The sequence below is a fragment of the Oreochromis aureus genome, linkage group 12, assembly GCF_013358895.1.
Source record: "Oreochromis aureus strain Israel breed Guangdong linkage group 12, ZZ_aureus, whole genome shotgun sequence".
Classification (NCBI taxonomy): domain Eukaryota; kingdom Metazoa; phylum Chordata; class Actinopteri; order Cichliformes; family Cichlidae; genus Oreochromis; species Oreochromis aureus.
The window spans coordinates 14218189-14794904 of NC_052953.1; the positions used below are offsets into that span (position 1 = coordinate 14218189).

The 576716-nt window shown below is 40.0% G+C and overlaps 17 protein-coding genes across 43 annotated transcripts; 10 read left to right on the forward strand and 7 right to left on the reverse strand.

Moving 5' to 3' along the window:
• Positions 1 to 407: 407 nt before the first annotated feature.
• On the reverse strand, positions 408 to 4353 carry ptger4a (prostaglandin E receptor 4 (subtype EP4) a). Its single transcript, XM_031727335.2, has 2 exons — positions 3229 to 4353; positions 408 to 2869 (listed from the first exon to the last, which is right to left on the reverse strand). Exons 1-2 carry the CDS (start codon positions 4006 to 4008, stop codon positions 2300 to 2302), a joined length of 1350 nt encoding a protein of 449 aa, XP_031583195.1. The 5' UTR covers positions 4009 to 4353; the 3' UTR covers positions 408 to 2299.
• Positions 4354 to 15970: 11617 nt separating this feature from the next.
• On the reverse strand, positions 15971 to 26064 carry mrps27 (mitochondrial ribosomal protein S27). The gene is made up of 11 exons (XM_031727336.2): positions 25941 to 26064; positions 25603 to 25680; positions 24241 to 24311; positions 24089 to 24147; positions 23484 to 23598; positions 22898 to 22976; positions 20798 to 20913; positions 20478 to 20580; positions 20201 to 20343; positions 18042 to 18215; positions 15971 to 16438 (listed from the first exon to the last, which is right to left on the reverse strand). Exons 1-11 carry the CDS (start codon positions 26026 to 26028, stop codon positions 16190 to 16192), a joined length of 1275 nt encoding a protein of 424 aa, XP_031583196.2. The 5' UTR covers positions 26029 to 26064; the 3' UTR covers positions 15971 to 16189.
• A 4190-nt stretch (positions 26065 to 30254) lies between these two features.
• znf366 (zinc finger protein 366) lies at positions 30255 to 40442 on the reverse strand. Of its 3 annotated transcripts, none has more exons than XM_031727339.2 (7): positions 40293 to 40442; positions 35918 to 36949; positions 35386 to 35553; positions 34920 to 35070; positions 34247 to 34438; positions 31659 to 31833; positions 30255 to 31565 (listed from the first exon to the last, which is right to left on the reverse strand). In XM_031727339.2, the coding sequence occupies exons 2-7, from the start codon at positions 36940 to 36942 to the stop codon at positions 30895 to 30897; spliced, it is 2382 nt and encodes a 793-aa protein (XP_031583199.2). In that variant the 5' UTR covers positions 36943 to 36949; positions 40293 to 40442; the 3' UTR covers positions 30255 to 30894. The 3 variants fall into 3 exon arrangements, with proteins under 3 accessions (XP_031583199.2, XP_031583197.2, XP_039476979.1); XM_031727337.2 differs by lacking the exon at positions 40293 to 40442 and adding an exon at positions 38751 to 38869; XM_039621045.1 differs by lacking the exon at positions 40293 to 40442 and adding an exon at positions 37347 to 38704.
• LOC116310519 (isotocin-neurophysin IT 1) lies at positions 40111 to 44145 on the forward strand. Of its 4 annotated transcripts, none has more exons than XM_039621049.1 (4): positions 40111 to 40241; positions 42264 to 42388; positions 42708 to 42912; positions 43757 to 44145. In XM_039621049.1, exons 1-4 carry the CDS (start codon positions 40223 to 40225, stop codon positions 43900 to 43902), a joined length of 495 nt encoding a protein of 164 aa, XP_039476983.1. In that variant the 5' UTR covers positions 40111 to 40222; the 3' UTR covers positions 43903 to 44145. The 4 variants fall into 4 exon arrangements, with proteins under 4 accessions (XP_039476983.1, XP_039476984.1, XP_031583204.1 ...); XM_039621050.1 differs by having other exon boundaries at positions 40150 to 40241; positions 42267 to 42388; XM_031727344.2 differs by lacking the exon at positions 40111 to 40241 and adding an exon at positions 42024 to 42176.
• Positions 44146 to 45422: 1277 nt separating this feature from the next.
• LOC116310522 (fatty acid-binding protein, liver-type) lies at positions 45423 to 46299 on the forward strand. Its single transcript, XM_031727347.2, has 4 exons — positions 45423 to 45621; positions 45721 to 45893; positions 46028 to 46120; positions 46211 to 46299. The coding sequence occupies exons 1-4, from the start codon at positions 45555 to 45557 to the stop codon at positions 46259 to 46261; spliced, it is 384 nt and encodes a 127-aa protein (XP_031583207.1). The 5' UTR covers positions 45423 to 45554; the 3' UTR covers positions 46262 to 46299.
• Positions 46300 to 47137: 838 nt separating this feature from the next.
• smyd1b (SET and MYND domain containing 1b) lies at positions 47138 to 55834 on the reverse strand. 5 transcript variants are annotated; one of them, XM_039621046.1, is made up of 11 exons: positions 55778 to 55834; positions 52798 to 53860; positions 51765 to 51941; positions 51348 to 51561; positions 50935 to 51065; positions 50706 to 50744; positions 49710 to 49905; positions 48758 to 48850; positions 48505 to 48668; positions 48204 to 48372; positions 47615 to 47779 (listed from the first exon to the last, which is right to left on the reverse strand). In XM_039621046.1, exons 2-11 carry the CDS (start codon positions 52917 to 52919, stop codon positions 47615 to 47617), a joined length of 1470 nt encoding a protein of 489 aa, XP_039476980.1. In that variant the 5' UTR covers positions 52920 to 53860; positions 55778 to 55834. The 5 variants fall into 5 exon arrangements, with proteins under 5 accessions (XP_031583201.1, XP_039476980.1, XP_039476981.1 ...); XM_039621047.1 differs by lacking the exon at positions 55778 to 55834 and adding an exon at positions 53932 to 54565; XM_031727342.2 differs by lacking the exon at positions 55778 to 55834 and having other exon boundaries at positions 52798 to 53116; positions 53199 to 54565.
• Positions 55835 to 59258: 3424 nt separating this feature from the next.
• LOC116326799 (sterile alpha motif domain-containing protein 3) lies at positions 59259 to 61467 on the forward strand. Its single transcript, XM_039620848.1, has 7 exons — positions 59259 to 59355; positions 59514 to 59601; positions 59795 to 59950; positions 60413 to 60619; positions 60883 to 61054; positions 61181 to 61260; positions 61366 to 61467. Coding segments are annotated over exons 1-7 (807 nt in total). The 5' UTR covers positions 59259 to 59353.
• A 2582-nt stretch (positions 61468 to 64049) lies between these two features.
• Positions 64050 to 76725, forward strand: lzts3b (leucine zipper, putative tumor suppressor family member 3b). The gene is made up of 9 exons (XM_039620849.1): positions 64050 to 64220; positions 67088 to 67672; positions 67772 to 68037; positions 69006 to 69476; positions 69569 to 69736; positions 70289 to 70417; positions 70951 to 71142; positions 72268 to 72498; positions 73675 to 76725. Exons 2-9 carry the CDS (start codon positions 67204 to 67206, stop codon positions 74761 to 74763), a joined length of 3015 nt encoding a protein of 1004 aa, XP_039476783.1. The 5' UTR covers positions 64050 to 64220; positions 67088 to 67203; the 3' UTR covers positions 74764 to 76725.
• Positions 76726 to 79636: 2911 nt separating this feature from the next.
• On the forward strand, positions 79637 to 86163 carry ubox5 (U-box domain containing 5). Its single transcript, XM_031727340.2, has 7 exons — positions 79637 to 79766; positions 81142 to 81205; positions 81874 to 81975; positions 82988 to 83724; positions 83841 to 84460; positions 84756 to 84938; positions 85647 to 86163. The coding sequence occupies exons 2-7, from the start codon at positions 81152 to 81154 to the stop codon at positions 85865 to 85867; spliced, it is 1917 nt and encodes a 638-aa protein (XP_031583200.1). The 5' UTR covers positions 79637 to 79766; positions 81142 to 81151; the 3' UTR covers positions 85868 to 86163.
• Positions 86164 to 89673: 3510 nt separating this feature from the next.
• LOC116310520 (arginine vasopressin) lies at positions 89674 to 91338 on the forward strand. The gene is made up of 3 exons (XM_031727346.1): positions 89674 to 89837; positions 90427 to 90631; positions 90707 to 91338. The coding sequence occupies exons 1-3, from the start codon at positions 89718 to 89720 to the stop codon at positions 90841 to 90843; spliced, it is 462 nt and encodes a 153-aa protein (XP_031583206.1). The 5' UTR covers positions 89674 to 89717; the 3' UTR covers positions 90844 to 91338.
• Positions 91339 to 108953: 17615 nt separating this feature from the next.
• slc35d2 (solute carrier family 35 member D2) lies at positions 108954 to 113285 on the forward strand. The gene is made up of 13 exons (XM_031727348.2): positions 108954 to 109035; positions 109273 to 109626; positions 109789 to 109822; positions 109910 to 109996; positions 110087 to 110154; positions 110257 to 110328; positions 110571 to 110639; positions 110747 to 110849; positions 111675 to 111767; positions 111866 to 111933; positions 112353 to 112431; positions 112643 to 112725; positions 113036 to 113285. Exons 2-13 carry the CDS (start codon positions 109499 to 109501, stop codon positions 113166 to 113168), a joined length of 1017 nt encoding a protein of 338 aa, XP_031583208.1. The 5' UTR covers positions 108954 to 109035; positions 109273 to 109498; the 3' UTR covers positions 113169 to 113285.
• A 64-nt stretch (positions 113286 to 113349) lies between these two features.
• Positions 113350 to 117952, reverse strand: znf367 (zinc finger protein 367). The gene is made up of 5 exons (XM_031727351.2): positions 117398 to 117952; positions 116443 to 116593; positions 116220 to 116339; positions 115593 to 115731; positions 113350 to 115472 (listed from the first exon to the last, which is right to left on the reverse strand). Exons 1-5 carry the CDS (start codon positions 117674 to 117676, stop codon positions 115217 to 115219), a joined length of 945 nt encoding a protein of 314 aa, XP_031583211.1. The 5' UTR covers positions 117677 to 117952; the 3' UTR covers positions 113350 to 115216.
• A 5027-nt stretch (positions 117953 to 122979) lies between these two features.
• LOC116310524 (intracellular hyaluronan-binding protein 4-like) lies at positions 122980 to 126850 on the forward strand. Its single transcript, XM_039620749.1, has 9 exons — positions 122980 to 123002; positions 123800 to 124037; positions 124461 to 124593; positions 125108 to 125248; positions 125334 to 125405; positions 125497 to 125571; positions 125882 to 126053; positions 126294 to 126473; positions 126668 to 126850. The coding sequence occupies exons 2-9, from the start codon at positions 123806 to 123808 to the stop codon at positions 126734 to 126736; spliced, it is 1074 nt and encodes a 357-aa protein (XP_039476683.1). The 5' UTR covers positions 122980 to 123002; positions 123800 to 123805; the 3' UTR covers positions 126737 to 126850.
• Positions 126851 to 127268: 418 nt separating this feature from the next.
• Positions 127269 to 140385, reverse strand: cdc14b (cell division cycle 14B). 15 transcript variants are annotated; one of them, XM_039620747.1, is made up of 17 exons: positions 139329 to 139347; positions 139096 to 139217; positions 138848 to 138938; positions 138217 to 138292; positions 137680 to 137772; positions 137481 to 137557; positions 136485 to 136551; positions 136251 to 136401; positions 135935 to 136165; positions 135695 to 135833; positions 135280 to 135445; positions 135105 to 135202; positions 131370 to 131417; positions 131152 to 131277; positions 129086 to 129254; positions 128106 to 128171; positions 127269 to 128009 (listed from the first exon to the last, which is right to left on the reverse strand). In XM_039620747.1, exons 2-16 carry the CDS (start codon positions 139160 to 139162, stop codon positions 128148 to 128150), a joined length of 1623 nt encoding a protein of 540 aa, XP_039476681.1. In that variant the 5' UTR covers positions 139163 to 139217; positions 139329 to 139347; the 3' UTR covers positions 127269 to 128009; positions 128106 to 128147. The 15 variants fall into 15 exon arrangements, 10 of the variants coding, with proteins under 10 accessions (XP_039476681.1, XP_031583212.1, XP_031583218.1 ...); XM_031727352.2 differs by lacking the exons at positions 139096 to 139217; positions 139329 to 139347 and adding an exon at positions 140081 to 140385; XM_031727358.2 differs by lacking the exons at positions 131152 to 131277; positions 139096 to 139217; positions 139329 to 139347 and adding an exon at positions 140081 to 140385.
• Positions 140386 to 140598: 213 nt separating this feature from the next.
• prxl2c (peroxiredoxin like 2C) lies at positions 140599 to 144317 on the reverse strand. Of its 2 annotated transcripts, XM_031727298.2 has the most exons (6): positions 143982 to 144315; positions 143599 to 143667; positions 143379 to 143432; positions 142199 to 142304; positions 141975 to 142109; positions 140599 to 141760 (listed from the first exon to the last, which is right to left on the reverse strand). In XM_031727298.2, exons 1-6 carry the CDS (start codon positions 144162 to 144164, stop codon positions 141630 to 141632), a joined length of 678 nt encoding a protein of 225 aa, XP_031583158.1. In that variant the 5' UTR covers positions 144165 to 144315; the 3' UTR covers positions 140599 to 141629. The 2 variants fall into 2 exon arrangements, with proteins under 2 accessions (XP_031583158.1, XP_031583159.1); XM_031727299.2 differs by lacking the exons at positions 143379 to 143432; positions 143599 to 143667 and having other exon boundaries at positions 143982 to 144317.
• A 1398-nt stretch (positions 144318 to 145715) lies between these two features.
• On the forward strand, positions 145716 to 370370 carry fbxl17 (F-box and leucine-rich repeat protein 17). Of its 2 annotated transcripts, XM_031727363.2 has the most exons (11): positions 145716 to 145922; positions 147676 to 148172; positions 148602 to 148961; positions 149086 to 149208; positions 149306 to 149563; positions 151582 to 151713; positions 221120 to 221227; positions 231447 to 231577; positions 298613 to 298689; positions 345375 to 345517; positions 367622 to 370370. In XM_031727363.2, exons 2-11 carry the CDS (start codon positions 147696 to 147698, stop codon positions 367757 to 367759), a joined length of 1947 nt encoding a protein of 648 aa, XP_031583223.1. In that variant the 5' UTR covers positions 145716 to 145922; positions 147676 to 147695; the 3' UTR covers positions 367760 to 370370. The 2 variants fall into 2 exon arrangements, with proteins under 2 accessions (XP_031583223.1, XP_039476974.1); XM_039621040.1 differs by lacking the exons at positions 298613 to 298689; positions 345375 to 345517; positions 367622 to 370370 and adding an exon at positions 260394 to 260677.
• Positions 370371 to 433042: 62672 nt separating this feature from the next.
• efna5b (ephrin-A5b) lies at positions 433043 to 534498 on the forward strand. Of its 2 annotated transcripts, XM_031727364.2 has the most exons (5): positions 433043 to 434187; positions 515165 to 515457; positions 527987 to 528052; positions 528401 to 528481; positions 530017 to 534498. In XM_031727364.2, exons 1-5 carry the CDS (start codon positions 434063 to 434065, stop codon positions 530139 to 530141), a joined length of 690 nt encoding a protein of 229 aa, XP_031583224.1. In that variant the 5' UTR covers positions 433043 to 434062; the 3' UTR covers positions 530142 to 534498. The 2 variants fall into 2 exon arrangements, with proteins under 2 accessions (XP_031583224.1, XP_031583225.1); XM_031727365.2 differs by lacking the exon at positions 528401 to 528481.
• The last annotated feature ends 42218 nt before the right edge of the window (positions 534499 to 576716 follow it).

Consider the following 576716-nt stretch of genomic DNA (forward strand, 5'->3'; position numbering starts at 1 on the left):
TTTATTGTTTCAGAAGAGAAGCGCTCTGGGGCAGCTCTACTTCCAGAGACCCCTGATTTTTCTTTTCCATCAGAGCAAAGACCTCTGATTTCCTCTTATTGTGTGTGTGTGCGTGTGTGTGTCTTTCACACAATCAAGATTCAGTAAGATTGTTGTAGACTAGCAATAATTGCATTTGTGTTTATTTATCTGTAAACTTTGGAAAAGTGGTAGCACACTTTTCACAGGGTCATTTGTCTGAATTAATGGGGGTCATGAGATGATCTCACTAAATATAAACAAGGAAAATGTGACTGTGAGAAAGAAAGCTCATATTAAGCAGTTCTGCTTTATGGTAATAAAATATGACAACATGTCAAAGGCGATGTTTGCTCTGAAACAGGTAGTGTTCATTTACAGCTGCATCATAAATGTAGACATATATATTTCTTATCAGACAGAAGTTCTCAGTCATTTCCACTCAGTTTTTTTCTTGTACATCAAGTCAAATTTACAGATATATTACCACAGCAAATGAATTCAAAGCTCATACAGTATATGCATGTACACAGATTTCACTCTGCAATACAATATGAACCACAACTGAGCATAAAGTGCATAATTTAATGACTCAAAATAAATTAAGTTTTCAACTTGTATGTCAATCCCTAACTTTTGCCCTCACTGTACAATGTTTACAATGTTAATCATCAGTCATTATCTGCATTTATACACACAAATGAGCCTATTGTAATTTAACAGCAAGGAGAGAAACAAAGAAAGCAACAGTCTAAGATGTTGTAATAAGGAAAAGAGGGAGAATGTGTGCTTTGATGTTCTTGAAACTCAGACAAAAGGATAATTTGAGTGAAAAATTATCCTATTAAACCAATAGGAGTTCAAAAATTCCGTCTGTATAGTGTTACAATACCAGAAGGTTTAACTTTTAATATTAAAATGGAGAATTTGCCATATGAACACAACAGAGAGGAGGAGTACGCTGTATATTCACATGAAACTTGAGAATAATATTTAAATCTAGACTTGTGATACTTGGATAATTCATATTAGATCTGAAATTGGGTGGTATCTGGTCATTTTCAAGGAGGACAAAGGTGCTGGTACCATCTTTTTTAATGTGAGCATCATCAGACTTTTCCTGATTTTGTTTCACTGTAAACAGCATGTCTTCAACAAGGAAAACTTTGGTTTCCTGGAAAACTGAACACTTTAAACATTACACTCAAAGAGAAGTGTTACTCCTAAAATTAACCTTTAGCTTCAGTCCTAACTAATACAGAACATTTTTCAATAGGTTCTTTGATATTTTGAGTCCTGACTTTACAGATAGTGATGTTGAAAGACAACAATTTGTGAGTGTAAATACTGATCAAACTGCATGACTAATACAATTTATAACTGCACAGAAATATTTCTTTTGGACGAGTAATCCTTCTAGAGCTGGGAATTATTCGTTTTGACCTTCTCCTAGAGAAGAATAATTATATATCACAAAAAATATATATTTTACACAAGATTGCTCATTTAGAACTCGATTCTTCTCAAGCTGACCGCTTAATGCAACTCATTAATCAGCATCTACCCACTGATTTATAGAACATTTTCTGTAGCTGTGGAAATTATGCTGAAATTTCCCAGTCTACTGTGGAACAAGAGCCTCTGTGCCCTCGCTGTAAGATGGAAAACAGTGTTTTGTTTTGTTTTTTTAATAATTTGAGATGATATCTTTGTGTGTTTTCCCGGATATAGAACAAAAATGTCTGTGTTCACAACCTTATAAACTCTACTCTACATTAGTCATGGAGCTAACATGACTGTGCCCTTCAAAAAGCACTGTACAATAGAGTTTCCAAATGAATCAATCCCAACAATAACTGTGTGAATACTCATAGTGACTACTCACAAGAAGCACAATCAGGACTATTTCATTTACTACACTGACCACAAGCTTGTGGTCAGCACAGTTTGGAGACAGTAAATAGAGCTTTACAGTAAAGGTTTCCACAATGCTTGAACCAAGTAAATGAAATTGAGAATGATAAGCTTTTCCATCAATGCTATGTGTCTAACATCTTTTTTAAGAAAAATGTCAAAATCTGCTCACACAGTCAGTCATCACTGAGGTAGCTGGATGCTGAAACAAACAACGGGACGATATCACTCACAGTACTTTTCTCTTTCTCACTGCATGGGCTCCACTAGATAGAAGAGTTACTTATTATTTTTATGTGCTACCTCCATTTTTGAGTTCTTCAAAAGGTCTGTTGTAGAGAAATAAAACAGTATTTCTCTGGTTGGGTCAGATGCATTTCTCCTCTACTGTCTCGGTGTTCAGCGTGACCTGAAGTGCTGGATCTTTAGGGCAGGGAGATGATGGATGAGCTGTGATTGCGTTCGTCTCGTCTCTGGTCTGATCCTCAGCGCTGCCCTCTTGGGACGAGTAAGAAGCTTGTGAATTTCTAGCTGAAGATGGTTGTGAAGCAGAGAGTTTGTTTGCCTTAGGACATTTTTCAGTGCACATCTCAGTTTTATCTTTATAGTAGAAAAAGGTTTGACAGATGCTGTTGCTATCTCGTTGGTCACTAGACACCAAGGAGTTAGAGTCCCTGTTAGATATCACAGAGGAGAGCTGATAGGAATCAATACAGGGGAAGTTTCCCTGTCTCTGTTGCCTCCTTGCTCCCATTTTACAGAACAGGCACTTGATTTTCTCAATGAGCTTGATGAGAACAGCCTTGCGGAGCAGGATGTAGATCCAGGGGTCAAGGATGGGGTTAAAAGAGGCAAAACGTATTGCCCGTAGATCAGGGTTTTTGTCCAGCCGCACCTCCACTGGAGTCTTATAAAGCTGGTTTAAAAACACCTGAGCCTGCAGGGGAGAGGAGAATAGTGATTGAATGAAAAGATATGCATGCGTATGTTTGAGAGGCCACTAATATAAACATGAAAGGGAAGAGAGTCAGTTCACTTCTAATGTAAACTGTTTTACACTTTTACATAATCCTGCATACAGCAGCTGTGCTGAGTAAGAGTGATTAATCTGGACTGTAAGTGTTGTGACTGAAAAGGTGAAAGGAAAAGTTTATTCAGTACAGATATTTTTTTTCTTTTTCACATTTTCTTTTTCAAAATGTTTTTTCTGCACTTAAAAAACATTTTTGTGTGAAAAAGAACCATGCCTAAAGCGTGCGTAATGGTAACATGCAACCAAAAAACAAAAACACTTACAACAAGTGGTATAGAGCAGATGAGGACTACTGCCGATGTGCCTATGAGTAGAATAACCATCTGAATCTCTGCACCGGCCAGACGACCAAAGCTGCGTGCTCTTCTTCGCGGGTCCACGCTGCGTCCCACATCGGTGCCAAGCGACATCCTACGCACAAAGCGTCGATGCATCCGGATCAAAGCCACACACACCAGCACATTACAGATGACAGTGGCGAGAATAAGAAGAGAGCTGAAACCAGCATACATGTAGGAGTAGGCGGCATCGCTGGTCTTGTTGCTCCTCCACTCTAAAAAACACCACGTTTGTGGATACTGTTTCTTCACCTGCCCAAAGCCCATAATTGGCAGGGCGCAGAAAAAAGCATTTGAGATGTAGATCGCTACTAGAGTCAGTCCGGCCAGTTTTTGGTCCACGTAGTCGTTGTAGAAATAGGCATGGTTTATAGCAATGTATCTCTCAACCGACATGGCACATATGATGCTGAGCCCTGCCAGCGAGAAGAAAAGCATGGTGAATCCAAAGTACTGGCACAGCGGGTCCTCTCCGGGCCACTCGCCTTTCACATAAATGGCGATGGTGACCGGACTGGCCAGCAGCGTGCCAAGTAGGTCCGTGATCGCCAGCCCACACACCAACGTGTAAAACGTAGTTTCTTTCTGTTCTTTCCGAGATTTACAAAGGACCACTATGGCGATGAGGTTTCCAACCACCCCGAAAATGAACATAATGGACGGAATGGTGGGGACCATGGTCCCCCGTGTGGTTTGATTATTCATTGTGAAGTCCAAACGCACTTCAAGACAAGTGAAGCAACTCTTTTTATCGCCTGTATTTCCAGTCCAGAGCAAGAAACTTACCTACAAGTGAAAGAAGCCTGGGCAGCATTTTCAAAATAAGAAAGTAGCTTTTTCTTATCTGAAAACTGACCTTTAAAAAACTTAAAACATCCCCCAAAGCATCCTCCGCATGCTGCCTCTGTGGTAACCAACAACTCCGTGGTGCTTTCTTATCAGATCCTCAGCTAGCTGTGCAAGACAGAAGCAGATTTCACTCACCAGGCCAGAGAGATCAGGCAACAGACACCAGTGACTTCATTGAAATGAGGCTCTGCCTTCAGGCGTCTTGCTGGGCTCAGCCCCTCCCCTTCATTTCACTTCACGGCCCTAATCAGCAGTTCAGGAAAAAGGTCTTGGCCACATTTTGTAACACAGAGATTAACCACAACTCACAGCAAATTGTTTACACCATGGTATAACATTATTAGGTAGAGGGGGAAAAAAGACAAAACAAAAGTCTGAAAAATAAAAGTGTAGTTTTTTGCTTTTAAAGTTTCCACAACAGAACAGAGAGGGGGGGGGGGATACGGCAAAAATCTATATTTTGCTTACATTTTGATCTGTTATGGTGGCTTCTACTCTGACAAATGATTGATTGCAAAGATTAACCAAATGATTCATATGAAAACACGATTAGGTGATAAGAAATAAGACAATACTTCAACTAAAGGTTATACTTTGACAATCCGACTTCCTCACTGTCATTTCATATTTTGCTTACTGGTTCAAGAGTCTTTTTTGTTCCTTAGGTACTGATAAAAATCAACAAAATGTGAAAAGGCTCCAGTGAGATCAGTTAGTCTCCAGTCTAATTCTGATCACATATGTTTATAAGATTGTCATAAAATGTCAAACAAACAGCCTCTTTGAAAAAAATCCTCTGTAATAAAACTTTCTGTTCTTATGATCATATTTTAATGAGAACAGTTTATTAGTAACTTAAAATTCAGCCGCCAAACACATTTTGTTTCAATTAAAGGCAAAAGAAGCATCCATCATTTTCACTGTGGAGTACATAAACACGATGTTCACGAGAGAGCAGTACTCTTCTTTTTATTTAATTCTTTTCAATAATTGTCAAAAAACACAAAACACATCAAAACAAAAGTGACATTTAAACAAACCAGCAGATGTACAAGGTAGTTAATCTGTAGAGATGAATTACTGAGGTAGTTAGTTGTCTAAGAACGTCAAGTATATATAACACATATAAATAGTGGGAAGTGTTAGTCGTAGCTAAGTTTTAACAGTCTACAAAGGGTTTCCAGGGTTTCTGAAATTTATCAGATGAGCCACACAAACTGATTCTTCATTTCTCAAGATGAAGATGTTGCATTAAGTCTGTGAGTCCATCATGATCGGTGAAAGTTCTTCCAGTTTAGGAGAAGCAGTTTTTATGCATTATTATGTTTGTTTTCTGTGACTTAATACTACTTCTTGATACACTGGAACATGATCCACAATTACCTGCAATTCAGCCTCCAACCTGCTGCTATGTCAAACCTCAGCTGGCGAGTAAATGCCAGCTGAACTGTACAATGTCTATGTACACTGGCAATAAAGGAATCTTACCTTATCTTGGAAAAGAATTCTACATGTTTTGATTTAGCTGACTATGTAGGCATAACTGGCAACAGTAGGCCAGTTTTGGTAGCCTTTTCTTTACTTGAAATAACAAAAAAAATCAAAATGTTGTCACCTGTACTGGAAAAATCAAACAGGTTTGATCACTGTCAGTAGATGAATGTAGGATTCTACCAGCATTCTACTTAATGGCCAGCAGGGGGTGAGTCTTGGTTTCAAACAATCAGCTGTGCAGAAATCTATGGGAAAATAATGCCGGCCTCCTTCAGGTGTCACCTCAGTAAATACTCTGTGATGGCTTTATAAGCTGAGGTGCTAAATTTAGGTCATACTGAACAGTACGCAAAGTTAAATTATGGTTGTTATTAGAGTAATTTTCCAGGGTATGCTAACCGGCTAATGATTTGTCAAACAGAAGTCGTCAGCCAATGAGCGTGCAGAGTCCCTTTGGTTCACAGTTCACTTGTCACATCTGTTTTTTTAATATGAGGATTTTTACTGCAATTTACTGCAGAAATGCATTCATCTTTTATACCTACTATGAGTGTGAGCACAACAATGTATATATATTTTTGGAGTATTTATAGCAACAACTTAAAGCGATCGCTTTGAAATCTCTTTCATCTTTGCTTTGTGTTTTTGTCTTTATGTTCTATGTGTGTTCTGTAGATAGGGATCTGTGGTGGTGTGTGGGGCTGTAGCTAAGGTTTATGTTTATAACTGGTAATTATGTGACAAAGCGTTTCAGTTCATTTTGCAGAGTAATGGGGAAAGTCACATAAAGAGTGTTATGAATCACTTTATCCACCCAGCTTTAAGAATGCTACTGGATTACTTTCAAGAAAAGGAACAAGTAACGTGTAATACATTACTTTTTTTAGGTACTGACCTCAATACTGTATTTCCATGAAACACTAGAGTACTAATGGTACTGATACACTTACATATCCTGAGTCAGGACAATGTGTTGGAAATCACTGGTGTTCAGTTGAAGTAAATGACAGCTTACCTACACTGCTGATACAGCAAGTCTGTCTGTCAGCAAGCCTGGGCGTGGCCAGAAAAACTGAGTTCAGCTTTTCAAAAAATGTCTTTAACAGCAGTTAATCCATGATTCAACATTCAATTAGCTAGTTTTAATTATTTAAACTTCAAAGTTTAATAAATCGAATCTTTTTAAATTTTTTAGTTTCACATTTTGGATGTACTCAGGTTCTTTGTCTAATACAGAAATTAGTTCTATGATCTGCAACATGTAAGTACATATGTGCGAAAAGGAAGGCGAGAAAATACATTTTCCCAGTACTGCATGTGAGGGCAATGAATGATTATAAAGGACCTCCGTGACTGCTGACAAACAAACCGTTTCTGCCACTTGGCTTCGGTGGGTGGGGTCAGTCAGAAATGTGTGGGGGCGCACTTGTAGATGCAGCCTGACTGTCGCCTGTGCTGTGCTTAACCCTGAGCTAGCTGTCACCTGTCATCTGTGCAAAACCAGCATGCATGCATGGAAGGTGTTTGTTTTTGTTTTAAGTTAAATAAGTAAAGATTACTGTGAATGTGCAAGCCTTTTAAAACACACACACACACACACACACACACACGGGGAGAGTCCACAACTTCTGGCTGCTACTTCTTTTTAACTAGACTGTGACAGAACACATTGAACTCTTGAGACCTTGAGTCCCCTTATCTGACGTCATCCTGTTATAGTGACCCTATCAAAACACAATCTGTTGCTGTCAAAGTTACAGACATTTTACAGCCTTGAAAATGTTTTTTTTTTGTTTGTTTTAGCATGGGATTCATATGTAGTCCGTATTACATAATTGGCCTTAACACGTCAGCCCGTCGGAAAACACAGCTGTGTGCGCGAACATACTCATACCCTACAACCTCCAGTTGTTTGTTTCTCTGAAGTTATGTTTAGTTTCAGGGCTATCCGAATGTGCTGCAAGTAGATTGGAAAGATTAGGCTTCACATGAATGTGCTTTTCCTGGATTTGTGTATTGAAGTCAGATAACCTGCATTGAGCTGCACTGTAACTTAGAGTAATAACCACCAACACTACTGAAATAATCAATTTTCCTCTAAAAATACAATTCTGTAGATAGTTATTGTAGATAGACCATTGCACAATGTGCTTTTCGCAAGGGCTTTTGTATCTGTACGTTTGTTTTTTGTGTGAGCTTTGTTGTCTAAAGAAAGCAAATCACACAAAAAACCCCTACTTCCCAAAAGCATTTCTTCTTGCTTTAATTCCTATGCCAAACAATTACTACATTGTGTTGTGGAAAGGATTTATAGATTCCTATGTCCTCAAAGTATTATAATTTACGGGTGAGGGAATGCACATTTTTCTCCCATGATTTTGTTTCCCAGAACAGTCATTTATAGAGAAGAAAAACAACAACTGCTATTACAGGTGTGTGGCACTCTGTATTTGCTACAGCATTTACAGTAGGCGTTGCTCTGGATTATTTCCCTTGCAACAATGCTCCTGTGTTTTGGTTTACTGTTAGGCTGGGTCTAAGATTATGACTGCTACCCGTAGAGCGGCATGATCGCTGAGGACAGGTAGAGACAGATTCGATAGCTCGCGGGATGGGTCAAAGAAAACTGTCTTCATTCCTTGTTTAATTCCCTGTACGCAGGGATGAGCTGCCTACACACCCACCAGTTTCATAACTGACAAATGTTGCTCTAGAGCTTTGGAGATGCAGATGTTTGCTTAAAAATGTGTAACCTCTCACTTTTGTCTCTCTCTCTCACACTGCCTCAAGTGAAAAGCTCAGCAATTTGTAATAATGTGCTTATTCACTATTTTGAAAAGGTTTTGACAGGTTCTCAGATGTGCCATAACTAGCAGCTGTAAGTTTATGTTTGAGTTGGAGTGAGAGAGTACTCTGTGCTACTCTGTCTAAAGGTAACTAAATCCATTCAGCAGCCTTTTTATCTCTCGCTCATGTTAAACATGTTATATCTTGTTGTTAAATCTGTATGAAAAAACTTTAGCTGGGAGCTATTGTAAGATAATCATCAGAAAACGCAGCAAGGCCCGGACTTTGTGCATCGTTAAGCTCCGGGCTCCAGAGAGTATTGTTAATTTCATTCCAACTCTATGAATAAGGGATATAACCTATTTCTCAAATTGTCAAACTATTTAAACATTGAGTGGATTTATTGCTGAAGTCAAAATGAACTTCAAGTATAATATTTTTGATTAGTTTTGAATACTTTCACGCATCACAGAAGTGTTCACAAAAAGAGTTAAATTAATTTGAATAATGAGCAGTTAATGTGTCAAAATGTCCAAACATTGTGCCTACAATTGCACATCTGTTTGTGAATTTAACACAAATGCTTGCAGGGAATATTTGAAATTAAACTTCAATCAATATTTTTTGCAGGTTGCAGCATGTGGCACATTCAATGAGCAGGCTACCTACAACCACTGCATGCTTCTTTTTTTTTTTTTGCATCAACTCATTTCTTGAGCTCTGGGTGGAAATCTCACTATTTAAATAGAACAGGAGGTAAGAATGGGTTTCTCTGACAAAATAATTCCCCAAATTTCAAATTAGTCATTTAAAAGTTGAGTCGACTTGTTCCTAAACTGAGAAATGAATCTTTTTTATTCTGTTTTAATCTGTTTACCATACAGCAATGTCAAAGGGAGGAGTACAAAAACCATATATGGAAAATAAAAAAGCCAAACAAACCCACAAACAGTCAGTAGTAATGCTTATGACTCAGCAGTGCTTGTGTTAAACATTCAAAAACACTTTATCATTTCACGATCTGTTCGTTGCGATTCTTTTCTGCTGAATCAGACGTGTTTGGGCTGCAACCGAGGACAGAATAACTGTTAGAAGACTGCAGTTTGCTCTCCGCTTTACAGTCTTGGTTAGGCAGACGATTTGGCCTTGAAGTTCTGGAACTCTTATTGAATTACTTTAATGATTTTTTGCCCCAATAAAGAATCAACAAATAGCGCAGAGCTTAAGGGGCTGACCTGGTAGGTCTAAACAGAGCAGTTTACAGTTACTTTAAACCAGACGAAAGATTCCCAGCATCTCCAGGAATAAGCCCAGGTGGACGGGATTGTTGTCCTTGAGGACATTCTGCCTGCAGCTTGTTTTTAAATGTAAAGTTTAGAAATAGCAAGGATGTGTTTATCTTCAGGTCTGGTTGATTTATAGATAACATCCGTACGCGATCTCCTTCAGCATAACAAAGCCACGGCGCAGAGAATCACATGTAAACTGTTTGAACTGGCACTGAATTGCCAACTTGCAAACAGAAACAGGTCGCTTTTTTTGTAGATTTTTTTTTTTAGATCAGATTCTGCCAGTTTGTTTAGACTGTCGATGAAGCTGTCATAATTAATCACGTGTACCTTATAAAAATATTCATTCACAGTTCCTGCATGCATGACCTTCAGTCAGATCTGAGACTAAAACATCCATCTAATGTGAACATATCTCTTCGTAGGGTGATTTATTCCTCAGCTGGTACGCACCAAACCAGAGAAGGAGGCTCGCTCTAGTTTATTCAAGTCAAAATGACAAATAAGAGTCTGCGTTTTACACGTTACACAGCACTTCTCCTTCCAGAAAGTTTTTCTCCAAAGTAGATGTGACTCATCGTAGCAACAGTCAAACAACAACATTCTGGGAAGTTGAAGCGTTAATCCAGCCAATTGATATTCCTGGGAAAAACTGTAACTCCTACTTCTCTTAAACTGCGCATAAGACATTATGATGGTAATCATTAGCAAGGAAAACAAACTAAAGAGACATTAAGGAAGTTTTCTGCTAATCTTTAAATGACCGGATGACTATATTTGGCCATTAGAGCATAGTGGAAAAAGTCTGCAGGAAGCTGTTTTGCTGATGGAGCAAACCTATAACCAAAGGGCAAAAGCAAGACAAATGAGGAACACCGCATCCCGTTTAATTAGCTTATTTATATTCCAATCCCTGAGTCTACGAATTAGTTTTGGACATGCTGGATGTTGTTTGTGAGCTCCTGCTGTGTCATTTCTCTGAAATGCAGGTAACTGAATGGAAACCTTCCATTCAAATTACTGATGCTTACACCATTAAGAAGCAGCTTTATCGAATCATTCAGATATATATATAAATGCATATCGATAGATAGATAGATAGATAGATAGATAGATAGATAGATAGATAGATAGATAGATAGATAGATGGATGGATGGATGGATGGATGGATGGTTGGATGGATGGATGGATGGATGGATGGATGGATGGATGGATGGATAGATAGATAGATAGATAGATAGATAGACAGACAGACAGACAGACAGACAGATAGATAGATAGATAGATAGATAGATAGATAGATAGACAGATAGATAGACAGATAGATAGATAGCTAGCTAGATAGATAGATAGACAGATAGACAGATAGACAGATAGATAGATAGATAGATAGACAGATAGATAGATAGATAGATAGATAGATAGATAGATAGATAGATAGATAGATAGATAGATAGATAGATAGACAGATAGATAGATAGATAGATAGATAGATAGATACCTTTCGCCAGCTATCCTCACATGGTCCTGTCACAGGAAGTGGGAGCACGTGATATTTCTTTCCAGTATTTGAGGATTGATTCATATCAAAACATCCCGCTGCTTCTATTTTTGCTTCAACATCATGGCTGTAGCCACTGCACTTCTTCATGCTTATCAGTCCAGTGGGACAGCTGTGAGACATCTTGCCAAATAGTTATGTCATCCCTGAACGCTCAGACGTGGTTCATCCACCTCTGCTTGGTCAATGTGACTCTAAAAAGCTTTGTTGATCAAATGTTTTGGCCGCCTGTGATCAGACACAGAAATACCTAGCAACAACAGTCCTTGTAAATAACAGGTATTCATCATTTGTCTCTATTGTGGAGAAATGAATATCAGACTTTATATGGTTTATAATTTGTAGTTGTAATGACTTTACAACACAACTTGTGAACTTGTGTTTACCTTGTAATGTCATGTGACTTCAAGAGAGGCCATTACCACCAGTTACAAAACTTTTTGCCTGGGACTTGCTGAATAACTTAGATCATTTCAGTTGCACTAACGTCATTGGTGTCTTTGAACAGGACGCATGACAATTTTCACAAACATCAACAATTTAGATGCAGATAAAAGGAAAACACAAGTTCAAGTGCAGCTACATCTGATATTGAAAATAAAAACTTCCCATATTAGCAGCTTAATAAAAATCCAGACATTCAAATCTGGACTTTGAGGTTACATGAGGCTACTTACAGAAGTGCAAGACCATATTACAAACAAATATACTAGATTACCACCTAATGAAAGGTGTATACCACAGTTAACAACTATTGGTCTGTCTTCTTTTGAAACTGGAAGTGACCATGTTTACACAAAAGATCAGAAGTTAAGAGCTAAAGTTAGCACTATCCAGCTAGTTTGAATAGCAAGTTGTATCTATAATCAGGGGTGCACATAAGTGGTCCGCAGGTGCGCATTCGCTGTCAAAATAAAAGACGCGCACCAGATAAGAAGTTGCAACGTGCGTTTGCGTACATAAGATTTTCTGGAGGAGGACAGACATTTGTTTACAACTCTTAAAGATGTCGAAGAAGCAAGCTCCTTTAAGCAATTACTTTGGTGTTCCTCCACCTCCAAAGAAATGTCAGAAGGAGTCCGAACCGCAAAAGAAGCGCGTATTCTCGGGTTGCAGGAGGTCAGCTGGCTTCAAACAAATGATGAACGCACAGAGATGTGGTGCAGAATATGCCGTGAAAATCCCACTCTAGCGGACAAAAACAGTGCCTTTTATATGTACGCAAACGCGCGTTGCAACTTCTTATCTGGTGCACGTCTTTTATTTTGACAGCGAAGGCGCACCTGCTGACCACTTATGTGCACCCCTGACTGTAATCCTAACCCTGTCTGAATGTTATCAAGGATGCAAAATTTGAGCAGTGTAAAGATGTCTTAAAACCTAAAAACAGCCTACTTGTTGGACAAATTAAACACAACCAAACACTGGACGAGATCACAGGGCGCCCACACATCACTCGGAGCTGGGTGCCTTTAATTAAGCCTTAAAGTGGCAATTAAAAAAATCCCCTACTCCCATCCTCTCAAAGGAATTTTAGGAAAAAATTATCATCTTAATGATTCAAATTAAAGCCAAGTGAATAGATTTGCAGAGGTGGTTTATATAGAACTGTATTACCTGTACAGGTGCGTTGTAACACGCTGTAAACGTGCTTATTTCTACTGTGAAGCTGGCAATATAACCGTAAGCCTCTATGGGAACTGACTTGCTTTAGAGGCCTGTGTCATCTTGAGTAACTGCAACGCTGAAGGTTGCTGCTTCGTTGCTCATTTGCTTAATCCTGATTGTTACTTACTGAGATGGAAATTTCGCGTTGTTTAACAAACACCCAAATTACAGACTGTCAAAGTCTGGTGTTCAAAGTCAGAAAGTATTATTTTAAAGTTACTGTGTAACTGTAGCTAATGGCTGAGATCAAAAAATTATTTTGATTGCATTTTAATTGGCTTAAAAGGTCATATATTTCAGCTCACGGTGTCAAAATAACAGGCAAATGAATCAGACAGCAGATAAATCCAATGTCTAATTGCCGTTGCACGTCACCCTAATTTATTAGTTTAATATAGGAACAATGCGCCAGCGTCAGGACACATAAAAGCCATGCATGCCCTCTAAACAAATGGACAGATGAATTAAACATTATTTGTTTTCACTTATCTTTTTAAAGTGTTAAACATGAAGCAAGTGACCCCGATGAATAATGAAAGATTAATAAACATCTTTCTCTGGAGATTCAGTGGGAAGTCTTTAATAATAACCCAGCTGGCAGCATCTTATCTTGCATCTTTTCTGCTTTACAAGAGAAGGACCAACCTGTGCCCTCCCACCTTGGAGAAACATAGACATTTATATCAAACTTAATCAATAAAAGGAGCAAAATATAAGATTAAATGGAAAAAAAGGACACAGCAAGGAAAAATACATCTGCAGAAAGATAAAACTCTCCCAAACGTGGATAAACTTAGACTCAGAAGAACATGGTGTTCAGAGATAGCACGTACTAAACCTAAAAGATTAAATAAGAATGTGTTGACTTGTTTACAACTTTACTGACCAACAAAGGCATTTTAATTCTCCCAAGGAGGTTTCTTTGTATAAGAAAAGGTTTGAATAGAAGTAAGTCCTCTGTATCCAAGCCCACCTCTGATAATGTCTAATGCACACGCTTTTCTCTTTGAGATTAATATTTACATCTCAAATAAACCATGACATCATAGCTAGCCACCGTCCTCCTCTCCTCCAAGAAAACAGACATGGGTGTTTTAACACACTTAAAAGGCTCTGGGCATTGGATAACCAGTGATGTGAATGTCAAACTTCCTGACATCTCACCTGTTTGACTTGATCAGCGGTGCTCAAACACCTGAAAAAGGCTTCTGAGACAACAGCAGAGAAAGTAAATACTCCTGTTACTGCTTTTAACCAGCAATGTTTAACCTGCCAAAGAATGACTGATGGCCACCTATTTTCTTCTTTCTTTAAAAAAAAAAAAAAAAAATGCGGACTAGAGCTAATTTACTTTAAACAGCTTTATCGCTGTGAGATAAGCATCACACACACACAAAAAGGCCTGAATCTGTGGAAAAAATCTGTGACTGTGTACAAAGATGAAAGACTTCATTGATAAGCTGGAGGGAGGACACTGGCGCTTTTCTTTATGGTAATTACACTTTAGTGGCACATATTTCACCACTGTGCGACTTTGTGCAGGCATCCAAGAATCAGCTGAATATCTCCTGTAGTGTACACTCAACGGCCAGGTTATTAGGTGCACCTATTCAGGTAGTTCTTAGTCCAAATATTAAGACGTTCTGCTGAGGTTTAAATCGATCATCAGAGAGAGGAAGAAAGGTGATTTAAGTGACTTTGAATGTGACAGAAAATACATCTGTCAGGGTGGTCTGAGCTTAGCAGGAATGAAACTCTCAGACTGATGAAGATGGTTCATATACACTGTGTTGCATTCGCGAACACTCTGCAAGAGCTATATGTGTATGATCTGACACTCTGTTGTCAGATCAACCCTCCTTCACTGCATCCATGAACCCTTTCTGTGGTCTGCAGCTCCGCATTCAACATCCTTTGTTCAATATATCTACCACCCCCTTTATACAATATACTCTATTAACTTAATAATAACAAGTGCAATGTAAATAAAAGGAGATATTCTAATAACAACTCAGTGAATCCACCTCTTTAAGTTTATAAATCTCCACTGATTCCCCTCACCTCATCAGGTGGTGCAAACATTTACACCACAAAACTGTAACATCTTGATTTAGTAAACCTTTTCTTATACGAACGCAAAGTCTTAACTCATAATCAGTTATAAATCAGTAAGTGGAGCCAGAGCTGAAAGTGTGACTCAACACCTGCATGCTTTAATAATTCTCTAGGCGGTCTGATTTATGCAATAACACTATTAAGCAAACACCAACTATGAATGCAGAGCCACTCTGAGAACTGTTAGTGAGGTGCCTCGGGATCACAATGGTTCTTGTGTCAGCGTTTTGTGCTGCTCATTCATCCTGGACTGCATACCAGGCTGTTTCCCAAGCTTGTGCTCTGAATACTGAATAGCTGCAGCATAATGTAGAATGAATGCATTATCTGCACTACCACAACGGCATTTTTTCCCCCAAAGATCTATTATCTTATCTTTTGTGCAGAGTCCAAACTTCATTTATTAGTTAACCTGTCGTTGCTATTAGAGTGATATTTCTGTATTAGCTGACACTGAACTTTTATGAAGATAGTTTCCTAATAATTTAGCCTGACGTGCACTTTGTCTGTTCTTACATTTATCAGGAGCTATACAACATTATTGGCTTTTTCATGTGAACAAAAAGGTTTCTGGTCAAAACTGCATTCCTTTCTAGGCAAATAATTTGTTTTTCTCTAGATTTGCTATCAGCAAATTATCTTGTAATGTGGCCCGTGAGAAAAAACTCCCCGAGATGCTTTTGACAGACGTGCGCACACAGAAAACATGTGACAAAGACGACGGCAGGCAAAGAGGAAAAGGAGTGGGAGGATGTGATGGGACGATCTTTCCCTAGCTTTTCCATCTTTTTGCTTACATGAGGTCACCCTACCATCGGGCTTAACAATTGATGTGAGCATAAGTTCCAGTGATGATATCATCCCATAGTCCATGACAGACAAACAATAAACATGAAACGTGAATATCTGATAGAACTGAAAGTGTGTTTTATTTTCACAGCATATTTATATTAGCTCTATTCTATAAAAACAGAGCCACAAACACAATAACTGATATATACAAAAGTAATAAGTGACAGAATCCGGTGCAATGGTAATAATACACTCACAAGTATACACATTTTAAAGTACATACTTGACGGACAGTTCAGTGAGTCACATTTGGCTCCATGTAAAAAGTTTCTACACCTGCTGAGCTGCAGCCATGGCAGCTAATCGCTCCTGTTTCTCCTGCTCAGCCTTCTCCCTCATCTCCTTCTCTCTCTGGATCAGCTGCCTCTTCTCGGCCTCCCAGGCCTGGACGCGGCTCTCATACTGCTTGAGGTCCGGTGTCTCGGCAGCAGCCAGGTTCTGCTGGGCCAGAGCGGTCACTAAATCCTGGAAAGAGGTTGACTCCACTTTACCCTGAGACTCCAGCTGGCTGCTCAATTCCTGGAGAGGCAGGGCAACAAAAAAAGTTGAAAGCACAAAGGAATGATCTCATCACTTCATTTAAATGACTTGGGTGAAACTCTCTGACCCAGAAAAGTCACTTTCAATATGTGACGCACACCGAGAATCATGGCTGCACAGAAAAACAGTCAAGATACGATGCGTTCAAGAACAACCGGACTTTCCAATAATTCCAGTGTTTATTATCTTAGCTTCGTGGTCTGATATATCCCTTAAATCTATGATCAAATGTAGTTTGTTTTTTAATGATGCGCAAACGTCAAATAAACAGTTGCAGCTATTTTGTTCCAAATTTTCATCCAGCAAACATTTTGGCCATGAGGGGAAATCCCCCCCTGGATGCAGCCACAAACATGCCTATAGGGGGCACCTGGCCAATCAGCCAGTGAAATTTATCCTGTGGCAATAATGCCGTATGTATTGAGATCAATCAAAGTTTCTCTGTAAACCTACCTACTTTTATTTAGAACGTTAATCATTGATGATTGTGGTATAAGTGCATCATTACTACACAACAATAATTTGACATCTATGAGTTTAAAATAAATAGAAAATAACGACTGATAAATTAAACCTGGTTTTATGTGGATACATACAGGGCATGTCAGGATGCATAGTGCAGAAAATGAGAATGTACTCTTTCAATAATGATTCAGATTCAGCTATTTGATCAAAACTAAACTGGCAGGTGCAGATATTTCATGTATCCAATAGTAATTATGTGTGTGCACATATTCTACAGCATTTGATGTCAGAATGTACTGAAAGCCAAAGTATCAACATCTGGATTTGCAAAAAGAAGCTCTGACCACCACTTTACAGCAAACTGGACTCTGTTTTCTTTGTTCTCCTGTAGGTGCACCAGGAAGCATTATGAACCCACATGCACGCAACTGATAAAATCCACATCCCAGCTAAGGCTTTCACACTGGTCCACTGATCTACAGGTGGTAGTTATGTTTCAGGAACATTAATGGATCTACAAAGCCAGGAAAGAAGAAGAAGAAGAAGAATGCCAGCTGGAAAGATTTGGAAGAAAATGTTCTATGAGGAAGGAAATGTTTTTAGCATGGTCTCAAGAACATGCCCACTACACCTTAGTGAGTAATGACAAATGCAAACAGAAGCTTTCCTTTAATTAAAAAAAAATATATATATAAAAAAATATATATATAAATTATCATTTAGAGATGTTTGCAAAGGGGAAAACTTTTTAAACTGGAGCGCAGTTGGAAAGTGTGTCCTATAACTCAACAGGGTATTTTGCATTTTTGGAAAACAAAATGATTTGGATCCACACCAAATTTTTAATGGGTCTTTCCTTTGTCTCGGCTACACCTTTCCATCAGGTTTCAGCTTGGTGGTTGTTGTGTAATCTTGCTGAAAGATGGACAAATGGGAGGGAAAACATACTTCCGCCCCACCTCTTGCCTTAGAATTATATTTTAATCTGTCCCTTAAAAAAACCAAAGCATGCTGCTCACAGCAGCTTGACTTCTAAGTTATAACCTCGTTTTTAGCAGCATCCCCCTATAATGAAATTTGATGCAAATTTGAGCTGTAAGTACAAACAAAGACCCACCTTGAATTTCTTGACATACTCAGGTAGCTTAGCAGCTTCGGCCTGATCGTCTTCATCTACAGTGTCTTCTTTCTTGTCCTCTTCACCTCCTGACTCTTCTCCAGAAGAGTCTGACTCTTCTGGAGAAGAGTCAGACAAAGGCAGGTCGTGCAGCAAGTCATTCACATATCCCAGCTTAAAAAAAAAAAAAAATCACAAAATTTATGTTATTTATGCAGAAAGATAACATTTTGTAATGAATCATGTTCTGAAACGACTATTTTCTGGTCTTTTTGCTGAAAATTACATTATGCAAGTAAAGCTTCCTTACTTGAATGAAAACAGGCCAGACATTTAATGACGCAGGGTTATAAACCTTACTTGACAAGTCACCTCTTAATCTTAGGAAGAAGTAAGATTAACTGTGACCTGAGGCAGCAGTCACCAGCACCTTCATTGAGATGTAATACTTCCTCTCTTTCCTATGGCGTTATCTTCTCTGTCTACGTTATTGCTGTGCTACTGTGTGACGCAGGCTGTTCACTTTCTGTTGCAGTGATTGTCAAAGACAACCTCAGAGCTCCAGGCTCTTCAAAATCTCATTAGATGCAGACAAAGGTGAACTATTGAACTGGACAGCAGAGAGCGGATTAGAGATGCTACAGCCTGTGCATATATGTAAAAATGGCAAAATCATGACAGTGTGTGTGTCACAGCAGATAAATGCTGTCTGTGCCAAGCAGAGCAGCCTACCTGGAAAGTAATAAGCAGCCTGTGGACTATGTGCAATGCTGCACACAGTTTAATCCACGCTCATTTTACAGAAGCAAACTAACACATTAAGAAATACAACCACAGTTAGGGGGCTGATATCAGGTGCCAAAATGGGAACAAAGAGCAGTGCTGTCTGGTATGGCTCAGATAGGTGTTTGTTATGAACTATATAACTATAAACAGTTCTAGCATATTGTGCATTTGCGTGAGCACAGAACATTTGTGTTGTATTACGCAGCAGTTGTCTTACTGATATTTTTCTGCCTATATGAAAGAATAATCTGTGCCATCATTGGCACCATGTGTCAGATGGATTAATTCATTTTTTCTTATTTTATTAAACTCTGGACTCTGATTCTACCTTTTGTAAAGTTACTCAGACTGACACATGGGACATAATCAGGGATATCTGGGGTTGCATTATCAATGTTTTTGCTCTCTCATTACTGATTTTGATATTTAAGTATCTTTGAAAATTGTGCATTACCCTGCATAAACTCCAAAGGGTTATTGCTGCATTCCAAACAGAGCTTGCTGCAAATGCCAGCACAAATGATGATTTTAATCCCATTGACAAAACATCAGTGCATCGGTCCCTCAACTCAATACCTGAGACGCTTAATGAGGTCAGTGCTGGCCCAGACACCAATTCAGGGATCGATACAACTTTGATATAAGAAGAAGAGTGTCCTCAGATTACATTATCAGCATGAACTTAGCCTATTTTTGAAGGTGGGAGAAACCAGAACTCCCAGAGAAAACCAATAAAAACACCACACCCTCTGCTCCGAATTTCTACGGGGGCCAGGAAGGTGCCAATAATTAATTTAGATGTGCTGAACTGAACTGCACAGTGCCCTATTAATACCCAATTAAATTGTGAAATTAACTGTATAAATTAAGAAGATCTTTAAAATACAGAAGTTGCACCATGTCAATGCTGCAGGAAAGCCTCTCTAGTCTGAGGATATACTTATGCAAGACAGGATATGTACAAGGGTTAGGCAACTGAACAACTAAATCAGTTGTCATCAACTCATCAAGTCCATTTCAGTTCCTTTTTTGGGCCTCGTGCTCAAAGGAACTAGCATTTGGTATTTTTGGATTTGCCATTTGCACACAGAAACTGATACACTCCAAAAAAGGAGATTTTCTTTAGTTATGAGTTGGTGTCAGCTGTGAACCTTATGTTTTGCTGCTCAGGTACAAATCTGTACAATAAGAGGCTGCAATGTGTCCTTCATCTCACTGCTTTCTATGATCCGTGGTTATCAAGTCTCTTCCAAAACAAGCTGCACAAACTTTTCTGTGAATATACTAAGAAACACCAGTCAGGAAAAAATTGAATTTGTTGTTCAACCCTAACACAAAACACACAAAATCAAGCACGATTTGTTTGCGCTTACTGTATCTTTGGACAGTTTGACATCACCAGAAGCAGCAGCCACTCTCTCCATAATGGCCAGCGCTCGGCCCAGATATCCTCGACCCCAGAAGAGAGGCATCCCTTTGAAGACGGCATGTATGCCCTTTAAATTTTCTACCTTACCTGGATGATGAAGAAGGAGGAAAACAAATGAGACAAGCGGCATAATGAAAGACTACAGGAGAAAAAACAAAACTATCAATCACAGCAAAAAAAATACGTTAAAAAAATGCAAGAAAAGAAACTCAAGCGCTTACCAAGGAAAGCATTGCCAAGCAGCTGAGCACTGAGGCCAATGGTGTTGTCTTGCTTCTGTCCACAGATAAGCAGCGATGCCCCCAGAGCCCGTTCTTCTGACACCTGATCGCAGCAAGGAACAAGTGTTTTATTACTTCTGCTGCAACATGCTAATTAGCATCGGGCATCTCTTTTTACAAACTTGTATAGAAGTTTAGAATGAAACCCCCAAAGATGCCCCCTTTTGAATCACAGGAAATTGATTTTGCAATTTCCAGTCATAAGAATATTCTAGAGTCATTAGTTGTCCAAACAGCTTCAGAGCTGCTGATTCACTCACAGTGAGTTGTGGTCTGGTTGCTAGGTAACTGCCCAGAGCATACAGAGACAGGATCTGAGTGGAGGGAAGATCAAAAGCCTCCTGAAGCATCACCTCTTCAACCACAGAACACGCACCTGAACAATTATAAAAAAGAAACAAACAAACAATCTCAGATAACATTTCCCAATATCTCTATATGACAAACATTTTTTATATTACAGAGGTTTCATAAGCTGGATAGGAGTAAGCTTGTGTGTGAAAAACTGAGTAAACTCTTACTGCTTACATAAGAACTAAGGGGATAAGAAGCAGCCAGGTACTCATAATCAAATGTACACAACTATTTGATTATATATGCGACCGAATCTATATTTTTTGGTCTAGAGATGAAAAAAAAAGAGGATTTGGCAGTTGATTCAGATGTGTGTTAACAGAATGCCAAAGAGAAAAGACATCAGCACTGATCTCAGAGAAGACTTGCTGTTGCCCATCAATCTGAGAAGGCTTATATGGCCATTTCCAAACAATCTGATCTCAGTCAGTTCACACAAAAGATTATTTACAAGTGAAAAACAGTCAAGACAGGTGCCAAACTTCCCAGGAGCCTCACCCCAAGCTAACACTGTGCAATGCCCAGAGAAACCCAAGAGCTACATCTCAGAATCTGCAGGCCTCAGCATGCTAAATGTTAATGTTCATGACAAGTTAAGTACCAAAAAAAAGAAAAAAAAAAGTTTGAGTTGTTTGGGTTGCTAGGAGAAATCTAAAACTTACACTGCACTTAGTTTTTGTTAAATAAATAATATCAGTGTAATATGTTAAATCAAATCACTTTTATTGTCACATCACATGTGCAGGTACACTGGTACAGCACATGCGAGTGAAATTCTTTGTGTGCACGCTTCACAAGCAACAGGGGTGTGCAAAATACAATAACATAAGAACAAGCAATATATAAGAATGGGAGAAAAAATAAAGGAAAAGTAAAATTAAACACAAAAACCAGCTGTTGCTTGGGGGAGCTCGCGATGAGGCTGCCATACTCGGCGCCATCTTGGTGCCACTGTGTGTGATGTGTGTATAAACTCTTGGAAGTGAAAAGAGGCTGTATGATAAACTACCGGTATATGGTGAGTTCACTATTTTACAGGGTCTCCAAATCTACACTATGATTATGTCCTGTATAGCAGAGAATCCTGGTATCCCGGAAAAAGGAGCATAAAACCAGTGGTCTATAGCACTATTGTAAACTGTGCATAAAGCAAAATGACACACACAAGGCGTCATACAACTTGCAAAATGACAGCAAGGTGTATGACAGCAATGCATTGAAACATGAAGTTCCCCAAAGTATTAATTATTTACACTCAGTATATTCACAGGACATTGATTCATTTAGCTGATTTTTGATCCGTTGGGTTTTATTGTGCAAAAGTAATGACATATTTTTTTTTCCTAGGCACTGTTAACCAAGTTAAATCGTGGCTGGCCATTAGCTCACTATGTAGTCCTTTACATAGAAGTCGCCAAACATCAAGAGTAGTGGATGAGTATATAATTAAGGACACTGTAATTTTCAAAGGATCCAAAACCACCCCAAAATTAGTTCTATGCGCCCACCCAGTTTTAATCAAAATCACTTGTTGTACAAAACATGACGGGGCATTGAGAGTTCATCTGGCAAGGCTGTAAGCTGTTGAGGTACGTCACAATAGCAACATTTGGGAACCACTAATAAAGGAAACTAACAGACGCAACCTAAAAAGTAATTCAACAACATCAGATCTGAGCTACTGTTTTGAAACTTTACAGCATATAAGCACTTTTATCAAATGGAATCAAAACTTTCACATTCAACTGAAACAGCAGCTCTGCACGACAATTATTTACGGGCTAATGTTATTATAGAAAACATAAATAAATAGAAAAAACAAGCTTCCCTTTTCCCGCGTCTTTTACAAACAAGGAAAGAAATGTTGAAATCAGATTTTGGTGATTTGAACATTTCAAGCAAACAAGAATGTGCTTGGAAACCTGCAAGGGGTTGGCTTTGTACTCTGTGTGGTGCTTATGCTTCCCAAAAGTTAAATGAAAATTGATTTCTAAACTAAGTCTTACTTTTAAAGTCTCCATCCTTAATGAAAGAATCCATGAGGAGATTGAAGGTGAAGTCATCTGGGAATATTCCATACTGGATCTGCACACAGAGATATCAAAATATTAGCATCATGGAAAAACATCACTTTTTTTCTACATTGTTTAATGACGAAGGTTTATATCACATGCAGCAATAAGACTGCTTCTCAGTGCATTAGTGACAATGAAAGCTCTTGCGTCAGAGTCGTATGCCGCCAATCAAAACAACTACAGCGGTGATCGATTTTACCTCACTGTAAACGCGTCACTGGCTACCTGACATCTGTTTCTGGAGTAATTCAGGGATGCTCAGATACTATAACGCATTCAGGAACTGAAAAAAAACGCTGGGCTGAAAATGTCAACCATGTTTAACATTATTTGTGCTGCTCAGATCGGTTTGAAAACACGCCTTAGTGCTTCACAATGAGTCTGTGCTGTCTCATGATGACGCCTTGATCAGATTTCCTCTCTGATCATCGAGACGAGGTTCATATGCGCTGCCCAAACAGTGCTCTCAGCGTAGTTTAGTTCCCAAAGAATAAACTGAGTGAATATTATGGTGTACCTTGTTTTTAAGTGTGTGCAAGGCCTTATCTCTAGCCCCGTATTTTAGACACTGTCTGATCCAGCCGTGAATGGTCCAGTCTCGCAGGTACCAGCAGTTTGGACTGTGACGAAACCTTAAAGGAATTTAAGAAAAAAAAAAAGTTGTTTCACATGCTTTAAAATAGAAATAGATACAAACACAACAACAAGAGGAAGAGAGGAAATCACATGACAAGTATACGGTAAACAGTTTCAACTGCTGAACCACAACTTTATCCTGGAAATCAGAGATAGCAACAAGAATATATCAGCAGAAGCACATCTAAACTGGTTCAGTGTTTCCCGATTATGAAAATGAACGTGCCCTGAACAAGAGTGCAATTGGGAAACACACTAAATCTTGTCATCACAAGAATGGGTGCAGATTCCAGAGGAAGGAGTAAACAGGAAAGGTCTGGAGTTGCCCCGAACAAAGAAGAGCATGTGACTGAATATAAACCAAAACAGACAAACCAAACAGACAGCTCAGTCCAACAAAAACACACAGACTGGTACCACAAAAACCAAAAGCAGCAGCAGACATTTGGCACAGATGCAGAAGATGTAAAAATGATATCTGATTACTTATAAAGGTAGTACTCTGCTTGATCAATTTCTTCCCGGGATGATATGTTGTCCACAAACTGAAACAGAAAACAGTTTGCCATGAAAAGTCAAGTTTACAGCAAATAAATAAAAAAATTAAATATGGTCCATTTAATGTAGATGCAGCTTACCCGTGACATAATCAGAGAGCTAACAGGGAGATTCCTGTCATATGTCCTGTCCATAGTGTTGGCCAGTACAGCTGCAAGTTTAAGAGGGATTAAAAAAAACACCAGAATCATAGTAAAATAAACTAGAGAATAAGCTTTCCAGAATAGAATAAATTGCTCACACATTTTTTAAAATATACGAGTTTTATTATAGTGATTTACAACTTTTCACAACTTCGGTATTATCTAATTAAATTGTATTTAAACTTTGGTAAACTACGAGTATAAATCATGTACACTTTGTGAAGCAGGTAAATTTCGTCTGTGCACCATGAGGCTGCAGTGCTACACTGCCACCCTGTGTTGATGAAGTGTACACACAGTAGTATTAGATGCTGGACTTCTGCAATGAGCATCAAATGTTGTAAATATATCCAGAAAAAAGCTCTCTCTTTTTTAATAATTCTCCCAAGACAAACTGATTTACTGTACTAGAATAATAGTCTATATTTCCAGGTGTGGATAGACAGTAAATGAAATGTCTTTAAGTACAACTACTTACTGGATGTGTGTGTGCGTGTGCGTGTGTGCGCGTGTGCGTGTGCATGTGCATGTGCATGCGCATATGCATGTGTTTGGGGGGGGGGTTTCCCTTCGGAGGTCACAACAATGGATAATCTGCCTTCATCTCACCCTATACTTAACTTCCTCCTATGTCACACCCACCCTCTGAAACTGCTCTCTAAACTGCTTGATCGGAGTTGTCTCTCTGTACTCATTTCTAATCCTGTCCATCCATATTGAAGCCAACCTGCTCCTGAGCCACAGAAGATAGTATCCTACGCACTCTACCCACTCTGACCGGAAGGTCAGTGGCTGACTTCCCAACTCCACCATTCACATTGAAGAAACCTTGGGCAAGATACTGAACCTAAGCTGCCCTAATTGAGTGTGAGCATGTGTGAATGTGTAGGGATCAAAAAAATAAATAAATAAAAATAACCAGTGTGTGATTGGATGAGGAAAGTGCTAAATAGAGAAAAACATTAAATAAAATGCATTCTTGGTGTACCAGCACAGTAGCAGCAAATCTACGTAAAGTTAAAAGCATTTCTAGAAGTGGCACTTAGGTTTCTTTACACGTCTCAGGCTGCTTATAATCTGTTTTTTAAACAGTGTATTAAAGATAATAAAATATTAACACTTTAGTAAATTATTTGGAATTAAGGAAATTATAGTCAGTCTTATTGCTTTATCAATTTGACACTTCTTGACTTGGTGAAAAATGTTACGTTTCCCTGGATAATGATCCAAATCTTGACAAGCCCTTTGTTTGCTTGTCTTTTCATTCTGTACTGTGAAATGTGAACATTTAACGCTTACCAAGGTTCTGAGGATCTTTCTCTCTCGCCTCCCACATTTTGGTGTCTGTGTAAGCCGCTGAAAGCAACCATCGTCGGGCTGTGAAGAGAAATGCACACATCAATCAAATATTTGGGCAAATGAGTTGCTTATGGCTTTAAAATGACAGGAAAACTCAAATGCCGGTTAGTTTAGCTTCATGTTGTTAGCTAACGTTACTATGAACTGAGGGCATTTAGCTCCACCTCCATGAACATTCAAATATTGACCGTAAAAATCAAAAAAATAGACGTTAAACATGAAACTAAAATTAAATCATACTCTTTATTGAGTCTTAACCAAATGCATGATGTGTCTACCTGAAAGAGACGGAGATAAACTTTTAACTTTGACAGCAGCAGTCGCACATCGCTTCAACACGGAGGCTGCCATATTAGACGATACCATCTCGTAGCAGGCGCCGGGGGAGTTTGATGACCGGCAAAATTGGATTATACCAAAAGTGACAACAGGAAAGCAGAAAAGTTTTTGTTTTGTTTTTTTGTTTTTTGTTTTGTTTTTTTGATGCTACCTATAAAAACAAAATAAAACAGAAAATTTAAAAACAATAATAATAATTTATAAACACAATTCGTACATTTTTATGACTCAATGAATTATTAATGAAGTTAAAATGAGATTTTATTGATATTAAATTGAACTTAATCTAATAATTTTTACTGTTCTACCTTTCTCTATGCACCAAGCGACAAAATACTTTACAGGAAATGTTTTGATTTCCTGAAATTTATCAGGAATGACTTGCAGATAATGTAGAGAATACTCACTTCCAGCCTACAAACCACAAGTTTCACCACAAGGTTGCTAACTTCCACTTTGGTACCAGCTTCTACCTGTAGATGAAAAGTGATAAACATTTCCTGTTCAAAATAACTTGAAAACGTTTTTATTTAACCAACCTAACCAACCTAGTTGATCTATCTATCTATCTATCTATCTATCTATCTATCTATCTATCTATCTATCTATCTATCTATCTATCTATCTATCTATCTATCTATCTATCTATCTATCTATCTATCTATCTATCTATCTATCTATCTATCTATCTATCTATCTTTAAATAATAAGCTATAATACTTTGCAGCTTGTTACATTTGGTGTGATGTATGTGTAATTCATTAATATTAGTTTATATTCCCCAAATTATATTTTTGACATTTGGGGGATTTTTTGGATTCATTTATTTACATATATTTATTGGTTGGCTTCGGTAATTAAAGTCTCATCAGAATGAAAGAGAAGCTACTTTTGGTCACTCCCAAAATGTGTTAAACATAAAAAATATTCTATGTTGCAAGCGAGAGTGAAATACTTGAGAAGAACCTGCTCTTTGACAATAGAGGGCACTGTTCATATAAGAAAGAGACAGAACAGGAAAACGCACACAGCTGTAAAAGTGAAGGAGCTTCACTTTGCCATGCTGTGTTTCACATAAAGCCATCAAGAGTTCCATTACTAGTAATTGAGCACCCCTGCTTCCCCAAGCTTTTTAATAGGGCTTACTGGATCTGTCCTCTCATGTTCATTAGACTGCAGGCAGCCCCCCAAAATACTAGCAAACCACCAAAATAAAGCAGGAAGTTGGACATAAATATGGAGCTGAGTTGTCTTACTTTGTTTACCTAAATGTGCATTAATTTGCCCGCAAATAGCTGTTGCCCCCGTCACCTCTGTGTTTGTCAGCCAGTATTTTTGTTCAGCTGCAGGAGGACAGCCCTCAGCTATTATTACAGTTAGCTCCTTGGCTGTGGGTCAAAGGAGGTGACAGGTTGAGACTAGGGTGGGACCACTCTGTTAAACAAAACATGGAAGAATTTTAGCACCATCTCGTTTTCTCAGTGACCAGCAAAACAGGAAATTTGTACCTGAGATGCATTACAGTGTAGTCACCACAAGTAAACAAGGAGTGTACCTTTCAGTTCCATTACTGGGATTTCTGATATCATCTTGTGCCTTTCTGTTCTGCCATTATGCAAAAGGCCGTACAAAGTCTGCAGAACCTTTATTGAAAATCACGTTTTAAAACCCACACTTCTCTCATCACGTTAAAAAAGGTATGTTTGTGGTCTACAGATGAAAAAAAAAATCAGAAGTATTTGTTTTCAGGATCTTGCTTACGGGCATCCCCTTGCTGCTTCCCTTTTTTATTTCACATCCATAGTGTTAGAGGACGTTGGTGCAGGTTGGTGCGATGTGATAAAAGAACTGCATTATACAGGGAATGACAAAGCATTTTGCAGGGAGGCTTTTTATGCAATAGATGTGAACTGTCATTGAACACATGCATGGTTGACCAATAGTACGTCTCTGCAAAATGTAATGGATAAATTTATCATGTAAGGATTGCTAGGATGAGCAGCATGATAGTCTGAGTTTTATTTAATTTGTATTTAAGACATTAAATAAATGTAGATTACACAATGAGACAATTATAAGAATCTCTAAAAGGAGAAACAATTTGAGCCACATTATAAAAAGTTACAAGTTACTAATTCTTAGTCTGGTTATCAACTCATCCTGAGTTCCTTCTTAAAAGTGCATGATTTGGAAAACATTTAATGTGTAAAAAAAACAAAAAACAAAAAACAAAAACGGTGTGCTGTAATTTGCCTGCTTATATAACCGTATTCAAATACATTCAGGATGAAACAGGATAGCAGGACAGGAACCGCCCTGTAATATACAGCCTGACTTTCCAGCCAAGTGTTGTGACTCCTATTTTTTCACAAGTTTGGCTGGATTTTCTTCCCAAGACTTTTAACCTAGCCCTGCAAGCTTAATGTTGTCATTATCAGCCGTTTGAGCTACAAAATGTTTCCCGAAACAGTCCTTAACACAACTTTTAATCACAGTTTTATGAAACAGAGAACATCATAATAATAATTTATTGGACTTAAGACAGATTATAACCCTAGTACAACCTACAGTATGGTTTGGATAAAGCAAAGTTTTGGAAAAATGGGAATAGGTTTATTCTTATCAGGGTGGCGGGGGGAGGGGAGCACTGGAGCCTATCCCAGCTACCATAGGCTGAGAGGTGGTGTCCACCCTGGACAGTGCTAGCCAGCCTGGCTAACACAGAGAGAAAGATAACCATTTGCACTCACATTCACACCTATGGGTATATTAGAATCACAAATTAACCTAACCCCACTAATTGCATGCCTTTAGACTGTGAGAGGAAGCCAGAGTACCCACACAAAAACAGGGAGCACATGCAAAGTCCACACAGGTCCAGGCCTGGTGGTGGAGTCAAACTCAGGACCTTCTTGCTGGAAGGCGATAGTGCTAATCACCGCGCCACTGTGCTGCCCTGAAAGGGTTTCTATGTGTGTTCATTAGAATGAATATTGTCTTTGTTCCCTGATTGCAAAGACCAGCAAAAACACTTAAATTCTATTTTATAATTTTACACATTTATCTTGTAGAAAAACTGAGTGCTGCTGAACACTGACAGAAAGTGCAGTTTCACTCTTCCAGCCCGCAACTGATCAAAGTGAGCCGTATGTGGCCCTCAAGGTAAAATGAGTTTGCCATCTCTGGCTTAGAGGGTTAATTCCTGTTGGTCAACTACTTTCTTCTTCAGTTTATAGAGCAGAGCGCAAAGGTTGTGTGATTTGGCTGTCTCTGAGTAACCACTGAAGCCCTGATGCTTATGCTCAGTGTTTTCACAGAACTCGAGCTGTTTTTTTGTTTTTAACCACGAGATTCATTTTCCCACCGGAGACGTATTTACCTGTTCTCCCTTGTGTCTGATTCATCTTTGGCTTGTCATTGTCTCTCAAGTTTCAGTTCACGAAAAAGTGATGGACTCAACGCGATCAACATGCTTTTTCAGAGGAGATTAGATAAAGAGGAGCTAACTGTGAACAGGAGATGGTGATACGGCCGACTCTCTGTGGTTTCTCTTCAGGCAAGTGGCTGGGATTGAAACATGTAGGTGAGGAAAGGAAAGAAGAGGAGGATGTGAGAACTTCCTCAAACTGTTTGCAGTTTCGCTCTTTTGGACACGGTGGTCGTCGCTGGTCAAAATAGAGAAGCTGCTGTTCTGCATTTCATCTGACAAGAAATGACTGTTTACCTGAACTGGCATGATTATATGAGATGTAGCCCACAGGACATAGTGTGGACTGAAGCACAGTAAATAATGTTTATAGTCACATTTTGCTATTTGCTTTATAATCCAGCAATCTTAAGTGCGAGTTATCCCCCACAGCGCACTGTGCAATATTGCAACTTATTTAACAAGTATTCTTCCATTCTTTCATGTAGTATTTCTATTTTCAGTGAGACTTCTGCAACGAGGAGAAACAATGCTTTATTCTGAGTCATACAGACATATGAAGCCTTTGTCTGGGACACCCACTGTGTCCGTCACTGCTGTTTGATCACAACCTAAAAGAGAGAAGGGGAGAGGTGTTTTCTCTTCCTCTTCCTCTGCTTTGAAAGAGAAGCAGGAGGAGAGAGGCAAGCTTTCTGAAACTCGCGGCAATCATTTCTCGCTCGGTATGTGTGAGACGGAGAGAATCGAAATTTAGCATCTGGGCTCATATGCTTTAAAAACATTTGCAGCCATGTTTATAAGGCATTTAGTGAGAAAAAGCGTCAAGTTTGTGCGTTCAAGCTTTTATTTCAGTATTTATTCATCAGAATCATATTCAGATCACCAACATTGCAATAAAACACAGAAATATCTCCAAAAAAGAGCATGTAGATAAAAAACAAATCTAGACATTGAATGTAAAAAAACAAAAGCATTTTAGCTTTTTTTTTCAATTGTGTCTGTCAAAAACATTTTTTCATCCAGTTTTTTGCTGACCTTTAGAACAATATCATACAAACAAACAAGAGTAAAGCATGCACAATGGTGTGATCAGTAACACTTTTTAAATTTTAATATCACAGATTAGATTCCGAGTCAAAGCAGAGTTGCATATTTAAGAAACATTTCAAAATGATTCGTAAAAAACTAGAACATTAAATATCTGTTTGCATTTTATTTACATCGCACGTTTCCAGCCAAAGCTTCTGTCAGTCACTATTAATGATAATTTTGATATGTTTTTTACATGCAATATTCTTCACAGCTTGTATTTATTTTTGATTTTTTGCTCTGTATGAAAACAACAAGTTCATTCGCTGCTACTCACCACCCTCCCTAATCAGAGATGTTTAAAAGCATACATATTGTCGTTGCCCTCCAAAACAACACAAGAAACAACACATTTAATTATCTTCTGAGTCTTTGACTCACTTTTCTTCATGTTTGTCTTCTTCACCATTTGACCCGTAAACTCTTTGAGCAATGCACTCGTATTTGTTTGTCTCTTCCACATCGATGGCCTTGTGAAAGTTATCCAACTTTTCTTTTCTCTGCTCTGGTTCATCTACCTCTTGCTGATGTGCTTCTTCTTCTGAGTCATATTCATAGGACTGTCTACGGACCATTTTTTGGCGACACACCTGCTCACCTAATTCTGCATCTGATTCACAGGATGTCTCGGACTCCAATAGCTGCGCCTTGTTACATCTGGGAACTTTAGATTGACCTTCTGCTACCGACTTCCTCTCAAACGTCTCATCCTCTAAACTTTCCTGGTACTTCTGCTGTTTCTGTCTCTTGCCTTCCCTCGGTTCACCAGGGGATCCCTGCCTTCTTTCCTCCAGCTCAGGGATATACTGATCAGCTGCTGGCTCGTGGTGGTCTACTTCAGGGCTGTACTGGCTCCTTCTGTACAAACTCTCCTCATCCTCCTCCTCCTGACAGGAGCTTCCCGGGACGCTCTCACCATCAGACTGGGAGAGACGTAGGCTGGGCAGACCCGGGGGTTTCTGGGAGAGGTCAAACGGTTCCTCTTGGCTGAAGTGGGTGAGGAGGTCCATTGGGGTGGTCAGACAGAAACGCCCTCTTTGCCTAAATACTGAAATCACAGGGGAAAAAAAGTTACATTTAACAACAAAATTAGCTAAAATACATAAACAGTGTACATCATCAGCAGTGTGTACACACTTACGTCTCTCATCCAGGCCTCTGTCCATGACACCATGTTTAACCTTCATGTGTCTGGTGAGGTTCCCCTTCAGTGTGAACTTGCTCTGGCAGTATAGGCATTTGAAGGGTTTGCTGTCTGAGTGGAGATGCATGTGGCCCATTAGGTTGTGCATCCTGTTGAATTCTTTCCCACAAAGCTGAAAGAGAAGAGAGAGAATACATGTCCAGATATTATTAAACCTCGGGTTTAATTTGACACATTAATAACAGTGATGCATAGGCTATGCATCCTGAATCATTCGCAAGGTTTCTCAGGTAAGTACATTTTAATCTCTTACTTTTATTTCAAGTCATTAAAAAACAATAAGTGAATATTATGTTAACAACCCATCCAGTCGCCCATTTTCTGGCTTGAAAAGTGAAAAGGCCAAAATATTTTTGTATTAAAATTCACATGTTATCAATAAAATGTAAAATTCGGAATTTGAATTTTTGCTACAATTTGAATACTATTAACACACACAAGCATTAATACTTACAAACCTTATAAACTATCTGCAATAAAAATAATATTTTAAGCTCATTTGTAACAGCTGCAGCGGTCAGATGAATGGAATGATTAAAAACAAAGAATTTTTCTCTGAAATGCAGTGAAAATTAAAAGTGTAAGAATCGAGTATTAAAGGTGATACTCAAGCTTTTCATCAGTGGCTGTAGTAAACACTGTGTCCACATCCAACAATAACAGGCAAGCCCTAATTACCTGTTATTTTTCCCTCTCTACCAGATCTATGTTAGATGACTAATTTTCTCAGATGCTGAGTTGCAGAGTTTACACGTAATCATGAATGAATGCGAAGTCTTTCAGACATGCATACATACACACATTCTTTCTCCCTCCTTCTATAGTTATTTTCCTCGTTTCCTTTCTGTCTTCCCCCCTCACACACAAGCAAGGACACACACACACAAGAAAAACAGAAAGAAAAAGACAGAGAGAGAGAGAGAGGAAGCAACACTGAGACAGGGCCAGGAGGAGAACAGGGAAGGGCAACTCCTGCGCTGTCCTTCCTCTGCATTCTTTTTTATTAGGGTGGTCCTTTCCTTCAGGAGGAGAGAGGGACTGTAAACTGTCCAAGAGGACCGTGAGAAAACAGGAAGCTGCCTCCAGCAGCAGAGAAAGCGAGATGAAATCTATTTGCGGGGCTTGTTCTCCGGGGAGGCCGGCGGGCCATTGTTAGAGAGGCAGTTTGTGCGGCGATATCCTTCCTATGGACAAGGAGGCTCCCACTCCCATAAGCCTCTCTGCTATCTGGTCATCGTCTCAGTCCTCAAGTTGTACCAAAAAACCAAGGTCAAAACAGACAAATTCTTTAACAGCAGCTGCCACTACAAATTACAAGTCTGGTTCCTGGCTGTGATTATCAAGACCTGGTTTGTTTCGCTTGCAAAAAGGGAGACACTTGCATTTTAGATGCCTTTATTTACTCCTTATAGTAAAATAACTGAGTATTAAAGGAATAAAATGAAACTGAAATAGCAACAATGATCTGCTGCTTCTCATCTTATTGTGCCTTTTACTGATTACCAGTGAAGGTCTGAATTGTCTTCATATATAAATAAATATATATATTTTACAGCTTGCATTTTTGTAATAGGTGTTTTTAAGGCCCATTTATGATGTCACGATTTCTGTATTCCTGTAAATGTAATAATAAAACAACATTTTGTGAAATACATGTGCAGTGGAAATCCTCGCTCTGTCCAACAAAATGTTCCACATCAAGCCCTTTGATGCTACATGGGATTATGTTTCAGTGTGATAAGATAAATATCAAACTTTCTAAGTCAAAGCAGATGGATTTTACAGCTTTCAGACATACCTGGCAAACTGTTTTGCTTCTTTTTCTCTCTTTGTTGGAGGCTTAAACTGTGGTTTAGTGGTTGCTAACAGCAATTTCATAATGATATCCTACAAATGTGATGTTACACTTTTACCAGTTTGCCCTTTAGAGCAACACTGCTGAAAACTAGCTCAGTCATATGGTGTAGAAACACTGTGGCTCGATTTCGTTGTGATAGGGCACGAAAGGGCTAGTTTTTTTCTCATACTGATATTCCTGTCTTCACTTGGGTTGCCAGTTCTGTGGTTTTCCTGCTGAGGTGAGTTACTTTTTTCTGTGCAATTTACGGACTGTGGGTAATTCTTCTATACTTCAGGAAAAAATAAGAGTATCTCTATAATTAAAAAATTGTATTTAAATGAAATAATTGATTCCTGCCAAACCGACTTCATGGACGCACATACGGACACAAAATGTGCCATACTGACCTCCAACACCTCCAGTTACTATCTGAATACAGAGCAGGTTTTGACTGGCCAGGGAAAGATTCAGGTCATGTAAGTTAAATTACAAATTTATATTCTAAATCTTCTTCTTTTATGGACTTTGTCACTCCATACTGAGATCACCTGACAGCACAGACATGAGTCATACTTACTGAGGCCACTAACGTGCTTTGTCACTTCGAACACGTGAACCTTTGGGAAATTTGCTGTACAGAAGGCCAAAAGAATGAGTCACATCTCACATGCCAAACTCGACCAACCTTGCATTTATAGGGCTTGATGTCCGAGTGGACGATCATGTGAGCCTTCAGAGTCTGTTTCTGGACGAAACTCTTAAAGCACATGTGGCACTGGTAGGCCCGAATGTTGGTGTGGATGAGGACGTGACGCTTCATGTTGGCCAACAGGGTGAATTCACGACCACAGATGCGACACTTGTGCTCCTTCACCCCCTGAAGAACAAGATAACGTTGAAGTAGTGGTGTGAGAAAGACGAGTCATTCTTCTGGTTTGCTTTAGAGAGGCCAGATTGTCCCCTGATAACAAATATGCCAGGCAGTGCCAGTGGAAATGCATTTAAATGTATTTATGAAATATAAAATATCTATTTGATGAAACTATGGCTGCTACAGTTGTAAATATAAACAATAAGCTGTGCATTTTAGAGCTTGGGCATGCTAATACAGCACATGTATAAACGGTTTGTGGAGTCAGGTGGTTTATCTAAACTCTAATGCTACTAAAGAATAAAAACTGGATGTTAAGCAGTTAAAAGTAGCTTCAGTCAAAATTCAAGAGGAAACTGCTTCATCGCTGATGTTTTTACTATCCAAAATGTAAATTGGGCAAACTGATCATTCTTGGATGCCATTAAAAAACGAGAGAGAAAAAACTTTAACATTTCAGTTTTTAATCCTTTTGTTATACACCTACTTTATGAGTGAGCGTGTGCTGTTTCAGGTGGTGCGACTGGATGAACTCCATCCCACACTCACTGCAGATGTACGGTCTGATGTCTTTGTGTTTCATCATGTGGTTCTGAAGCTGACTGGGATACTGGAAAGTCTTCTGGCACTCTGTACACCTGCACACACAGCAACCAACATTTGCAGTTAGCCTGCTGGAATGTCTCAACAATGTGGGAAACGCATATATAAAAATGCACTTTCGTGCCAAGAGTTCCACGAATAATTAATATTGCTCAGAAAATCTGAGGACATAGCCAGCAAGAGGTTAGCCTAATTTAAAATAATAAAAAAAAAATCAATTTCTTGGCAAGAACTAGTGGATGTCCTCAATGGGTGGAGGTTGAGCTGCTATGCTAAGCCAACTAACTGCTTACTTTGAACAATAACAAGAATATGAACATAAGAATATGACAGGAAGGAAATGAGCTCACCTGTACAATGTGGGACCTCGGTGGACGGTCAGGTGCCTCTTTAGCTGTGCCAGTGTGGGGAAGTCTAGACCACACTCCACACATACATTCTCTTGACCTTTTTCATGCTTCAGCTCGTGGGCTCGAAGCTCGCTGGGATAAGCGAAACCTCGACCGCACACACTGCAGCTGGAGGTGCAGAAAAAGTGTGAATGAGCAGGAAATCTAGGCATTAAACAGCAGAAACTCTATATAATATATTGGAATAGCGGAAATGAAAGTGAAGCTGGTGTAAAAGTAGATTATAAGCCTAAATTCTACACAGGAGGCCACTCCACAGGCTGAAAAAAAGTCCAATTGTATGGAAGTCTAAGGGGAAGTCAACTCAACTGCTAACGTGATTTGTGACCTCGGAGGGTCACACCTGTAGTGCCCTTTGGTTTCACCCCTTATTCATTACCTCCAGCTTCAAACACCAATGGTGACTGCTAAGATGTTCAACATCACAATGGCTTCCTCAGTCTCTGACATACTATATGTAAAAATTATTTACCTGTATGGCTTCACGTCACTGTGCTGCATCATGTGTCTCTTCAGGTGGCTGGTCTGGGTGAAGGCCTTGTGGCACACCTGGCACTTGTGGGGTCTCATTCCCTGGTGTGTGAGTAGGTGTGTATGCAGGTGGCTCAGCTGCTTAAATAGCTTCCCACACAGGTGACATCCGTGTGGCTTGATGCCGTTGTGACCCAGGATGTGTGTGACCAGGTTATACTTGGATGTGTAGGACTTCTCACACATTCGACACTTCCATCTCTTCTGGTCTCCACCAACGTCCACATAGTAGCTGTCGTCTACGTGAACATTGAGACCGAGCTTCTCAGCGCTGCTCGTACCACTTCGAGGAGCTCCTTCACGGGCGCCATGACTGGAGCGGAGGTCCTCTCTGGGGTAGAAACCACCAGGGGGGTGGTGCATGATAGGACCAGGTATGAAGAAGGGGTATGGGAGAAGGCTGTGGTGGAGAGGTGGGAAGTAGGGAGGGTGAAGAAGCAGAGGAGAGGGTGGCCAGATGGGGGAAGGACTGAGTGGCTCCTGTTTTACCTGCACAGGAAAATTCACATCTGGAGGTCTATGTTGAAGCTGCAGGCTGTTGAGCTCGATCATGCCAGGGATGGGTTTTGGAGATGGAGAGGGAAAAGGGCGAGGTGGGAGGGAGAAGGGAATGTGCGACAGGTCCACTGTCTTCTTACTGCTGCTTTCTTCTGTCTCCTCTGCCTCCTTCTCAGGAGATTCACCTCCCTCGTCGCCATCTACTTTTAAGGGAGTCCTTTTGCGTTTTTGGGATCCTTCTTTGAGGGTGTAACTGGGGCCAAGCATGGGAAAGAAAACGGGTGGACTAAATGCACTGTAGGCATCTCTGGTGGGTGATATGCTGGGATATCTAGCAGGAGAAAATTTGGGGGGCTGAATAAAGAGTGGAGCTGGGCTTAGGTAGAAGCTGCGCTGAGATGTTTGTCTTAGCTCTTCTCGGAGGGAAGGACTTCTTCGTGGTGAGATGCTTACTCTATCTTTTTCCATCTTCTTTCTGCATGAAAAAGGAAAAGAAGTGGTTAAATATCTCCAGTTACAACAAGGAAAGAAGTATTTAATCAAATATTTTACTAGAGGTAGCCCGTTAAAACTACTTGTGAGCTTACAAAGCCCACTTGATGATGCAGAAGGCAAGTAAGACATGACATAAAAATAAAGGGCTTTTTAGTTCTTCATATAAAATGTGGATCTTTGAAGTTTTCCTTTTAACTTTTGAGTGAGCCTGACAGTTTCATCATAATCATACCGAAAAACTGAAGCATCAAAAACTATCTCAATACTTTATCCAGTATAAATTTTCTTTCAGGAATTTACAAGAGTAAAAGTCAGGAATTGACTGGTTTAAGGAAGAGTAACAGTAACACGAAGCAAGTCCTGAAAGCAGAACCAACCTTGAGTGATTACATGTATTTTCTTCTGTTGCCTAAAGATTCAAATAATGTGTATTTACACTTGTATCTATTCTATCCTCGCTATATGTTAGAAACTAACATGAACAACCAGTACTAACATCAGTGTCGCCAACCACAGTAGAATGGAAGTCAGCAACATTGGTGTGACATCAGTGACACTTGTAACATTTACTATTGCAGGCACTATAAAGTTATATTTAAAATGAGGTTTCAAAATTTCAAAAAACAATATTATTCCAACTACTGATAGAAAGGATTATATCAGGTAACTTGTCATGCATTATATGATACAATAAATTTTTCATATATTTCACTTCTGGTGCTTTTAAATAAATATATAAATATGTTCTTCACATGATCCTTTTGTGTTATTTTTGGTAAGATCTATTAATATCGGTGGTTGTCTATTAATGTAAGTCAGGTTAGAAATTGCTCTAAAATGTACTTTTAACTCAATTTACAGAGTCAAAATCTAGTTGCTTCTAGAATAGTCGCCAATGTTTCTGGAAAAATCAAAAGAGATGTTTGCCTTAAATACACAGACTGCCTGATATCGAAACAAATTTGAAAGTACAGAGGCTGAACCTTTTTTAAAGCTACATTTTTAGTTACAACTACAGTAAGGTGATTACTTTGAAGATTGCTTCTGTTTGAGATTCAGCCAGGTAGTATGATATATTTTTTCAGTGTTAAATTTCCCCCCTTCTTCTGTTACAGTTTCAACTGAGCCAATTGAATTGAGGCAATTGAATTGTAACATCAAGGGCTCAACTGTAAAACTCTGGTTTCTTGCATTAAAATAGATTTTAGCCTTGTTCCTATTATTGACAAGATATCAGTTGCACCATTAGTTGGTGCACATTTGTGTTCTGTTTATCAGCAGATGACAAGTGTATATTAATTAGCCTGTGAGGAAAATGTTTATAAAAATTATTACATTTGTCCCCAGTCTCCACTAGTTTTAAATGTTTCACACGTTAACAAATATTTATTGGGACTCTTGATATGCTTAAAATTTTATAAGAATCACACAAAAAGCAATAACTGCTACTGACTACACAAATGCATCCATCTTATCATGCTTTCTTGACATTTATGGGGAAAAACATCATAAAGGTGAAGAAAGGAAAAAACCACATAGTGCAAAAACAAGCTGGTTAAACCTCAGAAATCTCAAGCAGGAACTCATATCTATGAGGGGCATTGCCATTTTGCAAAATAATACACTATGAATGACTGGTTTGAAAATCAGTACTATACTTTCCATCATATGCATTTATTTTAATTCTTAATTTGAAAAATAGCAAGTAGCTACACCTGTCCACTAAAATCTATACAAATAAAACATTTAACACCGAAAGGAAGTAAATAAACTATAAATACCTCGCATTTGCTTTCATGTTCAGTTCTTGAATGAGTTTACTTTCCACCACTGCTTACATATACTTCCAGTTGTAACATTTGGAGAAAGAATTGACAAAAGTGCATCGAATGAAACTGCGTCCTGTTTCTATTTATGACATGAAACCACTTCTCTGAAGATTCCTGTGGAAGGAATGCAAGCGGACACACGCATGTACGCTGTGGCGTTGACACCCACACCTTTCAGGTTTCAACCTGAAACCTTTCACTTCTTCCTTTCTCACAGATCTTCTCCTTGTCTGAAATTAGGAAGTTATCTGTGAGAAGTTTGCCTCTACCTCCTGGCCCCTTTTCGCTTCTCCATCTCTTTTTCTCTGCGCTCTTCATCTTTCTTTTTTTTCTTTTTTTTTTTTTGGACTGATTGCCAGGAAGAGCTACTTCTTTTCTCCTCTACTGGAGTTCAGTTAAGTACAATCACAAAACTGCAGTTTGCATCTATATGTTATAGAAATATAGAATAGATGATTGCAATGGATGTGAAGATGAAGATAGTCGGAGGGGAACTATCTTACTTCTGCTTGACATTCAAAATAGTGGTGCAGATTAATTCTATTCCTGTTAACACTGCAGTGCTTATCAGTGAGAAACTGCTGAGACCTGTACCAGTCCACTGCTTGCATGACCACAGTTTCCACTTCATGTCTGTCACAGGTTACATCCCTGTTGGCTTTTTAAATGCAAACATTTTAAAAATACTCATGGCTTCAATTTAAATTTATCAAATTTTAAGAAAACACCTGCTACAGTTTCCAGAAATTAAAGGAGGCGTCTTACATTTTCTCGTTTTTTCTGGCAAAAACTAAAAAAATTGTAGTAACAAATAAGAAAAAAATAGCAAAAGCTGGTAATGTGGAGGTTGTAATTCCATCACATCTTGGCATATTTGCCCGACAAACATTTTAACTGATGAATTGAAAGCAAAAGTTGATCTCAAATCAAGGATCAGCTTTCTAAGTATTTCACCTCAACATCTGCATCCAGATTTGCATCCATTCTTACAACATGTGAATGAAACGTCATGAAAAGTTATTTTGAAAAGCTAATGTGACGATGAAATGAAAGCCAGTGAAACTTTGACATTTAAATTCACCTCAACAAATAATTAGCATTTTACTTATGGAAAAACATTCAAATGAAACATTTCTACCAGTAAATTTCCCTTTCACAAATACATGGATGGAAATTCATAAAAATCAATCTACAGGAATTTAAAAAAACCAAGATGCCAAATGCAAAAATTGGATTTTTCTGCCTCTTTCCAGGATTTTCAAAGAGCCCTAGACGCCTGCTGAAGTTTTGGGTCTCTCCTGGACATCGTCCTGCTCTTTTATCCTCTTCACTTCTCTTAGTTAAGTTGCTCTGTGCAGAGACCCCAGCCTGTCCTCGCCACACCACGCATTCCACACAATCCATTAGACCCGAAGCCCCTCCTCATGTGCCAGTCAGTGCCATGTAAGTGTGCGCTGTGTGCGGTTGCAGCATATGTTTGCGTGTGTAACTTACCAGCTGAGTGTAGCAGAGTGTGTGTGTGTGTTTTTTTTCTCTGTGATGCTGGGGCTGAAGTGCTGCTGCAGTAGCTGCTGTTGTACCTGTGCCTCTCTTCTCTCCCTCCTGCTCGCACTGCAACTCTCCTGACAATGAGCCGCTTGTCCACGGATAGCATTTGAACTGACTTAAGAAAGAGAACAGGAACAATCACTTTGTTCTCATTTTTCAGATGAGTACCTTCGGAGAGAAGGAAGGAAGGGAGGGGAGAGGAAGTCAACAAGCCTAGTGCCTTCCTGCAGAAAAATAAGGAAACACTAGATAGACATCTCTATTTCTCTATGAAATAGGGATTTGCATAGCCTTTGGAGGAATGTAGGGAGGAGAGTGCTGATGTTTCACTTGAAAACAACACAATTTCTAGGTTTAATAGCTGCAAAGTGACATGTCATAATGAAAGATAGCAATGCTTTCCATTAATCTAGCTCAAAGAGATGCATCTTAATACTGGCTTTTTCATATGTATAAGCAAATAAGTATCCATTTTTTAGATAAAATAGAAAATTTCTTGAGCTTATGAAATAAATATTGTCAAAAGTTCTTAATTGCTATGTACATGTTCATCACAGAGGGGCTGAGTGCCAGAGAGACACTGCAATGTGTAATATATCACACTACAGGAGAAAAACACCAAACATGTGAGACATGATGTGCTTTATTCCCTTCTTTCTTTCTCATTTTGAAATGGTATTTTTTTCATGCATTGTGTGTGTTGCTCTGGTAATCAATTGCAGGATCACCTTAATCGGTATTCCCATTATTTTCTCCACTTCCCACAAAACACGTGGCAGATGGAAACAGCGGCAATGAAAACAGTACAAATAGATGACATGCGTCAGCACAGCCACTAGGAGGCAAGAGCGGCCTGTCTGTCTACAATGCCACTTTATTGTTCTGTTTGTTATCATATAGCGTTTGTACCTGTCTCTGGTTGTGAAGTCTGAGTGAATTAACATCCCACGCGTCTCTGTTGGCACAGAAGTTTTTGAACAATGACGATGTTAGCAGCTCTTTAATTGCGATGAGGTGGCAGTTAGTAAATCAGGAGGGAGCTGCAGTAATTGAGCTCATATCATTGAAACGGTGAAACTGTCTTTTATGAGATGTGGCCAATCATTAGCTGTGTTAATTAGCTCATGAGACCAATTAACCTCGGCCCTGGACAATGTGTGCATCAATTCCTCTGAGGAATTAAGGACTTTATTAATAGAAAGGGAAATTTTCAGGTGTGCATATGTGTGTATATACGTTTGTGGGTATGTGTGGTTCTTGCTTTGTTGTTAAGTTTGTTTACAAGCACCCATTCTGCAAAAAGCATGGCTTACCGACATGGTGGCTCAGCAGGCCAGAAATGTTCTGTCAACCTTTAAAACCAGCTTTTTCACTCTCTCCTGACCTCCCAGGGGTAGTAATAAAAAGTTGAATCCTTAAAATGTACTTTTTTTTGTTCTTTTTAAAAAAAAATCAAACTGGTGCTACCCTCGTGTCCAGTCGTGCTTTGAATAATTTCAACCCTGCCTGCTCTTCTTGACCTCTCTGACTTTCCTAACATCTCTAACATGCACGGTCACGCAGCAGGAGCCCTTAACTAATGATCTCCAATAGAAAGAAGCAAACCTGGCCACACAATTACCATGCCCTTTGACCTGGCCCACACAGTGGTCAGCTTCATCTGCGAAGGTGATTAAAAAGGCCTCATTAAGGATTTCTAAGTGGCTTTTAAGTTTCTGTGTCACTCTCAAGGGTGCTTTGGAAATATATAAGACACACCAGCGACACCGTATGAGACAGAGAAGCCAGCAATCATCCAAGAGCAACCTAAAGAGGAACTTGAGCTAACAAGTGTGTACATTTGCTCTCTGTGAAGCGTAGATTTTGTGGTCAGCCTTACTAAGTGATTTATTCTCTGTTTTTCTCTTCTATTCTTAGCAGAAATGACCGGAGCTGCTGTGTCTGTGTGCCTGCTTTTTCTCCTGTCTGTATGTTCAGCGTGTTACATCTCCAACTGCCCTATTGGAGGAAAGAGGTCCATAATGGATGCACCACTGCGCAAGGTGAGCTCAATCAGTCAGCCAATAGGTCTTTAACTTTGCAGCTTTTGAAGCTTCTGAGAATATTATTAGCAAACTGGCACATCTTTCTCTTCATTCATTTATTCAGATAATGCAAAGCCTGAAGAGAGATTTAGGTGACAATATTAGACAAAGTTAAGGACAGACATTTTCCGCAATTGCATGTGAAAAACTTGGGTCAGGGGCCAAAACCATCAGAAAGAAAATACAAACTGAGAAAGCCTAAAATTGCTTTTTAAGGTGGTAAATTATGGTGACGTTCAAAGCAACACCAAAAATAATCATCCGTTTCAACCTCTAGTGCATGTCATGTGGCCCCGGAGACAGAGGCCGCTGCTTCGGGCCAAGTATCTGCTGCGGGGAAGGTCTCGGTTGCCTGCTCGGCTCCCCGGAAACAGCTCACTGTGTGGAGGAGAACTACCTGCTCACCCCCTGCCAGGCAGGAGGGAGAGCCTGCGGTTCTGAAGGAGGACGCTGCGCTGCTTCAGGACTCTGCTGTGATGCAGGTCAGAAAATCCTGACGTGAATATAAGCAGTAGTAAAAGGAGTATTTTAGCCCTTTACTGAAGTAATTAATACCAATACCAGAATACTTAGAAAAATAATCCTGCAAGCTGAAGCAAATAGCGGGGAAGTACTATATTAGCAATATTTGCTTAAAGTACAAGAAAGCAAAGCATATCGTTTAAGCTGATCAGTCAAGCTGATTGTAATTATTATATTTACAGCTGGGTGGCTTGTTCAGTATTCTGTGTAAGCATACATCCTATTTTATAAGCTTATTACATCTGACATGATAAAGGCACAGTATCTAGGGTAAACAACATGAAGTAAAGGAAGAAGAAATTTTCCTCTAAAATGCAGTGAAGTACAATTATTAAGTACCATAACACTGAAAAACTCTAGTGAGGGTTATCAAGTACAAGCACTTGATTGATTCATGAAATTATGCAGTCTCTATTCCGGTCCAAGATTCAGTATAGCTATACCTGCACAAGTCACAGATTCTCTAGCATAAATATGATGACTTTCATCCAAACTCCCTAAAGTTGTAATCATTGTTAATTTTTTTTTGTTATTTTATATAATGTAAGGAATAATGCAAGAATTATAAATGTTATTCCTAATAGAGCTCTGCATGCTTTAGTACCAATGTAATTAAAGGAGAAAGAAAATCCACCTTTGCTTTGAGTGATACTACTTTGATCATGATGACCTAATTTACCCTACCCTGCTCTTTAAGGGTCCATGAATACAGGTCACAAAGCCTGATAACAACAGATCATAAAGTGTAGACGATGACCATTTTTGGTAATAACTCCTTCTGATTTGTTCTTAACCCTGCCTCAGAGAGCTGCACCACAGATCAATCCTGCCTTATCGAGGAGGAAGGAGATGAACAAACCAGCCAGTTCGATGGCAGCGACCCCGGTGACATCATCCTCAGGCTCCTGCATTTGGCTGGCCACAGTTCTCCTCATCGAGTCCACCAATGAGCTGCTTTTGCGTCAAGGTCTCACTGCAAGCTCTCGAGCTGTAGGGATTAAATGGGACTTGTAGTTCACATAGTTGTGTTTTTATGTTTGTTGTCACGATGCTGATTTTGCTCTTTTTCCCTGCAGTACTTCTGTAGAGTGCCTTTGTCAATATAGCCTATTTTTATGTATGAAATTAGGGGTGAATACCGGCTGTGGTCATCCTGTTATCTGCATGTTGAAATAAAGTTTGAAGAGAGTATACAGTGCTGTCGTTTTCCCTGACCTGATTAACTCTTGCATGTAAAATTACAGTATTTCAAACCTTCCAAATACTTTTCCTTATAAGACAGCTTGAACCGTATTAGGTCATTGTGTTCGACAAACAAATAGACAAAGCCCACAAGTGTCTTTATCTTTCAGATAATCCTCCAAAGGATCTCTGGCAAATTCAAATGATCCCCACATGATGGTGTGTGTGTGTTTTTGTGGCAACTCTGATGACACAATATCACTGTTGCAACAGTCGGGACTATTATCTCATAGGCTGGGAACCTTTGATCCAATTTTGTTTCGGTTAACTTTGCAGTCAGTCCGCTTTGGTTCTCTGTGTCCTTCTATGGGCATGCATAGAAGGGCACAGAGCATGCAACAAAGCAGTAAACAAATAAACACAGCACTGAAGACTTTACACAAGTCAGCCCTCTACTCATGACAAATTATTGGCATCACATTGCAGGTTAATATTTTGTGATATCTTGTGCTTCTCTGTGGAAACTCAATTTCTTCCACGAAGCTTATCATGCTTGTCTAAAGTACCTTTGTAATCAAATGTAGATTATACTTCACACTGTGTAAGCGACAACAAGCTCCAAGAGAGTTTTCTATTGGCTAAAAAAGGGCAAACATCTGTGTCAAGCCTTCTGATTATACAGTATTATGCAGAATTATGATTTGTAGTTCAGGAAAACACTAACCTAATTATGGTTTTAGGTCTAAAATATATAATATAAATATATAATATATCAAAGATTTTATTATTATTATTATGTTTTAGGTAGGAATCTGTAAACCTTTTTCCAAAGACTAAAAAAGAGACTTGATACCCCCAAAATTCCCCTTACTGTGAGCAAACTAAGATTTCAGTTCTCAGAAAAAATCCCTGTTTCTAAAACCTCACCTTCTTATACATCCTATTTTTTTATTATTCTTTTCACTTAAAGATGGGGTACTAAAATGCAAAGTGAATGGAAGTCATGTAGAAAAGGTCATGTAGAAATGGATCTATTTAAAGAGACCAGGTGAAATAGACACTGAGTGAAAAATATAGAAAGAAAATCCCAACGTAACATGACACGGGTTAGCCATGTGCATTGTCATCATATGTTGGTGTGCATGACTTGAAGCTCCTTCCACACATTGCTATGCATCAAAATGCCCTTTTACCTTTCCTGTTTTCTCTTTTTTCAGTGAGTGTTACGTAACTCCACTCTAGTCACTCTGGGCCCCTTTTATCTCTCTGCCCGCCCACCTTTTGCGAGCACAGCTGGAAGTAGTGAAGTAGGGACTTTCCTTAATTTCAGGCACCTGAGGTTAAAGATTGATCTGCTGTAGCTTGAGAATATAAAAGAGGCAGATACTCGCCTCTTTCTTTACCTTCACTGCCTGCCACCATGTCTTTCTCTGGAAAATACCAGCTTGAGTCTCAGGAGAACTTTGAGCCTTTCATGAAGGCTGTTGGTAAGAGTTGTGCAAAACTAATAAGCTTCCTGCACTGAATGAACTGAAATAACAATTTATCTGACTAATGGTTTCCAAATGTTTTGCTTTCTGCCGTAGGTTTGTCTGATGAGATCATTCAGAAAATCAAAGATCTTAAGAGCATCTCTGAGATCGAGGAGAATGGTGACACCTTCAAAGTGACAATCACAACCGGCTCAAATGCCATCGTCAGCGATTTCACTATCGGACAGGAGGCTGAACTACTGTCGCCCACTGGAGAGAAAGTCAAGGTAAGCCAAGATACTTAACTTAAATCTGCAGGAAACCCAATTTTGACAATTAAAACACTTGTAACACATTTGGTCTGTATAAAATGTTATACTTGATCATTGAGCCTAATCTTCATTTATCATGCTTGTTAAAGGGGGTGGTTCAGCGTGAAGGCAATAAGCTGAAGACCACCCTGAAGAACATCGTGTCAGTCACGGAACTGGTGGATGCAAACACACTAATTTCAGTAAGTAGTTTTTCTGACTTTATTTTCTTTAAAGTCTTCCTTGCTGATTAACTAGCTGGTATTTAATGCATTTTGTTCTTCTCCTTGTAGACCCTGACTATTGGGAACATTGTACACAAGAGGACAAGCAAACGCATCTAACTTCCTATACATGATAATAAAAGGAGGGTGAAAAAAAGCAACTGTCTCATGGTTTGACTTGTATGTGTTCAGCAGGCTTTTGGTAAATGCTTCATTTGGGTTTGGACTGAACAAGCTCCAGTTCCTCAGCTGGTTTAAAAAAAATACTCCCAACTAGTTAATTTTGGGGCTTTGGTTTCAGAAATTTCGCTTGCTTGTGTTTTTCTAAACTTTATTTAAACAAATATAAGCAGTAACATAATAACAGTAATAGGTTCCCAGTCAAAAAAGGTAAACAAAATGTGGGGAATACATAATACCAAGAGGTGAAGTGGAAAAATCAAAGGGAAAAATCCTGTGAAGAAAACATATTTCATTTAATTGATAATGCAGTATTTGTCTCATAATTTCCACGCCTTATGTAATTATAAGGCTTACAGTACATATGGACTTGAAGTGTATTCATAATTTGTTGGGGCAAAGGTTAAAGTCGATGCGATTGTGATGTTTTTGCAACTTTGCCAGACTTCCCTGCAAAATGTGGAGACTGTGAAGAGTTAAACTATAAAAGATTCTTTCATTGACGATGTCTACTTCCTAGTGAGTACTAGTGTTAACAAATACCTTGGTGAATGCAACCTGGGATACTCAGAGACCTTGCTTGAATCTAGCTGAATGCTGGCACTACACTAGAGTGTCTGGCTTTGTCAAAAATGGAGATTTAGGAGACTTTGAGGCATTTTGAAGCTGCACTGTAAATATTTACACCTTAAAGACAGCAATTTAGTTAAAGCCCTTATATCAGATTTAGCATATAGCTTATGTTAGTGACTACCCCAGGATCTGCAAGAGTTAGATTTTTTTTTTTTTTTTTTAAAGTAATAAAACCATCAAAACATCAGTGTGCATCTTTATCTGTGCAGTCAAAGATCAGTTAAGCTAGCAACATCTTCTGGTTTTGGTCATGTAAAACTTTACACTGGGTTACAGAATGACATACTGTCATTGCATTTCTTGTGCTGTATCTGTTGACCTTATGCAGTATCACAGTAAACACTAAAGGATATGGGTCTATTTGATGTACAGGCGCACTAACTTAAGCCTGTTTTGTTTTTGTTTTGTTTTTTTAAGTTTTATGAGGGCAAAGGTAACAGTGCTTGTTACATTTTGATTCACTCCTGTGGTTGGATTTTGCATCTTCAAAGCAAACTCACAAGGGTCAAGACATCTTTTTTAATGAAAAGACATATTTCTCTGAAAAACTGAGTGATACAGAAAATGGTCATGTGACTAAATGGCTAGGCTAACATCAACACTCTGAAAGCTGTTAACAGTAAACAATAGGGTGGGGTTCTCCTGATTGCTGTCATGTCATCACTTCCTCCGGTGGAAGAGATTTTTGATTCCCTCCTCCACAGACTTGGGCTCGTGCATCATGGTCATGGGTTTGTTCTTCAGAGCTGCCTCTCTCATACTGTGATAAACATACTCATTCTGTTTGAACATCCTCAGCTCCATCTCTGTCTGAATGCGCATCGCCTGTGAAGAAATCAGAACAGAAACATCAGCACTCAGTGTCCAACCAGAATTAGCTAGAGAATATATGGAGAAGGAAAAAATGCGAGCTTGTGAAGTGGTCAATTAAAAGCGTAATTTATGGTAACTTTTTTGTGTTCAGGAGCTGGTGGGTCTTGTGGGTTTTTTAGCTGGTAAATGCACCATTAAACTAACAGCCAGCATAAGTTAAAATATAGCCAGTCACTTTCAAACACCATAAGGCTGAGGAGAGCTAATACCCTTAGGTTAGTTTAATCATTGCCATATGATAAACTGTTTGGAGTCAGCTCATTTGGGCTGCATCAATGTTAAAAGTCAAACTTTTTACATTGTGGGCCAGGTAAATTTTATTTCTATTAAAAATTTTAAGGAGACCTAGTTTGAAAAATTTTAAGGTGATGCTTACATCAAGGTCCTTAGTGATGGGATGTGTTGGGCCATGGGTAATCATGAGAATGGCGTAGGCCTTGCAGATCATCCCATGTCCAACCTCAATCTGCCCAGCCTGCCAGTGGGTCACTCCTGCTCTCATGGCAGCCATGCCAAGAGCAGCGTTGTTCGGGTGGTACAGCTTCCTGTTAGAGGGATGAGACTCGATTTGTGTTGTGTTTTTAACATTTTCAAGCTGAAAACCTGTTCTTTCTATCGACATTAGATAAATTATGTTCATGGGTATAACAGGAAAATCTGTGTATTTTCACACTCACATGTATCCCTCCACCATCTTGCGGGCGTAATCTGCAGCATCATCAAAGTACTGCAGGTAAGCTTGAACCTCACTCATTGTGCTCCACATCCTCAACAGGTAGATGTGAGTGTCTGCCAGAACCGGCTCTGTCTTCTCAATGCACTCCCTGCAGATTTTCACAACCTGAGGAGACGAACCGCAATAAGAAAGATTACACAGTATCAAAAAAAATCTTGATTTTATTTGCTCATTTAAGTGATTTGATACAATACCTCATGGTAGTCACCATTTAATCGAGCCTTCTCCATCTTCTCTAGCATCTGAAAGCAATAATCTGTGGCCTCTTTCACTTGTTCCTCTGAAGGCTAAAACGTTGGACAGATTTATAAAAGTCAAAGTATTAAGAAGTGACAAAGAAATGTGCGGAAAAAATGTTCAATAAAATGATTGTTTCGGAGTTATTTATTTCAGGTAAGACTTTCTAGAATTAGAAAGCAGAAGTTCTGGTTATTTTTATCCCTAAAAGCACCTTTGACCCGCTGATGACATGCACAGGATGTTTGATTACAACAAACAAGATTTACTTTGTTACAATTTTAATTAAGCTTTCACATTATTATTATTAGGCAGCCAATCTGGCGCTTCAAAATATATGTGGTCAGTTTTTCATACTTATCCTGTTAAACATAGAAACTCCTTAAACATTTTTTTGTGCTGATAGCTACTGGCAGGTTATTTATAGCTTGTGACACACCCGTGTATAGTCTATAAAAGCATACAGAGCACATTAGTGTAACAACAGGAGTACATAGATTCAGATTACAACCAGCAGTGTCTCTCACTTCTGAGACTTTCAGTGATGTGACAAACATTTATGTGTATTTGGCACTGAAAGCTGGATATAAAGTTTATTAAAAAATAAAACAGAAAAGACCATTCTTTATGGAAGGAAATGCTCTAAAACAAGTTACAGTATTAAAGTAATTACATTTATTCAGCAAATCAAGTTAAAATTGATTATTTCTTCTAATAGCTGTTTCTCAAAAGCAGGTTTGAATGCACAGATGACTGAATCCACTTGAGACTTATCTTTGCTTAAAATAGTCTCTGTGTCACTGCTTCTCATGTTCCTCGCCTGTTCTTATCAGTTCTAAATGCAGTGGGGGTGTTTGGTCCTTTTGCCTTGCGAAGTTAAACCGGCGACAAGCAGTTGCAGACACTAACCTTGACTCCGTCCTCTTCCCTTCCCCCAATCTTGATGTCATCTTTGATTCGGTTCTTGCAGTGTTCACACGTGCAGTCAAAGAAATATTGTGTTTTCAGCAGCCTCTGTCGCTCCTCTGACAAATTCAAGAAGTCCACATAGGCGACTGTCAGCTCCTCGCCTTCTGCAATCTTACCCAAAGCACGCAGCTCGATCCTGGGGATGAGAATCACAGTCAAACACGAGCAGAGATGTGGAAACACATGCAGAAAGGTTTTCCTTTCATGTGTGCAGTCTTTCATTCGGAGTTTGTGATTGATGGTGAAATCCTGTTCCACAGCGTGACTTTCAGTCCAGTTGAAGGACTGATCCTTCAACTGAGTGAGATATTAGTGAGTGTCGGTTTATTTCACACAGCACTTAAAACATTTCACGTATATCTGATTCGTTTTCTTAATTTGTTGTAAAGTTAGTTTCAATTTCAGTCTCTTTGCATAACATGCAAAACGGTAATAATTGGTTTATTCTAACGCAAATGTTGTATTTATTTGAAAATGGGTTTTTTGTCTTATTTTACTTTGGTGTTATGTCGAGTTAAAGGTGAAACAATAGAAATGGTATAAAAGGTAGAAGCTACTACTACACTCACACACAGCAATCTGTGTTGGTGTGACGGACAGACGCACAAAGTGACACATCAGCTGCATTCGAATAAAACTTTGTGTGGGCACGACAAAGGTTTTACGGGCGATGAAATATGAAGATAAGAAAAAGTTATCAGCCTTTTGTTACACTAGACAATTAAAGGGTTAGAGCATTCAAGTAGCACATGTGAACATGTATTGATGTGATATTCGAGTCACATCAAACATGCAGTGCTCACCACAGAACACTGCTCGCTTATACAAATGTACAACAGATTGTTAAATGTAATGATTTAATTGTTTAATGACAGAGTCTAAAGGGTGCTCTAATAAATGAATGAAACTTAAAAGGCTCAGGATGAGGCAACGCACCTCCGTTGAGAATGAAACATAGTATTCACAGCCGATTGACTGAAAGACAAATAGGAAGCAGTTTTACACCAAGTGACACCCGACGCACACACATTCACACGTAACAGCACACAAACGTGCACAGAAGCTCTGAAAACGTTAAGCATTATTCACTTTTTCATCAATTTTGAGGAATTTGGAGCTCTATATAATGATGAGTTGTCAGGAAGAGTATTTTCTGTTAACTTACTTGCCGTGGTTGAGGATTACGGTGCAGTTGGGCCAGCAGTCATGGTTCACTAGACACAAGTTGGGGAAAAGACCAACTCCTACTGCCTGGAGACCCCTCTGGTCACTCACACTGAAGCCGTTACAGTTGATCTGGAAAAACAAGTGCAATCTTTGATATGAACATGCATACGTGTTGTCCATATAGGACTGCTGCAGGTAAATAAAACAACTGTAAATATTTAATACTGTTTGCCAGCTGTGAATCAAGGTATTAAGTGCAGAAACAGTGTTGTCTCAGGTAGACTGTCTTATTTATGAATCAGGTTTTCCTACTTAAGACTTTACCAAATAAATTAACATGTTTCTAGTATCAAAATAATAATATTTTTTTTAGAAAACAAAAAAATATGTGTTTAAGTCATTTAAACGCACCACTCCAAATATGTGTGAGATATCATCAATTGTGTGCTGTTTGCTATTATGGGGCCAGTAGTCCAGGAAGTTGTGAATGTCCACTTTCAGCTCCTTCAAGTCGTCCTCTGGCATATCGGCAATGTGGTCCTCCAGCTCGTCCAGCGTGGTCAGCTGCATGTCAGACACCGTGCTCCCCTCCTTGTCGAGGCGCCACATAATGCGGGCCACCACACTGACCACACGAATGAGCAATGGAGAAACGGACGTGTAAAGTCAGATCCACATTATCTTTAAATTACTTTTGAAGTGTACTAACATTTACTGCTTTATAGCATACAACAGCCTATTTGAATTACACATTTGTTGTCCTATAGTAAGTAATAAAGACTAACCAGTCTTTTTTTATAGCACTTATTTCCCTTTCCTTCCACTTACCGGATGTTCTCATTTGGTACTTTGCCATAAGCTTTGATGGCGCTGCATTCTAGCTTGTGCTCTGCCCAGCCTGCACGCTGGCAGGTTCGGTCACAGTAATGCGCAAATTTACACTGGCCGCACCGCTGAAGCTTCTCCTGTCTTCGGAAACAGCTGTGGCAAATACGCTCTGCTAGACTGCAGAGGAAGAGAAGAAAGAAAACAAAGAGAGGCGTCGTAATCTAAAATCTATAGCACACGCATACGACACTCAGTTATCATTTAAAGTGCGGCACTTGCACCTGTTTTGATAGTTCACGCTTTCATGTTTAACTCAGATTGCACCAATAATAAATAATCAGTGTTCACAGCTTTCATCAGTGAGTTGAAGAAGTACTAAAAACACTAGTACAAGTGGACTTTGACCGGAGATTATTTTGACCCGTATAGTGAACTCTTATAAAACTCATAATGATTGCTTGTATGGATATTAATACTAGGGTAATCTGCACTTCTGAGATAGAGAAGGACTGATATAAAGGTAGTCAAGTTTGGCATTTTGTGTTAGAAGCACATTTTTAAAAGTATTGTGCACTTAAATTCTTGTTTAGAGACTTTTAGAAACATTACAATTTAATACTTTGTAGGCTAATGATGGGTAATAAAGCAAAAATCTGTTTTGTTATCAAGTCTATGATACAGAAGCAGAAACCTCTGACTACTACAACTGTCACACAGTCCACCACAAACAACACTGAAAACAAGACATTGTTCATTCTTCACATTCTTCCAAATAGTTAATGTTAATGTCGCTACAAGTGGCAAGGCAGCATATTCTAAGGAAACTGCTTTTATTCCATTAAACTAAGTAAAAATCAGCAGTATAGCTTTCCAAAATATAAAAACACAACATGCTGTGGTTAATTTCTAATTACAGATTAACAAAAGGCCAGAAAATCCATTATTCACGTGTTTAAATAGCCCATAAAGACTGCATTTGAAGCCATCCCCTATCAATGACCATCCACACCCACAACTTACATCCTCACCTTACCTGTCAAAGACAACAGCTGCAATACTGGCCTCAGAAAAAATTACATCTCCTGCCCAAAACTCCTTTGTTGCCTTTAACCCTCTCCCCTTCCCAGGTGAGTCAAATATTGCCACAGTCTCCATTGTAGGTGCGCCGGATTCTGAGACTCTGGTGAATGGATGATGGTCTGAGTGGATGAGAGAAGACTTAGTGTAGGATCTCCAATCTGTGCCTGTGTTCTTCAGTGACTGTACATTCCTCACCCAAGTTACTAAAATAGCTGAGCACCTCTTGAACCGTACCAACAGATGCAGAAGACGGGTTGGTTGGTGTTTTGTCTCTTTAGTTAAGTGAGAAATTAAAAATCTTCAGTGGGCAGGCTTGTCAATAAAACCAGTTATCTTTGTGCGAAAGAAACACACCTGAAGCTGGTTGTCATCTGTGAGAGCTCTTCAGCTTTTTAAATTTATTGTCAAATTTTTTGCTTTACATTGGCAGAAATCCCCTGACCCCTGATGTTGAGTGTTGGTAGGCGCCCTCTCCTTGAGGGTTATTTTTGTCCTTCAGTTGGGGCTGTCTGTCAGGAGTCAGTTGTGACGTTGAACAGCTGCGAGAAGCTTGACAGGAACAGAGTTACTCTATCTCACTGCCTCTACTCTGTTCTGGTGCTTTCTCTATCATGCTGTTGCTTTCCTGTGCTCTGTCTCTCTCTAACTGTATGTTATGACGCAACAGAGCAGAAAAACTGTCACTTACACACTGTGAGGTGGGAGGCATCCACCTGCTGAGGGCCCCCTCAAAGAAAGTCAGATCATAAAACTTGAATATCCAGTTAAGGTCTCTGTATACATACACTCCCATGCTTTCATTCACCAAACTGTCACAAAACAGCAGAAAAGTAACACAGCTTTCGCTCCCTGTTTCACTCAGCTCTTCTTTTATGCTCAGATCAGGTGTGAAGCTGTAAAACAGCTGCTGTTCATAAGCGAAGCCCAAGTGTAACTCTCTTCATCTCCAGCAGGAGTTTCCCAGAGTGAGCTGAAGTGACCACAAGGACAGCGGAAGTGTTCAGAAGACAGACCACCTGGATGGACGAGAGACAATTTCTTTAATTTTTCTTTTATCCCCTGTCATTTTAGGAAGCCCTCTACTTACTTGGTTCACCCATTCTGGACTCTGGTTTTTAAAGTAGATGCTGGACATCTTGAGAAATTTCTGTTATGATATAAATAGGGATCATGAAGAAAATACACATTTTGTCATCTTGAGAGAAGCATGTGATATCAATGTTCTTCTACTTATTTGCTTTTGTGCAGAGCATCGAGTGACAGCCGACACACACTGGACAGGCCACATTTAGTCACAGACTAACACATAGAGCCAGTCACCCATTCTTGCACATATTCTTTGGATTGTGGAATGAAGACAGAGAAGGAGAACTCCACAAAGAAAGGCCCCAGTTGGTCTGGTGGATTCAAACCCACGATCTTTTTAATGTGCTAATCATTGTACCATAACCCAACATTAGCAGACAAAAAAAACTGCATATAATTTAACGTGGACTGGAAGAAGAAATCTATACCATTAAATCTTCTTCTTCTTCTTTAACAACCTAAAAATGCAGTGTTAAAGTGCTAAAAGTTACATTTTAATGTAATCTAATAGTAATCTAAGGAAGTTCATTTCTATCTCACATGTTATTACCTCTTTTTTGCAAAGATATTAAATGTCTTTATTTTTTCTGGGGTTTGACATTAATGCCTTCTTTTGAGTCAGGTGACCGGTATAACAAAGGAAAAGTAAAGAGAGACAGCAGAGAAATAAAATGCATAAAATTAAGTTAAGTCAGTGGTTCCCAAACTTTTTTTTGCCAGGCCCCCCTTTTTTACAAGAAAAATGTTCGCCCCCCCCCCCCGCACAAACACATCCTCCAAACACACACACCCGTGTTTTGCTCCATTGCGGTTTATTTCACACCTCAAACATTTAGTAAACAATTAAGCAAATACAAGTAAACGGCAATAAATTACAGGTAGTAATAAAATATACTACTAACTCTTTTACGCTGCGTCCACACCTACACGGGTATTTTTGAAAACTCAGCTGTTTCTATGCGTTTGGGCTTTTCGTCCACACGTAAACGGCGTTGCGATTCACCGAAAACGGAGATTATTTAAAACTCCTTTTTTGCGTTTACGTGTGGACGAGGATTACAGAGTTCGTCACGCAACGTCAAAGGGATGTGCCTTTTTTCACGTCACGCTGTGCGCCACGTTATTGTCTACATGAGATGAATTGCAGAATGGCAGATAGAGACAAAATACTGTTAATCTGACTATCTTCAGGTTTTACACGCTTACATACACACACGCAGTTACTGTCCCTCCATTTAGAAAGGCAGAGGCATCACGGTGTAATTATTTTACGTGTAGTTGTTTTTTTTCCTGTGTAATAATATTCAACATTGCTGTCAATACATTTTTCAAAAAATGCCTCTCTGTGCAAAATGGGTTTAAACACATAAACAGCTGTGGGATACTGTTTGTCCGTGATTTGAACCGGGGGAACAAATTACGGCAGAATCAGCCTGATATTATCCCACTGTAACTTTACTGCATAAAGAGCTAACATCATGTTAGCTCTTGATTTTTAGTTCACAAACACTTCTTGTAATAACTAACTACTCCTGACATTTAATGTCAGGAGTAGTTAATAATAACTAACTACTCCTGACATTTAATGTCAGGAGTAGTTAGTTATTACAAGAAGTGTTTGTGAACTAAAAATCAAGAATGTGGGATACTGTTTGTCCGTGATTTGGAGAGCATTGGCGCGTGCTTTGGACATGTTAGTAACATGTCCAAAATGTCAGGAGTAGTTAGTTATTACAAGAAGTGTTTGTGAACTAAAAATCAAGAATGTGGGATACTGTTTGTCCGTGATTTGGAGAGCACAGCGCTGCTCCCGACGCAGGGAAACTAATTTTGCAGGGGAGACCTACCTTGGCACTTGTGCAGGTGAAGCCAAAGGGAAGATATGCTTCACCATATTTTCCTGTCTTTGGCTTGGAAGGAAGTTGGTTTGGAAACATATTTGGCGATGCTTCATCTCCTACTTTGCGTTTGTGTGGGAGCCCCCTTCAAAAACCTGTCCACAGTGTCCAAGCGCTCTTCTTTTTTTTTTTTTCCTTTCATACCGCGCTCCCCCTGCAATGGCTCTGACACACTTTGGGAACCTCTGAGTTAAGTAAACATTAGCGCCTCTTGGTGGCCAAAAGAAGAACATGCCTCAGTTGAAAAAAATGGTGCTCTCAGCTTGCAGCTGTATTGCAGCTGCGAGATTGAGTGCAAGTGAAAAAGTAAACACTACTGCCCCCTCGTGGAAAATGAAACAAATATAAGAGAAATGGGATGTTTTTCTTTAGAGATTTGACATTTCAAGGTAAGATTCTACTATCCTGCATGAGTAAGATTGGTAAGTGAGCATATGACATCAAAGGCCAACACTATACTATAATTATCCATAACCTAAGTGTCTTAAATTCACTAGATAATTACTTTAGATAATTACTTAATTATTTACTACCTGTACACACATCTACACATGGTGTGGTCAGCTTGCAGTTGTTGATTAAATTAACTTATTGCCTATTTGTCGGTCACAGCAGGCATTTAAGACAAAGACGCAACTAGTCGTAATAAGGATGTGGTGAATTTATTTAGTGGAGCTTCACCTGCCACAACAAGTCGGAAAAAATCAAATGGCTCTCAGGTACACAGAGTGGCCACTCTTTGGAGTTTTGAATTCTCTCTGTATGATTTGTGCCTCCAAACCTCTAGGGGAAGCACTGGGGCTCTTTTTCTGAACATCTGTACCTTTAAGGAGAAGCACGAGCAAGAAAATATAATGGTTTTGACCATTATGTGAAAATACAGAAAAACAGCTCATCGGTGAGACTTCTATTATTAGTATACTTCTATTATTAGTATAATATTATCATTCTGATAATATTATACTAATAAGTCTGCAGTTACTTCATTCAGGATGTAACAGAAATCTGGGGATTTATTACCTTATACTGGATATTTATTAGTTCATGAATGACCAGCATCGATGAAATGTTTTTGGATTCTTAGTTGATCATTTTTAGCATTATTTTCCATCAACAGTTTGCAGAAAACGAGGAAGCAAAGGACGACTGGCCATCCTACCTATCAGGAAAAATATCTTAATCACAAACTCTACTGCTGTGGTTTCAGTAAAACTATTTTATGTCTTCTACTAATATACTTTAGCAATTTTCACCTCTCCTGGTTGTCTCCTGGGTAGAGTACAAGGCAAAAGAAACACCTTAAGGTATTCACGTGAGATAGATACACAGTCAGAAATAGGGGTACGGAAGGGGTACATTACTGTGCCCCAAGGTACAAAAATGACATTAAGACAGTCTAAGGACAAATATTGGACCTCGGGGTAACTATCTGTACCTTTTTTAGCGTCTGAAAGGTACATACATGTTCCTTAATTGTGAAAAGTACTTATTTGTACCCATTCTTTCAAAAGATAAAGTACAGGTTGATTAAGCTCTTTTTGATTAGAGGTTTTTTTTTTTAAATTCTTTTTGACAGTAATTTATTTGCAACTGCATTGATTTAAGCATATATTTTAGTGTTTTTATTTTAATTTTTATTATTTTCATTGCTGTTGTTGTTTTTGTATTCCCTGAACCCCCCTTATTTTTAAGCTGCTTTAAGAACAATGAATTTATTTGAAAGAAAAAAAGTAAAAATGCATTTAAACATTTTTTTTAAGAGTGATTTTTTTAAAAGTATAACTATTTGGATGAATTGCAAAAAAGCACCCTTATTGAACTCTGAGTGCGAGTTGAGCCCATCCTCACAACATCAAACAAAAGTAGAAGAAGAAACTCAACGAATAGCTGGTGGATTCTAGAACTTTCTGTAAATGCAGCAGGTGCCATTTTTGTTTTATCAACGGACGGAGATGGATTACGAACTTGCAAGTCCTGGTGTGCTCTGTTCACTTTCAACCGAGGAACTCTTAACAAAAATACAAGAGTGGGGCTTAGATGTCACCGAAGCTGAAGCTCAGCGTTTCAGAGGTAAGTTTTATTTAAAGAAAATGTAGCGTAATTACTAATTATTGGTTTAGCCTAGCTTAACGTATATTAGCAATTTAGCTAGTTTCGGCACTCTCTTAGCTCAAATTATGTCTTTTTACAAACGTTTTTACAAACGTTTCATGTGTAAAGTTGAGGTCACAGTTCTGTAAAATGAAAAATGTGTACACATAGTATTTGTATAAGTTTGAACTTATATATGTGGTTCGCCACAGTCTATGGGTTCGGTAACCCCTGCGCAGCGGAACGGCGCGAAATTTGATTCCCTGGTAGCTGAATGCAGTTTACCGTTAGTGTATTAATGGTTTAATAAAATCACGTTTTACATCCATTCCATGGCCATCAACACACATGGGCGGCTGAATATAACGTTTAAAGGAAATATCTTGACGCCGCACTTGTTTAAAATATAACAAGGGTGTTGCAGCTGGGGTTTGATAGTCGCGTTTTAAGCAATGTGGGAACTTTTTCAGCATGTAATCTGAGCTTGTAATACAGTCCTGCGGGTGTTATCGCTATAAGTAATCGGTCTGAAAGAACAGACGGCAGAAACTGTCGGAAATCTGGAGAAAGGAGTCACCTTAGTAGTGAATATTAACAAATTACAGCATTCTAGTCTTTTTTTTTTCCAAACTTGAAAGGGCACAAAAGCATGCTCAGACTCTGCTCTCCTGTGTCCAGTAGTCCCAAACAAACATCTAAATTTAAAAATGAAAACTTTGCATATCGAGAGGATTCACTCTAAAAATTTGGTTTATTTTATTTAATTTACTGATTTTTTTAATGAATATTTCTTTGAACTGAAAGAAGTTGTACAAAAGGTTTTAATGTGTGTGATATACGGTTTTTACCCATGTAAAATGTGGTGATAAATATCCTTACATGGAATTTAGAGTTTGTACTACCATTTATCTTGCAGACAATGAGGTTGATGGTGACACAGTTGACTGCGGTCTTACTGAGACTATGGTTGCATACCTTTTCCAAGGATCCTTCAAAAGCAGGTTAAATTCAACCAATTTGTGTCAAGGATGAAGGAATCTTCAGTGACGCTGACTCTACAGACTGTCTCTCCAGAAGACTGGCAACCATCTACTTCACAACTTCAATAAGGTATTTTCTTATTTATAATGAAGTTAGTATGTCTGAAGCATACATGTTGGCCGTTATGCACTTTTAGGATTTAGTTAATATGATCATTGTTTCTACCATATGTATTGTTACTGTAGTGTTTTATACTTCAATTCATGCAATAAATCAAACACTTAACTGTTTTCACAGCAATGAAAATACTTTGAGACTGCCAGCCTCTTTTGAAATTCCAAGATTTCCCAAAATCTGCAACTGAAACTGGACAACAAAGAACCGTGCCATAAAAATCCAAGGGACAGACACACAATAATCAGAGTTCTATATGAAGCTGTGGCACAGTATACTATGTAAGTTAATCAGGGTAATGTTAGCTTGTTGCTTTAGAAAAAGCTGAATCTGTCATATTGAAAATAAACGCTACATTACTAAGAAACAATAACTGACACTTGATAAAGTTTGTTTGTCAGCAGTTGCTCTAACACTTATGTTTCTTCTGATATTACAGGTATCCCACAAATTCTGAATATGTGCAAGCTGTGAAGACGCTGGTAATGAAGTATCCTTTCCTCAAGGATCGTGAGGGAAATGGTTATGTAAGTTAAATTTAAAATTTGCACAAGGTTCCTTCAAGATTACAAAGTAAAAGTGAAGCTTTTTCGATCTTGTTTTGTTAGTAAGACAATCTGTACCCTCTCAGTAGGTTTGTATGAAGTATGTTTACTGATTCTTTGTTGGGTGTATTTTGTGTAGATTGTTTTACAGTAACTTATGTTTCTGTTCAACAAGCACACATGGCATATGTCTTTGAGACGTAAATTCAAATCAGAGCGGGCACCACTAGTCGACAGTGAGGCAGTGAGGCGTTGTAAGGAGAAGTTTGGTTCTACGAGGAGAGGGCAGCCTAATAAATGTCAACGAACAAGTCAGAGAAATGTTTGTCAGGTTGGTGTGAGGGACATCTTGAGCTATAAAATGTTCTTGCATCTGTTATTACATCTAAAACTAAGGATTAGGGATGCAACTGTACCCCTTTTTTCAAACCGAAACAATACCAATACTTGGATTAGAGCACTTGCTAATACAAAGTACCAGTGCTAATACTTCTACCTCACAAAAAATTATTAATTGGAAGGCGCTAAAAGAGGGTGAACTAGATTTAAAAAAAAAAAAAAAAATTTTTAAATATGACTCCAAAACTAAAATTTCAAGTTAACAATTAAGATTTTATGTGAAATTATTTCAGAGTTTCCATATTTTAAATATTGGTTCATGGTATCGGTTAACTTTAACCGATACAAGTTCTTTGTGATGCACAGATCGTGTCAGCTCTAATTGTATATTTAGTCTTATGTTGGGTTTCTAATCTGTTTTGACTTTCTCTTCTCACTCTTGCTTTCTTTCAAGGGACCATGCGTCCAAGGAGAAGATTTATTATCCATAGACGCCCACTTAAAGGTCTTACAGTGCCAATATCAGAAGATGCAACCAGATACCATGGTGGTTCATAACCGTATGCAGCAAACGTTTGCTTGGCGGCAAAAAGAAATTGCAGATGGTATGCCTGTGGAGGATGTGTTGAAGAAGTACCCCTTCTTAGGGATGCCTACTGGTGTAAGTCAGAAAGCTGAATTGAACTTGGAAATAGCTGTCACATTTAACATGTTTATAGTAGTAAATTTTATTTGCCCTTGACCTTGCTTTCTTCATCTGTCCCTCTTTCCTTTTTTTGTATGTTCATGTAACTTCTTACAGTATTGTTGTTAAATTCTATAAAAAAATAATTATGCAGCACCATACATAATCAATATCAACTTTAGATTATTTCATTTTCATACACTGTTATTTTGTACTGAAAATGAATTTTTTACTTGTAGCTGTGCAACGAACTCGGGTGGATCCAACCAACAACGGGTAATGTAAGCCAGCGATTTCGTGAAGGGCTCTCATGTGTTGCAGCAAAGGTGATTGACCTTACACGAGGGAAAACCCCACTCTACCAGCTCTACCTTGATGCAAGAGAGGAGGCTCTCACTGATGACCTACCAGGTATTTGCTTTTTTTTTTTTTAACTTCAAGGCTTCCATTTTATATAATTTTTATAGGTAACTGGAAATGCCAGATAAAATGCATGGGTGATATTGTGGGGTTTTTTTGTTTTGTTTTTTTTGGCAGATCTTGACACAAGGGCTGCACTTTTATTCCTGCCATACGTCTTCAAGGAGAAACTGGATCTCTTTGTCATACTTGGAGAGGTGTGTGTATTAAAATATTTAGTCTATACAAAAGGAAAACAAATGTATCTTTTGTTAAGAGACTAAGATATTGCTTTCCTCTACCTTCTCTTTTTGACTTCAAAGGTTCATCCTAAAACCCCTATCCAACTGTTCAGCTACTTCATGAAGACTGGAAACCAGTGTTCTCCAGAAGCGCTCAAACATTGTGAAGTTGGATGGCAGTGAAGTGTGCAGAACCTCGTGTATTTTTGAAGGAATCATCTCTTCTTTCTGCTTGTATTTTGTCTTCAACCTTGCTTACCCAAAACATCTGAAGAACACCCTGATTTTTCTCCAAAAGTACATTGTGAAAATAGATGAGGGTGAGGACCGGCCTCTGCCAATCACAGTCACCAGACAAATAAATCTTCTGTATTGACCACCATGCCTCAGCCATATCAATGCTCCAAATGTGGCAGAAGAACCTTTAGTTTGATAAAGCTTATTCAGCACATAGGACTTATTCATTCCCATGATGCCAATTTTGATATAACTTGTGGACTCAGTGACTGCTGTTCTTCTGTTACACCAAAGTGTCATTATTTAATCCACTATGCAAGACTGATTGAAATGTTCGGCCCTCTACGTTTGTTATGGTGTATGAGATTTGAAAGTAAGCACCAGTATTTCAAAACGTTGTCCCGCAATTGTAGAAATTTTATGAACATTGCTACAACTTTGAGCAACAGACATCAGTTCAGACAGTGCTGGGAGTTTTCTAACAAAAGTTTACTTGGTGAATTTGAAAATGTTTTTGGAAAAAGTGTGACTACACCATTTTGTCATTACCACTGGAACTGCAACAAGCACTGACAGTCTATTGTGGCTTTTCTGAAGTTGATAGTGCTAAGACCTAAGAAAGCTTTCCAGCGTGTGTCAGAAGTAATTGTGAACAGTGTCAAATACTGTGTAAGAGATGTGTTTGTCATTGATGTACTGCATTCAGAGAAGATTCCTCTGTTCTGGCAAATTAAGTACATATTTAATATTGACACAATGTGGGTCTTTTGTGGAAAAATTCTCATTCCTCTGTTATATGACAACCATTTTCATTCATACAGTGTTAGAGTTGATAGTGAATGGACGTTGCTAAAACCTGGACAGGAAATTGATGTTGCAGCTTATGACACATACTCTGTTGATAACAGTCTGTATTTAAGAAGGTAATAAATGTGACAAGTATTTTTGACTTTGTATCTTCAATTTTTCAAATCTTGAGAGGAAAAATATAGGAAATCTGTGTGTAGATACTGAACCTTTAGAAAGACATTTTGTACTCCTTTTAAGGGTTCTTTTTGTACTTTATACTAAGGGTACAACTTTGTCCTTTAAAGTACAGGTTTGACATGTAAAAGGTACAAATTACAAGGGTACAAATCAGTACCCACAGTTTAGGGTACAGAACGGTACCTTAGAGGGTACCACCCCAGTGACAAGCCATTGTACCCCTATAGGTACATTTCTGTACTTTAATTTCTGAGTGTGTAGGGTATAAAAGTGCTACCAGTTGCTCTCACTGAGTTAGTGTTATTGTTATTTTTCATGAAGTCTTGCTCTTCGTCCATCTTCTTCCTCTTATTCAATTCAGTATTGCAGGGGGGCTGGTGCCTACCCCATCTGGCATATGGCAAGAGGTAGGGTAGACCCTGGACAAGTCACCAACACACAGAGACAGACATCCATTCACACTCACATTCACATTTAAAGACATCACTTAATCTAACCATGTCCTCCTGAGAACCAAGGAAAAAAGAATCTTCCCATTGAACCTTTTTTTTTTGTGCGTGTGTGTTTTCCTGCCTCTTTGGAGCTCAAACAGGCTGCACAAATGCATGAGATATCAACAGAAAGCCAGGAATGTCCTCTATTTAGTAGATCAGGACTTATTAAGGTAACTCAAATAATTCAAAAGATATAGGCCAAAAACAAATGTCCATTACAGAGGACATAAATGAATGAGCTGGTTCTCAGGAGGCTGTGTTTGGACTTTGGGAGAAAGTCAGAGAACTCAAACAAACATGGGGAGAAAACACCACACAGCAAGACCCCAGCCCGGATTTGAACCCAGGGCCACGTCACCAAGGTGCCCCAAGTCCTGCTGTATGTCTGTAAATTACAAACGTGAAAAGGGCAATTATTTTAGATGACTCTTATCTAAAATCTGTGGTTCTATTTTGTTCTAGGCACATTTTCCACAGTAATCATCACTGCTTTTGATTTACAGCTCACTGCTCTGTTTCCTCACAATCTAATACACTGCATCCCATGGCAGACAGACAAAAATAGTGACTGGCTGGAGATCATAGAGAAGGAAAAGCTGGAGAATCAGATATTTGATTCAGACACTGGTAGATACCAAAACAGAGCAAAAAGAAGCAGATCCTTTTGTTCTTCATCATCAGGCTACAGGGCAGCTTCTTATATATGTAACATATATATATGGTGAAAGATGTGTCAGTGTTGAGTATGTTGCATTGCCAAAAAAAATCACGTGTCCTTTGTTCCATATGCGTTATTATTATGAAGATTAAGCTGACATTTACCATCCATCCATCCATCCATCCATCCGAGGAACTGTCCAGCATATAATACCTCTATAGGTTTTTCCCGGGGGAGAGCACTGGATGAGTGCCAAAAGGGGGCGTTTGTATCATGCAGCCGGAGGGGCGGGACCAAAGGTGGGTGTGTGTCTCTCAGCTGATGCGCGTATCAACCGACCGACTCCATCATCAGCATCCGACGCTGACAGCGGTCGAAGACAGCATCCTTAATATTACCGAGCCACGGCATCAACGCGGAATAATTCAGAGCCCGACCGACCAGGACTGACGTCTCTGTCTTTTGACAATATTGTTTGTTGGGGCTGCCATCTTACAAAACCGCCAAGCTGCAAAATAGTGAGTAGCCTTTGATGATGGACCGCCAGGATGCTACAATCGGTAAATCAAAGCCACTGCATGATACGTCGTCAATGTCAATGACGATCTGCATTTTAATCTCGATTCATTTTTCCCAGCCAGCGAGGGTCGTGCGCTTGTGTTTTGGCACAGGCCTAGCAAGTAATTGTTTGGGAGCGCAGTCGATTCAGGGCTTGATGCGGATGCTGCTAAAGCCGCCCTTGCCGCCCAGGGATGCAGAGAAAACGGAGAGAGGGAGTCGTGAGGGGAGGGGAATGAGGCAGAGCAGCAGATAGATAGGCAGTGTATTTTACTACTACTACTATTCACCCAAGTGGAAGTAAACCTCTAGTAAATGGCCTGAGAAAGGGAGGTGCATTGCTTAACTGCGCCCTTATCTATCTATCTATCTATCTATCTATCTATCTATCTATCTATCTATCTATCTATCTATCTATCTATCTATCTATCTATCTATCTACTGTATGATTTTGGTTGGTGTAAAAATATCCTAAATCCTACTTTGCGATTCAGAGTAGTGGGTGGCTGCAGATTATACACATATAAACATGCTTATATGGGGCATATCAAGGCTTCTGTGTTCTTATCCTTCTCTCGAGTATATGCTCCTCAGAGTTCCCTGTTTATTTGGAAAACCAAGCTAAAAATGAATGCACTCTGTTATATATGTTTTGTGATATATTCTGCTTTCTTAGATTCAGTTGTAGATGTTGGTTCAGTTTTGTGGCTTGTTTTAAGGCTTTTTTGTTTGTTTGTTTTGTTTTCAGGGTTGTTGAATTTTATTCTTGGCCTTTACTAGACAAAATAAATAAACTGCTAACAGGCCACAAAGAGATTCAAGTGGCACTCACCAATGGTCCCAGGCTGGACTCAGATGGTAATGTTGTTATGTTTAGCATTAGGGTTTCCACTGAGAGATGTTTGTAACATGTAGTCTTCTTTTACCGAAAGGGACTCATAAAATGAATAGAAACCACAATCATTGCAGTGCAGTTCAGGTCACTTCAAATAACATCTTTCATATATGTGCTTTTCTTAAAACTGTTTTAGAGACATGTCAATTCCACTTTATGGTCATTTCATTATAGTTTGTGTTGCTGCTCAATTGTACACCATCACCCTTCTTATATTGTAGAAATAGTAGAAACACTATCTACATAGCCGGAAGCAGATACACCTGCTGGGAGGCTGTGAGAGAAACATGAGCTGTGGGTCCTTGTTGAGTCTTAGAAACCAGCCAGAATACCAGTAAACTGTCTGAGTGTGACTATTTGGTTAAACGCAAATTTGTTTATGCATGTTTTCCATGGAAACAAACGCAACTGACTGTGACTACAGTAAATGGGAAGGGTATTTACAGGCCTCTCTGATAGACTGGACTCCTAACTGCATAACATGCAAAAAAGAAAAAAAAAACACATTTACCTTGGAGTATTTAAGATGTATTATTGGTGGATGATTGCAAATAAATTTTCTGTTAATCAAATATTCAACTGCCTGAGGTGTTGCCCTGTTTGCCCGGTGGATAAACCAGGCTTAAGTATAGTAATGTATGTCCGCAGAATTAAAAACTACATCGTCTACAATGATGCAAAGTTAGTCCAGAGCTGATATCCGACTGCTTTAACTGGATGTACCTAATAAACTGGCCACATTAACAGGAATACACTTTGTGCAAAGTTTACACAGTCCTGCAATAAGAACATTTTTGCAGCAGTTTTGATGTTGAGATTCCAATATAAAGATGTTGGAGATACGTTGACAAAGCTCCGTGATATTTTTTGGTCACTGGTGATATTTGTGTTGGTTTGTGACACACTACAGATGTTCTCAATGTTCTCAACAGGTCCTTTTCCTATTTACATGCTCCAAAAATGAGCATAGCATCATTAGCTTTATACTCAATGAATTCCATATAAGTCCAGTTTGGATGCTGTGATTTTTCTCAGATGTCCACAATAGAAAATAACCTTCTATACAATGCAGTGGTTACCATCTATATTTGTGATTAGTGTTTACAGTATTTCTACACAGCTCCACCCTAAACCCACTCAGTCTGGATTTCTGTGATTCCTGATGTTTGATTCCTATCACAGTTGCTTAGAAAGAGGTCTGACAGGAAAGTATAATAGACCACAAACATCATCACATGTGCAAGTCAACTTCTTTTATAGTTTTTTTTAATGGGTTGAGTGAGATGTTGTTTTATGTTGCAATATTGTTCCATTATTTTTATACATTGTGTAGGAGTGATGTCTGAGGAGGAAGCAAAGGGAAAAAAAATCAGGGAATGAAACTGACTCTATCTGATGCAAAGCAAACAAAAAAGAATAATTGTGAGCTTTCCTCAAAAAAAGACGCTGTGATTGTTGCAGGGCTGGGGGGTTTTTGCACTGTATTCCTGGATTTGTGACCATAGAAAAAGGGAAAACAAACAAGCATATAAAACAAACAAAGAATAAACACATACCCTCATCCTCCAGCTCAGTGATGCTAATGGACACAAAATCTGCATAGTCCGTATTTTGTATTGGACTGGTTTAAGTGACCTGTTCACACTATATCCCATAACTTGTGAACATAAACAAAAAAGTCTGAAATTAGTTTGAGAATTGTCACTTTTACTTAGAACATGTTTACAGAGATTAGTGTTGTGATTTCATCATCAAGCTGGAGAAAAAGTCTTATTTTTATGTTTTATTTTTTCCCTCACTATGCACACAGTTGTCCAGACTTATCTATCTGACCCTTTTCATTTTTATCATGGTGGGAGGACCACGCTGCCCCTGTATGTGGGCTGGAATCTCTTCTGCAGTTGTTATTGTATAACTAGTCATTATGCAATTACAATATTGTATAACTCCTTTCGTTTTTCTGTGTTCCTCTAGTGTGTGTGCCCCCACTACCTGCATTAGGTTGTGATGACCCACACTACTTCCAAATGTATCTGTGACCCTCCCCAATCCTGACTCCTAACCTCTAATCCTGACCTTTGACCCCCACTATGGGCAGTGTTGGCAGTGGGGTGGCAGGAGAGCAGGAGTTTGCCATGAAGTCTGTGGGCACGAGGACCACCCTGCCCCGAGCACCTCCTCTCTCTCGCCGTTGCCCTGCTGATCGCAGCTGCAGCGCAGAGCGGCTGCCACGCCCCCCAGCAACTATATCAGACGGGACGGCCTCTAGCGATGAACGAGGGAGTGTTAGTATCGGGACTGGGACCTGTACCGGGACTGACCGGCCCACCGAAACAGCCTCCTCCACCAACACTGAATGCACCATGACAGCCCCATCCAACAACAACCAGTTGGACTGTGGCAACGGAGCAGGCAGGAGGGAGTGGGAGAGGCAGCGTGAGAGGGGGAGAGACAGGGACCGGGACCGAGACTGGGACCGGGAGAGGTTAGAGAGGGAACGAGAAAGGGAGAGGAACCGGGAGAGGGAGCGGGAAAGAGTGGAGAGGGAGAGGCTGGAACGTGAGAGGGAACGTGAGAGGGAGCGAGCCAGAGAGAGGGAACGAGAGAGGATCGAAAGGGAGAAGATAGAAAGGGAGAGAGAGCGCGAGAGAGAGAGGGAGAGGGAGCGAGAAAGAGAGAGGCTGGAGAACGAGAGGATGGAAAGAGAGCGAGAGAGGGAGATGCAGGCTGCAGGTTTAGATGTTTGTGGGAACATTGTGGGTCGAGGGGCCAGTGAGAAGAGCAGTGTTGGGATGAGCCAACACCAGCACAGAGAGATGGCAGCCGCCAGAGCCGACAGCGAGAACAATCCAGCCAGCCATAACCACAACCCTCCAAACCACAACCCGCCCAAGATCATGCCTGTGTCAGGAAAACTGGAACAGGTACTTCACACACAGCAGGTCAGCACCTTCAGAGAGGGTTTCAAAACAAATTTATTGGGTCACAAGTTAGCAAGAACTGGAAATTATATTTATTTTAGTGACTCTTCTGGAGCTTTTCCCCCCAGAACATTTGTGCATTTCACACAGCTTTAAATTGTTAGCCAACTGCAAATTATTGCAATGAATCACTCTGAGGCAAAAGTTTTAAACACCACTGATTTATATGACACTCTTATATTTAGAATATTAAACATTAGATTTAGTTTTTTCCATGTATGTCTTAACTCAAACTACTGAAAAACATTCTGCCTCAAAATGAAATAATTCCTATTTTTTCAATTTCATTATTTTATTAAGAAACAGTGTAGACAGTGTGTAAACAGTTCATCTTTGCTATGCTGTTTTCTAAAATCTTCAGAATAAAGCACCATCTTTCCACAAACTGTTTCCTTGCTGAGGTTTTTGTGGAGAGCTACTAACACAAAGCAAGTTTTTTAAAAGATGGCAACTTTATTTGGATGTCAAAGATTATTGAAGTTGTATATTAGCTTTCACAAGCAATAACTTTTAAAAAGCATGAGCTCTGTAAAATGATCTCGTGTTTTTCATGAGATCTGCTTAGGCTGCTGCCCCCATGACCTGGCCCCGGATAAGCGGAAGAAGATGGATGGATGGAGATCCGTAAAAATAGACAGTTATAGTAACCATCAAAAACATATACTTGAGGAATTTAATGCATGCCACGTGGAAAATGAGTGTTAGTAGGAAGAAATAAATTCAAAACTCTTGTCTTAAGTGGTTTCAAATATAATACTTTACATAATATCAGGTGCAGCATTCAAATACATAATATCATCATTTTATTGCTGAAATTTGTATTTTGTTTTACTTTTGTCTGTAAACTGTAGCTCATATAGCTCACATTTTTTTGACTGTCATTCTTCTGTCCCTCTTCTTGTTTTTCACAGGCAATGCAGAACAACTCAGGCCTTGTGCGTCCTTCTGCATTCAAGCCAGTGGTGCCCAAGAGCTTCCACTCCATGCAGAATCTGGTAGGCCAGGCAGGAGGGGCTGGAAATGAGGGAAAGAATGAGGGAAGGAGTGAAGGGTTCAGCGAGGGCAGAGTAGGCAGGAGAGGCAGGGATGGAGGAGGAGGAGAGTCAGGAGAGGTCCCAGAAGCCCTGCTCCTTGATCAGGACAGCCCAGTGAGGGTTAGCAGAAGTGATGGAGGGGGAACTGGTAATGAAGTGGTTCAGGGAGGCATGTCCGATTCAGGGAGAAACTCCCTGACCAGTCTGCCCACCTACACGGGCTCAGGGTCTGGTTGTGGACCCCCAGCAGTCCTGGGGCCCCTCAGTGCTTCTACCAGCCACATCAACAGATTGGGCATGGTTGGAGCCGCTGCAGGCCTAGAGAAGCTGGAGAAGCCTGGCTACCAGGTGCAGCCATCATCCACGCTTGCTTTGTCTAAGACTTAATGGACCCTGCTCTTATCATATTTGATGTACCGTGATGTGTTTCTCACCTTCAGAATGGGATCAGCGCCTCAGACAGCGGCCGGTCCTCCTCTGGAAAGAGCTCTTCGTCCTATCAGAGGCTGAGCCACCTGAGTGATGCTCCAGCACCTCTACGCCCCTCTCCCTCCTCGGATGACATCATTCAGGACCTCGAGGATCGCTTGTGGGAGAAAGAGCAAGAGGTCAGAGCCCGCTCAAAAATATCTGACACATGTTAGCATTTAAAGGGCCATCTCACCTCAGACAGGAGTTCATGATTTTTTTAATTTTATCTATTGATTTATTTTTTGTTTGTTTTGATTTACGTTCTCAGATCTGTTTCCAAAATGTTTGGCTGCCACACCAGTACATTTGAGATTAATGACATTTAAATTTTTGTTCACAGAACATTGTAATTAAAAACATAAAGAAAAAACGTGAGATTATTCCTTTGCTTTAATCAAATGTGACTTAGATTGGCCCATTGTATTTGGATGAAACTAAACTTTATCATTTCCAAACTGTTAATAATAATTATTATTATTATTTACCCTATAAATAATGTGATATAATTGATGCAACAATGAAATACTAGGAATACTAGGTTCCACACATATAAAGTTTAGTGCCTTCATACAGTCTGATAGAGTTTCCACTGAGTCTATATCTCGAGCTGCTCTTTTAGCTGCTGATTCTTGTTATTCCATTTAAGTGGCTACTTTGTGGCCTGACTCCCTTTGCTTTCCTTCCATCAGGTGCAGCATATGCGCAGAAACCTCGACCAAAGTGAGGCAGCGATCATTCAGGTGTTTGAGGAGAAGCAACGCGTCTGGGAGCGACAGATGGATGAGCTGAGACAAAACTATGCCTCACGTCTGCAGCAGGTGACTTCATTGCAAACTTTAATGCAAAATAATGTTAAGGTGCATTTGCACTTTGTTTTCTTTACTCCAAACAAAAATGATGGAAAGTTTATTAGAGAAATTCAAAGTTAGTTGCGCTAACATGACATTTTTTTTAATTAGTCCAATTCAGAATAATATTTTATTTTTAAATCAATATGTAAGTATTTATGACATGTATATCTCTGTCAAATTAGTAAGACTAAAAAAATTGCATTATATGAAAATGTATTAGGATAGGTTCAAGTGATGGATATAAAAGCATTTTTATTACAGTTTAAAAACTTTTAGAAAAGCTACATGTGAAGTAGATGTAAGCTTTTAATATGGTTAATATGGCACTCGAAAAATAAGAAAATATAGCTAAAATGCAGTATATTATAAAAAGCATTTAAATACTATGTATGTTCTAAACTTTCATAGCTTAATGTTTCAGCGTATGTTATTAACTTGTCTAATCATACATTGGGTCTTCCACATGTAGATATGTTCAAAGCTTGCATTTTCATCTGCAGGTTACCCGTCGTGCTCAGCGTTCCCAGACTGCCCTGCAGGCCCAGATAACCCGTCTGTCCCAGGACAAAAGGAGGCTCCAGGAGGAGATGGCGGCTCTGTTGGCCCAGAGAGAGGAGCTGGAGAGAAAATGTTTGGATTACAGGAAGGAGCAGGCTGACATCTTGCCTCGCCTGGAGGAAACCAAATGGGAGGTGAGATGTGAGGACATGTCGAGTTGTTGGGATTGGGTCAAATCTTGATGAGCACTCAGAATATGTGCACGTGTGTGTAAAGTTAACTTTGCTGTGTCATTTTAAAAGTGGTCAAACAGGTTGTGATTTTTCATTTAAACAATAAGACTTTTTTTCTGAAGGAAAAGCATATGTTGATGCCTCGTGTTTGATTTAAAAAGAGGAATTATTGCTTATTCTGTGAAAATCTACTTAAGTGATCTAGATAGAATTTTTGCCTTATTAAATTATTTTTAAAAAACTACTTGGTGAGGTGATAAGAAAGAAAACTGTTGCCAAATATGTTCAATGTATGAAGGTCACAAATAATTTGTCCCCAGACTGAAATGAAGGATGGTTCAACCTGTTGCAAAAGAACCAAGGAAACCTTCATATAATAGTAACTGAGCACCAAGATAAAGGCACATCGCAGCCTGAATACAACATTTTTATCAGTGAAAGTTTACCAAAAGGCATTTTGACCAGTCTCAATAATTTAAAAGGACAGCTAAGACAAAATGAAGGTCCTTGGATTAAGTCACATTAGCTGTAAAAGTCCCCACTATGCTGATTTATAAGATGTGTAATGAGGTGTCTTCGATGAACACGAAATCAGAGTTGTCAATCACAGATCATGGCTTCATCAAACAGTGCTGCTCTCCAGACACCTGGTATGAGTCTTGATCTTAACACATTTATGGAAACAGTGTAAAGTTACAGTTTTTTAGACGGTACGGCTGAACTTCAGAGCAGTTTTCTCAGACAGTCAAACCATCAGGTAGTAAGTATGAAACGCCCATTAAGTGCCACAGAAAGCGTTTGATTGGACAGTTAATCTCAAAAGGGTGCAATACACTCTGTTAGGTTCAAGGTTTCAGTATTTTTGGCCATGCTATTTTGCACTGCAAGTGCTGATGCAGAGGTGTTTTAAGTTCTGTTTATATTTGCTGGTTAGCAAGACTACATCCAAAAACCACGACGTTAAATTTCATTAGTTTACAAAAAATCTGGGTTACATCTGTATGCATGTATGCAATCTGTCTGTATGAAATGAGATAGGGAGCAAATTTACAAAATACCTCTCACTATCTAACCTTCCTGTGGCAGGTGTGCCAGAAAGCAGGAGAGATCTCCTTGCTGAAGCAGCAGCTGAGGGAAAGTCAGGCTGAAGTGACCCAGCGAGCTGGAGAGATGGTGGCCCTGAGAGGCCAGCTAAAGGAGCTCAACGCCCAGCTGAGGGAACGGGAGGAGGTCATGCTGGGCCTGAAGGACTCCTACAGCAGCAAGAGTGTGGAGCTGGAGAAGTGTGAGGGAGAGCTGAGGAGGACTCTGTCTGAGGTAGGTTTTCAGTCACACCTGAGGACTAAACAATGAGGATTACAAACAACAGAACAGGAAAATCTGATGAATACTTTATATAAATCAATCACTAATTAATATATTGCATAAAAAATAAAAGTAGCTGATTAAACTGAATTGGTCTCATAAAATATGCCTTAGCTTCCCCTGTATAAAAAATTCACCACTGTCATATTTAATATATTAATTGCAATATGTGTGTAAGGGTTTGTAATTGAATTAATGAGTCCAGCACTGGTTCAGTGTACCTGCTGAAGCTCTGAATGAACAGATACCAAACAGCACAGATGAATATTCAGAATAGTTTCTTTTTCAATTTTATGCACATAAATATAATCAAGATTCAAGATCCTTGAATCAAGACTCACTTAATCTCAGACAAGATATCAAACTACAGATGAAAGTTAGTCCATGTGGCTAAATATATTTACAAGATGAATTTAAGTGTTCATTTTAATCAATATGCATTGAATTCTCTATATAAATATAAACATAAAGAAGCAAAATGTCATAATTACAGACCTAAAGATCATTATCCAGGCCTTTGATAACATACTTCACATTCTTTACATTTACTGCCATCATTATGTGATGCCAGCATGTGCTTTCTATGTTACTGTAAAATAATAATAAAACATTATGTCATGACCCATGGCCCACTTGTTTGGTGCAGTTTGAAAAATAAGACTATCGAAGCCCAGATTTTGCATTTGGTGGCGACAGCTGGCTGCTTCAGGGTCCACAAAAAGTGCAACACAGTGCCGCTCGCACTCCGAAGCAGTCGGGAAATAATTTACAACAAGTGAGATTGCAGGATTGGGATGTTTACCACTAAATCTAGATTGTTGTGTGTTTAATCCTCAAAATCCTTTGGAGGGATTTCAAAAACTTGGCAAGGAGACTAGGACAAATTGGGGATTGGGCAACATTATATATAACAGCTGCAACATTTTTTTTCCTTTTGTGCTGAATGAGCTCGTAATCAGCTTACACACATACAGTAAAATGTCTGTGTACCTTGGTTATTTTTGAGTTAAGGAGGTGTGTTTACATTCTTTTGAAATGAAACATATACATATGTCCTATGCTAGAGCACACATAGATTGAGTTAAAATAGGGTTTCCTATAATAGCTGTCACCTTTTCCTTTCTGCAGGTGACCATCCTTAGAGAGAAGCTGGGTGTATTTGAAGCAGAGGTGCTAAGTTTAAAACGGGCTCTGAGTGAAGTGAGCAGAGGGGCAGAAGTTGTTGTGAGCCCTAACTTAGCTGCTGCAGGGCTGCTGCCTCCATGGGGAGGTGTCCACTGCCCACGAAACCCAACTGAGCCCTCAACAAACTCCCTCACCCCCACGTCTGACACCCTGCTAAGCCTTCAGAGTGATGAAGCCAAAGCCCAAAGGCAGGAAGCTCAGAGACAAGAGAGGCAACAGCGCGAAGAAGCTCAGTGGCGTGACGTGCAGCAACGGCAAGACGCGCACGTTCCGCAGGACCTTCAGATGCGTCAGGATGCCCAAATCCGACCAGAGGCTCAGCTCCGCCAGGAGGCACAGCTGCGCCAAGAGGCTCACCTGCGTCATGAAGCCCAGATCCGTCAAGAGGTCCAACTACGCCAAGAAGCGCAGCTGCGTCAAGAAGCGCAGCTCCGTCAGGAGGCCCAACTTCGCCATGAGGCTCAAATGCGTCAAGAGGCCCAGCTACGTCACGAGTCCCAACTCTGCCAGGACGGTCATCAGCCACAGAGGGTCCAGGAAGGTCACTGGGATGAAGCGGGCGAGCTGCGCAGGCAGCTAGAGCAGTTGCAGGCTGCGTTACGGCTGGAGCGACAGCAACGGGAACGTCAGGCCCTCAACTTTGACCAGGAGCGCCACACCTGGCAGGACGAGAAGGAGCGGGTTTTGAAATACCAGGCACAGCTGCAGCTCAGCTATGTGGAAACACTGCAGAAGAACCAGGCCTTGGAAAAACGTATGAGCCAGCTGGGAGCTAAACAAACCACAACCACAACCACCACCACTGTTACCACTATCACCACTACTTCCCCCACCTCCTCTAATTCTCCACCTCCACCGCCACCAGCTCTCTCACCTCTGTCTCCTCAGCCTCTGCCGTCTCTCTCTGGCCCTATCGCCCTCACCCTCTCTCCACCTTGTGAAGACCAAAAGGGCCCTCCTTCCCTCCACCAGCTTGCGCCTCCCTGGGCAGGACCCTCACGCCTGGAGAGGATCGAGTCAACTGAGATATAGAGACACCTCCATGGAGGAAATTCTCCATTTCACACCATTCACAGTGACCAAGGCCTCTCACACAAAGCCACTTCAGCATACAGTAGAAAACCAATTCAGTCTACAATAGAATAAACCAGTACAGTCTGACATACTTTTCAAAGCAACCATAGACACAAAGCAGCAACAGGAGCCGACTGTTAAAATGCAACAAGAACAAAGGAACTTAACAACACTTATCATTATCAATGAGATTTTCAAGCTCCTAAGCAGCCTTTCTATCACTAGTTGCTAATTGCAGCATCCAACATAATCAGTGTTCATGAAAAGTGTGCCACGCTAACGGATGGCAGCAAAACAAAATATTAAATGACGGTGTTTAGATTACAGCGCTAAAACATGAGTCATTTAATGCCCATGCTAGAAAAGGACCAAGACAATCAGGGATATTGTCAGAAACGATCAACAGGAATATAATGTGGTATTTATTCATTGTAAGTCTGTGTCACTGGTTATGTAAAAGTAGAATTAGTGGTCAGAGTGTGTGATGTTAACATTTTTGGCCAGAGAGCGCCTTACTCCAGTCTTTCCAGCATGAGTATGCTGGGAACAGTTAGTGGTGGGGGGGGGGGGAAATCAAGTGTGATGATTTCAGCGCTTTAATCACGACCTTAATTATCAGCAAACCAGTCAAACAGAAGTGTTACATATGGCTGGACTATTTAATTTGTAATCCCAGCAGTTAGTGACGTCAGCGGTCTCGCAGACTGATTCAGTTTATTTCGAGTCATTTCATGCACAGGGTCCAACACACATGGCCCATTTAAACACATTATTAAGACCAACAGAGTTTATATTTTCTACAAATTGAATTTAAATAGATATGTTTAGCAGATAATCAGCCCCAAATGAAGGCAGAACAGGTTTCAGGACACAGGAGAACGTGGTTCACCTTCACTCCAGTATTCCTGCGGTGACTAAAAATGAACACCAGGGGTCACTGGAGAGCTTTCACCGCTCCGCTAGCAGATGATGTGAATGGAAGCACACAATTTGAATTTGGTTATTATGATAATTGTGTCATTCACAGCCAAGACATCTGTCAAAGCAGTACTTATCCCCAAAGTTAAAAAATTTTATAGAATGTATGATAATCTAGAAAGAAATACTTATAATAGTTATAGATTGTACATTTTTGTGTACGAGAGAAAGCGAGAGCGTGTGCGAGCGAGTGCGTGCATGTGTGTAAACATATGAAAAGCTTCAGCTTATGAGATTGAGGATAGAGGGACTAGTGGCAATAGAGCAAGTGAAGATATAATATAAGCAAAGGGGGATTTTCTCTACAGTAACATGTACATCAAAGCTTGTGAGACTTACATTTCAAACTGAGGGGGTGTGTATATGCTGGAAAGTCTTACTTTCTTCTGTATATTTCGTTTCGATAAAGCAGGGGATAAGGAAGTGGGAAAAAAACCAGACGAGTGGAGAGTCTGCCTCTTTAAAGGGAGAATTGAGGCTAACTGCACTATGTAGTGTCCTACACACAAGTTATGATGTACAGTAGACTCAGATGTGAATATCATGGCTTTTATATGTGTTGTTTATGCCAGCATACAAAGATGTTGCTCAAGAATATTAACTTATCTCTAAGGTATTATATAGTATTATCATCTTTATTACTGTTATTATATTATGGTGAACTGACAGAGAAAAAAATATGTGCCATTTGAGCTTTCCTTTATGTGGTTTTTGTTTGTTTTTTAACTGTGTAGATAGCCTATCGGCCTACCATGATGGTGCAATCATAGCAACCCTGTCCAAAAATGATGTTCCTTTTTGATGTAGGTGATAAATGTAGTTACAGTATTGCATTGTTTAGAGAACAAAATGCCACCGATTTTATACATATTTCCAATTTATTGTTTGCATTTATGTTACTAGTACTGCTCTGGCTTGATTAAAACCCACCTCTTTGTTAAATTCAGCAGAACTAATAAAGATATGTGAATAATTCAACCCTTTTAGTTCTTCAGTTGTCTTTATGTTTAAGACTAAACATTTGATTCTGGAAATCAAGTTTGAAAATCTGACCAAAAGAAATAATTATTATTATGTGGGAGTTAGCACCTCAGAGCAAAAAGGCCATGTGTTTAAATTCAAATTTATCAGGATAAATTTGTACGTGCTCTCTGTCCCTCATTCTGCGTACCCCACTTTACATTGCCATCCACATATATGTATGTGATGGCTCTAAATTGGCCATAGGTGTGGATGTGAACATGAGCTGGTGTCTGTCTCGCGCCCCAAAGAAAGCTGCTGTCGAGACAGATGATGGATTGATGGAAGTTGTTACACTGTCTCTTAAAGCAGTGGTTTCCCATTCATTCCCATCAGATTATTTACAAAGTAGAAGAAGACTAAAAAAAAAATCAGTCAGTTTTTTTCTTTATACTTCTAAAAAGCTCTAAAAAGCATTGTCCAGTGGTGAAAGAGGTATTCAACACTTATAAATAAACAAAAAACAAATGCTACACTACAGCAATATATTAGTATACGTTATATTTTGTCACATAGTCATTAGAAGCAATATATTTGAGCAAAAGATTAATGTAGGTTTAGTGAATTTACTTTGAGTTCAACTTACCGGCCACTTTGTCAGATACACCTGCAATTTAGGCATGCACGTGCATCCTGAAGATTAAACTGTGGATCAGAATAGGGAAGAAAGGTGACTGAAGTTTGTTGTTTGTAGCAGTCGATCTGGTCTGCCTACTGGAGAACCTGCTGGGCAACTGCGATTTGCCCACACAAACATCTCTACGGTTTACAGAAAATGGTCTGTAAATCAACAATTCTAAGTAGAAATGCCTTGTGGGAAAGATCAGAGGAGAATGGCCAGACTGTTTGAAGATAAGAGGAAGGAAACAGCAATAACTCCATTAACTACTTGTTACAACCAAGGTATACAGAAAAGCATGTCTGAATGCACAATTATCCTTGAAGCAGGTGGAGTACAGCAGCAGAGGACCACAACAGGTGTAACTCATGTGAGCTAAGACTCACCAAAATTCAGTGGCAAAAGATTGTAAAACTGTTGCCTGGTCAGATGAGTCTCAATTTCTGCTGTGAATTGCAGATGGTAGAGTCTAAATTTTTGTAAACAAGCTGAAATCATGGATCCATTCTACCTTATATCAGCTGTTGAGTATTGTTGCAGATCATGTCCATCCCTTTATCACCACAATGTACCCATTTTCTGATAGCTCCTTTCAGCAGGATAACAGTCACAAAGCACATCTCATGTCAAATTAGTTTCTTGAACATGACAATGAGTTCCCTGTACTCAAATGGCCTCAGCAGTCACCAGATGTCAATGCACCTTTGGAATGCGGTGGAATGGGAGATTCACACCAAAGTTGTGGCTCCTGCAGTAATTGCATGATGCTATGATATCATTATGTTCAAAAATCTCTGAGGAATGCTTCCAGCACCTTGTTGAAGCTATACTTTGAAGAATTTATGCAGTTCTGGAGGCAAAAGGGGGTCCAACCCAATGTTAGCAAAGTGTACCTAATAATATGGCCAGTGAGTATACATTTTAGTAATGCAGTGCATTAATTCGCAGGCTTATTTTTTGTATGTAAGATCTAAATCTGCAACATAAAGCAGACAGCAACTGTCACAGTATATAGAAGCACAATGTAATAGAGCCAGTACCCTAAGCTTATAACATAGAATGTAGATACTATAAGGTGTGAAATTAAATTACTGAAAGGTATAATAGTGAGCAAAAAATAACAACCCTCAAACAAAAGAAGTCTGGGTTCATCCCTCTGAACACTATGTATCCAACTGAAATATCCTTGAAATGAAGTACGCTGCAGCTTTTATAGATGAGCAACCCTGCTGACCTTCATATAGAGGATGCAATACAATATCCATATGTGAAAGGGACAGATGGACACAGTGCACTTTTAGATGGAAAATGCAGAGGCCTTGCCATTATTATTTCATGGATATAAGGTGAAAATTTTTAATTACAACATCTCACCATCAGCAGAATAGAACAGAATAGCCCTTTATTGTCATTGTACATGTACAACAAAATTATGGATCAAAGGTCCATAGTCAGTTATTTACATTACAATTAATATTTTGTGTGTAGAGTTTTCGAATATTTTAGGTTTAAATATAGAAAAATAAGTATCTATGTTATCTATGATTACATTTGCATAATTTTCAAAAACTGGAATCTCAGGATCGAAAAAAAATCTACTCTTTAAAATCTACTTTTAACACATTGGAGTCAAAGGTTTTTCACAGAATATTTTGTATGTCTGTTCATGACCCAACAAATCAGTGAGCACTATTAAACTGAAAACTATCATTTTCCGTCTACTTTTAGGAATAAAAACTTAATTTATTCAGCACATAAATTATACAAAATAAAGTGTAAATAACCCTGGAAGGTTAAATGTATTGTGCCACTGATGTGGATCATTTTTTGCTATGAGGAGAAAAAAGTCACTATGACAAATGACCTTTAAAAATGTACTGGGAAATTCCACTGATTCTTTACTGGCAGAAAGGTATAGCAAAACAATATACCTAACTGTGGCAGTGTTTTGAATGTTTTCTACCTGCACAGGATGTAGTCAGTACATTGGATGGATAGCCTGATGGATGAGTTCGTGGTGGCAAAAAACTCAAACTCAAAAAGAGTGCATAAAAAATTACAAATATTGTAATTGTCTTTAGTGGCTTTCTTTAAGTACAAACTATTGCAAAAAACACGCAAGTATTAATGAACAGGCAGCTAAATCCATTAAAAATCTGTTTACTAATAATGTACTTTGTTGACAAAATTTGAAGTATGTCCCTTACAGGGTGCCGTAGCTGAGCCGGCTATGCTATGTAGCTGTTTTGTGGCTAATAACAGATCGCTGCTAGTAGCTTTTTTCCTAATGATTAGAAACGCAAAATAAAGACTCAAAGCGGGCAAGTGTCAGCAACCAAGCAAAGTAAGTTAATTTTCATGGGTTTAGTTTGCTGTGGTGATGTTAACACTGTCAGTCTCACCCAAGTTTAAATATTAGCTCATTATTAGCTGTTGGTTAGAATAGAGCTGAATTCGAGTTCAAGTCTATTCTAACCGAAAGCTGCAGCGATACTTTTGACAGTGTCCCTTAAACGTTTGCGTTCTTGTTCAGTCATTAATAGCCTTAATGATTTAGAGTCACCTGATCCAGCCCTAACTATATGCTTTATCAAAAAGGAAAGTTTTAAGCCTAATCTTAAAAGTAGAAAGGATGTATGTCTCCCAAAATCCAAACTGGTTCCACAGAAGAGGGGCCTGAAAGCTGAAGGCTGTGTCTCCTATTCTAATGTACAGTGAGACAAAGAAGCCGTTTGATGGAGAAGTATAGAGAAGGTCAGAACGATCTCATAGTCCACGTGGACTATGATGTTTGGACAAGATTAGGAGTAGTTATATCAGATTAACAGGTCAGGTTGAGCTGTTTGAAGAGGTGAGGCTGAGATCCTTTGGACATGTGCAGAGGAAGGATAGTGGATATACTGGACAAAGTATGCTGAAGATGGAGCTTCCACACAGGAAGAAAAGAGGAAGACCACAGACAAGGTTCTTGATGTAGTAAAATAGCACATGCAGAGGGTTGGCGTGATAGTGAAGGATGTTAGAGATGGGGTGACATGCAGGCACGTGGTCCAGCATACAACCTCTAAAGGGAGCAGTTGAAAGAAGATGAAGAAGAAGAAATGTTTGGCTTTCCCTTTAATAAATTAATTAACTGTTAAATCATGTGTCCTATTGTTAACTGACTAATAATTTCAGTTCTATCTTGGAGGCAGTCAGAAATGAATTATTGAATTCAATTGAAATACAGCTCAAACATATGTGCAAATCAGGGTCTTTCCTCTTCATCATAATAAATACTTACTACATAATAATATTGCAAAGGCTCATCTCCTTAAAAACACTGAGAGTAGAGCTTCACATATGAGGAAACTGCAGGGATATTGTTGGGAATTGCAGTGACCTATGACTTTAAATGTTAAATACCCTGTGCTTAAAGAACAAACACATGCTGTTGTTGTGCTTATTGTTAGTGCGTGCAAAGTTCAGGTTCTTTCGCTAAATGTCCATTTTATGTTATTATAATGAAAAATTAAGCTCAGATCATTCAACTCAGTGTTAAAAATAGTTATTGAGAGGTGATTATGAGGTGGAAGTGTAAACACAGCAAATATACATTTACCTTCTAAGTTGGCGTTCATCAGATGTATACACTAAGTGGTCCATTTTGCTGTGACCTATAAGTTTTGTGTAAGTGACGTCAGAAAACGTTAACAACTACAAACTGTTTCTCTTTACAGATTGGAGAGTATGGTTGTGAATCTCTGCTTGCCACATTTTCACACGACAGCTCATTGTAACAAGGTGAGATATTTTATAGACCTGCCACATAAAGGTACCCTCCCCTCCTTTCTTTTTTTATTTAACTATTTTCTTTTTTGTTTTTTAAAGTTCAAGAAAATGTTTGATATGTTTTTAGACGAGCAGTTCAAAGCAGCGCAGACAGACACAAAATGACACAGGAAGTGGAGGACAGTGATGTAAAAATTAAAAAAAATAAAACATCTGTGGGATAAAGTGCTGTGTGGGAGACTGAATCACAACCGTCCTTGTGTTCTTTTCATTGGTATTTTTTAATCTGATCATGGCTGTCTTTTTCATCACACTCAGGGGATTTTTAAAAAATGCACGTTATCACCTTCAAGAAAACTGTTTTTGCTTTTTTTAATCCACATGTGCTTTATTTATGTCTTTTACATGGCCTGTTCTCATTTCATATGAGTTTTCCATGTTTAACCTTGTGATGACTCTTTTGTGAGCATGTGAGGCATGTGTACTGTAATTGTTTTCAAATTTTCTCATATCTGCTGTCAGTTCGATTCAGTTTTATTTCTATAGTGCTAAATCACAACAGCCGCCTCAAGGAGCAGTCAGTCATACATTACTATAACATAATGTAGCTTTTCTCTGTACATTTTTTATTTCAAGCTTTCACTGAAAAACAATGATACCAGTTTAATTTTCTTCTCCAGCTGTGCGCAGATGGCTATGATGTCACAAATCTTGTATCAGCTGACCCTGCCCTCCGCAGCCGTGGCTTTAAGCTGGAATATTTCCTTCGTCCACCTGTACAGGTAAGATTTCACTGTCATACATTGGAAATTGACACTCAGCAAGTTGTTTTTTTCCTACAATGTGTATTTGTCTCATTAAATGATCAGTACCAGTAGAAATAGTATTTGGTACTGAAAAAAAGTCCCACTACCTTTTATTTAAATAATAAACGCTTTTTGGGGAAAGTGTGCAGGTCAGGAACTCACTGAGGAAGAGTAGCTATTTTCTCATGTATTATGTTTTATCTGGGTTCTTTTGTTTGTTTTGTCATCTTTTTGACTGTATTTATGTTTCCAAACATTAATTATGTAGAGTATTATGTTGATGGGACTGAACACGGATATCCAACTGTAAAGTTTATTTTTATTTTTGTTATAAGCTTAAGATTTGAACCCCTTTAAACCAGAATGCCATAGGTGTTCTAAAGAGGTCTTAATATCCTTCCTTTAGTCTGTTATATCATCTCTTTTGTTCATTTGAAAGCTGTGCAGGTTATTTTTTTTCCCTCATAGAAAACACCGCTCACTGACTGAGCACCCAAAGTTTATTTGTGCCAAAAGCTAAAAATGCAACAAAAGGGCAAAAAGCCAAAAATGGCATTTGAAAGGAAAGTCAGATTTACTAAATGTGTGTACACACCTGCATGTATTGTTCCCTTCATGAATCACGCTTCAATAGGAAATGTGTGTTCAGCCTCTTTATGCATAGAAATTGAGATTAGTAGTTCTTACCATCATGTTTTTCTCTGGCAGCGATGGTACATTTGTATGTTTAAAGCAGTCAGTTTAATCAAAAACTTTCCCACATTGTTGCAATGAACTGTGGTATTCTCCACTGTGGGATGTCATATGACAGTTTAACTTTCCTGAATATGATTTATTTATTTGAGTTTTTATGGAGAACATATCCTGTATTTTGATTAGGATTCATAATACATTGTAAGAGTCACATTAAAAAAAAAAAACTAGCTATGATTAATGTAGTAATGTGTTTATATCTGTACCTTACACATTTTTCTTCTGTTCCTTTAAGGTGACATTGAAGTTTGGCTTCCAGGTGGAGCTGTGTAGGGTGGATGTGGAGTTGTGGCCCTGGGGTATGGACAAGGGACAGGCATGCAAGAGACTGGAGATCAGCACCAGTTCTGATCCGTTACCTTCTACAGGCACCAAAGATTTTCCACAAAAGAAACAGATACAGGCAAAAGATCGGAATGCAGCGAATAGACGAGAACTTCGAAACCATGAGAGTAAATCTCAACAGAGTAATGTCCACCAGTGGAGTCTTCAGGCCCAGCAGTGGAGTGAAGTGACTCCAGGTGAGCCTCAGCAAAGAGGCTGCATGTTCAAACATCAGACAAACACGGAATCCAGCAATTCTGAGCCAGAGTTTAAACTGGTGGCTCGTTGCGAACTAAAGGAGGAAACCAAAGTCTGTTTCACACGTTCAAATTTTTACCCCAGGGCCCCGTTTCTGTCCCTGCCTCCTCCACAACCTGCGAACTGTCTGCAAGAGGAGCTATGGAGTCGAGGTTTGCTCTCGCTCGGGGCTGTGACAAAGCTTCGTGTGACCATGCCTTATGGTGGTGCAGCATCATCTCTGGGGCTGAAATCTTTGACTGTGTGGGGACAACCTGCTCGCTGCTGCCCTGCAGAAGAAGTGGAGAGGATCAAAAAAGTCCACGAGGCCAGTGAAAGACGGCTACAACAGCCTGCATTTTTTGCACCCCCTATCAGACAAAGCAAGCAGGGACTGCAAGAACCTCCAAGGTATTTGTGTAATTTCGCAGGTAGTAGAACTAATTATCAGGCTGTCACATCTATACTGTCGGTTTTATAGATTATGTAAATATTGATGTGTGCCAATATGTCGTTTACTTTGGTAGTCATTCCATCCCAGAAGAATTCCTTGATCCACTCACACAGGAAGTGATGATGCTACCTATGCTGCTGCCCAGTGGTGTATCAGTGGACAACTCCACTCTGGAAGAGTACCAGAAGAGGGAAGCCACTTGGGGTCGACCCCCAAATGACCCTTTCACTGGTGTACCATTCACTTCAACTTCCCAACCTCTTCCTAACCCCCAACTGAAAAGTCGCATTGACCACTTCCTGTTGCAGAAAGGGATGACGAGGAGGGATGGGATGTTGGGGAGAGGAGTTACAGGAGAGAATACACAGGCCTCAAGACTTCTAACCTCCAAAGTACACGAACAGTCTCAGAGCTCTCTGTGCCTCAATAAAAGCTCAAACAGTGGTGCTGCTGAATATAATGCTGACACCAGAAGCACAAACGGGACTGTGAAAATAGAAGATGTAGGGTCAGGACCTTTGTCAGATAATAAAAATCACACATCTGATGCTGAGTATTTAAGTGCATGTAATAAATCAGCATTAGACAGGAGAAAGAAACGAGATCTAAGTGAGATTTCCAAAGAATCCACGGACACATCGACACCTGAGAGGGAACTCCAAACAAAAAAACTAAAAAGTGATCCAGTTTCTGGTGAGTATTACATGTAAACATCCAAACCAGGGGTGTCAAACATAAGGCCCAGGGACCAGAATTGGCCCAATCCAGCCAATTGGATGGCTTTGAAAAATGTGAAGGAAACATGTAGTTCAACTTCTTTTACTAGAGTTTTACTGGTTTGGCCCATTTAATGTCAAAGTATGTGGCCCGACATGTAAAATGAGTTTGACATCCCTGATCTAAACCATATCCTGCCATTTTTTCAGTTTGTCTTGATTGTTGACTTCTCTGCTGTCTTCATGTTTGCTTCCTCATTGTGCACCTTCAGTTCCGAGCTGCAGCTCCCACGAGCAGCGTTTGTCTGCTAGTCTGGATGAGGCCCTCTTCTCTGCCCTGCAGGGCCGGCCCTCCTTCACTTCAAATTTGCCCCAGAAGCGGGTTAGTCCTTACTCTGAAACACTGAACACCACCCAACAGCGCCAGAATTCAGGCTTCCCAAGCAGTTCTCCAGGTAGGATTTGCACCCTCTGATACACTTGAGTAAATACTATTCCCAAAGTAAATGACTGTTGAAATATAATAAAGAAATCTGGAGTAGTTGTTTAGAAAGCTTGTTTTTGGTGTTGTCAGTTTTGATTCACGTCAGTTAGAAATAAAACAGAGGTATAAAACCATACATAGAAATTTCTCTGACCACTTCACTGCTGCTTACCTATGTTCTGAATAAGTTCCACAAATTCAATTTTGTATCATTACAGTGGAGAAAAAAATCCTGAAAAAACAAACCTTGAGCCTATGTTCAAGTTTAAAGCGCCAGTGAAGTGGGAGAAATGCAAGTGTTCAGTTTTACTAGATACATTTGTAACATAAGAACCAGATTTCTAGTGTTTCCCTGCTGATCATTGCCACAAAAGACAAAACAACCGTGGTGTTAACTCTCTAGAGTGCTGTCACGCTTTCTCATTCAATGCTTAACCAGAGTTGTATTTACATTCTTTAAATGTTTTTCTGTATTGCTCTCCCTTTGTAAAGCACTCTGAGTGACCTTATATCCAAATGAGTTTGACTTAATTTAAATTGGTTTAATTTAATAAACATTCCCCCAAATGCTACCTGGCTACAGAACATTGCTTAAAATTTTATGGCAGAAGTATTTAAAGTTTGTTTGAAATTAAATGACTAGTAAGTGATTCTCCCCCACCCCATCTTTGCTTAATAGGTGAGAAGATGTGCTCTGCGTGTTCCTGTTCTGTGTCCGTTTACTCCACCTCAGCATCATCCGTCTACCGTCTGAGCTGTGGTCACTTGCTCTGCCGCGCCTGCGTGCAGAAGGAAGCCAATCCTCTGAGGTCGGCCACTACATCAACATCCAATCGTATCGTGTGCCCAACCTGCCAACATCCCACCCCACGCGCTCTCATCACGCGGGTGCATTACTAACATAGCATAAGAATCCAACCGATACTTTCAAATTGAAGACATGATTGTATTCCAGATGTTTAAGTAAAAAGAAATAATTTGCAGCTGGAAATTCTGGATTCTATTTATGGACCGTTAACTTTTCTTGACAGTACCTGTATCACCCTTTTTGTAAGCATGACATCTTTACACTGTAAGTCTATTTGTCACGTTATAACTGCTTTTTTCACAACCACTCCTGTTAAATTGTCCGTTTCTCATTTGTTTTATTGTATTATTTTGTATATTTTTGCTCACGTGGATTAAAGATACCTCAGATCTAGCAGTGAACTGTATTTCTTCACATCTTCTTACACTCATATTGTCACAATATCAGATCACACAGGCCTGTTTTATTAATCTCCACAGATCAGGAAAGGACATCTCTGAAAGCAAAGACCTTTGCAAATATTGTAAAAAAGAATAGTGTGGATAAAGTCCTGTTCTTTATCTCCTCCACCCCCTCTTTCTTTCTTTTCATCGAGCGCTGAAGTGTACTTGCAGCCTTGGTTCTGCAGTGTTTGTGTGGCCGCTCTCTGTACGGATGCATTTGACTAGGCACGTAGAAAAGGTTTGGGCACAGAAGCAAGAGACCAAAAGAATTTAAGTGGAAATTGAGTCCAACCAAGGTTATGTGGTCATTGTGAAGAAGGAGACAGTGTCGTATTCAGCTGACCTCCTGATGTCATGTGTTCTTTGTCCTTATGTCTGTTCCTTGCCTTGTTTTGCTGTCTTAAGTGGGTGGACGCAGGCAGAAGATGGAATAATAAGAACTTCCAGACACATCATGTACTAGTTTTAAATATATTTACGTGATAATAACAATAACCTTTATGTTGGTATTTCAGGTAGTATGAAATACTGACTCACACTAGATTACATTAGGTTTCAGGTTTCCTTTTAAGGAGCAGTTTTACATTAGGAGGTTGCACCTCCTCCTTGCCCACGTGTTCTTTCTCTACCCTCTGAACTCTTGAAGCTAATTACCTTTTACAAGCCTGAGTTATTGTGCACAAAAGGGTTAAATGGAGAAATGCGAGGCAAACAGTATTCAGTTGGTGTTCACCATCACAAATAGCATAATCTGTATGTTGCTTTCCTTGACAGCATTAAGCTTAATCAAGGTCGTGATCCTGTATCCGCTCAGTAAGAGAAAAGACAGGAGTCAGTTCTGCATGTGAAATGAAGACATGGGCTTCACTGTTTCCGATACAAGTGGTGGTTAAAGTGTTTAAATGATACTGAATCAGACTGTATTAGTCAAAGTCACTGACCTTATACACTTATTAGACAAAAACTTTGCTTATGTTGTGAACTCTTATTGTTTGTAAACTTTTCTTATTATACACCTTATTAGAGGTATCAAGAAATTTCTGCAGAAGACTAAAACTACCATAATTACAAGTAAACATGTAACTTAATAGATCAGTTATTATACCACTAAATGAATGAAAACATACTAAGAAAATTAATATTGGCATTGATTAATCTGAAAAATGTGAGAAATGTATTCTTTCTGGAAATTCTTCATTGGAAACAACCATTTACTTTTAACAGAAAATTTCTTAGGTACACTCTGTGAGTACCAGGTGCCATGTCGTCACATGTTTTAAGGTTTTATTTGTCATATACAGGAAATAATGGCACATAACTATCAGTAATGGAATTCTTAGGCTCAGAGCCCTCTTAATATTGCACATAGGTAATGCTTAAATATAAATAAGATAAAGTATAAAAATAAAGAAAATATATATTTATAAAAATGACTACAATAAATACATACAGATTACTGAAATACTGTAGCAGCTGTAGTGCAGAGGTAGTGGTATATAAAAGTACAGTGTGTATAGTGATTGTGCAAAATAAACTGTCCAATATTTCAGCAGTTCAGTAGCCTGATGGCTTGTGGGTAGAGACTTCATCCCTTCATAAAGGGATGGATATGGTCAGCAGCAATACTCAAATAGGCTGTGGCATTTAAATGTTGCTCAACTGGTGCTGAAGGGCCCAAATTGTGCCAGAACAATGTCCCTTACACCACCACATGAAAAAACAGCCAGGGTGAAGCTACATTTACATGTTGTTTATGTCAAATTATGATCCAACAATCAGTAGAAATCGAGAGTCATCCGATCAGGAAACATTTCTCCACTCTCCTGTTCTCAGCTGACAAGAGTGGAACCCGGTGTGGTCTTCTGCATCTGTTGTGCTTACAGAGGTGCTCTGCTGCAAACCTTGCGTTTAATCAACTCTAATTTGAACTCTTGTTGCCTCCCTATCAGCTCAAGCCAGTCTGGCTATTTTCCTCTCACATTTGGTGTCAACATGGCATTTTCACCCAGAGAACTCCTGCTCACTGATGCTCACTATTTTCACTTATTAGATCATTCTCTGTAAACCTTTAAAAAAAAAATACACAGAAATTTTTGTAAAGTAAAATAGATACATGAAAGAGTATTTATTGTTGATACTTTCATTCATTTAATGACATACATTTTTTCACTGAGTCTTAGTTATGTCTCTATTTTTGATTTTGGCAGTTTAGGGCCTCCTATAGTCCTGTTTGTCTGGGTCTCGGTGTTCGATCTACTTCCTGTTTTATTTTGATAGTTCTTGTCTCTTGTGTATTGTGTTCAGTGTTGCGTCTCCTGTCTCCTTATGTCCTATTTCTTCCTTTTGTGGTCCCATTTGTGTCCACTCCCCTGATCACCCTTCAGTGTATTTACTGTCTCTGTTTTCCTCTGTCAGAGCATCTGTTCGCATACCCCTGTGTCTCCATGTTCCTAGTGTTGCACTTTTCCCAGTTTATGTTTTCACGAATGTTTGCTTTTCTTATTTTTGTAGCGTTTTGCCAAACGCCCTGAATAAACTGCTCGCCTTCTGTTAAAGCTGGTGTCTGCGTTTGAGTCCTCTCTCTGCTCCACTCGATCTGCTGCCGCAGATCATGAGAGAAATGTTTGAAAGTAAATTCTGTAAAACTTTTTCTTTCACATTTGGAGTACTGTAAAGTTGAATGAGATAACATTTTGGATTCACTGAAGGATGAGCTTTGAATGCTGTGATTCTAATTAAAGAGCTTTACACCTGAACCTGCAGTCTTTGATGCTCAGTTTTGCCATTTCTCATTTAACTCCTGATTAGTATAACAACAGCTAATAGGAGAGATGCAACCCCGAGCATGCAACAAGACGCTGAATGGAATAATCAAGGTGTAATATGTTTATTTGAAAATGCTACTCTGGTTAGGATCATTACACCCACTAGTTTTACATTAAGTCTGGAACATAATTTGTGTGACCTCTGTTGTTATGATGCTACCACATTTGTCTTAATCTAAAAGTGAAAACTACACACTACAGTGACGAACTGTGCATGATCATTAAATGTTCTTCATTATTCCCCCTCATTGCGGTTAATTTGGGCTAATAAGTTGTTCCAATTAGTTGTTCATGTTTTGCTGTTTTCAGTGTGTCAGTCAAAGCGGGGGGTGAAATTATTCAAAGTTATTACAAATAGGCGCAGTGCTGAATACAGAAATTGTATCTTCTGCTGTCGTGTCTGTTTTTGTGTAGATTTGTTAGATGGCACACATCCGATGCAGAGCCACATCTGTGGCGACCTCTCGCGCACGCGTCGCGCGCACGCCGGTGGCCTTCGGGCGCGCATCCCTGTGGAGAGAGCGCAACGGGGACGAAAGTGACGTCAGGAATCAATCGCTTTGTCAAACATGTCCATCTGCTTATAAGTGAGAAATGACCGCAGTACAAGCCAGACATCCACACCGGCGGAGGACACACAGGTGCAGCGCGGCGCTCACTCCAAACCGACAGCGATGCCTCACTCCTTGTTCCCACTGTGCGTCCTAGGACTCCTCGCTTTCTCCTCCGCCTGCTACATCCAGAACTGCCCTCGAGGAGGCAAACGAGCGCTGACTGAGACTGGAATCAGACAGGTGAGCATTGTTCTTTCTGCTAAAATAGCATGCTTATTCTTTAACTGGCTGTGTTTGATTCTAAATTGCCATTAGCCTATAACATTAGAAAAAATATAACCAATAGAGAAAACGGTCCAGCAATTCACAAAATTAAAGGAATGCTAAGCAGCCTTTAAATAAGGGAAACCGACCGTGCAATGGATGTTATGGGATCAAAATGTGAGTGGTTTACTGGGTTGGGCTCAGAAGGCATTCATATATCAGATTTTAATAAAAACGGAACAGAATAAACAGATAAAAAATAAAAGTCACTTATGGAAAGGTTTAAAAAATAACACCAACTCAAATGGATCTTTTTAAAGTCATAAATTAGATATTACTCATGTAGTTTAAAAATACCGATTTACAATGAGAGACTGTAGAAAAGAAGATGGTTGTGACTTATTTCACATGGTCATACTGCTATAATTCTCCTGCTGAGGCAATGCAATGAATGTTGATTTTCTTGAATACGAGAGGCAAAGAATGTGAAAGTATCTTTCGTCTTGTAATATGAAATAATATAACACAAAATAATATTGCTAAAATCAATTCCATTCTCCTCCAGTGCAAGTCTTGTGGCCCTGGAGACAGGGGCCGCTGCTTTGGCCCCAGTATCTGCTGTGGGGACAGTTTCGGCTGCCTGCTTGGCTCCCCAGAAACAGCTCACTGTGTGGAGGAGAACTACTTGCTCACCCCCTGCCAGGCAGGAGGGAGATCCTGTGGGTCTGAGGGAGGGCACTGCGCTGCTTCTGGACTCTGCTGCAATTCTGGTACAAACTGGTCTGATTGATTGACATGTTGACATGTAAGATATGAACTTCATTTCTTATTTTTGTTCTTTTCAGAGGGCTGTATGGTGGACTCTGACTGCCTGGGAGAGACAGAGGCCACAGATCCAGTCCACGGCTCTGCAAGAAGCTCACCAACAGAGCTGCTGATGCGTCTTCTCCATGTGGCTGCCAGAGGACAGAATGAGTACTGATATTTTATGTGTGGGGATCTGCTATCCATCTGCTGCTCAAGACCTGGAACTGCAACAGAAATGAAGTTCATCCATGTTCCACTATAAGCCTTGGGATCTGAACTCTGAACAGTTTAAATTTTCTCAGTTCTGTTACTGTTTCTGTTTGAAGTGTCTTTCTGATTAGCCGGGCTAAAAATACAAGGGGAGAAGAACCACATTAATTGATAGGAAAACATTAGGTTTCATGTTTGCTCCCCCTAAAAAAATGTATATACTAATGCACATACTGTAAACAAAGTTTATTCTCTATAAGAAGACACCCGAGAGCTCCAATTTAAATAACTGAGATATAGTAGAGCACATTGTAAATAAGTCAGAGATTAAAGATTACAGTTGATACAGGCATCCAGGTAAAACAGCAGAATGTCAATGCTTGATCAGTTGCTTCTTGTGTAGTAGAAATATTGTTGTATATTAAAAATGGGAGAAACAATACAGAATGAAATGAATGAAATGCCAAAAGGGCTCTTCTGATTCCTCATTTCCCAGAATACGCTTGAGTGTGAGAAAGAAAGCAAAAGTCAAAGGAACCACCAGAATAACCACAGAGTAATCAGGAATGATAATTGCTGTAATTTGATCAGTTTCGATCAAGACTGTCTTGCACACAGATTAGCTGCTCAAGGAATTACATAAACTGACCGCATTGATGCATTCATATCCTCCAACCATATAACTCAGCACTGTGTACCAACATGTATAATTTGCGTAGATGAAAGATAGTGATTTCTAACTCTCAGACTCCCATCTGTGTGAATGCTAATTTGCTGCCAAATCTGTATGTGCTGGGAGTTTGTCTGCACTGTTTTCCAATCCAGTTGGCACTAGATGCAGGACCTCCCAGATTTTGACAGTTATATTCTTTGATTGACTCAATACCTGTGTGGCACGTCAAAAATCCTAAACTTTTATGTGTGACTCATCTTGTGCTCCACGCTATGAAGGAGACGCCTCAAAACCCACATCCAAATAGACCTGCTGCCAATTCCCCAGGTTTCAGACCCCGGCCACTGTGACACCATGATGACAAAATAGCTTGGAGCTGTTTTGGTAGCACAAGGGGAACCTACACGTGGGTGGCAATGTCATGCACTGTCACCTCACAGCAAGAAGATGATTGGTTCAAATATCAGTCGGGGCCTCTCTGTGTGGAGTACATGTATTCTCCCTGTGCCTGCGTGGATTTCCTCCGGATACTCCAGCCTCCTCCCACAGTTTAAAGACATGTCTGTATACTAAATTGGCCACGGAACTGACACAAATAAAGTGCTTCAAGAGTGTAGAATAAAGTACTGCATGAATCTGTGGTGAGACCCTTATCTTTAGCTAATTCAACTAGCAACTCAGATGTTTCACAGAGTCCTGTAAATGCTTCATAATTTGGCGCATTCTCATTCACGGTTAACAAACAATGTATTTTGAAGACTTTGGTTACTGAACAGTGTTTTCATTAGCTAAACAGAGGAGTCAGACTAGACTACAGAGGCTTATCTTTAAAACCAATGCAAATCCTCCAGATCTCATTCAGGGAACAAAACATGTCAGAGAGATTCAAACCTTAGTCAATACATCTATACAAAGGCAAAGACGGTTGGGAAGCAAGATCCCATAAATCATAAAGTCCTGCAATTTAAAGGCCTTAGGTGGTATTGGGGAGCTATTAGCCGTTGGATCAAAAGTACAAATCAAGCGCAAACATCCTACAGACACCGTTTTTATTTGTTAGGTATGACTCCTACTGACTTACCGATGTTCCCACCTTTAAAATAAACTGCCAAGAAGTCACTCATTGGATTGGTGCAACCAGAAGAATTCCTTTCAGCATTATGTTTTTCTTTTTTTTTTCTCAGTAATTATACTGTATGCTTGCACGCTCAGTTAAATTGCACAACACGTAAGAGTTGAAAACCACACCTGGGTACACAAAGAACCTTGGCTCTAAAGAGGTTGGAAAACCAGACAACACTTTTCAAATGACTTAACTGTGCATTTTTGATTTATTTACTTATTTTTGTGCCCAAAAGTCGAGTTCATCGACACAATCTTGCTTATGTGCATTCATTAAAGGGTAAAGAGTGTCAAGTCTGCTTGATGATTAGAACTTCAAAGTGCCACTTGAACTCTTAACAACAAAATTAATCAGGTATTAAATGTTATACCGAGCATTGCGCTAATCACAAATCCTATTTTGTCCCCAGACTTGAAAAATATCCCTTAAAAGACTGAAATGTGACGTTCTATATGTTCTCATTTGACCTTTAGCAGTGAACTGTATTGAATCTTGACTCTGGGTGTGGCATCCATTTTTTTTTTTTAAATTTCATATCAATCAGTCAAATAAGATTCTGTTCAAAGAGTGGTGATTAAACCTGTCAGAGCCTGCCTTAGTGCATCATACCTGTATTTATGAGCAATGACTGTTTGAACAAAGAGTTAGGCTGGAAACGAAAGTAACTTTTCTTTTCATAAATACTTTACTAATACCAATACTATACTAATACCCTTTCAATGCATTTTAATTACCGTGTTCCATTCAAAGAGACGCTAGCAGATGTTCACATGTGCTTCTCTGAATCTTCGTGGGTGTGTGCACAGGTATGTGCAGGACTTCTGTGTCAGTATTTAAACACCAAAGATATGTTACCTCCCCACACTTGCTCTGCCATCATGGATGTGAAAGTTGGGTTTGTGATTGTGTTCCTCTGCACATTGGCCATCACCTCCACTGAAGGTAAGGACACTCAGGGCAAATACATTTGGCAAAATCAAGAAGACATTTGGACTGAATATGCACTGATTTATACATCAGGTGCATCCAAAATAAGTAAATAAATTGACACTTAGAGCTTTTTGTGTGTGCAGGTGTGTGATTATCACATTCCTCCTAAAGTTTAGAAATGATGAAAACACTTTTCTGTTTTTTCAGTAATTTCATACAGCGGTTTTAAAGAGATTTTGTATAGTGCTTCTTATCTCTTTAACAAAGATCACCGTTACATGATATGAAATGTTTAACCCTGTTCAGTTTTATGGTGCTCCATAAAAGTCTTACATTTAGTCATAATCTCACCTTACAGCTGGAATTCCAAAATGCTGCATGAGTACAAAGAGTGACATCCGGGCACGAATACTGATGAACGTTCAAAGATGGGAGATGCAGGAAAGCAACGGTGCCTGTGATATCCAAGCACTTGTGTAAGTGTTGAAAACTTATTTTCCAAAAGGTCACAGGTCATTTTGTAGTTATTACATGATCATTCATGTAATCATGCATTCCTCAGCTGCACAGTTTCAGTTAAATAATGATCCAAAAACAAACTGTAAGCTAATACCTTCGCGTCAGCTAAGACCTTTTACTTCAGGTTACATTAATATTTGTATTTAACTGTTTTTCCTTGTGCATCCACAGACTGTATGTAAAGAACTTTAAAAAGCCAGTATGTGCTCATCCCAATTTGAGGCGAAAACTGAAGATCATTCTGAAAATAAAGGACCAGATGGCGCACCAACGTCCTTCCTAGAACAAGGAGCAAAAAAAACATCTTCTCCAAATGTTCGTGTATCATGTTTCCCACAAAAGGTGTTTTTCAGAGTTTTTATTATGTAATAATTATCATTTAGTTCCACCTCAACTGCCTGCAGCAACATTGCTTACATGTTAAGGCATTAGTGCAGTAATATCACATTACTTCTGCCAATATACTTTAGTTGTACATTGACAGATACCATCCTACTTCTGAGTTGCTACTTTAAGTGTATTATGCTGTATGTAAGAAAAAAACATAGGTTTGCATGTAATGGAATATGAAGAAATTGAGTTTTTTTTACAGTGTACTAAAACTTTTTAAACTGTATAATGATGCAACTATATCTTGTACCACTGCGTTGACGCAAATAGATTTTTTTTTTTTAAAAAACACTGTAAAGTGTGATGTCTATTTTCCTTTTACTTTGTTTTCTATTGATCTGCAAATATAGAGTAGTTAAGATCATCAAGCCATCATTAGACTACCAGCATGCAGCTTGATACAGTAGTAGTTAACACAGTTGCTTGGCAAAAGAAGGGCTGCTGGTTCAGTTCCAAGTAGAGACACAAATTCCTTTTGGGGTTGTGTCAGGAAGGTCTCTGTCTAATCAAAAATGTTGTACTACCTGGTGTCATGAACTTTTGTGACAAGTAGCTTCCATGTTAAACTTCAGCTGAATTGCATCATGGTAGCAAAGCTGCTTTTGCCAACAACATTCAGTCATTTCAGGAAGTGTCTTTCTTAAATGTTGGTAGCAGGAAACAAATCCTTGAGAAATCCCTTTAAAAAGGAAACAGGCCTCTGCTATTCACTTATATTAAAGCTCTGGAAAAAAATGTGACCTACTCCAAATAGCTTCAAGTAACATTAGATGGTTAAAAATAGCAAAGATTATTGTTAAAATGTATTTTGCATACTAGAGGTATTTGAAAAAAGTAAAAAGAAGAAGAAAAAACACCAAACGCACACTGTGGTGTGTTACTATAGCTCACTTAGTTGAGCTGTTCTAAAGGTGCTGCAGGGGCCTGGAGCCATGTCTGGTCCAGACCCGTTTCTGCATGTTACTGCTGCTGTCTAGTCCTCAAAAAAAAGAAAGAAAAAGGTGCACGACATTCCTTTTAACCTTTTAAAAGTGACCCATATTCTTTCTTGCTTCTTTGTATGGCATTCATTTTCTCTAATTCGGTATCCATGAGTCAGATTCTGTTTAAATAAAGGTTATTACACATGTCTGAACTTGTCTTAGTGGACAATACATTAGCCTGCTGTTCACTGATAGTTTAAGCACAGAGGTAAAAGTGAAAGTAAGGTCAATTTTTACTAAGCATTTGAGTACTGTTCAATAACCTTTATGTTTATCTTTATCACTGTTATCATTTTAGTAACATGATTTTTCAAAGAGCTACTGACTGGTTAAAGTACATGTTCACACACGTCTCAGTGTTGGTGGGTGGGTGCACAGATATGTGTCAGTATTTAAACACCAAGGACACGTTTCCTCCCCACACTTGCTCTGCCATCATGGATGTGAAAGTTGTGCTTGTGATTGTTTGTCTGTGCATTTTGGCCATCACCTCCAGTGAAGGTAAGGACACTCAGAGCAAACACACATGCAAAAACCAAGAGAGCACTGACGCTTCACAGATCATACATTAGGTATATCCTAAATAAATAAATGAATTCACATTTAAAGCTGTTTTGAGATAAAAGGGCAGGTGTGTGGCAAACACATTAATCCTGAAGTTAAGATAAGATGAATATAGTTGTCTGTTTTGGCCTGAAATTATTCCCATAAAAATCCAATAAAAATTTGTTTCGGCATGTTAACGTTCAGCTGACTCATCTGCTCAGTTTAACCACAACCACCATTGCACAATACAAAATGCTGAACTGTGTTCTGTTTCATGGTGTTCTAAAAAGCGCACTCTGCTCTCGGGAAAAAAGTAGACATCGGTAACTGGTCTGTAAAAACATGAATGTTTATACTATGGGGTTTTTTGTCTCTTTTTGGAGCACTGTTAGTAAGGACGCACATCCTCAGAGTAACTATCATGGAAGAAAATGATCTCTATATACGTTTTTTCATCAAAGAAAACATAATGTAATAATGTAATTTCCATATTCTGGTTTTAATCTCACGTTACAGCTGGAATTCCAAAATGCTGCTTAAATGTAAAGAAAAAAATCCGGCCACGGACACTGATGAACGTTAAAAAATGGGAGATGCAGAAAATCAACGGCACATGTGAAATTGAAGCACTTGTGTAAGTGTTAAAATTACTCATCCGATCAGTTTATCCACAGGTTACGGGTAATCTTGATCATCACATGATCATCGATAACATAACATGCACTGATAATCTCTACTGTATGAATTTTATAATGGTCAAGACTGATCAAGAAATAAACTTTGTCACCAGATTGTATCTCTTACTCGGAGTTACATAAATATTTCTTTTATTATCTTAAACTGAAACATAATCGTGTTTTCTTGTGCATCCACAGGCTGTACGTAAAGGGCCAGGAAAAGCCAATATGTGCTCATCCTAGTGTGCTCATAAGACTGAAAAGGATCAAGGGGAAAAGGCCATAGGGTGTGGAACAGAAACTCTCTTCTCCAGAAATCTTCATATCATCTGGTGTTTTCAAGAGTTTCAAGAGCCTTCATGTAATTGCTTTCTTTTATTTTGATCTTAAAGGCAGCTACTGCTACTGTAACTCTGTTGCTAAGAAACTTTGCATGTACTCAGGTACATTTTAGAGGTACTACTATTATTTTATATTCTGATGTTTTACCCAAATACCATATAGATGTCATCACTTTTCATGAATTGCTATTACTAAAGGTACATGAGTCAGTTAGATTTGTCTCCATCTCAGCTGCCTGTAAGACTACTGCTTACACGTTAAGACATTTATAGTGATGGTGTGTAACATAGAATCCAGCATTGACAGATATCATTCTCGGGCATTTCATTGGGTATTTTTATAGTATTGTATCCATTTTTAAACTGTTCAGTCCTCCAGGTATATCTTGTTCTACTGCATTTATACAAACAGAATAAAAAAAAAGTCACAGCGAGGTGTGCCGTAGTTTTTCTTTACTATCTACACATGCAAAGAGCAGTCAAGAGTGTCCAGCCATAGTGAAACTACAAGCAGAGAGATATTATGATAACAAAGCTGATGATATTCAATCATTTCAGATACGCAGCAACATCAAAAGTTTAATGGGCAGGATATGGACCCAAATAAACTTGAAGTGCAGCTTTAATGTGGAATACTTTAAAGTATTAAAAAAGCACAAAACAAAGGCAACAATGAACAGAGGGAGACTCATACAATATAAACACACGAGGTGATGAAGGAAATGGGAAACAGGTGAAAACACAGCTGAAGACAGTTAACCTAATGAATCTGGACGCAAGACACGGAAAACAACTGGTGTCAAAATAAACCAGGAAGCAACAAATATGGTTAGAACACGCAATACAAGACAACTTTACACAATAGGAAACACTGGGTAGGACGGGCAACTCCAAAATGAAAGGGTCTAAATAATCCCCCAAACACCAGAACTCTAATGATAAACAAAACCGTAAAAGTACAGAGAAAAGGAATGTAGACACCAAGGTCTTTGTTAAGTAAAAACCTCAGTAACTTCCATTCACTGATATTAAAGCAATGAGAAAAGATGATATGCAAATAGCTTCTAGTAACATTAGACATTTAAGAAAAAAATGACCAAGTGGTTATTGTGAAAATGTATTTTGCATATTTGAGCTATCTAAAAATGCTGTTGGGATTGTAACTCTACGTTTTCACAGAAAAGAAAGTAAAAAGAGTGAGATGTATTAAAAGTGACAATTGTTCTTTCGTGACTCTACTTGTGTTTTCATTCCATACACATCAGTTCAATAGGATTCTGTTTGAAGAGTGGTTATTGGACCTGTTAGAGCCTGTTAGAGTCTGAGTCAAGCACACCGGTAACTGACAGCACTAACAATTTAAACAAGACATCGGGCTGAAAGTGAACGGAACACTTCATTAAATTTTTTTATTAAGTATGGCAGTCATTTAATAACCTTTTGATATTTATATTACTGTTACTGTTTTTAATGTTTAGGCATCATGTTTCATTCAAAGAGCTTCTCACTGGTTAATGCACATGTTCACACACTCCCTTCTGAGTGTTGGTGGGTGGATGCACAGGTACGCTTTGCTGTGAGTATTTAAACATCAAGGGCACGTTGCGTCCCCACAGTTGCTCTGCCATCATGGATGTGAAAACTGTCTTTTTGATTGTTTGTCTGTGCGCCTTGGCCATCACCTCCACTGAAGGTAAGGACACTCAGAGCAAATACACATGCTGAAACCAAGAAAGCACCAGCACTGTACAGATTATACTTCGGGTACATCCTAAATAAGAAGTTCACGTTTAAAGATTTTTTCTGAGAAAATTGCAATGATAACTACTCTACGTTCGTCCTGCGATTTAGACAACATGATGATGCATGTGCGTTGTAGCACAGCTGGGTTTTTGGAGGGGTTTTTTCAGGAACTTCATCCAGCTGTTTTAAAGCATAAAATTATTCCAGTAAAAATCTGTTTCAGAAAGTTAACTTTAAGGTGACCCATCTGATCAGTTTAACCGCAAAGACTATTGCACAAAACAAAAAGCCTAGCCCTGTTCAGTTTTATTATGTTAATATATATATATATATATATATATATATATATATATATATATATATATATATATATATATATATATATATGCTAAAAATACAAAATCTAGACATATATAAACGTTTTATAAAAGTGCAATACTGTAAGTTTTTTGTTTGTGTTTTTTTGGAGAACTGTTAGAATGGACACACAATTATTCTATAACAAATGTCTTTTTCTTTCATTTTTTTTATATAATGTTAGTTTTATACTTATTAAAATTCTTAAATTTGGTCTTAATCTCACACTACAGCTGGCATCCCAAGATGCTGCATGACAGCAAACAAAAAACTCAGACCACATATGCTGAAGAAGATTGTGAGATGGGAGCTGCAGGAAAACGACGGCGTCTGTGACATCAAAGCACTTGTGTAAGTGTTTGTTTACTTAAGTGTGCCAAAAGGTTACAGGTAATATTGTAGTTATTACATGATCGGTAAAGTAAGTGTTGAGAATTATTGACAGTAATTTTGTTTTGTTATGATTTACTTCTAACATCATGCATTCATCATATAACATGAAAATTTAATGTAAAAAATAAACACCAATAAAGAAACAGGCTGTAGAGGCAGTTTTCCTTCATTTTTGCTTAGGGTTACTGTATTTGCACTGTTATGTTAAACTGAAATGTATTTATGTTTCTTTGTGGATCCACAGGGTGTTTGTAAAGGGCTCGAAAAAGCCACTGTGTTTTAATCCGAACCTGAAGCCAAGCCACCCGTGGTTTATGAAAAAGAAGAAGAGATTTTCCTGAGATGTGGAACAAAAAACGTGCTTCTCCAAATGTCTGGGTATCATGTTTCCCACATATGATGTTTTGTATGATATACATCATTATGCTTGGTTGTTGTTGTTGCTTTTATTTTGATCTTAAAAAGCTATCTACTGTAACTCTGTTACAAAGCAACTCTGCATTTACTCAAGTACTCTTTTGGGGTACAACTGCTGTTTCATATAGTGACACTTTATATTAAAAAAATGTGTCATTACATTTTATGCATTATTATAAATGAAACTACATGAACTGGTTTGAGTTGAGCCCATCTCAACTGCCTGCAGTGGTACTTCTTGTGTTAACGCATTAATGTGATGATATTATTACCACTAGTACTACTATTACGATGTAAAATTAACAGATGCCACTCTACAGCATGTAATAGTGTGTGCCATAGCCTGTAAAGGTGGTTATACATTAAGAATTAAAAAAAAACTTTAAACTGTGATTCATATCATTCTTTTATTCTATTTTGTCTGCACCTGAAAATATAGAGTGGTCCAGCCATAGTTCAGCCAACAAGCATAGACATATTATGATAACAAAGTTGCTGCTGGGCAACAATGTTCAGTCATTTCAGAAACACGTCACGATCAAAATAACGTGGACACCAAGGTCTTTCCTATGTGTGTCTAGAATGCTGATAGAAATGAAACTCCAAGTCCTTACTGAAAAGAAGGAAGCCTTTTTTTTTTTGGTTCAGTGTTATCTTCAGATAAGAAACCCTGATTTATCCCCTAGAGGCAAGTACATTCATCAATGAATGAAGGCCGCACCTAAAAGCCCACATGACTACATGAATCTGCTGCCAGTCTGCTGCTTTTCTGGCATCAGTAATAATGTTTCCCTGTGCTGACAAGCTCAAAGCTGTTTTGGTGTCACGCAAATCTTCCTTAAATACATAAATAAACTCTGTCGCAATCAAAATTTGATAGACTGTTGTGGCTTCAGTTCAGACACCTTGGTTTCTGAGTCAGTGAATTGTCATTCACACTTAACTCTTCTTGCAAATATCAATATCTCAATATCTTCCAAAATGTAAAGAAAAAAGTTCTGAATAGGTGTGAATGGGTAAATGATGCAAGCTCTCTAAAGAGCTTTGAGTGTTCAGGCAGAGTAGAAGCGCACTATATAAGAAGCAGTCTATTTACCATTCCCATAACCATACAGTACTGTGCAAAAGTTTTAGGCAGGTTAGAAAAAATCCTGTAAACAAAAATGTTTTCAGAGATATAGATTATTGCTTATTGGCCCCAAATGTATTCTTGCAGCAGGACAACGACACAGCCAAAGTCATTAAGAACTATCTTCAGTGTAAAGTAGAACAAGACGGTATAGCCTCCACAGAGCCCTGATCTCAACATCATCGAGTGTGTCTGGGATTACATGAAGAGACAGAAGGATGTGAGGAAGCTTACATCTGCAGAAGATCTGTGGTTAGTTCTCCAAGATGTTTGGAACAACCTACCAGCCTAGTTCCTTCAAAAACTGTGTGCAGGTGTACCTAGCAGAATTGATGCTGTTTCGAAGGGTGGTCACACCAAATATTCACTGCATTTTGTCGATTGATGAAAATAAACGATTAACACTTCCATTTTTGAAAGCATTCTTTGTTTATAGCATTTTTCCTCACCTGACTAAAACTTTTGCACAGTACTGATAACTGGGCCAATTTTTTTTTTCAGTTAAGCAAGAGTGTCGTCAAAATGTATTTTGCCTATTTGGGGCAAGATCTCTTGTAACTTAAGTAATCTTCAGGAACAGTTGTTGGATCTTTGCTGCCTTTTGTTTCATTCTGTGTCAAGATGATCTCACACTGATCCCATAATGACACAGTCCAGGCTGTAGGGAGGCCAATTAATAATAGTGTTTCATTGTGTGTTATTCTATCCAGGTAAGCTTTTACTGTGCTAGCAGTGTGTTTGGGATCATTGTCTAAGTGAAAAATTAAGCCATTGCCAATCAAATGGTATTGCATGCGGGATTAAAATCAAAATTTTCCCCATTTTCATCCTCCAATTTTTTAAGGTGCACATCATGACAAGATAGGGTTTCAGTTAATAGCTCCTTAAGAATCACCTTATTGGTGCAAAAATACTATTTTATACCACACTGTATAGCTTTAGAATGTTTCATAGATTAAACTAAAGAAATTAGTTAAGTGCCTTTTTCTCCTTGGATGATTCACATGTCATTGTTAAGCGGTTCAACAAATGACTGAAAAAGAAATGTCCAAAGAAAAACTCCGAAAAACCTTCAGAAAGCCCAGAGAACTATTGCTCAAGATAACTTTAAAACAAAAGACATGGCTTTATATTTGCCATCAATGAGCAAAATATAAAGACATGAGGTTTGTCTCAAGACTCTTGGAAGAGTTTTAGAATTCTGTGTAATGCTAGAAAGTCTAGTTTCTTTACGTATACTGGGGACTTGTTCGATCTTATCCCCTGATAGTGCTCAGATCCTGTTACCACCTCTGTCCACACTAATCCCCTGAAGAGAAGCTGGCACAGTAAAGGCTGTAAAACTTATGGGAATGGATGAGTGAGCTTGTTTGATTTATTTGAGTACATTCCATACAGTGAAGAACAAAAACACTACAAGGTGGGAAAGTATAATTACATTAAGCTGTCTTCATTTGCCCGAGGAGCTTCTTCACGCACAAGTACTTTTAAAAAAAAAACTTTTCTTGTCCCGGATTTTACTTAAATAAACACATACAAAAAACCTGACGAATGTTTTTCATGTCCTGTGTTGTATTGTTAAGCTGTGAAAATGACCGCTGAAAGCCTGAAAGAAACTAAAAAGGAAACCGATGAAGATCTTAAGATCCAGCAATGAATTATTGTCCCCTGTAATGGTCATGACTCTGAGACCTCTATGTAGAGCAAAATGTAGGCGATCTATTTAGGTCTTACTATACTGTCAAGAGGACATCCTGTGCTTTCTAGTGACGCTACCAGTAGCGGTTTTTGATACGGGCGACACGGGCGGTTGCCCGGGGCGGCATCGTGGTAGGGGGCGGCATCACGGGGATCATGCCCCGACATGATGCCGTAGCCACCGATCGGTTTTCTATCGCCCATTTGCTGGGAGTAAGGGCGCCCTCCGTTTGCGAGGTGCGCCTGCTGCTTGTGCCACAGGGAGGAGAGGGCGGGGCGGCGGGGGATTCTCTGGGTGGCTGGAGCAGCTAATAACCAACTCACAAAATAAAACAAAATAAAAACAAACCAACAAACACCAGACATTATGATACAGACTTATAATTTGCACCGATGTTTTTTCGAAATTCTATATGCGAAAAGTGAGCGCGAGAGCCCTCGGTGCGCCTGCGCGCTGCTGAAGTCAAAGTAAACTTTATTGTCATGTCCGCTACATACAGTCCAGTATATAGAGAGACGAGACGACGAGGCTCCAGTTACAGCAGTGCAAGTAAACAAACAATAAATATAAGAAGAGTAAGAAAATAAATGTACACTTTAGGACTAGGGGTAAAGGGATCAATAACAATTTAAAATTTATAATTTACAGCTTGATGATTTAAAGTCACACACAATCTGTCGAAAGGGAGGGGGGGGGGGCTGCTTCCAAATAGAGCACATTTCAATCATAATGTTGTAAAGATACAGGAAAGCAGATGTGTCATTGGATAATGGCAGGTCATCCTGAAACAATCAGAATCAGAATACTTTATTAATCCCTAAGGAAATTATGTGGGTTACAGTTGCTCCAAGAAGAAATGGTAAAAATAGTAACAGTAACAGACTAAACTCCAAACAATACATTGTGTTACATTGTGAGGCAAAGGTTGTGTTCGCCCGGGGCGCCAAACAGGCTAGGACCGCCACTGCCCACCACCCATTATGCATTCAAAACAATGGAAACATTGCTGGAAACATTTATCAGCATATTGATCTTCATACTGGGCTGTAGTTATAGCCAATTCAATAAGTCAAGACAGAATCTTCAGGATTATGGAGTCCATCATTGTAGCAAATGAAGTCAATGCCACTGATATGGGAGAAAAGAATAAGGTCCTCTGGAAGGTGAGACCTCTCTTAAAAAGAGTGCACAATGAGGCTGCATCATTCTGCTGAGATGGAAGACCTGTGTAGATGAACTTGTGTTTTCCTTTTCTCACTACTTCAAAGCCCTAACTTAATATCCCTAGGAGACTTCAGGTATTTTTCCCCAGCCCAGAAATCTTAAAAGCTGTCCCCCTCTCAGTTTTCTCCTTCCTTTTTTAATTAAAAACAGTGAAGATAATCAAAAGGTAATCTTTTAACAATTAAAAAAAGTAGACTTTTTTTATTTATTTATTTATATTTATTTGACTTTTTGTCATAAAGCTTCTTTCTCTTGTTATTTAACTGTGTAACTATGAAAAACTAAATTGAGCTTCTGATCCCATGTTGCTTGTCACTGCTTAGCCCTGTACTTTTAATTGCAATCTTTGCTTTTACAGTGAACCATACAGAGGGCTGAGTCTCGATCCGTTTCATGAGGGATCATGCTGTGTGGGTCATTTTGCTGTTAGGGTTCGGGGCAGCTTCGTCACTGTTGTTGTTTAGAACAGAGATTCTCAGACACTTTTTCTTTCACTTCAGAAGCTGAGAAAAGTTAATCCCACTCCCTAATGTTTTAATCACTCCATAACAATAAGAAGGATTTAAATGTAAATCCTACATAAATACATGTCATCACAATGGCATTGGCAAAGTTGTTTATTTTTCACCTGTTCATGCACCACACCTGCTGTAGCTCCACACCCCACCAAGGATGAGTAGAAGTGTGTGACACCACAAAAGCAATATAATGCTCTTTTGGCAGATCATCTTTATCATCTGATAAAAATCTATCTTAGTGTGACTGGTGTCTTTGAGAATGCTGGTTACTTTATTGTTGGAAATCACTGAACGATGTGAGAACAAAAAGGGATGTGAGTCACACGCTGGGCCGTCGCAGTCGCAATCCAGTCGTACACCTGTGGGAAAAAACTGCCTCTGCTAACACCATCATAAAACCAAAAAAAGATGAATATCTTTCTGGAAGAATTGTTTTCCAGCAGAGACTTGAGGAGCATGTGCTGTGACGCTTCTTTGGTTGTACATTGTGGCTCAAACTCTTTACCTAATTTGTCACTTTTGTTTATTTCAGTTCATCACACAAGATTTAAATAAAATAGATTTAGATTTAAATAAAATGTTTGCTATTTATTCTACTAAAGATTCCCGAATATCCATCACCCACCATACAGGCATCCCGTGTTAATGTTTTTCTGTTATTAACTTTGGCAGGTTTACAGTTAGATTTTAATTAAGTTTCTTGGCTCACCACATTTTAAGCGCGTTGCTTTTTAACAGAATTCGTCATTGGTCCATTATATGAGTTATCAAGTCAGAGTCACTTATGTTAACACCCAACTGATGAACCTGTTTTGACCGTAACTGTAAGCAAGTCATTTAAAATGGAAGAGAGCCTCTGGCAAATTACGGTTTTATTGACTCCCTCGAGTCACAAAGGATAGGAAACATTCATAAATACTTTCCCATACGAGTGTATTCAATTCAAAGCAGGTTTCTCCAGTGGTGGTTAATTATAAAGAAAGTTTCCACTGAGTAGAAGTTTACTTTTATTTTATCATAGTTATACAGTTAAATAACAAGAGAAAGAGTTTATTAAAGTTCGCAGAGGAAAAACACATGGTGTCAAATGAGGGTACAGGTAAACTTAACCCACACACAGACAGACACACACACAAAAACATGTCACAGCTTCGCACAGTTGAACTCCTGCCCACAATTTAATCCCATGTCATTGTTCTCCAGGCATGCATTCATCAGCACTCAAAACTGTCATAAAGCATTGACTCATCCCATTTGAAGAGGAGCAGGAACTATGTGGAAAGGTTCTTTGAAAAGGAATCAGTTTTGTTTATTGTGAAGTGAAAATGATTAGAAGGGCTTTTAAAGGAGAGATTTATAACAAAGCAGACCTGCACTTGTAACTTTTCTGCTGAAAGTGAAGTAAAGGTACAAACTGATTTTGTGAACACCTGCCAATCAATCAAAGAGTTTCCCTGGCACCGTCAAACGCGAGCCTGATGCTACAGCACCATCTTGTGGAAACACTCATAGGGATTTTTCCATAAACTGCTCAACTGCAGAAATTCAGGCATGCATGTTTGCTAAAGCAAGTATGTTCAGAAACATGCCAACAGACAATTATCATATCTTTAATTTACTTCCTATACCAAGCTAGCAAGATAAGGCATCTCACATTTCTTCTGCATATGGACAATGTACAATATATCATATTTTTTGTAGCTCAGGAGGTAGAACAGGAAACAGGTGGTTTGATCCACGGCTGCTCCCAGTTTACAGGCCAAATATCCTTGGGCAAGATACAAATCTCAAGTTACTCACAGATGCATCCATTTGAGTATGAATGTGTTTGAAGGTTAAATAGAAAGCACGTATATAGAAAAAAAGCTTAGAAAAAAGTTCTTGTGTGAATGGAGCCTAGCTGTATGTAAGAACCAATCTATTTAATATTCAGTTGTCTCAAGCAAACTATTCTCTTGTCTTGGTATCAACACTTTAATATCTCAGAAAAACTTTTCCATACACACCTACTGATAAAAGCATACTTAAAAAAAAAAAGTCCCACTGCTCACTGTGGGAAAATATGTTCAAATACAAAAAACAGTACATTTATGGGTGCAGCACAGTCCGGTAGACGCTTCTAGAAATGAGAGCTTTGCTTACTTGCCTACTGAAGCATGATAACCACTTTTTGTCTGGCGATGTTTAACTTGGCACAGATCAGGCAGGTTTCAGCCTAGAGCTTAGCACCAAAGTACCGCACAATTATGTGTAATTTATCTATTAAGTTATACAGTGAATAAAATGTATTCACAGTCAATGTCCCTACTTAAAAAAAAGAACAAACAAGTAAGAGAAAAGCTTCACTGACAATGCCATATAATGTGCATTTAGGCTGCTTATCTTGGATTTCTTTATGTGTAATCAGAGCACATTAGCCTGAGAAAAAAAGAGAAACACAGAGTACATTAAATATATATACATACAGGTATTTAACCAAACACAAGGCAGCCTGGCATTATTTTATGATCAGCTGACACCAGAGATAAATTCATATTTGTAGATTAAAGAGAACTCTTGCTCAAAAATGTGCAGACCTGGAATTGTCTTCGTAGTACAATGTATTGAAATAAACCTCTTTAAGGTACAATTTTGCATAAAAGGGAAAATAAGCTTTTGTGTACCAACAATGATATGTTGAATTTGGTCTATTAAATTTAAAAATTAAAAATTAAAATGTTCTTGCTTTGTAATAATATACTAAGCCCTGTTTTGGGGCCATTTTTTACAAGTACACAGTACAACAGTACAACACAGTACAACACACAGCCATCTGTCCACTTCGACACATTGTGAATCAATTTGACCTGTTTTGGTGTTGGGCTGTGAGCACAGGTCCCAGTTAAAGTTATCAGGACTTTTTCCTGATGTCTCAAAAAGAGTCACAAAGATGCTCACGAATAGCTCACTGGTGGTGATTTGTAAGACTCTGGCAGCACTGCTTCTGTTCCTCCTTGAACAAAGAAGGCTGTTGTGCCACAAAGTGATCACCTGTCAAAAAGTAAATACTGGTATTTGTTAAAAAAGTATATAGATAAAAATTAGTTGTTGGTATTTAAACTGTTGTGAATGACTTGTTGACCTATAATCCCTCAAACATATATGACATGAATGGTATCAAAGTAATTTTGAGCCAGAAACAATATCTCTGTCACAAGCTAGATGCTGCCTACAATCAATTTTTGGCAAAGTGCATGTCTTTTATTTATTCAGTTAAAAAGTCTCATTGATATTTATAATGCATTTTTCTATATACAATGATGTGTCCAAGAGGGCAGCAGAAATTGCAACAAATATAACATATAACAGCTCTACGAATATATTTCAAGTTGCCCAAAAGGATTGGATTGATTATGATGTAGAATGCAGAGTAGATAAAATAGTGCAGATTTGGGAGGATACCTATGACAAAACAGGTAATTTCTTTTTTTATCCTGGCTAAATCATGTTGACTGATTATTTACCAATATAAATAACAACATTATACATAAAAAGCAAATTCAATATTTGGCAGATCATCCAGCTGCTAGGTCGATGCCCTACTATGCTCCTGTCCAGCTTCTTCTGCAGCAGTCGTCTCCTGGTATCTCCTTCACAGTCTTAAGATTAAACTGGGGGACACAGCAAACCTTGTTGCAGTAGCATGTATGGATGTAGCATCCTAGAGGGCTGGACTACCTTTGCAGGCCATGCAAAGCCATGACAAGGACAATAATAAAAGCAAAACTAGAGAAAAAAAAATCAGCGGGCATCGCCTGCCTGTTCAAAATCAGAATCAGAGTCCTTTATTGACATTAAATATCAGATGTTCAAATAGATTAGAAGCAGCTCCTTCGTAGCAGCATTTAGAATAAATAACAATGAAAACAAATCCAAAACTACCACCATATACACATGTGTGGTGATGTGTGATGTAAGAAGTACAGATGTGAAATTTGTACAGTAATGGCTTGTGAAAAGAAAATGTGTTTCTGAGACTGTTAATCCTGGTTTGGATGGACCTGTAGCGTCCCCTAGAGGATAGCAACTCAAACAGGTGACCTCTGAAGCCTCTTCCACTGAGCCTGGGTGCAGTGAGTGAACCACATATATAAAGATGCTTTCAATGGCTGAGCGATAGAAGGTCACCAGCAGCTTCTCAAAGGTGTTGTTCCTTCTGAGCACTCCCAGGTAGCGCAGAGCTGACCTGATCCCCCTTTTCAGGTCAGGTGAGTGAATTAGAGAGAGATGGTCAGACTGGTCTAGGTCTGGGAGCTGTGTGGCTCTCTTATGTTATATGTGTGTAAATGCTTCCCCCTGTCGTCACACATCTTACATTGTGTCAGAATGTAGGCAGGACAGACTGGAGGTTTGCCTGATTAAAATCAACCGTGATAATGGGGTGTCCCTGTCCTAAAGGGGGGTCCTTGTTGCCGCTCCAGTGCACCTGTTCTCACTTTAATTTGCTCCAAATCAGGTGAAACTGTTTCAAGTTGCTTTATGTTTCTTAACTGGACAGACTGGTATTTCTGGTGTTTAACTAACTTTGTGTTGTACTATGATTACCGAGTCTTCCTTTTTTTTTCTTTTTTAAAAAAATGTTCTCCCTAAACTGTTTACATATCTATAAACTCTATAAAAACTCGTGTAAACTATTTGGGATGTCTACGCTTTGTTTTGTAACAGTGTGCTTTTCTTTTCGTTTCCTATTAAGTGAAAATGGGCTTGACACTTTAAAGACAGGCGAAACAATTTGGCTTCAGCTCGACCCCTCTCCTGAATTATGTAATAGTTGTAAAAGACCGCCTACTCTTTCTTTTGCTATGTGGCCATTTACGACTGGTGGAGAGGAAACGGCAGCTGAACGAAAGTCGCCACTCGACCAGAATCAACCCAAGCCTAATTTTAAACGCTAAAAGCTTCATTAACAGTATGTAACTATGTCTTTGGAACCCTGTGAAGAAACTGTGGAACACTCCGCTTTGCTCAAGCTCCTCTCTGCACTGTTTTATGCCGGAAGTTCGTTTCTTATTACCGTAGTGAACAAAACCGTGCTGACAACTTTCAGGTAGGTGTCGCATTGTAGGGATATCACTAATTTATTCATAGTCGAAGGACGGAAGCAAAAAAATCTGTGAAGTTCACACATAAAGGAAGCTTGTAATAATAGTTTATTCTCTGTTGTCGAGTCATATTTAAGTCTTCTGCTGTTTGTGTGTTGACTTTGCAGATTTCCCTCCTACTTGTGTCTGGGAATTGGACAGGTAAGTTGTCCAGGTGTGAATACCTCCCTCCCACCCGCCACTCCACTAATAATAAACAAATACAAACTCATTTTATTGTCCTTTCAGATGATCACCACTGTTATTGTTCTTTATGCGGCCAAAAAGAGCAAAACGGTGCAGTTTCAAGATTTCGACAAGAATGTTCTCTTAAAAGTAAGCACCCTCACCCCATTATCATATCTCTATTTATTCTCTATTTAATGTATTTTGTGATCTATAAATCTTTTTCTTTGTTATGCCCAGATTTTCCCCCTCCCTTTGCTGTACGTTGGGAACCATGTTACAGGCCTGGCAAGCACCAAAAAACTCAGGTTTTACCAGTTCATTTGCATCACATTTAGTCCTTAAATTTAGTTAAATTTTTCTCAGTACTCATTTATGCGGTCTTCCCGAAACTGTGTTATCTGTTACAGTTTACCCATGTTTACAGTTTTGCGGAAATTCACTATATTGATGACAATGATCTTGGAAGCGTATATACTAAGGTAAGGAGTTATTCTAACTATGTATTACTGTTAGAGCCTTGAAGCACTTTAGGGCCTTATCTCATCTGATTTGGTCTGAAATTTCTTAAAGTACCTTACATGAAGAGGTTTCTAATGGATTTGTTAATGGAGTTAAACAATGTGAGAGCTCTCAGTGTAGGATGTGAGATTAAAAAAAAGATTTAACAACGGAAGTGTCCATTAATGTATGCCTGTTTTGTCGTCTTTATCTCCATTTTCAGAAAAACATTTCCAAAGCATCTTGTGTACAGTGTTGTGACCATAGTATTTGGTGCTATGATTGCTGCAAGGTATAGTTTTGTTTTTTGTTTTTATTTAAATTACTTTTGTAATTGTATTTCTCCATGAACTGCAAAAACAAAGTTGGCTTTACCTCCATCTCTAATGTCTCCTATAGTTCGGACCTGGCCTTTGATTTGGAGGGCTATACATTCATCCTGCTTAATGATGCATTCACTGCTGCCAGTGGAGTGTACACCAAGAAGAAACTTGGTGATAAGGTAGGATTTCCTGTTCCGTAGAAACACAGAGATGATTTGAGTATTGCTGCTTCGGTAGATATATCTCTGTCCAGCTGTTGTTTGAAAAATTAACAGAAAAAACAACAAAACAATTCTACTGCACAGCTGTGCTGCCAAGAAAAAGGGGGCACAACCATCCAAAGCAATGCACAGTGAAGAAGAGTGTGCAGGTAGGGTGGATTGGGTGGAGACTCGTGTCAGGTGTGATTTGTGACAGAGTTGGAGCTATAGGTGGGACGGCTCAGGCTGAGCAGTGTGCAAACCAAGTTAAAGAGGCAAAGCTGAAATTGTTTGGACATGGGCAGAGGAGGGTGGATTTTTTTGGAGAAAGGATGCTGAAGATGGAGCTGCTAGGCAGAAGGAAAAGATGAAGACCCCAGAGAAAATTCATGGATGTAGTAAAGAAGGATATGCAGAGGGTTGTGTGACAATGGAGGATGCTAGGAGTGGAGGCAGATGATCTGCTGTGGTAACCCCCAAAGTAACAGCTGAAAGTAGAAGAATATTAGAAAAGAAAGCTGAGCATTATCTTTTTAAACAACAAAACAGAAGGCTTTGGTGTTGTTCACAAATATCCTGTGATCATTGCAGTTCCACGGTAGCAGCATCTTTATATCTAAAACCAGAATCGTGGGATTCGCACATATTTTAACCTTTTTTTAAATGCATAGTGTTGCGGACATCTAATGACACATGTGCCTCACAGGAGTAAAATGTTAACATTCTCAATACTTTGAAATGTGCCCATTGCATAACGTAGTGTTTGCTCTGTTTACATTTGTTTTCCTCCTTCTTTTTGTCAAGGGTCTTGGGAAGTATGGGGTCCTGTTTTACAATGCATTAATAATTGTCATTCCTACTGTCTTGGCAAGTGCATTTACTGGAGATTTAAACAAGGTAACCTCTGATCAGGTGCATTATTCCTATTTTTTGTGTTTTGGTTTTCTGTGCTAGAGACTGTATTCTGTTACCACCCTTTATGTTTTGATCCACAGGCAGTCACATTTGAAGACTGGGTGAAAGCCACATTTGTCTTTTGTTTCCTTATGTCATGCTTAATGGGGTATGTCACTATAATCCAGTCCAAACTGTTCAGTTATTGTAGAAATCAAACTTCCTTGAGTTGGTCATTCCATATAAAATTGATCAAAGATAACTAGGATGTGATGAAACTTATTCTGACACAGAAGGGGCGATAGCTAGGTGGTGAATATGGTATCAAATTGTAGGTAAAAAAGAAAATAAGTTGGAAGGGCATATGTTCTACCCACCCATCTATATATATTTTCAGGGGCTATAACTTGGAAAATATTCATAGTGTGAAGGCAGAATTTTGTCAACTTTTATTAAACAAACTAAAATATTTGCACAAATAAAACATTGTTGAATCTGAGGGTGTTGAATGGGAGGGTGGACGATGGAATGGCCCAGATGTTAGATCGCTGCTCAAAGCTGTTTTGCTTTTCTCCTAATTTTCTTTAGGTTCGTGCTGATGTATTCCATCATCCTCTGCAGCCATTATAACTCAGCACTTACAACCACAGTAGTTGGGGCAGTAAAGGTAAAAGCACACTGATGTTAGTTTTTTATGGTACAAAGTCCAAATATTAAGAGTTCTTTGAAAAACTGTTGACTGAAATCCACAGCAAAAAATTTCCTCCTCTTTTCTTGGCCCATGGTGATGGAGAGGTGGAGGGATTTACTAAGATAGTTTTTTTCGTTATTTCTAACACAATGATACTAAAGTGAACAAATTTTTACCTTTTCCTCAGAATGTTGCAGTGGCCTATATTGGCATGTTTGTGGGTGGAGACTACCTGTTCTCTTGGACTAATTTCTTAGGCCTAAGCATTTGGTGAGTAGTAAGACTTAAATGCTATTTTCTGTTCCTGACTACAGTTCAGCGTGACTCTATAAGAGGCCATATTTCTTCACAAAGTCATACAGTATGTTATGTTGAATATGGGCAAATTAAAATCCTTTCCAAGCCAAATTCCAATCTAGAACAAAATATTGATTGAAAGTGAAGATTAGCCATTATCTGATAAATGTAGTTTAGTCTGCAGATTTTGTTTCCTTCAACATATTTTTAGTCACTCTATGGTTAAACAGCAATTAATAACATATGCTTAAAAAGTCATTGCTTTTATCTTTTTGGGTTTCAGTATGTCAGGTGGGCTGATGTACTCATATATGACCTTCAACAACAAGAAACCATCTGGAAGTAACACAGAAGGAGCACAAAAGCTGAAGCTTCAGATCTCCGAGGAATCGGCAGGAAAGTACTCTGTCATCTAAAGGGATTTCACCACTTGGTGGCGCTGGTCTGCTCCATATTGGAGCATGATATTACTTCAGCACTTATGTGCATTAATAAGCAAAAAAATAAAATCAATAAAATGCTTTCCAAGTATATTCCAGGTTCCATGTATTTCATTATGCTTTTACATGATGAACAAATTGACAAGAAAGGCGTAAATCCTGGGTCAGGTTCAGTGAATGTTTATTGAAGATCAACAATGACAGAACAGTGTGGACAGCCTGTGAGAGAAAATTTGTACTTTAAAACATGTAGTATATCTACCAAGCAAGCAGGATCGCCCTATACACTTAAATATGAAAACTGATGGAGGATGTTAGCAGTGGTGAAAACTGAAACTACAAATTAAAATTTCAAAGCTCTCTGTAAATTGTGCACTCGATATTCTAAAACTACATGAATATATTAAATGCCTTAATCTTTCTCAAACCGAAATATAAACAAAGGGTAAAATGTTTCCAGGTATATTCTAATTGGCTAGAATAAATCATTTGGTTTATTGATTATCAACAATCCACTTGGCTTCCAGTTTCACCATTACTTAAAAAAAACAAAAATCAAATTCGATTGACTTCTTGAGTGACGGCTTTCTGGTGCAGGTTTCCCCAGAACAGAGGCAGGGCACTTGTGAAGGGCTTCTTACAGTGTTAAGAGATGTAGTGTTGCTTCAGGAAAAAAAACAAAAAAAATCCACTACACATCAGTTTATGATAAACAAGTGCCATTTCTTCTGGGCAAAACAACCTAATATTCAGTGCATTGCAAACTTAATCCAAGACTTGATGGGGGCTCCAAGTACTTCATAAAAACCAATGAGATGCCCAAATGTATGTTTTACAAACATGGGATATTTGTGTTGCAATATTTCCCTTTTATGAGTTAATCAAACATATGGAAAAAATGACTTGTAATGAGATACATATATAAAAAAAACTGCCACCCACTACTATGGTACTGTTCCCATATCAAAACTAGTCAGCCAGCTTTTAATATAAAAGGTGACTGACACTCATTGTAAAACATCTCCCACCTAGTTGAAAACACTTTTTGGTTGCGCAAACTTGTTACGAGGAAAACCACAAAATCTAAATGTTTTCCTGTGTTTAAAAACTACTTGGAACCTTTGAACACTGTAGAATCTGGTAGACTGTATTTAGAAAACAAGTCTTATGCTTGTCTGTTACTGTTGAGAAAATAGTTACATGTATATATTTAGACAAGCGTCAACTGTAAAAATTTGACTTTTTTAAAAAGCTTGTACCTGATCAGACCTGCGGATTAGGGTTGCAATGATCACACACATAAAAATGGCCCGTGTCATATAATGTCAGACTTTTCCATCTTCCCTGACTTCCCTCTTGTCTACCTTTGCCCTTAAATAAAGTTGTACCTGTGAGGCAAAAAACTAGCTGAACCTTTCTCAGTCCATTTCTACTGCCACTGCTGTCATCAGTGGCAGTGAAATTGTGCTTATAGCACCAGAGATGAAACCTGGGAACATGGTGAGACGCCATCTGACAGTTGAACTCAACATTTCCTATGGCTGACCACACCCTGTATCATTCCGTCCATCTGAGCTTAATCCATATATACAGTCATACACACTCTTATACTCACAATATACTTAAAAAAAAACTTGTTACCAAAGTGCAAACAAAACCAAAACATGATACGTATCCTTTCTTTGTCTTTAGAAGACAGAAGAAAGAAAGACATTCTTCATATTGTCAAATCTACAATTATAGCAGCCTAAAAAGGATAAAATTGAAGCTGAATAAGGTGCTTTAGCTTGTGCCTTCCTGATAATGTGTGTGGGAACAGATAACTGTAACACTGATCTCAAGCCAATCCAGCTCTTTTACAAAGTCTGTTTTCACAACTTTACAGGAAAAAAACTAAACTACTTGTTGATCTGCATTTTAGGAAGAATTTTAGCGACAGCACATGTAACAGGAAGGCGTACTGGGAAGGAGATACGAGGGCAGGGAATGGGAGTCCGGGATGAGGAAGTGGGATGGGTGTTCGTTCAGGCAGACAGGTTGTTAGCCAGCTCGATGAGCGCGAGAGCGCCGTGGAGTCGCTCTCGTTGCTCCTGGAGGCGGCGCTTGGCTGCTCCTCCTTGGGTGCTCTTCTCCTCCTCTGCAGTCTCTTCTTCCCCATTCTCTTCATCAGACTGGAGAAACTCCATTGGATCCTGCTGCTCCTGGTCCTGCCCTCTAGCCTTGCCCTGTGGCTTCACCTTGGTGGTTGTAGGGGCACGCTGCTCACGGGTTCGCCAGTATCTGCAAGGATAAAGAGCACATTACCATACAATGTAAACAAAACAAACAAAAAAAGCTATTTAAATGTGCAAATCTTCCTCACATTCCAGCTTTTGTACATATGAGCCTACTTTCACTTACTTTGCCAGCCACTCTGCCACAGCCTTGTTATCCACAGACTGAGCCTTCCCCAGACCCTCCTTTGGTTCTTCCCTCTTCAGACGGGAGAAAGGATGCTTGGGGCAGTGTCGGTTAGCATGTGTGAACCGATTGCCACATCCTGCAGAGGAAGCATCAAGTCTGAATAACTGCAGAAAATGACTGGAGGCCATGTTTTTGGTTTTTGTCATTTTTACGTAGTTAAAATGTGTAGTGCACAACATTTTTGTGGTTTACTACTGTTATAAACAGTACACAACAGTACTTCAGTCTTCTTAGAATGGATTACTATTAATAAATTAATGAGTAATGATGTTTACTCAAATATGACTTTTTATAAGTCACATAGCAACAGTAATGATTTTTAGATGGTACATGAAATTACAGCAGACTGTTACACTGTCAGTTTTGTTTCCCAGGTACTTTCCAAGTATTAGTTTAAGGCTCTAGTCAGTCATAGTAAACAAACCACATTTCATCTTAATGGAAAGTACCTTGAAGACACCAAAGGTGAAAACTTTCAGTTTGCTGTTTGTGATAATACTTTTTTAAAAGGCTAACTGCATGGCCTTTTCTAAAAAAATAAATAAATCTACATTTGACACCCACCTTTCTCAGAGCAAACAAAGGGTTTTTCCCCAGTGTGCAGGCGCTGGTGGGTCTTCAGCTGTCCACTCTGGACAAATGCCTTCCCACAGTTTGGGTAGTCACACAGATAAGGCCTCTCACCTGGGGTGAAACAAGATAAGATATACTTTATTCATCCCACAAGTTGGGAAATTGCTTAAATTGTATTTAAGCAATTTATAATGGGTCAGCAGACTTCTCTCACCTGTGTGTGTCCTCTTATGGGCCTGGAGAGACTTCTCTCTGGGAAACACTCGGTTGCAGATGTTACAACGGATACGGCTGGATGAAGTCTCCCCCTCGCTTATCAGCTCCCGGACTGTGTCCGCCCGTGGCCGGCCTCTGCGGATACCATCCTGACAGCGAGAACACACAGAATCATTGCTCTGGCCCTATCAGACTTATCAAAGGACTTTGGATGAATGAACACCTATGGTGCAACAGCTTTGAGACAAAGCAGGTTATAATATGCCAAACCAAGGACAAACTGTTTTCACTGCTTCATAATCTAATACATTTATAACACATATAATTTGCATTTCATACAATGTATCAACGTGTCAGTCTGACTTCATTTAATTAGCTCACGTGTTACACTGTAGCTGAACGGCACGTTCATTATAATTCATTCACATCCGGTTACATTTTTGGCGCGCGACTACACGTCATATTGGAGCAGCTGCTCCAGATTCAGGAACTGGGGGTTTAAAATCCACCGAGTCACACCCTAATGCGCGGGCGTTTTTTAAATGACTCTATATGACGCCATATTGAGGCCGACTCTCTGTTTTAAGTAATCACATTTCAAGAGGATATATAACTTTATTTTATTTTTTTTAAAAAGGTGTTCATTCTGATCGTGCTGTTCTGCTGTGATAACTATGTATGGGTTATTGCGCCTGTTATACACATGCTAGATCCTTTCAGACCTGCTCTGGAGGTTCTTCAACATATCAATGAATTAAGTTGCAAAGGGTCTTTTAGGCTTATTACACTGTTGTCAGCAGTCTCTGCATTAAAAATATTAAAGTATTAAAAATATTAAAGTATTAAAATACTTAAAAATACTTTCTGCTTTTAGGTTGCGCTCAGACTGTACGACATCCAACCATGCCACTTTATAAAGAGTATCAAGACAAACTTTTACATAAGCGTTTTACCTTGATCTGCTCAGGTGAAGGAGCAGTGTCCGCTTCCCTGGCCGTCTGAGTCCCGGTAGGGGACGCGGCTCCACTCCCTGAGCCCGGGCTCAGGGTCACATTGTGGGCGTTCTCTCCCCACTTCCACGGGTAGACCATAAAGTCGCTGAAGCCGGGGCTTGTCGGAGTTATGGCCTCTGCTTTCCTGGGTTTAATCGGGGTGGTCTTGATGACGGACACCAAAACTCTTTTAGGCGAGTCATTGCAGAAAATAACGTGAGGGTGCTTGCTCTCAGCCATCGTTTGAGTGTCAAAATCCCGGTGTTTGACGCAAAACTATTTTTTTTTTTCAAAAAGATAAACGAGCAAGTGTCATAAATAGTTTGCCTTCTTAATCTGGAGTAAATACTTCCTTCATTTCCAAAGAGTACAAGAAGAAGAAAAAATCTCGGATCCGCTCTCTGCTATAAAGTAACTACAAAAGTTGCAGGAATATGTGAAGACTGCGGTTTCTTTCCTTCTTGTCGCAGCAGGTCGTCTCAATTGACCTGTGTGCGCCCACAGGAGCGTTGTCCCGCGTTGCAAAATCGCGCCTGAGCAGTGCATCCTCCAATCCGCTGCAGGAATCCAACCCCACGTGTCAAAAGAAGCGAATGGCAGCAGCCATATGGCTCTACCTAGCCATCCTCCAGACCAGTAGGAGACGCGAAGGGCTCTGTGCACACTAATTGGCCGAAAAGCTTTTGTCCAATGAGATTTAAACACCTGATGCGCGCTCTCGCAGATTGACATCAAGGCTAGCCAAAGAAAGCGATTGTGGCCCACGGGTTAGCCAATGGGAGCGAAGGGCGGTTAATTTTTTTTTTACATTGCGGATGAGCAGATGGCTCTTTTCCCGCGCTGAAGAATCTGTTTATGTTATTACATGTTTTTGTCGTTTTAAAGGGAAAGAAAACGGTGGTTCCGAGGCGCCAAAGTTACGTAATCACTGTAGGGCGGAAGTAATAGAACAAAGGCTTTATTGTGTGCGAGAAATGGAAACAGAAACTTAGGGTTATTTGAAATTTCATTATATTAATGCAATATACCTAAAGTGGTTTATCTGTTTAACCCCAAACCCTACTAAATCTCTAGATACTGTGTTCTTCAGATGATTTAATTTCTCCAGTAAAATGTAGTAAAGTGTGCTGTCAATCATCCGTTCCTGGCAGTTGGAAGACGACCCTGCCCTGCTTTCACTGTCATCCTGTTTGTCGCTCATGTTTCAGTTACCTAGTAAGAAACAATTGAAATACAATCCAGGGCACTCTCTTAAATATAGTATAGTGTCCCAAAGGGAGTGCAGATTTACTGCTGGATGAACACCATCCAGGCCATCCCGGACTATACACACTACAGACACTGAATTTAAATGTACTGATGCTGTTTTATAATTATTAGCTTTCTGCATTTGAGTGTCACACACCTGTTTTAGTAAATATTGTGGGAGTTTCTTTCTTTCAAATACTCAAACAAAAACTGCTACTAGACTTGATAACATTTACACTCTTTCATACATTTCCTGCTATACATTAATACTGAAACATTGCACACTAACAACACAGACTTGTATATTCATTCTGCTATGACTACTGAATGAGGTTTCATTATATAAAATTTCTTACTCATCCTGCAAAAGAGGGTCAGTGGTATTTTTATACCTTTTAATAGCTGGGCTAAAGAGATTTGAGCATTATACATATTATACATATGTCATAAGATTGTGTCAGTATGTGTTGCTTCAGTTATTATCAAATAATCCAAGAAGTAAAATGAAGTTCAGTCTGAAGAAAAGTAAATAGTATAGACATTTCATTAAGGCTGAGGGTTTTGAATAGATTTGCAAAGTTACAACATATGGGGCATGCATATATGGAGACTTTAATGCACGTGGTTCGCAAACTGTTAGGAGGGCCCCCCCTGGTGGGGTATAGAGCCACTACAGGGTGGATAACCAAAGGAAAGCTACATAGGAAACAGATAAATAAAATATAATTTATGTGATGCTACCACACTGATCTTTTTTTCTGTATAAATGAGATTTAACTTATTTCCTTTTTTATTGCCAATGATTGCTGAAAAGTGTGAGGTAGAAGTGTGAAATTTTCAGCTTCTATGAGCATGCCAAAAATGTTTGAGACAGTGCTTTAATGGGATATCGCTCAGATTCTCATGTGTAGCTTAGTGCAGCATGGACTAGGGACGTTTTCTTAACATTTTGCTTATGCAAAAGTATGACGAACTGACTTTTCTAGAACATTGCGTGCAATACACTGATTTCACACGGTGCAGTGGCTGACACTGTTGCAAGAAGGTCCTGGGTTTGAATACTGTCTGAGGCCTTTCCATGTGTAGTTTGCATGTTCTCTGGCTTTCTCCTACAGTCCAAAGATAAGCATGGTGTGATTCTAAATTGACTGTGTCTATGTGTTATCTCTGCAAAAGACTGACACTGTGACAGGCTCCAGCCTCCCAGCAACCCTGAAATGCATAAGTGGAGGAAAACAGATGGACTGAATCTTTGGGGACTTGAGAAACCTTTAATAAACATTGTAACTTTATGCAAATGTTCCCCAAGTCTGTTCTGAAGGTTGCATTGTTAGCAATCTTTAAAAGTCAACTTTAAAGAACCCAGAACTCCAGTCTTTTTTGTGACGTTTTGTGATAACTGTCAGGGAACATTTAGGGAACAGTCACAGAAATTTCTGCAAGGAGCAGATCCCTATTTAACCTGGGAAAGTTTTTTTTTTTTTTTTTTTTCCGGAAAAGCTGTGGATTGGCCACCATTTGTTACTAGTTACAAAAACTTATATAATAATGTAACAAATGCCATTACTAGCTACTTGGGCCAGAAGCAATTGCTGACAGTTATGTAGCAAACATACAAGAAAATGTGAAGATTAACATTATTTCTTACAATGTCAGTTGAATTAAAAAAATAAAAACTAAACAAAAAACCCTTCTTTGTGGCTACGTCCACTCGTACACGGGTATTTTTGAAAACGGAGATTTTCCGTTTTTGTTTTTTAAAAAAAATCCCGTCCACACGTAAACGCAAAAATGAAGGGAAACGCTGCTAGGAACATGCCAAAGCAGCAGGTGGCGATATATTCCTAACCGGGTAGAAATGTTGGCCAATCAGAAGTCTAGAAGCCTCGGTGGGAAAGAACAAACAAAGATGGCGCATAGAAGCAGAAAAGAGTCCCGTGTGGAGGGACAGTAACTGTGTATATGTAAGCATTTAAACACTTCGGAGAGTAAAATTAACAGTATTTTGTCCAAGTCCACCATCGTAGAAATTCATTTCACCGAAACAATAACGTGGCGCACAGTGTGATGTCAAAAAATGCGCACACCTTTGACGCTGCGTTTTCTCAGTTTTGCTTGTCCACACGTAAATGCAAAAACGGAGTTTTCAAAAATATCCACCCTGGCAGGCGTTTTTAAAAATCTCCGTTTTCAGTGACCGAAAACGCCGTTTACGTGTGGACGAAAGGTGCAAACGCATAGAAAAATCTGCGTTTTCAAAAATACCCGGTACGTGTGAACGTAGCAGGGCTCTAGAGTGCGACCAAATTTTTCAATGGTGCGACTAAAAAAAATATTTGGTCGCACTGTTTAGGTAACAAACAAAAAAAAAAAATCTCTGCAACTCTCCGTGTGGTCAACAACAGACACACATTATGCCCCTATCGTGGACTAAACCAATCAGAAAGTCAGGGGCGGGACCTCTCTGATTGGCCGTGGTCCAGTTGAAAATGCAGTTGGAAGAGAGAGGTGAGTAGCTTGAATAAGGCGATATCGATTCATTAAATCCTGAATTGACTTTTAAATATAACTGCGTTTTGCCAGAAACGCCAGATTCTCGGATTAAAGCTCACAAAACTATTTCAACAACCAGCAAATGAGAGCAGGTACACGGATTCCACACAAAGACGTAAACACAGAGCGGACCAATGCATCAGAATCAGCTTTGTCTTTCTCACCCGATGGCCCGTACACAGACACGCTGTCGGAGCTCAGCGATTCTGATGCGTCGGGTCCGCGCTGTGTTTCCGTCTTTTTTGCGCTAGATTCTGAGCTGTAGGTTTTGTCTCTCCAACCAAAATTCGCCGAGCCAGCAGCAAAAGAAGCAGCAAACTACGCTTCACATTTGATCAATGTCGTCATGAATTCACTCTTACTTTTGCTGTTTTGCTTCCACCACGATAAAAATCACACTTCGTGCACAGCTCTCTCTCTCTCTCTGTGTGTACTTCAAGAACAGTTTCCCATCTCAAATCTCTGTTTTCTGCATTATTCATTTGCTTATTACCCACCAGTCTACCTTTGTTTACAGCGCTGTCGGCCGCTGTCTTTTTCTTTTCTTTTTCTTTTTTCACTTAAATGACCTCGGACAAGAAAGCCTAATTTCTGCTGTTCAATACTGAAGAAATTTAAACTTTTTAAAATTATGCAAAATTGCAGAATATTTTTAAGGTTATCTGCTATAAAAAGCCAGACCAGAAAAATCTCCTTCATGTTTTTCTGTGTTTTATTCAGTTACTTTGACACAAAGGCATCTGCTGTGATGTTCACAATTCTGAGTCTCATGTGTATCAGTACTGATAAATGATCAGAATTATAATATTTCTGACTGTCTGAGCCTAAATTGAATCGAATGGATTATAGAAATCAGTGATGATACCCAGCCCTAGTGAGTAGCCTAGGCCCGACAGAAGTGGATGTAGCTGTGGGTAATAAGAAAAGATGAAAAGAACGATTGATAATTTTTTTGTTAAGTTAAGGACTGATCCGTCTGAAATTCATAGCCAGTGCTCTGACACGGTGCCATCAATCTTTGAATGCTGAAAAAGCACAGTGTATCCAGAAAACACATTATATGCTGCAATAAATGCACTGCCCAAGTGTCCCCTGTCCCCACTGCCTTTCAGCAGCATGCAACAGCAAACAGGTCGTCAGAGGAGGCCAAGATGATGATTAAGTTTAACATTTTCTACAATATTGACAAAGCAATTTCAGCACAAGATTGTTAGTTAATCATTTAGAAATGAATATTGTCTGTATGGACAGCAATCCCCCCCAAAAAAAGTGCACATGTAAAACTGCGGTGTCTGACTTTTGTGCACCGGTGCGCCCATGGCAAAAAGTTAGTCTAGAGCCCTGTAATGGCAGGCCTAATAAGCAACAGTTACAATAGTATACATACAATAGTGGCAAACTACTAAGCTAGGTATCCAGGAAGCTAAAAATAAAAGAATAAAAACAAGTATGGCTTCTCTAAGCAAATATCTATCAAGTAGACTGAAAACGAAAAACAAAACAAAGAAAACTTCGGTAAATGTTATTTGAAGCTTTCACAAAAATCGTTGAAAAATCCTGACTGTTCTTTGGAGGTAACACAACCTTCAGACTGGTTGTTGGGCTGCGATATGGATGTTTATTGATGCTCCTGTTTGGCTTTGATTAAGTTAGGTACTTTGGTACACCCCAGGCGTTCCTGAGGTTTGGCTACAATAATTAAATTACGGTTAGACCTGACAGGCAGTACTGCCTACCTGCCTTGGAGGGGAACAGCCAGTGCCAGGTAGATATCAAACAGGCTTACAACAGAAGGAAAAGGGAAACACTTGACTTGCTTGCACAGTAACAAGACGTCGCTGTGCTATTCAACTCGTTAACAAGCAAGTATACTACTAAGCTGCCTAACCAGAATCAACCAGAATCACCCCCCCCCCCCCCAAAGTAGGACCTTTACCTGACATTTATGCTAATATTACCTGTGTGCTAGGTTTAATCTACAGAGTCCATAATTACCCGAACATGTTCGGTTAATGTTAGCTAACTGTAGATTAAAACCATTTTATACATTTATTGAAGTTAATGCGCTTCATTAATTAAAGTGAACTGTAATGAAAGCTAACAAAATGGAGAATATTTCCAAATGTAAATTTGTCTTAAATGTTTATCTTTGTTTTTTGAATGCTTTTTTGAGGGTTAGTGCCCCTTTAACTTCGGCCCCTGTGCCAGTTCCGAGTCGTAGGCCTCCAGCCTGACTAAGCACAGAACCATCTCTGGCAGAGGAGCTGAGCCAAGTCTATGCAATGCATATTGATCAGACTGTTGATGAGCACGTGGGCGTGGTGTCGCTTGCATCCACACGTGCAAACGTTTATTTAAAAGTGTGGGGAAAAAATGCTGGAGGCATTTGTTGGATGTTCACTGGGGCAGCAGAGTACCGACCGTCGCAGCTCTTTTCTGTTGTAGCTGAGCTGGAAAACGGTGCTTATCTTTATTGTCTGATACTTGAAAGCTGTGTGATCATCTCGAGGAGGTAATTATTTAAACTCTGTTTTGTTTTTTTGTTTTATTCATCATTAACAGGCTAACATGCTGCCGGACGCCTACGGGTGTGCTGTGGCGAACAGGTTCGGGAATCTTCTGGATGATGACACGGATCCTTTCGACTTGATCAGCGAAGTGGAATCAGAAAAGACGAAGAAGAAAAAGAAGAAGAAGGAAGAGGAGGAGAAGAAAGCAAAGCAGAAAAAACCTGGTCAGAAGGAGTCCCAAAGGGACCGACGCCTCCCTATGGCGCTGGATGTTCAAGAGCCGGTTCCAGGTAAGTACTGCGACACACTGCACAAATCCAAGCGATTCTGGCAGCTGCTGGGGTTTCTAGATGGGGTAGTCCAGCCAAGAATGGCCAGTTTGCCTGAGCTTTGTCAGGTGGTAAAAATGCATGGTCAGCGAGGTGCACATGTGCATGCTGTCAGAGGTGGTTATATCCCCACTATTGACTGTGCAGAAATCTGGGTCAAAGTGACGCTTGCCTAATTTTGTAGATAATTCCAGAGGACATTTAAGTATATAGATTGGAAAGAGGAGAAAAGCCTTTAAATTGCTTTTTCCTCCTGTACATGTAAGCTCAGTGAGGTTTGAGAGCATATGTCTGATACTGAGAATTGCATTAAGAAACATAGTTTTCCCCAAAAAGTGATTGCTAACTTATTCAGTACGTCACCATCTCTCTTTCTGCCTCTAGTCCGTAGGCAGCTGCCACGTCCTGCACCTGTGACTGAGAGTGGGGAGGGCAGAGAAGAAGCCCAGAAGAAAGCTGCTGCTGGGCAGCGTAGGGCCAACCAAGAGGAACCCCCACAGGAGTTTTCAGTTTCTAGGTTTGCATTCCATGCTTAATGAAAATTTCTCCTTTGTCTAACTGATGTCATATACAAGATGACATACCCAGTCTTAATTAGTGTTTCAGCATGTGATTGGCGATATTGGTCATCATTTTAACATTATTTCATACTCTCTTACAGGAACTGTTGTTGATAAAAAGCTCTCCTAATATTTAATGTCACCCAACAATGTCTAATTATACTATGGAAGCTTGTTTCTGCAACTATGGAAAAAAAAAAAAAAAAAACCCAAAGCATTTGTTTGCCAATCAAATTAAAATGTAAGGTTATTGCTTACCAATTCAGACTTCTGAGAAAAAAATTCTAAATTAAGAAAACTACTACATTTTATGTTGAGATGCTAACCCAAAATTTTGACTCACTGATTGCAATTGACCCCCACCCCCTCCCATGGCATAAACAAGCTTTCCTAGGGTACTGCTGTCAGCTGGGTTTGAAATGTGAATGCTGTCACATGAATAAACTGAGTTTTAATCTTCTTTTTTGGCAGGCCTTCCTATAATTCAGACTTTGATCTCAGAGGCAAAGGGGGGATCAAAGGTAGGAGAGCAGGAAGAGCTGGAGGAAATGCAAGGAACCCGGACTACTTTATTCTGAGGGGCAAGAGGGAATACGATCGGCACAATGGAACGTAAGCCTTGGTAAAAATGCAGCTTGTCCCTGATTTTCCGCTGTCTTGTAACTGTGTACTGATGATCATTTTGTCTTAATCACAGAGGTATACCTCCTGACGATAAGAGAGGAGGAAGAGGAGCTTGGAACTGGGGCTCTGTTGAAGAAGCTGCAAGGTAAGTGAGTAGTTGATAAACATGAAAATGACAACATTTTAATTCTTGCAGAGAACAGAGGTTCTGTTTGTTCATGTCCATTTTTGTACAGTGAATTCATGGATGTGACATCTCCAATCAAATCTGAGGAGTCCCAGATATCTGTGGAGGAAGACAGTCCGAATCAGTGAGTAAAATGCACAATCCTTCCTTAAATTTACATCTGTACCACCTTGACTTATTTAGAAGTGACAGCAGTCTTGTTTAGCATCTGTGCAATGAAAATAGAGGAAAATCTACAATTAAAAAAACAAAAAACACATTCGTACATCCCAACAGTGTGCTAGATAAAATGTTCTGTGACAAGCTTTAATTGATGGGGAAATTTGGGATGTCTGTATTTGGCAGTCACACATGAGAATTGTCATTTGCAGGAAGCGGGAATAGGAAAAATAGAAATGGCCGATGATTTTACTTGTTTTCAAATTATAAAATAGAGCAACGGAGGAGGAGGGAGAGATGTTAGTCCAGGTTGCTATGGAGATGACCCTGGATGAATGGAAGGCCATGCAGGAGATGAGTCGTCCCAAAGCAGAATTTAATATCCGCAAAGCAGAAGGCAAGATTCCCTCCAAAGCCAAGGTCATCCATGAGTCAAAGCATGTGGAGGTGAGCGTGGAAGATGTGCATATTTGGGTAGTTTCTGGACTGTACAGCATAGCCAGCCATTAATAAATTCAACGAGACAGAATATCTATTGGTGAATAATCCAAGACTGAATAATAATCAAAATATCTATGGATGTTTTTACTAACATAAAAAAAGCAAATGCTGTAAAAGATCGTTTAGTTTTCTGTTCAAATAGTACTCTTGCCTTCTGTATATTTAGTGTTTGCTTCTAATTTCTAGACCATCAAGGCAAATATGGAAGATGAAGGAAACTTCCTTCGCAGGTCTGTGAATGATATCACCTCCCTCTTGGATATCAATTTCGGGAGCCTCGGACGTCCCACTCGTGGGGGCCGAGGAAGAGGAGCACGAGGTGGTCCTAGCAGGCGCCCAGAGAGTGTCAAACCAATATTGGAGAGGGTATGTCTGTATTTGGGTACAGAATTTGGGACAACGCTCAAATGAAAATGCTCCAACCTTTCATATAGCTTTTATTGACAATTGTGCATTTGAGGTTCATTTACTTTCTGAAGGGTAAAGAGGGGTACTCGTATTTGTGTGCGCAGAGCACAGTTAGCATATTGTTATATGAATAACGTGGTTTTCCCTATTAGGAGGAGGATGATCTGGCCCCTAACCCAGATGACCCAGAAGACTTCCCAGCATTATCAGCAGGGAGATAACTGAGGAAAACCTTATCTCCTGATGTGACACATTTATTGTGTTTTTGTTTTTGAGGTTTTGGGTTCAGTTGCACTGAATACACTGTTCAATAAATAATTATTTTGCAAGGTTAACTTTTTGTTTTGAACACATCACTGGGGATTTAAATTTTTCTTGTCAGCTGGTAGACAAATTGACCCGATCTAGGTCTTCAAATAACTTTCACATGGGACAGTATTAAACTGCCAACCCAAAACTGGTAAACTGACTTAAATGTATGTAATTTTTTTTTATTATTTTAATTTTTTTGAGGTTCTGTGGAAGTGGAGCCAAAGAGTCAGGCATGAGACTGCTCTAAACACCCAGTCTTCTTTTTGTATAATGGAGGATATTCTTAATATGGTCTTACAGCTGAGCACAGCATCTCCACCTACCTGCTTCTCTCTCAAACTGTTAGCAAGGGGCACCCAGTCTGGGGGTTTAAAAAAGGATCTGGGAACAACCATACTAATTGTGCTAAAAACATGTAATGGAAGGACTAAGCCAGAGACGTACTTGGGTATACATTTATTAAAAAGTATGATTCTATGTGCTTCAAGCAAATGTCTTTAGTGGATTATGAACGTGAGTTAGACCAGGCCCCGTTAGGACCACCCACTCATTTATAGGATGATCTAACAGTACAAAATATTTACAAAATACAGAGTATATCAAATGTTGACATATTTACAGTTTAAGTACAGGAGCTGAAAAGCTTCACAAGTAAGACAAAACAGATATTCAATAGAGGTACAAATGCACGTGTTGTATTGTGATGGAATTACTGCCAACAAACTTAACTACGTCCATGGCAAACACAATGGAGGGCCCAAGATCAGGGACTCGGGACAAATTAAAGGCCAATTCCATCAAATATTTCTCACCATGAACCCTTATCAGAATAAGTTCTGCACAGTGCTCATTTTGGAGGAAGTCTCCTGGATCCACACATTCATACAATGGTCTCATGGTTGTGGTTTGATCTGATGCTGCTACTGCATGCTTCAGTTAAGTAGAAACAACCAGGCAATGATTAAAACTAGCAGTTCAGTTCATGATTCTATGTTTAAAAAATATTTTTAAAAAAAGAGTCCTATGGATAAAATAGCTTGTAATCACAAAATTTTGAAGTACATATGGCGTTTCTGTAACGTCTCTTCCCCCCACGTCAGCTGTATAGAAGGTAATGTATCAGATTTTCCAGATCCACAGGCTCACCGCAGTAGAGGAGCTCTAGGTTTGGGTATGGAGTGACTACAAAGAAGAAGGGGGGGAAAAAATGAGTTATTTAAGGTTAAATCATTACAATACTAGAGTAAATGCAAGACAGAAAAGTGAAGAGGTAGATACCATAGCCTGGAAAACCTAATGGATTGCAAAGAGCTGTGAGCTTTACATCCTCTGGAGACGGTACGTCTGTTGCATATATGAAATGTAAAAGGAGGAAAAGAAGGGCGGTGAACATTAAAGATTGGCTCAAGAGAAGAATGCGCACATGGCTACAGAGTGGTAACAACAGGCCAAAGGCAGAGTGAGGCGCACAAAGTCTAGAGAAGCTATAGCCAGCCATACTCCCAAACAAACTGTTCTCAGAGAACATGCAGGGAAAATGTTTGAGTGAAGCAGCAGGGGGATTGTGCCAAGTGGAATTCAATTTGGCATCTTGATAGTGGTACATATGCACCATCAGATTTACTACATGTTCGACCTGGACAATATCCGGTTATATATAAAGGTTCATCTGAATAAAGAATCTGAGCTGGGTTGCACCTTCATCAAATTCATAGAACAATAGTTATATTTATTAATAGTATTTAGTTTCTCTATGTAAACCTCATTAGCCTTCTGTCATGATGAAAAAATGCAAATTTTTCTACACTGACAGGATCTGCAGTAGCATTGTTTTACTTAATGCTTAAATTAACTGAATAATTAAAGTCAATGAAAGTATTCACCTGTTTATAATTTATCCATTCCTTCATTTAAAAAAAAAAAATTGCATTCAGATGCTTCCACTTTCACCTAAACTGTAAGATCTTAACTGTTGTTGGTGGAAACAGTTTTTTTAAGAAACACATTTTTTGAATGAACCACAGTTGGGTTTTGTTTCAGTTGGTGATGCAGCCCAGCCTAGGAACGTCATGTGATTATGGCACAACCCCTTTTTTGAAAACTGAAGTGAAACGACGTGTATGCCAAGCCTCTGGAATTTTTGCTGAATTTGCACAGGCACTAAAGATCATCTCTCTTTTTGCATATTGCAAATTTTGGCTCCTGTGCAAATGCAGTCCAAAACTCCACTTGGCTTGAGAAGATCTAAGGGAGCTTGCCTGTAGATGGACCTGTCCCATGCTTAAGCTGATGGGAGAGCCTAAGTTGGTTGTGACACTGGCTGTTTGTCTATAGCTGTCACATGGTTCACAACACATTGGGTCTTTGCCACCAGCCACGACATGCAAGTTGCCTAGGGACCTGACCAGTCTGGTGTTGCACAGGGAGCTGGTAGAGAAAAGGGAAGCTGTTAATGTACTCAGCAAGGACTCATGAGTGGCTATAGCCTCTCTATTTTTGTTTTTTCAGTTTCAATGGCACATAAAGGAATCAAAATACAAAGCATGTATTTTTATTACAACAGTACAATTTCATATGTAATAACTAGAGATGGACCGATCCGATATTACGTATCGGTATCGGTCCGATACTGACCTAAATTACTGGATCGGATATCGGAGAGAAATAAAAAATGTAATCCGATCCATTAAATATAAAAAAAAAAAACACCTCACAAAACTTGCGACACGGCGTAACTCGGCTCATAACCGTAGCACGTCGGAGCAGTATGCCTCACGTGATAGAGCGGCTGTGTGTATTTGTAGCCTCGCTACCAAACCGGCATTTCATCTCTGAGGAAGTTATCCCAGAGAGAAGTAAAGCAAGTGTGTAAGTTCATCTCTGAATGTTTGTAAAGCGTTCCCATGTTAAGCTTAACAACCGATATATGGAGCGACTGACTCTCTCTCTCCCTCTGCTGCTGCTACTTCAATCATGAAACTGATCAATGATCAGCTGATCGGCTTTTCTGTCGCGAGTCCGTCTCTCTTCTTTGTTTTTGGCCCACTTTGCACCAGAAAGAGGAAACCAGCAGCTGAACAACAGCAGCACGTTTAACCTTGATAAGCTGTTGTTAGAATGTATTTAATATTACTTTCTACACCAGGATCCTTTTCTACGTAGCTGACGGCTGGTAACTGTGCAGGGGCGGATCTAGCAAAGTGTAGCCAGGGGGCCGATAGGGGCATGAACAGGAAAAGGGGCACAAAGACATACTTTTCTTTCTTATTCTCATTTAAAATGTCTAGCTTTTAATAAATAATTATCTGAATCTTACACCCAAAGTTTTAATCTGATGTAAAATGTATAGAAGTCCATTACTGTATTTAGTAACTGTTAAGTCTAATATACCCTAGTAAGCTATAGTACTTTTTCCTTTGGGAAGGTACCATCTGTGAATTCTGCAATTCTGTAGAAGAAAGATGTTGAATCTATTTAATTATTCTTGAAAAATAATTTATTTCTGTGCATTTTTTTTCACCCTGCATCAAATTAAAGTTGATTACGTCGATTAAGCATCATGAGGTGGAGGGTGGGGGTGGTTCCCTATTTTTTTTGGGGAGTTTGCAACCCTATTAGTTAGGTTGCTTAATATTTCTGCTAAGTACTCTTTAAAATACCAGAATAGGGAGGATGGAGCAGGTTTAAGTTTATTAGATTGATCAGTGTTGCTGAACTATGAAATATTTTGGGTGCAGTGTATTTTTTACATACAGGTATAACAGAATAGCTTTAGTGTTGTTGTTTATTTAAACTTGAGTATGAACTTATACAAAATGCAGCAAGATATTAAAAAAACAGTTTTATTGATTAAAAAACACTATATCGGATTCATATCGGTATCGGCAGATATCCAAATTTATGATATCGGTATCGGTATCGGATATAAAAAAGTGGTATCGTGCCATCTCTAGTAATAACTGAAGTTATAAATACAACCTGTAGACTGCTTTAAACTTGCATTCTTTATAATGGCCAGCAGGGGGCAACTCGGTAAACACTTTCATATTGAATATACATTATCCTTGGCTCGTAAAGTCTAGTTAAAAAAAAAAAAAACTAAGACTGCTGACCTATAGGTGATGTCAAATTGCGGCTGCAGCACTCTTTTCTGTCTAGTCTATGATCTAAACTGAAACATTGTTGACCTTTGTGGATCATTTTAACTGTATAAAGTATGTAAAGTCTATCTGGGAAAGTCAGTTTTCCCTCCTCCCCCCCGGTCTCTACCCATCCTGATTGTTATATTTAGGCAAATGAGTGTTATTTAAATTCTTCCACTGACCTTCCTCCTGTTCCATTGGCTGGAAGGGAGGTTCTGGTCCTTTTCCTGCTGTCTGACTGGTCAGATAGAGCCAATGGGCTAACACTTGTCTTACAGCTCTGAAAACTTGCCTGCAAGATGACTCCGCTGCAGAGGAGACATATTCATTAGTCTAAGCCCTGCTTTATGTCAGTATGTGTATGTAGGTGTGCATTTTGTGTGTACATTGTACACTTTACCTCAGGGACTGTGATGAGGATCTGGTGTGCATCTTATTCTCCTCTTGTCTGTGAAGACAAAGTAACATAGCAGTAAAAAATGTGAAACTTTATATGTATATGTAATGAACTACACTTCAGAGTGGATAGCAAGGGAAAGGTTTGCATGGTGATGAGAAAAAATGTTTTGTTTTTAATGTGACAGTTTTAGACGTGTGAACAGAATATTATTGCATTCAGCAGCCAGGTAGGATTAGTAGAGCTAAGTTAAAGCGAGGAGGTGGCACTAAAACTTAAAGAGAGTCTTGATCTGTCTTAGTCATTTCCATCAGCAGCTCTTAATTTTCTGCCAATTTAACAGTTGGGAATAAGTCAACACAATAACCAGCAAAGCATGATGTGTAAAGGTGACGGGGTGATGGGAATGTCTATGGTACAAATCATTATGTACAAAAAATGCTGACAAGGACAAGGCAGTAGCCTTTGATGTTTTAGATTTTTAAAAACTGGCTCTGCTCATTAGCTTTGACTTTACAGTATTTGCAGAAAGAATATAGGAACAGTAAGATGATTTTGAACAAATTTCTGATTCGGGTTGGGAATTAAAAAGAGACTGGGGGCTCACTTACAGCATTCTCAGTTAGAGCTCCAGAAGGGGGCAGGGCAGGTTTTTGGGGGGCTGACGGGCGGTAGAACTCATTGAAATCCTAACCCGTCTATACAGAAATGCAGGATGGAAGAAGGGAAGCCATACACAATCCACCACAGGGCAAGGCTACACAGGGAGGAGAGCAGCATGGCTACCAGCCATCTGAAAGGAGGACAAATCCAACAACAAGAGCAAACGGAAAAAAAGGGGAAAAAAAGGAAGGAGAGACAAGAGACGTCTGGGCAGGACATAAAGCCTCTGATGTTGTGCTTTTCCACTGGGACTGGATTAGATGAATCACCTTTTGTAGAGCCTTGCATCCAACAGTGCCAGACAGCAAATTTTTGTTCATCACTTGCTCTGTTGTGTAAGCAGTCAGCCATAAAGAACCCAACTAATGTAGGAAGTTTAAAGTAGTTTAACTGACTTGAGGGGGAAAAAAACAAAACACAACAACTTTATTTTACTTAATTTCTACATATTTATAATAAATATAGGAGTTTTTTTGTATTGTAAGCTCCTCAAAATTAATTGAAAATAAAACATGATTCTAGGAAAAAAAAAAAAAAAAAAAAAACACGCAGCATTTATAGACATTAAATAGATCACAGTATCCCTGGTACTGAAATTGTAGTGATTGATATAAGCCGGCCAATGAAGGAGATGGGCTCTGTTTAACAGAAACATCTAAAAACTAGTCAGATCCTACAAGAATTAAGCACCCATTTCTAAACTCTGTCCCACACTTTTAATAGAAGCTGGCAGAGATGGACTCCTGCAAGAGTAAACAAAGCTCAGATGGTACGCATACACTGATCCAGTCACAAGAGCAATGGAAAAACAACAGGCAACTGACAATGATCCCAGCCCAGCATTAAGTACATGTTAGACACAAACACAGAGGCATGTGCATGCGTGCATGTCCAAGGATTTCATGCCTGTTGCCATGCGTGAAGAGGCAGAAAAGGTGAAGAATTTCTGACAGTCATCGTTCTAATCGTCCCTGGAGTGTAACATGCATATTGGTGTTGCATAATAAACCAAACAGTGGAGCCAGATGGTGATGCTCAGCTGGAAATGGAGCATTAGATGTGTAGCAATGCATTCCCTGCAGCAGCATATGGCCTGTAGTGCAAGCAAATCTCCCTTCAGCCTCAACTCCCTGTTTTCGTGCAACTACCTACACAAAAGCCCATAATGTTTTCCTAATGCTTTATGTGATAATGAGGATCTGGAGGATTTTACTATCCAAATAATAGAATTCAAAGACACTAATTAAACTCACAAAACACTCAGAATCATAGCTTAGTCCAGTACCAAAGAACTACTGCCAATTTACACCTAAAGCTTAATGAATGAGCTGGCAAGTTTACTACTTTACCAAACAATGAGGAATTACGTACTGCAGATGAGAACAAAGTCAAAGCTTCCCTGATTCAGACTTTATCTTGATGTGAGCCAAGTCAGTCGTGCAAGCCAAGCAATAAAACATTGAATTCAACTAATCCCGATCTTATTTAAAACCGTGATTGGTTGAATAATTGGTGCTGTTAACTTGAGAGCTTTTATTGTGACTCGGAGGATACCACAGATATGCCTTGATATCAAAGCAGAACAGCTCAGTGTGTCCATGAGGCAGATAATGAAAGGGGTGTAAATGTAATGCATCCACTAAGTGCATAACCTCTTCACACCAGTCATCAAAAGAAAAGAAAAGGAAGAGAAAAAAAAGGATAACTTCAAATCTGCCACACCATTCGCTGCCTTACCAATATATTTTTTTTAAACAGGAAGAGGATGTCGGCTAGAAAGGAACTGACGTGCACTTACCTCCAACGTACAAAACCTCACATCCTCTCTCTGTTTTTCCTCTCCCCCACTCTTTCTCTGCCTCTCTCTGCTATCTTTTGAACGGCAGGCAACACATCGGCCACACCGTGCCCATGAGGCTGCAGCAGAACACTACCACCTGCCTGACATGGGACAACAAAAGCCAAAGCCATATGGGTACATTGGCAGAGGCCGGTCAACCATACTCTGCCATACTGACCAACCTTCCACAGCTTTGATTTATATGGACACAAATGATGTGGACTTGGGCAGAAAAACAACAATAGAGGAAATTTTAATAATCTTTTAATGATGTTGTTGTTCGGTAGAGGGTTAGGTTTTGCACTTTAGCACCCCCCACTGGCATAGAGCTGGAAGCTCACGTCATAGTTGTCCACCTACACCTGATCCTTTCTTTTTTTCCTTCTTCTTTTTTGAAAGAATTAGGAAAGCTAATCAATTAATGTTGTCTCAGCTACAAGGTTTATCTATAGTAAAGCTTTCTGTTGACTTAAATGAGTGACCTAGTTACACTGATTTCATGATAACCTAGTGACAGATAAGCTCTATATTGACTTGGCTTATATGCTTTTGTCCAAACTGAACTTTTTTAAGCGTCTGACCAAAGAACACAGCTTACACACCCTCAGCATTGTAGCAAAAGATTTTCATAGAGCTATCATCTTTAGCTTCCACATCGTTCATGCCTTTCTAAATTCCGCCCACAAAACAGTTTTTCCTGGAAATGTGTATATCAGATAACTAAAATCCAACCCTCCAAAGAACTGTGTCACTTTGTGCCTAAGTACCTGGGCTACCACTTTCTCATATTATTGTTTATCCTCACTGATTACACATGATAATGGGATGACTTTATAATCGATCCGTATGAGATGACATTTGAAAAAAGAAAAATAGTTATTAAAATAATGCAGATATTCCAAATGGTTTAAAGTACAGTATTAAGATGAAATTGTATGGCATGGTTAAATGAGGGCAGCCCTGCCAAATCCTCAAACCCGACTCCCAAAGCGGACTACCTGGAAGAAGTTATTGAGGAAGACAGAAAGCTTACCCAACGAAATGATAAATGTAACCAAATAAATCCTACATGATCACTTCCTGGTCATCTTTTTTTTCAAAGCATGAGGTACTTATGCTTTGAAAAACACTACTGTATAAATGTAATGATCCAAGGGACTGATTCGCTCATTTTACTGTACTACAGCACAATGGTGTGATGCATGATGAGGCTTGCAGGCTGCCTGGATACTTACGATAGTGAACCCGAGGATGATCTGGCCTGCCTCTTGCTCTTAAGAGCTCGTAATTTATCACCCTGTGTAAGGCCATTTCTCTCCTCTTCATCATTGTACTACATAAAAAAGAGAAAAATAATGAGCAGAATGAATTATTAGAATGAAAGACTTTAGACTTTAGTTTCAAACTCACCATTTCCATCTCTTCTTTCTTGGATCCTCTGTTCTTGTTGCTCCCATTGATGGTTATGTCATCCACTCCAGATAGGATCCTGGTTACAGCCATCTTACCATTCTCACGTTCATTCAGCATCTTCTCGCGGAAAACATCTCCTTCTGCCCACAAACTGTTCTGCTTCCTGATACACAAACCACACAATGATTTTCTTGCCAAACCAAAAATCACATGACTTTAAGATTTTTCATCATCTAATAATCTGTTTCCTAAAGGCCTGAAACAGTGTTGTTTCAAACCACAGCTATAAAACGTCAACTGTGGTTAATTTATCTAGTTTAATCTCAGATATTTATCAATACAAAATTTTTAAAGTATTTAAAGATTTTTTAAAATGTGACATTTTGAAAGTCTTGCTCTAGTGAACACCTACTCTTCAACAAAGTTCTGCTGAGGTCCAATGATGGACCCTGGTCGGCAGATCCGTATCCAAGCGATGGCCTCTGCTGCAGTTAGGCGGTAATGTTTCATCATATAGCAGGCAATCAGAGTACCAGTCCTCCCTAGCCCAGCTAAAACAAAAGAAAAGTAGTGTGGCATGAAATTGTGCCGTAAACAGAAAACTGAGCAAGGTTTATGTAGCTACAAGTGTGTCTTGCACCAGAAAACCTACCTTTACAGTGGACTGCAATGGCTCCTTCAGCGTTCTCACAGATGTTGAGAAACTTCCTAACAATAGAATCATTCGGTGTGCTTCCATCCACAAAGAACAGGTCCTGATGTTCAAACCCAGAGTCTGTAAAACGTCGGGCATCATACATCTTCTTGTTGAGTCTGATGATGGTAGTGATGTTGTGCTTCCTGAAGTATGGGATGTAGGCCTCAGGAGCATGCAAAGGGTACCCTAAAATAAGAAAGGAAAACATTCTTGTGAGTTCAGGATGTGTTAAAATGTGGTGAGACATAGTTCTGTAATGTACTTTAATTACCATTCTCTATTTTGCTTTTTGGATGCGGCCCACTGAATGCAAGGAACTTTCCTGGAATGATCCAGTTCAAGTCTCCATTTTCTGCTCTCTCATAGTGCTCATATTCTTCCACATCAAAGTTAGAGAAGTCGAGCCAGCCATACTGCAAAGCCTAGTGGAGCGTTGAATGAAAGTAATTTTGTTAGTGTGTGTTAATACAACAAAGAAAAGGAATTCATTCTTTAAATGACATACTTTGTGCACACCACGAAGACAGTCTAGGATGTTCAGATTGTACATGCAGGTTCCAAATGAAGCATCTCTGTAAAACATAAAACATATTTAAAGTTCTGCACAACATACGTGGGATTTCATATTCATTTAAACACTGAATATGATATCACTTCTTATTCTGAACTTTTTCTCTCTCAAAAAGCATTTGTGTGACACCACCTCTTAAAGGTCCCTGTCGTAATTCTGATGAGCCACAGTAGCATTGTGCTTTAATCTTGTGTTGTAGTTGGGGCTAAACAGTGCTCCAATATTTAATTTGCTGTGCAGTTTCATTGAGGTATGTTAAAGTGGACCTATTATGATTTCAAATTTTCTGTTAAACACACTGTTGTTACAATGGTGGATGCTTATATTAAACAATGTCTGCAGGAAACCTACGTGAATATAGGCGTCTGACTGCTCTATAACCTTGGTTTCCAATATGTTTTACTTCTCTTGGATAGTTATAATGATATGATAACGTGCTTTTGAGGGAAGCCAATCAGAAGAAATTTAGCTCAAAGTCAGAGGAGCTAAAAGGAGCTAACATTTTTTAGAAGCTTGCACCAATGTCCACTATTTATAACTAAGTGTTATTTTAATTTGTGAATTGTGCAGAGCAACTCTAGTAGAGTCCAGTAAGAGAAACCTGGAACTGGAAATTTAGCTTAATAGGTCCCCTTTAAGAAAAAACAGTAACTAGAATAGCAGTTAATCTAATATCATTTTCCTTTAATCAGTATAGTTTAACCCCCCACCTCCCACCCGGCTCCGCTTATCACTTAACAGTCTCCTTGATTAATGATAATCAGAATCAGTATCGGCCCTGACAAAAACAAAGAGGCTGAAACCAAAAATGAGTTAACTTATACTTCTAGTCAAAGACACTTGAAAATCAAATTAAAATGTGAATGGCAGCTAAAACAAACTGTTATCATTAAATTAGTCTGAGTAAAAATTGTGTTGGTGAATTGTTACCTGAATGGAATATATGAGGAATTTCTTGACACCAGCAGACTGTAGGCCTCCTCTGGCAACATATTTAGATGCATTACCTATAAATACAAATGTGCAATCAGCAAATGCCGTGTATTACATGCTAATATAATTTCTGTTACATTAGGCACAGCACAAGTCCATAAATTATTTGTAATACACATGTTTGCAAACAACTTACTGCATATGAGCCTATTAGATAGGCAGCATTGGCTTGCTTCTTCTGGTCTCCACATGTATAAAATATGATCTTCCTCCTTGAGAGTGTAATGGACTGTACAAACACATTAACAACATGAAATTACAGGTGATTCCTTATTTATTTGATTCACAAAAATAAATGATTACCTGTATAACTGAAAAGTTATTCATTAGGTCTACCAAGGATCAACAAGCAAAGCTATCTTAAATTGAAAAGGCTGGACAACCACCAATAAATCAATCATGCACTGGAGCTCAGCTGCACCAGTCTGTGATCAGCATCCTTTCAAGATCCCATGCAAATACACATAAACTGTCTCAGCAAAAAGCAATAACGCAATCGCGTTCACATTATTAGGTACACAGATTGAACAATAAAACAGCTGACTGTATTACATAAAAACCCAAACACTACTTTACTTTGTTTACCTACTGTAGGTATAAATAGCTATTGATTGAACCCCCCTACCCCCTCCCCTTACAGGAACTGCAAATTAAGAGCATCAGTTTACTTTACCTTGAGCTTCTTTGTCAGCTTGCAGCAGAAGCGATAAAACATGGCCAGGTTAAGGGGACCAAAGTCCGCATAGAAGCTAAGAGAGGGAGAGAGAGAAAGCAGAGAACAAAGAGTGTGTCAGTGGCTATTTATGCAGCCAGCTATCATCTCTAGGGAAGTTCCACTAGACAGAATCGGCTACCCAAGATTCACACTGTAAAAACACTGACAGAGTAAAGGCTATATTTAGAAACATCATGGGTCAATCAGAACAGGACAAAAAGCTGCAAACACCAGGTCTTTTTGTAACACCGGCATAAACTTTAAAAGGTCAGTCCTGTCCCGTCCTGTCCTAGTGAGCCATCCTTTAAAAGCCCTGATGTTGCTAAGGTAGCAAGTAGTGGAACCTCTTCCACTTTGAAGTGGAATATCTTTTGCAATGCACCATGACATTGCGTAACATCACAGTAAGGGGCAAGTTATGAACAAATCTACTTCCACAAACCGTGCTGTTAAAGATCAGCATTTGATAACATGAGGTGTGCCTACTTTATGGCACTCAGACAAAAAGGAGAGAAAGAAAGAAAGGGCAAGGGGACACACACGATATGAAAACTAGAAATCCAAGTAAGTGGTGAGTGTGACTACTCACTTCTCATATGCCAGTTCTTCATCGATGCAGAAACAGTGTCTTTCAGCTGTGCTCTTGATCTTTTGCTGAAGTATGGCAAAATACAGTTGATCTGGAGGAACACGGGAGGGGAAGAGGGAGGAGACAAAATTAAAATAAAGGCAGTTACTAGTTTTTTTGTCATGTAAACACATGCATGCTTCTGATGATTTAAAAAACCCAGCTCTCTTCGTCTAATACTTCTTAAAAGTATTTTTCTCGCGACTTACCTTTGATGAACTCAATGCACACTGACGAAACATCGTCCGTGGTCATCTTGCAAACTGTTTTGAACATGACGTTTTTATACAGAAACACACGGGGTGACTTTCTTCACGGAGACTTTCGCATGCTAAGTAAAAAAAAATAAAACGCGAATAGTTAAGTTTAAAGTGGTAAAATTTAAATTTAAAAGGGATAAGGAAGGTTTCTTTAGTTTTTTAAAGGGGAGAAAGTCACTTGCCGAAGAGGGAAGGACGGAGAGTTTCGTGTCTAAGTGCGTACTCTGCTAAAAAATGATCTCCGCGCGACCCCTCCCCTGAGGCGGTTCCCGGGACGCTATTGGCTGCAAGAGATGCAGAGGACTGCGTGATTGGTAGAGAAACGAGTACGTCAGGCTCTGCCCCGCCTAGTTCAGTTTAAAGTTCTTGATATTAGACACACGATAGGCCCTGGGATCGTTGCCCAAGCGGTTGCTAGGACGATCTCTTAGCCAGTCAGATTTGTGATTTCTACTTCGACGAACCTCCCCCCTCTCTCAGCTCACCGAGGATGTGGGAACCAGGAAACGTCATAAAGATATGAAAATAAAACATAAATGGAACTGACAGTGGGTTGACTGTGATATTTATGACATTAATACAGCAAATCACCTCTAAGTATCCACTTGCGCCTCACACCGACGTCATAAAACAAAAAGGTGCAGCTCTGCCGCAATTCCCTGCTCTGAAATTAAATACCCGAGTAAAACTGCTCATTGTTGGAGGTTTCATGTGCACGGGGCTGAGGTAAATCGACGCAAAACCCGCTGTATTAACATTAAAGGGACAGACGGTGTCGCCATGCGAGGACAAAAGCAGGGAAAAAAATCAAAGACGTTCACACACAATGGTCAGTGCACGACATTTGTTGGGGGGGTTCGCCTGCTGTGCGCACTTTCGTGCATTTGCCAACTGTGCGCAAAGTTGACTGGGTGCATTCTGCAGACCCCCTTACCTGTTATCTCAATGTAAATATCAGAGTTTGGCTCCGCCTCTGAGCTGCTGTGAGCTGCACAGCGCTTTTTCCTCGACTCGGCTCGCCTCCTTTCGCTCTTGCGCTTCATTTTTTCTCCTCAGGGCTGCACACTGGACATTCCCGTGCAGCAGCGACAGACACCCCTGCGCTTCGCAGTGCGGCGGCTTGTCCTCGTGTTGTTGACGCGCTAATATGTCATGTCTCGCCCCTGATGGTCTGCGCGTGTCTGCGTGCTTCCAGTTACCCGTTCCAACCTCTCCGGTGGTGGTGGTGACGTCTATGAACAGGGGCAGGTTTCTGCTTTCTGAATCCCCTGCAAGTGACGTATCGGGATTAGATGTCCAGTGCCCACCCTTCACTGTTCAGCTGCAGCAGCTGGTGCTGTATCGTCAATAGATAAAATATTGGAAATGTAGTCCTTGATGCCAGAGTTGTTCCCATTTGAATGCAACCGTGCTCTGGCCTTGCACTGCAGAGTATATATGGCAGCCAATAAATAACAATAAAAAAATGTCTTTATTTACAATATAATAAACTTTGCAGATTGCAGTGGGAATGTGACAAGGTAGTAAAATCAGTGCAACAGCTGCTATTCAGTCTTATCATTACAAAACAGGCACAAAATTATACCACAAAACACACTGGAATATAAGGGTTTACTGCTGTTTCAGACCACAGACTGAAAACAGAGAAAATCCTCCTGCATCAAGAACAACCATCATCAGTTCTTGACATGTGATTGGAGACACTGGACAATGCCAGTAGTGCATTTTTTTTAATGAAACTGTACTATTTGCAAGGCCAGTGATTCTAACCTCTCCCAAGTTTTTGGCAATATGGTCAGGTCAATGTCTAGCCTTGAAATAAATAACAGACTTGGGAATGCTGGGACTGAAATATTTGTTACGGATAAAACTCTTCTTGCTGCAATTTGTCTATCCACAACAGTAATGTAACTTAACAGTAGACGACTGGGGAAAAAAATCAATGTAATGATGAATCCAAGTGAGAGATTTCTGTCTGTAACATAATTTGTCTGTAACAAATTAGACGTGTTGTCTTATTTGTCAAAGTTTTGCAAGAACTACTTGAAAACTATATAAGACTACGAATAAAGAGTGCTGGCTGACATCAACTTTTTCCTCCACAGTCATTGGACCTCAGCCATGCTGAACATTTAACTGCAAAGGCCAAGCATTCACTGATTTCTCAAGAAGATGTTTGGAACACTTTCAGATCGTACCAGGAAAACATGCCTTATCGGTTTCTGCACAAACTTGCCGCGTGCACTTTCAGTTTGAGTGATGTTATTAAAGCCAAGACAGTTGAGGGAAGAGCAGAGAGGGGTGTGTTAAGCTGATAAAGTCATTGTAATGTACTATTTGTCAATCAAGTTGAATTCAAATGAAAAAAAGAAGCAACAGAAACTCATTTAGTCATCTTAGAGTTTGGAGCTGATTGTATATAGACTCCATGTGTGATTACAGCAGTGACGTGGGATGAAACACACTTTCAGGCAGGCACCTAACTAGATGTGAATGATTTTCGGCTTATGGCTGAAGTCAATCGTTTGCTGAGCTCCTGCAAGCTGAAGGAGCCAGTTGATGGGCATGTGGTCCAGGCGGTTCATGTCAAGATGGGAAAAATGAACTTTAGAGCCTGTAGAGAGGGAGAAAACAGTGAGTGTGAGGAAAAAAGATATAATGCAGTGCCAACATTAACACATAACATGTGTGTGTGTGTGTGTGTGTGTGTGTAGCTTATTATATATATATAAGTAGCTTATTATATACATATATATATATGTGTGTGTGTGTGTGTGTGTGTGTGTGTGTGTGTGTGTAGGGAGAGAGAGAAAGCGAGACCAACTTACCAGGTCCTGCAATGATGGCTCCACCTTGTTGATGTAGGTCACCCTGAAAATCAAATGCAGGACTAGTCATGGCTCTCCATATAGTCTTGATTTGGCCCATAAAAATGCCAGACTTCACATGGGGACTAGGCTGCGCTGAGTTCACAAACACAGATACAAAGACGAAGTTTCATTATCATCTCAAAATAAGCTTACTCATACACTCCAATAATGTTTTTGCATACCAGAGTTTGTGAATGTCTCCTCTCTCTTCATCCCCAGCTTTTGGTAAATGCGCCTCTCTGGGTCCACATATATTTCATAAGGATACCCCGTGAGCAAGCAGAACGACTACATGACAGAACAAGGAGAAAGAGTACATTTGTCTGGAAAACTATAGTGATATTTATATACACTCATCAGACACTGTAATAGGTACCACTTGCAAGTACTGAGTTAGACCTTAATTCTTTGTGGCATACATTCAACAGAGATTTTGGTTCATATTGAACTGATAGCATCACACAGTTGGTGCAGCTTTGATGGCTGCACATCCATCATGCCAAAGATGTTCTACTGGATTGCAGTAGTGGAAATTCTTATATAGTGAATAGTGAATTCTTTCTCTTGTTCCTTGAACTAGTTTTGATTATTGATGATTTGATGTGTTATCCTGCTGGAAATAGCCATCAGAAGATGCAAATACTGTAGTCAGAAAGGGATGGACGTGGCAAGGATCAATACTCGGGAAGGTTGTGGAGTTTAAATCACACTCAATTGGTTCCAAGTGGCCCAAGGTGTACCAAGAAAATATGCCCTCCACCATTATACCACCAGCAGCCTGAACAGTTCAGAATCAATCCACGCTTTCATTCTTTTTTTTACTTCAGATCCTATCATCTGAATGTTGAAGCAGAACTGGAGACTCATGAGACCAGAATGCATTTTTCCAGACCTCTATTGTCCAATTTTGGTGAGCCTGTGCAAACTGCAGCCTCAGTTTCCTGTACTTAGCTGACAGGAGTGGCTCTAGGTGTGGTCTTTTGCATATTTTGGTTGTAACAAGTGGTTATTTCAGTTACTCGTGCCTTCTTATCAGCTCGAAGCAGTCTGGACATTCTCCTCTTACTTTTCACACAGACAACTGGTGCTCACTGGATATTTTCCCCTTTTTTTCAACCATTCTCTGTAAACCTTAGAGATAGCACTGTGGCAAAATTCCAATAGAGCGCCCACATGTCAAAACCAGACTCAATTAAATCACCTTTCTTCAAAACTTCAGCGAGTTGTTTTGACCATGTCTGCATGCATAAATGCACTGAGTTGCTGCCATGTGGTTGGCTGATCAGGTATTTGCTTTAACAAGCAGCTGAACAGGTGTCCTAACAAAGTGTCCAGTGAGTGTATATATAACAAAATAATTACCTCTATGTGATGATAAGCAGACTGACCGATCACGACCAGTCTAATTTCAGCATCCTGCAACAACACACACGGAATTTTGGATTTGTCATGATCAATTATTTATGTTAATACTCATCAGACCTCCTATTGTTTTAACTGAGCACCTTTGCTGCTAGTGTTGCAGCTGTGCTCTTTGTTTTCACAGCCTCCAGTGCACTGGTCCTTACTAAACAAGACTTACCTCCAGTACTTCTCTGGGTATTTTTCCCAAATCATCAACATACTCTTTACAGCTGTAGCACAAGAAATTCTGCAGGGACACATATTAAATAAAATGTTAAAAGGCTGTAGTGATGAGAGAGAGATCACTGCATTTAAAAATTCACATCTTGCGCCTATATAACATGTATCCCTCTGGCTTCACCTATGGAGAACGATCTCTTCATTCGTCCATTTCCAACATAGCACAGGAAATTCTTGGAGCATCTGGCCAGCTACACTTGGGCTCACCTGGTACCTACTTTGAAGCCTATCAAGACCCATTTAAAAGCGCAACTTAAGGTAGGGTGCTTATGCGAACCCATAACTCATCAGCAAAGTTAAGCCAAATGAAGTTTTCCCTACCCGCACAAAAATTATGACCGATTTCCTGTCTTGGTATAGGGTCTTGAACGGAATAGAAACTCCATGCCGGTCGTAAATTAAACAGTCTTCGACGTCTCTGACATTAATATCCACAAAACAGGTCACATTTTCCTGGCTTCCTTTAGTTACTTGTCGAGTTATTGGTGAAACTACTTCAGCCATTTTTCTCTCTCAGAGGATCCAGAATTCGCAGTGCTGCTATTTTGGGAGTTGCCATTCAGCCTGGAGGAGCTGGTGCCTGGAAAATTCACGCCCATATGCTCTCTCTCTCTCGCTCGCTCTCTCTCTAGGAGAACGAAGACAGACGGCCAACACATATTCATTGGTTAAACATTGGTTAATATTATCTTACTCTCCGGATTTAGTGTATAAATAAGGCAATACAAAACAGAAACTGACCGGTGCGTCAGTGCGTCAGTGCGCACGCTGTGACTTCACAATAACAGTTAGGCAACATTTATTTATATATATTTCAGCTCATATTTCAGTGAACAACATTGCCATGGGAATTTACAATGAAGGACAGTTTGAACTGTACATCCAGATTATTATATATCTCTCGCTATATATATTAATTTTATGCAGTAGACGTACTGTACAGTTCGGTACTGTAGATAATTACATGTGCTATGTATATTGTCGTTAACAGTCTCTCATTCTGTGTTATGTTTATAAATTATAATTTTATGCCCTGATTCTCTCTCCCCAAAGTGTTTTTTTTCTGAGCTCCGCGCAAGACCAAGTTGGCTGCAGTATACTGTAGTTGCTGCAGAAAACCCAGTTAAGTTACATACAACTGTAGATTTTATCCTATTTGTGACTTTTAAGTTTTACATTTCATACTTTAGTCTAATAGTGCTTGGTGGTCTACTTGATGTGTTTAATGCATGAAACGTTTGGAATACAAACAAAGAGTTACATGAATATTTAAATAAATGAAATGAACTTCTGATTAACTTTGATTTATTTTGGCAGTATGTCTATATTTTATGCTTGTTTTATGTTGGATGCATTCTTTGAATTCGCATAATATGCAGCGTGTGTAGACACTTGGCAGCTTCAGTACAACCAAACCTACAGGTGGAGCTACTTCATTTACAATATCAACTATTATGTTCACGAATAAAATCTGATTATTTTTTGGGAGTGACCAGAATGGACAGGATTAGAAATTAGTGCACCAGAGGGACTGCTCATATCCAGTGCTTGATGATTTAGACAGGCAAGGCTGAGGTGGTTTGGACATTTGAAGAGGAGCGGTAGTGGACAAAAGGTGCTATATGTGTAGCTGTCAGGGAAGAGGAAGACCAGTAAATAAATTAACTGCAAGAGTAAAGGTGTTAAGACTAGAAATTTATAAGGTAGGTAGTGTTTTTTGTAGCAACCACTGTCAGTAGCTTATTTTGGGGCGGTTGTCCAGTTTTCCTATGGTTAATAAATTAAAAGTTTGCTACTTTTGTTTAAATAAATAATCTAAACACGATACAAAATGATTCCCATTAGGAGACAATAGCTTAATATTTTGACCCTGTGTTTTCCAAGTTAGTTTTCAAGGCTGTATTTACTTATCATTAAACAATAACAACAACAACAACAAAAAATCAATCCCATGGTTGGTTCTTCTCTATCCCCAAAATCCTGGGAACAGGATTTTCATTGATGGCGAATTACGAATCGCCCTCGTCGGCTTCCTTCCCGCTGCCCTCTCGGTGCGGAAGTGCTGTCCTCAAGAGCAACAGCAGCAGCAGCAGAGGTACAACCAGAGCTGCTACTGTTTTGGAAGAGCAGAACGGCGATTTAGTGGCCGGTTTTCCTGCGCCCGCGTCTCTCCTGTCGGGGCTCGTCACCGTTCATCTTGACCGTGGAGCTTAGCAGTATTATGCGAGCGCAGTGCGGAGTGTGGGAGCACCGTGTGAAGTGGTGAGAGATGATTGCTTTTGGGGCTATAGCTAACTTAGCATCTGGGGATGGAGCAGGCTAGCCTGACAGAAAACTGCGAAGCAATCGCGTCTTTCTTTCCCTCAAAAACAGCGTTAAGTTCGTGTGAATGTTGAAGACAAATGTGCGGCAATTCCAGGCAACCGCAGGTGTCACGTTAAGTCTGCTTTGGCGTTTCTACATGCTAAACAAATGACCACCTGTTCACTGTTTACATCTCTGTGTTTTGATTCAGCAGCCACCAACCGGTGCTGCACCGCTGCAGTTATCCGACGAGATTTTTCACGTCCTCAACAAATATGGATCATTAAAAAACAAACAAAACAGAAACAACCCCAAACCCCCAAAACATTTTTCAAGTTATGCACAGCGTCCACGTCTGAATCTTTTCCATCGTAGGGAAGCACGGGTGCAAAGCTTGCTGCTCTTTGTTGTGTGCTGCGCTGAGATTTAGGCTTTACTCTTAAATTGTGAGTGTTTTTAACAAATAACATCAGTATTTCATTGCAGTACTGTGTTGTTGGGCTCTCCGGTGCTGAGTTTAATGACACATGTGGTTGCTGTGAGTCTTGTCCATCGTCATGTCTGTGTCAGCAGAAAGGACTGTCCTGATTGTTGTTGACATACAGGATCAGGCTCAGATTTTTCTTTTCTTTTTGTGTGGAAATCTGTGCTCACGTGCTGTTATTTACACGAGCCCACCATGATCACAAATACATCCTTACTTCCAGATTAAGTTAATCTCACTCTCCACCCCGTGTGTGTGTCAGACAACTCTAGCGTTATCTTGTAAAGTTCCCATCTTTTGTTAAGCATTCTTTCACTGCAGCTATGAAAAACAGCCTTGAAAACATTGCAGCTTTGAAGGATGGGCATTAGATTTTCCTACTAAAGGTTCATGTTGACTTTGCCTTTAGGGAAAAGAGGAACATTAAAGCAGCTAATAAAATGACAGGCTTAATAAAGCACGAAAAAAGCCTCATTAAAAAAGGAGATAATGATAATGATAGCTGTTAGTGATCCTGCAATTTTCCCATATTATTTTATTTATGCGGGGCAAAACATTGTTAGCAAAAAGACATTTTCTCTAAATTGATGAGATACATCTTTACTCATAAAATTGTATTAAAAGTATTATATGTACAGCAATGTTTTGAATAGTCATTTTAAGGAAAAGAAAGGATATCTTTTGTTCTCTTAATTATACAGGGGCTAAATAATTAGCCTAAGCTATGTTTATGTACTGACTACAATAAATTCGTAGTACTGAGGATGGAAACTATCAAGTTCTTTTTTCATTGAATAGTTTTTTTCTGCATTGTGTATTTTTTGACGCCAAGTCTTAACACTACAACTTTCATAGAATTTTCATATCATAATAAACTAGCATCCTTCGCTCTCACAACAGCCTTGTTCACGACACCCATCAACCTCCTCTGAGGTCTTCCTCTTTTCCTCCTGCCTGGCAGCTCCATATTTAACATCTTTTGTCCATTATATCCACTAACCCTGTGCTGCACATGTCCAAACCATCTCAGCCTTGCTTCTCTAACTTTGCCTCCAAACTGCTTGCCTTGAGCTGACCTTCTGATATGCTGATTTGTAATCTTGTTCATCCTGGTCACTGCCAATGAAAATCTGAGCATCTTCCACTCTGTCACCTTCAGCTCGGCCTCCTGTTAGTGCTGAAACATATAATATATATATTTCCAATCATTTTTTTCTGTTGTTCCAGAGTTTCCTTGAATCATCTATATGGGCCATCTTTTTTCGAAAAATGGTTATCGCCTGAAGAAGAGGACACGCAAGTTGCATCACAGGAAGAAGAAGAAGAGGAACTGTTTTCTGCACGGGCCCTGCATGCTCTGCTTTATCGTCCACGGCAACAGCGGCGGTTTCGACGACGAGAGCGACCACTTCGAAGCCAACGGGTGTCGACACAACAGCATCACGGGAATCAGCGTCCCAGGTGTTGGCGGAGTCGGCATCGGAGCGGCAGCTGCCACGAAGCTTGCGGAGCGATACGCAACTCTCGCATCTCCGGAGGATTGCTCCAAGTTCTTGTTGTCACCGAGGGAACTTGCTATCTGGGAGGGCCAGGGGAGGAGCCTTTTGTCAGCTGTTCCTGCTAAACTAATTCCACCACCGGCCCTCTTCCGTACCGCTGGTGTGTCTGTGACAGTGCCCATACCTGTGCCTGTGCCTGGCTGCACCAGCGATTACACAGAGATGGTAGGCATCCGGTTCGGAGCATTAATTCCTAATTAATATAGGTTTTTAATAAGTTTCAAATAACTGTATTGGATATTTATTTACATTTAACAGTGCCTCAACTTTTTTAGTAACAGGGCTATAAGCTACAGATTACACATGAGAAATGTTTATAGGTGCTTTAAACTTGCTTAAAAAATGATATTATGCAGTTAGAAAGGTAAACTTTGACTTTTCTTTGTCCTTAAATATCTCTTAAGTCAAAGCTGTATTCTTTCTAGTCCTTTTATTTTGTTGTTATTGAGGATCCAAACTCAGGGGTGTTGTTCTCATAAATTTCTGTCTGTAATTGTAACTAAATCTGCCTGAAAATCTGATTCCAAGTGACCTCTGTGTGTGTGTGTGTGTGTGTGTGTGTGTGTGTGTGTGTGTGTGTGTGTCTGATTGCAGGTGTGTAAGAGGAAGTGCTCAGAGGTGCAAAGGTGCACCCCTTGTAAGCAGCCGCGCTGTGCCTTCGCTGCTCCTGATGGAGGGCTGGAGAATGGAGGTGGGGGGGAGGCGGCCTCGAACTCTGAAACGGGCCACTGCCACCTTCCCCTTTGCCCGCTTCCCTCCTCCTCTTCCTCATCTGCTTCCTCTTCTTCCTCACCTGCTGATGGCTGCTGTGGGTTGGGTCTTCACGCCGATTTGTCCAACAGTTCTGACTCGTCCCCGCCTTGTGCACATAACTATGACGACTGCCAGGCAAGAAGTTCTGAAGCTGCTGATAACTTGAGTATCAACCATCTGCCTTCCTCCATCCTTCTTAAGGTCAGAAGAATGTTTTTATTTAATGTTTTCATGTGGTTTGGTGCAGAAAAAGACACTGGAAAACTTTGAATTGTTGTCTGATGGCTTTTAAGGGACTGAAAACACCCTTTTTTTTCCCTCACAGGTGCTGTCTCACCTGACAGTAAAGGAGCGCTGTCTTTGTGCCTCTCTGGTTTGTAAGTACTGGAGGGACCTCTGCTTGGACTTCCAGTTCTGGAAGCAAATTGACCTCAGTGGCCTACAACAAGTAAGAGACACAGTTGTCTACAATAAAGTCAGAAAGAACAGGAAACTTTGATTTCTGTGCTGATTATTGTGTCTTTTTATGTTATCTTGCTCTCCAGGTAAATGACGATCTTCTGGTGAAAATAGCTTCTCGTAGGCAGAATGTGACAGAGATTAACATCTCGGATTGCAGGGCGGTTCATGACCACGGCGTGTCCTCCCTGGCTTCACAGTGTCCTGGCTTGCAGAAATATACCGCCTACCGCTGCAAGCAGCTGGGTGACATTTCTTTGTGCGCTTTGGCTACACACTGCCCTCTTCTGGTGAAGGTGCATGTGGGCAACCAGGACAAACTGACAGATGCAGCATTGAAAAAGGTGTGGATTCAGAACTGGGGTAGACGCACAATGGGCCTCATTCACTTATGATACGTGCGCACCAGCCAGTTTTGTTCTTACCACCGTGTATATGTTAGTGCTGCAATCAGCATACTGCTGCGTACCCGTTATTTATTTAAGTTAACACATTTATATATATAAAAAAAGAGATGCTAAAAACGGTTTCATTTTAGAAAAACACTGTCGTTCAAGTCAAAAGAAACAATTTGACATCAAACTTGAAACGGGAAAAAAAAAGACAACCAGAGCATAACAAAAAGAAGAAAGCAGGTGGAGGACAAGGATCTGTCAGCCCAAGATGAGTAACTCACAGCAATTATTCTTCAGCATCTGTGGGATAGTGCCAAGAAATTAGACTTTAACTGATGACATCCAACAGGAAAGGAAGCCATTTTTAAGAGAGAGATAAGTAGGGATGGGTATTGATAAGATTTTCACGATTCCGATTCCATTTTCGATTCTGTTTAACGATTCGATTCTTTATCGATTCTCTTATCGATTCTTATTTTTTAAAAAAGGAGAACACACAGGTCGATTAGCTTAGAACTTTGTTTTATATCTTCTCTTTGAACAAGTTAGAAATTTAGGAGTAACATGGCCTTACAAACCCAACAGTGAGACCTTAAGAGATCCACAGCCTACGGCTCTTCAATGGGGTGTCACAGGGTCCCCAGGAAAAAAAATTGTAAATGTAAAATAATAAAATAAATATTCTTCTGTAGCAATAACAAAGTATAACATAAATTATTCTGTAGCAATTACACAAGAATATCCAGTAATGTCCCTGCCTACAATTAAACACATTCACTTACCGAAAATCGGGGCAAATGGGTGCAAGCCTTTGACCACAAACTTAGTCACTGCTCGGTGACATTCGTCTACCCTGGCCTGAAAGGAGACGCTAACGGTAGACTGCAGCGAGAACTGCCAGCATCTGAGCCAGCCAGACTCTGTCTGTCTCATCATGGTCACCTAAATGCAGCGCACAGTAATGGCAGGTTTTGTAATAAGGCAGATCGCACTAACATAATATGCACTGTTAGTTGATTATTTACCTGCCGCATTAAGGGGAGAGGACGTGCAAACATTACCGCTGCTGCTGGGTTGAGATTCACGAGTCCGGAGCGGAATTAAAAAAACGACATTCATTTAAGGTTATCGCGTGTTTTGTGAGCAAATCATTTTGCATATTCGTAGTGTTTCCTCCCTTAAATGAAATATCTACTTTGCAAGTATTGCAAGTTGCCCTGTTGTCATCCGTTCTCATAAAGTATAACCAAACTTTTGAGTGTTTGAGCCGCTTAGGCGCCGTGTTTCCTGCCAGGTAAATGATGCTCCGCAACGTGGTGACGTCATTCGGGGCGACTGCAATCGATAAGGGAATCGTTTACAAAAAATGGCAAACAATTCCAAGGAATTGAAAGTGGGGGAACCGGTTCTCAACAAGAACCGGGTTTCGATACCCATCCCTAGAGATAAGATAAGATAATGTCTATTAGAATATGTTTTTTTTTTAAAAAGCTTAAAACCTGTGCCTTTTTATACTCTGTATTTTCGTTTCTTGGCTTGTAATCTCAGAGTTTATTGTGTATTTTATTCTAATTCTAAGCACTTTTGTTCTTAAGCGGTTTTGAAAAAATAATCACTAAAAAGAAACTTATAATCAGCAGCAGCATTAGTAGTAATATAAAGTTTAAAATTGTGTGTTTACATTTTCAAGACAGCCAAACCTTCATCATTTCGTCACGTATGCATGTTCATCGTAGAGTGCAAACAAATTCAGGAAAGAAAACAATGGGGACTGACAGATTTGGGATTGGAGCGTTCGTTCGCTTGGTTTATTTGCAGATTTGTGTACATATTGTTTGTGAACGAGGTCCAGTAGATATGAATCCCTAGTTTAAATAAGCAAACACATACTCCAGTCATATCAGCTTAGTGAAGATTTTGAGAATTATCTTCTTTACCTCTCCGTTTTGTTTTGTTTTTTACCTCAGCTGGGGGAGCACTGCGGTGAGCTGAAAGACATCCACTTGGGTCAGTGCTACGGTATCTCAGATGACGGCATCATGGCCTTGGCGAGAGGATGCCCTAAACTGCAGAGACTCTACTTGCAAGAGAACAAAATGGTCAGTTTCCAGCTTCTGGTGTCATACTCAGCACTGTCCCTTTTCTCTCACTCTTGGTATGCTCTTGGATATCTTCTCTTACAGGTGTGCTCTTTGGCTCTTTGCATTCATCTTGTATGGGCTCTACACAGAGTAGCACTGTTGCTTTGTCTCCTGCATTTTTTTTCTACTGTTGGTTAAGGCTAAGAAGTCATGCATTATTATAGCCCACTCAGTATGCCTTCTTCCAATAAGTACGTCAATATCTTGAAGGTTTGCTAGACACTATCTATAATGATACACAGACTTATTCATTTCTGTCCTTCAGTATATTCCTTTTTTCACTCAAGCTTGGCTGGCAAACATTTGCAGGTGCTCCTTATCGTAGTTTTTTTTAAATACACAGCTCAAATCTGCAAATAGCAAGGCACAATGAAAGTTTGCTGCAAGTGTCTGTCTTGTTGCTATATGGTAATCTCATCAGATTCTTTAAAGAAGGGAAAATATCTTTATCAGTATGCATGATTCATGCACACATTATATGTTTGATAACTAACCTTTCAATCGCTTTATGGCCTATTCTCTATAAAAGTTGATTTTGTTTTATATAATGTTTTTAACTTAGTGCGACCTTAGAAAGCTCAGTTGTTGGCATGCCATCTTGTCTTATGATGAAAACACCATCTGCAATATTAAGTGACAAACCACCACTAGATGTCGCTTTTTTCTAATTACTTCAAACAACCTTCCAGCTGCTTTCCCCTCATAGTCAGATGATGATTTGTGCAATTCTACCAGTACAGATGTTTTTTCTTAAACCATATTGTTAATATTTATGTTTAAAAAAAAAATTTATTCTTTAAATTATTTGGCTTGTCTGTGCCTGTCCCCCCGTTATCTCCATCGCTCTTGTTTCACTAATGGTTTCACCTTTTTCCCGCTAATATTTCTTTGGAGTCCATGAATAATCGTGACCTTGATGGATTGGTCTACTTTAAGTTTTTAACAATAGCTCAGTTTGTTAAAATCCCATTCATCATCTTAATAGTATATCAAATTAGCGATTACCACTAGGTGAGAAATTAATATTGCTTCTTATAACGTTTCAGAGGAGCAGTATCAATTTCAGATGGTCATTTTTCAGACGTGAAGGCGCTGAAGTTATTTTAGCTTCCTGTCATTAGGGCAGAGAGAAATGGGCTGAGCTTATATGGGAATTGTTATGTCTAGTCGCTCTGGTTGCTTGGCCTAAAATTGTCGTTAACTTTGCCAGGAGTTAAGACGACCCAGAAAGCACTTATTCTTTCTGACAGCTTAAAGGCTACCTAAGGGTCTCTGCTCCAGTCTCTCAGATATGAAGAAAACTGATTATGTTGTTCTGTGGTAAAATGGTTTAGAATTGCAATCTTTAAACGAGTCAGAATTATGCACAAACACTTATTGATGTCTCTTTTTGATAAGTTTCTTCAACCCTAAAGAATATAAAAGGTGTCTCAAGCTGTTGTACGCCAAAGATATTGTTTCATACTGAAGTCTACAAGTCATGGACACACTAAAAGGTTTGAGGCCGCTTGGAAAAAGGTTTTTCTGAAAGGTTTATACAAAAAAATGAAAGACTGAACTTTTGCGGAAATGTTGTGTGGGCTCAGCCCGTCTTCACTACATGAATTGATTCAGGAAACAGTGCTGAGATGGGCTTTTTGGGGTTTTAGTGTGCTATAAATTGCAAAAATCATGGGAGTGTAGTGAAAGCCTCTTAAGACTACTTTGTAAAACTTCTCCTCTTCTCTTCTTGTGCTGGCTTCTGTTGTGTGTTAATGTGCGTGTGTGAGTTTCTGTCTGTCCTAATCAATCACAGATGAGGATGAGCCTTTCACTCACTCTGATCTTTTCTCTCTTTCTCCTCCTCCTCCTCCAAAATGGAATAATTAAATTGCTGCAGGATGTTGCTGTGTGGTCTGTTCACTCGCCCTCTTAACTTTTTCTTTGTCATGTGCACACCCACGTACATTTTTTTTCTTTCTGTCTTGCTTTCCTTTTTGCCATGATTGTGGTTTTACTGCCATGCTGAAGGGTTCGTTTTCTCTGTGTTAAGACCATATCAAGCTCTGGTGATGGTTCAAGAAGTTTTTTGGAGGGAGGGATGTGAAACCTCTCTGAATAAGCTTGTGCAACTTGAAGGACTCTCTTTTTTTTTAGCAGCATTAGTTGTAACATTGCTATAATATACACAGTATTTTTGCAAAATCTTGGTAGTAATATCTGGACACTTTTGGTTAGATTTTTCTTAATTTAAAAAAAGAAAGGGAGATATGTATGTAATTTCATACCCTGATTATCATACTGAAGCAGTGTGCCCTTCCCTATGATAATGACAGTTTAAAGTTGCTAATGTAATCCCGAGGATGCCTTTTAAGCTCAGTAGTGTCTCCAAATTTTGTTTACGGTTGACAAACTGGAGCTTTCGCTTTCATTGCTTGTTAGCTCGGGGCCAAATCAGCCCAGGGCTATGGATAACCCTGGGCTAAGAGCGTTGTGTGAAAAGCAGGTGACTGTGGTGTGTCTGTGCCCCTCTTCTTTTGACATCCACCCTGCATTCTTTATTGGCGTTCATCCACTATTTATGCCGGAGTTGGTATTATTGCAGCAGTTGGCTTTCAAGGCTTGTTTTCATCTTCTGAAGTGTTTTCTCCCTCGCTTCCCATTCATATTCTGTTCTCTTTCAGCACCTCGAAGGGCAAAGACTGGGAGAATAGCAAATTCCCCTTTTCCCCGACTCACTCCAGTTTGCCGTAGGGGGGGAGAGGCAGCCCTGAAAGTTTAACTCTGAGTTCTGTCAGTTTTATAGACCAACCAGTGGACAAAACAGAAGTTGCGAAAACCCCTCATCACCCTTCTTTCCAACTTTGCTCCAGTGTACCTTTCAATTAAACACGTTATAATCTGGAAACATTTTTGCTAGAGAAGCACTTTTCCTCACTCTCTTTTTCCCGTGTCTTTAAACGGAAACCCCCCAAAACGTTATCTACTCTCGTGTCTTGTTAAAATCAAAGCGTGTGCACTTAATTTTCCTGCAGTGTGACGGGGACATTCTTCCTCTGGTTCATCTCAAAGATGCCGCGTCTGAAAATGCACTCTCTCTCTCTCCCTCTCTCCCTCTTTCTCGTTTTCCCTCTCCCCCCCTCTCGCTTACGCGCACAGGCTCTGATTATTAACGGTTTTAATTAGTCCAAAATGTGGAAATGTAAGTGGAATTAGAGATGACCTAACATAGATTACCATGTGCCCTCAATTTAGTTGTAATTACCACTCTGCATGTACAATCAGAGCTTTTCTCCCTTGTTTTTTTTTTTTTCCTCCTCCCCTTTTTCCTTTTTCGACAGGTTTTTTTAGCCCTCTCTTGTGGATATTTGGGAAGGAAGGGATGTATTTGTCTGTGGGACTTTGTGAAACACTGGAAAAAGATGAACTGTCAGTGTGAATGGTGTTTCTTGGCCTTAGGTCAGTGGAGGAGGGCTCATCTCCCGTTCTGATTGGCTGGCTGTCAAGCTTGTCAGTAGTTGGGTTTTCGCTGGCAGGAGGACTGACAGTGAGGCACCACAGGTCCAATCAAACATGATTGCAGATTAAAATGTATATTGACATTAGCAGATTTAATTAGCTGGATTAGAGGGAGAGCAAAGAGAAAGGAAGTGATAATGATAGCTGTCAGTTATTATGGGATAGACCTTTTGACATGAACCAACACACATCGCACAAAAACACAGAGAGGAATATTTCAGATGGTGGCAGTGACACACATACACTCGGGAGCGGTGGGTGACTTGAATAGCTGCCATCTGCACTGGAGTCTCCTTTGGAAACTTTTTTCTTCCACATATTGCACTGTGATTAGAGATAAATAGAACCACTCTGACCAGTCGCATAAACACAGCATTACACATGCATAAACAATATGGTGTCCATCTCCGCAATCCCCTCCAGTCTTTGTAGATGGCCATTTAGACTTTTCAGGATGTTGAATGTCAGATGTTGTCGAATGTATTAAGTCAGTTTAGTTGCTAATAGCACTGGATTATGTCCATCAGAGTGGGAGGTGGGGGTAGGGTATCTGCTCCCAGTCAGAGTTTCCATGCTTTAGGATCCTGAGACATGCCAATGTTTTCTGATAGCAGATACTGATAGCAATTATTTTTTATTGTGTTGTTGTTTTTTGCATTACATTTGTCCATCCATCCGTCCATCCTTTTCCACTTTTTCAATTCAAGGTCGACAATCTGGGATAGTGGAGCCTGTCCCAGCTGTTGAGGGTGAAGGACACGGTACGCAAACATAAAGTCAACACATTTTTTCCTTAATGTTATATTTTATTTCCCGAGTCCTTGTTTTACTGGGATATTCAACAACTCTGACATAAACAATGGAAAATTTCAAGTCTTTTCAAAACTTGGCGTTTGCCTTTTTTCACACCTCAAAGATAAAAGTGCTGCATTTTCATCAGTAACATGGTTTCCATAGACTCAACGATAAACCGTATATTTGTCTTGAGCTTGTTGTTTAAACGGTGGAAAACAGCAGCTGACAAAATGATCAGCACAAATCATCTGAACAACAGACAAATTGGTGACTGAAATTGTTAAATGATCAATAGTAGAAACAATAAAACACTATAAATAATTGAAAGTTGCAGACTCATTTGGAAGAAGCTAAGAGGCTTGTTTATTGTAAGAAAATAAACTGTGATTTATTCACTCCTCTCATTATTATTATTGTTTACATTCTCATCATGTGGTCTATGTTAACAGCGGATTCCTCTCTCTCGCATATCTTCCTCTTTCCTCTTTTGAAGTGCATTTGTATTGATCTGTGACCCCACAAAGACGCTCTGTATGTGTGTGCGGCTTTTTTTTGCCGTTCGGCCTTTGCCTAAAGCGTAATCAGATGCATTAATGAGCACTGACTTTAACTCGAACAGCCGGCTGCACTCAGACGCAGACTTCGTCGATATGTTCCCTCTGCTGTCTGCCCAAGAACAAAACAAGTTTTGAAAAGAAGAAAGTGAAAACGTTTTTCAAAATGTCTGTGAACTTTCCTCCAAAGCGATATTTCACCTTGCTGCCGTGTTTTCTTTTCAATATTAGTTACTGCGGTAAAAGAGTCAGGATCAACATTCTTTTGTGTGTGTGTGTGTGTGTGTGTGTGTGTGTGTGTGTGTCCCACAGCCTATCAATAACACAGTCTAAATTACTTTGTGAAAAAGACGAAAAACACTTTGGTGTGGCAGGATGCTCTCTAGGATTCCCCGAGTGGCTCATGGAAATGTTAAAAGTATTAACCTTGTGGAAAGAAAACAAAGTCAAGTGAATGACTCACATTATAATGGAGAAGTGGGACGGGCCGCACAGCTGACTTTATACTGCTGAACAGTGACAGAATGCCAAAAAATGACACCGGCTATGAATCAGATATTTTTTTTGGCAGGGCAGCTAACCTGTGCTAGTAATATCTACATTCATGTAACGATGGAAGTAAATGAGTTTTTACCAGCAGGAGCAAGAGTCAAAATCATTTTTACATTTTACTTCATTTATATGTCGGCTTATATAAGTGTGTTCCAAGGCGTGCCAACACAGAGCTTTAACTTATGCTCATTTGTTTTAAACAAAGGGTTTTGAACACATCAGCAGTGAAAGCATTAACATTTTTTGAATGTGTTCATTATCAAGGTTGCTTTTTACTTCGATTTATGAGAATATCGTCCCTTTAACAATAAAATAAAAGAATGAACCTGTATCTTTTGCAGAGCTTGCAAACTGCCCTCACAAGTGCACGGTAGACGGTTGCAGAGAAACCAGTTTGATCTTGTTTGATTTGCCTGGTTTTCAACTGCAGAGGGTGTAGTAGGACTGGATAAGAGCAGTAATACGACAGTGAGTGAGCAGCGAGTGAGTTTCTTTTCCTCTAGTACTTAAGACTGCACATAAAAAAACGAAAAGGTGTTTTCAGAAACTTGAACATCTGAATAAGTATTAAAGTCACACACATTTTCTGTTTACCTACTCCAGAGAAGTCATTTATCGAGTCTGATTTGGAGAAGAATCATGTCGTGTAACCTGTTGGTAGTGAGGCTGTAATATTTTCCTGCACGAGGACGCGTGTGTAGAATGGCTGATGAGTTTTTGTGGCCTTTGCGTCCTTTCCGATGTCACATAATTCATGTCAGAATTTGAATTTTATTGAAATGAAAATAAGCATTTTCTCACCTGTAGCGAGAAACTCTGAATGGCCTTTGCAGTGGTAATACATAATCTCCAAGTAGTGGAGATGTTGTAGCAGCGCTCATCTCCATGACGTTATCAAGCATTCGCCCGCAGCTACTGGAGTACCAGAAAAAGCACTGAAGAATGTTAATGTGGGTCTGACTTCCATTTCGATTCATTTTCTCTCCTTTGCTTACTCTGGCTGAGCACATGGACGGACTGCAGTCGGAGGCGGGGGGTAAAGCTGAGATGAAACCCGCATTTAATTTCATTTTTTATTTTGTTACTGGGTGGTGAGTGCTCAGGCTGTGAAAAATTTGTCCTGCCCCTAGGCTAATAACTCAATGTTGTAAGATTTTAAAAGCTGACACTTTTTTTCCCCAAATATGAATCTGAAAAAGGAATACTTATATTGGATGAAGCTGAGTGGTATAATATGAGCATGACCAAAATAATCTGTCAACGAAAACAACGTTTTATCACCGTAGAGTGAATGAAGAGTCTTTTTCCTCTAACTGAAATGCATTTTATCGTTAGTTTAATTATGTTAACTTTCAGTTTTAATTCAGTCTAGCCACTTGGTGACCTGTGTGAAAGTCAAACTGTGGTAACTCACAGATTTATTTTTTGGTGGTTGATCTGGCCCTAACGGACAGCAGCAAGTTGGAAAGGTTATGGCAACACTGTAGCCGGTAAGTTTTTGACCATCAGTAAAATTGGCACCCGTTTCAGTTTTCCAGAGGGCCAGCACTGGGCTTTGACCTGGCCGGTGTTTAAAGAGCATTGCTTTAGAGGCCCTCTGTTTATCCAGCCCCAGACAGCAGCAGCTTCTGACACCCAGCCAGGGATGTCACTATGATTCATGGCCCTTTCCGACACCTCGCTCATGCCTTTACTCTTCTTAATCTCTTTGCACTCTCTCTCTTCCTCCCCTCTCTCCTTCTCTCAGATGATGAGTTTTCCTTTTGTTTGAGAAGGGCAGAAATGATGTCATCATTTAAAGCCAGAGCCCGACGTCGGGACGGAGGCCTCGTCTTTAGCCTGTGAACTAGTTTGTGTGTGCATCGTGATGAATAGCCCTCCTCTGGGATTCGCTTCTGTCCTGTTTATGGAGAAAAGACAGATGTGTAGCACAGCAGAGACTTGGACAAAGTCTACCTGCCTTATTTCAAACTTTGTACCCTCCGTGCACGCGTGTGGTCCTGTTACTTATCTCATCACTCTCCTCTCAAACAAGGCATGCGCTCCCTCTCAATTGCACTTCCCCTCTGTTGCCCTCTCCTGCTGCCATCTGTCTTTAAGAGACCAAACTCGCTCTAAATGCTGACTTCATTAGTGATAGGAAGCACAAAGCCATCCGTAGGACCATTTATAGATGTTGTGGTTTATCTGTCTATTTATGTGCATGATCCATCCTCCTCCCCCCTCATCTACTATCTCGCCCTCCACCAGACGTCTTCCTTTACCTCCCGCTGTGATGCATTTGGGGCCGGTGATCGCGGCAGCGGTTCAATACTTGGGGTAATGAATGTGTTTAATAAGCACAGTGGGTCGATGGACTTAATGAAGGTGTGACAGAAGATGGGCCTGGAGAATGCTTCTCTAACAAGACTCTAACGAGCCTCTGGGGTTAACGAGGTCACGCTGTAATTGGGATTCCCTCACCTGTACAGTTTCTGTTTGTCTGTTTTTGGTCCACCGCTCTCAGCCTCTAAAGTACGTCCACTCTTGTACATTTCTTTGTTCCTCTATTGTGCTGTCACTCCTCTTTGAAAATGATTTTTTTTCCCTCTCCACTGCCCGCTCCGTCTCTATTTGCTCGCTGCACAGTGCTTCCCTCTGTCTTCTCATAATTTTTCTGTCCATCTCTCACATACAGCTTTATGTTAGCTTCTGTTTCACTGCAGCTCGACCATCTTTTCAAGGACAACCTGGCTAAGGAATGCTGGCTGAAATACATTAGAATCCTTTTTTATTTTATTTTTTTTTACATTTTTAGTGTTAGTCTCTAAGAGGCATGTCTGAAGGCTTGGAGTTTGTATTGTTGTAGAAATCTGACATCAGGAAAAAAATCAAACAAACCACAGACCTATACTTTTGCTTTGTATCTGTTTGCATAGCTCTTGATTTAATAGACAAATGTACTTAAATGGCTTGGACCACAACAAAAAGGAAGGGAGCACATACACTAGCACATTTCAGGTACCTGAAGACCTTATAGTATTCCTTTTTGATAAAGTTTATAGTCGGGGCTGGATCAACGATTTCTTAGGTATACTAGTATAAGCGCAGGCTACCTCCCATAATGCACGGAGCGTTTCTTCTTTACTCTATTGCATGTCATTAAGTTTACTGCATATCATTAAATTTTGTGTTCTCTCGCTCATAGTTTGTGCTTTGTCCTTGTCTCTCTCTGCTCTCCTTTTTTGTCTTTTCTTTCCACCAACATCCCAACTGGGCGTGGCAGATGGCTGCCCCTCCCTTAGCCTGGTTCTGCCAGAGGTTTCTTCCTGTTAAGGGGGAGTTCGTCCTCCCCGCCGTCACAGGGTGCTTACTTCTGGAGGATGGTCTGATTGGTTGTGTTTTCTTTCAAATATTGGGTTTTTAATTTCCAGTATGAAACACCTTGAGGTGACTGTTGCTGCGAGTTGGTACCAGATAAATAAAACTTAATTTTTTTTTAATTTTTTTGGGGGGGAAGGTTCCTAATTTGGGGGGAGGGTTACCTAAAAGTATCTGCAATAAGAGCTGTTTGAGTTCTCTAAATATAATAATGAAAGGTACTTCGGTGCTTCCTTTCTTGCCTCCTTTAGCATAGGATAAGCTGGACCATCCTTTATGAAAGGAAAAGGAGATAATTCTATCCCATAATTCATAGCGCCGCACCCTCCGACCAGTTTTCCATTTCCATAACATGCTGATATGTTTTGAATTTTCAGCATCAGGCTGTTAAACCCACAGCTGAACTCTGAACATTACGCTGCTATAATAAAATCTGCCTCTTGTCGAGGTGTTGCCTTGCATGAAGAAAGCAGATTTATATAAGCTTTCTAAATCAACTTTATGATCAAAGTGCATTTAAGGTTTGCTGTTGTTCGGTTAGTATCGGTAATGTTCATTGTTATATGGCCAGCCTTTAGGAATATCATGAATTTTACTGCAGGTCAGCTGGGATAAGTTATGGATGAAGGGAATTTTTGTTCGGTCATAGAAATCCTCAAAAAGGTGGAGGAAACACTGAGTTACACACAATCATCTCTCCACCAGGAAAAAAAGATTTATTTCTTTGTACTGGATACATGTTGTCTTTTCTTTAAAATTTCAGCTTTAGGAATAAAATGCTTCACTGGTGGTTCTCGTTATTATGACCTACACGAAACAGCACGCTTCTGTGGTGAAGTGAAACACAGCAGACCATCAAATTCTTCTTCACACCTTGCCCTCATGATGCTTTCCACAAGGTCAAGGAAAAGCGATTAGGAAAAGCAGATACAAGGCAGTTATTTGGACCGTACTCTTTGACTCGACTCACAAAGTACAAGCTTTGCTGTCACTATGGTAACACTTGACCAGTTTTTAACTGGTGGGCTCCCTCTTGTGATGGACTTTCAGAAGTGTTGGTTTGACAGGAAGTACCCCAGTCCTGTGAAACTTTATATTTACAGCATTTGTGTTGTTCTTGCTGTTTTTTTCTTCTTCTTTTTTTTTACGAGTTTAAAGAGCTCTCAAGTGTCCTTTATAGTTTATCAAATATCAGAATTGGTGGATTGCTGTTAGATGGGCCTAAACAACTGTCAGAAAGCACTTATCCTGAAAGTACTTATTCTTTTATATAGTCTAAAAAAAGTACAACTGCAACAAGCAACTACTTGCTATGTGATACTTATTTGTTTCTGTATCATCGGTGTCAGTAGAAATCAAAGACTTGCAGGTTTCCAGAAATGACTGAAGCAGCTCCCCTAGAAATTGTTGACATTTTTCAAACTTCTGTCTTAATCAGTCTTCTCTGTTTGAACCCTGCCTTCTTCTAAGTGAATCCAAATGGAAGTACCAAACTGTGGGTGATTGAAAAATTAATATACAAATATTCGTCCCACGTTGCGTCTCAATTTCACAATCTTGACGTGCATTTTCTCCCGAGTCTGCACCGTATGACTACGCCTGTTAGTGATTCAGTCAGCTTAACAGCTAAGCAGGTTTTAAATAGCTGTCACTTGAGCAGCATGCTTGCCACCTGTTGAGATGCTACTTGATGTTCATTGTAGTGAATTCCTTTTGTTTCTACTTTTGTGTGTGTGTGTCTACGGTCTAAGAAAGTGCCTGAACAAAAAGCACTATGTCGTGTCTTTATTGCTTGCCATGTTTTGTTGCACCAGTGGGAGCATCTTTCGCTCTCTGTTTACTTCTACCTTCAGTCTTATTTTTCTTTGACTTAAAAATGTTCCACTCTTGTCTCTTTAGACTTGTGAACTTCACAGGAGCCCATCTTTTGCGCTTCAGAAAATGTCATGTGCGTTTCTTTTGCTGATAAGGTTGTGGCTTTGTTAAAGTTCTTGATTTAAGCACATAACAAATGTGTTTTCTTTTGCTCTCAACTCTTTTTCCACTTGCTCAGAGTGTTTATGCAATCGATTTCAATATTGTTAAACTCTTTTCAGTCCCATCAGAATGCCTCCCACTCCTGTGTTTGTGAAGGCTCTGTTACTCTCTGCTTCCTGTCTCCCCGGCACCAGTATTTCACCAGCGGAAAAGTGTGACTTCTTGAACCTCACATTTCTTCTCCTGCCATTGCCAGAGTGCAACAGTGTTATGAGATATAGCATAGAGACAAACAATCGATTAATGGTGCACTTAGCTTGGCTAATTAACAGCTGTGTAGAAGTGGAGAAAGCATCGAGCAGCGTCAGGGAGGTTGTTTTCCCATCGTCAAGACCCCAGATAACCTTTGGAACATAGATCACTTTACACCATGATTTACGTTACAGGTCACAAGGCCTTGGTGCTCTGTAGACATCCTTGTATAGTGCTTCATGTCAGCTTTGTAACTGGGACGCACTGGTGACTGAGGTGAATAGAGTTACAGAGTTTGACTTCTGTAGTTGCGCCTCTAGTGAAAACACAACTTTGAGAAGCTGTTTTTGCCTTACGAGTACTCCGTCGTCAGAATATCCACAGAGCTTTTCCTGTTATTGGAAACTTTTCTCTTCTTTTTTTTCTGCTGGGAAACAAATTAAGTGTGTGACAGATTCTACCCCATTTCTTCCTCATATTTCTTCCTGCTTTTCACCCTTTTTTCCTTGTCAAAGTGCTTCTGTCCTTTGAGAGTGAGAGTGACACAAGCAGCAGATTTTATTGTCACCTGCCACTCTAAATCCCGCTTTACCGCTTCTTTTCCCCCCTCTTTATTTATCTCCCTTTGCTACACTCCTCGGCTCCTCTCCGTTCTACCTCCAGCGTGAATTTGCCTTGGTTAAATTAGCTCTCAATTAAAAGTGAATTTGGTGAAAATGAGTGCACTCCAGAGGGCACCGATGAAAGAGAAGGCAGAGCTGATGGGCTGCTCGGCTGTACACTTCTGCCTCATGTATTTTAGGACATACAAAGTAAATTATGCGTGTGTTGTTGAGTGACGGCAGCTGATTTGCATTTAGATAAATCCCTGTGGATGTGTGGTTGTCATTGAGATTCAGAATGCTGAATCCAGTGGCCCTCTACCCGGGCACTATTACTTGGCGGGGTTGGGGGTGTGAGCGTGCGGTGCTACCTGGAGCTTTTGCCCCACATTTTTAGACAGTGGTGAAGGGATGGAAATGGAAATATGAGCTATTACTAGGAACATAGGTGTGTTCACTTGTGTGTCTGCACAAAATGAATTTGCGTCTGACCTTTCTATACTGGGACTGGCCTAACATAATGACTAATCAGAAGTGAACGCACACAACTGGAACACCGCACACCGCATCCTTTTAGACAAAGTGTTCAAAGGCAAAGAACTGCTGAAGGTGTGGGTGTTCATTTTCCACATCTGTTCTTCATCACTTTTATAATTAAAAAAGAAAAAGACACTTTAAGCTGCATTTAATGAAACGGTAGACAACGGGTGGTATGCAGCGTTCAGAAGCTGACTGTTTTCATTAGTTCTTTTTGATTATACTGCAACTGCTCCTCAGTAGTCGGCTGAAATTATCTTGTGTAATGTTATGTTCTCTGGTGGAAGCTCATGTTAAATATATTTTCATTTCTTAATCCTGTTTGATGATGCATGTAGACAGTTGTGCACATGGAGGCTCCGTTATTGAAAACACAGCACAGACACGATTATTAAAAGCTAAAATCAAAACTTAAGGGAAACATCGCTTCTGTAAAATGAAGTGTGTATAAACCACTGATCAATTCCTTAACTTTGAACACGTTTGTCAGTTTGTCAAAAGTAGCATCCGGCCATCATGTGCTGGATCACTTGTTGTTGATGTTGGTGTTTATACCGGATGTTGTGGTCTGGTGCTTTTGGCCTGTGATGGATTGTCAGAGGGTGGAGGCGGCTTGCCGCTGATTGACAGTCGGGGCTGAGTGCAGGCAGATGGGCCGTAGTGGCTGTAAATATGAAGTCTGTGTGACAGGTGAAGGTCACTGTGGTGGGAGGTAGAGGAGAGGAGAACTGAGCCTGGTTGGAAGACAAGTGAATGAGTGGAAGTCAGTCTGTCCATGTGTTAAAGTGAGAGAATGAGTAAGAGCTTGCCGTGGTTCGTGCCGATGTACAAATTTTTGCAGCGAAATAAAACTGATCCTCTTTATTCACCTTGTTTAAGAAGAATAAAAAATATATACATATATATTATAATTCAATGTTTATATATAGATTAAAAAAAAACTTATTGTCCCTTTGGAAGAATAATTTTGCGAGGTGATAACGTGTCTTTTGTCCAGTGTATCGTTTTCACAAAGTCACAGTCAGCGGGCCTTTGTGAGCTTGAAGACGTACCCATATGCTGCACAGACTTGATGTTGAGTGATTCACATTAGCAACCATTACTCTGCTTTTCTTGATCTTCATTATAAAGCAATTTGTGGTTTATTTTCAGATGTTGTGTTTCTTTGTGGCAAAAACACAACTATACAGCACTCTGTGCATATTATTTTGTCTTACTTAACATCACTTGCACTAAATCTTAAGTGTTTCCAAACAGTGGATTTGGATTGGCTTGTTGGAAGAAGCGGTCTGTTGCTGGTACAGAAACTTCAAGCTGCATGGTGCAGGCATGAGCTGTGATTGGCACATGTGGTCAGGCGTTCTAGTCAGAAAGCTCTCGAGTTGCTTTTACTTTGAGCTCTCATGGCGGAGCACAGATTGCCTGCATTGCTCGATCATTTTCATTATATTGTGGGAAGCCAAAATCATGATTTGAGGTTAAAATTCGGTTAAATGTGCAATCCTAGAAAAAATACAAAACCTTTGCTTATATTCTGATAAAAATTCATGTTTTCATTGGCTGCTGGTTTTGGATGGATATCAGTAATCTGTAATCTGTTACCTGGATAGAAGCGCTGACACAGGACACTCATAAAAACTTGCGACATTTCTACTAAAAATCTCAGTGACCTCGACCTGAAGGTCAAGGTCAGAGATCAAGTTTTCTGGAAACTTTGTGAATGTGATACCTCGAGAATGAGCTAATGTGGGATTTTGATACCATAGGTGTGTCACCCAGGAGGGTGACTGGTAATACTGGCGGCAACTGGTATTTTTTTTTATTTTTTATGATGCGATTAAATGTAGTCAGTGCTCTGGTGAAATTCAATTAACTAAAACATATTTTGGTGTATCACTCCTATAATTTCTTGGAAAATGACACTTTATATTAGCCAGTTTCTAATATAATTCATATTTTTGCATGTTGGCTCACTGAAGTGGCCTATTAGTGCAGTTAATGGAACTGAGCCATTGTTAATGTTATTAATGCCACCCGTGCCTTCCCTACAAAGACAAGTCAGACTATCTGCTGTAAAAAAGGTGGATAATGGCTGTAGGTGTGCACGGAGGAGCCGGAGCAGGAGTGTGGAGGAACTGCTGAGCTGAATTTAACAAGAGGATTAGTTAAAATATTTTTCAGCCAAAGAATGTAATTTCGTTCAGAGATTTAAGATGCCAAACAGGAATTGTTGTTGACCTTCACATTGCTTTCAGTTTTTGCTTTTTAGTCATAGTAGAAAGAGCCTGTACTGTAATGTTTAACAGTATCACAGAGCTCTCCCTCTTTCTGTTTTTGTTTTTATCCTCTAGCCTTAAGTGAACTATATTGATAAAAAATAAAATAAAATAGTAATCCTAAACTGATTACTCCCCTTTGACTCTGTCTGTGCCATACAGGCTAATGGCAGTCAGGAAACTCTTTGCTCTACCTCCTTTACTGTACCTTCCTCTATTGATCTCTTCCTCTTCCACTTTAACTCCCTCTCCTCCTTGAATAATCCTTTGCTGTGTTCCCATGTCTCTTGGAGCTATGCCAGAGAAGTGTGGGGTTACCACAACTGGAGACGCCACACACACAGAAGCAGGCAGACTGCATATACCCTTTCAAAGATCTCCCTTTGTGGGACAATGGCAGAATGTGCCAGGGGACGCCCATGTTGACTGTAGAGGGTCTTCCGGGACTTGGGGAAATTTTCAGAATAGCACTAGGTAAAGGAAGCCTCGCTTCCTAAAGGGGTGCATCAGAGGAATATTATAAGAATCCCACCCTATCCATTTACTTTCATGCACCTTTCTGTTAAAGATCCAGACAGCTTTTCTAGAAGAAATACTGAGGTTAATCACTTTGGTTATATATAAAGGAATGTGGTGGGAGAATAGCAGAAAGAGGAGAGATGGAAATATATGATATTTATATTTGGATTATTGTATTTTTAATGTAATCCCCACTTCTCCAAAGTAACATAAATGATCTTTCCTCAATTTTTTTTATACATATATATTTTTTTTGAGTAAATCAAGTGAAGCTGTATGCTGTACTGTTTCTGTCTGTTTCATTTGTTGTACTGGCTGGGTTAGGAAGTAGGCAGCAGTGCGCCTCCTTATTTGCATATTCTTGTCTCCATATTTATTTTATCTATAACACATGGTAAAAGAAACTGGGAGATGTTAAAAGGAGCAGAGGATCATGCAATCCTTGCTTTTACCTTGCCATATTGTACTAAATCCTTTACTTCATTTTCTGCACCACATCCAAATCCCTGCAAATAGCACAGAAAACAACACGGCAAACAGCAAAAATAAAAGAATAAAATAAAACATGGTTAAAAAAACACAACATATATGCCTGATAAAAGGTCTGTTTTCTGTCGAGCTCCATCACACTCACTCATTCTCAACCAACCTTCATCTTTGTGGGGCTGCTGTGACACCGTGCCTGGGTTTACCGTAATGACTCTAATAGCACTGAAAAGCACAGAGTCGCTGCTTTCAGGAGCCGTTGGAATTCTTTCAATTGAGCAAATGATTCAGGAGTTACAGACGTTGAAAAAAACGTGGCAAAACGCGTATCACACCTGTCATTCATCCACTGGTTGTTGGTTACTATGGCAAAGTAGTGAAGTAAAAAAAAGGCTAACCTAGCATTAATTCAATTAGCCATCAATTAGCCGGCCCTACTATTGTAGCCACCATCGCTGACTTAACTTTCCTAGGAATATCAGCAAATGCGTCAGTCACCTCAGTAATGATTGCAAAACTCTAATAACCGCCCCTTTAGTAGACCCATCACAAATGGTAGTGAAAAGCGTTTGTGAATTTTTCTGTGCGTATACTGGGTCCCTAAAGTGGCGCCCAGTCATTAAAAACCTCGAGAACCCTTAAAGTGAAGCGACTCCCCAATGGTAAGCACAGGATCCTGCCACTGTGCGATTAAAATCCAGCTAATTAAAAGTTCAGAGTAAACTTGTAAACGTCAAATACTGATTCTGTTCTTGGCAGCCTTTTACACTCTACTGCTCCATCCTGTGTGATGAAACAGGTCTTTACCTCATAATGTGAGAGATGGCAAACCCGAATAATGGGCTGTGTAATATTATGTTACCGTATTTTTGTAGAGTATTATGTCGTGTGCAGCGGCTCTCTGTCTACTTGGTCAGTTGACAGTATATGAGAGGACGGGGTGAGGGAGGTGTGCTGACTTGGAGGAATAAAGAGTTCTCCACTGCTACTGTATATGGGATTCAGCAAGATCAGGTAGAGCCAGTCATAGCTCTCAGTGTGTGTGCGTGTGTGTGTGTGTGTGTGTGTGTGTGCGTGTGTGTGTGTGTGTGCAGTCTCATTCTGCCTCTCTGTTTTACTTTTTTCCTCCTCCCCTCCTCTCTCCTCTCCGTCTTTCTCCTAGTAATAAAGCAGAGTATTTATTTCCCCCTCTTCGACTCTCCGGTCTCTTAAAGGGAGTCAGGGACCTAGCTGATATTAGATGGTATATGTGTGTGTGTGTGTGTTTGTATGTGCGACAGTAAGTGTGTGTAAGTGTGGGCGCTGTCGATCTCTCGCTCTCACGCCGTGCGGTCTGCTTGTCTCATCACCTATCCCAAATGTACAGTTGCGTCTTCTTGCGTGCTAACACACCGAGATTGAAAGTTGCTGATTCTGAGCCGCGGGGACTCGTAGAGAGGAGGCCTCTGGCGGGGGCTGATTGAGCTGTGCTGAGCTGATGTAGAAAAGTTACAGTAGCATGCTATTACCTGCCAGTGTCGATGGAGTTTATTAGCATTGCAGATACATTCTGGCAGAACTCAGTGCAGCCAAGCAAATAATTTTATGACTCTAGTCCACAAGGGAGTTAGAGGCTAAAAAGGTTTGTCTCATTCATGTCAACTAGCCTTTAACTTGGGCTCTGTGGGTGCACGCATGCCAGTTTACAAAGAGAAGTGATAATTTACAGTGTAGGCCAAACATCTTTCATTGGAAATCGTCATTCAATCACTCTGGCTGGCATGAAACTGTTGATTTTTTTTGGCAGTAATTCAATTAAACTAATTAGGATAATAATAATAATAATATTCAAAGCCGTTTTAGATTATTTACCACTCTTGCTTGGAACCAAAAAGAAGAATGTTTTTCTTTTTTTTTTAGTTCTGTCTTTCGTGCAGAGGCAGCAGAGTAGAGATCGCCGGGAGCGTGTGCGGGTGAATCAGCTTTTTACAGCTAAGGGACCGAGCCTGACAGTTGGCACAGTGAAGATGATTTATGAGTGGCCGGGATAGTCAGAGATGGATGAGGAGAAATAACTTTGATCAAAGTTTTCCTCTAACAACAGAAGAAAGCTTCTTTTGAGTCCTTGTTGGTGTCTGGTTGTGTCCTGACTTTATTTTCCAGAGGAAAGAAGTTGAGTCTGCTTGCATGTTTTAAAGTTGGGTATTAGACCAAATGCAAATGGTTTATATGCAGATACTGGAGGACACATCATTATGTACCTTTAAGAACGATTTTTCATGGTTCATTTTATTGCAAAAAAGTTCTGCAAACTCCATCGTTATGGTAACAGTTTGCCCTTGCAGTCAAACTGTGGTTTTTGTGAAAGTTGCATGAGTCCATCAGCACACACTGCATCAGAGATTATACACAAACTTAAACTTAACATTAAAAGTCAGCTGTTCTGAGCAGAGTCTAACTTTCTTACTGTCAGCTGTTAGAGTTTTCCTGACTTTTTAGGTGCTTATGTCGTCAGAGAGCGCAACCCCTCCCTCCCTCGTGAGGAGGGGGAAAAAAGGGATTTAAAGTGCCAGCCATGAACTGCAACATCCATGATTTGAGTCCTGTTGAGAACCTTCGTTATGTCCTCCACAATCTCTAAATCCTCTCATTTCCAACCATTTCTTGGCTGTCAGCTCAGTAATGAAGGCATAAAATGCCCCCCAAAAAACGGGTACATAACAGGTGGCATATGAGGCCTCCTCCTTACAAACAGGAGAAAACACAGCTAGGTAATTGGACACAGACACAGAAATATTGGCTTGTGGTGTGGCCTTTTTTTTTTCTTTTCCAAGGCTTAGATGTTCTGTTGCCAAGACTCCTTTGGCTTTGCAGCTCAGTGTGTGTCCATCCCTGCTCATCTGCTGCCTTTCTGCAGGTCACACCCTAATCCTGTGAAGGGGTTTGGGGCCAGTAGTCCCCAGGAAAGGGTTTACTGAGCTCGTCTCACAGGGACCAATCAAGACTAGCTTTCTTTTACAGTGTTCCTATGTGGCGATTGTTCAGTGTGAGGCGAAAAAAAGAAAAAAAAGGGTGGTTTCGTGTTGAGAGGATTCATGATGTCCATTATAAGCAGACTGAGGAGAAGATATTCAACATAGACGGAAAAGGCAAACATAGTTTTTTAGTTTTTAAATGTCACTGTTTCCAGCCTTATTTTCACTATTCATCTTTAATGTCTGATGAGACATGTTTGATGTGCTGTTTGTCAACTTGTCATCTGTTATTTTTCACATTTTCTACTTAGTTTGCTAATCTTGAATTTTGAATTTTGCCCTTGAAAAAGGGCAAGAAAAATGTTTTCTCTTTGATCACGTACCTCCTTACTTAAGTCATAGCTTTAGCAGGAAACAAGCATGCAGTGGAAATTCCAGCACACAAAATATGTAGAGATCTTTTTTTCTGTTAGTCATATGTGAGGACAAATGAATTTTACACTGCATTCTCCTCGGGCTCGCTTGTGGCTTTTTATTTCCTGCAGTTTTCCTTAAGGAAAGTTTTTTCTGAGTCTGCTCGTGTGTATGGAGACGCTTTCCTGTTTTTTACTTGTAAAAGTCTCGAGACATCATTACTTTATATTTGTTTCCAAGGAGCCGGATGTTCTTGTATTTTTTTTTTTTTAAGTAATTTTGAGCGGTAGGCTTTCTGAATGTCTTTTTAAAGGTTTTCTTTGGACTTTGGCTGCTTTTTCACTCATTTTCAGTTCAGTCCTTGTGCCTGACTAATTTCAGAGGAATGTTTTTTGTTTAAGCCCCTTAACGCTGACCTATGAATCATTCAAGCTCAAGAAAAGTACCTAACTCAAGGGATGAAGCAATATTTTGTCTGCACATAACAGACAACTTGGCAAAGAACCAATTTTAAATAGTGTCTTTAGGCGCTTTGTTACTAGCAACCTGTCACAAAAACACATAATTTGTTCCTGTTTCTTTAGCTGAATCTATGAAAAATGCCAAAGATAACACAGTTTGACAGGCATAAAATAGTATTTTTGCACCAACAAGGTGATTCCCAAAGAGCTATTAGCTGAAAATTTGGCACGGACTTCAATGTGTCCTTAAAAACTTTAAGGAAACTGGACAAGTCGAGGGCAAAAAAACAAAAAAAGAAGTGGCAGACCTAAAAAACGATGTGCAACAGACAACCCGACACAGGACCTGAGAGATGGCACTTCAGTTGATCCATCTGCTATTCACCGAAAATGCTGTTCATTAAAAATAGTCTCAATGGAAGGGTGGCTGTCAAGAAGCCATAATTAAGGAAGGGGAACAGGCAGAAAAGGCTGAGATATGCCAAATTACACAAGAACCGGACTGAAAATCAGTGGGAACAGGTCGTACAGAGTGAGTAACCCAAGTGTTTTTGTTCAAACCATAGACCCCCTCCATCCAGAAACACTGTGGAGGCTGTGGACGCATGGTTTGGGGCTACATTTCAGCCAGTGGTGTTGGAAATCTTGTCAAAAATGATGAACACAGAAAAGTACCGTCAGATTTTGATCCACCACGCAATACCTGGGAAAGCATCAACTTCAGTCAGCATTACAATGATCTCAAACACACTGCCAATGCAGTAAAAGCATACCAGGCTAGAAAAACACCCAGTGGAACAGTATCGGCCATGGATTGGCCTCCCCAGAGCCTGGACTTCAACATTAATGAAGCAGTGTGGGATCATCTTGACAGAGAATCGAACAAAAGGCAGCCAACATCCAAAGAAGAGCTTTGAATGTCCTTCAAGAAGCCTGAAGAACTTTTTTCTAAAGACTACTTAAAGAAATGACAAGAATGCTGCCTAAGAGAGTTCAGACTGTGAAGAATAAAGGTGACCAAAGCAAATATTGTATTGCATGTTTCAATAAATCATAGCTGCAATTTCCCATATTCAATTTTCAAAACAAAATATAAAGGCGGGGTGCCTCAAGCCTTTTGCGCACTACAGTATACCAAGAGTTGCTGTGATTGTGATCGGGCTAAAGACTTTTTTGTTTCTGACAGTCTTATTTATGGCTTTGTTTTTGTCAGTACATAATGCTGAGCAAGTTTGAGCTAAAATATTGTCTGCAACGTCTGCTTTTAAGTTATTACACCTAATAGCCACTTAATTTGGAGTTGTGAAATCTCTGGATCTTCTGGTTTGCTTAAGTTCACCTTTTTCTAGATCGTAACTTAATCAAAAAAGAAAGAAGTAACACCCCAAGTCTGTGAGTTAGAAGAAGTTATTTTAAATGTAATGCCACCATTACCTCAATAATTAATATTACAAAGTAGAATATTGGAAAAAATGTGAAAAGTTGAGTTTAAAAGATACATGTCCGTTTGCATCTCTGCCATTCTCTGCGCCTCCTCTTGTCTTTCTTTACGTCTCTCTCTCTGTCTCTTCTTCCACCTCAGAAACACTCACAGGCTTAGCAGAGTCTCTCTGAGAGCCAGTGTTTGATTCTCTTCTCCCCCATAGTCCCTGGGCAGCCAGCTTCCCAAACCCCCCAACCTTCACTGTTTCTCTCTCATCTCCCATCATCCCTCTGCCATAAGACCCTGGCTGACCTGGCACGTAGACACACACTCACCCATGCCTCCTACCCATCTCCCCAAATCCCCTATTTCCCCCACCCTTCCTAGTCTCATCTCTCAGCAAGGACTTGAATTTACCGTCCAGCCACCTCTGTTGTCTGGACCAGAAGCACAAGCAGGTCCTTTTGTTCTGACTGATAAAAGGGAGAAAGCAGGGTGAGGCAGGAGGATTAATTTAAGCGCACGCCAGACGACACATCTGCTTGTTGTGTTCGTGTCTTTCCCTTCCCTCCCGTGGTTTCCCTTGCTTTCGTTCTATTATCTTTGGTGAGAGCAGAGGATATTGGGTCGAGATGCATGGTGAACTCAGGGCCATGACACTCCTCTAATCCGCTCTCTGTTCTGTCTTTTGCCCTTTCTGTCTTCCTGCTGTCTCCATCCAACATTACCCCTCTTCCTCCTTGTTCCCTCTTCCTTTCTTTCTTTTGTCTGGCCTTAACCTTGCCGTGTTTTCCATTGCTCCTTTAAAGAGAAGGCTTCCCTTCGCTTTTGCAGTGGAGGAGTTATGGCGAGAAAGAGTAAATACTGCAAATAGAGAGGATACAGTATTTATTAATGTTCTTATTAACATTATCAAAATAGATTCATCACTTGGGTGCCACTGCTGCATTATCAGTGGTCAGGTAGATCTATTTGATCCCTGTAAATGTAAGGTGTTCCGCTCTACTATTAATTTTACTTCCTGCCTTTTGTCTCGACTTCTTCCATTGTTCTTCTTCTTCCGACTGCCTCGACACTAAAACTGGGTCACTTTTCTTTTTTCTCTTTGTGTGTGATTCACCTTAGCTTCCACTGCATCCCTGTCTCCCTCTCAGCCTCCCTCTGACCAGTTCATTGTCCCCAGACCTGGGTCACGGTTACTGGTCCGTGTCAGCTTTCTCAGTGGGCGTGTTTGATGGCCTTTCTCCTCTGCTGACAGCTCTCTGGGTCAGCAGAGACAAAAGCAAAGGGTGGAAAGGGATTAGTCCTTTTATTTATGGTCTGGCTTTGATTTGGTATGCTTGTAGGGGAATTTGCAAACAAACAATTATGTTTTTAATATGCATGAAAGCATATTTTTTGCTGTTTTGTCCTGTTACTCTCGTGAACCCGCTGAACCAGTGCGCGCTTCTTTTATGTTCGTATGTATGTCAGTCAGCAGGGGGATGCAGATTGCGTGACCTTTAACCCTGACAGTGATCTGTGTCACATTAGGGTCGATGGCGGGCAGTAGGAACAGATCTGAAATGCCTCTGATCAGACAGGACAGGAACTTAGGCCAGCGGGTGCGTCTCCCAGTTTCCTTGGCCTTTTGCCCCATCCATTGTCTCTTGCAGACCCCTGCTCCCCCTTTCATTCCAGCTCACACTCAGCATCCCACGCCTGCACAACCAATAGGGAGTTAGTGTAGGAGCGAGAGCAGGTCGGAGGAGGCTGTCTTGTCTGCTCTGTCACTTCATGCTGACACGGTGTAAGGTGGAGTGACACTGAGCTCCGCCATCGTGTCTGGGAGCAGTCTGGTCTAGGAAGTCTGACCTCCGCGACCCGTTCCCGGACCAGTGGGATAGGCGGGGAGCTGTCTTTTGTTTGTGTTGTGTAAATGTGTATATGAGTGAAATGGGTAGGAGAAGGCAGAAAAACAGGGGCTGGGCTCTCTGCGGAGGGACTTCCATCTCCAAAAGGTACAGATCAGCAAAGCTTTGCTGTTTATACAATAGAAGAAAAGTTTCTGATGAAATTGCTTGAAAAATGCTGGCTCAGGAAGTGTGGTGAATACTTCATAGTTCTGCTGCTGCTGGGGTCGAGGGCTGAAAGCAAACTATAGCCACTGCTGAATGTGTAAATGACCCTCAGAGCTCTTAGACTAAATGGCCATGACAGAGGGGGATTCAAAATGACTCTACTTCTGAGCTGGTTCATATTTTGGCTTATGTACCTTGTGCAGAACTGTTATAGTTGATGTTAGGAGAGTTATTTCAAAACAAAAGACACAAACGGCATTAATACTTATATAAAGATGGGTTCACAAAATACAAGAGAGCAACACTTGACATACACTTATGAAAATTAGAACGTCTGGTGGAAAAAAAAATGTCAAGGTCTGTTTGTTCTGATCAGCTTTGAATTGTCAGTGGATGTCTATGCTATTGATACATGACTGTGGTGTATAGATATACTCTAGCTGATGAATTGAAATAAAAGGTCTAAAGTTTCTTCAATAAACTCTATTAAATCACCTTTGGTCTGAACCTTTTTTGAGCTCTAATATTATAAAAACAGTAAGTCATGCAGCTGTGGAGATGAAATTTAAAAATAAATTAAATATAAATTTAACAGATTAATAAGGAAAGCCAGGGTTGCACTAGAGATAAACATGTGCTTTGCCTAACTCCACGGAGCTGGCTTGTCCTGGTTGTTTTGCAAATATGAATGTGTATAATTTGAGTGTTTGGATACAGATCCAATTCACACAGAGATACAAAAGGTTAACACGGGAGCATTTTTCCCCCAAGCACAATCAGTTACACAAAATGAGCTGTTTACACTTCACAAGCATACAACAAGCGCATGTGTTCGGCTACAACAGCTGCGGTTGTGACTGTTAGTCGTGTATCACCTGTGTGAGAACTGCTATTCAGTATCTATGTAAGCAATTCCTTCACATGGCTCAGGTGCACTTCAAGTCCAAAATCATTTTGTGCAACACCTTTTGGATTTGCTATAAATCCCAGCATGTGAAATTTATTACATGGTTAACTATGAACCTTTATAGTGACGTGTACCATATCCATCATTCTGTACGTAACATTTTACGCCCTTGATGTGTTCAGAAAAGGTGACGCACTCATGAATGCAATGACCTCTTCTAGTCCTCAGGCGAGACTGGGATTGGATTTTCTGCGCTGGCCTGAAATGGGCTGCAGCTGGACATTTTTAAACCCCCTGCTGTGACCCTCCAGGGAATACTTACTGGACTGTGACAGCCTTCAGACACCAGAGAAAACCTCACCCTCTAGTGTCCAGACCGGCCATAACAATACAATTATCATGCGGCATATAACACTCTTGTTGGCGCTATTGTTGCGGCCCAACCTAACTCAGACGCCTTTGTCGCCGTCTCACCTTTGTCCGTTTCTCACTGTCAAATGGCAGCTTTCTGTGGAAAGCTGCTCTATACCAAAAGCTTGAAATTCAGGAGCACAATGACACCGACACTCAACAGGCTCTCCCTAACTGTGTAGCCATTTTGCTCCACTGAATTAGGAGTTAAAAGAAGACTCTGAGAGGAACGGCTGTTTTGGTATGTGAGAAAATGTAAATGGTTTTGCAGGAAGAATTAGAAATCACAAGTCCCTCAAGAAATGTTCCAAACCCTCTTGTTCAGCATCAAAAGACTTGGCACATTTTAAAGTTAAGTATTAGAGAAATAGTGAGACTGACACAGTTTCCTGCTACCCTACTTCCTCTCGTTTCCTTGCCTCCCAACTCACACAAGAGCCCTGTTTCTTCCTGGAGAAAGCACGGAAATGCAACAGCTCTATCCGTTTCTCCAATATACAAGCCTAGTTAGACCACTACACTTACTGTTCTCTGTGCAGTGATGTGTCCTGCTTCGACACAAGGTAAGATAAATGAAATATCTCCTCTATACTTGTTTATGTAAGTCCCTCAGACAAAGTAGTGACACCGGACTTCCAATTACCTGTGCAATATCAATGTGGTGCTTAGAGCTGAGACTTGACTCCATTTGCAGCTGATAGCTCTGTCTCCAAGGGTCTTTAGTCTAGCTCCTAATATGTAGTGCCATATAATAAATGAGCTGGGATTCTTGGGCACTTGGCTCACATGCTGTGGACAGCAGTGCAGTGTGACAGTTAAGAGATGAAAGCTGCTGGTGTTTGTGCACAAGGTTTGCTTTGCAGCTACATGTTACTGTAATGCTCTGTGGGTCTGTAAGCTCCCATTAAAATCAAGACATGTGCACAGAATAAACTTACCAAAACGAGCCAAACTTTGGATTATTAGTCCTATGTGTATTGATATGTGGGCTTATGGCATTGTTAGCTATTTTGCTCACAGTACACTGGGTTTCTGACTAACAGCTTGTTTTTTTTCTCCCCTGTTACTCATTTTTTTAGGGGAATATTTGATTTGGCGTTACACCGATTCGGGCCGGTCATTGTCGTGAACCTATTTTCCAAAGCTTGCAACAGTAGTAATTTCCATGTCAGGTTGTTGGTTGTTAGATGAGATGCTGTTCAAAAGCAGCGGCATTAAGAAAGCAGCACCAAAAAAAGGAACAGTAGGCGTGTGGTTGCTCAGGAGGGGGTCAGATTTTCTTTAAATTTGTAACTGTAATGCACCGGAAGTGATTTTGGGGGTTTTTTTTGGGTATGGCGTGCTACTTTCCAACCTTCTCACCATCTCCTTGTGTGCAGAATTATACTCTCATCTATGCTTGAGACTGCTGCTGTATTCATCTCAGGCTTTTTTTCCTGCCATCAGAAAAACTCATTTACTGCCATCCAGTCTTGTTTAGAATGAAAACAATTTAGACAGACTTCAGAATTGCTTAAGCCAGGTAATCCATCACATTAAATATGAAGCCTTAATTTGTTTTGGTTTCCCAAGTTGTTGCCCAGAATGAGTGTTTTCTTGTCTTGGTGGGGCTTGCATAATGGTCGTGCTTATTGTCAATCACTTGATACGCTCAAGAAGGAATTGAAATCCCAGCCAGGAAATAATCACTGGTTAAAAATCAAATACCAAGATAATTTGGGAGATGTTTTCTAGCAGGGGTTGCAATTTTATTTCAGCTCGGTTTAAGTAAAAATAGTACACTAATCACAAGTTAAGACCCGATATTTTTATAAACAAAAAAACCCATCAGATCTAAACTCAAGATGCACCAATTGAAATTTTGCCAACTCCAATTTTTTAAATTTTATTGATTTTGTGTGTGTGTGTGTGTGTGTGTGTGTGTGTGTGTGTCCTGCTGATACCAGATTTTCTTTCTAAAAAGGTATATGACAGCAAACAAAAATCAGCTTTTCTTTAAAGGAAATAGTTTTTATAGTTAAAGAAATTAATAAACTTCACAGTTTTTTAGGATCTTCTCTCACTTAGATTGGAATTTAAGTGCTTTGTTACTGTAAAGGGATACAAATAATTAATTAACCACCTTTACCTTACCAAACAAGACAGGCGTATGATGTTTATATAATAAAACAAGTATCAGTTACTTTCATAATTTTCCTGCATGCTTTGAAATTCACTAGATCTCCTTTTAACTCACGCCCATGTTTTTTCTTGTACCTACTTTGATCCTTTGCTCATACCGAGGCTGCTGGCTTGTGGTTGGCTGTGAACTCTGGATAACTTTAGCTTTAGCCACATGTACAGCCGAGTGAAGGTTATTTAAGGGTCCGTTTAGGTTTGTTGTTATGAATATTTTTGTTGTGGTACTCCCACGGTGAGACTAACCAACCGACCGGTTGCCGGTTAGTGGTCAGCGAGAACGCTTAAAAATTGGACAATTCTGGTCCCTGGCTGATCCATCAGCGCATCAGATTTGATGAAACATGAGTTGTTTAAAAACAGCAACAGCCTCCATTTAATTACATGTATAATAGTAAAGGGTTTTGTACTTGAATTCAGGAAGTCTACTTAAAATGGCATGTTCAGTTGAGTTAGGGTGATTTAAGTGCAAATATAATATTTAATACATTTTACTAAAACACACAATAGGCAATTTATTTTTCTTTACAAGATGATCTCTCTTTGGAATCTGATTGGGGTAACAAACAAAAAGTCATTGCTTAATTGCTCATATGCCAAATTAGGTCTGCGTAAGATTGTGTAGGAGTACTTTGTTTGAGACTACAGTATAGTCTCCAGCTTGTTATCGTACACGTCTCTGAGCCTATTAATGCACTTTCCCATCCAACTTTCATTTAACAGACTGCTGCATAGAGTGCGAGGCTCCACAGTATGTATCTTAAACAAATGTGAGGTTCATTGCACTTTTGTGTATTTTAAGTTCTGTTTACCTCAAGGAGAACACATTTAATTATGTGCAAATTACACCTGCAGTGTTTCAGGAACTGTAGTGGTAGTCTGGGGAACGCACACCTGTGTACTCTACTGTGTATTTTTCCATTTCAAACCACATTCTTGCGTAGCAGTGTAGCACACACTGCAGTGTGCTGTGTATCAGGGCTGAGTACTCAGTCAGAGTGGACCATGGGCCCTGTGTCTCCACCAGACCAATTAGGCAGCAAAGCAAGACTAATGACTGTGCTTGACTTAGCCTCTGAAGAATGGAGCTGTCCCTATTGGACTGCCTCGTTAGGTGATTGAGTAGGGTGTGTACGCGTTTGTGTGGGCCTGCGTGTATTTGTTAATTTGAACCAGGGTCTAAATGATGACAAGCAGATGCCTGCAGTGGGCGTGCCCGCCCCCAGCTTGCCCCCGCTTCCTCCTGAGATTACAGCAGAGCCACCTCTGTGCCACCTTGCAGGCCCACACCTGGTTGCACTGTGGGGATATTAGAGAGAGGGAAAATGAATTTCTGCGATTCCCCACCTTTTTAACAAGCTAATTAAGCACTGTGTGTTGCATCCTGAGGCAATATTGAAATGACTCTGTCACAGTTCAGTAATGCTTCTAATAGACAAAGAAAGAATAGGAGCTCAGGAGGGAGGGACGATGAAGGAGGGAACCAGGGAGATCCGGAGGACAGGGAATGGCGAAGGGACAAATTAGCCATAGTTGGAACAGTTGTGCGTGTAACAAGCTCCCTACTGTATTCTTCTTAGTCAGACAGCATTGAGGAGGCACTCAGGCAGACAGGCTAGTCTGGCCTGGAAGTAGCTCTGCAGCTGCAGATGCCATCAGTTTATGTAGCACCAGCAGGGGGCGTTAGATCCAGAAATGAAGCTTGGCACATGCCACTGACATCATGTTAAAATTTTCTTTTCTTTTTGTAAACACTTATGCCTGCTACAGATTTTATTTGTCAAAGCTATTTAAGGTTCAATGAAAACCAGACTCTTCTCTAAAGCTGTACACACAGTGAAAATGACTCTATGTAATGACTTAAACAGAAGGTCGTCCTTCCAATGTTTTTTTCTTTTCTTTTTTATAAGTCAGGGCTATATTATTCTCACCTCATAGCAGACAGCCCTTGATTTTGTAGCTTTCTGGTTTCTGCGAGATCCTTATGTCATTCTATAAATCTTGTGTGTGATACCTGCAGGTGTCTAATCTTGGGCTGTTGTGTTTTTTTTAAAATTCAAACAAAATTGCTTGAACTAATTTGAATGTAAGTCATGCACTGTATTATTTTTCAACCACCTTTTATCTTTAGTATAGTCTGCATATTCTTCTCTGCGGTGTCATAAAACTCTGCCACACATCCTTGCATATAAATCCTGGTATCTTACAGGCTTCTACCAACCGAGGAGTGTAAAAGTTTGGACAATCGACAAAGCTTAACTGTATATTTTCCTTCACTTTTTATCTTGACCACAACGCTGACTCCTTCAGCGGGTCTGATGGTCTTGCAGACTTTTGATTAGAGGTGGTGATTACGGTTTGTTTATCGTTTCTCCAAGTGAAAGTCTGCAGCCAACAATCCGTGTTGCGTACCTGTGTTTTCGCTCTGTTCAAGTGCGAATTTTTTCTATATAAACTCGAGCTCAGCTCTCTTTTGTCAGGAGACATTAAAATGACACCTGATCAGCCACAGACGCTTGTAAGCCAGTGGCACATTTCCTGTGTATGGCAGCTTATTAGCATACAGGTCTCAAAGAGGCAGCAGGAGGAGTGAAATGCAAAATGTGCTGGTGAGGCACTTTCAGCTGGAGATGAATAATAATAATAATCATATGGTAATATTTACCGTATTATACAGTATGCTAGGGATAAGCAAATATTACAGGCATTGGAATAAAGATGCAACTGAACGAAGAAAAGGAAATGATGAAACCTATGGAGGAGGTTAAGTGTTGATCAGGGACGGGTTAATTATGGACATGACTGTGCTTAACTGTGCTTTTGTTGAATTAGTTTATGTGCCGTGAACTAGAGGAAGAAGAGCCTTTGTGGAGCTCGGGTGCCAAAGTCTGTCTGTTTAAGTGATGAGAGGTTATTTCTACAAAAATATACAATCCACAGTTTTGACAAAGTATATCCATTACCCATCAAAATGAATGCGGCAAACCAAAGTGAAAACATGGATATTGTGAAGTTTTAGTGATGGTGAAGTGATTTTTTTAACCTTTTGTTTCTTAAAAAATGTGCTGTTGTTTTTATGTGAGAAATTATCTGTTTTCCAATTTTGTTTTTGACTTTTTCCAGCTGGCTCCATGAAGCTTTTCATTGCCTAAGACATCCTGTCTTGGCTTGTGTTACTGACCTCAAAACGCCAGACTCATTTTCCTCTCGCTGGAGAAATATTTTGCCGCACCAAAGTGCATATCATTAAAGTATCAGTAATGAGACACCTTCGTGCTCAGATCCAAATATGTGCGCCGGGGATCTGGTCCATCTCTGATCCCGATGTAGCCTGTTTTTTTGGCACGTGCTCGTCGGAGGCTGATTTGGTTTATTTGAGTGCTCCTTCAGCCTCACAGGGAGTGCATTGAGGCTTTAGGAGATTGGCCATGATGTACTTTTTGGGCTGAACTTGGTTTTTAGACTCCAGCTCTGGCAGATCTTGATTGCTTGCTGCTGCTCGAATGAATCAAATGTGCCACTGACAGAGGCAGAGTTAGTGCAGTAACACTGTGAGTGGACCTGTCAGCTACCTTCTGTTTACATTTAGTCAAAACAGGCGGTGTCCTAATTTCTCCTGGGAGTCACAAATTGGATTGCCCAACTTGTTGCCCTGACCTCTTGCTGATATTTCCACTCAGTTTTAAAGGAAGAGAGAGGAAATGCGCACAGGAAAGAAGGGGGAAAAAAAACTTAAATAGAATTTTAATTTGCTCTATTAATTTATGTAAATGATGCTGAGCGGCTGTTTGAATTGGAGTGGTAAATTGCTTACCCAAGCATCACCATGTAGGCTGTATGTAAATGCAGGTGTGTGCTAATTGAAATTCAATATCCTTCTCGTCAGCATGGGTTGCTGGCCTTCTCAACTGAGCTGCCTTCCTCATCCTCCGCCTTCTTCTCCTCCTCCTCCTCCACCTACTCTTTCTCCTCCTCTCCCACCACTCTTGTTTGCCCTCCAACCTTACCTAAGTGGGTCTTTAATTTAAAAGTAAGCGCATTAACTTTTTTCAAACACAGGCTAGATAAAGTACGTCTTGCCAACAAATGAATAAATGGCGAAATAAATAACGCGGCTTCGCGCCTTCACTCTCTTACATCGCGCACAGCCATGCACACAAGCACACAAGGGGAGATCGATAAACAGCGGTATTGAGGCATCTCTTGAGGTCTGTGTCTGGCTCAGTGTGATGGTTGATTTATTTGTTCTTTGCAAGAGGTGGTAAATCAGTGCTTACCCTCAGGCCAGCTTGGCTCTAGACATCCAGGCAACCTACTTAGTGTCACTCCTGAGCCCTGCCGGTTCAGGCGTCTTTATGCTTATGTTTGTGCATTTTTATGTTTGCCACCAAAAATGATGTTTTCAAACTAACTTTTGCTCACTTTGAAAATGTCTGTGCACTTTTGTTGGCGTTGCTGTGAGTGAGACGCGTGTAGGTGCAGAATTAATGCTTTCGGTTAATATTCGGAAAGGGTAATGTGAAGAGCCTGGCTTTTGGCTAATTGCTGCTCACAGATGTAGAAAGGTGGAGGGGGGGGGGAAGATGGAGAGAAGGGCTGAGAGGAGGGCTAACCTTCCCTCAGGGCTCTCTCAGGGGTTGATGCTGTGTGTCGCTCTCCTCAGCTCCTCTGCTCTCCTTTGCTCTCGTCTGTCGCCCTAAGACAGGAAACCAAGCTGTCCTCGGCAAACGGCGGCTCTCACCGTTGAGACAGAAGCCACCAGCACAAAACGCCGCTTTGAATTATCTGAGCTTTTCTTTTCTTCATCTCGTCTCTCACCTTTTCTTTGTTTATTCATGGTAAAATATCCAACTGGGGGGCACACGTTAGAGGACATACTTGTTTGTTTTGCTTTGTCATAGTTTCAAATAGATTCTTTTTCACTGTTGCTAACTTTTAATGGATATTTCCCTCATTTTTACTGTTTTCACAAGATAACATTGGAGGAAAAAAAAAGGTGATTTAAAACTTGTTTAGTGTAACTTTGTGTACTTCTTAATAACATTAAGACTGCCAAAATGCTAGCCAGGCAAGCTAATTAACTTTGGCTCAAGCATCATTTGGCTGGAACTTCATGCCTAGCGTGTTTACACACAGTGGCAGCTGGTGTCCACATTGCTCACTGGGGGTGTGACATAGCTAGGAGACATCAACAAATGTGACTTGCTCTTGGCCAAGTGCTCTAATACAAAACACATTACATCTTTTTAGTTTGGCTAAACTCTTTGTACGACGTTATTATGTCCAAGCTTTTAAACCATTTCCAACACTGGTCTTAGCACTTGCACTCCAGAGTGCCCCACAGTTCCAAAAACGTGTTAAAACCGAAACACATGCTACAACGACAACAAATCATTTCAGAAAAGCTGCCATAAAAAGCAGTTCTTTATGCGTACTAGACTGTATTAGGTATACCTTGGTAGTAGCGGGTTGGACTACTTTTGTCAACAGAACTGCAAGGTGCTTGAAAACATTCCTCAGACATTTTGGTCGATTTGACATCTGCTGTTCCACCAGATCCTGAATGTGCTCTGGTGACTGTGGATGCCATTAGAGTACAGTGAACTCATTTTCATGTTCAAGTAACCAGTTTGACATAATTACAAGGTTCAAGGAAGGATGGATCTATGCTTTCATGTTGTTTATGCTTCAATCCAAACTTTGCAACAGAAACTGAGACTCTGTCCATCTTTTATGGGCCATTGTGAATTGTATACTCAGTTTCCTGTTCTTAGCTCACAGCTAAGAACCTGGTGACTTCTGCTGTAGCCCATCAGAAGATTAAAAATTAATAAATAAATAAATAAAATGCACAATAGTTTTTCTATATACTATCTAGAAACAGAACTTAAGTATATATAAAAGACAGATGAACACATTTGTTCATCAAAACATCCTCACATACATACTGTTCCAGACATTCCCACATGCTTGAAGAGACTTCAAGCATATTGAATATTGCACTTGTGTAAGAAAATAGTGTAATAAATAGTAAACAAATGCATAACAATAAATAGAATTCTTAATAGATTTGACATGTTTGTTTTATAGTTTGTGTGATTTCAGAGCAGAGTTCAATGTAGTGATGGATAAAAACGGTTTCTTAATCTTGTAGTGCGTGTCTGTAATGTTTGCCCAAGGGCAGACATTCAAACCGCTGATGGGCAGGCCAAGTCCTTTAAAATGCAGCGTACTTTCTGCGTGATGTGCATAGTGTCTTTAAGAAGCAGGCAATTGCGTCTTGGTAATCTTTTGTGCAGCTTTTAGAGGTTTCTGCAGTTCTTTCTTATCTGCTGCAAATCTCTTACCATATCATGGTAAGAGATTTGCAGACAGGCACCAGAAGGTTATGTGGCAGATTAATTTTCTTCAAAAATCTAAAGAAATACAGTATATTTTGTTTGTGTGTGTGTGTGTGAGTGGGTATTAATGAGACCAGGTGAGGTCTTCTGTGATGTGTGTACCCAAGAACCTGAAACTAAATTCTCTCTCAGCCTCCACCTCTGAACCTGCTCTGTCTATGCAAACTCATCTCCACTAGTGACCAGTCCTATCAGTGTCGTGTCATATGCAAACTTCACCATGGTATCTGTTCTACGACATGTTGTCCTGCATACCTTGTTGGTAACCAGTTCAGAGTTGCCTTTCTCTGAAGTTTGAACTTCTTGACCAATATCTGTATACCTAAATTACCCAATCACATGGCACCACTGAGTTGCTGCCATGTGATTAGATTCAATGTTTGCATTAATAAACAGTTGAACAGGTGTACCTGACAAAGTGGCCGTTGTGGGTATGTTTTAAATCAGTGTTCAGCAATGTTTGTTGACTTGATCCACAAAGAAGGACCCTGCAATGTACTTCAGGAGCTCGAATTTAAAAAGCTTAGTTACCACACATGACAAAAGGTTGTCACTGTGTCTTTGTATCTAATTAGAGTTTGTAGTTCTCTTTCCAAAAAAAAAGAAAAGAAAAAGAACAAAACCATTCAGCTCATCATGCTCTACTTTAAAAAAATACACCCCAAAGAGTCCCCCTGGTAATATAGTGTTTACTTTACGGGCAAGGATTTGACTTTTTAAGTGTCTTCTAAATTAGAGGCCTGCTTTAACGTCGATTTAATATTCTGTTTAGATGCTCAATTAGATTTGTAATTGCTCCTCAGGCATGATTGCGTTTATATTGGCTAAGTTCATTAATACTGTGGGACCCAGGTCTGTGGCCAGCAACGCAGTAAAAATGAAATTAAACCCTCAACATGGGGCTCGGGCTGGGTTGGAACAGCATCAGCAGAGCACAAGGATGTGTGGCTCCAGTGACAGATTCAAGGCTGTAGCTCCTTCAAGTGTTAAATTCAGTAGCTGAGACTGAAATGATTGCTGTTAAAGTTCAGTTCACCAGAGTTCATCTGGAGATTTAAACAGATTATATGTTAAGGTTTGAAATGTGCTGCTTGCATATGGTTGATGGTGATTTGATGAAGCATGTATGCACTTTGAAAGAACTTTATTATGGCTTTGAAAGGCAATGGAGAGACTGCATTGACGGATGTATTAAAAAAAAAACCAACCCTCCATACAGTCACTGTCTGATGGAGTGTTTTTCCTTTTTGGAGCCTTAGATTGTTCTTTTCATTTTACTTTCCATTCCTTTTCCCCATTTGCTTTTTCTCTGTCTGTCACTTTCTTTATATTTGTCTTTCATCATTGCTTTTTGCTTCACAGTATGTTATTACAAAGATGACTGCTCTCTCTTGAGGTTTAGGCTCACTGGTCCAGGGAGTCCAGTCTGAAAGCCCAAGAAGAGACCCAGATGTCTAGCCACTTCCCTGTATAATTTAGTCATGCATTCCTTAAAGGTGTTACAAAAACACCTGCATCTGGTGCTTTTACTTTCACCTGTCATTCTCTTGGAACCTCGCTTTTCATCTGGCACTGTGTCCTTTATCAGTTTATGGAAGCCCAGGTGGTCCGGTCTTACCCGTAATGTACTTGAGCACTCACAAAAACCTTGCAAAATACAAAGGCTTTGTTCGCTCCCAGTCCTAGATGGATCCGAAAAGAAATTAGATTAATTGGTTAGCCTGCCAGTTCAGTCACACCATCCGAGTGGAATAATGGACACATTTGGTGTGAAAATCTCAGAGCATTAAAGGAAAGGAATGCATTAAAAGCTTGTGATAGTCGCACATTTGCTTGGACTCAAAATGCATTTTCATTCAGCCCACAATAGAAATTATGTTCAGGTTTGGGTTGTTTCTGTCTCATTTGCAGATTTTACATTAATTACATTTTGGCTCATCTAATTGATCCAAATGAAAAGGGGAGTGTAAGTACTTTTCATCAGTTCCCGCTATATCGCCTCTGTCAATATTCTGTTTTCGTGAAATGATAGTGACCTTCCAAACTGGGCTGATTCCTCATTCAAAGCGCATCTATGTGCAGTGCACCTTCAGTAGCATGGCAAAGCTGTGGTGGCGGCAAGAAATCTTTTGAATAACACTGGTTTTTATTGGTCCCACCAGCTGATTTTAGAACAAGCATACAAAAATAAATTGTCACATTGAATAATTCTTTGAAATTTTCTGAAAGCTTTCTTTATTTGTTTGGCTGCCAACTGTCTAGTGATGCCAGATAGCTTTGGCTCCAGCTTTCTCCCAGAAGGGACAAACCGTATTGATGAAGCCAGAGTCTACTTCTAATGTACGTTTAATGCAGCGTGTGGGGGGAAAGCGGCCTCTTGAACTCTAGTCTTCTTAGCTCTCTAAACTATTACATCAAAAACACATTTGTTTCACGCTTTCATTGCTAGGGGCACACTAGCGCAGAAAGCAAAAATGTCATTTCAAAGATCAGCCTGATTGTTCTAATATTTGTTGATTAGGTTTACATTCTGCCAAGCTCGGAGAAATCATTGCTGAGTTATGTTATGTACATCTGTGGCGAATGAGGTCATTTAAGTCAAGTCAATGTTATTTCTCGGGCTTGGGGCTTCTTTAATATGCCTTTTTTTGTTGTAATGTCTTGAACTACAGATAAAATCCAAACTTCTACTGCAGTGATGTTTTTTAATGTTTATAAGATTAGCACAATGTGCCTGCTGTAATAAATCTCTCTTGTTTGTTTGTTATGAGCAAAAGAGAGTTTGCCAGCTGAGAAACCTTGCATTCTTTCTTGTGTCTTCATGTAGATAGGCGCTCATAATTCATGTAGCATTGTTTACATTTGTGCAGTGTCCTTTCAGAATGGGATGATGGTGGCTTGCAGCATGAGCGACTGATTGAAGTCATCTGTCTCTGGGAGGAATGGGTCATGTCAATAAATACACACCTGGATTGGATTGTTGGCTGTAGTGATTCAACAACACTGGTCATCTCCTGAATACTTTGTACAACACCACCTAGACTGTCATCATATACAATGTTGTGCAAAAGTCCTGAATCACCTCTCATTTCTTTGTGTCTTTCCTGGACAAATGGAAATAGGCACAGCCGTATAGTCATACAGTATACACAGCCAAACATGACTTTTTACAGTTATAATGAGCTGGAAACATTTGGTACGTCTACCTTTATTGTTCAATACAGCCTGAACTCTCTTAGGTAAACTTTCTTGTAATTTCTTGAAGTAGTCTTCAGGAATAGTTCTCCAGGCTTTTTAAAGCACGTTCAAAGCCCTTCTTTTAGATGTTGGCTGCCTTTTGTTCCATTTTCTGTCAAGATGATCCCACACTGCTTCAATAAATTTGAGGTCTGGGGCTCTGGGGAAGCCATTGTATGTGTGTTTTTTTTTCTACCCAGATATGCTTTTACTGCACTGGCAGTGTTTTTGGGATCATTGTCATCCTGAAAAATGAAGCCTCTGCCACTCAGATGCTTTCCAGATGGACGGATCAAATTCTGATGGTACTTTTGTGTGTTCTTAAGTCCATCAATTTTGAGAAGATCGCCAACACCAGTGTCTGAAATGCAGCCCCAAACCATGACAGAACCTCCACCATGTTTCACAGATTTTTGTAGACATGCTGGCGACGATTTGAACCAAAAATGTCAAATTTGGTGTCATCACCCAATAAGACCCATTATCACTGATTTTCAGTGCAGTTCTACTTGTTTTACAACAAGTGCGTTCACTTTGTGGTCGTTTTTGCAAAGCTACTGTTCTAAAAAATGTCATGGAAAGAAATGATTAGCCATAGTGTAAGAACCATTCCCTTCCAAATGTGATCCCACTTCACAGTGCACATGACCCAAATATGAAGTAGCTCAGATGAATGCTTGTCAAGAAAAGCCAAGAACAGACACATGTGAAGAGACTTCTTTTACTTGTTTGTCAGCTTGTACCTGCAGGTTCAACAATGCCACCGTTGGGAGGCAGATCAGAGCTGAATATTTGATATTGCACAATGTAAACATAATGTAACATTGCAACAACAGTGCAGGTTGCTATATTTCTAATTCCCCTGCAGTTAAAAATGTGTTTCAGCATTTCTCTTAGATGTTTGACCTTCACTGTGCACGGTACTGTTTGTTCAGTGTTTGACACTAGATGAGTGTCAAACTCGGAACCCCTTTTTCAAAGGAAGGGATCTTTAATGTTGACATCACGCAGAAATAGTAGCAACATTAAAAGGCATCATCAAAATGCAAACAGACAAATAGCCTAAATGCTGGTACAAGCTCTGTTGGTTTCTTTTCTGCCACTGATGATTGTTGAGCACTGACCTTTTCTGTCTCAAGGTTTAAGCATTTAATTGGGGCCTATCATGCTTTTCATCATTTTCTATTATTTCTTTTATGTTACGATGTGGACGCGATAAAGTTTTTGGTAGGAGCAGTCAAAAGCTGTGGTTGTTGTCTCCACACATTGGCTTGTTCAGGGTTGAACAAATGTTTATTTATGAGGGTGACAATTTGAATTAAGAACAAGCAAAAAAAATAATCCTAACTTCTGCAGTTTGTTTTCTAGACCTTTCATTATCTTTCATTGTGCATTAGAGAAAACGCACAACCAAATATCTGTACAAACATACTGCTATATTTTTATACCATAAGCCACTGTCCTGGTTATTGGTTTCACGAACCCCCATATAAGAAAAACTTAGACTTTGTTATTTTCCCGCTTGCCTTCGTAGAGACTCTCGTTATGGTTATGTATGAGCAGGCAGTGAAAAGTCGAGCAGACACACTTGGCGCTGAATAAATCGAGAGCCTCTGTTATAATGATGGGAAAATCCTGACTTGAAACCTGTGAAATGCCAAACTGAAAGAGCTGGGAGGAATGTCTGGCTGAATGTCTTTTAGTGCCTGCTTGGTTTTATAAAATTGCTGAAACAGTTTGGTTCCAACTCAGACCCTGAAGTACTGGCACCATGAAAAATAATAGTTTCTACATAGTGAAAGGTTTCAGCCAGATTTCTTCAGAAGGAATTATTACACTATCTTTTTACGCCAAGTGTTGTACTGTAAACACAGCCTTAAGCCCAGAAAATATCTGAACACTCCATGGAAGTATTTCCCTAAGAATGAGACGCCATTCCAATAATACCTTCCTGTCTTTATGTCTCTTTTGATTGCTTCCATTCCTGACAAAGCTGGAAGGGATTTCATTTTCCAGCTAGGATCTTGGGATATTTGGCCTCCACACTGTAGCTTTGTCAACTGTTTTGCCTGCACATTGTTCACTTTCATGTGTTGCTCTGATAGCAGCAGTTAATGCCTACCAAAATTTGCTGGCGTGGTTTAATTGACTGAAGCTTGTTTAACTCCCTGTGATCTTTGCATGGAGGGCTATTTGAAATAAATAGCCAATTGGACAAGTTAATTGACAGAAGCAGAGAGGCCTGCTCTCTGTCAGAGAAAAGGAAAACATCATTTTGCTTTTGTTAAGGAGCTTTTATTTTCAAGGGAGAGGAAATAATGTTTCCTGCTGGAAACCTTGACGGAGAGCTAAATGAAGATTGTTCATCTCTGACCCAGCTCCAGGTCTGTCTCATTAACTGCTCTCTCTATTTCTCTCTTCGGTGATTGAGCTCTCTTGATGGCCACGAGCACTCGCTGGCTGCGTACGCGCCCATGCACGTGGACTGAAACTCACATGGATCCATGCAGACACAAGTTTCTGCTTCTTTTCTTTTTGGTTTAAATAAAAAAGTACCCAAAATGTAGAAATTGGATCTTTTTGTTTTGCTTTCCAGACAAAAAGTGTTTCTGCATTTTCCTACAGTCTATAAAAAAATAAAATAAAACTATAAGTTGTTTAGTGTGTAAACAGAGCCCTAGATGTGCAGTGTGACCAGATCCTGTTGTCAGTACATTGGTTATATTTTAATGGAGCTCAGTTCAGAATGTTTTTATCAAAGCAGGGTGGCTGGAGAACACAGTATTCATCTTGCAAAAACATTTCTCCCACCACATTTTCTACATTTCTCTCTTAATCTCTAACCCTTCTTTCTCCACATTACCATATTTCTACTTTTTGCTTCTTTGAATCTTGATCCTGGTTTTTTTTAGTGCAGCAACCTCTCTAATTGTGTGTTTGTTTTTTTTAAGCTTTTTATTGTTAGTTTTATCTTATTTGGTTGAGTTTTAAATGCAGTAGTTGATCCTGTTTTGTATGCCATCTGACTCATGGCTATGGAATGGCACTATCACATTACAATACCTGCCTTTCAATTAAAATAAGGTATAGAGATGAGTACTTCTAGGAAGGAGGAAGAAAGATCAGACTCATTGGCCACTCTGTTTATGCACCGTATTTAAATGCCCACATGAGGTCTCAGTTGTTGAATGAATGTGGGCTTGATCGGCGTAGTTGTTTTCCTTTGTTTACATTTTTAAGTGCCACTCATTTATCTTTTTGAAACAATATCAACACTTGTGGTCTTCTACACTTTTTTGAATGTTCATGTAACACTATGTGTGTGTCCCACATTAAAAAAAATGCCAGTGTCATACTCTACACTTAACCCACACATTAAGCACCCTTAAGGCTCAATTATAGTTGTTACGGTCTCAGTGGCATCCGTAGAATTTTCAGTGTCCATGCTGCGACCGTGGGGGTTTATGTATTTATAGTTTCCCATCATTTCTGGGATCACCTCCTTAACCTTTCCTGATGACATACGCAATCGTGGGATTTGTATGGTCTCTGTGGGTTTCTCTGCAGGGTTTCCATTTGGGGCTTTGTGAAAGAACAAGCAAGACCAGATTCTCATGTCTTGATGGTGCAGAGTAAGTGAACACATAGCATGACAAAAATGTAGCCAGAAGCTGGTGGCGTGACGTTTTTTTAAAAAGTTGCGCAGTGATGGAAATAAATTAATTAAAGATGTCGGTGGAGCCCCTTTTATAAGTGAATCACTCTGGTGCTACTGCAGTTTCTGTTTTGCATTTGCTAAATGGATGTTGTAGGAGGCGATGACAAGCGGGGTTGAAGAGCCACTGTAATCTGAAATTTTTTCCTGTACAGACTACATAATATCAAGTTAGACCACAGTTGACCCGGGTGATGTGTGTAAGGGCGATTGGATTTTTTGTGTGTGGCAGACTTCTGTTACTTGCATGCAATATATTCAGTATAAGTGCAGTGGACGGCCTTGCATAATGGCACCGTGCGCTGACACGGCAAATCACCAGCTGCAGATTTATGAACATGTCTGTCTTGCTACCTTTAGATGGCTCTAGGACTTTAATGAACCGAGGGATTTTTTTTTCTTTTAAGGAAAGACTACTGTAAATCAGCTGTGGACAACAGATATGGCCAGAATCATACATATTCATCCACATAAATGCAAAGTGAAAGCTTTTCTGCTTGATTTGCTTAAAGTGACTCATTTGGATTATAAGCATTATTATATTAACTCATATTCGTGCTGATTCGTGCTGATATCTTATCGTTTGAGCAGTTTTTAAAATAAAAGTGTAGAACTTGACCAATATTGCCTGTACAGTATATACAAACAGCAATGTAGAATTACTGAGGCAAAAATCTGAAACTCAGTTGAATGAGTATACCAATAAATGGTTAAATGTAATTGTAAATAGACTGGTAATGTTGGAAGTGTTAATACAGAAAATGTGTAATTTATGCAACACTGGCAAGCTGAAATAACAGCTGTCTAATTTTTTTTTTTCATTTATTTTTTTTAAGCTCATAATGATTATTTTTCAGTGCTGTCACTACATTTATTAGTACTGTTGGCAGTGTGAAAAGCGAAAAAAAAAAAATGTTTGGGAAAAGGTCTGAGTGACATTAGAGAAAATGATTTGATAAAAAAAATTACACTACATCACTACCCAGAACTGTTTTTCTTTGGTTTGTATCCAGAGAAGTATAATTATTTAGAAATGTGAACAAACATTAATGAACCTCAGTTTTTTGACAAAAAGCTAATAGCATTGTTTTAGAATTTAAAAAAAATTAAATAAAAAATGATACAGACAGGAAAAGAAAAGTGAACTTGATAGAACAGAATTTATATTGAAGGCATTTGAAAACATTTGGAGACCCTGCTTGAACTTTGATAAAACTTTGTTAGAGTTCTTTAGAAAATCAGAAGAAAGATGTTTGGTTTGTCAGTCTTTTAAAACGGCTTGCTCTTCGTTTTCTGTTTGAATCTGCATTCTTTCATTGCTGCCATTGTTGTTGTTTTTTTTTTTTTTTTTTACAAATGTTCCGGCTGAACTGCTTAAAGCTTGGGTTCAAGTTTACTTGCCCTCACAAATCATGCCATGATTATTTGAGTAAACAAAGCACCCAGAGACCTCGCCGCATGAAATGTGTTCAGTTTGTTGATTGGGCGACAAATTAGGTCAAGATTACACACTGTACAAACACCCCCCACCCACAAAAATGCATTAATTGTATATAATAAAGATAATAGAATGAAAACGGTCATTATTTATTTCTTTATTTTATTCAAAATATGCAATTCGAGGTGTATCTTAAAACAGCTCCTCTAATATCATTCTTTAAGCTGGTACCATAAGCAGTCTTCTCCTCCTCCACTTTCCTCGCTTTTCAAGCTCTTCTCCATCCACCTCGGAGTAATTGATTTGGGAATGGAGTTTTGCACGGGGAATTAAGGGAATAACACATCGTCTGATCTCACACTCTTAATCTCGACTCCATTTCTCTTCCTTTTCATGTCTATAATTTGGCTGATGTTGAAAAGGGGGGGAAAAAATCCATTGAGGCATCCTCCTTTGCACTTCTAGGGACTTAAACCTCGTTTGTTTGTTTGCATAATTCTCTTTGTCCTGGTTTGTTTTGGTGTTAGCTCCAGGTGCTTCCTTTCAGGAAGGGAGGAAAGTTAAAGGTATCCCCAATCATCTTTGTAATTTCTTTTTATTAATTATTATTTTTCCTCTTCCCCTCACCAAAACTCCTTTCACCCCTCCTACGTTTTTCTTCTTGTTTTCTTTGTCTTTCCTTAAAAGATTGAAAAGCAGACTTGTCTGTGCAGCAGGTTAGGTTGAGAGCATCCTTTTCTCCTCTCTTCTCCTCGCTCTTGCTCCTTTAACTTTCATCCTTTTGCTTCAGCATTAAAGTTATGAATGTTATAAAAAAGTTTTACGATTGAGGGAAAGACTACACTCTGTTGCCACGTTAAAGTTTAATGTCGCCCGTGGCCACTTATGCAGTGAGTTGCCTCAGTAGTTAATATAACAATTAGAAAGGTTGCGAGGCACTTCTGGGAACATTTACAGATGTATCATCAGTCTGCACAGATAATACATGATTATTTCTCATATTTCAGCTCTCTTTGACGCCTCCTTTTAAATATGTTTTATAAAGTGGTGTTTTAGCTGCCTGCCTCGAGCCAGAAGTACACACTCAACCACATTTCCATCTTTATGCTAAAATTGTCTGGACACTAGACTGCACCTACACAGCAGCCCACCTCCTGCTGTAAACACGCGCACACACGTGCACGCACACACATGTGCACGCACACACAGCAGCCCACCTCCTGCTGTAAACACACACATGTGCACGCACACACAGACAACTGAACTGAAAAGGTCTTTCCAAGCTGCTTCAAATTCTATTTGCCCATTTCACTCAAAATGGGTGGAAAATGGAGAAGCTGGCGCCAAATAGGCCGTTTGCCAAATCACCGAAAACCCCCAAATAGTCTCCATTAAAGTTTCCGGGCTCTTGGCTGAGTGAGGCCACGGTGTTTGGAGGTCATTTTTAAAAGCCCTGTGGAAATACCCCCTTCCAGCCATCTCAGACCATCACTCTGTGTGTGTTTCTTCGTGTGTGTGTAAGTGACTGAGTTCAGGCTTTATTAGGCTTCAGTGGTGTTTGGACAGCCGGAAGAGTAGTACTAATAGGACAGAATGATGCAGAAATGGACAGAAAGCCCCCTTGGAGTTCTTGAAGCTCATTTTCTCTCTCCTTCCTTTTACCCTCTCACTCTTTTTCAATCATTCACTCATTTTTTTGCCCCCCCTCTTCTCTCTCTCTTCCTCTCGCTGCTCTTTTCTACATCAGCACCGCTCTGCTTTCTCAGCCTTAGCTGTCACACGGTCCTGGTGTTGCTCCACTAATTTTTCACATCCCTTTATTCCTGCTATTCTGCTTCTTCCCAAAAGCACTTTGAGTCAGCGGGGGGAAGCTTTTAGCCTCTGATTACTCCTACACTGTAATTTCTCCTTGTTTTGCTCATCTTTCTGTTTGTTTCACGAGTCTTTCATTCCATTATTTTGTTTCTCTGTCCTTTTTGCACCTGCTCTCCATTGTTTTTTTTCTCCTGTTCTTTTTTAAAACTGGCTTTCTGCCCGTGTTCCTGCCAAATGTCTGTCGCCCTCTTCTATTTACCTATTAAAATAACACTTTATGTTGAGAAGGCCATTTCATATATAACATGTTTTAATCAACAAATAAATAAATACTTATTAATAATGATAATTAAAAGAGTATTTCATCCAGTTAAACCTGGTGGACAGCTTGTGGGTCCAGCCAAGGAGCCCTGTGGGACAAAGAATAATTTCAGTCTTGGTGAAGAAGTGAAGTCCATTTCCCAGAGTACCAAGCCTCCCTTGTGAAATTTCTGTATATTTTTATTTTATTTTTTGGGGTAACCTGTAGCTAGAGGGACCTCTCTGATGTCCTACATTGTACCTATATTTTATACAAGGTGAACCGTGTCTCTCAGCAGGACCAGAAAGTTCTTTTTTGTTAAGATTAGACTGAAATTACTCTGACATTTATCCTGTGGCACCATCCAAAAAGTCACAATATCATAACAAGGGCATCTTTTGTTATTTGTGCAGTGTAACATGCCATTCTACACTTTTCTAGGTGTGACACGGCAGACAAAAAAGCTGAATTAATTCTCGTGATTAGCACGGCTCTACTATTGTGTTGGCTTCAACGTTGTCAGATAATGGCGTGCCATCTTCTGGTTTCGAGGCACACAAAGTGGATGATAAAGAAATGCATTAAGACAGTGTAATGATACATGACCGACAGTGTTTTTGGTCTCCACCATCGTGCAAACGCTGAGCTACACCTGTATGGAAAAAGTCCTCTTTTGGGCAGCCTGATTTCAAACTGAACACGAGAAATACAGTCCAGTGAAATAGATTCAAAACCTTTGAGGCAAGCAGTAACTCATTAAGTTACTCAGTCTTTCAGTCTGCATTCATTTAGACAGACTAACAGTGGGGTTGATTACACAATAGCTTGTTTAAAAGCCTTACATGAGTTTCCACAGATGTTAAATCGTGCTGGAGGCCTTAAAGTAGACTAGACCTCAGCTTTATGTAAATAGAGCACGTCACTTGACCTTGTTAATTAAACACATATCTGTGCAATGTATCGCACGGGGGGGGGGTTGCAAACACGGTAAATGGGAAGCGTTGCAATGGTGAGACCTGTGGACACACCTGTGATTGAAACATTGACCTATGGCACTGGATTAATGAAACTAAAAGGAAAGAAGATATTTACTGCTGGGTAGAGGGGAACGTGTTCAACAAATGAAATCAGAACAGCTCTCTAAAATGATCCTACTAGTGAAGTAGGAGTGCAGTGTCCATCGCACTGCACTCTGTCCTCTCACACCTGGACAACAACAACACCTACGCCAGAATGCTGTTTATAGACTTCAGTTCAGCATTCAACACAATCCACCCCTCACAACTCATCAGGAAACTGACAGACCTGGGCATCAGTTCCCTCATCTGCAAATGGTTACTGGACTTCCTGACCAACCGCCCCCAACATGTCCGACTGGATAACCGCTGCTCATCAACAATCACAATGAACACCGGTGTACCACAAGGCTGTGTGATGAGCCCTTTCCTCTTCTCCCTCTTCACCCACGACTGCAGACCTGCTGATGGTTCCAACACCATCATTAAGTTTGCAGATGACACCACGGTGATTGGCCTCATCAGTGACAACGACGAGGCCGCCACAGGGAGGAGGTGGATCGTCTGGCTGAGTGGTGCGACACAAACAACCTGCTGCTTAACACCGAGAAGACTAAGGAGCTCATCGTGGACTACAGGAGGAATGCTGACCCACATCCACCCATCCACATTAAGGGGCGGCTGTGGAGCGTGTGAGCAGCTTCAAGTTCCTGGGAGTCCACATCTCCGAGGATCTCACCTGGACGACCAACTGCTCCAAGCTGGTCAAGAAGGCTCACCAGCGCCTCTTCTTCTTGAGGACTCTGAGGAAGAACCACCTGTCCTCAGACATCCTGGTGAACTTCTATCGCTGCACCATCGAGAGCATCCTGACCAACTGTATAACAGTCTGGTACGGGAACTGCTCTGCCTCGGACCGGAAGGCGTTGCAGAGGGTCGTGAAAACTGCCCAGCGCGATCGCCGAGCACCACTTCCTGCCATAAAGGACATCTACAGGAAGCGGTGTCTGAAAAGGGCTGGGAAAATCATCAGAGACCCCAGTCACCCATCACATAGACTCTTCACCCTCCTGCCCTCTGGGAGGCGCTACAGGAGCCTCGGACTAAGACCACCAGGTACCGGAACAGCTTCTTCCCCACAGCTGTCAGACTCCTGAACTCTGCCTCCTGACATCTGACCCACGTTAAACTCATGGACTGAACATACACACACCCACAACCACTAGCACTTTACCACTACTGTATAGTTCTGTGTAGATAATCATTCTGTACATATGATAATTTTTAATCCCACAACTGTTTATAACTTACATAGTTCACATTCTGTATAACTGTATATCTCAGATTTCTGTATAGTTTTTATTTCATATTTATATCCTGTTCATAGCCTGTACATAGCTTGTACTCACTACAGCCTGTACATACTTATAGTTATAGAACATTCATAACATACTTCACACTGTGTACATTATAACATACCATAATAGACCCATTTCTGTAATATACTTACACATCTCTATTATTGCTAATTTATATTGTAATATATCTATATCACGACTAAAGCACTTTCTGGATGGATGCAAACTGCATTTCGTTGCCCTGTACCTGTGACATGTGCAATGACAATAAAGTTGAATTCTATTCTATTCTAAGTGCACTATGATTGTGTTGTTGTGGTGAACTGCTGTACAGTATATGATGTTTGCCAAGGCCACTGGATAATTCAGTGACTTTCAGTTGAAATTATGTGTAGCTTTTAGTTCACAAAGGAGCTAAAATGACTGTAAATGGGCGTATGACCGAGACCTTTTAGTCCAAAAAATATATTACATTTTAGTTCAATTCAGTTTAGTTCAATTCCAATCATTTAGGTTCTATATAGCACCAAATTGCAACAGCAGTCTCCTCAAGCCGCTTTATATTGCAAGGTAAAGGTAAATTCCTACAATAATCCGGTCGTTAAGTGATGACGTGACGAATCCTACTTCCGGGCCTAAAGTAGTTTGCGTTTAATATGGCTTTTGTGTTGTTAACATGTTTAATGTTTTGTATTTTCTTCTATTTAATCTCAAAAAGCTCCTAAAACAGTCAGTGATCACTGTTGACCTCCCTCGGCTTTTATTACCGCTAATCATTTATTTAAGCTCAGTTTTTAAAACCTTAGGATGTAACTACAGCCCAGCCCATGCAGCAGTATATTAATGACTAACCTCGTATTGTGGATGGATTATCTCAGTTGTTCTCCTGGCTGAAGTTTGGTCCGTTTACAGCATCCTGCCATGCGATTACATTTGTTCCTGACCACCGAGAACACTCACGTTAACTTTTATCGAGTGGGAAAAAAAGTTAGCTTGTTTATATTATGCTAACACAGCTGTGTCGCTAGCGGTCACGTAGCACATCATTATATACCAGCTAGCCAAACTTCAGTAACCCTACAAACGTCACTGCTGTTTAGTTTTCTGTCTTCATTTATGTTGGAAGTGATAACAGAGCTGTACGTTTTAGCGAGCTAACTTCCTGCTAACTTCTAACTCCGTTAAATGTCATAAATTCCGTTTTCATGGATGTCTGGATGTTAAACTCAATTGTTACACCTGGTAGAGCAGAACACTGATCATTTTATTAAAGATGAAAGACTTTAGACAGTTTTTCAACTCTCAGTAATGCCATAGTGATTGTTTGATATATGGACCTGCAGCGGAGTTGAGGCCCAGACACGGCTAGTGACGTCAGACTTAACGACCGGATAAAGAGGAAACCCCAATAATCAGATGACTCCCTGTGAACAAACACTTGGCAACTGTGGGAAGGCAAAACTCTCACTGAGCTTTGATGTTGTTTTCAGTGAACTGGAAACCCCAGTGTTGATTGGAAACATTGAATGTTTCTGTATTAATAACAAGAAAAAATCAATATTAAGTCAAAGTAAAGAGCAGTCTTGAAAATGTAAATGTTAAGATCTGAACTGTGTAGCTTTCTGCTTGAATTTGTGATCTTAATGTTGGGAAAAATTCATTTCCTTTTCCTGTGATTTAATACTCCTTTTTCTCTCTCGGTATTTCTCTTATTATTTTTCTTTCAGCCTTTTACTATTTATTTCTGTTTTCTCATTGTCTCTTTTCCTCTAACCTGTCTGTGTTTCTCTCTTTGTTCTCATTAACTATATACTACAGTCCAATTTGCTCCGGTGGCAACACAGATGAAAACATGAGTGAGGAACTGGCTTGTCGGTACATCATCTGGCTCACACCCCTAAACCTTCCCCTGACACTTATTCTTTTCCCCGTGTCACACACTGTTACCTGACAATCTGCTCAGCAGAGATGTGATTGTTGGAGCAACTCAAGCAGAAGTAACACTAAAAGGCTTTTAATCTTTATAAAATCCTCCTCTTCTCATTGGAGCTTTTTTTGTAAATCCATTATCAGAGAACAGTGTGTGGAGAATGTTTTTTTTTTTTTTTTTTTTTCCTTTAGAGAGAAAGCATATGTGGGTACAGTGTGGGGTGTGCATTGTGTTTCTGAATGCCTTTTTGCACGCGCGTTTGTGTCACAGAGGTATTTTGAGTTATGCTTTGCTTTCAGCAATGTCTGCAATTAGCATTAAAACCCCAGTGATGTGGCCTGGGAGCTTTTCAAGGTTATTCTTTCGGTCTACTAAACCAGAGGAGTCTTTCTGCCCCAGTAACTGCCGTGTTAGTCACAATACAGTTGTTTTTAGATTAATTTTCTTCAGATCGATTACAAGTGTCTGTTGAGTGTGAGCTTTAAAGGTATAAAATCTGATCTTCGATTGGATCTGACACCTGATAGACAATCACGTGTCCGTGTTTCAGACTTTGAGCGACCTGTTCCTCTGGGTTCCTTCTCTCAAATCACCCTAACCACAGTGTATGTTTCATTCATTAAATATTCATCCCATTCAAAGAATTAATAATTTAAGATTACAATTCAGAATCAGACATCAGACAATCACCGTGAAATAATCATTTTTCCTTTGCTCACGGCACATTGGTAATTAACATTTTCTTCACACTCATTCTTTTCACTCTCATTTCATTCCTCTCCTTCTCCTCGTTTTCATGAAAAAGATTCTTACTTTATGATCAGCTCAACACCTGGTGAGGGACCAAGGCTGTGTCACTGTCTATCCTGTTGCCATGGTGATTAGAAGGTTAGGAGCCCCAGAAGGGCCCCTAATAAGGAGGAAACAGGGTGTGAAATTAAGGCTGTAGGACAAGCATAGCATCTGTTTTTTAAGCAAGGCTGTGAAGACGGTGATTTAATGTAAATGAGCGGAAAATACAAACAGCAGGTGGCTCGTACAGTAGTTTCCTTCAGGTTGTTAAAATTTCAGTTTGGATGTTTTGCTTAACTCTCTTTATGTCCGGTTTTCAATCAGCAAACTCAACAGCACTAAAAAGTTATTTTGCATATTGTTTTATTTAAGTTGGTGTTTTACCCTAAAGCGGCTACAAGAGAGAACGAGGACAGTGATAAGCTTAATGACTACGCTTAATTATTTTCTCATTAGCGATGGGATAGAAGCAGAGTCAGAGCCTTTTATGTTTCAGGTCAAAGTTTTCATCCCTGAGGAGGATAATAGGAACACTCTTGGGACGGTGCTGATGCATATGTTACTTTTTGTGTCCCTATGCAGATTGTTTGCAGCAAAACGTCTGTTTTTAGTGGCTACACCTGCAGCGGTTGTTAAGTGTCAGACTCTGGGAATGACAAACTAAAAGAAGAAGGCTTTTGTTTAGAGATTGCGTTAGGCCTTAAGTTTTTTGGCCCAGCACAGCTCTGTGAAATGTTAGGCTTTCCACAGAGTTGTTGTAACATGTGAAAGTAAACATCAACTGACTGCTGTAGATTTTAAAATTACTAAGCTACTGCCAACTGGTAATGCTCCTGGCAACAAAATGCAGATGTTGGAGTCAGTTCCTGTATGGTGGTAGTTAATTTGAAAAAACTCCAAAACAACATTTTAAGAGACATTTCTGTGTCTCTGTTCTGTGATGCCGTTCTCAAATTCGCTGTAGCCACATTCATTGATTATAGTGAAAGTGTACGGTGGCAGCATCCACTGCACGTGTGTAAAGCTACTGAGTTCGTCTCATACTTATTCCAGCATGAAAATTAAGAAGTAGGATTTACCAGTCGAGGAGCCTTGTTCACATCGAACCCATTTTCTTAAACTGCTTGTGCAATTCAGCTTTAGGTACATCATGGACAGGTCACTAGTCTGTTGCAGGGCTAACAGATAGAAGCAGACAAAACATTCATTCTTGTGGCCTTAGAATCACCAGATAACCTAACATGCATGCCTTTAGCCTGTGGAAGAAGAGAAAACCCACAGCTGGCTGGTGGGTTCGACCTGATGACCTTCTTGCTATGCCGCAACGGTGTTTACATGCAAGATTTAGCGTTCTTCAATTAGTGGACAGATATCAGCTACACAGATAAAACTGTAATACATTTTGCCTGGCTCCTTTTTTTTAAGGTCTATAGTTGTACTAACTTTATGTGTAAAGTAGTTGACTTTTACTCCCTACTGTGTCCTGACCACACACAGGGTCTTTCGCGGACAAGCACACACACCTGGTGAAAAGAGGGAACAAGCCTTCAAGTGCTCTAAAGCTCTGATTTACAATCCAGCCAGCAGACAGAAATATCCTCATTCTGTTTACTCTCATTTTGATAATATGATGGATCAGTGTAGCTGCTCCATATGCACATTTATTTCAAACATGGCAGAGCTTCAAGCATCAATTGTGTTTGCACTTGCCCGCCCACATGCTTTCCTGTCGCAAGTGTCAATTATATGCGATGATGCGGACATGAAATTATGGCAAGGCAGATTAAATTTAATATAAATCTAAAAATAAATGAGAAAGCTAATTCTGTGCAACAATGGGGAAAATAATTGTGTGTGTGTGTGTGTGGGCAAAACCGTAGCTGTGATGCTACTCTGCTACATGTGCTGCAGACAGTGCAATGTAGTCACAAACACACCAGGACGATTATGCGACAGCAGAGAAATGAAGGGATTATTACATTGTTGTAGCTGTAGCATAACAATAGCTTGTCTGTAAGGACACTACTGATATATTAACCAAGATTTGTGATAAAATACACATTTTCGCTGTGCATCTGTTTAACATCTGTTTAAGCATTTCTATTAAGAGCATATATTGGGTTTTTGTAAACAGCTTCTGTGTTTAGCATCAAGCATTTCTGTTTGTGGTAAAATAATTTTCATCACCTGCTTTCCTATTCATCCCACACACACACACACACGAAGCTGAAACCAAGTCCAAAAACCTGAGGTGTGAACCAAATCATGGATTTGTGAAATCGTTATGTCTCTATTGATGGAAAAAGGACATCACATACATGGGTATGATAGGCCAGTAGCAATGGGTGATAAACATTTTTAGTTTAACAGCATAGAGAGCTCTGTTTGATTCTGTTTTGCTTGAGCATGTCCTGGGCTGAGATGGGCAGCATTATTGTCTTTTGATGGCAGGACATCCAGGAGAAAACCTGCTCTTGCTGTGAGGCTACAGCGCTAACCCCAGAGAGATTTTGTTCACTGAGAAATTAGTTGAGCTACAATTAACAGTGTTACTTTCCTTCTCATGCCAGTTCTAACAAATTTATGATGACCCATGAAATATATATTTAAGTAATTAAATACATTTTACAACTTGCTTTACTTACTAACTATTGCCTTTTTTGTCACCATTTGCCTTATTTTTATTTCAGTAACACTAATTGAGATTCACAATTCCCCCATTATTTGCCATTTAAACTAGGGCTGTGCGATATGACCAAAATCTCATATCCCGATATAAGACATTTATCATCCTGACAATGATATAAATCACAAAAATGTAACATTTTCTGTAAATTCTGTGAATCTTGGGCAACTCGACTTGCGTGAAGTGTTTCCAGCTGGGCGTCCTTTACCTGGAGTCGAGTGTTTTAACCGATGCATGAAACTATACACTTTTAGACATAAGTTGTAACGGCCACCATTTTCTTTCAAAGTTTGAGTCTAAGGTTTATTTTTTAGCACCTGACGGCTCTTTTTCGCTTCTCATCCGTAAACTCTCTGCATACTCTTTCACGTGATTCAGTTTATTTTGAAAAGTCTCAACAGGATCTTGAGCTTTATTGTGAAAGGTTTACCTGGAAAACAAACAAGCGGACAGCGGAGCCACGCGATGGGTTTACCATCATTGTTGCTAACGACAACATGTAAAAACAGGCGCTTGTCCGTCCGTAGTGTGGTTATAGTAAATATAAGAGAAAGAGTGAACTTTAAGAAATTAATATAGCCACTACAGTGACCATCAAAACGATGAAAAAATTTGCTGTAAACAGTTTATTTTACAACACCACGAAACAAACAATAGCGTAATAGGAAACGATAGACGTTTTTATATCGTCATCCGATATATATCGTTATAGCGAACAGCCCTAATTTAAGCACATTAATAAATATCAGTTATTACTCGTAATATTTTCACTGTTGTGGCTTAGTGGGTATATACTAAGTCTGAGTGATTCGTTGAGTTATACTAATACTTATCTAAAGTGTAAGTGTAGCTGCTTGTAGAACTGTGGCTCTACTTTACATTGCCCGTGGATGCTACCTGTGATGGCCTTAATAGTGCTGGACAGGTATGGGATTGTGAATCAGTGGCCACTGGAGGAGGCTGACCCAGGCTGTCTACTTGCTCATCACTGGATGCTCCGATTCATTTGTTCAATTCCCGGATTCCACTCTTTCCCTGAGGGCAATACCCAGCACGCCCTAGCTCTTTGGCTCAGAAAGGAATTGCTTCTGAAAATGAGTCGATGAGGTGGATGAGAGAAGCAGACCACATGTGTGTGATCGTTTGATGTCTTAGAACCTGGATTTAATCTGTGTGGACTCCTTCACTAAGCTTCCTGTCCATGCAAAACACAAGCCCGGGCTTTATCGTCTGTGAATTTGTGTGTGTGTGCGCACGTGGCTGTGTTTGCCTGTGTGTGTTTATCGACATTTTTCTGCTAAGTGTGTCTTTGTGTGCTTCTGCTGGTGCTGGCTGTTTTGAGAACGTTACACCAAAACGGACAGGAGAATGTTGGAGGGGTATCAAAGTCTTAACCCCTCTGCATTTATTATAACCTGCCTATGTCCAAGCCTGCCGAGTCCCAGACACTGCCTGTTTGATTTGTGTGTGACTGAGAGACAGTTTGTGAACATGTTGATACCACAATCAGCAGGGGATGCTTGTTAATAGTACATTTACAGCTTTTATTTGTGGTCTCTTGCTCTTTTCGATTTATGTACTTAAATGCTTTACTGTCTTTTTACATTCTGCTCTTTCAATCCATCTCAAATTTTTCTGCCCCCTGTGTGCTCTTCTGCGCCCCATAGACCTCTGCTTTGCATGGAAGTGGTTATAACTCTCAATAGTCAATAGGATGCATCAGTACAGCTTGAATTTTTTTAAATCTGGATATATATATATATGCCTGTATGTTTTTTGTTTCGTTAATGTCCAAATAATCATTTAAGAAATCATTGAAAGTGTGAAAAAACACGGATGATGTGGTAGTTTTCAAAGTGATCTTTCCTGACTGCTTGTTTTAAAGGTGTACGTGTTACAGTGGCATAAAACAAAGGGGAAAATTCTACACATTTAATAAAAATGAGCTAATACCCTGTTGAAAAAGGATTTAAGTGGTTAATCAGTAGTCAGTTAATCTTGAGAAACTGACTCACTGATTGAACAGCTAATTGTTTCAACGAAACGACAGTGGGGTCTTTTTAATTTAAAATACTGCAGATCTTATGATTTACCCCTGATAGTAAAGGTCGACCGAGTGTGCATACATTTGTTTTTGTGTGGTACTGTATGGTTAGCTTTGCAAGTACTTGGACAGAGTTCGAATTTTTGTAATTTTTCTCTAGCGCACCATAATGGACTTGAAATTACGCAATTATGGTGTGATTAAAGTGCTTCAGTTCAAGGAGTTTGAAATTGAATGTTGAATTGACTGTTTAGAAATTACAGCTATTTTACAGTTTGCCTTCATTTTCACAGGCTTAAAGGTAATTTGGCAAATTAACCATTATAAATATAATGGTTAATTTTTTTAATATTTAGTAGGAAGTCTGCCACTGGAACCACAAGCTCATTGGCCCACTGAGCCCAAGTTGACTTCCTACTACAGTTAAGTGTTTTTTAAAGACAAAAGCAAGAGTCATTCAGTTAACTAATGTTCCTGTTAATTATACATTAAAACAGGCACCAGTTCAGCTCACAGATTGAGCAGATGACTAAATGCTGCAAGGCTAAATACCTCGCAGACCCGAGGCCCCCTTTTGTTTTCACCGATTTTGATCTTGATCCAATTTTCACCAAAATTAAATCTGCTGGAGCTTTTATTCGTATCTGCCAACACACAAAATTTGAAAATGATATCTTGAAAACTGTGGGTGCTAGATTGCAAGCAAACATACAGACAAACAAATGAAACAGAGTACCTTCTCCCTCCTTTTAGTGTGAGAGCAAAGTTTAATGAAAAGAGGGAATAAAGAACCAGACATATTACAGATATATTACAACTAAGACTTGTTTTATATGTTTAGCTGATATCCATCCACTTATACTATGTGCAGTACTTACCATGGGCAAAATCATTAACCCTGCCACTTTCTAGGGCACTAATACAACATTTTTCAAGTTAAAATTGCAAAACTTCTATTGGTGTCCATATACTTATGGACTTGACTTTATGTCTTTGGGCATGCTGCTAATGCGCCAAGGACTCGCTGTGCCTCCTTCCCTCCTGCCATATCACAAAGATTGCCTAAGATAGCACATCTCTGTGTCAACCCCTGCTGAGCTGACTCTGCAGCAGGCTGTCCCATAATATCAGATTTTTATGCATCCCTCTAATACTGCTTGGAAATGCACCACTCTTTTATCCTCCCCTCTGCTTTATTTTATCATTAGTAGGCCCGAACAGGGGGGATCTCAGAATGGGTGTTAAAATGTGTTTGCCCTTGTCGCTCCCTCTCTCCCTTTCTCTCTCTCATTCTCAGAATTTCACATTCTTTAAATGCTCCCTTTACCTCAAAAAACAACCACATATGTAAATGTCAACAGAACTACACTGCTATTTTATTGCTGTTTCTTCTCACAACATTCTCTTTTTTTCTTCTTCTCTCTGTTCATTACTTCAAGCTGGTCAAATGTCAGTGTGTAGTGTTAAAAAACAGATTGCTGTCCCCAGTAGCGAAGTCTTGACTTTTATTTCTTGGAACCGCACTGGTATTTCCACGCTAGGCTCCGAACAACATGCAAGTGCCAGTCGGCATTGGTGTACTCAGCTCCAGCATGCACGCCACTGCATCTGGTGCACTGACTCACTCGTCGTGTGTTTGAGTGTTTGTTAGTTGTTGCTCACGCACGTGGGTGAAATGCATTAAACTATACTTGATATGTTCCGTCTTCCAGTGAAAGATGAATATGAGGCAGGTTTGCTGTTTGCATGTGTGCAAATGTCTGTGCCTGTAGGAATATAAAAGAAGCACTTGACCTTGTGTGCCAATGCATAAATAAAATAAGGGTGTATTTTTTTTTTATGTGATAACTGTCTAGACATGGCTCTGCTCCAGCTATTTTGGTTTCAGTGTCCCTCTCGTTACTTTTCTTTCTCGATTTTAATTTCATTCCCTTGTGCTCTCTTGTGCTTTCACTCCATCTTTTTCTTGAAATGCACCCCATGGCACCCAAGGGAACAATGGTGCTCTAACAGCCTTTGCAGAAGTCCTGTGGACCTGAGGACTGGGCAGCGTAAGTTTTAAAAAAAAAACAACAAAAAATCCAACAAAAGGTCCGTTTTTCAGTTTTCCACAAGTCCATCTGAGACTTGCTGACAACCTAAAGATTTGCTATAGGCGCATTTATCATGCAAGCCATGCAGTGTATGACCTAACTCCTGTAGAATTACCACTGACGTGGTTAATATGGCGGTGAATAAAGGTTTAACACCGACCCCTCAGCCATCTGTGATGATGTTGAGGTAATTAGCATACTACTGTTAAATCCCTCTCTCCCTCTCTGTGTTTTTTTCCCTGCCTCTGTCTCTCCCTCACTGTCAGTCAGCCACACACATGCATACACAAACACACAGTGGACTTCTCTAGCTATTAGCCATGCTAATGGCTTAGATCTCTTGGACATTAATTGTCAAGTTAAACAGTAATGGGGAAGATAATAGTCTTCTTGTCCACAGCTTGTCATTTAGAAAATAAAAGGAGCACTTGGCTGTTGTGCTTTTCAGTAGGAACACGTTTGGAATAACTGGCGCAGTGGCTTAAACGTTTTCATTTTTAAATATATATTGTTCCTTTTTAGTTGATTCTTACAATTTTGAATTTGTTGAACTGCTTTTCCTGTGATTTCAAGTGATGTCAGTTCCAGTTTGAGCTCGTTTTTTCCCCCCTTATTTATTTTTTCTTTTACATACATTGGTAATGACATTGAATGTGTCTGCCTGTTTCATCTCCACCGGTGATAATCTGATTTTATTTGCTTTTAAAGCAAGTTACTTTTATAATCACATCATGAACATTTGTCTTATCCTTTTTACTGTAGTTTGCACTGACTTTGTATTTTCCAGCTGGATGTTGATCAGTGGCTGCGATGACATTGCGAGATTAGTCATAGAAATTATGAAGTGCACAGTAAGTTTGAATGCAATTTTATGACAAAGTACTTGCGCGAAAAAAAGGGAAAATTGTGGCAGTTATGACCTGTGAGATACTTTAGTTTTTCTGATAGCTCCCTAACCACACATAAAGTTACTGTTTTGTAGTCAGATGTACAGGAATAAATTGCCAGAAGACAGCAGGATCTCTTAACCTTTAGTCTCTGTGGAGGATACTTAAAGGCTGTTAGAGGCTGTCTTACTTATAAAATGTATGGAAGACTGTTCTCCCCTTGCTCTTTACTAGAATCATACCTCAGTCTCACTGACAGCAGATATCTGTCCCTGTCACTGCTCATACCATCAGCATGAGTAATGCTCTGTGAAAAGGCTCTGCACAGACCGCTAACATGTAACGACCTTCTAATTTCTCTGCCCTGGGCACTGTCACCTACCTGCTCATCATCTGCATAGCAGAACATCCTGGATACTCTTGTGTATGGACCTCAAGAGTATTTATGATGTCAACTGTACCCAACAACACACCTCTAGTTCTAATCATAAAGCTGCAGCAAGCAGAGGCTGCATGCCCAGAGGCCACGAGGGCAGAGGAGGCCACTACCTTCGGGCCAGCCCCGGGTCTTCCTGGACTACGGTGACACTGACAAGGTAGAGGGAGTCAAGTGGAGAGTTTGTTGTATGAGGACACTGAAATGAGAAGCCAAGAGAATTATTATTGTTGTATGGTGTTACTCAAATCTATAAATATGTTCAGTGTCCCACTTAGAAATAAAACTTCACTAATCACTATGATTTTCTTTTAGATAGATGGATTAATTCTGTGGTTTTAAGACTGTAGTTATCATTTTTATTTTTTTTATCAAATATTGATGATAGGAGAAGCCAAAAAAAAATGTAGTGACATAAAGGTAGGCATGATAGCATTAGCAAAGTCTTATTTGTCCTGCGCCACTTTAAGAACCTCTGAAAGAAAGGGCATATTTAATAAAATGACATACTATTCAAATGATCTCCGAATAGTAATGGACGAATTCAGCCAATGCTATAACTAAACTTTAGATTCGAGTCCCTCCCTCAACACATACCAGAGATGCCGGTTGTGTTCTCCATTTCACAGAAAACCCACTAGTGTCCAGAAAGCATGTTTACCATCTGTCTCTCTGTCTTCCCTTCATGTCTCCACTCCCGCTGCCTCTGTGCCTGATCTGTCTTTGATGCTACTGTTGTCTGGAAAGTTTCCATTGTGATAGAGTCTAAGTTGTCACAGTGTCTGACATACATGCTTTTTTAGAGGGCACGTCTTCCAAAGGATGTGAAGAAAAAGGACAGTTTGTTTTAGATGTAAGTACAGCTGGAGCAGCAAAGGAGGCTCACTGAAGTCCTGCGGTGTGTACATTACAGATGAGGCTGGACTTTCTACATAGCAAAACTTGGAGAAAAAATATGTAGGAGTATGCACATGGTTTAGGTAAAGCATCTTACTTAATTTTGAATGGTTGGACATGTATAAAAGCACTACAGTGGTAGATGTTATAGTAATTTGCTGTATAGAATATAACCTTGTTGTTGTCGTTGCAATCAGTTTGTTATTATCCATCCATTGGGTTCACGTCCTTAATTTTTATCCATGTAATATCTTTGCTTTTATCACACAGAGGTTTATAATACTTGCTGAATGGATTAACATCCAGAAAACAAGATCGATGTAATCTCAAAGAAACTTGAGAGTTCTGAAAAATGTAGTTTCCCAATGAGAAAGCACTGAAACTCTTTTTTGCTGGTCCTGTGATTCTAGTAGTTGCTGCCAGCTCCTGTTCCATACCTTTTGTACTGCGTCGATAAGAAGAAGAGGCGGAGATTCCCTCCATAGGCTGCTGAACAGAACAATCCAATATGGGCCATAGCTATAAAGCAAGGTATAGATGGGAGCTTCACTGTGGCAGCCTGTCATTCTGGTCCAGGTCCATGGTCAGATTGGCCTCTTTAAGCCCCATTTTTCATCATTAGCATGAGACATAAAACTGATCTCTAAGTAAAGCTCAAAGTCAATTTCTGGTCCAATTTGATAGATTTAGGTGGAAAGTTACCATGGAAACGGCAAAGGGTTAAGTGATTCAGATTTGCTCAGACTCAGAGTGTCTTTCAGTGGCTTTCAGTTTTCTGTGAAAATTACAGACCACCAGCAAAGTTCTTTAAAAAGCTGGCTGTTGATGCTTTCAGAGGAATTGATTTCTATTATTTAAACACAGTACTTAGATGTAGTGTACGTACCTTTTGTTTAATATTATCACAGATTCGGTGGGTTTTTTGTTTGCATTTTTGAGCATCTTTGTCATGCTTTGCAAAAGTACACTCTAGTCTTGCTTTTATTGAAGCCAAGATACTAGGTAAAAGCATCCAAATACCACATCCAATTTTCCAACCATTCTTAGAGAAAGGATTGCTCTGTATCAGAAAAGGTCTATTATTTTCCAGTGAAAATAAACTGTCTATGCCAAGGTGCTCAAGGTTCTCTATTGTACTAGTAAGTTCTCACTAAACTATTAACATGCACATATAACAGCTTCCTTCTGCCTTCCTCAGGGAATATTGCATGTCAGCTAAACAAAGTGTATATACTGTACTTGCTCTTTTAAACCTAAGTCACACAGGCCTAGAGACAGGTCAGTAATCCTCAGACAACCTCTGGTTACTAGGCAATTGTTGCTGGTAGTTGCTTGGCCTACCTAGGTGATCTCTTTTGAAAAGTGGGTGCTTTACCAAAAATCTCTTTGTGATTGTCTGTAATTTGCACAGAAAACACCCATTAAGCAGCAGGAAGACTGAAATGAAAACTGGAAATGGAAACAATTTTCCTTCAGATTAAAAGATGCCTTTTTGAAATGTGTTGGTTGCAGTGGTAATACACATCTTTTACTTTGATGGTGAATGGTCTCTACTGTTTTGCATCACACTTTTGACAGTTGGCAGGTGTTTGCAAACTATGGGAGACCATCGCTGTCTGTTATCGCTGTCTGTTATCGACCAAAAAAATTTGATTTGAAAAGGTTTTTGGTGCAGAAACCTCTTAGCAAACAATTTCACTTAATGACTAACGGCGATCTCCAGCAACCACATGGCAACTGGTTGGAAAAAACGCATTTTTGTCTAGTGAGCCTTTGGTTGTCAAAGCGTCACTGACCAGTCTCCAGGCCTGTTTAACTCAGTACCTAATCAGACAGGGGGGGTGGCAGTGACATTAACAATGCCAAGCTCCACCTTAAAAACAGTTCAACTGGTTAGACTATCAGTAAAATTAATTAAGTGTGCACTGAGTCTTTGCCTGTGTACTGAAATGAAATTAAATGTGAGGTATATTTTGGCTTGTGTATATCCCTCTTATTTAACTAAAGCAGCGTTTAGCTGATCCTTTCTTGCAGAGTGCTCAAAAATGAACAGAAACTTGAATATTATTATTATAAACCCAGGGATAAACTTTAAATACCAAGTTGTCTTTCAAAGGCATGAAAATGCCATTCAAATATAATTGAAACCAAGAATTCTAATGCAAACAGTTGTCATATTTTTAGTGCTTAACAGATACAGAGAGTGATACACACATGAGGCAGTACTTTGAATTTTTGATTGGGCAATTAAACATTTGCTTCTTAATTGTAATTTCCAAATTAATCTGGGAAAATGTGTGTATTTATTTCATAGCTCCAATTTCCAGGGTAATGTTTTAAAATGCAACTATTTTCAAACACTGGAGGTTTTAACAGTTGATGGGTGTAAAAGCATTCTTGTATGTGTGTGTGTATTGTGTGTGTTTTTTAAAAGAAGTGAAGCTGAAGGGCAAGCTGAGAATTGATGGCTTGCTATAGGCAGAGTGGATACTTCTAATAGTAGGAGTTCCAATAATGCATTTTCTCCAGCTTCCCAGAAAGAGGTTAAAAAGAATAGTGACTTGTTTTTGTTATGAAACGGTTTTGTAACATGGTTATTGAGTTCAGCCTGTCTGCACTACTTATAAATGCAGCACTCTTACTGTACATACAGCTAGACTTTTTGCCTAGAGAGATGTTTTGTTGTAACGAGGACCATCACGGTAACAAAATGAGCCAACGTGTTTATTGCTCTGTCAGCCTTAGGCCTCTCGCTCAAGAGCACAAAGCCATACTAATATGGCGCGATGATGTTGAGGAGGAGCCCCTTGGAAGGCATTTTACTTCATTTTGAAAAACTCAAGGGAGGTGTTAAGGTTGCGTATCAGGGATGTAATGACAGCTTTCAGTTTGCATTTATAGGTAGCAAATATGTCTCCTTGGGTTCCTTCACTGTGGCTTCTGTAGTCCAATTTGACATGCAACATAGAGGAGTTAGCGTGTAGAAATACATTGGGACTTGAAACCACAAGAGAACTGTTGGAAGGTTTTGACAATGTGGTGTAATGACACTGCATTTAAGAGAGTAAAGAATGTCTTTTGGCTTCCTCCAAAGTGGCTTCTGATTTCCATTTGACATGCTACAAAGCACTATTGATTGTTAGAGAAGCAGGGTGAAAACCTCTTCTTCAACAAATGGAAACTGCAAAGTTGGGGCCTCCACAAGCCAACACCTCCTGCTCATGCATACGTACATTTACACATACACAGTCTTGTGTTTGAGAAAAAAACCTAGAATGTGCCACTCTCGAGGGAACTGAGGGCTTAAGCCACCGAATAAATGACAGGTAATTTTCAGTTGAGAGTGGAGCATACAGGCGAGTGAGGCAATCAATCACTTTGGTGATCACCCATGCAGATTTCAGTTCTCTCTGGCATCATCAAGGCTGATGACATCGATAGACCGAGACGAGATTGCTTGACAAGTGTGTGAGAGAGTACTGTTCATATGGTAGGATAGGAGATTGATTTCCCAAAATAATAAAAAAAAAAAAGCATAAAATGTTACCATTGTTCAGACATTGGTGTGATCACTGATAAGTAGGTAGCAGTTACTTTTTTGTGAAATATATGAGAAGGATAGGGCAAGTTTTTTATGGATTTTTTTTCCCCCAAGTGTGTCTGAGATGGCCACAGCTGGAGCAAAGTGGATCTATTGATCCCGGGAGTTTCATTTTTCAAACATAGTCATCTTTCAGAGCCAGCTTCGATTTTTGAAAAATATACAGTGCGCTTTCAGATAATTTTATGGCCTTTTTGTCACAGTATACAGTGGAGAGATGTGAGGAATTTCAAGGTAGGTGGTAGTTTGTGGAAGACGGATGGCTATACTTCTCAGACGGGCTGGAGCTATTTACTTTGCTTGACCGCATGTTCAAACAGGGGCTGTGGGTCGTAACTTTATAATGAATTGGTATTAATTAGTAATTCCATCAGATGAATTCTATGTAAAATGCTTCCCAGACACATCTTCAAATTGCTTGTTTTGTTCCATCAACAGTCCAAAAGCCAAAAATCTTATATTGGCTGTTGGCAAATCATAGGCATCAATCATTAGAATTGTTTCAAAACAGCTGTCTGCTGATGAATTTATGACATATTAATCCAGCACCACTTTCAAGATGAATTTCGCTGTGTCAGCAGTATCCCCAGTGGATGATTTTAATTAGAAAAGATGAGATTCAATCGGTTTTAGCTCTTTTTTTCCAAATATCCACCATCTATCAAACACATTTTGACTTGTAACTAACAGTTATTTACATTAAAAGTTAATCATTTTGTTTACAAAATGTCAAAGAAGTAAAATGACATTGAACCCGATGCGGCCTTTCCAGATTGATCATTCTGTCAGGCCAGCAGTTCACAACCCCAAAGAAAAGGAGAGAAAGGCTTATAAATGTTTGCCTTTTCACCTTGAAACCATTGATACAGATGAATTATTGATAAGCAAAAATGACTCCAGATTAATTTTCTGTCACTCTGCTAATCGTTTCACTTCTTGAAGAATATTGTTTAAAAACTCTGCATTACACACACTGCAAAAGAAAAGGCCTAGCAAAGCTTTTACCTAAGAAGGACTTTCACTAAATTACACTTGGTTGGTTAATCTCTGCACACCCTCTATTAGCTGTGTTTTTATCTATTTATTTATTTTTATGAGTTAATAATTTGAGATTGTGACCTTTTGCTTGCTTTGCTTTACCCTCTGGTCCTCTGTACGTGCTCTTCTTTCTCCTACAATTTTCAGGTCAAAGTAATAAGCAGGAAAGAGGCTGAGAAAGGCAAAAAAGTGATTATGAGAGCAACGAAAAGAGCATCAGTTGTGTTGGTTGCTTACACTATAACCTCAGAGAAACAGAAAGAGAGAGCGAGAGAGTCAGATGCTATTAGATTATACAAACAAAAAGCTTACTGCCCACAGTGTCTCATCGTGGGTAGTCAAGTGGTCAGGGGGCGGTTATGTCATCACTGACAGTTGATGCCCCGTGTTGCCCAGCAGCAGGCCATGGTAACACCACACACATGAACACCCCGCTGGTCTTTAAAGGTCTACTTGTTGTGTGGACCTGACAACAACACACATACCAACACAAACAAGCCTGTCCTTCTGTTGTGACCCGCTTTGACTTCCACGCTTGGACTCATCTGCAGGGGATGAGTGGGCGTCAAAGATCGGCCTGTCCTGTCTTAAGTGCAAGTGTAAACGGGAACGACTTGTTTCCTAAAGTTCAGGAAACAAGTTGCAAATCTTTTATCATGTCATCCTTTTTGAAAGTTTAATGCTGAGTGCTTTAATCGTGGACGTAGCACAATTATTTTATGATGCTAACACAGTGAGTCTTTGTTATGGAACTTTACGCTTCATTAAATAAAAATTATCTGTTGAGAATGTTATTTCATTTGCTTTGAAGTCTTGATCGAAGCAGAAGAACCTTTTATATTTCAGAGGATTTCCTGCAACTGCCAAAGAAGTCACTTCTTATGCAAAGCTGCTGGATAGCCATGAAGATGGATCGTTAATAGAATGTGTTGCAGTGTATTCAGTAATCATTATTAATCTCTGTGTCGGCGGATTCTTTCTCGGCTCGGCCCAGTGTTCATAAAGCTCGGTTAATTAGACTGATTGATTAGATGGTGGTGATTCAGAGCTCTCATCACAGCTCCTCATCCCGTCAGCTCTCTAATAAGATCAGATTGCGCTCATATTCACGTATTCCCCTGTGCACGCACCCACACACACCCACCGAGCTTGTTTAGCCTGTCATGCCACCTCCCCGTCTTTCTCATCTTTGCGACTGGCTGTCGGTCACATACATATTCAGACAGGATTTACAGGCATGAAAGAAGCAGCCAGGCTTGCCAAAGCTATACACTGTAGACCAGAAGCTACATTATGTTAACATGAAAAGATTGCAAATCTCTCATTCGCCCTTATTCGCCTCTCCCCTTTCTTCTCCCTTGTCTCTCACTGCTATCCATCCTGTGTTCCAGTCTCATCATGTCTCATAAATATGACTTGTCTCCCTGTTTAGCCAAGAAAAACATCGCAGTGGATAGCGGGAGTTTAGGAACCTCACATCTGTCTAGACTGTACTGTGTTCTTGACCTACGTGCGCGCTCCATGCGTCTTTTTGTGGACCTTTGTGATTACTTTCATGTCTGTATGGGAAACAGCATACACACAAATGTATTCGCAAACTTAAATGTGAATCAGCTTTGCTAAAGCTTTAGCAGCAGATCAATATTCATGCACAGCTCCAAGCAAACCGCCCTGCACTTAGTGCACAGTGCCTGCTCATCAGCACAGTAAAGAGACTCTCCCTAGCTGTAGTAAAAGTTTATGACTTTCCGTGTTGCTTTTGTCTCCAGGCAGCGGATATTACAGAGGATGATAAGTATTCATTTAGATTTTTGCCAGATCACCAGTCCTTCGTGTCAATACAGCCCATCTGAGCTCTTTAAAAAAGAGACAAAGTTTGGTGTGTGTACATGTGTGTGTGATGAACCCAGTGCAATATCACCCCTAAGAGAGTATTTATGGAGAAAATGATTACCTTGGAAAAAAACAGAACTTGGATGAAAATTGTCCCACTTCAATTTGTACCTGGAAGGCTTGCAGTTGGTGTCCTTGTTTATGGGTAATATTGGAAACCTGTAAAACTCAACAGTACCAGATGCTTTCATAAAGAAATCACAATCATCAGTGGCCTTTGATTGGGTTTTTGTAGCGCGCCTGAGCTTCTTTTTCCTGCAAAGTGGTAGCGCATGAAAAACTGGGACTGCAGCTGCGACTAAATTTTGCGTGGGTATTTTTTTTTTAATAAAAGGCCATATTAAAAAAAAGTATTGACCTGCTAGACCCTGGAGTGAGTATTAGGCTGCGCTGTCATAAATCTTCTGAGAGGTAAGAGCACTCTCTAAACCTGATCGTCCATAGCTTTTTAAGCTCCCTTTGAATCCCACCTTCACACTAAGCAAAAGTAGATACTCAGTACCTTAATCTTCCCTTATATCTCCTTTTTCTTGCAAAATCGATTCAAATTTAATTCCATGGTCCACTCAGTTGTCTAGCCACCATCGCAGTTTCACTGTGTCTACACAGAAAGCAGAGCATGAGCAGCATGTTTAGCAGAAAAGCAGCAGTGAGCTCTCTGTCTGTGTATTTTCACAGTAGGCGTTTAGATGTTGAGTGTAGGTTATCTGTGTTTTGGAAGTGCGCACAGCCCAATGCACAGTGACAGGTGGATGGGAGGTCACGCTTCACATCGACTGGCTCCAGTAAGTAATTAACCTACTGTATATAACAAAAAAAGGATGTAGCCAGCATTGGGCATACATTGGCTTCCTGTTTTTGAAGCCTTTAGCATTGCAGTCTCTACGATCTTGTTTTTTCCAAAGCTAGAAGTAACCATATGTGGAAAAAGGGGTTAGCAGTAACAACCAAAGTGCATCCGTACTCTGTGTAAGGGCACCAGACAAACAGATATCTGGTAATTTGTGCCAGTAACCTACCAAATAGCTACTAGCAACTGTGAAAGACACTGAAAGTGGGCACATCCCAGATAATGGGAACTTTATGGCTCAATGCAACTCACATGGGTGAGTTCACTTCCAGTATAGTTGTCATGAAGCGAAGAAATTGTTAGTAGACCAAATCTAGTTTTTTTTAAACCAGGCTGTAAAAGCGTTTATTGCTACTGAAAGAACATCAGGATTGACTCTCTTTTGGAACCAACCTCAAACAGGCCACTGGAGGGACTACAGTTTTTAGCACTTTCCCATTAGCCTTTTTTATCACCCTGTTAGGTTGCTTGATTTTGAGGGGGAAAAAATTAGTTTTTCCAAGAAACTCTATTTCCTCATGTGTATGTGTTGGATGAATAACAGTCTCTCTCGGTGATTGAACTGGGTTTATCTGGCTTTATCTATGTGTGTGTTTCTGAAATATGTCCGTAAGAAAGCAAGAACTTGTGGAAAGATGTATTCATGATGTGTTGTTTTTGTTGGTAAAGAATGAATAGTTTTAACGGGAGATGAAAATGAACAAAATCTGGAAAGAAAAAAATCTTTCTGATCTTTCGGTTTCCATCTCTTAACCTGACGTTTGATGGAGGCAAACAAGTTGTATGATTGACCGTATTGACAAGCTTAAATAGCCTTATTGGATGAGAAGTGGCCCTTGGGTGCTGCCACAGCGTTTTGAAAAGAACAGGCGGCCAGACAAAAAACCACACATTCATGTACAGCACTACCCCTTTTTGCTACCACAGCACTCTTAACAATTACCTTCCAGCTCTTTAACACACACACACACACACACACACACACACACACACACACACACACACACACACAAAGGCTATCTTTATGACTGCAGCATTTCCACCATTCCAGCTCGCTGTGTTTTTCTGCTTTCCTTACCTCCTTCACCCAGAGACCATTAAACTAGATCCCTTCTAAAAGGCTTTAAGGTCTCTCTTGGCTAGCCACTACTTCTCCAAAGCTCTGCCATGACTCTTTTCATGTTTTTAAATCAAAGTCCATGAAAAGTTGAGGGGGAGGAGTGGGAAGCAAAGAGAAATTTGGGATGGGTTTTTGTGTTTGTGGGTTGGAGACAAATCTTAGTTATAAACCCATATGGTGTTACTCACATTCACACAGGGACACACACATGCACGCACACTCACATACACGAGCTTAATCTGATACGGTACATGCCCTCCTGGCCTGTTCTGCTCTGGTGGGATTTAACTTTTTTCCCTTCCCTGTCTCCCTTCTCACCTGCTGAGAGTTACTTTAGATTTGTAACCTGCTCTCTTGTGCGTCCATACACGTGCGCACACACTTGACTGCACCCACACAGTCCTGCAACACAAACAGCCGTATGAAAGACAGTCTGGAGGTGGCGTCTGCTATGACTCCTTGACTCCCCTCACAGACTGTTCTGATTTAGGGATCGAGGTGGTGTGCGGCTTTTTGATTTTGCTGGTAGTCAACCTGAAAATGTTTTCCTTGATGGTTTTTTGGCAGAGGCCATGTTGGGAGAGCTGTGCCCAGCTCACTTCACCTGCCAGCTGCTCAGATTAGGCTGGTCCAGCTGGAGTTTTTTTAAGTTTCATACTCAAAAGACAACTCTGCTTTACTCTTCTCCGTATCTCTACCAGGCCCTGCAGATCTGGATCCATATGCATCTGTGTCTCCGAGTGGGAGAGCTGACTCACCTTCACTTAATCTTTTCTGACTGCAGTGAGTGGGGAAGGGAAGTGTGGTGGGTTCAACCTGAGGTGCCTTTAAGGTGCATCCAGTTATTGATTGCGCCGAAAAACCACACTCTGTCCAAAGCTCAAAAAGTACTACAGCTTGTATATACAGCGATGTCCAGGAAGAACACTTGTTCTGGTTTGTAGAAGGATTTAAATATTACACTGGAAAAAGGAATTCCTTCAAAAGCTGCACCGAGCCTCATATACTGCCCTCCTTAGCACTCCTTTTTTGATGATTCAATCTATTTACTCTGAACAGGGCACAATGTTCAAGGCTGTTTAAGAAGGTGACCGTGTAGGTTCTAAATTACCCAAGTCATACAAGTGTTAGGTGTTTGAAAAGAAGGCTGAAATGGTACTTCTTTTTTTTGGATTGTGAAGATGTTTCACCTCTTATTCAAGAGGTTTCTTCAGTTCTAAAAACAACTGATGGAGATTCTCAGGGATTTAACCCCTAGTGGTTTTGCTCTCTTAAAGGCCATTCTGTTTGTTGACTCATTATTGATTACGTGAGTAGTCAGATGAGCCAAGGTGGTTGATCTTGCTTCATAAAAGGGAATTCCCTCTGTAAAGGGAATTTGGACTAGAGCTCTTCACACGTCAAACTGTTGTCAAAATGAGCTGAACATTATGGATTTGTGTTGGATATATACATATATCATAGTCTGGTTGGACTTATTTTGGGGTTTTTTTGCCTCAGGTGCTGACACAAGTTTGTGTCATTGATATCACAATATGACTTTATAGCGGTTTATAGCAGTAATACAGAGGAAGGTTCTGATTCTGATATCCTTATGTTCTACAGTGTAGAAAATCCTCCTGTCAACGTGCAACATTAAATACAGATATAACTCTGCATGCGGGTTGATCAATAAGAATGTAAATCTACAGCCACAGTAGCAGCTCTGTGAGAATGTTTATCATTTTCACAAGTTTTTGCTTTGTTCCAAAAAAGTTCAAATGGTTAATATTACCTTTGCAGGTATTCGATTCAAAGTACAGAACAAATTTCAGCTTGATACGCGCACTACATTAAAAAAAGTTTGCTGTTTATTCAGCAAACTATCGCTGAGTCCTGATTTAAAACATAATGAAAGTAGAGACAACTACCACCCACAGAGCACAGTTAAATATGGTAAAATGTGTCATTTCCAAACGCCAGCTTTTGTTTTTACCTGGTAAAATTAGATGCTCAGAGGTCTGCTCCTGCATCATCATTTCCGTTGCTGGATTATAACCTTAAAAGCTATTCTCACATTTTCAGTCACACTTCTTTAGGAACCATTTTACACTTTAAAGGCACTTTGGCTCCATACTGATAAGGTGAAAGACAAAGCTTTTAGCTTCATACGAGGTGTTTTACCCAGATAACTTGACTTGGTGAAAGATAAATGGACACCTTGTTCTTTCTTTTTGTGATTTCTTTCCCCCCTTGAGTTTTCCATCTTACTCTACCTCGACTCAGTAACCTTTAAAGTAGCCTTGTGAGGGGGAGCGGGGCAGTGAGGCAGGGAAGAAGAGAGAGAGGGAGAGCGGTCTAAGGGTTTGAATGTAGGACAGCATCAAGGAAATGAGGAGTATACAAGTATATAGAATGATCAGTAAAGAATTACAAATAAGTAGTTTGATCAGCCTCAGACATGACGCTATGGGAATAGGTTGCTAGTATTAGATGTCTGATCACAGTTCTGCACTGACAAGAGGTTTGACCATAGAGGACATGCAGGACTGTGCAGGAGTACAGTGAAAAATGTAGAAAAATCTTACTGACTGATGATGCTGTGGTGAAGTAGTTTGCAGTAGCCTTCTGTGTCCCTTTGAGTATTCTTAAACTATCCTGCCTTTCAGGGTTTCTTAGGCGCGAGTGCTTCTTCCAGACTTCTAGTAATTTAGAATAAAAATACGGAGCTGTTTATTTCCTTTGAAACATATCAGATATATTTTAGTCTCAGTGCGCTGAATCTGATAAGGAAATGTTGGTGTCTGGATGCATCCATTCCTATTTGATGGGCTTTTTGAACATATTCCGATGTACTTTTCCTGACTTGCTTTTGGGGAATCTCAAAAGTAAATATGGATGATTTTGACAGAGACGCCTAGAAAGCATGATTATTTCTCTCTAATGTTCTTTGTTGTTTGTTTGCTTTGTTTTCTCAGTTAATCAGTGCTGTCAGTTCTCTCTCTTTTCTCTCCTCTTATTTTGTCTTTGTGATTGATGAAGAATTTGAGGAAGCGCCGAGGAAGCCGACAGAGAGGACAAACAATCTTCCACATATTGTTGCAGTGTTGAGTGTAGTGAAGGAGGTGAAGGTGCTATAAATGCCCATATTGATGACTACAGTGGAAGCTGGTGGAAATGTTCTGCTTCCCTATTGATCTAAGATCCATTATGAGCGGTTAGTAGACAGCTGGGTGAATGATGGGGAATGGTCTATCCATCATAAGTCGATGCCCACAGTGCTTGGCACACACTTTTGACTTCTTTTTTCCTTTTCTCCCCTCTGATTCTCCTTTTCTCGTCTGTTGATCAACACAAAGCCTGTTGGAATAAGAGAGCAGACATATTGGCTCGAATCTGACAGCACCAGTCCGTACACGCTACTGTTGAAAGGCACTCTTAATAGAATTTTTATTCATTATTTATTTATTAAGCTGGCAAGGTCATCTTTAACAGCAATCTGCACAAGACAGAAAAATGGGAATCCTGATGTTTTTCACCCTGATTTTAACATGTTGACTCTCAAAATCTGAATGAGTGAAACATGTTGGATGAATCCTTCTCTGCTCTTCTGTTTTCCAGGTCACTGATCAGTCTGTGCGGGCAGTAGCAGAGCATTGTCCCGAGCTGCAGTTTGTTGGCTTCATGGGATGCCCCGTGACCTCTCAGGGAGTCATCCATCTGACTGCGGTGAGTATGACAGCTATTCTTTACTTGCATCGCCGTAGTTTACCTTGAGTCCTCAGTGAAGGCCCAATCTTCAGAGCTCCAGCAGTGTGTTTACTTACAGTAAAGTAAGAGTGCATCCTGTTGAGCCACTTTAAAGAAGACTAATTTCTCTTTTTCACAGTAATTACTTGTAGCAGTAAATGTCACCACAAGTTCTGGCGTGACCAACATTTTTGTCTAATCCTGTTACTACAGGTCAGCTCTGTGCGTTGCCACAGGCCATGCATTGTCCCCAGGGGGGAAGTTTAACTTTTGGAGAGTAAACTCAGTACGCCGGTGTGTATTTTATCTCAGACTTAGTTTTGAAGTTATTTCTCGTTAACTTTTAAATCTCATGAAAGCCTAATGAGATGAATCCTAATAATACACCGCTGTTCTGACTACACCCTGCTGTTTGGATATTACCATGCTAATGAGCAGGGCTCCGTGCTTAAAGGCGTTCCATGCCATATAAACATGGACACACATGCACCCACACACGGTGATTGCTTGAATTGAATTCACCAGAAAAACACTGCACCTTATTTTTCTTCTCATTCATTTCTTTTCCCCCAGCCTAACACCCACATAGGACGTTTGTGCACCCACGTGCGGATGTGCATGTCATGTCCACGTCCACGCATGCTCGTGTAATACAATTCCATTTGTGTTCGATGTACTCCGGTGTACACTTGAGTGTGCGCGTACCTCTGTGGACCTGTGTGCTCCCATTCCTCCTCAAATGCAATTACAGTTGTGTTAATAGGACTGAGGCACCCGATGCCACGCTGCATTATTAGATTAAACAGCAGATTAATTTGTGCTCATGCTTTTGGCCCCCTATCATCTCTGCAGCCTCTGCTGACCTTGGCCATGGTGTTGTAGACAGACAGTAATGAAGCCAGCCAGTCATAACAGCATTAGCAATACATGGAGGTGGACGCGTACATACACCTCCGCCCTCACGCACGCACACAGTCTAGCACACCTCATTATTATTTATTACAGTATTAACCAAGGTGAAGTTTTAGGAGTTCAGGTGAACAAGTTCATAATTCTGATAATGTTTATATATTTTTTTTGAAAGATGCAGATTTGTCACACAAGACAAGGCTAAAAGTCCTGGAAGGACAAAACCAAAAACCAAATTCATAGTAGCTTGTTTTGATTGTGTGGTCGCCCAGTTGACGTCAACTGCACATGTTAAAATTTCACAGACAATTTTGGCTTAAAATTGTCTGGTAGTTCTGTTACTGGAGGCAGTGGTTAGCAACTCTACTGGTAAATGTACCTCCGGAGAAGCTATGGAGTGGACTTGGTGGTAAAACTTTTGTTTACTTTTGTCTTCGAAGTACAAAAAAACGCTTTCAGCCTCATCACGTCTTTCATTATGCGATGTAACCCACGCACACACACAAAAAAATATATAAAAAAAGAATATGTTGCATTATTGTAACAATAACAGGAAAATAGTTTAACCAAACCCCACTCTTTAATTGATAAGAAATTCTATGCTACGTGACTGTAATTGTGCTATATGAGACTGAAGAAGTCACTCGGATGGAGTGAAGAAATGCTTCTCCCACTGAAAACGCAACATCCAGATGAACTGAATCAATTTTCTGGGATTTTTGCTTCATGTTAATGTAAAAAAAACCAAACAAATTGGTCAGTATGTTATTGCTAAATGATTCCAAGCGCTCAAATTCTAACTATACTGTAACTATATTTGATTGAGAGCGCTTCTTCATGCCTTATTCAAAATGTAATGGCGCTCGTTCTTGTTGCTCACAATTAAATCAAAAATAACTCGCTTTTTCTTGAAGGGAGTTGCTATTTAAGCGCTGGAATGATCTTAAATTCTGAAATATGGTGGGCTGGAAATGTTTCAGAGATAACATTTTATTCATTTGGTTTGATTCATCTCTTTCTGTGTCTTTTCTCTTAGCCTCCGTTTTGCTGTCTCTTCCTCTCTCCATCCCTCTATAATCTCTGACAGTAATTATCTCATTTAGCAGTTGATTCCTCCTCTCATTGATTCCCACTCGGTCCCAGCCACTGTCGACTGAAAATCATATTCTCTCTTTTAGAATCGTTGCATTTCTGATGACTCCGTGGACCCGCATGCCATTCCAGGACTGTAGCGCTGCTCTCTTGTTCGATTATTGCGCACTCCCTCCCACTTTCTTCCTCCCTCGATCGCTCTCTTTTTCTCTCCCTCTTGCTGATAATCTTCCTAGCCTCCTCACTTGCTGCTCAGCTATGTGCAGGAGAAAAAAAAGAAAGAAATCCATTGCTTTTATTAACTTCTCTCTTATGACACACTCATTTCAGATTGATAGCCTTTTTATACCGACATTTCAGAAATTAATGTATGAGAAAATCAATTGAAATCATATTTTCTAAATCAAGTGAGCCGATGGTAGAAATAGGCCACCCGCGGTGATAAGTTCGATGCAGATGGTCTGTAGAGTAACTGTAAAGCTGTAGCATTTACGCTCCTCTGATGGTTTTGCCGTGTTTCAGTATCACAGGAGCTGTGCTGCTCCGCGCTGATGTGCAACACAACTCGATATTTGTAGCGAGGCGCTGTTTGATAAATCATCATCTTGTTAATAACTAAAAGGCAAAATCAAGATCTCTGCTGGCTGTGAGCGTAAAGCTTTCTAATGGAAAAACAAGTAACACTTTTCCTCTCTGGCTGTAAATTAAACGTTACATGCTGTTTCAAACGTGAGAACAAAAACTGATGATTTTAAGAGTAAACGCGTGTCTAATGTGGCTTAGTGTTTTACTGTGCCAGGGATATACTGTAAAAATTTATTTACGGCTGCTTTTAGATTAAAGCTCAAAGTTGGCTCGAAGCTCTTGACATTAATAAAAGTTTTATTGATGAGGCTTGTCACATCCCAAGGCTGTATAATGGATACAAAACATCTTGGGGTGGAGGCTTTGTGGGTGTCCCGAAGCTTTCAGCGAATCGGCGCTCTCCCTCTCAGCAGCTAATTTCAGAACTTTATGTATATGTGTTCGTCTGTGTAGATCCGCTTGAGATTAATCATTTTCCTAATTCGGTTTCAGAAGGTTCACCCTTTAGTGAAGTCTACGAGAAGCTGCAGAGGTGGAAGCACAATAGGTTTAGTGTGTGCGTCTGTGGGTGTAGGCGTAAAAGGGTGGAAGGTTCGCTCTGCAGATGCGTATCGTTGAGAAAATAGATTTGCGTGTATCTGAGATGTGGATGCATGCAGTGTTTTCTGTGGTGTCTCTCTTCTTCTCTGGCAGTCTCTGATGCACTTTGCTGTTACCTGCACCAGCAGAGTCATTATAAAACTCTTTAAACAGTGCCGTTACCTGTTTATGTCTCTTTCTCTCTCCAATCTCTTTCTGGCCTTAGTCTTTGTCACTCAGTATGTATCTCTTTGTCTTTTACTCATGCGGTATGTGTTTTTGTCTTTCTTGCTCACATACACACACATACACACACACACACACCCTCCCTCTGTCTCTCCATCTTCCTGTCAAGTGGTGCTCTTTTCTTCTGGTAGTGATTAAGTCCAAGGTCGGCTCTATCAGAGAGCCAGTGTTTGAGAGCAGCTCTGGGTGCCAGAGAGCCTTCATTCCCCGGGCCTTAGATGTCCCACTGATGGCTTCCCTTTGCTTGTCATGCCTACTCACAATGCTCCTCCTCGTACATCAGCCTATCCCTGCCCTAAGACACCGTGGGCCTCAAAATGCCTTGTGTGTGTGTGTGTGTGTGTGTGTGTGTGTGAAAGTTCCCGCCCTCGGCAGAGGGAGATGAGGCCAAACACATAACAAATGGAGAGACTGTTGAAGAATGTGTCAGACATGAAAAGGGGTATATTTGGAGACTGTAATAGCTATGTGTTGTCTCTCTCTGATGTGCAGAACTTGGATGTTTCTGGTCTTAATTTGGGCCTTGTAGATTAATTCAGCCGTGCTGCTCCAGTGGTTTTTGTTGTTCTTCTTGAGAAAAAGTTAGGACCTTTGAGAAATGCTCTCTAAATTTGACAGAATTGGACCGTGGGTAATACCTCATTCTCTCTGTGTGTTTATGAGCAAATAAAACAGTCTGGTTTATGACAGGGAAGCTATTTAATTTCATAACCAGCATCATATGTTCTATCCATCGTGGTGGCTCAGTGGAGTGGTATGCACTCGCTACATCTTGAGTTCAAATTTGGCTTACAACATATGATTGAATGAAAAAAGAAAGAGAGGGAGAAAGAAGTAAGAAATTATTGATTTCTTTTAATTTTATTTTTTCTGTTAGTTCCCACAAGCAGAATATAAAAAAATCACAAAGGTTAAGATACAAGTCTTCACCCACTGCCACCTTGGAGCCCTCCACTCCGCCGCTCCTACCCCACATCGAAAAAAGTGGTGTCTGCCGACCTCTTATCGCCCCCACCCCCCTCACTGGAGCACAGAAAATACATAATCACAGTGCCCTGTGTCAAACTGATAACCCCCAACACAAACCAAGAAGTAAGTGTGTTTGTGTTCACATTTATGTGTACATATGTGCGCGTGACTGTGCACTCGCGCATGTGTGTTGTGTCTCAGGGGTGGTAGAGAGGATAAAGGGGAAAGAAGCAGCAGAGGGGATTTGGATGAAAAAAAGGTAATGGGGTTGTGGGGGTCGCAGAATGAGTCGAAAAATTGTAATAATAATTTTCTTGACTGCTGTATGGAGGAGATTGGGGGATTTATGAATATAATGAGGAGAGAAGAGCCTAAGGATGATGTGTGTCTCTTGCAAGAGTAATTGAAGAATAATTCATTTGGCTGTAAGACTTTTAACTCAGAGACAGACAGAGATAGAGAGGTTTTTGACCTCTGGAGGGAGGGATATCATGTCTCATTATTGGCCTAACTAGTGTCACTGTGCCGTGACTGCCAACCAGTGCTGTCATTTCGGTTTGTGCGTGTGTGTGCGCGTGTCTATATGGCCATTTGGCAGGAAAAACCAACCGTCTCTATCTCCTTGAGCTTTTTCCTCACCACTGAGTTTGTTATCAAGACCAACACATGCAGGATTAGTGACTGAAAGGGAGAAACAGAAAGTGAAAAGGGGGGTAGGAGAGGGAAAAGAAGTGATAGACAGTAGATGGGCACGCGACAGATAAAGAGCAGAGTTAACCACACATACACACATACAGGGATCAGCTCGCTGGTCCATGGCTGATGCAGACAATGTATTTGTGATATCAGATCCATGGCCTGTACCATTTTTCTTTTTTTGTTGCCTCAGTCCTTTTTCAAATATTCATATCATTCTGTCTGCTCAGGTCTGTATGCTATTAAATGTGTGTTTTTCAGAGTGTGTGTCTGGAAGGTTGGGGGGGTAGCAATTGTAGGATGTGGTGGGTGGGTGGGTGGAGGGGGCTGGGCCATGATTTAGGCTTACCGCAGAGGGATTGTCTCGACACAGCTTTCTTCTGTCTGACTGAACTGTCTGGGATGTTCCAATATGGAGAAAAAAAGCCCACAAAGACGACGTGTGTATGCATGAGTGCGCACTCGTATTCACCTGGTGACACCGCTGCCATTCGTCCCACCTTTTTGCCCCTGCTTCAGCCTGTCTCGCACAGTCCCAAACACATGCGGACAGCCGAGCAGACACCTCAGCAACACCTTGTGACTTTGACTTCTTGCTCAGGACTTTGAATACACTTGAAAGTGACTGGCTAAACTTTGTGTAGGCGATTTCGACTCGTCTCTATTCATGTTTGGCGGTCTAGGAATTTAAAGGCTGATAGTTTTTCTTAAAAAACAAAAAACAGTGCTTGCAAGCGTGGGCTTTTTTTTCTTTGGTACATTGAGACCTGTTTTAACTGACCAAATTCACATAGTAAATCTTGATGTGGTTAAAAATTTACTACAGCAATGAAGCAGCAGCAGCTCATATTTTCCAAATCTAACGTGTTCGGTATTTATGACTAAAACAATGCTCGCTCTGTGCTTTTTAAATGTCATCCCGCTTCATGTCAACTGGGATACTGAGGTTGATGGACAACTACAGCCATGAACTCATGCTGTTTTTGTGCCAGTGCTCAAACCCTGACATCATATCCTCTGCACGGGGTCTACCAGGCCTCAACTTCCTGCTTGGCATCGTCAGGCTTGTGTAAATATATGTAGTAATGGCACAGGTAGTTATAGCTCCGCAGTCTGGCACGAAACACTCACACTCACACTCACACTGACTGTATGACATATACTAATGTAATAAAGTGCCAAATCAACCTCTTCAAATTTTAAACCTGTGCTTATGCTTGGCTGAAGAATATCTTTGTAACAGCCAGTTATTTTTTCCCCCCATTTAACGTGATATTTTGTATTTGACCTCTGTCTGAGGCTTTTCTTTTTCTTTTCTTTCTTTTTTGGGGACAAAAGCTTCTAATTAGAGCAGGCAAGAGCCAAACTGCTTGTAGCGTGGAGATCTCAACTGGTCATGTGGAGTGAATTAAACAACCGCTTTTTATAAAAACGTGTTGCCGCACCTTCATCTCAGACCAGAACAGCTTTCTCATTCAGCTTTTGTCATTCGTTTTTTGCTTTTCTCTTTATTTTTGGATGTATGAGTTTGAGCAATACATGAATTGATTTGGAGCCGGAATCTCATTAAATTGAGATTCACATCCTTTGTTGTGATTTTCTGATTTGTCACATTTTACATTTTCAGTGTTGTTTCTACTTTGTAGGAAATAATGAAATTAAAGTTTAATTTTTACGACTTTAGAAACATGTATTCATTGGTATTGAAGTTTAAAAATCCTGTCATTTCCAATATGTTTTTAACTACTTATGATTACAGTAATGCTTTCATAACTATATCTTTAATACTGCTGTAGAAATAAATAATTATATTGTAACGTTTGTCGTGCAGTTATTTATTGGTGAAATAAGTATTCAGACAGTGATTAACAGACAGAGAAAAATTGGAAATTCTTGTATTATAAGGGCAGAAATGACAAAAAAGTATATAAAACAAAACAAAAACAAAAATCTATATAAAATAAAGTAAAATAAAGCACCTTAGTAGAGTAAACTGACTCAACAAAATAGAAAAAAAATCTCAGTAAGTGAAATAACTGAGATTCACAGCAGAACGGCGATACAATACAGTGATATTACAATATTGTATTGTAATATAATATAATAAATTGTATTTGTTTAAGCAAAAGTCCATAAAGGTTTGCAAAAATATTTCTTAAATAGGCAAAAATAAAACTGTTCGTTATACATGATTGTTATAGCATTCAGTTATGGGAGCAGTATTATTTAAGTATCATGCCAACAATACACTGTAGTGCTTTAATGGTTTCATATATTTTTTAATTGGGCTCCCTAATCTATGCCAATACAATATTTTTGATAAATTTGTAAAAACTGACTCTGAACCTTTAAATGAAAACAGTTGAGTATAAAGTAAATTAGATGGAAGTAAAATTTATTCAATGTGAGCTATAAGTTCTTCGAAATTGTAGTTTATTACAGTGTTTCATATAACTCTCCTTAGATGCTTTGCACCGCTGAATTCTGTCCATGTAAACATGGGTTCACATATTATTCCTATAATTGCTGTGCACATAAATTCCTGCACCATGCATGTGTTCGCGGGGCGGGAGCGACACGCTGGCCTCAGAGCAGCTGGATTTTGTAGGTTTTCCCTGTTTTTTATGAACGGCATGAATAATTATCCAGGTGTTGCTGCCAACTCAGAGGAGACGAGTCAGACTCTGCCTAGTTACAGACCTCAGCCAACGAGGAGAAAAACCTGCCGAAACACTCACCAAATCCCTGCTCTGTATTCTCTTGCTCTGCGCCTCTCTCTGTCTCTCACTAGTTTTCTCTGTCTGTGTTTTTCTCTGTTTCGGTCTCGTTTTGCCGCGGTGTGAGTTTGAAACTTGTTTTTCTTTAACTGGCACTATAGCTCGCATGCTTTCTCCTTGCCCTTTCTCTCCATTTATTTATTTGTTCTTCCTTTTTTTTGGATCACACAAATACTTTGGTGTAAAACAAGCTATAATATGAGAGGAAGTTATTAAATATGCTGGAAGCATTAAAACCTTTCACGTCTAAATCAGATTATATCTATCAGCTGTGCAGAAGCAAATTCTCGCACTGTAGCCTTGTTTTTTTTTTTTTGTGAGACTTTTCATTTAATGGATGTTTTTCTTTTGGCAGATGTCTGCTAAAGTGTGGAATTTATTCTCACGCTTGGATAAACAAAGACTCAACCGTGACTCTGTCTCTTCCTTCTCAGGAAGATTTCTGCTAAGTTTTTGGTATTTCTGCAACCTAGCTACACACTCAGCCAATCAAAACTCACAATGGTTGGCCTGATTTCTCATTGGTTATCCACATCAATGAAACTGTTTCTATTGGTCGTAGTAAAAAAAATTACATTTAGCAGACATAAGCAGTTTTGAAGATTTGGAGAACAAATACTGCTTTTGATGCTGGGGCTTTTAAAATTTACTTCAAGCTTATTAGTCATACATACTGAATGCAAATAACTGTCTGTGTGTGAGTAAAAGCGTCTGCTGTGGATGGTAATGATTTTCGTAGTGTGAGTGCGTGTCTGTTGTGGTGAATATTTGGGGTGTTGGTCACTTAGCCCTACATCGAGGTTTGAAGTATGCTGAGCAGATTTGTGTTCCCACATGAGTAAACCAAGTAGAGACACACAGACAAGACAGATGGACATACGCACGCGAACACACACTGGCACGCACGCCCCGATCAGCGCCATCCTGAATGAATAATTTAGCACTTCGATCCAACGCCGGCCACAGGGGCACATGACAGTTTTTGTGTAAATGTGGGTTTGTGTGTTTCTGTGTGCTTGTCTTTGTGAACATCTATGATAAACCACAGTTTGGGGTTTTCTCCCTTTCATTACATACTATTGTTTATCATGTCAGTTCAGCTGTCCCTGATGGCTACTGCCGCATTCTTGACCTACCTTTGCACACACAAGCCGTCTAATGTTTATTTCATTAGTATATCTAAGCATATTTTCAGAGCATAGGTGAGGATATGATAGGGGGGAAAAACTGTTTCATGTTTATTTCATGCCTAAGCAGATCTTTTTATCACAAGAGGTGTGGATCCAATTTTGTCTGAGAAGTGACAGAAAAGCCAGAGGCTACAGAAGAACAGAGAAACGGAGCGGTTCGACAGAAGTAAAGGTTTTGAAAGCCTCCTTTATTACTTTCAGCGCTGCGCAGCATCCTTACCGTGTTTGTTTGCACTCAGTGTGCACGTCGGATTCTCGGTATGTGGGGAAAGGGGAGAGTGTTTACATGTGTGCTTACTTCACGCAGCGAGCCGTGGTTATCCGTTCCCCCCATGTGACTTCATGCTGGTAGGTATATGTCATGCCTATGGAGCCGACAATAGGGCTCACTGATCTTAACGCCAAGTGTAAGCTTGTTTTCTCTTTAGCCTTGGCCGTGACATTTACCTCTACGCCTCCCTGGCGGCTGGTTGGAACATCATACCTCTATTATCTTGCATCCCTGATGTGTGCATGAGTTTGAGTGTGTACATGTGCACCTGTGCCTTAAACACATTTGGGGTATGTATGAGAGAAAGTACACCTGTACAGTCACTCATTCAATTTGGGTTTGTAAGAGGGTGTGAGGAAGTAAAGATTTTGCTTGGAGGATTAATCTAAACCCCCTCTTATAAGGTATTCAGATCGGAAAGTGGGATTATTGAAAGTCGGAGAGATAAAAGGAAGAAGGAAAGTGAATGCTCATATTGGCTCAAAACCCCCTCACACCAGGCATACGGCACAGAATTGTAAACAGTAACCACAAGCAATTTCATAGCATTTATCTGCCTGGTTAGGTTTTGTTTTGCGTTCCTGCTGGGTGTTTTTTTCCAGTTTTTCCCTTTTTTGGGGGATTACGTGGCAAAATACAAGTTTACTCAGTATATAGAGATACAACTTCTTCATTTCTTTGGAATATAACAAAACCGTGTATGTAATTTAGCACAGCTTGCATACCGCACATGCTTTTCTTTAGGAATTTCTTTTTGACTTTTTGGAAGGTGGATTGAAATATTTTGCTTTTGCTCTTTGTCTGCTCTGAACAGCTCCCTGTCTGCTTTGTTCAGCATCACTTTTTGAAATCCTTAAAACGGTTTTGTGTGTTTCCTCTTGTAGCTGCGTAACTTGAGCGTCCTGGATCTGCGACACATCTCGGAGCTCAACAACGAGACGGTGATGGAAGTGGTGAGGAAATGTCGCAACCTCAGCTCTCTCAACCTTTGCCTGAACTGGAGCATCAACGACAGGTATGTCTTTAATGTGCTTTCTGCACCACAGCGTCACAGCCGCTGAGTCAGCATGGACCATCTCGGTCTATGCTGACGGCCAAGTTTGCAACACAAACTTTGGGTGGGGAAAAATAGGAACAGAAATTTTGTTGCAGTTAATGAGGTTAAAAATGGATTTATTATCCAAAAGTGGTGTCAAACGTCCAATTTGTGCCAATACTCACATAAAAAGTCCAACAAAAAAGGTTCAGTTGCTCTGCCCCCTCCCACTAAATTATTTGACTAATGGCTTATTAGGGCCTTAAAAAAATAATTAAAAAATTGCGGTCTTTTTATGGGGATTTGGCTTTTAGTCATAAAAGGAAAGTAAATGTCATGTCTGGAATCATAAGAGAAATTGCGATTACGCATTTGATAAGCAGTAAATTTGGAGGGTTTTATTGACTTATTAGTTTTATGAGATCACTTTTTTCTTTTTCTTGTGCATTCATTCAGTTGTGTGTGCATACTTGTACAACTATGCACACATAGGAAATGAGTGACATGTGAATTAAAAACAATTTAAAAGAGCAACCAAAACTTTTCTTTTTTTATTTCTTGCTATTTCCTGCTCTCATCCTTTTCTTTCCCCATTTCTTTTTTTTTTTTCACTCAAATGTGAGACAGGGCTTGTACTGTATGTGACAACAAGAGTAAACCATCTCCTTTTTTATTTATTAGCTTGTGTTTTATTCATATGTTTCTATTTAATCTATTGATCTACAAGGGTTCTCTGCAGACTGTACTCCCACTCTGGCTTAGGAGTGTGAGCACAATATTGAATGCACCGCGATGCGTAGCAACAATGGGGGCTGGCGAGCATGCGTGCGTATGTGTGTGTATGTGCACGTGTGAAATCGCTCCTGAATTATTGAGTTTACAGCAGACGTGTGGTAGGAAAGTTATGGTAATACTTAGCTACCTTCATCGATTGAAAATCGTGGAATTTGGTGGGATTCTTATAGGAGCACATTGTGCTACCAACTTTTTTTCCTTTTCAAACGCACATTTGTGCACACAGTTCAGCCTCAAGCGATTCAAAACTGCAATGATTGCATATTGATATTTACTGCATTGGTCCAGAGGCTGAAGGACTAAAGATATATATATGTGTGTGTGTGTGTTTGACTGGATTTGTCTGAATCACCTGTGGGAATATTGGAATTTAAAATGGTGTGTGTGTGCGTGTGTTTGGCAGTCTGGGTGGGAGATAAAACTAGGTTGTTCTGTGTGTGTGTGTGTGTGGCAGCATACAGTAGGTGTGCTGTTGACTTATGAATGAAGCAGAGATGGTGGGGAGTGACATGCTGAGGTGGGCCATTAGTGGCGTAGGAATCCTACATGCTTGCTACCTTGACGCTGCTCTGCTTCCTCACCTCTTATTCCCTTTGGTGTTTTATGCATGAGTCTTTATGAATCTCGTGATGTAGCTGAGTGTTAGAAGAAGAGAGGAGTAAGTGAGTAAATAGTTGTGAGCCATTTTCAGGCAGAATTAAGAATCTTGCTGCTTTGCTTTGATTAAGAAATATTTAAAAAAAGCCAAAATTTCTGCACAGCAACAGATTTTCCTTTTTTTATATATTACCTAAGCACCTTATTATTCAAATTTGACAGAAATTTTATTTCCTGTGTTGTGACTAAAATTAGCACCGTGATTCAATAAGAACTTTAATCAATAACTAGAATATGAACTAGATAGCAGGTAGATAGATTGACAAGATGTGCACACACTCTCAGCAAACAAGCCTGGTAGGAAATCAGAGACTAGACTGTGGCTTTATGATATGTTACAGCTGCAGACAGACTGCTAGTCCCAAGGTCATCAGGTCATTTGGGTCACTGCTGTTGGAGAAGCCAATACATACTTCCACACACAGGTTTCTGACTTGTTGTCACAGTGAAGACCAAACTGTCTTAACCCTCTCTGACGTAAGTGCTCCGAGGGTACAGCTAGGTCAGCTTGTGCCTGTGTGTGTGTGTGGTTCAAACTGATGACAGTGTGCTGTGCACAGGTAAACAGGCAGAGGAAATGACCCCTTATTTCTAGGCTCAATTTGCCCCCAACAAGAGGCCATTGGGGAGATGGAGCTCAGTAGGAGGTAAAACACTCCAGTCTTTTTTTCCCCCTTTTCTTCGTCTCGTTTCCTCTTTTCTTGTTTTTCGTCTTAAAAAATATAAAAAAAAGTATGAAAAAAAACCACTGTGTCATCTTGCTTCCACCATTGTCCTCAATAATAGCGGAAAACTGCCTCCCCGTGTACGAAGGCGAGATATGATGACCAAATATAGACTTCCCATCGTCACAGTCCGATGGGCAGATTGCGACAGTGGGACGCCTATTTTTTGGTCACTGTCATTTCTTGGGGAGAGAGGATGTGATGTTCTGCAGGTGGGCAGTGTTGGCCCTATTATTTCTCTGTATCCTCTTCCAGCGATGATAGGAGAACAAAGTGGGATTGTGTTTTTCAAATGTCACAGCGTTTGAAAATGGGGAGCGAGTCATGATCAAAGCCGAATGGCAGAGCAAATGGCAGCGCTCACTTTTTAGAACCAAGTTGAGAACACAGTGTCAAAGTTAAACGGTTTTTCTTTATTCTCTGGTGCTTGGTGCGTGGTGAATTTGTGATTTTTTTTTTTTTTTTTTTTTGTTACCACTGTGTGTTGTTTGTGTCTGTGTGCGGAGATTCTTTTTTATCTGAAATCTTTCTTTCCTGCTGTCGTGATTTTTATAGTTTAGTTTTTTGTGTTTGTAAATATGGCTTTTATCAGTTTTTCTGCTAAGGCATGATGACATGAAAGATGAGATTAAAAAAGATCTACATGATGTCATGCTTTAGGACTTTCTGTGTGTGTGCGAGTGTGTTGTAGTGAAGTTTGTGGTACAGAGTTTTCAGTGGTTCTGGTAACAAAAAAAAAGTAGAGTCATCCAGTGTTCAGCTAACATTAACCCTAGTGCTGGACACAAGGCCTGTGTTGACACACAGATTTATGTGCAACCCCGGCTGTGTCCGTCTGCTTTTGTGTGTGCCTGTGAGCAAGCTCTGGTCAGCTGGCCTGCACTCTTTGCTGAAAGCAGATGCGTGGAGTAAGTGAGTCATTTATTTTATGAGATCTGTATTGTTGGAAGTTGGGCATTTCCCAAAAGCCTGGGCGTTCTTTCCCTCCGTTTCTTTCCCTTTATTCATCTCAGTCTTTCTGCCAGCTTCATTTAAACAGGGGAATCAATATTCATCCATTCCTTCTTCGGTTTTTTACTCGAGGCCAACATTCTCAGCATATCTCCATCACTTCTGAGCATCACAAATCACGGCCCAAATTGGCTGTTCTACATTATTTTTTACCCTCTTTCGCAGAAATCAAACTTGATAAGAGACGACTGGGGGCCCGCTCTGACTTTCAGGAGCCTGTAAAGCAGGAAATAATTGGAGACCCATTCTCCCAGAAACACGCCTCTTTTAAAACTTTTTAGGGTTTCGGGGGTGTTTGCACTGAAGCCCCATTTCAAATAGCCTTCGTCGCAGCCACCTGGCAGTGATCACAAACGTGTTAAACCCTCCCCAATCCAGATGATGACATGATACATCAGCGTGATCAATGATGTGTTAAATGGAAATTGGCTGCTCTACTTTGGTTGGTCACAGTGAAGGAGACGAGGGCCTGTGCTAGTTGAAGTTCTCCATGTAAAATGCATCTACCTGAAGATTTACTTCTGCTGCACGCTGAAAGATGTAGCATATAACAAGAACAGGGATTTAGCCTAGCAGGCTGGACAATGGAGCCTGCATGCAAGGGCCAAATTCTCCAGTTTCTCCAGTAGCGCTTGAGGCTTACTCCAAAAGTATGGCTTCCAAATCCCTAAAGATTTTATACGTTAAAATGCTCGACATCAGACAGAAACCAATATTTCTACAGTCTGGTACATAAAAGGATTGTAAAAAAAGACTGTATTTATCTGTTTTTGATTTGATTTTGATATTATCAGTGATAATAATAATAATAAAAATACAAAGAGGTGCAATTTCAACCTGGTGTTCAGAAATCAGTGTGAAATGTGATGGTGTTGGTGGTGATTTCCGTGTTTTAAATATAGTCTGTGATCAGTGCTCTATAGTGTTTACATTCAGCTTAAGTTACTTATTAACAAAAGGAAGCAAGCCTGCACTTATAGAGGCGGTAGTTGAGAATAAAAATAATGATAAAATACCACAATTGCAAATAAAGTCAATTGCAGTTGTGGTATTTGTTTCTGTGTTTATTTCTGTTGAGCCATGTTCAACCCTATTTTTAGGAAGTGGAAATGATGGTTAAATATTTGTCTTGATTTATGATACTTCTTTCGGCATACATATAATAATAGCTGTTGCAAGTAGAAGAAAAGGTCTTTTTTTAAATTAGATATGTTTTATAAGTCATGATTTTCTTTTTCCTCAATAACAGTGATTTAAATTTTATTTATTTGCTAACTTGTATGTTAGGTATATTGACTACACAGCAACCCTAATTTGGATGAGTGGGAGAAAAATGGAAGGATAGATTGATGTATGGAGAACAGGCTGTTGAGAAATTGTGGAAGAAATCCCCTGATTTCATCTTACTCCAACTTACCTTACCTGTTACTGAATTCAGCCATAAAGAAATCAGGAAACTGTGGAAAAGCTCTAAAAATCCTAAGACAAGAGACTATTGAAGTGTCTGGATCAACTGGATCATGAATAGGTTTCCTCTACCTTTGGAAGCTTCTTAAATGCCAAGGATAATGTCAGCAGAGCCCAAACCAACGACCGACAGACATTTGTCCTTGTCTTGTTTTTCCACCACCTGTCTCTCCAGATTTGAAGAGAGGTGCTGAAGGGCCTTCAATGTCCTTGCCGCTTCTCTCATTCTGCATCTGTATTTTTACACATGTAAAACAAGAAACCTTCTTTCCTTTGTTGTTATCATTTTTTTCTTCAGTCTAGAACTCAGGGGCAGACTCTCCACTGTATTTGCATGATTTGTAAATTAAAAAGCCAGGCCCCTTTTTTTAATTTGCTTGGACCTGCCATGTTGAAGCAGATTGGCTGTCAGTGGAGATCAGAGTCCTGCTTAGCAGAGTGAATACACAAGGAAAGCTAGTATTGCCCTGTTGTCAGACATGATGGGAAGAAAAGGTGCGGGTAAAACCAACGAGCTGTAATGGAGACAGAGTGATTAGGCACGGCAGAAGCACTTGTATGCATGTAGCATATTTTCATTTCTCTCTCACTTATGCCTTTCATCTCAAATTCTTACTCTCTTTGCTCTGTCTCTTTTTCACACTTCAGCTCCCCTTCAGTTGTCTTTTTGTGTTTCTTCTTCTGTCTTTTTCCTTCTCTCTCACTCTCTCTCTTTCTGTCATGTGCACAAATACTGAGGCGATTATTTCTGGCAGGTTGGGTGTGAAAGTGCGCTATGATAAACATGCTGCCGTGGTTATTAATTTTGAGTAATGGCAGTGTCAAACTCCAATGCCTTGATAAGTATCGAAGATGGAGAAACATTTGTGGCGCGGCGCAGAGACACAATGAAGGCAAGCAGCTGGAGCTTATAGACTACAGCAGCATGAGAGCTGCTGTTGTATTCAGGCACAGATCCAAGATTAACAGCTTCCTGCACCTCTCTGCATACGTTCTGAAAAGTCAGACCTTTGACTGACTAAAATATATACTGTAAAATTAGTTAAATATATTCCAGCGCTTGCGTCTGATCTTCCTAGTAGATGATGCCAGGTCCTCCTGCTACTCCAGGCTCTTTAGTGTTATTGAAATGAAGTTATTTCTGGATGCCATGAGATTTAATTGGTGATACGCCACTAGACAGCTGCTGAATGTTAGGGTCCTTGAGTAATCTTTGACTTTTCTCACGTTTTTAAATAAAGTAACCTTGACTGGACTTTGCACAGGTCACAGTGGCGAGTAACATGTTGCTGAAAAGTGAGAACCACATCCCTGTTTCTCAACTACTAAGAACACAACAAAAAATGCCCAGTATTGCTACAGTCAGCCATTGAAAACAGTGTTTGGTGACTGAGGCATGAATTTGAACTATTTAGTTAGTCTTTGAAATGCTTGCTTGGAAGGTGGTGACCTCGTCTAAGACCACTTGTGGTCAGTTGCTCTCTTCAGAACAGTTTTGGTGGATTAAGATGGCAACAAAATGAGTCAGTCTGCTGTCAGTTTGTGGTTGAATCAGGTTAAGTTGGTACTTACATACTATCTGTTTGTGATAATAAAGTCATTAACTTTAATAAATTGGCAAAAATGGCCAATCTGTTGCCGTCTACATATACAGAAAATCACATTAAACCCTCATTTGAAACATTTATTCCTCCACAAATAGTAACATAGTTGCTACAGGACGGCAGTTTGACTTCAAAGTGACACAGGTCCCCCGCAGCCTTGCTTTTATATACAAATATAACCAGAATACAACCAGTTAAGAGCCATTTAAGTCGAATCCCCAATTGTAAAGACGCACGTCACAGATTGACTCACACAGGTTAATTGCAATGTAATGACAGTCTTGTAATTTATTTGCAAAGCACTGCCAATCTTTCTTAGAGTGATTGCAATCAATCTAAGCTTGCAATTGTTTGCAGACAGTTTGCCACCTACCGGGCAACCTGTGCAGTTACCTAGCGCTCAAAACTAGACAAGTATAATAAATGCATAATAAATCAGTATGAAACACTTTGTTAACTGATGAGTTAAGTCATGCAAATCTGACATTTTAGCCATGATGTAAGACAATCTTTCAAGGTCCAAAAACATTAATTCTTGGGGCTTTGTAAGCTCATTAGATGTTAAATACCACTTTTGAGTGCCGGGTTATAGTGTTGCATGAAATTCTAAACAGCAATTTATCTTGGCAGCGTTTAATTTACCTTCCATCCAAATGTAATCATTACATGGGGAAACCCTGCATCACACAGCTGTTCAACCACATTAGACACAGTCCTCGAAGTGCTATTATCTCACAAAATGAGTCACAAGCCCGACACAGAAATTCAGCTAAAATCCATGCTAACCAAATTGCTGACCCATGACAATAAAATTTTTGGTTCCATTTTGACCAGTACATTTCACCAGTAATTAAATTTTTTGTTCACGTATAGGCTCCCTTTTGTCGAGCAGAGGCATTTTTTTGATTAATGTAACCTCTTACCAGTCTGGGAAATAAGAGGAAAGGACAATAGAACACAAAATATCAATTTCATTCAATACCTAATTTTGCGCGGTGATGTAAAATGTATGTAGATTGAGCGTCTTCCAACAGATGGCTGCCTTGTAGTGATCTTTGCTCATTTGATTTTCTCTCTGATCTTATTTTATGTCTTGTTTGCAACGTTGATCTAATTTTTATGCTTTTATCCAGTTCCCTAGTTCTTATGATTGTTGTGGGTTTTTAAAAATTCCCATATTATTCCCATGCTGAAGGTTAAATTTCTGTTTTCATATGTGGGATCAGTTCATGTTTGGGATATGTAATCTCATAAAACGATAAATCGAAACAGGGTTTTCTTATGGTTTTTCACACTGAATGAATTTCAGGCAGTTTGTTTGAATGGGATTTTTTTTCCCTCTTCACTTATATTTTCTTCAGTACTTTTCTCGCTTGCTCCAACTCACTTATTTATTTATTTCTGTGGAATTGTTATTCCATCTTCAAAACAGTGCCTCCCCACATGCCTGTCTCCTTTTTTTTTGCATATGCATGGAAACTTTGGTCTGTGCCCAGACCATTGTGGCAGTTTCTGTATGCATATTTGTAGATGCCTCCCTGTGAATGAGTGCTTAACCACTTTTGGCCTTAGGGCTCACTGTCTGACTCTGCAGCAGACAGCATCTCTGTTTCTCCTCCGCAGAGAGCTGTGTGTGTTCATTCAGCTGCTGGATGTGTGGGTCATGTAAAAGTGACTTGAGTCACTCACAATCAGTGCATCAGCCGAGCAAGTACGTAACGTAATCGCACAGAAATGTTCTTATGAAGTGCTCCGCTGGCTGGGAAACAAAACGGTTGGTAACACTTCCACTGTGGAAATGCGTGGCCATCAGCGCTTTATGGGTTCTCACTGGAGGAGATGACATACTCGGTTAGAACAGGGGCACGGTGATGCAAATGAAAGGCAGTGGTGCTGAAGTGAGTCTGAAAAAGTTCACGCAGAAATAGAAAGTTCATACTGTGTATAATTCAGTTTTTTGGCAAGTCGAGTAGGTGGTTTGTGTTTGTGGAGGCTTTTGCAGTTGGGATTTCTTTGCACGAGTTGAGGTTTTTGTGGTGATGTTTGGCTTACAGGTGGTACGCAGCAGGGGGTGTGGCTTATTATAGTCATCCATACTGTGGGGTCAGAAAGCAGCCAGTATAATCTAAATGGTAAAGAGACCGCGGGGCTCTGCTGTCCTTGTTTCACCATGTTGGAGACCTGGCATTTGGCCTCTGTTTGAGGACCAAAGCTGCAATTTTCTCTGTCTTCCTCTGTTCTCTGTGGCTTGTGAAAGGCTGGGTCAGATGAATAAAACAAAAGCCATATTCAAAATGATTCTTTTGTATGCCCATCCTTTTATGCCTTATTTTTTTTATCATCAAATGAGCACATGTCCTCATTCCCTCGATCCATCCCACCAGCGCTTTCTGTAATATTGCTCTATTCTTTCTGTGTCTAGCTGCGCTCCTTCCCTTCTTTCCTTCCTTTCCTCACCTCCCTTCTTTTACTCCCCACAGCGTTCCCCCATTCCCTCTGCCTTACACTCATTTGTGTGAACGCCTTCTTCTTACCCACAGCACATCCTCTGCCACATAAATGAGAGCAGGGAGAGCAAAGGGGAGAGCATGATGCAGGGCCCAAGGAGCAGGGTTTAATGAAGCCAGCCTAAATGAATTTACTGCTTTCCACTGAGCCGCTCTGTCCCATGTGGCGGACTAGCACCTCAGCCACTGTGTCAAAGACCCCCCTCAGCTCTGCTACCTGTTTGTCTGACACCTTTGTAATTAGCCGCCACTATTGAGGAGAGTAATTACGTATTAGAGCCATGTTCTATTAGGGGAGTCTCAAAAGTGAACATTTTTATGCAAATGTACGGAATCAGGCCCAGATTAAGAAAATTACTCCGGGTTTTGAGTGTCGGAGAAAAAGAGGGGAGGCCATTTTCTACCAAAGACCATGAAAAGAAATTGTGAGTATCGCAGCATACTAAATGGATGAAGGGGACTGTGCGTCTGTTCTGATTTGTTTGGTGGGATATCTGTGTGTGTGTCTTAGTCTCTGGGGGTAAAAGGTTTTTGCTGCGTGGCTGATTTACTATTTCCAATTGGTATTTTAAACAGTGCTCCATGATGGGACTTGAATAAAAAAGTAAATTGGAGTTATTACTGCTATTGTTGCTCACCTGTTTTGTGTTAGAAGCTCCTGGGGACAAATACAGTGCTGATTGTTATTCCTCTTCTCTCTTTTGGTATGCATGTGCTTAAGCATAGCCTCTGGAAAGCCTGCCTAAGCCAGCAGCATGCTTGCGCACTGGAAAAAAACCTGCTTTGGGTTGCACCAGCTATTTGTAGCATGTAAAGTCTTTTTGCTTAGCAACAACAACATAAATTCAAAGTAATGTTTAAAACTAAATTGGGTCGGGCTATTAGATATTATGTAATGTTACAAAAGACAGAACAATTTGGCCTCATTAAATCCGAGCCCTGCAAGCATAACCCAAAATAATGGGCAGTCGTTGGGTTTAGTGCATTTATGTTTAATAGACTTAATCGGCCAGTTTCCTTGGTTTTGTTTTTTGTGTTTTTGGAACCAAGTAGTGAGGAGACAAGCACAGCGTATTGCTCTAATTATAAATGGTTGTTATAAGGAACCCCCTCCTTCTCCAGCAGTGGACATTTTCATAATCATCCTGTTGGGGAAGTCTGTTTATCAAAAGGGAAAGACACATGTGTGCATCTTGTCTATCAGCCATCTCCTGTCGGGTTGTTGAAGTGTTGAGAATCATTTATTCTGGCAGTTAGCATTAATAATACTCTCTCTTCGAGCTCCTCGCCCAAGACAACCATAAGTCTTCTCTTGTTTTACAGATTTTCACACTGCTTCATTTCTGCAGTAAAGACATCAAGAAACTTTTCAGCAGTCGTGAATTTATTTCCCCTGTGGTTGCGAAATCCTTTACACACAAGCCTTCCAAAATTCCCCCAGATTAGATTCACTAACAAATCACTTTTAGGGCTGACAGAAAAAAAATAAAATGAAAAAAATCTGAAAAGAAACAATCAACTGTTTTACCTTTCACCCAGATGTATAATTAAGAGTTAATGCAATTGATAAAATCATTAATAGCTAAATAGTTCTATGTGAACAGTTAACTCTGATTCATACTGGACATATATATATATATATCTATATAAATAAATGCATATATACACATTATATATATATATATATATATATATATAATACTTTTTGTATTTGTGTTTGCTCTCTCAGATTCTTCTTGTGTTACACTGTATAAATAACCATATACAGTGGTTTTGCTTTCAACCCTTCCTAAAAGCCTCAAATCATTCATTTAGTTCTGCTAGATGCCAGTAAAAGTTTTTGATGAACAAGATCTAAGATGTAAAAGTCATAAAAGGTTTCGATAGGTGATCCTGTGGATTCACAGTGGCAACTGTCTTTGCGTGGTCTCTCAGTCTCAGACTCGTACTCTCAGTTAGTGCACTTTTAGAGCTTTTTGACGAAAGTGTTGGTTGGCTGTTGGCTCTCCATCACTCTCTGCACTCTCGGTCTGACTTGACTGAGTATAACTGAAAACCACTTTTAGCTGAGGTATAACGACTTCTAATGCAAAAAACTTTTAGACTTTGAAGTTTTTTGCATTAGACGTCCCCGAGTCCCCAGAAAAACACCGGCTATGTTTGAAGTGGACAGATGAACAGTTAATGGGATAAGTGACGATCAAACTTACATGTTGTCTAGTCAGTTCGTTTAGTTAAACAACAGCAAGTAATTACACTCATTAACTCATTTTGCTGCTTGTTTTGTTATATACATTATATCTCCCCTGGTTTCCCTGTTATTTTAAAACTAGGTTTCATCTCATGAAGACCTGGTACATAATGTGTTCTGATGAATGTCAGATATATATGTAAAATTTGTGCAAATGTGCCTGCATCTGATCAGCACGTGGCCCCACCAACTGAGGACTTTGCAAATAGAAAAGCTGAAACTGCTCAAACTCATCTCCCCTTTCGATCAGTCAGGGTTAACCTGCCCCAGCCATGACATATGGCTTGTCTGGTTTGATCAGGCCGTCAACTTCTGAACCTCAAATTTAATGTTCAGCTGGAGTAGAACGGTGCATAAACACCCTCCAGATACCAGACCCAAAAACTGTGGGAAAGCTGCTTCCCAATTTCAGTAGTAACGAGTTTGAAAGTTGCCTTTGCTGTCATTTAGTAAAACTCAAGCTGTACAGTATGTTTGTGTGTGTTTGCAGCTGTTTATTTTCTTGTTTTCTTGTGTTACTGACAGATGTTTTCTGGGGTCTTGCAGAGATGATTTTGAGGCCAGTATTTCTGCTTTCTGATCAGTCTGTGGGTAACCACTAGACTTAGTTTGTGCACTTTCTAGTATCAAATGTTCATGTTTCTTTGCTAAGGCCAACGGGAACTGACCTACTGACTTCAAAATAAATTTGTCTTTTGTGTTTCCTTACCGAGAGTTCCAATCACAAGGTCGGCGACGAGATGCCATCCCGGCATTAGAAAGAGATTTGGTTTGTTTCCAAAGGTCAAAGCCGGGTCTTTCTTGCTATTCTGTAGAGACTGTGGCCTGGTAATAGACTCTTTAAACACTGTCCTGCACTTTTAATGAATATTCTGCAGTTATTGGTTGCATCTGTAGTTTCAGGTGTTCACCCTCAAGTTAATATTTAACAAATCTCGAGCGATAAACATCTTTCACGTTTAAACGTTTACTTTGTTGGACTTGAAGAGGTTTTGGGCTTATCTGATGGTCAGCTCTTATAGCGTGCTAAAGCTCCTGTGTTTTTTCTTTTTTTCGCTGCTGAAATTCTGCTTCCATTACCTACTAAGCCGTTGTCAGATTGCAGGGCTGTGAAGCGGTCCCCTATCACCACCGGTAACAGTGGTTTCCAAGTCCCAGTCTATTCAGCTCACGCCACCACCCTTCAGAGACTGGTAATAACTATTTGCTCAGGCTTATACTTTCTCGCCCCCTGACTTACTTTTTCTCTCCATGTTTTCTTCGCTCTCTTCATTCATCCTGCTCTGTTCACTGGATCCATATTTCCTTTCCTTTTCTTCCAACCCTTTTCCCCTTCCTCACTCTCCTTCCCACCTTCTCCAGTGACATCTTTCCTTTCATCTAAGCAACCAGTATTTAAACTCTCCTCTGCTCCAGGGTCTTGTCATATTCCCTAGAAGCCAAACACTATTAAAAGAGGTCTATAGACCCTGTAGCAAGTGTGTGTGTGTGTGTGTATAGGTGTGTGCATGTATTTGTGCAGCAACTGTAAATTTTTTGGCCGGTTTTCTTAGTGTGAAAGCTCAACTCTGTGGTAATAAGTGTATGTATCCACATTGGTGTATCTCTCTTTTTGATCCTACGAATCTTCAATAAGATTGTGAACTCTGGTGGGAAATCTATTGGCAGCAGATTCGGAAGATTACGGAAATTCTGCCTTGTGGGAGGCAGTAAAAAGTGGTTGTGGTGGGGAGTAAGAGGGGCTGGAAGAGCTTGCCATAACCCTGAGAGAGTAAAAATATGAATAGAGTGTGGTGTCGATGACCTTGTGGAATGAGGTTTTGTGTCCCTTGCTCGCTTTGGTTAGCCAAATGGGAAAACAGTTCAAGTGTTTGCTGAAATGCACACACACTCTTACAAATACCCAGATGCTGTACAACCAAAAGTAGAAAGAAATGCACTCTGTCTGCGCTTCTTGTGCACATGGTTCAATTTATATAAATACGCACATTCTCAAAAGGCCTGCCCAACTTTACTGTCAGAGAGATGAAATTTACTCTGAAAGTAAAACACATAGTGTCAGTCTGGAAGTTTATGAAGTCAAGATTGACTAGTTTAGGAGTTTTATTGTCATTATCTATTGATTCATGCTTGTCTTGTCGATAGATTGAATGTAAAACAATATTTTCCTGGACTCCACTATTGTCTTAGTTTGGCCTGGTTTTTTTTGTGCTTTCAGAAACTAAAAGATTAAAACAAACTCTGTATAAACAGACAGTTTGACGCACAGCCAAAGCTTTAGTTAAAGCTAGAGTGACAACACGTTTTTGGCAACCATGGTTTAAAAAAAAAAAAAAAAAATCCATAGTAACCTTTAGGCATATTGTAATTAGGTGGTGAGAAAGGGAACTGGATTCCCGGGTGTCCTCTGGGCTTCCAGAATGTGAATGGAAATTTAAGCCAATCACAGGCCAGAGCTGGTGGCCATCCAAAAAGTCTGGATAAGAAGTAAGATGCAGCGGTGCAATGGGTCAGAAAATGTAATTTCACCTCAAAGAACAGGGTTCAGATCTGGTGTAAAGCCAAAGTCTAGCATGTCTAAAGCAGATGTGTGTGTGTGTGTGTGTGTGTTCATGCTTGCTTCTTGGGAGGGGCTGAGAATACAGAGGGGAGAGCTGTAGGAGCAGGGTAGTAGATTAGAATATATATTTTAAATTATTATTCTTTAAATTTATGTTTTGTTTTTTTTTTATTTTATTTTTTCTTTCTTAGATTTCTGAGTTCTGCTGTTTTAACTTCTTTGCATACTTCATGTAATAAACATGCTTGAGCTAAATGTAGCTAATTTGTGATCGATACATCGTGAAATACTTTCGATTATCAGATATCTTCATGACTTGCCTGGACCAGATGTCTATTTAGAGAGATAGAAACCGAGAGAGAAAGACCTGTTTCATTAGCAGATTGAGCGAGCTATAATGTGATGGCTGGTTGAGATGGCTACTTAAATGTGATAGGCCATTAGCTATTCATTCCTTCTCCACTATTAATGCAAGGTATGGAAAATGCAATCATGCAAATCACTCTTCGATCAGAGCTTTTCATGGAGGAATAAATGCTGACTGCATGGAGGGGAGGGTGTGTTAAGAATGGGCAGAGGACAAGTCTTCCATTCTCCAATTTCTCTCCGATTTCTAATCACATACCTGTCTTTGTTCTTACTCATCTGTTACTACCACTTCTGTTTAATTTAAGGTTGTTATGATTTATGGGTGATATGTCATGGCATTGGGAAATAGACTTGATGGTGGAGTTTTTAGGAGCCTTTTTCTTTTTTAATTCTCACCTTCAGATTTCAGCTATTTTACTTACAATTTCAGGTATTTAGGATACTAAAGGAGCCGTATGTAGTGAGTTATAGAATGGATTCAGTGTTTTATGTCCTTGTCTTTATAACCAGTGATACTGAAGACCTTCGAATCCTTCTGAGCCATATAAGCCCCGTAATATTAAATATCAACATCACGCCGTGAAATGTATAATTTTATATATCTGAGACGTTTGACAGACAGCACTCTTAGCTTGGGTTTGTTTAGTTTTAATCATTTTTGTAGAGCAGAGCAAAATCTGTCGGATATGATTTAAAAATTGTGAGTTTCATGCAGTTTAATGCTGCCCTCTTACAAATGTCAGGTTAAATTCTGCTGTAGTCGATCAGATTTGTTATTTGTCTAAAACACTTACTCAGATTGTCTTTTGGCCTGCGTGATAAAACACAGTCAGCTAACTGATTTGAATGAAGGGGCGAGACAGAAGTGATCTGTTAAAAACATAAAGAAAGCAGCAACAAATAAAATGCAGGGTCCTCTGAGGCTTTAAAAAAACCCTCCAAACAAAGAATGAAACCAGGATCATTGTAAGACAGCGTGTCAAAATACTCCACTAGCCAATCTGTGCAGTGATTGATGCATTGATCTGGCTCTGCTTCTTAGATCATCTTTCGCCTGAACTCCAGACAGTGTCAGATGAATCAAGCCAGAACACAGCTGCCTTTTTCCATGTGTAGCACATAAACAGGAGGGTCCTCTGCAGACACATTCTCACCTCAGGAAATACTCTGTTTGATTTGGCTCTATGTGAATTCACCTGAAAATTTCCTGCGCTGTTCTCACATGGGCGCAGTCTGACGCCACACAAAACTTTGCACCAAGGAGCTGTAAGACTGCTCAGTGTCTGATCCAACGCAGTTGGACATTTGCCTTCTCGCACACTGGTCCTCGGGGTAATGTGGAGAAAGTTTCAGGGAACATGGCTATCGTCTCACCTGTATCATAATCAAAATGTTATGACCAACAGAGCTGTTTGCATTGTTTTAACTCAGGGGTTTATTTAGGCTTCAATGTCTGCTCACAGTTGAGTTATTGCTTAGAATAGTGAATATATACTCACTGGCCACTTTGTTAGGCACGCCTGTTCAAATGCTGGTTAATTCAAGTATCTACGTATGGCAGCAGCTTAATGCATTTAGGCGTGCTGTTCAAACTGAGCATTCGAATGTGTAAGAAGTGTGATTTAGGCAACTTTGAATGCAGTGTCAGGCGGGCTGGTCTGAGTGCTTCAGAAATTGCTGATCTACTGTAGATCAGTAGAAAAAGAGAAAATATCCAGTGAGAGGCAGGTCTCTGGATATTTTTCAGAGAAAATTGGTGGGTGCTGCTCTTGGCGGCTAAGAACAGGAAACTGAGGCGACAAATGTGGATGATAGGGGCAGAATTTGGTGTAAACAACGTGAAAGCATGGGTCTCCCTGCCTCGTATCAGGGGTTCAGTCTGGTGGTGGCGTAATGGTGTGTGGGAATATTTTCTTGGCTTACTTTGCCCCCCTTAGTACCAACTATGTATAGTTTAAATGCCACAGCCTACCTGAGTGTTGTTTCCGGCCATGCCCATATGACTTCAGTGTAAGCACCTTCCATCATCTAATCACTGCTTCCAGCAAGATAACAAGCCATGTCACAAACATGAACACGACAATGAGTTCACTGTGCTTCACAGTCACCAGATCTCAAGCCAGTAGAGCACCTGTTGGATGTGGTGGAACTTGAGAGAGATTTGTGATTTTGATGTGCAGCAAAGAAATCTGCAGAATCACATTTTCCCAGGATCTTGTTGAGTCTTGAAGGCCAAAGGGGGCGTAACCTGATTGGAGCAGGGATAGCTCAGTAGATAGAGTGGTTGAGCAAGGTACCATCTCTACACACTGCTCCCCGGGCGCTGGATTGGTTGCTGCCCACTGCCTCACTGAGTGAATGGTTAAATGCAGAGGACTACAAAATTTCCCCCATGTGGGACTATAAGGGTTTTAAATAAATAAAAAATACTAGCAAAGTGTAACTAAAGAAAGTGGTCAGTGAGTGTATTTCAGTTTTACTCTTTAAAAACACCTAACAAACAAAGTTAATAATCTTGGTAGTGGTTAAATGAAAGTACTCTATAGTAATGTTACTTTATGTCCACCTCTCATAAAGACAGATGGACACTGTGGATGAACGTATTCAAATTTAAAGTACTTTAAAAAACAAAGAAGTCAGTTTATCAACTTTAAGAAACAGCTAAACCTTAACAGTATTTTGTCTCCTAAAATATCCTAAAAATAGATGCTTTAATAATTAAAATGTAATAATTAATAAAAAAAGAACAGCAGCAGAACTTAAACATAACATTCCAATGTAAATGTACAATGCAATGATCTGCTTGTTTATACTTGATTAAATTAAAACGTTGCTGATAACTTAATCTAACGATAGCATACTGCCCAAAACCTGCCTCTTAAACCTTGCACCGTTTTTGCACGAGTCCACTTCCTCTTTAATATACTGGGTGAGATATGGTTCTCCTTGGATAGTCACTTTGAGCAATTGAACCTGACAGTGAATTTCCCAAAAATACTTTTACAGCCTCTTGTAAAATACTTCATCAGGCCTCAAAATTGTTGATTAGCATATTCACCCCAGATAGGCTGCTGCGGTACACTTTAAATTAATAAGCCACTAACTGTACAACATTTCATGAGCAAAAGAGAGAGAGAGACGGCGAGACAGAGAGATGGATGTCTTCTGTGCCACCTTGTGAAATATGTAATACATCTTCATTTTAACGAGTGTTGTAAATGTCAGGCCACAGATATTCTCTTAATGAAAAGATCACGCTGTGTCCGAACGTTGACAAATGTATCTGGTTTGAGCTGAAAACGGAAGAGTCGTCTCCCAGTTCCGACGACTTGAAGCGTTAACAAACTCAAGCTGCCCTCTCCTCCTGTGCATCAAGTTGATCAGTTTCAGATTAAACCTTGCCGCATCATCTGCCGTCATGGTTGTCTTACTCACTTGTGTGGCCGGCGGTTAAACGTTGGGTGGTGATTAGCGTTATAGTCTGTAACTTCAGTAGCATAATCATGGACACAAATCCACAATTAAATCACTTAATCCAACATTAAATTGGCTTCAGATCAGGGCTGTGGCCCAAGAAACTTAATTGGGCTTTGAGCATGAAATAAGCTTCTTTCGCATGATCCAAGGTTGACCATGCAAATTTCACTATTCTCCCTTGATTTTTTTAATGTGCTTTGTCAAAAAAGACATGGTTACTAAGCAGCAGAGCTAGCAATAGTGAATATGTTCAACCTCCCATCTGTACCAGAATCTGGAAAACAGACAGATGTTGCAACACGGTTTGAGTCTGCACCCCTTTGTGCTGTAAGTGATTTGGCTGACCCTGAAGTAAGGCAACATGCATTTCTGCAAGTATTCAGTGTGCTTCATTAATTTTGTTGGCTGTGTGACTTTTTTTTTTTTTCCTGTGTCGCTTTTCATTCTGGGAGGAAAAAAAGTAAAATCAAAGCTCATTTAATCCTTACAGAGTTGTTAATCTGCCTAATTGTGTGTGTTTTACTACTCGTGAGTGATAGATGAAAACCTAGTATGTCTAATTTCTATTATTAAAAAAAAATTGTATGTGAAGAAGATTTTTACAGCTCTCGGAAAATGATAGATGTCAAAAAATATCTACCGCGCCTCCTTCCTTTGTTTCCCTTCTCGTGTTTCAAAAACTTGCAGAAGTTTGAGCACATGGTGAGTTTCGTTCGCAGCCTGGAGCTGCTAATGTGGGCTGCTTCAAAGCTGTATCCAGCATGCAGGACTGTGATTGCAGAAAGGTTAGCATGGGTTTGAGGATTTGAAAAGTGCTAGATAGCGCAGGCTTCTGTCAGTTTGCTCTCAAGCCCGCCAGCAAAATTTTCCTTCTGCTCTCCGTCCCACGGTTTTATGCAAACTTACAACGATGTCACTGACATCAATTTACCCCTAAAAGCTGCACCGCACCGCGCTATTACAGAGCGTTCGCTGTCTCACCACCTCCTCAGGGTAACCGAGAACAGGGAGAATATAAAGAATCAGCATATAGATACAGTTTTGTTTTTACCCCCCACTTTACAGCACACAGGTGCAATGCCTTTGTTATTATGTGCATCCAGACCAATTTACGTTATGGTTTTATACTCCACTGATCATAAACACAGTCTCTTCTTTTCCTTTACACACATTTCTTAATGTAACTTCCTAACAGGCCTGCTCTCCACAGTGGGGGAAATTAACAGGATGTGAATAATAAATGAGATCTTAATTGATCAGGGTTCTGTCTAAACAGATTGTATAGCTGCGCCCTTGATATTCATATGTTGAGTCAAATAAATCAATGCATTCAAACTATGGGAAAGTTTGAGAAACAGATTTCACTTTATTGAACTGTTTAGTTCGTGATTTTAGAAAAGTTTAGAAAGTTAGACAAAACTAGACTAGACAAAAAAATATAATCAATAATAACCATTCAATATATTGTAATTCAAGTTGTCTGAGAAGGAACTAGGCTGTTGCACTCCCCCCTAGAGTCTATTTTCAGACTTCAGAAAGTCAGTGATAGGGGACTGTGACCAATCAATGTCTTTTTAGGTGAGCGATACACAATAATAATTTAAAGTAGTTTGAAAAAGTTCACATAACAGATAAATTGTGGTGGTGCAATGCACTAAGTACAGAGGGGCATTTAATGAGGAGGAAACATGGCACCGAAAGAACCCTGAGTAAAAACAAACAGGTTCTCTCCCTATTTATCCAATGTGGAAGATTTAAAGTGGGGGAAAAACAGATCATATTTTTATGGTGGAAAAAGAAATGCACAAAATGAGCAATTTAAAAAAAAAAACAAAAAACCCTGTAACTTGAGCCAAAGTGTCATTTTTTCCTGTTTATGTCTCTGTTAAATCATACAAGTGGTTGCCAGAATTGAATTTTGCTTTATCATGTGAACACAAAAATGTATTCTAGAAACTGGACATGTGAGTGACAGAAAACAGGAAAAGCAACACATTTACTTTCACATTTTCTCAAGTGTGTCTGCTGAGTGGGTCCCACATAACCGAAGTGGGTAAACAAAATAGGAATAGCTGAATATGACCGCATCTAGGGACTCAGGTTTGTGACATCCTGTTTGTGTATTTCATAACCCCGGTCTGCGCTGTTGTGGCAGGCTTCGTTTTATTGTCATTTTACGGTGCTCTAGTGTTGTTGTCGCCGTTATTATTTTTGGTGCCTAAGAGCTGGCCTGCATTAAAGCTGCTTTCAAGCATGTTCATCCATCACAGAAAGGGAGAGAGGCGGAGGGACGCAAAGGGAAAGAAACGGCAAGAGACGGAGAAGAGTGAGAGGATGGACAAATGCGGAGACTGCTAATGGCTTTATTGGAATGATACCAGTTATTAATTATGCTGCCCTCACTTAAAAAAGACAGATTAAAAAAAAGAGAGGGTGAGTTAAGGGAGGAGAGCAGCTGCAATCTGTAACATGCTGTCTCAACTAATAGCTAGAAGTCAGCTTTTACTGATCACTGGATGGCTCTTTCCTAATTGATGGGGATGTGTGTCAGTGTGCGTGTGTGTGTCTGCGTGCTGCTTGTGTGTTTCCTTGCCCTTCATTTCCGTTTTCGGAACGTGAATGTCTGTTTGTCTTCCAGTCGCGCGTGTGTGCTGTAAATCTAATCACTCCTAGTGTGTGGTAGCGTGAGTGGAAGGCTAATATTGTCCATGTCACCAGTCTTACCCGGGCATGTCAGGAGGACCTGTCCTTGTCCTCTTCCTCTCTTAACTCTGTCCATCTGTTCTTTATCCTCTACAGGAGAAGCGTATTTCCTCTTCGACCAAACAACTTTTGACAAAGTCAGATATCATGAAAGCGTGGCACTCGTCTTCTCTCGTTTCTTATATTTTTCCCCCTCATTGTACGTGGAGCTCTAAGGTAGCCCTTGAACGTTTTTGTTGGAGGAGGGCAGAGTATCAGGATTTCCCACCTCTTGCTTTACACTGAAGCTTTAAACACATACTGGCACCTGCCAACACACACAAAAAGTACAGATGTAATCCTTGCTAACTGATTTTATCATCTCTGAATCAACACCACCAGAACTAATTTCATAGCAGCCATTTCTCTCTGTGTGCTGAATTTATTTTACGACCCATGTGCAATGCCAAACCGCTGTAAAGTGGTAAAAAATACACAGTATGACCGCTGATGGTGTTCCCCCCCCCCCCCCTCCAGGTTTCCTTTAGTTAGCTGCTTTGGAAGCACTACAGGCCTTTGCACTAAGGCACTGAGGAGACAATGAGTGACCAGAGGGAATGGAATGATTATCATGTCTCCGGATATAGCTACTTTCACTCTGTGATTAACCTCTGGTGGTGTGTAGGGGTGTTTTACTAGGATGTGCTTGAGTGTGTGTATGCAGGTGATTGGACCCAGGGTGTAGATCTAATGGAGCCAAAGGGATGATTACGCTGAAAAGGTCAGTTTTGTCTCCTGTTGCTGCAATTAAGACACTGGAGAAAGGGAGACGGGGGTACTGGATAAGTACTGCAGACAGAGAAAGAGAGAAAAAATGAAGGGAATTAGCTACAGGTATGGCTGGGAGGGAAGGAGAGACGTGAGCATTAAGACAACATCGGTGTCTTGATGGAAGCACATGTCAGGAAACATTACTTCAGCTTCAGTGTGTGTAAGTGAGCTCGAATGAACAGTGTTTGTTTAATTTTGAGCACATCTGTGACCATGTAGGTCCATTCATGCTGTTATACATTTGTACAAGTACTGTGTATCTGAATACAATATGTATGTGTGTGTGTGTGTGTGTGTGTTTTAAAACTTTACAGTGAGTGCTGGTATGTGAATGTTTAAACACACAAAAATACGTTTTTTGGCTTTTCTTTGAAGTGATTGCTTATTCACACACCACGTTTTTGGATCCTAAATCTCGGCCTGTATGTGTTTTCGACAGGTTGGGCCTTAATGACGTTGTCTGGATCATGCTTTTACTCATGCACGAGGAGAAAGCAATGTTGTTTTGTACTTTAGCGCCTCTTTAGTGGTTCGAGACAGACTGTGTTAGGAGTGACACCACTCCACTGGAGATTACAACAGTTCGCCGTGTTTGGAGACAGGAAACTGATGCTTCAGTGACTAGAACAAGAATAAATTGGAGTAGATGGAAAGGAGTGTTGAACTTCAAACTACTGAGTTGCACTTCAAAAGCTCCCTCTTCACATCCTCTGCACAAAGTCATCTTTGACACGGTGTTTTGTCTGTGCATGAAGGATGTCCGAATTGGTTTCTCTTTGTCAAGGGTTGTTCTTGACTGGTTTTATGTTTAATGTTAACTACAAGGTTTGTGCTTTTTTTGGGCCCGTCTACCTTGGAGTACAACTTACAGGGGCTGAAAACTAATAAAAGTGTGAGAGCCAGGAATCCACATTGTTTGTTTGAAAATGAAATCCTTAAAACAGTTGGGATGCCAGGTTGGAGTCTAAGGTGCTGATTAAGCACTGCTAACTAAGATCTGCAGTCTAAATCTTTTACTGCCTTTCACATTTCCTGTCAACTCTTTACTGTCAGTTGTCCAATAACAGCTCATAATAAAAGAGAAAAATTATGTGATATAAATAAAATGTTGGCAGCAGTGTTACACCACACTATTAGCTGTACTTAACAGGGTCAGCTGGGATGAACTCCAGCTTGGGATGGGATCTGCGTTTTGCAGAATAGACTTGAGAGGCAGGCTACATCCTGGAGAGGCGTCCAGTTGATTACAGGCCACACACACGTTATATGGAAACACAAATTTCTTGCTGTGAGGCATCAGGCTCGATCCCGACACCACTGTGCTTACTGTGGACAATACTGCAGAGTTGGAGGTTTTCAATTAGGAATAAAAGTTTGATTTTATGATTATTTAGTTATTCATACGTGTTAAGTCACTGAAATGTTGAACTTTATGATTAAACTGAAGGAAAAATAAAAGATATCACCTGGTGTTTCAATGCATCACTGGATAAACTGTATTATTACTCTGTTTCCACGTGCTTTATAACAAATGTTGGCCACCTCGCCTGAAATGTTGACCACCCCCGCAAACATCATAAAAATTATAACACTTATGGTAAATACAATTAAATTAAGTGCTGGGGTGCTTTTTTCCACCCAGCTTGTGATGTACAGTAATGAGTGTAAGTTTGCTGCCTTCTACATCTCTTTGTCTTACCGCCTCGGTTAAACGGTGTCCTCAGAAATAGAATTTACACGGAATATTTTCTTCTTTGTCGAACAGGTGTTTTACTCTTCAAACGAAAATCAAATGTTTTATGCTGGAAAATATTACAATGGCCATTGTGCAACTAGTATTTTAAATGGAAGATATGCCTTTTTTCATTATTTGGAGGCTTAATTGTTGCGTTACAATCTGGTGTCTGCTTTTGGTGCGTGGACAGGCAGAGCTGTGCTGCACAGCTGTGGGACTTGTGTTGTCTTCCCACTCTATCCTGACGGCGACGAGCTCATTATATCCAACCGGTTCTTCTGGGAGTGTGTTACAATTCCTTGTGATGCATGTGCACTCGTGCCACGCACACATGCACGCACGCACACACACGCACGCACACAGCTTTAGACCACTTGACCTTGGTTGCTATGACAGCAGCAGTAAGGCTGCGCTGAGGTGTCAGTGTGTCTTTTTGACGAGTCCCGGAGGCACACCAACGCCAGCCCACCCGTTTTCTGTTTGTGTGTGTGTGTAATGATGATTAATACCTTTGTTTTGAAAGCCAACAGAGAGTTGTTGTGTGTTTGCATCTGTGTGAGCCTTTACGTTGTACGTGTGTACGGTTTTTTTTTTCTTCTCTGTATCAGCGAGCACGGGCTTTTCCTCTGCGGCTGAACAAGCGTGTGTGTTTAGCCTGTTTGTGTGCATCAGAAGTTTCAATGCCTCATGCACTCCGAGCTGTCACTACTATGATTGTTGTTTATAGTTTTGACATCTTGCACCTTGTCCCCGTTGTTTGTCAGTGTCTTTCTGTGCTTGTGAGAAGTTTTTGATTTAATCTGGTCTCATTCGTAGCTCTGCCTCGTCTATTTTCTGTCTAACTTGTGGCCCAGCAGCACAGGTCACATTGGCTGTGAACCTGTTCTGGTTTTTAAATGTTTTGAAAAGTAGAGAGGTGGTGGCTTCATCTTAACCAAACAGCAATTAGGGTGACACCAAGAACCGTTTCTAATTAGTTGTTTACCTCCCAACCTTTCATTTGACTGTACCTCATTAACATGTTCTTTTGAAATTGGTCTTGATGTCAGAATTGCAGAGGAAAAAAAAACATTTCACAGAGATGGTTCTTCTGTTTGGGTATGAGTTTAGGATTTTTTATGGTTGATTTAATGTTTTTATAATAGAAAACAGTGTTAAATGTTATTTTAATAGCCTTCTTTGCCTTTCATATGAATTTTCCCACGATTTATTCTACAATGACGCAATTTTCCGACTCGGATTAATCACTTAACAAACATACAATTTCTGGGAAAAAAAAGAAAGCTGTGCAAAAGAAAAATCCAATTTTAGAAAGTAACAGCTTACGTGGTGTTAGAGATATACTGTATTATACCAGTTTATTGACCCTGAACACTGTTATGTTGGGGAGAGGCCGTTTTTGTCACTATTTTGTACGTTTATGGATATAACAGTATGCTTTTAATCAGCAATTTCTGTGAATGTAAGCTCTAATCTGAATTCACCTTTTGTCTAGTTTCTCACAAAAGGAGGGTTTCTGCCAGTGCATTACAAGCCTGGTACAGCTACAAATCTGCAAATCTGTTGCCATCTACTTTACATAGAACTTTAACATTCATTCATTCATTCATATTATCTACTTAAATTCAAATTCAAGACAGAACCTCATAGATTTATAACAGAAACTCAGAAATTCCTCCACTAATTTAAGGAATATAGGATTGTATCCAGAATACAACCAAGTGGAAACCAGTCAAGTCGAGCCCTCTCCAGCAACACGTTGGTACGTTGGCCCTGAGAAGTCAAACAGACAGCAACTTAAGAAAACACCAGCAAAAAGAAAAACACTGCAAATCACGCAAATATGAATAAAACACAATGGAAATGGGGGAAAAAAACGCAGCAAAAACGAAATTAAAATAAAAAAGAAGAAGTGAGGCAATAACATGAGGGAACAACTGTGAAAGCGACAGAAACCATCCATGTGAAAGATTCCACTGAGCCATTCTTAAAAGAAGCAGAGGGTTCATCAGTGTTGTGAGGCAGAAAAAGATAAAGGTGATGTGTGTTTCAATCATGTCCATGCAACCATCCATCCATCTACCCATCCATTCATTCTCTTCCGCTTATCCTTATCAGGGTCATCGGGGGGCTGGCACCTACCTCAGCTACCATAGAGCGAGAGGCAGGGTACACCCTGGACAAGTCACCAGTGTGTTGCAGGGCTAACACAGAGAGACAGACAATCATTAACACTCACATTCACACCTATGGGCAATTTAAATTTAGAAATTGATCTAACCCCACCAAGTGCATGTCTTTGGACTGTGGGAGGAAGCTGAAGTATGCAGAAAAAACCCACGCAAACATGCAAACTCCACACAGAAAGACCTGTGGTGGAGGTGAACTCAGGACCTTCTTGCTGTGAAGGACAGTGCTACCGTTTTTTCTGTTTCCCTTGTGTTTTATTCATGTTCCATTGTGCTTGTGTGCTTTCTCAGCATTTTTGTTGGGTTATTTTTCTGATGTTTTCTTTCATTGCCATACATTTGACCTCACGGGCCCACCGTATGTTGGCTATATGTCTTCATTCATAAATTAGACGGTAATCTACTGCAAACCTTCGCCAGTCGGGCCGAGTAAGACCGAGTCATTGTTTGGAGACAGGTTGCTTCCCACCAGGTGACCTGTGCAATCACCTTCGAACTGGTCACTCAGAGCTTGAGGGTACTACATCCTCAATCTCTGAGCGACCAGTTGGTCACCACAGCTACCTGCAAATCGATTTCTGACTGCATAAGAAATTCAGTGAAATCACGTGGCAGCCACCGAGTCACAAAGAGGTTGTCATGCTATTTTTATTCTAGTGGGACTGAGCCTTGTTCTTCTTCTTAGTCTGGTATGGTTTGGAAAACTATAGAGAATTTTAAAAAAAATTCAATGTTGTAACTATATCTACCCACTTGGCTGAACTATGATTTAGTGCTCTTACTGATAATGCTTAAAAGTGAGAAATATACTCAGATAGTGCTGCACTAAGTCTCCACTCCCACTGACACATTGTCAAAGCACATGCAGGTTTTCTTTGTTTAGATGAAATTTTAACCATCATCTTGCCCTTTTTTTCCTCTTTCTTTTTCATGTTGCTTCTGATGTCGCTGTATTAAATCAAGGTAAGGAAACCAACACTGCATTAATCATTTTCACCAGTTTTTCTTGAACTTCTTTCCTTCAGAATTGTGCTTTATATAGCTTTGATCATTTAAGTATTTTCTGGCTCCACGGTAATTAATGTGTCGACCGTTATGCATGAGAAACATGACACTGGGAAATTTTTGTTCTGGAAATATTTGAGAAACAGTTATGAGTTTCTATGGAAAGAGCCACAAAGCCTGCATTCTCTCCACCTTTTCTTGTTGTTTTTTTCGTGACTTGTTTTCTTTCTTTTCCTTTTACTTGCTCTTCTCTCTCTGTGGTCCCAGTCTTATATGGTTCATATTTAATAACTCACTTATGTTTGTTGGCCCAACATGAAAAACAGTTTTAATAGCTTCTGGACGCCACCCACTCTTCTTTCCCAGCTCTGGTCTTATATTGCTTTCTGTCTTTCTTTCCTTCTTATCCTTTTCTTCCTGTGTTCTTGTCCTCTTGTCGTCCCTTTTGGTGGCTGTGGTTCTCAGAAACAGCGAGTCAGGTAGAGAAACCAGTGTTCCTTTTCCCAGATCTGTTAGTGTGGTCACACACTGTTGTAGTCAGGTGTGACGCTCCTGTTGCCAGTTTGTCGTTTGAACCAACTGTAGCTTGCTTGTGCCATCTCAACACAGTCGGCTCTACTGGCAAGAGAAAAATTGGATTCTTCTTCTTTTTCTTCTTCTTGTGTGTGTTTCAGTATTTGTTTGTATGTTTCTTAGAGAGGGAGTGCATGAGTATGTGCTTGTATGTTTTGCTGGCAGGCAGTACTGGATTGTGGAGTAGTGTGCTGGCACTGGTGAGGTCCAGTTACCCTGTGCGCACCACACCTTAGGAGGTAATGCGATTATGAGGGCAGGGACAGGGGATTTGTTCAAAGAGCATAGAGAGGAACATCAAACACAAAAAAAGATGGGATTATCAAAAGATGAAGGGGAAAAGAGGCCGTATCCCCGCCTGTCTTTTAGCCAGCTTCCCTGTGAATACAAAGGAGGAGGGACAATGACACAGTGGATAGGCATTTTTTTCTCTTTCTTTATTTCTCTCACTTATAAGTAACCCCGTTCTTAAGCTCGCTCCTTCTTTGTGGCACGCTCTCATTCAGGAAATTTAGTCGCATTAGTCCTCAAGGGATCCACAGCAGAACTGGGGACGTCCCGCAATATGAAGCGTCTGTCCAGTGAAATCGAGTGTTGCACCTATCACATGTGATGCAAAAAATAAAACTAAAACACAGGAAAAGCCCTTTTATGCTTTTATGTGCACAGTGGCAAAATGGTACATTTGTCATGTCAACATAACAAGGATTCAGCTGTGCAACTATAATTTAACCAGGCTGTTATGTGCAATTTGCAGCTGCAAGAAACATGACAAACCAACTCTGGCTCTGTTTGTTTTGATTGTCATTGTCTCTGGGGGGCAGAAAGTGCTGTGTAACTATCATATGCAGTCATGCAGGAATGCCTCAGGGTACCTGCATTGAGGCAGCTCCCTGTTTCTTCGCACCAAGTGACCCCCCAGCTTGAAAGGATAACAGCTAAAATCGCTTCAGGTATTCAGCGCTGATGAATTGAATGGAACCTAATGAGTGAGGTGGTGTTGTCTGTTTTATTCTGTTTAAAGAAAAGGTAAAATAAAGGATTGTCCAGCTATTTTTAAAAATGTTTTTCCGGCATGCTTAAGCTGTAGTTAGATTAGCTGCACCAATAATATCCTTAAAGCCTATCTGTCCTAAATTTCATAGAGCAGCTTTCTCTCGGTTTTTCCCTTCCTTTTCACACACTGACACCACAACATCTCGACTATGGATCGTTACCCAAACTTTGGTCAAGGACATATTTTTGATTTTTATGCAAATATTTCAGGTTTTTTTTTTAAAGAATCACTGCTCCTCTTAGGATATTGGTCAGATTTAAGTGAAACGAGGTCACTTTTTTTCTGGATGTTAGTGTTTGCGAGCCTCCTTGACTTTGCAGTGGATTTTAATTCTCATTAGTTTATGCAATACAGCCAAACAATGTAAAAAAAGATTGCTTCCTTTCTGTATGTCACACATTACAACAACCTGTGAACTGTAATGGATCATGAGTTAGATGACCTACTGTTTAGTGTAACTTGATATATGGCTGTGCGATATGACCAAAATCTCGATATAAAAAATGTAACATTTTCTGTAAATTCTGTGAATCTTGGGCAACTTGACTTGCGTGAGGTGTTTCCAGCTGGGCGTCCTTTACCTGGAGTCGAGTGTTTTAACCGATGCATGAACCTATACATTTTTAGACATAAGTTGTTCCACCATTTTCTTTCGAAGTTTGAGTCTAAGGTTTATTTTTTAGCACTTGACGGCCCTTTTTTGCTTCTCATCCGTAAACTCTCCGCATACTCTTTCACGTGACTCAGTTTATTTTGAAAAGTCTCAACAGGATCTTGAGCTTTATTGTGAAAGGTTTACCTGGAAAACAAACAAGCGGACAGCGGAGCCACGCGATGGGTTTACCATCATTGTTGCTAACGACAACATGTAAAAACAGGCGCTTGTCCGTCCGTAGTGTGGTTATATTAAATATAAGAGAAAGAGAGAACTTTAAGAAATTAATATAGCCACTACAGTGACCATCAAAACGATGAAAAAATATTGCTGTAAACGGTTTATTTTACGACACTACGAAACAAACGATAGCGTAATAGGAAACGATAGACGTTTTTATATCGTCATCCGATATATATCGTTATAGCGAACAGCCCTACATGATTATGAGAGAAATGATCAAAAGTTAGGTATGCAGTGTTTGAAGTTAATATTTAGGGTCTATATAAAAGATTTGCAGCATCATTGTAGAAGCAGCTATTTGCTTTGTAGGAATATGATTGAATAATGTACTGAACATAAAGTCACACAGAGATAATGTGCTTTAATGTTGTAATTATAGCTTCTCTGGTCTTGTTTTCGTAGCTGGCCCTACTCACTACATTTGAGTTGCACCTTTTTCAAAGATGTTCCGTGTTTGTTAAAGGACGAAGACCTCACACACTGCACTGAAAACGTGAGATGGAAGAGTGCAGTCCAAAGTTTTCAGCTTCTGTCCCCAAGAAGCAGTATTTTCCTAGTATGTGGAAACATGTTTCTTCTTCTATCTGCTGTTCTCTGTTTCACTCTCTGTCTATAAATAGTTAAATTTATACACATCTTTCATAGTTTTTAGTTAAAACATCTGTACATGATTATACATTAAACTCTCCTTCACACAAATGCCCATCCATGACTTTCTTCTCTTGTTTTTTTATAATCTCTTTCTGTGCGTTTAGACAAAACTAAAAGTTCATTGTGGGACAGTTTTTCCAATCTCAGTGTATTGATTGCAAAGAGCCAAAGGTAACAGGGAAGGTTAGAGAGATGCTTGCTTGTTTTTGTCTCTGTGTATGTGTGTGCTACAAAATGTTTTTCTTCCATGTTGTCCTGTTTGAATCTTCTCGTTTCTCTGTTGTGCTCTCTGCCTCACACTCTGCCAGAACGCAAACACATTCAGCTCATATGGATGCACAGTGAAGTGCTCCCATCAATATGAACACACCTTTTGCCCAACTCTCCTCCAGTCCTTCTCTCCTGTGTCTGTATTTTTGCCTTTTGATTGACCTTCTCCTGCTGTTGTAATCTGATGATGCTTTACGAGTTTGCGAGGGGGAGGGCATACAGTGGCAAGAACTAATGTTCTCTGTGATGTGTATGTGCTCTCTGTTCACATTCCAACTATAACAATCTGAATCATGAGTTAAAAGTCTGCTTTGGTGTGTGTTTCCAAAAAAGATCTTGCGTTTTACCCAAAAATGTGGCTAGGAGGAGAAACTCAACTTGTAAAACTTAGTAACTCCTCCATCAGCATGGGAAAGTATGTGCGGTCTGAGCTAGCGCTGTTCTGTAGATTTTGCTTGTGTGTATGTACGTGTGTGTGTGTGTGTATCGTCTTTTCAGCAAAGTGTGCGTGTGTTTCTGCACGTGTACTTTCAGCTGGGTTGTTGGGCCGTACCTTCGTGAGGTTTCAATCCCATGGTTTCTCACGCTGGTCAGAAGAGCTCGTAAAGCAGTCAATGAGAGGTTGATGTCATTCATCTAACCGCAGCGGGGCTATTTGTGACTCTGTTAATGAAAGAACGGCTGGACACACAAATGAACTTGGTTTGGGGCTTAGCAGAAAAGTCATACGGATCATCTAGCTGCAGACAGATCCACTGACCTGTATTAGTCCACACAAAACCCCATCTCTCTTCCTGCCTGTTCTGATGTTTTCCCTTTCCCTGGAGTCAGACCAAAGGAAACATCTCAGCAGCTATTAAAGTGAGTTTGGGCTCTTTATGAGTAGCTGTAATGTTTTTAGTGAGCTGTTATTACACAGTGTCCAGTTTCAGACGCTCTACTGATGCATCGTCTAAAAACCTGCACTGCAATAGGCGTACTGATGCGGTTTCACTCACACTGTAGCAGCATGAAACAGAAGAAACTCTTTCATCCTCTTCTTATCCTGAGCTTCTTTTTTTAAACTTAGATCTCTTTACTGGTCTCCACGCATTTTCTCACAGTTTTTTCATTGTTTCTGTTTATAGAATTTACTTATTTTGTCCATTTATCCTCGTTTTCCATCTTCACCCTGACAGTTTTTGGTGCTGTCACATCTTGCAGAAGAAAATCTTTGTTTTGTGTGATGCATTTGTGTGTGCGTGTGTGTTTGTGCACGTGCACATGCTTACAGTATTTGAAAACTTCTCACCATCGATATCTCAAGGGGTATATGATGGTATGGAAATTTTGTCAACATGGACCCTAATGGTTCTGCAGTAATTGTAGTCTGTGGCAACTCTGGAAAAGACCAGGAGGATAAGGTGGAGGGAGACAGGGGAGTCGGTAAAGAAAGAGAAGGAAGAATGTGGAAAACTGCATCACAAATGGCATAATGCTTAGCATTTAGATGCAAGAGCAGATCCATAATTCATGTTGCTAATGAAAGCTAGAGGGTAGCCAGTTAGTGCGGAGGGGACCATGCTGATCGGATGGGAGGTAATAGCATTACCATACAGATAGATTTAATGTGCTTCCTGTGCCATACTTTGCTCTTTCCTTGTGTCTCCTCTTATATGACCTCTCCTCTTTTCCTTCTCTCCTTGTTTCCTCTTCTCTCCTCTCATTTCCTCTGTGCCCCGCTTTGCTCCCGGTGCCAGGAGCTCCTATGCCATTGCCTCAGCAGATCCAGTTTGCCTTGGCCTTTCACCACAGAATGTAGACTGAATGATTTGCTCCTACTTTGTTAAAAAGAGATGATATTGGCAGGAAAGGTTGTTGATATAACACGTGCCATCCGCAGGAGACTGGAAAATCGCGGAGAGAAAGGGTGTGCATGTGTGTGTGCGTATTTGCCGCTCTGCCTGTGTCCTTGTGTAAAATTGTGCACATGTGTGTTCCTGTGGTCAGCAACTGGGACAGACATGGGGCCCCAGCAGGTAACTGGGCCCAGGCTTCTGTGACTCATTTGGCTTTGGAGACAGATGTGTGGCTGTAGGCCCTTCTGTGGCTGTGTCAGAAGCTTGGCCAGAGTTAATTCTCGCTACATAGGAGATATTTTTGCTATGCTGGGGAAAATAGTGGTTAGAAGTTAAACAGTGATAGTAAGGAGACTGAGAGTTGGGTTTCATTTTATGGATTCTAATGACCGTGATAGAGAGTGGGCAGAACAGTCGGTCCCGCTCATGTGAAATCTGTTTGTAAAAACTCTCTGTACATAAAAGCTAGTTTGAAAAGAAGGTTAAAAAGCTACTTAGGGAAAGGCTCGCTCTCTGCTGTTACTCCGATAAGACCTGCTTTTTGAATTCTCATTGGCAAATTGTCACAAGAAAAAAAGTAATTTTATAAAGAAGGGTATTGCAGGTGCTTAGGCTCCTGATCTGAGCGTGAAGTAGAAAGGCCTGGCCAGCACTTACGACTTGGCCTTCATTTTCAACAGATGCTCTCACTAACAGAGGGAGAACGGTGAGGAAAGTGTTGCCCTAGGGCATCAGCCAAGCAGAGTGGAAGCCGGAGATGTAGTTAACATTTCTTCTGATGAAGTCACAGAAGGCTAAAGGGCCAGTAGTCGGAAAAGCTGCCCTCTCTTGCCTTTTGTCTGTTCAGAGTCAGATGGTCAAAGACCCTGAGACTTTCAGCTTCAAACTGCCTGCATTTCAAAGCATCCATTCAGACAGTCACTCCATCAGTCTGTCAGTCTGTCAGTTAGTCCGTCACCTAGTCGATATAATGATTCTCTCCGAGGTCCTTATGCCCAATGGTTATCTCTGCAGGCTTTCTCATACATTAATTTATGAAGTCAGCCCAATCTGTGCAGGGAGGGGTCTGATTGGGTTGTTTGTTCTCAGTTTTTTGCTGTAAGTGTTCATCTCATCTACACATTCAAGCTTTCTCCTCATACTGAGGTGAAAGTTGGACACTTTTAAAACATTTAAGTGCTCTCTACATTCTGCTGCCTTTACCCCGCATTTAGAACTACTTATTAAGAGACCGCAAGATTTTAAAGTTGAGCATGTGTGTATACATATGAATATATGCGCGTTATGAAGACCCTATGGCCTATTTCACAAGAGCCAATCTAAGTAATGAAAGGAGTAGGAAGGGGGAGGGAGTAAGTTGGTGGGAGGCAGCAGGAGAGAGCGAGATGGAGCACCGGGTCCAAATTATAATACAAATCATATCAAGTCAATCATAAAAGCAGTCAAGATTTACTAGTTTCATTTCACTTCCCGAGATTCTTCAGTTTAATAGGGCAGCTGGGAGAGGAGGGAGCAGGATTGCATGGTTGAAATGGGAAGAGTGTGCATGCATGTGTATATGTGCGCACTTGTGTGCACGCATTCTATGAATAACCCTCCACAAGCCATCGCAACCGCTGGCTCACGGCCCCCTAGCTGGAGATAGAACAGTAACGTCTTACAGGCATCTATTATTGAAGAAGCTGAGCTAGTAGGAAGGATATCAAACCCCTGTCCAACTGTAAACACCTGCAAAGGGGAAAAAAAAAGCACCTCTGCACGTACTTGTTCTGTTAAAGAAGAATAAGAAGATTTTAAGATTAAATCACTGTTTTATCTTGTATTATTTTATATTCACTAACCTAATATTCTTACTTGTGTTTTAGATATTTAACACGCTAATGATTAAACTGTTGATCTCTCAGTAACCATACAGAATTTGTTGTTTTTAGACTTTATTCTTTTTAGGTGACACCAAATTTAGACCATAATGGAACTTTTGGTCACAGTTGGTTAGTTGTCATTACTTTATTTTCATTTTGACCTTAAAGTTGAGACTGAGGCTCAGTTAATATACAGTTTTTGAAATAACTGGACAAGCCCATCTGACATGAGCAAACACGCCACATTTCACATCACCTTTCTTTTCCATTCTGATGCTCCTTTTGACATTATCATGTCAAAATGCTTACAGTATATGCACTTGGTGCATGTGATTGGCTGATTAGATATTTAAATTAATGAGAAGTTAACCCAGGTGTACATTATAAAGTGGCAGTTGACCATACATACCGCAGGTTGAATTTCCTTTAACTTAAGAGGATGTCGGTTATTATTTGGGAACAGTCACGTCTGAGTGTTAAAAACAGTGTTTCCTTTTGACACGAAAAACTCGACATTCTTTGTTCAGAGTCATCACACGCCATGTGATATGAGATCCAGAGTACCAATCTGACCATGTGGCGGTGTATCCGTGTTTGCGTTTATTCGAACATTCGAAGCGGGGTGCTTGCTCAACTTATAGCTCTTCCGAGTGTGATGATTGTGTACATCTGAAAGTATATGTGTAGGCGCAGCAAGTGTTTGGACATTGAGAAGTTCATTGTTAAACTGTCAGATTTGTCTAAGTGGGAAGAAACAAACATCAGTCTATGTGACAGCCAACGATCCGACTGTCATGCCTCTCCATTGACATCCCTACTCCATCATTCTGCCATAGAGGGAAGTGGTAAAGAAGAGCGCAGAGGGAAGGAATGAGTGACGAGAGGTTGGAAAAATGGGAACATTTTTAAGTTAAAATTAGGATGGGAGAGAGACAGATTTTTCAGTTTTAGAATTTTAAAAGAAATAATAATATTAACAGGGATTAGAAATGAGAGATGAATGCTTTAGCCAATTATTTGGCAATGTTGGTGCTTTTTACAAACCATTGGTATCTGAGGAAACTTGGCTCGGATAGTAGCTGAGTACACTACCCCCACCAGTCACCCTGGGACATGCATCACTGTTTTACAAAGAGGCTTATTACAAAAAGTTAAGGTAATGCCAAATTTTCATGGCAAAGACTGCAGCCAAGTATAGGGCACCAGTAACTCCAGATAACAGCGCCACGTGGCTGATTTGTACCAGCATCAATGAGCACATGTCAAAATGTTCAAATATTTCTCAATTATGATTTACACACATACTGTTTATAACAAGACAATCTGTTCTTTTATTAAAAATAAAAGAAACATCTAATCAAATACTCAGTTAAGTTGTACAGTATATTTTACCACAAAGCTTAACTAAAGCACCAGTAGTGCCCTGCCGTTAACCACAGTTATCAAGTTTCTGTTTCTTAAGCCATGCCAAGTCATGTGATCGTCCTTGTGTCTGTGTTTTGTTTAAGTGGCAACTTCTGGGGGTGAAGAGTCAAGCTGATGCTGTAAATAACTATAACTGCAATTATTCTAGGGGCTGCATCTAGAAGCAAGTCAGTCCTTGTTAGACCCCCATATTAAAGTGTTTTTGTGCTCTTTCCTCTTCCTTTTTATCTCTTTACTCTATATTACAAAGATAGAAATGTCTCTGGTATTCTGTGTGGTAAGTTTATTTGCATCTTTGCACATTATTTTAGGCTTCATTTGGCAGTGTGACCCTAGTGCGGGACACAAGCCTGGATAAACTGAGAGGGTTGAATCAGGAAGGGCATCCAACATAAAATCTTAGCTAAACTAAATATGCACATCATAAAGAATAAGGTTTCCATACTGGATCTTCCAGGGCCCAGGTTAACAATGACCACCTCTTTGACAGCTGTAACCATAGAATTTGTAAAAACAAAACCCCCACGTATGTGATTAACGCCCGATAATCTAGATGACTGTTAAAGATAGGCATATCAACCTTTTTTCCATACCACCATATCACAATATAAATATGTCTGGTCTTTAACACATTTTATTTAATACATAATAATGGATACCACGTCTTTGCTTTAATTTGTGTAGTTTAATTCAGCACTAAAGAAGAAGTACATGTGAGATGATGCCCTGCTGGACCAAAGGGCAAAGGTCTGGTGGATGACTAGAAAATCATTTGCATTGTTAAGCAAAATTTCTCTATGTCTGCACAGCATGTCAGGAATGCTCCCCTGAATGTAGGTATTCAGTTATCCATGACCTTAACCTCAGTGGATACACAAGAAGATGCAACCTTCCTGTAGGCCACATTAGAGTAAAAAACAACAACAACTGGTGGACTGTTTCAACAAAACTGAAACAAAAGTAAACTTTTTTATTACAATTATGTAAACACGAAAAGTGGTGGAAACCAAAAACTAAAGATGACTCACAGCGAACCGCCTCATCTGTCAAACATGGCGGTTTTATCATTGCTTGGGCTTGAACAGCTGCAAATGGAGCTGGCACACTGACATTTATCCACGATTTTACTACCAACGTTAGCAACAGAATGAATGTGAATGTAGAGAGTGGGGATTCTGAAATGTGGAGCCAAAGTAACTTCATCATTCAGCAGGACAATGACTGTAAACAACCTTTAGGTAAAGGCATGGAATAACCTAAACTGATTGAATCAATCAGTCTGGCTGAGATGCATGATATTTGCTAGAGAAAAAGAACAAGGAAAAGCTGAAGGAGACTGCATGAAACACCCAGGAGAGTGCCTGAAGGGATGATATACTGACTAATAATGTATATGGGTTAAAGATGGCAGAAGATTTTCCCAAATTTTAAATAGAATGGGGCTTTTTTTCAAAACACTATCTCTATGTTTTCATATAATTCAAGCCCTTGGACTTGAGACCTATATCTCTCCCATCCAGTGCAGTTCTTTCTTTATTGAAGTGAACCTGCTGAATTAAACCTATTGAAGGCTTAGATTTAGCATTTAAAATAAGAGACTCATTTTATTTCAAATTGAAACACTGAGCCTGAAGACGGTCTACATGCCTACTTAACTTGACGAAAAGTCTTAACAATTACATGCTATAGTGATTCTAATGTTTAAAACCAACCCGCTCTGCATTTCTGTGCGCTGCCTCATTGTTCGTCCTGTAACAGTTCTCCAAGAAAAATAATTATATTGAATATTGAGCCTGCTTTGATTTCTTCAGTAATTCAGACAGAAATTCCTTTGAACTCACTGAGACAGTTGTATGTGCCAGCTGGATAAACAGTTGACCAATCGGGGATTACAACCAGGAATGAAGACCAACTTTCCGTGCTGATAGCTCACTAGCTGCATTTTTGAAAAAGTGTAAGATAGAAATGTCCTTTAATTTGTTGTTAATTAGTTTGTTTAAAAAAGCAAAACATTTGAATGTGATAAATAATGAGGTAACTACTCTTTGTAGTTAGTTAATACTTTTGTATGCAGTTTTTGATGTACTCTATGATCAGACTATAGCTACGGACATTTGACTCTCATATTCCTAAAAATAAAGGAATGGACTTCCAGGTATCCCGGCCTGCTGATGCGAAGTTGACATTTTTGTCCCTCTTTGGTACACATCCATTGGATTTTTAAGCTCCAGATTCAGCTCAGGCATTAACTACATCATAATTCCTTAAGATCAAACAAGCCATCCTTAGTTTGCTGTTTTGATCTGCAGGATGATGAAAGCACATTCATACGCTTACAGTTATTCCTCAGCCACCTGCTGTATTTCCCCCGGGGGGTTATCAGTTATCATTTTCACTGCCTTTTTTCTACACCTTTTGCATACGGCAAGTAGAGGCAGCATGTGTGTGATAAAGGCTAGTAGCAAGAATATCCAACACAGACCTACACCAGAAAGAAGCCACAGAAATAAGATGGGTAGAAGAAGCATTAAGGCCACAGCCACCTCCTAGAATTTTGTTTCCATCATGTTGTGTAGATTAATATAAGAATCTAATGCGATTCTTTACAGTTTCAGTAGAGCAGTGGTGATGTAGCGAGTAGACCCGTGGGATGTCCATTTAGTCAACTTAGTGAGGTGTTAAGGAAATAAACAGCCGTGTATGTTGACTCTGGCCAGTCGTCTGGAATGCTAGTTCAACCGTTTTTGACATTTCAATAAAAGCAGTTTGTCTTGGTTCCATCAAAAGGAACTCGAGTGTCAGCAGTGGACCCTGGACTTTCAAACTAAACACGTTTTCTCCGAGGTGACATTATTGCTTTGTTCTCTGTTTGCTGCACTCAATTTTCAGACTCTTTTCTTTAACACTGTGTGTCTGTGCAAAACAGGTACATCGCAACCGACTAAGTAGAAAACAATTATTCTCCTTATAAATAAATATTTTAATCGACTATTAGAGATATTAGTGCGCGAGTTTCATTGCTGACACATCCTATCCTATTTCGGTTCCATTTGTGTGCTACGATACTTCTTCTGTGCCGAAGAAGCCTCCATTTCTTTGAAGGATAGAGGCGAGGGTGTAAATCTGTGTTACATTTGATGCTCCAGAGGTTCCCATAAAGTTTCGCTGATGTTTAAATCAAGTGATTTGTGTTAATGGAAACACTCTTAAATTTGTTTAACACTGTATACAGGGATGGGAGTGTAACTATCCGAGAAACATCACAAGCAAATGGTGTTTACAGTATGGGGTGCGCTTAATTCTGTGAAATGGCCTCATAGTCCACAGCTGTAATGTGATTTTGCAGAGCAATCATCAGCGGTAGTTACACCTACAAGATGACTAAAGCGTGAAACTGCTCACCCACATCTAAAGTACTGTAAAGAAAAAACATAGTGCGTGAATATGGGCAGAACAGTATTAACTGTTCATCTGTTTCAATTTTCTTGTTATAATGTTGCAATATAGTTGTTTGTGCCTCAGTGTTTGACAGTTTTGATCCTTTGAATAAACTCTACGCAGATGCGGCCTTTTCTTCATACCGAAGGCACCAGTCACTCACAGGAATTGCTACCTCTCGCAAGCAGGCGTCATACTGACCTTTGTGATTTGACACGACTCAGTTTTCCACACACACATACTGACCTTTGTTTGGCATGTAACACTGTACCCATTTTCCATAAAGAGCCTTTAGCAGCAACAGGAAAACAACATGAAAATTTCTGGGTTGAATAAAAAAACGAGCCGCATATGACCTTTCTCTTATATGTTTTGAGAGATTTAAAATCTGCCGCCGCCAACGGCTGAAGATACATTAGATCAACCATGTTCTCCCAACCAAGACCTTTTTGTGTAATCTTTTCAGAGTCATTATTATTTGAAGAACTCCTTAAAGCTCTAAATCTGGAAGATGAATAACTATATAGTGTTCATCATTAATGCCTCGGAGCTTTTTTGCTCTCCACAAAGTGCTGGAACATCCATTCTCCCATATAGTTCCAGTTTTCCTCATCCATTTCTGATTTAGACCAAGGAGCCACATCTGTGATTAAGCACCCCTTAAGTGCATTTTCTTCTTTGCTTGTGCTCTGTGTTTCCATTATAAATTCACTCAACAGAGGGCTTATGACACATGTGCTGGCCTGAGTAATGCGCTGGTTCTCTGCCTGAGAAGGATCGTTTAGGCGGGCCATATGCAGGGGTTGCATGAACTGATTACAGACCAGGTAATACTTTGGCGTTGTTCGCTGACGTTGAGTACGGATATATTGATATTACTTAGAAGCTGGCAGACTCGCAAAAAAATAAACAGCAGAGCAAAGTGGGGCCTATTTGTTAGCAGCAGTTTGATCTGTATCAGCTACAGACTAGTAGCAATGAAAAACTACATGAAAACAAAATGCTATGCCAAAGAAAGAACAGCTTAGGTTCTTTTTTATACCGACCAATCAGAAGTATTTCAGATAGGTAGCAGCAGCGGGTTTTACATTTTTAATAAATCAGATGTTTAGCTTTTATTGCCCCCTCCTTTTTCCCAAATCTTCAATGAAAAATCTTAACAATCCTGATAATAACAATAAAACTTGTCTGATTAGATTTTTCTGCATTGCAGCACATCTTAAAAGAAAATAAAAATACATTGCTTCCTTTTTTATTAGTCATTACCTGCTTCAACCTCTAGCAAAGTTCTACATCTGCCACTAAAATTAGGCTTGAGTGGCAGTAATCCAGCTATTCAGTTATTTTTCTGAACTCACACTCAAACATTTTCAGCAGCTGCAGTCTGTTGTACTTTGGCCTGCATATTCATTTCAACATGAAGTTGAAAGAGTAAAAGCATGGTGTGCTGGTCTAGCTATTATGCTTTACCTGTATTTACATTTGTTTAATCCCTTCAGGTGGAGTTTTTATTACAGAAAAGTGGCAAATGGAGTTGGAGAGTTGGAGAGACCCCGAGGGGTGAGCTTGATAGAAGGATGAACGAGAGAGAGAGAGATATGGAGGCTGTGGGTGTCATTCGCTCCCACCTGATGCATGGGGAAAAAAAATAAACCCACTTGTTTTCACTGTTGCCAAATGACTGTCAGGCTCTGTGAGAGGATTTCATCATTCTCTTCCATCCTTGTCATTAGTTCACCTGCCTCTTCAGCCCGCTCAGTGATTGTCTCTGATTGGACATATTTATCTCTGACTACTGTGGTAACCATTAGCGTTGGTGGTGTGGAGAGGTGGCAGTTTGACTAATCAGTTGTATCTGCCCTTGGTGTAATGTTTTGTGTGCCTCTCGGTGTGTACAGCCACATTCAGAACTGTTGATTGTGTGTGTACGTTTGACTGAGTGTTGCCAAGAAGAACATAAAGCAGCTAGCTGAACAATCAAGGGGGTAGGGAGGATGGAAATTTGCAGCGAAAAGAACTGAAGAACTGCACAAAATCAAAGGATGTCAGTTTTTCAGAGGCAGAGCCAAGCTGTTAATCAATCCAACTGTCAGCGGCCCAGGCCAATCTCTTCCCACTCATTTGCTGCTTCCTACTTCAGCTAGGCAGGTCTCTTGTGTGTTCTTTCACCCCTAAACCTACACCTGAAACATTTTTAAAAAGCAGATTCAATACTGTAGAAAAAGTGTGCAAGGGGAGTTAGGTCTAATGCATATTCTTCCATAAGAGAGCAAGAAAAACTGTGTACTCGTCTGCTCTTCCCACATACTGTATAACTCTGAATCATCACGAAGTAGATATGCACTGGTTGGAAAAGAACAACAACAACAAAAAAAGAAGCAGATAGTGGAGGAAAAGGGAAATTAGGAAGAAGGAGCTGGGAAAACGTGGAAGTTGATAAAGAAGGCAAGAAGGGTGTGCGGTGGGTAATAATAAGAGGATAGAAAGATAGTGAGAGAGAAGGCATCTTTATTCTAATGTGGCCCTGCCTGTGCTTCTGTAGGCCATCCTGAAAAGATGAATTTGCTGCTGTTATTTATATTTATGAATTCATGCCATTTGGCCCAGTGTGAAATGATGGGTCATTCTCGTGCAACAAGATGCGCTGGTGCTGAATTTACAATCACCCACACCAACTTCCCCCTTTCTCCCCATCTCCACCTTCCTCTTCCATCTCTCCTCATTCCGCATGCCTCGACCTGCTGAATATGGATGGAATTGAAGGGATGGAAAGAGAAAAGAGAGGGACGGCGATGCAGAGGAGGAACATTTCTCTCACCGAGGTTGCCTCTGTCACCAGTTTCTCACCTAAGGAGATGTGGCACAGGAATTAATGGCATTCAGGAGCATGGTGAAATGGCTGCTGGCACTATGTATCTGTGCGTGTGCAAGCTACATGGGTGCAGCAGGTGAAATTCAGAGTATAGTCCCCCGAGAGTCTGAATCTGTGAAAATACAGACACTCAGAGGTGATGGTCAGTGAATGAATAAGGCTGATCTGCCTAAAAAATGTTAGAAGAGATGGGTTTTTTTTCATTTAAAGATGACTATTTTTTTTTACTTAGTATAGGTATTATGAGTAAAAGCTATTATACTGCTATTCAAACAGGGGAATGGGGATGGTAACAAACACAACCACGCACAGAGGCATGCACGGTTCTGATTTTAATGGTGATGTATTGATGTACCCTGAAGAACAAGGATAACCACAAAAGACATATCACACATAGTTAAGTGTTTTCAGAATTGGAAAATTGTACAGCTTCGCTGTATAAGTTCTTATACAATTATATTTTTTCTTTTTGCAGAATATGTTTGGAACATTTTTCTTTTTAGCCTAAGTGGCAGCGATGAAGTATACAGTACATTTCCAAATGGTTTTGTCTCATAAAGGGGAAACTTAATGAGGCATCAAGGCCCTTAATGTAAAAAGAAAAAAAAACCAAGAGAAGGCACTGGAAGTTAAGGAAAGCCATTCTGTCGTGAGTCAGATGTGCCTGTGTAACTTTAGGGGTAGCATTTCACTGCAGTACAGGCCAGTTGGATGCCTGTCAATAGCTTTAGTTTCCGCACAATGACATGTTACCTCAGCGTCTAGCTAGCTCAGCTGGTTCCATCATGCCAGGGCTTGGCGAGGGGTGATATTTATAGGCATGACACTGCTCTCCCTGACCACGCTCTGACTGTTGGAGAGGCTTGTAAAAGTGCAAAGTGCCCCATGCTGCTATTTGTGGCGTAAAAGCAAAGCTGCCATTTGTTGTGTGCATGTCCAATAAAGCTTGCGTATTTTCTCATCTTTGTTGTGCAGATTATTGTTACCAAGTACGTGTAAAAATGTCAAGAAGGTTTCTTCTTTTCCGTACTGTTAGATGCAACCAATATGAGGCTTGTTGACTCCTATAACAGTGTTTCCTCTTGGCTACAAGAGCATACGAGTACTGTGCAAGGAGGATGGAGTGGTGGTAGAGATACAACTGCCAGTAAACAGTCTTTAGTTTGCACTGACAGCCAGTGAAAGTATTCAAACCTACAGTAGTTAAGATGTGAGTGCATCTGTTTAAAATTCATGAAGCATGTTATTAATAAGTTAGAATAAAACTAATTGTGATATTTAGAATATAAAAGTGATATTTAGACTTTCTAAACACTTTGAACACATTTATCCAGAACTAAGGTGGCCTCTTGAGTGGCCAGTCAGATCGTAGGTGTGGCACTAGGAAAAGCATTATCCGTATGAAATAAAACTCACATTTTAAAAGTTATTTTATTGCTTTTGGTTTACTTTCAGGCACAATATTTTGTTTCCAGTAAGAACAGAAGGCTAAAGGCTGTTAGAGGTTTACTTTCCCCTGGGCTGTGTTGTTAATCTGAACAAACAGACACATAATCTTTGTCTTGTAAAGGCACGTCTAGCACTACTTGCTCTGACGATAATTAGTTTTTTGAAGTTATTGCTTACTCCTCACTTTATTCATTTCCGTGATTACATTTTTCCCCCTAAAAAATGTTTTTCATAAAAAGAAAAGCTGATATTTGGTAAACTTGCTAGAATGAGACGGACATAGTCAGGGCAGCAACAGTTGAAATTGCTACTGTTCTTAATTGGCTCAAACACGTGCAATTAACAATGATTGCAATCAGCAGAGGCAGCCCAGAGTTGAGCAGCCCAGTGTTAAGGTATATTATTATAGTCATTAGTGGCTGCAATTACACTGCTCTGCACCCTGTGTGTTAACCACAGTTTTGCACGTATTACTTTCCCTCAGGAGGTTTTTGATGTGCCTGCAACTTTACTCATTCATGTTCTTTGTTTGTGTTTTTTATGTGATGAAATCCATCTCTATAGCTGTTATTGTCGGCTCACAACAAACAGACAAGGATAAACTCGTCCAACTTTCACTCCATGTGTATGTCCTTTATTTTGTGTGTGTGTGTTTGCTTGTTTGTTAGGGACTTACAACAGTTGGTATGAGGCTGCCTGGCTTATTCGGGCCAACTGGAAAATAGTGAGAATAATCACTGGGTTTATGGAGATTTACTTTGCTTTAATGTGCAGCAAAAATATTTATTTTATGGAAAGACAGCCTTAAAGTGGTGCAGAAAGACGCAAGCTTCTTTTCCAGCACTGCGGCTAGGCATTGGTGAGAGCATGATTTTTATCATTTTAATATACACCATTTTAGAGTAAATGTGTGACCCATTATTCTCTGTATTGCACATCAGCAGACACAGAAGGACAGGCACGCAGAGGGAACGGGAGAACGAGCCAGACTGAGGTTGTACATATTTTTCCTTTCTCGCTTTTACAGTGCGAGGAGCTCAAACAACAAAACAAGATACCTGAATACATTAAAAAAAAAAAAAAGAACATTACCCAACAACCCCCCTCCTCTGCCCAGCAGCATCATAATGTAAAACAAATTCGAACAAAGCCTTGTGAAATTGAAATAAGCCTCTTTCGGCATCAGCCTTGGAATTAGTTTATTAGGCTCTAAAAGGGGCCTCGAAAGACTTAAAACCCCATTTTCACAGGGAAATTAGTTTTCAGAGAAAGATACATTGTTCACATTGGGAGATGATGAGTTGGTTTTACACAAAGGGGATTCTTTTGGCTGGGACTTCTATCAGATCAAGTCACCACAGGTAGTGGGGTGTTAGATGCTTTTTTTTTTTGTTTTGTTTGTCCGGATTAGTTTGCAGATAAAGCCGAGAATAAACAGCGCTTTGTGTGTTTAGACTAATTCCCTTTGCTATCTAAACTTGGGATTTTGTGAGGTTAAACTAGCTGAAGTTGTCAGAAAATTTATATAGACACATTCATATATATTTTTTCTCCCTGAAGCAAACGCATACAAATTAAAAAGTGCCTACCTGTGTCGTTTCCCTAGTTTATAGCAGTCAGTAAGATTCGCCCTGGACTCTTGTATAAACATCTATCTAACTTATTTATCTATATTGATTTCACACTGTTTACAATTTTCCCTATTGCCAGTACAATCCACAAAAAGTCTGCCTTTAGTAATAAAGGCAGGAACTGTTTTAACATCACGCAGTAAAAGTAGGTTTTTTTAATGCTTTTTCCTGCAACAGAAAAACAGAACTTCAATAAGTGAATCCACACTGACGCACATAGACTATGCTTATACCTTTATTTACATGTTAACACTAGTAAATTAATGAATTCTCACATCCTGCGGTTTTTGTTGTGTTTTTATTGAAGAAGATGGATGGATGGTCGCAAACATGACAGAGGAAGGAATGGAAATTGGGGAGAGTAATAAGCAGTGATGGACAGATGGAGCGATAAGGATGGAGGGGAAGGCAGAGAAGCTTTTTAGGTGGATAGACAGATGGAAGAATTGATGGATGGAAGAATGCAAATTAATGGGTTTCTGAAGCATTTAGGAGGTAGGCCTGTGTTCAACAGTGAGAAAGGACTTTTAAAGGAAGGTAAAAAAAAAAAGAGGAAGGACACCATTTCTGGACCCCAGCAAGCGCTTAGTGGAGCCATTGAATAAACTCCACAGGTGAATAACAAAGAGCGTCTGATGGCCATGCATTCATCCTACGCTTTTAGTCATACACTTAAATGTTATTACCTATCAGAATAAAGTGAATTACTAATGCTGGAAAAAGTACGTTTTTCTATTAAGTACAAATGTGTTTGGTATGTTTTCGTGTGTTTTCTCCTATTTTTATCTGTGTTTTCAGGGTCTGTCTTCTTTAAATTGTCCTTAATTTACCAAGATTTTTGCCTCAGCTGCTAACAAGAAAAGTTCCCTCTTCTTTACTTGCACTTGCCAATTAAAGTGTCTCAGAGTCTGATGATGATTCTGATAAGAGCGGTAAAACTGCGGGAGTGTGGTACCCGAAGATGTATTACTGATGGGCAGATTGTGAAAGTGATTGAAAGGAGGATTTGGAGTGAATTACAGCCTCGGTAGCTGGCAGTGCCCATCGTGTCCTTGAGATGAGACCGCGTGATGCTGACCGCAAGGTGCGGCCGTGTGACATTAATTCACACATTACCATATCTGCCACACACATCTCATGTGGGAAGACATCTGTCCACCCTAGCTGTGTGTAAGATAGAAGTATGTGCAAACATTCATTCATGCGCTGACACACTCGCGCGCAGAGGTGTGGACCACTGCCATCACAACTCTTCCTCTGCTCACAGTTGATCCGCTCCCTGAAAGACAAGTGGTATTGACAGAAGTATGTAGTTAGGGATGCAGCAGCAGTGTGCGTTTGTGTGCGCTTGTGTTCGGTGTGCAAAAAGTGGGTGTATCTGCCAGTGATAGGGGCCACACTCCCAGTTGTCATTTTATAACAGCTTGTAGACAAACTCATTACATCCAACACCTGCTCTCATCACGTACACCGAGGACGCGCAAGTGTGTGTGGGAAGCATGCGTGCAAGTCAAGTGTATGAATTCTCTATAATTTAGCTGCAGTCATCTATGTTTGAGTCTTCTTTGGCAGCAACTTGAAGTGACAGCTATTTTGTGCCAGTTAGAGATTGTTGATGTTTGAACCATCTTCTTCTGTAGCTTTGCTCAGTGAACAAGGGGCATCTTGTACATATTTCCTTCTTCTTTGTGTTTTACTTTGCGCGTCTGAGTGGCAAATTAGGAGCAGCAACTACACGAGTAACTGTCTTTTCCTAAGTGAATGCAGAACAAGGTCTCACACTGAGAAAAATTGCGGTTAACTTAAGAAGAAGACAGACTGCCAGCTTCTGAGAGCTTTCTTAAGAAGTGGAGATGATGAAACGATGACACCCAACTTCAGCTGATCCTCCAGACCTCTTTTGTTGTCTTTGTTTTGCCTGAGTTTTCGTCATTTAGGCACAAATTACTAGTGAACAATTCTCATAGATTTTCTTTCTTTTCTTTTTTTTTTAATAGTTGTGACAGAGTCATGAGGTTATTCACAAATTGGTATAACCCACATTCAGGCGTGCATCAGTCTGCAGCCAGATATTTAGAATCCATTCATACAACGATTATGGCAGTGACTGCATGTGATGGATGAATATAAAGGGTCCCTGTTTGGGCTGAGATGCAGGTAAATGCAGAAGAAACTACTTCTTTGCTTATTTCCCATTTATGCTTTTAGAATCTGACCTTAAGTGTTTGCGTGCTGCATTCAAGGATTGCATTCAGACAGAGACCTTTACATACAGTAAGCCAGTAATCCAGACACATTTTTTCATTTAAGCTAATACATTTTGGGCAGATCAGCTGAAATTGAACATTCTTTTTTTGTTTTTGTTTTAATTAATTTGTGAGATATTTGTTAGATATTACAACCAGATTTTGAGAGTGTTTGTAGTTGACTGAAAAAAAAAGAGTTGAGCCACTGGAAGGCTTTATTAACATATTAAAGTGTAGCCATTACCCTTTTTTGTTGTCAGATTATACAAAATACATTTTAAAAAGACATTGCTTTTATTTTTTTCCCAAATAAAGTGTGTGGAAAGTGGAGGAGATGGGCAGTACAGGTTGCTACTGTACTCTTAATGTAGCCAAGCCTTCCCTATAATCCCTAAAATTTGACAGGGGGATTAGAGGGATAATCCTCCGTGTCTTTTCTTTTCCTCCATCCTCACTACTGTTACCTTTCTTCTCATTTTCTCCCCCTTACTGTTCCGTCGCCACAAGACGCAGACAAGACAGCGCTAAAGAGAGAATCAGCACAAGAATTAGTGTGTGTGTGTCTGTGTGTGTGTGCGCGCATATGTGAAATGAAGTCCAGTGGGAGAATCTGAGAGGCTGAGAATAATTAGCTCCAGCCTAATGCCAGGTCAGCCTTTTGTAGCGTTCGTCTAGATACCGAGTTTATGTATACAGTGCGTGTGTGTAGGTGTGTGTGTGTAGGTGTGTGTTTCTCAATGTATGCTCATCCTTGCATGGGCATGCCCTATTCTAAACTGTTTACACTGAGGTGAACGCTGGCAGACAACATTGTGGTTATAGAGTTTATTCTTTCCCACTGCCCTTGACCAGTCTCTTAACACAGAGAGCAGAAAGATAAGAGAGGATTTACACACAATACTGAAGCCATTAGCGTCTGGCTTTTCTCCCCCTCTTTCGCTCTCTCTGGGGTTTGTTTAGTGTTATCAGATCCACTGGGATGTGTGGATGGCAGATTGAATGTCCACAGCCATGGAAAAGGCCAAAGATGTCTAACCTCCCATTCACACACTGCTATCCTCATCAACAGAGGGCCCTTTGTCCCACAGCAGTCAACGAGATGGACAGTACAAGATAATTGCATTTGGACAATAACAGTCTCCTCTGTTTGTTTGAATGCGTACAGTCTCTTTGGGATGAAATGGTAGATGAGTGCGGCTGTGCGGGAGGGAGGAGGGGTGAGTGATTCTGTTTGTTTGTCTTTGTGTGTCTCTGAATTTCTCTATCTGTATGCACGTATGAATGAATGGGCTCGATAAAAGATTTTTTGGAGCAGCATCCAATGGCGAGCTCTCATCTTCTATCTCACAGGTTGAATGGTGACTGGCAGGGACTAGACAGTGAAGTCATAACTTGACTGATAAGATTCTTCAGGAGCTGCTATCGGACCCCCCTAAACCAGCAGGAAAAGACAGCAGGGAAGCCAAATGGATGTGAATGACTGAGAGTGGAGCTGAATGGCAGCATCTGAACTATTAGCTCCCATAGACATGCACTCATTTCCTCCAATGATGTCATTTCTCTTTGATCCAGGTGCGATCTGGTGAAAAGCATGGGAACGTGAATTTTACACAAATGTGTGCATGTGTGTTCGCAAATGATCCTAATTCAATATACTGAGATATTTTCAGTGTTATGTGTAAACTATAAAAGACCTATACACGTTATGTGGGGTTACCCATACTGTATGTTTATGAATAGATGGAAAGCCTGGAGTTTGTTTAACTGATATCATCTTTGTTCTCAGTGACTCTGACAATAAAATCCACTTAGGCTGAAATTGTTTGTATATTGCCAAAGTTCAGGGCTGTACAGTGAGCACTGTTTCACTGTTAATGGGTGTATTCAGTTCGCTTCAATTCAATTTAGTTTGCCTCAAGGCGCTTTATATTGTAAGGTAAAGACCCTACAATAATACAAAGAAAACAGAGAAAACCCCAACAATCATATGACCCACTATGAGCAACCACTTTGGCAAAACTGGGAAGGAAAAACTCCCTTAACAGGAATAAACCTCCAGTAGAACCAGGCTCAGGGAGGGTCGGTCATCTGCCGTGACCGGTTGGGGTTAGAGGAAAACAGAACAAAGACACTCTGTGGAAGAGAGCCAGAGATGAATAATTACTAATAATTAAATGCAGAGAGGTGTATAAACACCTCTTAATACTTAATACACAGTGTTACAGAGAAATCTATGGATGATTGGATAACAGTGGAAAGGTCTGTGAGCTGAAACGATCTAGTAATGTATCACCAAATGCCGTCTCCACAGTGGCTCCCAACTTCTTTATTTGTGTTTTTTTTACCCCCACCCCTCACATAAGTTAGGGAGCTGCTGCTCATGCACCTCGCAAAGCTCAAGATGTTGTGACGACCCTTAAAAACAACTTAATCACTTCATCATTTCTCAGTAAAAAGCAGTCAGTGTTTAACGAGCAAAAAGGAAAGGGGAAATATAATCCCCTATTACTCCTAATGGCTGAAACAGGGTTGGGCATTGGTCCTGTGCAGAGACTACGGACAGCTTTGTATATTATTGTCTGTTTACTGTTGTGAGGCAGCATTGTCGCAAACAGCCAGTCTGTGCGCTACTCTTGTTTGTGCTGTCTTTGGGCCATCAGCCAATCATAGGGAGTGTGAAGTTATAAAACGAGCTACAACAAAACTGAGTGTTAAAAACAATGAAAAGTGTCCACTGTGGCCTCTGTGCACTTTTTTTTAAGGATCTTTGATGGATTGCATGCTTTTCCCACTTGTGGTGAACTCAACTGTCGATCCTTTTCCTGTTCCAGACCACCTATCAGTCAATCGGCATTTGACCTACGCACCTCTGACTTCTCTATATTGTCCTGGGAAAGTAGGAAATAGATGCAACAGTTTACTGGAAGAGGTGCAAACATAAATTAAAATACAGTATATAAGGCAGATTTTTCTACAAATCCAGAAAGCCAACCTTTCATTGAAACATTTCCGATGAGGCTACGGTGAATAAATCAAGGACAAGCTGTATTTTAGTTGAGCAGTAAGTCATTTAGCAAAAGTATTAAAGCCTGATGTATCTTATGCTTTAAGGATCTTTCCTGTTATTTTGGCTTTGTTATGTGACGATATCCCATTCAGATAAATGCCTATTTGCTTATTAGCGATGTGTTTGTTTGTGGTCGATCGCCTAATTTAAAATTACTCTCTCAGCCTTGGTTTTAACATTCATCTGTGGGTGGTTTATAATTACTATTCCATCCACCTCTGACACCGAATCATATTCTAGTCCCTCCACATCAGGCCAGCTGTTGCGCATAATGTTTTAATATATGACATTTTGTCTTAGATATAATTAACACGGACAGCTATTCAGTACGGTTGCCTAATTTACTTGCTAAGACATAATAGGGAAGGGCGAGGTGGATTGTTTTGGTTTTGTAATGAATAGAGTGGTAAGGGAAGGACGTCAGCCAATGCTGTCAATTATCACTGTTTTTTTATGAGCCATGTTTGACAGAGAAGAATCACAGCTGGCGTCTGGATCACTTTCTCACCTGCTCCGCCTTTCCTTCCTCGGGCTTTCTCCCATTCATTCTCCAGAGGCTAAACTGAGTCTCATTGTGCCTCCATCTCTTGGCCTTCCCTCTTTTCTTTAAGACATTCACTAACGCACACTAAATCTTCTTTATTTTTGGCTTCACCTTTTTAGTTCCATTGTTAGTATATAAATACACTTATTTTATTTATTTTTTTCCTCCCCTGTCCTCTTCCTCTTCTTTTTCATAGTATCTTATTTTCTTCAGAGGGTGTAGTGGGGTTGACAGGCAGTGAGCTCACAGTTGTAACCTCCCTGCCACCATGCCAGGCGAGGCGCCACTTGAGGGTTTGGCTGCAGATTGAATAGCTCCCAGAGATGTCATATCCAGACAGCCTCCCTGAATTACATTTCCTGGTCTTCCCTGCCTGGCTGCCTGCATACCTCCACCAATCAAAGCGGCCCGGAGTTGCCATGTGGCTGCCCACTCTGCTCTCCCTGTATTCTGTTTCTTTTCCTTCTTCTTTCGCTTTACCTCACCCCCCACCAGCACCCCCACTTACCATCTCTGGAGTATGTCCCTCACAGAAATTATTTCTTCACCACTTGTCGGGCAATCCAGGCACTTTGAGGCAGAACAGCAGATGGGCGATCTGATTGGCTGTCAGCTTATGTTTATTTCCTTGTTGTCAGGGTGTCAGATGAGATAAAACATTGTTCTGCTGCATTTGTCATGTTCTCTCTGTGGGGCTGATAAGAAATGAGAAAAGTTTAGGTTATAGGACATGTGGTTGAACAGATTGGGCCGCGGCTGTCAGAGGTGTTCCATTGTATAATTTTTAAAATAGATTTTTCTTTTTACTTTTGCTTGTTTTTCAATGTTAATCTTCTTTGCATATATACATTTTAACTTTGCTCTGTCAGCGTTCAGGAATTTTAATGATCCTGAATTTTAACTTATAATATTTTTCAGCAAAAAGCGATTATTGCTTGTGTCATTGCAGGCATTAGATCACTCAAACAAACTTTGCATTAAAAGAAAAATTGGCAAAGAAAGCCATGCTTTTGCTTTTTATATATTCACACAGGAGTTGAGCTAAAAACTATAATAATCTTAGCATGTGTTTGGCTCAAGCCAGCGATCCTCACTGTGGGTTTTTTTGTTACTGTGTGTGACCTGAAAATGGGTTATGTGAGCCGGAGCTAAGAAGGAGCACAGTGTTGTTTTACTACTTGCAAAGTAGAGCTCTGGCTCTTGGTTTCTTTTGATAAATTGATTAATGAGGAACAGCCTCAACTGTACGGGCTACAAACCCCATATACACGCATGACTTGTGCATGTAAATTCCAAAATAAAACACTTAAAGCATCCAGTGCCAACATCCAATTGCACCCTCTGGAATTGGATAAGGTTTGGCTTTGTAATCTAACAAACAGGTGGTGGATTAGGCATTCATATCCACACTACTGGCACACATAAACACAAACACACACACCTCAGGTGGTGGAGTGAGCTTCCATGCTGTGTGGATTTGTATCTAAGCCGAGACATAAAAGTGAACTGGCAGAATAGGAGGTGTGCCTCTCCAGCCCTCCAGTCTGCTGATTTGGGTTGAGTCTGTGTACATGTGTATTTGCACATGGTTGCATAAGAAAATAATGTATTGAAGGAAGCGATTTTTTGCTTTGTAGTGTGCGTCTTTGTGCACAAAATTCGGATTTTCTTTCTTTTTTTATCAACCCCGCTGGCTTTGTGCAGAGCCTTTGCTCCACCCGTCCTTGAATGTTAGCTGGATACTCGTAGGTGCTGAAAAGATTTTGGATTACGGAGGATATTATTGTGGGTTGAAATATGTTAGCCTTTATGTGGGTGCATTATCACCCTGCACAATTAGGATTGTCTGAATTTACTCTGGATGACATCACATCTCATGGTGGAGGTGGTGAATGAATCATGGTCAGGGTTTTTTTTTTTTATTGCTAGGTTAAAAGAGACTAGTCCACAGACACTTGCTCTTGCACGTACACACTTCCATTCACACACATATGCTCAAATATAAAATCACTTCATAATCTATGCAGCCATGTCATGTGTGCAGACTTTATGTATCAGCGTGTCTGCTGATTCTTACACAGACATGCAAGCATGCTCACATGTCATTGTAATGCTTATGATGCTTGTTTATGGAGGTGGAAATTAGCATTCTCTGTGGTTGTGTCTCTCATAGGAGGGGATGATACGGATTGTAAATCTTGTTGATCTGAGTACAATGGCTTCGTCTTGCAGTGATTGTGATACCACATCATTGCGTCTGCATGCTCAGAAATTCACAGTTGGTGTACCAAACCCCAGCTGCATAGCTCCCTGCGTTGCCTGTCTCCAACCCATGCTGAGTGTGTAATGAGCGGAGCTTGAGTAAGATTAAGGCAGATATTGTATGGGGTTGGAGGATTGGTTTCACTTTGAGTCTTAGTGTTGTGCCGGAGTTCACTCCAGTGCTTCTGCTGGCTGGCTGAATGACCAGCAGGATCCCCACTGCTAGTCTCCTGTCATTTGTCATAGCGTTTTACTCAACACTGCTAATGTGTTTTGAGGCAAACACGCACCACTCATCAGGGGGTGTCTTTTCTTTGGAAATATGAACCCTGTTGTAAACTCTAGAGAAGTACACTGGGGCGATGCCCATGAAAGGATGAGTGACAGTGGTAAAGAGGGAAAAAATGGCAAGGATAGAAGAATGCTTTATGGTGAGGAGAGAGGAAGGTGTTAGATATGTGATGGGGTTTCCTTGCTCCCTGGGAAGGAAAACAAGAGGGTAGAAGGGGAAGGGATTGTGAGAAGACAATGATTTTATGAGGAGGAGAAAAATCAAAGAAAGTACACGGGGATCGGAGAGCAAAAAGAGAGAGGGGGAGAAGAGTGGGGCAGAGAGAAAAGAGGGCTAAACAGTAACAGAAAAGTTGAAAGACAGGAGAAAAGGATGGGATGTTCAGATGAAGGGCTGGAAAGCAAGAGACCCAAGACAAAACACTCAGAGGGTGAGATGGAGAGGAAGAAAGAGCGGGCCAAGCACTGCTATCATCTGGAATCTATAGAGAATGAATGGGCAGCATGAAGAGGCTATAATCACATCCATCAACAACACTGTCTATTACAGCCTGTTCTTCTTATTCTACTTTGTCTTCCTCCCTCTGTCTCCCTAAACCACCAGCTCTGGTCAATTCTCCGGCACACTAAAAAGAGGATCTTTGTAAAGAGAACGCTGTAATATCAATAGTTATGCAAAGAAAAAAGATCAAAGGCTGTACATCTGGCTCCCAATCCTCTTGGGCTACACCCTCGTGTCATCCGTCATTTCTCCATGTGACTGTAAACTTTACTGACATGATTAGAAAGACAAAGAAGGATACCAAAACAACCCAGAAGGCATAAACAAGAGTGATTAACCCCTGTGTTTAGTATTCTAAAGTAAGAGGACAGAGTAAGGATTTATAGACTGATTTAGGTAATATAATGTGAAGGAAATAATAATAGCTAAGATAATTGTTGATAGTGGAGAGCCCTGTCAAAATACCGGTCCAAATTCTCCCATATGGCTGTAATTGGGCTGAGATATGCTGATTTGGAATGCCAAAGCATGTTATTCAGATGATTATTATACTCATCAAATCATTCACGCACTGTGGGTGTGGACGTTGGCATCATGGTAGATGCAGCTCCCATCAGAATAGAAATATTTTTTTTATAGGATAAAGATGAGTTGGAACTACTTTCTACTGATTTGCAGTCCCACTTTGCTTGGTAGCCAAATCATGCCCGCACAATGAACCCTACATAGCAGAGCCATTGGATCGCCTCAGTTTAGGGTTCATGAGTTCAGGTTCTTTACTGTAATTTGTCACCCACCTGTAAATAATCTGCCCTAGTGGACTTATCACACAAATACATTGTGGATGGAAAGCCATAGCTTAAACCCTATTCTTAGCTAGCAGTAATCTAGTGAAAGTGTTACCTGATCAAGACCATTTCAATAAATTGACTTTGCTATCAAGCTAATAGATTGTGCTAAACGTGGCATGAGGCATGAGGAGAAAGAGATGGTGATGATCAAGAGCTGTTGCATGAGGCTGATAGGACAGCAACTTGAAGGGGGATAAACCCCGTTCTTGTCCTCCTTCCCTCATAGTTGTCTGTTTCTTCCCTTCTCCTATAGCATGAAAAACTCTTCCCTTTCTCTTGGCGGGGGATCAAACGGGGCGTTCTGTTGGGAAATTCATTTAGGATTCTGGCATTTTTCAGGGGGTGTTTGGGCCAATGGGCTGGCGAGCAAAGCAACATCTGTTTTCATGAATACTTAATGGCCGTGTGTCACCAGAGTCAAACGGCTGCTCTGAGAGACGCTCCCACTGTTATTACCATCATGGATATTTAGCCACCGGTTTCTCATTAGGATGTTTCTCTCTCCTGTCCCCACGGAGGGAACAATTGGATTAGCAGCTAGTTTTTACAGCATGTGGTAGAGCCCTCTCCCTATACTACAGGTTATTTATTTTTTACGTGGGGGTTTTATTTGTAGTGTGACACGTACGTTTTATTGGTAAGAGGTGATACTTTAATATTATAACACCAAGGGAATGCGAAAGCAATTTGCGCTGTAAATCAAAGAGGACAATTCAGTGATATTATCCTGTAGGTGTAGGTGTTAGGGTGTAAAAAGAAAGTGAGAGGAATCCTCGGACCGCCTGCTTTTGCTCGGGTTGTAGCAACTGTCAGCAAATTTGTCTGGAAACTTGTAGCTTAGAGTGAGTACAGTTTGTAAGACAGTACTGCTGCTTTTCAGTTTTCTCTTAGTTTTGCTCATCTTAGTCCAAAGATGGTGCCCTGGGTCATGGGGGTCATGATCAGGTCAATGTGAACTCTCCACAAATCAAGTCAGAGACCAAAAGTCAGGCATTAATGTTGGCAGGATGAGGCACAACTTCAGGTTCAATTTTTAAAAATTGAAGAGATACAGATTATTTTTGCATAATCTCCTATTCCTGTTTTGTAACTTCATCTTGGAATTATTTGGGGCTTTGTTTTCCTGGCACAACAGCAGTATTCAGCAGCAGTTTTGTGTGTGTGTGTGTGGTATTGATGATTGTTTTACTAGACATGTTGAAGTAGTTTCATGGACAAGCAGCGTCTCGTAAAATGATGAGGCACAGTGTATTGATGTGATCTGGCATATTTGTGGTTGTAATGCGGTTGTCATGCTCGAGCCCTCTAATGCACACTCCTCCCTTTTTGGTGTTCTCTCTTTTCTCGTCTCCCTCAGTTTAAGTACAGTATTCTTGTGCGCGCTCTGTGATGCGCAGCCTGTCATAGCATATTCTGCTCACATTGTTCACTGTCAGTGGGAAAATATAATGTTTTGTAGGTTTCAAGGAAAACCTACTGAACATCCTAGGTGACAGAAGTGTGCTGAATGTGTTCAAAGGATCACAGAAGCCATTTTCACCATCGATCAGCAACCCTGTCCAGTTCGGCATCTACTGTTTCTCCTCTTCCAGAGTCTTTAGAGCAGTGTGAGTCCATTGATTAGGCTTTGTCATCTTGGTGTGTGTGCGGGTAAACCAGTGATCGTAATGAAGCCGAGTCCATCCAGCCAAGCTGCAGGAGCAGTGAGCACTAGCACCAAAAATGTAACAGCTCATTTGTTCTCAACAGGAGTCGGCTTATGAGGCAAATTCACCGTAATTAAAGCCATTTCGTGTAATTGAAGTATTCGTCTCTCTATCATAGTAGCGAGAAAATTACATACTGCAGTATGACTTGTTGGACCATTGTACAGAATTTGTTGTTGTTAAATTCAGTGGCCTTCTTGCTCTTCACCCCGCCACACCACCCCCCAGACACACATTCCCCTTCTCCTTTCCTCTTCATATCCATTAGCCTAATGAACACCCTCCAATTTCCTGCCACCATCACGAACATGGCACACAGTATTGTTCTCCTGTCTGTGTGCGGACATGTGCCCAAGTGGCGCGCACGCACTCATGCATGTTTGTCGTGTTTGCATGTGTTTGACAGAGAAAACGGGCAGGAAAGAATGGGTTGATAAGCTCTCATTAAAATAGATGGCAGTAATCAAAGTGCAGAGCAATTAGCTTTGGCTGAGTTGGCGGAGGGTGTATGCTGTGTGCCACTGTGTCAGGCGTATTGGTAAACATCGTAATAGTTCACCTCTCTCTGCATGTGGACATGGAGCAGAAGAGTTATGATATGCAGCCCTAAGGGGCACGCTCACCTCAATTTATCAAAGTCAGACTGGCTATTTTCTTCAGAGCCTGAAACAAGATTCTGTTATTAGCTAGTACTTATTGGTTGTATTATCTCTGCAGGAGAAATCGCATTTAATCATAGTGAAATGTTATTGTGTGCTTTTGGACAGCATTTCAAAGAAATAGGGACCTGCTTTAATGTCAGAAAAAGAAAAAAAAAAGTTCTGATTCAGTAATTTCTATTAATATTTGAGTCAATCAAGCTTTTTCTTTCAGAGATCCATAAAAACAAACAAGATGTCTCATAAAATACAAATAAAAAAATAAATAAGAATACACCCAGGTTAACTTCCCACAAAGGGACAACTCTACCAGTGTCTCTACAGTAGAGACTGATAGATAACATGTTTAGCAACACAACACAACACACAAGAGAAACCATTACACGACCAAAATTATTGTGACCACGTGCAATGAACTAACAACCTTGTTGCCTTTAAAAACGGTATCAGATCTGCGACCGCTGGTTGGCATCTTCAAAGCAACCTTGGTGCATTAAGACGGAGTCAGTTTGCTATTAGTTTACGATTGAATCGGTCAGGTTGGCACTTACATGCAGTCTCTTTGTTATAATAGCGCAATTAACTGTGGTTAATTAACTGGCAAAAATTAAAACGTAAATTCAGAAATTCCTCCATAACTAGTGGTACTCGAAGGCCTGAAACAATATTCTGTTGCTTTTATATGGGATTATTACCAGAATGCAACCAGCAGAGTCAAGTCCCCTTTAGCCAAACCATTTCATTATAGGTGAGTTGCACTGAACAATGCACAGGATCTCGGATTGTGTTATCAATCTGTCTCCTATTATAAATTAGAAGGTAATCATTTGCAAACCTTCTCCAATGTGTGTGAGTGTAATTGCAGTCAATCTGAATTGGACCACAATTGTTACCTGTTACCGATCAATCTATGCAATTTCCTTGGGATCGAAAGTGGTCACCACAACTACTTACGGTCTGTCAGTGCATTTTATAATTAAATTGATTACAATTTCATTAATTAGTAATTAATTAGCAAAGGTCATTTAATGATAAAAAGGCTATTTTTCATTTTAGCAGAGTTTAATTTTTACGGTTTATTACATTTAATAGAACCCCCCCCACACACACGTCTTATATGATGTGGATGGTGTAGTACAAACGCATACACATAGCATACTGAGATTTTTTAACCGATTTTCTCTTCTTCAAGCTGACCAAATAAATAAATAGTCTGTGGGAAAGCAGATGCATCCACTACTTTTATTCCCCACAGTGACATCTATCATGGGCAACCATCTCTGTCTTAACTGATCGTCTCACATGGGCAGAGATTCACCAACCTTCTCTCACTCAGACACACAGGCAGCACGCCACTGTGTCAGCTCAGACCTGAGGCTGTAAGTGTTATCACCATCTGCCACGGGGCAGTGCTCATCTTCTCCTGGGTTATTTATTGTGTTATGGCTGCAGTGGGTTGACTGTGGAGGCAGATAGGGGCATGGCATTGCTTTACAGAACCCGGTTATTCATTTACAGGTGAGTATCTCACTTGCATGTCCTCAGGGAAACTACTTAGGTGCAAGAGAGAGGAGGAAGGAGTAGCAGAGGAAGTGTGGAAAGATGCGTGAGTGATGTCAGCCCAGTTTGGTTTCTGCTGGCAACCGAAAAGCGGCTTTAAAATACTGTTTGTGCATGTGCATCACGGAGGCCCGTCAGTGTTGGCAAGGCAACAGGCTGTCCATTTGGATGAACTTCAAGTGAATAACTGCCACTTAACCTCACAAAGTGCTTAGTTGGCTTTTTCACTCTAGTTTCTGATGGAAATACGGACCGGTTTGTAAGTGACACTTGTTCTTGGGGATTGTCGTCCATGAGTTTACGGTTGAATTTATATCAAATGTCAATGAAAGTCTGATGCAGTTTTGAATTCAGTTTTATTACCCAAACTGCCAAATTGTTATTTACTCAGAGCAGGACTGTGTCTCTTTACTGTAACTTCTACCACTTACTGTGGAAACTTTTTTTTTTTTAGCCTGCGATTACAGCTGGAGAAAATGTTCATTTAAATAGCAGGCTTCACAGTGGATAAGAGAAGACAGGGGCACAGAGGTCTTTATGTTTCTCCTTTCTGTTAGTTGGCTTAAAAAGGGTTTTTTAGTCCTGGCTTTGCTTTCCCAGACAAACCAAAAAAAGCACAGGTTGTGGAGGAAAGATGAGATTGATGGGCATTTATGGCTCCAGTTATGACCCCATCGGCACATTCTTGAGCAGGCCGATGACAACCTGCTGGAATACTCTACCGTTTTGTTGAGTCGTTTGAAAACATGATTAACTGTAGTGGAACACAATAGGAATGTGATTCTCATCAGAGCAGTGGGTATGGCAGGCTAGCCTGGGAAATCATCCAGGCCCTAATTGTTGAAGCAGACTCTGATTCAGACTGCTTGAACTTACACACACGTACACCGAATGCACACAAATAGACACAATTGTATCCGCGTATCAAGTTTGAGATCAGTGTCGATCCATTAAAGGGGAGAAAAGAAAAACAAAGGAAAAGGAGTATCGAGAGACTTTGAGGAATTGTGCTAACAGATGATTCGGGTTAGCTGATGTGGATGGGCTTTTACAAGGTTCAGATGTATCAGAAACAGAGCCTGCTGGCGTTATACAGTAACCAGGTAAGTTGCATAAAGTAAGCATAGGCTTTCTCTCCACTTCTTGTCAAAGCAGGTGTCAGTGTTTGTAACGTTGAATGTCCTGCTGGTCATTTAAAATAACACACATGAATAAACTGTATGGGCAGCACTCACATAAAGTGGTGCTGTTTGTGTTTCGTATTGTTTTAAGAAATGCAACACTTTGTGGTCATTGCAAATGGTTTGCATGGCTCATAGATAGATGTAATGTTATATAATATAATGTTATATAATATAGATTTTATTCCCTTAGGTTTCACGGAGGTCAGAACAGGCTTTCATTGAGACTGCAAAAGCTGTCAAAAATAAATAGAGATGGGCTTGGCCGTGTGAAACACTTAACCACAGAAAGCCTTTTTTTTTTTTTGTAGCTTGTGGTGCAAAAACATTAAGCAGCCAGGTGTGTGTTTTTGCATTGTAGACCACGAGAGAATCGACTAATTCTAGCAGAAAACCTAAGGGATGTTACCACATGATGAGAATGATGATGAGACAAAAGGACGACATGGCAGCTGCCTTTTTAAATTGCGAAGATGCTGAGGCGTACATAGAGCTGCAATTGTTTGTTTTTTTTGTTTGCACTTGATTGAAGTTTCTGAAGAAGAAAGCATGCAGTTTGGAATATTGTGAATATTTGACTAACACCTTAACACAGTCCTGTTCGATGCATTTTGACAGACATATGTAAAAGTCACTATTGTGGTTAAGTAAAAGAAAGACACATGAATGTTGCGCTGTGTGTGCGCACTGCTGAGAAAAGATGGGGAGATATGTTTTTAGTGTGTACTGATCTGCTCACTGTAAAACAGGAAAAAAAGACCTATCTTTGTAAGTCTTGCATCGGGACTTCAGTAATACCAGGGCTGCAATAATACCAATATTATTACAGCACAGAAGTATGTTGCACTCTGCTCTAAACCATAAACACATGAGACTGAGTAAAGAGCTACAGGATAGAGCCAAACTTTTGGTACTGCTTTGAGCCATCCACCTGTACCTGTTTTCTAACAGCTGCACACATTGGGTGCAAAATAAGGTACGCTTTTCAGTGTTAAATTTACCGTAGTTTGCAGTAAATTTCATGCTGCAAACCTTAGTAACTTAGTAATGTAGTTAAGTTGGAGCTCAGCTTACTTAGACTGATTACAAATTGTTGGCAGATTATTGGCAGTCTGTTTGGTTTTTATAAATTAGATGGCACACATTAATTGCCAAACACTTTGGGAGTGATTGCAGCCCGTCTGAGTTGGACTGAGACAGGTTACCTGTAACAAAGCTGTGCAGAATCATCTTGCAAACAAACTGCTTGTAGACAGCTAAAACTGTAGTTTGACTGAAGCCTAAGCAACAGAACAGTCTGCACATATTAAATCAGCTCTTCAAAAGCAGTGAACATTTTCAATAAAATTTGAATTGCTTCATTTTAAGATTGTTGTTGCCTTTCCTCAATATGAGGTATTTGCTTACTAAAGAGCTCTTTTAAGTTATTGGATATCTTTGAACCAATTTATACTAACCCAATGAAAAAAACATAATAAAAGTTTTTTGCTATTTTTTTTTTTTTTTTGCATAGAGGATTCCAGAAACTCAATGCTGCACATCGCCTGTGGAAGCAGAACCCTGCTTCCTTGCTCGTGCTTATGGATTTATTGGTGATATAAAGAAAATTTACAGCAAGAATAATTTTGCAAGAGCGTTCTCCACACAAGTATATACCATGTCTTGCCTCACTCTCCTCCTCTTTGCTGCTCCGCCCTTCAATTTCATTAAGTCTAAAGACAGCCGTGGAAGTCTGAAGTCTTGTCTGTCACCCGTGCTACCTCCTCCTTCTCCTACTTTTTATGTTTTCAACCTCTCCCTAGACCTTCAGCTGCTTTTCTTTATACATTTGATGCCTAGGTTTTTTTTCTCCTTTTTTTTCTTTTTCACACTCTTCTTTGGAAAATCTGCCATTTCTATTTCCCTGCTTCTTTTGTGAGTATAGACAGCCGTGTAATTGTGGGTTGTGTGAGGAACGGGATGAGACGAGGGCTTGTATTGGTCGACTCTGTGCTAGTGTACCTACCTACAGCCATTCTCCCAGCCGTGTCTTTGTTCCTGCTCCATTGTGATCGGCTAGCTAAAGAGAAACACTACACATGTTGCTTGGCTGCAAGACTGTCTGCAGTCTTTGTGATAAATATGGACCTCTGTTTCTCTCAAGTATTGTTACTATTCTTCCTCTTGCTGCCTGTCTGCTCGGATACCTCTGGCTGTGCTGCATGAAAGAAGATTAGCTTCACCTCTGAGAGACATATGCATGAATTGCACAAGCGCAAACAACTCACTGTGTAATGATACAAACACACACATGCGCACACAACACACACACAAAGTTGTCCATCACTTGCTTTATCCCCACTTTTTTCTTGCTGTAGGCCCTGTGTGTATGGATGTTGCCTAATAAGGTGGTTAGACTGGGTGTGTTAGAAAGTCGCCCACAGGATTCTTCACAGACAAATTACCCTATTTTAAAGAAATAGAAACCAGTGGAGTGTTGAATTAAAAATGCTGCATACTTACAAAAACATGCTTTAAATTCTTAGTGAAGGATGTGACACTAATAACAGTTGTGTAACTAAAAACACTCTATAATTTTCAGTTTGGATTAATTTTCAGTTACTTGATGGAAACTAAGCTAACAACAGAAATACAAAATAACAAAAATTAGCGTGTGGCATAGAGACATAAATCTTAAATAAGCATTGTGGTTATCTAATTTGAGAATGACCATGGCAACATGCTCATAGGAGAGATTAAGTTTGATCAAACAGTGAGCCAGTATTAAGGGCTGATCTCTAGGCTTTGTCAAGGCTTAAACTCTGATTATACGACAAAACACACAAGCATGTGCACACACATGAAATACAGTCAGAGGCCGCTTGTCCTTAGGCACAGTGCTGGTTGGCTGGTGATTTTCTAGGTGCTCATCCTTTGGAGTTTTCTATGTTTTTAACAATAGTCAGGGCTGCAGTATGACCATATACCAGGTTATGTACTTTCCTAGTTTTTTCAGCTTTGATTTCTTAATAAACCATTTGGATAAAACTAATGAAAAACCTGCCTCAGTGATTTGGCTTTGACTTCAAAGTCCATTTTCCTAAAATTTTGTACACTATTGATATGATTTATTACCTCTTAAAATTCAGTTCTACTATTTTGCTTTAGTTATTAAAGTGCTTCTCTGGGATTTTTAAAAAAAAACCCCACTTCCTAACACATCATAATAATTAAATGTAGTCCCTGTAAATAACACCTTTAATGGGATGGATTAGAATCTTTTTATTAACTTGTTTTTTTAGAAGTCAATACTGCTCACCCATCACACAGTAGCGTTTAAAATCTAATTTTGTGTTAATTTTTTTCAGTGAGTTATGTACTGAATGCAGCTTTGCAGTGGTAGCGAGCAAGTTGGGGAAATATGGTTGAGCAAATTTAATTCCAAGATAAAAATTGCATATATATATATATATAGTATTTTCATCGTAATCTGTACTCCATAGCCTGTCAAACCTTTGGGTCTTATTTACATTTATGGATCCATCCATCCATCCATCCATCCTCATCCGCTTTATGGATCCTAGAAAAAAAATTTCTCTCTGAAAAAATACCAAGGGAAGCGTGAATAAGTATGAGCAAAATATATATTTTACCTGATGGTATAAAAAAAATATAGCTCCATCTAGAGCTTTAAGTTTTCAGAGAAATAATTAAATTGTTTATTTACCGTTGAGAGTATCGAGAGTTCTACATATTGGCTCAGTAATGGGATAATAACATTTTTCTTTCTTTCAGGTAACAGATGTGCTGTATTCATTAAAAACAACTTTTTACATTTTTTTAAACTATGATTTTAGAGTCGAAGAAAGGCTGCATTCTTTGGCAGGCGGCATTAGCTGTCTTGGAAACACAGTTATATATATAAATGTTTTAGAGTTAGAGTAATCCATACCACTGCTCCTTCAGGTCCAGTGGTATGGATTTAGTAATTCAGTTCAGATAGAAATTTTGCATCTGACTTTGCTTTTACGAATGATACATTTTAACAATTCCCCGGTATGCCAAGCACTGAACCACACAGTTAGATCCTGTTGAGGTTTAACTGTAAAAACAAGATGAAGAAAGGAGGGACACTTTAATTGTTTACCTCTAGCTGTTTGTGCTGGCATTACGGAGACAATAACCACAAGATGACCCCTGATGAGACTCACTTGCTTTGGTCCCTTATCCCCTCACTACTCCTGTACACATGCGGTACTTAGTTGTCATAGAAACCATTTTATTGTCATTTTATTGGAACAGATAGCCTGGAGCTGTGTATTAGCTAGCTGCATAACTGTACGATATACAAGATGCTTGAACGTCATACTCCTTTTCTTCTGGTGCTTTCCTTTCTTTTATTTTATTTTTATTTTTTCATTTTTAAAATCTTCATCATTTCATTGGACACAAGTACAGCGGTTAGCACTATGGCCCTTGGAGTGTGACTGTAAGTGTATAAAAATGCTTAGTTGAAGAAAAAAGCGCATCATCGAATGTGTGAATGAGGCTCGTAGCAAAGAAGCATTTAAGTGCTCAAATAGAGTAGAAAAGTACTAGAAAAGTACCGTTCCATTTACAATTTACTCAAGTCTTTCTGTATGGAGTTTGCAAGTTCTCTTGAATCCGGCCTGCATTTCCTCCTAGCATCCAAACACATGCTTTCATTTGATTGGCTGTAGGTGTGCATGAGGGCATGAGCTGTTTGTGATGGACGAGCATCGTGTCCAGAATCTACCCTGCCTCTCACGCAACATCAGCTGGGTTCGGCTTAAGCCCTCTGCAGCTCTTGTTGAATAAGTGGTTAACAACTGTGGTTGAATGATTGTCTGTCTGCTTCTTCTTCACTTATCATTGCCTCAGTAATTTAGTACAAAGTAAAACATTTTTTTTTGTTTTTCACAGTTTCCTGATTCTTTCCTCTCCATTATTCTGACACAGTTTCATTATCTTCTAGCTTATCATTTCTACTCCTTGATTTTCTTCTTCAGTGATATTTCTCTTCTTGCCTCTTACACTGTTTTATCATCACCGCATCACCAGATTTGTCTGTCACTTCATCAGTCCACCTCTGTTTCAAACTGCTTTTCTTAATCCTTCATCTGACATCAGCTGTGTCATTCTGTCAACAACTAACCTCTACATCTATTGTCTGCTTTCCTCATCATATCCACCACCTTTCTGTCTTTCTAATGTTTTTCTTTCTAAAACTTCTTTAATCATTGTCATTTTCTTTTCCTCTTCTCCACCCCACCTTCCTCCCCATTTCAGTATTACCAGTAGTTTCTCAACAACCTTGATCATCAACAATGATCTTGTCTTGCTCTGCTTCATGCTTGCATCCACGTTTTACCAAAATCCTTATGCAAGAAGGCCGTATCATTTAGCATCCTTCCAGCATTATCAGGCAGTTATTATTTTGAGCTCTTATCTAAATGAATACATACAAGAATACATACCAGTGGTCAGAGAATCACCAGTCAAATCTGATAAAAGCCAAACTTGGTGACTTTGCTGCTAAACAATGTGTAAAAAGAAGATTTCCTTGTGAATTTCCTTCTAATTTGCATGCATTTCATCACACTATGAATTCGTTTAGAGTGCTGACACGATCTCTCAAATGCCATGCTCATTAAGTCTATGGTTATAGTAAGCCAAGAACAAGAATAAGTGCACTTACGAACTCTTAAGGAAATTCAGATAAAACCAGCTTTCCCTAAAAACTTTTACTCTATCTTCAAGCAAATAGGAACACAGCTAAATACAAATATTTATCATGTCGTCCCAGTTCTGACAGCTTCACTCCCATAACCCTTGATACGAGTAATCCATTTTTAGCCCTCCGTACCAACAAAGTGGTCTTTTCTGTGCCAGCACCTCAGCTTTCTCACTTTCATGTTTCTGCATAAACAACTAAGAGTAAGATGGGCAATGCTGGAGAAAGGCTTTGAAGCCACCAGTAGTGTCCTGTCACACTCTGCAGATCAGAGAACTTAGGCTTGACCCCCTGGGGCCTTTAAAAGAAAGCAATCTTTTAAAAAATCACCTGCATCTTTACTATAATAATGTGTAGGTATGCCTGCCACTCACTTAAAACTGTTATGAACCTCACTTGTGTGCTTGCATCACTGCAACTGACTCATGCTGATTGGCTCCTGTGCTCTGTCAAAACATGAACACTATATCCATTGAGGGGTTTTAGCTATGGGAGTCTGTACGCTGTTCAAAAGGATCAGATTGCTAATGTTAGCTGACCTTTGTGGTGTTTGTGTGGTGTTTATGCATCTTGAAGCCCATCCAGGTTGCGTGAACCATGTCTTGGTTATCACTTCGTGCACCTCTGCTTCGTTTTGCTTGGTCTTCTTTTCGATCCCACCTCCTGTCATTTCACCTCACTCAGGCCTTGTTAATGGCCTCTTAGTCTTTCTTCTCTTTCTCCCCCACTTGCTTAGATCTGTCAGTCTCCCATGATGTAGCCCTTCGACTACTGTACAGAGATTTCTACTTACTGTTTCCTGCTGTAGTTACTCTCCCTGCTCCCTCCCACGTTCATTGATGTCTGATCTAATTGCTTTTGCTCTAACCCTGGGGACCTGGGCACAGTGTAACAAGCTCCCAGAGGACGCACTTCGCCTCGGCCTTTGTCGCAGTCCCTCAATTGCTGCTTTCTTTTTTATCCGTTTCCTCGCCAGCTCTTCCCAGTACATTAATTTATTAGCAGGTCTAATACTGTAGCTCCCCGACAAACAGCATGATATTGTGACCCTGCGGTAACTGATTCTAATCTAAGGCTGGCCACAGCACAATCTTGAGACAGGAATTGCCAATTTCAACAGGTCTTCTCTGTGTTTTCTTTTATCCCCATCACACAGTAGGCCACAGACAGAGATACAGAAGAGTAGCTATACAAAGCAAGAAAGGTGGGATGAAGTAAGAAGCAGAGAGGAAAAGAGGAAAATAAACAGGCAGAGATGCGAAGTGACAGTGAAAAAGTGGGTGAAAGGACAACCTGATAACATGGAGAGACTCACAGGACCGCTGCAACAAAAATTTAATAGAAAAGGCAAAATATAAAGATGCAGTCCAGTGAACTAAAGCAGATGGGTCAGTACACATTTTTACAGCTTTGGCTCCACTCAGAAATACGAATTTCAAAAATATAACACACATTTTAACTTCTCTCTCTAGTACCTGTTTACGCCTTGATTAGTTTGGTGTGATATATATCACACATCAAATGAAATCCATGAACCGGGCAACCTTAAATTCTTCTTGCAGAACAAAAGAAATCCATCTTAAGCAAGCCGTTACTGTATTTTAAGTCCTTTTCGCTAGATATTAAAGAGGTGCCATAAACAGCACAAAAGAAAAAAATCTCAAATTCTCACTCATGCTCCGGGACTTTCGTTGAGAGAAGCCATTCAGATAGTGAGTTAATACAGGCAGTGCATTTTGGAGTAACCTCCAGTCGCCAGTTCAGATTTGTGTGAAGCAGATTCTTACAGAGCGCACTGCAAAAGTGGAAAAAAAATCCCTCAATAGTACTTCTGTGTTTGAGATTTGAAACTCACCTGCAACAGTCAGCTGAACATCACGATTTCTCTCCCCCCTCTGTTTTCACACACGAGAGCTGTACAGTATGCATGTGTATGCGCTTCTAGTCTGTTTTGTCTCATAAATTTTCATGAAAGAACACCAGCGTAAAGATCAAAACATTTTCTCCTGAAGGTTAATGGGTCAAATGCGTTGATCAAAATCTACTTGTTGCACGCACTACTCTCATTAGAGGCATTTAAAGAGAATCATTTGATACAGATACTCTGATCTTCCCCATGGCACTCTCTAGTGTATGCTCTCTCTCTATCTCACACACACACACACACACACACACACACACACACACACACACACTGTGTCGGTCCTTCGGGATCAGACAGTGGACTGAATGCAGATATGCCTCTTTGAAGTGAGCAGGCCTACAACTAATGTGTGTATGAGAGGCACGCACATGCACATATTCACACATACACTCTGGCTATGTTGATGCATACTTCTTTAATCAGATCGGGTATTTAATTATTAATATGTGTGTTAAAAGATGACCCTGCAGCAGTGCTGTTTAACCTTTACTGTGGAATAATCCGACGTGCCCGTGTGTGTGTGTGTGTGTGCATAATCGAGGAGGTGTGCGCATTGCATTGCAGCGTTGCCATCAAGGAATATTGAAACACAATATACACGACGCAGATGCTTCTGGTGATGTTTTAAACATTTATTGTTTTTCTGTGTCTTTTGTAGGTGTGTGGAAATCATTGCCAAGGAGGGGAGAAGTTTGAAGGAGCTGTATCTCGTGTCTTGTAAAATTACAGACCACGGTAGGATACTTTGAATCACTGTCCCTTTGTTGCAGTCAACCGCCAACATTATCATCATTTCCATTATTGCCCACATTCACCACTGTGATTCAGGACTCATTTGATTTTACAGCTTTCCTCTTATGAGACTTGTAAACAGTGAAAATATTATTGAAAAGTTTCAAGCAGAAGAAAGCAGTGTTAGCTGGAGCTCTTCTGCACATTTACCCACACTAGAGTTTTACCAGAGATTTACCTTTAAGTAAACTCTTTAAATAAACCGAGAAGCATTACTCAGCAGGCCACTCAATGTCAAACCATGGGGTGGTTACTTGAAGGCTGACTTTTGTGAATTCTTATATGAGAGGTTAAATATTGTGCTTTCTGGAGAAATAGTCTTTCAGAGCACATTATATGAGGTATGAAAAGGCTACTCTTAGCAGGATTTTTATACATTTACTTGTGTTGGTGGATTAGAGTTGTTTGTATTGTCTGATGGGGGACATACATGGTGTTTTCATCCTCAGCATACACTGATATATATCTCTTTTATATCCCTGTAGCATCATCTCCTCTTTTTATTTTGTTTACACTACCTTGCCTCTCTGCTTGATTCCATTCTGCCATATGTTTTGCGGAATATTTGAGTCTTTCATCAGCTACAGTACAATACACAGTTGGAGTTCATCGGTACTGAAGCATCAGGAGTGCAATCCTGGTTCTTTGTGGGCCACTGTTTAGTTGTGTTTGTGCATGTGTGCACCCTTCAAATTGCACAAATGACACTCCCAGCTGTGCAGCCGACTATTTTCTTTGGGTGTCTGCTTTCTCCAATCTACTGTTACTCGATTTAACAGAGTCTGAAGGGTTTTTACCACTTATGTTATTTGCAGCTCAAAATACCCACAATCTGTATGGTAACAAAAGCCAGCCCCCCCCCAAATAAATATTTGGTGTGACGCATGATAGCCTGAGTTTGATCGTCAAAGAAAGTTTAATTTGACTTTAAGCTGTAATAATTCCCAACCGCAATGGTTTGTCTGTTTTCTTTTTCTTTTATATTATGTTAATTTGTTATTGTTTGAATAATTCATCTATTCAAATTTCCTGTTCAGAATTTCATAAAGGGACTAATGAGATAATAAACTAATGGATGTTCTGCTTGTTTGTCACATGGGGTTCTCTTATTTTTGATACTTAAATGTGTTAAACTTAAGATAACAAGCCGTCTGTTCTTTTTTTTGATAGTTAGGCTTTTCACCTGTTGACTTTTAAGTGTTGTTTCTTCAGTTTTCTTTTGTTTTGCATCTCACTGTAGTCTGACTCTCTAGCTATTAGAAATGACACGAAAAACTAAGGTTTTGCTTGTTAGTACCATGGTGATTTTTCTATAGTCTATCGAGCTTTGGCATTTGATTTTCTTGATGTAAATGCGACGTCTGTGAATTGTTTTTAGCTGGTAATTGTTGTTAAAGTGTCTATAAAATGAAACTTTAATATACCTGAGTGTCAAACTGGAACTATAGCGCTTGAAGTTTATCAACACAGTCGAGAGAAACTGATTGGGCTTTGAGGGGATTTTAATTCATGACAACACTACTGTTGGATCATGTGACCACAAAACACTTTTTTCATTATAAATGGTGAACATATAAAACAGTGACAAGTGTGGCACCCTAGGCTGACTCCTTGTTTGATTGGTTTTCTTCCATAAAATTTGGAACGTAAACAACAATAAATTATTTCAGGCTTATTGTGTGTAGAAGAACGAGTAGCCCGAACACGCACAGGACAACATCTTGGAATGTGCGATCCACTCGTCTTAATGGATCCAGGATGCTTGGATCCATTGGCAAGCCATTTAATTTTGTTATAAATTGGATTTTAGGCTTTTCCTGTTTGATTTTGCACTTGGAGAAACACCACAGTTAACAATTTATTACTCCGACTCTTGGCTTTTTTCCTGACCGAACTACTTCGATTACATTTGGAAGGCTGCACGCTGCCCCAAACCACACCACTACAGTTTTCTCTGTTCTCTGCAAAGTAGGGACAAATGATACAGAAAATACTTAATGTTGCCGTCACTAAGCGTTAACCTTCCATGACATAATCATGATTATTTGTGTTGTAGATTGTGGACTCGAATGGTTAATCTCTAACATGAGCTACCATTTGCTAACGATTTCTGTGAATTACACTAACAACAGTCTCCTTGACCTTTCTGAACTAGAACCTGAACTGCATTTGCGAGTGAGTGAAACATTATGTGGGCGTGTGTCTACTGGTGTCTGATTAATGACTCCAAGATCACAATAGTACATTAAACCAGGAATGTTCTCAGGCGCCCGGTATATATCCCCTTCTCTCTGCTTGTGTCTCTAATCCTTTTGACCAAGATGAATTAGTGATATCTGATCTTCTTCCTTCACTAATGATCCCTCTGGCCCTCTTTGGCTGCTGATAGGGTCTGTGTGTTTTTATGTTTGTGTGTACATTTATGTCTTCCCAGGATAGAGATGCCTGTTCTTAGAGCTCTGTACTCTAACACAATGATTGGTGGATTTCCTGCTTCAGTCTCTGAAAAATTAAATCACAGAAATGAGATTTTACATCTGCCAAGCTGGCCCCTGTTTTTTTCCGCCCATCTCTGCGCTAATTATTTTTATTAATGGCTTCTGTGAGTGCATTTGAGATGTCCACAAGCCTCTTACGTTTGAGTGTTCTGTTTTTTCCTCCCAGCTTTTGCTTCCTGTGTGATTTTATAGGAGCTTTGAAAACAGATATAAAAGGAGACAAAAAGACAGGTTTAGATGACAGAAATGAAAAGCTGGCAATATGTAATTTTACTCCCAGTGCAGATGGTTTCAGAGATTATTTTGTGAGGAAGAGGAAGTAAAGGGAAAAAGTGAGGATAGAGCATTTTGGGGTAATGATCTTACTGAAAGCCCAGTTAGTGCCATGGAAAGGGAAGAAAAAATAACTTCCAAATCTTGTGTGGCATTCATCAAAGAACATCAAACTAATTAGCCTAAATAACATTTTGGTTGCAATCAAAGCAGTATAGAGGCTTGTTAAACACCTGGATTGTCTGATTAACATATTTCATATGGTTTGTGATTTTCAGCAACTAACACCTACAACTTATGATTGATGATAAATAATGGGCACTGAAAGATTTTATTAAACATCCTAAAGCGTTCTCTCACATTTCCTGTGTCTTGCATTACAAGTGGTTTTCTCTGTGTGATACTTAGTCTTCGTACACATGGTCTTCTCAATCTTTTCAGACATTTTTGCCGTTCTCATGTTACTTTTAAAGGGATTAACGCCGACCAGAAAGCTATAATCCTAAACCAATATGAAGAATTTAACAATATGATCCAGGCTAAAAGCTACACAATTGTTGCAGCCAAAGGAAAAAAGGAAAGCTGGCAAAGAAAAAAGTTTACAAGATAACTTTCATTAAATTAATGTGTTTATATTCTTATTCCTATTCTTATTGTTATTTCAATATTACCCTTATTCTTTCAGCTGCAGCGCTGCCAGTGTTAAAATAATCTTGGGAGCAAGTAAAGAGCAAATGAAAAACATATTTCAAACATGTAGGCACGGTTTGTTTTAGAAGTGTTATATAAAGCTTGCAAGGCTTTTTACAGTTCTGGGATTTACATTTCACTATGTAAAGGCCATTGAGAGTTCTTGCTGCCAGTAGAAAAGAGAAAATGTGTTACTCACTGATGTTCATCAATGGAAGTCAAAGGGTTTAGACAGTGTCTGAAAAACCGGAGACCCTGTCGCTAACCCCCAAGATGCTTGTTGTGCTTTTATGTGTGTTGATCTTGGGTAAAACTTATTTACCTTTAATAGTATGGGTGAATCAAGAAGTTGATGTTAAATGAATTGTTTTAAATTCACTTGCGCATGTTAGTTACCTTGATCCTTGGTACTCATTTGCAGTATTCTCTTGTTCTTGGAGTTGAGTAATCATAAAGACACATGGGATACATTTAGTGTAACCAAGACTCAAGGCTGTGCTCCTTCTAAGCAATTCAGAGTCTTGACCCTCTGTTTAAGAAGGCTTTATCTATAAAGTGCCCTCTTATCACTGATGACTTTTGGGACTGCAAAGGCACTTTTGGGACATTTAAAAATTATGTTTAAATATCCGGTTAAGTAGTTAGTCTGAGAGGGAGATACTGGGGTCTAGAAACAAATTTCCCATGTTATAGATTTTTTAGAAAAGAGGGGTCAATTAAAACCACTAGAGATAATGTAAAGGAAGTATTAATAAAAGAGATTATATTAAAACGCATTTTCTTCTAGCAACTGGAAAGATACAGTGTGGTGACTCACTATAGAGCAATGCAGGTCGCTCACAGACAACACATGCCACCTTATTTTAGAACTATTCGCACACAGTTAGGTCCAAGTATTTTGCAAATCAACACAATTTCTCTAATTTTGTCTCTGCGCAACAATGATTTGTATTTTAAATTAAATAATCAATGTGATTTAAGTGGAGGCTTTCAGCTTTAATTAATCTTTAATTGGTTTTCAAAAGTATCACATTCATATTTATACATAATGCTGCTTTTTCAGAGGCCAGATGCAAGTGGACAATTAACTGACCTGTAATTTCATTAATAGGTTAGTCGTGTCCTGTCAGTATTGAATGGCCAAATAAAAAGATAAAAGACCTGGATTTAATTCCAGCTTTTGAATTTGCGTTTGGTAACTCTGCACTGGAACTCTCAATGCGAGGTCCAAGGAGATGTTGAAGCAAGTGATCATTTAGACTGAGAGGTCAAAATTATAATTGGAGAGGAGGTTACAACAGGAATGTAAAAATGGAAGGGAAGGACTCGCCAGCTGTGCAACACCAACGAGTGTGAAAGACGGTCAGTGATCACAGAATTCTTTCCTTGGTTTTTTAAACCCAACATCTGGCAAAATTAAGAAAACTTTGGAGGAGAAAGAGATGTCGTCATGAATGTAAATAGAGAATGTTTACAGCAAGGTGCAAACACCTGGTTAAGCTCTGGAACATCAAGGCAAGATTAGACTTGAATGAATTCTGAAGTGTACAGTTCTTAGATCCAGTCAAATTTCGCAAAACCGATCAGACAACATTTAGTGAAAATGGGTAATGACCCACATCATACTGCAAAAGCAGCCCAGGAGTTTCTCATGGCAAAGAAACTGGATATTCTTCAATGGCCAAGTCAGTCACCTGATCTCAGCCCAGTGGAGCATGCTTTTCAGTTCCTGAAGACAAAACTGAAGCCAGAAAGACCCACAAACTGAAGGCAGCTTCTGTAAAGGCCTGGCATCTCAAGGGAGGAAACCCAACATTTGGTGATGCCTGTTTGTTGTAAATTAAGACAGTCATTGAAAAACAATCCTTACACTTGAAATTCCCTTAGTTTATCCAGTTATTTTAGAGCCTCTGAAAATGTGGACTATATATTAAAATTGCTGTAATTCCTAAACAGTAAATTTAATACTTTTGTAAACATCTTGAATTCTGCGCTTCGATCACATCTTGATTGTTTGATTTTGGTGTAAAGATGGAGATTTTCTAAGTTGTCATCGTCTTAATACTTATGGACCTAACTATATATTACACCTTTATGAAAACAAAAAGTCCATCTCAGTTCTTTATTCCCGTAGGCACACGAATGGCGAAGTCTTGGTTTATCCATTTCCCTAGCAGAATTAAAAGTACCACTATGTCATGGGTTTGAAAGCTGATCCTGATGAGAAAACCCCCTTAGCCACTCTCCCAGTGCTAATCAGATCTCTACACCACCACTTTCTTCCTCATCTGACTGACCCATACACTGGCAGTGGCCCATACTGTATCTTCAACACACCTGGATCGACAGCGATACCTCCTCGTCTGCTCTCTCTCCTGTGCTCATCGCCTTTGTGCCCCTTTTGTTCTTATGCTGTGTGTGTTTTGCATTCGCATGCATTCACTTGTGTGTCTACGCTGTAAGTGCATGTACATCTGTCTGTGCTTATCTTGTCCCTTGTAGCCCACCTGCTTTATCCAAAGACAGAAACAGAGACCTTGGCACCTCCTTTTCTTACATATGGTAATTCTCCTGCTTCACCCGCACACCTCTCCATGATCCTTTACTTTGTCAGTCGTGGCCTCCTGTGTACATCTGTATGAATACGAGATCGAGTGAGACACCTGTGGGAGACTGTGTACAAGTGAGAGGAAAGAAAAGGAGAAGCTTTGGTCTGCTTTTAGAGGACTTCCAACAGAGCTAGTATAACATTGGGAAGGGGGAGGAATGATTCCAGACTTTCAGAGAGATGGAAGTCAAAGTCCTCTTCATTTTTGTGTACACAGTACAGCGTTAGGTGATTCATATATTGAATAGTCTAAGAATTTCTCAGCCAAATGGTGATTATAGAACAAACTCTTTTTTTTTTTCCTTGCACTGCTATTAGAAAGTGGAAGCTAAAGTGAAGATTTATGGAAACGTGATTAAATACCCAGCGTTTAAATCAGTTTACTTCCAGCTCAGGTCAATTTGAGGCAAATCGTGCATGTAGAGTAGCCGTCTGACGTCTTCTCTAAAGCAGTGGCCCCTTAGAAATCAAGGATATTGTTATAAATGTTTTGGAAATACTTCATGTGGAAGTGTCTTCTGTCCCTAATAAAAAATCTTGACAGTGACAGCCCATCATCCAGACTTTTGTGATTGTGTTGTGTTGTTGTATAAGAGGGATTGAGCTACTCAGTTGTGAATTCCATTGTTATGTCCATCTGTATTTACCCATCTGTCAGCTTGTGAGATTATTGTTGTCATTCAGTTTTTAGCGTCTTATTCTCTTATTTGATCACCCCCTTCGTAGCTCTCACATAGTCAACATGCATCCACATTTTTCTCCCCTTTTCTGTTTTTTTTTTTTTTTTTTTTGGTTGCCTTCAATCCTGTTCCAAGACCAAACCCCTTCCTCCTCTTTTCCCCTCTTATTGCTATTTCCATTCATCTTTCAGCGCTCGCTTTCATCTGAGGTGCTTTACTCTAAACACGCTGAACGGTGATAGATGGGGCTTCCGTGCTCCTCCCCTTGAGCGGAGGAGTGAAGTATTGCTGTACGTGCTTCGTTACTGCTGCGTGTGTATATCGTTGCAACTCTGTGCTTGTTTACATGCCTTTGTGTGAGCGTTTGTGTACTTTTAACAGGTTTTCATTGCCTTTGGGCAAATTTTGATACCCACTCACTCCCTAGAGTATTGTAGTGCTTTTTACAAGGTGAGGTTACTTTGCATGAAAGCACAGAAACTATCTTACTGACGATGAAAAGACATCTGATTGTTATCTTCCCCTGTATTGTATGATGAGGCTGTAAGGGTATACTGTTACGCAAGTTCTTGTGCTTTTTAAGCTTAATCCAGGTTTAACACTTTATTTTTCTGCACAATTTGTGGTTTTGATTAACATGTCATAACCTGCAGAATAACACTGGGATCAGTGCATTAAAGAAAAGTCGTAAGGGCTTAACTGGGATTGTCAGTTGTATTTAAATGTGGCATGACCTTACCTCAGAAGGATACAGTAACCATATCAAACGCTGTTATGCTGACTATTCTTTAGATCACTTATTTTTTTTCTTCCTTCTTTCTTTGTCACATCTGTTTCGCTCCGAGAATTAGTTTTCCATGTTTCTTTTTTTAGCTGTTCAGCACCATATATGCCCAAGTGTTGTGAAACATAATGTAATGTAAACTTAGATAGTGTAATAGCTTGTTTGCTCCTCTATCTGGCATTCAGTAGGTAAATAATGTAACCCTAAGAGCAGCTGATTAAAATGCGCAGAGCAGTACAGCAGATTTATGTGGGCTGGTAAGGGGAGCGAGTCAATAGACAATCTTTGTCTGTTTTTATCACCACAGTGTATGTAGAAGTGCGTGTGTGTGTGTCAAGTATGGAAAAATTTCACGGTTTCTGGGCATGCAGCTTAGCACGAGTAGAAATCTTGATATTCCTGATCGCTAGTATACGTCTGTATTTTTTAACCTGAGACTTTTTTATTTAATGCCTTGGTGTTGTGCAAACACTGGCAGAGACATTTTTTTAGCTTGTTAGGTTTATTGAAGTCCACTTTAGAGAACACCAAAAATTTGCTTATAAGTTGTTTGAGGAATTACTGTGGTGTAATTATAATTGAGGCACATACAGTTATTTGCATTCACATTTATATACTTGAGAGAAACAAACTGCTCAGTGATCAGCAAGTGTTTGAAAATCACTGGAGTAGATGGTAACAATGATTATTGTCTAATGCGTTTCTTTAACATTTAACATGTAAAAATCAGCTCTGCATGTTTGATTAATGTTTGTGTTTAGTTTTGGGGTAATTACCTCGTCTTTGAAATTTTGTTACCTCGTTGTTCTTGGATTCTTAAGGTGCCTTCTGTTTTCTGGTCAGTTACCATGTTTTTACACTTGAGAGTTTTTTTCATACATTTAAAATATAATACTTTTTTTCTTCCTGTCTGTCTGTGAGGCGTGCTGCATTGAGTCCAATTCCTTGAACTCTGATAAAACTAACAGAATAACTTTAACAGGCTGGGCCCGGCAGACGTCACCAGTCAGGGTCCATATCTGAGGGAACTCAAAGAGGTGAACTTGATTTATTTTTTTTTACTTCAGAGTTTGATTGCACAATAGACTTGAAGCACAGGCTGAAAGAAATTGTCATTCTGGAGACAGTTATATCTAGCTCAAGGAAATCCCTGGCATGGCTGAACTTTATTTAATTTCACCAAGAACAGTATGCAGGGAATTTTAGAAGCAGCTCAATGGATCATGCCCTAGAGACACCAGTAAACAGCGGCTTCCACCGATGTTGTGCCTTACCAATGCACAGGAGGACCTCTATGACTGCCCAGCATCATTGAGGTCTTACGTCCAATAAGAGAACAACTGACATGTCTCTAGTCCTTGGGTCAGCCAGTGCCAATTGTAGCTCAGTATCGGCCTACTCCATTCTTGTCTTGTGTCACGATCACCTCACCTCTTCCTCAATCTGCTTCTGTCCATGGCTGTTGTGGTCTTTACTTATCTGCTACCACACATATTCCCAAGACAGTTCCCTGACAGGTTGAAGCCCTGTTTTTTCCTGGCTCAACCTTTGCCACGCCCAAGCCTCTTTTAACACTTTATGGCCATTTTCAACTTTTGTTTTTCAGCTTTTGTTTATTTATCTGAATAAACTAGTTAATTGGTTCGATTACTTTAACGTGCCTGCCTGCCTGGAGTGCTATATTTATAAGACAAACTGTATCCCATGTCTGAAAAGGGCTGCACACTGGGAACAAACAGCGAGGATTATGAGGAGTTCATAAAACTGGACTTATGGCAAGACCACCTGATTGCTGAAGGATGCTGACATTTGTTCTGTCTTAACAGCTGCTCCACCCAGTAATGAAAATCATTATTAATTAATCTATCTGTTTGGTTTTGTTCATCAGTAAATAATTTAGTTTGTGTTTTGCCAAGAAAAGGCGATGACTTAAAATGCCTTCTTTTGTCCAATCAATTGAAAAAACACAAAGTAACTATGAAAGGGAGCACACCCCTACTTCTACAAAACTAGCACCCCTGAATATTTGTTTCAAACTGACTCAATCAAAAAGTGTTCTAATTGGTGAAGATGCTTCTGTTAGGGGGGGGGGAACTTGGCTGTGACACGAGTCATCAAGCTGCAAGCCAGCCTTTCTGTAGAGAAAAGAAGAATAACCAGTTCCTCACCAGTTGTGAGTTTGGAAAGTTCATTAGGTAATATACAGGAAAACTGAGACGGTGACAGGTAACGAGGGAGCAGAAACAGCTTGAGAGGCTGGACTTGAACCTCACATGGAGAAGGCATTTAACTGCATGACTGCTCCTCAAGTGCAGAAGTGCGCTTATATAGGATTCCAATCTACAGATACTCCATAGTCTGAAGTATATAAGTTGAGATTTCCATTTCCTTACATCAGCCTGTGGTGGTATTTGCAGATCAGGGAGCTGCGCAAAGAGGCTGAAATTGAATTAGTTTCCATATATTGTCCTCTTCTCCTCTTTCTCCTGCTAAGCCCTGTGGTCTATCCACTGTTTGCCTTATGGGGTAGAAAAGTGAGGGGGGCTTAAGCTGTGAAGGCTGAAGCTTACGCCGTCGACCATCTTACTGGTCACACACTTTCTCTCTCGCACCCGCTAACACACGCGTACTCTTGCTTCGGGGATTACAGCCGGGCAAGCCTCGTTTGCATTTACACACAGAGACTCGAACACAATCACACAGACAGTACACACATATTATAGATGCACTTTTGAGCTTTTGCTAATATCCTCCGTCTCACACACACATCAGCCAGCTTCAGCACACACGCTTTCCTGTAACTTGTGGAGAAAAAAATCCTTAAGCCTCTGCTATTTTAGGCTTAAATCTGTGAAGGGGAAGCACTGAAATGACTTGGGCGTATGTGTTTATGTACAGATTTATGTAAATGTGTTTGTCCTCTCTGTGTACACAGATGTATGTGTTCCTCTTTATGAGTGAGCGCGAGAGTGTGTGTGGCGCCACAGGATGTAATCACGTATCTATGAGCTGTTGGATGACAATAGTGTTTTCGTTTTCAATAGAGGTAGCCTTAGTAACAATAGGCCCCATGTGTGTTTATGAAGCTTTGATATAAATGGTCCATTTGTTCTTTCTCTATCTCACTCCGACAATCTCTCCCTCTTCCTTTCAGGCCTGCAGTTCCTAATAATAGTACACTTTAACTGTGCCCATGGGACACAATAACACCAAGCTGTGTAAGTGTAGAAGATGTCCCTGTTATTGCTGGCTACAAGGAATTTGTTTATAGAAGTGAAACATTGCATTTTCTTATTTCTCTTATTAGTTTCATTGTGTGTGTCTCTGAGTCTGAAAGTATTTCTCTAGAGGCAGCATCACATCCACTGTGCCATTGCTTCCGAGTAGCACTGATACAACCCGTGGACAGGTGTAAAATGCTCAGTGTTGCTATAATAACTCGGAGGCTCCTTTTTTTTTTTCTTTTTTTTTTTTCACTGTGGTTATCACGTTTTATTTTCTTGTTCTTGCCAACTTTCTTCCTCCTCCCTGTCTTGCGCTCTTATTCAGTCTCAATCTCCTCATCTTCCTCCTACTCATCTCTCTATCTGCTGGGAATGCAGTTGTCCTTTAAGTTATGTGGGCGTTGATGTAAGTTGTTGCCCTGACTTGGGAGTTTTTAATAGTTAAGTACCCTGTTGTGGGTTGTGTAATTAGCTCTAGTTTAGCAGAGTGCTTTAAGAAGATGACAATTTACTGTTCATGAAAGAGATATTTTGTTTTTCACTGACATGCTTTTGATCCTGTATTGCCGCTTTAGCTGATCTACCTACTTTTTTTTGGCTTTTATTTATTTTTTTAGAGAAATGTTTTTTCCCGTTTTTTTCCTCACCCATTTGTTGAAACAATTAACACTGATTTTAGAATTGTTCAAGCATCGGCCCTCAAGGGATGAACCAGAATTGTGTCTGTATGACAGAAATTTAAATAACGTTTTTGTTATTAGCAACCTGTTCCCATTTCTATAGTTGAATCTATGGAAAATGCCAAAGTTAACAGCAGACATTAAAAATGATTAATTGGGAAAAAACATGTCAAGCCTAAAACACTCTGTATTTTCTTAAGAAATAGGAAAAAATATCCAGCAAAGACCTGAAACGAGACCCAAGAGACACATCGACCCATCAATGAAGAGTAATCAGAAATGATCGCAGTCAAGAAGCCATTCTCAACAAAAGAAAACATTGAGAAAAGGCTAAGGTATGTTAGATTTCGCAAGAACAGGACTGAAATCAGAGGCAACAGCTTTTATGATGATGAATCCAAACATGGTAGAGGCTCTGTCATGGTTTCAGCCAGTGGTGTTGGAGATCTCGTCAATATTGATGGAATTATGAATGTAGAAATGTACCATCACATTTTGATCAATACCATCTGGAAAGTGTCTGATTGGTATTATCTGGAAAGCTTATCTGGATAGAAAAACACACAATGGCTTCCCCAGAGCACAGACCTCAAAGTCATTGAAGCAGCGTGGGATCATCTTGACAGGGAATGAATAAAATAGGCAGCCAATATCCAAACAAGAGCTTTGGATGTAATTCAGGAAGCCTGGAGAACTTTTCCTGAAGAGTATTTAAAGAAAAAAATTACAAGAAAGCTTAGCTAAGAGACTTCAGGCTGTGTTGAGTAAAAGATGGTCATATTAAATATTGACTTTTAAGCTTGTTAGAATTGTACAAACTCTGTATTTGCCTTGTATACTGTATTGTCATACATGTTTGCAATGTCTCAATACTTCACTGTACCTATTTCCCATTTTCCTAGTGAAGTACAGTGTAAAGACATACAGTAAGGATGACTCAAGACTTTTGCACAGTACTGTATTTACAGTTTCACTGCCTAATTGTAACATCTCATCTTACCAGTAGCAAAATATAAAGAGATAAAATGAATATTGAACAGAATTGAGTTCATCTTATTGGTGTGGCTCTGCACAACAGTCCCAGTTTCTCACATGGCCCCTTGGGAAAATTAATTGCCCATCTCTGCTGTAAATGATTCAGCTGTCCAAATGAGTGAGCTGTGACCTTTTAGATGCAGTAATACTGCATGTTTAACTAATGTTGTAGCCTCATCATATTAAAATAACCCCAGTTGTCCTTTCGCATTTTCCCAGTATGTTAATTTTTCTTATTTAGTCGTACAAAGTCCACTAAGTAAAGGCAAAAAGCAGCACAAGATGTAATACTAAAAGAAAATCTGGATGCTGTTTTTGCTCTAGGCCAAGCTCTTTAATTGAGATGTGTTCTTCACCATTGAGGCTTAAAAAAATGTTTTTATTCACTTTGAATGGCACTCATCTTTTTCTTGTAGCCTCAGAATAACTTATCTGAAAAACCTACAATTACCCCAAACGATTATACCAAAACTGTTGTCACTCCTAAAACTGTCAAAATGAAAAATAAGTAAATAAATTACAACTTGGCCTACTCAATTTAAATTTCAGTTTCCTAATATGTGATTAGCGACAGTTCACCAGTTAAATTTAACACTTTAATCTGCTGCAAGTCAATAGCAGCCTGCTGCTGTTAAGATTGTGTTGGAGTTCAGTTACACTCGATATTACAAACTTTCTTCTTAGAAGGTCATTCACTCCCTCATTTTTCTACATCTGTATATTTGAGAGATAATGCCACTGCTAATCCCTTGCAAGGTCAGTGCTTGTATTGGATGATTATCCCCCACTGTTTATTCATATTTCCTGCCGATGTCATTTCCTCCTGCTGGCTCAGACCTTTGACCTGTCATTTACCTCCCATAGTCGCCATGGTTTACTCCACCTCGGTGGCCGCTGTCCGAGAGAACATCCCCGTCTTTATCTCTGTAGGATTCTTCTGCTTACAGGAAGGTTACTGAAGTATCTAAATGTAAAATCTATTTGTACTTAAAGGTCACATTTCATTTGGATTCCTAATATCATCTTTTCTTTTTTCTTTTCTTTTCTTTTCTTTTCTTTTCTTTTCTTTTCTTTTCTTTTCTTTTCTTTTCTTGTCTTGTCTTTTCTCACTTGCACTTTTCATTGGCCCCTAAAGTTATTCATTCCTTTTTTGCCCCCTTTTCTCTGTCCGTGTGATGTCCTCTCATGCTGTTACTTCATTGTTTGACAAATGCATTGTACATCATTCAGCTGACAGAGAATGGCCATAATACATAATGCATTGGCCGTGTTTAAATGGCTCAGCTCATGACTCTTAAATATGTTTCAGCAGCAGTTCTGGCAAAAAGCCACAGTGTCACACCGGGTGCTGGCTATTCCCCCCTCATCATTTGATCAATGGCACTGATAAAAGTAGAGCAAAGCCCCCTGCCATTAGACAGAATGTGTGCGTTTGTACATGTTTATATGATAAAAGGCATGTATAATTCGCTGCTCTTTATACATAAAAGGAGTGGGAAGTCGCTGTCTTGGCACAAATCGTGATTTACTCCAACACAGCATATGTACTTCATTCAGCATATGCCTGTTTTGTATAATGTTTAGGATTGCATAGGATTCTTCGATTGGCAGTAAAGTTATTCCCTTACCTTGAAGCTAAAAGCACACACTTCCTTAGTGTTTGCCTTCTAACAACTTCTTTCTTATTTTGGAAGTTTTCATAAATTCCATTTGGTGTTAGCACAGGGCTTGTTTTAGTTTGTTACCAATCAAGAATTTTTTTGTTTATTGTACTTGAATAAAGCCCGCAATGGTTTTAAACCTGTTCAGTATTACCTTTGCCGGGGTATTAAAAGTTTTTCCAGCATATTACTTTTGTGTAAAACATCTCAAGGCACATATTTTTTTTAAAACGGTAAATTAATATTGTTTTCAATTATTTGTTCAAAACAAATCAGGCTGACTATTCAAAGTGACTTCAGGCTACAAATTGAGTAGCCCTGGTGTATGACTTCAGCTTAATGAATGCAAAAACAGATGAAAGGTGATTAAAATCCTGAGGGCAAGCTAAAATAGATGATTACCTTTGTGAATTCACTTAAAGTTAATTGAAAATTTTAAATGCGAATTAGGATTTAATATTGCTTTTTGATGTAGCATATATGTTCCTCAGTGTGACAGCTGTGCGGCACACATTGATACTGGCCCTTGCAGTGACTGTAGAGCAGTAAATGATAGCCCAGCACCCAATAGGCACTCATGTTTTAGACCTCAGTCACACAGGCTTAGAGACCAGTTGATGTCCTCTAGTAACTACCCCTTGCAACTGGTTTCTGGCACTCATTAGATGAAATTGTTTACAAAGAGAGGGCTTGTGATTGCTTTGTTCTCTAGCAGATTGCTGTTGTTACCCATAGTTTGCATGGAAGACGCCAACTTGTCTGCACTTGCCAACTACTCTCTTAGTAGTAAAACTGTGAAAGCTTTGATGGAAACTGTTTGAATTCAAAATAAAAGTGCACCACTGCACAAACATGTTTCAGAAAACCTTTGATTTTGAAAATAACTGGTCAGAGAATAGTTGGCAAGTGTTTACAGACAAGTTGGCATGCAGACCTATAGGCGTGCATGGCAATCAGCTAGCAACCAAAGCAATTACAAGGAGTATTTTTTCCTTGATTCCAAGTGAAATAAGAATTCTCCCATTTACACAGTAACTACTTCATCGTAGCCTCATTCTGCCTCTCCACCTGCTACACAACGTTGTATTCCTCACACTCTTGTCTCTACCTAGATGTTCTTGTTCGGTACTCAAGTCTGTCAATGCCTCGCTTCCTCTTTACATATTCTAATCTTCCTTTTTCCCCCTGCCCTGCTCCTATCCACTCTCCTTCTGTTATCAGTCTGTCCTGTAAAGCTTCATTTACAGAGCAAGCCTAATCAGATGTGTACCAGTGGAGGGCAGTTTGTGAGAGCAGTGTGTGGCCCGATAGATAGGAAGGCTTAACAGAAGGGGAGCGCGTTGTAAGCCCTCAATTATATGCGTGACACCCAGATACAGGAAAGAGACACTTGGGGGGCCTGTTTGCGCTATTGCTCATCTGGGTGTCATTTCTGGTTGTGTGAGGATGAGTTTATATGCATATCATATTGTTCACTGCAGTGTGCATCAAGTGAAAAACTGACTGTGGAGTGGTTTGTCAGCTAAGGAGTGAGCACATGCTATTAAAACGCGTGTGCCTTCTGTTTTAGGCACAATTATTATGAACAGTGAATTTTTTTTTCCCCTTTTTCCAAAAGTGACATACATGCCTGTAGGTATCTACTATGTGTGAATATTGTGTAGATGTTTGTGAACGTTTGTCTGTCAGGTGTGAGCATGTTAAGAATCAGTGATTGTGAACAGAGCAGCTGTCCTCGTGCTTGTGTATGACACATTCATGTTAAAAAATGAAAACAAACTTCAAATTATTACACGCTATAAGAAAATCTTTCCTGTACATGCATACAGTCATCCCTGCAAAGGCTTCATATACTGTTACTGTCTCCATTTAAACTTACTAAAACCAGCAGATGATATTCAAGTGTGTTTTTAAGCCTTTGTAAAATAGTGGCTAAAACTGGTAGATAAGGCAGGTTAGTAAAATGTTATTGAAACCTTCATCTACAAGCACTAACCTAAACAAGAGCTCGGTGTGGATGGCAAATAGGGGGCTATGTGGAGGCTGTTCTTTTCCTCGCTATTTTCAAGGCTGTTTAAGGCCTATGGCGAGGCTCTGTAGTGTTGAACCCACAAAGACACCAGAGTGGAATCAGATGAAGTACGAAAAGGTGAGCTCAGGAGAGCAAGTAATGAATTGTGTTTGAACATTTCTGCTGTTAAGGTTCACTGCTTCAAGGCTGCCTACCTCTGCAGATAGAATATTCATCTGTTGAGTTGTCCCACAGAGGCATCAAACCTTTAGCAAAAAATAAAAAAAGAAAGAAAGAAAAAGGAGAAAAAACTGTGCAGCTTGACCTTCCTTTTCTGCTTTATCGTGCAGCCTCCAGTACAAAAAACCCCAAAACAAAACAGAGCTTTATTTGATGATATCCATATAAGAGGTTTTTGTGTTGACCTATAACATTTGACCATTCTTTGAATTATATTTTTGTCAGTATTTAATGCTAGGTTTTGCAGTGAAAGGTTGATCACTTGTGTTTCCATTATTAAAAGTATTATGTATTAAAAGTCTCCAAGCTAAACTCAGTCAGTACTTGAAATGGATCGTTATGTGTGTTTCCAATGCTTAAGCATTGATGGGTCTTAAAGCCCAGTCACACGTGCCTAGAGACTGGATGGCAACTCCCTGGCAACATGTGGTCACTGGGGAAAAATGTGTTGTCCCATACTGGTTGGCGAGTGTTTGCTGGAGGATGTTTACAGTGGCTGGGAAATCAGCCCTAAACCCCCAGTCATGTTGGTCAGTCTGATCAGAGACACCCCTTGGCAACCACAGGTCTCTAGGGAAAAGTGTGTATTTCCCAAGTGGTTCAGAAGTGGTTCCTGGCAGTCGCTAGGTGAAATCTATCAAAAAAATTGTATAAAGTGCTGCACCACAAACCTCTTTGCGATTGACTCACTATCGCAGTAGAATTGAATGGAAGGCACCAACTGGTCTTACAGACACTTAACTACTCATGATGTGGTAGCAAATCTGTGAGAAGACCATTCACCTTCACAGTAAACGTTGCACCATGTAACATTTTGCAACAGGCACACCTTTTGCTTTAAAGGTAAACATTCTCCATTTCCACTTTGAATCACACTTCCTTCATGCAAACTGTGGGTGACTGTGGTAACCTACTAACAACCAGAGCAATGACAAGGAGGTGCAACACCCTCTTTGCAGCTACTTTCACCTAGTGACAGCTAGCAACCACTTTCTGACTGGTTGAGGAGTAAATATCTGGTTGCAATCTCTAAGTTGTGTGACTGAGGCCTAAATAAACTGATTCCATCCACTCAAAGCCAATAATGCAGTTTTTATGAATGAGTACAGGTGGTGGTTTTGTGGCACAAAGATGTTCTGTTATGACATCTCAGGTCGCCTGGAGATAATCCTGCCCCCTGATAGGATTATTTGTAAAAATAATTAAGTAAATAGATAAAGCTGATAATACTCGATAAAGCCACGTTTTCGAGAGCGCCTAAGGAGTTAGTCAGGAACCAAATCTCATCCTCATATTCAGAACTTTTTTGTCATGCTTTTAAAAATACACAATCTCCTGAGGTTGTTAGGTTAAAATTTGAGTAAGAATTGTTGATTGGCAAAATAAAGAAGTGTAAAAGTACCCTAGACTAAGGACTTGTACATTAATAAACCTAGGGAGTCATATAAAATGCATGTGCCAGAATATATTTTATCATCAACTCTCCACACTCCCAGAAATTACCTCACACATCACAACATCTCTGTTTGACCTTGTGATTCACATGCAAGTCACTAAAACATGTCATTTTGTGTTAGTTTGTTTCATTTCAAGGTGCTGTCTAGTCTAGTCTCTGATAGAGAAAGGCCTTGTTTGGTGTTGGTTTAGTTAACCCTTGTAGTGATCAGCCTCAACAGCAGCCTCAGTCGCACAAAGACAGCTTTTCAGGCCCCACGTTTGGCAGGAAACCAGCTATTACAAGGTCAACACTGCCTTTATTACTTCTTATTAGTTTGGATTATACCTCATTGGAGATGTTACATAAACACACACCCATATACACGTGCTTACTGAGCTATAAGCGCTTCAAAATTGCACTTGGAAATTCTGCCTCCCACCAATAGACATACCCTGGGGAGCTCAGGTAAACATTAGCTCTATGTTTTCCTGTTTATTGTTTGGCTATAGGCTGTGACATTTCACTCGCTCTGCACAGTTTGTGCGATGAAATTTTCAGTTCTTGTGTGGAAACACTGTCATATGCTTGTAACTAACACTTCAGAGATGTACATGGAAATGCACACAGTCACTGAAGAACACGCTACAGCAGACGCTAGCAAGGTATTTCAAGCACTGACTATAATTAAATTGCATTTCTTAGCTGTAATTGTGGAAGTGTGTTTTCCCCTCCCTTGTCTGTAAAGATTGTGTTTGTGAGACCCAAGGGCGCTGATTGTTTAGAGTGTCTCTCCACTCTGTGTGACTCCGCTTTGCCGCAGGTGCTCAAAGTAACCCTATTGGAATGCAGCGAACGTGCCTCCATTGTGGCATAAGATGCATTTTATCGACACCTACTTTTCCCCACTTCTCCGAGTACAATCATAGCTATTTCTGTGGCCTTGACGTCTAGCTAATACAATAAGTGTAGACATACAAACTTACACAGAGCCAAAGAAAATGCCCTTTTATTGGAGTGGAGTGAAGCCAGTTTGTTGAGAGAATACATCAAACTGGGGTCTGTTTGTGTCCTTTTTAAAGCAAAAAATGTTGTAATGGAGTTTGAAGCATCTCCCTCAATTTTTCTTCTGGTTTTCAGTAAATTATAAGATGAGTCCAAGTAAACAACATATATAAATACCAGTGCTGTCTTTTTGCAAGAGAAAGATGTACACATCTATGAAGAAGAAGTAGGTAAATAGGAGTGAATATATAAAATGCTCAGTAGAATATGGCATTTATATTGACAGTCAGACCATGAAATACATCTCTTTTTCACTCCTACTCCATCTCCCCCTCTCCTGTTTTTCTCTGTCTTCTCACTTATTATTCACAGACCATAGTCCATTGCTAAGTGCAGGTGAAAAAAGCCATTAAGTCACTGGCTGTGAGGCGTGTGCACCAATACGTGTGTGTTTGTGTGCGTGCATGTAAAGTGACAGGAAGACAGATCGCTGCCCATTCTGAAACATGACATTCTAATCGCCTTGCATGTTAATTAACAGCCTTTATTGAAATGTTTCTTGTGGCGGGCGACACTGGAGGCTTAATGACTGGAGCGTTCATGTTATGGCTGTGCAAAGAGATAGGTGTGTGCGTGTTTGTACAGGAATGTGCAATGAGGAAAATCCCTTAAACGCTCTTCTTGAGTCCTACTTCTGGTTCACATTAATCCAGCACTTGTTTGTGCATTTTCTCCTGCTCTTGCAGACTTGTTTTCCTTAATTTTCTTCCCTGAACGGTGAGGTCGAAAGTGGTTTTGTATCTAAGCGAGTTCAGCGTTTTTTTTTTTTTTGCTTTTCTTTCTTTTCTTTTTAAAAATCCCAGCAGGGATTTGGTGGCGACACTTGCGAACAGGCTTCACTGACATTTCGAAAAATATTAAATATCCACCATATGCTCTGACTAGAGACAGCGTGGCAAGTTCTGTGTGTGCTTGTGTGTGTGTGCATGAGTGTACATGTCATCTGAATGATTGCACATGTGCTCTGAAATAGAAGCGCAAACACTGAAATGACTGATAATTCAGTACTGGGACTTTTGAAAGTCTAATTTTAATGAGCACTTTCCTGCTGTTTTAATGGTTTAAAGCACAGCTCTGTAAATTCATAAAATAAACACTTGTAATAGCTGGGGTTAAGGGGTTTGATTTAAGAAGCTTTTAAGGACTTATGTTTACAGTATGTGATCTAGAATGAATTCCACTATAACACTAAACATTATTAAGATCAGTTTACCTTTGTCCGGCACCCCCTGAAAGTTATTAACCATCCTGACATCATAGTTTCATTTAAGTGTAGTTTAACCTCGAATTAGGCTCTGTGTTTTTGCGCTCTCTTGTCAATATTTCTTAAGATTTTCACATAAATGTTCAAAAAATGGCTGAGAATGTCATTTGGAACTCACTGCTAATTCACGTGGCATACAGAGTCATCATGATGGTTCGTTGTAAAGCAGAAGCACAGAAAAAAAGTGGGCAGACTTAAGGAAATGGAGGGCGGGGAGCTCGATTAAGCGGTGAGATCAACCAGAAGCAGCATGTGCAATCAATATAAATTTTTTTTCAGACTAGGTTAAAGCAAATGTCTGTGCAATTTGTACACTGGGTGTTTGGTGCAAATCAGCACAGAGCTACTTCACTTTGCTTTCTGTCTGAACACACCTCGGAGCATAATGGAACTCGCACAAGACGCCTGGAAAACAGTTCTGTCATTTCCTCCATGAGCCGGCGTGCTGTGCCTGTGTTGTCTCCAAGCAACACCACTGTAAATCAATCTTTCTTAGCCATTGTTATGTTTAAACAGCCCCTCCCCCAGAAGTACCTTGTGTTTGTGGAGGTAGCTAACCCCTACTCTGTTGCTTGTACTTCATCTAGCTCTCCCACAGCAACATGTTCTCCTCCTTTTATTCAGATCTCTTCATTAGCTATAGCTTTTTCTTCCTGACCCCTTTACTAGTTTAGCTGCCACAGCTCACGTCTGGAAATATTCAGAGCAAATTAATTACATAGATAATTACTCTGGGCTGACTGTTCAGCTTTAATTTTGATACAGTCTTTGCACCCTTAGAGCACTTTTGAGTCAGTCACAATATTTTTCAGCACTTGCTTGATTGAGGGAGCAAACATTCTGTGTCAGAATTAAATAATTAACACTTAAACAACTTAAATACATCAGTTTGGATATATTTTTGCAATATATTGCCTTGAATGTTTGCTTAGTTGATAAACTTTGGCGTACCACCCACGTCTTCACAAAAAGAGCATATTCTAACACTTATACCACCATTCAGCTATGAGTTGCTGCCTCAGTCAAAACCCAAATATCAAATACATTTTTTCAAGTAACCTGTGTTGTAGGTTGAGAGCCCAACCTGGGGCAGCTCCTCAAGGCTTACATCTTGAGAGGAGTTGGGAGATGCCTCGAATATTGTCTCCTACAGAGGTAATCCGAGGTAAGCATATGGAGTTCCTCCAACAGAGGTAAGAGAAGAGTTGATGCCATCAGATCTGTGTTGCTTTGCAGCTTCTGTTAAAGAGAAGTCTGCCATATCGGACTATCAGTTGCCATGTGTCAGAAATCCTTCTAATGTGGGTTTGAAGAGAGATTGGTTGTCAGACACCCTGAGCTGAAACGTTTCCTATAGGGAGCTAGGTGCCAGCTTCCAGTGATAAGTGGAGTTTCTGGTTGTTCTTGACACCCTTTCAAATGAGCCTTTAAAGCCACTGGGCAGTGTCTTTCTTTGTTTCTGTTTCCTTTTTTTTTTGTTAGGATTAATCAATTCTCTCTAAGTGCCTCCTCCAAAAAACCTTAAGTACTACCACCTTAAGAGCATGTCGCCTTCTTTGTTCTCCTAGCGCGTGACATTTAAGGTTAGACTGAACTTTATAGACTACACAACTACACTTGTCAACTTCACTTTTCTTTATATAAATTAAGTTTACCGCCTTACTATTAATGAACTGGACAAGTGTGGTAAAAAGTTGCAAATATGATTCAAGCCTGTGGTGCATGCCATCCTCTCTCTTTATGTTATACTAGTTTAGCTGTCCACAAAGGCAATACATAAATAAATAAATAAAATAATGAAATAAATGAATAAAAAAGAGAGAGTAGTTTTAAAAACCACAATATCCAACATTTAAATCTCTTTAAATCTAATGATTCAGGCGCTCCAGGTGAGTAGTGGGATGACAAAAGCGACCTCTGTGGGGTTTGATTGGCCTCTTTGTGTTTGTCAGAGTTGAATGCAAAATTAAAGATCATTGATGTTCTCTGCCCAGTAGCTAAACCTCAGTTGGTTACATTAAATAACCATATTTTACAAATGAAGAATTCTAAATGGAAATTACAGGTGGTATTATTAATACATGTCCTATTCCTTAAATTTAACAGAAATTTTCTATGCTGTATTTTAAGTTTTGCTTTGCATCACTAATCTTGTGTTAATTATTAAGAACATCCATTGCTTATAGGTTACTATTTAACCATTTATTTCAATGTACACTGCACTGCCAAAAGTATTTGTTTGTCTGCCATCACTTGCATATGAACTATCCGATTCCTAATCCATGGAGTTTAATATTATGTTGGTCAACCCCTTACAGCTATAACAGCTTCAACTCTCATAGGAAGGCTTTGCATGAGGTTTAGGAGTGTGTGTATTGCAAGCGCATTTGTAAGGTCAGACAGTGATGGACAGAAAGAGAAGGCCTGGCTTGCAGTCTCTGTAATTCATCTCAAAGATATTTTTTTTGGTTGAGGTCAGGTCTCTGTGCAGGCCAGTCAAGTTCTCCTACACCAAACCTGCTCAACCATGTCTTTGTGGACCTTGCTTTGTGCCCTGGTACACATTCATGTTGGAACAGAAAGGGCCCATTCCCAAACTGTACCCACAAAGTTGAGAGAATGAAATTGATTAAAGTGTCCTCGTATGCTGAGGCATTAAGAGTCCCTTTCCCTGGAACTAAGGGGTCGAGCTCAACTCCTGAAAACAACCCCACACCATAATCCCCCCTCCAATTAACTTTACACTTGGCACAGTATAGTCAGACAAGTACCTGTCTTCTGGAAACCGCCAAACCCAGACTCTTGAGCTAATCCGAATGCCACATGAAATTTGGAGGTCTGTAGGTTCACGCTACAGAAAGTTGGTGACCTCAGTATACGCTCTGCTGACCCCGCTCTGTTATTTTATCTGACCTATCACTTCATGGTTGAGTTGCTGTTAATCCCAGTTGCTTCCACTTTGTTATAATACCACTAATAGTTGACTGAGAAATATTCAGTGGCGAGGAAATTTCACGAATGGACTTGTTGCACAGGTGGCATCCTATCACGGTACCACCCTGGAATTCATGGAGCTCCTGAGAGCGACGCATTATTTCACAAATGATTGTAGAAGCAGTGTGCATGCCTGGGTGCTTGATTTTATACACCTGTTGCAATAGAAGTGATCGGAACACCTGAATTTAATGATTTGGATGCAATATATTGTGTTTTTGCTTTGTATAATTAATAATACACTGGTTGAGAAAACACCTATTTGTAATGAATACAATGATCAATTTAAGCATAATTAACAATTGTTATAGATGGAACTTGGACAGCAAATTAAAGTTTCTTCCACACTGTGTAAAAAAAGCAAGTACAGCCACAGGCCTTATGACCTGCCTCCTTTACTAATATTTGAGCCCATGCAATTAACGGCATTCTAATCGAAAATTATTTGACTTTTTGATTTTCCAAGGGCTCTTTCATGGACAGCCCCTCGGCCAGGTTACGTGAATGCAGCAGATGAAGGACATAGGGTGTGGTGACTGACAGACCAGGGACGTGGTGACAAACAGGCTCTATCCACAGACCTGCTATTGATTTCAGCTCAGAGGTCTCTGCTTGATATGGCAGCAGTCAGGGTCGGCCAGCCACCTAAGCTGGAGCTAGCAGGCTATTAGCCTGGAAAGGAAGATGCGTGCAAAGACAATATATTGTTGTCATGGTCAGAATCAGGGATCTCATACGTGCACTGCATGTTTATATCATAGCTGCAGGAAATAGTGCAAAAGGCAAAGAGGGATTTTTTTATTTTGTTAAAACTCTTTCTGACTGCTTTTTTGTGTCCTCAGGCAACTTTCCTATAGTTACTAAATTTGTTTGAGAACAATTTTAACCTTGAATGGAAATATATCATTTACTTTTTAAACTTAGCTACAGCTGCATAAGAATGTTCAAGACCAGTAATTTGTAATTTTGCCTTTTTATTCACTAAAGTGATCTTTGACAGAAGCTGACAGTGCTATATTATATTCCATGACTGGCTTCTCCATTATATTGCATTATTAACGCTGCATGTTGCCAGTATGTGGCTACTTGTATACCAGCAGTTTCTCTGGAAACTTTTCTTTACATCACTCTTGTTTGCATTTTTAATACAGTTTCCTTCACAGTGAGCATGCTAAAAGGTAAAGCTGACGCAAACTCTTAAAACCAGAGGGGTACGCCTCTTTCTTTTTTCCTAGCCAACCAGGTACTTTTTATTTTTGCTTGCAGTTTCTACCTTTTTACCTCTACTTTGCTCCAGTTAAGTAAAGCAAACAAACTGTGCTTTGTTTAAAACGATGAATGTGAAACACAGAGGCTTTATGTTGTGTCCTGTTCTTGTCAGGAATGAGATTTTGACAACACATCAAGAAATATACATGTATATATTTTGTTTGCATGGATCCATGACAATGCCGTCTTGCACGATTTGGTTCCTGTGTGCACCCCTAATGACTAATGGTGAGTGAGTTCCAATGTAAACACGAGGAAGCCAGGTTATCCAGACACACCAATCTGGCCTGTTATGTCAATTAACCTGAGGTCTGTGTCAGCCTCGGTCACGCTAGCTGCCTGCTGCCTATGGTGGATGGCATTAGAGGATTTACATTCTTCTGCCTGGCAAGATACCTATATGGTATCTATATGGCATCAGAGATAGCCCAGATGCCCTTAGCATTTTCATCTGTTTTGTAGAACTCATTATAGTACCTTGTGTTTTTTAACATGCGACCTGCTCATTACCTCTGTTGACTGTAGCTACTTTGATCTATGACAGTCTACTGTTACAGCTCTGTGTTGCTGCTGCAGCTGCATATTTTATAAATAGGCATATTAGAGCTGAAAGAACATCTGTAGTTTTGATTAAGATGGATATGGTTGAAACGTCCACAAGTCTAAACCAGGCCAACCTCTTACTCACCTTGTTAGTGGCGGATGCTCGGTACACTGCATCAATGTGGATTTTCCCATGTGAATGCCAGTCGATCTGTTGTTTGTTAAACCCCTAAGAAACATCTAAGAAATGCTGTTGAATAAACTCTGAGCGTACGCAGTAGTGCCGACAGCACTCTTTTATGGAAGTGACCAGTGGGCTGATGAGATGCAATTGGATTGCATATCTGAATCACTGATGGTAGCATTATTTTATGGAAGCTGCTTTAACTGTGCCTTGGAGATTTGCCAGGTTGGTGTCTTAGTGTAGGGAGTTACAGTCCTCTTGGACTGAAGTTATATGTCCTTGTCCAAAGGAGTAGGAGGGTCAGCTTTTTATGTACTTTAATGATGAACAGATGAAATAAAGTGAATTCCTACTTTTTGATATATGGGCTTGTTTGTGATGCACAAAGTCCAATTTAATCAAAAGGGGTTGTATTTTACATTAAAAGCTGACATGGATCGGCTGTTGTTTTGTTGTTTTTTTCCCCAACAAATTAGATGCCAAGCTCATCCGAAGTGTGTGCTGGACAATCTAGGAAATGGGCTTTACGCTGGTTTAAGCATCTACTCCATAAATTAATGGATCCTGAATGCTCCACCCGAAAGTTAAACGAATTACCTCTTAGCCATAGGTTTGTCATATAGGCCACCAAGCTTCATGAAAGAAACAGACTGCAAATTTGCTTAAAAGTAAAGTCTAATTTTCATTCTTGCTTTGTAAGTTAAATAAGTGGAAAGCCTGCAAGAAGAGTGATGAATGTGAGATTTGAGGGTCTGTACTGTAAAATGCATTATATTTAAAGAAAAGAGGACATTTAAACACAGCAGTTGTCAAAGGTGGTACTTGGCCTAGTTATGAGTAAAGGGTTTTAATGCAATTCTTGGGGTCAAAAAGTTTAACTGATGGCCGATGCCATCTCTCTGACCAAACATCCCACTTCTCTGATTGCTCGTTTTTATACCGCTTGTACTTTTGCCCTGTCTGGGTTAATATGCTACCGTTGCTTTCATTATGAGACAGATCTCACATGAGACAGGCCTCTCACTGTGTTACACACACAGTGCCCACATGAATGTGCCCACACACAGCTACACATCAGATCAGTCCTTCCTTCTTTGACCTTGGCTGTGATATAGTCCACAGGCATCGTGACTCGTGCTTGCTGTTAAGCCTGACAGTTTGTCAGGTTAATTAAAATAGCCCTGTGGATTATTTTTTCACATTTTAAAGGGCCTTTTCTTCTTTATTCCTTTATGTTGTGTATTACTTTCATTGTGCCTGCTGAAATCTGAGAATAGGAGAACAGCAGAAGATAGTGGAGATGAGCTGTAGAAGTGTCTGTGGGTTTCACTTCAGAGTGGGTTTTTGGAGAAAAATGCCAGAATGACAACCTGTGATGTTGGGGGAAATGGGGGTTAAAAATCCTGACATAGAGACAATAGTTTTCAATTGCAATGATGTGGAGAGTGGCAGAAATAACCCAAGTAAGCCTGACTACAGACAGCAGCATGGTTGAGATTTCAAATAGGGCTGAGAAGCTTTTATATAAGAAGAGTTACAGTAGCAGCACAGCGCCAGGGCCTCATGCTTTTACGATGGAGTCACAGTTTTCAATGAGCCAGTCCATTTTTCACAGGGACGAATTGCTCCTGACAGTCCAATGGCTAGGCCAACATTTCGCAAAATGTAAAAGGTCTGGCGCAAATGAGGTCTGACCTTATCAATAGCTGGGACCCATCCATCTAAAAGCAGACCCCCTGTCGCCTCATGCAGCAGGACTGCTTACCTTTTCTCTCCTCCTTTCATGACTGCTTTTCATCTCTGAATTGCTCACTCACTCACTGCTGTAAGGTTCATTGTGCCTGTGCATAATTTTTTTTTTTCCTAGCCATTTCTGTCTTGGACTGTGAATTGGTCCCCATCTGGTTGCTTGTTTATCCATCCGTCACTTACAGTATCTCAGACACGATTTTGATTATAGCAGATAGAATGATGCATGCCTCCAATTTGATTTGGTACTTTCAGAATTTAATTATTTGGTGAAAAAAAACATAAATGGTTCATCACAATCACCCCCCCAAAAAATCAAACAAATCCCAAAACACAATTAATGATGAATTTATTTATTTATTGCACTTTATCAAATTTTAATTTCACTCGGTCAATCATCTGTACAACATCTAAATTCTAACTTGGTTTGAGTTCTGCCTTTTGTCCCTCATCAGGACCTTAAGGTCCTCACTTTCATTTATTTTTTCTTTCTGCCTTTTTCTCATCACATTCATTCTACACGTCTCTTAGATTTTTACCCTACGTAATCCACTTGGCCATCAAATCCATCAAGCACACTGAAACTGTAGCACTGTGGCCCATATATCTGTGTAGGCGTGACACATGTACAGTAATGTGTGCGTCTTTGTGTTCTGCATTCTTGATGAATTATGCATAATTGTCAGGGGAGTAACAACACTGGTGTCTGGAAATCTTTTCAGCTGGAAACAAATGCATTGTAGGCGGTGCCTTATACTGTATAGTCATATATACAGTGTGCCGAAAGACAGAATAATGAACCTCAACCACAGTATTGATTTAGCTGAAAGGACTAAAAAAGGAAAGCTAGAAGGCCTCATGTCATAAAATCTGCATACAGTAAAATAAGGGTAAAGGACAGGATTGAAATATGTATATGAAATTACCAACAAATGTTTAATAAAAAAAAATGTAGCCCTTTCACATTGTAAAGATAACATTACTTCCAAGTTGCAATTGACAGGATACATTTAACAGGCTGTCTTTGTACAATCTCCACAGGTTTGTGTTTATGTGGATGAAAAGTAGTTCTGAATTTCATTTTCTTTACATATTTTTAGCTACTGAAGACTTGTAAAATCATTAATGGATTGAATGTCTAGTATCAAATTTTTTTACATCTGGTTAAAAGACTAACCGCAGAAGCCTGCTCTTTTCTGTACCTTTGTTGACAATGGAAGTGATCTCTTGTGAACTGAAGTCGGTCTCCGTCTGCATTTTGTAGCAAAGTTGATGGTATGATATTGTAGTGGCTGCATGCTAAACTAAGCCGAACAGAACTGAGCTCAGCTTGGCTGGGACTTGGGGCTCTCCCAAAGGAAAGCCAACCAGCTCACACAGTCAGATCTACACCAACTAGAGGAGACACTTTGGACAAGTTAAACAGTGATAAATCTGCATGCCAGTATGATTTAAACCAAGGTCGCTACTTTCTGTCGGTGCTGTGTCATATCGCCGCCCCCACAGGTCTCATATTGTCTGCCACGTGGCTTTCTTAGAAGCAAGGGATGATGAAAGAGTGAGAGGTAAGTGTGACAGGCTAAACTTGTGGAAGAAAAAGAACAAGCTTAATTGCTGTGGAGGTGATTGTGAAGGGAGATGCTGAAGGTGAACAGGTTCTACATTAGGTGTGTATGTGAATTGGCTTCTGGCTTGTGTTTATGTTTACACGTGAGCAGATATGAGAGTCTGTTTACACAAACAGCACGGAGAATGAGAGCTAATGAGATGAATAAGTAATGGTTATATTTAGACTCCTTATATCTTCTGCTGACCTCTGATTTTCCTAGCTTTGTGAAGCCGTATAAAGTGCTAACATCCACTATTAAATGAGGTGCCACTTATCTAAACCCAGATTTACACATGAAAAAAAAAGTTCATTGGAAACAATCTTGATCAATATAAAATCAATCTTGCTTAGTCAGTGTATATAGACTAGTATCACAAGTCACAGTTTTTCTGCAGGGAGCTTTAAAATCGACACAGCCTAAAGCAGCAGTGCAGACAGCTTGTGCTCATTTTACAAGTTTTATAACTGCAAAGGCCTCACCGAAGGGGGTGATATTTAGTAGAAAGGCAGCGTCCTAATGCTAAATTACAGAACGAATACCAAACAGTGCGAGGCTCCAAGAGTGTCCAATTCATTCATATCAAGTGAGGAAAAACCGGATGTTAGTGATTATAATGAAGGCATGAACTGAACTTAACTTAACTGAAGATCAGACCGCATTTAGTAATCAGTAATCAGTTCAGAAATCCAAAGGCTTCCCAAACTTCTTTCTTACAATTGCACCTCAGGAGTTTTTCCATCCACACAATCATCGAGTGCCTAGTCAGAGGGATTCTGTGGCTTTTTCTTATTAGCATTTTAAGTTCTTATACTCTAAACAGTATTCACATAACTAGTAGTCAAGCATAGTGGTCCAAGTTATTTTGGGATGCTATTGCTAGGGTGCTAGAACTGGTTGTCCACTAATGTCAAGATTGGGTGTTCAGTCCTGCGCGTCTCCTAGGATCATACCAACGTATCTTCAGGCAAGACGCTGAAATCTAAGCAGCTCTACATGGCAGGTGAAAACCTTGCCCAGCAGCTTCACTGCTAATGTGGAGTGGCCATGTGCAGCAGGTTTTTTTTTAAAGCACTAAGGTAAAAAGAACAAGATGTGTTCAATTCATTTTTATTCATGCAGTGACAGTTTTCAACCAGAGTTATCCCAGGGCACTTAAAATTGTAAAATTAAGGTGTTACAGTGTTATAAAAAATAAAAAAAAACAATGAATTCCTATAGGTAAACACTCGAAGAGAAAATAACTCCCATTTTACCGGAGGGACTCTACTTCAGAGGCAGGCTGGAGGAAGGCAGTCCCTCTGCCTCAACCTGAGAAAATGAAGAGGAAAGGAGGAAGTGCCTAAAGAGCCATTCTATTTACCATTTGCTGTGACTAAAACTAACTCTGTACATGCATGTACAATCTTTTTTAAAAAGATTTGAGTTTAGTTAAGTCTGACCTAAAAAACCTGTCCTCACTTCATAACCTTACTCAATTATTTCCATACCTACTTGTTATCATGATTGTAAATATATTAAAAGTAACATTATGTCAAATACTTTACGAAAGTGCATAAAAGCTGGCTGTAGATTTTGCAGAAGATTTCAGCATGTTGCAGAAGTGCAAAACCTGCATTCTTCCCTGCAAGTAGACGCTCTGAGACATGATGCTGCAAAATGCAAGCAGATGTTGGTCTTTTAAATGCCTGTAGCTTTGGTTTGATGAATGATTCAACCTCACCTGAGCGGGCTGCAGCGTTCCAATTCTCCAGACTGCCTACGTATGTGCAGCGCAACTCTAGATGGGTTGAAAACATTGGTTTACTAAATAATCCACCCCCATTCTGCAGCCAGTTAATGTGGCCATTAGTGCACATGCAGGATAATTGCCCATTATGTTCTATTGAAAAGCAGTCCATCCAGCATTACTGACTACATTAGCAAAGCTTTATTTTTTCTTGAGCTGGAGGACATTCAAGAATCAAGATGCCTTAATTAGAGGTTAGGGGTTCTGTGGGTTTAGGGGCTTAAACACAGTAAGACGTTTTCAATAAATCTAAGATTTTATTCTTGACGGTTTTTGTTTTTTTACCAAATGTTTGGAGTTTAGACCATCAGTTTCCATGGATGTATTTGGTAGACGTTTTGCTTTTTGTATTGCTGATATGGATAAAAAAAACAAAATGGTTATAGGGCTGCTTTTTTTTTGCTGTACTTAAAATACTCATACTCGCTTTATTGATGATTTGCAATTTAAGAGTAGCTTGCTTTTACTTTTTTCCCACTTTATTTCTGGCAAATACACATGCATACACACACTGTGTCTGTACAAGTGTTGATTTGGTAAAAAGTGAGTTTCTTAAAACGGAGACGAGGGAAGTGCTTGGGTTTCTGATGCAGACAGAAAATAAGTTAAACTCTGGGTCATTTACCATGGTAACTGTTAGGATAATTGTTGAGCATAATTATGGTGTCGCTGAAACGACTTTAAGATTCTAAAAGAGCAGAAGGACATTAAGTGCATACTGTATTTTGAAGATGAGCAGGCCTGTTGGAAAAACAGAGTGGAATTGTCCAACGCAGCAGACTGTTTTGTCCGTACCTTTAGTCTGAAATGAAAAATACAGTAATTGCCCATGCACATTTCCCACTCCCCAGTTTCTTTGTCACATTGTGAATAGGAGAAAAATGCATCTTTTCTTACAAAATAATCTGAAGTAATGAGAGACATGTTTGCATGTGTGCACAAAAAGGAAAATAAACCAAAACGTGTCCAAGTGCTCTGGGTTAGTTTGACTTTTGCTGACATATATAAGAACATATTTAGAATTGATAAAGAGTATCAAAAAAAGTGGATGAATAGTACATATGTCAGAGTTCATGTTAGTAAATCAGTCTCTCTTTATAATGCAGCTGTACACTTTAAAACTTCTACCCAAGATTTAAAGTCAACACACACCTTGTTTTGTTTATTCGTTTTTGGCCTTGATATATTTTTAAATCTTTATTTTAAAATAAATTAGGTAAGGCTCATGATCAAAATGCCAGGACCTCTGCAGGCTGTACCACTGAAATCAAATGCCCAAAGATAGAGTGCACCGATCTGGCCGTAACTCACCTTGAGGCGAGTAGCTGTTTTATAAGACAGCTTACAGGTCACTCACCATGAACAGCACGGTTTATTTTCAATATGACACCAAAGTAAACAATACAGTTTAAAATAATAGTTTCTACTCGTATTAATGCAGTGTACCCAGAGGTTTGTGCTATATAATTTATATCATATTGTGGGAAAAACAGATAAGAGACTGATAATGCCAGCCAGAGGTACAGAGGAAACTTCAGATTGCTTCTCTTAAATACACTTTCTCCACTCCTTCCTCCCTTTCTGCTGTGCTTCCTTCTTTCTAGTGGAATTTTGAGGACATTACCTACGAGGCAAAGCTGTTACCCTTTCTGAAGAATCCGATGCAGACAGATGTCTAAACGGCTGCCCACTGTTGGAAAGCACTAGAACAGCAGTTAATTGTCGAGATCTTAGAAGAAAAGTATGAGCTTCCTGCGTGTACACTGCTGACTGGATTTTCTGGCTCAGAGGCTGTGAGACACAAGCTATTGCTAATTAAACGCAGGGCCTTACTCGCTAAATTGAATGATTGTTTCACACCCCAACGATAAATCCTTCTCGCTCCTAAGGTGCAAATGGAACTCAGCCATCTTCCCTCTCATCTATATGATTGTGTAGTGGGTCATCTGCAGCAGGTTTTGTAATTAATGTAAAGAAATAAAACGATAAGGCTAGGAAAAACTTGTCTGAGTGCTTGATACGATTAAATTATTAACAACTCTTTATGTTTTTTTTGTGTTTCTTGTAATATCAATGAACCCTGAAATTAACTGCTGCTCTTGGTATTGATAAAATGACCATATGACAATGAAGCAAAGCATTCCACACTGTTTGCACTGATATGCTGTAGTAGATTTAGTACCAGTACAAACATGGCTAAGACTGCCAAAAACAGGGATTGTTTTGACATCTGGAGAAGATTTTTGTGCTAAACTACCAAAATGTATAGAACAAGCGATTCCTAAATATTAGATTGTAACTAACAGAGGGCCGCTGTGTACAGATGACCTCAGGGAGTCATATGAAGGACAGTGGTAAAGATGGAAAAGGAGCATAAACAGGATAATTAAGGATCACTGTATTAAGGCGGGGTAAAAGAAACAATAAGCACTAGAGGGCACTCTCTATCTCCTTACCCCTAGGCACAGGTCTATTCACAGGGGTAGCTACACACTGCAGCCACACGAACATGCGCACACTCACACAGAGAACATGCTGAACATTCAAATATGAAAGTCAGAATGAGATGTTCTCACAGCTACTAGGAGACAATCAATTTGAATTGTATTAATCAGTGCTTGCACTCAGACCCTCTCTAGTTCACTATTCAATTACAACTGTTACATCTCATCCCATTCTTGCTTTCTCTCTCTCTCTCTCTCTCTAGTTCTCCTCTCTCTTTCTGCTCAACTCGCTCGCTCTGCCTGGGTCTATATCAGTGTGTCCTACTGTAGCCACTATCTATATTACTATTTCCCCATTGTTTTTTCCCTGCAGTAGCATAGATGATAGGTTTTAACCTAATGAAAAGCACTTCTGTTGAGATTGAAAAGCTCCTTAAACACATCCCAGCAAACTCTTCCTCCTCCTCTGCTCCTGTTTTTCTCCCTCACCCTCTCCTCCTCTGATTTTTTCCTTCCTTAATTTCCTGTTGCACCCCCCCCATCCCTGTCCTCCCCCTTGACATTTATGCTTCAGTGGTTCCACCCCTTATGCATCTTGCTACCCACCACTTTTTTCTGCAATCCTTATATCTATCTCTTCCCCCCCACCCACCCTCCCCCTCTTTCTATGCTAAATGGGCTGCATTACTGTAATGAGCTGGTAATTTATGGAGGGGGAGTGCAGGACTTGTATCATTTGCCCATTGAGTGTTTGGCCTCCCTAAGCTCACCCTCTCCCTGTGGAAACGCATGCATACACTCTGAGAGCCAAGTCCACACACAGAGAAAAAACAAAGTAGTGTGCAGACACACATTGCTACAAAATCAGTACTTATGTAGAAAAATAAAAAGAGATGTAAAAATGTTTAGTTCTGTTTTTAAAAATGGGGGTGTTAAGCAACTGCTGCAGCACTGATTAAAACTGAGCATCTACTATTGCTGTCACATACAATGCAAGCCCACATTTCGCGATATACATACTACCACATGTTCACTTGATGAAATTGAGACTGTTAAAGACAAAAACTTGAATACCTGAAAATGTCTTGTTGGCGTTACGCTTCCACTGAGTTCCTCGTTTCACCGGTTCACAGTCACAGGTTACGACCATCATGACGGAGGATAATTCTCATTGTGGGATGTGTTTCTGTTGTGGTCATGTAACTCAATAGCTTTCAGTTGAAAGCCACGTAGAAGTTAGCAACCAAAGATGTTTATACAGCAAGGAAGGAGGTGGGAGATGAGGAAAGACAAAAATGAAACTTTGAGGGAGGGAGGAAGGAAAAAGATGCAAACAGCGGGGAGGCTTTGTCACACGCTGCTGTTTGTCTTTGCTCGTAACCCGCGCGGAAGATGAAAGGCAACGTAAAGGTTCAACTTCACATGACTCTGACATTATAAATAATTTGTATGTTTGAATTGTACACTGTACCCATGCACGCAGATGGCCTCCCACGGGGATGTTAAACACCATGGCGACAGGCATTGACCCTAGTCGTAAAGAAGCTAAAGGTCAACACGGCTACTGAGGAGGTAAAGCGACCCTGAACACAGGAACATCCTTTAGAGAGAGGATCAGGAGGAGGGGGAGAGACAGAGGGAGGAAATCAGAGAGGTGAGGGTAAAGAAAACATTAGAGGGGGAAGAAAGGAAGGATTGAGAGCAAGACTTGAGACATGTGAATGAATGGAGATGATGAGCCAAGCGAATCGAATATATGACGGGAGAGGTCAGTGCAGGATGGACAAAAGGATCAAAGGAAATGACTCTGTAGAAACTGCTGATCTGATCTTTAGGCAGAAGCAGCCTCATCGTATGCTACTGCCCCACTTGTTAGAAAAAGTAATAAAAAGCACATGAGCAGAAACAGAGTAGGTGCCTGTTTGTTTGCTTTGGGAGAATTTTCGATAATGAAGAACAAAAGGGTATTTTTCATTGCACGGTGATTTAATTTAAAAAGTTTTCCTCAATAAGATTCTCGGTTGATTAGATTTAAGCTAAACTACAATCCCATTGCAGTTGTCAGCACGTTCCTGTAACATTCGGGCAGATCAGTAATATTCAGGTAGATGAAACATTTATGATGACACAAACATATCTATTTCCTTTGTTCTACATATAATATGAGGGAAAGTGATTTCCCAGCACACCTTTTATAGTTCTCCTTGTTATATTTGAGCAAATTATCCTTCAAAGACAAACTCTCACATGGCTCTTTAGCTGCACAAAATTTGGTCTATTGTGTATTTCTGGCTCTTACGCTGACTATGAAGTTACCTCTTGAATAAAAGTGCTTTGTTTTTTATGAGACATTCCGACTGTGCCGCAGTTTGAAAACAAGGTTCTTAAACTGTCATTTTACATTTAAGAGCACTTATCAATTTCATAGACGCCGTCAAAGCAGCGTTCTCGAGTAAGACATGAGTTATTCTGTGTGCATTTGAAATGAGCCTTGGGAAAGGTTAGCCATAAACTGAAAAAGATGTTTGATCTATAGCCAGGTATTGATCAAAAACACTGTCTAAGCTCATGAAAATGTACACGTGTGTGTGTGTGTGTGTGTGTGTGTGTGTGTGTGTGTGTGTGTGTGTGTGTGTGTGTGTGTGTGTGTGTGTGTGTGTGTGCGCGCTGGTGTACTTTGGCGGAGTGTGTGCAGTGTATACAGTAATGGCACTTGACGTGTGATTTGAGTTATGGCCAGGTATTGATCAGAAAACATCGCAGCAGCTTTAAACTTTACTGTCGAGCTTTTGGTGAGACCTGACTAAGTGTTATTATAGACTCATGAGTCATTAGGAGTTTCTATAAAAGAGACTGAACTCACGAGAGAGAGCGATAAGAAAGTAACGCTTGTTTGTTTTTAAATGCAAATGCCACTTTTCATTGATAACTGCTTCTTGTTATCTTTTTTGTAGCAATAAAAGTGCAACACGTTTAAACTCCTGCTCCATTTCAATGTTGTGATAGTTTTAGGTTCAAAATCACTTTTCTATAAAATAGTTCCAGCGTCTTAAAGTTTTCAGTGTTACTTTGACCAAAACTTAGTCTATTGAAACAACCTATTAAAGGAGGACAGTGATCATTGTGACATCACAACATTGAGGAAGTGCTTGGTGGCTTGTTTACAGGCAGTTTCTTTTGGTACTTTCATCAGGACCTCCTTAATAAACAAAAAAAATGAAATACATGCTTCACACAATATGTAACCCTTAAGGCCTTTGTTTTAGCTTTGCTTACTTACAAAAAACTAGAAGTCACGTTGCTGAAATTCAAGGAGACATGGCATATCCATTTTGAGAAAGTTTAACTGGATTCAATCACACTGCTGTCTAAAAGTCAACCCAGCATTGTGGGTTGTTATTCTTATCGGTTTTAGGATTAAGTGAAGACTCGAGCCTTTCCTTGGGTGGGTCTGCCTGCTATTAACGGTCCAGTAAACTAATTGTTGTGCAACTAATTGGAATTTGGGCATTTGTTTTAGGGCTGTCTCAGGGGCTAAGTAGGCCCTAATTCACACACAAACGAAACCACACACAGACACACACCGTCTTGCGATCATAACAATTTGGAAGGTTTTGTCAGGGGTATGGAAAGAGGAAGTGTATGTCTGGTTAATGTTTCCCGCTGGGTTAAAGTGGACAGAGTGGACTGTTAAAGGCTTGAGATAAGGCATAGACACAGACTTAGTGGCACTTGGAACGCTGTGTGTATTAGACAGGGTCATAGGGGTATTTCTGAGGCGGTAAGGGTAATAAAAAGGTTAGGTGTGGCACGGTAGAGGACTAAAATAAAAACCATTAAGTGTGCTTGTCATCGTCTTGGTGTTGGATAATATTCACTGCACTGAGTGATGCTGCTAATCGCATATTCACCCCATGTGGGCGAACAGCTCGCTATTTGGTTTGTTTTTCTATGAAAAATTATTTTGCAGTCATAATGATTTAGCTTTCAATGCTTGTTTGTTGTATCTCAAGCCACACTACAGCGAAAGAACAGATGAGATCTCCTTAAAAGCTCTCTTCTCTCTCACCTTCCAGACAAGTTCAGATAGCATTAGGATCGGCAGAGAATACTACGGTATGTTAACCTGTAATCTTTCTAAGCAGTATGCATCAACAGCTAGTTTTCTTCCGGATCCTAATAGGCATGACGCAAAAGGGGCCCATTTCTGGGCTCTGGATCCAATAGTAGCGTGTAATTACCTTTAAGACCTGCTCCCTATGCTAAAGGATTAGCCATAATCCATAACCAAACCCATAACTATTGCTATGCTACGTTAATTCCAGTTAGATGCATGCAACACACAGTTCAGCGAATATGAGGCCACCTGTCTTCGTCTTTTTCCTCTTTCCCCATCTTCATTTCCTCTCCTCCTCTCGCTCGGATTTTCATTTTGAAAAGAAGTTGTTAAGCTTTATGCCCCTCCATCTGTGATGTCAGAATTGGATAGCAGTTTCCCTGTTGTATACAATCCAAAATAAGGAATGAGAGAGAGGGAGAGCGAGGGAGAGAAAGCAAGAGTAATGAGAGAGAGAGAGAAAAGGTGGGGAGGATTAATATCCTCATAGGAGAGGTGCATTGGAGCAGAGGTGCTGTAGGTTTGAAATAGGGCTTAATATCCTGCTTTTACTGCTTATGGCTGTGGGAACCTCAGGTTGTGTGTTTTGTGAGGCTGTAGTCTCTTTCTTGATTTTGTCTTTGGAGAAGAAAGATGTAAACATATAAAACCTCCACACGGTTTATGCAAATAACTATGCAAACAAAACCTGTGAGTGTATTAATTTCAGCATTTACACACTCCAGTGGGGGCAGAAATCCTACAAGTTGTGGTAACGCTGGGAGGCATATACCAGACAAAGCATGATCAAGAAAGAACTCACTTACAGGGTAGGCAGAGGATGATGTCCAGCCAACAGGGGGGGTTGGTTCAATGAGGCAGCAGGAGGGGAGAACCCCCAACTGTCATGGAGACCGTGTGATCGATTGCAGGTCCATCTCTATCAAGGAACTTGTGGCAGCTGACTGTACAGCCGTCTCTCCATGTTAAAAGAAGTCAGACGCAGGTGACCACATAAATAAGTGTAAGTGAGAAGACATAGAAGTGAAGGAAGAAGCTGTTTCATTAAAACTCCAAAAGGTTTCCAGATACAGGCAACAGCAAAGAATCCCCAACAAAAAACACTCCGAGCTCCAGAATTTGCCTTTCTCAATAAGGCCTCCCACCCGTCGATGTAGAGAGATCGCTGATGATAATGATTATCATTAGCATTTAATGGGTTCTTTTACTGGAATTACTCCGTATGTGTTCTGGTTAAGTATATTAAAATCAAGATTTTGTTTGATACCACAGTGAAATCACATTCACGGCAATAATTGTGCCATTTTATGAGCAGGGAGGTCTTTTTGATCACACATTTCTAATAATCTTCTCAGAATTATATCAGTGCATTCAAATACTGTGACACAAATCACAATAGTAAAAGATTCTGGGCCACCGATGCAGGAAACCCATTCCGCTGAAGCTCCTGGCACACAGTTTCTGATCTAATGTTAATGCCAGAGGAGGTTTGGAGCTCCGCAGTTACTGAATCAGCAGAGAACTGGCCTCTGCAGTCGGCAACCCCACTCTGTACCTTTGCATCGTCTGCCACTGAGTTGAGGCGTTCACATCAAACGCAAAGTGAAGTTTTTAACTCATTCATGTTAGGGACATCCCCAGCAGTGAATGATACAAGAAGGAATTCAACCAATAGCTGGGAACAACACAAAGTTATATATTTTCACAATTTATAATGAAGTCCTACAATTTTGCTTTTTCCTGTCCCTATGTAAAACCAAAGTTGGTCCACATTGCTCCCCGCCTGGTACAAATATGCATTATTTCGCCTTGTTAGCCTGGCTTTGTATGTATTTTATGCTCCTTGCAAACTTTATTTCATCTTTAGTTTGAATCCATCACAAGAAGTGATGGAAGTAAAACCTTGAAACATTGAAAACAAAAACTAAAAAAAAAGTATTATCCTTCTTTTATTGAATGGGGAATTGTTTCATTTGAAGACAAAAAGCACAGTGAATAGCTGAGCATAAAAAGATAAATTTGAACATACCTGAAACTTCACCACAAAATACAAGGCTACAAAACTATGCGGAGCTATAAAAATATCACATTCCTAATGTACGAATAGCTTTCACAGTTTTGCTATCTTTCCTTTTTGTTATCTTTTTAGGAATGTACTGTTTACACATTAACATCTGGCTACAGCCTCCAGAGTGGGATGTTTTAGCACCTGAGGCTCTTCACTTAAATATCTATGGGTTAATGGCCTTGCTAGTGCCTATATACATGCACTGACAGTGAGAGAGGAGGAAGCGCTACTTCACAGGTACTGACTTGTGTTAGTAAATGTCAAGGGTATTTAAATTGTTAATAAAACAATTAAGCCTGTTTGGATCCACCAAGTTCCTGATTTAGACTGGTAATATGATCAGCTGACTCAGGTCTCGAAAAATTATGCCAGCCTCTTAAGTGCTTCATTTTTGCACGAGTGTGTGTGTGTGTGTGTCTGAGAGAGAGATTTGGTGAAGGAAGGCCTGTTGTAGGTCACCTCTGTGATAGCGCCATCTCTCCTTATCACCCTTTCACTCTGTCTATCTGTCCTTGCTCATCACTCTTCCTCTCTATCTCTCACTCTCTTTCTGTCACTCACTCACTCACCTTTCCAATCCTCAAACTTCACATCCTCTCCACAAGGTTATCGCAAATCAGCTACTAAAACAGTCTCTGTATGTGTGTATGTGTGCATTATTTTCACATTCTAGATCACACTAAATATCAAAGTCACTTTTTGTTTTCCTTTTTTTTGGTACTGGCTCTACCTCGCCACTTAAACATCTCGGGGTCTGAGAAGTCCCTCTGTGTGGAGAAAGGCACACATCCCTAAAAAGCACGTAAAATCATATAAGTGCACACTGCCACACAATTGCATGTGGCAGCTGGTTTGCATCAGATCAGAAGCTGATTGCAAAAATGCACGTGCCCTCCGCACACTACCTTCTCCCTGCCCTCTGGCTAATTAATTTCCCAGCTCGAGCATGTCCCACCACAAAGTGTTCTCCCTCCTTGTGTCACACTCAATCTGTTCCTCCTCTCCCTTGTGTCTCTCTACCAAGCCTGGCTGATTTCAGTTCCCCTGGCCTTTGATTGCATTTGTCCAAAATGTCAGGGCAAAGAGCATCACCTCACAGAACCTCTGCATCTCTCATTTATTCAGTCTTCTCTTCCCTTTTCTCATTCTTTTTTTTCTGCATATTTATATCTAACTTGGAAGTTAAAGCTCGCTTTTTGCCACATCAAGTTCATGTTTGAGACCACAGCCCAGCAGGCATTTTCCGGTCTAATCAAGAGATTGTCAACAAGCCTTCTCCAGTTCCCTCTGGTTCTCACAAGTTTTAAAATTGTTAATTCTCAGCTCACCAGCGCGACAGTCCCTCTCTTGTTTCCCACCTTCGATGCGTGCATTTCTTAAATGCTTCCCTCGGTATGTTGTTTACTGAATTAGTCTCGGCACTCACTGTGACCCCAGTCAGTTTGACCTGGGTACTTTGAAGATGAGCATGCTGTGTTAATCAGTCAGACAGCGAGGCTGGTGTTTAGTCAGGACAGACAGGCTTCAAAGGACTTAAGTGATATCCGCATCTTGCTATGGAGGCTTCCCTTCTTTGTTTTTTTTTTGATGTGCTTGTGCATGTTTAGGTGTCTGTAAACACACTCCTGGGAAAGCCCATTCACATTTTTGCTGTCAGTAAATTGTTTTCATATTACACATGTGTTGAAAAACACATGTAGCTGTATACTTACTAACTGAAAAAAAACACTCCTTTGTGGTCTTCTGTGCAAATTATATATGTATGATTAGGTTCATGTGACGTTGTAGGAATCTTTCACTATAGTGAATGCACCTTTTATGGACTAAAATCAATTTAGAAAAATCATTTATAATAAAATCAAGTCACAGTCTGTATTTATGTTAACATGCTAACATGTCATTAGCATGTAGCCTTTAACAAGTTATTTATTGTGAGTGAGGAAGACACAAAGTTTGACAAAGTGAACTGTAAAGGAACCATCAGGAAAATATTCATAACAACAAATCTAATGAGAAACTTAAATCACTATCACCCAGCTCAACATGTCCAATTTGGAAAAGCTAACAAAGCTAGCCACAGCTCAAAGCTAGCCACCTGACAGCAACCTTGGTATGAGCAAAGGATCAAATCAGTTTCAAGAAAAATTATGGAGACAAGTACAAAAGAGAATCTGATGGAATTATAAGTAGTTGACATTTTTAGTTATATAAATCCGTTGCACCTGCTTTTATTTATTAAGGTAAAATATATAAGTTAAAGTGGGTGTACAGCAGGGGTTTTCAGGTAATTATTAGTATTTTCTAGTTGAGAAGTATTTTATTTTCAGTTGCTTGAGTGAGAGAAAATCTGGGAGAAATTGTACAGTTCATTTCTTTTATTATGAAAATACAATTTTGCATTGATAAAAGTTGATCTCTGTATTTGCTCAGTGACAGTTCCTGAAAGGTAAACCGGCCGATATCTTTTGTCAGATAAATGCTGTTGTCGTGTTATGGTTAAGAATCGGCAAAAATCTCAGCTGATACATCTCTATATATTTCATATTAAAGCTAAAATTACATACATATCTATAAGATGTCAAAGAAGTAGCTCTAACAAGTCCTAATTCATTCAGAGCTCATGCTATATAAAGAAGTTTAATACAATTTCAGACACATGCATTACATTGCATTATATTGTCTCAACAGAATTGCCCAACCCAAGTTATGACAAGTCTGTATTTGATTTTTGAGCACCACTGCTGGCCATTATTTAACCTTTCTTTTGAGATTTGTCAGACAGTACAAAATAGCTGAAACTAACTTGACCTCGTTCTTGAAAGTGCATGTCAGTATTGATATAGCATTTAAAAAAAATATCGCATCTTGTACAACTTGGACAGTATAAACGGATGAGAAGTGAAAAGGGGGTTTCTTTTGGTTTGGGGCACTGAGCAGCACGGTGCAGAGGGCAAAGCTGAGGTTAAGTTTTTAAACACACACAAAGGCCCAAGTGAATGTCTTCAACATTAGACATGACAGTTCTGCTCTCTGGAATACATCAGCCATAATAAGGCTTTTTCTGTTGTTCCTACTGCCACAGTTATACACACACACACAGATCTCACATGCACACACTGCTTCCACAGTAAGTCATTACCTACCATCACATCTTTCATAGGCGTACTGTCTTCATCAGAGGCTAAAATATGGCGTATAAGGTTACTGGAGGCAGTCATGGGGGATGGCTTTAAAGCAATAAGATAGCAGTAATGGCACACCATCATTTAGGAAAATGTAATAAGTGAATATCTAATAAGCCTGTAAAAGATGCTTAACCCCTGAAACTCTGAGGTCAGGTAGGCCTACAGAGATAGGAGAATAAGCCGATTAAGGAAGGCTTCCTCTCACATTGCGGTCATCACAGGATTGACCAGTTCTTGACCTTGCTGTTAGGAGTGTGCTCACCTTAGTATAGAACCACTCTTAGATAAATCCGCTCTTCATGGTATTTGATAACAGCTTGTGTAAGAAAGTAATAGGTTATGAATCTCTTTCTGGAGATAAAGTAGGAGTTAATGGTACACCAGAGATTTACGGTTTTACGCGTTGCTCACCTTTGGTCGACATTTGTCACAGCGGTTTCTTGAAGGCTGTGAGTTGAGCCTGTGGCTAAAGTTGTAATATTTGTAAAGGTCTTAGCGAGTGAGTTAAGGCTGCGGTTTCGACACAGAAATGCCATTCCTGAATTCACTAAATGGCGCATGACACTCCTTATATTGACCTGATGATTGATTTGGTGATTGATTGACAAGAAGATATGTTGTTTCAAGTCCCAGGAGAACTTAAATAAACAGAAGCATTTGGTTGTAAATGTGATGTCCATCTGCTTCTTCTGTGTTGATGGAGCTTTATCCCTCTGTGACAGACTGGTTAAATGTGCTATGCTCAAAATGAATGACATCCAGAATTTAAGGTCAGTATCTCTCTACGCATGCACACACGGAGCAACATCCTAAAGCCATTTTCAGGCAGGGCAGCAGAGTGTGTCCTCATTACTGTCTGTGACTGTGTAGTCACCACTCAGTCACAGCTCATGCTGCCAGAATGGGATTTTCCCCTCTTTTCTCCTCTGACTCTTCAACCTCTTTTTCACCTTAACTTCTCTTGCATATCGCTTCATCTATTTCTTAGACAGAAAGTCATTATCAGTCAGGAAAGACAATTTCCTGCTCCTATGGTCTCTTATACCCTGCCAGTCAAAAGTTTTTTAAAATCTATGTATTTTTTTGATACATGTCAATTAATCTAATTACCAGTTAGCAGAAACTAGCCTAAAAAGTGAATAAAACTTTTTTGAGTGAGTGTATAATTTTGGTTAAATGATGCTGCACACTGTATGTTGGTACAAATAGGAAAACACACCAGCGTTTTGCATATTTGTCTTACAATTTTCAGTATAAAAACTTCAAGTGTTTAACTTTGCCAGTGCAACGTGCCGATTACTTTTAAAGTCCCACTATTATAGGAAAGATTGGATCATTCAAAACTCTTCACACATTCAAATCTGTTGCAATCAAATGATGTTTAGATTGGCAATTTGCTAAAAACAAACAAAAAAGGTTGTGTAATAGATGCTGCGTTATATATCAGTGGCTAATGCATAACTAATACACACTGATGTAGCAGTCAGCCGTTTGCGAAGTGAAGGTTTTTACGTGTTAAGTGTTTTATCAGCAGTGTATAGATTGATTTTCTGCATTTGTGTGAAAAGTTCCACTATTGTGTGCTTAAATCTTCAGTGTTTTATGTTAGATATTTGACATAAACACAATTACATTTCTAGTCTGTCACACATAAAAACATATCTTTTTGTGTTACTTGGCTACTGTCTTACAAAACAAATTCTCCAAGCTCCATTTAGACTCTTTATCTCTGACAATGTGAACAAACCTCTTCATTTGTAGTTAAAAGGTTTCACTCAAAGCTCTTAGTCATTTCAAAAGTGGTCATCATTTCCATTTGCCACTGGGAGTAGCTGAAATTTATAGTCTTCTGATAGAGAGTCAAAGGAAGAGGGAGAGAAGCACGGCACACACATCCATATTAGACTGTAATGGCAACCAGATGAACTTGTTGATAGAGTACTAAACAAGTCTAAATAGCCTAACACTTGGCTCATTCTGACAAAGGCATTATCTGACTCTCCAGTTTACCAACTTCACAGCTTAACAAAATGATGTTTAGTCCCATTTGCTCTTCTGTTTCTCCCTGCAGCTATTTCTGACTGCCATATGTTTTCTTTATGAAGTCTGGAGCCTGTTGAAAAACACTTTAATTCAGTTTAAGCAGGTGGTGTGTGCCTACGTGACTGCAACACATTATTCATGTAATACACTGACAATTAGAGACGACTGATATATCGGCCGGTATTAACTATTTCCCAGGATATCGGTATCAACATTTATAATCTCCAATAAATGAAAACTGAAGAAGTGAAGAAGAGTTGGGAGAAACACCCTTCAACTGTCTTATGAATGTTGATGTTGCATAGTTTGCATCGACAAACACAAAAATCAGTTGATGACTTGTTCTGACTAAAATAAGATTATTTTTAAATTGAATTGTCGGACTCATAAATAGCTACTCATAGCAAATCCTTGGGAAGTCTGTTTAAGTTTTGTGTGTCTGAAAAAAAATATTGGCTGATATATCGGATTTTAAGCCTCCAAATATCAGTACTGGTATCTGACTTAATATTTCTGTGTGTGTCGGGTTCTGCAGACATCGTATTCACTCACACATCTTATATATTCACAGTGGTATGCATCTGTCTGCTTCTATCTTCCCACCTTTTTAAGTTGCGAGAATTAAAGTTGAAGGGGAAGAAGCAGAAATGTGTGTTGGCAAAGTTCTCTTTGATTTGTTGAGCTATGGAGCTCTCCTCTTTTATTTAATCTGCCTTTTCCTCAGAAATCTCCTCGGACTCTGCAAGGGAGTTTAAACAGCATCGATATGTGTGTCTTAACATAAGATGAAAGATCCAAGCCCACGTAATCAAATTTAGGATTGTGTAATTGAACATGACAAGGGGCACTGGATGGGGAGCCATTCCTTCACTCGACGTCTTTCCGATCTTTCACACGCTCAGGCGAACTCACGAAAACACCAGTGTCTTCATTTTTAGCATACTTTACCAGGTCGCCATTAGTCAATAAATGACATGCTATCTTCATGTTCTTTTCACCCATCTGGCCTGCTGACTCTTCTTCCCCACAGTGTGTTTTATATGAAACACACTGTAGCTTCAAAGCGGGGTTACTGCCTGTTTAGCCATAATTTGCTATTATGCATGGCATCCAAGAGCATGCTAGAGCACAAAAAGGAACCACATGTGGTGTACTTTAAGCACCGAAAGCTATATATTACATATGTTACATGCTGTACACAAGTTCGTCCCTGGGAGCATGTGCTTACGTGCAGAGAAGCCTGTGCACACTGGCTGTAACAGGAGAAAAGAGGTTTAAAAGCGTGGAGAAAAAAGCATAAGATTATTCATTTCCTGTCTCCAGTGGAAAAAAAAAAAGCTTCTGTACCACAAACACACAGTGAAATACATGCACGCGCAAGGGCTTCATGTATGTTTTCTTTTGTTTTTAACTCTGGTCATAGAAGTGAAAAAGTCATGAGGAATGAGTCAAAGTGAAAGTTCCTACGGGTTAATTTTTCCTTGTTCAAGCAAGCTTGTTTATAAAAAAGTTTGACGTAAAATGGATTTCTGCAAATGAGAAAACAGCATCAGGGCTAAGTAACTATCTGAAGGTGCTGTCAAAGGCTCTCTCTGTCTTTACCCTCTTCCTTTCATCTTTCTCTCATCCCTCACTCCTCCTCCCACCTTCCCACTCTCATTAGTGATGGTTGTGAGAGTGGAGAACAAAGCCCAGGCCTGCCAATCGATCACCGAGGAGCACTATCAATCGACTCGTGGAGCACAGGTCTCCTCCATCTACCCAACAATTGACGGGTCAAAGATTGATGAGGAAGATTGTTGTGTGTCTGTCTGTGTATGTGTGTTAATGCAGCAAAGTATGCCTTTATTGGAGCTACATGTAGATTACAGCGAAAGTAATGTCATCGTGTTTGTCAGCTGTGCATTGCAGTTTGTCAACATAGGACGACGATATCAAAAGAACAACACTTGTGAGGTACGCTACGAGTGTGTGAATGTGTATTTATGTATATGCAGCAAGCGGTGTATGCACAAATGCTCTGTGGTATAACAAAGCCCACAGAAACTGAGAGATATTTGTTTTTGGTGGTTACTCTTTACCTTGGCATTTTGTTTCTGCCCTGGCAGCAGTAAACATGCACACAAGCAAAATTAAATCATACACTGGCATGGAGTCACACTTTACTCTGGCACGGTGTCGTTCCCTTTCTGTGCTGTGAGTCATGCCGGTGCTGCAATGGATGAATCCTGCCGAAGTCTGACCAAGCATGGGTGTATGCGAGGATTTGTGGGCATGCGTGTATATTGTCAAGGTGTTGTGTAAACACTAGAATTATGTGTCACAGCTGGCCATATGACGTGCCCTGGTTTCATTTCAAATTCTGTCTCTGTGGGAAGACGCTGCTGTCACATTTGCATGAGAAAGGTTGTCAGACTAACACGTTTTCTTGTTTCTCTCCCTCCTCCTTCCCCACCTCCCCTTCTCTGCTCCCCTTCTCTGTCGACAGCTCTGATAGCTATAGGGCAGTACAGCAGCACCATTGAGACTGTTGATGCCGGCTGGTGTAAAGACATCACGGACCAGGGTGCCACACAGATTGCTCAGAGCAGCAAGTCCCTTCGCTACTTGGGCCTCATGAGATGCGATAAGGTAACGAACATTACTCATATCGTTGTCTTTCTTAGACCCCGTACGCACAAGCCTAAAGGCTGGTCGGGAGGCATCTGGCAACCAACTTCGCTGACTACGCTGATCTTGCTTTATAGTTCAGGCCCTTGTTCTCACAAAAACAAGCTCTCGCAAACACAAAACTGAACACTATCAGCTGGAACTTAAAACGGAGTAAACACGTTCAGTTTATAGCTTAGTTAGATATCATTAGTTGCACCATTACTTTCTTAAAAACAACTATGTCTTCCAGAAATAACTATTTGCTGTCAATATTGCATGTTATAAATACATAATAGAGTTGTAATAATTTAAATTCTGGGATCAAAAACAGTTTGAATCCAAATATTACCATAAAGTAGTCCTGATCAGTGATCATTATACACCAATATTTTACAGGTTTGTTAAACTTGTATATGAAGTATTTTGCCATCTTAAGGTTGGCGAATATGAGTGCACATAAACAACCACAGAGATGTAGTCAAACACATAGACATGAATACGCAAAAGCTCCAGGTTAGGGCCAATTTAAAAGTGTCTGAATGTGGGCCGTCGAGTATCTAACTGCAGCCTGTGCCCAGTTTGTCTGTGTGATACGTGAGTCACACGGTTGGGTGATAACAGAAGTAAAATGACATGATGACCTGTCTCAAACCTACTCTGAGATGCCTCTGGGTGTGAGGGACAGTCTTTTCAAAGTCACCCTTACACTTACATCTGGCCTCTTACTCATCCAACCCATAACCTGATGGAAGTACATGTAGTTTTACTGCCATGGTAACAACTCCACCCACGTCACCAATTGGTTTTGTGGAGCTTCTGTAACACAGATGCATCCACTTAGTGCGGATGACATGAGTGGGATGAGGGCAGGCAAGGAAGGGAAAGTGAAAAGCTGGCTTAACCTAGAAACTGTAGTCTGTACTGATACTGGGGAACCTGGTGTCTTGTTCTGTAGCAGAGTGCACAACACAGGCCACTATCCCAATCCTGCTGGGCTTCAGTATAGTAAATATAATTGTGTGTTTTAATGAGCTTTTCATTTCACATTTTACAGTATTCATTTTGGTTTTAGGTGGAGCACATTTAAAGCCCCTGCTGTGCTTTTGAAAAGTGCGAGCAGAAGTTGGCAGGGAGAAAAACGAGGGAGGAGAGATTTTGAGTTATAGTCATGGCTGCTCAGCGGGCTGGAAACTCATCATTTTTATTTTGTCATTATAAAATCAGTGATATCTGTGTGTCATGGCCTCAAGCTTGACCCTATGGATTTCTATGATAAAAATGAACACACTGAGATCATTAAGTGCGACAAGAACACCAGTGTATCATATTTATCTATTTAGACTGTAATAAAATGACAATATATGAGCATCTGACAGTGACCCTGTATGTAAGGTCTCAGTGATGAAACAGTGTACTCAGTTCACATTATTGCAGGCATGAAGGTGCATCTATCATATTTATCTATAAGTAATAAAGACTAACTGCATTACATAGCAAGTGATCACTTAGATTCCATTTTCATCCGGTTCACTACTGCCTCACTGACTCAGTGACCCAACAATCAATAGCTACATCCGTGCTAATAAAAAATTGTGCTCTGGAATGACCCACATCTTTACTGGAATAACATTTTTTCTTAGTTTTTCTCTACCGTATGCATTCATGTCTTTCCCATCCAGTGAACAATTCCAGCTGCTTTTCCTTATTTATCTACCCAGTTCTCTTTTCAGATGTGATATTTATACTCATGGTTTAGCCAGAAGGTTGAAAAGATAAATAATTACTCTCCCTCCACTCTGGAGGGGGAATTTGGGGATGACACAGCTAAATAAAGCAGTAATTGATGCTATTAGAGTTCTAATGGAGTGTGAATCGAACAGAGAGAAGAGTTTGACAGTTTCCAAGGTCAAGTACCTCGCCAGCTCTTAATCACGGAACAAATTTACTGCATTCTTACTCCTTCCATACATTCTCTGGCTTCCTTTTTTCACATCCTCAACTTTTGATTAGTGAAATACGCCTGGAGTACGCGTTGTTAAGGCTGGTCGGATTTGTAAGGGAAGAAGACCAGGGACCTGTGCTACAAAGCAGGATTAACTCTTATCCAGGTAATTTCAGGGTTAACCCTGGTTTTTCAGAATAAAAAAGGTGGTCGTCTTCTTACCGGGATGTATCGCCTTGGTATCTTATCTTGCAAGCCTAACCTACTCAGGAGCAGATGAGGTTCCAGATTAGAGATCAGCAGATGTGAAATCACTGCCTACTGACCAATCAATTCTCCAGAAATGTGTCACAGTTCTTGAAAGATCCTCCAGTACTCTGAGCAACAATAGTAGGAGGGTGTAAAATGTCAATGCGTATTAATATATGGTCATAAAACAGAGCATATATGAGAAATTTGCTCCTAGTCCAAGCCTAAATTTGATTTCTGTTTTTATTTTCGGCTGTTGAACAACACCAGACCGGCAGCTGAAATAATAAAAACCAAATCTCTTTTTTAAACATGAACTTAATGAAATATTTGATTATAATCCATCAGATTATCCCATGTCTTAATGGTAGAGTTGTAATATTGATAAGTCTGTCAACTTACACAGTCAACATTTTTACTGGCTTTCCTCCCTGCCTTAAAATAGGCTAGACTTTATTAAATTAGTAGTTCTTCTCCAGTCTCACTGATCAAAGCACATTTCTAATTCTAATACTGCTAATACTTATAAAGTTGATACTCAGCTATGTGCCGCTGCTTATCCAGGTTAAAGATTTTAAGGTACGTTAACTCAGATAACGAAAGGATATCCTGGTTATGTTAAACTGGCTTTGTTACACAAGCCTCCATCCAAGGCAGACTACTTTGTTTGATGTTGCTGTCTCGCTATTTATGGTAGCAAGAAAGGGTTAGGATATGGTCAGGAGTAGAGGGAGAGAAAGAGGAATGGGGGTAATACAAAATTTGCTCAGAGATGGGGAAAAGTGATGTTACTGAGGTTGGAGTGAAAATGAGAGCTATAAAGAGAATAAAAGAAATAAAAGTTGAGAAAACAGCAGAACAAAGGAATTGTGGTTGTCTTAAAGTCACAACACGACAACAAGGTGACCATGCTCTGCTTTCCCCCCCCCCAGCCCTTGCTTTTATCTCCTTCTTCCCTTCATTTTCTCAAATCTTCTGCCCATTCTGCTCTGATATCAGTATTGTTGCTACTGTTTTATGTTAATTTATTTTACATTTGGGCATTTACTGTTATTAAAATGTCTCTCAAATCGTGATTAGTAAGGCCACTTTGAGTGGGTTTTCCCCACATAACTGGAGCCTCAAACCTTTGGCTGTGATAGTGCTTCAGTTCTCTTTGTTATGTATATATATATATTTTAAATAAGATACACATTTTATCTTACAATGTAAGTTATCAACATTTCATGCACCAATTCTAAATTCTTTGACCTCTGCTTGGCATGAAATTGTAGTTTTTGTAATGTTTGTTGAAACTGCACCTCCTAAATAAATCAAATCAATGTTTTGAGGTACTTTGCAAATTTGTGTTACTGTAGGCAGTGCTTTCATTATGCTCATAATTTTTTCTGGCATGCATTTGACATTTAAGCCCCTAGCAATGTTGTATCACGCTTTATTTGTGTATCACAGCAGTAAAATCCTAAGGCATGTCCAATTCAATCTCGGGGCAAACTAATCTAATCTTTGCCCTTAATGCACTTCTGGCAAAACATAGAAGCTGGGGGATAACTCTCAATCCCACAAGGTTTGAACATAATGAAAGTCTTGTGCAAATTACTTAAGTTGGAATTTCTCCCAGCCACAGCATCTCTTCTTTATATTAACAAATCCATTTGAATTTTTTTCCTCATGCCTCATTTTATTTAAATCTTCATTGTTTAATATAAGTTGTAAGGCATAGCTATGTTTTCTCCACTTTTTTAAGCGTATTGTTGACAGCGTGAATGACCAACGTACAAGGTCAGCAGTACTTCTGTGAAAAACATGCTTCTGTGCTCATAGGTTGTTCAAGGTTTTTCAACATTACATCACTAATTGTTCTTCAAGTAAATGTCGAATGTACAACCATGTTGTCAAACCACTGTTTTCTCTCTTTTTGTTATTTTCCTTACATCGACGGTCAGAGAGTCATCTAATATGAAAATCGCTGTCTACGCTCACTGCTTGATAACTGTCACAACTCTCTGGTTTGTTGCTCCCCATTGGCGCTCTGTTTTGCTTCTCTAATTGTTTGATTTAATCCTGTGGTAGTAGTAGACATCAGTTTGCAAAGTGTTGCTTTTTGTATATGTATTCCCCAACCAGTTGGCAAGTGGTTGCTAGCAGTTGCTACAGGAAATTGGTCACAGAGAGGTATGTGACGGTGCACTGAAAACCTCTTTGTGATTGCTTTAATTGGCCAGTTTGCATGTAAATGACAACTTGTTTTAAATTGCCAACTGTTTGATACATGATAGGGAAATACAAAAAGTACATTGCAAACTGGAAACAGAAAGCACTCGCCTTCAAGGTAAAAGTTGCACCTTCGAAACATGTTAGCTGCAGGGGTGAGGCACAACCTTGACTTTGAAGACAAGCGGTCTCTGTTTCCAATCTGTGTCACCGTTTTTCAAGTTTCACAGTTGTTCAGCGAGTCCTTGGCAAACATTTGAAGAAAACTTAGCACATTCTATGCAAACTATGGGTGACCGCAACAAACTGTTAGCAACTGCAAGGAGTTTTTTGGTGCAGCGACCAGCAACCTCCAGCAATAATCCACCCACTTGGTGGGGAATTACACATTATTCCCTTGAAACAGTGGTTTCCAGGGTTAACTGACCCGTTTCTAGGCCTGTGTGACTGAGGCCTGATAAATGTACAAACCTAAGAAACAACCCCAGCATTAACAAATTAGCCGACTACTACATAAGCCTTTTTGATACTGCCTAGCCCAAAATTATTTTTCTGTACATACCAACCAGAAATGTTTTCAGTCCAAAAAATAAATTGTTATATATGCTTACACAGAGCGGTCTGCTAATGTTATTAGTTGCTTCTTGTCCTCGTGCTGTGTTTACAGTGTTGTGGACATATTGCAAATATTCAAGTTAATGTTTCCCTTACAAGGACTGTGTTTGGTTTTTGTTCAGGATGTGTGTTTTGTGGAATTTTAGTGCAAATATCTGTCATTTGCTGAAAAAAATTGAATACTTTAGATGTGTCCTCTTCTTGCCCTGATCATCATCAGGGCTTGTCAATATTACATTTAGGCAGGTTGTATAATTTACATTTAACTATTCAAAATAAGCATGATTTCAGGCTTCTGCCCCCACAATGCTTTCACACTAACTGATGGAGTTAGGTTTCAGAGTGGGTCCTGTCAGTCTTAGACAAATACAATCTTGTGTTAACCTTGACACATGGTGCGGACAAACCAGTCAGCTCAGTGCCTGAGCAGCACAACCCAGCCTGTGTAAATTTGTTTGGAATTGTCAAAACGCTGAGAATTTTAATGTAACAGCCTCCCTGATTGTCACCGGATTTAGAAAGTGTAGAATTCATTTAAGAACTGTTAACAGGATCCAGCTGGCTCTCCTCATGTGGAGCAGTGTGAAGGATCGATTTCCTTCGTCACAGTTTATACAAACGTGCTTCTGTACTGTATACATTTTAAAGCAGGGGAGCTTGAATTGTGTGTCTACTGCTATTTAGGGTGATACAAGGAATTTTTTCTTCTTTGTTTTTTTTGTTTTTTTAAATCTGTTCAAACACAGACTTAGCACAGGCACAGATGTGAGTAAAGTCTATTTGATTTCTTATCTAGTTTCTACCTTCAGCGGCTAAACCGTATACATTTTGTCCTACTGACTTTTTACCCCTTCTGTCCTTCTTCAGAAGGGCTCTGTCTGAAGGATTTCCTTTGTGTCACAGTGTGTTTATACACCCTCGAATGCAACGTGTCTGTGTGTAACAGTGTGTGTTCTCTGAGAGGAATTCATGTTATTTGCTGTTAACACAGCTCATAATGGAGCATTGAAATCAGAACCCCTAGGCTTGGGAAAATGGCGTGCTTCGCCTGCCTCAAATGATTACACCCCTCTGCCCTCAGGGCAAAATGACCCCGTTCTGACGAGGGGAAAGAATGCGATTGATCCAGACTTGCCTCAAAATAATCAAATCAATTCATTTTTTTCCCCCTCTTTCTGCTATGACTGTGCCAGTCTTTCAAAGTAATCAGACTCAGGGAAAAAGTGCCTTAATCTTCTGAAAAATGAATCCTTTTTGTTGCATGTGTCAATCTGTGTGTCTCAGAAAAGAGCAGCTCCTCAGTAAGTCTACTGTTAAGTGTTAGATCTTCTGTGTGGGAAGGAATCATCTTTCTGCATTCCACAAACACAATGCAACGTTATGTTTTAATCCACGCAATGATTGTAACTAGAAAACTATCTTCAGAGGCATTTTTTAACTAAAATTATAGGAATATGACAAAAACATTCTTCCGCCCTAGGCAGAGACACAAGCACACAATAATATGCTAAACTAACAGAAATCCACATAACTACACTCATGCTTCATTAAGTACAAATTGCTAGTATCAGGTTGGTGCCTTTTTTGCCATCGAAACTGCCTTTATTTTTCATGGATTCAACAAGTTGGTGGAAAGTATCCTTAGAGATTTTGGTCTATAATGATATGACTGTTGTTGCAGATTTGTCAGTTGCCCTTCCATGATTGAAGTGTCCTTTTCAAAGAAACCAGTTTGAGATGATTTCAGCTTTGTGACATGTCACATTATCCTGCTGGAAGCAGCCAGAATCAGAAGATGGGTATGATGTGGTCATAAAGGGATGGATATGATCTGCATCAATACTCCGGGAGGCTGTGGCGGTTAAACGACTCGCATCTGTGGCTAAGGAGCCCAAAGTGTGCCAAGAAAATATCCATCACATCATTACACCATCACCACCTGACCAAACTTTTGATACGAGGCAGGATTAATCATTGTTTTAATATTGTTGTAAATTGTCAACCTACCATGATAAGCCCGTGTATACTCTAGCCTCATTTTCCTGTCCTTAGCTGACAGGAGTGACAACCGTGTGGTCTTCTGCTGCTTTAGCCCAGCTGCTTCAAGTTTCCACACGTTGTGTGTTTAGAGATGCTCTTTTGCACACCTTGGTTGTAGCAAGTTGTTATGTGAGTTCCTGTTGTGTTTTTTTCTGACCTCTGGCATCAATAGAATATTTTCGCCCAGAGAGCTGCCACTCACTGGATAGTTTTTCTTTTTTAGACCATTCTCTGTAAACTTTGGAGATGGTTGTGTGGGAAAATCCCAGTAGATCAGCAGTTTCCAAAATTCTCAGGCCAACCCATCTGGCTCCAAAAGCCATAACTTATTCAAAGTCACTTACATCACCTTTCTTTTCTATTCTGGTGCTAGTTTTGAACTAGGTTGACTTGCTGGTATGTGATTGGCCAATTAAATCGGAAGGTGAGTGCTAACTTTTTTCTTTTTTCTGGACAACCGCAAGGAAGTTTCCAATCACATGGGAAAGAGAAAGAACAAAAATATTTTACTGATCTGTACAGCGCCTAGTACTGTTCAGTGTAGTCTTATCTCAACACTGTATTCATATCTCTGTTAAGTTGCTTTTTTCCTGTAATGGGCCCTTCTGGCCAGCGAGTTAAATTTTATGTCTTCTTTCTTTCTGTATATCTCACTTTTGGGGATTTTTGATCTTATCTGTGGAATGTTTTCTTTAGAAACATTTTCACAGCTTGCTCAAATGTACCCTTTTTTTCCTTCTCGTCTTCTTTCTTCCTCTGTCAACTCCCTAAACTTCTCATGTGCTTTGTCTCTTTCCTCCTCTTTTTTAACCCCATCTAGTTTCCCTTCTCCTTTTTCACTAGTTCTTCCCCTTCTTTCTTCCCCAGCTACATTTCCACTACTTCATTAGAGTGAAAACAAATGGGCAGTCAAGGCTGTGAAACAGAGAGAAGCAAACTCATGCAGTCAGCATGAAGCTGGACTATGGAAAATAATGACACTGACTGCTACTGGCCTCTTCAGGGACAGCTGGTGAAGAAAGTTAGAGTTATCATAGTAATAATGAGAAGACGGGGAGGAGAAGAGAAAGTAAAATGAGGGTTGGCCTTGTGGATAAAAGGCTAAACAAAAAATTTCACAAATGACAGAAACCAAGAGAAAATAATAAGAAAATTAGATAATATGAAACAATCGAGCGTGTACTGGGTATTCCCTTTACAAATTGCCCCACCAAAAAGTGTTTTGTGTAAGCAGTTTTGAAGTGTGCTTCCATTACCTGAACTGAGGTGGAGCGGTGTTTGGGGAACACGTATGAACACTGCTGTACCCCTAGCTAGAGCAACCAGACAGACCTTGTTAAAAGAACAGACATCCCAATCAATATGGTCGTTCCACTGGTGCATCCAGCTGCCAGGGACTATACACTGATAGGCACGGCACAGCAATTTGCAGACATAAACAAGGGCCTAATTGTTCAGGGCCTGGAGGTTTGGAGTGAAGAAAACAAAGATGAAGTATGGTGAAGAGTTAGGAGGCATTTTAACTCTCGTTTAGGAAATGAGAGTTTGGGAGTTCAGTAAAACTTTCTTTGATGAGTGTTGTTATTGTGAACAGCGGGGATCCTTAGTTTAAAGGTTTCTAATGCGAAAGGGAATTAGGAGAAAGCCACTGCGTGCACACTATCAAGTGCAAGATAGGGAGGTTCTCTGGTTCCTATTTTGAAGGCTTTGGTCAGGCTTGAATGTTCAAAGTGGAGAAAGTAGTTTGAAAGAGTCATTTGCCATTTGTGATTTTCAGTGTAATCTTGGAGTCTCATCCCACACAGAAGAGCTGTATTGATTGGCGGTCTTAACTGAAGCCGCCTCCTGATCATCCCTTCATCTTGTTTCTAAAGGGCAGGAGCAAGGGACAGTGAAGGAGAGAGGGTGAAATAAAGTGAGACACTGACAGAGTTCACCGAGTAGCTCAAGGGAATCTCAGAATTGCCCTTCAACAAAAATCTAGCCAAAGCACACGTAAACCTGACCTCACCTGGCCACACATGCACATCTTGGCCTTCTCCCTATCTTGTCCTTGCTCTATTTATTTGTTTTTTTTTTACCCCATTCCCATCTTTTTGTCTGTTTATTTCGTCTCCCTTTTCCTCCTTCTCTGAGTAAGGACAACCAAGGTTGTTTGAATTTTGGATGCTGCGGACATCTTTTGTTCATTCAGTTAGTTCATTCAAGTAGCCCCCTTGTCTGTCTTCCCTCTTTGTCTCCTCGCCCTCTGCTTCCTCCATCATCCAGTGCTGTTTACTCACTACAGCTGAGGTCAACATAATCTCATGGAGTCATGGGCAGACAGTAGACAGCAGTCGGTTTGCTCGGGGTACTCGGAGTTGCTAAACCTGATAGGTGTTTGGGCAGTAACTAACAGTACATTCTTTTTTCCTCATTGTCTCACAGAGGCAGCAACGATAGGTTATCAAAGCACATTTTAGCCTGCAGGCACAGTGTCTGATTGTGTTAGTTATGGATTGGGTATTTAATGCTAATGACAATGTAACAAGCATCACTGAATGCACCGGCGATTCAAATTTAATGTACATCCAGCCAAGTTTGAGGAATGGGGTGGGGCTGTTGCCAAGGAAGGGGCCGTTGTCTGCGTGTCCTGCCTGTGTGTGTGTGTGTGTATTAGCAGAAAAGTACTTGGGCATTGACAAAAGCATTTTTGTGAATGGGTGAATGAGGCTTGTGGTAAGAGTGGTCAAAAAGAGTAAAAAAAGCTTTTGCTAAATGTTTAGGGGGTCTGATTACATCTGTCAGATTTACAAGTAACTGTGAAAAAACATCCAATAAATATTTTTTATTGGAGCAGAGTTCTTGTGACAGCTTGCTTAACATTAGAGCTAAAAACAAAGATACAGATTTACACAATAAAAATGCTTTTACTGACAGAGAATCAAATAAAAGGCTGAAATCTGAATGCAAAATGTTTGTTTGTCCTTTTTGTTTAACAGAACTTGACTCCAGTTGTATTGCTTTTATTTCATTATTAGGAATTAGCCAGTAATTCAGGATAATAACCCAACCGTAGGTGTTGTTCACACTTCAGCCTTCAAATGAGATCACTGAGTGCTGGCCACTGCTTTTTGACTTTGACCAGTTCACAGACGTAATCTGCTGCCTGTGCTCTTTAAAGAGTCGCTATGAATTTTGTATAATGGTTTTCTTCGAAAGGACAGAGTCAAGCTGTCCTTGTTATTTATTTCTTTATTTATTCTGAATAACAAGGGAGTCATGGAAAGCAAAATAATTAAACAAGGTAGCTCTGTTGTGATTATCTTTAAGGAATTCTGCGAGTGTTTGACCTCCAGTAAGCCGCTCTGGAATTTGTGTTTCGTGTGTGTTTGGCAGTACCCAATTAGCTTGTTTGCGATTTTAGAAACCAAAAAGAAATCTTAGTTTGTCCAATAGGTAAGCAGGAAGTTTTATTGTATTTCCAGTAATGAAAGCGTTTTGTTTTCAAAGCACCATACTAGAAGTATTATTATTATTTTGGGGAGAATTTTTTCCAGCAATGTTTTTATGCTCTATAATGCCATTTGAACTGTTTTTAATCTACAACTCTCATGCAAAATTCTTGTAAACGTTTGCTCTCATGTGATGTGGTTTGTCACAATAACTTTTTTTATCCCAAAGAAATCATCATGTTTTTGGACAGTGACATATTTTTTGAATTTTGCATCTGTACACCACAACAGTGGATTTCAAATTCAATTATCAAGATGTGATTGAAGTGCAGAGTTTCGGCTTTATTTCAAGGGCTTTAAACAAAGCGTGTAACTTTGTAACTGTAAGAAATTACAGCCCCTTTTAAAAACGGTCCCCCATTTTCAGAGGCTCAGAACTAATTAAACAAGCTAGCGTGATTTTAAATAGAAGGATTGTTTGTAATACTTGTTTTTAATAAAGATGAAAATCCTTGCAGTGGATGCCTCCCTGAAGAGAACCCAGGGACAAATGTTGTTTTCTCCCTGATGATCTGCTAGGCCATTACTGTAGCCACCTTTAGTTTATTCTTATTTATGGGTCTCTGTGCCATTACTGTTGTCCTTAATACTTGAAAAGAATGATCTACTGGGTTGAGATCTGCACTTCAGAATACTCCTTCTGACAGAAGTCACATCACTGAGTGTAACCAGCATTTTGCCCTTTGTTGTTAGCTCTGTGCAGTTATATTTGTGATGGCATCTCTTGATTGTAAACTGTGACTTAACTCCTGAGTTTAAAAAAGAGGGTTTTTTTAACTTGACTTGGTGTTGTGATGGTTTTTGTTAAGCAAGGAAAAGATTCTGCAATCAAACACTTTAGTTATCTTCTGTGGTCTTTCAGGCCTTTTGGTTTTGCTCAGCTCGCCAGCACATTCCTTCTTTTTAAGAATGTACCCCATTGTTGATTTGGCAGCTCCTAAAGTTTTTATTATACTCTGATAGGTTTATTTTAGTTTTTCAGCATAATGATGGTCTCCTTCACTTGCATCAACATCTTTTTGGGCCTCGTTTTTAAAAGTTCCAGTGAATAGCTACCAAATCCAAGTTCAACACTTGGAAGCAACTCCAGATCTTTTATCTCCTTAATTTGTCACGGAATACCAGAACAGGGAACAGGCCTCATACGGCATCAAACTGTTATCAGTCACTTGTCCAGGTACTTTTGTCCCCTTGAAAGCAGAGGGCTTTCAAAAATAGCTGTGATTGTTAAACAGTGAATGCAAAATATTTGTTAAAGTCTTTGAATTAAAGCAGAAATTCTGCACTTCAGTCACATATTAATTGTTTTAAAAATCCACTGTAATTTTGCCTCTGTACACTGTGGTGTTCAGAGGCATAGTGTCCAATAACTTATGAATCTAAGTGCAGGTTCAGGGACGTATGCTTATTTTATTGGCATAAATAGAACCATCTGTTAAGACACACTTATTAATATTGCATTACAGTTTTATAATTAACAGTATTACTTTGTGGACCTTTTGGCTATGCTGTAAAATCTAATTAGTTCCCAGAACTTAAAAAAAATTGTGCAAACTCTTTGCCTCAAAAAAACTAACTAAATCTTACTTTAGAGGTCTGTGTTAGGAAAGCTTATTTATTGTGAGTGTATGGATTGCCTTCACCTTTAGAGCCACTACCTTATATTAACAAAACACCTTAAATTTAATTAGCTTTATTATATTTGACCTAATAGATTTAACCATGATGGTATTGTACGATGTATTGTTTTCTGAGACTAATAAATTGCAAAAAGCCTTTTGAGCAAGGGTATGCTTTCCTCCAGTCTGCAGCGATAAGATGGCCGGTGTGGAAAGAAGGATTGGCCTGAGCCTTTTACACATTCCTTTAGTTACCTTTGTCACGCGTGATGGAGTGTGGGGTTTACAAATCTGGCCTCCAGAACCTCTTTCTCTGACCCTGTTCAGTTGAGCCCCCATTCTTCTTTGTGTGTGCGTGTGTGAGTGTTTGTACTGACACCCTGCTTTTGAGTTCTGCTGCTGTCTGATATTGTGCAGGGATGAGGAGGACCAGACCTTAGTTGTCGCAAGCAGTGCCTGACCTGGTTTTTAAACGCACGTTCAGAGCCAAGCGCTGCACATTTCTGCAAGGCTTGCTTGGCTTTTTGAGACAAAATCAAAATATTTGAACTCAGGCCTTCTTTAGTCAGAAGTAGTCTGTTCCTTGAGCTTCTGAGTCAATGCATCAATAGTTCATTTAGAAATATTGAATCCTTCAGAATAAGTTTATGGGGATCTCTTTTTTTCTCTCTCTACTCCTGCATCTCTTAGTTTGTTGCTTTCTTGTTTTTCCCATACATTCCCCACTCCCTCCTCTCCTTATCAGAGATGGTGAACTATTGTTCAGTTGTCCAGTTACTCGTTTGGAAACTTTACAACGGGGGCTTTTCCTCTGAGCGGTTTAAAGAAGGCTATAAATCTGACCTGTTTAAATCCAGACTCATTTAAGCTGTGTTTTACTAAGACCTGATGCACTGCATTCTTCTGCTGCTTAAACAGGCTTTTTAAACATTTACCCCAAATGTATTTACTGGTTGACTGATACACTGTCTACATAGGAACAGACAGGGAACGGGGGGTATTTGTCTCTCTTTATGGGCCAGGAACTAGCAATGGCTGCCACATGGCCAAAGAAAATGGGGAGAGATGAGACAAAGAAAAGAGCCCTGCAGACCTGTGCCGAATTTATTGAAAACAAAAAGGGAATAAAATAGTTGGGCCATTTTTGGGAAGAAACATTTTTGTAATATAAAAAGGACCGTGGAACATATCTTTTCTCTAAAATCTCCGCTGCACATTCGTTTAAATTATTGTTCAATATCAATCGTCAGTGTTCTGTTTCTTTCTCAGGGTCACGTTGCTACGAACAAAACAGCGCTCTGTGTATTACGCTGTTTATTCCATTTCCCTCGTCTGATTGCTAGAACCACGAAGAGTGTGTTCTCACCATGACGGTCTAATACGATATGCATCTCATGTTTGTGTATCTGATTATCGATTTACAACCCCATTCTTCTTTTTCCATCTGAGAATGTGAACGGCTGCGGCATTAGTCATCTTTACGACGGATTTTACTGTGCTGCTTACCAAGAGAGGGCCCAGTGTTTGCGGTAAATGCATATTTTACGTGGTGATAGAGTGCATTTTGCATCAGCGGATTAGTCTTAAAAAAAGAGAGGGCTCGCAGGAAGAAAGCACATAAGAGCACTCCAAGAGAGAGCAAGAGGTCAGCTTGACAACTTACTGTCGCTTACATTCAGCCATCTCATGTAAAAGTAGACGAGCAGTTGTCAGTGTGCGCTTGCACATTCAACCCCACAACGTAATCTCATTTACTGCGCGGCATGTTCACATAAAAGGTGCTCTTTGCCGAACGACATATCAGACATACATCTTTTTGTTTTTCCCTCACCCTCTTGTAAACCCTGACAGCAGCGCATTTTCCATCAGGGTGAATTACACCGCACTTAGATCTAGAGGGCAGCATCTTTGAAGTTAAAATGGGGGAAAATATCATAAGTATAGGCTTTGCTCCAGATAGCTGTGGCTGCTCTCCCAGATGCTTCTCAAAGATTAGAATCATCAGTGAATAGCGATCTGCTCTATCATATGGCTCTCCTACAGACTTGGCAGCAGGTTTGACGGCGGGGTTGTACTGTACAGTACAGTATAGTGGATCAGGCCTGCATGGGCTGAAAAAAGAGAAGAAAATCCCTCAAGGAGCCATATATCTAAAGCACCATTCCAGTCACTACAGGCCCCAGTGTCTGATAGCATTTTTAAGTTTATGTTGCCAAGCAACAGAACATCATTAAGCACTATATTACCCAGTCAGAGAGGAAGCAGCTAAATGGCTGGTTAGAAGAAGTCAGTGGCACAATTGTAACCAGAGGACTCCCCTCTGTACCTGCCAGTTACCTACAGCATATGGTCTGACCTTCATGTCAAACTTCAGCTTTGAGCTGCAAATACCAAGCAGGTGTGGTGATGTCATCACATCTCATTTCACATAACTCACAGCTGTGCAAAGGGCACGCAACATTGTTCAAGCTCAAAAGAGGAGGACTGTATCCGTGAACTCTGGGTATTTGCTGCGACAGGGTTTCTTTACAGATGGCTGTCGTTTGTAGGCAGAAAGATCTTACAGTAAGGCTTGCTGCCAGGCTACTGCAAGGGAAGAAAGTTAATAGATGCTATGATGTATGAACGGCCAAGTCAGTGGATTTATTTTTTTTTGCTCCACAGCGTAGGCTCCAACCTGCAAATTAATAGAATAAATCTCAAAACCAGGAGAAGGAATCTCTCTGTTGCATTATATGAACATAAAACGTGTACAGTCTTTAATGTCCAAAAGAAAAAGAAACATCGGCCATTCATCACAACGTAAAATATTTGAATTGCGGTTATTTCGTGCCCCATTGTGTGTGACAGTGGGGAAAAAAGAGAAGAAAAACCCAGGTCAGGACAATAGCGAGTGTTTTCATGATTTCCATCAAAGCAATCTTGTTGAAGCTCAAACATTTAGCATTGCCACAACCAGCAATTAGGAAATGATTCAGCATTTTGATTGGGAGCCGTGTTGTGTGCGCCACGTTTGCTGAGCAAGTGGAGCTGCACTAAATTAGCATTAATGAATGTTATGGCCTCCCATCAGCGTGACAGGTCTATTCTTTAGATCTGTTTTAATTGTAATTAAGCCCTGATTAACGAGCTAGGGAATGTTTCATTCTCTTTTCAAGAATACAGCATAATATGTTATGAAGGCAATCAGGGGGTTGTCATTTTATCTGTTAATGAGGCTCAGCCATATGTCATAACAAACTTAACTTCTCTCTGTATGTTTGGAGGCCTTGGTTAAGCTTCTCTTCTCCTGTTTTTTGTTCTCTGTGAAGTCCCTGCCATCTTTGAGGCAAACTGCAGGTGTTTGTCTGCGAGTGGGAGGGCGTGTGGGGGTTTAGACCTTTGTTCCGCCTCTCGCCTTCTCTCTCATTTCACTGTGTCCACTTAATAAAGACAATGAATGACCTTACATTAAAGCAAGATATATAATCTAAAATTATAGTAAAGTCTATGCTTGTGTTTTTTGGAGCCAGCTGGAGAATTTGTTAAAAGGATCGCGGACATGACACCTGAATCAAATTTAAAAATAGGTAAAGGAGACAGCTGTTAAATCATTATGTTTGTTTCTTCATTATTATACTTACTTTATACTTACTTGCCAGGCCTGCAGTGCTTATATATTGTGAGCACAAGCCAAGTAACACCCTGGACGCCGCTGCTTTGAGTGGTTTGTACATGATCCCTCACAAAAACATAATAAACATCGTTACCACACTACAGTGAAGAACATTTATTTGTTTCAAGCCATATGCAGCAGCAGTGTGATGATTCCCACAGGCTGAAGAAGAGCAGGGATCTGTATGTTTGTTCTACATACGATACACAGACAGAATCTTCTCTAAACCTTAGAACAAAAGCTGTTTAGCATTTTTGTGTCTGTCAAAATAGTGATAATAAATCCTGCTATAATTAGTGCCGTTGCAGATGCAGTAATACAAGATGAAAATAGTTGGGGAAGAAGTTTAATATTTACTGAAATAAATTTTAATGTGTAATGTCTCACCCTCTAGATTGCATATAAATTTCAGGATCCCTTGTGAGAAATAAAAGAGCGCAAGGTTGGATTGAAATAAATAATTCAGGCCAGGAATTTGAATCAATCTCAGGCCATTTAGGGGAACCCCATGTGTTATGTACTACTGTCACCACATTTTCTCTACGCGACTAAAAGAATTCACTTTAACGATGCTATTGGATGTCTTAGCAAAAGACAGATAATAGTGCTATCAGTAAGCTATTTGCTTTTCAATTTTTGGATCAGTTAAACTAAAAAAGAGTGTGGGAGATGGGTTAGAAAAAAATGAAAAAGAGCTAGGTATTATTTAGGGACAATAAAGATTTTTATAAGTATTATAAAAATCAACATTTTATTTTTAAATACTATGGTTGTCTTAATTACTGCAGGAAAGATGCAAAACCCCTACAGATGGAACTTGTCCACTATGTTTATCTGAAAGTTATCCAGATTACAAAAGCAAAACTTTGGGGCGATGAGACAAAGCTGTCTGAGCCTGAGCTTTCGATGTCTGCTACGGCTATATCGGTGCACCAATCAGAATACAGTCTGATATACAGAGCTAGACACTGGCATCCAAATGAAGTAGCTTGCAGCTCATGATCACTGAATAAGATATAGACTGAGGTCAAACTTTCAAATGAAAATATTTATATTCAAGCACTGAGCAAAATGATTAAAATTCCTAAAAGACACATACGCGCTGAAACTAAACAAAAACTACAGCAGTTCAGACATGCTCAGACGATCTGCCTAGTGTTCTCTCTCCCTATCTTCTCCACCTTTCCTGTGAGTTCTCTAACATTATGTTTAGAGCAGCAGATAGATGTTGCATGCCTTGCAGAAACAGTAAGGGAGAAGTGTAAGCTGCATGTGTGCATCTGGGTAAGTCTTTGCAGTGCGCACATAATGGATATACTGTAGCAAGAGGAGACAGGCTCTGAGAGTGGGCGACAGAGTCACGCTTGATGTGGATTCTGAGAAGTTCATCAGCTTATTTGCAGCAGGCCAAATGACCTTTAGCTCACCAGGATACATTCCAGGTACTTTGGATGGCCAGTCTGCCACTAAACGTGCTCAATCAGAGCTGATTTCCATACTGTGAGGCTCAAACTAGTCCTTACATAAAAATACTCAAGAATATTATAAAGCGCATAACATTCATCTAAGGAACTTCCATACTCACAGCAGCAGCTACTCTCACAGTACAGTCAGTCAAAAAAGATGGAAGTAGTTTAGTCTCCCAAGGATTTCACAGAAGCAACGACTGTTTTCACAGACCAAAACATGTCAGTAATTATCTATCCTTAAATTACACATGATAGCCTAAACCAAAGGAGTGGGAGGAAGCTTCACTACACTTTTAACCAGGAGTGTGTGTGATTGCCTCACAAGCAGTGGGACCATGTAGGTGTAGTTCACTTGTTGCTCTGAGTTCATAGTCGGACACCTGTGCAGCCTCCGAGAGACACAGCTGTCTGCTTCTTCTGACCTCTGTGTGTTTGTGCCTCCGATCACGTTAAGAGGCGGTACAAGGGGAGACTTTGGAAGCGGGCCTTAGACAGTTTGCACATTACTCATGCTTTCTTTGGTGCTTTTCTATTGGCTGAAAAAATATGACTAATTTTTCGATACTTTCGTCAGTTTGGGTTTGCTGATCCCACATCTGCCTATAGCTAGAACCGGCCTAGTCTCCCAAAACCATAAGTACCTACTAGTTAGAGGAGCTTGTGTGAGAATCTGACATGATTAAGCAAGTTTCCATCCAAATGGCAAAGCAGATTTTTTTTTTTTTAATCAATCTTTCAGAAGCTGCAAAACAAAATTCACTATAATGTATTTTTCCAGTCACTACTTTTGTGACTATATGACAAAGTGGGCACATCCAACCATATGTTTTTGTTAGATGCTATTAAATCCCTGCAGATGAAGAGGACAGTCTTGGATCGTGTAATTAAAAGCATTTCAGGCAAACCAAAGCAAAGTCATAAAGGACCATATCCAGGTACAAAGAGGATGGGGAGTCCTGCAACAGATGGTATGACCTCTACGAAGCCCTAATCAAAACATTGTGTATTCAGTCTGGGATTATACAAAGAAGCGAATGAAACAGTATACATCACAGCAACTTAAATAGCTACAAGTGTGCAAGTGTAACTAGAAGAAAAGGGTAAAAAAAAAGGGAAAGGGTGATTTCCAACCTGATTTTTTCTTTTCTGACACATTCAAAATGTGCATAAAAACAGGTGGCCTGAAACACATCCAAAAACATACCATAAAAGGCCTTGTGAGGGTAACTTATGGCCCAGCCAGCGATTCTCGTGTAGAAAAACACTGAGATATTCAGACATCTGCAGGAACTCTTTGATTGTTATATCCCCTTTCATGCCTCGATGTATACTCCACGGCAACGCTTCACTTGTTCGCTTTTATCTTTCACAGTACTTGAGGATATGTGATGATTTGCGTAGCAATTGGAATATAATATCTTATAATAATGCGAATTCTTTAAAGCAATATCCTGAAACACTGTTTTATTAAAGACTCAGCTTTACTAAAGTATCACTGATCACAACGGTGAATGAGTTGCTGGAACTTTCTCATTTCCATGTTTGCCTGCTGATGATTCAAAGTGTTTTTCCAGAATTGGAGCTCAGAGAGTTATTTAAAATTACAACATCTTCTACTGTTTGTTATTGTCTTTCTCCTCAACACTGAGTGAAAAGAGAGAACTGAGAGTAGGCATCTTGAGCATTTAACATGAGGTCTCCCCTCCACCAAGAAAAAAAGAGAGATGACATTAAGAGTTTCTTTTTGACCCTGTGCTTGTTGTGATTTTATTACATTAGTCTTGTAACGCTGCTTTCCTAAAAGACTCTGGGTTTTGGCATCAAGCACCTTAACTTCAGCTCGCTTGTTTGTACTTTGGCAGTCAAAGGGAAGACTAACAGGATGTTGTTGCCTTTTAGTCTTATTGGATTTACTTGTTTTATGCAGAGTTTCCATCTACCTTCTGTGAACCGCGAGACACTGGTGGTCTCCCGGCTCATGCATTCTCTTCAGCAGATTTAGAGAAATAAATTAACTCTGTCTGTCTTGCATTTGTCTTTCCATTGTTTTGTCACTATAAATTGCTGATTTCCGCTGCTTAAGGAGTTTGTATTCAATGAAGAAAAAGAATGAATTAGACAGATATAATGACACCCAGAAGAGATCATAACCCAAGCAAGAGTCAGGGAGCTCTGACCATGTAAGACTCTTGTGACAGTAAACACAGAAACCAATGGGCGTTTGGCCATTAAGCTCAGGAAAACTGTGAAACTTGTTTTGTCACTGCTTTGGCAACATCAGATGACTGTGTCCTCAACATGTGTGTAAGTGTTTATACATGATTTCCCCTGGAAAGTGTCATGCTCATGGGTGGGTAGGGGGGGTTGGTTCTGGGTGGGTTGCGGTTAACCCCTCAAGGTCTCTAGGGTTACTGTGCCTCTGTTCTTTGTCATATTCTCAGGCTTTCTCACTCTTGGCTCTAAGTGGCCCGACAGTGTTAGACTGGCAGAGAAGTGCTGGAGTAGCTATTAGCTCCTTGTCTTTCTTGTCCTCTGAGAACATGAGGGCCTTATTAGCCTGGTGATCTCAGCTGTCCGCTGGTGCTTCACCCATAACGACAGTCTAGCTGTATGTGCATATGAGCATGCACACGGCATGCTCCTACAGAATCAGCTATCGTTCATAGTAGTTCAGTACACAATTTGTACAGGGCACTAAGAGGCCAAGCAGGGTTTCTGCTACTCTTAATTAGGTCATTAACCATACTTTTATTTAATCAATGTAATAGTTTATTGGACCTAAAATAATATTTCTGTTAAATTTATATCCTTGTAAGCTTTTATTTTAAAGAATATGCCAAAAACCTCCTGGAAATCTATTCTGATATGGAGTGAGTGATTGCACAAGTCATGACACCTCCAGTCTATTAACATAAGCCTGGACAATAGTCAACATTTCTCATTACTGTTTATCATTTTATAGCTTAAATGTATTTATATTATACATTTATTAAGTGCTTGTACAATATGTTTTTTTCTTGCTCTTCTTCCTCCTGTCCATGGAGGAAATTCTATAATCCTTTCACAAATCACTTGCATTTAACTGAAAACAAACTGAAAACAACCAGAACAAAGTCTGCTGCACTGAATCTGTAGAAGAATACACTTGCTTATATCTCACTAGTATCAGGTTGGACCTTTATCAGAAATTTGGGGGAATATTGACATGAAGGCATCACTGGTTGCTGCAGATTTGATGGCTGCACATCCAAAATTGTATCATGGGTACACTGTAGTCATAAATGATGGACATTGTCAGCAACCTACTCGGGTAGGCTGTGGTTTTTAAACAGTGTTCAGTTGGTACTAAGAGGCCCTAATTGTACCCACACAGTTACGCCACCGCTGCCAGCCTGAACCACTGATACAAGGCAGAATGGATCCATGCTTTCATGTTGTTTATGCCAAATTCTGACCCTACCATCTGAATATCGCAGCAGAACTCAAGACTCATCAGACCAGGCAACATTTTTCGCTATTCTGTTGGTCAATTTTAGTGAGCCCGTGTGAATAGTAGCCTCAGTTACTCCTTCTTAGCTGACTGGAGTGGCACCCGGTGTAATCTTCTGCTGCTGTAGCTCATCTGCTTTAAGGTTCCACGTGTTGTGTGTTCAAAGATACTCTTCTGCATACTTTGGTTGTAACAAATGCTTATTTAAATTACTGTTGGGCTGCTATCAGCTCGAAGCAGTCTGACCTCTGGCATCAACACGGCATTTTCACCCAGAGAACTGCCAGTCACAGGATATTTTCTTTTTTTTAGGCTAGAAAAGAAATACTGTCTGAGGAAATGTTTGTATGTCACTTCTTCAGTAACTTCAAAATGAATCCATTTGATGTGACTTGTTTTTCCTGAAGCCTGTAAACATATATTTTTAGACAGGAGGACTATAAATTTTTTTATCCTCCATCACTGCCACTGAAAATACATTATTAAGTGATTGAATGGAAATATTGAAAGACATTAGTGCTGCAAACAAAAGCTAGTCTACATATCTATGACTTCTCCTGTTTTCTTTCACTAATAAAGCTACGAACATATCATTAAGGTGGACTTAGATCCCAAGAGCTAGTGAATGCCTTTGGTAGCATTTTGAAAAGGAGAAGGAAAAAAATGACACAGTGCACATTTACATTTCGTTTATCCAAGGTTTTTAATCATATTGCATACTGAGTGAGACTAAAGAAGCATTTCTCTAAGGTCTTTCTGTTCCAGCCATCATAGCAGACTAAACTTCACTAATACTAACAACTAAAGATGATGTCAAGAACTGTAGCATCCATCCTACTGCTGTGTAAAGCACGGGTGGGGGAACTCTAGGCCTCAAGGGCCGGTGTCCTGCAGGTTTTAGACATGTCCAGCTGATTTAAATGGCTAAATTACCCCTCAACATGTCTTGAAGTTCTCCAGAGGCCTGGTAATGAACTAATCATTTGATTTAGGTGTGTTGACCCAGGGTTATATGTAAAACCTGCAGGACACCGGCCCTCGAGGCCTGGAGTTCCCCATCCTTGGTGTAAAACAACTATAAACCCACCGCCATCTGAATAGACAGAATTCAAATACTAAAATTTTTGCGTTGGACTTTAACTCTTTATTATAAGCTGGCTCCTTAAACCAGAACTTTAAAAATGTAAGATTGATAGAAGCAACAGTAGTTAGGGGAAAAAAGTGTTAGAAGGTCTAAAGCTAAGAACAAACACGATCATATGTTAACAGCGTATGTCTTTGTGTGCGTATTTGCAGGTCAACGAGGAGACAGTGGAGAGGCTGGTGGTCCAGTACCCTCACATTGTGTTCAGCACAGTGATGCAGGACTGCAAGAGAACCCTGGAGAGAGCTTATCAAATGGGCTGGAGTCCCAACACATCGAACACTTCGTAGCTACTGCTGGATCACACAGACACGCTCAACAAACACACGCACACATAAGCACATAAAACACATTTGCTATACAAAGGCCCTTTTTTGTATACACACACAAAATGCGAAGCTCAGTCATGTTTGCTTCTCATTGACTGTTCAAACATGCATGTGAACATGTAGCTACACACTCACAGACACAAAGTCTGACTCCATCAGTTTTATTTGAAGTAAATCTCTTTAGATTCAGTCAGGCGATGTAGTGATATCTGCTCTAGGTAAAGGTAAGGAGTATCACTCCTCATACCGTTTCACTTCTCTGTATTGTGTTGGGGTGATTAGAGGTAAAGTTGCAAGGCTAAAGGTTTGGTCTTGAATGAAAAGATTCAAACAATAAACATTCAGAAACCATTGGACCAGAATTATTTTAGCGAAATAACTTCAAAACAGAAAAATGAATTCACCAACCAAAACTGGTGAGCTACAGCAGTGCACCTCTGTCGCCCCAGGAGACATCATCTTACTGCCTCAGAGCAGACAACAACTGAACGGCCAGGGCCTCAGACCTCACTTAAAGTTATTTGAAAATAGTTACATTTATTTTGTCCACTTGAAACTTTTTTTTTCGTTCTTGGATGTTCAGTACAGTATTAAAAGCGCCTGCAGACTTGTACAAGTACACGTGGTGAGATTTTTGGCAAGGACAGAGCTCTTTGCAGTGATTCAGTATGCACATTGTTATCATACAAAAGGAACATTCAGTCCAGAAGAAGTCAGAACTGTGGAAAATTTATGGCAAGAAGAAAGCATTGAAATGTGCATGTTTGCAGTGAGATCGTGACCTTACTGTCTCAGCAGGATATGGAGCATTTTGAAATGTGAAGATGAAATTGGCATCCATTTTACCTGGAATCACGTCTGCTTTTTTTCCATGCACGGATTTATCATTGACTGAGCATTATGTTGAGAAATTTAACAGTGCTTGAAATAGCAGTTGCCTTTACCCAAAAATGATGGGTCATATTATAAGAATATTAACCACGGTCACCATGATAATTAAGAGAAAGTGTTAAGCCTTAAGTGGTTAGCAAATGCCATCCAATTAGAGAAATTATATTAGATTGTATTGAAAAAAAAAAAAACAAGTCAACACATTAAATGTTGTAACTGAGAAATGCTCATTTTGAATTAGATATCAGTAGGGGGAGGAAAAAAGTTGAGATTTGGGAAACAGAATGTAGCACACATTTTTGGCTCATTAGTGCATAGTTTAATAGCCAAAATCCTCCGATTATATAAGGATGCATTAGTGCACATGGTATGGTGCTTCCACCCCTCTGAAGTCACTTTAAATGCTGAATATATGCACGTTTTTCCAGCAACATGTGCCATCCAAACAAGGACTTTTCAGTGAATGCCTTGCTTATTTCAGCAAGACAATGCCAAACCATTATCTGCATATATTGCAACAGCATGGCTTCGTAGTCAGAGTGTGTCTGCTGACTGATCTGTCTGCAAGCCAGGTCTGCCAATTTGGCATGAAATTCAAAGTCGTAATATATTTTTCAATATACAGCATAATTTCTCAATTTCAACATTTGATACAATGTCTTAGTTCTATTTTAAATGTTTCACTTAGCATCTCAACTTTTTTGGAAGTGTATTTGATTTCATATATACATATATATATATCTATATATATATAAATATAAATAAATACTGTGTGGGGTTTACTTAGCAGAATATTGGTTTTGAGCATATACTTGTAACATTTGCTATGTAGCAACGAGCAGTTTATCTTTCTTAGTTGTGTAGGATGCAAAGAAAAGAAAAAACTGGCTTGGGCCTGACACCAGAGTGAGTAGAAGTTGCAAGGTGAGAATCATCATTTTCATCCGTTCTTTAGAAATTCAGCAATGTACATTTAAAAATGCAAATATTTTTCTATGGTGTGAAGCAGCTCGGAGCTCAACCTCCACGTCACTCTGATATGAACAATAGCTTACTGAGGTTAGAATTTAGAGTATTACTGTAAACTTTCAACAGCACATAGAGAATTCAGACAATTAAAAACACATTCATTTTATCCGTGTCAGGATTTGTAGACTTTAACTAACGGAGGGTTTCTCCCTCGATCTGCTTTTGTTCTATTTCTGTTCTTTTGTAATCCCCATATGCACTTCCTTCTCTGCTAGATGTTGACACACTTGATTCCTGATTTGTTAAGGCAACCGTAAATGACTGGATTTACATAAAGATGAATAAAACACTACTACTTCAAGCTTTTTTTCCCCCCTCATTTCTTTCTGTATCTCTGGAATTGAGTCAGGAGAGGAATATTCAGAACGCCAGTGGAACACTTTTCCGCTCATTTTACAACATCTGTTGAGCACTTAAACATTTTTTTCCATCGAGATTTCCAGACCTTTTATTATATGAGTTGCATATCAACAAAGAGGGCATACTATTTATAATGCTAGAATGGTGAAATTTAACACAGACTGCATTCTGAGGTAAAATGCAAATAGGGATACCAGCATGTTTTTCTTTGGAACCTAAGGCCTTGGAATGTATGAGTATGACATACCAAAGCCTCTGTATTTTTAGAAATAAAGACGTTTTCAACCCTAAACTGTGCATCGATCATTTCTTTTCTACTGAGCACCAGAACACAATAATAAACCTGCATTTCCATTGGGATAGACTTTCAAGTTCGGCACTTTGGACAGAAGTTTTACATCTGAGACAAAGTGAGGATGCATCAGCTTGCTGCCCAGCAGGACAGCAAAGGACTCAAAGAGCTAAGAAGATGTCACTCGATATGTCCCCCTCTTTTAAAGGCCTGTTTTACTGTTCAGTGTGTTTCGTGTTCAGTGATTAAACACTGGAGATAGCATCAAAAAGGATACAAAGGCTGGTTCTTCCCAGATGGATTATTTGTGTTGTCAACACAATTTGTATCAACTTGAGGCTCAGTTCACTTGATTATCAGCTAAATGACTTTTCAAAATCTGAATAAACACATAGGCAGCTGTTTTATCAGGTTTTGTGTACCTTTTGTTTTTGTTGTGTTGAGAAGACACTACTGTGCAAAAGTCTTTTGATTTTCTTTTTTTTTTTTAAGTGGTCTTGAGCACTAGTTCTCCAGCCTTTCTGAAGGTTTTTTCAAGATTGTTGTTGGCTGCTTTTTCAGTCCAGTCCTTCAGAGGATGGTTATTTTATTTGCTTATTCACTTAACACTGACTTATCAATCATTCAAGCATTAAATACGTCATGGAATCAGCCAATTCTGTCTACAGAAAACTTAAAGAATCAACTGGTTTTTTTTGCATTTTTGTGTACTTTCTTTAGTGGAATTTGCAAAAAATGGCAATAGTTCTGCACCAATAAGGTGATTCCCAAAGAGCTATTAGCCAAAATCTTGCCATATCTTGACATGATGTATAGTGCATTGCAGAAATTGGGCAGGTGGTGGACAAAAGAAGTGGGAGGTTTAACACGCTATCTCCAATGTATGAACAGTATCTGAAAGTGCCTGAAGAAATTGGGGGAAAAAATCCAACAAAGACCTAACATAGGTCTAACATACAACATAGGACCTAACATGTGGTCCTTCAGTTGAGCCATCTACTGTTCAACAAAGTCTCATCAGAAATTATCTCAATGGAATCATGGGCTGTCAAGAAGTCAGTCTTAACGAAGAGAAAAGGCTGAGGAAATCACACAGGAAAAGGACTGAAAGTCAGTGGCAAAAGCATCTGAGAGACAGATGCTTTCCAGTGATCCCGAACACAGTGCCAGTGCAGTAAAAGCATACCTGGACAGCAAAATACACAACGAAACACTATCAGTCATAGATTGGCCTCCCTAGAGTCTTGACCTCAACATTTTTAAAGCAGTGTGGGATCATCTTGACAGAGAATGGGGAAAAAAGGCAGCCGACATCCAAAGAACTTTGAATGTCCTTCGAGAAATCTGGAGAACTATTCCTAAAGAGTACCCATAAAAAATTACTTAAACGTTTGTCTGGGAGAGGTGAGACTGTGTTGAAGAATGATGGAAGATGTTTAAGCACATTAGAATTGTACAAACTCTGTTTTTTGCCTTTTTACTGCATTTCCATTGTTTCAATGAATTGCTCCATCTATTTACCATTTTCCTAGCAACATTTACAAAATGAGGAGCAGCTCAAGACTTTTGCACAGTAGTGTACATAAAAAATACATACAACACATTTTTTTATTGTATAATTGAAAGCCTACATTTTGAAATATTGAGAATTAAGGGTCTAACAATTAGTACTAACTTCATAAATCGTTAATTTTTGTTTTAAACTGCTCATCGGTTCTATCAACTTTTCAAAAGGCCAGTTACTTAATACTATTTGTCAGAAGGAATAACAGTTGTGATATCAGATCTTTACATTATATTAGTTGAGACTATATTTGAGCAGAACACAGGTAAAGAGAAATGAATCAGATACTGCCAGTTCTGGCTAAAACCTTAATGAAAAAGCTCCAATAACTAGTCCAGACAAGCAGAGACATCAATAGTTTTGCTTGGTCTGCTCCTCATCTGTTGCAGGCCTTCTGTTTTTAGAAGGACAAGTTGTTTTTAAAAAAATAAAAAAAAATAAAAAATTCTGCTACAAATGAGCTGATCTCCTTGCACTCCACTCCCATTTCTCTCATGGGTAAATTGCTGAATTTTACTGCCGCCAATTAGAGCCTTTGCAAATGTGAGTGTATGCCATCGATTCTCTTGCTGATTGAGGTGCATTCCATCAGCGGCTAGCACTCCTTGGACTTTTGCAATATTCATCAAGGTGGAAGGACGCATTCAGCTGGAACTTAGATGAGAGACTGCCCTCCTGGAAAGGAAAAGGGGGTGCAGGGCATGACAGAATAGCTATAGGGAGCCATAATTAAACTTGGTAAATATTCATGTGATCATTACATTTTTAATGAGGTGCTGATAAGAATTGACGCTGACCATACAGGACATTTGTCATGTCGGACCTGCAAGGACGTTAGTCTAGTCTTCCCAAGAAATTTGTATTTTTTCAAGACCTAATCATGGCTGACATTGACGGATGTCCTCAAGTGAAAAGGGCCAAAGCTTGTTTGAACTTCCTCATAAGGATTGATGCAGTGCATCTAGTAATGATGAAGGCTGTGTTTCAGCAGTACACCTTCCTTAGGTATTGCTGCGCTGTCAGGAGCGAAGTATGCCAGAACCTTTTAGTATTTCTTCAGGAAGAAACCTTGATAGTTGTGGTTGAATAATAGATGTATTAACTTTCTGATCTTGCCTGTGGTGCTGCCAGCAATGAGGTCTGACTTTTTTATTTTTAGCCATTTGATATAATTTAGGACCTGTCACTTACCTGTTAATATCACTTCATGTCACACAAAGGTTTATCTTCTCAGCTTTCTTGAACTAGCCAGATCTTGTCTGCAAAAAAAGCTCGGCTGATCATGTTTGCCAGAGATACCTTCCTTGTCATTAAAGGGTTTCCTTTTACTTACTTTCTGCTCTTACAGACTGTCCAACTGTGGAGGGTCTAGTCTGCTAAAGCTCTCCTTCATCCTTTTCCCTCTACATGGTATCAGCTTTATTCTGGCACCTCCCCAGCATTTACTCAGCTTCACCCTTACCCTCTTAAAGCCCAGATACTTCCTTTCTCCTGGAAATTATGTCAGTCATTTGTGTGCATCAGTCCTGGGGTAACTCCTTCGGTTTTTTAGCATCACATCAGAGAAACAAATTCCTGTCCACTATAGAGCATTTTTACTCTCCTCCCAGGGGAACACCGAGGTATTTCGCTTGCTTAGCTACCTGCCTGCCTATTGACTCGTGTTGACTCTTCTGCTAAGAAAGAGCATGGCGTTGAAGAGCGAAGATGTTAATGGGTTGACTTTGTAACTGACACTGCCCTTGAGCTGAAGAACGAGCTGAATGTTGGTATTCATGACTCCAGAGGAGCCTGTGAAGCTCAAGCCCAGAGGAGACCCACACGGAAGACAGCTTTTAAATTACACTGGCTCGTTTACTTGTTTAGATCACCAAAGTCTTCAGTTTGCCACAGGACAAATTTTCTTCCCAGTCCCTGCATCTGGAAGTTGAACTTGAACATGACAGACGTCAGCAGTCCTCAGCTTTAAATACGGAGATTTACGATTACAGATTTCCACATTATGGTTTTCCTCTCACCAGGGGCTATAACGAAACTAGCTTTCCTGTCCAAGCTTATGAAGATAAAAAGAAATTAGATTTGTTAATCCACTAAATTTTGACATCCTCCCAATAGACTCATTCCTGCTGCCTGGGGGAAATATCAACCTACGAGAACCCCAAAATACGTGAGGGGTGCAAAGTATGTGTGCCGGCAGGGATAATGAAGTCAGTGTGATTTCCTCCTTTGCAGGCTCCATGTAGATGTTGTCTCCCTGTCTTTTGAAGCTTGAGTTAATTGCAGTGTTTAGGCAGAGCTCAGTCTAGCTTCTAAACGGCAAAGGTTAATTAGCAACAGAAGGATCTCCACACAAGATATGTTGACATTTACATTTCCTTGCTGGCTAAAACGAGAAAGAACCCATTTGGTGGCATTGGGATGGGACAGTGGAGAAAAATGATTTCCTCTACAAACATCCTCATTTCTATGCAAGCCCTGGTGTTGATATGCAGATTTGGCAGTTGGATGACATTTAAAAGTAGTTAATTGTGCAAATCTTTGTTTTAGACTGGAAAGGTCGTGGATAGTGAGAGTCTTTCATCATGAACTAACCCCACTTCCCTCCCCCGGCACAGCTGCAGAGAACGGAGGGGAGGTTTGTTGGTTTCTCTGCTGACCGCCTTATAGTCGCCCATCACTTTTCAAGGTGGTTCATGAATATTTATCTGCACAAACTGTTTGGAAAATGAAAATTAATCTCCACTCCGACGGGAGATAACTCAGCTATCTGTTTTGTACTCATCCCCTTTCAAGATGAGAATGCTTCACTGTTTGCTTTCTCATATTCCTAAATGTCTGGATATCAAATTAAGCGTGTTTCTTCTTGATGAGGGACAATTTTGTTTTATTGCAATGTGTTTTTCTTCTTATTACAGCACAACTTAACAATTTAGTTCAAGTCTATAAGATATGTTGGTTTCATCGGCTGCGATCGCTTAGCTATTGCAATTTTGGGCGTAAGCTTGCACAGGAAGAGCAATCCTTTTCTCTGGAAGCAATATGATAATGGTAAATAGATTTATTGCATGTAATATTTTGTCCATATTTTGGATATTACCATCTAACGGGCAACACTGTTGGAAAAGCACAATGAATTGAAGATACAGCAGGTGCACAGATTGGAAATTTTACACCTGGTTTCACCTGAATAGCACAAATGGATACATAATTGCTCCATTTCATCACTTCCCTTTGCTGGGTGACATTAAAGGGAGCTCTTTGAGAGAACCGAATAAGGATGAATTTTTCCAACTGGGGACTTGAGCAAAGCTTAAATCTAATCATGCATATTTCTATTTGTCTTTCAGGTAAAAAAAAGAAAAGAAAGACTTCCTTCGACTTACTTCCTCCTATCCTTTAGCTATGATTAGGGTTGCGCATCGTATGTGGCGGTCTTATTTGCCTGCTGAAAAAACTCGGTGCCCATTTAATAAGTTCCCGATTTACCAACCACATTTTTTGTTTTCTCCTTCAAGCATGATCTCATATCCTCCCTTGGGCAGTTTTTGTCAATTAAAACAGTCCAGTCCTGTACTGAGGCTACAGATGGGCAGCATCAGATTCGACCAGATTCTGGGTCTCCCAGCCAACTGCTCTGACATGTCAGACATGCTGGTATGCCTTGTCACTCCCCACTCCTCAACTGTAACAAAGGTTGCGCTGACTCTCCTCTTGAGCACAGGCCCAAGTGGCTCGCAGAGATGTGAAGCGTGAAGGAGCCCCTGTCTCAAGGCCAAGAGCGTACCCCCGGACCTCCTTTCAATGCAGCCCCCACCTTTCTCTCTTCCTCCTCCTGAAACTCAGTGTCCATTTAATCCTTCTTCAATTCCATCTCTCACCACTCAAGCCCTCTAATCAACACCCCCTCTGCTCCCTCCAGATCAGTCTAACACACATTCCCCTCTGCATTTTCTTCCCCCTCATTTTCCATCTCCAAACCTCACACACTCATACTTGCTACTCGCCACCTTTTGGCCCCTCACCACCCCAACCGTTCATTCCCTCCACCCACGTCAGTTGCTTTCAAGGGGTGTGTATTTCACGCCCTAGTGGCTGGACAGGCACAGGGTGATTTCCCAAGGTGGGGGCCGAAGGTTGGGCAGGAGCCAGTGGTGTGGAGTGATGTCAGAGCAGCCTAAGATTTGTATGCCTGTGTATGTGCAATGTCACTACATATATATATATGTGTCTGCATATGTGGGAGTATATAGTTTAAACTCCCTTCAAAAGGCCAGCTGTACAAATGTTGCTCTAAATGAGAGAGGTGTTGAATTAACAAGCCATGCGAGGCACCCTATTCTCCTGGTTTGCTCCATACACTGACCTGGCAATAATGAGGCAGAGACACATTACAATGGTTCTTTATGGGTTATGTTCTGAACATTACTAGACCAAAGGGGCTAATGTGCTGGTGTGCGGAAAACCAGATGAAATGACAGTGCAGCGAGCCAGCTGAGCGTAATGAGAATATTGTGTTTTGAATAAACCAAAATGGGGTGAATTTGCACAGGATGTGGGCCAAGGCAGCGTTCCCCGCTGTGCTCTTTAGACAGTGTTCGGGGATCTTTTTCAAACCAGCATGACGGTGCTTCCTCTGCTGTGGCTAGGCTCTAAAAATCAGACTTTTTTATTTATTTACCTTTATTTACTCAGGCTAGGCTGACCAAGCATGCTGCGTCCCTTTTCAGAAATGCCCTGCTTCACCCACATTCATTTACTCGCATTTACACCTCTGGGAGCCAAGGTTTCCCCACTGTTGCTCTCTGAGCATTTCTACTTGACTAGCCGGGTGTTAATTGCCTTGCGCAGAGTCACTTCCATGAAAGTTACTTGGGAATGTGCTGGCTTGGGCTTTTGCTTTGCCTTCATGTTCCCAGTTCAGGGATTTGAAGAAACAGCCTTGCAGTTTTTGAGCTATGGTTGGTGAGAAACTATGCGGAGGAAAACTTTCTAGGGCTTTTTGTAGCATCTGAATGGCCAGCTCACCAGGAAGCTCATCATAACGGGTTCCATTAGATTTCATTTAACTGACCTGTCGTCAGAGTAATTAGCTAAATGTCTGCATGTCAACTCTCATCTACGTGACGACCAAGCATGTTTCTGGACCTGTTTTTTTTTTTTTTTTTTTGGTCGCTCTTTGTTTTGATGCATTTCATTTATAGCCAAATATAACTTCTTCAAAATGAGGGAGGATTCCTATCTCAAAACTAAACAAGTTGAACAATACACTGGCACCAGCACCAATGCCAGACTGTGAGTGAATATGCGTAAGTATGGGTGTGTGCACCAGTGTTTGTGCCTGCGTGTGGGCATACGTGACCATATGCCTGTCCAGCTTCTACAACTGTAACGCATTAAACAACACATAAATTAGCTAGATACGGGGAAAAAGTATTCTGTTAAAACACTGTTTTCTTCTTAATAAAAGATTCCGATGTTTGTACTTATGGATAGATAAAGGAACAAAACAGGAAGGGCAGACTTGGGATTGTTTTTCCGTTTGTTTTGTTCACCATCATTAATAAATACATATATATATATACATATATATAGATATATAGATATATTTTAAAGACTGAAGGAATCTGCTAAGTTACGGCTACTGCCTAAAAATTTCATAACCAAGCATCTGCACTAATGTGAAACCTGATTCCAGTTTATTAAGTGACAGTACTGCAAAGAATAAGTAAATAGTTTTTAATTATATTGCTTTTTGTGATAAGACAATAATCAGAAAATATAATTACTGGCTGCAATTAAAAAGAAAAAAAAATCAAAGCGGTTTTTTTTTTATCAAATAAAAAGCTTAAGCTCAATATGCACTTTTTTTTTTTTTTTACTTTTTAACAAAACAAACAGCATTTTGGTTTTTTTAATAAAACAGCTTTCACAACTTAATACCTGAATTAGCTTCAAATTTGTGCTTTTGTGTAGATATTTAACTGAATCTGTGGTGAAAGAAAAGTGTTTTGTTTTCTCTGCCTAGACCAAAAATGATAATAAATGTGTAAAAAGAGTAATAAAATCATAAATCAGCAAAATGTCAGCCTCTTCCTCAGTCAACGCAGATAAGATATGTCACTTTTGCTTCCAGACAAGATAATGAAGAAATAAGAGCTGAGGCAACAGTCATTGAAATATCTCCACTATCTGATTGGCCTGAAGACTTTGTTTGGGAGCCAAGTTAATGTTTCCTGGGATTGTTTGTTCTACGCTTTCTTGATGAACAATAACAGATTGTTTCTATAAAAGAGGATGAGTGTGTCGTAATGTTGTTCACCGGGTCCTTTGTTCCACTTTGGATCCTTTCACGATCTTTCATCTTTTCCTGGCTTGTCCCTCTGAGTCTGTAGCGTTAGTATTTGGCTATACTTTCTCCCCTAGCCTCTACATCAAAGTGAGGGCAGGTGTGGTCTGTTAAGATTTTGTCATGGAGATGATCGTGATTTGGTTTCTGTAACTGGGAGGATCCAGGTCATCTGTGCACAGGATGGCGGCTTGTCTGAATGGGAAGAGATTTGCAGTTCTCTTGAGGAGCTCAGCTGACTGAATCTAGCCTCCCTCTGCCAGACAAAGATGAGGAATGTAGAAACCAATATGTGTAATCTTCCTGACCCTATCATTGGATTAGGAAAAAAACACCATTAATAACCTTTCCAGCTAAATATTAAAACTACAAAATGAAATAATTTCCCTGATTTTGTAGTTGTGCATTGGTGGGCAGTTCTAACTTTTAAATAACTTGTCTTATTTTCAGATTATTGCCTTTAAAAGATCATTTTTGCATCAGCACAATAAACACACACCCTTTGCATTTATCTTGGCCATATTCAATAGGAGCGTAAGGCCTGCCCTACCTCTGACTGTAATGTCTTAGCAGCACCACCAACACGCTAGCCCATTTTGTTGACCAACTAGCTTTAGCCAAACTTTAAGCTAATTGCTGTGATTTTTAAGCTGTGGCACTTCTTCTTCTATTTATCAGTGTTGCGGAGTTATATGCATCTTGCAGGTGTAAACACTTATTACCATTTATTATCACCCTGGCACAAAATAATGTGATTGTAAAGGACGTCATTTCTACCATCAGGCTAGCTGACCTGAAAGACACAATCACAGGGTTGGATACATTCCTCTACAGCTACGTGCCAAGGAGTCAGAGGCAGATGGAAACACTGGAAAAGTGTCAGGGCTTTTCTTTGTTTTTCATTTTATCACAAGCAAATATTAAAATCTGGTAAGATCTTTAACAGTAATTGATTGCTTGTTTGAAAACGTGACTAAATAACTGATTACTTGAATTACAAAGGTAACATGCAAATTTACTTATTACTGGAAACAAGGGATGTACATGTAAGTTCTCTGCATTTGTGTACATGCATGAGTCTGCGCGGGAATAGGAAAGGAAAGATGTTTAAATAAAATGTAAGCAGATGTTAATGAGAGATGACAGAGAAGGCATACTTTTCACGTAGCGTCTGCATGAATACAGGATCCAAAAATTAATTAATGCTGACCATTCTTGGGCAACTCTTACTCACCATGAGCAGGAGTCACATCTGCCCATTTCAGCCGCACCCAGCACGTCCACCATGAGAACAGACTGTTCACTTTCCATCCAAAATATTATCCAGACCTTAGAACGTACAAGACAAATGATATTATTTGTTTAATTTGTTAGTTGTCATAATGTTCTAGATTAATTGGTACCATACAGCAAAACATTCATGACACTAGTCTAAGATAATTGCTCTAAGATACTGTGAAATAAATTGCTGCACTAATTGTAAGTTGGTAGCTACTCTGCAGAAACACCCCCTCCCCATCTTCAGATACTTTTAATTCTCCATAAGCTTCCCCAAATGACAACATGTTGTGCTAAGAAAACAAAATTAACCCAACGCACGAGTATTAAAAAGTAATTAAAGTCATAACACAGAGAGCCAGGTCTGCACAATGGGATATTTTAAAATAAAGACAACATTCATTTCTTCTCTTTTCTTATCACCAGCTATTTCTGCATTTGATTAGTGATGCTGCACAAAGTTGAATAGCAATTCAGCATGAAATAATGACTTTGGAATTATATCTATTGAGCTGTAAGGAGCAACAACTGTACTAGACTCTAAACCTTAAAATCAAAACAAGGAATGTTGATTGTGCACATCAGTCCTTTTTCCATCATTGATCAGGATCCTTTTTTAATAGGATGTCCACATTGACTGGCTGCAGATGGAGGGTTAATAAGGTGGATTAATTGCTATTAACAGTTGAACAATGTGCCCTCAGCACACGCTTAACTGTTATGCTGGGCTCAGAACAGGAGTTTTAACTCTAACTGATAATAAAATCCAGCAAATAAGGTCAAACTTTTCTCTCATATTTCAAACATACACACAGTAGATTTGAGAATAAGCTTGCAACAGACACTACATGATGTTAATAAGACTGCTGTGCCAGAGGGAGAAATACACCATCTCTTGTATTTATGGAAATGCAAATTGTTTGCCTTTGCTTGGCAATACCGTCTGCTCTTTGTGACTTGTTTAGACAATCATGTTATTGCGGTGTACAAAAAAGACTTTCCTCCAGCTCAACTCTTCAGCACACTTGTGCAGTAGTAGCTTGCTGTCTCGCAGTCAGCTCCTTTCATTTACTGCGCCTCTCTTTCTTTGACTTGCACTGTGTCTCAGTTTGGATAATCCTGTACACTTCCATGCAGTACAGCACGTACTCTGTACTACATACTACTAGCATAGTCTGACAGTGACAACGGGAAGTTGTGTATTTGTGCTTTCAAGACTGACAAGTGTCCAGCTTGCTGCAACATTTTGCAGCAGACTTTGAGGCATATATGTCAAATCCCTGACAAGAATAGTAACGCTATAATTTATATTAAAGACAATTTACTGCACATTAACCTCAAACACAATAAGATTTAACCTTCAAGCTAAAATGTGTTGTTTTTTAATACAAAATCTGATTACTTACAGTGCAGTCGATGTCTATAGCCGTTTTTGGATTAATTTTGGAGTAAGGCTATTTGATTAACAGCAGTGAGTAAGAAGACAATGCTGTTCCCTCACATTACCAGATAATCTGTCCTGATCACAGGCACAAACCAGTAACCCAGACCTGTTTTCTTCTCCAGATGCAAGTCTGAGCCTGGCATACAGTAAATCATGTAAATTTTGCTTGTCCTCCAGACAATCAAAGCCTGCCTTAAAGAATCTTTTGGTCTCAAGATTAATTGCTGTATTCTCTAGCACTGCCTGACCAGTGAACATGCAAACCAGCTAAAGCGACAGACTCATACACCTTGTGGAAGGACTCCATTTATCAGCCTGTCAGTTCAATAACATCAATAGCCCGATGGCCAGTGGTTAATCCAGCTACTTAGAGGTCTGCAGAGCCGCACCTCTTCTCTGATCACAGCAGAGGTGTCCAATTCTCAGCCGCCCTGCTGCATTTACTCACTTGATTCTAATCACAGTCTCTTTATTTTTACCCAGACACTTGAATACACCTGACGGTGCTGACCAAGAGAAATAATTACGCTTTAAATAATGGGACTGTCTCAAATACAAGTACCCCCTCTTTAGTAGTTCAGTTATAATGCATAAGAACAGGGAAGAAACAAGGGAAAGCATCTGGATTTCGATTTCTGTGTCTGTCTGAGATTTCCGCCCCCCCTCTCTCATCTCAGGGGCTGCTCCGCAATCTGTTATTCTGGTCCTTTCTGGTTGTCTGTCTCTCTGTATTACTCCCTGCAGACCTCCCCCTACTCTGATATGAGATCAGCAAGCTTTAACACCGAGGATTGTCCCAAGTGTGTTTCTCTCAGTAGGTCTCTTTGTGGAGGAGGATTTTCTTACACAAGATCTGCGCCCTTAAATGCGTCTGTCAGTTCTTCTTGATTCTATTGATTTTCCTGAGTCTGAAGGTTTAAGGTTGCTTATTTGAAAGTTCCTCTTCTCTCTGTATGCCTTTAAAAGGAGGTGGAAAAGCATTCTGTTTGTTACCCTTGCCTGCCTAATTCACAAACATGAGAAGTGAAACTCATGTGCACGTGTTTGAAAGACATGGGGTTGTAGCCTTGGCTTGGCCTCATCTTTCTACTGTACCTCCAGCCCTCGTCCCTCCCTGCCACAAACTGTCTCTCACGAGTTCTAACCTTTCACCAGCTGACCCAAACCCTCATCACCCTTCTCCCCTCCTAACCCTGCATGAGATCCGACCAGCCCGACCTCTGCTACACAAACCTCAGAGGAGGACACAGCTCTCTGTCCGATATGACAGGAATCTCTTTTTCTCTCTTTTCCTTCTCTTTACAAGCCAGAGTGATGTAGAGAGAAGTGTATTGACTTTGAAGGTTGGCTACAGAAACATCACAGGCTTTGTGCTTAAAGCTGTCCGAGGTAAAAGGCAGATCAATACTTTTCATATTCCACCGCGGTGGAGTGTTATCGACCAGGGCCTTCACATAGCTATGCTGCAACCAGCGTGGTGTGTTGTTCCAAAACATGCTATTTTAATCAGAGAGAGACACTTTATGTGTCTGACAAGTCTGCTCTCAATGCCATCCACCACACTTCGTCTTCCTCCAGCTCTTCTTTCCTTCCCCATTCTTTCCTCTCCTCTCGTTTTTTCAGGAAAAAGTGGATCCATCCACAGAACAAGAGTCTAAAGAGGAGCTGTCAGAAGCAAAGTGACACAGAGAGATAGAGACATCCGTCGGAGTGGATGTGTCGTTACAAGACAGGGTGACACTTAAGAGGCTGTTTGACGGTGTAAGCAGTAGAGTTGGGGCTCAAAGTGTTCTTTGCTGGTGGCAAAAAAACCAGGCACTCTACAGTTAAGGAGTGATTCTTTTCCGCTCTGTCTTTTCTTGAAGTGATGGATGACTTTTCATAGTTCCAGGCTCCCATAAAATAAACAGTAATATACATATACTGTATTTGTCCATATACACGTCTACTTCCAAACACCCTGCAGTAAATTGCAGGCAATGTTTGGATATTTCTTCACTGCCCTTCACGATGTAATCCAGAAACAGTCGGAGGCCTGTGTGTTTATGACAAGCCTGGGGCCCAATCACATTCATTCCACTTAATGTGATCTTACCTATCCTGCTGCTACTGCCCAGGACCCCTACTGGCAACCTGATAAAGCCAGTGTAGCCGCCCTGCTTCTCTTTACCTGTGAAAGACTTGGGGCTGTCATTGACAGGAATAGCAGACCATGATCATTATCATGCTCATCACCACACCACCACCATCACTCTAACTATCATCATGTTCGTCTTTACCTTCCCTATCATCTTATAGAGCGAACAGTAGGTATTGCTGGCTGAATGAAGGTTTGAAATGGGAGCCTGGAGGGTTCTCTCTCCAGGCGGCTATAGCCTACGAGGTTTGGTTTCTGATTCCATGGAGAATCACAGATGGTGTAATTTACCCTCTACTATCTTTTTAGGATAAATGAACTGTTGTGGTTTAGGAAAGTATACATGTCAATTTATTTAAGTTTTTTTTGCGATTTAAGTGACGCAAACACAAAAATCATTGCATGTCATGAAATAAGAACCATGTTAATTCATTTAGAGGCAACTTATCTATTTACAGTGCCGCCAAACAAAACACAGACTGTGAAGATTCATGTCAGATTCAGACTACACAATATTACTGTCTGATAAACTGTTGACTGTGGCATATTAAGCAATTATAGAGCCATAAATTCTTGCTGTGTGCTGGCCAGGCAAATACTAGAAAGTCCAATCGCAGGTCCAATCATAGTGTGCAAAAAAACAATGACATCTGGAGCAGTCTGTAGGATTGTAAGTGTTTTGTTTGGAAAAGCCTAAAAAAGGAAAAAAATATGACTGTTTTTTACTCAGCCTTTCACTTCACTTTTGTGTACATGTTGGGTGTAAGAATGCTTTGGACTCTTATTGGTTATGGGCATGTTGTAAAAAGGTGCCAAACAAAGGGAATAAAGGTAAGATTTTGTGTGGCCCAGATTCAACAATAGTAGTCGACTATGATGAAGACTTGTATTTCAGGTCATGACTCCACAGGCTGTCTTTCTCAGGTTGGACTATTTTCATGCCGATACTGGTCCAAAAATGGCCTTTTTTTCCTCAAAGCAAAGTATAGTTGTATTGAACCACTGATTAAATGCTATATTGTTAATTATTTTAAATCTTTACATGCCAAATGCAGGCATGCAATTTAAAAAGCCAGCAAAATGTTTCACCTCGCCTTGCTTTGTGATGTTATGTGACTGGCATCTTGTTTCGCAAAACCATATGTTTGCATATGTTAATTTGTGTGATTTAAAATTTTACACTCTTTGTTCATTTTTGACAAACACATTGTGTATGTTCCCCAAAGTAGGAGAACACACACATCACATGGTTGAATCGCTGCATTGCATTGCAAATATGCATACTTCCACGAGCAAACAACTTTGACTCTAATCAGCTAACAAAGCAGTGAAGAACTGTTGAGTGCAGCCTGCTCAAGTCCTTCTTTATAGAACAAGGAAATTTTGAGAACACATTGGAATACTGTAGGAACGGTGACTAAGTGTAGGTTTATAAATCATGCCTATGTTTTCATTGTCATGCATAAAGATGATCCATTACTGTGCGAATCCAGCTGGATAACATGATGAGGCAATTAACTGTGCTGGATTTATTCAAAAATGTATTTGGACTGAAGCTCCCCAGAGATTTAGGTGTACGAATAAATGTTCCCAACTTGACATGCTGCTAATTATGTGGGTCAGCTGTAGTATGGCAACCATCAAGACAGATGTGGCAATAGGTAGAGTGGGTGAGTACTGTATCACTGAAACTCTGTGGTGAATGTGCACCCTTCCTAATTTCATATATTATTGCATATTTGCTATGTTTATATGCTTCAGATAATCAAATATATTTAATTATTATAACCTGAGTAAATACAAAATGCAGTTTTTAGGGATGATTTGATTTATTGAGGGGAAAAAGATTTCCAAACCTACTTGGCCCCGTGTGAAAATGATGTGTGAAGTAATTTCCCTCCCTTGTTAAATCATGAATTAACTGTGATTAACTACATTTTTTGGAAAGCTGACTTCAATTTTACTAGCCACACCCGGGTGTGATTACTGACAGATCATTTGAATCACAAATTTACTCAAATAGAACCTGATGGACAAAGTGAAGTAGGCTACTAGAGCTCAAAAAGCAACACTGCATGCCAAGATCTAAAGAAACAGCATCAGTGGCATTTATCAGTCTGGAATGGGTTATAAGGCCATTTCTAAGGCTTTGGGACTCCAGCAAACGACAGTGAGAGCCATTATCCACAAATGGAGGAAACTTGGAACAGTGGTGATCCTTCCCAGGAGTGATCCATCGATCATCCAGTAGGTTACAAAACAAGCCAGAACATCATCTAAAGAATTGCAGGCGTCACTTGTTTCAGTTAAATTCAGTGTTCATGATTCAACATTAAGAAAGACAGAAAGCACTGCTGGCCCATTATTACACACAAAGGCTTCTCTCACATTTGTCCAAAACGTCTTGATGATCACCAACACTTGAGAGAAAATATTCTGTGGACTGACAAATGTTGAACTTTTTTTAAGGTTTGAGTCTGGTTTGTGTAAAATTAACACAGCATTTCATTAAAAAAGCAACAGTCAGACATGGTGGTGGTAGTGTGATGGTCCCAGGCTGCTTTTTCTGCTTCATGGACCTGGACAACAAGCCATAAATGACTGCAAGATGATTTCTGCTCTTTACCAGAAAACCTAAATGAAAAGAGCGGCCTTATCAAAATTGAAACTTACACTAGACTGAGATGCTTTGGCATGACCTTAAACGGGGCGTTCATGCTTGCAAGCTCTGCGATGTGGCTGAATCAAAACAATTCTATGAAGAAGGGTGGGCCAAAATGAGAAACACTCATTGCCAGTTATCACAAACACTTGCAGTTCTTTCTATCAACGGCGACATATCCAGTTATTAGGTTTAAGGGCCAGTTCACTAGCTGGGCCCCACGTCCTCATTTTAGGTTTGGCAGCGTTTTTTAGAGGAGAGAAAGGCGAATGGCTTAAACAAGAATTGATCTGCAGTTTGGGGAAGGCCTCGATGGGGACTGGCGATGGCTCCCGGGCCTGGCAGATCCCCATGTACTATTGAGAAGTGAAGAAGTGAAAGAATTGAAAAAGTGGAGGGGCAGTGGGGCACGAAAACGAGAGCGAACAGCGTGTAGAACTGGGTGGTCATATATAGATAAGACCCGAAAGGGGCGTGTTTGGAGGTGTGGTCCTGCTCCTGAAATTCAAATTTATCCCCAATTACTTTTTGATATAGAGCCAGATATATTTAGAGAGCTTTTACTTCTCCTAAATAAATAAAATCAAAATTTAAAAAGTGCTTTTTTGTATTTACTCATGTTATATTTGTCTAATGTTAAAATTTGTTTGCCGAGGTAGGTGTAACATGCAAAAAGGAAAGATGGCAATTACTTTTTCACAGCACTGTATCTATATTATAGCTTTAGGGTCTCTACAAGTTGTCAGCAATGAAACTAAACCACAGTGATTTAACTGAAAAAGCCCCCATCCTTTCATTTCTATCTTTATCTGCAGGATTTTTCCGGCACGAGGAGACAGTTTTGTAGTCATAGTGGAAGAATGTGGTTATGTGCTGTGGGTATGCTGGTGTATTAGGTTTCAGTGGTATGTAGTTCACATGGAGATAAAACATGGAACATAACAAAATAATCCCCTTTCACCAAAAGATGAGGTTATGAGGCTGTTTGAAGTATGATTAAAAAATATATTTATTTTAATTGCATAGTAACACACTTAAAAGGAACAGTTTGGTGAAAATATGCTTAGTTACTTTCTTGCCAAGAGTTGGATGAGATTGATAACACTGTTATTTTCTAAGGTAAATATAAAAATGTTGCCTTAACATAAGGACAGCAAATGGAGAAAGAGGCTAGCTTTGTCCAACAGTGTCCAACTGTTAGCACCTCTGCAGCTGATTAATTAGCATGTTTTGGGTCGTTTGTTTTATCTGTACAAAAATCAAAATGTAGTAACAACAAATAGTGATTTTGCAGGGAGCAATGCCAAAGCCCTTATAACATTCTTATTTCTTGGACAGGCACATTGACGCCACTTGTTGCCAGACAACTTCACGGGAAAGCCAAGAAATAGTCCTGCACATGACCCGTATAACACCACAACCTGCAGGTTTTCTGCCTGGAGTAAATCAGAGAGCTTTAGTAGTGCTGTTAGGTGGTTTTTCAGACTCCAAGCATCTTTCCCAGTGCTTGGAGTCTCTGGGCTAAGTTAAGCTAACAGCCCAGCTTTAACTCCATATTTGGGGAGAATGCTACATATTTTCCCATCTAGAAATTGGCAGAAAATCGAATAAAGCGAACAAATTGCAAAAGAAATTCTTTGCTCTCTGAACACAGACTGATGAATAATCCAGATAAAATATTTACCACAACAAGCCATTACCGGGTAACAAAAAGGTCACCCAATAATTAGCTTGAACTTTAAAGCTAACGCTGATACATACTCTGAAGACTGTTAGTCTACTTTTCTTACTAATGTAACACACAAAAAAATCAACTTTTTGCATGTTAGATTTTTGTCTCTTGAAAGTGACCTGAGTGTCACAGTAAACTTTTCAAATACCGTCACACTTGTGCACTGTCATTTGCCTTTCTAGTGAACTTTATCAACAAAGTGTATGCCATGCATCACTGTGCTGCAGGTGTGCAGAGGTATGCTGGCTCCTGTGGAGGAGTTTCCCTTCATCTCCAAGATAAAGACTGTGCGTATCAGCATCTCTCCTGCTCCTCAGAAAATCTTTCTGAACACAATAAACTCCAATATTAATAAAGAACGAGAAACTTTACTTGACCTCAGCTGGATTTTCTTTGGAGTATACCAAGTCACAGTTTTTCAGAATGTGTGTACATGAAGAAAAAGTTGTGAAAGTCATTCTAACAAACAGATTTTAATGTATTTGATCATGCAGATGACCTAACTTTTTATTCTACACTTTTGCTTTCTTTTGCTCACTTTGCTAAAATGACACTTATTGATTTTAGAAGTTTTATAAATGGACAGTACATCTAAAGAAATGAATATGTCAGTTCTCACTGATTGCAGAGCCCACTGGGAGAAACCTGTGATTTTTAATCCAACTTGAAAAGTATGTCATGACAGTGACACTTCACAAGTCATGGTTTCCTGCTCTTTTCTTTCTTTCTTTCTTTCTTTCTTCGCTCTTCAAGGGAGGCACGGGCTTGCACAGGCAGCCGTGGGGTGGATTATCTTGCAACTCCATGGCCACGCTCCACACGGAAACATCACTGTGTCTCTTCTTTGTGTGGATTTGCGAGACAGGCAGGATCCTGGCACGGCCTGGAGAATTCCACTGTGAGATTTCTATGGTTGGCTTGAATGGTGCACTGATGAAAAATGGAGATCACTTCAGACCCTGCTGTTCCTTTCAGATTTTGCTGTTGGAGCCCCTATTTATTAAAAATAAATAAATAATGAATAATAAAACGGTCCTGTGATCTGGGCTGATTTGTATGCCAGTTTTTATGCTAATGATTCATACAAAGCAACCTGTTTACTTTCCAGGTACTCTTCTATAGTGTTCTTAACATTACTCACTTGCACTGCACCTCAGAGCTGATGCAGATCTGCTTATTATCTTTTGATCTTTTCCAGGGCATTTTGAAATTAAACATTTGCATTCCTCACACATAGTACACAGTATCCCTTACACATAGTAGACTGTAAATAAAGATGGCCTGCACCATTTACTACACTGTCGTCTGTGCTTGGAGTGATTTTTTTTGTTTGTCCCCTCAAAATGAAAACCGAGAGATGATGTATATACTGTACATGTGCAGGAAAGAAATGGGCATACACAGTATATAATATTGCAGAGGCCATACCATTAATACACCCTCACAGAAGCAGAAAAAATCTGAAGTTCAGCACAGCAAACACCACAAGCTGACTGTACATGTCTGTCAGACTTTCAACACCTGCATCGGCACCCAAAGTTTGTAGTTGTTCTGTTGTTCTCATCCTTCCCTGAAATCCCAGTCAATACGTTTGTTTTGGGAGAATGTGTGGGTGGCGGGGAGAGTAAAAGGGTGAGAAAAACTGTTTGATTAAAAGGCTACATTGACAGATTTGCATCAACAGGAACAAATATCAATTGCATTGCTCAATATGAGTGTCAGCAAACTGAGGGGAGGAGGAGAAAGCATGTGTTTGTGGGTACATGAGTACACTATGTGTGAATATGTGGGCGTGTGGTTTGATAGACGTTGGAAAGTAGAGGAGTAGTTCTGTCATACCCTATGTCTGCCTGCAGTGAAAGCTGATATAATCCTGTGGTTAAATCATTTCACTCAGTGGAGAGTACTGGAACAAACACCAAAGCTACAGTCCAGATTTGAACTCACTGGCAGTACCTCACATGTGATCCGAGGTTGGTCAAAAACTCACAGGGAGTACAAGTGGAAAGATTTCAGGAGATTTAAGGGTATGGCTCGAGCCCTATAGTTAGGAGTCTTCAAAACAGAGAAACACCACTTGTGTACAAATCATATACTGCATATAAAAGACAGACATTTATTATTTGTTATGGATTTGCCTTGGTGATTTGTGGACTATAATTTACAAAATGAACATTATGCCATATTGAAGAGCACTTGAACCTAGCAACTGAGACCATAAGCTTGTTAGTAAAGTGTTTACAGATCTATGATATAAAGTGAGAAGTAGGATAATTTTCCCATAGACCCCTACACAGATGAGTCAGCCCCTGCTGCCTAGTGTGAGCATGCAGTGCCTGCACTTCTGAGGCTGAGTATACTTCAGTTTGTCTCACTGTCTCAGGGTTTTAATCTCTGAAAAATCGAGATTTGTTAAATCAGTTTAACTTCTGTAGAATTCTTTTTTTTGGTTGTTGTTGCCATCAAAAGCGTAACATGCCTGAACCCAACTAAAATCTAAGGGCCTCCTCTTTAAGCAGTAGCTGCTATGATGCTAGACCAGGGGACAGCAACCTTTGCTATGAAAAGTGTAAATTTTGTGACGAAAAAACATGTTAAGAATTTCAATGATGGTGACAGAGCCTATTAACGATACATTATCTGACAAATTTGGTCAACATTAGTAATACGTGTGATGGAAAATGAGATGGAAAATAACAGAAATCATGTATCATATGTGATTACTCTGTAGCAGACTATTTATAATTATTAGGTTCTTAAACTTTGTGTTTTCATTCAAATTCAACATACTTCTGCTGCATTTTGTTGAAAATTCTAAAACTGAAACAATGCAAATAAAGTGATTTACTTATTTCTGAGTAATTATTATTACCAACAAAACAGAACTATTGGGAAGTGGGTGCAAAATTTCTAGGCATACTCTAAAACAAAGTAGCCATAAAGTTGTGCAGGCCATTGTGAGTATAGCCTGTATATGTGCATATGAATGAAATGAAAAGTAAGCTTTTTTCTGACAGGAAATATGAAGTAGACCATCTAAACCATTTAAACATTTTAAAGGTAAAAAAAAGGTTAAAAACAATAGTTTTAATTTAACTTTGCCCAAAATCCAACTGAAAGATGATGGTATACTGTAACAGGAGTAACAGTTTGGATATGAAAGACATTTATTTATATACATGCATACATCCATGATAGTGACTGCTACTGAGTTTAGCACCAGACAATAGATGCAGGTTACTGGATAATTTAGGTGCATTGTTTAATATAAAGAATTGTTTACAGAAGTTATGAATACAAATTTAAATGTTATATATAGATAAGCACAGTTCATTATTCTTCATAATCTTTTATCTAAATTTTTAAAAATAACCCATACTTGCCTGGTCTTAAAGCAGCTGGACTTCTTTCTTGATTCGTGAAGATATTTCATCTCTCATCCAAGAGGCTTCCTCACCTATGAAAAATGATAGGGGCAACCCGGGTATTTAACCCATAATTAAATACCTGGATCGTCCCCTATAGGAAGAACTCCTGATTGTCGCTGACCCGCCCTATCGTCATGTGAGCTGTTAAGGGTCACATGAGCCAAAGTGTGAATTGGTTTGGAATTGGCCTGGGTCGTCACAGGAGCCACAAGCTTGACAAAACCTCTGAGATGAGAGGCGAAACAGCTTTCTGAAACAAAAAGGAAGTCCGATGTCCTACGCAGACATATGCTTTACTTCCCAGATAATAATTTTCAGTTGATTAAAACAAATGTTTCCAGTACTGATTGGTCAAATAACAACTTCTGTGGAGTAAAAACAGCTCAAGGGAGAATTTCGGTCCCTGCTTGCTCAGCTCCACACACCTGCCCAGCTGCTACTCCATGTGAGCAGCGTCTGACATCAGATAGTTGTGGAGGAGGGGGTTTCGAATTCTGTTCCACCATCTCTGAAGCACATCTGTTTTTGAATATCGGTGCCTTAAGAAAGCTATTCAATGCAGTTACATACCAAAGCCAGAAAATTATCATTTATCATCATAAATTGCTGCTTTTCTTAAGGGGGGTATTTTTTCTGTCTCCCTTTCCATCACTGCGTGCACCCTTTGTAACATTCCTTAAACCAGAAGGATGTTGTGTAGTGAAGCTACACAATAGTAAACTATCCAAAATAGATAACAATAACAATAAAAGCAATGCATCTTGAACAAAGCGGGCAATGCATTTTCCCCCTCATTATTGTTTTTTTGCAGGGTTCTTCAGACATGAAAATGCAAGCAGGCGCAGCGGTGCACCTCAGACACAAGAAAATGCATGTGTGCTGCACAAGGCGTGCGTTCACTCTCTGTTTGCAATTGGTATGGAAGAACAAGTGTCTTTGTTTGTGTGGGCAGATATTTTATGTGCTTTTTCTTTCCTGTATATGTGTGTGCGTGCCTGTGTGCACCTGTGTGAAGCAGTGAAAGAGAGATGTGATTCAATCTTGACAAGTAAAGGCAGTTAAGCATTGAGGGCACACATGAAGAGAGAGAAGGTGTCTGACTGGCTGAAAATGTCACAGTGAAGAAGAAAGAATGTTTAGGCGGTGAGGGATGAGAAGAGAAATGCAATCTGGGTCCAGACAGAGGTGTAACAGACCAATTTGTTTGTGGTGTAATGGAGAAAAGATGGTTTGGCATGGGTGATAAGTTGGCTAGGCCCGGGCAAGGCTGGACTGGGAGGATAAGAGCTGTTCTAAGGTCTGTTTGGAAAACATTAACACAAGACAAAAAAATAGGGTGCAGCTGGAGAACAAAAAAATATGAAGATAATGTGAAGAAAAAGACAATGATGATATTACTGATGATATTTTAGCCGTATAAAGATGGAGTTTTGATCTTAATGGCCTGTAGAATCTTAAGCTAGTCAAGGTAAGTCTCTTTACTCTTTTCCAGATCATTTTGTTTTCTTAGAGAATATGTTATTTTATTCAGTTGAAAGTAAGGTGTGATTAAGATCACATATATATTCACACTATATATTTGTGCATTTGACTCGTTTCATAACCGTCTGCAAACAGTTCCACTTTTGTGCAGCAGGTAACACTCAGAGACAGAGGAGGTTAATAAACGTGGATAGTGTAGCACAGAAAATAAGCATTGCTACTTCAGCTTCCATATTTCTGGATTCATCTGACCTTTCAGGCTCTAAAAAGTTAGCTCTGTTTGCTGTGTGCCAAAGTCCAAATCTGTTGCCTGAATGACTCGTTCCACACACAGGTATGTAACTGTGTGACCACGATCACTCTTTTCAAATTATTTGATCAAAAAAGGAAACTGAGCCTTTTTTCTTTGCAGCAGGCCTTATGGTCTCGTGTTTCCAAAGACAGACTAAAAGCACACACACAGCAACAACAAGTGAAAGTGATGGATCTAACTGCAACAGATGTTTTGCGTTTAAAAAAAAGTCTTAAATTCCAAATGACTGCATTCTGTGATGGGCTCAGATTTGTAATTTTTTTTTATTGTAGCTGCAGCTTTTCCCTACACTGGTGCAACAGCCAAACTAGATGGGCAGCTGGTGATACTGGGAAGAGCAGGAGAGCGACAGCAGAGGGTCAAGCCAAGAGGTCACGAGTTGACCCATCAGGAGAGGACAAACGGAAGAGCAACGGAGGGGAAGAGGAAAGTGATATGGGAAGAAGGGACCTGGAGCACCGACACAGAAATGGAAGAGAGAAGAGGGAAGGGAGGGAGGATAGGCCGAGGGCAGAAAGGTGACACGCCCAGACAGCGAGAGAGGGATAGGGAAAGATGGAGAAAAGGATGAGGTATAGGGGGGGATGCTGCTGATCTACTAGTTTGACCTTGCAGTCTGACTGTGGTCTCAGTTTTCATGCGTGTGTGTATGTTAAAGTACACACAAGTTGTCATGCAGAAGTGTGTGTATGAGTGCATCCAATACAGAAACTGAGCAAGTGGTGTCGTATCCCAGCTGCGCTGCATTCACCACGCAGGGTCAGGGCAGCACGAACACACACAAACAACAACACCCATTACACCACAAAGAAACCTCTCCCTAATCTCAGCTACAATCAACAAATCAATTACCAAAATTTTCTTCCTGGATAATTGTTCAAAGTGGCTGTGAAGGAGCTCCAGGTTCTTCTGATAAGCTAGTAGTACACTGAGGCTGTGAAAAAAGTGAAACTGTCTTTTAGTATTTTGTGTGTGTGTTGGAAGGCACAAAGAAAGGAAACTTTTGGACCCGATGTGTGACAGGTTTAGTTCAAATAAATAAAAATGTTTCAAATTTCAGCTTTATTTATTCCAAACAGGACACTTGTGTACAGCAGATTGCCACATCAAGAGACACATTCCAGTTGATTATTCATGGTTCGGTAACCAGCAGTCATCGCTCAAAAATGAGAATTCAAGCCAGGCCAGAATTCTGCCCTCTAAATGACTGATTATATATTGTATACCTTGTATACAAGAGCATGAAAAATCCAAAGTTCAAGAGTCAGGACGATGGTATGCATGGCATGCAATAGAGAAAAAAAAATCATACAAAGTTGGCAGTTTACACAGTTCTCTGCTACAGAGACCAACGGGTACTGATGAGTCTGCGTTCATTTAATGAAACGCTGTATAAATGTGAACCGATCATTAACAAAGGTGCATGATATGAATAGGTAAATCTCTACTACAAATGTATGTAAAGAGATGCATCGGCATAACTTTGTGCTGAACATTGGGGGGTCAAGATCTCTGCCTAAATAAATAAATAAATCTGGGTAAATTCCCAGATTATTAAACATGCAACTATTTTGCTGGTAATAACTGAAATAACTAAAGAAAATCAACACCCTATTTATGCAAGATCATTCATAATTTTATTGGGGAGGGGTTATATTGCTTGGGTGTGATTATTGGGAGGGTCATAACCCCCCTAACCCCCCTGGAAATTACGCCCCTGAAGAGGTGTAACTAAAAGATGGAAACAAAGCAGGAGGATGCCATGCTACATCCAAATAGATGTTTCTTAACTTGGTATTTCAAAAGTTGCCTTAACTTTATAAAGAAATTTACTGCATCTTATATTAAAATCACAATGAAGTACCCAACCACAAGTACAAATAGGCTCCCCTACGCTCTTCTTTCTCTACTTCAATTATGTGGAATTTTACCGTACATGAAATAAGATATGTTGGTTATTGTTGCCATCTCATAGAGTTTAGCTCCGAAATATTGCTTATGCATCAGGGCCGCTGACACGGTGCAACATATTGACCATTGTTTGATTAATGACAGTGGCAATCTCTACTGCAATCATCTCTCATCCTCTGGTAATCACGGTCTCACTTGCCCATCTGTCTCCTCTACTTTCAAATCACACCGTCTACCTGCCAACCTGTCTGCAACCAGAGCTCCGGTAATGATCCAATCTGCCCTTGTTTCTTGGTGTAAAAATAGTCAGATACATAATTAACATCATCGCTCATAAGAGCTCCAATAACTGACTGTCTTGGGGGGGATGAAGAATGAAGGTTTGGCTCCTCTGAAGGCAGAATGTTGTTAGTCCAAAAACTACTCAATCATCCTGTCGTTACACATCCTGCATGGCAATTGGAAGGTGTCCAAACACTGCTGCAGTTCTTTATTTGCGCTCAGTTTAGATAGTTTAGTGGTCAGGTTGTTGTTTTTGTGTGATTGTGTGTATTGTGTATTTGGACTCTTCTTTCTTTGTTATCGCTCTCTTATTCACTCCTTTTTTTTCTTACACTCCTTAATTTCTCAGTTTTTTTCACTTCCATTTCTCTGTCTTGTTCCAAGTTTTGCTGTTTATTTTCATCTGCAGACTTTCCCTTGTCTTTTTTCTTTTGTCTTCTAAATCTCTCTGCCTTCATTCATCAATTTAATACTCTCCTTCCCTCTTTTTGTCTTTTATTTTATCACCTTTTTCAGCCTCTTGAACCATGGTTTTACTTGACAGTGTTAGCAGGCAGTTAGTCTGTCTAGATTGAGAGGTTATGGAGTTCACTGTGCTTTAACAGAGCCTTGCTGTCTTGTCTGGCTTTCACAGCTAGGCTGAGAGCAGTTAAAGCAGGACGTGCATGCTTATTATTTGTCACACAGGCAACGGTGGCCTTCACTAGCTCACAAAGATGGACAGACACTAGAAGAGCTTATTTAGCTTGGAGTGACATGAATGAGTCATTAAAACCCACACTGTGAATCCATCACTAAAGGCACGTAGAAGAAACATGTAAGTTATTGCTTATTCTGCAGCGATGTGTCTTTTTTTTAAAGCAATTTTTGAGGATTTGAAACTACTGATACCTTAAAAGGTGACTTGAATTTGAATCCTATCTGCATACAATTTTCACGACAAAGCTTCTTCAGTTTATGCCACAGAAAAAGAATTTAAAAAAAGACCAAACCTTTCTCAGGCAGACAAAGCAGATGCCTACAGCCATGCATATGACTGCTGCCACATTCACCTCACCCAAAATTAAACATTTGTATTTCTGTGATTCTCCTTGTTTACATCATGTTTTCAGACAAAAAAAGTCTTGTTAAAGTGGGCAGAGGGGTTCAGGTAAATCTGTGGGTTTTTTTCAGTCACTTGTTAGAAATAACTCACCTGAGCCTGCCAGGACCTGCATGGCCCTTTCCTGTCTGCATTGTTCTCCACGCTCAGCAGGATTGACTTTACCATATGATGGCAGTCCGGCGAGTTCAGCAGAACTCCAGCAAGCAGAGAAACTTCTCACAACAAAGAATGGAGCAAGTGACCTGGCATTCCACCGCTGAGGAGCAACTGCCAAGCCAACTGATTAAAGCCTGCCCTCAGCAAGCTCCTCTGTCCCCCACTCTTTTACCCATCCCACCCTGCTGTCCCCCTTACTCCACTCCACCTGACTGCTACCTGGATACACAGAGCGTGTCACAGAGCATGAGACAGAAACTCTCGATCAAAATTCAAACGGCGCTTGACTCTCCCAAGCACGCAAACAAACCTGCCTGCTGGAGAGTTTGGCACACACTGACCTGACCTCATGGTCCAGGGTTCATGTGCTCTTTGACAAACTGCAGCTCTAAAGTTTCCATTCACCTCTAAAGTGTGTGGTGCAGAATATCAATAAGGATTAAGAGTGGCATGCTATCAGAATCTCACAGAGAGTTTTCATATTAAGACCCATAAGTAAAGAGGGGTCATAATGATCAAAATTAGGGATGATTCATTATTTTATTGTAATGTTATCACCTCTGAAATAAAGCTACTTTTATCTGACAAGCACTTGAAGGAACAATTTATCACATAATTTGGACTAAAAGTGATTTACAACTAACAGAGGACCTTTGTCCTATTGTATTCAGTTTTTTGAATAGTCTAATAGAATTCCCATACATTATAGCTTTTGCTATCTAACACATGGTATGTTTACATTATGGTAAGAAAAACTGTCTGTCCCAGTGCAGAATCCATCTCCATGTTCCAGTTTGTCTATTTCACCATTCTAATTACTGTCACCAAACAGACTGATAATACCCGATGCTCCTGTGATAACTCTTACATGAGTCTTACTGTGGCTGTAACAGGACAGGACAGAATAGGATACCTGTGACTTGAAAAACTTCATGAGCTTAAGTACTACCGCCACATTAATTTTAATGTCTTGCCCACTTAAGCAGGGTATGACCTGTTCAGATTTAAATCATAATTTCCTTAGTCCAACTATACAACTGTAAACTACCACCGAAATGCAAACCCAACCCAACATCATATTTTACAGTTCAAACAGACATGTCTGCTTTTACTAACATCTCACATGCCTACCTTTCAGGCTCGCTGTCTTTTCTTCACAGAGCAGCTCGACACACACGTGAAGACACTCTGTTCTGGGGTAAATTGATGTTTTTGGCCGAGTATTACTCACAGCATGTCACCATGCATTGTGACAGAAACACAAAAAACCAATTTCTTCTCCCTAAAATATATTTTAATAACCTCGCAGTTGGCCAAAATTGAAATAAATAAAAAAAATAAATAAACAAGTGAGAAAAAAAATCAAAAAACCTCAAAAGCAGACCCTGAAACCTGATGTATTGTTTGGAATCGTTAGGCACGGGTAGAGTATGAGAAGCCTCAAAATGATGAAAAATAAGAGGTTTCATAAAATGCTAGATGTGTCTCTTAGGGCTTATGACAAAAAAATTTTTGTATTTTCTCATTTTCTTAGCTTTCTGATCAGCTCCATAGATAAATGGTTTCTTAAACTCCTGGCCTCACCAATAAATAACTCCCAGATACTATAGGTTACAATAAGTATAAAACCTGTTTACATTATGTCACAAAAATCAAAGAAGCATTATACAATTGCATTTTGAAAAAAAAAGGATAAAAACTTTAACAGGACTCAGGTAAACAAGTAAACAACAGCCAAGTGCTGCTAATTTAAATCCACTGGATTAACTGATCATCAGCGAGCGTAACCATGTCTAGAAAAGCAGATGTTTAGGTACATTGCTGGTCTGGAGCATTCAGGTGGAAAACCCAAGAGCTACTCGCACTCTGCAGGCTTCAGTATATTAAATGTTAAAGTTCATGACAGTATAATTAAAAAAAATAGTGAACAAGTATGGCTTGTTTGGAAGGGTTCCCAGGAGAAAGCCTCCTTTCTCTAAAAATGAACATGGCAGAATGGATTAGATTTGCAAAATTGCATCTGAACAAATGACAAGACTCCTGGAACAATGTCCTGTGGACAGATAAGACCAAAGTGGAGATGTTTGGCACAAACACCCCTACCAGCTGTCAACCGTTGTGGTGCAGAGGTGATTACTATGGGTTTGTTTTGCAGCCACTGTACCTGGGCAGTCATTGAGTTGGCAGTCATTGAGTTGACCGTGAACTCCTCTGTATACCAAAGTATTGTAAAGTCAAAGGTGAGGTCTTCAGTCCACAGGTAAAGCTTGGGTGAATCTGGCTCATGCAACAGGAGAATGAGCCCAACCGCTGTAGCAAATCTGCAGCAAAACGACTGAAAAATAAAAGAATCAAAGTGTTGCGATGGCCCAAAGTCCAAACCTCAACCTGATGGAAATACTGTTGCGGGAAGTTAAGTGAGGGCTGTATAAATGAATGCATGGACGCCTTAATGTAACAATGAAGCCACACTGTAGGGAAGAGTAAGCAAAAATTCCTCCACAGCAATGAATATCAGAGCTAGTGCATGATGGAGTCTACTTAGTTTTTTACAGGACTACATGAAGTACTGTGTAAACTTTATTTTTCACATGACTATATCTACAGAAAGAAGTAGAAGTATGCATATAGTGTCAAATTTGCAGGCTGTTGCAGTTTGGATGTTACAGATAGTTTTCAGGTCAGATAGATGGAAACACTTTGCCTCAAACTAGAAATACATTGTAAGGTGACATTGCTCACTTTTAAGAATTATGACATATTGATACTCATCTACAGTACCTGGTGCAAGAGTGTGTGGATGTTATAACGCGGTATTTCAAATGTGTTAAAAGTTTGTCTGTGGGTGTTTGTGAGTCTAACAAACAAAACAGTTTAAGACCATCTGCCTTGTTAATGGGAGAGCATGGCGCCAGTAGATGCTTTGATAGCAACCTTTGAAACTATGGACATCTGTATGTGGCGTGATGGCTGAGTGTGTGTGTTTTTGTGCCTTGTTGGGAGAGATGGCTCCATCTGTTTGTATTATTTCTCCCCCTGATTGCTCCGCTTCCAGCAAACTTGTATTCTGGGACTGTTTTACTTTGGAACACACACACACACCCACACATGCATACCTGCGAGGAAGTATTTGCATATGCACACATACAGACACACAATGAGAACTGAGTGACATTTCCTGGTGAGTACAGTATGTGCACAGATGTGTGTTTGGAAATAGAACGCAAATAGAAAACTTCTAAAAGGCCAGGGATTGCTTTTGTTCAAAGACTCTTTGTCTATTCTCCAAACTGATGAAAATTTATGGATGATGGAAGATTTTTCTTGCTCCGTAATTAAACGGACTGCCCTGAGACCTAATGTTTAACTAAACAGCAGAATCATTTTTTGTTTATTATAACTAAATTGTTGCTTAATCATCATACACATCCTTTATTCTGTCACTTTCTCTCTTTTTGTGGTTTGCCTTTTGCTATGCTGTTGCTCGTGGCTGTGTGTGAGAGTGTGTTTTTGTATGCAATGGGTGTCATGTCCTGTGATGTCAGTGCGTGCACATGTGGAGCAGGCTAGTGTCAGGCTCCTGGGACCTGAAAGACATAAGGCAGAGATGGGGGCAAAAGGTTAATAAACACACACATGCAGAAAAGCACATTCACTCATGCATGCACAAAAATGTGAAAACACTCACCAGACACCAGACCTGTGCATTCATAAGTCATTGCTTCTTCTTAGTTTATCATTCAAATGTATTAATAAGATCACTTAACAGTTAATTAGAACACATTTTTTGTTATTAAGCAGCAGCGGATGAATCTGAGCTTAGTTGTGTGCTTCCTGTTTTTGTTGTAATGCTTGGGACATACACGTAAATGTATCGAGAGCACACGCGTACAGTCACGTGTATCCCAGCACATGCTTTGACTCCTGGGCCAGTGGTGTGCTGTTAGAGTGGCTGGGGCCGGGAGAGACCCCACTCTTTCTCTGTTGAAATAAATCAAAAGAATACAGCTTTTTTCTTTTTTCTAGTAAATTGAAATTCCAAACAAAATGCCTATTAAGAGCTAAGAGACCTCCCTTGAGGAACGAGTACTGGCATTTAACATGCAGACCAAGTGTTTAGCTCCAGTACTTTCAAAAGGCAACACAGTCAAACCAATCTCCCAGAGAACGGCACAGCAAATTTCTTGCGGATGAGTTTCGGCTGGAGCTCAGATATACAAATTGAAATGATGGCTTCATGGTTTATCAAAGCAACCATAGTGTTTATTCTACTAGAGGCAAACACACAAGCTTCCTAATAACACTCGCAGAGGATATTTCCTCCAACACGTATACAAAAGAACCTGAGTGCTACTGTATAACCCTCAGTGAAATTTATCTGAACTGGCTTATGTTTACACAGAGATGAATGCATCTTACAATCCATATATGAGATCTTGGAGTGATTCAAAAACTGCACATCTCTTCCCCTCTGATGGCAGTTTTAGTGTTAAACTGCAGGAATGAGAGGCTGTGTCAATACATCCAGTAAGCAAGGGGGCGTGACTGTTTCATGCAATGTGACTATGTTAATCCCCTCAAGGGTCAGTGGTTAGCATTTTTAAAAGATGTGTTTATGCAGAACAATTAAATAGTCACTACCAGGATTGCCAGGAGCTAAGAGAACCAGAAATATGAGGGGAAAAAAACAACAAAAAGAGAAACCACTCTTAATTGAAGACATCTGTAAGAGTCCATGGAATTTTTTTCTCTGAGTAAAATGTGAGCTACTAGTTTAACTTTAATATTGTCACATTGTGAAAAACACTAAAATTGCCATTTACAAAAAAGAAAATTTGGGTGAAATAATGAACAAGTCATTAGAGCCACTCTTGTTCTTGAAGTCAGCACTGATTTACCGACATTCTTTTTACAACATTACCAAGGTTCTTGGGTTTTAAAAAAATGCTGATGCATTCATTTTTCTTGTATTTGCAGCATCTGCCAAAAACAATCCTCATTATGTTAATGGAGAAAATCAATTCAAGTGGCATTACCAAAGCTTTGCACAAATATACAGTTTGAGAATACATTTTGAGGCGACAGGGCAGAACAAGGTTGTGTTTTCATTGCCACATACTGACTATCTCATGCGACATTATATAGAAAAGCACCAAGGTGTGTCCTCAATAGTACCATACCAACTCTGAGAACATTTATACACAGTAAACACAACTTATCTAGTCTCTTTGTGTCATTGCTCGGAGAAGGCTGAATTTATTCTTTGCCTATTTATTTGATGTTGATGAAAGAGTGGATCAAATCCAATCACATCAATCACATCAAAGGCCTACTGTGTAACATGAGGAATGGCACACACCATGAACGCATACACACACCCACAAAAGCAGACTTCCACACAATCTCGTAAACCTTTATGTTTGATCAGCGTCCTGATCTTGAGGAAACTTATCTACCCCTTTTCAGAGGAATGTGAAATATCTAATGGGGACAGCATGCTTGTCAGCAGTATCTCTAGGCTCTGCCAGCATTCTCCGTAACTGCACTAAATGCAGACAGTGCATTCACTGAGAAAATAGGTAGAAGGATAACTTTATAGTCTTTAACTGCCAGTGTCTGTCTTTATCTTGGGGTCAAAGTTGTGCAGGGTTTCTCACTGCCTCACAACACACCTACTGTGTCTTCTCTATCTAGGTCCCCTCCATCGCGCTCTCTCTCTCTGCTTTCCCATATACATTAGATGGAAGACATACTTAAAAAGAAGATTCAAGCTACTCTTCTAAACGGAGAGACAGTATAGGCTTAGATGTAGGTGTGACTAACCAGAGAGAGCTCTTTATTTCCCACAGGTCAGTTGATGCTTTCTCTCCACTATCATGGGCATTCTCCATTTCCCAGGCCTCCGCGGGCCGGACGGAGAGATGTGTGAGTGTCTGTGTGTGTCTGATGCGATGGGCATGACGAACATGATACATCTTATCACATGCTTCTCTTCAGCGGATTAACAGGCAGGCTTCCAACAGCATTTATGCCAACACTCCTGTGGGGACTGGCTTTGTGCAAGCAACGGGAAAATTCAATCACTGCCTAAAGGATAGGAACGGGTGGAATGAAACGCTACTTTGGTTCCATTTCCGTGTTAACCGCTGTTTTTCAAGGCTGCAAATGAGGAAAGAGCGAGAGAGCGCTCGATGGCACTTCTCAATCTGTCCCACTCATATTTCTGACTCCTTATCAAGGAACAAGCTTGTGACAGGATGGATTTAGGAAACGGATAGGACCAGTGTCCGATGTTTCAAAAAGCCTCATATTAAGTCGTTTTTGACATTTGTGTAGGTTTAATTTCCAGGATAACAGCAATGCTTATAAATGTTGATAAAGACATTGATCCAAATAGTGTCCCCAGATTTAAAAACCTCCAAAACATTTTGAAAAGTAATTTTAATGTCAAAATAAATTCCAATAGTTAGTAAAGTATGGGCAGTGAGTACGCAGCATCAATCACTTTGCTTTTTATGGCAGTTGAAACAGCCTAAAATTACACCGACTTCTTTTACTACTTTGCCTTTTTTGGTCACAGCACAGCAGCAATAAATTATTTTCCCATGAAGCTCAAACTGATAAGATGTAGTGCAAAACATCCTGATTTTCTAAGGCCTCTTTAGTGGCATACTAATATGCTTTTCACAAGCTGGACTCTTATAGTATGTCTGCCAACTTTTAAGAATGCCCTCATTTTCAGTTTGCACCAGTTTGCAGAAAGAAGTAATGAATGCTGTGATCATGTTTTTAAAACAATTTTGTGAAAAGGGGCAAAAAAATATATGTATGAGACGAGCTGTGTGAGCATGACTCTACAAATTTATGCTAGAACACTGTATGCATACCCGGAGTGTCTACACTACAAAAGACATCTGCTCATGCATTTATGCCTCAAAGGATATTACCACAGTGATAGGTATCTTCTAAAAACATCTGCCTGGAAAAAACAGTCCAGTCCCAGCCTGCTAACACAATTGTCTAATACACTCGAGCATGGTTTGCCAAGCTTACCAAAATCCAAGGGGAAGATTCTGATGTCTTAATTTGATCACAATATTATTATCACAGGAGGAAATCGTTTCTAACAGCATTTTCAGAACAGTGTTTCATTGTATTTCTCTTCAGTCATATACATATATATATATTTTGATCCCATGTTGTTTATTAAAAAAGAGCCATGCCTTTCCAGTCATGGTTGATCCATTCTTTAATGTATCCAACAGTTGCTACTGACCATCTAACAGTCCATACAAAGCAAGGGAGACCCCTGTACCTGAAAACACATCAGTATATCAAATACAGGATGTAGATGAGTTGTATAAGTTTGGAGGAACAGTGGTGCAGTGGTTAGTACTGTTGCCTCACAGCAAAAAGGCCGTGGGTTTGAATTCACCAATGAAGCTGGGGCCTTTGTGTGTGGAGCTTGCGTGTTCTCCCCGGGTACTCTGACTTCCTCCTATAGTCCAAAGACATACATGTTAGGTTCACTGTCTCTGTGTTACTGAATTGGATAAGTGGAAGAAAATGTATGGATGGATAGTTATATAAGTAGTTTCACCACTGTATAGATGTTATAGCTAGGGGAAGCTAAAACTTAACCCAAACTCCTTCCTCTGTGGGGAGAAAAAAGAAAGAACTGGCACAGCCAGCCCCTTTAATATAATCTCGGGAAGATGATTCAGGTGTGGCTCAGCCTCTGGAAACTCTGCTGCTTTGCGTCCTCCTCAGGAAGATGAAAAAATATGTGTAAGGAACCACAAGCCAACTAGGACAGCTTGTCATAATCCCCTCACACATAAGAGCCCAGACCATTACTCCACGAAGTACTGAGTCAGAGGTTACAGCAACTTTGAAGACAACAAGTTATATCTGTAGGTATCAGAACTGAATGCAATAACAGTCAAAGTTGGAGTTATCCTCTTCATTAACCGTTCTCAGGGCAAAGCTTCTATGGGATAGGTAATACCACATGTTTTTTTAAAAATGGTCAGGAATGCATAATGACCTCTGTAGTACTCAAAGTATTACTATGCACTTTAGTCAGGACTTGTATTCAGACTGAGTCACGACTCTGTCCTAGATCTACTGAATATTAGTTGTCAGTCATATATCCCTGAGTGCAACTGAATGAGTAATGCGTGTACGTGTAGTAGAATGTGAATATGCGCATGAATGCTCTGTATACCCCTGTTTGCTGTGACTATTTGTGTATCTGACTGCTGTGGGACTCAAAGATGGTGAAAAAGAGAGAAAGAAAAAGCAGTAGGGGAGAAAAGGAGAGGTAAACTAAAGCTGCATGACGAGTACATCAGGGCGCAGGGCCCCGGCTGGGAGCAACAGTCCAAACACAGATTCGCCGTGTCCAAGCAGACAGTGAGGGGTAGAAGAGATTTCCCTATAGAGGCGGCCCGGGATGCTCTATACCTGAACACACATGAATACATACAGTATTCAATGAGTTTATACTTATGCTATAGCAAGAAACCACTACAAAACACAAACAGAGACCACCACATTTTCTGTACGAACACATATAAAGAGATTAATGTCCACACATACACAAAGACAACCAGAGATAGCGAATAGCAATGTAAAGTTGACTTCCACCTACAGTCAGCATAATGTCCTGCCTGGATTACACAGTGCACGTGGGGAGACTAGAGGTGAGAGTTGTGGTGCCTCCAATTCAGCATGCTATCACTGTCAAATTGCCCTCACGCACATTGCTTTTAACTGAGGCAACACAAAAGAAGAAAAAAAGAACAAACATCAGTGCTGAGATAGGAACACTGGATATGCACATGATGTCTAGTGATTGCAGCAATCCCACAAGGTAGGCCACGTGAGAAGGAGAAGCGTGACATGGTTTGTGTGCAAAAGGGTATTTTTCATCTTTTTTCATGTTTCATTTTTTCCAACCATCTGAGTCATGACCTGATTGACACATTTAATACATGTGTGCGCAGATGATGGAAAGACAGACTGATGAATAAACATTGTGGCTAGGCAGGCAAGATGCTGAAGAGAAAACACAACAAATGAAATACTTTGAATGATAATTACCGGGAGAAAATGAGGGGCATGATTTATACAGTTTTTTTTCTTTGAAAGACAACAAATCTTTAGAACCAGCACGGGACTGAACAAAGAACTGTGAAATACAAAAAGAAAATAGTTGTGATTGACAAGGAGATGAAACAGTTCGTTCTAGGGCGTTAAAATGATAATATTTCAACGTGACAATCTGTTTCAAAGGAGATCATCATTGAAGAGGAATGCTAACAGCTATCACTTGAAACGAGCGTTGTAAAGTAAAATCTTACACTTCTAATGTACTGTCATCCACCCACAGGGAAGAGAGGAAGACGAGTGGAAAAGGTAAAGAAACATTTTTGAAGCACTGTGACCATTCTGTTGTTTCTGACTGGCAAGTGTTATCCCTCAGGGTAAGTTTTAGATTGCGTGGGTGGCAGATTCACAAAGGTACCTAAGTGGGTTTTCTTTAGCTGATTTTGAGACATTTCTATTATAGATGTGTCACACTTCTTTGAAACTGTCTGAGTTTATAGGCAGATAGCAGATAGAGAGATGAACTTTGGCCTAAAATGATTGGGTAATATTTTAATGAGGCTCGCCACACACATCCTATTTTTTGATCAAATGTTTCTAAATAAATTCAAACTGATAATAAAAATGGTGGTCATCTAGACTTCCAAGACCTTTACCTAAAAAACAAAAAAGGTGCATTTTTCCCCCTCTGTTGGATGAGTTATCAGAAATTTGGGGAGGTCTTATGAGGTCAAGCTCAGTGAAGTCTTTTTAGACCTTGATGACCTGACCTCAGGTTGGCATCTTCTGTTTTGTGTCTGAGAAGGCCTCAAGGACAGCCTGACTGCTTGTTTAATTTTGGAGCTAGTGCAGAGCCTACTGTGTTCTGTAATCTGGAAGGGAGATTAGATGTAGAAGTGACCGTACAAGAGGCACGTCACAATGCCGCTTTTCTTCTTCCCTTGATTTCAATGAATATTTACATAAAAAGTACAACTTTTCTATTTAAAAAAAATGACACTGAACCTCATTCTACAGAGCAAATCTGCTCTTATCATTTAAGCGTTTAAGAATGTATACATATAACATCTGGTTGTAAGTTTGAAATATACACTGTATGGACAAAAGTATCAGGCCACACCTCTTAATCTTTGAATTCAGGTGTTTTCCATCCCACACCAACAGGTGTATATAATCAATCACTTAGCCATGCAGTCTGTCTTTACAAACATTTGTGAATGAAAGGGTCACTTTAAAGAGCTCCATACATTTATTTTCTTCCACTTATCCAGTTCTGGAGCCTATCCCAGCTGCCATAGGGTGAGACACCGGGTACACCCTTGAAAGGTCACCAGTTTACTGCAGAGCTACCACAGAGAGACAGACAACCATTTGCACTTACATTCACACCTATGGTCAGATGAGGATGAGATGTGCAAACCAAAAGAGGCTACAGTGGCCGAATATTAATTCTGAGTCAACATAGGTCCTCTAGCCACACTTTGATGACCCCTGAGACAAACAGAGGTCAGTAACTAAAAGGTTATGATGGAAAGGGTATGTCAGTGTCATGAATGCTAATGAGTAAATACACTTTTTGGCTGATCTTAAATTGGGGTCAAAGGTTGTGACTGGGGTTAAATTTCAAAGGTCAGAAGGTTGCAGTTGTTATTTTTTTGGTTCAGCTCACAGACATTTATCTGTTCATTGAATTATGCTCTCAAGAGACTCAAAAGAGAGGACGACTCTCAGATTCTGATATAAATCAAAGGGGTGAAGAATGTAGGCTGGGTGGCAAACCACACACCAGACAGCTCTGAGTCGAGCTCAGATTTCTGTCTCATATTGCTGACAAAATAATGCAAATATGTAGTTTTCTTTGCCACATAGCTTTGTATTAAAGACAGACGGGACAGGGCAGGAAGTAATTCTGCACACGGCAGTCAATGATATTTTTATTGACCGGAGAAAACACCCTTGTCAGTGCACTTCTCTGATTAGCTAACCTCATCACTGATAGTATGGAACACTGACTGAGAGCACTAGAGGGCTCAGCATAAGCAGCATAAATGAGGAGATGTGTCCCTGTGTCTCAAGCACTGAGGCACTATGATGACAAAATCCACAAAAACAGGACTGAACATTATATAGATTTAAAAGCTAAATGCTTATCCCTGCATTCAGTATCACAAGAAAAAGCTTGTTGTTATTTTTATCCTATTAGCTTTTGTTTCCTTTTTTTTTTCATAGTCTGTATAGTAACAAGAATGTGTGTATCGTCCTTGCACAGACTGGAGATTTTCCTGTCCAAGTGCACTAATGTCACCCTAAGTGCACTCTGTCAGATTTGGCTTTTTAGCACTTTAGCTTTGTCTGCCAAATGAAAATAATGTAATGTTTTGACAAGAGGGGTCCTTGCAGTTAAAGAATTAGTGGGAATCCAAAGCACTTAAATCATTTAGAAGCTGTCACTGTTTTCTTTTGAATAACAAATTAAGGAGTCCAACAGTTTTACCCTGTAAAACCCATTCTTAGATTGTCACAGATAACAACAAAACCTGTTGTGTTTACTGTGGAACAGAATAACACTATCATACATTTATAATTGCCCATTTCAGAGGCATAAAAGTAATGGGAAAAACTAACATCAGTTTAAGTGTAAGAATTGTTTTTAATACTTTTAAGTCACTTACTGCCTGAAGTGTGGAACCCATGGGTATGCACTTCCTCCCTTGAGATACTCGACTAGGCCTTTATGACAGCCACCTTCAGTTGCTGCTGGTTTCTGGGCCTCTCTGCCTTCAGTTTTGTCGTCAGTAACTGAAAAGCATACTTTACTGAGTTGAGTTCAGTTGCCTGACTTGGCCAATGAAGAATATCCCATTTCTTTGCCTTGAGAAACACTGTCTGATCAGTTTTGCAGCATTTGGCTAAATCTAAGCTAAGAGTACAGCCCTGTACACTTCAGAATTCATCCTGCTACTTCTGTCACCAGTCACAGTTTGTTGATTGTTGATTTGTCCACTCCTAAGGTTTTTACTATGTTTTGATGGGTTTATTTTAAATTTTTCAGTATATTAATAGTCTCCTTCACTTGCATCAACAAATTTATGAACCTTATTTTGAAAGTTCTAGAGAAAAAACTACCAATCCTGTCAGAATTGCTGCTTTTATCAGCAGTCACAATAAACAACAGTGACCACCGGCAGTCATACATGCCCATGCCATAACACTAAATGGTAAATGGCCTGCATTTGTATAGCGCTTTAGTCCCTAAGGACCCCAAAGCGCTTTACACTACATTCAGTCATTCACACACACATTCACACACTGGCAATGGCAAGCTACATTGTAGCCACAGCTGCCCTGGGGCGCACTGACAGAGGCGAGGCTGCCGGCCCTCTGACCACCACCAGTTGGCAAACATGAGGTTAGTATCTTGCCCAAGGATATTTGGCATGCAGCCAGTAGGCAGCCTGGGATCGAACCACCAACCTTCTGATTAGTGGCTGACCTGCTCTGCCACCTGGGCTACAGCCAGGTACCTCCACCATGTTTGACAGATGTTACGGTTTGCTTCATATCATTATGGTGGTTGATATTTTTTTTCAAAACTATGAAGGCTTTTTAATAAAATGTTTTTCAACCTAATGATTTCCTACTCCTCTTACAATGACATTTATTTGGACCCCATATTGACATTTCTAGTGAAAAAAGGTTTAACACTTGGACTCTATGCCTTTTCATCTGTTAAATGTGTCATGGAGGAATGAATGCTTGTCCAATCATGGAGGAAGTGCATACCCATGGCTGACCTGCTCTGCCACCTGAGCTACAGCTAGGTACCTCCACCATGTTTGACAGATGTTACGGTTTGCTTCATATCATTATGGTAGTTGATATTTTTTTTCAAAACTATGAAGGCTTTTTAATAAAATGTTTATTGACACAGTCTAATCTGGCATTGCCAGTGTGACCACTGGTTTACACCTTGTTATAAACCCTCATGAAGGTACTTCTTGATTGTAGACTTTGACAATCATATGCCTCATTGAGAGCGCTCTCGCCTTGGGTAGATGTTGTGATGTTGTTATTCTTAACCATGGAGATAATTCTGTGATCATTCACTTTAGTTTTCCTCCACAGTATTTCACGCCTTTTGATGTGTCTGAGCTCGCCAGTACATTTCTTCTTTTAAAGAATGTACCTGACTGTTGGTTTGGCCACACCTAAAGTTTTTGCTTCATCCATTATACATTTATCTTGGTTTTTCAGCCTAATGATTTCCTGCTCCTCTTACAATGACATTTATTTGGACCCCATATTGACATTTCTAGTGAAAAAAGGTTTAACACTTGGACTCTATGCCTTTTCATCTGTTAAATGTGTCATGGAGGAATGAATGCTTGTCCAATCATGTTTGGGCCTCTGAAAATGGTTGAATGTTTATAAGTATTACTGTTATTTCTAAACTGTACAATAATTTTGTTAAACCTCTTGAATTAAGTCTGCACTCAATCACATCTTGAGTGTTTGATTTCAAAGCCACTGGAGTGGTGTACAGAGGTGAAATTACAGAGATTGTGATTACTGTTACATTCTTACAGACTTTGTTGTATGTATCCTACATCCTTGTAATCTCACAAACGTTATTGCAACATAATTTTTCTCAGTCATAACTTTCATCTTAGAAAGTGGAGAATTTGTCACATCTTTACAAATACATCAAATTGTAATATATTTTCAATGACCCACTTATGAGCAAATTATGCTGTTATTATTTTTTTCCTCAGGCTTTATTCCAGAACATTTTAATGAAGGAAAAATGATAAAATCAAAAATCTTATCAGTGGAAGTCACATTTGTTTTTAAGTATGATTTTGTGATTCGATTGGTTTCACGTGAAATAACTTGTGATTGCTCTGGTTGTTGCAGTCAAATCACATATGCCTTAAGCAGCACAGATGCAGGAATGCAGAACAAGAGCGAATAGTTCAGCATAATGAAGATTACAAGGATGTTAACAACTACAAAATCAGCTAATCTTACAGAAAGCGATGTAGACTGGCAATCCACATCCAATGGCACTAGGGTGAAAGTTAAGCCTAGGGTCAGAAAACTGCAATGAATTTGCTTTTTTGGATACTTTACAGCTGCAGGAAATGAGGTAGTCAGGATTAGACTTAAAACCTATTCCTAATCACGTTTAGCTGAATTAAGTTCTTTCCATAGGCTATTTATTTGCATGCAACTTGCATAACTTGATACACTGTTTCTCTCAGGTCACAAAGAAGTCCCTCTTGAGGTCACTGTGTGTCAGGTTTTCTGTTTTTAATGATTAGCACTTCCATCACAGCGGCTTCCTGCCAATGTCTCTCTTTCTTTCTCTTTGTTCAAATACAGGTTTAAATGCTCTGTATGACTGCCATAAGAATGTGACTGCGCTGTATACTTCGCTGGCTTGTAATAACATGCTTTTAAACCAATCCAATATCTGAATACAGCTTGGCGCAGTTAAAGGACTCTGCAGCCAGGTTGCTACATCAGCTTAGTTGAATTTAAAAAATATTTATTGTCATTTAGTTCACATCCGAATACATGCTTATGATATTTACTGGAAGGCTGTGATATTTCTTCTCCCATGGCGTAAAATCAATATCTAGCTAAATAAACCTGAGTGGCGGCTCAGCTAAGGCGTGTATTTGTTCCAGTGTCACTCAGCTGGGTCTGTGAGTGTTTAAAAGGTCTGACAGAGAGTCATTCATCTAGACATTTTAGACAGTCACCAACTTGCTGATATGAAATAGCACCTCAGTGACTGGTTATTTACTCTTATGGTGTTTTATCATTTATTTCCATAAGTGAAATCAAATTTTGGATGCTGGCCATGCAGCTATTACCCACTAGAGTAGGCCAATGTGACTATATGCACACAGGTTTGAGTGGGTATCACTGTATAATTCAGTGTGAAACAGATAGACGTGGTATTAATGCCCATTTGGAATTTATTTAATAGTGGATAATCAGACTAGGAGCCTACATCACAAGGTCAGTCAGGTCAGTAGTATTCAGTCTGGAACAGGACACAGAGGACAAAACCAGGCTTGGCTGAATCCTTTAAAGATGTGATTAATGGCAATGGGCAGCTGCACATACACACAAATACACACCCTGTTTGCAATGCATAACTCAGTAGTAAGCCTCTTTCTGTGTTCTGTCACAAGAGATGGGGAGCAGAGAGCAGAACAGGGTGACTTTATAATCCCCGCTGTATTTATACTCCACCCTACTGACTTGTGCACTTTCCACCCTTCTTTCCCTTTTTCTTTCCATTTCTTCATGATTTCTCTTCAGCCGTCTCCTATATACACATATCTGATCTTATCTGGCTTCAAAAACCTAACCCTCTTTCTTATATTGTATTTCACAATCGTTTTTTTTTCATTATTCCATCAGGGTACCCTTTCGACTTTCTCATCTCCTATTTTTCCATTTCATTCTTCCAGAGGCTCTCGTTCTTGTTTTTTTTATTCCGTTGCTTCCTCCTTCATTTTTTTGCCCTTTACTTCTCCCAGAGTTGTAGGGAAAGCGGGGAGCAAGAGAGCTTGCCGGTTGGTCGGTTTCTTACTAAACACAAAGCTTTTTTTTCTTTTGATCTTGTTATGCCTCCGTACTTTTTTGTTTCTTTTTATTTATTTATTTCTTTTTATCTTTTCTAATTTTGTTAAGTTGTGACTATTCATCAGTAACTAAAAAATAAATTAATACATATATATGGGTGACAAAATATTGGAAAGATCAATTTAAAGTTTGTCAGTGAGGTTTCACCACATGACCATGGCATAGACTAAAACCTATAACAGAGCCACTAGATCCTCTCACAGTAGGCACTGGGCCTTTAGGTTTTTCTTTTAATTTGTCCCAGATCTGCACATCAGCATGCATTTAATACACAGCAACACACACAAAGAGAGAGAGGGAGGCTGGAATGAAGAATTCAAGTGCGCACTATCTAAGTGCTGATTGACTATGCAAATATCCAGGTCCTCAGCTGGAGTTGGAATACCTGTAAAGAAGAAGCAGGGAAAAATAACCGACCGTTCGCCTTAAAAAAAGTACTCTGAAATGGCATTGGTCTGACATACCAGGTGCACTTTTAAATTGTCAATATTCTTTATATATCATTCATTATATGACTCTAGACACTAAGCTGAAAGCCTTGCTATGCATCTCCAGGGTCTGAGTTGCTCTTTATATCCAACACAAGACGACCCACCTGGAAATCAAGATGGGCCGGTGTACTTTTAATGAGTACAACACAATTTGTTTTTATAGCCCACACCACTGTACTCAGTCAAGAAAAAAACAAGTTTAACTAGTTTAACTAATTCCTTCTGGTATGAGCTTAATTACTGGCTTTAAAAGTGGCTATAAAACTACTGAAAATGTTAAAGTGCTGCAGTAGCACTGTGCTGTTGTTACAACTAGTAGAATATTAGCCAAGGTATAAACTGCTGGCGTAGCCACTACAGCTAAAACTCTCAGAACTACTTTGTGGTACAGTATAGACGCCCATGCTCTTCTACTGTAATACTTCAGGTATGAGTGCACACTCGTGTTTTATCACCACTCTTACAGTAGCTGTGGTTCACGGGCACATCTCAGTATACTGAATGGTACTTTGCTATCATTCAAGTAAACATGCAAGTATCCTAACTTGTCATTCATCAAAAATCATCTCAAGCCCTGGTGCTGACTGTCATTATTCATCAACAATTTAATATGCTGGCATTAACTTGAAAATGCAATATCCATCAATGGCAGAAGACACATTGCTCTTTGTTCCTTATCATTTTTTATGATCTAATTTTCTGCCTTATTGATTTCTCCTCTTGCTTCCTCCCTTACAGACACAGTGTCTTCGTCTTCCTCCAGTGCCACACAGAAGCAGAGAGAAGTCAGACAACTTGTAAACCCAGATAAGGAGGCTGAAAGCACATCTAGCACTGACATATACGGGGTCATTTTTACAAGCAGTTTATACAATCTTCGGCCTTTGACCTCTTCTTTTTATTTCGTCTGTTCACGCGCTCGCAAATTGGATGGCAACTTTTAGATGTCCAGTCTGACAGAAAGCGGTTAAGAGAGTCAATCAAAGCAGTTTGACATGTAAGTGCATCTGCATTTGTGTGAATGCGAAGTGTTTACGACAGCACATGCTGCTGTCATAAACATGAGAGGACTCACAAATGCCCCTTGGATTCTAAAGCACCCCATTCTGTGTGTGAATTTATAAGACACTGCTCCCTCTGGCTAACATTTTCCCATTTGGGTGTGTGAGGGAGAACAGGAGCGAGACAGTGAGTGAGAAAGAGAGGGAGGGAGATTTACACGTCTGCAGAGTAACAGGGTATCAAGCACTTAAGCTTGGGCATGGCCAGTGGAAGGGGCGAGGCCTTCACTCGTTAACTTTAATAAAACACTCCCCCCAGTCAATGCCCCACGCTGTAAAACTCCTGCATCCAACACTTTCCAGCTCCAGCTCTACTGTATATCTCCACACTTTTATTCCAAACACATATATTTACACACAGACACACACACCCTAATAATTTATACTCACCGTGTTGTTCCACCCTTCACACAGTAATTTCCAGAATTTGGTCCAAGCATGATCCCCTGGATTTCAGCTTGTGTTTTATTGTACCACCATGACAAGTTTAATTTAGTGTTGCATGCACTTAAATATGTGAAAAAATAAACAAACCCTGCGATGCGATTGGCACAGATCAGACACTGGCTTTTGAAAAATATTTGACCCGATGTACATCTGGTAGACGGAAAAAAGGGAAGGACGGGAAATAAAAAGTGAGGAAGGAAATCAAAAAACAAAGAAAGAGAGGGCCCCAAGGAGGAAGTCTATAATAAAATGTGGAGGTTAAGAATGAATTGAAGTGGTAAAGAAGTAAATGAACAGGTCTGACACGGTTTTAAAGTTTACTCCTATGGATATTAAGCAAGGTCAATTCTCAAATTATTAATTTAACTGCTTCATACCATGCATTCATCTCCAGAAATAAACAGTACACCTGTACCTTTTATATTGAAATTGATTAATTGGGATATATAAAAACCCAGTCCCTCTCCCAGATGCTGAAGAAATCTACATGTCCACGATCCTGCTCTTCCTTTTCTGCTTAACGGAAACAGAAAAACATATATTTTTCACAGTAATCTAATCTGAATTAAAACATTAATCTTGAGTATGTCAAGGGAGATGGTGTTCCAGTAAATCTTAATCACCCTGCCTCCATAAACATGATTGATGTGGGCATCTGAAATATTCAACTAATCAACGATGAGAACACTCGTGGTGGCTCAGGACCGCACTTATCGCATCCTAACTCCTAATGAGTCAAGCAACTGAAAAACACAGTTAAGGGATAAAGTCTGACGTTTTAAAAAGCATCTGAATGATATATCACCTTAAATGGTTTTTAATTGGAATTTATAATTGATGATCTTTAAAAAGTGGATGTTTATTAAATGATTAATAAGTACAAACATTTTCTTAGATGTGACCTTTTATCAAAATTATCTGAAGAAAGTAAAACACATTGTAATATTGTCAGCATCCCTATTTTTTTTTAAAATGTGAACTACATAAGACTACTTACTTCTTAAACAGATGTTAATCATTTAATCAGATAAGAGACTGTGCTTCATGAAGTTTAATATATGGAGATACACGCGTTCACATGCAGACGTGCTGAGTGATGTGGGGGGGATAGCTGATTAATAAGTTGGGATGCGATGCAATCTCCATCTTTATTAAGATGTTGAAAGACACTGAAGACATTGAACCACACACACTGGCAGTCACACACCTGACGTGGGGGAATTTGCTGAATGGCCACACACAAACGTCAGCATTAGGAAAGCTGAGAGGATTTACATTTTGTGGTATTGTGGCGACTTAATAAGAAAATAGAAAAAAAGAATAATTGTCCACAAACAAGCAGTTAAAAGTACTAAAAATAACTGGAAAAGTTGATATGTACAATAGGGAGTTGTGGAGCGTGGGGGAAAAGTTGGAGGGAAGGACTGTTTTTGGCCCGAGAATAATGAACAAAATGAGTGCAGATGGAAGAGGCAGATGGTTTCATTTGTGATGGGCAGCCCAGGGCTGCCATGGTGCTTGGTGGGTAATGGATATTACTCCATGGAGCCCATGGTCCTTCCTGAGGATTGTGGCATGATGTCAGTCACATGCTGATAAAGGACTGGTTTAGCATGTGATCTTCTAATTGTCCAGGTTAGGATTCAGTGAGAGTAATTTGATCCTTCTTCTAAGTCTGAAGGGCCCAACCTGCTTTCCTGCACTGAAGAATTCATGTCTGATTGAATAACATGCTTTTTTTCTGTTTGTCTTTTAAAGTACAAAGACCTACATGTCTTTAATTTATTTGACTACCTATCTAAGCTGCCTTTAAGTTCGTCAGTGTAGAAATGTATTTCTTGTCACTGACTAATATGTGGAAGAGCTGAAAAATGGGTCACAGTGAGTAAACCTCTCAAGGTCTAGCGTCTTTTTAATGCAAATTAAGTCTTCTTGTGGCATAACTCTGGATAAGAGAGATGGGAAAACTGCAACAATAACAGGAAACACAAGGAAATAACTGTACGTCGTAGTGCTGGCCAAGACAAACAAGCACGGTCGGTACTCCAAGAAACTTGGATAAATGGGCAAAATTAGAAGACAGATGTGCACAAGATAAGGTCAGGCACATTTTATTTTTTCTTCCTCTTGAAACAGGACTGATGTTTGTGTGAGAAAATTGTCTCGGTATCTTATTCTAAAAGTATACGTGGCATTAGACTACCCAAATCCCTTAACTGAAAGCTCCGATAAACTGTCCTTGGTACAAGAGGAAACTAAACCCATTCATCACTTTTGTAAATGGCATGACAGGACAGTGAAAACAGAGCAACAAAAAATCTCAAAAGGAGGGTGATTGTGTATTCAAGGCAAGGTTAGAATTATCTTCATCCCCAAATCGCAAGATTATCAGGCCACATCTGTTGGCTATTGACTGGCTGCATATGTTCTAATCATGATGTGAAGAGTAATTACCATTATGGAGCTTTGTGAATGTGTGAAGGAAAGACAGCAAGGTTCCACATTCCACAGGGCCAGTTGAAAGAGTTAAGAGTGACAGATCTTTGGAAATGTCACCCCAAAAATGTCTCACGATGCCCACATAATAAGAAACAGAAGGAATGGTTTTGTGTGTTTCTGTCTTGGAGTGTTTGAAAGAGAGTACGGACTGAGTGGAGAGTTAAGGCTGCTGAGATGTGTTGTTTACATTGTGTTTAGTGTTTTGGTTCTCTGTGTGTGTGTGCAGTGTGCGTGTGGGCGCAGGTTTTTGTCAATTTCAAGGTATCACATTTGAAAGCAGAGCACATAAACAAGTTTTTATGCTTTATGATTTTGCACTTAAATCTCCTCTCCTCTCCTTTCCTCTTCTCTCCTCTCCTCTCCTTGCCTCTTAGATGGACAACCCTGCAATTTGACTTAATCCATATTGACTGCTCTTCAATGACCTCACTCCATAGGGTCCAGCACTGAGGATTTACTCTGAGAAAACCAATCTAAACAACCTGATTTCACTTCTTTTCCTCAGTATGACTGTGTGTGCAAAGCAGAGAAAGACACTGAGGTAGAAACAGTAGATGTAGAAAATGTGGCCGAGCTCCCTATTTGTACCTAAGTAAAGCTTTTTGCTGTCATGTCTTTAACATGATGAATGGGACAAAGATGTAAAGCCAGAGATAAACCAAAGCCCCAGTCACTCCGTGGGAGCCCCACAGCCAAGCCATAAAATCCTTCTCTCTTTTCATAACCAGTCGTTAGCTCCATACATGCAGGCTTGTCTATACATATATTTTAACAGCAGGTTCAACGGCGGAAGGGGTGGGTGGGTTATAATGTCAGCTGTATACAGACAAACGGCACACACACAGAAAAAGAGACTTGTAAAGATAAAGTGTTACCTTGCTCACATACTAATTGTTTCTCACCCACAGACTGATTCTCCTCTGTATATATGTTGTCCCTGAGAAGGTGGTGCACACACTTGCTCATTTAGGCATCAGTATAATTTTGGATATGTACATATAAAGAAACACATCTGTGTGTGTGTGTGCTGATTACTTTTGAGTGTGCGTTCGTAGCATTTCTTGTGTATAAGTTGTACCACCAGCTGGGTCAATTTCTGTCTCTTTGCTTAATTAATGGTTTGCCTCTGGCACCACTGTGCAGAGAGCTCCGCTCTGTCTGCTCCAGCAGCCTTCTGCACAATCTGTACTGTGTACACACAAACAATATATCCCTGTGATGTGTACACATACCCCAACAGGTGCATAGGCACCATGTAGAATGACTTGAAGAACAGCAGCAGTGAATCGCTCATGTTGCTTTCCACTGTGAAAAAAAAGTAAAAAAAGAAAAGAAAAAAGAAAAACATTTGACTGCAACCTAAATTTATGGATTTTTTCTATATGGGAAAGTACAGAATTGAGAAAACGTGTGATTTTTTTTCCTGTTTCATTCAAGCCTAGGTAAGAAATAGACGGCATTGTGAAAACTTTGTAAAAATTCAGAATTTAATGGCATTTTAAGGTCTTAGATCATATCCTTCCTTGTCACTGTTTTTCACAAACCCTCCCTCTTTATCTAACCTTTTGTCCTTATTTGTTGGCCTGCGAAAACAATGACCTCTCTACCCTCGTCAATCTGTCCTCTGGTATTCTCCCATAGCTCTGTGATGCGGATGCAGCCCTTGTCGGACTATTCATGCATTCTGCCCTTGTAAGAAGCAGGCATCTGATTCACCACGACTGCAGAAAGCACCGGAGATCCCATTCAGGGTGGTTTGCTTTTTCCCATGCAGTGTTATTAAGATGCATATGTTTAATTTATGATCGGAAACTTTCAAAGGGGATCCGCTGTCTCAGAGTTGAGCTTTGTCCATATCTTCCATATATATTGCCTCATTCTCTGTCTCGCTCCATTTTCTTATCCCCTTTATCTTGCAAGTGTTGTCATGCCATAGCAGACTCTTGAAGAGAGGATACCCACATGCATGGCAGCACACACACAACACACGCACATTCTTGTGTAACAAGTACTTGTGAGTGAAGTGAGGTGAACAGCCACACAAGGACTGCAGGACTCTCAGAGCACAGGGAGGAGAATCCACAGCTGATTCTAGTTAATACCAGAAAAACAACATTTGACGTGGCATGTCTGATGTGCCATTGTTTTACAGGCACAGAGAGCCAGTCTGAAATATATCCATTGTCAAATCTGTAATGGAACAGCCATAACTCTCTCTCAGGTTTGTCAGCCTGCAATCTGTCTGCACGGGTCTGGCCCGGGAAATAATAAGAGAAGAGCCAACAAAGTATAAAGCCAGAGATAACTGAGTGTAATAGATAGAGGCAATATTGTAGCTTAGGATTAGTGCTCAGCAATAATGAAAATGTATGTGTTTTAATAAAAAATTATCTCAGAAAGGACAGAGGCCAAAGTTCTTTGTCTGCAGAACAAACCCTCCAAATTAAAAAAAAAATCTGATTCTGTGGCTTAAAGACTGTAACGTGTTTTTTTTTTTTTTTTCCCAAATGGGTGTGAACTGAGCCTTGAGCACCTGCAACTATCCAAACTTGGGTAAAGGGTCACTCACAGGATAGCAGAACATCTTCACAATCTGCTCCACAGTAAAAGCCTCCTTTAAGAACAATAGCTGGAAAACTCTAGCATGGCTGTCGAACGACCAGTAAATTGTAAAAAAAAGGAGGATATCTGAAATCCATGCTGTCATAAAATAAATTCAGAAGCATAAAGAATTAAGTTGTTGTGGACACGTGCAGAGAAACTGGTGTGAGACACAGGTTCAGTTAGAGGGTGGAGACCATCTCAGAGTCACCCTGGTTGGTCATGCACAAAAATTACAGGTCTTTCGATTTGTGGTAAATTTGGTTTGGCATGAGATTTAACCAAAGTGCTGCCATGTTGTTTCGACATAAAAACAACTGGCGCAAGTTGTAGGAGAGACTGTGGTGAACCAAACAAATGTGGACTGGTAAATAGTGGCTGATGAGAGAAGAAAAGTGACCTGCTTCCTTTGCTTTTAATTCTCAGAGACAATAATAATACAAATTTATAGGGAAAGCAAAGACAGACACTTTTTTTAGCCGACCAAATTACAAACTTTGTCCTTTCTTTTTTTTGGGCAAGGACACTTTCTTTATTTCAAAAATATCATGGCAGCAGTCTGAATGATTAAAGGGTTTAAAAGTGCTTTGTGTTGTGCATAAGCAGAGCAGAATGTGTGTGGGTGAATGATGACCCCATTACTGCATCATATATGTTGTTTTAAATTACCAATTACCACACAGCGTGTACTTCTGCCACAAATGTTAAAAAGTCACCGTGTGACTTGCATAATTAATCGTCTTGTTTCTTGCGGTAGGCAATTCATCTCTCTCTCCTGAAGCTCCGTTCTTTGGATCTGCCACTCTCCCCGCCCTCCCTCTTCATCACAGGGCCTCGAGGCCTGCAGTGGTGTGCAAATCCATTGGAGAGCTGTCACTGTTGCCTGTGTTCCTGCCTCACCAGTGGCAGGTGGTCCCATGTCCCGCCTGGGGCAAAGAAGTGAGAAAGGGAGGAAGAAGGAAAGACAGATGTTGAAAGAAAGGAGCGAAAGAGGCCAGTGAGCTATTGCTACAGCTATGAAAGTGTACTTTCCTAATGGGTGGCAGCTAGCGCGCAAGACACGCCTGTGCTCATTTATCTTTTAAAATGTTTCATCCATCTCCTTTCAACACAGCTTTTCCTTGAGATTTGACTGACTGACATAAAGGTGAGGGATCTGTTTTGTTTCACTGCTGCTTATACATGACACATGCCACAGAGATGGGCCATGTGAGGCTCATTTACTCATCATACGTGAATGGTACTTTTTCACCTTGAGGCAAACATGATGGGATACAAAACCTCTACTATTTCATCCTGCATAAACTTGTAAACTACATGAAAAACTTGTGAGGTGACATTTATCATCTGGATTGTGACATATTGCTCTGTTTCATGGTCTTTAAAATTATTACTATCGTTTTTCTTCCGGATCATGAGAGGAAGGAGCAATATATGTAATTTAATGAGCCTTTGTCTCAGCCCGAGACATTACCTTGTCATCCAGATTCTTTGATGGAAATGTTAAATATCCTGTGCCCCCCTGACCTCAGAAAAATGTCGCTGATGGACACCAGATGTGTCTTCAAGGAAGACCGCTCACCTTCATATGCATGCAGTATTTTGGAGTGCAATCTGTGACTTGTAATAAAGTGCACATTTCTCCAAATTTACCCTGTTTTTCTTTAACCCTCCTCTGTGTTACTGTTACATTTTCATCGGTCGTGTTATGTACACGGCCCGTACAAAGCAGCACGATCCCACAACAACAACAGGCTTGTTATCAGTCACACCAAAGTGCTCTCTTACCAGTTCACCCATGGAGATGGTGGTGTTTAATGAGCCAAGGGAGAAAGGTAAAGATTCAAAACAGAGAAAAGCAGAGTTGCATTATCATCCCTGTTCCCCCAGGGGTGGATAATTAGCAGGCACCACTACTATTGATAACTGTCTCCGGAGTTGCCAGCTGCAGCAACACTTGAATCATTGCTTTGAACTATTGTTAAAGGAATCAGAAAAGATAAAAGGGAAACAAACTTTTGGTAATAGCTATATTAAATCAAAGGGAGCATTTCTATTTTGTTTTAAAAACTTTAACTTTCCTGAATCATACGAGCAGAAGCCCTCGTAAACGCTCTGTATTTGAAGGCTTCTCAGTTTGCATTTGCGGAAAAGTCTAAAACCCTGTGATTATAGCCAGGGCTGGACTGGGACAAAAAATCGGCCCGGGCATTTTGACTAGAGACCGGCCCACCAGGATAGAGATTGAAAATGTGACATCATTCGGGGTAAAACCGCAAAGGATTCTGGGAACTTGAGGCAAGAGGTACTAGCGCACGCAGGCTTTCAATTGAACTCAGTTACACAGCGATAAAAAGAAACACAAAAAATGGCAAGAAGCTGTTGTATTATTAACTGCAATAGCCGGTGGCATGACAGCCACGGGAAGCCGACGGGTAAAGAGATTGTTTTTTTTTTTTTTTTATCGGATTACATCGTTGAGGAGAAATTTTTTAAGCCATGTTTCCGAAGTAAGAGCCGACGGATGGTCTGGATATACCAAATATAACGTCTCAGAACACTCCAGCTCACATGTTAGTCTGCTCCAAGCATTCCCACACAGGTCAGTGTTTTGTAGCAGTTAATACGTCATTTTTCTTAACATAATTGGTGATATAGGTTACAAGCAAGTCTGGCGCTGAACAGAAATTGTCATGCTATGCTCCTTTATTTATTGTGCATAAATAGTGAATTGTCCTGACACAATATTGCGTTTCGCTTCTGTTATTACCACGGTACATTGACAAAAACATATACTTTTATTCACAGGATAAAACAGTTGTTTTGTATCACTAATTGTCCAGTGCGATTACAACATACAATATTATTGTCACTGCTACATTTCTGTAATGCGAACCAGAAATAATTTCCACTACTAATTAATTACCGTTGAGCTCAAAGGTTATATTGATAAACGGTTAACGAATGTGTATTTATGACGACGATTTGTGAGACTGGTAAACTTACCTTTGTTTGTACCATGGTCTTTCGTTATACACGGTGCATTTCAAGGTCCTGTACCCATCCATCGGTAAACTGTACCTGGGCTTGTTGCAGTGACCTGAAGTTACTAAAAACTTCATGAGTGTATGCACTCACTCCAAGAACCGTATAATTATAAATCTGAGCGTGGTGAAAGTTGGGCAGCATGCAAACATCTTTTGTCCACTCTGTGCTCGTAAGGGTCTGACCCTTTCACTCCTTTGATTTTTTCCTCGTATCTTTTCTTTGCCTTTTCGTCGAGTCTGTCTTTGTACGGTCCGGCATTGTTCTCCTTAGTTTTGTACATTCATTTTTTGTGCGGCAAAGAAAAAACAAGAAGGTATTGGAACCGGAGAATGAACGTTTTGCGGTGCTGCAAATGCTTGCATTTGGTGCGGTACTTGGATTGTTTTGCCTCGAGTTCCCGGCATGCAATGCGCGAAAGTCACGTGATCTGTCAATCGCTATAGGAAAAACCTTAAATTAAGACCAAAAACACTAGAGGTGAGACATGATCATTAATTAATATTAAAATTAATAAATGACAGATTTAGTGATATTTTCATAAACACCTCCTTTCCTTTTTTTTGTTCTCCATTTTCTTTAGTTCGTCTATAAGATTGCTAAACAAGGGGGAAGGTGCATCCGGCCTCCTCGGCTGTAATTGGTCCAGCCCAGAGTCGATCATGACCAATTGGCCAATCCAACACCTTTCATTATATATACCCTTCCTAAAAAAAACAAAAAACAAACCATCGGCCCATAAAAACAAAAAATCGCCAGCGGCCCACCGGGTAAATGCCCGGTATGCCCGATGGCCAGTCCAGCAATGATTATAGCATAGCGGTCTGAATTTTAATCATATTTGAATCAAACTTTCATTCATGCTAGTGTTTAACCGAACAACAAATTAATTCAAAGCACATCATAACAGACTGTTTATGATGCAAATGATTTGGTTGGAAAGTTGCTGATTGGCACAGTGGCCCCTCAGGCAACAACATCCATTTCGGGGGCGGGTGAAAGACCTCTCTTTATCTGATGGCTCTCTCTCGCTCCCTTTCTCTATGCTAAAGCATCTCAATGGAAGCCAGACCGGCTTGGCCTCTCTGTCAGCAAATGCCACTGCTAATTATGACAGACTCCTTCTTCCCCAGCAAGTGAGCACTGGTGTTAGATGTGTTTTACTGAGCCCTACATATGAATTGGAACCAAAGACCCCTATCCTCCTAGGGGGTGATGTATAAAGGTAGTTGCTCCAATATCTTAAGCTGCAGGGATATGTAGTGCTGACACGTTGGTATTAGTCAAATATGGTGTTTCTGTGTTCTGCTGACTGGCTGACCAGCAGGTCTGGAAGTCTGGTTGGTGGAGGTGTGACGATGATACTTATCACACAGGGATAATATTGTTTCATGTTCTGTGCTGCACCTTTGAGAATGATTCTTATAACAACCTATCAAAGGCTGTGCAAAATGTAACGGCTTGCTTTTCCAAATCAGAATATATTTTGTAGCACAAATGACGGACCCGACCACATATTTGTGATTTAGGTGAAGTGGCCCTTTAATCCTTCACATTTTGAACAATGCGTCAGCTTTCTTGGGCGCTCTCCTAACTTCAGCTTGCTGCCATGAAGCCCGAGGACAACAAATACATATGCTCCTCTGGTACTAATCATTGTAATTAAAGTGTCACATTGTGGTAATGTAAGGCCTATGCTGTGATTAAATCAGAATGGCAGTGACACTATTTTTTCTGGTCCGCATGTTTAAAAAGTGCTGATCCTCTTTAAGCGCGGCTTGGACTGCACGTTGAATTTCTGGAAGTCACTGTGATTGATGTTACTTTTGGGAGTGACCTCACATTTCCCTGGACCAGGGACTTTGAATGATTACATCATATTTAATACAGAACTGAAAAGAAAATTGATGACATCACAACCCAGGTGTGATGAGTATCCCTCCTGAAACAGAAAGCCATAAGTCAAAGTGAGAGGCTAGAATTGTACGTGGGTGTGTTTTTATATGTAAAGAATTTGGGCTGACTGGACTCATATTTTCTCATCATTTCTCCATCTGCATTATTTCAAACTGTGTTAACAGCCAATAATGTTCTTCTTTCTTATCAGGTGTAATTACACGAAACATTTTTTGTCATCAAATTAAGAAGAACACACACACGCACTGGGTTTTTCCACCCCATAATTTCCAGAGGCTGAATTTTCTTGTGTCTGTGATTATGCATGTGATAATGTGTTTAGGTGTGCACAAGCATTCAAACATGAATCTGTTGGGCATGTCGTTGTAATGGGTGCGTATGTGTGTCTGGCAGGTAATCAGATGCTAGTTTACCCTGAGCGCCTATGTATCCTTTATTCCTTCTATTATTCCCTCGATTAAAAAAGCAAAAGAAAAACAGGAGAAGGAAATGGTCTGTCTCAGTGACTGAGTGATGTCTGCGAGAATTAATGTGCTGTCACATTCTCACATTCCCACAGATAGCAAGGAAAATGACACAATGGGGCCAAGAGTCACTAATAAATACACATAAAATGACAATATTTCATTGAGGTTTGATGCTTGTAATAACAATTATGGAAAGAAAATGCACTGTAAATGAAAATGGATTGCCTGTAGATGGGAATATTTTTGCATATGCAAAGTGCATAACAAGTGCCTACTCATAAATACCACGGGGCAAATCTTCTTGTCAATAGCTTGTCAGCGATACTGTTCGTTCTCATTATCAGGTATTCCTGTTGGGAGAAAATGATCTTAATTTGATCAGTGTCATAAGTCCTCTTGGATCTCAGCTTATCCTTTTATGTGTGGAATTACAAATGGCCCGATTATAAAACTTTCCACAATGGCAGGGAGAATTAGCAGGCTAAGCATACACTAATGCTATTGTACCCTCATCAATGATGTATAGCTGAGCTCGTAAGCGGTGGCCTTCTCCGCAGAGCAACACCCGCCAGAGAATGAGGCAGAAGGACAGACAGAAGCAGAGAAAGTACAGTTTGAAAAGCAGAATCAACTGGTATTAATAAGAGATTAATGTTCTTTGGCTTGAACTGACACACTGCACTATTATTCTGCTCCTTTGCTTTGAACAAGTCTGGCTATTAGCTTTGTCCTGGGCCTATGAATCTATATTTCCTTTCAACAGAAGAGTCATAAAGGGACAGTGGAACATCAATTTCTTCCTGGGACTTCAAAGAGAGACGCGAGGCCCCATGGAGGCGAATGACTGCTGCGTTGCACACTGTAGCCAGGGATATCAAAGACTTTTTTACATTCATTGCTGTAATGAAGGAGCACAGAGAGTACAAAAGAGGACTCGATAGTTGCCCACCCTCTCTCCTCCCAGCTTTTTGGTCATGATTGTATGTAAGTATTACTCAGAGTTGAGGATAGCCTCTCCAAATTGAGACCCTTATTGCAGAAGCCAGCTGAAGCACCATTCACATTAGGGTAGGGACAATGTGCTCATAATATCTATATCAGCGGTGTCCTGTCTTAATTCACTTTTATTACATCCATTCATAATGCTCTCATAATGATGAGATGGATCCCAGCCAAGGGATTTTCACAGTGTCACCTTTATTATCGCATACTGTGATTCGTCATTTGTTACTCTACAGGTCCCTGTAATGAGGATAAGTTAGACTTTTCTGAATTAAATCTAAGGATAAGATGCCACCATGCTATGGATTCTTTATTATTAACCCTGGATCTCACCAGTGTAAGTATAACACATGGAAAGATTTTGGTTTAAAACAAGAAAAAAAAAGGAATTCTAGCTAATCTTATCTTTATGTTTCACACACACAATAGTTCACACTAGTCGACATGCTTTGAATGTATGCTGCACACGTGCACATTTGTCAGTGCATGCCATCAACAACATAATGCATTAAGAAACATAAAGAAACAAATTGCTCTGTTGTAGGCCAAATAAATATTTAAACCTGGGGATCACAGGGGACTGTTTGTGGTTTCCTTCTGTGCATGTGAGCGAGCCTTCATTCATTTTTTTTTGCAGGGAGAATGGCAGGAAAAAGAAAATGGACAGCGTTACTGTAAAGCCGCTGAAAAACTGGGAGTAGGTCAGACATAAAACAGCTGTTTTCACACTAGCGTCAGCTGATAATGTCCAGCTGAAGAGCGAAGAATGTTCTTATTAATTCTTTATCAGATGCCGGTATGTCCCAAACCCCTTGAGAAACAAACCTTTCTGGACATTCTCATTCATCTAAGAAAGTGCTTTTTTGGGAATATTTACTTAAGATAAGAAACGGGACTCACAGAGAAAAACTCTCTCTGTGACATATACTTTTTGGTTATGTGTGCACTTTGACAGATCTAAAGGCAAAGAAATTTACTCTGAGTGGTTAGAGAGGTGGTTTAGTGGATTATCATTTCAGCTTCACCCTCTTGAAGAATTTTTGGTATGGAGATTTATACCTTATAATAGAGTTAGTTTTACTGATTAGCATACTTTAGTTTTATATAGAGAAACATCTGGCCTGGCTACATCCAAACACATCTGCCTATCTTCAAATCTAGAAACCACATGGCCTGTAATCCCTCCCCACCAAAGAAACAAAACAAGTTTTTTGAGAGATTAAACAAACAGGATATAGTGTATGTGCCTACTGGTGAACTTTTCCTTACCTATAAACATAACCAGGCTCTTTGTTTCCTTTGTTTTCAATCTTTCTGCCAAGCTAAGCTTACTGGCACAGTAGCCTCATATCTACTGACTGAACTCAACATCTAACTCTTGGCAAGCAAGCGAACAGGCGAATTTCCCACAATTGTTTTCTGTTGTGAAACTTTAAACCCAAATTTCAATCCTCTCCCCTGCATCGCTTCAACATTAAATATAACTTTATACAGATCATTTCTACATAATACACGTCCACTTTAAAGCAATTACTCAGGACTCAGACCTGGCAAATCGGAGAGCCGGTTGCTGTTTGAATCCACGGTGGAGCCTTAAAACAAAGAGGGGCTGTGCTTTTACTGTTTTCGTCCTGGAACACCCTTGATCAGCAAAACAAAAAAGAAACTAAATGTTTAAACGCTGCCTGAATAAAATGGATTTCTAAAAAAAAATGCTTTTAATATTTTAGTGTTTTACTTTGTTATTAATCACATTTTATATTATACATATTTTATGCATTTATGTTGCATTTTGGGTAAATTCTCTGGTTTAAAAGGATGCTGTAAAACAAAAGCAATATTATTATTAATATTATTATCATGTGGACATAATTCTGCCTTGGTTTCTTTTACCCATGATCATGATCTTTCCCAAGATGTCCCATGAAAATGTGCATCAGTAACAATAATATAAATGTCTTAACAGTGGCATGGATCTATTTTCTTGTGAGATGTAATTTCATGTCAAGATCCTCACAAAATCATTGCAACACTTTCTGTCCTTGTTTGAAAAGGTGTCTTCCTAAGTATAACCCCCTCCCCCTGACATGCACACACTGTAAGTATCCATACACTCAAAACTTTTTCCTTATTCATCTCTGTTTCTTTTTCTTTGCAGCGGCACAAACACAGACAAGCCATCTCTAACGCAGACTCCTGCTCTCCCTCTATGAATAGGGGGACCTTGGCTGTCTCTATTGAAAAGCTCATTCCTCATTGAATAGGAAGCCCTTGTCCTTACATTGCTCTGCCTACCGCACTGATTGAGTACTAATGGCAACATCAGTCCCCATCTGGTGTCCATCATTTGGATTCAGGGCAGGGCTCGTCCCAGCAGATACATCCGATTAGTCCATCTCATCGATTTGTGCTGGCTCGTCATGACTTAGTCAACCCAAGGTGTCTCTTCTATGACATGCTGTCTCCTTGCGATTCAGTTTGCCAACACTCTAAGTGCATTGAGTGTGACAATAAAATCTTTAATCTAATATGCATCCTAAGGAGGGAGGTGGTGGAGAATTAAGAGAGAGTGAGGCAGCGATACAGAGGAGGGAGGTAATGTGCTCGATAAGATATAATGTATCTTGTTACTGAAATGCAGGATACAGCCCTACAGATGGATAGATTTGCGATTTCAGGTGTAACACATCACGTTAATCGGTTTGCCAAATATTCTTCCTTGTTATCAAATCGTGAACATATACTGCTACAGAGTGCTTATTTTTCTTTTAAGCTCTTTGTGGAAGATATCTCGAGAAGGTGAACTGAAATAGACATGATTTTTTTTTCATCTGTGCTCCAAAGAGGTCCAAATCCTATTTTCTCCCCGCATGTAACCCAACCTAATCTGTGTTTGCAGTTTGACGCACATGATAGCGTGAATGGGGTTACAGGGCAAAACACATGCACGGTGCACCCAGTAATGCTAACTGACAAGGATCCCATTGCCTGGGCTTGTGAGAAAGTATCATATTTATGGATGTGTGAGCTGTATATCAATGAGATATGAAACAGCACTGTTTGAATAGATCATTACACAGATCTCCAGTACAGTGCTTGATCTACTGTATTCCAATGCTGCTCGCTATCTCTGCAAACATGCAAAACATTATGGAAATGACATAGACTGTAACACATAGTGATGCAGTGTAAAAGTGTGGGAATATGTTGCAAAAATTTGATGATGGGGACGTGAACACATTTAGTTTATTATTACTCTTCTTATTTTTGTGTATTGGAGGAAAAGCAAACGATTATAACAGAATGGTGCCACTTTGACTGTGCCTCTTTGGTGGTTTAGGTTTATATCTCTTTTGATGATAGTGCATAAATAATTAATGAAATCTACATCTAATGGAGGATGCAATAAATCCTATTCAGAAAAAGAAAGTTGATTGTGTCGACAGTTTTAACTAATGCTTTGCCAGGCTTTGTTTCTTTTTAAAAACGTATTTATTTTAAGAACCCATGCACAGGATCCTCTCTGATTTTCATGTCTATAATTGCTTGTTGGCATGGCTGACCTTCCATGTTGACACCAACGAGCCGCGTTCTCACCTCTTCCTCCCTACTTCTGCTTCTCTATAATTGTCCTGATAATAAATGAACAGTTGCATTGAAATAGGTATGATTCACCCAACCAGTCAGTCAGCCTTCCCATCTCACCCTGTGGTGACCCTGCCTGTGTGAGTGTTCAGATTACTGTATGAGAGGAGGAAAATCTCTGGCTTAAAGCCAGACACTTGTCATTTGGTAAGAATAACTATAATACATATATATATATATATATATATATATATATATATATATATATATATATATATATATATATATATATATATAAAACACCCAGCGCGCCTCATGGTGGTTTATCCGTCAAGCTCGGGTCCTCTACCAGAGGCCTGGGAGCTTGAGGTTCCTGCGCAGTATCTTAGCTGTTCCCAGGACTGCGCTCTTCTGGACAGAGATCTCCGATGTTGTTCCCGGGATCTGCTGGAGCCACTCGCCTAGCTTGGGAGTCACCGCACCTAGTGCTCCGATTACCACGGGACCACCGTTACCTTCACCCTCCACATCCTCTCGAGCTCTTCTCTGAGCCCTTGGTATTTCTCCAGCTTCTCGTGTTCCTTCTTCCTGATATTGCTGTCATTCGAACCGCTACATCGATCACTACAGCCGTCTTCTTCTGTTTGTCTACCACCACTATGTCCGGTTGGTTAGCCACCACCATTTTGTCCGTCTGCATCTGGAAGTCCCACAGGATCTTAGCTCGGTCATTCTCCATCACCCTTGGGGGCATCTCCCATTTTGACCTCGGGACTTCCAGGTTATACTCGGCACAGATGTTCCTGTACACTATGCCGGCCACTTGGTTATGGCGTTCCATGTATGCCTTGCCTGCTAGCATCTTGCACCCTGCTGTTATGTGCTGGATTGTCTCTGGGGCATCTTTACACAGCCTGCACCTGGGGTCTTGCCTGGTGTGATAGACCCCAGCCTCTATGGATCTTGTACTCAGAGCTTGTTCTTGTGCTGCCATGATTAGTGCCTCTGTGCTGTCTTTCAGTCCAGCTTCGTCCAGCCACTGGTAGGATTTCTGGATATCAGCCACCTCCTCTATCTGCCGGTGGTACATACCGTGCAGGGGCCTGTCCTTCCATGATGGTTCCTCGCCTTCCTCCTCTTTCTTGGGTTTCTGCTGCCTGAGGTATTCACTGAGCACGCTGTCAGTTGGGGCCATCTTCGTGATGTATTCGTGGATGTTTCTTGTCTCATCCTGGACTGTGGTGCTGACACTCACCAGTCCCCGGCCCCCTTCCTTCCGCTTAGCGTACAGCCTCAGGGTGCTGGACTTGGGGTGAAACCCTCCATGCATGGTAAGGAGCTTTCTTGTCTTTATGTCAGTGGCTTCTATCTCCTCCTTTGGCCAGCCTATTACCCCAGCAGGGTACCTGATCACGGGCAGGGCGTAGGTGTTGATGGCCCGGATCTTGTTCTTACCGTTCAGCTGACATATATATATACATGTCATGCTATATATATATATATATATATATATATATATATATATATATATATGTACATAATTGAATGATAAAACCTTCAAGTAAAAGTGAGAATGACATGACACTGCAGTAAAATTAGAAGGTACTCTGCTCTGTAAAAATACACAATTCATAGGGGGCGGATAATAAGAACATACAATGAGATGTAAGCAGCAAGTAAAAAAATATGAGCATGCAAACTTTCATCCATTTAAAAAGAACACTCGCATCACCTGGTCACTGGTTGTTTATGATGGTATTGTTTTCCTCCGCACTAATCAATCAAATAGGAAAATAAACCCCGCTTTTTGAAAATAGAGTTCAAGCCATCTTTGCACCGCTCGGCGGGAACATGTGGATGGAGGTGAGGGAGAAAATGGGCCTGCGTGAGAAGTAATCAACGCAGCCCACTATGATGGTGACAGCAGGTTAAGAAGGGGATGGGGAGAGATAGCTCTGTTCCTATGCCAGAGAAAATGAAAGCAGTTGGGGGTATACGCTGTGCGCGCTAGTCACTCAAACATGCTTGTTATCAACTTTTTTTTGGATGCTAGTGTGTGTGTGTGCGTGAGAGAGACGAGACACAGCAGGAGAGGAATGCAGTCATGGTTGTAAAGTGGGTGTGAAAACAGCCATGTTAAGTGACCTCCGGGTTGACCTACCCACCCCTCCTTCCCTAGTAGCTGATAATGTCCTCCCTTCGTGTGTGTGTGTTTAAAAAAAAGGCTTGAAAAAAAGTGTGTATGTCATAACATTTGCCCAGGATTGTCTGGTGCTGATGTCTGTGTGTGGTTGCAGAGTGAGTGTCCTGCCAGTGTGCATGTGCGCGCTGATAGATGTAAGCGAGTGGTCCTTAGTTTACACTAGTCCAAGAGAACAGGTCAAGAGAATTATCTTAAAATATTAGCTGCCCTCTTACCCTTTCCTCCCTTCTCTTGTCTTTCCACTCCTTTTTTTTTCTCCCCTCCTGTTTTCTGAAAGGGACACAGCACCTGTTGCACTCACACAAAGTAGACATTTTTGGAATTTAGAGTGAAATGCCTTGATTTTCTTGACTTTATAACAGAGATATTGATGCACCAGGGAAGGTTTTATCTGAATGTACTAATTTTTATCAATAGTTTTATATTAGCTATTTGCTGACAGTGATATTAGAGATGTGGAAAATGTAAAAATGAAACAACAGAAAAAGTAGCTATAAACTTTACTTACCTCTTTGTAATGATCACATTTATTGTTCAGACCTATTTTAATAAATGTTATTTTCTAGATTTACATTTTAAATCCCACTTATTTAAACTTGAATATGCTTGTTCTTTTCACTGGAACTACTTTTTCTACTTCCTCCACCTGCTCTCTCCCTTTGAAAATCATATCTGCTTTATTTAATATCTCACTCATTTTTACATTTACACATGTAAAAGATGGGCAAAGATTTTAGTCCTTAAAGTTTATAGTATGTCTTCAATATTATTACTGTTATTTAAAAATCATCCACATCAGTGAAATTTCAACCCATAACTCTTGCCTCTATAGGCTGTTCATATTACACATTATTTTCGCTGCGGATGTCCCATCTGAGTTTAGGCCTACAGCTTATTTTCTAAAGTTTCATAAATCCTCCTTGTGAGCATTTGTCTGATTAAGTCGACGACAGACGCGCTTCCCCTGGCGCACTCGAGCTTGAATTTGTCCTTGGCTGAGTCGGCGACTCGCCACTGCGGGGCGTCTGGGCGCTGGAGCAGCTCCTCGAACCGCTCCAGTCCGTTCCCAGCAACAGGCTGCCCCGCTACATCTGCACGGGCAATGCATGGCCATCATCTCTCAACACTGCGCTATCACGCAGAAGGGCTGAGAAGTGTCGCTGCCCTCCTCTAACTGTAGATCTGACCTTTGTGGAGGTAAAGTAGTTAAAATTAAATACAATATAAAAAATTATCTTAAATATATTTTTTAAATTAGATTGATGAAAAAATGAATGGGCAATGAAAGTACGAAGGAAAATAACATGTTAATATTAATTATCTTTTTCCTTATACAATCTAATATATTTATGTATAAAAGTATTGTTATGTTAACATCTTGGCCATTACCTCGTTACAGGCTTCCTCTTGTTAATAGAAAAAAAACAACTTAAATTGAAATGAGAGTGTAACTGGAGCCCATGGTCTTCTTTGGTCCGCTGCGTCCGTTTGCATGTAATTAAATAGCGCCGAGCGCACTTATCAAGCGGAGCTGACAACGTAGTGTGGACAGAGTATCTAAAAGCGGTCACTGTCCCAGCTGTGCGCACCTCTTTCTATGTCCCCTTCCAGCTCTACCTTTCGGTAATTGAATTAGCTCGGTTTTAGGTGGGGGGAGGGGCTTGGCTTTGTTCGAGAGACGCCCATTCAAATAATTTCAAACCAATGGGACTATCCCCCGCTCCGTCGTAACCAAACCCACTCTCTCACTCGGCGTCTCAAGCTGCCTGCTTGTGCCCTCACCTTCCTGCGTGTCCCGGCGTTTGAAACCCAAACATAAGAAAAAGAGGAAGACTTCATAGCGCGCTCATGGGAGAACGCAGTATTTTTTTCATGCCTGCACGTCGCACGATGGCTTATATATGAGGAGGACAGTTTGGGATGCGACCATAAACAAGCGCCTCCACGGACAGAAGCGCATGAGAAAACATAACTCTGTCCTCCACGACACCGAGAAGGATTCCTCCCGGCATCGGTCGTGTCACACCCGGTAAATCGCCGGGAAAGGATAACATTATTTTTTCACGCTGGAAACGAAAGACCGATCCCAGCTTTCCCCATTCATTTCTCAGTGACTGGCTGATTGTATGGCTTTAAAAAGTTGCCTGGAAAACATGGACATCTGACGTGCGCCTTACAGCGTCATTGGACACATTGATTCCCCCCTCTCTCTTTTTTTCTCCATCATATCTTGGGCTGGCTAATCCCCTGCGCTTTCGGTTTGGAGTAAAGAATAAGTGTTCAGCAGCTGTCATTTGCCCTGACACAGGCTACATCCAGTAGCTCCCTGCAGGAACACGATCACACGACAGAAGACACTGCCTGTTGTGCTGCGCATTCGTGCCTACATTTGCTGATCACTGTTTGTGCAGTAGATGGAGAGATATTTTGTCACCCCGATACGGATTTGTTAGAGTTGACAACCTTCACCAAATAAAGCTCATGATTCATCTGAACTTTCTCTCTGCGTCTGCGAGAAACGCGTTGCTTTTGTAACTTCACATTTCCTTCGACCCGAAGAAGTGTCATCCGAACTGTCATTAATGGTTTTCCCTTCGTTTTCTATGTTGTGCGCATTTGTATTTGTTTAGTATTCACAAACTGCGCCAGAAACACGCGGACACGTGTGAATGAGACTCATCACCTGTCCCGGTTGAAACGCCCGTGCAACTTGACTGACTGACCTACGCTGAAGAGGAATACGTGCCGAAGTTTGCTGTAGTGATGCTGCAAGTGGAAATGGTTGTCTTCGTCTGCTTGGTGCTGTTGATGTGTGTATTTAGCCAGGAGCCAAGCTCCAAAGTGGTGGCCGACCGCTACGCTGTCTTCTGGAACCGAACCAACACCAAGTAAGTGGCTTCTCACCGGGCAGGTTTAACTACGAAGGGACGGCGAGGTTCCTTCTCTTATGTACGAACGACGAGTTTTCAGGTCTGCCGGACCACATCAGTATTTATTCTCCGCAGTGAGGGCATAATGCCAGTATCTGTAGGTAAATGCTACAACCAAGGACAGGAAAAACCCGCTGTCTTATTTTCAGCGCGAGGCTGCTCATAAAAAGCGTACCTTCCGAGAAACTATAGATTAAAACCGTGCGTAACAAGGCCCGGACATAACCTGTAAAGCCTGGTGTTCCTTCGCTTTACCCGCTGTCAGTATCGTCCTGATAAGGAAAGTAACCATTTACCCTCTTACAGACAGAGGGACCGTGCTATACAATCAGGATCATTATCTTATGTTCTTTCTCTCCTCGGCGGACTCAAGCTGTGCTTGACACGACCCCACCGGAGCCATTAACACCTGTATCTTATTAGTCTCAGCACAAATCCAAAAAGTCCATTTACCTACAAAATATGGTAATTAATTTCCTCGCTTTTAGATTACATGTGTTGGTTTCATTCGGAAAACTCCAGTTATAGGAGTAACGGCACGAACAGGCCAAATGTCTCAGACCTGTGAACTACGGAGCAGGGCTTTTCTATGTCGCTTGTGCGTTTTGCGTTCAGGGCATTTATGGCTTCCTCATAATATAGAAACTCGAGATACTAAACGTAGGCGCAGATAGCCTATATGTCAGTCAGGATTAAAGAATCAATTTCTCATATTTCAGCACAGTTACCATAATGTAATCTAGACGCATTCGGCGATATTAACACATCTAAAAGTACCTAAAGGAGTGCTTCATAAGTACAGAGTAACCACAGCAGAAAAATGACAGAAAATGTCCAACTCACATTTGAATAATAAAAACACGCAGTAGATCAAATCCGAAGTGACGTTATCGCCAGTTTTGAGAGTTTTAAATACTCAAGTTTTATTTTTTTCTTCTTTAAGTTGCTCATTATTAAATTTCTTCTCGGATCACCTTTAAGGGTTGCTGGAAAATTAAGCAAAATGTTATCAATGTTTCCTAAGTTAATACATTTAACAGTCAATGTGAAATATAGTTTGTAAAATTACATTTATATACTATGTATATATATATATATATATATATATATATATATATATTCCTATTTTTCCAGTTGTGCAGTATTGAACTGTAGAATGTGTGGACTTATTACAGTGAAGCAGTAAATAAAGCATGTCGAAATTAAGCAGCGTGTTTTTCAAGGTTTTAGAGAAACTAATAACAGATGTTTTGCTAAAATTAAATACAAGAATACTAATTAATTGTGTCATCTGTGAAAGGTTTAATTTCCCTTAGTAAAGAGATGGCTGTTTACTGTGAAAACCAATAATTTGTCTTCTTAAAATATTGTGCTTCTTTGTTATTCTGAAAGAGACAAAGTTTTTCTTGAAATTTATTTATTTATTTATTTACTTTTTTCATAGATGTGAAGATAAATTGTTACTTTCGAGTTTAGAGGATATCTATCTTGTCAAAAAATGGAACAGTTAATGTAACTGTGAAAAGAGGCGCTTTTCACTTTTTATTTTAGGAAAATAAAGATACTTATGTGTTCAACATAATTGGATTCACCAAAACTCAGTTTGTAAGTGAGAACGTAGATCAGTCACACTCGGCAACTTCAGCAAAGTTAAAATAAAAGTTTCTGAGAAGTGCTGCAGTCCTCGAGACTGAAACCTCTCTGCTCGGGCAGCGTTGAGTTAACCTCAGTGTACATTGTGGACATTCGTTGAGACAGCATTTCCCACTAAAAGTCCCTTATGGAGTTAAACTGTACAGCCTTGTCTCAGGCTTATTAAGTCTAAATGCTGCTGGTTGAGTTTACAGAGAGATTTCACTGAGCTGCCAATGGCACTTAGTATTTGTTGAATAAAATGCTTAACACAAAGCCATTAATAGCATATGCTGAATTTGTTGCACAACTATTTACGTTCAGTTTGAAATTTGGGAAAACATGATTTATTGCTTGAAACAATTAGTGGTCAGGGTTACAGACGGAGGGCTGACTGTAAGCTTTCTCCTGAAGTCGGGGCCAGTCTAGCGGGGTGTGTAGATTCTCGGCCTGATATACCGTAGACCGTGACTGCTGTGGTCTTGGTCCCTATTCCAGCTTACCCTGGCTGTTTATTTATGGAGCGCTTTCTTCAGTAGAGGCAAACACAATTTTGAGTTAAAGTTTGAGTTAAAGATTTCTGCTGTTGATAGACACACTTTCATTAGTCTGCACATTTTTTTTCCCCAACAAAACAGTTTTGACTTGACTTGCCGCTCTGTTAACTTGATATCTTCCAGATGTGCTGACAAGTTTCAGTAAAGAAAAAAACAACAAAAAACAAAGTACAGTTTAAAGAAAAAACGCAAATATAAGTACATCTACGTTTGATCTTTGATCTGACATAGGAACACGGAAAAAAGAAACGGCGAGAGCGTAAAATACGATTGTTGTGATCCGTGTTGTGCCCTTTACTGTCTTTGAGTCCGCTGTAAAATCACAGAAACTGATAGTTTCTTGCATCTCATCTGTTTCTGAGGCTCTTAGTTGCCCGAGGAAAGGAAACAGGTTTTCATGCTAACACCAGTCACTCTGTTCTACTTACTCCAAATAGAGTTTGTTTGACTCTCACCCCTCCAGGTCTGAGGCAGGAAGCCAGAAAGGTAATGTTAAAAAGCAGTGAAGAAAAGGAGAGAGGCAGAGATGGCAAACGTGTCTTATTGATGACTCAGTTAATAAATATTGAGTCCCTTTCCTCATGCATTACTGTAGAAAGCTGGTGTGGCATAGTAGTGGAACTTGTGTGCGTCTGCCTTTTGTTCTGAGGCTTCACAGTCACACTGAAAGAATTTACAGCGTCCCTGATCACAAACAGACTCATTCGCACGTTACTTTCCAATTGATTTACTGCTATCATCATGCAATTCGTCAGAATTGTTATTAGAAGGTAACTTAAGAGTTAATTCCATGTTTTTTTCCCCCTAAGTTTGAATCGGTTCATATTCTTAGTTGCTGGTATCTGACCACAATCATTCAGGGCTTGTTTTACTACCTAGAGAAAAAGCCATTTGTCGCCACTCCTTTTTTGCTCCGTATGAAACTGCAGCTTCCTCAAACTTGAAAATTGCCCAAGAGAGATGATCCATCACACTAACGCTGCTCTTTGAGTTGGGTTTTGTCATAAAACCTCTTTTGCTTTTAATTCATTTAACCAAATTGGATGTTTCACATCAGTGTGCGCAATGTGCTGTGCTCTGCTTGCTTACTTAATCACCTGAAATGCACAGAAATAATTCTTCTAGAGAAAGCTTCTGTATGGAAATGCCAGGTGAAACAGCTTGACTCGTAAACTTTGCTACATCTGTTTCTGTCCAACATCAATCAGCCTGAAACTGTCCGCAGGAACGTAAACATGAATTTGTCTGATTTCAAGTGTCATGCTGTGCTAAATGATTTGAGAAAGTCTGAAGTCGATGTAAACGGAAAAAGTGAAAGGGCTCAAAGTTTAAACAGTGAGCTATGGTTTAGTTTCACTCGCTGATATACAAAGCACACTGCGGTAGACCTGCTTACAGACTGTCAGTAACGTCGAACCGGGAACCTCAGATTGGAAGTTTTTGTGTTTGGAATAAAACTTTCTGCTTTTTTTCCTGTTTTTTTTTTTTTTTTTTCTAAGTTTGCATTTTCTTCAGAAGTTTTCTCATTCGAAATTTGAACTGAATTACACATTATTGTGAAATGCTTTTTGTGCTCGCCGTGCCACAGTAATTTCTGCTGGGTGTTTGTGTTGTTCCTGATCTGGGTACAGGCTGAGGGGGGTTTCCTTGCCGTTTTGTTGGCTTCGTTCCATCGTCGTCTCTCACGGCCGCAGCATGAGACCAGAAACTTGCTAACTGCATTGTTTTTCTGAATAACACCTTTATCTTTTAATCTCCCTCTCTCTCTGTGGGACATCTCAACTTTCTCTTTTAGCTTTCTCTTTGATATTTACTCATAAGAATTTAATTTGGAATTTTAGCATTTTTGAGGATGTTTGGAGAAATCCTGGATGAAACCCTAAAGTTTTATCTGAAAGACTTCCATTAGTTTGAAATAACACTTCTCTCTGTGGAATCTGTCCCTCTGCTATCTCACTAACTGTCTTTGCTTGCGAGCATTTATTCCAATAAGGGACAGACAGTGACTCTAATGATGTCTCAGCTGTAATAGCGAAGAGATGGCTTTCTCTTCCATGCTCCCCCTCCGTCCTTTCTTCTTCCCCATATCCCTCCTTGCCTTGATCCCGTGCTGCCTCTCTGCTCTCTCCGTCTCTTTCGCTCTCTCCTTCCTTCCCTTCCTCCCTCTCTCCTTTTGTCTCTTCTTGCCAGGCGCAGAAAATGAATGAATACAATTAGATATTTTCAGAGTCCCTCCACGGTTGATGGTGGAGAAAGACGCGCAGAGGTCAGGCACACTCTGAGAGGAGCTCAGGGAGAGGTCACACACATACGGAGAGGAATAACGAAGCAGAAAGTTGGTTTGCAACAGACAAAGTAGTAACTGCAACTCTCCTTGAAGTGGAAGGTGTTATTAACATAAACAGTTTGATGCGGTTGTGGTCATGCAAATTGCTCAAGGTGATTTGTATTTTGCTGCATAATTTGTAGCTCAACTAATGAAATTTTCTAACAAGCTGCTTTAGACCTTTATATAGTAGTGTTGCTCATAGTATTAGCTTGCTTTTGTTGCTGTCTTGATTGGCTCATCTTTGTTTTTGTGTGTGTGTGTGTGTGTGTGTGTGTGTGTGTGTGTGTGTGTGTGTGTGTGTGTGTGTGTATGCCAAATGAGCCATAAGGTCATAAAGGGCTTGTTTCCTCTTCTTCATATTCCTGGATACTGCAATAATCACATGTTTCTGCCTCTTACTTCTCATTACCTGTCATAGACTAGTGGATCATGAATATATGTATTATCAATCTGTGCTTGCATGTAGGTGCAAATACTGATTTATACTAAGGCACAAATGCATAAAGTTGGAAAGTCATAGTCTCTACATGCATTTGTCTTTAACAAATGGGAAAATTTAATATTGCGTTATTTATCGTATGACTACAAATTCTGAATACCTGTAATTTTTAAAGTCAAGTTGATATTGCTTTTGATTTTTGGCCCTGTTTTAGTTGCTCCTAACCTCCTCATCGTTTTCATCCTGACTCACTCTGTGTTTTACTCTTTCCTTTGGCTCTCTTTCTCTCCCTCCGTCCCCCTGTCTGCAGGCTGATTAGTTCTTGTTAATGACCCCTTGCTCTGTCATTTTTTTTTATGCTTGTGGCATTGGCAAGCACAGCCACCAGCAGAGCTGCAGGGACGGCGAGCGGAGGGGACACAAAGAGATCGAGGCAGAGAATAAAGACCAAAAAAGAAAAATATAGGACTTGATAGAAAACCAGCAAATTGTAATGATAGTGCTGGGCAGTATAATACTTTTATTCAGTTTAAATGTAGTAGTTTCTCACCAGACATGTAAATGCACTTTCCATTTAAATTAGATTTTTTTTTCTATTAACTAGAAAATGAGCCCAGCAGGCAGCAGTCAATGCTTAGTCAATGTGCTTGGCAGAGCAGCTGTTCTTCAGTGAGCAGTGGAAGAGGGGTAGGGCTCTTGGCCGTGACCCTTGTGAAGGAACTATGCAGCGGACAGAAGCAGCCCTGTCGTCGGGGGCGACTGGTCAGACTGTAGACTTGCATATGCTAATCCTGGTGAAAGCACCTTATGACGAAAGTACGGAAGTGTATTTTTATATAACTAAATATACTTTTATATGTTAAAATTTTCATCTATATCTCTCTCTCTCTCTCTCTCTATATATATATATATATAGATATATATATATATCAGAAAACTCGTGTTTTTTCATTAGTAGATATATATTAATGATCATTACGAAAGTAGCAATATCATACTGGTAAACTGTAAAATTACCACTTTTCAATGTTATTTACCCAAAAAAAGGCAGGATTGCTTTAAAAATAAAACATAATTTCTGAAGCGCATGATTCCCTTGCCCGGACAACCTCACATTAATGTCCAGGTAATTGTTTTCACACTAGTCACTCCAAGGTCAGATGGCGTGCTGAAACACTGCTATCAGCTGGGTGATCTGCTTTTCAGCCCTCATTCAACTGTTGGCATTCAACCCATGGGGGAAACGGTCTGTATAGTTGTACTTGGAAACAATAAAGTATTTACCAGCTTATGCAACTTCCACATGTGCAAGACTTATATTCTGTTATGAAAATGAAAAGAAAAAAAAACTTTACCCTTTTTTGTTTCTTTGTCGCCTTTGTACTCGATGCATTTGTTTTTTATTCGCAGGCTGATTTATTTATTTTTTTTCCCCGCCACTATCGCAGGCCTCTCTGGCTAAAATTAACTAAAAAAAAAAAAAAATTTAACTTGTATATTTCTTTTCTACCAGCTCTAATTTTTTCCCCCTAAAGTGAATTCATATCATCTGAATCCAAAGTGTACTCTTACTGTGAACACGTCAGGTTAATTTGTGGTTTAAATGGTTAAATTAAACATAGAACTAAATAGAAAATATGTATAATACATTTTAGGAGATCAAAAAGAGTGGTCAACAGGAATAAATGATCACTGTAGTTCTAATGAGGGTTCAAACACCAATCCAGAAATCTCGCGCTTTTGTTACAGATTCTCATTCGCGGCTGAAAATGGCGCTTAGCCATATCCTTCTTCACGTCCTCTGCGCTCTTCCATAAGATGGAGGCCTACAAGCAGCTGTTATAACGCTCGGTTGGTCTATCCCCCCTGACCAGAAAGGGGCGCTACTGAGAGAGGTGTGATAGCTTCTGTGCCCTCTGATCTCAGTTGAAAGCAGTACTGTTGAAAGATATATATATCTATATTGGTATAGACCAGCACTTTCTGTTTTCTGTGTTTGACCTTGTTAAACTTATTTACTGTAAACTTCATATTATTTTTACAGGAACTACACGGGAACAGCCAAAACAGCTGATGGGGTTCTTAAAAAATAAATAAATAAATAAATAAATAAATAAATGTTTTCACTTATTTGTCACCCGTCACTATTTGAACTGGAAAATGTGATGGGAGCGATTGAGACTGTTCGGGTTTTTTGCCAGGCACATTTTCCACAGATAATTCCTTTCATGGTAGACTGGCTTCGGACTGTACGCTGCCGTTTTCCTTATTTAACTTGGGGTGCTGCGGGGGAGTGACTGGATGTTTTTCTAGCTGGGCAGCAGTGTGGAGAATAGATCCCAGAAGAGAACACATCTCAAGCTTGTGAATAAAGACCTAATTGACAGGTTGTAGCCAGTTGTAAATGACTCATGAGGTAATTCATCTTCACAGACAGACTGAGAAACACACAGTGGGGTTGTAAAATTGTGTGGTCTTCTTTCTACTTGGTATTGATGCAATCTTATTGATATATTTGCAGACTTTTACACCCCCGCCGCAAAAAGAAAAATTAGAAAATATCAAACACTGATTTTAGATTAGGACGGGGTTAACTCCTTCACCACCTGTGATTATTTTAAAATGGCTGACACAGCCGGTTCTGTTTTCACCGAGTTCCTTCTTGTTTACATTGACATGGCCATGAAAAAGTGGACTAAATATAGGTCAAAGCACAGAAATGTAAGCAAACAAACACAAAGTCACACAGTGCTGTTTTTCACTTCGTTAAGTCTGTGGTTCTAACAAGACATGACAATAATAAGCTAGCTGCATTAGCTTGTTTGAACTGACAGTAGAGAAAAATACTAGCAGCCAGTGGCCCCCCCCCCAGCGCTGCGCTGCTAGACTGAAAGGCAGCCATTGTTCTGCTCTCTCTGTCCACTCCACACAGCCAGGGCTGAAAGTAGCGCATGCCTTTTAATCGGAGGGGGAAAAAAAGAGAGGCCAAAGGAGAGGAGTGAGGGAGAATCACATGAATGGCAAGGAGAAAGGGAGCGCGAGCAGCTGAAGTAGTAGTATGCTTTTGGACAGAAAAAGGGAGGAGAGGAAGAGCATAATGCAAGTGCCAGACACTGGTGGGGCTGCTATGTCGTAGTAGTAGCCAGGGGTGTCACAGTGTGTGGGGGGAAAAAAAAAAAGATGGCATTCTCTCTTATTTCCAACTGCCCTTACCCATCTTCTCTTATGTTCTTCCCTCAACACCATCCGGCTCATGCCCCCCCCTCAGTTCCTTGTCTGGCTTCGCCACATTTTAAAGATGCATGCAGCTCGCCGGCTGTCTCTGTCTCCCGGGTGGCGGCTGTGGTTGGTTAGCTGGTGGTAGTTCTCCTGGGGCTAAACTCTGGGTCTTCACCCTGAGGAGATGTTGTCTTTACGGTTTGGGTTTAGCGACACTGGGGCTTTCTTCCACAGAGACGGGATTAATCCTGCTCAGGTTTAGACCCCTGCTTTTGTTTCCTCTGACACTAAAGACTCCCACACACAGGGTTGTGTTTACTCGGGAGTTGGTGCTGTGCTACTAAGTTGCATCTTATTCTTAACTACTGTGACACATTGCACGCTGTGCCCTTGAAAGTGCATTTTCCACTGCAAAGCATGTATCACAGTCAGAATGCCAGGGTGTGTGCGATGTAGCAGCTTAATGGAAGGTTTCGTTCCAAAATGGTAGATATCTGCTGTGGCGACAAATTGGTACAATAAGAGCGAGTCGTTTTTGTCCTCAGAAGTAAATGTACTTTAAAAGCAAAGACTGTGATGAATAGTGTGGATAATTACGCATGATTGTAATTCAAATGGTAGATATCTAAATGCGAAAGAAATCTCTTCATATTTGTCTCTCTAGCTGCGCCACTTTGGAGTTTAACGACTCTAAAAAAAAAAAAAAAAACTAATGGAAATGAAACAAATGAAAAATATCATCACTACTACTACTACTACTACTCACTCACATTAAAAGTGCTTTTTTCCAGTTGTACCCTCATGGGTCCAAGCTTTTTATGAGGCAACAGATGCCGATGTCTGATCCAAACTTTAAGGAGAATCTAGAATCAAGCAGTTAATAAATCATACTTTAAAAATGTGTAACACTGAACTAACTCTAGCATCCTCCGCTTTGATGGCTTTGATGCTCAGACGAGCGTGCGTTTTGTGTTTTTTGGCGGTATGTTTCTGTTTACTCGCATGCCAGTGGCTAGTTACTTGTGCGCATGCTCGAGTTTCTGTTAGCATGCGTGGTTATCCTGAGATGACCTCTGCTTCGAAGCCTGCTTTAATGAAGCAGCAGAAACGCATACCCACTACTACGGCAGAGCGCAGCACTATTCTTGACCCAATTCTCTAAGCCTGGTCCTCTGAGAGCTGCTTGATAGTTTTCCCATTTTGTGAAGTTGCATTGTGTTGTGCATGTGCGCGCTGCTTTTTGTTTGTGTGACGGTTGGTATTTCGGTGAAACTGTACCGAGTGTGGTTTTCTTTTTTTTTTCTTTTTCTTTTTTCCCCTGAAGAGAAAGTGATTGATCCCCTGAATGTGTGATGAATCCCATCTTCTCCCTCCTCCTCCTCTCATCTCTGCACAGCGTTGACTGGTCTGGCTTATTCTGAACATTATCCCGCAAAACCAAATATGACACCCCAAAGAACATGGACCGACACACACGCATGCACATTTACCACTCCGATTTAGGCGGGTAGTTCATTATTTCTTTAGCGAGGTTCAAGTTGCAGGAGATGTGGTATTTAGTCTGCTTGTTTATTTTCTTCCTTTAAATCAGCAAGCAGTGAGGCTCAGAGTGCAGCAGCCTTTGAACCGCGGCCTATCCCATGACTGCAGCCCTGAGTATTAACCCAGAGCCACTGAGAGGCTTAAAAAGCCATCAGCTCATTGTCCGGAGACACAAAAACCCCCTTCCTCTAAAATCCCCCCACCCCATCCATCTCTTCTCTTTTCCTCCTTCCCTCCATTCTTAGGAATGCCTTGAGCTGGCCTCTGCTGGCATTCATATTAATCAGTTTTAAGGGTCTAATGAGATAAGTGAGACTTAAGGGGAGTCCCCAAAGTGGCCTAAGCCCTCCAGATAAACAGAGGTGATGAGCGCTGCCTATGGCTACATCCTCAGGAGTGTGTGTGTTTTCTTCAGGATAGTCATGCATACAAAAGTTTTTAATGTCCTTAATCTCACTGTTGAGCTTTGAGAATCAAAACAATACCAAACTGGATCAGTCATCACTTGCCTCGTAATTGTAGAGGTGATAATGGACATGGGTTTTGATGCTTTGTTGGCTGGGTTCCAGATTTTTTTTTTTTTTTTTTTAAGATAACTACTTCATATGGGCATTTTTTTGCGCTTAACACATAGCTGCTTTTGTCTTCCTTACCTTGCCTCGTATCCCTGAAATGTAGGACAGTTGGTTTACTCCCGCTCTTTTGCTCTTTGTGCCATATTGTCCCCTCTTTCCTGTCTCTGGGATTACCAGATCTTTAACTGTACTGTACTGGGGTCTTGGGATCCCGCTGAGGTGACCCAGCATGCCCACTGTTAGCATTAGGCTCCATGTTGTGGCTGCAGCACTTGAGTGACAGTTGCGTCCACACTCCACCTCCCCCTGTTTTTGGGGGATTTTTTTTGTGTTTAAAAAAATATTTTTTCTGTTTTTAATCCTTACCCTAGCCCCTCCCACCTCTGTCTATTGTTCGTGTATGTGTGTGTGTTGTTGTTGTTGTTGTTGTTGTTTTTTTTTGAAAAAGCATCATGAAATAAAAATGTGACACTAGCCAGAAACATGGACGTTTATATATACAAGACACATCAGAATCGGTTTTTGATTTAAAAAATAAATTCTTTAGAAAACTGTGATTACAGCTACTTGATAAGAAAAACCTTCTTAGGCAAATTAAATGATCCATAATCTGCAATGATCTGCTTGAACTCCATGTGTAGAGTTCTGTTAGAGTACTGTTAAACTTAAATATTTGATTTATGATTTTATTTATTAAATTATTTCCTTTACAGAAAACAGTCTTCTTTCTTTTGCACATTTGGGTTCTTGTGTAACAGATGGCCTGGTTGAACTATACAGTAGAACTACTGGGAGGCGCGACAAGCCATCAGAGTTCAGTTTCACCTGCTGCTCTGCTCCTCAGGGCCGTAGGACCCCACGACCGGAGACATTCCAGCCAGGATTAGTGCGTTCATGGCAAACGGAAGCACAAATAGGAGGGAGTGAAGTGGCTGTTCACTCCGCTTTTTGTTTTCTTTTTAAGAAGCAGAGGAGCATTTGGCCCGCCTGTTGCTTTTAAAATGCTTTTAAAATTTTATAGCATCACTGCTTTGTCTTTTTTTTTTGTTTGTTTTTAAAAAAAAAAAAAAAATCTGAATACCATTTTTGCTACTTTTCAATACAGTTTAAACGGTTACATTTTGCACATATTTAATACAGAAAACATTCTTATTTATAAAATATTTACAACAAAAAAAATTACTGTTTAAGAGAAGCAGCAGCTGCTGCTATGAAATTAAATAATTAAAATAAATAATTGTGTTAAGCCAGATATATTTATTAAAAAAGCAACATCTTACTGGATATCCACCAGTCAAATTACAGTATTTAAAAAAAAAATTACTTAAAAAATTGATAATATATTTTATTTACATTGAATAATTGCTCCCTTATATATATGTGTATGTTTTGGGGGGTTCTTTGTTGCAAAGTTGCCGTCTGTTTAGGATTCCTTTCATGGAAATGCCTGAAATTTTGCAGATGTCTCAGTGGTGATATTTTTTTATGAGGTACAGAGTTGTGGTAGACCATTAGTCCGCGGGAAATGAGATGCCTCATATTTCTCCTCTATTGGATTAGAGTGCGTGCTTGGCTTTGGGTGGAGTGATGAAATATTCATTACTGTTTGTGATCTCTAAGAAGAGTAGTACTTCTAAACCTTAGCACGCGATTTCATGAAAAATCTAGTACAGGTAGCATGTTTGAAGCCTGAAGGCAATGAAAGGTTGTCTGCTTAACTAATTTCACTGACCTTTCACAATGGCTAACATGACCAGAAACATTTGTTTGCCTGTTTTTGTTTTTGTTTTTTTAAATAAAGGCTCATCTATATATCCATATGTTTTAATAATCTTTTGTTTTTATAAGCGCATATCATGATAACTCTGCCCCTGGATTCTGGCTTTCTCGTCAACAGGATGACAGGTGTCATTTGCAAGGCCCGTGAAGGTATCTGACTTGTCAATCTGTGAGCGGCATTGGGTTTGCAGCAGCTTTAATAATGCAGTATAGTCACACTTTCTATGTCCTTTCTCTGAGATGTAAAGAGCTGTACTTACATTAGGCTCAGGTCAGATTGTGTCTACAGTCGTACATTAGCGGCAAAGCTTTCCTGCCTGTATCACTGTTAAGAAGAACATGGCACGAAGATGGCTGAATTATTCACACTCATAATCGGCCTTTATGTCCCGCTGCCAAGCCTGGCCCCACTGTTATTCTAGTGCATAATTGATAGTGCTCAGAAGTGGAAAAGTTAGAAAAGCAGAAGTAATGTGAAGCGAAAGTGTAGTCAGGCAGCACAAGATGGGGAAAAGGGGGATAGAGGGATGGAGGTGGGCCCCTATAGGAGTTTTTACACTGAGCTTGTGTTAGCCTTTACGGGGCTTAGGCCCAGCTAGCGTGAGGATCGCGTGTGTAGGCCAGCCAGACTAGTCTTTTGAGGCGGGGGGGCAGGATGAGGAGGATGAAAGGAGGTGGGAGGGAGAAAAGATGGGGATCCTGAGTAACAAGGCCTGACGCTGAGCTGCCCCAAAATGTGGTCATTCTGCGTTAATCTAGTACTTCAGTGTGGGCAAATATATTTTCTTAAACTGAATTTAATTACCAAAAAAATTATTTATTTATTTTTTCTCTCAAATTATTAAAAAAAATTGTATTCACAATAGTTTTATTATGTGTGAAGTTTATGATTATGGGTTTGGATTTGTTTGTTTCTTATTTTTTTTTTTTTCAATAGCTGCTTGCTCAGACAGGTAAGACAGGCACTGACATCACATTACAACCATGCGATACTATGATCAATAAACAGCAACCCCAGGAGAAGAGCAATGGCTGGCTCAACTCCAACAGTTAAGAGAGGCCATCTATTGAGAAATCGATTTAGTCAACCTCTTGAAAATGTTTAAAGACAATACTCAATAGTTAAAACTAGGGAAAAAAACCCACTATCCCATATATTATTTCAATTACCTGCAATCATCATTTTCAGTTCCCAAAATAAACTTTTGCCTGCTTTTTAATTTTTTCTATTAGCAATAATCAGTAATATACATTTTCCACCTCATTACATAATAGTTCTTTGTTTTTTCCATGGAAGTTTGTATGTTTCAGGTGTTAATACAGCCTCAGGTGTAGCCTGTTTAACACCTCTGTGACCCTTAACAAAGCCTCACTAACTGCTGTCTAGCTCTAACTTTTGTGTTCCATAACAAAGCCCTTTAGCTTTTAATAACAGCACAACCCTGCCAGTGTCAAGAGAAACCTGAGATAAGGTCCACATCAGAGAGTTGGTGGGAACTGTTTAATCCGCTTCTCGAAACCAAACCAATGCACAACAGGCAGGGATCATGTTTGGCAAAGTGGCCCGCTTTGATGGAGGGATCGTATGGTGTGAGTAGGAAGAACGGGGAATAATGGAGAAAAAGAAAGACGGATAAATGCCGGTAGTCTTTTACGGAGTTGTGAAAGAAAACATCTGGAGAATAATACAGGGAGTTGTACAGGGCGTGTGCTAACGCTTACTCACACAGACATTCGCACATGTAATGTCACAGCAGTATTACATGTTGTAGGTAATATGATTGCTTTTTCATTCAAGTTCTTGCCTCTAATCACAGTTTCCATGTGTGCAAATAAATCGCCCAGATCGTAGTGAGTGTAATTTTCACCCCCTCAAAATAAAGAGACTTCCAGTATTCTCTTATCTCTTATTTTCCAGGACTGATAACGCTGTAGTTGTGCCAAACATGTCGTTAAAAATTTAAATGAAAGCATTACGTCAAAACCCTGTTTTTGGTCAGCATCAGTTTTGCAGTATGTTAGATAGCATCTTTCACCGGAGTCGGTACAATGTGGCCATAAAGCCGTCGAGTGGAAACATTAACAGCGATATGTCTCAGAAACTAATAAAACCAATTTATGAGTGCACTTAAGGCCCATACACCTACTGGAGCCATTCTATAAAGATGCAGACAGAGATTGTACCAAACTCTCCCCAATTACCCACATTTAAAAGTAATAAATGTGGATCGATAAGTGATAGAGGGAGGTTAATCTCTGACTTACCCAGTTATTTCCAATTTAGACACTCCTTTTCAAACTAAAATTGCAGCATTTACAAGCTTACCATTGATTTGTTTTATTGTTTTCTTCCTACAGGCTAAATGCATTGAGCTGTTTTCGCTGTAGTCTTCCAGAATTAATGTTCTTGTCTTTTGTAGTCTTTAAAAAAGTGTTTAAAAAGAGAATTGCCGATTTCTTATTATAAACGAAAATTGCAGGGAACAAAATACTTTTTGGTGTAATTATTCCTTTTATGTGCTAATGACTCGTTTATAAATATCCCATAAGAGGAAAGAATTTTAATTAAAGGAAACTTAAGCAATCTGCATAACTGTATTTGGTAAACAACGCTGCCCGAAGGCGCCGAAACGATAGTTGCAGGCCTCTGCGGTCATTCAACAGTAACATATGTGAAGAGGTCAGTATGCCCAGTTGAGCTCGTATGCTTATTTATTTATGGGCTCAGTGTGCCAGTATGGGAGTGCTATTAGCACAGGCAGGTATGGATTAGACCCCTTTCTGTCTCACTGTGACGTTCACTGAGGGAATCCTCCTCCTGCAGTAGACGGGACTCTCTCAGTTCTCTGTTCAGACTCAGCTTACAAAGCACTACACTTTCACTTTTAATTTGAATTGACAATTTATGCCTCCAACCTGATGAGACTGCATCCCATAAATCATTTCTCTGTGACCTTTTACACATTCTGTCCTAAATGAGGCCCCCCCCCCCAATCCCCCATCGGCACTGGTGTAATGCTATTAATATGATATAATAGCTTATTATGGTGTCACTAATTAGATTGTACAGCAGTTAGATGTGTTATCATTCTGCTTTGCTCCACAAATGATCTGCTTTTACATAGTTACATTTAAATGTGCAAGTATTGTATATATTCTAAGTGTGAACAGAGACTATGCAGAAGTTCCTGCATGTGATTTTCTTTATGTTGTACATCATGATGAACCCTGAAAGTTGTCGATGTACTATCAAGACAAACGTCTCATCAGAAAATGCCACCGTCAGTGCCTGTGGATGGCATTTAGTTTAAATTCACACATGGCCGATGGAGGATGAACTGCAGTCTGTTTGATACATTTGTTTAAATGTGTTAATTACGGGTAGACTTTTGTCTGTAGCCAATTAATTAAATGCCACGGCAAAACTCAGATTAGCCACGCATTTATCTGCTTGCAAACTATATTTTGATGTATGAGAATTTGATTTATGATTGATGCGGAGTTATTCGCTTGTCATTGCTTATCATTTGGAGTATTAAATCAGCACTACAGCTGTCAAAATATGAGTTGATTGTATCTCAGCTCACAGTTTCCATCCCCCCCTGAAAACAACAAAGAGAACATTACTTTGGTACAGTACACGCTGATCTCCCCATGGTATTTTATACTGAGTGTGTTGTGCAAATGTTTTACTTCCACATATCTGGACACAGAATAATTCCCCTCATTCTGTCTTTGTTTTCTCTGTGTCTCTGCTGGTCTTTTAATTGTGAATTTTTCTAGCGTTTTACAGTCCAGTAATGATTTTATAGCAGGCTGTTTTATACCGGTGTCCAAACCACCAGCCTGTGGGAAGATTTAGTGTGTAGACGCTGTTGGGTAGTGAGCTCTAATTGGAAGGTCAGGGGGACGCGTTTCAGAGTAGCGGGAGATCACCTGCCTACTGCAGATTTAAAGGTTATCCAAACCCACCTGCAGACATAAAGATGTAATTTTCTTGTTATTTCTAAATAGGGAATATTGAACGCTGAACTCCTTTAAATAAAATGAAACTTGCTTTAAACATTCGAAAGATGCGAAGAAGCAATTATCACCTTGTGGCTGAAGTTGTATCGCCCTGTATGTTTGTATATGTTTGTTACATATTGTGCCAGTTCGAAAAGGTGCGAGCACGTATTCTTCTTAGCTGTTTTCACACTAGGAAGCTTTTTTTTTTTTTCCCATTTTCCTCTTGAGAACAGCTGCCTCTGCTTCTGCGTGGCATGCCAGGAGTTAACCACAGCCTAGGCTTGGCTAGAAGTCTGAGGCGTCTGTGTGCTTGACACTATGTGTGTCTGTGGGGCTCCGTTTCTGCATTTCGTGCCACATTTCGTGTCTATCGCCAGCCCGTCTCTCACGCTTGCCTGGTCCCGTGTCGTTGATGGGGTTTGGGTGGAGCGAAGGAGGGTGGCCAGTAGATAAGTGATGTCTGGCGTACATTGCTGATGTAGGCGGGGGTAATGTGGGCCACATGGTGGGCATACAAAAAGATATGTCTGGGTGATTCTTGGCACGCGATGTCTGCATAAACACAGCACCCACCTCTGACTTTGGGTGACATAGAAAACTACTATTTTTCAGCTTCCAGCCTGATTGAGGTGGACATGTGAGAGCTGCATTGTGCACCTGTCTATATCTATGTCTGTTAGTGTGTGTTGTGTTTTAAACCGTGCGTCTGATTGTGCATCCAAGTGTGGCTCTGTGCTTTTCCACCCACCCTTGGTAGTAACACAGTTATTGACAACAGAAGGAAAGGTGAAGGTTCTGCAGACAAAGAGGCAGAATGTGCTGACCAGAGCATCCAGTGACAAAGGGACTGGGGAGTGTGGGCTGAGGCAAGGGTGCAGAGGAAGTAGATACACCACAACGGCCTGACTCAAATGAACCAACTTGGCTTCCTGACCAACACTCCTCTTTTATTTTTTTTAATTTTATCTCATCCTTTCTCCTTCACTCCCATTCGGTTTTCTTTTTTCTCCTCTTTTTTTCAGGGGGCAAAGAGAATTGATTTTTTTTTCACCCCCCCTTCTTTTATTTAATACCCCTCTGCCACTGCCTGCCCCTCTCAGTCCCAATCAATACAGTATCTGCATGCTCACTGGGATAAAATACAAGCACACACTATATAACGCTGTGACAGTGGGGGGCTGATGTTTCTCAAACCAGCGTCCTTTTGTTTGTTCATCCTTTTACCTGTCTTCTATTGTGCTTCTTCTTTATTATATTCACTTTATGTGGCCCTTCTGCTTTCTCGCCTCCTCCTTCTTTGCACAGTGAGGATATAATGCAGAAAGGTGAGAGAGTTAAGAGATTGAGAATGCATTTACGGCTCCCCTCTTGTCCTGTGTGCCTCCTTCTCCTCCGCCGCCTCCTAGGGCAGGTTTGCAATCAGAGTCCGAATGCGTGTATGTGGGCTTGTGTAAGTAATGAGTCATATTGGGGTCAGTGAGAGTGAACGTGCACAACAGCGCACAACACCATTATAACCTAGGACCCTGCCTGGACATGGTCTGTGGGTGTATGTGCATTTTAAGGTTAACATGTTTGCGAGCAGGTTAAACCATACGTGCAGAGCTGACTCGATCTGCATTCGTCTCTGCTTTAACCTTCTTTGTCCCAGCTGAGCTTTGTTCCGAGAGAAACAGCCGAGCACGTGTACGTCCAAACACATGAACACTTGCTAGAAAAGCAGCCAGTGGGACAGGGTGACACACACTTGCAAACACACTGACACCTCATCCCCATCCCTGTCTCTTTGCTTCTCTTTCTTTCTGATTGCTGCTCCGCTATTTGACTATATTCAGCGATTTCGAGGAGCAGCGTTGAGAGCTGTCATGCCCAGTGTGGAGCTCCCATGCTGGGCTTGCTGTTTCCTAGAGCTCCCCTCTCTGATGACAAATGACCTGTGTCTCTGGATCAGACACTGGAAGCTGCTGTGGGGGTGGGGTGTGGGAGGGTTTAATAGTGTAAAGTGCTCGGTTATATGAAATGAATTTAAAAACGGTTCTCGTAGAAGGCAGTAAAGGGGAAAAAAAGACTCACAGACATAGTTTGACCCATATCTGGTGAGAAAGGGACCCTTTCACGTGACAAGGACCTCTTTCGCCTTTCTGTTTATTGAGTCACCTTTAAAATGCACAGAGTATATTTTTATCATGAATTATGTACATAAGACATTTGTGGCAGAGCCTGTTAAACAGGCTTTAATTACACAAATATTTATCTAATAACAGAAGCAGGTAGATACACCCATAACTGTGTATAGTACAAGTACACACAACTACACAGTTGCTTAGAGAACATTCCCAGTAGCCTGAATATACTATTGTAGTTTCTACAAAGAACCTTGGATATTCATGAAGAAGAATACAATAGGTTCCCGTTAGACTTTTGGCTTAAATAAAAAAAAAAAAAAAGTGTAATTTAGTCCTATTAGAACGACTGCTGATTTGAGACGCTATTATTTCTGTGTAAATGGCCTCTGATTCACCACATGTCACTGGAAGGGGCAGCTCAGGAGGGGCCAGGGTGACTAACAGTTCCTCTTTGTTCACACCAAGCTTTTCAACAGGCCTTCAAGACCTCCCTTTTTTTTTTTTTAAACAGAAATGCTTAATTCATCCCACATGGTTCCCTATTCCTTCTTTCACTTTTCAGCTTTCATTGCATATAGTTTCACGTTCGGGCGTACACATCACAGATTGTACCTGTGCACACTCATGCCGTACAAACAAAAAGAGATACGTTTACTTTGATGCACAGGCAAACACCTTCAGCCCTGGCTCCTGTTTGGCCATACCTTCCTCAGTCAGTCATTCAGTGTTAGATCTTGCTGATTCAGACACTTGCTTACAGCAGCATCAGCACTGAGGGCTACGGCAGACAGACACCATACAGAGCCACGTAGACATTATGGTGTGTGTGTGTTTGCTTGGAGTAAATGTTGTATGTGACTAAGCATTCATCAGGTATTTGGGGTAATGCGCTATTGAACTAGGAAGTTATTTCCACGGTCTTTCTTTCAAATATAAGGCCAACCTGTCTGCCCTTGTGAAATAAAACAAAGTGCCATAAAAGAGAAGTCACAGATGTGACAACCAGTGTACAACATCAAGAGATGAGTGCTCTTGATGTTGTACACTCACCTGCTCATTTATTGCAATTTACCCCGGATGAAAGCATCAGTTAAAATACGAAATTTTGTGACAGATGGGATATGACAGATTCGCCATGGATTTTTTCCCCCCCTATTGATTCTAAAGAAAATTGACCTCCAAAATTAACTCGGTGGCAAAGTGAATTAACCGCAGGCTCAAGGGTTCAGTTCACCCAAATTACAAAGAACACATTTCCTCACTTAACGCTGAGCTGCATCCAGTGATGCAAAAAGTTTTAATTAGAGTTGGTTTTAAATAATCTTTCCTTAAACTTCTGTTTTTATCCCTCCTAAATTCTAGTTTAGTTTGTTTTGCTCCCAACATTCAAAAATGCCTAAAGAAATACAACAGAAGAAAAAATTAAATCTAAAAGCTCTGACAAATACAACAAGAAATATCTTCACGACTGCACACCTGTAGAAGTTGTGTCTATATAACCACACTGTACAAAGAATGAACAAATACTTTTAAAATAAAAATTCCGTGAATATTTTCATTTGCCAGATAGCACAACACACAAAGTGCCACCAGATATTTCATGTAACCACTATTTGCCTTTAAAATAGTAGAAATTCTCTTTGGTAAATGTCTGAAGTTTTTCGATTGTACTTGGTAGGTAAGTTCTTCCAAGCATTTTGGAGAAGTTACCACAGTTTCTTTGTGCTTTTAGGAAGTCTCAGTATCTCCTGTCTCTTCGTGTAATCCCAGACTGACTTAATGATGTCGAGATCAGGCCTCTGTGGGGGACAGACCATCTGCTGCAGGACTGCTTGTTCTTTTTGTTACTTAAGATGGCTCTTTATGACTCTGGCTGTATGTTAGGAGTCGTTGTCTACTTGGTGAGGAATAAATTTGCGACTGATCAGACGCTTTCTTGCTGCGAGTGCATAAAAGTGGATAAAAATGTAAAGACCTAAAATGGCTAAAACTTTATCACACTCATGTATGTTTCCATTTTTCATGTTTAAAGGCCTGTGGCGCGGATGTTTTTCTATGTGCTCTTTTTAGAGATGAACCCCATTGACAGTTGATAATTGTGTGAGCGCCACTTTGGATCCTTAGTTCCTGCTGTGGCCTCAGGGGTGGGGGGTGCCCTCCATAGATTAGACACCATCTGTTGGCTGGCATTTGACAAGTACATTGCCCTCCGGCGCACAAACACACAACTGTACACATAACTATGTCACTTATCTACATTTTCCACATCATTCTCTTGTTTGCTTGCCTTTCATCTTTTCCTACATTCACCTTTGTTTTATTGTTTTCCTTTTCCATCATCTTTCCTGACTTGCCTTTTCCTTCCTGCGACTATAATTTATTACTGCCATCATTCTCCTATTTTCCTCTTCTTTCATTACTTTTTCCTCTTTTTCTTAATTCACTTTATTGTTCTCCTGCACTGCTCTCTGTGTCATTTATCCTCAACTCTCAGCTTTCCTTCTTACCTAAATATCTTGCGCGTCTGGTGGGAGTGTTTGGGTGTGAAAGACTGTCATTAAAGAGATGCCCCCTGTCTCCTGCTGGGTGTAATCATCTATGAAAGAGGACAAATTAATGTTACCACAGCTAACACTGTTGGCTTTGTGCATGTGTGTGTGTGTGTGTGTGTGTCACAGTTTGAGTGGGCCAAGATGCCAACATGGCCCACTTTTGTTTCACCCAGCACTCCCTTCTCAAATACTCAACAAATCCTCCTTCAAGGTCACAGCTACTCGGACCAGACTCATTCTCTCTGTCGTGTGTGTGTGTTGAAAATGACATGACTCTTGTGTTCTTGTACCTTTATGAATAGCGCTCATTCTCTGCTCAAGCACTGACATTTTTTTAATTCTATTTTTGAAACGGGCAAATAAACCACAGACCAATTTCACAGGAATTAATGCATTACTTAAACATGTGCCAGTTCGTGTGTGAAGAAGTGAATTTGTGTCAGCAATGCGTTTCATTTTATTTTTTTACTGTGTTGCTGTATAAGCTCTATTTTTGTCCGCATTGCTTGTGTTTTTCCTGCGTATGTTTGTGTGGCATCTCTGTTTCATCTTGTCTCCTGAGGTTCAATGCTCTCTGGCTATTCTGAAGGTCAGAGATGACACCGTGGGAGAGGGGTCAGTCATCACTGCCACCCCTCCATCTCCTCCTCTTTCCATCTTTCCATCTCTCCATCTTTCCTTTCATGTATTCTTTCCTCTCTCTTGGTATGTGGACTTTATTAAATTTTCCTCTGGGTGGGTGACGGAGAAGACAGGAGGGGATCAGGGGAGTCATCCCCTCTGCTGCTTTCATCTATCTCTCTGCTTTCATTCCAGCATGGGGACTGTGGTTGTTGGGTCCTTGTGCCTGAAAAGGTAGCCGAGGAACTTCTGCCCTCATTGGGCACCGCGCGTCATGACAGCTCCCTGATTCCATCTGGAGGTCAGAGAGTAGAAAAGAGATTTTAAAAAGCTTTCTCTCCCCTTTCATATAGTACAAATGCTGTCTCCTCTTAAGTTTGACAGAAATGTGAAAACTGTTCAGGATCCGTGTTTTCCTCCTCAATCTTCCTCAATCAATAGAAAGTAAAAATGTGCTTTGCAGCAGCAAAATAAGATCCAGCCCGGAATTGCTTTGCAAATTCAGTCAGTAAGCTCTTCTTTTAATGACGGCGTCAACACATCTAGTTCTGCAAGTGCATGCACAGTTTTAAATACAGGGCAGATTAGAAGCAAGAATACATGAGAATGAGAACTTGTGTGTAACACATGCATTTATAAAACCATGTGTCTCATGTGGACTCGTGTACTTATAGAGCAATAAGTCCATTAAAAAGCATATAGAGCAACTACTGCATTAGTTTGTAAGCCTTTTCTGTTTTGGTTTGCATGTGTACGAATATACACAAGAGACTCTTGGTGGATTAAAGAGAGTAAGCTGTATGGTAGAGTGTGTTTAGAATATTATCAGTAAAGAAAATAAAAAATATAAGCATGCCAAAATCCACAGATTCATAAAAGAAATTTCAGCTAGTCTTTATGCATCTTGTTACTATTCATTTTCAGTGGATTAATCCAAGATACAGTCGAAGTATAAAATGTTGCTGGTTTTTCAGTGATTCAGCTCTTATTAGAAACTATTCTGCCCAGTGTTTTATTTTCCTCCTCCCTTTTTAAAAATGGTATGAATCACACCATAGTCTACCCTGGGGCTTCCTGGCTCACACTGTCTTTGTTATTTCCAGGGAATCAAATGAAGTAATTGATTGCGCCAAATGATACTTTCCCCCTTTGCTTGCCGCCTACAGTGTTTGTGCATTAAAGCGTAAGCATGCTTATTTACATTTTGACCCATAAAATAGGAAAATGGAATGATAATTAAAAAAAAAAGTTTGCCAAAAGCCCAGCTTATATTCCCCCATTGCTCACACCATAATGGCGGCATATGCACAGCCATTCATTTGAAAGGAAAAGAAGACAGTCAGTCAAACATGCAGTATTTATACGTGGAGTTGTATAATGTGGTCTTTCCGCAACTAATTGCAAAAAAGACCTACCCTGTATTTGCCTAATATAATCATGTTGAGGTCACATTCACCAGAACAAATATCAGTTCCAGTGTGGAGAACCTGTCACAACAGACACTGTGATTGCAATTAGCTGCCAGTTTGTTCAAAAAGGATTATGACAGAGAAATTATTGCTTTTACTTCTGTTTTACTTTAAACTCGCCAACAGAGTGGGATTAATAATTTGTGTTAACAAGAGGCATGTCAGCCTCTTTTCATTCATCCTCAAACAGTGCCCTTCTCGGCTTTCACACATCACCCTGCTGATTATACTTGACAGCTCCTCCTTCTCATCGTCGGAGATGACAAAGTGTTTCTACTGCGTTCCCAGAGTCTCATTCCTCACCCACGGATGGCCCAGATCACAGTAGGAGCAGATATGAGACCAGGGAGGAGATCTGTCACGACTCCCCTTTGTACCTGGAACTCATTTTTCAGCTCCTGGATAGGCAACTGTGTGACATCTCTTAGTGGTAAATGTGATTTATCCACTAAGCTGTTGCTTGGTGGTGGCCAACGTGGCTATAAGAGCCGCCAGACTCACAATTAACGCTGATTTATCAGCTACCTCTACAGTTAAACTCTGAATCAGCAGTGATTATAATGAAGATGCTTCTTTTCAAACCTGAGTAGTGTTTTTTTTAAGTGCTAAAGTTGATTGAGAAGACGTTTTGTGCTTATGTCGTGAAAATGAAGAACAGCCAGTCTGTTTTCTTCAGAGCATATCATTTAAAATGTGCTAAAATTTATTACTGCACAACTGGAAAAATGGAAGACTGAGGAAAAAGATAAAAATGAAAGAATAAAATCGTACCCTCCGGTACACCTTATATCCTTGATGGTTTATTATTAAATGTAATCAGGCTCTATTTGTATCCGCACCACTGCACTCCTTTTCTTTGGAACTGTAATGAAAGGAAACGCTCAGTCACATATTTTAACACAACACTCTAAGACTTTGTGGGTAGGACAGATAGCCATTTAGCAGTACAGTATTAAACAGGATTAGGATGACTCAATGTGGAAAGGAGGCACTGGAGATGACAGCTTTAGCCACACATTTCACGAGGTGTCATTTAATACAGCTCCACTGCTGAGCCAAAATTAATTCACTCGTGATGACTTCTGCTCTTTTCATTTTACTTTATTTATATATTTAGCTTTGTTTCATTTTTTCCCCTGTCTCTTTCTGCATTCATCACTGCGGACTTTATTAAATTCCAGTTGTGAATGTGACAGCAATCAGAATACCACCAAGGAAAATTAGTCAGTTTCATTTTTCATAATTATTGACACAAGGGGTAGAGCATAGGTTTCAACCACTCACATATGCCCATTCCTCGTTTTCTTTCAAGGCTACAGAAGCTTAGTTGCACTGTCAACAGGTTTGCAAAAAAACTGTACATGCACATGGGGTAAAATGGTGATTGCATTTATGAGGCATAAAGAAAACATACGGATGATGAATTTGGAAGTTTTGCATCATCTCCCCCCAAATATTGCAACATAGCATTCATCCCCGGTCTACACTCTCACAGAAAACACAGTTTGCTTACTTCACCCTCTCTTCTGGTAAACTTGGTAAGTGGAAATGTAATTTTTGTGGTCAGAACCTAAGAAAGGGATGCTAGCAGTGCCTGAGAAAGATGAAAGGGTTCATGTCTTTGCCATCTACCTCCAGTGTGACATAGTGAAGAAATCCTGAGATCCGCCTAGGTCACGGCTGAACGTCTCGTCAAGTCTCGAATGTAACGCCATCACATTCTTGGAGCTCTGTTGCTGTTGTACGTTTGTGACTTCTGCAATCTGTGTGTGTGCATGCATGAACGTGTGCATTTTCACACTTCTGCCATATCAACTTATATTTCCACTGTGTGGTGTAGCATGGGGAGCAGTGGTCTCTGAGGGCTCAGGGTTTATGCTTGTGGACAATTGTGTGAGAATGTGTTAATGTATGTCTGCATGGGGCGCCGACAGGGCTGTCTCTCGGGGTGGGTTTTAATTCCAAACGGACGTGTGAGGACTGGCAGAGTAAAAAAAGTGCATCAATGTGTGGGTGGACGGGGTCCATAGATGCAGTGCGTAAAATGGTTATTGTAGCATAATCAGCGTGGTGACCTGAGCTAGAGTTAATATTGAGGAGTTTGACCTTTTCTGTTGGCGGGAGATCAGTAGTGCCCTCCATTCCCTGTGGCTTTATGTTAGCATACTTTTTACACTGTTGTGCTTCACATATACACACGCACACAAATGCACACACATATGCACGCATATATGCAGACGTGTTTTCTCAAATGTCAAATGCACGGCAACATCAGTAAAAGACACACAAAACCGACAATGTTCAGAGGTGCTACTCGTGTATTTGCATCCATTTACGATGCAAATAGATTCAAACTTAAAATATTATCTGCTGTTGATGAAAACAGAAACAGGCTGGACAGGTCTATAAACTTCAACGATAAAATATGGGGCCAAGCTGGAAGGTACACAGTGTCAGAAGTAAATCTCGAAAATACAGGCTTTATATACCGGTAAATTGAAAAACCAGTTTACTGTCACATTTATAAAGGAGGTCAAGTATGCCGAACTACAGCTATGATAACAAAGTAAGTTTATAAAGTAATTGCTCAAGTGCAACTCAGTTTTCCACAGATGGCAAGCACATTAGCTAAATATAAACAAAAAATGTTATTTTGTTGGTTCATATAAAATCCCCAAATATATAAATTCCTATTTAAGTCAATGCAATGCATAAATATTCCCAAGCCTCATGTGGAGAATGCTTGGTACATCCTTATTGGTATTTATGGTATTTAGGACAACTGCTTCCCAGGAACCAAGGACTGGGATGAAGAATAACAGTCATACTAATAAAATAATAAACAGCAATGCTAAGCAATACATGCCCGAAAACTATGACGTGTACGTGTACCGACTTCTTTCATAGTTGTGTGGCATCAAGTACACTCAACACACCCTCTTGAAAAAAAAAAAAAACTCGTTCACCTTTTGTTCCATTTGCATTTGGGAAATCTGCCCAGTCTTACCTGCCCATGCCCAAGGGAAATAACTACATACTTTACTATGCCTGCAGCTTCGCTTATCCTTTATTCATACCAGCTTTTCTCTACTTTTTTGAATCACTTATTCTCCGAGTCCCTCTGCTTTCATAACATCTCTTGCCCTCTCCATTACTCTCACCTCTTAAATTCTCCCAGCAGTATTAAATTTGTGTTTATCCCTCTAGCCTACCTCCCCCATGTCTTCAGGTCCCCAAGGAGACATCAACAGCACAGAGCCCCAGGTAGGGAGCCCCAGGCTGGGCTCGTAGCTGCTGTGGGAGCGCTCCCAGGGATTTGCAAGCTCTAGAGACCCTGTAGTATCTGCTAAAGGTCTTGTGTTTCGCCACAGAGAGATGAAGAGGGAAAGCAGAAACAGACTGTAAGACAGAGAGGTGAAAAAGAGAAAAGGAATTCAGGGAATCTTGCGTAAATTTTAGGATCGTAAAACGTTTTTTATTTTGTTGTAAATCGCTACTTTTGAAATGGAAAGATAAAGCCCCCCTCCAGCATCTATGCCATTTAAAGCCACCCTACATGTGAACGCCAGCCTGTCATTTGCCTGACAGAGAGAGAACAATTGGTCGCAGTGGTTTCAGAGACCCTGTCTCAATCTCTGCTTTGCACAGGGATGATGTCCCACGCTAAGAAAAAAGCTGGATAATTAACCCCCTTCAGCAATTGTGCTAGCACGTTTCATGTGACCTGCTGAACAGATGCGGCTGTGCACACATATGTGCACACAGGGATATACTGACAAGCATAATCAAGCTCACCCACGGGCATTAAAACAGTCAGAAATGCAAACAACAAAGTGTTAGATTGTTTCAGGCATGGTTCACTTTCACTGCACTTAAAACGGCGTTCCAGTAAATGTGAGCTAATTTCAGTATCTTCGCACACAGTGTGGCTTCTCTGCTGAGTGTCTTTGAGTAAATCACACACATACCCTGTAATCTATTCTTCTTTGTTATACAGCCTAGGTGTAAACTTTTTAGCTGTGATGGACAACATTATAATAGGCGGTTTTTTCACTCATCCGTGTGAATGGAGTCTTCTTGGTATTTAATGATAGAGCACAGCTAAACGAGAGAACAATGAGAAATTTTAAACTGATTGTTTGGAGCTGAATATTTGTTTAGAGTATTTATCTCTTAAGGACCGGTGTGTTCTTCATTCTCTCTTTCAGTCAATCATATACTGCAAGTAAATAGTGATTTTTAAACATTTGCTTTCACTAATGAAAGAAAGGGAAAAAAAAACCCCTCATCTGATATTAACTACTAGGCATACTGAAGTATAGGGCTCTTATTTAGTATTCTTTAAAAGTACCCATAAGTGCTTTTAACCTCCTGTCTTACAAATGCTATTGACTTGTTTGTGTGACAAATAACAGAGCAGAAAAGTTTCCAATATGATTTGCTTGACTCTGTGGCCAACGTCTCTCCCTGCCTCTATTACTGAGCCTGTGCTTAGTGCAGGTCAGTTACATCAGTCATTCTCAGATGGCCTGAGTTGCAATATACTGTATGCTAATTGTTTGCAGCTTAATATGCTACATCAATCAAGACTAATTATGACACTGTTTCAGCACTCTGCTTTGTTTCAACAAACGAGGCAGAGTGGGTGAGAGAGGGAGACAGACGGGAACCAAGGATGGCAAAAGGCTCCATGAGCAGAGCAGAACACAAATACGAATGCAAGGCTGGATGTGCAGTGCTTTAAAAAAAATAGTGTGATCTACTCTTTGTGTAATTCTTTAAGCCTCGGAGGATGTATGTAATGCTTGAACTGCACTTTCCCTCCTCCTGCTTTCTTTCTGGGGTGAGAATTAACATTAAATCAACAACCTTCACAGATTGAGCAGGCGGTTCAATAAGTTGCGCAAAAATGCAGTGCACAAATATTAAAATTGGCTTAACAAGTGCTTTTGTGATCCAAATATGGAAGATAATTCTAATGGCTGCCGCATTAAATGTCTTTCATGACTGATTACCTCAGGAATTCCTTTTAATGGGTTCCTATCACAGTAGAAGCACTTCTAGTTACACTAAATTATTGTCAGGTATTGTGATGCGCTAAGCTTTTAAAATATTATTTCTCCTGTTAGAGAAATGTACACACATACAGAATGCTGTGGAGACTCTCTCTCCCACACACACACCTTTTAAAACTTCTTGACTGCAGTAGGTGACTCATTGCCAAGTGCCTGGGATGGGGGCCCTCGGCTTGCAAGTCTTTTTAATGGACTCCTAGACAGTCCATTTCTATTGTGTGTGGAGAACAACCCTGGTGAATGCAGCAAATTAATCACATTTGGACTTGGACTAGCTGCCACTCTTCAATATGAGCCCCCTTGCTTAGGTGCAACTACAAGAACTAGAAGGGTCAGACAAGCAGAGAATGGAGGGCTGGGAGAAGAACGGGGGGTAAGGCTTTAGTTTAACTCTCAGTTGAAAGCGGAACAAGACTGTCATTTTGTATTCCTGTTCGGCCTCTTTCGTGCTCCTGCTGGCATTCCTGCTGCATTTGTAGTAGTAGGGCTGTGTGTTCTTTGTGTGTTTGCGTGTGTGTGTGTGTTGTACATGTAGGGAGACAGAGAGTGTTCTGGATGTTTTGTTGTGGCAAAGGTCAGCTTGTAGTGCCAGCTGGAGAGAAGCCTGTGAGGCCCCCTGGAAGGGAAGATGTGTTTAAAAAAAGTGGCAAGAGGATGAATGAAAGGTGAAGAGGAAGATGTTGGTGAAAGTTTAGAGTAGGGTGTATAACATGATGTGGAGTAGGGTAGCTTTCATTACGGATTTACTATTTGTTTGTGTCATATTTATTTGTCACGCCACATAAAAGCAGGTGATGCTTTTAGAAGACAAAAACATTTTTTTAGTTTGTGTCAGTCTGTAAAACAAGCTGAGGCAGAATGAGGATATATAACGTGGAAAGGAGGAGGGGTGGTTAAAGGAGATGGAGGGTGGAGAGTTTAATGGGCAAAGGGATATGAATGCAAGGAACAGAGGGGAAAATAGGCTAAGCAGTGAGAGGAACCCCTTGGCTTGCCGTGGCCCCTGTTCAGTATGCATCCCCACTGTTGGGATGATATTGGGGGCAGAAGAAGGCCATTGTTCTCCTCGGATCTTCCTCTCTATTGAAAAGGGAGATGGATGGAAGAAAGGAGGAGAAGAAGGACAGAGACAGAAAAAGGGTTAGGCTGTGGGGGCTGACCCATGACCCACCATGACCTGCAGACACCCGCCACAACTGGGGCTTTTGTCTGAGGATCGAGCTCTCTGTGACCTCCTCCGTGTAAAATCGAACCCCCAGAACCCCCTCTCCCCCCCAGAACCACTCAAATGTGACAAGGTCAGGGTGCAAACACTACCGGGGGCCCGGGGCAGTCAAACAGAACTAGGAAGCCGCGTACTGCATATCTTTTTTCTGTATGACTGTTTGTGTGTGTGTGGCCAAAGATGTGTTTATATGCTTGTGGTCATGTAATGTAATAAGGAGTGGATTGAATAGAAGGGATGGCCCACAGTTTGAGTGTGGTTTAACTAATCCTTGGTTTTATGTACATTTCAACACTCTTTCAGTCTTTTTTTATTTTTTGTGATTGTCTGTGAGTGCAATCGGTGCGGTGCCAGATTGCTGCAGGGACTCACTTGTTTTCAGACTAGCTTAAAATGTATTTACCCCCAGTGTGGAAGAAGTTAAGAAGACAGACAACTTATTTTATATATATATATATATATATATATATATATATATATATCTATATCTATATCTATATCTATATCTCTATATATATATATATATATATATATATATATATATATATATATATATCTATCTATATCTATATATATATATATATATATATATATATATATATATATATATATATATATATATATATATATATATATATATATATATATATATATATATATATATATATATATATATATATATATATATATATATATATATATATATATATATATATATATATATATATATATATATATATATATATATATATATATATATATATATATATGTGTATATGTGTATATGTATAAATAAATAAAAATATATAAAATCCACTTAATTCTCTATTTAGTCTTTCACCATTGTTATATCATACATTATATTCATTGGAGAGCCCTTACAATACTGCAAAAATCACAGGAGCCTGACTGTTTCCATGTGTTGGGTTTTATTGCTGGTTTCCTGCCTTGCTAATGTGGATTTTATCAACAGAGCATGTGGATATTGATGTTTGAGAGAAAAGTAATAGTTTTTTGAAATTTCAGACCGAAGTCTTTATGGTGCAGTTTTAGTAAAGAGTTCTTACACATACAGAAGTCCTATATAGCTCTCTTACACACATGCACACTCTCTATATTCACACTTCAAAATAATACGTTTTTGGGATAAAATAAATCACCACAAGATCACACACACCCGCCGTCAAATGGTTGGAACGGCATCCACCAATATAAATGAATTTCATAGACCTGGCCGGTGACTAGAAAACATATATTAACATTTTCCTCTATATTTCAAGCTTGTCAAATGAAGGGGAGTAGACGGGATATACAGCTAGTAAAACATTTTGACTGATGCTCGTTGACTGGAGTGGAGCATTTAAAGCTGTAGCGAGTGGGAGGGAGAAGAGGGAAAAGAGAGTGAGAAGAGCTAAATGTGGAAAACATGATGCTGGCAGGAAAAAAAGCGGGCAGTCAAGCAGTGGGGGATCAAGAAAGGGTTGGTTTGACATGGCTCTGTCAAACCAGTGTAATTACTAAACAACCCAAATTACATACCCTCATTTATTTGTACCCTATCATTTACCAGTATCCACATAGCACTCTTTTTACTCCTTCTCTCTGGCCTGTTCATTTGTGCTCCTTTTTTTCCCCTCCTCTAACATATTTCCTTTTTTTTCCTGTTTACAGTACTGTGCAAAAGTTTCGAGTCACCCCTCATTTCTCTATATTTTCCCTCCAAGGAGCCAGACTTTCTCATAACTTTTTAAAGTGGTCCTGAGCAACAGTTCTCCAGGCTTTCTAAAGGTCTTTCGAAGTCTGTCTTTTTTTCCATGTTTGATTTTTCACTCATTTTCAGTCCAGTCCTTGTACCTGACCACTTATTTAGAGAGAGATGTTTTCTTTTAGTTTGTTAATCCACTTAACACTGACATATGAATCAGTCATCCACTGAAAAGTCACCTAACCTATGAGATGAAACAGTGTTGTGCCAACACATAATTTTAAACTGTATCTTTAGGCACTTGTTACTAGCAGTGTGTTGCAAAAACACATTTTCTTCCTATTTCTTTAGCTCAACCTAAAGAAAAATGCGAAAGACAACACAGTTTGACAGGCATAAAATAGTATTTTTGATTCCCAAGAAGGTATTAGCCAAAAACTTGGCATATCTCAGCACTGTGTGCATTTTGTCCTTAGAGATTTAAGGAAATTGGACAAGTCGAGGACAAAAAAAGAAGTGGCAGGCTGAGGAAAAGCTGTCTATTGCATATGAACTGTATCTGAAAGTCATGTGCTTATGAAATAGGAACAAATGTAGGAACAAAGACCTGAGAGAGAGCCTGAGAGATGCATCTGGCCCTTCAGTTGATTAATCTGTGTCATCAAGTGTCATGATTTGAACTGAATGGTGAGTGTCGAGAAGCCATTTTTAAGAAAGGAAAACTAGGGAAAAAAGCTTAAAATTACACAGAGTAATTTTGGTAATTTTGTAATTGCCAAATTATACAAGAACTGGACTGAAAATCATGAAATTTCTGGTTTAAACTGTCTGGGGAAGGTTAGCAGAGAAGTACAGCAGTAAGTGTCTGCAACCATCTGTAAAATAGAGTGAAGGCTCTATCCTGGTTTTGGGCCATGTCCAAATGGTCCAACTCATCTAAATTGGTGGAGTTTTGTACACAGACAAGTATGGTCAGATTTTGATCCACCATGCAATACCATCTGGAAGGTGTCTGATTGGCAACAGCTTCATTTTTCAGCATGACAATATCCTAAACACACTACCAGTGCCGTAAAAGCATACCTGGATAGAAAAACACACAATGGAATACAATCAGTCATGAACTGTCCTCCCCAGAGCCCGGATCTCAACAGTACTGAAGCAGTGTGGGATCATCTTGACAGAGAACAGAACAAAAGGCAGCCAACATCCAAAGAAGAGCTTTGAATGTCCTTCAAGAAGCCTGGAGAACTATTCCTGAAGACTACTTAAGGAAATTACAAGAAGCTTGCCAAAGAGAGTTCTGGCTATGTTGATGAACAAAGATGGTCATGCCAAATGTTGACTTTCAAGCTTGTTAGAATTGTAGAAACTCTGTTTTGGCCTTATATACTCTATTTCCATTTATGTTTGCACATGTTTCAATGAGTCACACAACCTCTTTCCCATTTTCTTAGCAAAAAGAAATATGGGATAGCTCAAGACCTTTTTACAGTGTTGCACATTTTCTGTCATGAGTTCTTCTTCTGTCTTATTTTCTATCCTTTTAAGCTTCTGGGGTGTAATAACATTTCCCTTTAATTACTTGTCAAGGGTAACGCCAGTGAGGAAAATCATATATAGCTCCTACAAAGATACACCCAACAGATGTGTCTTTGTTAAGGCAACTGAATTAAAAAGAAGTTGGGACTTGGATGTTTAGCACAAATTTTAAGAAGGAATTAAGTAAACCAAGATTGGGGCGTAGGCCTTGAATGGCACCCAGCATTACTTGTCTGTCCAACATACACTGAAAAGTGATACTTTGTTAATTTCAAGCTCACTGTGGGTGTGAAACGTTATTGTGAGAACATGTATTTACATTAGTCCACTGACAGCGAATAAAGCATAATTTTAAACAGCTTGGCCTCTTACATTACCACCGGCACAATACAGGCAACCATATGTTTAGAAATCAGAAGCTTTACTCAGGGTTAGAGTGCCTACTCTGTACATCTGTGGGTTCCTTTGCGAGTATGTACTTGCATATTTTTAAGTGTCTCAGTGTGGATATGTGGCAAAGGGTGCATGCTAGTATTAATCCCTTGTGATTGTCTTGTTGTGATTACAGTCTCACAAGTTTGCTTAGGTTGGCACCAAAAGTGGCACAGGCAGACACCAGACAAGTAGTAAAACCCCTGCCACAGACTAAATACCAGGCTAAAAGGTCCATATCCAGTGTCCTTCTGTCTTACCCACAACACACTCATAGGTTTCCTGTTTGGCTTATAGTGTGTACCTTTTCGATTGAGTTGAAACCGCTCTTTATGCTGCCGCCCTGTCTGAAGTGTCTCATTCTGTTTGGGAAAGAATGAAGCACTTAGAGATGCGTCCTATTCCAGCACTTTGTGACTGTTTGCACAACTTGAGACCTTGTGGAAAAATCAGACCATCAGGGCTCTCACTGCAATATCTCTGCTGTGGCAGCACACTGATGATGTCATAAACCTGCTCCAGCCCCTCTAGATCACTGCTGACATTTTCATGGCTGACGGGCCGTCGAATGGGCCCAGCCCTCACATCAAGGAAGGGATTCCATTATTGCTCTTGTAACCCATAACTCTCTCTCTTTGTGTGTGTGTGTGTGTGTGTGTGTGTGTGTGTGTGTGTGTGTGTGAGAGAGAGAGACAGTGAAAGAGAGAGAGAGAGAGAGAGAGAGACTCTTCCACCTACTCAGAAAATGTAAACTTGAGCTAGAGGACATCCATTGTGCATGTCTGAGTAGGTGTGTATTGTTTCCAATGAGGACATTTGGGGTTTTCAGGGACGAAGAAACGTGCTCTAGGTTGGTCTCTTTGGTGATAATCGCTAGGTGCTGCTGCTGATTTATAGTGCCATCAACGGCCACGGAAACCATCAGCAGAGCGATGCAGATGAGCGGAGAGGTAACGAGATGAAAAACGACAAGAGCAGCGAAGAAGTGAAAGAGAAGGGGGCTGTGATCAATAGAAGAGAGTGGTGTCCATTTGGATAATGGACAGCAGATCATAAGTGGACGGGGTCAGAAGCAGTTTCATTATCCACTCCAACCTGATCTCCGTCTTGTGGCTATGCGCATCTGTCTGTGCGCATACAGGTTTACGCATGGGTGGCTGAGCATCTCTGAATGGGCGGTCATGCTGTTGTCTGTGTGGGGGCCTCTCGTACACAGTAGTTGGTATAGACAAGTTGTGAGTCAGCTCCATTATCTCGCCCATCAGCTCTTTTTTCTCATTTAGTAATGTTAAGTGAATTAGAACTGAAAGAGAAGAGGCTGATTACAACAGCCAGTGCGAGAAGCTGACACAACTTTAAAGGGAGCATTAAGATGGTGTTTATCGAATGTTTTACTAAATAAGGACAATAATACACTTGATCCATGTGTCCGATTTGATTACCTTGCTCGAACCCAAGCAACTTCATCTTACACACGCACACTTGCATGGGCTTTCTTTCTCAGAGAACTTCTGAATTCAATTTCTTTTCTCCTTTCTTTTTATTTTCCGTGCGCTCGAGGGTCGTTCAAGTGCACGGCGGTGTCTGTGTGCTTGATTTAAAGATGCATGTAAAGTTTCCAAGTAACCTACTAGAACTCAATTTTTTTGCAGCATGCACTCTGTGATCCTACCTTTTGCAGTAATGCTTTGAAGTCCATTTGCATTGTCACCGACTGCCAGCTCCTTTCAGCTTCCTCCTCTCTTCTTCCTTCTCTTCACCGTTTTCTCTCCCCTTTGTTCCCTCTGCATTCTTCTCTGACTCTTTCTTCTTGTATCTCTGTCTCTCTCTCTCTCGCCTTACCTTTTCAGTCTATTTGTCTTCCTTCAGTTTACTGAGGTTTTTTTCAATTCTTCTATTCACTCCCTGCTCTCTTTCTTTTCTTTTTCTTTTTTTTTTCTTTTGCCTCTAAGCCGAAAATGGACTTAAATGGATGAGGTCATGGATAGCTGTCAACACCATGATCATATGGCTGCTACCAGCTCTGCTCACAGCTGAGGATGCACTTCCAATGGCAAATCTGTGTTTCATAATCTCAGGAGACTCATAGGGTCAGTAGAAAATTGAGAGATGAATTTGTAAAAAAAAAAATGACAGACTGCTGGACAGGCATACACCAGAGGGACAAATCAAATAATTAGATGCACTGTATTCCGAATATCCATTTCATAGAGTCAAAAACCCAAAAATGCCTAATTGATCTTATATAAAACATCCCATAGCCCGCTCCATGTGGCGTTATGTGTGTGTGGTCACAGTTTTTTTTGTTTCTTATCAGGGTGGCATATGTTTTCAACACATACAGACACATCAGAAAGAATCTGTGAGGAGGTGTTGATTTGATCCAATGCAAACACCCTCGGCACACACAGTCTCACACACTCCGAGGGACGGGGATTTTCCCTTCAGCCCAGGAGGGATAAAGTTAAGGATTTTTAGACGTTTCTACTCTCACATTAAGCAAGTAGGTAAGACGTGATTATAGGATACCCTCTGTGTGTTTGTGTTTTTATTCATACCGCTCTTCTCTTTGTATTCAAAACGTCAAAAATGTCAGACTTTTATGGAATTCACAACAGGCAACACATTTTTGGGCAAGTCTTTAAAAACTTGCTGAAAAAAAGGCATTCAAGCACTCCGACTTTTTAAAGTTTGAGTATTTAATAAGCAGCTGAATGAATATTAGGAGGACCTCCACGAACATCCTTGGCTGAAATTAACTGCAAAAAGTTCATATCTATCTAAAATTATTTAAAAGACCATGTAGATTTGAACTCAATACTCGAGTCAGGCAAACTCAGTCAGTTCTCATTTCCAGGGCATCAAAGTCACTGGTGTTAGATAAACACAATGTCTTTTAGCACTGGTGTCTTTGTGCACTGATCGTAGCGGTATTGGATGATGGCAAATGTTCCGGTTTGAAAAAGCAACAAAGTCCATGTAAGGAGGCAGGAGGGGTTGAAGTGGCTTAAATCACAAACCAAGAGTTTGTTCATCCCAGTTGGGAGCTTTGGTTTTTATGCCTAGTTATAGTTTGTTTGCTGTGTTTTTAAACCCTGCTGAGTTTTTAGTACTTGTTTAGATTCAGAAAAGGTGGTTTGGGTAAGCTAGTGTGCATGTGACGGCAGAGGACCTAGTCAGGTGTTCATTTGTGACCACTTTACATGAGGTGGCCTCACAGCTTATATGTGGTTCTTGGATGACAGAGCGTTATCTATGAAATCCTGAAGAGTTCTTGTTTATTTCTTATATGACAGACTACTTATCTTGGCTAAGTTTGTCTCTGAAAGTTCTGTAGTGCATATCCAGTAACAAGTGTTTGCTGTCTTGTCTTCTTGCAAGTTAAATCTTTAGCAAGCTGCTGGATTAATTCAGTCAGTTCTGACTGCACCTCCTGCACTGTCAAACATAATAAACAATCACCTTGACTAAACTGTAAACGTGAATGCCAACTTTTCTACTGAAGTAGAAGAAGTGGGAGCTGTTTAACATCCCTTCTCAAACTCTGTTTTCTTACTTACAGGTAAGCATTTATGTTAACAACCAGCAATGAAAAATCAGACCGTATGTTGCCATCTTAGTTTGCTTGCATCTCTGTGTGAGTTATATGTGGAGGAAGAAAGAAAGCTAGAGCTGTTTTGTGAATTTCATGGAAAAATAGCCTGTAGGTATTTAGACAAAATAGCCTTTTCTAATGGCTTTCACACAACATGTGGCCAGAATGGTTCCTAGTAAGATGCTGAAAGTCTTTATGTCACCTCCGGGTTCACGTAGAGCTGCCTTAGGCTACTGTTGTTTACACAGGGACCGCGTAGGCTGATGGCTAACAGCATGTGTGTGTTTCTGCGTGCAATGTGGATGAGGTGCATCTGCTATATAATGTCCCCCTGTCTTTTAAACACTCCACATACACACCCAGTCTCTCTGTCTAGATGGTTATAAATGGCTGGGTGTGTGGTGCCTGCAAGCTGTCATTAGGAAGCCATTAGGAGCATGCAGGGGAAGGACAAAACGAAACGGAACAGAACAGTGGAGGAAACATGCAACTGAGATCATCTTGGATCAGCCGCTACATCCTTCTCCTTTTTCCTCCTTCATCTTGCTCCTTCATCCTCTCACCATGTAGCAGATTGTAGCAGAGGTGCTTAGCTAATGGCTACCACACCTCCCTTCAAATGCCCCACGCCCCCCCGGCACTGCTGTCAGAGAGAAAAAAATATATACTGGGAGGAGGGGCTGTAGGTGACAAGAGGGGAGGGAAGTGGAGACAGATGAGGATAGAAATCTGGCAGGGCAAAGGGATACTGACACTGGATAGTGGAGAACAAGAGGAAAAGCAGGTAAGAACAATGAATTGGGGTCAAAGTAGTAGAAGTGGAAAATGGGAATTAAATGAGACCTTCTCATTTTAGAGCTTCCACTTGTGTGACACAAATCAAGGAGAACAATAAAAAAGAGAAAATCAATAGCTTTTACTTTCTCCTTCACTTCTTCATGTTTCCCTCCATCTTTCTGAACAAACAGGAGAAACGAGCTGTGTTTTTCCATATTACAGGCCTCTTCTCGTTCACTTAATCTCTGTTCATTTTGGCCCTGTCCTCTCTCTTAGTTTGCCAAATAGTGGGAGATAAAATAATAGGACAATAAACAGATAAAGTAAATCGGCGTAAAGCTGAAAGAGGAAGAAGGGAAGGGAAGGGAAAGAGAGAGAAAGAGGGGAGTAAATAAAAGCTTGTAAATAGCTGCTTGAAGCGTGGACCCATGGTCTCCTAGCAACCAGGACCAGCGATGCACTTTTTCCTCTGTTTGATTTCCTTTAAAGGACTGAAAGAGGAAAATACACTTTGATTAGGCTGCTGTGGTTTTGTTTTCTATAGACAAGTAAAGGCACAACAGAGATTTAGTATGCATCTTAGAAGACTGTGCTATAGGGGAAATGAGATGAGAGGAAGAGAGCGCTGGAAGCGGACGGTATAGGCCGAAGGAAAGAGATTAACAAAGGACAAAAAATGGTGAAGTGAAGAAAAGGGTTGGCCCGAAACCAGGACAAGAAGACACACCCTGTTATGAGAGAGAAGTTGGACCTGTCGTGGGATGATGTTAGGGCTGAGGCAGAGCAAAGGAATGTGGGCCAAACATTTAAACTGGGACAGACATTTTGGAATAAAAAGTATAAAGAGAAAAGAGTGGAAGTGGCAGGATGAGACTGAGAATGGTTTGCTGATTATCTTTGTGTGATTCAGTAAAGTTTTCATTCCACTTGTAGCACACAGAGTATTTTAAAGGAAGATGTAGCAACATCGATTTCACCCATTGGTCTGCGCCTAGTATCTTAATTTATTTTCATGTAGCCCAGATATCACGAGCAAGGGTTGGAACTGACTGAGAAGGACACTGTAATTCATGTGGTAGCAACTTTTTAAATACTCTGCTTTATCATCTAAGTGTTTACTTTTATACATAATGGACGTCTTGCTATGTTAAATGAGACTTATAACTAAACTCATCGGTAAAATGTTTACTGCTATGTGAGCTTTAAGGTCAGTGTCCCATAGACTTGGACCTGTTTTCTCACCTTGACTCGCCACCTATTGATGATTAGGTGTATTACCAAAGAATGTAGGTTTAAGGCATGTGTCCACCTTTTACAGACCTAGAAGATATGTCCCTCAAGTACAGTCTGTGGTAGCACAAAATACTTCCAAGAAAAAGAGGTGGACAGAGTGTAGAAATAAGGCAAGAGCCGTGATCAGTCTGTTAACAGGTAGAAAAATGTTTGGGTTTCTGCCAAGGTAACTTAAACCATCGTGTGTCCAGGAAGGAAAGGAAAGATTTTATGTCTGCAGTTTTGTTTTTGTTGCATGCCTTTGCATGCGCAGTGTTTGCAATGCGATTTTGGCTTTTGTTACAAAAGCAGTCTCTGCAATACAAACTGTGGAGATGAGGGAACTCATCTGGGACACCGTGAGCTTAGAGATCAGAGGAAAACCATCTGTATATATGAGTAAGCTTACGTGTAATCGCTTTCTGTGTTTAAGTATTCATCTCATCTGACATGAGGGAATAGTGCAGATAAGTGGAGGACTGTTTCCTGAAAGAACAATAGATAATGGGATCAGAAATGTACAGTAAACAGCAGTTAATAAACACAGGATGGCTTTTAGATGAATTACAGAGTCAAAAATTACATGGCAAATGCGGCTCATTTTAAATAACATTTATCAATGACAGCCAAACCATTGTTTAACAACAGAATGCCATATGTTAGTGAAGATGGTGAGTGCAGCTGGGGTGGAACAGAAGTAGACAGGAAGAGACTGAGTGGGATCAAAGGGGGAGAGATTATATCAGATCTCAAAATTGACTTTGTGGTGCCACCCTTGACTTAAGAAAATTAACATACATACAGACAGATGGATCTGAGGAAGCCAAATAAATGAAAGACTGGTAGACACGCAGAAACCCTCTGATTCAGAGTCAGATTAAATGTTCCGACCTTGTATAAACTCCTTCAAGATCAGTAATCACTCCTCACTAACTTTCCCCTCCTAATTAAAGATATCCTGTATATCAGTCATGCTACCACACACACAGTTGTGGCCAGCGCTAGTCAAGAGTGAAAACATGCCGCTGTGTTGGTGTTTTGGGGGGTGGCTATAGCGAGTCAAAAACACACACAGAAAAAAGCATAAAGATGAGAGAAGGGTGCATTCCTGCGTAATAACCAGACAGCGCTGGTTATTGTTTACTGTAAACAATCTTATGCCAATCATTCTCTCCCGCTTTCCCCTCAGTGCTGCGACTCCAAGGCAGCAAGTTGCCCTGGGCAAGTTTTAAAGTTTCTGTTGACTTGCTCTCACACGCAGGGACATTTGTTGATGCATGCAGGCAGATCTCACTTGCATTTTCATAAACACGAGCATATAGACAATGTTCTTTTTACTCCCGGGCAAACAATCTTTTTTTATCTTTTGTACTTGTGTCATAAAGAAGGAACAAGGAATGACTTATGATATGAAGAGCTCCACAGATACCTGGAGTATATGCTGCAATCCTTGCCAGCAGTAAGTCACCTAATCAGTGACCCCAAGTAGATAACAGTCTATCTACCTGTGCTACCATGCAACAAGACATCAGCCATAAAACTAACAAACAAAAACAAAAAATGCCCGACCACCTCTATTGTGTGTATTTCGATATATTCGAGGTGTTGGTGTGCTGTCTTGGAAGTGTCAGACAGTTTCCTGACAGCCAGACCAAGCATGCTGGAGGGCATGGCAATGAAGGGATGCATTGTTTGATCAGATGTAGAGCTGTAAGTGAGCAAGAAAAATAAAGCAGGAGACTGTGAGAGAGAGAAGAGAAACAAATGTGACAGATTTGTCTGTGATGCATGCTGCTCTTCAGGCATGAGGATCCAGCATAATGATGCACCATGATGGCTCAACACAGGGCCCAGTGGCCCCTTGGGGCTGCTCTCACCAGACCTGAGTGAAGGGTGAGGAAACAACCCCGGGCCGTGAGCTGACACGGAGCCAAGATGCAAAGAGGAGCATTTGTTTATTTATTTCCTCCCATATGTTGTATCCTCTGCAGTGCTACAGTGAGTCAGCTCAATGAGGCATAAGGTGAATGCTCCATCAGTTCTTTGAGGATAGGCGGGCGTTTCTGCCTCAGGAGAAGCTTAGTCAAACTTCCTGTGTAAAAAGTGTTCCTTCGGAAGAGTTCGGATGTGAACGGAGATTTTTGGCCAGTGGACCTTACCTGTTGCATGCTATCTAGAGCTCTGCTATGGCTGAATAACATAAAACAAAAAGCAACAACATGGATTACATCTTAACAGGTAATTAAGTTGGCAACATGCTCCAGTCCTTGTGAAATAAAGCCAAACATCTTTTATGTAAATGCGTGCCTCTCAGAGGCTACATGTGTGTGAATTTTTTTCATCTCCATGCATTCACACATGAGTTACAATCTCCCTGAAAGAGCGAGTCCCCTAATGCACATAACTTCAGAAACTGTAACAATGCCATCTCATTACCAAATGTCCTTCCTTGTGTTTGTTTACACCATATGGAGAGTTTGGAGCCAGAAGGGTAAAAGAAGGTTTCTGACTCATTTTACATCCCAAATGGTTTTGACCTTGCCACTGAAATTTGATTTAAAATCTCAACTCTTATTTATGTTGGTAGGTTCACTAACACATTTGCATGTGCAGCAAAGGGAGAAAGGACCGGACACACGAATACTCGTGTACCTGGAAGCTGACCATTATGAGTGTTTACCTATGCATTGTGCTCAAGGACAAGGGCCAGAGTCCTCTCTGTCCATCTGTGTTGCTTTGAAGTGAAATATTTTGCATTCATTTGTTTACCTACTTATTTTAATTGGCCACAGATTTGATCGCTTTAAAGGGTTGCTCTAAATACTTTGCATGTCTTACACAATTATACAAATCACGCAAATTTTGCGCCTCTATAGATTTCCCAGTGGAGGCTATGTCTGAGGGGTGCAGCAGTAATAAGGGTTGTTTTGACTTGTCTGTATATGCTCAACTGGAAACTGACATCCAGAATTCTACTTCTAAACAGCAATTTTCGCTGCCTGACAGAGGACTAAATTTTCATTATCCTTCTCACATCACCCATGTGTGTTTTTCTCTGGAATTGATTTTCTGACAACATAGCTAATAAAAGTGTTGCTTTTTTGGCAGCTGACTCTTGAAACTTGGACGTTAAAGTCTGCAAGACAATGTGCCAAATCCATCAAGTAACCGATGTGTTTTGCTTAATGTATGAAAGCTTTGATGCCTCAATGCAAAGTTTGTTTTCTGGAAATTTAAAAAAAATTTCACTTGTCTTTAAGCCTCATTTAAGCTTCAGCGGGTACATTTGCGCTGTAGCTACGTCGTAACCGCAAACCCCTCGGGTCAACACAGTCCACAGCTATTGTGATTGGCCTGTTCAGTACTGATGATTCCCTATGTATTTCTGGTTACTTTTTAACAGCAGTTTTTGAATTTATCTGCAAGAAATTAACAGTCCTCATCTCAATATAAGGAAAAATAATCATAGCATTAATGTTAGGGACTCACAAATCAGAAAATTCCTGGAGGGCGATTGTGAAACTGTCAGAACTGACGTGAGGGAATGTACAACAAAGTGGAAGAACTTGAGGGACAGATGTTTGCCCCCGAGAAAAAACTGAACACAGCAGTGAGTGACAATGCTATGCCATCTTATATAGTCTACTATTCACACCAGCCTAATCCCCCCATCACTCTGCCCTAATGTAAGACAATAGCCATCATCTTTTCCTAAGAAATGAGACAGGGACCCAAATTCTATAGGCAATCCTCACTTGTGATCACAGAAACAAAGGAGTATCTCAAAGGCAAGATTTTTTTTGTCAATTCATGAGGCAGCCAGCTTAAATGGTGTAAAGCTTGTGAAGTGTCATCTCTAACAAGAGTTGCGGCAATAGAGAATGAATTCCCAAAGCCTAATCAAATTAGTTTATGTCCAGTCACGATTGAAATACACACCAGTGTGAAGAGAAAGACACTCGGTAATAAGAAATGGAAAATGGAGGAGTAGATGTGTTGCCAGTGTGATACAGAAGAGACGGCGCACAGCCACTTTTTGTCTGCTCCTTTCATGTGTGCACATGCTGCCTGTGTATGTGTGTGTGATAGAGTGTGTGTCCTTTTATGAGGGACAGTGTGCTTATAAGTGTGAGCGTTTACATATGTGTATCTAATGAACACTAATTTCATTTAGAAAACAGTTAGCTGGGTGGTGCAGTCAGGCATCCCATTTCAAAACTCAGTTCCCCTCCGGTCAGGCACGCACGCACGCACGCACGCACCACGCACGCACACACTGATTCTAAACAGATATCCTGGCTGCTATTTAACTATCTAATTATTCCCTTTTTCATTAAATGAGTAAATCAGATTCTAATTAGCTAAACTGTCATTCAGTAGCCAGGGAGCAAAAGATTGTGATACATATTTGTAAGTCTTACTCTGTGTGTGTGTGTGTGTGTGTGTGTGTGTGTGTGTGTGTGTGTGTGTGTGTGTGTGTGTGTGTGTGTGTGTGTGTGTGTGTGTGTGTGTGTGTGTGTGTGTGTGTGTGTGTGTGTGTAGGGCGATGGGTATGTGTCCATGTGTGAGTCTGACAGCATATGCTCCCCTCTTTGTCCCTAGGGTGAGGTAGAGGTCTCTGGTAATTACTTTTGTTGGACCAGGAAAGAATGCTGGTGGAGAGCAGGAAGGAAGCCAGCAAGAACCAATCAGGTGTTGGACCTTTGATTAAAGCTTCCTTAGACAGATAATAATGAGCAGCCCGGTAGGTAAAGACCGCTATTCCCAGAATACACTCTAAGTATTCTAAGAAGCGTGTTTATTCAGACAAACAGTGGGCAGTTGTTAACATCCACAAACTAGGTATTAAACATGTACAACAAAGCGGGTCAAATTGGGATATACGCCAGTTCATAAGTAGCCAATCAAAAATTTCATATGCAGCAATTCTGATCCAGATTCTGTTTAAAGGAGCCATCAATGGAAATAAAGCGAAGAAGAGGGTTGCGTAACGTTGACCATGGTTTCTCTAATTGGCCCTCAAGAGACTCACTGCTGAAGGGGGGACACTTTCTTCTCATTCCTGTCCTGCAGCAGGCCCACCCTTATTGTTCTGACTGCATCTCAGGATTGGGAACAGGGTTTATAAGCATTGACTATTACAGGCATTGGGTTGCGTGCGTGCGAGTGCCTTTGCGTGTGTAGGGTTATGCATGGCAGCATATCCTGCCTGATTGGATGCAGCACTCCTGTTTATCCACGTCCCGTTTGAATTAGTTGAATTGATGTAAAACACTTTAAAAATTGCTATCTCTCCCAGATAAGATAAACATCGACTCATCAGGAATTCCAGCCACAGCCAAACAAGCCTGCCAAAGTTTCCCATCAGTACGCCACCTCCAGAATGTCAATGTCCCTTAATACTGATTCTGATTCTAATCCTAACCCGGGCCCCTTCGCTCTGGGGTCTTACTAAAGATTTGTTTGGAAGGCTTTTGAAATTTTCAGGACTTTGCATTTGGCTCCTTGTTTTGTGTGTGCTTGTCATTTCAATTGTAATTGCAACGCAGGAAGAAAGAGAACGAGTACTGTTCCAGTGTGCGGTTATGCCCCCGTTTCCTTTGGAAGCTTTGAAGTGAAAAAATTTCAAGGTGAAAATACCGAGTGCAAAAAATAAACAAATTAAAAAAAAAAAAAAGAACCACTTAGAATTTTGCCATTTGCAGCCTTTTCCAAATTTGAACATCGTAGCTTAGAAATTGTCTCTGTCATCCAAAGACTTTTGTCATGCAAAATTAACAATTGTGAATAGACTGAATGCTGGTACCATGGTGATGTTTTGCCATTATACAGAATGCAATGATTTCAATTTGCCAGATTTGCACTGAATTTCTTCTAGCTGAAAACAGTTCAGGCCTTAACACATTAAATTATAGTGATAGCAAAAGGAAGTTCGCCCATATGTGACAAACATTATTCAATTTATTTAATACTCGCACAGAGAAGGCTACACATCCAGCAACATTTAATTAGTGGATGTTCAATAATTCCACATAGAAGACACAGAAAGTTACTCCTTTGTGCGATACGAAGAAATGACTACTTGCTGGAAATAAACCCCCCTGATGATGTGCAAAGAACCCATCGTTGCCACTTACAGCATTAATGAAACATCAATTCTGTTGCCGACAGCAAAAACAACAAAGACGCAATGAAAAAAGGAAAAAAAGGGGAAAACTTCACATTTGAGTTGAGCTTTAAAGTGTGTCCTTTTTGACAAGCTGCTAGTTCAATTCTTTTTTCTTTTTGTTTTCCTTTCCTTGTTGATATAACCCTAAAAAAGTCTTCAGGACTTAAAATAGCATACATGTATTTCTGCACCTTTTGTCTCCTTCGCTTTGAGTCGATCTACTAACAAATAAGTTACTGTCAGTTTTCCATTGGAGCAGATCTTTAAAGAAGTGGAATGAACTAAACAGATTGTGTTCATATGGCAACGCCTACATCCAACACACCACTGTATAAACTTTGCTTGATTAGGGGAGTCGATATCTGTGCAGCCCAGCGGTTGACCGCAAAACGGCACACAGTGTGGTTGTGATTCAAAGCCTCCAGGGAAGAGAAGAATTAATAAGAAAAACAAACTTTTCAAAGTAAGGTATGAGTCAGAATGTAAGCAGTTAAAGGCTTATATTTAGATATTTGTTCACTTGTTCAAAGTCCTCTTTAAGTTTAAAGTGTGGCCACTTTAGCATATTTTGGGATGAGATTTGTCTTTAATAAACATTAGGTGATTGAAAACTAAGCTGTTAAATGCGGGCAAAGAATACCAAGAAAACATTTGATATATGAGATGTAACTATGAAGTTACATCTCATATATCATTTGAATAACAACGAGACTGTAGAAAACTAATGGAGAATGTGATTATGAGGATATTTTATTTCTCATTTTTTAGATATTATTTAAAATGTTACTCACATGAAAAAATGTTTTGTTTTTTTCTCTTTTTCCTTCTGTGTTTATTTCTGTGTCGCTCTACTGTCAGTTCTGTGTGGGTGTTCTGTACCAGCCAGCTCACCACATCTGGGCCCTCTTTGAAAGTATACTGTTATTTCGGCAATTAGGCTTAAAAACAAATAGAATACTTTTAGTTTACGCATGCCAATCTCCAGATATAACGCAAACGCGCGCAAACTCTTGCTCACACCTTGCTCACACACACTGGTCCTGCACACACTTAATGACATAATGACAGTCCCTGTTTATGTCTGTCATCCATTTTTCATGGCCAATTAGATGAAATGGAAAGCGCATCTCAGTGAAACCTCAGCTAAGGCTCACAGGCTGTACAGGATGAGCACAAGAGCCCAGGGATCATGCGTGATTCTCTGCAATCATGTGCAGCAGGCGTCCTCAGAAACAGTGTGAGGTGGCATGCATGTGGACATGGGAACATATATATGTGTGTGTGTGTGTGTGTGTGTGTGTGTGTGTGCCTTCGAGGTGTATAGTAAAGTTTCATCAGTTTTGGATCGCACATCAATCATGGCAGATTAGCTGACACCTCTCCTACCCACACTGCTCTACTCCCCGCCTGCAGGCCCTGACTGATAGGTGGGTGCTAGAAAAACAACACACACTCACCCGATAGCAAACAGAAATACAAGGTCTCTCTCCCTCTTTCCCGCATACACACAAAACCCTGCACATATTCGTCCTCCTCCCTTGACTATTTTCTTTTTCACAGTCTTCCTTTTTCTCTCACTAACTCAATATTTTTTTTTCTGCCCACTCACTGGATCAGTCTGCTTTCATGTATACGATTTCTTGTGGCTTGTGTATTTGTGTGCCTGTATGTGTAAATATGCTAGTTGCTCTGGTCTTGTTGTGTACATATTTCACTGATTGTTCTGTCTGTCCACACTGGCTCATTGCCCATTGGACTGTGTATCAGACTCATACAGTTTTCAACACTTAGATGAGCAGATCCCTGATGAAGCACTTCCCATTTGGGAATAATAGATAGATGGATAAATAAAGGGATTGGCAACATTGTAAAATTTGGGTAGCACCATTATATGGATTAGCCTAAACATTCACCCGGCTTGCTATTATAGATGTTTTTTCTGTAGTCACTGGTAAAGGATTAGTCATCAGTACCATGCACTACAAAATCAGACTGCACTAGTTTTTTTTGGATACATGTGGGAAGAGAAAAGGAATGACTGATCATAATGAAGGACAAAAAAAGAACAAACAGGATGATCAAGCATTGTTGACCTGCAAAATGAAAGAGCTATGGCTTCAGATGTCTATGAACATTGTAGCACTTGTGCTTCTAAAAGAGTGTTCTCATTCTCTGATTGCAGATTGTGCACGTGCTTAAGATATTGGGAACTCAACAGAGCTATAAATATTTGGATTTTCACCTGATAATTGCACAGTTTTCAAGTTTATTCACAGGAAAAAGAATGGAAGATGTGAAACTGGTTGCTATCAAAAGGTTTCAGTTGGATGCATAGGCTGTTTCACAACATGAAATCAAATCAAGCAAACAAAATGAGTGCATTTGGACTTTTTTTTTTCTTTCTTGGCTGCAGGAGAAAATTCCTAAGAAAATCTGAGCTTTGATGTTGCTAAAACATGTGTCGTGTTGCGTGCCGACGATACTTTGTTAAACTTTTGAAAAGCTGGCAAGCAAACCTGGCCTGATAGCTTCTGATTTTACTGTGTGACAACGGCGCCTTTGGAAGAGAGACAAACTATGTTAATGCTCTGTCTTATCAGTTTATCTGATATCCTCTTCTTCTTCACCTCTCTAGTAGCTCTTCTTGTATCTCATCTGTCCGCTGCACTCCTCATCTCCTCTCTCCAGTTGTTGTCATGAAAAGGATGCAATCAGCAGGGTTTTTGCCAGGGTACTGCAAACCCAGCAGTCCACTGACTCTAAGTTGACCCCCTGCCTTCAGACATTAGCATCGATCATTAGGTTTGCTAATGTATGCTAGTGTTTTAGACTAATGTTCATGGTGACTGTTTTTACTCGTTTAAACAACTTTTTTTAAAAAAACAAACGTCAAAAATGAACTAGAAGGAAAAACAAAGTTTTGTTATTAAAACTCGGGTAATGTAAGAATTAATATAGATATGCTTTTTCTATTTATTACAGTAGATGAAATGATTCATCGTGTGAACAAGGTTACCTGTGACTCAGTGCTGTCCTGCTGCTATGCCCTATGCTAGCTTTTCTTCTGTCCTCTCATTTTCCACAGAATAGAGAAGTAAGAGCTGCACATATACAGTTCCACCTGTGCCACATATACTGTGTACACATAGTGTGTGCGTTACAGTGCATACTGCATCATTACCAAAATGGTACTTTAAATTTTCTGCATTTCTGTGTGGACTTTCCATGTTCTCCTTGTGTCCACATGGGTTTTCTGTGGGTACTCCAGCTTCCTACCACAGTCCAAAGACATGCATGGAGTTTCTAACCGGTGATTCTAAATTGACTGTAGGTGTGAATGTCTGTCTGTATGTGTTAAGCCTAGATTATATTCTGTTGCGGACATGGACAGCTGGACACCTGACGGCCAAATAGTCATTCCTGTTATGTTTCTTTGGCATCCTCTTAAAGTCCGCCACTTGAGCACATGTGTAGTTAGTGAATTATAATGTAAATTCTCTGCGAATGACTCTGTGCATTCACAAAAACAGGCAGACACGTTGGTGTCTCGTGATGAAATGTATGTCACTGAGATCCAAGAGGACCTTAGCAGACTTGCAGACTCTCCTTTCTGCCCTACAATAGACTGGCTACCTGTCCAGGGTGTATCCTAATCCCAACTCTGATTCTAAATTGGATAAGCCAAAGCCGTCCTGTAATAGGCAGGACAACTGACATGAATGACGGGTAGAGGCAATCACCATGCCATCATAAGCATGACCTGTTTGGGACATGGACATGTGTGCCAGTGATATGTTTAAGAATACAATCAAAAGTAATTATACAATCAAAATTTTTTTCATTAAAACTTTTAATACAGCTAACTAATCATCTCTGTAGGAAATGGGATTAAAAACACAATTGAATAAATGTCGATAAATATTAATAACAAAATAATGAGAACCACCTGCTAAGCTTTGCTAGGCCCTGTGGCGCAAATAAGGCCAATCCCATTGTAATAACACAGCACAGTGTGTTGTCTTCAGTAGCTCAGCTCGTATTCTTTTGAGAAGATATGTGCCTACACACAAATATACCTGTAGCATGCGCATGCTATGTGTCTGACTTTGCTCACCAGACCAGTAATATCAGCCTATGGGACCAGCTAAAATTTGCAGACCACACAGTGTGAGGGTATGTGTCAGCACTGTATTTCTGTGTGTGTGTGTTTGTGCATTTTGTGAGACTACACCCTGCCTTTTCTTGTTTAATGGAGTGTGAAGGGATTATGCTGATTCAGTTCATAACTGGGGCACGGTGACACAGTCATTACACAGGTGAGTGTGAGTGTGTGTTCTTATGTCTGTGTGCGTCCTTGCATGGCTGTTTTCCACACACAGCCAGGTGAATGGAGATGGTGGAGCAGTGTAAACGTCCCAGTCCTTTTGTCCTCTGCGCCAAAGGCAAACATAGCAGAGAGCTTTCACTAATCCCTTCCGCTAGCCTTATCTAAACCACACCTGAGGGCAAAGGGGAGGTTGGAAAGAAGGGAGGTGAGAAGGAGGATGAAAGAGGTGTGAACACAAAATGAAGGAGTTATGAGAAAATTGATAATAGAAGAATGCGTATAGGAAAGATGGAGGGAAGAGAGAAGTGACTTGTTTATAAAGATTAGAGATTTAAGAGGTGTCAAGAGAAACACCCAATGGGGAGTGAGCATGCAAAATGGTGAAAACACAGTGAAAGAAGAATTACTGAAAACATAAAAATAGTTTTAGTGTATGCTATGTGAGATAAAAGAAAAGCTATCCTAAAACTAAATCAAAGCACCCCGCTGATCTCATCCGATCTTATGGTTGAAGTTGGCTTTTACCATCAGGTCCAACCAATGTGTTAAAAATAGCGGAATAGACCACATGTGTGGTATAATGTTTATCTTATATAATTATGTTTGAGCTTGAGTTAAAGAACCTTAAATCTTCATTTAGAATCTTAAGGATTTATATTTATTAAGTATACACAAGTAATAGCAAAATACTACTACTACTACTAATAATACTAATAACAAAAAAAACAAATCCTAGGTAGAAGTTAAGAAATTAAACTGGATGCTCTGTCATATATACCACTACAATGATGAATGCTCACATTAATCATACCCTAAATCCAGCTCAGATTTCAGACAGTTTATTTTTCTACTGTTACATATATGTGATATCAGCAAGGGAGGATACCCTAATATCATGTATACACGTGACACGTGACTCGGAATTTGAGTGCTGCAGCCCCACCCACCTGCTGTTCAAACCCTCTGCTCACGAGTGTCAGCCAATTGGCTTGAAAGAGAAAACAGTTTGTGTCAGACACATGATGAACAGAGGGGCTGGGCAAAAGTCCAGTTTAAAAAAAAATTATAATAATTTGAACTGTGAATCATTTGATGTGAACTCTAGCATAGTCCAAGAATAAAAATAAAAATATGGAAAGCGTAATAGATCCTTTAACACTCAAAAACTCAGTTTATCGCTTCCATCAGTACTTCATGGTTGTGCTTGGCTAGATTTAATTGACTCTGGCCTTTCAACAAAAGCAAACATTCCAGCGACTGTCACCAGAATTTGATTTTTGATTTCATTAAGATAAATGAGTACTTTCTCTTAGAAAAATGTGACTCCGCTGCCAACTTTGGAGATTTATATTACTGTACAAAGCTGTAAATAGTAATACAAAGTATAGCAGGCTTTATTACTCAACCAAATATAAAAAGTCAATCAGCAAGAAGAGCAAGATAACTAAAGAAAACTCTGTAAACACTGCCAGATTTCTTATCAAATTCTAAACCAGTTAAGCATAACATTTTCTGTTACTTGAAAGATGCTCCATGATTTGGGATTTTGTGAGCATTGCCAGATAAACTTCAGAGGGTTTGGTGTGGAAATCTTTGACAACACTATTGATGTTTTCAGCCTGATCTTAATGACTGTTTAAAGCTTTTCTAGAGTCTCATGTTGTATTACTTGCCTCTTGTCACAGACAAAACAAGCTAATGGATTATCACATTGCGTTTGTGAGGCTGCTGGAGGCTAAAGAGGAGCAGAGGATAAATAGGATGGCAGAAAAGCATGAGATTAGATGGATGATGCAGATGGTTGTGCTGAAAAGGACAAAAAAAAAAATGTCTCCCTCGCTGTCCTTTCTCTGCTTTCACCACTGTCATCTTCTTCCACTCACCCCTGTGTACACGTGTGGGTTCACTCAGAGTTGAATGCCAGTTGCAAGTGTTGAAAAAAGGAGCTGGATCATGAGCGTTTTGCACAGATCAACACCTTGAGTCACTGGATACACCATGTGGAACACAAATGCCAATTCTTTCACACATTGGAAATGTTTATGTGGAATCCAGTAAAGATTATACCAGCTGTGCTGTTACTGCTGGGTGCAGTAGCTCCACCACCCCACTAGGGGGAGGAAGTGGGCTTGTTTAACCAAGTTTCTACAGTAAAAATTAAGTTTAGTCAGACTAGTTCCAAAGTTGTTTCTACTAGAGCATGAGTAAAATATGCCTGTAAGTATCAGTATATTCTGAGTTTATGTCGAATAAGTGATGTGAAATAGTTCTGACCCTTATATTTGAAGCTAGCATGTAGTCGCACTGTTTGCTAGCACGAATTATGTTTGTGTGGGAAATTCCATTATATAATAGCACTGAGTTAACAAGATGAACACTAAATATTTTTTCACTTATTTCTCTTGATTATACGAGTTGATGGATGAAAACAAGAGCTTACATTATCATCTACTGCTGCTGCTTAGAGCAAGACCAAATGCAGAAGCTGCCCGTGCCCAGCTCTCCTTTGCCAAGCAGGAAGCAAACATCCTGAAACAACAAGCTAAACAGCTTAAAAAGAAAATCACAGAAAGAAGCTGCAGCAGCACTCGCTGAGGCTCAAGCTTGGGAAGCTTCTGTGCAAGAAAGTGAGCCCCCACAACAGCCCCAGCTGTACAACATGCAGCAAAACAACCCCACAGAACGAGTAAAAGAGTATTTGTGGCAACAGTGAGAACTCTGTGATGATGATTTGTCAGCCCAGTATGAACAACAACCAAGAGTTCAGTTATGGATGACAGTCAGCAAATAATGATCGATTTCACCATCCTCAGAATTGAAAATGCACTTTTAAAGAAAATTGAGGATTTTCCTAAGCTGATGAACAAAGACAACCAGCGCTTGAGAGAACTGTGGGATCTTCTAATAGAACTTTGTGCTGCCAAAACAAGCGGTCAGCTTCCAGGCCTTTCACACCTTGACGCAGCCCACAGAGTAAATCCGATTCTAACACTCAGAGTGTATCCTGCTGGACATTCAGGGAAAGCAGTCAAGATCTATGCTGTTGTAGACGAACACAGCAATCACTCCTTGGCTAAAACATACTTTTTTACATTTTTAACTCTGAAGGGCAGCTTGAACCATAGACATTGAAAACATGCTTTGGCTCGTCTCCTTGCTATACAATATCAGCCACTTCATTTTAGTCTTTTGATGGTACCATTCTGCTTCCCCTGCCCACCATTATTGAGTCTGATATGATACCTGATGATAGGACAGAAACCCCATCACCAGAAGTTACTAATTACTACCCACATCTGAAGCCAGTCAAAGGTAAAATCCCAGAAATTGATCCAGATGCCGAGATCCTCCTCCTCCTTGGGAGAGACATTCTGTGTGTGCACAAAATCTGAAAACAGCATAATGGTCTCCATAACGAGCCATATGCTCAGTGCTCAACCTTGGTTGGGTGATCAAGGGAGAAGGGTGTCTGGAGGAGGTGCAAAAGACGGCTAACATTAGTGTATATAAGACCAACATTCTACCAAATGGACAAGCTTCAATCTTGAGTGCATGTCCAAACAATATGCAAGTCAACGAAAAGCTTGGTTGTCACACCCCAAATCTAAGTCTCCAAAGCTCTGCACAACACTTGGAAAGTAAGAGAAGTGATTTTGCCAGTCAGATGTTTCAAAGGACACAACATGACGAAATCTCTGCTATGTCAACTGCCATGACAAAAGTTTTTTGAAAAGGCTAGAAAAACAAGTCTATAAAGATGGTTGCAACACTTGGGTTGCCCCATTACATTTGGAGTCATCATGAAACAGCCTTCCCAATAACCGACCTTAAGCCTAAAAGTCTTTCATCTCTTTGGAAAATTCTAGAGAACAAAAACAAATGAAAAGACACTTCATCGATTTCATGCAAAGAATGTTGGATGAAAAACAAGCAGAGCCAGCACCGCCATTAAAAGAAGGTGAGGAAAGGTGGTATCTACCAATATTTGGTAGATAGAAGAGTTTCGAATGACAATTCATGTATTTGGCAACAGTCCATCACCAGCATTTGTCATTTACTGCCTCAGGCGAGTTACTCGGGAAGCAGAGGACTCCACTACCAGTGCAAGAGTTCATCACACGCAATTTTTATGTGAACGACAAATCTGAATCTTTCCCTAGTGAAGCGGAAGCCATTTGTGTCCTGCGGCCTTCCCAAGCGATGATAAGTGGTCTGTTGAGCAGTTTAGCTGGGACAGAGCGTTGCCAGCATCAAATCGGGAAAATTGAAAACTCTGGAGAATCTCTATGAAAGACTTAGAACAGCTCCAGATTCCAAGACCTAATGTTCCAGTTTCTGTGTCCACACAGACTCACCACAGAGAGTTGTGTGTTTTTTCAGATGCATCAGTCATTCCCATTGCCATAGCTGCTGTGGCTTACTTGACGACAATTTCTACAACAGGACAGATCCATGTGGGATTTGTTATGGCAAAGACAAAACTGGCCCCACACCCAGCGGATACAGTGCCCCGCCTTAAGCTTTGCACAGCTGTCTGAGATGGCAGACATCATCCAAGATGAAATGGATATTGACATTCATTCTGTGACGTACTACAGTGATAGTAAAATAGTACTGGGTTACATATATAACAACTCACACAGATTTTATGTCTGTTTCTATCAAATACGGATATGGATAAAGAAAGTTTGCTTGGTGCTCAAAGACTTATTACTTTTTCCACTTGGAGATCTTTGACTCATGCAGTCTCCACATTAAACAAAGCGAGAAGTGTTGCAAACACACAAGGTGGCAAGGCAGGAAATGAGGATGCACAAGCAGTAACAGTAATCTTTAAACTGAACAGCAAGATGCTTTCACAAGGGAGTTTGAGTGTCTTGCCAAAGTGGACCAAATCCCAAAACAAAGTCCACTTCGAAAGTTGACACCGTTTCTGGACAAAGATGGGCTACTGAGAGCTGGTGGCTGTAAGTCCTAAACTAATTGCTACCTAGCTGGTCAGAAAATATCATGAACAGTCTGCACACCAAGGACGCCACTTCACAGAAGGAGCTATTAGATTGGCAGGGAGGGCAAAACACCAGCTGTCTGTTGATCTTCTGTGAATGACCTCCAGCATGCCTTAAATGTATTTAAAAATGCCCTCAAATGAATCCATTTATCCATCCTCCTTCTTAACCACTCATCCAATTCAGGATATCTTTCTACTTTTGTTTTGTTTGATCAAGAAAAGCTATTTTAAAGTAGCGTGTCACAAACTAGCTGATCTTTTAGTCTCGTCTGTTACACCTACGACAAAAATGTAAAATATGTTCCAATAACAGGATTTGGCTAAAGGCATATTGCAGCCTCCTGCATGTATGCATTTATTGTTTTCCTTTTCTTTGTGTGTGTGTGTGTGTGTGTGTGTGTGTGTGTGTGTGTGTGTGCGTGCATGATGGAGTGCCAGGCAATGAGTTGATTGGCCATATGTCTGCACAAATGAGCTCTTTATTTAATAAGGCTGGTGATCTAAATTGTCATTACTGTCAACATTTAACTATGGTCCTCCCTACCAGATGGTATTTGGTTATATATCACAGTGATGAGCTCTTTCAGATTACTCATTACATGATAAAGCCATCCGAGATTAGAAAATGCTTCGGCTTTCAGTTGGATTATCTTGAAGTGCTCTTTAGATTTTATTTTCCCCTTAAACTACTCTTGAATCCACATTCAAACATCATTGCGATTTTACAGTTTTTCCTATATTATAGTGATAGTGTCAAGTTTAATTTGCTGGAAGGAAGTTCAGATTGCTTTGTGTGAAGCTTATAGTCTTTATAATTATGTAATTGTGCACTTTAAGCTTAGCTTTACGTTAGGCTACAACCACAACAGTAAACTGGATCAGAATTTTGTTTGAACTGGGTTTCATGATATAAGTAGAGTTGGAAAGCCTGACCTTTGAAAACACCCATTTCGTGCTTTTGTGCTATTTAATGGAAGTTTAAAAGAAACTATTTTCTTTTAATATACAAAGGATAGATATCTTTAGACAGAGGCTTTCTCCCGTGCAGCTCCTGTTTCTGTTGATAATACCGTCCAGAAGTCTAACAAATGAATCCTTTGTGCCTGCATTACCAGAATATCTTGATATATGACAAAGGATAATGTTTAGTAAACCATAACACTTGTACTTTAGTTATTGTGGTCATCTTGTTATTTTAATTTAGCTTCATGATTTTCTCTGAACATTATCTCACTGTACTGAGAAGCATCGTTTTATATATTTTCCTTTGCAGTTGACTTACATATTACTCAAAGGTTTTGCTTGTGCTGGAAAGTACCTACCCTGATGTAACAGCTTCAGTTTAGATCACTGCAAAACTTTGATAGTGGTGCAGTTTAGACACGCCAAAAACTGGGGAACTTCCTCCAAAAGTTATAATAACTCTGAAGAGGTTCCTCTGGTCTGAAAGGGCATGTTGCCACATGATACTAGCACTGTACACTCAGGATATATAGTACTTCATCAAAATACTTTTAATGAATGTGGCCCTGTGATGGACTGGCGACCTGTCCATGGTGTACGCTGCCTATCACCTAATGACAGTTGGGATAGCCTGCAGCCATCCCGTGACCCTGAATTAGATAAGCGGAAGAAATTGTATGGCTTAATGGATGGAAAGAACCGGTAATTGCGGTTTCTGTGTACTGCATGTGCATGAATTTCGTTATTAAGTTACACTTCACGTTAAATGGAACCACCTCCAGAAGGAAACAAATGTCTTGATCCAGGATTTTTTTTTTCTTCCCCCCCTCCCCTATAGCTGGAAGATATTTCATATTACCCAGCATAATTTTCTACATAATGTTGGCTGGCAGCAAGTTCAACTGCTGACAATACAAGACCAGTGATGAAAATGTCAGACGTAGTTTGTTAATGACCGGGTTATCCAAGATGAGCTCAGTATCATGGGAAGGCAATTAAACAGGGGCACGTCTGTCAGCAAAGTCTAACATTTACTTGAACATGAGGATAAATTTAGTGGACACTAAGATTAAAATAAACTTTGCCAGACGTTTGTGTGGCTCGTGAGAGCGGCAGAATAGTAGGACATGTAGTCTGATACAACGACAGGCAGAAACTGTGATGGAGTGGCAAGGCAGAGCGGGAATAAAGGCAGTCTATGAGGAGAGAGGAACATTGTAACAGGGACAAAAGAAAAATGTATGTGTTAGTGTGTGTGGTGAGCTGTTAAAGTAGAACACAAGGCTTTGCTCTTAGCTGTGGTTGTGTTCCTGTTTGTCTGCACGCATGCATGCGTTCATATGCGATTGTCGTACGCTGTGCACACACGCGCGCAACAACGCTTTCGTTGTTTTTCTTTTAAATCTCCCGACATCAGACATTACACTCTCCGTCGTCTATGTTTATTTTTCCTTTGTACATCTTCATCCTGTTTGTGCTCCCCTGTGCCATCCATTTTAGAAATACTTTTAATCAGTGGTCATGCCATTAAAGCTTCACTCAGTGGAATACGAGAGAACTTCCTTCCTCGCCATTCGGGTAATGCTTTAGCTGCTTATCATGCTACCAAAAGAGTTTATTCTCTGTTTTTTGTTGTTGTTGTTGTTTTTTTTTAATTGGATCAATGTGAGGATTTAAAAAGAGATTTTAAAAAACAAAAACAAAACACAGAGTGGGAAGGAGTCGTGTCTGAAGTGGAGACATGCTGTGGACTCGGCACATGGCATAGCCTCTGTGTTAATGTAGCATGTTGAAGAAAACATGGTAGAATGGAAAGTGTACGCTTGCTAAATGTAAGTTCTATAGTTTTGCAATTCAGTTTATCTACTTTTAATTGGATGATCAGTTTCTGTTCTTGTTTTTTTTTTTTTTTTGTCTGTACAAATTTTGCCTTCAGTCTCTGAATTTCAGGCCAAAGGCTGAACTTTTTACTTACTCTCAATTCTTTGACTGTCTTCCTCTCTCCCTGCCTCCATCCCTGAGTTAGTCTCTCTCCTAATGGGGGTTAAGTGTTCAGGGTAATTGCACCCCTAAATGGAGCTCTCACTACAGCTAGGAGGAAATTTTCACACCATCATTAATGTCCTTTAGTCCTTAACTCACACCGTCGTCTGTCCTCTATTGTTTCAAAGCGAGCCTGTGGGAAATGCAGAGGGCTACTTCACATCTCTGTCTTCACTCACACACTCTCCCATAACTTGAGGTTGCGGGCAAACTCGCTGTGATTTCCTGTATATCACTTTTCTGAAGCTGATGAGTATTTGTGAAATATTCAAAATCACATAAAGAGCTTTTTCATTATCGTTGTTTATAGTCCTTTGAGTGTGACCACGGGAGAGCAAATCTTCATAGCTGTAAGGTGTTCAAGGTGCAACATCAAACAACAGCCCATTCTTTCTGTCCTCTGTGTCTGTCTCCTGTTTCTTCGCTCTCATCTGTCATCCCTCCTGTGCTGCCAAAAGACAGCCAGAAGGCAGGGAATAGGAGCAGGGTAATAACAGGGAGGGAAGGAAGGAAGGGAAGATGGAAAGGGACACAGAAAGGGAAGCAGTGTGTAAAAATTGTGCAATAGATGGAAGCTGAGAAAAGTACACGTGAGGGTTTTTCATCTGCTGCACTGCTGTTTCCACAAATGCCGAATTATAGTAAACAGAACTTGATATATGATTAATATCAGTTATTTTCTTTCAGGTTGATTTAAGTTGTGGTCTGATCCAGAGTTATAGCTCCCCTGTAGGTGTATGTGCAGCTTTTAGATGCTATAGGTATGTGTTATTTCTGTCCTCTCTTCTGTAGGTCTCTTATGAGTTTCTATTCACTACACTGCTTTTATACTGTGAAGTCATATAACGATTCTCAGGCAGAAGGCAGATTTAAAAACTCTGCATGCTGTTTTGGAGGTTATAACTTGCATTAAAGAAGTTGTAACCATGGCTACTGTGTCCGGTGCTTGATGTAGAGTTTGTCACTTGCCAAAGTTTGCAAAGGTTAACATGAAACTCTGCAAACATCTGTGTGCAAACCGACTTTTGAGGATATGCAGAACTGTACACAGTACAAGTGGAACGCTCCCCAAGTGCTAGGATACTAAACTGTATAAGGGTACAAGGGTCTGTAGGTTTTTCTACAATATATCCTGTAGGATTCTTTCATTTTTTGTAAGGTTACACACAAATGTCTTTGTAAAATAGCTCTAACCAAATGCCTGGTTGTGCTTTTAGTGTTTTTATTTAGTCTTTTTGTTTTGTTCACATACCTGAAGCGTGTTGCACCCCTGTAAAGAGATGCTGCAGTTATTGTTAGGCACGGCATCCCTTCCATCATTTACTCGCTGTTTCTTTTTCACTTGGTGCTTACTGCCATTCTGCTTCACTTTCTGTTGGTTTTCATTTGCCTTTGTTTTTTACTTCATCTCCTTCTTTCTCCTCTCTAATTCTATTCATGAGAGGTGCACACTCCATCATTCTGTCTCCTTATATCTCTTTCTGTCCTCCTTTTTCTCTATACCTTTCTGCACCCGTGCAAGATGGAGGGAAAAGGGAAGAGAGAAGGGTGTGGGTTGGAGAGATGGACAGATTAGGTGACAGTGATAAGCGATCGATCTCCAGGCCAAGCAGCCCAGGGAGAACCACTCCCAATGACCCCCCCATCTCTGTTTCCCCTCACCTCCATATTCTTCTTTTATTCCACTCTCCACTCATCTGCCCCTCTTCCCTCTCTTCTTTTCTTCCCAACCTTTGTTGCCTTCAAACCTGACAAGGGTTCATTAAGGATCCACTTTGTGTGTATAAGTGCATGTAAGTGTTTGCCTCCTTGTGTGTATGTGTGTGCACACTTATGCCTGTCTGCCTAGTTGATAAGTCATGAAGGATAGCTCCCTAAGGTGCCCCTAAAGAGCTTTTAGTGGCTTTCGATCACACGCGCACACATGCACACAAGTGAACGCAAACACAAACAGAGACCTCAAAAGAGTTTTTCTTTTTCTCCAGCAAAAAGCACTTTGTTAGTGATTGTTGGACAGTGTGTCATACGTGTTGGTCCATATCTGTGTATTCATTTAGCTTTTGTTTCTCTTCTGCTAAAACACCACAGAGAAGGTCTCCTATCAACCCCCGTTCCCTTGTCACATCCACCTCCCATCATCCCCATGTGCCTTTAGAATCTGCCCGCCACAGCATATTGCCCTAACGAGGTTGTCTATTGATCAAGTGATGCTCTTTGTTGTAGACACCTAAATGGACCTTCAGCCACTCTCGCCAGGCCTTTATGGGAGTTGTTATGGCTTTGGACTGATTACAATAGAAGCACTTAAGATGCTCAATGCCTGATGTTTTATGCAAGAGAAGGCTCAGCTTCAGAAGTATACATCTGCTACGTTACATCGTTCCCTGAGTGTATTTCAGCATGTTTTTTTTTCTTCCTCTTACTGCCTACTGGTGGCTGGCAATCACCTTTTTTATATTCCGTTTGTGTGAATGTCGATGATTAAAATCTAAACAGTTCAATCGAATATCCAAACAATTTCTATTAGTCCTGTCAATCACTGGCTTATATGTACATTTTAAAGTTACTGTGTATGCGGTTTATTTTTCATTTTCATGCTTGCGGGGTTGTGTACACGTATAGAAATTCAAATGTGTTGCCGTGCCCACCTGTGTGCCGCTTTAATTTGAGGCCAGCCAAGTGTGACTTGGAAGCATGTGGAAAATATTACACGCAATCCTTTTCACTCAATTCAGGTTTCACTCCCCTTACTGCCCCCTTTCACCCCTCCACCCATGCTTCAGCCTCCCGATAAATAAGCTTTTGAAGGCAATCATTTCCTCTGCTGTTTATTCATGATGCATCCACGTCAGACATCCCACCATTTTTCAGGAAATACTGTTCATTGTGTCAAGGCTGCTAATTTATGAAAGTGTCTGGGCTGTTACATATGGGTCTGTCAGTATGCATCCAAAATGCCATCTGTAATATCACCCAGCGATTTTAACATCAGCCTTAAATTTTTTCTTATTTTGTGAAACACTGCTTGTGGTACTACTCTGATCCAGTCACCCAGTGTGCTTAAATGAAATGTGCAAGTGCTTGCTGTAGTTTAACAGAAACCTCTCTCTCACACACACACACACACACACACACACACACACACACACACACACACACACACACACACACACACACACACACACACACACACACACACACACACACGATATTAAACCCACCCCTGTCTACGCCTCAAGCTGCATGCTGATGGGCTGAACTGCAGAGATGGTCAATTAGATACTAACATATGATTTTCATTGTAATACCTCGATAATCTCCTTCCCTTTTCTTCTTTTGCCCACTACCTTAAGACATCATCCCTCTTTTATGATCAGCATATTTCCTTTGCTAACACCCTTAATAATCTGTGAAATATTTCGTTCATTTTTTCTTGATGGCAGTAAAGTTTTTCTTGGATCTTGAATCTTTTCTTTCATTTTCTTTATCTTGATCCGTCTTTTGCTCACTCCCAAAATATCTGCCAAACGCTTTGTTTCTTTCTGGAAAAAGAAGCGAAAGGTCAGCAGTATTTATGGGGATTCATGTTTTTATCTCACTCCATGAACACGCCTGACTTTTGAGTGGTGCTGCAAGGAGAGGGACACAGTTACATCTGTTAACAGTTGTGTAACGTCAGAAACGGTAAAATATGTAGGTGAGGGGCATTAGTAAGGACTAGTATTTGAAATTATTAGTGTACGAACTGATCTTTAACACCTGTGAGGGGATTCAGCCAACCATGCAAAGGCTACACTGCTGACTTCATATGGACAGTTTCTTTGCACATACAGTATAAACACACTTGACTAATGCCTCAACTGGGACACCTCAGCCAGGCATGTGTGTGCCTGTGATGAAGGGGCCCCTGCTGTGCCATGATGGGGACATCAATACCAGACGGTTTAGGCTTTCGACACGCTAGTGTCAGAGCGTGGAGAGAGAGCAGCAGGTGAAGTGAGACAGACAACATGGAGGTCAGGCAGAAGTGATAGTGCTGGACCATCTGCATGAATATTTCTGGCAAATGTATACCGCAATGTACTTTGAGAAGGTTGAAAAGTACATTTGAAGAGAGAGTTATATGAAAGAATACTAAAACAAAAATGCTAATTGTAAATAATCCAACATATGTACCAAATGCAGTACAACATATGGTCTTGCTTGTGGTTATTGTTAAATGATAATTGGACCCTCTTTATAATACTGATTGATAGTAATCTTATTTTATGAGGTCTTGCTGTACTCAGCCGCAGCATGTGGTGGGTGTGCAGTATGCTGTGTTGAAGCAGGAGGCCCTGACAGCAGCTCAGGTCAGGGGATGAGATGGAGACAGCTGGAGAGGAGGGTACGCTCAGGGATGGATGGACGCAAAGATGGAAGGCATTCTCCAACTGCGCTAACTTTAGACCACACATGTCGCTAAACCTCTCGAAACCTGTCCACAGCGTGTCACCACTTGCTTCCATAAACCCCCCTTTGTGTGTGTGTGTGTGTGTGTGTGTGTGTGTGTGTGTGTGTGTGCGCGTGCCTATTTGTGGGAGCATATATTGCGGACCATTTCTGTTTGCCTACGCCAACTAGAGTGCATAAATAAACAATACAAAGGGCACAAATGATTTCCTAGTACAGCCAATTCTGTGACTGTGTTGAAATTTCATTTTCTTCGCAAAAGCTTTATTGTTTCAATTTCCAGCTCTGAGGCGGGTTCAAAAGTTCATGAACTCGTGGCTGCGAGTGTGAAGAAGAAAGTACCGTGTGCCCACCAAGACATGACCTACAGACCTTTTTTTAGTGCTAAAACCTTCTGTCTCCCTCCAAAGGGGAAACTTGAGTAGCCCAATTACTTCAAATTAAGACCTAGATATGGTTTGGCAAAAATCAGTCAGAATCTCTATTATCAGAAGACAGATTTGGGAAGGGTGTGTGTGTCTGCCTATATGAGGTTGGGGAAATAGAACGCTTTTGGTTGTATATGAATTAAGGTAAAGCTTAACTGCTTTTCCTCTTTTTCCGAAGTGGTTTGGATAAGGTTTGTTCTTCCCTTATTGTGAAGCTGATCCAAATTTGAAACTGAAAAGCAAATAGAGATTTTTAGTAGCACAGATATAACCAAAAAATGCATAGACACACATACTGTATGCATGCATTGGGGGGTCTTCCCCGTCAATCACACACAGTGCGCTTGTGTGCACAGTGTTTGCCTGTGTCCCAGTACAAAGACACAGTGAACATCTGACAAAGTTCCTGGTCTTTTAAACAGAGCCAAGTTGGGATGATGCTGTTCTTTCCAAAAAAGGGAACACACTTGTTTTGTTCATTCAGGTCATTAGTGATATTTTCTAATTTCCTTAGTATATGGTGAAGTTACTTTAAGATATGAAATATTAACCTGCTAAAAAAAGACAAACTGGAATGTGCAGCAAGACTGTGATAAATGTGATCATTACAGCAACTTAATCAACCAGACATAAAGATAGTTCTTACTAAAGCAATTCAAACATTTATTTCCGATTAAATTAGTTTTCTGCCAGATACGCCAAATATGCTATTGATGTGTGTGTGATGAAGGTAAATAGAAACCTAACCAGATCAAGGGGATAATGTAAGCCATTTATAAAGACAGCAATACAAGGGTAAACAAACTGGCTCTGAAAAATACAGTTTAAGGGAATTATCTGTGCACACAGATTTCACGTACATGGTTGCATTCACTTCTGTGTGTGTGAACATCACGTCTATATTGCAAAGTGACCTTTGGTAACACAGGCATTGCCCGCAATAAGACGTAGAGCCCAAGTACCCGACACACCACTTAACCCCCTGCCTGGGACCTTGACAGCTTCTCCGTGGGAGTCTGACCCTGAAGGTCCTACAAAATGCTTTGTTCACACCAAACGCACACACACACACACACACACACACACACACTGGTGCATTAATACAGACTTACACTCTGCACATGCATGCACAGACGTGTGTGTACACTGTAGGAGCTAAAGAACCATATAGCTTTTAAACAGGCATGAGGAATTAGCGGAGAGGCCCATGTGTCAGCTCCCCACTGGCAAAAAACATTTGATGCCCCTGGAGTTACAGCTACAGTGCTGCTCAGAGCCTCGCTGTTATCTCTCTGCCTCTGTTAATGTCACCCAAAGTAAATGTTAGACATTAAAATATATATTTGAATGTAAAAAATATGTGCTCCTCAATTTTACTGAGCAGGAATTAAAAAAAAAATAGCTAGTGATTTTAATATTAAATTTGCAGCGTTTCTATAGATAGATTGTTTTAGGCTTTATACATATCTGTCAAACAGCAATCTAACATGCAATGAGAAGACAGCACCTAAGTCTCTTTGAAATATTAGCAATTTTCACCCTTTTTGCCGACTTGATATGCTCATACAATATATTCATGCATTCTTGTTTTCCAGCTGTTTAAAAAGAAAAATCCCTCTCATTTCTAGAAACAACAGCCCCTTGTTAGAAAACACGGCAGTGGTTGTTTTGTGCCGAGGCTGGTTATAAAGTACTTCCATCATCTCTCCATAACCATCTGCTCTTAAAACATTCTGCCTTTTTCAATCAGCAGATGTTCTGTAAATTACCTCCTCTAAACCCTGCGCTGCCACATCAGCCACGTCTCCTGTCTGCCGGCTCTCCGGTTCAATAATAGAGCCATAACACTTAGAATGTTGGTGAATTTCGATTGTTCTTAAAAGTTATAATTGAACTTGAAAGTTATCTGTCTGGGGAGAACGTAGCGCTGTGCAGTTCCTTTTAATCTGATTGTGATCGTTGCGATAGGCTTTCGCTGTTGAGATGAAAGTTTTGATTAACCCTTTGCGGACCCTGTATTCAAATTTTCAACCCTGATTTGGGCAGCCGCCAGGGGTGATAGCAATCGGAGAATATTGCTGTTTTCTTTTATCTGATTGATGTGTCAACACTTGGTGCCGAAGCTGTATTATGTAGACTACACTGTTACTCAGACAGGCGTTCACCGTCTAGACTGATGCAGATGATATTGGGGGCAAAACATGATACGATGTGACAAAACATGTCATCACATAACACAAGATGTTAGCACTGGTATTTATTCAGAGGATCCTTTATTACAGTGAAATAATACACTTTTTATTATGAGTCTCCCCGGGGGGGAGAATCAGAAACCTTGGCAGAGTTCAAACCTTCCTCTGTCTGCTGAGCAACAGCTGGGTACTGTTTAGATCTGGTACTGTTTCCTGTATCGTAAGATTCCAGTGTTATGCTACATTTCACTTCACGGCCCTCTTGTATTGCCTTAAGACAGTAATTAGTGTAAAAATGAATGAGTGGTTGATATATGCTCTCATTAAGTGAACAAGTTAATTCCATTCCATGTAATACACTGCAGTATTTACAATGAGTTCAAGTATGCAGAAGCTGGAGGGCAGAGATATAGATACTTGAAAAGAAAAGTGTGCGAGTGCAAACATTGTTTTCACAAATCTCAAAAAGCTTTGGTCATATAGTTTTAACTTGGCATGATCGGGGTCTTTGTGCTGAACAAAACACATTTAAGCTTGATTTTATCAGAAGTAGTCTGCTCAGTGTAATATTATATCAAACTATCTGGGAGGTACCAAGACTGAAATCAAGAAATGATGAAGATCACTATCAATGGAAATGGAGTAAAGTAGTACCATGCCAGGATACGTCCAAATGAAGTATGCACTTTTAAAACGTAATAATTTTGACTGTAATCTTTGCTTGGAATACAGTTGTTTATCTCTTTAAAAAATAAAGCTACAATTTCATGGTACAAATATAATTTATTTTGTAAACTTTTACATCAGTGACTAGTAGGTTTGAGATTTCTTTTTACTCGAGAAACAAAGTACTGCGTGATAGATTTCCTCAGGTAGCGTGACATTCATCTTCAACCATTTCTCATTAACCACTTGTCAATATGGCAGCAAATGAACATTTATTTTCTGAATAGTCTGGTTACAATTTAAATTTGAACCAGGCTGCTTTCTTTGAGCACAGATAAAGTAAATGTGGCTTTTTAGTAACTCGATGAATATAGTTTTGACTGTTATTTGGAATTAATATGAAAGACTTATGGATTCTCTGATGAATTTATTAGTTATGTCGCTAGTACCGTGTTGGACTCCCTGTCACATTCAAAACTTCCTTAATTCCTTGTGGCGTAGATTCAACAAGGTCCTGGAAACATTCCTCAGAGATTCTGGTCCACATTAACATAATAGCATTACACTGCTGTAGTGCATCTGTTTAAAGTTTTGATGTGCTGTTCATTCTGCATACCTCAGTTATAATGAGTGGTTATCTGAGCTGCTGTTGCCTTCCTATCGGCTCGAAACAGTCTGGCCATTCTCCTCTGACCTCTGATATCAACAATACATTTTTGCCCAGAGAACTGCCTCTCACTAGATATTTTCTCTCTTCAGACATTTCTGAACATAACCCTGAAACCCTGAACATGCAGGAAAATCCCAGAAGATCACCCGTTTCTGAAATACTTAACATACAACCATATCACATTCAAAGCCACTTAAAGTCAAGTTTCTTTTCCGTTCTGACGTTAGGTTTGAACTTTAGAAGGTCATCTTGATTGTGTCTACATGTCTGAGTGCACTGAGTTGCTGCCATGTGATTTGCTGATTAGATAATAAGATTAATGAGAAGTTGAACAGGTGTACCTAATGTAGTGGCCGGTGAATGTGTATTTGCTAGAGTCCTCTCGTTAAGTATGAGGAATCCCCAAAGGAAGGGATCAACAAGGTTTTCACATGACATCAATGATGTATAGACAGGCACAGCTATAGCTACAGTCTGTCAGTAAAGCAATTACAAAGCTCAGATAAACACAAGAGTTCACATTTGGCTTCCCATAGCTCCGTTTTTAAGTGTTACATACCTAACTTATCCTAATCACAGCAGGCTTGGCACACACTCTTTCCATGTGTGTGCCCGCTCTCTCTGTCTCACACACACACAGTATATTGTTAGTGGTTTGTGAACTGTAAAAGAGGTGCAGGTTTTATGAAAGTGGTGACATTATAACATACGGACAGAGCTCCATGGCAACCTACTGTGAAGGTCAGCCTGTGTGGTTTCTATCTTGTATTTAGTGCATAGATATACAGTATATGGGGATGTCAGTGGGTCAGTGTATGTGTGTGTACATGATCAGTCCTACAGGTGAAAATATAGTCGAACAAGCATGAAGCAGCACACACTCATGTTTGTGCTTCCTCTCATATCGACGATTCTTCTTTTTTAATCCGTGATTCTGATTTCAGCTGTCCACATATTTATCTCCTTTTCTTTTCATTCCTCCCTTCCCTCTATCTTTTGGAGCTTTCAAACCTTAATACATGCCTTTCTTCTTTTTCCCTCCTCTCACTCTGAATCTCCTCTACTTATCACACAATGTGATTCCATGATTTTATTTTTTTTTGTCCATCTTTGCCCTTTTTGCCAGTTTTCCCACTCACTCCACTCCTCCATCCATCTGCTGATCATTTGTCCTTAGAAACAGAGTAAGGAGGGCTTATAGAACAACTACTGGAGTGGGCTGATATTCTGCTTTTCCAATGTGCCATAAAAAGGTGGATGAAAGTCAAAAGAAAGGTGGGGGAGAACGGATGTACTGCAATAGCCTTTTTAGACAGGAGAAATCTACTGAACAAAAGCCCTCTCTGTTCTCCATTACTCCTTCTCTAGCTTGTTTAATGTTTTTTTTTTTTTAACACAAAAATAGTTTGTCCTCCCTAAATGTCAGTGAGAAATAATTTTAATCAATAATACAAATATCTGTTTAGAAAACAGAGCAGGACCGTTACTAAAGTGATTGTCTCTAGGTCTTTTGTTCCCATAACATTTGCAGAACTTGCATTACAGCAAACATGAGGGGACCAATCTTAGTTCTCTATGTAAGTCTTGCAGCATTTTCTACATGAGTTATTGTGGAGTGTAATTATGAAATTATGAAGTTCAAATAGACAAGGTTTTTGTCTTACTGTACAAAAGGTCATATACAAAAGTTGAGCCCAGTGCAGGCAAACAATCCCAGTTATGTCCAAGCCATTATCTAAAACCAGTGAAACAAGGTGGAGGCAAACCGTAGGAGAAAATGCTAGTTTGCTACCATCAACCACAAGCATTTACAGGTTTTACAGATTGCTTTACACAACATGATGTTGTTCACTGAAATAAATATACAGTGTGGGGAATAGAAATATTTTCCTGCTATTATTTGCTGCTATTTTTATAATCATCACATTGAACCCTAACAACAGCATTTCTCTTCACAGGTTTATACTTGATAACATGCTACAGTACAAGTACTCTTGTACACAATCTTGAATGAATCAAAGCTATCTGTATTCTTATCAAGGAACTCAATTCTAACCTAATAGAGCTAATCAACATGTCTGATAAAGACTGACATTGGCTATGTGCTTGTTTACTTAACAACCAGGGTGCTAAGCATATTGCATGATGTGATGGTGCATAATACACTTAGCAATTGCATCATACTCCTATTTTTTTAAGCCTACGCTGATGTTCTGATCTGGGGTTTTCCACCAAAACCCCATTTGCCTTGTTGGAGTAATCTCAACACTTATGTGACTGATTTTATTTGATGGCAATCCGCACTCCCTTTTAATCTGACCCGATAAGCTGACAACCTGGCATGGCTTTTAGCTGAGTGGAGCTAGTGTTGCACACGGGTGTAAAATTTCTCTTACTACTGTTTTGCAAGTTCTGCTGTATTGTTTCTGTTGTGTTACTGTAATCTTCCTGGAAGGTACTGTAATGTAATGAAAAGTGAAAAATGAACCACATGGGAATATCCCCTTTAAGCTGTGTTCCTGGATGTTACCGGAGGATTAATTAAGGTAACTTTTTTCCCTTTTAAGAAATAAAGGGTACGTTAACTCGTGATCTAGAGGATAAACATTTGGGAATATTTTCTTTATATCCCCCAAGTCTGCTCTCTGGTTCACTCCAACTTATGCTGTCCCAGATGAAACAACATCTACAAGCAGGGAAACATATGGCAGCATTCTCTTAAAGTCCCAAATGTTCTCAGTGTGAACATAAAATAACCAAAATGGGAGATCCCCACCCCCCCACCCAAAGTGATACTGGGAACTATTTCATCACTAAAAGAGCAGGGTTTTTTTTTTTTTTTTGGTGTGTTCTGTGGCAGTTTGGGATATTTGTCAACTTTAGATCATGTAATGTCCCCAATATCCCCCCTGTGTTTTTTCCTACAATTATGAGAGTAGGTAAAGTAGATACATAAAGAAATTTTAAATAAATTTAACCACATTTTGCCTCATTCAAAGAGAAGTTTTAGATACGTCTGTGACCTACGCAGGAGACATTACTTACGCACCCGAGCAGTGTATTGTGAGTACAGCGCTCCTATGTTTAGCATCATTTTCAGTCCAGCGACTGTTTCATCTGCATTGATGAGACCGCTTTAGTTCCATTTAAGGTTTGTACCAGTGACATTATGCAATGTCGACTACTGTACACAAATGAAAGCATGCACCTGGGAACGTTTTCTGTGTTTACACGTGCATAATAGCCTACCTATCAAACTGTTTAGTTATGTCACTTACAAAGCATTAATTGCTGCAGACACATGGCGACTTTAAGTGTTTGTGTTTATCTAGCCTCTTAGAACCTATCGAGAGCGAACTAGCCAGACTGCCATTCATAGCTGATGAAGTAAACAACAGACCAAGTTTTTATCTCCATCCCTATTTGTACAGGATGCCCTTCTCTCCCTCTCTCCTTCTCTCACTCACATCAGGAAGATGGGTTACACAGCTCAAAGCCGTTTCATTGCCACTGTTCTGTCTCAGCTGCCAAATACCCTGTCACTATAAAACAATGACCAATGATTAATGGCCCACACATTTCACCACTCAATGATACATGGCTATTAATTGATAGCAACTGCCCATGTGTGACCATGAATAAGCCCACATGCATCTGCAGGCAAGCACACACTCACTCTGGTCCCAGTAAACATGTCAAAGTATACAGTATTTACAAAGGGATTGAAGTGGGCTTGGGGCAGCAGTGATTCAGAAAAATGACCCCAGGGTCTGACAGGATGTTGGGGGATGTGCCATTTTTCCCTGACTCCCTTGGTGATGAGGAGAGACATAAAGAAATCCTTTTACACACAGACAGATATACACAGGCCCACATAGACATATTCAGCCATTCGCTCACACATATAGCTTTTACACATCAGTGTTACACATCCATAAAAACGGCTGTTTGGCAGAGGAGTGAGTAGATGAGCTCAGAGGAAGTATCTGTCTGTCTTTTTTTTTTTCTTCTCCCCCCTCTGTTTTGGACTCGAGCAGCAGCATGCTGATGCAGACTACATCAAACACTTACTGGAGCCCTACATCTCGCTGTTTCACTCAGCACCAAGAGCAGAACAAGAACTTGTCTGTCACTGCTCTTAATTCATTGTCTCCCTGGGGCAAAATGAGTGCTGACAGACATAAATGGCAGAAATGAATATTGTAAGATCACAGTCAAGGGGTGGTAGGGGTGGAGGTGGGCGGGAGGGGGAAAAAAGAGTGAGGAAGTAAAGGACAGGGAGATGAAGAGGGAGAAAAGACTCTGAGAGGCGAACGAATGAAACTACGTGGGAGTGGGAAAGGTGACGAAATGCATGGGCACGTCCCTCACTGCTGACAGTCGGTATATTATACTGGGCTGACCACCTGCTCTGAGCCTGAAGTACACCCTCCATAAAGCTCTAGCAGATGGACACAATAAAATGCACCATGACCAGCAGCTATGCACTTCTGTGTGTGCGCGGATGTGTTTGCACATTATAGTCGATATCTAGCATAAACACATAAAAACATGCCTCCATTCATAGACACCTGTCCTGCAGGCAATACCAGTAATATATGATACTCTATAGGTCTGATGACACCGTGTCTCATCCTCTAACCCCTCCCAGCGTTGTAAACCTATCGACCAGTTAGTGAGCGAGGAATGCGGCTGTCAGCTCATGCAACAAGTTGACATTTCTCGCATGTTCTGACTTCACTGCGCCCCTCTCCAACTTCATAGCCATCTCTGTACTTCTGTAGTATTTTGGGATTTGAATCTCAATGTTCCCTTTTAATAGTTGTGGTCATTTCTTTAAGGAAAATGAAAACTTTGCTGCAACCAATTCAAATGGGGCAAAAAAAACCAAACATAACTGGCAGAAAATGCAGGGCGATGTGTAATTATTATATTGTATATCGTCCAAATCTCCATGTATTCCTAGGTTTTTGCTCAGCAACATTATAGTATTTTGCATATAATACATTCTTACTATATAACACTGTTTTTAATGCATCCCATATTCCATTACAATGTGACAAAATGATTCGTTGAAGCCTCCTATCCCAGTTCTGGCTTGGTATAGCCAGTTACAGGGGTTTGTCACTGCCCGGTTTATGTGTTAACCTGCTGGAGAAATAATTTTAGGACTTGTAAAATGTGCAACCAAGAAAACTGCATTGTCATCCTTTGCCAGTTTCTCAGACACAAAGAAAAATGCTTTCCATCTCAAGGTCCCAAACTGCTAACATAGCGGGCTGGTGAAGAATTTAATTTTACAGTCAAGATGACTGTCGAGCACAGATACTGGATTCAGTTATCAGTTCTTCACCCCTCTCCCCATTACACTGCTTTGCCATCAGTAATAAGAAGGTGAATATCTGGCTGGAAAGGCTAAATCCCTTTCTAACAGCTGTTATCAACAAGAATGATGAGCAGCAGCCGCTTTCCTCTTTCCCTTTACGTCTTTCTGTCTGCCAGCACTGCCTTTCTTCTCCTCCTTTCATCTTCAGACCCAAACCAAACATCTGCAATTAGACAAGTGTGAAAACTATATCTTGAAGTGTTTGTTATGTGTGTTTGGAACATATGTGTTGAATGGCCCTCCAAAGGCTTTTGCATGTATTCTCTAGTCGGGTTCAGTCAGAGTTCATCTTCTCTTGGCTAAACAGATTCTCCCTCAGGATCAAAATCAACAAATTATATTTCACTTTAGGAGCACATACATAACCCCACCCACACCCTCACACACACACACTAATACATGTAAGCACACACACACACATACAGTCAACGGGATGCAGAGAAAAGTTGAGGGAAAAACAATAACAGACTTGCCTTTTAAGGTCCCAGTGCATTTCTAGTTTCTAGGTTACTGTGATTTGATTTATCAAGCAACGGAACATTGCCTGAGGATATTGAATTGAAAATATATCAGATGTTTGAATTTCAACAGGGAGTGTTGAAATAATGTAAATAGATCTGATTTGGGGTCATGAGCAGGACTGGGCAAAGCGAGAAACTCAGGCAGGCGGAAAAAATCAAGAAAGAAGGGGATGGGAGAGAGAAAATACATTTCAAAACGGGGGGAAGAGAGGAAGAGACAAACAGAGATGATCTTCTGTACTGAGGTAGACGGGGCTTTGGCTTTGTAATACATGCAGCTGTCAGCAGTGTCTAATCTTAACATTTCTTGTCAAAGTCTGTGCAGACTTTGAAGCAGAATTGTTCCAGGAATTTCTTTCTACATAAAATGTTCCCATCTTAACACTATTTTTGCCTCCTTGTGTTCATCAGTGTTGTCATGATCATTTTTACGTGACACCAGTGCCAGTCTCTCTTTGTCAGCACACGTTGGGATGCACGGTATTGCTGCGGCTTCACCCTTTACGTCTTGGAAAAAACAAAAAAAAGAAGAGCGAAGAGCACATTTTGGAGCTTATTTTCTCATAATAAAGAAGCAAAGCATTAACATAGAATGATCGTACCTCTCTCTTCTTTTTTTTTTTTTTTTTTTTTTTTTTTTTTTTTTTTTTTTTTTTTTTTTTTTTTTTTTTTTTTTTTTTTTTTTATTTTCTTTCTTTTTGCTTTTCTCTTCTTTTTTTTTTTTCTTCTTACCATGTGGGGGTTTTTTTTATTGCAGTTGTTGTATCATTACCCTGTGTGGTCCCTGTATACTCCTTGGTTTCTTGTGAGTCATTAATTTGGATCCTTCATTCTGCCTGCCACACAGCCACACATGACAGAAAGGTTCTATGTATGTGACAGTCGAGTAATTTCAGACGTTACTTATCTTCATTTTGGAATTCTAAGGTGAAAAGAAGATTTGTCAAACCGTGTAGTGACATCTTACAACTGACTAAATATCACAAAAACAAGAATGAATGGTTGTTTGCAAATATGATAATGTAAAAACTGTTGACAGTGAGTATAAAAAGCAAGAGAAATATATAAGGCTACGTTCACACTGCAGGTCTTAATGCTCAATTCCGATTTTTTGATCAAATCCGATTTTTTTGTCTGCTTGTTCACATTACAAATAAAATGCGACAGCAAACGCGCTCCAGTGTGAACGGTTCACGGCCCTCAAAGCGACCCGCATGCGCAAAAGACACTGCAGGCGATTTTTGACGCCTGCAGTGTCAAAAATCGGATTTGACAAAAATCGGATTTGACACTGCAAGCGCATCAAATCCGATTTTTTTGACCCTATGCGACCCGTATCCGATCATGGTATGACAGTGTGAACGGCACAAATCCGATATTTTCAAATCCGATCTGGGTCACTTTCATATGTGGTACTGAATCTGATACATATCCGATGTTTTAGAAAGCGACTGCTGTTTGAACGGTCAGGTCGCATTAAATCCGTCTTTTACATCACTTTTTTTTTTTTTTTTTTTTTTTTTAACCTGTCCCATTTGGTTCTTTTGCCATCAGAATTATTGTCTAAAGGCGAAGAAAGATGCCCAACGGATTTACTTTACCAAATGGACCATCCCAGCCTTGCCGTAATGGTCCATTTGATTCACCTTTTATTGTTTATTTTATTTTGACTTGCTGAATACGGGACAGACTTGACTGGTGGAAAGAAAGGGGAGAAAGAAAGAGGGAAAGAAAAACAGCTGAGAAGAGGGACGGGGAGAAGGGCAAAACCAAAAACCAACAGAATAAGCAGACAAAAATACATATATCGATCACCTGGATCACCTGTTGAGAAAGAAAAAAAAAAGAAAGCAAGCAGAAGAAAACGAGAGTAATAAACAACATCACAATGATATATGGAATATGACAGTAAATACTAAATATTAAACATTATTGTGCAGCACGTGGGATCGACAGCGCACAGTGTGCTTTGAGGTAGGAGCCAAAAAGGGTGTAGTTTGTGTGTGTGATCACCCGTGTGTGCACCTGTGAGCATGAACGCTTGTTTTTAAAAAGGTTCCTTCATGTAATGATCTGCTAGAGGGTGTGGGGGCCACTGCCCCGTCCTCCAGGGCATGAAACAGGTATGGAGGAGATCAAAACTCCAGACATCCAGAGGCCCCAGAACACAAGAGACCAAGGAAGACCAACAGAGGGGCAGCAGCGCCACTATCCCAGAAAGAGCTGAGGAGAGTCCCAGATGAGGGGTCACTCAGCAGCCGCGAGCAGAAGCCGGGGGTTGCAGTGGCGTGCCCGTGAGCTCCGCCGGCAGCCAGCTGTGCCTGAGTGACCGAGCCCGGGCTGAGAGGCCGAGGCACCCCATCCCAGTGGCCCGAGCGAGCCCCAGGCTCCAGGCCCCGATAAGCAGCCGCCAAGGAGTGAGCGGTGGGTACCTGGGCGCCCACCCCGGACACAAAGAACCACCAACGCACCGATGTCTGAGGGCGTCTGCCACCGGCAGGGGAAGTGGTGGGGAGATGGGCCTCAAACCTTGGAGGGCCTGAGATGTCCCCAGAGAGGTGGCGTCTGATACCCAACCTGACATAAAGACACAGACAAACAGGCACACACAGATACAAACATCTATTCCCACCCTCATGCTCTCATATACAATTACTCAACACTCACCCAACGTGGAGACGGACATAAAGAGACGCTGTACACACAATCACACTCCCCAGGCGTACTCTAAGCCCCGAGTCTAGGTACCCTTGCCCTGGAGGGGAAACTGCGCCCAGACCCAGGTGATGTTACCCTTTTCCCTGCGGTGGGAGAAGCAGACTGCCCGACTCCGCAGCAGCAGGAGGCCCCACATTCCAGACCCCAGTCGGACGGCCAACTCCTCCTCCTAGCCCCCCCCGCTCCAGCAGGCCGCAGAGAACGGGGGTGTGGAAGACTCAAACCTCCCTCCACCCGCTCTTATGTAGTGTTGATGTATGTGTGTTCTAAGGTGCATTTAAAACCCAGGAGGGCATGGAGCCACCTGCCAGAGCAGCAGGTAAGCGTATAGTCCCTCCTGCTAGCCCTCAATGTCTACGTGTATTTAAAATTGAGAGGTGGGCAACGACGCCAGGGGTGAGGTGTACACCCTGATGGTAATTTGGAATCCGTGTAGCGTGCCCACCCCAAGATCCTATATGTATGTGTAATGAGAGTGTGTGAGTAATGTGAATGTCTAAGTTGTGGGATAAAATTGAGGCAGAGGCAGCCAGAAGGGGACAGAGGGGGGATGTCTCCTCTGCACCCTGGTGACACACCCCTACCCCAAGGCCCTGCATGTGTGGGTGATTGTGGTGGAGCGGGAAGAGGGAGGCAGCTGGAGATGGGGAGGGAAGGAAGGAGGGCAGTGACCCCTCCCTGGGGCCAGCTCCCCCGCTGACCCCAGTAGGCACCCCCATACTCTGCAACCCGCCAGGGAAAGGGGGGCCCAGGCCCATCCGGACCGGGGCCCAGTGCAGCAACGCCGCCCAGCCCCACAGAGCCCGGGACAGTCCACCCGACCCCACCACAGAAAAACTGCACCCACCCCATCATCCACTCATCTTCCAGACTACACAAGACAATAGACGCCCAGGCTGAGATCTTCCTCCACCTCTCCTGTATCTCCCCTCCTGCAGAGAGAGTTCCTGAAGAGAGGAAATCTCCTGCAGGATTTGACAACCTCCCCCACCAGTTGAAGAGCCCCCCAGGTGGTTCGATGCACAGGCGGCACCCTGCGCCAGGACTGGGCCCCCATACACCCACCCGCCCACAACCCGGCAACACACCAACCAGGACCCAAGCCCCTGAGGCTTGGCCAGGGCCCCAGCCCAGAGGCGGAGTGCCCCAGAACCTCACGCCCATCCCGGACCCACCCAGGGGCAGCCAGGCTACCAGGTCAGTAACCCACGTCCGTCAGCACAGACCCTCCCTAGCCCTGCTGCACGCAGCCACGAGGAAACCGTCACCTAAGAGCCAACAGAGCCCCTAATTGGCCATGACCGCTACCCCGGTTGAGCCCCCAAGGAAGATGCTCCGGGGAACCCCTGATGCCCTAAGCCCGTCCCTACCCCCACACCAATCACAACAGTGAAGGTGGGACCAAACTAAGACCCCCACCCCACTAGGTGATGGAGCTGATCAAAGGAGCCCAGAGCAATTGATCTGATGTGGTGGCAGAGGCTGTATCAAGACTAATGTAATCTAATAGATAATTTCTATATTGGTTAGAATTAAGATTATTTTTATTTTTCCAGTTCATGAGGACTGTTTTCTTGGCTATGCATAGGGCAGTGAAAACCATATGGGCTATATTCTTTTCCGGAGTGACATTATCTAAGCTGCCCAACAAACATACTAAAGGGAAGTTGGAATGTTACATTTCAGACACTTTGATAAGTCTTCACATATCTCACGCCAAAACTTCTGAACTGGTGGACAGAACCAAAGAGCGTGGATATAATTGTCCGGTGAATTGGTTTGGCAGTGTGAGCAGTTGTTGGTAGACGTAAAGCCCATCTTGAACATCCGATGGCCTGTATAGTGCACTCTATGTAGTATTTTGTATTGAATTAATTGAAGACTGGGATTTCTAATTAGATGAAAGGTTTTTAAGCAAATCTGAGACCAGAAGTTTTGGTCAAAGTTAACTGATAAATCCGCTTCCCATTTTGCAATAGGAAGTGATATTGATTCATCTGTTTTAGAAAGCATTCTGTATATTTTGGATAGTAATTTGGGGTTTTAAGAGTAAGAAATTGAACCACACTTGGTGGCGTTTGTAGTTCAACTTGACCCGGTTTAAATCTCTCTTTTTATTATGGATTTAATTTGTTGATATTCTAAAAATCGTTTCTTGTTGATCCCATATTGTGTAACTAGTCTGTCAAATGAAATAAATTCTGTTCCTTCTAGTATATGTTCTAAGTATTTGATTCCTTTACTACTCCAATCTGAAAAGTTTATCATATTATTGTTTTGTAATATGTCAGGGTTGTTCCAGATAGGTGTACGTTTGCATGGGATTAATGAAGACTCTGTCAACTTCAGAAACTCCCACCACGCTGTCAGAGAAGAGCTGATGTTGATGCTTTTAAAGCATTCATGTCGTTGGATGTTTGAGCTGATAAATGGTAGATCTGAAATCTCTAGATTATTGCAAAGTGCTTGTTCTACATCTAGCCAAGGTTCATCTAAGAGGGTATGTTTTAGGGTTTAGGGATCGTACCTCTCTGATACGCTGTGTTAGTCATGAAGCAGCCTCTGCTTTCGGGTCACACCTCTGAGCAGTAGTATTTAGAGTACTGCTCTGCTATGCAGTCTCCTCTTTCTACTGGATCTCACTTATTCAACTGGTTAGATGGCTTGGATTACTCTCACTCTGCCTGCCACTGAGCTCTTGCTCTCCTCCTCTGCCTTTCTCTTTCGCTCAGGTTATCTATCTCTCCCCGTCCTTCTTGCTTTCTGTCTGCAGCTACCGATGCACAGCTCAGAGAAGTGCCTCACGAGAGCGCATAGGCCTACGGCATGCGTATGTATGTGCAGGACCTGTGTGTGTGTGTACGTGTTTGTGTGTATGTTTGTCTCTCTGCGAGTGCGAATGCGCCCGAGTGTGTGCACAGCAATGTCACTGGGCTGTGTAATTGAAATGGAAATGAGCCAATCAGCAACTGCAGTGGTTTGCCACCTTACCCTGAATTCACTTCACTGTTCCAGCTCTCCCAAACTCGCTCTGTTTGTGACTCTGCATGTGCAAGTGTCTCTATGTATCTCTGTGTGTGTGTGTGTGTGTGTGTGTGCTGACAATACTTGCCCCTTCAGTTTTAACCCAAAGGGCCTGAGGAGGCGGTGTGAAAATGTAATCAGTTGGCAATAAAGATTATCCCTCTCTCTCCCTCACACACACACACACTCATGCTCTGTGTCCAGCTGATTTTCCTCGCTTTGTGTTGTGACCCACAGCTCGCTGGGACAGCTGTGGCATAACAAAGACATGTAATTATCACCATTTGACAATTAGCCTGCTATCCAAATTTGCTCCTTAATTACCTAGCCATTTTACTGCTGGAAGGCTTCCGCTGCCGTTCTGTGCCGCTACAGTTTCTCACAAGAACGGAAAAGATTGCAGCTCATGACGCTGCCAGAAGTTTGTTCTGAAATACAGGGAAGCGTCTCTGGTGACTGGGTGGAGTAAATGTTTAGCATTAATAAACGGTCTTCAAAGTGCTTTTCAGTGCGTTTCCCATTCACACACTCACACACAAATGACAGCAGTGTGTTCACCTGCAACTGGAAACAACTCAGGGTTTAGATTTTTGTAAATGTGGAGGAGCTGGAGACTGAACCAAAACACCACTCTTTCAATTTCAGAGCTGAATACTTTACAAGATGCATGTTTATCTTACATTTAAAGACAAAATCATCCATTTCAATTGGATCATTTAATAATACTTTTGTACATTATTTCTTATATTTGAGTAAAGCAGAACTGCTTCTTATCATTGATCAATCTCTTAATTTATTATCACAGACGACTGACAAATTCCATACCGTCCACACATATCCCTGGCTTTCATATGCAGAAAAACCTGTAAATTAGTTGGCTTGCCCTTCTGCTCATATTTCACTCTTCTTGATTTTTCTTTTTTGGTTATGCCTGTCACTCTTCTGGAATCTAATGAAGCACTGCTTTAAATTTACATTACATTTGAGCAACATCTTGGCGCTTCTTCATCCAACATACAGACTGACGTACGCTTGGGGAAAACGTCCATTTTCTGCTGAAAAGTGGAGAAGATTAATACAACATTGCATGATAATGAACAAACCAGGACTGACTTTTCTAAAAGTTCGTAAGGAAAATGAACACTTTTTACAAAAAAATCTTAGAAGTCTCCAAAGCTACATCTTGATGAGTCCTTCCCTGAATGGTGATGGAGGTTATAGAGATTTGACTGCTCACACAATCATGCCATGCACATGCAGCTTTTGTAAAATCTCCTTTAATGATGAATGCATGCTTGAGTAACTCCTGCAAAGATGTGGATTCACCAGGAGCCTGGCAGTGCTATCTGCAGCATTCAGTCTTGCTGTCTCTTTTTTGTATTCCCTCACCCTCTTTTGGAACCAGGTCCTTTCTGTCTCTGCCTCCCTGTCTGTTTCTCACCCTCGGTCTCTTTCTCACTCGGTGCCATTAGCAGCTTCTGGCTGTCTCACTGCTGTTCCTTTGCCAATGTGCCAGGGTGCTCGCTCATCTGATAACACAAACCTAATGTATGTGTGTGCCTGTTTCTAATGGGTGTGCATGTGTGTGAGGGTTTGTACTAGTTTTGTGCTTGTTTCATATACATATATGTGTGTGTGTGTGTGTGTGTGTGTGTGTGTGTGTGTGTGTGTGTGTGTGTGTGTGTGTGTGTGTGAGTGTGTATGTGGGTGGGTGGGTGTGTGACTGAGTAGGTTACATGTTACAAATGCCTGTCCTGTCCCTTTTTATGTGCTCACTCACCCAAACATCCTCTGCTTCATTTGCAGTCAGGGCCACAAGCCACTATTCTGACTGCTGAGGCAGGGAGAGAAGGGCAGCTGAAACATCACACACACACACACACGCGCACGCACGCATACAGGCTCCCTCTCTAATACTCTTTCTCGCTCCTGCTCACACACTCACAGAATGTACACATAAGCTGGGAGGAGCGACCAGGAGAATTTGACCATTAACGCAGTGACATTTTAAAGCAGCGCGAGAGATGCATGGCTCTTCCTGGACCTCCACAGACATGTTTTAAATGAAATGTTACAGATGAGTTGCTCCATGCCTTGGTTGTAAACACCCTCACGCTGATATTTACCCTACTCGGGTAAACACAGAAGAACAACATTTCATGCTAGCTCATACTCAAATATACACACATGCACACACATATTCCGCGCAGAGCCAGAGGACACACATGATCGCGGTAATGAGAAATGGCTTGGTTCAGTATTGTTGCTCAATCGTAGCAATAATTGTTCCATTACACCAACATTAAGAAAGTAACAACTAAAAAGCCCCAAAACCAGATTTTTTGCTAAAATGGCTATTTGATCTTCAGAATATGGCGCCTGGTTTTCATTGTGATTGTTATTCTCTGCAGAGTGACCAGATAAACTGTAGACTGATGCGAGCCAAGCAGGATTTCAATACATGTGTTTGATTGTAGGAGCTTCATTCTTTAGAGGCAGAACAATAGAGCTGTAGTTTTGAAATGAGAAATCAAATAAGTGGGCGGAAAGAGAGTCAAAGGGGAAAAGGAGACGAGAGAGATTTTTATACAATTGTGCAGCACGGTTTCAGCATCCTTTAAAGGCAGTATTATGGTATTTTACACCATGGGTTAGAATTTTTGTTATTATTAATATGACCTTGTTCATTCTAACTGCCTATTTGCCATATACAAAGAGACATGCAGTTTTTGTTTCTTTAGAAATACACAATACTTAATGGACATGAAAAGAAAATACTGAATGATAAAAGGTCACTATGCTGCTTCGGTGTGTTAAATCTAAGCCTAAAAATTCTTATATAAAATGAATTTGTCCTGTCGTACGCTTCTTGCCTGTTGTGGGGCTTGAAGAGTTCTTCCCATAGACAGCAGATGCGATTTTTTAATTATAAGTTTGATCCAAACTCTTGTAAGGTTGTGCTCCCGCGACATTTAACCAGGGCCTCGCCTCCGCCACCTGGTTTCTCTGTGAAGCGAGTCAGTCACGCCAGCTGCGTAGGAATTGTCAACTCTGCGGTTCACATTATCACTCTTGTTCTGCTTCAAGTGTGTGCGTGTGCCTAATTGGGGCATCCCTAGCAAGCTTACAGGTGTTTGGCATTTTCTCTCCAAACCCCCTCATGACCCAGAGGTCAGGGTCACTCCACCAGGGGTCAACGAGAGCACTCACAATGCAGAAAATGCTCTCTGATTTTGGAGGATGTGAAAATTCCACAGATGAGAGGGCTGTGCGTTGGGCAGCAGAGACGGCGGTGAGATTGTGTGTATGTTAGTGCTAGCCTGTGACAGTGTGTGGCCTTTTGATGAATCTCCCTGTATGTATTGAAGCCCTCTGACCCTGCGTGGCCTGTTCTAGATCATTGCTGCTGTAAAAATGCCTCACTGCACAGCCCTCAGAGACAGCCTGGCCCTGTATTTTTCCAATCACTGACATTTACTGGCTGAACCACCCTGCCATCCTATATCTCTGTGACCATTTCTACTCTTTTTTTTTTTTTTTTTTTTTTTTACTGTACAAAAATCCTAAAGCAGATGCATTTTTTGTCCCAAAAGACCTGAAAACTGTGTTCCTGTAAACATCTTTTTTCAAAGTTGGATACTTCATTTTGCTACCATTCAGAAGGCATATGCACAAGTAAATATTTGTTACAGAGAGAGATTTATAGATAAACCAACCCACTCAGATTTATTGATGCTAGAGGATGAGAGTGTTGGTGCATGCAAATTTTCACCAAATACTGGAAGAGTGCTGCGAGATGCAGCGTGTTCACATAAATCATTCAAAACTAGGTTTGCACTGAAAATAATTTTGAAGGTTAACCTTTTGCTGCCTCCTCTTTTTTTTCCCAACCAGGTTCCACCGTGGGGATTACCACATCGATGTGTGCATAAACGACTACCTTGACGTCTACTGTCCTCACTATGAAGACACAGTGCCTGAGGAACGGACAGAGCGCTACGTCCTCTACATGGTCAACTATGATGGCTATAGCACGTGTGACCACACCGCCAAAGGCTTTAAACGCTGGGAATGCAACAGGCCGCACTCTCCGAACGGGCCACTTAAGTTTTCAGAGAAGTTCCAGCTCTTCACTCCCTTCTCCTTGGGCTTTGAGTTCAGACCGGGCAGAGAATACTACTACATCTGTGAGTAACTGCTCTGAATGAGTATATGCTGTGCATCACATCTACAATACACTGTAGAAGAAACAGCAGTGAAATAACAAGAAATGGCACTACTAATACAAGATTTAGGCTGTTTTACATATTAATGTCGCATTAATATTAATACTGTGCTGTCGTGTGATACTTCCAAGAGCTGTTATTTTCAAAAAACAAAAAAAAACAACCCAAGCATCCACAGAAAAAATATGAATCCAAAAAAATGTAATTCAACAGGAATAACATACCTGGAAGGCCCTTTCCTGACCCACTGTTTATCTACTACTACAACAGCACGAGAGAGCCGCTATTTCCCAACTATGTTTTCTCAACTTTGCTGCAGAGCTTTGAGGGTGGCATTACAGTGATCCGAGTAGATGCTTTCATGCTCTGCTTTCAGCCAAGCTTTTCACACTGCTCTCGTCAACCACAGAAAACTCTTCCCTAAAATGGCAATGGAATTCATAGGGGAGTTAAATTGAGACAGTCTGAAAGTTATAGCTCACTTCTCCTGCTTCACAATACTGTATCTTTCAAAAAGGAGTGCCCTGCTCTCTGTGTTATATTCTTCTTCTGTGTAGCTTGTGTTAGATGTTAAGTTGTCTGCTTCTTGGCATAAGAACTGAGCCGAACTGACTTCATCTGAAGTTGAGGCCCCTGGGAAATGAGCCTTTATCAAAGTAAGGTAATAGGGGAACTGAATGGCACGAGTCCTTCCTCTACAGTAATATATGCACATGGACAGAACACGAGTTATACACTTGTATAGTCACTTTTCTTGGTTAAAGAAAGGTTAAAAAAGAGGTTTTCCGTAATTGTCGGCCTGTGGCTTAAATGGAGCTCGGCGCAGCTGTCACAATCCCATGTCCTTTTGTTTTCATCTCCCAAAGATGACTTAGGAGCACAGCTGAACTCTACCTATACACCGCGATCTGTTTTCTAAATTGGCAAGCTTTTATGAAGCGGTTAACCCGACAGCTAACCGACACTTGTGTGCTTTATTCCTTTCACGTGTTTCGCTCTTAGGGATGGGAGTAAAAAGAAAAGAAGAAAGGGAGGGAGGGGAAAAAAAACAACATAACTGTATCTCACTAATGTTTGCTATTGTTTCCGTGCTAAATAGGTGCTGTCAGTCTCAAGCTTGTCTATGAAATAAATAGCCTCCATCTTTCCCCGAAGCCTTTCAACAATCAGGTTTTTGGCCATTTATCTGTTAAATGTAACCAGATTTTCCTTTTCTTTTATAGCCAGTTCACACTGACACTCATACTAAATCAGGAGGGAGGGGGGGTCTCCAAACTTGGGAGAGTTGATAGGGGTTAGTGTAGGGTTATAAAATTCATCCACTCCCTCAAGTCTCTTTTTGCAAATTTTTTTTTCCATTTCTGTTGAGAGATGCTTGTCCTAAGGGCTGGATTAAATTACACTGCGACCGACAGGGCTTCCATGGAACACATCCATTCTGCTATAGCACGCCATATTGGTTTAGTGGCCCGCGGCTTCATTGGCTATTGAATGATTTCAGCGTATATACTCACTGGCTAGTGTGGCGGATATTAAAGTCATCTACCATGAAGTCATCTGACATGTGATTTCCCACTGTCATTGTGTCCAGCCTGAATGTCCACAGGAAGCAGGGGAGATGGCCGCTAATGGATTGGACAGTCTCTTTAGGAGACGGGATGTAAAGCTGAAGAAGGGATATGGAGAGAGGGAGAGCTAGTCACATTTTTACATCTTTACAATTCATCTGTGGCAGCTTCTGTCACTGTCATTATCATCATCATCAGTGTGATCACCGTGCGGGGAATCTTCTTAATACCCCAGCGCACAAAAATACGCAACCTTTTCCTTTCAGATATATATATATATAGTTGTGATAAATACAAATTTCTAACTCAGGAAAAACTAAAAAAGTAACAAAATTAAATTGTAACTATATAACTTAATCACTGCAATGTTCTCAGGGATTGCATTTTACCTTAACATACAGTTTTCCCCCTCAAATACTGAATAAAATACTAAATGCTGCAGTAACTGGGAGTCTCTTTTCTTGTTTGCACATCAGCACCAGGGCATCGACTGCAATATTTTACAGGCACCTTGAAGTGAGGTCAGCTTTTCAGGCATATTTCCCTCATGTGCTCTATGCTTGCAAGCCTTGTCTATTCAAAAACACTGAACTTTGTCCAGATGCTGGCCGAGTTTTGCCTGCCGTGTGTTTTACAGATAATCCTCTAACTCCATTCAAACGTATGGGGAAAATATTTATTTTCCCTTTAACCCTCTGTGTCTAAAATTTGGCAAAGTGACACAAATAAGCAATAAAAATAATCAGTTTTTCATAGCTTGAATTCCCTGTGTTACAAACATACCTATCAGCTCAGGTTGTTTTGACTAATGTGTTTACAAAACCTTTTTGCAATATAAACAGGAAGAAACACATCCATCCTCCTTAAACCAATCTTGCTTGCAGATGGAGTGTTTGCTCACATTTCGGGGACTACATTACAAAAATATCCAGTGAATGTGCACTTAAATAAATAAACCTGGTTTTCTTGGGTTTGTAGTGTTTTAAGTAAACACCTGAAAACATGCATATTCTCAACCATCTTTCCTACTCACCTTTTCATGAATGGGAATCTGTGAGCACATTCGGTGTGCCTGCCATTTTCACATGAAATCACAAATACTCTTGTATGGTTTCATTGTTCCAGTGTGTTACTAAGCCTTCTGCAGGAATATTTTCAGTGTTACAGTTGCAGTACTTTGTCAATGTCTAATGCCATCATTCTTATTTAATGAAGTGAATACACAGTTTAGCTCTTTTTAATGATAACGATGATATTACGTCCTATAATTTCTGAGATGTGAATGCTTATTCAGCTATGAAACAATCTTGCTGATATTTAACTTGACTGTTATTATGACAGGATTTAGCCAGCTACCTTGTGACAATATCCAGTCTCATTATTGTTGCTAATGATGAAAAAGAGAGAAAAAGACTGCTGTCAAATTCTGTGCAACCGCGAGTAAACACTAATTAAACTCTGGCTCGTGCTGCATCTTCTTAGGAACACCTAAGTACTGGCTGTGCCAAAATTTTGTGATTTATTTTGAAGCATGAAAAAGTTGATTCATGTGGGATTCATGTGGAACGTGAACACGCAGTACATCTGGCTTTTTTAGCTAGTTGTTAGTTGTCACACTATGGGGAAAATTGGCACAGTTTAATTTCAAAAAGCAAAACAAACAAAACAAAACATCCAAAATTCAAACATGATTTCACTCATTTATTTATATATTTATTCCAATAAATATATAAATTTACCATTTAAAGTAAAAAAAACCTGCTATTCTCCATAGTTAGACTGCTGTGTAAATGTATAGCGTGGCATAGCCAACAGAGAAAATCTTAGGCATCATTACCCACTGAAGCTGGCTATGCTGCATAACCGCTCTCAACTGAAATGTCAGTGTGTCCCAAGGCAAAGGTCACTATCCATGAACACACAAGCTGAGGTAAGCAATACTGTGAAAGGGCTCATGTACTTGAGACGTAATAGTTTATCATGCACCCTAGATTAAAAAAAAATGCGTTCACAATCAATATTCTTCAGATTTGTACTCATTTTGAGTAAGCAGTGTCTGTCTCCATACACAACAGAGGCCTTATATGTAAACAGTGCTGACATACAGTATCAGAATATTAATCTTTTCCTTTCTCTATTAACTTTCTGTAGCCAAATGACCGGAGGGACTAGGGGATGAAAAATTTGCCCTCAGCGACGTGATTGATTTGCTATCTTGTTTGTAGATGAAAATTAAGATGTCAAATCATATTCCTGCAGAGAAAAGGCCCGTTAATGGTGTTTTCGCCCTGTGAGTTTGATGCAGGTCGAAGGTTGATTTGTTGCATCTCTGATAAAATTAGAGAGAGGAGACAGGGTTCTGCTGTCATCTGCTTCGAGAACAGAAAGCGCTTAATCAACGCTGGAAGGACAGAGGGAATTCACTAAAATAGAGGTCATAATTCTTCATTTTAGTTTGTGTCATCCTGTTTTTCTCCATTTGAGGCAGTTAATTAAAGACGTAAGAAAACAAGAGTTGGTCAGGAGCCTTATCTTAGTGTACAAGTCAATGCAAAACAGAATGAACAAATAATAATAAATGTTTAACAGGTTCAGTAAGATGCAGGATGGGTATTATCCCAATGTTGGTCACATAAGCAGTTCAGCAAAATGCAGTATTCTGCAAGTGTCTGCCTCCGTGAATGACAGCTGGGATAAGCCTGGACAGTGGGAGCCCTTCTTGGGTCACAGTTCACAGAGCAGTCTTGGTTTAAGTGGAACCCATCTCGCTGAATGCTGATGCAAGCACAATTTTCTAATATGGACACAATCCACAATCGTGTATCAGAGAGTTTTTAATCAAAAAGGGCAGATATCCAATATCGGTGGCACCTCACCGCAAGAAACGAGCGAGCAGAGTTATGATGTTTATTAGGCAAGATTTGTGAGAAAAAGGAAACTACTTGGAGTAACAATGCAGTGGCAGACTGGTGGTTAAAAAGAGATTTTCTTGCCATTTGACTTGCTTGCCTTCATAGACTGGAACTGCTTCTCACAGAACGCACAATCAATAATATCTTTGTGTCTTATCTTGTGGTTATTACAGAAACGAACAGTCCTTTGGAAAGTCTGTGCATGATATCAAATGAACACTTGTTTAATGCGTTATCAAAACCCAGACTGCGGTGGCGATTATATCCATGCTGTATTACAAAATGAAAAACATTTAGCAAAGTTTCAATCAGTCTCCAGATGCCTGGAGGCCGAAATGCTAATGCAACACAAAGCCAAGACTGATCATAAATAGCGAGCTTAAAAAAACAAGAGAAAACATTTGATATTTATAAGGCTTTTTCGCAAAATCTCATAAGACATATTTCAGCTTTTCTGGACTGCTACATGCACACAAAGCTTTAACAGATTCTTCAAGACGTGGACTGTAGCTGTCTCGCCATTGACCATAAATCCTGTGATGCGCCATGATCCTTCAAGCCACTCTGGAAAGGAGAGAGAAGCAGAGACAGAGCAGGAAATGGCAGCCACAGAAAAATGGCATTAATGGCAAAAATGAAATAAAGGCGGGGGTGGCGTATGTGCTCTGTGTTTTTCCGGGGCTATGGAAGAGTTGCTAATAATGATAAAGAGTCAACTCAGTTCCATTTGTGGTACAAGGAGGTATCCTGCATATGGACGGCATCATCAATTCAAATGAAAAATCAGGGCTGTCATTGGCATTCAGAAATAATCTGACAACACGGAGTAACACGGCACTTGCACAAATGTATACACACTCATCCACATTTTGCATAAATAAACATGGACAGATACACATAACAGGCACCCGGATCCACACTGTCTGGAATGCATTATTATAATCCTGATAGATGGACGTACATTCCACCACTATCTCCCCTGGTTACTATATCATTTATTGTCTCTCTTTTATATCTAATCCTCTCCTTTGGGTTTAATACAGTACTCCCCACTATAGACACAGACATATAAACGTGGACATGGGAAGGTGTGCTGTCACAAAGCTGTGTGCATTTCAGCCTGTTAGAAGCATAATAGAGTCATATGTTATTAGTTTGAAGCCAGGGCCTTCCACCAAGGGTCTTGTTAGAATACCTGCTCAAGTACAAACTCAGTGGGACTGCATGTTTGATGAAACTTTATGTGAGAACAGGAGGCAAATCATCTTTCAAATAACCTCAGTGAAAAAAAATAAATAAAAAAAAAAAGCCACAAATCACACAACATTTGTCCTATAATACTTTAAATCTTAATAACAGAGCCACGATTTCCACAATGACCACCAGCACATTTATTAGAAGTCCCAGATTTACAAAGAAGACAGAAGTCGACGGCTTTTCTGCAGGAGTCAGTTCAGATTCAGGGATTTTTTTTTTTTTTTTTTTTTTTTTTTTTTTTTGAGCTTGTACTTAGCAGCTGCCAATGGCACTGCTTTTTTAATTAAGTGTCCTCCCTGTGCCTCTTTGGCACTAGATAAGCTAAGTGTTTTTGCCTCCCAGAATGCACGCCACAGACACAAATGCATAGGTTTGTGTCAAAACAATTAATCTAATTTTTCCTAACAAATGCAAACATTTTTGAATCTAAGTGGTTAATACATATTTTGAGTATTCAAAAACTAAATGACTACTAATAAGAGACTGTGGAATGATTTGGTCTCCAAAACCATGGTTAAAAGTAAAGGGACTGATTCTTATATAGCACTTTAGCACTGGGAGCACTTTATAGAACATGCCTCATTCACACCAGCATTTCCTAAGCCCTTTCTACCCAATATTCACACTCTGATGAGAGCAAATAGGGTTCAGTGTCTTATACAAGATATTTCTTTCAAAGGAAGTGGCCAGGAATCGAACCACCAACATTCCAATAAGTAGATGACCTGCTCCACCTCCTGAGCTAGAGCCACACCAAAAACATACATAAATAAATGTTTTTTTCTGTCTTCTTGTCCACGACTGAAGTCATCCTAGGTGTTCTCTGTGTATCAAACACATTGGTAAACGTGTCAATTCAATGTGCTGGGTTCTATGGGAAAAAGAGTGCCAGGCAGAGCTAAGTTGAAGTTTTGGATGACTGTCTCAAAATCTTAACTCAGTCAAAAAATATTTTGAAACACCCAATTTAAATTTGTGACAGAATAATGAAAAATGGCTTTTCTTTTCGTGTTTTTTTTTCCAGTCGTGGAAACAAGCCTGCACATGTTTTGGATGAGATCCAATAACGCAAAAATAAACTGGTTTTGGTCATGACAAGCTCACTGGAACTTCAGGCATCCATTTTTGAAAAATAAATTGAAAACAGTCAGTCAGTTAGCTAGCCTGTTGGCCAGATTTGGTTAATAATAGACCATGAGTGAACTCATGGCATACTTGTTGACAGCCCAGAGAAAGCAAGGCGAGATAGAAAAGTCTCTAATCAAGTTATCCGAGTTTGACCGCCCCTAAAGTAGTCATCACAACGCCTGCCAGAAAACAGAGTGGCTGTGAAAAGCCAAGAGATCAGTGGAAAAATAGGGCAGGCGAGGGCTGTGAATCAAAGTGCACACGGCTCCTCTCAACCTATTATGATTCATGCACCTAACAGCCATCTTCAGGAACTGATTATGATTCACAATCCCAAAGTCAAGGACATTCTATCCCTGGCCATTAAACCATTAACAGATATAGTACTGTGCAAAAGTTTTGCTAAAAGCAAATTGGGTTTGCTTAACTCCCACTAAGGCTGCCTCCCTTGCTTCTGTTTCCTCACGTAATCCTAGACTGAAATGATAATGTTGAGCTGAGGGCTCTTTATCGCCACGGTATCTACTGCAGGACTCGTTGCTCTGCATGTTGCTCAGGATAGTTTTTAACTGCGTGATGCATAAAAACCTAAACATCTATAACCATTGTGTGGCACAGCACAGTATTAATCTGCAAGCCACTGAGTTTAATTGGTTAATTCTTGTTTATTTTTCTCCTTTATTCTTCCGTTGTTACAGCGCACACATTACTGTACACTCGCGCGCACACACAGAGCCTCACAATTTTGCTCGTTTATTCAGTGGGTGGGTACTTGGGCCATAACAATAATATTATGATTCTACGTGAGACACTAAGTGCAGTAATGAACCATTATTATGCACAGACTTATTATTCTGTAACTGCCTTAAAACGCCGAACTCCACCATAGATTAATAAATCATCAATTTTATTGTAATTTGAGTGCAAAGACATGAATTGGTTGATGAAATTGAAGGGTTTTCAGACTTTCAATCACTCGCTTTTCATTTTCAAGACGACAAGAGTAATTTGTAAGAGCGTCATTATGTGGTCTTCCACAAAATTATGATGCTGGATGCACTTTGACAAGGAAATAATTGTATCCTTACACAAGTGCTTTGACATTCAGTAGTATGAGGAAAGCGTCGCACTGTACAATTAGGCGTTATTGATTGCATCTAACTTCCCCTTCTCAACTTATATTTCTCTCAGTGTTTTCCTCATGGCTTGTGACCTTGTCCCAATTGCACAAGTGGCAAAAGGAATGACTTTGGTGCACTTTTGCCAACGATTGAAATATACAAGGAAGGAGCAAAAGGCCAGCTATCACCAGGGGGAGAAGTTTATGTTCCCTCTGATGCATGAATCCAAACCCTCCTCTTTTACTGCTCCTCAGCTCCCTCATTCCCTCCCATTGTGTGTTCGCTGTAGTAGCATCTGGTTAATGGGCCTCTTCAGTCGATAGTCTCTTCCATCTTCTTACACACACATACAGATTCTGTGTAAAATGGCAAACACACATACACATTCACAGCCTGTTTTTTTCTTTTAAGCCTGTAAATAGATACATTTTTGTCATTTTAAGTCTGCTGCTTTATAAGATGTGGGAGGATAATTTCTGAGGAACATTTAGCCATTATGTGTATGTCAGTGCATATGGACACTTTATTGAACAGGTGTTTCATACAGTCAAGTGTGCGCTGTTGTTTGCAACGAAGAGATTATTCTGAACAATGAAACAGTTCATATTTCTTATTAGAGGGGTCATGCAAGCATTCTCTCTAAAATAATAAATAAATAAAGCAAGTCTCTTGAATTAAAAGTTTTCTTTTGTTTATTTAGTCCAACATTGTTCTTTTTTCAGTGAAAGCTAATAGATGCCACAAGTAATTTCTGGTCTCGGAATAGAAGATTTCTGGGAAGGAGGTTGTATAAAAGAAACGTATAGATGCTGGCATATAGTTTTTAGAAAGTAAAGCTTTTCGTTTCTCACCGCTTCTTCTCCCCTGTACACAATTTTATGTAAATTCAGAATCCTGAACTTTTGGACATACACTCAAAGCTTGTATGGGGTAATTCACATGGGTAATCCTACTAAATGAAAGACAAAGCCAACGGGCTGTTTTTCTCTGAGCTTGAGGAATTAGCTAATGAGGAATGCTCGGAGCTGGACACAACATTACAGACTTTCCAGTTTAACCCCTCCCATCCAACAAATAAGCAGTGATCTAAGGAATGGAGCACCATTATTAAAACCAGCTGGAGACTTGACACAGGCTACAGGCACGCTAACATCATGCTATTCATGTTACACGTTCACATGATCCTGTACAAGTCTATGCAAGGTTTGACTTTTGTAACTGAAACCGAAGGAATGCCCTTCTGCGTAACGCTGTTCTATAAAATGCTGACAGTTTGTTGTGACAGCATGATTAGCTTTGGTGGACATCTGGGTTAAGTAGGTTCAGTGGATTTTTTTTTTGTGTGTGGAATTGACCACTACAAACACAGCAAACTTAAACATACGGGTGAAAAGAGGAAACTTTTTCAGTAAAAATTAGTTAAAGACTGCCCGACTGCATTAGGCTTTGTGGCTGTGCTGATACTGGCAAACACCCAAATGTTTAAAATGTTCAGTGGCTATGAGAAAAGCTCAGATGACACAGATTTGATGTTTACAAAATGACAAACAAAACTCCCCCTGCAGTGTTCCCCCCTCCCCCCATTTCACCTGCTAGATGATGGATAACCCATATGCTATGTCAATTTTAGCTTCTGTATTTAGACAACTTTGCTTTTAGCTTTCTTTCGAGATATTTATTGGTTATTCGTCATGTCTGGAATGTAATCTTCCAGTGAAAGACATAGGAAATGTGTTTTGTAGATAAAATTTCAGTTACAATAAAGCTTGGCTTGGGCTGTGATTGAAACAATACTGCTCCTAAGCCGCACTGAGCCCACCTGTTTGTTCTTCTGTAATTGGATTCTGCTTCATTCCATTTGCCTTAATGCTGATGCATAATGCAGTGTACTGAGGGAACCGGCCATTACCAGCTAGGGGACAGGGCACGGAGGAGTAACCCGACCTCCCTCTCACCAATCCCATCTTGGGACATCTAGGGCCTCTGTCCTTCAAAGCAGCCACTTGCTTAGGCTGGATGGATTGATAGTTGGATTGTGGGCCTGAAGGGAGCCAGAATAGCAGGTGTTGATGTTACAGCCTACAAGAACAATAAGCTGGCCCTCAGCAGCTTGTTAATCTAAAATAAGCAGGCACTGGTGTGGACAGTTTGTGCCCAGGTGGCAGAATCCTCATCAAATAGCGAGCATTACGAGCTGCTACTGAAAAGAGAATGCAAAGCCAAAGCTCAGTCTTTACGATGTAGACAAAAATGTACATTTCTGTGCAGTGCACAGATGATCGGAGCACTAATTTAACCAACTCTTGAAATAATCTAGGTGGTCATATTCTATATTCATAATATTAGTCAAAAAACCTACTTTAATTACTCATGCATTATTTCTATTGCGTAAGAGGCAGATATCATGTTCTAGCCAAGTCAATGAACATCCCAACAGCTTCGCAAAATGCCAGCATGACAGAGATGCCCACATGCTCTTTGCTGTTTTCATCAGGGCCATACTTCTCTCATGATCAGCTGCCTTTGTTAAGTGGCTAGTGTCGATGGCTGTGACTCAACTCTGCCCACAACAGTGATGAAGATAAAACATCTGGAGATGGTGTGCGGCTGTTTGGGCGCATATGTGCGCACACTGAGAATGAGAGGATAAAGAAGTGCAGCAATAAGAAGAGTGACATAAATTGCGTGGGTGCTGGTGTGTGTATGTGACTGAGTGGGTGAGCGACGTCGGCCAAGGTTCATTAGCGTTCATCGGCTGCCTCCACACCGAAATAATAAGGTCCTCGCTTTCTCTTTCTCTCTCTTCCCTCTTCCCTTCTGCATCTGCTGAATATGAACTGAGCTGTGAAAAATGGTGTCTGATCTCAGGTCACCTCTCCTGTACAGTGATATATGACGGAGATGCGGGTAACAGTTGATGAAGTGACAACATTAAATTGGTAACGCTGAGGTTAAAAATCAAAAGGGAGAGAGAAATCCTGATGAGCTGCACAGAAGGCGGATGAGTATGCGGCGTGTTTTTGATAAGAAGACTGTCGTCAGGATTTTAGGGTGACTCAGGAGACGAGAGCGTGCAAATGGAAGAAAAGAACGGGTCAGATCAGATGGAAAGTCATTAGAAATAATTCTCTTAATGAAAACATTTCCCGGCTTCAGGGACGGCTCACGGCTTTTTTTCCACCACCTTCAGAAAAAATGGATGCTAGCGCATTCATTGGAGCAATGTGTACAGAGACTTTTTTTAAATGAAAAATATTCTTCAGATACGGCGGTTTAAAGAATAATAAAAAAAAGTTATTTAAGAGGGTATGCAGAAAAGACAGTGATAGTGCTTGGAAAGGGGGGAAAGGAGGAAAGCGATTTTGAAATTGAATCCTGGCTTCACTGCATCAGACTGATCCACAGAAAACATAAAATAATGCGAAAAGACACCTTAGTGGACAATATGGTCTCACTGGAGCTGAAGGGGATAATAGAAAGAAGAACTAGTAAATAGCATAAATGTATCACAATAGTGGCAAAAGCCGACTTTTCTTTTTTCTGCTCTGACCCCAGACAATAAAATTTATTGCTGAACTATTACATGTTATCTTACCATGATGGATGCATGCAGTACTCACCCACTAGACTTCAGCTGACATGTGTTTGACCCCTATCCTCGTCTACAGGAGACAGCACCTGGTGCCTCAACACAACGCCATTAGTGGTCAACCACACACACACGCTTTTGCACACGCTCCCTTTGAGATATTTTTAGGGGATGTGATACAACCACCATGGTAGCTAATGCTGAGAGATTCACACCCCGTGGACTTGACAGGAAGGGATCCATTTCCTGACAGCAACCGCAAACCATCCACACATGTAGCACATACTGTACATCCTCGCTGTGTGAACTTTGCGCTCCTGAAAGAAGATTGATGTGTTTCTATAGGAATATGTATAAATGTGTACATTTAAAGTATCTGCTTGAGTCTTTAACCAGGTTAAATGATGGCAATTATGTTGATCCCACATTGAGCTAGTGCCAGCTTTTGAATCTCAAAATGGTACAATTAAACTGCGAGCAAAGCACTCCACTTTCCCTAGAGTGATTTCTCCAGCACATCTGTAAATACTTTCCAGCTGTAATCCCTCAAGAACCACAGCTAATGCCATAAAATCCACTTACGAGTCAAAACGAACTATTAAGGTTTGTTTTTTTCTTAATAAATTACCTCACTTCTAGTTGTTGTCTACGGGAAAATAAATATATTCATAACACAATCATTAATGGATGGCAAGGTGTTGCGGTGGTTAGTGCTGGAAATTGCATTCCCCCCCGTGTCTGCAGGGGTTCTCTCCAACTTTCTCCCACAGTCTAAAGACATGCAGGGGGCTAGGTTAATTGGTGATTTTAAATTGGCTGTGAGTGTGAATAGATAAAATACACAGTTGCATTGTATATATCTGATGCTATATAGTATTGAAAGCACCATCTTTTACCTGTGTCTATTTTTTCCAGCCTCCACTGTTGCTGAAAATGGGAAAAAAACCTGCTTGAAGCTCAAAGTTTTCGTCCGACCAGCAAGTAAGTGCAACACAAGGCTTTGTAACCGAGCTTCTTGAAGTAGCCGGTTGGAGTGAAAATCAAAGCACTTTATGTCCTCTGTCTGGTTACCTCACTACCTTAAGCTCACTGTTGAACATAGCTCTTTCACTTATCACAGCACTGCTTGATTTGCTAAAAAAAAAAAATTGAAAACATGAAAATGATGATAGACATTCACATCAAATGAAATAATCTGAATGTTGCCATGAGCTTTGTTGCTTGAGATGTTTATTTTGAGGGCTTGGGGGGGTTGGGGGCTACAAATGTCACTAACCTATTTGGCACATACCTCTAATGATTTCTCATTCTCCCTATTTTCTGTTATAGACAGCTGTGTGAAAACTATAGGTGTACATGACCGCGTTTTTGATGTAAACGACAAAGTAGACAATACATTAGAACCACGAGGTTAGTATGGCTTCCTGCTTTTTTGATTCACTTCTGTATGAGTTCCAGCTTTCTGTATATGTGTACCTTTTTCTGTGCCTCTTTCTTTTATGATGCTGATCTGCCCTGGCCTATCTCTGTGTAATGCTTCTTTTAAGCTGCTTCTTCTCCAGAATATCAAAGTGGTGTCACGTTACTGCTGCTACATACATTATGTAAAATGCTGCTCATGTAATATTCCCAATTGCATGTTGTGGTCAATGCCACAACATGCAATCTTTATGCTTACTAAACTTTTTCTGCCTGTATTTTAACTAAGAACGTCAGTATTAAAAACCATAAAAACCATTAAATAATATGAATGCAGTAGGCACAGCCGCACAGTAGCTATACATTTGGCAAATTTTAATCTTTTTCTTTACTCTTGACTGACTTGCTGTTGGCTCTGTAGCACAGCATTGATTATTTTCTGTGCTCAGAACGCACAGCAGTTTTATGTCTTCATATATCAGCCTAACCCAGTCTCTGAACTGAAACACTCCACATCACCCACATGCTGTTGTCTCATTCCCAGCACCAGCTCACCGCAAGGTCTGAAATAACAAAAAGACTACCCCACTGTCTATATTTTTTATTTATATAGATATATACAGTGATATGATCATTGATCACAAAAAATGGATTCTGTCATTTGAAAATAAGATCTGCTGCATTCTGAAATGTCTTCACCGTGAAGATAAGATATTATGATACCTAAATGGGACACAAAACACACAAGTCCAGGCAGAGCAATGCTACATCCTAGGGCATGTTTGATACCCATCTGCTTCTCCCCCCTTTGCCCGTCTTAAAACCCTGCCTGCATCCTCAATGACTGGCTCTCATCTTCCAAGCTTCTTTTGGCTCATTTCCCTGTTATGCCTTCCAAAGGAGAAGCATGAAAACATTCATCCGTCATCTGTTGTCGCCCTGTCCCTGCCCAATTTCTACCACACACACACAGACACACAAACACAACTTTGTATAGTTATGTAACTGTCCAGTCCTCTGTTCTGTCTATCTGTCCTTTGCTGTGCATGGTTCAGCTCCTTTCCCATGGTGCGGTGGGCACATGGCTGCTCACAGATACTGATGCCACTGCCAGAAAAACACAGGGGGCAGCTCACCTGGGAGATGAATTCAAAAATGTTTCTGACATTGAGAGTAGAAACATTATATAGCAACTGAAGTTCATATGGCAACTCAGACTTTATGGCACAAACCCAAACATCTATGCTTTTCACTAACTGCTGAAAAGTATTATTGGTAAATAAGAAATATTCTCACATTACAAATGTGAATGCACTGCCCAGGACACACACAAAAAAGTCACACACTCTTCATATTTTCTTGGACCACCTTTAGGCAGTGATGATTGTGACTTTTTTTGGCCCGGGAGTGTATTTGAGAATGCGCTCAATGAATAAGCTTTTGTGTGTATGATGCACTGTTAAGAGAAATCTGCATTTACCATAAAATTCACTTCTATTTCTTCTTCTTTTCTTTAAATCCTTTAGACGATACCAGCCATGAACCGGCTGAGCCTTCACGAAGTGAAACAAATGATGTGCCACGCCTCCAGAAAACAAGTCCGCTTCTGGCTTCGATGCTGATCTGCTTAGCAGCACTCTCCACTTTATAGCGCCTCCCTCTGTCCCGGAGGTCATTTACACCTAGCGTGGCCTGAACCTGCCCAAGGCTGCAGGGTAGGGGGTGGGATTTGGGTGGATTGCATTTGCTTGTTTGGGCATAAAAGCAGGCTTCTCAAGGAACCCTCTATTTTTTTCAGAAAAAAAAAATATTTAAGTGGTCTTTCTCCGTCTGTGAGTGAAAAAAAAAAAAAAAGTTGATGTTAGAAGCGGGAGAAACAGTTTCCCCCCTTAAACCTTCAACTAAGATGCCAAATCCTGTTTGACACATAGTGATTCTTACTTTCCCGTGACTTTTGACATCCCTTTACATTATGTTTCTGTCATGGCAACGCTGTTTAGACATACACATATACACACACTTTACATCACACACGACAGTACAGTACCGCAGAGTCAAATACAAAAAATATTCACATCAGCATTAAGCAGGAGTAGAGTTGATATACAGTAGCCAGTTTTACATAGTAGGACAGTGAAGATGCTAGGTCTTAGAAATGACTGTACATACGCAAACAAATAATCCTGAGACCTCTCAAGAAGCCTTTCAGAATATATTTTGATTGTTCTGCTGGGTCATTAAAAGAAAAAAAAAAGATTTTTGCATCTCTGTTCGTCTAGAGTTATTTTCAATTAAGTAAGAAAAGAAGTGTGAAGTTTCAAGCAGAAGCAAGACGATAAACCTGAGCACTGAAAATTAAATGCCTGGTATGCACCTTAACCCAACAGGTCTTCAGACAATCTTGGTTCAAAGATGGTCTGAAGATTATTTGTCATTCAATCTCCGATTTCCCTTGAAAATAGAGTGTTTGTATACTTTGGATAAGCTACTTAAAAGGTTTAGCGAATCTTTGAGTTAATACAGGTAAAAACCATGAAAGTCTGCTCAATAAAGCATCGCTCTGGCTAACAAAGCGACTAAATTGAAACTTTCTCACCAGACATTTTTTTGTTTCGGCGGATATCGGGATCAAAAATCAATACCTTCTCAAAGTTGATCACACAATTTCACAGCAGCGGTCACAGTCATTTTATACAATGTTTACTGAGCTAGGCAGCAATTTCTTCTCTCTATTCAGTTTGAGAATTAGTCAATATTAACACTCCCATAAACATTTGCATCCACAGCTGCCCCCCCTCTATTGACTGTTAAAAAATTGTTTGAAAATGATTTGCAGCTTTATTTTTTACATCTCTATAATAATACAGATTCTAAAACTTTAGGACTTTTGTACTGTGTGACATCAAGCTAAATAAGAACTATGAAAGAAATCGTGGGAAACTGTTTGAAAAGACATTTCCATTAATAGTGCCATACTTTTCCTTGGATCCCTGTCCCATAAGTGTAACCGTAGCTTTGACTCATACAGTAGATTTACGTAAAAGTGAGATGTTTTTTAGAGCCAGCTCGTTGCATTAGCTAATGCATAGCTTGTGTTTGCCGTGTGAATAACAACAACAAAATCCATTAAATTCTAGGCGACGCACCGCTCTATTTAGTCTGGCCAGGTTTGTGTTAGCACTTAAATTTAAAGGAATTCGCTGTGACATAATGATATTCCGCTTCCTTCAACTCCCACAGATGCACATGGTGAGTTAGCATAAAAAAGCTTTTATGTCTTTTTTTTCTTTTTCTTTTAAGATTGACTTATTTCTTACTTTTAAAAGAAGTCTGAACACACAGAAAACGTGCTGCAACTGACTTCCCTTCAGAGCCGGGTTATTGCACGAGAAACGGCACCAATTGGTCTTGAAATATGGATTCAGAAATGTAGAAAAATAGTAAGAAAAGGAGCACAGGAGCAATTGCATGTCCACCTTCGGCTTCTTGTGTTACTGGCTTAAGTGACTCTTTAATGAGGTTCAAAATGACAGGCATGTGGACCCCATGTTGTGGCAAGGGGAGTTATTTCTGGTATTAAAAATAGATGCTGGAAGGCCTGGGGGGTCTCGGGGGGAGGTAGATTTCCGCCGTGGGGGGTTTTAAAGCACCAATGACCTTGCAGTTTGAGAGAATTGGTGAGTGAAGGAGACAGAAAGAATTAAAGTGAGAGAAACACACACACACACACACACACAGAGATGGAAAGACATGAGAAGTAGCTGAAGGTAGTGTGACTAGAGTGCCTAAAAAGTAAAAATCCAAACAAAGTGACAAAAAATAAAAGAATCCATTCAACACTACTGGAACAAACACCTTCTCTGACAAACGTATGTTCAGTAACATTCAGTCTCAAAGGCACATGGTAATGGTTTTGCTTTGTGGCTGCCTTTTTCTGTCTTTATTCCTAAAAAGACTGCCTTTGCCTTTTGCCATTAGTTTTTTTGGGGGGTTATGGTAACAATGCTATTACAGTGGAATAGCAGCTCGGCTATGAGGGGTGACAGGAGACACGCCATTTAATGAGGTACTAATTTTCAGGATAACACCACAGGGAATGAGCACTGCATATGATTCAAAATGGATGCTTGCGAGCAGATTAACAATAGACTTTTATCGGAAACCAGCTTCAATTGTACTCTTATTAATTACTTAATTACCAATGGTATTTGTCATTATTGCTATCATTGTCATGATTTATTCTGTACACACCTTAACCTGGGAAATGAGGATCAACTTATATACTGGATACTGTGTATCCTGAGGTAGTCAACCATAAAACATGTAGTGTTAGGTTAGTATCCGTTTTGTACCTTTCTGGAGGACAAAAGAAAAAAATGAGATACATCATTGTTAAATCTGTATAATTATTATTGTTATGATGATGATGATGATGATTATGACTATTATTATTAGGAAAACTTCTTGATGTAAATAGTGTTTGATATTAAAGTATTAATTTGGTTCTTATGTCTTTTCTAAAAAACAAACAAACAAATACCATATTATCTCGGGGTTTTGCGGAGTGTGTACTGTCCTCAAACGATGCATTGTGTGTTTTGATACTCAATGCCTAATGAAACTTTGAGCTAATACACAGTGGAAACCTGTGGGCGCTGAACACGTATCGGTGAACAGCAGGCTGGACTTTAGCCAACAGGAGGCTCATCTCTTACATGTTTCAAACCAGTCACCAACCACCACGTCTTCATGTCAGGATCCTGCCTTGATAAGAAACATTTGGGACTTAATGGGTGGCCTATTTGTACTTTTTTTTGCCTTCAGTGTTTGAAAGCATGTTGGTCAGCTCAAAGATCAGCCATAACTGGACTGTTGGCTTTTTAAAAAGAAGGATCTCACCAGTTTCATTATGTGGCATGCGCATGAACTTGATGACATGTTTAAAAAAAATCATTTGGAAAAAAAAAAAAGTTTTCTTCTGCTGTTATTTTCTTTTCCTTTACGATGTATTAGATTTTCATGTTCATGTTGTGCGATTTCTTTTTTGGTTTTTTTTGCATCCCCATTTGAGTGCTGTCATTAAACTGTGTAGTTACGCAAATGTACATAACAAATATCATTTTTGTGAGGTTACAGTGGGGTCAGTCATTTTGTAGTTCAAAAGCAACTTTAAGTTTTTTTTAATAAGAATGACTCTCTGTATCCATCTACTGAAGTCATCCCATGTAGCTGCACTCTGTCTTCTCTGACTAGTCATTCACTTTCTGCTCTCCCAAGAGGAGGTGTTTGGGAGTGTATACATCGGTGTGGATGTTTTTCAGTAAAAAAAAAAAAAAAAAGAAAAAGAAAAGAAAAAAAAATGTGTGCGACCTGTAAGTTTGGTGTGTGCATGTCTCATTTGCTGTTGCTGCAGTGAATGGGAAGCGGCAACCCTCTTTGGCAGCAAAGAGTGTTTCCCATGCCTTAGCCCTTCAGCCTCTGCCCTGGCAGCCCGGTCTGTGTACAAGACGCTTTCTGCCATTGTGCTTTTACACGGAACAGCTGCTGGCGTCGAAGAGACTACAACGGGGCCCTTCACTTTCTCTCCCTTTTTAACAACCCTAAATCACTTGTCACTACGGTAGACATTGGTCCCGGGCACAGTTCAAGGATTAGCCCACCCCCTTCTACCAATCCAAAACCAGATTGTTAGCGGGGTAAAGCCCATCATCGATCCAGGTTCCGTGGGTTCTCAGCTCGCCTCTTGCTGATGAGCCACTTCTTCATTTTATGTCTCATTCTTCTTGTACTTGTATAACCCCCCCCCACACCACCGCACCACCTGCTATCTTTCTTCCTTCACCTCTGAACTCAGCTCCCACTTTGCCATCAGTGGGGAAAGTTTCCAACCTGCTCTTTTACATTATATAAACAAAAATTAAAAATGGACAAAAAATGATCTGTATTTGTATATACACATGTCTGAGCTACTATGAGTACTACAATAAAACAGAAATCCATTGCTTTGCTGACTGTGCTACTGTTTTTCTATTTTTTTTTAAAACTCCTTTTACAAAGGTATGAAAACTTAATTTAAATGTACGCGATCATGGTGTATTAAGAAGTACTGTATTAGGGTTGTTTACTGCAGTAAACATTCCTACTGTAACTAATAGAGAAAATGAACATACTCCTCTGACACTCGGGCAAAATCATGTCTCATTATGTGCCAAATTGAATGTCATCAGCGCGCACACACACACTTCTCTTTAGGTTTCTCCCTATCTGTGCCCCTGCCTAGCTGTCTGTGCAGTAAAATCACACTCTGTAAAGACAGGCAAAGAGGAACACTATCCATCAGGATCAGAATAAGACCTTAAACCTCCTTTCACTGCAGTCGGGCACTAATGAGGACACCTAATAACCTTCTGCTGGACCCCATCAGCGCCATTTAGCTTCACCTTCCATTATCTCTGTTAATTAGACTGAGAGTCGGCAAGCCCTGAGGACCAAACGAGGGGAAAGGCCCTCTAATATGCCAGTTGGATTTCAGCAATGTTATGAAGTTCAGTGAAATCTGACTTTATAGACTATAAATATAGGCTAAACAGCAGCATTGAACTAGATAAAAAAAAATAAAATTAAATAATAACAGGATGAAAAGTTGCGCTGCCAGTTTGTCGTCAGTATTTAAAAGCACCATAGCATAAAATGCATTGCTACAAAAGATCGGATGCAGTTCTATGGAAGATAATCTTCTCACAATTTTGGTACTTTTTTTTTTTTTAAAGCATCAGTAGAAAAAAAAATGCGTTATGCATGAACACACTTGACATGATGAGCCAATTAGTGTCAAGTTGTTCTTCCTGCTGTTATTACCAAAGAAGGCTCTAGAGATGCAGGTGTGTGTCTCTAGGAAGACCAATAAAGGCAAATCACTGAGCCTGATCATTAAATTTGGGAAAATGATTGCTTTATGTGAAGATGCATCCCACATGTACTATTAAGCTGTGAACATACTCAACATCTGTGACCAGCAGTGAATGAGTGGCGAGCAGTGGGAAGAGACGGTCTTCAATAGAAACCATGCCACCCTTGAGATAGCCACGTGAATGCAAGAAGGCACACTGATCTACCTGCACCTTTGATCTCATTTTTCTTTTCACCAGTGTAGCTTTCTGATACAAGTTTTAGCTTAACACAATAACAGCTCGACTGACAGTCCTGAAGAGGCCACTTCAATGAAAGGCTTTTGAAGGCATCATTCTCAAGTCAGCTGGCTCACTTATTGGCTGCATGGTGTTTCGTTTCCATGTGAACAATCCGTTTGACTGACAGCTCTGAATGATGTCTTCAGTTAATCGCTTCAGTGGTGTGAAAAGGTCATAAATCACCCAATTACGTCGCCCCGCTTTATGAATAGATATTTTTTGGGGGGAATATTTAAAATGCCTCCAAGGCATATCAACTTAGTCAACCCCATATTTATTGAGAGGGAGTTGGGGGGGGTGGCTGCTTGTGCCAAAAATAACTGATAAGCAGAATACATTTCAGAGTCTCAGTCACACTGTGGAATGTCACAGTGTTATTTAGAAAGTTGGAGAAGAATTCAAGGTCAGAAGTTATGACTTATGACAGCTTTGACATGTTTTAAGAATATATTTAGGAAGAAAATATAAAAACAGCAAGAGAAATCAAAAATAAAGTAGAAAGAAATATCTTTCAGTAGGTTGTTTTGCAGAAGATCAATCATAACAGCACAAAATGTTTCCAAAAGGGCTGAAAAATCTTATCTGTGTTTGATCATACCCATCAAATTGTGTTTTTTATGTACTTAAAGAGTCAGTTCCTCAAAGAAATATGAATTTCTCACACTTCTTTTATTTAAGAAATATTTTTTTAGCTTAAGATTGATTTCTTCTTCTCTCAGGATAAATACTAGAAAAGAACATCCTGTTAACAATCAGGTAAAATTGCTTTGTTACAAAGAGCATGTAGCTTCTAAAGATGGCCTATCTGCCTATCTTTCTACAGGGGTATCCCCCACCTCAGATAGGAGCCACTACATTGTGTTTGATGCAGGTCATTTTCTTTTGCTTATGCCCCTCACATGTTGACCTTCAGGGCTAAGAGATGAGGGGCTACAGCCTATCCAGAGGAGGATTATGGGAAGATGTGATGCTAGCAGAAAATGTCAACTTAAAGGGAGATAAAACAGAGAAAAAGGTAATGTTAGAAGGTGAGTACTTGCATCAGGGATCACATGTTTGACTGGCTATATGTTTAAGGGATCAGGTTTCTATCTATGCACGTATCTGCATTTTCAAATGTTGGAAGCAAAATGTTATTCCTCTGTGAAACTCAGATTGTTTTCAATGCTGTCTTTAGACAGCCAGATGCTATGAAGAGCTATGAAAACAGCAAGTGTTCACACAGTCTTTCACACCATGTCTAATGTGTTACAGTAAGTGATCGCACATGTAGATATTAAGATTTTTTCTCTTTTGAAATGACAGCTAATTTCACACAGGGCTGTGAGAAAAAATAATGCAACCCAGATGTATGAACAGTGTGCAGTAACTAACGAAACACTTGAAGTAGCATGACCAGTGGGCGGCTTTAATTGCTGTGAAACAAACGGATGCACTAAACTTGTCACAGCAAAACAAATTAGTTTGTCAAGTGTCAAACGGTTTCACTAAAGAAAAAAAAAAAAACCACGCATATTCTGTCGTCACAAAGTGCAGATTTTTCAGTGACATCTATTAAAAGTGTTGTTTTTCAGTAGTGACAGTGGGGTTTAAAAGTACTGTTAACTCAATAGACTTTAGTGATTATTTTGTTATTTTCCCAGTTGCAGAATTTAACCATCACAGCCAATTTGGATTGTAGATATCAAAAAGAAAAATATCTTCTGTTCATATATTGCCTAGTATATTTGTAGGAATCTGCTATGAGATTTCCCAAAGAGGATAAGGTTTTTGTCTTCTGATCAGCCCTTTCCACTCAGTGTGAGAGTATGAAATGAGAGTATTTCCTGTGTGCAGACTGAATGAATGAGGCAAAAGTGACAGGGATATTACACTGACAAGTCAATACTAGAATCATAGAAGTCTTTGCCCCAGGGTCATAAATTTGATTCTAATGATTTTGTCATCCTGTTAAAACAATAACTTTCAAACCCAATCTCCTTTTTTTTGGCTCTATAACCTTTGATTTATGCTTTTAATTTTTTGATGGCTAGAAAAAGTCTGACACTTGCACAATTATGATGTTGATGGGATGAAATATCGTCACAATTCATTTTCCTTTTCGGGTTTAATTAGTTTACTTTAAATTGCCATCCATCATTACTGATGTGGATGAAATGTAGAGAGTACAGAGAGCAGAGAGACTTGGCAAGAAGACTATGTTTTACAGTTGACTTCCTGGGAAATAAATGCTGGCTGCATTATTCATAAAGCTTGCCATAACTTTAATCTGATTCTTAATTCAAGTCTTTCCCTCTTGGACAATATATCACGTTACGCATTCAAAATGTCTTTGAGGCCTCTATTTCAGCAAATGCGACTTGAGGTGGATTATCACTCCTGCTGTTGATAGCATCATATTGTTTTTCAAAGAAGAATGCAGTATGTGTGAGATCAGATTACTACTCTGTACGCTGTAATGGTCCAGATTTTCATTAATCCAAGCATAAAATGAAGGTTCAAGTTTGAAACAATATATCAATCTCATATCTAAGAAATAACCAGCTTTAAAATTTGTATTTAACGTGCTCAGTATTTTAGTCAAAAGTCATGTTTGTCCATATTTATAAGTGCTAACCTTTTTTTTTTTAACTTGAGAGCTTATAGTACAAAGGTCTTGAGCCATCCCTCATTTTTTTATATTCTGCTCATGAAACACAAAGCATGTGCACAGATTTACTGAAACGAGTACATGGAAGTACAGCATTTAAGGCAAAAACAGTTTGTGCAATTCTATTTAGCTTGAAAGTCAATATGACCTCCTTTTTTCTCCAACATAGCCTGAAGGCCTTCCTGAAGGCCATTCAAAGCTCAACTTTTGTTGTGTTTTCTGTCAAGATGACGCCACACTTCTATAATGTTGAGGTTCAGGCTCTCTGAAGGCCAATCTATGACCGATTGTGTTCCATTGTCTTTGTCTATCCATTGGTAGTATGGTTGCCATGCTAAAACATTATGTAGCTACCAATCAGATACTTTCCAGGTGGATGAAAATCTGACAATAAAGTGCATAATTCCACCAATTTTAGCATGGTCCCCAACACTGGGTAAAATACAACATCAAACCATGGTAGAGCCTCCATGTGAAGATGGCTGTGGACCCTCACTGTTACCAGATCCACCTCTCAGGTCCTGTATCTGAGCTTTGGTGGATTTTTCTTGTTTGTTTGAGGACATGAATTTCCGATACTGTTCATCTGTTACAGATTGTTTTTTGGCCAGCCATTTCTTCTTTTGTGGTCCTCTTCTCCAGTTTCCTCAGATTTCTTAGGACCCACTGGACACCATGCTGAGATATACCAGGTTTTTAGCTAATAGCTCTTTGAGATTGACATTTTGATGAGTTACCCTGTTTATTTTTCATAGAGTCAGCTAAAGAAATTGTAACAAATTATGTGTTTTCACAGTAGGCTACTAGTAACAAAATGCCTAAACATACAATTTTAAAATTCATTATTCTGTAAGTTGTCCGTTATGTGTAGACACAAAAATGTTTCCATCCCTTGAGTTAGGAACCTTTCTATGCTTGAATGATTCAAATTCAGCACTGACTTAACTGACTCATACCTTCTGCTTCTCCGACTTGATTAGCAATAATAGGCACAATCCAAGGTTCATGTTTAATATTATCAAAAGACTCCTGAATGCCTTTCGGTGTGCTTTTCCTGCCATGTCATCAGCTGAATGTGAAATATTTCCTACATGCTAGTACATTACATTACATTTGCTGGTAAGATGAATGGTATGAGGTCACAGTTCGAGCCTGGATTGTATCAACCTGTCCAAGCTTCCGGTGAAATTCAGAATTCATTTAAAAATTGTATTAATCAGATATAAAACCTTACTTTGGCAGGCTAGCAGTCAGCCCCTCTGACCACCCATTCAGAGTCTTTTAATGGTTATTTTAAAACCAGAGCCAACCACACTTCTGAGGTTGTAGCTCCTACATTTTGGAAAAGTTTAGTCTTTCTGATTGAACTGAATTATTTCTGATTGCTGTTCTTCTACTGTGGATATAAAGTCCTGTGCTGATTGTCTGTTATATGTCATATGTAGCACCATGGTCTTCTCATTTCACTGTGTACTGTACCACTGCACATGCTTGGAATGAGAATAAAGCCACGTGACTTGACTTGACTTGAAAGTATGTATGCAGGAATGAATGTAAGACAGCGTGTTTTTAAGTTTAGACATGTAGACTCATCAATCATGTATTCTTTTTTCCCCCAAACTTTCTCCCCTGCGTTTTATAACATGCTATGCAGATAAAGTCATTAATATTATTAACAAATAACATGACAGGACTCAAAATGAGTGAAAAAGAAAACCCTTCTGACAGCTTAGAGAACTTTTGTGCAAGACCACTTTGAAGAAAGTCCGGCTACTTTAAAGCTTTTGCATACATATTACATATCCATACATGGAAGAAGTAAACTGAGAGAAGACTGTTCGTCCTTATACTATGATGAATTCAAACTGTGCTTACACATAAGCCCTAGTCAAACAAGCAAATAAAATTAAATAATTAAAACTCATAAAGAAGACATCTAATGGAAACTTTCACAATACTAGAATTTCAAAATTGACACAGATACCCAAGAAAATACTCAATCATCATAATCATCATAGTGATTAGAGCAATCTAGACAATGACATTATTTTCACGCTGTCTGAAATTGTGCAAAAATACAGTAATAACATTATAATGTGCAAAAACAAACACTATATGCTGATCAAACAGAGCTGGTAAAGTTAACAGAAACATAACACATCTTATTAAATTAACACTGTGTGCTAAAGGTGCTACACACGTAGTCAGGATTGATCGTGGTTTCCTGCCTAACTTCTATATGATCATTTTCTTATATTAGCCATAGCTGCTAGCAGCTACTTAGCAATGATAATGTAACCAATGGCTAAGTGGCTATCAGGGAATTGCTAACCATTAAACAGCTTACATTAACATGTGCTGGCCAGGCCGGGCAGTGGTCTAACTTGGTTACATTACACTGCATCACTGCAAGGTAAGCAAATGCATAATGTTTTTACTTCATTAGACTGTAAAATGTCAACGCAAATCACATTTATTTAAAAGAAACATGGCAAAAGCACACTTGTCAATCATGAGGAAATTTGGCAGGTTAAGTGTATAATACATATTTACGAAAAAGAACCTGAATAGTCAGAAGTGGGCAGACTAAAGATCACAGTTACCATATTTCAATGTTTAGATGGTCATCTTTAGCTTTCAGGACTGCTTGATGATCGGTATCTGGGCATGGAGTCAACCAGGCACTTTACCACAAGAGTTGTGGTCAAAGTTTCCTTTCAGTTTCCACAGAAGAGTATAAAAAACTCATTTCTTTGTTCTCCATGCAATACTGTATGTGCTCTGGGAGATTTGGATCAGGGTTTTGAAAGAGCCACTGTAAAATGTTGATTTTGTCCTGGACAAAGTTGATATGCTTTGCAATATCAGTTCACTGTTTGGCTGATTTCTTTAAGCTTGCATCCAAAATACATCTGTACACTTCACCTGCACCATTTTTAGAAAAACAGTCCCACGCTTTGATGTTCCGACGTTCATGTAGAGTATATTCATTTACTGCAGACTGTCTGAATTCATCTGCCAGCGTTCGGCACAAGATTTTTACAATCAGAAAGAGATTCGCTGAATTTGAACTTTTTGTGTAATCCCAGTTGTCTTATTCTTTAAGCCTTTGACTGGTTTCAGCTGTATCAACCACAACCGTTACCCATACTTGTTGATTAGATCAAGAATAGTCAGACTTGCATCTGCTTGTTGAGCACCACATTGATTATTTATCCCATTTCTTGCCTGCTGTCTTAACTTTATTTAAAAATATGCAGTGAAGTTTGAAGCTGGTCATCTTTTGCAGCCTATGCTCCAAATAATCCCAAGTGCCCTTCATCCTTGCCTCAAGCTAACAGTTGTGGTTTATGATATTATAGAGACAAGTTTCACAGTCAGAACTTGTTCAAATACTTTTTTGGATGTACTTTGGTAAAAATTACACCTTTAGAGTTGTGTTAAATATGTTTTTCTATGGACATAATAACACCTTATTTCAAATATTTTAATAATGTTATGGACCTAAGGGAATAGTTCAACTGTCCACATACATATTAGGTCCACGGTAGGTCTGTAATAAAAATTTAGATGAATCAGTTATGGTAATATTATCCAAAATATGCATTAGGTAACTTATTAAATGTCATTAATCTAAAGTGTTACTGAATGACATTAATTAAGAGAAAGAGCAAAGCTAATTGTGAGAACACTATCTTATGTGGATGTTTCAGTGCACTGTGGAAAATGCATTTATTTATCTTGCAAAAGCAGAGCGAACAAACAGCGTGGTAAGTAACTTGGTTTTCTCTAAGCTAGGTCTTCTTAGCAATAGCCCGAGGTTATTGCAATATTTCTAAAGATCATGCAAATGACCCTTCCAACTTCAGCTTCTCTCTGTTCATCCTTGCTGTCCTCTCGTACTTTTTTTTTTTATCAGCCACACATACATACCCACACACACAAACCCACACTCATTTGTGCATATTCAGTCTTTGCACATATAGCACACATGCAGATGCAGATTTCCTGGTGATCATTTTTTTCTTGCAATAGTTTATTTTTAGATATTTAGTTTATTTTTTTAAATACTGTTGTAGAGATGTATGAAGCATCACATGCAAATGAAATGTTCAGATTAACACTGTTTTGTGTTTGTTTCTTTGTTTTATGTTTCAAGTGCAAATCTACATTTAAAGCATATTTTTACATGAGGATTGAGGATTTTTGTTTGGTTAGCTGGTAAGCGCTTCTGTATTAGCCCTAAGGGACACTGAAATGTCAGGGGTAAAAAGGTTCAACAGCGGTCACCATTCAAATATCACATTCATTGTTTTTTTTAAATTAACCACCAAAATACATGAGTTCTTGAAACTGATCTGCTTTAAAGAATAGGTCAGCATTCATTGGTTGTAGACTCAAAGTGTACAGAGTCACAAATACGTCATATATAATTTTAACAGCAATAGCTACAGGGAGGCCTCTGGAAGGTTATTCAGCAGCTTCAAAGTATGTTAAGTGTACAGTTATAGCAAAATCTCCCACTGCACGCACTGCAGGCATTGGTATCGCAGTGTATCAGAGGAGTGAGAGTGAAGTGGCACACTCGTGCAGTGGATATGTTAAGTGCAAAAGCTTTAAACATATATATTTTTTTACTACTAAATGTTGGATGTGTTTTTTCCTGCTTGGCTGTTTGAATGTTGCGTAAGATACCCCTCGTGGAGGAATATGATTTCTTACACAGAAGTTATAACTGATGAAACCAATTGCAAGGACAAGGCTACAATATTTATACATTTCTGGAAAACAAGAGATTTCAGATGAATCCTTATAGAAAAAAATATACATTTTTATTTCTAAATGTAATTATAAAAATTATGCATGTCTCCACATAGATTGCAGAGACAGAGCAATTATGCCAGATCCCACTGCATTATTTCGTTTACTGAAAGCTGTTGTCGAGTGGCATGTGTACAACCGAATGTAGTGCGTTTAACAAACATTTTAATTGCCTGTTTTGTGTTTACTGTGTGGTTTACATTGCATTATGTATATAAATGCCTGCAAGTTCATATATACATATAGATATATGAAGAGAGAAAGAAAGAGAAAGCACAGACCACAGAGCAGAAACAGAGGACAGCTAAACAGATGTTATCTGACAGCTGCAGTATGCCCAGCTTGGTGTATGGGCAGGAGATATGACAGCGATTTTGCATATCCTGTGTGAGCTAAAACTTCAGTACCTGTCATGACTATAACCTTATGGTCAGATAAAAAAGTCTGGGATGGGATGTAGGATGATTAGTCATGTCGATGTTTCACAATGTTGACACAATGCAGTCACATCAACAAGCGTGAAATGGGCCTAAACAACAGAAACTGACCAAACTCATCTGACTAAAATCAGTTCAAAATCAGATGATTAAACATTGAATGTGCAAACATCAATTAAATAGCTTTTCATCTAAAGCAAGATTTTAGTCTGTCTCACCTGTAGAACTCATTCACCGTTAGCCTATCTTTGCTTTTAGCTGCCATCTTTGCTTTTATGGGCTTATTTGGTGTAATTTAGAGCTTACCATCTATTACATTTAGCACTTAATATGAGTGCTTTGCCTCTCTCCTTCCTGGTTATAAATAGGACAGCCAGGCGGATCCCCCTGAATCGGTTTTGACCAACAGCAACAAGGTCAAGGACAAAAGGGACCCAAAGCTACTAGATGCGGAAAATTAAATTAGTTAGCCCTACTGGAATATAGCTGTTGAGTGAAGTGTGTGCATGTTTGTGTTTTTGATTCTGTGCACTTAAAACGTGTGCGTTTAGTCTTTGAATGAGTGACCATGAATGTGTTTGAATAGTTGTGGGTTTAGTGGGTAGGTGGATGATGACAGATCAAAGGTCTACAGTGTGATATGCTGAAAGCAAGCAGGTGGGCACCTCTTGGGTAGGCTTAGCTACTAATACTAGATAAAAGCACAGTGAATTGAGTTAATGTGAACATTAAAACACAAACCCATGCTAGAATCTGATGGCGTGATACAATATGCAAAATAAAATATACATAGAGTAAAGATGCAAATGGTGCAAATACATGGCATGTATTAAAGAAACCTCGCCATGTTTATCAGATGAATAGTATAATGATCATTTAGTAAATTTGGCCTATCACTGGCAGCCCTGCTCTTACATTCCTACTTGAATGCCTGCATTTGTGCTTTCTGTGTCACACTGAAAAAGAATTCATGTTAAAGACAATGCTGATTATGAGATGTGGATTTCTATCTAGAGACCAAATGTAAAATATTGGTGGAAATCAAAGTGAGTGAGCCCCCGTTTGTTCCCCATGTTCAGACTGTAAACTCAGAGATGTAGTGTAGCATACTAAGGGGTCTTAGGGGGAACATTTGGTGGAAACAACCTAAACTGTGGTGTGTTTATCATTAGCTATTGTCTGCTGGCACAAAGCTCATTTTCTTCTGGCCACACCAGAAAAATCTCCTCTCACCACTGGCTCTGCTAGCCAGATTTGGCACCCTGCAACTTCTTCCTTTTTCATAAAATGAAATTGAAATTCAAGATGAAAGGTAGCCATCACCAGGACTAAAAAAAGCAGAACTTCTGCCTAAGAAAATGTTAAATTTAAATAATGTATTTCTCTGTCTTTTAAAGTTATGCTGTTTTTGTTCTTGGCTGTTTAATGAAACTTTATGACAGCGTTTTACATCATTCAAGACATGTTAGGGGGGAAATCTGGGATTCTTTCACAGGTGAAAAAAATATTTCCTCATAATTTATTAAAGTAAATTTGATTTTAATAAATGATATTTTATGAAAATATAATAAATCCGGTAATTATTAATGGATCAGTGATGACTATAGTCAAAGTTGGAAAAAGTAAGACTCCTCAGCCACCACTGGTCCACATCAGGGTGTCCCTCACATCGCATTAGCACATCTGTGTATACCAACAACCTGAAGTGTTTGCTTGTAAATGTAACATTTATCTTTTCGGCTGAATCGATGTGCTGATTTCGCTTTTTTAAAGTTTCCCACAATTAGCAAAACTGCATTAACTAACCATGTAAACACAATTTCTGCTATAATATAGATATTAGCTACATTACCAGTCAAAAGTTTGGACACACCTTCTCATTTTTCTTTATTTTCATGACTATTTACATTGTAGATTCTCACTGAAGGCATCAAAACTATGAATAAACACATATGGAATTATGTAGTAAACAAAAAAAATGTTAATAACTCAAAACACGTTGTATATTTTAGATTCTTCAAAATAGCCACCCTTTGCTTTGATCACTGCTTTGCACACTCTTGGCATTCTCTTGGCTTTATGAGGTCGTCATCTGAAATGGTTTTCCAACAGTCTTGAAGGAGTTCCCAGAGAGTCTGAGCACTTGTTCGCTGTTTTGCCTTCACTCTGCGGTCCACCTCATCCCAAACCATCTCAATTGGGTTTAGGTCAGGTCACTGTGGAGGCCAGACCATCTGGCACAGCACTCCATCACTCTCCTTCTTGGTCATATAGCCCTTACACAGCCTGGAGGTGTGTTTGGGGTCATTGTCCTGTTGAAAGATAGATGATGGTCCAACTAAATGCAAACCGGATGGGATGGCATGTCACTGCAGGATGCTGGGGTAGCCACACTGGTTAAGTGTGCCTTCAGTTTTGAAGAAATCCTCAACAGTGTCACCAGTAAAGCACCCCCATACCATCACACCTCCTCCTCCATGCTTCACGGTGGGAACCATGCATGTAGAGACCATCCGTTCGCCTTTTCTGCGTCGCACAAAGACACGGTGGGTGGAACCACAGACCTCAAATTTGGACTCATCAGACCAAATCACAGATTTCCACTGGTCTAATGTCCATTCCTTGTGTTTCTTGGCCCAAGCAGATCTCTTCTGCTTGTTGCTTTTCCTTAGTAGTGGTTTCTTAGCAGCTATTTGACCATAAAGGCCTGATTCACGCAGTCTCCTCTGAACAGTTGCTGTAGAGATGTGTCTGCTACTGGAACTCTGTGTGGCCTTTATCTGAGCTCTAATCTGAGGTGGTGTTAACTTGCAATTTTTGAGGCTGGTGACTTGGATGAATTTATCCTCAGCAGCAGAGGTGACTCTTGGTCTTCCTTTCCTGGGGCGGTCCTCATGTGAGCCAGCTTCTTTGTAGCGCTTGATGGTTTTTGCGACTTGGGAACACACTGAAAGTTTTAGCAATTTTCCAGACTGACTGACCTTCAGTTCCTAAAGTAATGATGGACTGTCATTTCTCTTTACTTAGCTGATTGGTTCTCGCCGTAATATGAATTCTAACAGTTGTCAAATAGAGTTTTCAGGTGTGTACCAACCTGACGGTCTCAACCCCATTAAGAAGGGACGAAATTCCACAAATGAACCCTGACAAGGCCCACCTGTGAAGTAAAAGCCATTTCAGGTGACTACATCATGAAGCTCATTGAGAGAAGGAGGAAGGTTTGCAGCGCTGTTAACAAAGCAAAGGGTGGCTACTTTGAGGAATCTAAAATATGAAACATACTGAGAGTTATTTATCAAATTTTCTTTACTACATAATTCTCTATATCTTGCTTCATATATTTGATGTCTTCATTATGTATCTACAATGTGGAAAGTAGTGAAAATAAAGAAAAAACATTGAATGAGAAAGTGTGACTAAACTTTTGACTAGTAGAGAATACTGGAAATTTCACACAAAGTGGTAAACTTGGAAAATAAAGTGCTACAAATTAGTGAAGAAAGTAGAATTTATGCATAGACCTGTATAATATTGTGAATGCTCCACAAAGCAGAATGGCATTTTCCCCTCTGTGTCCTTTCTGCTCTACAGCATTTGTTACAGATTTTTATATGATTGGACAACAGCTGTGCTGGGTTATTGTGCATCATCCATCTTTCTAAATCTTGTGGTAACAGGACTAACTTTTTTAACGCCACTCTTTGGCCTACATCAAATCACTGAGTAGTTATATATAGAAAGCAAAATCCCAGTAACGACACCGGCATGCTGGCTTCTTTTACACAGTAATTCATAGATCACATCTATTGCTGAAACCAAATAAAAACAATACAATAACCCCTCTTCTGGGTTTCTGTCCCCACAGATCTCCACCATGTTCTGCTGTAGTTCAATTGAATCAGTTTCACCCTCCATGTTCAGTGAAATTTAACTGGCTTTTTGTCATTGCATGAGCTTTGTGCTCTCCTGTGAGCTGTTGTTATGTAAAAGATGAGACATTATGGCTTTGCTCTGGTCAAACTTAATCAGGATCCATGCTGATATTTGCTCTTTATATCCAAGGAGAACTTTTCAGTGATTAAATCTATTCACCAATTGTGCAGTTTTATGCAACAGGTACCATACTAATGATGATAATCTGGCAAAATGGAAAAAAAAAATTGTTTTTGTGAGAAAGACCAATACTGAAATGTACGTTATATTCCCTCATTAAATAAATGAAAATACACTATTTAAATGAACAGTGGCAGTTCCTCCTACTAAACTTGCTTTTATATTGCTGAAGCCAATACTTGATGTCAACAGGCTCTTAATGATATCATCTGGCTTTGGTCCCTGAGGGTAGATGATTTATATTCATCTCTTCCTCTAAATAATACTCATTCCTTGAATTATAATGGTCCTATTGATTTCTCCTTATTTTACCCCCACACAGTGATACTCATTTACCCTATTATATATTGCTCATGTGACAAAGGAAAAAAAATACATAGAGTGTCAGTTTAATTGCAAGTTCTTTTTACTTATGACTACAATACCCTACCTGTAACACTCCAGTGAAGCAGAACAGAAAAGGACTTCTGATTCGTAATGTACTGTGTGTCAAGTTTAATCAGTGCATTAAAATGTCTGGATGAACAGTGTATTAATGGTGAATCAAACCCACATGTGGAAGGCAAAGTGCCTTCAGATGTTATTTATCCCAAAATACCATTAAAGCTGTTGACTTTTAGGGGTTCTATGTGATCCCACTGTCTCGACAGTATTGATCAGACTTGTATCACTGGGCTGTTTTTATTAGATAGCTTTGATTTTTCTATTACACACATCATGTTAATATTGCCAAATCAATGAACATGAATATGGTGATGCAGAGTACATGAGCGCAAGAAGACAGTAAAAGCAGAACAGAGAGAAAGATGTGCATGTGTGCCCCCCACCTTATATTATAGGGTAGGTTTTCCCTTGGTGGGTATTAGCAAAAAAATTCACTGAGTTCTAGGTCACCTGGGAGGGATTGAAAGGGAAGTTTAATGTCAAAGACCCAAAAAAAAAAGAAGAAAAAAAAAGCTCTCTTTGGATCTTACCACAGTGCTGTGGCACACATCACATACACCAGCATTTGATATATATGCACTACTGTGAATTTTTATTGGGGGACATTAAAAAACCAGAATCGCAGTTCATCTTGGAAGCCAGAGCGAGCATGGAAATGCTCAATGAAGTGTTTAAACACATGTTCTGGGCTGAGCAAGGCAGAGCCAACTGCGTGGGGTATAATCACAAACAGTCAAGTCTTAAAAGAGCCTTAATCCTGAAAGGATTACAGAAAAATAATCAGTTTATGTGCACCATTACTAAATCCTTAAAAAAGAAATAATGTCACATCATGTGCTTTTTTCCCTGCTTTATTTTGGGCCTAAAAGTTAAGGATAAGGATTTTAATCTCTTCCTCTTGATAATGGCATTTTCAGCTCATTTATTTCTATCTATTGTAGCTACTTACAGCAATGTACCCTTCAGTCTTCGAATAATGCCCATTATCCATGCAACATTTCCAATAAAACAAGTGGAGAATCTCCTAATGAAAACTGATGACTCAACTAAACTGAACAAGCCAGAGACAACCAAAGACAAAAAAAAGGGTTGTAACGGAGACAGAGGAAGAATAAAAAGTGAGTAATATAGTCACAAATTGTGTTCATGCTTGGCATTCTACGTGCAGCGAAATTAATTATTCAATCATCCATTTTTTACACCCACTTATTGAGGTTCACAAGTGGCATGGAGTGGTTCCACCATGCACTGGGCTAAAGGCTGGGAAATACAGTAATAACAGATTTCCAGTCCAGCACATGGAAGAAATCCAGGTAGAGAATGGAGACCATGCAAACTGCACAGTGAGATTTGGACACTGTGTGACACTGACTAAAATGTGGCTCTTTGTCACATAAAACAATTTATGTGAAGATCAGTCTCATCCAATGCCCCCCAAAACTCTATGGAAGCAGTTTGAAATTCAACTCAGATATTAAAAAGAAAAAAGGAACATGAAAGAGAAATAAAAACACACACACACACGCTCACAAAAATCACACCGCTGCCTCATTTCGATTCAGAGAGTGAGATTTTTAAAAAACGACAGCACTGTATATAGAATCGCACCTCTGCGCCGCACTAATCCTCACTTGTACTTTACATACCAGGGTGGCAAGTAAGCATTAAATATCAGATTCGAAACACAATCCAGATTCCCTTCACTTTAAATGATTACATGGCAACGTGAAAGCTGGGTTTACAGCATGTTGCTTTGATAAGCCGTGTGATTTAATGAAAACCATTCCTGCCCTCCTCTGATATTTAATTTTCTGAGAAGCATGCTCGCACCATTGTGTTGAGATTCCAGTTCAGGAGGATGTGGCTTCAGGGTTGTGTTTATATGTACAGCTGTTGATCATAATCTAGTTAAGGTCTTGTCTGAGTTCACCTTCATACAGAGTTTTTAATAACCAGCAAACACATCACTAGAATTATTCTTGTTGCCTAACTGAATATTCCTGTATACAGACTGAATGATTCAGCAGCCATAAAGAATGAAAAGATATGACCCTGATCTCTATTGAGCAGCAGTAGGCTACTTGCAAAATAAGTAACTACATAAATAAGGATACTGATCTACAAAATGTCATTGAGAGTGGCTATTAAAGTATAAACAACACCCAGTTTTTGATAAAAAACAAACACTGCCCTTCATCAACGTAAAGCCAGCCTTGTTCCCTATAGCGCTAAAAGTTTATTTAAGCCTGTCCAGCCAAACAGGCGTTCCCTTACACGTGATCAACATCTGGCTCAGTCCAGCGTCAGCCACTGGTCCATTTAAATACCTGTCAGTAAATCAGCAAAGAACAAAAAACATGACAAACTTCCCCCTTTACTGAGCAATTATTTACAGTGAGGAAACAGGCATGATTCATAAATACTTAGGAACTCACAGATGCATATGTGCCGGGATAAACAACCTCGTGCACATGCGTTTCCCCGCAGCAGAGAACCACCGACACTTCATCATCTTTAGTTAGTAGGGTGGTCAGACATGGTGGAAACCATCACTGTAGTATGCCTGCTTTAAAACCAGTCTTTATGTGTGTGTACATATCTCTGTGTGGGAGTGTGTGTGTAAGAGAGAGAGAGGGATCTGCTAAAGCTAGTCCCAATATTCTATGTCATTCAGAAGCAAAGTGACATGTCTATATGTGGATAATAAGCTCTTTAGGGGGAGAATGCTTTCCCTCTGTAGACCACAAACTAGTGCTTTACTTCAGATGATACACTTCACCAGGGGAACATTTTCATTTTTTCCCCTCTCCTGATCTCAATTATATTCATCTCGTATTGTTTTGTGATTTTATATTTGGTCTTTCTGTTGCCATGGCAGTAATGTTGGCCCCATTAGAACACACTCGTATGAAAGAATCTACTTTCCATGTCATCGTAAAAACCTTTCAGACAATTTCGGGGAATCAAGGTTTACTCCAAAGCATTACACGACCACCCCCCATAGCTAAAATTGTAAGGCTATGGCTATAAAAGCAGATATATGCTCCTCCTGCTTAAAAATGTCTTTGATTTTCCTCTAGCTCCTTCACGCTTGAACCACTTCAATTGCTTTCAGACTGGTTCTCTTAGAGCCCAGCTAAGTACCACTAATTGAGGTGTGGAGAGTATTTTTTTTTTCACAGTGTTACCACTAAAGCCCCACAACTCCCTCCATCCCCCACACTCCACACAGGCGCACAAACATGCACACGTTCGCAAATGCATTTACGTTTGACAATTTACAATTTTACTCTCATTTCTCCTGTGACCCTGGTATTCACATTGCCAGCAGCTCATCTCAAGGTCACACAGCACGGCTTTTGTTGTGGATTCACTCGCAGTATTGTCACTCTGTCCTGTTTTTTTTTCCTTACTATCACCTTGTTTTATTTGTCTTCTTTAAAAACAACGGCGATAAAATCCAAACAAAGGTAAAGTGTAAAATGCTGTAACGGGGAGCTTTCGTTTCTCAAAAAATATCCAGAGAGGTCAATGTCAAGCATTTTGCTTAATTTTCAGTTTTATGCTGCCACTCATTCAATCGCCTGCCATTTAAATCAAAAGGAAATATGTGTGGAATTCCACTGACATGAATGAAATTGTAGGTTTTCGCTTCCATTCCCGGAACGAGGCCACAAAATCCCCAGTTCAGAGTAAAATTGTGTTTTCTGGCTTTTCTGGGACATTCACCTGGTGGTGCGCTCAGGGCCATACAGTCACACATCAGTATTGCTGCCATCATACTCGCTTTTTATAGGGTCTGGAAGAACGAGATGGGATTTTGCAATCACATCACCGTGCTGAATACATCACCACAAAATGAGAGCACTACCAAGCAGGGGAAAAGAGTTTCTTTTTTGCTTCTTGTTCTCACAGTATATGTCCTCATTTATGAGTAGCAACTTATGTGTTTTTCTTGTTTTCCCCCAAATCTTCGATGTGTAACATGTGTAATAGTATAGCACGTGCATGGATTTTTCTCCTGTTTGTTCTTGGGATAGCCTGCCTTCAGCAAATCAATAAAAAATATGCCAATAATTTTTACATTTACTGTATGGTCTGCATGAGATAAGGTCCTTATCGTGGGTTGTCTGCCTTCTGATGTATAATCCCTGTGTTGTGGCTGGAAAATCTTTAATTGTGCTGTAGGCTTATCGATAACACGCACATTACTCTGGGCACTAACAAATTCACCCTCACACACTTTCAGTCATTGTGCCATTGGTGTTTCACATCCTAAATTGTTATGGTCCAAACGACATGCACAAAATTGGTCTATTAGAAGTAGAGTCCTCTCATTTGGCTAGCAAAAATTAAAGATAAACTCAGTGAATAAATGAGATTTGTGTATTTTCTATGAAATGAAAACAAGGCATTTAATTTCCAACTTTACTGTGTCATGTATGTTTTGAAAATAACACTGAAAATTGTCGTAGCCTAATCCAATGTTTTAAATGTTTCAAATTAGAAAGCATTTTTTGGCATTATGTTTTATAGAAGCAATACTTTGTCTTTTATACACCAACCTCAATACTGGTATTTTGGCACAGTTTCTCTCTGCAGCTGCAGTGCCTTAAGCCAGGTCAGGCAAACACTCTAACAGGGAGCATAGCCGGGTTTGCACATCATTAGCTCAATGATCACTTATTGTCAGTCCTGCCAACTATAATACACAATGCAGTGGTCTGGAAACTCAGCTGTGCCTCACCGCAAAAGGTAAAAAAAAAAAAAGGTAAGCTGAAGAGGTCCCCCTCATATTTTTATTAAATACAGTGCTGTACAAAAGTCTTAAGTCACCGCTTTACATTATGCTGGGAAAATGGGAAATTTTACAAATATACATTGAGTATATAAAGAAAAAACAGACTTTGTACGGTTGTAACAAGCTAGAAAGTCAATTGGTGTGACCACCTTACACATCAACACCGTCTGTACTCTTTGTACAGTGACCGATTGTGTTCCATCGTGTGTTTTTCTACCCAGGTATGCTTTTAGTGCATTGGCAGTGTTTGGGATCATTGTCATGCTAAATAAATATGCCATTGTCAAGCAGCTGCTTTGCAGATGGGATTGCAGGGTGGATCAAAATCAGCTGGTACTTTTCTGATTTAATAAATCCATTAATTTTGACAAAATCCCAAAGACCACTGCCTGAAATGCAGCCCCAACCCATGACAGAGCTACCACCATGTTTTACAGATGGCTATACATATTCACTGTTGTATCCCTCTCATGACCTCCTCTGTAAATACTGACAACAATTTAAACTAAAAGTTTCAAATTTAAATGTATTACTCACTCTTTATACCTGTTGAATTGATTTTCAGTTCAGTTCTTAGTTCTTGTGTAATTTGGTATACCAGCTTTTTCTCCCTGTTTCCCTCCCTTTAGAATGGCTTCTTGACAGCCAACCTTCCATGAAGTCCATGTCTGATGAGGCTTCAGTGAACAGTAGCAGAATTTAGAATTTGCTGTTCCTAGAACTGCTCTTATGGTGCCACTTGGTTATGGCCTTCCATGACTGTTAGCATCTTTCACCCTGCTATTATGTGCTAGATTGACTCAGGTGCATCTTTGGACAGCCTGCACTTGGAGTCTTCCCTGGTGTCGTAGACTCCAGCCTTTATTGATCTTGTGCCAGAGCTTGCTGCTGTGCTGCCATGATCAGTGCCTCTGTGCCATTTTTTAGTCCAGCTTTGTCCGGCCACTGGTAGGATTTGTCGATACCACTGACTTCGTGTATCTGCCGGTGGTACTTGTTCATGTGCATGTCCTTCCATAATGGCTCCTCTTCATTCTCATGTTTCTGCTGCCTGGGGTATTGACTAAGAAACCATCTTCTTGATGTATTCATGGATGTGGTTTTATCCTGGATGGTGAACCTGACACTCCTAAGTAGTCCTCAGCCACCTTCCTTCTGCAATCTCAGCATACTGGACTTGGAGTGAAACCCTCCCTTTATGGTAAGGAGCTTCCTTTTCTTGATGTCAGTGGCTTTTATCTCCTTCTTTGACCACTGGAATTCATAGCCAGTCTTGTTGATGATCTGGCAATAGGGATCCAAGCCTATGCAGGACAGCAGTGGGGACACGGCATCTCCTTGGTAAATCCTGCACTTGATGCTGATTTGTGCTATTGACTTGAAGTTGGCCATTAGTGTTGTTCTCTACATCCCAAATGAATTCCTGATGAAGGCTCCAGGGGTGCTGTTGATCTTGCAGAGTTCCAGAATCCATGTGTGGAGCACTGAGTCATTGGCTTTCTTGTAGTCAATTCAGGCATGCACGGGTTGGTCAGTCTGGTCCTACACTCTTGAATGACTGCCCTATCTACCAATAGCTGATGTTTTGCCCCTCTGGTGTTTCTGGCAATTCCGTTCTGTAGTCATGTGCCTGTTCATCTTAGGCACTGTGATGCTTGAGAGAAGTTTCCACGTGGTAATCAAGTACTGGCCAGTAGTTGGATGGGACCTGTCCCTTCTGGGAATCCTCGGGGATCAGAACTATCCGGTCTTGAGTTAGCCATTCTGGGTGTGTCTTGTCCATTAGCAGCTGGTTCATTTTTGGTGCCAGATGCTCATGGAGTGCAGTCATGTCTTCTTTAACCAGTAGGTGTGAATCATGTTAGGGCCTGGTGTTGTCCACCTCTTCATACTGGACTCCAGTATGAAAGCAAGAAAGAGTTTCCAGCAAGAAAGAGTTTCCAGTAACTGGAAACTCTTTCTTGGATGTCTATCACTGCGATGGTTACTTGATCTTGTTCAGAGAGGTTACTACGGTCTGCTCTTAGATCCATTACCCACTGAGCATTGTTGTCATGGGCTCTCTCTCTCTCTGTTATACTTAGCTTGGCCGTTTTCAAGGCCTCAGGTATGGACAACTCGCTGTACTTCTTAGAGACCTTTTTCTTCATTTCACCTTTCTGCAGCTCCGATAGTTGGCTAACTTTCAGCCTCTAGTCTCTTTCTCTATGGAGGGTACTGCTCCTTGTGGCTGTTCATCTTATAGCCAAGCATCTCAGGGATCACTGCTGATGTGGTGTAGATCAGCTGGTTGGTTTTGATGATGGTTGCAGCAGGGTGCATTCACATCTTCTAGTAGACATTCAGAGGGTACTTGGTAATCGGGCACAGAGGGTCCAGGTTTCCAGCTTAGATCCTACCTGACTTGATCCTATCACTCAAGTCAGCTGCTCTCGCATTCAACGCTTTCAATGCACCAGTTGTTTGTGAGGCTTGGTATCCAATCTTGGATGGATGGAGATGATAAAGTTATATATTTAAACAAACACAAATGCTTTTGTCCTCCACTTGTGCAGTTTCCTCAGATGTTTTAAAAACTCGCTCCATGTCATGATGAAGAACAGCCAACAGAAATCCTGCCAACAGAAATGGGAACAAATGTATTTTGTTTTGTCTTTTGTTTGTTTTTTGACAAGCTGCTAGTAACAAAGTGCCTAAAGACACCATTTAAAACTGTTTCTTTGCTAAGGTATCTGCTATGTCTAGACAAAACACTGATTCATCCCTTGAGTTAGGTGATTCATAGGGCAATGTTAAGTGGCTTAACAAACCAAAAAAAGGAGTAACTGTCTAAAGAAAAACTTTGCTCAGGGCCACGTTAAAAATTGCAAAAGTCTGGCTCCTTGGAAGCAAAATATAAAGATATGAGGGGTAACTTAGGACTTCTGAATTGCACTGTAATTAATCAGTAATGAACGTGCACTTGTTGTGTTGGTTACTTGAAAACATTGAAAATGTTTTAAGAACTAGGCTTCTTCAATGGAAGAGTGCTAAGTTTTTCCTTGCACTGTATTTGGTTACAGACCTTTAAATTGTGCACTTAAAATGTCTCCTGTAACTAGTGCCCTGCTTCCATTATGGTGAACCCTGAATTGTGCTTGTCTGGAGCAGGGCACAGGTTAAGCCATTTTACCTCCCCATGCACAGGCAGCTAAAAAGAAGGCCTGTAAGATTTAATGAATACCATATTTTATCAATTAGACATCGCGGTGTGTATACGTCCGTGTGTGTGTGTGTGTGTGTGTGTGTGTGTATTAAAGAAGAAAGGTAGAACAAACTGCTCCATACAACCACAGGAAGCAATCATGCTTGTGAGTGGTAGTCAGGATGTGAAATCCAAGTTGCAGAAAATCTCTCATTTTCACTTGAATTGCAGTAGTTGGGGGTTATGGTCCACACCTCCCGCTCACCTCCTCTTTTGTTGTGTAATTTGTGAGTAAGTGCTCATTAGATAATGCGGTCCAGTGGTTCAGGGTTTGTGTAATTGGCTGTTGGACCCTCCTCCTCCAAGCATTAATTTAATCACTGGTCTAGTGTAAGCCTATACCAACCCTTATGGTTAAAGTAATTGTGTCAGTGTGCTCTCCCACAGACATTATCTGTCCTCAAACTGAAATTTCACCTTGAAATAGAGTTAGTCAAGGCCATTGAACTCAAGCAAACATTTGTGGCTAATGGGAAATTATTTGAGCAATTACCACAGAGGTCACTTAGAACATCCTAAGTAGTTTTAGGGGTAAAAAATAAACAGTGACTTTAAAACAGTATTATTCTACAGCTAAAAAGAACCTCACTGCATGTAGACCTGGCTGTGTGCACAATTAAATTTATTGCAAGATAATAAAACCATAAAACTACACAATTAAAATACAGCTCACCAGTTGAATTAAGTTGGTGACAGCACAGAACTTGAGTTTTGTGGTGTTTATCACCATCTGCTTAACCCAAGGCCCCTCCTCTGTATGCCCTACCGTCCTTCATAGTGTCACAGACCACTGGCAAGGAACTAAATAATAACATTTCACAGTTTCACTATAGGGCGCCATCTAAGGCCTGTAGCTCTGTCACATGATATCACTCATGCCGAGCAGAGGGCTGTTGTGCTCTGCAAGACAGTGTGTGAGTGAGAATACATATATATATATATATATATATGTGTGTGTGTGTGACAGAGAGAGAGAGCTTGTGCATATAAGATTGCATTCTTGTCTGCCTGAATGTCACAAAGTACAATATTACAATGACTGAGAAGCTATAACCTTCGCCAGGTTTGCTAAGGTAAAACGTGTTTCTAGGGGAATCTAACATTCCACTTAGATTTACTGAGGGAAATGACATATCCCGTTTCTGACAAGGAGAGTTAAAAAGTGAAATGGGGATAGATGCTGAGACAAAACATACCTCTAGGGTACAACAGCTACAATCATAAACCTCAGTCTAGAGGCTGGAGACAAGTATCTAGAGTCATATAACACTGAACCTAGTAAAATAAGGGAAGCTGGAGTTTAAATAACATTATTAATATAGTTATAGCTTTGCACCTCAATCTAGTGCAGACTTACACAGAAATCTGAATTCTTTTGCTGCTAATTAAATAACTTGTTACTATGTAGTAGTTCTACTGTTAAACTTTCCCCTACACTGTTACCTCTCATTACTATATCATAAAATTGTCACTTATTTGGAAATATATTTCACATTGAATATAACTGGTCTCTGGCTGTTTTACAGTTTCCTTTACTGCAGCATTCCAGTGCATTGTTCATTGTCACCAAACAATGTTGCTCTTCATTAACAGAACAGGATAGTTATTTAGAAAGAAAACATGCTGCCAATCTCATTTCCATTTTTTCAAGAAAGGCAAGCATGATCCTGTAAAGTTTGACAGCTCAAACCCTGAAATGTTGTTCCTAATCCATGCTTACACATCTTGAGTCCTCAAGGCATAAACATTTTCCCTGTCAAAGTATTTCCTTCCTAAAGCAGTCAGACGTCCTTTTGCAGTGCCTGAAAGATTGAGATGCTTGTCGTACTCAGTCTGGGCCGAATCTCGCCTGTCTGAAATGGCTGCTGAGTACCAGTGAAGGATGTCTTTCAACAGACAGGGGGATTTCCAGGAGCTCGAGGTGGAATAGTCCCTGAGAGGGATAGCAGAGGGGATAGATGAGGGGAAAGAAAAGGCATGAAGAGAAAGAGCAGAGCCCACAATGGCCCAGTTGCTCAACAACCATGGGGAATCTGGTCTGTGCTGTGGCTCTCAACACATTCATCTTGACCCGAGGCAGGCAAGAGATTGGTTTCCATGAATAGTACTCCAACGTCAAAACATCATAAGGCACGTAATATGACCACCACCAACAAACGTCTTAAAATTCATAAACTGACATTTCATCAGACAAAATTGATTATCCGTTCCCGACATGCAGACATTGTGACATTGATTACTGAAACCTCTCTCTTTTCATGTGGGATGATCAAATGTGTCCAAAAACAACTGTACAGACTCAGCTTAAGTGTTTTCTGATGACCAGTAGATTTGAGGAAATATACAGAGACTGTTGGAAGAACCCAAACTGTCCACTATCAAAATCTTCCACAAAAATGCAAACCACAGCAGCGTGAACGAGAGCCAAATTTAGCTGCAAGCTGGGAAACAGCCTGAGACGGGTTCACTTTGGTTCAGTCCAGTTGATTAGTAATAGCAAATATCTTTCAGTGAGAACCTTTGACACTGTATCACCAATAAATAGTTGTTTTTTTTTTAATGTGCACACTGGTTTAAATGTGCACGTACCAATATCCACACTTTGCAAAATTGTACTAGGCTTTTACTACACTCAGGGATAATTCAGATTATATGCAGTATGAAGACTACACTATGTTGCTATTGTTATTTAACACTATGATGCGGCAAATACAGCACTCACTGTTTGTCATGTTGTTTTTTTCTTTCCTTTAGTAAAACTCTTTATTTTAATAGAAACATCACCCCATACAAAAAAAAGACACCCCCCCTTCCTATTCTCACTTTTTTTCCATTAATTTTCAAACAGACCTGGATGCAAACCAGCTTCAGGGCCTGGAAATAAAAGTATTTTTACTGGCTCAGACACTGCCCAGAAGATATTAGCCATGTAGGAAATGTGCTGAATATTACAGGGCCCACTATCCGGGGCCAAGAAAGACAGTTGGTGTAAACCCCAGACTGCTGTGCGGCTGCTATCTCTCAAAATGTCAAAGCTTTGGTCTCTAAGTCTGCTCTGTTCTAGTGTGACTCTAGGTTGGACCAGGCAGGCAACCGATTGGACTAGCTGGCTGTCCAGCTCACTGAGTCATGGTGGTAATTAAATGTGACTTCGGACTGTAGGGTCATCTCTGATACCTAGCCCAGTCTAAAAGGAAGGGTTTACGGATGGGGCTCATTAGAGTGGGGCTGAACACTTTTGCCAGAGTCAATCACCAGCACTGCTTCCAATTGCACCTTATTAAAAAGACCTGGCTGGTGGAGATAGTTTCCAAGATACCTATTCAAATGCTAAAACAATGGCTATTGTTTGAACAATATCAACATTATGAGCTTGAGTATGTGTGTGTGTGTGTGTGTGTAGTCTTGCATCTGCACCTCTCTAGTGAATATGTAATTCCAGATGTGTAATAACATTTGCATGTCACAAAAATGGTAGGTTGTAAGACGAATGAATTCAGAGTCCAGATATTTATGATCCCATAAATGGGATTATTTTGAGGTAATCCATTTTCACGAAGAATTAAAATGGAGCCAGGCGTTAATGACTAGACTTGTAAGCTCTTAGCCTCACATTCCTCACATGCTGTGCAAATGAGCCCTAAAATGTACTTGACGGTTATATGTAGTTTCCTGATCTGTGGCGTCATGTATGACTGCTGCTAATGATCCAAAGGGGAGAACACAAAGGCAATTTGCAGCATCTCATTATGCCCCTGATTCATTATTATAGTCCAGCTAATTTGTACTTTTGGCAATTTATGATCTATTTTTTGATGAAGAGACATGGAACAAACTGCATGATTATAGACAAAGACTGTGTAACCACTGGCCTCAACCACAACAGGAAGTGGTAGAGGGGTTTAAACTCCTCCATGAGCAAGGATATGAATAATATAATTATTATGAACAACCACAATAAAATCATTCAGCTTGGGCTTCTAAGGTCATCTAAGGGAATTTTCTCACTCTTCTTGTAATCCTAGACAGAAGGGAAAAAATAACATTAAGTGCTTTTGGCTACAAGTGCTGTGCTGAAATGTTAACACCTCACAGCCATGTCTTCAGTTGTTGGGCTATGAACACTTGAAAACTCTGGAGATCATGGTAAGTTCAAAGTTCAGCTTCCACTGATGCCAAAAATAGTAAACAACATGCCAGAACGTGTGTGGAGAGATCCCAAACATCAATTCTAGATCTATTTTGTTTATGAGATAACCTCAACATGACGGGTATGATACACCATACTGCCAAAAGTATTCACTCATCGATCCCAATCACTGAATTCAGGCGTTCCAATCAATACCATGGGAGCAGGTGTATAAAATCAAGCACCTATGCAGACTGCACCAAAAAAATTTGTGAAAGAATGAATTCCATAATGTTACAGTGATATGATGCCACCTGTGTAACAAGTCCAGTCGTGAAATGTCATTGCTACTAAATATTCTACAGTCAACTGTTAGTGGTACTATAACAAAGTGAAAGCAATTGGGAACGACAGAAACTCAGACACCGAGTGGTAGGCCAAATAAAATAACAGAGCAGGCTCAGCGATGCTGAGGTGCATAATGTGCAGAGGTTGCCAACTTTCTGCAGAGTCAGTGGCAGCTTTGTGTGGCTTTAAAATTAGCTCAAGAACAGTGCATACAGAACTTAATGGAATGGGTTTCTTTGGCGAGCAGTGGTATAAAGTTACCAGACATGTTCTCTGGAGAACATTTCCCATTTGACAATCCAATGGACAAGTCTGGGTTTGGCGATTGCCAGGAGAACGGTACTTATCTCACTGCATTGTGCCAACATTAAAGTTTGATTGAGGGGGATTATGATGTGTGGTTGTTTTTCAGGAGCTGAGCGTGGTCCCTTAGTTCCTGTGAAAGGAATTCTGGAACAATTCTGGAACAGTTTGGGGATGTCCCCAAACTGTTCCGACATGACTGCACATCAGTGCACAAAGCAAGGTCAACAAAGACATGGATGAGCGAGACTGATATGGAAGAACTTGACTGGCCTGCACAGAGTCCTGACCAAAGGTTCAGTGATCCCAATTTATGTTATTACAGAGACTTTGTAAGACAGAAACCTTGCAGCCTAAGAACAAACAATACAAGTAACAGTTTATGAAGTTCAAAAAGAAAAAGGACAATCACAGCTTACCATTCATAGCTTGTCTCTTGTCCTGTCTCCCTCCCCTCACCCCCAACTAGTCGTGGCAGATGGCTGCAACCCCCTGACCCTGGTTCTGCCAGAGGGGTTTTTCTTGTTAAAAGGGAGTTTATCCTCTCCACTGTCACCAAGTGCTTGCTCAGAGGGGTCGTCTTATTGTATCTCTCTTTATCTCTCTTATTGTAGGGTCTTTACCTTACAATATAAAGCAGTGGTCCCCAACCTTTTTTGCGCCACGGACCGGTTTATGCCCGACAATATTTTAACGGACCGGCCTTTAAAGTGTCGCGGATAAATACAACAAAATAAAACTAGTACCGGTACCGAAAAAAAGAAGATTTATTCATAACACACATGAAAAGACCCAGGAAAACCGAGTTAACGATAAAAACGATAACAAAATAACGCTAAAAACCGATAAAAACCCTGAAAACCATACATTTCACACCCGAGCCTCAACTCTCGCGGCCTGGTACCAAACGACTCACGGACCGGTACCGGTCCATGGCCCGGGGGTTGGGGACCGCTGATATAAAGCACCTTATATAACTGTTGTAGTGATTTTACGCTATGCAAAATGGCATGAAAAAACAAAGTTGATTACAGAAACTTAACAGAGAGATCTATAGCCTTGAAAGCAACCATAATTTCATCTTATTCCCAAAGTTTTATTCTTTCATTATTGTGCTGTACAATATAAAGCGCCTTGAGGCGACTTTTGTTGTGATTTGGCGCTATATAAATAAAATTGAATTGAATTGAATTGAAGTTTGCTATAGTGGAAAGTTTTTAGGCTTTCTTATCTGTATCCTTATGTTGTATCCTTATGTTATGGACAGTAAAAAGCTGCACTGTAATAAAAAAAGTTAATCTTTTGTGGAAGTCAATACAACCAAGATGCTGACCTTTTACATGCATGCATAATGGTAAGAGACATTTAACCAAACAAGCATTTATAATCGTATTCTCACAGTAATTGCTTTGATCACAAGACACATTAACTATTCTGAACTGATCACAGTTATGTAATATTGCACCAGCCTTGTGCAGATATTGAGGTTTTGTTCTACGAGGTTTTATTTTGCTCTTGCTTGACAACAGTTATAAATATATATTAGTTCATTTCTAAAGTACTACCACTTGTTTTCTGCTCTCTAAAAGTAGGTGAAACTTTTGAGATCAGAAGCAAAGTGTCTGGTATTTATGGTTTATGTTTTTAAAATTCAGAAATGACTGAAGAAATAAAATGCTTCCCGCCATTGTGTAATATGTGACATCTCTTGCCAGATCTTCAGACAGAACATGGCTCGGCAAGTGCCTTTTGCTACAACGGAACATGTTCTTGGCCTCTATTTGAGAGGCAGCTCTCCTCTGAATGTTCTCTGCATGCTTCAAAAATATGAGATTAGACAGCTGCATGTCAGACTCATTGTCCTTCGTTAACAAGTCTAATTTGTGCCTCATTCTGTCTTCTAGCTTTTTCCAAGATCTCAGACAATCATTCTGGCCCCCACTGGGGTTGGAAGACTCATCATGCTGGCATCCATATTTGCACCATCTGTGACGGAGAGAGCTGTGTGGTTATGGATCAGTCATACACACACAAACATGCACACACACATATACACACAGATCATATACATATGCAACACACAGACAAATGTCACTTGTTTTTCTCTTACTCTCTGATCAACTTATAAACAAAAAACATATTATTTAATCTCCTGAGTCATGACAAAATCTATCCATATACGCACTTCTGCATCCCTGCATTGTAATCAGTGTAATTCCAGTTCTCACCTAATCCCAGATTGCTAATATAGGCTAAAAACCACCAAGACTTTTCTGATATAGCCTCAGTGAGTGACAAATCAGCTTCAACCACTGATTTGAAATACATTTTAAAAATTCACACAAAATATGAATACCATTTCTAATTTCTCATTGGAAGGGCAGCCAACAGCCTGCTTCCAACTTTGGTGGCTCCCCACCCCCTGTCTTATCATGTTCAAGAAATACACAGAACTCTGAAATAGGCAGGACGCACCACTGCACAGAATGAATTCTGATGGCTGAGATTGTGCACACACTGCTAGTGAATGATCTCACCCTCAGACACACATTCGGGTCTAGCTCGTGGATAGAAAGGAACAAATCAGAGTTCTGAATGTCGTGTTTAAAAATGTATTAAAATTGTGTGCATTAATGATATGGTGGCGTTTAAAAAAAAGGAATTCTAAGAAAGAAACAAAAAGAGGTGCTATTACTTGGCCTCAAACCAACAAACCACTTCTTCAACCTCTGGGGTTTAAGGAGTGGACTAAAGTTCCTCAGCTATTATTTCTACAAGTATACCCCAAATTAGCAGTAGGATAGTTAACCCCTGGGTTAATGCTACATACTCTTATTGCACAACTACCACCTCACAGATCTCTCTCAATTGCACTCTTACTAAACTTCTAAAAGAAAAACACTGAGACAGATGTCTGAATTTTGACATTCTCCACTGTACTGTAATAAAAATCTATGAGTGCTTATAATCAGGGGAAGTCGAAGGGAGTTAGTGTTGATTCCTTTTCAGCCACGAGTGACATGGCCCACTTGCAGTTATAGCTACAGCTCGAATTTAACCGAGGGTACTTCAGTAAAACAAATCAAATGAAGTCCTACTGTTTGGATGGATAAATCCAGTCACTGGCCATTGGCCAATTGGATGCTTTTGATTAGTCACTCTATTGTCCACTTATTTGAAGTCTGATTCCGAAACAGACAAAAACCATATAGTGCATACTGACTAGAGTTATAATGCATCAGCCAGTTTAGCTGTGTTACAACTATCTCTAGCTGGTCTTTGGTAAAAAACCAACAAAACAAAACAAAAACCTCACTACAGCTGCCTAGGTTTTGTTTCTGTCCGTGTACTGGGGCGTTTCCCATGTTGTGGGATATTAGTCTGTGCTCTTTGCAGGATGCTGGCTATCACTGCCAACCTATGTGAGCAAATCCCTGCACAGTTTATTATACTCTCCCACAACAGTCAACACAGACAGCCACCTTACAATAGAAGGCTAGAAGCTCTAAAGAATCCGCAGATGAACAGACCCTGCTCCTTGTAAAATTTCTGAACACATTTCAGTTTTGGCAGGTCTTAGCTGTCTGTCCCGCCCTCTCTCTCACACCAATTCTTCTTTTTTTTTTTGTTTGCACAGATTTTTTTTCCTAGTGTGATATTATTCCTGCAGTAGTCATTTTTGTAGCCCCTGCTGAGCAGGCTTCTAACAGGAACACTGCTATAATGCTACTCTGGGATGCTGTAACTTTTACTCTCTGCCTTCTCTAGTCTAGGTAGAAATCTGGGATACATGCACAAAAGCTAAAACAGTTATTAAACAGGGAATTAAACAAGCTCCTCTCTGTGGTTATTTTATAATAACTGACTCAGATTCACCTCTGTACCTCTGCTAGTTTCAATGTGACTGAAACAGACTGATAACTTTACAACACACACACACACACACACACACACACACACACACACACACACACACACACAAATCTCCATGAGAATGTGACTTTCGCTGTGTGTGCGCCTCTCTGTGTTGTCCATCTGAATCTGATAGACATCGCCCTGAGGGAAACAGTAACAAGTCAGCCACCTGAATATGCAACCGGGGACACAGTATGTGCGGCGGATGATAAAACTCCTCAGAAAGAGGGGAGCACCACCAAAGCCATGAAGATCGCAATCACACAGAACAGGCAGCTGAGGCGTAGAGAAAAGGGCCTCTTGAGACAAGAGGAAGAGAACCTGCATTTTTATAAGTAGGAGTGGTAGAAGACAAACTGAGAGCTAGGACACAACTGTGAGCTAGAAGTGCTGGGGTTGTGACTCTGCTCTAATGCAGCAGCTGAGATGGAGAGATGAGACAGCTGAGATGAGGCCATCACATAACTAGGCTTATAAACATCACTAAACACTACAGGTCTGCAGTTCATACATAGAAAAGGGAAGCAGACAGTGCAAAGAAATGCTCCTATATATACATATATATATGTATATGAATTGTCTTGTAGTATGAAGAAGTAATTTCCTCACATTTCTATTGTGCCTTTTTAGTCATACTGCCCATTCAAAGAGATGTGAGACTCTACACTTAAAGCACCTTATCTACATCACATACGTGGCCAATTTAGAAAAAAGCAATTAATCTAACATGCATGGTTTTTTTTCACTGTGGGAGGAAGCCAGAGACTTGCACAGGAAGAACAAGCAAACTCCACACAGAGAGGCCTGCACAAAGGAGATTTGAACTATACACTCCTGTGAGGCGCTCCTGTGCTAACTATTCCAGCAGCCCTGCTAGGATCTCTGCTAGGATCTGAGTGTTATATCAGATCCTGCTGTTCACTAATTACAGCTGTCTCTTACATTGCTCTCCCTCTGAATGTGTTTGTATTTATCTCATCTACTTTACACTTAGTAGGTGTGCTACTTGAGACCCAACAAAGATGAACAGGCAGGATAGCCAACTGCATGGGGCCCCAAATTATTAGGGGGCCCCAATGGCTGACAAATTTTACTCAGCAACACAAAACGTAGCAGCAGCAGAGACCCTGCAACCCTTCTCCCTTATAAAATAAATGGCAATTTGCAAAGACATCTAATTTTGAAACCACCTTAAAAGTGTCTGAAATCTGTTACAAGTACACTGTGCTCAGTGAACTGCAGGCTGAGCCCATCTTTGTGTGTGCGTACGTGTGTTCAGCAGCTCATCGACTGCTGATCAAATCAAAACTGTGTGCAAACATATTACTGCCCAATGTAAATTTGTTTTGAAAGCTAAATTTTGGACATAACCTGTGGTTATGTCAAAGCAAGCGATGGATAAAAGTCAAGTTTCTGATGGAATATTTAGCAGTGGCTCGCTCAGTAAACATCAGCTCTTCTTCTCAGGCTGACTTGTCGTTTATTAGCAGTGACACACACACACACACACACACCGATTCAGTGGATGCAACAGCAATGCGTTAGTAGTAGTTTGTAGTGTGTCGTCCATCACCTCAGCATTTAAGGAACACATAAGCACAAGAAAAACTATGTGAAGTAACGTTAAAAGTTATCATCTGCATTTAACATAAATCTAGATAAATGTGCAGTTCAAGACCAATGGTGAATCACTGCAGCCAAGTTTACAGTCAGCTGTGTATTTCACTGACACAGCCCATTTCTTAAGTGAAAAATCATGCATACTTCAATCACGAACTCTTGGTTTAAGATGCACTTGGCCCATTCTTTAGGTTTTGAAAGGACACTCAACTAGAATTTAAAAACAAGCCAAGAAACACAAAAAGCAAAGTGTATTTAAGGCTTAATTCAGACCTTAATTGTGGGTTATCATAGCAAGAGTGTATTTTTAGAAAATTTGTTTCATGTTTCACGTTATATGCTAAATTTTGTGTGTGTATTAGCATCCTGACCTTGCCATTCCTGTGTACTCTGTGGGAGCAATCACAGCTCAATTAAACTCCAGTCCTGAAGATACAAAATGTCCCAAACAGCCACCAACCAATGGATCCTGTCAGTGTAAGAGGCAGCTTTTTGAAACTGTCATGTAAGTTACAGAGTACAAGCAAGAAGCCTTAATGAAATATGCAAATTCCTATTATAAATCTAATGATGTTGCACTACAATTAACCCTAATTTTTCAAAAATGTTTAGAGGCTGACAAAGTCCATTTGTAACAGTGCCCTTTTTTCTGCATTTGTTTGTTTGTGTGTGTGCATACTGTGTATCAGAATTTATGAGTGTGGTGTAAAGACCTTTAAGGATCATTGAATCTTTCCTTTCGGCGAATTCTTGTAATGTAGAACCATTTTTCATTAGGTTGTCAATAAAGTCCCATGTCTGACTGACATATCAGTAAACAAATAAATCAAAAATAGACAAATAAATAAAGTCCCTATGCTGGCATATGTGGAATCTGCAAATATTAAATTTTCATGTTCAGGTATAATTAAACGTATTTGATCACTACACTTTCACAGTTGCTCAGGCATAAATTTAATCCTTACAACCTTGGGATCAGAACAAATGATCGTGTATGTATGTATAATATGATTTTCAAATCTTAGAACCTCACAAAGAACATATAAAATGCATTAAAGGATTTAAATGACATTTTACTATTCCATTCAAAATAAAATATCATGATTTCATTTGCAGCAGCACGTCTCAAAACAGTTAAGACAAGGTTAGCAAATGCCGGGAATCTAAGCGATACTGAAACACAACAGCTGGAGAAACATTTGGGGTTAACTGCAACAGGCAGTAACACATATATGTGTAAAAAATGCACAGCTTAGAGAGGCAAAGTTTCACCAGCAAAAAAAACGTATTTACAAATTATGGAATACTTTCAAAGTAATGTTTCTCAGTGTAAAATTGTGACTTTGAATACCTTATCATTTACAGTACATAACGTCATCACAAAAAGGAGAATCTGGAGAAATCTGTGTGTGCATGGGACAAGGTCAAAAATCAGTATCGGATGCCTGTGATCTTCGGTCCCTCGGGCAGTATTGCAATAAGTACAGGTATGATTCTGTCCTGGAAATCACTGTACGGGATCAGAAACACTTCCAGAAGTCTCTGAACACACTTTATTTTACCATCCACAAATACAGGTTTCTGATATGAAAAAAAAGCTATATGTGAACATTGTTCTGCCTTTTAGCTTCATAGGAGAAGAGTGTGGATGCTGAACAACAAAGAAGATCCAGGGCTGCTGGGCAGCTAGAATCCTACATTAGGCATGAACAATACTCATCTCTCTAAAAGTCCGTGAACTTGTCTCCTGAGTTCTTAGATGTTCTTTGACTATAGTTAAAGGAAGAGGAGAAACTACACAGTAGTAAACATGGCCTTGTCCCAACTTTTTTGACATGTGTTGCTCCCATCAAATTCAAAATGACCTAATATTTTTCTTAAAATGATACAATTTCTCAGTTTAAACATTTGATATTTTCTCTGTTCTGCTGTGAATAAAATATGGGTTTATGAGATTTGCAAAATCATTCCATTCAGCTTACATTTACATTTTACACTGTGTCCCAACATTTTTGGAATTGGGTTTATACGGTATTACATATTTTTCATTTGGCTCACTTTTTTACACATCTTTGAAAACAAAAATTAAATTGCAACAGTTTGAATACGTTTATTTTGGAAGGAGAATTGAGGCACCCCTTTTGTTGCCAGCTGTAGCCCTCTGTAATGTTTCCTCCCTTTTTTCATCTTCGTCTCTTTCTTCTTCACCCACCCGCTCAGTATATATGACCATCTGTTGGAATTAAGCTATTAATGTGTTTTTCTGTTTCTCAAATGTGCCTGTGGTTACAGCTTGTGTGTTTCCTAATGTTACTAATGTTACTTTACCGGGAATTTGAGTAAAATATTGTGCTGACGTGGCAGCTTGGAGAGACTCACTGGATGTAACCGCAGCATAGTTCGAGCCTATGACATGAGAAGAAATCCAAACTGAAACCCTAAGTTGTTGCTGAATTTTACTCCAACTACAGTAAATCCCCGCTCCCACCCACATTCTACTTTTAAAGCATGTTTCTGAAATGCTAAACCAAACTGAAATGTAGCTTAATCAAATACAACACACACCTCCATTAAAGCATGCTGTTTCCAGAGGTCCACCCTGTCTCAGAAAGAAATTACATTCACTTTACTAAACTGTTTTCCATATGTGTTGTGGTGGCAAAACATCATCACAGACGGAATCATTTCAAAAATAGGACAATTGCACAAATATAAGCTCGACAAATTCAAACTTTCAAAAATAATAAAATGAAATCAACAAAATAAATTATTTTGTTCATTTATTTGTTACATATTTGATGCATATGTAACAAATAAAATACAAATAAAATATCTCTATTTTATTTGTTACATACGTAATGCTGTTTGGGTTGTTATTTCATTTCTCTATTATTTACTTTATTCCCAATTAGCTGTTCTTTATTTTCTATAATTAATTTTTCTCATAAAGCATTCTTGATATATATATATTTTTAGCTACATAACTAAATGACTTTACAGACAAATACAAAATTAAATACAGTCCGAATCAAAGGTTTAAGACAACTTGAAAAATGGCAAAAAATCATATGTTGTATGGTTGGATCTTAGCAAGGTTCCAAGTAGAGCTTCACCATGCAACAAGAAGAAATGGGAGTGAGCCGAAAAATTTTTTTGAGCATGCAATTTATTGAAAACAACACTTAAACTGAAACAGGCTGTTTTACAGTTGATCAAAAGTTTAGGACCACATGCCTTTAAAAGGCCAAATCTGTGCAAAAATGTGGATTCAGTGTCATTTTCTGTCAGGTAGTCACACTGTTATGACGTTCTGATGGCAAAGGAAAAAAAAAAAGTTCCCTTTTTGAACGTGGTCGGGTTGTTGAAGGTCAAGTTGTCTTAAACTTTTGATTGGGACTATATATATTTAGCATGTCCAACCTTTGCTTTATTTTCACACATTTTTTTAAAGTAAATGCCAGCCATTTTTCACAAATTTTAGATGCTTCACAGGTTGTTCCACCAACAAAATTTCTAGGGACAGGGGTCCAAATGATAAGGTTACAATATACTGAATTTACATTTTGCCAGACAGGGACCAGCCATCAAATCAAGACTTTACGTACTGACTCATCCATCCATCCTGGCCTATTTCCTCTTATAACCTTTATATGACTCTTCCTGTCATTGTGTGCATTTTTTCCTTCTTTGTACATTTGAGCAATTCAACTGCCATTTAGGCCATAGAAATATGATGTCTGGTGCTCTAATGATTTGCAGACCATAAGTGGAAATGCCCACCATGAATCATGAAAATGCATTTTCCTATTTCCATTCTGGAGGAGAATACATGCTCAGCAGAGAGATTTACACTGTCATTGCTTTCTCATTCACTTTTTTCTTTCTCCTTCTCTGTCTTGCATCCGCCATCTCTTCTTTGTTGACCGTCTTCCTCTTTCCAATGCATTTTCATGCTAGACCCATTTATATTCTCAATGGTTTTGTATTTTATGTGTACCAGTAAAAGTCAACTAAAGCCCTGTAGTGCATATGTTATGGACAGAAGTGAATATCTAAGACACCTTAATGAGTTCTCTTGAGTTTTCCCGATGTTTCAAACTGATTAGTTTACAAATCCATCACAGAATCCTTTTTTTTTCAGTTCTTAAGGGATCTACATGCAACACAGAGACGTCTGTGACTAATTATGCTATACTATAAAAATTATGGCAGTGCAGTTTCAATACAAGGCCCGAGCTATTGCAGCACAACACAAGGTTTCTATTTCAGAGTCTAGTGATCCTGGTCCAACATGAGGACATTTACATGCTTATTAGCACCAAAAGCACGATGGCTCTGCAACTGATTCAAAAAAACAAAAACAAAAAAACCCCAACATATCTCAGGCTAAAGCACAGTGATTATAAGAAATAAGGTAATCTTGAGTTTGTGTTAAGTTCTACACTAGAAATGTATTTAGAGTGAAGATGCACAGCATACTGTTGCCCTTACAGTTCCCATATCTCAAAATAAACCTTGTTTTCTGCCATTACAAAAAACATAAATAGATCTCATAGGTGAACATGGCTCAATGTACTTTAATCTAATGGTGTTAGATAAGGAGTTGTCACTGACTTGACAGTATGCAAGTCATTATGTAGGAGGTTTCACCAGAGAAAAAAAATGGCTAAACTCTTAAAGATAGCCTGTGGCATATAAACCATTAACTGCAGCTATTTCAAATCATGATGTCTCTTAATATTCTTAATCTCACACATTTAATCAGAGTCATTCAGGGGAATTGCACATGTAAGAGTTTTAAAATATTCATTGCAGCGCATTGCGTCATTCTTGTATTGCATGTGACTGTGCACTCAGATTTTTCTTTTTTTCCCCTCTCGCTTTCTTCTCTGGATGTGTCATTCCTTTGTCTTTTTACTTTCTCTTCCCCTGTCTGATTCTTTTCAGAGGCAATTATTTGGGACAGATCATGTACTTTCAGGCAGGATGTAAGTGGAAATGCTTCTTACGCAGCTAACCAGAGTTCTGATTGGTCTCAAAGTAGACCTGTCAGAGATACAGCTCCAACAAAATGACTGGTTACCTAGCAACCGACGACCAACATTCCTAATTCTGGAGATAATTCTATAGGTTCAGGTTTCCCTAAGGTAAACAAGTTTCATAGAAACTGAATGCTTGACCAGGTGATTAATCTTGTTTGCTTACTCTTTTATCAGATATTCTTTTATTAGTAATAACTAATCATAATTAATATTAACTTTTAACAAAAACACTGGTGGATGAAATGTGAAATACTAACAAAAAAACAGTCTATGTTTTTGTGTTGATGGACACAAATGTCAATTGTTGCCCTTTTACAACTCTAAAAGTGTATTTCAGTGGAAAGTAGACATCTGCAGAGACACATTACTCTGGCAACCAATAAAACAGAGACTGAAAAGAAGTGGCAACTGTTGTATTTTAACCTAAAGGTTGATCCTTTTCTCAGTGTAATCAAGAGGTTTTTCTTGTCTGAACTTAACTGGGTTGTTTTTACAGTACATCCTAGCCCTAACCAAGTCATTTTAATGTTAATACAACTTCCTTTAAATTAATAATAATAATAAAAAATCTTTCACGTGTGTGACTCAAACTGTGGAGTGAGTATTGAATTGATGTACTCCACTAACCACTCATGTGCCAAAATGTGGCGCTGGAGCCCTTTAAAAGTGGAAAAGATTAAGTTTAACTAAGTACATTATAAACTCAGGGACAATAAAATAACATGGAACCTGGAAAATACTGTAAAAATTCATGTAAAAAAACAAAAAAAATGAAAACCCCAATCAACAGATTAGAGGTGACTGTTTGACAAACTTGCATGAGACTACTGAAAATTTTAAGACCCCCTGGGTTTTGAGCCTTAATTTTGTAAAACAAAAAAAAATGTTGTCATAATTATAATATTTGAAGGGTAGCTTTATTCATAGTCCTTATCTAATTTCTGAAACTAAACACTAAAAACATTTAAATAATGCCAAGTACCAACACAGAAGTAGCATGATTATTACTATCTTCTTACTATATTGGATGTCGGCCGATAAAGACTCCATATTTTGCATTGAATAATTATAGTAGAGTCTTCAACATTCTTACCCTTTTTTAAACGTGCACATTTAAAATGAAATTAAAATTTAATTGAAATTAAAATAAAATATTGTGCTAACCCTTCTTAATAAGGGGTTTTAGTAACAAACACTATGCAGTATGTCAGTGATGGGCTTCTTTCATAATTTTTGTTGACTCAAAACCATTTTTCTAAACACTGAAAGGAATATAAAAGAAGGTTTTTTGTTAGCATCTAATACAATTTACAACAATATCTTCTGTATTAAATATTGTGATATGATCTTATAAAAAACACGACATATTTTCAGTTTCACAAAAGTGAAAGCAATAATATGCAAAAATAGACTGTGACTACACACGAAGTAATATAATAGGTCTTGATCGCCGCTGTCACAGGGAATTAATTTAAATCTTTGCTAAACCTGTACTTTGTGGATGTAGTGGATTGCGTTACACTGAAGTGCTTCTTATTTTCTGTCTAATGATACAAGTACAAGCAAAATGCTTAATAATAAAAAATAGCACAATCAAATCTGTTGCCAGAACAAACACTACAATTTAATATTGAAAGCAAGTCGATGCAGTTACTCATCTCAGCTTTCAATTTTGAAATACTATATTTCCTAAACAAGAAAAAAAAACTTATGCTTGACATATATTATATGCAGCACATTTGCTGAAAGGGCCAAAGCACTATAGATTATTTCAGAGTAAGTATATTTCTTCGACATATCAGTTTACTGTTTAAGTACCTGAAAAGAAACTTCAGCCACTGAACCCTTGAACTGAGCATTCCTTCTTTCTCTTGGGTCAGAGTGAACCTTTCACTTGCTGTTCTTCTTCAACTTTGGCAGGAAATGACTACAGTTCAAGTGAAAGCGCTTAACAGCTGGTAGCTGTGATCCATAAACGCAAGACGAAGGTCCTGATTGGAGAAGCACGCTGCACAACATCAAGCTAAAATTTCTGCCTCCCGCCTGAGACTTTAAAACACACAGCCCATGAAAACAGAATGCCAGATCACTATTCACCACCTCCCTCTCAATATGAGTGCATGAACATGAGAAAGTGTATACTGTAGGGTTACGCATATATCTAAGCATTTACTATTTAGTGTGTATTAATGTGCACTCTTCATGTATAAGCACCAGTTGTTTGATGCATTTGATATTATAATAAAAACAAATGAACCATTTTGGCAAAGGCTTGCCAGCCAATGTACAAATACAGTAGTGAGAAAAAAAGAGTGAACCTGTTGGAGTCTTTAATATACAACATGATCAGATTACCATCTTTATCATCTAACAGTATTATAACTAACAGACCAATCAGCTACTTTTGAATGGGATTTGAATGTATCGGTTTTAAGGTATTTGTGCAGCCTGCAGAATTTCTGGTATTGTGACATCCCTACGCTTTTTATTTCATCTGGCAAATCAAGTGAAAGCCATCGATCATAACTGTAGTTTCATGTAACCATATTTCTGTGAAACACATGAAAGTGCTCTCATGGAAAATCTATGGAAACATGAAAGTGAAAACAATCACAGTGCTGATGAAGCAAGATTGGGCCAAAATCATTTCTCCCCCACTACACAATTGCCGCTCTACACCAACCGAAAGAAAAAGAGCTCCACTTTCTGTCATCATTTGTTAGAGGTTCATAGCTAAAAGTATTGTTTTAGAATAAAATGTATGGCATTAATGTTATGTCAGAGATAAGCATTTGCTTTGGGAATGCAGTCCTCTTCCACCTTTGATCCCAGTCAATTTTAAGTGTAAACATGGTTCACAAGTACTGGCTCATGCACATCTGTCGGCTGCATCCTTACTTGGAAACACTCACAGATTTTTGAGCTGACTAAAATGGCATGTGATCAGGGTTGTGGATGTTGGTTCACTTTCAGAAGCAGCATCTACTGTAGGACATGGTTTACAGCCCAGCAGGAGAGCATCTAATATTTCCTGTCTTTCATGTTTTTTAAAGGGAATTTCAGTCACTATCCATTGGTGTTTCAACTCCTTCTGGAAGAAAATTATAGGCCCGGCATTTGGTTTTAGTTGTCGCTTTTAACCTTGGCCATTTGTGAGCTCTTTTACTGCAAGTATCACAAAAAGGAAATGCTAAAAGAAGAAATGAATGTAACAGCCTGTACACACAGCAGGCACGTGCATATTATTAGTCTATGGAGGATCTCACATGACCTGAGTCTTTTACACCAGGCACCGCAAGAACAGAGCTAAGCGAAATCAGTTATAAAAGGTGGAATAACCTAAATCCTATTTGCTTTCCAAAATAGTAACTAATTGCCTTTGCAAAAAAAAGAACGCCTTTCTTATCTGGCACTTCTGTGATTTAGGTTAATTCAAAAACAATTTTCTCTTTGTTCAGGTTAAAGGACTTCAATTGTTAATGTTGGAAAAATAATCTATTTAGGGTCTGGGTAAAGGCTTTGTGTCTTCACTGTCTAATCTCCTAATCATGTTATTGTATTTAAAATTATAATAATTAGGTGATAGTATAATAATTACTATGGCTTTGTCACTTGAATGTAAACAAATGCAAAACATATCACTTACTATAAAGTGTGATCAAAAAGTTTGGGGAAGAATCCCATGAATAATCAAAATGTCTCGATCTTGGCAAGTCTCGATTTCATGGCCATCTTCATGTGCCTGTGCAGATCATATTCAGCAAAACTATAATACTTAGCCTGCTCCCTGGAAGTCCTGTTATGAGCGCTTGTACTGTGAGTTTTAAAATTTCACCATGGATCTCAAACTTGCACAAATAGCAAACAGAAACGTCTTTTTCAAATTTTGTGTGAAGGATCATCACTGGTAATGAGAGCTGGGTCTACAGTGCTGTCTGAGCACTTTTCAGTTGAAAAGTCCACTGTTTCCAAGCCCAAAGGCAGCACGTCAGGTGGACAGCGAGACTAGGACCGTGGTTGTCAATTATTTTGACATTTACAGGGTTTTACATTACAAATTCCTCCCAGACGGTGAAACTGGCAATGCAGAGGTCTACTACAAAGTCCTGAGGCATCTGAGATACACTCAACTGAACTGTGGCAAATGCAAGCATGCCACCATATCCCATCACACACAGCAGTTTTGTGGCCACACCTCCACTCATCACCTACCCTACATGCCAGTTTTACATCATACTAAAGAAACTTCTTTGGCTGAGCTTCAAAGAGATAACTCTGATTTGATAAACTCTCTAGGTCTGCCTGCTCGAACAAAAATTCTATCATACTCTAATTGGTTGGGACAGCCACTGTACTGGCCATTAACCAGAAATCCCATCCTGTTTGGTATTATGGGGTGTGAAAGGTAGAAATGAATAGTGAAGGGGAGAGGCAAAGATAATTCTGGTGACAAAGGTTGTGTAAAAGCTGACAGGACAACCCAATGGAGGGGAAACAGACAGCTGACAAGATTCCAGCCATCTGAGCAGAGAGAGGGTATAGATCTAGAAGCGAGATCAATCAGCATTAGTCAAAAAAAAGATCAATAGAAAGGCTGTTATGTGGCTGAAGAAGCAAACTACAGCAGCCCAGTCTCTGATACACAGCTGAAATTGTTCAAACTAAAATACTTCTATTAGCTTTTGTTAAACAGAATAATTTGATATTTGGAACGTAACTAAAGCTTAACATAAAAAAATAAAGTAATGCTAATCTGGAGTAATAGAAATTGTCATAATTAGACATATGATAACTGAAAAGCGGGGTTTTTTTTTTGCAGTCGTCTCTTTGCCAAAAATGCTGCATTTGAAGGATTTCTATGCCAGCCGAGTGTAGGTGCTGTGTTTGTGCTCTCCTAAACCTGGAAATGGAAATTGCTGTCAGTAAAATCTAGTTCACTGCTACCCAAAGCTGAAGCTACAAATGCATTTTTTACACATTTCTACCAACCTCTGACGCTTTGTCTGGAAGCCTCCGGCTGGCGTGAATTTACCCATGGGCAATCTTTCCACTCTGGTGCTCTTATCTGTCTCTCTTTCTGCCCCTTTGTCTACAGTTTCTTTCCTTACTCAGTCTCCCTCTCTTCATCTCACTCTCTCATTTCCCTCCAGCTACTCCATCCATCTCAGA

Coding starts and splice junctions, on each gene's coding strand:
- fbxl17 (XM_031727363.2), top strand. CDS start 147,696: ATGGGCCATCTTTTTTCGAAAAATGGTTATCGCCTGAAGAAGAGGACA. Junction 148,962..149,085: donor CTTCCTCCATCCTTCTTAAG/GTCAGAAGAATG, acceptor TTTCCCTCACAG/GTGCTGTCTCACCTGACAGT. Junction 221,228..231,446: donor GAGTCATCCATCTGACTGCG/GTGAGTATGACA, acceptor TTCCTCTTGTAG/CTGCGTAACTTGAGCGTCCT.
- LOC116310522 (XM_031727347.2), top strand. CDS start 45,555: ATGTCTTTCTCTGGAAAATACCAGCTTGAGTCTCAGGAGAACTTTGAG. Junction 45,622..45,720: donor GCCTTTCATGAAGGCTGTTG/GTAAGAGTTGTG, acceptor TTTCTGCCGTAG/GTTTGTCTGATGAGATCATT. Junction 46,121..46,210: donor ATGCAAACACACTAATTTCA/GTAAGTAGTTTT, acceptor TTCTCCTTGTAG/ACCCTGACTATTGGGAACAT.
- ptger4a (XM_031727335.2), bottom strand. CDS start 4,008: ATGAATAATCAAACCACACGGGGGACCATGGTCCCCACCATTCCGTCC. Junction 2,870..3,228: donor TCTGCTCTATACCACTTGTT/GTAAGTGTTTTT, acceptor TCTCCCCTGCAG/GCTCAGGTGTTTTTAAACCA.
- LOC116310519 (XM_039621049.1), top strand. Junction 42,389..42,707: donor TGGATGCACCACTGCGCAAG/GTGAGCTCAATC, acceptor TTCAACCTCTAG/TGCATGTCATGTGGCCCCGG. Junction 42,913..43,756: donor AGGACTCTGCTGTGATGCAG/GTCAGAAAATCC, acceptor ACCCTGCCTCAG/AGAGCTGCACCACAGATCAA.
- smyd1b (XM_031727341.2), bottom strand. CDS start 52,919: ATGGAGACTGTGGCAATATTTGACTCACCTGGGAAGGGGAGAGGGTTA. Junction 51,562..51,764: donor GTACCAAATGAGAACATCCG/GTAAGTGGAAGG, acceptor TCGTGTGGTCAG/TGTGGTGGCCCGCATTATGT. Junction 48,373..48,504: donor AAGATGGTGGAGGGATACAT/GTGAGTGTGAAA, acceptor TCCCTCTAACAG/GAAGCTGTACCACCCGAACA.
- slc35d2 (XM_031727348.2), top strand. CDS start 109,499: ATGTCTTTGGAACCCTGTGAAGAAACTGTGGAACACTCCGCTTTGCTC. Junction 111,768..111,865: donor TTACTGGAGATTTAAACAAG/GTAACCTCTGAT, acceptor TTTGATCCACAG/GCAGTCACATTTGAAGACTG. Junction 111,934..112,352: donor CTTATGTCATGCTTAATGGG/GTATGTCACTAT, acceptor AATTTTCTTTAG/GTTCGTGCTGATGTATTCCA.
- mrps27 (XM_031727336.2), bottom strand. CDS start 26,028: ATGGTATCGTCTAATATGGCAGCCTCCGTGTTGAAGCGATGTGCGACT. Junction 22,977..23,483: donor TGCACACACTTAAAAACAAG/GTACACCATAAT, acceptor CTCTGTGTGCAG/ATCCAGTATGGAATATTCCC. Junction 20,914..22,897: donor TAAGGATGGAGACTTTAAAA/GTAAGACTTAGT, acceptor ATAATTGTTCAG/GTGCGTGTTCTGTGGTTGAA.
- LOC116310520 (XM_031727346.1), top strand. CDS start 89,718: ATGCCTCACTCCTTGTTCCCACTGTGCGTCCTAGGACTCCTCGCTTTC. Junction 89,838..90,426: donor CTGAGACTGGAATCAGACAG/GTGAGCATTGTT, acceptor ATTCTCCTCCAG/TGCAAGTCTTGTGGCCCTGG. Junction 90,632..90,706: donor TGGACTCTGCTGCAATTCTG/GTACAAACTGGT, acceptor TGTTCTTTTCAG/AGGGCTGTATGGTGGACTCT.
- znf366 (XM_031727337.2), bottom strand. Junction 34,439..34,919: donor AGCACACGCTCACTCATAAA/GTAGGTGTATAA, acceptor CTTGTTCTTCAG/GGGGTGAAGGAGCACAAGTG. Junction 31,566..31,658: donor CAGAGGCCTGGATGAGAGAC/GTAAGTGTGTAC, acceptor CTGTGATTTCAG/TATTTAGGCAAAGAGGGCGT.
- LOC116310524 (XM_039620749.1), top strand. CDS start 123,806: ATGCTGCCGGACGCCTACGGGTGTGCTGTGGCGAACAGGTTCGGGAAT. Junction 124,594..125,107: donor CAGGAGTTTTCAGTTTCTAG/GTTTGCATTCCA, acceptor CTTTTTTGGCAG/GCCTTCCTATAATTCAGACT. Junction 125,572..125,881: donor GAGGAAGACAGTCCGAATCA/GTGAGTAAAATG, acceptor ATTATAAAATAG/AGCAACGGAGGAGGAGGGAG.
- lzts3b (XM_039620849.1), top strand. CDS start 67,204: ATGGGCAGTGTTGGCAGTGGGGTGGCAGGAGAGCAGGAGTTTGCCATG. Junction 67,673..67,771: donor GGAGAGGGAGAGGCTGGAAC/GTGAGAGGGAAC, acceptor AGAGAGAGAGGG/AGAGGGAGCGAGAAAGAGAG. Junction 69,477..69,568: donor TGGAGAAGCCTGGCTACCAG/GTGCAGCCATCA, acceptor TCTCACCTTCAG/AATGGGATCAGCGCCTCAGA.
- LOC116326799 (XM_039620848.1), top strand. Junction 59,602..59,794: donor ATCGTGAGGGAAATGGTTAT/GTAAGTTAAATT, acceptor CTGTTCAACAAG/CACACATGGCATATGTCTTT. Junction 60,620..60,882: donor TCTTAGGGATGCCTACTGGT/GTAAGTCAGAAA, acceptor TTTTACTTGTAG/CTGTGCAACGAACTCGGGTG.
- znf367 (XM_031727351.2), bottom strand. CDS start 117,676: ATGGCTGAGAGCAAGCACCCTCACGTTATTTTCTGCAATGACTCGCCT. Junction 116,340..116,442: donor CCATAAGAGGACACACACAG/GTGAGAGAAGTC, acceptor GTTTCACCCCAG/GTGAGAGGCCTTATCTGTGT. Junction 115,732..116,219: donor CTTTGTTTGCTCTGAGAAAG/GTGGGTGTCAAA, acceptor CTTCCTCTGCAG/GATGTGGCAATCGGTTCACA.
- efna5b (XM_031727364.2), top strand. CDS start 434,063: ATGCTGCAAGTGGAAATGGTTGTCTTCGTCTGCTTGGTGCTGTTGATG. Junction 515,458..527,986: donor CAGAGAATACTACTACATCT/GTGAGTAACTGC, acceptor TATTTTTTCCAG/CCTCCACTGTTGCTGAAAAT. Junction 528,053..528,400: donor AGTTTTCGTCCGACCAGCAA/GTAAGTGCAACA, acceptor TTTCTGTTATAG/ACAGCTGTGTGAAAACTATA.
- cdc14b (XM_031727352.2), bottom strand. CDS start 140,189: ATGAAGCGCAAGAGCGAAAGGAGGCGAGCCGAGTCGAGGAAAAAGCGC. Junction 136,166..136,250: donor AAAAAGCAAAATAGAGAATG/GTAATTAAAGTA, acceptor TTCTTATTTTAG/GGTACCCTTTGCATGCTCCT. Junction 135,834..135,934: donor CATTGCAGTCCACTGTAAAG/GTAGGTTTTCTG, acceptor CTTTTGTTTTAG/CTGGGCTAGGGAGGACTGGT.
- ubox5 (XM_031727340.2), top strand. CDS start 81,152: ATGGTTGTGAATCTCTGCTTGCCACATTTTCACACGACAGCTCATTGT. Junction 83,725..83,840: donor GGACTGCAAGAACCTCCAAG/GTATTTGTGTAA, acceptor TTACTTTGGTAG/TCATTCCATCCCAGAAGAAT. Junction 84,461..84,755: donor AAAAAGTGATCCAGTTTCTG/GTGAGTATTACA, acceptor GTGCACCTTCAG/TTCCGAGCTGCAGCTCCCAC.
- prxl2c (XM_031727298.2), bottom strand. CDS start 144,164: ATGGCTGAAGTAGTTTCACCAATAACTCGACAAGTAACTAAAGGAAGC. Junction 143,668..143,981: donor CGGTCATAATTTTTGTGCGG/GTAGGGAAAACT, acceptor GTGTCCCTGCAG/AATTTCTTGTGCTACAGCTG. Junction 143,433..143,598: donor TACCCAGAGAAGTACTGGAG/GTAAGTCTTGTT, acceptor GTGTTGTTGCAG/GATGCTGAAATTAGACTGGT.